Source organism: Acanthochromis polyacanthus, chromosome 21 (assembly GCF_021347895.1).
Source record: "Acanthochromis polyacanthus isolate Apoly-LR-REF ecotype Palm Island chromosome 21, KAUST_Apoly_ChrSc, whole genome shotgun sequence".
NCBI lineage: Eukaryota > Metazoa > Chordata > Actinopteri > Pomacentridae > Acanthochromis > Acanthochromis polyacanthus.
In genome coordinates this window covers 28,071,140-28,507,130 of record NC_067133.1, presented here as the reverse complement: position 1 = coordinate 28,507,130, position 435,991 = coordinate 28,071,140, and the positions used below count along the sequence as shown (strand labels likewise).

The window sequence follows — 435,991 nt, the reverse complement described above, 5'->3', positions numbered from 1 at the left end:
ACCGTGCTATATAATCTTTGAAGTGAAGTGATTCCCATTGGCTCTGTCATTTGCATCATCATAGGCACTCAGATGTTTTTTAAAAACATTATTGATTACATAAAATAATCAATGCCGGATATTGTTTCCATATTTTTCGATGCAGTTCAGCCGTACATGCATTATATGCAGCATGTAGAATAAAATAAGACATTATTTTGGTTGAAACTGTCAAACTAGAGAAGATAAATGACATTTGCTTTATGCACATTTTGCTTTCTGCTGCTACAAACTAATCTCCAGCTGTAAACACGACTATATGAGACAACAGGACTCGGCTGTGGCGTGCATTAGCCGTGTGTGTGCCGCCAAATGATATTTATTCCTCTGACTGTGGTCAGCAGGCCTCTAAATCATAAAGCTATAACACACTTATGATCCGCAGAGACCACCCCATGTGGAGCAACACAAATCCTCCCTGACAGAGCAAACACGGCCACACAGGGAGGTCCTGAATGTGTTCTGAGAGCAGCTCTGTCCTCGAGTCGATGATATTATCAGCAGCCGGAGAGTGGAGCTGGAGGCTTGAGGCGAGCCGGGGAGGATGGGATAAAACAAGTCTCCCCCTCGTCACATCAGCTCTGTATGGATTTTCCATTTTGCCTCTGTGTGAAAACCCTCCTCCTCACATCCCCCTCACTAAGCATTATTTACCTATAGAGCAAAAATAAAACACTCTGTTTGGCTCAGACTATTACGTTACAGATACAGCAGCTCATTTCCCTCAGGGGGAAGTTAATCAGCTGCTGCAGCGTTTGGTGGGATTAAAAACACTCGTGGGTCATGATACCGTAGGACACCATAAAAAAACCACTAAAGATTCATTTAGCAATGCACAAAATGCTCCAAACAGCCCTGTGAGAGGAGGATAAGTCTCAGTGTGATACCCTGAGTTATGACTGTGTTACAGCAGGAAAACCTAAACTGTACAATGATGCAGAAAAACAGCAGGAAGTGAGAAAAACAATGAAAAAATGACCAGAAAGAGGTGCAAAAGTGATGGAAAGAGACGCAAAATGAACACAAGCAGATGCAAAAAGAAACAAACACCTTTTAGACACACAAAGATGCAAAATGGCTGCACACAAAACAATTTTTTAAAAAAAGCTGAAGAACAAACAGAAAATGTCCTGAAAAACATTAAAATTGATGCAAAATAAACACAAACAGATGCAAACACAAAAAAGCTAAACAATTACTCAAAACAAATACTGATAGCTACAAAACAGCCAAAACAGAGACATTAACATCTACAAAGGTGCACAAAAACAGCAGGATGTGACACAAAACAACCACAGAAAGACACAAAAGAATGAAAAAAATGACCAGAAAGAGATGCAAAAGTGATGGAAAGAGATGCAAAATGAACACAAACAGATGCAAAAAGAAACAAACACCTTTTAGACACACAAAGATGCAAAATGGCTGCACACAAAACAACAAAAAAAGAGTTGAAAAACAAACAGAAAATGTAAAAAAAACATTAAAACTGATGCAAAATAAACACAAACAGATGAAAACAGAAACTAGAAAAGCACTCGGAGAGTGCATACCTCCGCCATGCCATTTGTCTGTCCGTCTGTGTGTGTGTGTGTCTGTCTGTTTGTCTGTTAACAGCATAACTGTCCAATTGAGAGATGGCCTGGCGGCCATCTCTCAATTGTCCTTCAACCTTCAAAAAATTCCTGGATCCAGACAGTGATTTGGATCACCTCCAAAATCTAATCGATTGTTACTCGTGCTCTTCCGGACATCCTGTAAAAATTTGGTGAAAATCTGTCCATGACTTTTTGAGTTATGCTGTTAACAGACAAACACACACACACACACACACACACAGACGGACAGACAAACAAACTCCAGTGATTACATAACCTCCTGGCGGAGGTAACAAAACAACAGCAAAAATGCACAAAATTACTCAAAGCAAATACTGAGAGCTGCAACAGCCAAAAACAGAGACACTAACATCTACAAAGGTGCACAAACAGAAGGATGTGACACAATAAAAAATGCACACAAAATGACCAGAAAGAGGTCAAATCTGATACTGACTAAATAAACTGAATATCAGTAGCTGCCTGTTTAAAGTGAACATTAAAACTGATCAAGATAAGTGGGTGACTCCTCTGTCTACTGGACTATCATCAAACCAAAGTGTTTTTAATTTCTGAGTAGAATTTGTTCAGATTGTGTTACAGCGGGAAAACCCAAACTGTACATTCATCACACAAGCACTGACACATGTGCTCATTGTGAGGACGGTTAATCCTTGTATCATAAAACCCACTGCTTTAAAACGCTCCGTTTGTTTGTCTGTACACAGCGTTTAATCAGCAGGAAACCCAGGAGCTTGTACGACTGGATGGAAAGTACCAGAGAATTACAGGGGAAAGGAAAACATGTGTGACTAAAAAACAGTTTCCATCCACAGGCCATCAGGCTACTAAAACTCCCCTGCAGTATCTAAAAATAGCAATATTTTGCACATATCAACATCTGTTCACATGTGACAGTATCACACAAGATGCTAACATTTGCACAAAGAATTATTTTCAAACTAATTTTATTTCTCCACCAAGGAGGTGGAGCCCTTTCGGAGTTATGTGATGACCGTTGTTGATTTGTCTGTCTGTCTGTCTGTCTGTCTGTCTGTCGGTCTGTCGGTCTGTCGGTCTGTCTGTCTGTCTGTCTGTCGGTCTGTCGGTCTGTCGGTCTGTCGGTCTGTCTGTCTGTCGGTCTGTCTGTCTGTCTGTCTGTCGGTCTGTCGGTCTGTCGGTCTGTCTGTCTGTCTGTCTGTCTGTCAGCAACGTTACTCAAAAACAGACTAACATATTTGGATGAAATTTTCAGGGAAGGTCAGAAATGAAACAAGGACCAAGTGATTAGAATTTGGCACTGATGTGGCTTATAGTCTGGATCCATGGATTTGTTAAAGATTTCTGTATCATCGTCAGATAGCGGCACGGCATCACTGTAACCATGTACTTGACTATAATCATTTTGTACTATTTTAAATCATTTTGGCAATTTTTCCAATCATTTAGATCACATCTCTTGTCATTTTGGACAAGTTTAAAAATAATTTTAGGCCAATTCTGAATCATTTTTAAATCAATTTTGGACATTTTTGTGTCATTTTGGAAAATTAAATTTTTTTTTAACATTTATTTTAGGACATTTTTCAAGCTATTTACAAAATTATTTGAGTTATATTGAGCATTTATGGGTTATTTTTGGACACATTTTGAGTTATTCAGTCATGTTGGACAAGTTTCAAATAACTTGGGTCACATTTTAGCAATTTAGGACATGTTTTTAATTATTCTGGATATTCTTTAGTCATTTTAGACATATTTTTGAGTAATTTTGAGTATAAGTGAACACTACATCAGCTGCCTACTACAAATCCACCAATGAGGATTTATCCAGACTTGTCCATTGGAAAATCATACAAGAAACAACTGGTTAAACTGTGGGGGTGTTTCTGAGTCCCATCAATTCCCGCCACCCGCTAAATATTTGGGTCATGCGATTCAGTGTCCATACATAACATACACATGCAGAACACATGTCTGTGCTCAGATCATTTTTTTGTAGGTACATCTATAATAAATGGACACATTCTATGTTGCCGTGGTTTCTGCCATAACATTTTTCAAGATTTGATCCACAGGAAATGATGAAACGACTGAGCAGCCTTGGCGGCGTACAATACTCTGAGTGCTTTTCTTGTTTTATTTTATCTTATTTTTATTCTATTCTATTCTATTTTATGTATTATTTCAGTTGTGTAAAGGGAATTTCATTACTCAGGGTAACCACTGTGTTTCTACTGTGTATTTGACAATAAAGTTCTTGAATATTCAATCTTGTGTTGTTGAGGACACTAACAAGCCGTCCGTCTGTCTGTTTGAACAGGCAGTGATGCTACAGCTGTCTTTCTGTCGTGGCCTTTTCCGAGCGCTTCCGTCTCGTCGATTTAACGTCTTAACAGCTTGTTTTTGTTGCCGTCACGTCAACAAACCACACACAAACACAGAGAATATTTCGTTATAGCGCATCCTGCTGAGAGGATGACAAAAAAGTGAAATCCACACTGACAAATTAAGCCATTATAGCACAAAAGGCCACAACACGGCAAAACCTTGCATACATCAGGAGAGGAACAAGTGCTGTTAAGTTCATTCCATTATCCTCCACCCTCTGCGGCCTACAAAAGCTTTTTATTTCTTTCATCTCGAGGAGCCAGAGTGTTTTCCTGTTAATGCATCTGCTCACCAAGACCTCGACCCTTCCACTCCTGAATTTCCCTCTCTCACATTGAAAGTGTCTTTGATGTCTTGGCTGGGAGTCGCCGGGTTGCGCTGAAGTGTGTGTGTTTTCTATGTGTGTTTTAGAGCCACTGTTATCTTGGAAGTAGCTCTCCAGCTCCTAATTGCTGCACTACAAGGGGAGCGGCGGGGACAGACCCTCAAAAAAGGAAGAACAAACCCCTCTCACCCTGGTTTTCACTCTTTTCAAAAAAAGGTGGGAAAGAGGTGGGAGGGAGAGCGAGGCGGAGACGGAAAGATGAAAAACAGGGGAGTGAAGAAAGAGAACGAAGAGACAGACGCACTGTGAGAGTAAGCTGGGGAATCTGGGAGAAGATCAAGAAAAATGTGAAAGAAGCGAGAAGAAAAGACGGATTGATATTGAAGTCTGTGCAGAAAAACAAAATCTATCTTGATATCTGAGGCACTGTGCTTGAAAAGGCCCAAATATGATTAAAGTATGTGAGTATTTGCCTGATTAAACGGGCAGGGAGAGAACCCCCCTGTGCTCTGCTGTCAGTTTTTAGAAGCAGGCAGCCGGCTAGACGCCTCGGCCCAAGGGGAGCAGCTAACTCGCTCAGCTAAAGGCCCCTGCCGCCGGTTGCCATGGAAATAACGAGAAAAAAAAGCTGCCAAAAATGAAAATGTCAATTACTGTAGATATGTAGACATGAGCAGGGGAGTTTGGGGTGAAGACGTCTTCTGGACTCACTCAGATCCGCAGTGAATTAAAGCTCGTCCCTGTCCTTGTCCTGTCCCATTCCCTCTCACACTGCGCTGATTAGCTGCCGGGGGTGAATGTGCGAGGTGTCAGGGGGTTGTGGGGGGGGTTTCTGGGGCAACACTGAGGAGCTAACTCCCCTCTATAATCCACTTATTGATCCCTTTACTCGGCCTGAGCCACGATCGATACAGGCAATAAAACGAACCTAGCAGCCTCTCTGGGGAACCGTGACACACCCCCAGGCGAGACGTGTGTGTGCTCATACGTGTGTGTGTGTGGCAGGTGATGCTGTGTGTGTGTGTGTGTGTGTGTGTGTGTGTGTGTCAGCCAGACAGCCCTCGGTGGCTGTCATGCGAGCTTCCCTCTGGAGACCCTCCAAACGTTCGACATGACAAAACAGTCAGTGTGCTGCATAAGTGATCAGACAGCTGCTGGAGCCGCGACCACAGAGAGGTTGTAGCCGAGCATACACTCTCGTACGCACACACCTTGAGCATGAGCGCACGGTTCCACACCCGAAGCGTGTCACATACAGACCTGTACGCAGCAGATACACGGTGAGTTACACTGCCACCTGCAGGGGGGGACACACTGACAAGTAATCATCCATCCATCCTTCATATGTACACCCCTTAATCCTTATGAGGGTTGCAGGGGGCTGGAGCCTGTCCAGCTGACTGAGGATGAAGGTTCACTTGGACAGGTAATCACAGGGCTACACATAGAAACAATTACATTTGCATTCACACCCACGGACATATTAGAATCACCAGTTAACCTCAGCATGTTTTTGGACTGTGGGAGGAAGCCGGAGAATCCAGAGAAAACCCACACATGCACAAGGAGAACATGTAAACTCCAAACAGAATGATCCCAGGAAGGCTGGGACACAAACCAGGATCTTCCAGCTGCAAGGTGACAGTGCCAACCACCAACCACTGTGCTGCCCCATCCTCAGAAAGCTTCAGCTAAATGTTCTGTCTTATGCTGTGGAAACGTATTTGCAGTGAGTTCTGCAGTTTTTTTTTGAATAATAATACATACATCATATAAGAATAGTTTTAATTCAGTTACATTAGATGGTTGAACTGTCATTTTAAGGTCCTGTCACAGCATCTCAATTAGATTCAAGTCTGGACTTTGATTCTCCAGAACCTTAATTCAGTTCTTTTTGAATTACTCAGAGGTTTTCTTGTTTGTGTGCTTTGGGTCCATTAGTACTGAGCTTTAGGTCATGAACTGATGGTAGATGTTCTCCAGAAGGATTTTCTGATAGAGAGCTGAATTCATGACTCCATCAGTGATGACAAATCGTCCAGGTCCTTCAACCATCACTCTACCACCACGTTTCACTGCTGGTATCGTTCTTCTGTGGAATTAAATATTAGCTTTACACTAGATGTAATGGAGCCATCCAAAAGTTCCACCTTTGACTCATCAGTCCACAGGATGTTTCTCCAGAAGTCTTGGGGCTCATCTAGACATTTTTTTGTAAATGAACCTTTCTGATCTTTTTGGTTAGTGGTGGTTTGATCCTTTAACTCTCCCATGGATCTATTTTTGCTCAATTTCTTCCTTATTGTAGAATCATGTAGACGGACCTTAACTGAGGCCAGTGAGGTCTGCAGATCTTTAGATGTTGATCTGGGTTCTTCTGTGACCTCCTGGACTAGATGTCAATGCTCTTGGAAGAATGTTGGTGGTTGGTCCACACATGAAGGTTCACTACTGTTCCATGTTTCTCCATCTGTGGATAATGTCTCTCACTGTGGTTCTCTGGAGTCCCAGAGACTCAGCAATGTCTTTGGAACCCTCCAAACTGATGAATGTCAAAGACTTTGTTGCTCATCTGTTCTTGAATCTCTTAAGAACGTGGCATCATGTGCTGCTTTTCGAGACTCTTTGGCTCCTTCACAATGAAGACAGGTTCTATTTAAGGTTGTTTAGATTCAAGAAACCTGGCAAGAATCAAATGTTAGTGTGGCTTATGGGAATGAACCCAAATGACAAATGATTTTATTTCATTTGTCTTTTGGTAGATTGGTAACTAAGGGGGCAATTACTTTTTCTACACAAGGCTACATTTTACCTTCAAAAAAATATAATAATCATTTAAAAACTGCATTTTGTGTTTTCTTGGGTTGTCTGTCTCATATTAAAATGATCTTGATGATTTGAAACATTAAAGTATGACAGATATGTAAAAATAAATATTTGCCCCTCTTTCTGTAGAGGGGCAAATACTTTTTACTGTACAGTTGGTCGTTGGTTTATGACGTCCTCGACCTACGGCATTCCGTGATCAAGTCGCCATCTCCCATAAATTTATTAAGAACATCTTGTTCCATCATTCTGACTGTATTTGCGACATTAAAACATATTTTGCTCTAGAACTAGCTGGCGAATGGAGCAGACAATTACACCGTTACGCCGTGCTACACGAGGAAGACAGCTTTGTCTACATTTGACGGTTGTACGCCACATACTGTGTGTCACAGTATGTGAGTTCAGACTTACGGTGAAATTCGAGTTACGTTGCGCGGTACCAACGGAATTCCAATGTAAGTCGAGGATCCCCTGTGTATCGGAATATTTTGCTTAAAAAAATACCTTGATGACATCTGGAAACATTTTGAGAACTTTCCTTTTTTGTTATCATCACCCAACAATAAATGTTACATCATAGTTCACTTGTAACAACATAGCAACATTATTTGAAATTATAAATATCTTCCAAACATTCTTTGAACATTAGATTTAAAAGTTTTCTTCAAATTATTACTAGTACCTGTAGGTTATGCTAGACATGTCACTTCTACTTGCACCACATATAAACTGCACACACACACACACACACGCACACACACACACACACACACACACACACACACACACACACACACACACACACACACACACACACACACACACACACACAGGGATCACACAATAAACCGTTTAAATCATGCAAAGATACAGTCATTAAACATGAAGGTTATCCTCAGTCAGACGGTTCACATAGCTCCGCAGCCAATTCTCCTAACCCCCGGATAAAGATATGAATTAACTGTGAAATTACAGCAGGGAGGATGTTTATAATTTACTATACATCCCAGGGTCTGTTATTGTTGCTACCCCCATCGCCTCAGTAATCATCATTACTTTTATTGTGGCTGTTAGCGTAGCATCATTAGCATACTGTATTGCGGTGGGTGAGGGGAGACCTGAGGTGGATTGTGCCGCACGTAATATTGTCATCGTGGGCCAAAACTATTGTTATACGGGCAATGCAATTACACAATTTTGCATCTTTTAATATGTGTTTGAAATGACACTGTTCCAGCCTCAATCAAATTCATGAGGTGTGTGAGGTGAGTAGATTATATTTATGGAAATCAGCCCATGAAAATCACATTTCTGTGATTAGACATCTCCCACAGCATAGTTAATACTATTAGCAGCAAATATTATGCATCATTTGAATGTGAAATCCGGCACGCTGAGCTTTTTCCAGGGAGAGATTTTTGCAATAAACACATTCCGAGGGAGAAAAAAATGTAAAAACTTATGCACAAGACTGCAGTTGATGCTTGTAAACAGGGAATAAAATTGGACCTGATGCTGGGCAGAGAGACGGAGAGGAATTGGGGATCAGAAAGAAGAACAAGAGAAGGAGTCAAGAGAATTAAAAGATAGACAAGGAGAGAAAATATTAAAGCAAACAACTTAGAATCCACAGATGGGAAGACAGACTGAGATGCAGAAGTTGTAATACTAAAGAGCAGCAGAGTGTTGAGCCGGTAGTCGAACCAACCCGGTGATAACTTGACAAATCCCAACGCTTGTGCTCTGGAGAGGATTGTGCTTCATTAACAAATAAAGACTGGAGGAGGTGAAGGAGAAAGAAAAAGAGAAGGTCGAGGGGAGACAGGTCCGCTCTTTGTTCTTCAGTCTTTCATTTCACTCTTATCTGCTTCGGGGAGTTTTATTTGACGACGTGACCTTTAAGTCGTGGAGCCATGAATTGAGAATGAGCACCAGTTTTCCAACAGTACGCTGATTTGTGCTTCATCTTCCGTTACGACGCGCTTATCTCACCCCTTCCTGCAGTGGTGAGGAGAAGGAAAGGTGTGTGGGTGAGAGAGGAGAGCGCATTAAAACGAGGGTTCACGCTGCAGAAAACACACATCCAGGCTCCCTAAGAAGATTATTTTGGGAAATAAGCTGATTTGATTTCTGCAGGAGAGTTACTGTAGATGTGAAGGTTGATACCATAACGTCTTTACAGTTTGCTGTCTGAATGAAATGAACACAGATTGATCCAGCAGTGTGAATATGCCTTAAGGCTACAGCCAGCATGCAGCTGCACAACGAGCAAAACGGGACTTCAGCCGTAATTATCAGGAGCTGTGTAGCTGTTTTCTAGTCTGTGGGACTCATGGAGCTGCCGTGATGATGAAATTGACGTCACATGGAGGCTCGGATCCTCGTAGATGCAGAAAGTAAAACACTGGACGCACACACGGACATCTGTAGACAAGCAACTGTTATTTACTTCTTTTCTAGTCTGCAGGAATCCCCTTGGAAGACTTTGCTGCATGCATGTGCAGCAGGTTGCACAGCATTTTGCACACAGTACTGCTGAACCCATGCACTGTTTGCTTTGGAGAAAAGTCGTGCCACAAACAATTTTACAACTTTACTGACTTGGGGAAATGATGACGCTTTCATCATGAGTACTCTTGTGAAAGCATAACTCCAGTCTGGCTCACAGCTGCTCTGCAAAACTGCTGTTTAAACACATTTTCAGTTTGAATTCAACTAGCAACGACACAAAAATTGTATTAATGAGCTTTAAAGGATTTGGATTTTACTCGTCTTTGTTGCCAGACTAAATGTCAGCTGGCTGAGCAACAGATACAGATGTTCATCCAACTCCCATTAAGTAAAACTAATGCTCCAAAATCTCCATCTATTCCTTTAAGATCCATCCATGCATTCTCTATACGCAGCTCAATCCTCACTAGGGTCGAGGGGGGTGGAGTCTATCCCAGCTGGCGTGTTCACAGGATGCGTCAATTTCATGCATTCCATTCATTGTCTATGTGAAATGCACTGTGTTGCATGCTGGCTCTGTTGCAGCACATTTTGCGCTGCGATCCAGTGTGTCTCTGAGCTGAACGCAGCTCATTTGCAGAAAGTAGATTTGATTTCAACTTTATGCAAATTCGGTGCAGCGAGCGGAGATCCGACGCGACGCAAAAACTTTCCCAAAGCTAGCCATCGTCGAACTAAAACGAGGACAGATTCAGCTACTGCACAGCTTATTTCTCACCTCAGATGCTTTCAGGAAAACTAGCAGGTCTTTCAGGAAGACCAGCCAGAGGCCCGCAAGTGACCAGCCCACCAAGCAGCCGTTTCTTAGATGTGGCATGTTTACATGCAAGAAAAACGAATCCACTTTCACCTTTGACAGTGGACTCCCCTGGGGCTCCCTGCAGAGGTCAGAGGTCACGGCTCCAGACAGTCCAGCCCAGACATGACCCCTGACATTATAGCCTTCTCAACAGCTTTCCAATAATCAATATGGCCAATCCACGAGCACATTTCGAGAATTTATACCTATAGCATTGTTATCAAGACATTGTTTTCTGACTCTGGAGGCTGTTTTTTTGTCCTTCTCAAGGCCTGAGTCTGAGCTGTTAGCTGTCAGTTGCTAAATTTGGTTTGATTAGGCTGTTTTCTTTCTCCTGGCAGCAGCTTTTTAGCAAAGAAATAAACCATAAATGTACAGTTTATAGCCTCGGGTGTTGCTGAGCTCACAGAGAGCTGCTTTTCTTTTATAGCGAGAGTGAAATAGTAGGAGGTGAGGCTATTTATAAAGCACAGATCAATAACCATTACAATTTTAATTTCGTTGCTACAGCGGTTATCGTACGGGTGTGTGTCGGTGTGTTAAAGGGCAAGATGGAGGCAGACGGTAGGAGGGAGGAGAGGAGGAGAGAATATTTAGACCATTATTCCTTTCAGGTAGTAAGTCCACACACACACACAGATGCTTGTATTAATTTGAGTTTTGCGCAGCCCTTCATTCTGGTGATGAATGGACGGCTGAGATCTTGCTGTTAAATCAGCTCTCTCTCAAGCGGTTGAATAAGAGTCCCTGTGAGAGATTTAGATTGATATCACGCCTCTTCTGCTAGAGAAGCAAGAAGGAAACAAGCTCTCTTGTCAAACCTCCAGTTGGATACACTGGTGGTCATCTTAGCAGGATAACTGTGGTGCAACATTCAACAATAAACAAGTTGATTTGAAAACATGCTGCAGGTTGATTTCCATTTTAAGAAATTAGCTCTAAGGATGATAATGTCAGATGGATGTTACTGAATTTGACTCACAAATATTCTTAGTGTGAAAATCCTGGAAGGTTTGTTGTGAAATTTAATTGTCTTTAGTTCAGGTCAGTGTTATGGCAGTCAGAGAATAAAACCTCCTGAAAACAACCGTAACTCCCCTAGAATTTACATATTTATTGTCCTAAAAACATTATAAGAACATTCTGCCAAGTTCTAGTACCTTCTTTTTAGGAAAAAGCTAAAAATATTGCTAGAAGGTTTTGTGTTAACAGCATGTTCCCTAAGTAGAATAAAAAAATGTGTTGTGTGTTTAGTGATAACCCTTCTGGACCATTATCGCCTAATGTTTTCATTCTCTGAGTGCTGAAATGTGAATGTTGTTCTTTTGTTGTCATGTAGCGCTGTGTAATGCTGTGGGAATGTTTTATAATGTGTTACGGAAACAACATCACCAAAACATCCTCAGGATATTTCAGTAAAATGTTCTATCTTTGTGCATGCATCACATTACATTAATAAACTGCAAAAGCACTCAGAGTGCAGTACTGCTCCAAGGCTGCTCATTCCCCCCTGTGTCAGAAATGCAGCATTTGTTTATTAGTTGTTGATTATCAGAAATCATGAAGCCATAGAATGTGTCCATTTAATACAGATGTACCCACAAACACAATGACCTTGTGCTGAGCACAGCCGTGTGTTATGCATGTGTACGTTATGTACAGATACCAAATGACGTAACCGAAATATGTAGCAGGCGGCGGGAATTGATGGGACTCAGAAACACCTCCACATTTTAATCAGTTGTTCCGAGTATCATTTCTGATGGATAAGTCCTGATAAGCCCTCAGTGGTGGATTTGTAGTAGGATCACAATCATGTGATCATCAGCAGTCAGCTGATGTAGTGTTCACTTGCCGCTATCTCACAATGATGCAGAAATCTTTAACAAATCCATGCATCCACACTATAAGCTGCATCACTGCCAAAATCTAATCCCTTGGTCCTTGTGTCATTTCTGACCTTCCCTGAAAATTTCATCCAAATCTGTTTGTCCGTTTTTAAGTAATTTTGCTAACAAACAGACAGACAGACAGGCAAACCAACGCTGATTGTCACTTAACTCCTGTACATTCCTTGGTGGAGTAAAATGACCATGATAACATCTGGAAACATTTTGAGAATGTTTGAAAACGCTCTAACAAATGTTGCATCTAAAACATTGTGTCTTAGTTCACTTTTTAACTTCATGGGAACATTATTTGAAATGATAAATATCCTTTTAACGCTCTTTAAACATTTGATTCTTCAGAACAGTTTTAGAACTTGTAGCTATTGTTAGCCAGCGTTGTGGGAAAGTTTCCTGCTAGATGGGTAATTGTAATGATTTTGCATAATGTCTGCGTAGATTTTCAACCATCCAGGTGACAATAAAGTCAAAGACAAACTGATTGAGAAAACTACTTTTTGGCTCCTGAAGAGATACTTTACTAACTGGAACCTGCATCGCTGCCAAAGACTCATGTGCCTCGAGGTGTGAAAGGTTGTAAAACTGAAAGGTCACGGATAAATCAAAGAGTGCAAAGAGGGAAGGAAGTCATCTACACTACTGTTCAAAAGTTTGGGGTCACATAGAAACGTCCTTATTTTTGAAAGAAAAGCTTGTTGTTCAATGAAGATAAAATTAAATGAATAATAAATCCAATGTAGACGTTGTTAATGTGGTAAATGACTATTGTAGCTGTAAACGGCTGATTTTTAATGGAATATCTCCATAGGGGTACAGAGGAACATTTCCAGCAACGATCACTCCTGTGTTCTAATGCTACATTGTGTTAGCTAATGGTGCTGAAAGGCTCATTGATGATTAGAAAACCCTTGTGCAGTTATGTTAGCACATGGATAAAAGTGGGAGTTTTCATGGAAAACATGAAATTGCCCGGTTGACCGCAAACTATTGAACAATAGTGTATGTTAAACTGGAACTGCCATCACTTATCAGGTACTTACAATGCAGCCTTGAGCTTGCTCTGCAGAAAGTATCACCACTATTACCATCTAAAAGTTCATTTCATTACCAAATCCATGAAAAACTAAAGACATTCTTACCTGCCAGAGGTGTGCTTTGTGTTTATCTTTAATTGCAACACGCTAGGATGCTTACATACTGAACTAAAATGGTGAATATTTGCTCCTAAAGCACATTGACGCTAGTATTTATCTGAGTAGAACCTCTCAAAGGCTCTAGCCTGGCTGTGAAGTTGTTAAAATGCATAAATTAAAAGGGCAAAATGTTTATTTATTAACTGGCCTAATCTACTTTCAGAGCTCATTTCTTATTTCTGTTGAGCGTAACAAACTTGCCTGTCGGGAGCCTGTTTACCGACTTCTCCGCTCTGCCTTTCGTCCTCTGCGCTCTGAATAACCCCTAATGCACCGAGGCCTGGGTGGGCAGCGGGTTAATTGCCATTTCATTTGGCGCCACGACGTGGACTGCATGCTAAATAGAGCTGTTTCCATGGCAACCCTTGCACCACAATTTACTTTAGAGACTTTCATCGAACATTCGGCAGCTCCGTTCACGTGAAATGTCACGTGTTCAGAGCGAGAAATTCAACCTCGGTTCTGGAAAACACCGAGCAGCCCCGAAACCCGATCTCCACTGAGGAAGTGGCGGTTTGCTTCTGCCCTGCAGACAGACGGAAATCACGGTGAGTTACACCTCATCTCAAACATTAACTCCACGGGGAGCGACGGACTCACGCTGAGCCCACCTGTTCTCATCAGCTTTCCTCTGCAATCAAGAAAAACTACTCAACAGATAGGAGCACAAAAAAAGCCTCACAAAGCAAACACAAAAGATTCAGAAAGGATAGACTGGAGAAGGAATCTGAGCACAGAGACGAGGATTACGGCCTTCTCCCAGCTCTATTCACCATTCCTATCTTGTAGCTGCAGCCCCACAGGATCATCCATCTCCATTTCCCGCTCGCTGTCGTCGCATCTCCAGCAGCAGCTCAGCCTTAATCAATCTAATTACCAGCCGCAGAATAGACCAGAGAGTCATCTACCTGTCCACCAACATCTGCTTAACCTCCCTAACCCTCTCCTGCTCCAATTTTTTTTTAAAAGGTGCCTGATTATTGGACGGTTTTGAGGAAATAGACGGAGAATTAAAGCTTTGAAGGACTCCACAGTGGTAAACAACATTCATTGCTAGTGTGAAAGTGATAAAATATTTTTAAAAGCATGATACAGTTGACATTTACCTAAGATAACATTTTTAATCATTTTAGTCTCTTTCCTCTTAATAATTTGCCCTTTTGATGCTAAATTTGGTTTTAGCTTCATCTAAGTATCAACCCTGCATCTAAAATCGACATCCATCCTTATTTCTTATATATTTTTTCTTTGAAAGTGCTTTGTGATACTTTAAAATGATGCACTGAGTCATAAAGAAATATTATATATCATATAATTGTCGTAAACTACATTCATTGCTGTTGTGCAAATGCTAAAATTAATAAAAAGCACATGTTAGGTTGATATCTACCTAAAATAACATTTTTAATCATTTTAATCAGTTTCTGCTTAATAATTTGCCCTTTTGATGCTAAATTTGATTTTAGCTTCATGCAAATACGTCCAAAATTCGTATCTGTACCTAATGTTTTTGTTTTTTTCTTTAAAAGTGTTTTCTGATACTTTAAAATGATCCAGTGAGTCATAAATAAAAACTATTTATCATATAATAGGAGCAAACAGCATGCAATGCTGTCATGCAAATGACAAAATATTGAATATTGATTGATATTTATGTAAAATAATATGTAATTCTTAATTTTTTTTAGTCACTTTCTTCATAATAATTTCCCCTTTTGATGCTAAATTTGTTTTTTTCCTTCATGGGAATATCAATTCTGCATCCAAAATTGCCATCTATTATACATTTTTTCTTTAAAAGTGCTTTCTGATGTTTTAATGTGATCATTGAGTCATAAATAAATATTATATATCATATAATGATGATAAACAGCATTAGTTTTAGTGACTGTCATAATAATTTCCCCCTTTGAGGCTGAATTTCATTTTTTAGCTTCATTTAAGTTCATCCAAAATCATCATGCATACTTGCTTCTTGTATATTTTTTCTTTGAAAGTGCTTTCAGATACTTTAAAATGATCCAGTGAGATAAATAAATATTGAATATCATAAAATAATGGTAAACAACATTCATTGCTGTTGTGCAAGTGATAAAATATATAAGAAGCACTTGTTCAGTTGACATTTACCTGAAATAACACAGCATTTTAATAGTCTTAGTCACTTTATTTTGTCTTTTGATGCTAAATAAGGTTTTTAGCTTCATCCAAAATTCCTATCCATACTTGAATCTTATATTTTTTTTCTTTGAAAGTGCTTTCTGAGGCTTTAAAATGACCCAGTGAGTCATAAATAAATATTAAATACCTTATAATGTAGCATAATGCATGAAAAATGTCTGAATATATTTTCAGACAAGCCACAAATACAGTAAATTAGAGCAAATGAGCCCGTTTAGTGAATATCAACATTAATTTGAAGCATTAAATCCACAGTGAGGAGGAGAAAACATTTGCCCACAACCTACTGATGGTTACTAAGGAATGGAATCACATTCCTACCAGGTCTTCATGAAGCGCGTCCAAGCGAGGAGAGAAAATTAGTCTGATATTTCTCCCTCTGCCTCTCTGACAACGGCAAGCTAATTAAAATCCTGGCATTTCATATTCATGACTAATTAGCTAAACGAGATGGCAGCTCCAAAGTGGGCTGCTCTTAATTAAGCCAGAGATTTGAGTTACACCTTGGTGTGTGTGTTGCGTGTGTTGTGTGTGTTTCTGCGGCAACGTGGAGGCGGCGTTCGTGGCATTTTCCACGAGGCTGACCTCCGTCTGAGCAGAGGCAGAGGGCAGAGGTCATTTAATGTTCCCTGTAAAGAACACAGCGTCCATGTTGTTCCATAGTGTCTCTGTTCTAGATAATTATCAGACTACAGTCGCTTATTTTACACAAGAGTAGCAGAACAAAGTGTGGAAAACTTCTATCACTGTAACTAACCATAGTAGCAGTGGGAAAGTGTTTTGATAGGAAAAAATGAAATTAAAACATTCAAACCCTCTAGCAGAAGAAAAAATATCATGATGCACTGCCTGTCCAACAAAACAAGTCACCAACTGGGTTAAACTAAGCAAACAGGTAAGAGCCTTCCATTGGATAATTACTGCAGTGATGAATGCGTTTCAGCTGCAACAACTTCTTTAACCGTAGCTGATGCAGTGAGGAGCTTCTTGTTTCTTAGACATATCCTGTGGTCATGGAAAGGAAGTTAATCTGTCTCACAAGGGTCAAATTATTGGCCTGCATCAAGCAAAGAAAACAGCTAAATAGATTTCTGAAACTACTGAAATCAGGTTAAGAACCGTCCAACGCATCATTAAAACCTGAAGGATAGTGGAGAACCATCGTCTTCCAGGAACGAATGTGTTTGGACAAAACTCTTAGATGATGGTGGGAAATCAACAGTAGAACTCACAGCTATGTTTAATCGTGAAAGGAAGAACATTTCCACATGAAGGGAACTCAAAGGATTGGGACTAAACAGCTGTAGCTCTAAGAAAACCACAGATCAGTGAGGCTAATCAGGAAAAAAAAGGATTCAGATGGCTCTGGAGCATAAAGATTGGACTCTGGAGCAATGGAAGAAGGTCATGTGGTCTGATGAGTCCAGATTTACCCTGTTCCAGAGTGATGGGGCATCAGGGTAAGAAGAGAGGGAGATGAAGTGATGAACTCATCATGTCTAGTGTCTACCAGCCTGTGGGGGTTAGGGTTATGATCTGGGGTTGGTCAGGTTCAGCAACGTTATGTTCCCAAAGAATGAGGTCAGCTGATACCTGAAGATACTGAATGAGCAGGTCTTTACATCAGTGGAGGTTTTATTCCCTGATGTTCATGGACATGTTCCAAGATGACGATGCCAGGATTCATGGGGCTCACATTGAGAGTGAGTGGATCAGGGAGCATGAGATGGATTGTCCTCCACAGAGTCCAGACCTCAGCCCCACTGAGAATCTTTGGGATGTTCTAGAGAAGACCTTGCTTAGCTGTCCAACTCTCCCATCATCAATACAAGATCTTGGTAGAAAATGAATGCATCTCTGGACAGAAATAAATGCTGTGACATTGCAGAAGCTTATGGAAAAGATGCCACAGCGAATGTGTTCTCAGAGCTAAAAGGGGTCCAATGAAATATTTCATTGTGTGACTTTTTTTTGGATGGGCTGCATAGTTTGCACAAAGCTTTACTCTAGAAGCCCCATATTCCAGATAAATTTTATTTAAGTTAGACCCCATCAAGATATTTGTTTTGTGTATTGAGATTTTAATTTACCATCAGTTTCTGAACGTATCTCCCAAATTCTGTGTCCCAGGATGCTAACTTTCAGCAGTTTGCATTCCAATCATCAATCGTCTATAGTTGGTGTAAAAATATTTCTAAATAAGTAGTATCTCATGCTATAGAGAGAAATTTCCTCTGTCTTTCCATAAATACCTAAAATAATAGAATACAGCACTCAGAATGGGTCTTTCTGCACATTTTTACATCATATTTTGGTATTTAGGGAGTGTTAAGTGATGCAACAAAAGCAGAAACTCTATTTAATTTAAGATTTTAGGATGATAATCTGTATTTTTTATTTCTTCACAATGCATGGCAGCAGCTTACAGTTACTAATGTACTAACTTGAGACTGAGTCGACTGTCTGTGGCACTTCTATGGTTTTATTCACTAAACTGTCCAAATTAGAGAGAGATGATGTAAATATAGTATAATAAACACCTTATGGAAGAAAAAACCCACAAAATCTCTAAATTGATACAAACAAGTTAGCGGTGTCTCAACTTAGGGTAAAATTTATATTTTTCACAATATAATCTGTAAATTGATGCTCCAACCTCTCAGAAACTGCTGCAAAAATAAAGTACTAATTTACAATGGATAAAAAATTAACACACAGCTCTGCTAAAAACTAATTAGCTCGGCTTAGATGTGTATCTTAGATTGTCCAGATACAGAGTACGGTATCTGATATATCCAGCATTTTGTTTTTGAGGAATATTTACTCTGTAAAATCATTAAATCATGGTTTTACAGCTTTTAACAGTTGCTTTTTTGCAAGATAAAATCCATAAATAACCCAATATTACATTTAATATAACGAGCTACAAGTCTTATATTCTGTCTGCAGAACTTTTATTTTTGATGGTGTGTTTTTTTTTAACTATTGTTATCCTACATCTCTTACCAAAGCTCTCCTGTGTGATCTGTAGTCTGGGATTACAGAGGCAGAAAGAAGACGGAGGAAGTAGAAGAGAAAGGTAATGAAGGGAGGAAAGAGAACAGAAGGTTTGGACAACATTTGTCTCCCCTCTTTGAAATCCTCTTTCATTCTTTACAAGATTCCCAAATCCTGAGTAAATCCAAGGAAAGACATCGGAGCTGTGCAAACCCCCTCCCTGCCTTTACAGAGATTTGTATCGTTCAAAGCTCTCAGTCTGAACACTCCCATGTGTTCTGGTTGGACAGATGCTCAACTGAGCTGCTGGGGAAAAAACTACGAAGGAGGCTCACCTGCTTTGCTGGTATGAATTCACCAACCAGCATCTTAAAGTTAATTCAATTCTTGGTTAAAACTGTGTGAAGCCAGGAACGCCTGTCTCCTAAAAATTCTATTTATTTACAGCTAAACCACAAACCAAAAGAACAGATTAAAGATGGAATTTCCCTAATGTGTTTAGTAGGAGGACGGTTTTATCAATCCTTAATAACGATTAATATTTGAGCTTCTTCTCCTGGATGGAGGCTTTTAGTCCCAGGATGCAGAACAAAACATTTTAAAAACTGTCACTGTCACTGAGCTCTGTAAGAAGTAGCGACATTTGCACTTTATTACTCTGTCAAGGAGTGATAAAAACAATCACATGACGATCACATGACTGTGATCTTACTACAAATCCACCGGACTTATCGGGACTTACCCGTTGGAAATGACACAAGGAACAATTGATTAAATTGTGGGTGTGTTTCTGAGTCCTATCAGTTCCTACATATTTAGGTCACGTGATTCGGTATCCATATAAAACGTACACATGCAGAACAAACACTTGTGCTCAGCTCAATGTCACTGTGTTTGTGGGTACATCTGTATTAAATGGACACATTCTATGTTGCCATGATTTCTGATCATTTACATGTCTTTACAAATAACCAAGACAACAATCATTCCCTGTGTTAACCATTTATTATACATGAGCAAAGATACGAGTGTGGATGCAAACCGCAGTCTGTGTTTGAGAAGCCCACCATCAGCCCCAGCATCCTCCTGCTAACTCCAATATGTCATAAATGTGGCTTTTTTTCATTTACTCTGCAGATATGAGAGTAGCATCAGGTTTCTCATCTAGAGGAAAAAAGGGAAAATTTCTGAAATGCAATGCTTTAAAAGATGTAGCTGAATGGAACATCTAAGGCAAGAAACTCAAATTTCACACAAACTTTTCTATACCATTGACCAGGGACGGCTGGTATAAATGGGCTAACAGGGCTAAGCCCTCCCAGGCAAACACAAAAAAGATGAGAAAATTATTTTTCAAATAACTTACAACAGATTGTTTTAAGTTTAGGTGAAACCAAAGGCAGCAACAGCACCAATCAGTCAAAAGAAAAGCATAGAATATCTCTAAATGGGCTTATTTTTTACAGCCCCAGGAGATACCAACAAGTCCTCAAATTCATACGACCACATAGGTTGTATGCACCGTGCACCGGAATACGACCTATGCGGTCGTATGAACGTCAACGCCCCTACGGGGAAAACGAACGCATTACAGGATTTAATTCGCCAAACGGCTTTTCCGTCGCGAAACGGCTTTTTTCTCACTTTTGCAACACGGGTTTAGGGTTATGGTTAAGGTTAGGGTTAGGGATAGGGACAGGGATAGTGTTAGTTAAAAGTTTGTTCATGGTGACGTTTCAGCTGACACACCGGAGTGTCGTTATTTACTCAACCGCTAGAGGTCGGAAACGTCAAAATGTAACATGCGGTCGTAATATGGGCGTGTACAGACGACCTATGTGGTCATTTTTCTTTTGAGGACAGGCTGGCAGATACTGTCCGCTTTCATTCATTTCATTCTTGTAAGTGATTGACAGGTGTCATGTCCCGCCCCTGTGATTTACTGATCATTTGGGCTAACTTCAGTCAGCCCACAGGCCTTTGACGCAGCGAGAAAAGGTTAAGCTATGGCGGGCGTTAGGATGAACGAGGTGGATTATTTGCTTTCATGTCCATTTTCCTCAATGTCTTTGGAGGAAAAGCTGGAAGTTAAGGGACTGGGATCACATCGGCCGTCGATGTGAGCTTCTTTTCAAATAGGGTAGGCCCATGTCGACCTGTTAAAGGACTGTGACACCTTGTTTTTGCTGAGGTCATCTGTTGTACTGAAGGCGTGGTTTGCACTACATGTCGCCAAACAGTTGTAAGAAGACAGTTGCAGTAGGCTGTCTGTGGGCAGTCGTTGCAGTTGGAACACGTTTTGTAGTGGTGTGTGTGTGTGTGTGTGTGTGAGTGAGTGAGAGAGAGAGAGTGTTGATGTAGAGCACTAAAAAAGTATAGTGTACCTGTAATTGATGTAACTGTGTGTATCATAGGTGATGTTGCTTTTGCAGCTGTGTTAACTATTTAATTGGTATTATGCATTTGTTAGCCCACCCAACAAATTTCACCACCAGCCGCCACTGCCATTGACGTTTTCTCGTTCCTTTCTGGGTTTGATCATTGCACGGCTCACAGTCATTCAGTGAGATACAAAGCTTGCTGAGATGCAAAGGGAAAGCAGCCATTTCTTTTGTTTTTTAAAGAAGATTTTCCCTGTAATATGCACATGAACTCACACATGAAGCGTCTTTTATATTTCATTTTTTCAAAAAAGAACTGTACCGTTTCTGTCTCGTGACCTCTGAATATTAAAAACCCTCCAACACAGTAATTCTAATTGAAAGCAGCAGAAGTTCTGGAGCCAACGTGGAGCTTTTTGTATTAAAAAAATGTCCAACTGCATGCTAATGCTTTTAGCTGTGGGAAACAGGTTGAAGGTTTTATTTATTATGCATAACCAAAGATATGAGTGTGTATGCAAACCACAGTCTGTGCTTGATAAGCCCACCATCAACCCAGCATCCTCCTGCTAACTCCGATATGTCATAAATGTGGTGTTTTTCTTCATGCCACCTGGAACTAAGTTGCACCTCAACAATATACTGGTACATAAACATAATTTCCAGGACACACGGTTAAAAATCCACCTGTTTCCAGCTGTTATGCTAAGCTAAGCTAACTAGCTGCAGACTATGGTGTCCCATTTATTCAGCAGAGATGAGAGTAGATGGTTGTGAACTCACATACGGAGCTTCTTTTATGTTTCATGTTTGAAAAAAAGAGCTGTACTGTTTCTGTCTCGTGACCTCTGAATATTAAAAACCCTCCAACACAGTAATTCTAATTGAAAGCAGGAGAAGTTCTGGAGCCTATGTGGAGTTTTTGGTATATAAAAAAGCATCTAACGGAGCAGCAAGCTTTTAGCTGTGGGAAACAGGATGCAGGTTTCCATCGTCTACATGAAGGACACTGAGGCTTCTTGCTTTCATTGTCTGCATCACAGTATCTCTGCATCAATCTCAGTGATCTCTGAAGCATCATGTGGCCTCCTCCTCTGTGTCTTTGAACCCAGGTGAATGAAACCTTCCAGGGGTTCTCTGTAATGAATGAAACCTGTATGTAGTCAGAATTATAAAACCGCATACTTCCTATCGAAGGAGTCTCGTTTGAAGGTTTACGGGGACAGTAGCGATCCCCCTTCTTCCTGCCTTCCATGTCATTAGCATGGCTGTAAAAAGGGGAAAAAAGACAAACAAGGTCGTGTTTTTCTGGACAGGATGCTACTATTAGCCGACGCTGCTGACATGAGGCGTCTTAATGATAGAAAAAGACCAAAAAATTACCACATAAATGGGTTTCAGGGCTGCATGTACACACACACACCGCCTCCAGTCATAATAAATAAATCAAATTTCACGTGGGGGGTATACTCCGTAATGTTATTACGGCGCTAATCTACACTACTGGTGTGCATGTGTGTGTCTCTGCATGTGTTGAAGGGTAATATCTGTCAGTGCTATTGGCTGCTGAGGCTGGAGGCTTCTGCTCCACTTGTTTCAGCAGTGAGTAGATTAGCAGCAGGTTAATGGACAGACCGCACACACATTTAAAGCAGCACACTTCTTTTCAAACACCACTGAGACAACAGCTTTTAGTGATTTCATACAGAGGTACACCTTGAGCATCAAGAAGGAAGCAACAAGTCACAGAATGGAGATAAAAATACAATAAAGGACGGGAATGAAGTGCTTAAATCGTGTACAGATAGTCATGTGTTCATGTGGAAGGTGCAGAATAACAAAAGCTACGGATGCCGGAAAATCTGGCAACCCCTAAATCACACATCCTGAGACAATTTCCATTACACAACAGTATCACCACCGTCGTATACTGGAAAAGCAAGGGTTTTGAAATTTTGAAAACATGATTGTGTCTCAGTGGTTAACACTGTTGCCTTGCAGTTAGAAGATCCCTGGTTCGCATCCCGGCCCTCCCAGGATCTTTCTGCATGGAGTGTGCATGTGAAGTTGTCTCCAGGTTCCTCTCACAGTTTAAAAACATGCTGAGGTAAACTGGTGATTCTAATTTATACGTAGGTGTGAATGTGAGTGTGATTTGTCTCTGTGTGATAGACTGTTACCTGTCCAGGTGTCCCCTGCCTTCACTCTAATGGTGCTTTTCCACTAGCGCCTACATGGCTTTACTACTCAGTTTGTGAGGTCCTTCGTTATGACGTAGTACTTGGTACCAGCTACTATCTTAGTACCTACTCAGCCGGGGTTCCATGTGAACTGAGTGCAGCCGATAACGTGACGTCTACAGAGTGCAGGCCACTGATTGGACAGGGAGTGACGACACACAAGAGCAACTCCTCCATGAAAACCAAACTCTCCATTTAAAAAAAAAAGGTAACAGCAACGGTGCGCATTGCTGTTCACAGAACTCTTTTTCTTTGAATCTGACAAAAAGCCATAGACCGAGCAGCAGGTGTACCTTCACCTTGATCTCCTCCATTGTTGTGTTTGTGTCGCACACAAATGACGGGACTTACAGGCTGCTGTGTTATGACGACTCCACCCATGATGAGGTGGTACTTCATTGTAACAGAAAACAACCTGAACCAAGTCGAGTTGAGTCAAGTTGAGCTGAAGTCAGCTGGGATAGACTCCAGCCCCCCACGACTCTAATGAGGATTACGTGTTTATGGATGATGGATGGATGACTGTCTATGCAAAATGCTTTCCGAGGTTGCTCATGGTTACGCCCTCACCTGTCAAGTTTTTTATTCATTGCACTTCTGGAAATACTACCAGGACAAGAAGGACTACTTCTTCCTAACAACACAAACAAGCCTTTGTTGTCTGCATCATTATCAATGTTCAAAAATACTGGCTCTTAACAAGCCAGTAGCTAGTTTCTTCTGATGCTGGTCCAGCTGCTGTTACAGATCCATACTTGTGCTCTGTTATTACACCGTAATAAGGGTTACACATGGGCATGCTAACAAGGTCAAATCTTCTTTTTTCTACTTCTGTATGAAATAAAGGACTCTAAGAATTCTACATGGAAAATCTGCCACCGTTCAGATTGTAAACATAAAGCTTGAGTGTATAAGTGAGGGGGTTGAGAATCTACAAAACAACTCGTGCTTCTGTCACATTCACAAACTTGGACACGTTGCTCTTTCTTCTTATTGTCTACACAACAGTCTAAATATACCCCCTGATACGCCAGTCATCGATCAATAGCGAGCTCTCCGCCCACCACAGAGGAACGGAGCCAACACTGAAACTCAAAAACTCTAAATCTGTGTCATACGCCAGGCAGAACAACACCGAACATGTCAGAGCGGAGACGGGAACAAAGTGGAGGCCGAGGTGCTGAGGAGCGGATTTACAGGAGGGACTCTGTGCCAACATTTTTCCCCTAATAAACACCACGTTCTCCCACCGCCTCTCACTGAGAGGAGCTTTATTGGTTCATATCTGACTGAAGGACTGCTGCAGCCGAGCAATATTAAAGCCTCATAATATCAAACCTTTCAGAGGGAAAAGAGAAGCGAGTTGATGGAGAGGAAGGAAAAGCCCTGAGGACAGATGTGCACACAACAATAAAGCACTTTTTTGCTTAATATCAGGCATATTTGACATACAGTTATGTGAAAAGGAATAAAAATATTGGCTTTAAACATATTTCACAATCAAACTGTGACTCTCTTTGACATGCTGCCTATCAGTAAACTGTATAAACTTCAATGTATTTTGTGTAACTTGCAGTAATTGTCCACCAGCCACTGACACTGGCTTGTTTTAAACCCTTTTTCCATGCAAACTTCCTTCAACTGCAAGATGTTGAAGTGTTTTCTTGCTTGCATGTTTTGCATCCCCCCCACAACCTTTCAGTGAGATTCTAATGTGTCCTCCATAAGCTCCATTTCTTCTTCCCTTCATGGAACCGTTAGTTTGCTTTCCTGTACAAAACCCGCTGAACGGTCCACTTCTGGTTCAACTTTCAGACAGATGGGTTCATATTCTCTTCAAAAACTCTTTCTATGATGCAGAATTCATAGTTAAATCAATAACTGCAAGCTGCTTAGGCCAAAAGCGGCACAGCAACGTCAAACTGTGACATTTTTTACCACAGTTAGTGTGAGGTTCTTATCCTGAGAAGTCTGTAGCTACTGTGGCCAAAGAAACTGTCTGGAGCACATTACTGTAAAAGGCAAACTGCAGTTCTTCTATAATGTTCTTTTTTGGACCACAAAGACCTTTTAGAGACTTTTTACACGCATGCACTTTAACAGTTGCATGAGTTTCCTGCAGATGATCGGGTTAAATTCTTGGGTTCTTGGAAACGTCTTTCTACTATTTTGGGCTGAAGATGCTTGGTTGTGTAGCTGTGAACACACTGGTAGTTGAAATCCACACAGATAATTTGTGTTTGTTGTAAATCCCTCGCTAACTCATCGGTATCCACAGCTTTTTTGTTTTCCCCGATTCCTGACAGAACTTTTTTAAATCTCGGTGCAGCGACGCCACACACAAGAGGAGTCGCTCCCTGAGGAGGTTCTGACTTTCTAGATCTGAAGATGAGAATAATGTGTCATTTGTTTGATTATACTGTCTTTCTCCATAGGCATATTTTAAGCGGGGGTGTCAAACATGCGGCCTGCGGGCCAGAACCAGTCCTCCAGAAGGTCCAGTCCGGCCCACTGAACGACTTTGGAAAGTAGAAAAGTTACAGAGAAGACAGTAACTGCAGAATTAGTAAAACTATAAATTAATAAAAACTTCTACACCATGACAAGTTGTTTTGATCGTAAAGTAAAAAACCAGATTGTTCATTGTTCTTTTGTCATTTTGTCTTATTTTTGTTGTTTTCTATCTGAATTTTGTCGTTCGTCTCATGTTTTTGTCATTTTGTTTTCATTTGTACCATGTTGTTTTCTTTTTGTCTCACTTGTGTTGTTTGTCCATTTTTTGTCGCTTTGTTTCTTGCTTTTGTCATTTTTTGTCTTGTTTGTGTAATTTCTTGTCTTATTTTTCTCCTTTGTCCATTGCTTTGTCACTTTCTAACTTTTTTGTCAATTTTTTGTCGCTTTTTTTGCATTGTTTCCTGCCGTTTGTCTCATTTTTTGTCGTTTTGTTTCTTGCTTTGTCGTTTTGTGCCTCATTTTTGTCATTTTGCATCTCATCTTTGTAATATTTTGACTTTTTTTTGTCTTTTTTGTCTGAATTTTGTCGTTCTACCCATAAACTAAAATACTACATCATTCAGTTCCAGATAACTGTGACTAAATGTTGTGTTCCTTTGTAGACGCTCTGTAATCAGTAAGTTGTAATGTGTAAATGAGGATAATGTTGCTGATATTGAATTTATTTTTCTAAAGAAATTTCAGGTTGTTCATAATTTTTTGTAAAAAAAAAAAATTCCTTAAAAGTAAACATTTTCAGAATGTACTTGGAAAAAATGAAAAAATTTGGAGTTGTGGTTATTTATAAGTTATCATGCTGTGATTTGAATCCATGAAACTGGGCTCAATGACAACCCTTCTTTAAAGAGGAAAAAAATCACCAGTTTCTGTGTCTTTTTCAAATGAAGACAAATAAGGTCTAAGGTGTTAAACTGGTTTCGTGTAACATTTGAGTTTAACATCTGCTTTAGAAAGACCCAAGTGCAGAAACAGCAGACAGGTTGGAGAAAAGAACAAAATTTAATAATAAAGGAACTTACTGGGTTTTACAGGTGAAGATGCATGGAAGGCGACTGGTAATCCAGGCAAAAAACATCCAAAACAAGAGAAGGCAATCCGACGAAACTAAAAGAAAAAAATCCCCAAAAATCCACAGGAGGAAGTGACAAAGACTACCAAACCCTGAGAAGTGATCGGAGAGACAAAAACTAATGAGTGAAACCAAAAGGGAGGGAAGCAAGGGGAAAAAAACAGAAGCAAAAACACAAGGGACACTTGAAGACAGGCAATTTCAAAATAAAACAGGAAGTAACTGAACAGGGACATGAAACCTACACATGGACAAACACTGAGACACAGAAAAGGAAAACACACAGGGATGTATTACGAAAACTAAAATCAGAAACCTAAACCATGACTTCAGAGTGACTTCGGATTCTGAGAGATTGGTTTAATTAGGCAGGTATGATGCCCGCCAATTTGACGATTATAACTGCCAACCAATGGGGAAATAAAAGACAATCAGATCTGCATATAGATGTAGATATAAACACCTCTGAAGCTGCCTGATGGGAGTTCCATAACCCGAAAAGATGGACAGATAATGGAGCAAAATGAAGACAGTTACACTCTGCTTGTCTTTGCTTCTCGTCTTTCCGGATTATTGCCTCTGGACATTCCCCTTTCCAATCAAGCTTCCCATCACTCTTTTACCTCCTTTTCCCCCAGTAATTAAACCATTTGTGCCACTGGATGTGTGGTCTGTTCGAACATTTGCACCTCCCTCCATCTGTATCGCCGCTGAATCCAACGTGCAGCCATGAGGAAAATGAATTTCTAATTACGTGACCCGCTCTCTCCTATAACTGCTTCCTTCTTTTCGCTTCACGTACGTACAAACCTCGCTCTTTCTCCCCTCTGTGTTTATGAACAACCTTTCCATTTTCGCTCCGGCATCTGCATCCTCACCCCTCCGTTGCTATTCACCTGCTATCTCAGCTGGCTGCACACATCAAACTGCCTTTAAAACCCTCTTTTTTCCAGACTGCTGCCTGGTTTTATTCGCCTTATCGCTGATGGAATTCAGGGGACTTGAGCAGGAAAGTCAAACACCAGCACGTCTTCTCGACACGAGCACATTTAGGATTTTCCCCAGGCGCATACACTCTGATTGGATCTTTTGCTGTGCGTTCAGTCCTGCATACAGATGATGTACACAAACACACACATGCAGCTCTACAGATGAGCTCAGCAAAGGAAAACTTGGCCTTTGATTGCTGTATTAAGTTTCCAAATTCCGTATTGTCCAGTGTGTTCTCTTTGACAAGCAATTCTACGTTGAGATAAAGTATTTTTTGCAGGATAAAAGCCCTCAATGTTGGTACAGCTCTTAGATTATTACATATTTTGATACGAACAGGATTAAAGAGGACCAAAAAGTAGTTTTACTTTTCTCTGCGGGATCTGTGACTCTCTGCACCTTTAAGATTCATTTTTAAAAAGTCAAAGGTCAGATTTTGGAGGGAGAATCTCTGCATCTTGTCTGTAATCTGTTTTCCCCTTAACTAAAAACATCTTATCCAATGCAACCACAACTTCAGCTGACAATGTGATAAACACGTCAGGATTTGAGCAGCGTATTGATCGGAGAGTCCTCTTGAGGACAAGCCAGAGCCGGAACCTTCCATCGACACAATTACGGGAAATATCGAGTTTCTCACTTCGCTACAGGCTCTTCATCCTCTGCTGTTAACTTAAAGGAAATTCCCCAGAAAGCCACACATCAGCGCTCTGCCTCCTCCGTCCATCTATCGAGCTGAATCCCTTCCAGTCCGTCTTCATCCCTTCTGTTTATCCTAAACTTACTTCCATCCATCACGCCTGCTGGTTGCCATGGCGCCCCCCCCATCCGACCTCCAGTGTCATTGGTGCAATCAGGACAAGAAGAAAACTCAAATTATGTTTGGCTTGTGTTGCCATGTGAGGTCTTGAAACCCGCACATCTACTTCAAACCTGTCCTTCTGTTTACACCATAAACAAGAAAAGCCCTCAGAGAGCACAGTCCTCCTCCAAGGCTGCTCATTCCTCCATATGGCATTGTCAGAAATACAGCATTTGTTTAATAGTTACTGATGATCAGAAATCACAGCAACATAGAATGTGTCCATTTAATATAGATGTACCCACAAACTAAATGACCTTGCTCTGAGCACAGGTGTGTGTTTTGCATGTGTACGTTATGTACGGATACCGAATCACGTGACCTAAACATGTAGCGGACGGTGGGAATTGATGGGACTCAGAAACACCTCCACAGTTTACTCAGTTGTTCCTTGTATCATTTCTGATGGATAAGTCCTGATAAGTCCTCAGTGGTGGATCTGTAGTAGGATCACAATCATGTGATCGTCAGCAGGCAGCTGATGTAGTGTTCATTTGTCCTCAGAATTACTCAAAAACATGTCTAAAATGAGTAAAGAATATCCAAGATAACTTAAAACATGTCCTAAAATACTAAAATCCGTTCCAAGTTATTAATTGAAACTTGTCCAACAGGACTGACGATTGACCAAAATAAGTCAAAATATGTCCAAAATCATCCAGTGGTCAGTATGGATCAAACATTACTTGAAAAATGTCCTAAAAGACATAAATACTGTGAAATGACCTGAAAATTTTCCAAAATGACTCAAACATGTCCCGAATTGATTCAAAAAAATATTCAGAATTAGCCTAAAATTATTTGAAACTTTTCCAAAATGAGGTGTGTCCTAAATGATTAAAAAACTGCCAAAATGACTCAAAATAGTCCAAAATGATGAGAGTCAAGTACAGTTACAGTGACGCCGTGCTGCTAACTGGCAATGATACAGAAATCTTTAACAAATCCATGGATCCAGACTATAAGCTGCATCACTGCCAAAATTCAATCACTTGGTCCTTGTGTCATTTCTGACCTTCCCTAATTATTTCCTTCAAATCTGTTTTTGAGTAATGAGGCCAACAGACGGACAGACGGACAAACCAACGCCGATCGTCACATAACTCCGCTGCGTTCCTTGGCTCAGTAGTAATCTCCAGTTGTTTGAGCTTTTGATCAAAAAAACAATTAGATTAGTTGTAGGAGCTTCAGTAGAAATCAACTGGACTTCTCTTGTAGGTTCGTAAAGATGTTTCACTTTCACCCAAGAGGTTTCTTCTAGCCTAGCCGCGCTAGACCCATGTTTCTGAAGGCACAAGGGTCTAGGACCGCTCGACAGGGAGGGAGGCGGGCTAAAAGGTTGTCTTTCAAATCACCCTGCAGCAATTGGGTAGGTATACAACCAATCAGCGCAACGAATAGGCTGACGTAGTTCCTAGAGCGCCGGCGGATTGTGGCTAAGTCCCATTAGCTTCCCAACCAGCGGAGCCAACTGGTATATTAAGGATTTGCCATATCCCGTCGACATAAGTCCAAATACGTCTTTCTTCTCAATGAAACACTTCAGTGCCGTCCTTTGTTTATCTTTCAAGTTGAATTTTAGCTTCAAATCTTTAAGGGCCAAAGCCGAGTCCAAAGATAACTGTTTATTGTGCGCCGGTTGTTTCTGTCAGAGTCGTCGCGCCTCTGTCGTCACTTCGTTACGCCCGCCTTCTGACTCTACACTTCATGGTGATTGGTCCGGCCAGTTTTAGGAGAATCCAGCCTCGAGCCTTATGGAGGATAACTAGACCCACCCTGGCAGAGAATTAAATTCGTTGCTGTGGGTTGTCTAGCGTGGCTAGGCTAGGTTTCTTCAGTTCTAACTGACTAATGGGGAGTTCCAGAGTATAGTTGTGGATGACAGATTTTTACTGAACCTCCAACAACTACCACGTCCTGGATGACTGAGAATCTTCAGACAATTAGGTTTATTAAATCTGTTGACCACGACAGCAAAACCCCGACTTCAAACTAACTTCTTACAACACAAACCGCTTGTTTGTTCACAAAAATTTCGTTTCATAAAGCCTACAGATTCCACACTGATACGTATTAAATGCAAAAGCGTGCAGCTACAAGCGCTCATATTGATTCGTTCTCGTTCATCTCCATAACAGAAGCATAATCGTTGACATACATCTGCGACCAGTTTAATTACTTACAGTAATTAGCCAGATGCAGGAGCTCTCGTCTCTGTCTCACCTCCTCTGTCGGGATCTTTTCCTCCCTCTGTCTCAAATGGTTTCTAGCAGCATGTATGTCAACCAGCATCATGCTAATGTTGCATATACAGCAGCATGCTAATAGCCTTAAACTATAAGCAGCTACACAGACTGAGGAGTTTATTCTCACAAGAATGTGACCATTTTAAATCCCCTCTCCTCCCATTTTTATGTCTTTGTTTTGTTTTTTCCCCCTGAATCCTCTCCGACACACTGTTTCGGGGAAGTTTTCCTCCGGACCTGCATGACATTTAGCAAACTAGCCTCCTCCCTCCTGTTCAGTCGGCTAATTGAATTTGCAGCTGACTTTTAATTAACAGCGGGGCCGATTTGCATAAAGTCGGATCATTTGCATACGGCTGCCCCTCCCCCAGACGTGTCTGAGAGCCCGGCACGGAGCCAAGCGCAAAGGCTGGAAACCAACATGGGAGGGAGGAGTAAGGACGGACGGAGGAGGAGGAGAAGGTGAGGACTCTGCCAACAAAGGAGAAGAGGAAGCAGATGGGGGAAGGAGGAGACAAATGGGGGCAAACAACAACTCAGGCGAGGTAGACACGTAAATACACACTGACAAAAAACTAATATATGCACGTGTAGAGTCACAGTGGCCCAAAAAATCTGCACAGATTTTGCAGTCAAGTTAGTTAATTAATGAATCAGAGCAGGAAGAAAATAATGTGATGCTAAATAGCTGTACAAACAGGTGTTAATTGGTGGCATACCTGCTCCATGCAGATGAGATGTGATGCAACGCTGCAAAACAGAGCATGCTGCTTTAGTGGAGCTGTTGAAAAGGGACGAATAAAACACAGTTAAATATGTAACAGTGAGTTCTCCTGCATATTCATGTACATTAACCAGGATGAGCATTCGTCAAATGCTTCGTGTCCAGAGGGCTCGCTCTGCTCTGATAGCTGCCATCCATCACTCTGTGCCAGGTCTGACCAGCCAGCCGCCTGTATTTATTAATGCCCAAGTAATGTCGTGTGAATGTGGGTGACACGTCTGCACTGCAATCTGGCAGCAGAGAGGCAAAGCTGTTAAGTTGTTGGCGAGCATTAAAACATCTGCAGCAGACTCACTGTTTAAAACATGCAGTCAAGCAGATATGTCAGACAAAATCTATCTGGAAAACACAACTCTACATGTGCAAAACAAACAGTCTTTCTCTCTTTAAGTCGCCAACTTCATTAGTATCCATAAAGCATGAAGCTCATTAATGAATGTCATTAAGGCGGGGGTGCAGCGCTGGGTGGGTGCCAACAAGATGTCTGCTGGGTGGCAGGCAGGGAGGCGACGAGCTCACGGCCGGACCGAGGCAGCTGCTTCTCTGCCGTTTGTTCCCGAGGGGGACATGGAGGGAGAAGATGTTAGTGTGGAGGTCTCGGATTAGGAGACGAGGACTTCAGGTTTGCTGGAGGGTCACAACTGTGGGCGTTTCCATCTGAACGATGGGGAAGATGAGGCAGACGCCATTTTGAGGATCGACGCAGCAAGTCACCATTTCGAAGTGATTTGCATCCAGAAGTAGGGTATGTGGTTTTTAAAAACAGACATCTAAGCTCTAAGTTCATTTCAACAGTAGGAAAGCTGGCTGTGACTTGTCAGGCCACATGATTAACTTTGCTGTGAGAATTTGACCTCTGATGAGCATCTGCACGTTCTCGTGAACAACAAACAATGTCACATCAAAGTTTTTATAGTCCAAGTATGAGACTGTGAAGGAAAAATTACTCTTTTCCCTTTCTAATGTCATAATGGCCTTTAGGTATTCTCTATTCTGATGTGGTCTGTAAACTAAATCTGACCTTCTCCCAACTACAGTATAAACCCAAAGATCAGAGAGAATCATTGCTTTCATGAACTGCTGCTCTGTCGGTGACACTTCTCCCGATATCAGTAAAACTTAACCACAGTCTAAGTCATCTGGGTCTCTCTGTGTCTACCTCAACATCGCTGAACTTCCACAACAGATTACATTTCTTAAGTCGAGCAGAAGAAGTTTCCTATGAGAAAATACTTTAAACGTTTTTTTTATTTCAGATTTTTGACCTACAACATAACAGGGGGGTTGATAGAGGCTGAGTGACCACATATATGCCTGCACTTATAATAAAGACTGATAACAGGAAAAGGTCAGTTTAGTCCTCAGTATGCACGTCACCCATGTATTTTATTTTAAAAGGTTATTGAATGCATCTTAGATTTACTAAAGTTTGGCTTTCTCCATCCATCCATCCTCTATACACCGCTTTATCCTCACTAGGGTCATGGGGGGTGCTGGAGTCTATCTCAGCTGACTCAGGTGAAGGCAGGGGACACCCTGGACAGGTCACCAGTCTGTCACAGGGCTACATATACAGACACACAATCACACCTACGGACAATTTAGAGTAACCAGTTAACCTCAGCATATTTTTGGACTGTGGGAGGAAGCCGGAGTACCCGGAGAAAACCCACGCATGAACAGGGAGAACATGCAAAGTCCATGCAGAAAGATCCCAGGCCCAGGCCGGGATTTGAACCAGGGATCTTCTTGCTGCAAGGCAAAAGTGCTAACCAGTACCCCACTGTGCAGCCGCATGCTAAACCAATGTTACTTATTTCCATCCCATATGAAGAATGCAAAAAGAGGAGGTGCTCCAAGAAGTCCACGGTACCAGACCCCCCCGGCCTGTTCTATGTCCACGTCTGGACCATGGACCTGCAACACAAGAACATCTGCTCACTGTGGAAGATCACTGAGAGCAGCTTTTAGTGATTTCTATGCAGAACGCTATGATGTTTGCTGATATGTGAACTATTAAATGACTTAAGAATATGGAGTAGTGCTACTGTTTATTATTGTTCTCAAGTTTCCTATTAAATGTACAGAGTGCTACTTACTGTATTTTATTGTATTTTAAAATGTACATTCCTGCACAGAGCAGTCCAGATTATTTACCACAGATCAAGGGTACAGATTGTTGTTGTTCACTGTGTATTGGGTAGAACTCATTTTGATTTAGACTGATAGGCACACAGAACTCTATGATGTTTATGGTTTACAGCTGAGAACTAGTTGCTAAAAGTCCAGAATATTATTTCTTATTTTAGGTGTGATAATTGTCAGTAAACATTCTAAGAAGTGGAAATTAACAGGGTTGTATATAGAGCTGTTCTTGCACAATATTTGTCTCTTAACTGCCCTCAGCATTCTGTGGTTGAGCTTACTGGTTTTACATAACAGGCAGATGCTGCAGCTGATGATGCTGTAATTCACATAAACAAGGAAATAAGTCCATCAGAATTTGAATGTTAACAGTCTAAAATGAAAAGGTCAAATACAGCTTTCCTATTGGGTTAAAGAGCCAAAAAAAACCCATGAAAAATACTTTGTAAAAGCGAGAGGTCGGTAGCAGCTTTCATTTTTTCTTACAACTTTTCAGTGGGTCCCCCAAAATATCTGTTGTACCCCCCTGTGCCCCCTACTAGAAATAATCTGGATCCACCCCTGCTCAGAAGCATCTTCATTTCACTGAAAATGTCCTCTATGCTTTCCATAAATGCTCAACCTTTCCCAAAAAAATGTCCCCATTTTCCAAAAGTGGTCTCAATAAAGTGCTTCAGAAATGTTGAAATACAGTGGTGGAAAAAAGGATTCAGACATTCATTTGCGAACTATTGCATTAAAGTCTTCAAGTGCAATTTCTTTTAGTTCAGTTACAGTCAAAATACAAAACAAATCCCTGAAAAAACCCATTCAATGCTTAAAAGTGATTGCTTCCATAAAAATGTGAAAGAAATTTTGAGTATTGGGCCATTTTGGTTCCAGTGATCCACTAATGAAGGTCGTTCTTTTTATTAAAAGACACTAGTTTTGTTGCCGTGATTTGTGTCTCTGTAAAGCAGCACATTTGAAAGTTCCATCCATCCATCCATCCATCTTCTTCCGCTTCATCCGAGGTCGGGTCGCGGGGGCAGCTCTCTCAGCAGTGATGTCCAGACCTCCCGATCCACGCACACCTCCTCCAAACTGTCTGGGGGGATCCCGAGGCGTTCCCAGGCCAGCCGAGAGACATAGTCCCTCCAGCGTGTCCTAGGTCTTCCCCGGGGTCTCCTCCCAGTGGGACGTGCCTGGAACACCTCCCGAGGGAGGCGTCCAGGGGGCATCCGAAACAGATGCCCAAGCCACCTAAGCTGGCTCCTCTCAATGCGGAGTAGCAGCGGGTCTACTCCGAGCTCCTCCCGGGTGACCGAGCTCCTCACCCTATCTCTAAGGGAGCGCCCAGCCACCCTGCGGAGGAAACTCATTTCGGCCGCTTGTATCCGCGATCTTGTCCTTTCGGTCATGATCCAATTTTCATGACCATAGGTGAGGGTGGGAACGTAGATCGACCGGTAAATCGAGAGCTTTGCCTTCTGACTCAGCTCCTTCTTCCCCACAACAGTCCGATACAACGCCCGCATCACTGCAGACGCTGCACCGATCCGTCTGTCAATCTCTCGCTCCATCCGCCCCCCACTCGTGAACAAGACCCCGAGATACCTGAACTCCTCCACTTGGGGGAGGGACACCCCACCGACCTGAAGGGGGCAAAGTACCTTTTTCCGGTCGAGAACCATGGCCTCGGATTTGGAGGAGCTGATCCCCATCCCGGCCGCTTCACACTCGGCTGCGAACCGCCCCAGTGCGCACTGAAGGTCCTGATTCGATGAAGCCAACAGGACAACGTCATCTGCAAACAGCAGAGACGAGATCCTGTGGTTCCCGAACCGGACTCCTTCCGGCCCCTGACTGCGCCTAGAAATTCTGTCCATAAAGATAACGAACAGAACCGGAGACAAAGGGCAGCCCTGGCGGAGACCGACGCGCACCGGGAACAGGTCCGACTTACTGCCGGCTATACGGACCAAACTCCTACTGTGGTCATACAGGGATCGGACCGCCCTTAACAAAGGGCCCCGAACCCCATATTCCCCCAGAACCCTCCACAAGACACCCCGAGGGACACGGTCAAACGCCTTCTCCAAGTCCACAAAACACATGTGGACTGGTTGGGCGAACTCCCATGAACCCTCGAGGATCTGCTGGAGGGTATAGAGCTGGTCCAGTGTTCCGCGACCAGGACGAAAACCACACTGCTCCTCCTGGATCCGAGGTTCGACTATCGGCCGGATTCTCCTCTCCAGTACCCTGGAATAGACTTTACCAGGGAGGCTGAGAAGTGTGATTCCCCTATAGTTGGAACACACCCTCCGGTCCCCCTTCTTATACAGAGGGACCACCGCCCCGGTCTGCCAGTCCAGAGGTACCGTCCCCGACCGCCACGCGATGCTGCAGAGACGTGTCAACCAGGACAGTCCCACAACATCCAGAGACTTCAGATACTCAGGACGGATCTCATCCACCCCCGGAGCCTTGCCACCGGGTAGCTTGTGAACCACCTCAGTGACTTCAGCCTGGGTGATGGGCGAGTCTCCCCCGGCATCATCAGTCTCTGCTTCCTCTCCGGAAGACGTGACGGCGGGATTGAGGAGATCCTCGAAGTATTCCTTCCACCGTCCAACAACGTCCCCAGTCGAGGTCAACAGCTCCCCACCCGCACTGTAAACAGTACTGGTGAGGTACTGCTTCCCCCTCCTGAGGCGCCGGACGGTTTGCCAGAATTTCTTCGAGGCCGACCGATAGTCCTCCTCCATGGCCTCTCCGAACTCCTCCCAGACCCGAGTTTTTGCCTCTACGACCGCCCGGGCTGCAGCACGCTTAGCCTGCCGGTACCCTTCAGTTGCCTCAGGAGTCCTGCAGGCCAACATGGCCCGGTAGGATTCCTTCTTCAGCTTGACGGCATCCCTTACCTCCGATGTCCACCACCGGGTTCGGGGATTGCCGCCACGACAGATTTGAAAGTTCTTCACAGACAAAAATGGCTGAAACAGAGAACTTGATGCAGGAAACACATCTGAAGATAGAGAATCTCACCCAGGAAGTAGAGATGCAGTCACTCTGCAGAAATACAGACCAACTAACAGCTTGGAAGACAAACCAAGATCTGGGCATCGAAGGGTTTCTTCAGCAAGAACTGACCGCATCCGGATCCACACTGCTGCTCTGTCGGTGTGACTTCTCCTGATAACAGTAAACCTTTACTGAATCTAAGTCATCTGAGGCTCCAGTGTGCCTCTCTGCTTCCTCATCCTCTCTCGACCTTGCTGAACTTCTAGTCATATTGTTTTGCACTTCTTTTAATGAACACTCTTTAGAACAGAGGAAAAATCTTAACGCTGTAGTCTACAGCTATGACTTAGCACAACTACCCAATACGGCCTTAAAAAGTTGAACTCAAAATCGCAGAGATTTTTGAGAAGTAAGCATTTAGTCACAAAATCATGTCTTCATTCTTTTCTTATGGTTGTCTTCACGAGTGCTTATACTTCATTTGTTTTGTGATTTTTTCCAGTTCACTTCCTTAACGGAGCTCTCTGCAGGTATTTCTGGCTCTAGATGTCTTCTATGTTTTGTGTTTACTTTCTGTTTGTCTCAGTAATGGATTAATGACGGACTGGACACAGTGTAACGTCACATGAGGCTCCTTTTTGTTGATTTTGACGAGTGAATTTTTCATAAGACCAGCTGGAGTTGTTGAGGCCTGAAAGCCCTGTTTAGTCCAGAGCTCATGAATCCCTGGACAAATGAACAGACCCTCCTCACACCGTCCATGCTGAATATCTTCTTATTATCCACAGTTGTGAACAAAAGTTTACATGCACCTATCTAGACCACACATGTTTATCATTGCAGCCTCGAGTTTCCAATCATTCCAAAAGCTCTTGATTTTCTTTGAGGAACTAAAGAAACCTCAGCAGTTTAACAGACTTCCCAGCATGCATTTCTTCCAGAGTTAAAACACCATTTTATCATTGCTCATGGCGGAAACCTTATTTCTAACTAGAATAAGTTGCAGTTGTTTCTTCTCATGATGATTAAAACTGAACTATAATTGAAGCACTTTTTTTAAAATGTATTTTATTTTGAAAGTTTTGAATTGAAGCACATGTTTAAAAAAAAAAAAAGCTTGATTCTGGTGCAAACAGGCTCCAAGGTTTCTCCTCTGAAATTCTTTGTGCCGAGATGATGAAAAAAAAAAATCAAGCATAAAAAAAGCAATGTCTTAAAGAATTAACAATCATTTACTTGATGTGAAAAAGTCAATCACTACACTAACAAAGTCTAGACTGGATTTATCATTCATTTAATGTTATCTTCATTGAAAAAAAATGTTTTTCTTTCAAAAATAATTTTTAATAATAATTTTCTAAGTGACCCTAAACTTTTGAACAGTAGTGTACATGAATTAAAGTTGCTCCATAGTAGTTAAAGTTGCTTTAAAATAGTTGTCCTACACTACGGTTTGGGGTCATCCAGAAAATTCCACGTTTTCCATGAAAACTCACAGTTTTATTCATGTGCTAGCATAACTGCATAAAGGTTTTCTAATCATCAATGAGCCTTTCAACAGCATTAGCTAACACAATGTAGCATTAGAACACAGGAGTGATGATTGCTGGAAATGTTCCTCTGTACCCCTATGGAGATATTCCATTAAAAATCAGCTGTTTACAGCTAGAATAGTCATTTAACACATTAACAATGTCTGCACTGGATTTATCATTCATTTAAGGTCATTGTCATGAAAAAAATGATTTTCTTTCAAAAAATAAGGACATTTCTAAATGACCCTAAACTTTTGAACAGTAGTGTTCAGTACATGTGTTCAGAGTTTTAAAAGCATCCATAACCTCATCTCTGATTCGACTAACTTTTCATGCAGAGTTAATCATGTTCAGACTTGTAGTTTCACTCTGTGGTTAAAGGGGGTCAGGATAGTCGATCCTGGCCTTGAGTTTGCAAAGTGACTTGTGTGATGTTGAGTGATCAGAGATTTTACAGTTTCATTTAGCTTTAATCCAAAACGATGTACATCTGAGAGTAGATCCAACACCAGCAAGGATCTGGTCAGGAGAAAACAACCTGAGTACAGCCATAAAACAAGTTCTAGTGTGATACTAGAACTGCAGTAAGTACAGGCAGTGTGGGACGCGATTGGAAGTTTCTATTATTTGTGTGTCTGTCAAGTGTGAAGGTGTTCAGTTAAGGAGCTGCAGTAGTCAATCAACAGAGATGCACTCTGTGAGATCAGGCGGGTCTTCTTTCTGAACCAAACAGAGAAAACCATGTGAAACAAGCAGTAAATAAACAAATAGATCACATCATGTGATAGAAACGCACCTGCAGACGTCAGTGGGCAGCTTCCTCTTCATCCTCAGCATCTTTAGAGAGGCAGCGTCCCTCGTCTTCTGCAGCCTCCATCTTCATCCATCAGTGGACCTCAGATCAGTGATGACCCATCATCTCTGTCCTGAAGCTCTTCAACCACAGATGTGATTCTCTCCTGATCCAGCCTCTGAAGTGTCCCACTTTCAGGACACTAAACTTAGAGTCATCCTCAGCTGACACAAAAATCACACTTCATTAAAGCGCAATGCAATAAGTCCACCAGAGCGTCCACGTTTGTCCAACAATGGCCAGAGACACACAACAACCGATAAAAGTCCACTACAAAGTTGTAGCGTTCGCTATTGTCCCATCAACAGATTAAGTTTAATCATGATCTACCTCCCCTTTAACTGTTTCCTCGTAGGGGGTACTGTACATTCGTTACTGGAACTGTGTCAGATGGACAGATGGTGGGTGGGTTTATAACTCTATAGAATTACTATGTGTAAAAAACTTGGTGTTCATGTTGTTTTTTTTTGTTTTTTTCGGGTTTTACTGTTATTTATTTTGATCTGTGTGTACGCTTGTTGTAAACATTCTTTAAAATAATGAAAAATATGAAAAATCACAACCTGCAGCTGTTTTTTCTTGACATTAGCATGTTAGCTCAGATCTGCATCCTGCTGCTCTGATATCTCTCATCTGTAGCGATCCTGACGCACAGAACGAAGCAATTCTTCCGTCTTTCACCGAGAGGAAAAGATTCACTCAAGCATTCTAGTAATTAGCGCTAATCAGCGATGCACTGACCTGGTAGGCAGCCATATTGATTTCAGAGACTAATCAAGGAAAAGCTTAACGACGTGGCAATGAAAGTGCTCCAGTAAGTGATTTACACCTGTGATTAAATGCTGTGGGGGGGAAACGATCTAAAAACCTCAGATTTACTGCAGGATGGACACGTGGAATGTACGGATAAAGAACCGAGAGTTTTAAAGGAGAAACTGTAGAAAAAGTAAATATTTAAAACGTCAATCTTTATTTCTTTTAAAATAAGATAAAGGAAAATTTGTTATCAATAATACAAGTACAAAAATGTATCAGAACACAGACGAATATACAGGACAGTGACAGCTTAGGGAATTATATGTGAGAGACAAACATCCTCATTATGGAAGATAGAAGAAAGGTGAAGGATTTTAATGAAGACTAGATTTTAAAGGGACCAAAAAATACCTAAATGTGGTCGACCTGGCTCAAACCAAACTGCTCTCTTTCCAGTTTCAGCCAACTGCTAGCAAAACATTCTCCAATAAATAAGGCACTGACGGGCCTAAAAGCTGGAAACGTACGAGTGTGACTGCCTGAACGCATTTCTGAATAAATGGACCACAATTTATGACAAACGTTCACATTTTACATCGTGCATAAATACATTTTTTTCCATCTTAAACCACTCTTAAGATATTTCTATTAATAAACAAAGACATTTATAGATGGGAATCCATATTTAACATGAACATAGAACAGTTAAAGCAAAACACAGGTTGTGAGAAAAAAATAAAGTCAAACATATGATGTGCTGTTTGACAACCTTTTAATTTTAACTATGAAGAGAGATATGGACCTGCACTCCTCAAACAGGCTTTTCAAACGCAGACGATGTAGTGATCAAATGCAATAATGAATATTTTCGCTTTCCACACATGTTGGCAGACGTGTGCGCATAAAAACTGCATAGATTCCTAAAAAGCCCTGCTAAAAAACATGTAAAGAGAAAAAAGTGGACGAGTTTCATACGTTACTGAATAAAGCGACGCGTTGTTTGGTAGAAACTGGGATTTTTGGCACCACGGATGCTAACTGTAAGAATCAAGCTGCAGCACATTGTGAAGGGTTAAACTCGTCTTTGGGGGAGCGGGGTCATTAAAGAGGCACTAAACTGACGCCAACAATCCACTGAGCCGCCGGAAGTCGCTGAACGTGAAGTCCTTTAAGTTTCTATCCCACCGGTGAGACGGGAGCTGGAGTGGAGGGAAGACTGTCGATCAAAGTCTCATAGCGAATGAATTTCGCCGGCGTCTACATCTCATGGGCCGCCAGATGGTGTTCTGGGATACCGTTGGCGTGAGCCACCACTGTGTTGTTCTCATTGAGGCGCCTCACGCGGTACATTTCATAGTGGATGCTGCTGGTGATGTCCTTAATGTTCTGCATATGGGTCCTAAAAAGAAGAAAACACACAATTAAAGCTGCAAGCAGCGTTGGTCCGGTCCTCACATCCATGCTTGTCAGCGAATCCAATCATGTCCACCAGGAGGCACTACAACTGAGAAGGTATTTTGGCCTATGGCCTTTTTGATGTGACCTATCAAAACTGTCCACCAGCTGGTGTTATCACTTTGAATCCATATATTGGCCTGATAGTATGTGTTTTTCTGGCCTATGGACAACCCGGTCTCACGGGGATTCGTGAAACTGTCACGTAAATTTTTGTTTCGGTTTCGTGCGCACCAACACGATTTCGTCATGTTTTTCGTGCCGCTCACCATGAAATGTTTTTCGTGTTGCTCACAACGAAACCCGCTGTGGTAATCACATCTGAAAGTGGTTTATACCGGCGGATTCATGACGATCTAAGCTGTCCATCGGCGTATACTGCTTGTGTGATCGCGTTTGCGGCCATCGGACATTCTTTAAATTCCTATGCAAATTGGTAAGTGTACCACCGGGTTATGGTTAGGTTATGGTTAGGTTATGGTTAGGGTTATGGTTAGGGATGATGTCATGCAAAATATAGCGTTGGATTCGCCACGGTTTTACATTAAAAATATAATATACCCATTCGTTTGAAATACGTTCTGAGTGGCACGAAAAGTCCGCCGTTTAAAATACATTGTTGTGCATTTCGTGGTGAGCGGCACGAAAAACATGACGAAATCGTGTTGGTGCGCACGAAACCGAAACAAAAATTTACGTGACAGTTTCACGAATCCTCGTGAGATCGGGCTGCTATGGATGTGATGGGGGCTGGACTCTGATGACAAAGTTTGAAGCAGACTGGAGGATCTACAGCCCAGTTACACAGCATTTCCTGTGTCATGGCGAATTGTCAAAATTCCGCCAGCCCCATTTCCCCAACCTCAGACTTTTGAGGAGCATTTTGATAAATTTTGATTACCCATGCCTGGTGTACATCCTGGCCAAATTTGAGCTCTGTTGGGGTTATCCTGTTTAAGTCTACAGCTTTTGAAAATGTGCAAAAATGGGTCCAAGGTGACACACAATTCAAAATGGCTGACTTCCTGTAGTCTTTTAGGTACGGCTGTCAATTACATTTTTATGTGTCTTGACGAGTTACATGTGCCTACCAAATTTCATAGCTCTAGGGAACACGTCTTGGTTGTAGAGGCTGTTGGAAATTTTCCAGGTGGCGCTATGGAGCCATTTTGTCTCACAGCTTTACAAGTTCCATAAAATATCACGTTTTGCCAGTCCTGATTTGTGTGCAAATTTTTGTATGTTTTCAAGTATTTATAGGCCTTCACAATTGCGATTCAAAAAAACGGGAGGAAAAAATAAAAAGAAGAAACCCACGAGTTTCAGGAGGATCCTAAAGACAAACCAGCAGAAGAGATGGACCAAAGATCACGCTTGGCAACAACATTCACTGAAAGTAAACGCTGCTTTTTGCTTTTTAATGTGCACATGATGGCCATAAAAAATGTTTTTAAGGTGATCTGCTGAAAAGGAAACATTTCATAGTGACACTGCCTTTTGCATGCATCCTGTATTTTAATATAAGATCATTTAATCAAGTTTGGAAGCTGATCTTGGTCCAGTATGTAACCTACAGGAATGTGATATATGTGTGTGAAAGGACAGATATTCTCCTTTTATAATCAGTACAGCTGTCTGCAGCAGCTTGTATTCTACTTGGATTATATTCTGTGTATATTTGCTTTTCAATTCTGTTTCTTTTGCAATTATGTCTTGATATTCTGACACACTTGTGACCTAAAACTTGCAAAACTGAGCCTGAATTTCTTCTGTGTGCAGAAAGAAAGAGCTGCCCTGCTATTGTGCAGCTGTTTCTATGGCTACGTATGCAACGTGACATATATAATAATAGTAACAATATATTATTAATAGATGTATATTCCATACGTCACAGACTTGCACTGGAGTTATTTATGTTCAGTCCACCTTAAATTACACCTCATGTAAATACTGTATTTACCCATACTGTTATATTCATGTGCAGCTCTGAACAGTTTCAGCACCTTTTGTACATTATTTGTTGTCAAAACCATTTTCTACTTTATTCTCATCTCAGCGCATTCCATTTTAAATTTACTTTTATATATCCTATTTTACCTAACACATACTGTGCAGTTTCTAACTCCTCTATGTGATTTAAACATACGTTGTTTTTTTAATTGTAGAAAAAACATCACAGAGTCCCATGATTGTTCAAAGCAGATTATTTTCAGATGTAATAAGATAAACTAAGTGAACTCACCTGATGAGGAGATCCCGTAAATAGGCAAACTCACAGTGGGCGATGTTCTCAACTGCAGGAGAGACAAGTCTGGAGTTATTACACAGAATCAAAAAGGAGTTTTAATACAGCCAGAATCTGTAAAAAGCAAATGCACAAATAAATTAAAAACTGAAGAATTGTGAGATTTCCAACTTTCAAACACCCTTTGAATAAACAATCTGTAATGAACTCCTCTGTCAGTGATATTTCAGCCTTTATTCTGTACGTATCCTTAAAAAAAAATCTGCCAAAAATGAACAGTTTTATCGAAAAAAAAAAAACATTCTGCACTCGTCAGCTAACGGAGAAGTTATTTATGATTCAGCTGTGATCAGCATCACAAGACAAAAACTCAAACTTTTAGGCTGAACACAGAGCAGATATGAGAAAAGTATAGCAGCTGATTGAAAACTATATAGTGAAAAATCTGCAGCATGTAGAGCAGGGTGTCAAACATGCGGCCTGCGGGCCAAAACGGGCCCTCCAGAAGGCTGTAAAGTGTAAAAATTACAGACAGGACATTACCTGCAGATTGTAAATTTGGAAAATTATAAATTCAAAATAATTTTTGTTTTGATCAAAAAGTAAAACACTAAATTGCTCATCGTTCTTTTGTCATTTTGTGTCTCATTTTTGTAATATTTTGTCTTGTTTTGTCATTTTTTGTCTGACTTCTGTCGTTTGTCTCATGCTTTTGTCGTTTTGTGTATTTTTTGTTACTTTGTGTCTCATTTTTGTAATATTTTGTCCTGTTTTTGTTATTTTTTGTTTTTATCTGACTTTTGTCATTTTGATCGTAAAGTAAAACACTCTATCATTCAGTTCCAGATATCTGTGACTAAATGTTGTGTTCCTTTGTAGACACTCTGTGATCTGTAAGTTGTAATGTGGAAATGATAAACTGAGGATGAATGTTGCTGAAATTGAATTTATTTTTCTTAAGAAATTTCATGTTGTTCATGGCGTTTTGTAAAAAGATAATTTATTAAATGTAAACATTTCAGAATGTACTTTTTCCCCCAAAACAATCAAAACATTTGTAGGTTATTCTGCTGTGATTTTACTGGTCAAACTGGGCTGAATGTCGACCTGAACTAAGATGACTTTGACCCCTCTGAGCCACAGTTATCTACCAGTGCTGGTAAGACCTAGAAAAATGTACATATTGATAAGTTTTTATATTTGAGTTCTGCTATTTTTAGTCATGGTTATACTGTTTCTATAGAGGTGCATAATTTTATACTGCAGTGAAAAATGAGCCTACAGTGAAGAAAAATGAGTCAGGAGCAAAAACATCCAGAAACTGTTTGGGTTTCAGAAGGTTCAAACAGTTAACGGTGGGTAAAACGTGAGTGCTGTGAGCTTTGTTCTGACTGGTTAGTGTTGACTTTCCTGATCAGTCCAGCAGGTGGAGGCAGTGATCTAATCGTCCCTGCAGACACTCATGTTCATCATCAACACCAACTGCACATCTCTGTTTCTGACTTCATACTCTGAGTCTTTTAAAGAGATAAGAATAAAATATTCCCAGCAGACATGAGTGTGTGTCTGCACAGCGCACACTGCAGGAAATGAAACTTCCTTTATGAGACACTCGATAGACGGGTGGTGCCTCCTGTCTGAGTGGAGAACATAATTAAATATTGAACGCCCCATCCTACAGCAGAAATGAATGTTAACAAAAAAGAGTGAGATAAGATTTTCCAGTGGGTGAAGCTGAAAAACTCTTAAAACAAACACAAAATCAACCATTAACCTGCATGTAAAATCACTGGATTTTAAACTAAATTTCTCCCTTCCAGTGTGAGCCACTACAGTGTACTCGTTCTTTGTAACACAAAAGTAGAGGTTGGGACAGGAAGTAAACAAATGAGGCCTCTGCAGACTCACAGCAGTGTGGAAACTGAAAGCAGCCTAAGAACAGATGGTGACCTTTGATTTATTCCTTCTTTCCTAATAGAGTAACTTCCAGGTTAACTACATGATGCATATTCTGCACCATGTGCAACATCTATTTCCCTACATATACTTGAACATATGCTAGATCTGTATTTTCTACTTATGTACAATTTGTGCCATATTAAAACTTCTCACAGTATTTCTACTCATGGAAGAGTCTGTGCAACACCTGACGTGCAATACTACTATTTCTATAACTAGTACCTTTATACAGTGTTTAACAATTAGACCATAAAAATTAAACTGAAATAATGTGTTTCAAACTAAAACTTGTGTTATTTATAAGGCAAATTACAAACTGGAACAAATAATAGTTCTTATTCACATATATGAACCAAAATGTTCAGATTTTGTGTGACCTCCTTTGACCCTGAACAGCTGCGTTGTTTTCATGAACTTCTCAATCGTCTCTTCTGTTATTTATTTCCAGATAGTTTCTAGCTGTTTCCAGGGACGTGCTTTCAATGAAACTTTTGTGCGATCTATTTTGAAGTCAATAAATCCCAGATCTGTTCAGCAGGATTCAAATGTGGACTTTAACTTGGCCGGTCCATCAGTTCTAGAACTCCAGATTCCTTTTTCTTGGTCCAGTCGTCTCTGCACAGCTTTGAAGTCTGCTTGGAGTTGTTGTCTTCTTGGTGTATGAACCCACAAACAATCAATTCAATCCAGAAAGGACTCTGCGATGCACCAGGATGTTGTGGTAGACCTTCTTGTTCATGATACCGTGGATTTGAACTAATCTGCCCAAACCGTTTCCATAAATGAAACCCCGAACCATAATGGAATCTCCACCATGTTTCACTGTGATGCATCAAAATGTTCTCCGGATTTTCTGTGGACAGAAACCTGATGATGCTGATCAAAGAGTTCAAATTTGGACTCGTCCATCCAGAGTACCTACTTCGCACAGTGTTTGTGTTTCCTGGTGAATTTTAGGCGTTGTTGGACGTTTGCAAGCCTAAAATATTTTAGTAATCAGCAATGCTGTTAATTTAGGGCAGCGGTGGCACTTTACACTGGGTAGTCTTCTACAGATTTGTTAAGCACTGAATGTTTTTTTTTTTTATAGTACATTCATTAAATGTTTGCATTTTCTTTTGCTGCTGCAACACTGCAAACTTCCCCACTGTTGGCTTAATGAAGGCTTATCTTGGTTTATCTTACAATGAAAAACAAAACAACAAAGAGAAAACAGAGACTTTAAGAGCTGTACCTTCAATAGTTCCCCACTTGGTCTTCCTCCCCAGCAGCCTCCTGCCGTTGACCTGATACTCCTGATCACTGCCAACCACAGCGAACGGGATCATCTCCTGCTCAAAGTCAGCACACGGTGGAGTTAGAAATCATTCAGTGTGTTAGAAAACAGACCTGTTAGATTCGGCGCCTCACCCTGATCTTTTCGTTAATCATTCTGTCCTCTGCGTCTTCATCAAACTCCTTCTGTGGGTAAACATCGATCCCGTTGGCTCGCAGCTCTTCCCTGATCTGGTGAGAGCGAAACAACAAATCTTTAGCCCAAACCGAGGCTTTTAGTTTCAGGAGTAATTAGCTGAACACATCTGATGCAGCCTGAAGAGACATCAAACACATGTGCAGATTAAAACTAATCTGCTCCCAGAGTCTGGGATTAGTTGGTAGCCACTGCATGTGTACAAACAAAGCGGAAATCATCACAAGATGGATGCATAAACCTGATCAGCTGAGCTAATCAGGGAGATCCTTAAAGACGTTGCCGATAAAAACACACAACGAAGCGGCTTCATGAATTACAATACTGCTCAGAAGTTTTCAAAAGAAAAGCAGTTAACGGAGTCATTTTAGAGCACCTTTAACTCATAAAAACAGCTTTAACTAATAATATTAACTCTAACTAATATAAAGCAACTTTAATTCATTTAGAGCAACTTTAACTCATGTACACTACCATTCAAAAGTTAAACCAAGGTTTTGGAAAGTCAGGAGGAGAAATCTGAAGTGTTGAATGTGTTCTGACCTTCTTTTTGAAGAAGTCTCTCTCCTCCAGCGTGAGTGTATCCGCCTTGGCAATGACCGGGACGATGTTGACCACTTTACTGAGACGTCTCATGAATTCTACGTCGAGAGGCCGCAGACTGAGAAGGAAACAGACGACATTTGATGTATGAACATGAAACTGTAACAGAGCAGAACAGGTCCGCAGACCAGTTTCTGCCTGCGGGTCAGTCTGCAGGTCCAATCCAACCTGTGGGTCAACTTTGTAAAGTTTAAAAATCAAAGAGACATTAACTAAAAAAAGTAACTGATATTTTAAATTTGTCCACTGTACTGCCATGACTTTTATGTATTTTCTATGTATAAATTTTCTACATTTACGAGGCAGGAGATCAACTTACCTTAAGAATTGCATATTTTTCTGGACTAAAACACAGGGAAACATTTGGATTTGTGGTTATTTATAGTTTACTCCGCTGTGATTTTACTGGTCCGGATCACTTGAGATCAAATTGGGCTGAATGTGGACCTGAACTAAGACGAGTTTGACCCCCCTGCTGCAACACAAAGCTCTCACAGCAGAGGGCAGAGGTTCCCAACTCTTCTCCCAGACGGAGCAATAACTGTAACATATGTACTGTCCTATCCATGACCTATTATAAAGCATGTGTGAACAGCTGCTGGTTGAGGCTGCAAGGACGTCCGTTTAGGAGCTTTTCCTGCGGCTTCAGAAAGCATCTGTTAGAGCTGTGGATTGTGTCCTGGCTAACAACACTCTGACAGAGACTGCTCCATGTCAACAACAAGTCGTGTGCACTCAAGCGTGAGCGCAGTGAAAAAGACAAAAGAGCAGAATTGATTGCATGCACCCAGACACTCTCAGACTCCGTGTCTCTGGTGTCCTTCCTGCCGCTCTCCCATTAGGCTTTTTAAGGCGAACCCTGAGCAGCTGCTGGCCAGGCCATGTGACATCTGCAGCGTTGGATCCACATGAAACGCTGCAGACAGGGGGCCGATTCACACCGAGTAAAGACAGGCCGTGACACAGAAATGAACAGAGGTGCAGCTCTGTGATCAACCGTCTTTGTGCTGAGAAGAGTCTCACCATCCACAGCTGCTTTGACATTTTCATAAGACAGGTCGCTGCTCTGGACTGGAGTTACACAAACAAAAAAGAAAGCTCCAGTGAATCTATCACTTGATGGACACATGAGACAGTGTGAAGCCTCCCTCTAGCTGCTCGTATCCCCCGACCCACTGAGCTCTGATCGGCAGAAGGAGGGCCGATTGTGCCGTTCGATCAGAGCCAGATGTGTGCTTGTAAGAAATCCAGGAAGAAACTTGGGATATGGAGCTGCTCCAGGGCCTGGAGAGAGCAGCCCATCGTTCCTGTGTGCTTTGGAATGGAGTTCTGGGATGTGTTGCCTCGCTCGGAGCGGAAAAGTGTAGCGGTGGGTGTGTGTCCGATACGAGGGTTAACAAAGGAGAGATATGTAATCTGCCAAGGAAAGCGGTGGAGTTATGTGACGATTGCCGTTGGTTTGTCCGTTTGTCTGTCCGTCTGTCTGTTAGCTACATTACTCAAAAATGGAACAATGGATTTGGATGAAATTTTCAGTGAAGGTCAGAAATGACACAAGGACCAAGTGATTAGATTTTGTCAGTGATGCAGCTTATAGTGTGGATCCACAGATTTGTTAAGGATTTATGTATCATTGCGAGATAGCAGCACAGCGTCACTGTAACCATGACAACCAGTGAACACTACATCAGCTGCCTGCTGACGATCACATGATGGTGATCCTACTACTACTGTGTCATTTTAAGATGGAACAAATGATAAAATTAGATGAATAAGACGTGTAAATCAGATTTTAGAGCTAACAATAAGGTTGGAAGACCCAACATGTGAATTGAATTTATGTATACAGTAAATAATCCTGTGGAAAGCGGCAACCCAACAGAAGCCCATGGAGCCCAGATAAGTCGTTAAGACTGGAAGTGCATGCCCTCGCTCTGAAACCAAGTTCACCCAGAGCTAGGCAGAAATGATGCTAACCTAGCAGAAATAAAAAAGGAGAGGTGGTCAAACTTTGATACGATTACGTCGTATACATCCTGATTGAGTCATAAGACGATGGGTTGTGGCTTCCCAGAACAGAAGAGGAGTGTTTAGGAGAAGTTTGCATGGGTATATAAGATGATGTAACACTTTGTGTAGTTAGTTAAAATCTCAAGACTTTGCTCCTGTTTGTTCTTAAAGCCTCTGCATTGGATAAACATTCACATCAGATTCTGAAGACTGCTTGAAGACTCTTTCTTGAGAACTTTTTGAAGACTCCAACTTTTGATCCAAAATAGATTTTTGACTACATGTCTGACAAAACTGTCTGATCATTACTGGCCTTTAGCAGACAGACTGAGTCACAACACTACAAATCCACCACTGAGGACTTATCGTGACTTATCTGTTGGAAATGATACAAGGAACAATTGATTAAATTGTGGAGGTGTTTCTGAGTCCCATCAATTCCAGCCACCCACTACATATTTATGTCACGCCATTCGGTATCCGTACAGAACATAAAAATGCAGAACACATGCCTGTGCTCAGTGCAAGGTCTTTGTGTTTGTGGGTACATCTATATCAAATGGACACATTCTATGTTGCCATGATTTCTGATCATCAATAACTAATAAACAAATGCTGCATTTGTGACAATGCCTTCTGGGGAATGAACAGCCTTGGAGGAGTACTGCTCTCTGTTCTTTTCTAGTTGATTCTGCTGCACATTTAAAGACTCGAGAACAAACAAAGGCATTCAATATTTGCAGACATGCACAAGCCAAACACTGTCACTGTCTGTAACAATAGCAATATTGACGTTTCTGTTGATGTAATTGTTTGGTTTTGTCACACTGGATATGAGCATGACATCTGTTTACATGGAAACTCCACAGGAGCCTTCAGGCTGCAGGGAGCTTCGTATTTACTGTACAGAAACAAGAGCGGCTTTAATCTTAACAGCTCTCGGCAGGGAAGAGAAACTGCTTTGGAAACTCAACTGCAATAGTGTTTACTAATGCATCTATTTAACTATTTTTGTCTTTACCAGTGTCCGGTGGGAGGGATGAAATATATGCAGCAGTGGACTCTGGAGTCGGGGATCCTTTTCTTTCTGTTGATGTTGATTTCCTCCTGCAGGTACGCCTCGTACTGGTCGTTAATGAACTTCATGATGGGCTGCCAGCTGGGAGGGAAAGAACAATGAGGGGGAGAGGAAAGAAGGATGCGAGGTAGAAGGGGTAGAGGAGGGAGATGAGGATGCAGGGTAAAAGAGCAGGAACAGGAAAAGTGAGATAACAGGAAAGGAGGACAAAGGGAGGAGCGTCTGGTCAGATGCTGTCATTTCAAAGCCCACTGGTTAATGTGGTGACGGAGAAAGAGTGCAGCGTACCAGTTCTCGTTGTTGATCTGGTCTCCAAAGCCTGGCGTGTCGATGACTGTCAGCTTCATCCTCACTCCTTTCTCCTCAATGTCTGCAGGGAAAAAACACAGAGTCGGTGCCAGCACGGTGTATATTCTAACGTCAGAAACGCCTCATAAATTCAACAATAGAAACCAAATGTTTTTGAAGTAAAAACGATCCTGCAAATCCACTGACTGTTTATCGAACAGAATTTATTCAGAAACTGATCTGAGGAGACAGTTTGGAATAAAGAGCTACCAGGACCAGTCATAAAAACTAGCATTAGAGGGAGGAAGAAAGAAAAGTAATGAAAGAAGGATAATGAAAGACAAGCTGTGGAGCATAGATGGACACAGAACAGTTCAAAAGGTGGCAAACAGAAGGAGTGGAGCTGCTGAGGAGGCCCATACCGTGACTGATGGACTTGATTTCGATGGTCTTGGGGATCTTCTCCTGGGCTGTAGCCAGCACCGACTTACGGCTGACCTTAGACTTGAACAGCGTGTTCATCAGAGTAGACTTTCCCAGGCCACTCTGTCCTGTAGGCACAAAGGCAGACAATGAGAAAACTCTTCTGCTGCTGCTTGTAGGTACCCAACGGTTCACAGAGTGGCGCCAAAACAAATCCCAACGAGATGCAATGATAATTTTCCACAGCAAAATGACTTTAGGTAGAAGTGGAGACGAGATGAAAGGAAAAGCAGAACAATTCTTTTAACCCTCTGATCCCAAACCAACCGAGTTCTACATATTGTCTTTAAAAAAATGCCAGAAATAAACTAGATCATGTTAAAAAAAAAAACAATTAAATACTCAGTGCTCCTTGGCGAAACTGGAAAGCTATCAGTCGCGAGACAAAACTTCTGAGACTTTTCAGTTGAACTACATTGAACTGCAGGCTGTGCTTACACAGAGCAGACAGATTAAATTCAAGATTTAAGGGTTTTATTTGTCACAAGTTCATGCAGTCTGTGCAGTGAAAAGCAAAGTGATGTTCACAAGTTTGCACAGTAAAAATAAGACATTATAACATGAGCAAATCTTTAAAAAACAAGACAAAACTAGAAAAAAAGTCACAAATAATGAGGTAGAGATCTCAAATTAAAGTGCAAGAGTGCAGTTGTGTGTCTGTTATGTTTGCTATGCATCAGAGTGTGTGTGTGTGTGTGAGTAGATCTAGGTGATATTTACATGTTTACATTAGTCCAGTGTGCTGCAGCTTTGAGATGAGCTGCTGTGATTGGAGATAGAAGATAAATGCATTGAAGAAAATCAAAAATGTAAGTAGTAACCTGAAATGTAATCTTGGAACTACATAGAATGGATAGTCAAAATCTTTAGAATTTCACAGACACTAATAAAATATTCATAGTTTCTGATAAAAAAAAGTTTCATGTAAATCACAGACGGTTGAGCAGAATTTTTTGTGAATTTTGATGATTTTAGATCAAGCCTCCTAAAGTATTTTTTAATTCCTCTGGAGAATTTCTGGGCACAAATCGTGGATAAGTTTACATCCTTTATGACAGTAGAAATAGTTCAGAGAGGCGACCCATTAAAGGCCATTTATTGCAGCCATGTAGCTCACAGCGCCACCTTCTGACCAGAACACAGTTTACCCACTCCATAACGGGACTAATTTATGTTTTATTTGAAAAGTTCACTTCAGATTCACTTTCCAGTGATATGAAATAGCTGGAAAGTGTAGAGTCAAGTATTTCTGACATCTGTGTGGAAAATCTTGTACATGCTGATACCAGGATTTTTCAATTTTCATAACATAATCAATTTAAAAAAAAGTGTTTTCTTTTCTTTTTTGTATGATCCACAGCATTAGAACTTTGTTAAACTGCACAATACATTTTAGATTTCTCTCTTCTAGTCATGGCTGTGATATTTCCATAGAAGTGCAAGACTTTATATAGGAGTGAAAAATGAGAAACCAGAAACTGCTTCAGCTTCAGAGGATTATAATTTGCATCTTCTTTAGTTTCACAACTACATTTTCAGGGCACTGACTGAACAGATTATTACATGAAAAGCAGTAATACAGTGATGTAATGCTCTCCTGAAGTTTTACTTTTCAGCGGTCTGTCTGCATGGATGAGACCATCTGTGACCTCTGCACTTCATCCTAACTCTGCTGTGGGTTAATGAAGAGGGGTTTGCAGGGGCCCGCTGGGAAAAGACCATTCACAGTTCAACCTCAGGTTAAGTCAACACCGAGAACTTCGCTGTTTTATGGAGATGCACTCTCGAACACAGTCGCATGCTCCGGCAGTCTGAAGCACACAAACATGGACCTGGACGGCAAATATGGAAACATACAGCTTTAAGTTTAAGGATTCAGTATGTCGACATGATAAATGTGCATTTTATCTCCCGTAGCTCTCTGGAAGGACTCTCCACTCTCTGTAACAGCTGCATTTTCTAAGGTTTCTTCGTCCAACATTCTACCGCTAACAACCATCACAACAGGGAAGTAGTGCCAAAATCCCACACTCGCCTCCTCTATGTGGCCAAAGCAGAGCAGACTGAGTTTAAACTGTTTCACAATATATCTGGGGACGAACTTAACTCAAAAAGACGGTGAAACTAAATTGTCAGAAAATAATAACGATACAGAAAAAGGAAAAAGAGAACAAAATTAACTCAAAACCACAGATCAATTAAAATTTTGCAAACATTTCTGCTGCTGCTTCTTTTGAAAGCAGAGACCACCAGACTGAAAAACAGTTTCCATCCACAGGCCACCAGGCTACTAAATCACTGACTCAATATCTATACAGAGCAATATTTTGCCCATATCTCCTGTATTTGCACATAGCAACTCCTGTGTATATGACAGTATTCCACAAGATAGCAACATTTGCACTAAAATGTATTTATATACATTTTAACTATTTTTTATTATATTCTATTTTATGTAATTTTATTTATTATTTCAGTTGTGTGCAGAGAACTCGCAAAATAAGACTTTCATTACTTAGGGTAACCACTGTGTTTATGAAAATAAAGTTCTTGAATCTTGAATCTTTTTGTTTCTGAGTGCGTTGTTTTAATCGTGCAGCTGCAGCATTTAGTCATCAATATGAGAAGTCTCATAAAGCTGTTGAGGAAATTTCACTCTCGGTTCTGCAAAGTTTGCTGTAGTGGGGCGTTTATCGGTATTCCGGCATACGGTGGGCTTACCAACACAGAGCATGAGCCTGTGAAGGTAAGCCGACCCAGAACATTTGGAGATTTCCCATTTCATAGGGATGTCAGAGGGTGGATCAGAGGGTAGGGAGGGGCTGTATGCAAATACAGAGGGTCAGACAAAAGGAACATCTCAGAGAAAAGGGTGGGGATTGTAAGTAAATACCAAGGTAGACAGTGGTTAATTTGCGTATATTTGAATCAAGGGTAACAAAAGGGCAATTGGATAAGAGGAGGTAAGACGGGGGGGTATTAACCTGGCAATAGCCAGATTAATAATTGTGCAGTACTTGATAGTACTCCACAATATCAATCTGGGACCGCTCCATGTAAATCCGTTCGGAGGAAAGAGGCACGGATTGGACAATGCAACAGTATGTCCCGCCTCTGACAGGTTTGGTTTTAGCCAATCGCGGGATCTTCACAACGAGCGGAGCCAATTAGTAGATTAAACTCTTACCAAAACCCGTAGGTAAAAAAGCACAAACATCTTTACCGTCCAGAAATGCGCAAAGTGCCTCTCGTTGTTCTTCCTTCAAAGAAGCGACAGGAGATTCAGCTAAAACTGACTTAATAGCAGCATCTACACGATCGTTGTCCTCCGTTGCCGTGTTTGTTTTGATCTACTGGCGCTTGGTGTCGTCTTCACACCCGAATATCCCGCCCCACACACCAATACTGCTGCGTGATTGGCCCGTGCCAACTTGGCTCTGTACGAACAGTGAATGTGGGAGCGGAGCAAGATGGTTTCTTGAGAGATTTGTGAACTCACAAATATCGCGAGAAATCAACTTGCTGGCAAGGTTAGGGGGGTACGGCAGACGGTAACAAAGGATGAGTCTGGTAAATACTTGCAAATAGCAAAGGATGTAGGAATTGTGGATAACCATGGGACACTGAATGAATGGGTGACATGTGACAGTGGTACCAAAGGTGTGCTATTTTCTTCATCAAAGCTGTCGACCCAATCATCCACTCTTTAAACTCATCACTCCTTCCTGCGCCGCTCTCATTCTTGTGGCAGAACGCACCTGAGAGTAAAAACTACATGGAAACCGAGTTTGTTTAATTCTGTTTACCGCTGCAGCGTTACACAACCGAGTCTCATCCCTGAGGCTGCTTCTCAACGGAGACACACTGACATCATCCAGAGGAGGCGGTGGGTTTTATGGTGGCCTGTCTACTGAGAAGGTGTGTGTAATTAGCTGCTGCTTTAAAAAGTGTTGGATCACAGTGAAGAGGACTCAATGAGAAAGAGAGTTTTAAATCCTGCTATGTGTGGCTGCTTATTAAAACAACCTAGAGGCCTGTACTTCTGTCAAACTTTGATTAGAGAGAAAAGTGTCATATCTGAATAACAGGACTGACAACAGTTGGTTGAGCTTTGAGATAAGCTGATATAAAACTTAGAAAAATGACTGTAGAGTCTGCACATGATGACAAGGCTTGGAGGATAAGGAAGAGAGAAAAAATCATGGTAAAAAGTCCAACCTTTTGTTGTGGATACAGAGGAGTAATGTCAAAGTTTTATGCACAAATCTATCTTCTTTTTTAAGTTATATTTTATTAGTCCAAATAGAGAAATTCATTCTCTCCATTTCAGCAAGCCTTCATATAAGCATCAAGTTGCAGGAATGTTAGTTTTTGAATCTTTTTTTTTTTTTATTTCCAGATGCAACATGTACACTCACACACTCAATGTATGACAAACTTGCGGTTACATCTGAACTTTTAACCCCAATAACAACAAAAAAAAGAAAACTGAGGATTGTATCAACCCTGTTAATATCTTAAAGAGTAGTAACAATTTTTGTTAGTGAATAGTTTCCCTTCAGATAAAAGGTTGTTGTTGTTCCATAGTGGAGACGACCTACACCAACCACTTTTAACTTTTAGAAAATTTCCTACTGATCTAAACACTTTCAACATTAGGATGTAATTGGACCAAAGTATAGACCGTATTTCTTGGTAGACATGCCTGTAAGAAGAACGTCCTTTAACTGTATTGGTGCTATTAATTGTTGTTCTAAGTTTTTCCATGAAGACATTTTTTCCTCCTCAATCGAGTAACTGACACTCTTTGATAGGAAAGCCCAGTGATATAATTTAAAGTTTGGACACGGCATTCCTCCATCTGGTTTTTTGTATTGAAGATCAGACCATTTTATGCTGGGGCTTCTTCCATTCCAAACACAAGTCTGCAACAGGGAGTCTCCAGCTGGGGGTGCAAGTAGAATCATTGAGCTGATAAAGTTAACGCGGGGTAAAACATTCCTTTTGATGACTGAAATACATCCTGGGACTGACGCTGGCAGGTGTCTCCATCTAGTGATGTCTTCTTCTATCTTTTTTCAGAATTAGACAATAGTTTGTCTTTGCCACTGACGATAATTTATACCCAAATACAGAACCTCATTTACCACATTGGGGAGTATAGACACTGCATTTTTGTCTGTTAATCAGCATCAATGCAGATTTTGAGAAATTAACTTTGTATCCTGAAAGGTATCCAGATTTTCCAGTATTTTTGAGACATATGGGAGGGTAACTTGAACATTTGCCAAGTAAACCAGTGTATCGTCTGCGTACAGCATGACTGAATGGGAAGTTGAAGGGGACACGTGAAGGGAGTTTCTAATCATTTACGCAAGCGGTTCAATAGATAAAGTAAAAATGAAAGGAGACAATGGGTCATCTTGTCGCGTGCCGCATTTTATGTCGAACAGTTCTGAGAGGCTTCCTCTTACACACATACCAGCAGAAGGATTAGCATACAGAAGTTGCAGGAATATTTCTAATACCTACCATGCTTTCTGTGGTGTGTAGGAATTCAACTTCCTCTCTGCTGCTGACAGGCTAAACCAGGACATATTTCAGTGAGAGTGCACTTCCTCTACTTACCCACAACCATAATGTTGAGCTCAAAACCTTGCTTCATGGCCTTCCTCCTCATCTGCTCCAGGATGGCGTCGATGCCCACGTAGCTGAAGTCCACCGCCGTGGGGCCGCCGGCTTTCTCCCCGTACAGACCGCTCACTGCTGGGGACACCAGAGCGTCCGGCACCACCGCCTCAGACATGCTGCTGTAGCTGGGAAACACCTCAGGTCCTGATTAGACACACAGAGAGGCAAGGATGAGTTTGACTGGAAATGTTTTGTAATATAGAGGAACGAGTGGAAGGGAGGTGGAGAGAAGGGACAGAAAAAAGTCTGATTAGCAGCGCTGGGAATGGAAAAAAAACAGTAGGATGAGGAAGCAGTCGAGAGAGGTGAAAACATCCACAAGTAGCAAGAATTCAGAGGAAACACTGATAAGACAACAATTTACTGAAATAAGCTGTTCAATTAATCTTCCTGATGCATGAAAATCACATTATGGCTCAGCGGCTTCTTAAGAACTTTTGGAATGAAACTAAACATAAAAAATTGGTTTAGTCACCTACTTTTTAATCAAACAACAACCACAACTTTTGAGAAGCCATGCAAGCAGCTCTGTGAGGTTGAGCTTTTAGCAAAATGCTAGCATCAATATACTAACGAAGGCCGTAAAAGATTTTTACAGTGTTCCTCTTAGTTAACTTGCTAATTAGGATTAAACACAAAGTACAGCTGGGGCTGACGGGAATGAAATGAGTTTTGCAGGTGTTTGGTTTGGCCGAAAGCTCCAGTGACAATGTTTTGGTACAGAATCAAAATTTTCTCCACAGATTTAGTTAAACTCATGTGGCTGCCTGGATACACCGCATATTCTTTATGCTATCTCTGCATCCTGCATGCATTTTCTCTCTTTAATTTCAATTCACTTGTATTTCTACAGCACCAGTTTACAACTTGAGTCATCTCACGGCTCATCACATAGTAGGATGATCTCTGCAAACTCCCAAAATGTGCGAATTTCGACTGCATAATTTCTGGTAGTGGGGGACTGCTTTTCTTGAATTTCCTTTGGGATTAATAAAGTATCTATCCATCTATCTATCTATCTCTTTCCTTAAATTATGTGGGAATAAACCTCTGGCAGAACCACGCTCGGGAAGAGACAATCTCCCTCGACTGCTTAGGGTGACGATAAATTAGAGAGGGAAGTTCTGACTTGAAGTAGTGATTTATATTCTTGCTCTGCCATACTGTCTTCTATTCACAGAATAAGTTCTTCTTACAAGGTGTGAAATTGCATCATGACTAAACATGCATTTGCACAATTCATCTGAAAATTAGATAATCTAAGAATATTCACAATAAAAGATACGAGTAGAGGATATTTTGACCTTTCATCATTCCATTAATATCTGGACAAAATTTAATCCATGCAACAGTCAAGACATATTTCAGTATAATCCTAAAATGTCAACCTAAAGGTGCCACCGAGGTAAATGTCAGAGAATCACACAAGTCATTAGAATCCACCCTCTGGGAATCATAAAGGTCTGTGCAGAATTTACAGCTGCTCCATTTAATGCTTTATGTTTTAGTGTGGAACTAAATGCTAGCGTGGCTAAAAACACATCCTGACTCTGAAACAGAGGGAACAACTGGTCTCCTGCCAACACAGGCTCTTGACTCATCAGAAAACTATTAGAAAATATACTCTGTAGTATTAAAGCACTCTGGACTTGGCAGGAGGTCGCCTCTGCAGTTTGTTTTATACCAATGATTAGCTTAATGTCCTGCATACGTGTCTAATCACAAGACAAATATTCAACCTGCAGTGTGCTCACTGAGGTATGCAGAAAGTGACTCCACCAGGTGAAGAATTTACTCTGCAGTGTTTATGTCTGTATGTTGGCGGAGCTGCTGCCCCTCTGAAGGCCTCCCTGCTGCCTCGCTCTGCATCGTGTCGTGTTACTGTCCTGTTAATGCGAGAGGCAAAAAGAGGGAGACTGCCGAGGCAGAAACCTGATCCACTCTCACACACAAAACACAGAGTACACGCCTGAGTTTGTGCATTTAAACATGACCTCACTCACACAGCTGACCTGTAGCTGCACACATGGACATGCGAACATGAACATACACTCAGACCGCCTGCCGAGGACTTAACAGCAAACACTCGGCCTGCGACGAGGAGGAGAAGAAGTCCAGACGGCATGCCAGTCCGCTCGTATCGCTGAGTGGATTAACCCTTTAAGACCTACCATTGAGCCAGTCCACCAGGACATATTGTTACATTTTTATATACTGTAGTGCATTTTTTTGGAGTATTTTTATTTTCTTTACATCAATATAACCCTTATAGCCCAAGTTTTAATAATATGTATTGGCTTCTGACTTAACTACTACAATAAATTGCTTAAAAGTGCAATAAACCTAAAAAAAAATGTAAATCATTTATTTATTTTACATATCTTTCAAAATACAGAAATTGCATATCTGTAGCCCTCAAATATATAAGAAATTGCACAATATCCCATTTTCTGGTTTATAAAGATTTTTGATATGTGCATTTTTACAAACCCATCACTGCAATGAAAAAGTGCTCTGAGACTTGGTGAATGTGTGAAATATTAGTGAAAGTCCCCAGATTTTATATCCAAAAAGAATAATCGATCTATCTTATCTGGTTTCAAATCTAACACCAATCAAAGATGAAAATACAGTCGTAGTACCCGCTCTATGCTGGGTTAAATCAGTCCACACACTTCAGACTGGCACTACTTTGATTAATGGGCAAAAAAAAAAAAAAAAAAAGAAAAATGCAGCAGCTGAAACTGAAAGCTAGTTGCTGCTATAATGTGCTCCATTGTGTGCATCCATGTGCCATTGAGACCCACCTATGGAAGCAGCTCTCCTGGCCTCCTCCACCACTTCCCCATCCTGTTCCAGCAGTCAGTCAGCAACTTACCGCGACTCTCTGCTCTCCACCTCCCCAAAACCTCTGCTCTGCTGCTCTCTTTCACTCAACCTCACCCTTTCCTCCCTCCTCTGGCCGATGCTCTGTCATCAGTTTCCCCTCTGCATCTCATCCATTGTCTCCCCCTTTTACCTTCCTCCCTCCTGCTGCACATCTGGCTTTCAGTTTGAACGTTACATTTGTGCCACATTTCTTGGGGCTATCTCACACAACCTTTCATCCTCTGAGTGACACTGTCGATATCAACCCCTCTTTCTAGTGCCTTTGTGGCAGTTATGTGCTGTAAAAAGAGACCAGAGGGGAGCTTCACCCGAGGCTCAAAACCAACAAAGCATCAAAGGAAAGGGACGTAAAACGAGACAGTATCAGCCTCAGTGTTGTCACATATCTTTAAACAGCAGCAAAACAGTAAATATAACCGTCTTGATGATTAATAAACGGAGAATATACTCATTTGCAGCTTTCTATTGCTCCAGCTGCTTCCTCTTGAGGATTTACTGTATCTGTAGATATGGAAATCCTGTTTTCTTTTTTTTTTTTAGAGATAACAGCTCATCAGCACCCTTTCCTTAAGTTAAAGCACCAGAACAGCGAAGTAACCCCTGCAAAGCTAAATCAGCTCAATAAAAATATACCAGATATATGTGTTAAATGCACAGAGGCAGAGCAGAAAGATGACAACATTTTGGGAAGACATCAGAGCCAAATGTCTGAAGATTACTTCAAAATGAATTTCATTAGGTTTGGTCTGTTTCCAAAAGAACACAACTATAATGAACAAATACTGATGAACCTCAGCTTTCTAAACACTAAAGACACCAAATGTTACTCGGTACAAATAAAGTTAAACCTTTCACTCAAAAGAATAATATACGTACTGAAAAAATATTAGAAGATTTTGCCATAAATCATGCAGACTTTATTGAGAAAATATCTCAAAGACTTACTTCAAAAAAAAAAAAGAGTATAACATGCCATCTATTTGTTGAGCGTTTGTGTACACTATTCTGCTTAGCAATTACTTTTTCTCTCTATGTATATGCTTGAAAATAAAAACAAAAGTACCAAGACATAAATGCAAAAATGCTTCACAACAAATTAAAGTCCTGCTCAAGTTAAAGCACAGAAACAAAGGAAGCAGAAGGTAGTTTAAGAGTTAAAGTTCTGGTTTGGTCCCTGTGACTGATGTATTATTGTATAAATGACATCATTAGATCATTAACGTGTGTCAGTAGCAGGAGGAGCCGGTCTGAGCTGCACTTTTACAAACAGACAGCAGATAAATCAGAGGCGTCGTCAGATTAATGACAGCGGAAAGAAGAAAAAATAAGTTCTGATACACAAATCTGCTTTCAGTTTGTGGACTTTTTCCTCTAATCCAGATCATTTGAACATTTATTGGAATTAAACCGTGTGTTCAGAGGGGAAAAAAAAACAACTCAGTTTGTTGGAGCTCAGACTTCCACATCGGACGCCAAAAATACTGAAAACCACCGGATTGATCTTTAACAGGCTGTTCTGTTATCCATTGTGTAAAGTCTTCATGTTATAAGTAACTAAAGATGTAAAACAAATGCAGGAGGGCAGAAAGTTCAGTATTCCCCTGTGATATATAGTAAAGCAGAAACAAAGTATCATAATAGTGTATAAATAATGGAAACAATCATTTATTGTAGGTATACTTGCCGATACAATCCAACATAATCCATATTCTCAGTGTTCAAACTTACATATTGTCAGACAAATAATCAAAACCAATTTTTATCTGGATTTCTATGACATATAATGTGCTCCTGACAGTTTTCTCTGCTCTGAATTTCCATTTGTTGTGTGCTCCTGCAGTTACAGTACCTGCATTTTATACGAGGACTTCCTGAAATAAGTGTCTCATTTCAGAGAACAATGCTGACCACATTTATTGTATCAACAAGCTGTCTGTCCTGTTTAAAACGCAGTAAACACACACCGATCTCCCTGTGTAGCTGGAAAAACACTGAATCTGGGAGGGAACAGGGAGAGCAGTATAGCTGGTAACGCACCGCTTTCCCAGAGAGAAGCAGCGAGGCTCTTCAAAGCTTTGACTGTCCTTTGTGAATCCAAAACCACCAATTTTCTCAGGGCCGTAAACAACTTGGCAAACACACAAACAAACTGTGGGAAACCCAGCAAAGATAACAAATCTCTTTCATTACAGGTAGTAAAGCGCTTCGGTTCTGTCATCAGTAAAACTACAGATCCCAGAGTGCAGCGACACAAGAATGTTAAGCTTTGAATGAATCTGGTTGCTTTCACAGCGAGTCCAGGACTTCAGAGTGACCCAGCATCTGGACACGCAGACCATTTGTTCTTGCAACATGCTGCAGACCTGTAATGGATTCTAACCCGTAAACACAGGTGTCTGGAGGCAGCCGGTTGGAGTGAATTTTTAAAACATCGGACCTCCACCAGTAAAAAGTCGGATCCTGGTGGTTTACCAGCTGGTGGACATCATCCCAAACGTACCAAACGCAGTGATCAATGCAGAATGCCGGTTCATGTCAGGTTAAATAGGGATGGAACAGACGGCACAAACATTGCTTACATTTTTCATGGTCATCCAACCAAAGGGAATCAAAATAAACAGATAACATCTTACTGAAAAGCACCTCCCTCACATACAAGAACAGTAAAAGATCAAATTAATCTAATTCTCATCTTCACCTAAATTACACAACAAACAGTCTGTCCTTCTCTGGAGCAGCTTTAAACCTCCCAGTCTCTAAAGCTAACGGTTCCTGAGTGAAACTGAGCCCACAGGGATCTCTGAGATTTGCTTGAATTATAATTCACAGGGTTCCACACTGTATCTATCCTTTATAAGAAGATAAGCTCGGAATTTCTCCGCCACGCAACAGCGGAGTTATGTGACAATCTGCATTGGTTTGTCTGTCTGTTAGCAACATTACTCAAAAAGCAGACTAATGGATTTGGATGAAATTTTCAGGGAAGGTCAGAAATGACACAAGGACCAAGTGACTACATTTTAGCAGTGATGCGGCTTATAGTCTGGATCCACGGATTTGTTAAAGATTTCTGCATCATTGCGAGATAGCGGCATGGCGTCACTGTAACCATGACAACAAGTAAACACGACGTCAGCTGCCTGCTGATGATCACATGATTGTGATCCTACTACAAATCCACCGCTGTGGACGAATCAGGACTTATCTGTTGGAAATGATACAAGGAACAACTGATTAAATTGTGGGGGTGTTTCTGAGTCCCATCAATTTCTGCCGCCTGCTGCATATTTAAGTCACGTGATTCGGTATCCGTACATAACATACATGCTCAGCGCGAGGTCTTCTTGTTTATTTTAGTTAAAGTTGATCTACATTGCCATTCAAAAGTTTGGGGTCACCCAGATAATTCCATGTTTTCCATGATAACTCTCACTTTTATCCATGTGCTAACATAACTGCACAAGGGTTTTCTAATCATCAATGAGCCTTTCAGCACCATTAGCTAACACAATGTAGCATTAGAACACAGGAGTGATGGTTGCTGGAAATGTTCCTCTGTACCCCTATGGAGGTATTCCATTAAAAATCAGCCGTTTACAGCTACAATAGTCATTTACCACATTTGCTATGTCTACACTGGAGTTCTGAATAATTTAATGGTATCTTCATTGAAAAAAAACTGCTTTTCTTTCAGAAATAGGGACATTTCTAAACGACTCCAAACTTTTGAACAGTACTGTGTATTTGATGTTTGGAGGTTCCCATCCTATATCTCTACTAATTGCCAAAGTAATGCCGAAGTAAATTGATGGACTCCCAGAAATGATGCTCTGTAGTACAACTTGTGTGTCGCCAGGAGTCCCAACCACCAGAAGCAGTGAGACACCGGACAGACACATGAATTGCATAGTTATGTACAAATATGCAGATTACCACAATGCTTAATTCTGTTCAGTTTTGACTGAGCTAAAACATTAACAGCTTCCTTAAATGTCGTGTGGAAATGCTTTAAGCTGTCAGATTGGAGCTACAGTTTTAACACAACAATTCAATTCTGCATTTTGTGTTTCTTCCTCACTGGTTTGTATTTCTGTGCTTTAAACACACAAACACTTTTTGGATGTTAAATAATTAAGGGATCATACTTTAGAACTGTTATTTAGTCAGAAATCTTCCATGTTGTGGAGAAATTCTTAAGAAACAAACTCACTGACACTTAGTTTTCCCACAACTCTAGTTTTTAAAATGGTTTTCCCCTGTATCAGCTCCAGCTACAGCATGAATAGTGTGTTTCCTTTAAGTCTGTAAGAAAGCTAAATTAATTTTAGCAACTGGAAAGCGGAGAATGACTCACTGGACTTGCCGTGATGCTGTTTTCAATTACAGGCACTAAAGAATACTTATTTTTTTTCTTGCTTCCAGCGGTATCGGATTGCTTTGCTTTTTTGTAAATATGGCCTGCAGGCTGCTCAAACACCACAAAGCATTTCTGAGAGGAGAAACAAGAGCAGGGAGGAGGAAGAAGTGTGGTGAAAGAAGGGCAGCAGTGTGGGAAGCATGAGATAAAGAGAAGAAGCAAAAAGGAAGACGGCCGTTGAGCGAGGGGAGGTAAAACAGATAAGGTCAGGGGAAAGAGTTCAGAGGAAGGCATCTAGAATGGAGGAGGAGGAAAAAGGAAAGAGAAAAACACGAGCGTGGACAGTAGAGGTTGTGATTTATTCCACTTTTGGGCCCGGGGCATTCCTCACTAACTGCACACAGGCCTCCAAACCAGGATGTAAATACATGTGAAACCAGCTAAACATGTCCCCCCTTCATTGCAAAGTCTCTTCAGAAGACGCTGAAACTACGAAGGACTGAAGAAAACTGTGACTCTGTCGTCTGTGTTTAGTGGCGGGGTGGTGAAAACCGCCGAGCCGTGGCCCAGCTGTCCAGGGTGTTGATCTTGACAGCGTGGTGAGCAGGTCAGAGGTCACGTTCCCAGTTTAGGTTGGAAAAGAGCTGCTCTGAGGTTAGCCCCCTCATGACTAACCAGTGGTTTGACCCTCTGAACAAACTGACGTGAATCACAGGAGAGGAATCCAAAGAGAGAAAGGGTTTGGAAACTTGGACCGAGGGAAGAGTGTTTGTTATCTCAAACAGCGATTCACTCTCTGGATCCTTGAAACTGTGATCTGCAAAATCTGTTGCTTTATTTAGACACTTTTACAACTCTGTGGTGCAGTTTGTTTTCTGTACCGGGACGCTCCTCTGCATGAAGAACGATTGACTAACAGTCAGTAAACACATCCAGATCTAAGACTAGTCAAAATACAGATTAAAGGGATCAACTGCATTCATTATTTAATCACTGCAGTTCTTCATAAAACTTGATAATCATGATACACAATTGTATTGTTGGTTCGTCATTCAGGAACTGGAGGACATTTGGGATTCAAAAGGTTTGAAAAACAAACCTCTTTTACAGTTTTCTGCTCCATATTCATCAATAAAAGGTATTGATTGGCTCAGCTTCCACATCAATGGTAGCATTTTTATTCCATGTTTTCTGTGCTGTTTGCTAACCCTACTCTAATCACAGTAACAGGGTTGCTAATCCATGCTAATGTGATCTTTTTCTCAGCAGTAGAAGCTAGATATTTAGCTAGCTGTTACTGCTGACCAAGAGGACAAACTGACTGATGGAAAACAGTCCAAAGAATGAGTCTGATCCTGATAATATGAGGTAGAGAGAGACATTCAATCAAGGCTGACAATTTGATGAAAATCTGAAAAAATAGAAGAGAGGACATAGCTTTGCTCTACACATTTTTTTTTAGGAAAACAGTTTGATGGTGTAAACAACAAAAACAAGACGGAAAACGACGAATATAAGACATAAAAAGAAAAAACGAGTAAGAAAATGACAAAAATAACACTCAAAATGACAAAAACATAAGACAAAAATATAACAGCAAAAATGTCATCACCACAGTTGCGTGACACGGTCCATGTGTAAGAATCATTTAACATATTGTGTTGATTAAAAAAAATCCCACAATTACAAGAACCATTAATGAAAGAAATAATATAAAAAAAGGTAAATCTATTTAACCCTTTAAGCTTCAGTCAATTCCAGCCGTTTTCAGTACAAAAAAATCGCTAATATTCTATTTTTAAATTAAAAAAATTACGAAAAATACAGGGAATATTGGATGGGCATCGCGAGGTGCATTTCCTTGAAAACGACCGATTCGGGGATTTTATACGACTTCAGGACATGTTTTGGACAAAATAGTTTACTGGCTTGTGTCATCTGGATGTAAAAGGTTGGATTATGGCCGTTTTTTGTGGAATTTTTTTTTGTGTATAATAATAAACCCGGAAATGTGAGTCGCGCTGTGTGCGTTGAAGCCGTGTATAGAGAACGGATGGATGAATATTTGTTTTTGTCGGACAAATGTGTTTTTCTCACCCGCTGTGGTAATCGCATCTGAAAGTGGTTTATACCGGCGGATTCCTGAGAATCTAAGCTTTCCATCGGCGTATAGTGTTTGTATAATCGTGTTTGCAGCCGTCGGACATTCTTGAAATTCCTATGCAAATTAGTAGGTGTACCGCCGGCGGTACACTGAAGCTTCAAGGGTTAAATTTATTTTTAACCGTTTTATTAGAGATTCAATTTGGTCATCGGGGACAAGAGAAAAATGGCATTTAAGAGGGAACTCCAGACGCATTTGGTATTTTTACAAATACTTTCAAACATTTTTTCTCCTAGTTTTTTTAGATTTGGTCTCAGGACAAAAACATTTACACAACTACTGCATGTTTTAGGCTCTTGTATGTGCATTATTTGAAATTTGATAGATGGGACCTAAAATGTCCTCCAGTTCTGGAACGACCCAGGTGCAATTTTAAACCATCATAATTTTAACTTATTCTACATATTCTAACTTATTCTGGTTGCTAAAAGTTAACTGAACTATACCGATTGTAGAAATTTACATATTACAGCGATTTTTTTTTCAATTTATTTAGTTTTTTTGAAAGTTCCCCCACTAGGCACGCTCTCTCCCAGTCAGAAGATGATCTAAACTCGTGCATTTTATCTGTTTGTATGGAGCTCCTTGTCAAACACACATTAGTCAACTAATCCAGTTAATGGGATTTTAGATCTGTGCTCAAGACTAAATTCTTTTTATGGACCCCGCTTTAAAACATCTGCTCTTTTTTGTTGTGTATTTACATTCCCAGGCAGGACAGAGAAGGTTTGCAGTCGAGTCCCATCCTGACAGATCCACATTTGTTTTGATAGTGAGTTGGATGCTTCTTGAGAAGTGTGTGGGCTGCTGCAAACGTTATTTTAGCCAGATAAAATCCAAGAAGTTTCTGCCTTTCCAGTGCTTCTAGAGCTGGCGTTTTTATAGCCAATTTCCCGTAAGAGGAAGAGACGATTCGAAAGACAGCGGAGAAACTTGTGTAGAAGGAATAAAATGCATCCAGCTGCCCTCCAGCACAGAATCAATCTGACAACCTCGACCACAGGGGTTTACGACGGACAAACACGCACACACAAACAGATTTTCCCACCCTCTGACAGCGAATCCCTTAATAAAAGAGGGAAATTGGCGTGGTGGCAGCGCAAACACGCTCTGTTGTGTTACTGAAGTCGCAGTGTTTGTGCAGCGAGGCCGGGTTCCCAGAGTCCTCGTCATTCAGGTCTCAGGAGAAATGTGACCTCTGACCCCTGCAGGGTCCGATGAGCTCTTCATACCTGTCCCTGGATAGTGTCTAGCATCTGTCTGCATGTGGCTGTAATAGTGGTGGGACGCAATTTAAGAAATTATCTAATTAACTAGGAGCTTTGTAATTAATTAAATATCAATATTTCACTCAACAAGCAAAGTTTTTCAACTCAAATAAATTGTGGTTGATGACTGAATAGATGAGCAGACATATACATGAACTTAAACATTTCTATTTATCTGCATTTTTCATCTGCCTGCTACATTCACAGATTACTGCAAGCGCAACTACAGCGATTATATTCAACAATTTAAGACTTTTTGTAAACTCAAGCACTTTCATTGTCTTGAAAAGTGGTCTATTATGGGATGGCTACACCAGTCGCCGGTACCAGGATTGCCATATGTAACATTAGCTCTGTGTAAATATGTTTTACACCATCGGCTTAAAGTGCTGCGTTCAACAGAAAACTCTTTGCTGCAAAACCATTAAAAATGCAAAACAAGCATGAAAAAAAACATAACCACAGAAAGGCTCAAAATCATCCCAAAAAGATGAAAAAACCCCCACAAAATTCAAAGTCACCATAAAAAGACACAAAATCACTACAATAACATTCAAAATGAGTCAAAAATTTGCAAATTAACAACAAAGAGGTTTAAAATCACCTCGTAAAGACACTAATCACAAAAAAAAAAGCCTAAATCACCACAAAAAGAAGTGAAATGGGTCCAAACAGAGGGAAGATGACCACAAAAAGATTCAAAACTTGTAGGGCTACACCCAAATATCCCGAATATCTGAATATTCGTTCGCTACGGCGGTATCCGGATATTAATTTTGGTATCCAAATATTTCTAAAAAAAAAAAAAATGCTGCATTTCTGATCATGCCATATGGTGGAATGAGCAGCCTTGGTGGAGTACTGTGCTTTCTGAGTGATATTCCAGTTTTTTCTGCAATTAATTCATTGAAATTAACACATTCAACTCCCAGCCCTAGTATTTATTCTTCTATTCTGCACATGTGTGATGCATTTCATTTGGAAACTTTACAACGTTTTAATGCGTGATACGATCCCTCGTCTACAACCAATGACACATCTTTGGTACTTTCAGGATTCAAAGTCCAAACTGTATCCATGTCAGTGCAAGAACAGCGAGCAGCGGTGCTACGTTTTCGACAGCTGAGAAATGTAAATTGCTGTAATGACAGTAGAAGCCCACAGGTTTGTCTAGACTGCCAGAGGAATGTGTTCAGTCTCCACAATGCGGTGGTGCACAACAGAGCTGTTGTCTTTCTAGGCTCCTCTGACACCGAGCAAGAAAAAGAAAGAAGGCCCGTCAGCTGCAACAAAGTCCATTTTGCAACGTTTCATCCTTATATTATAAAACGCACGCATTCATCAATGTGTGCATGCAAGTGCACTTAACTTTATGGACTGACGAACCAACCCAAGACTCATTTATTTAATTTCTAACTAAACATCTGCAATTAGAGAAAGCAATTCCACCACAGCACAGCATTCCTCACATAAGTGAAGTTTTATGTCTTCGAGAAAAAATATTCGACCCTAAGGAAACGTCTAAACTTTAACCCCTGAGTGTGTTGACACAAATGCATCAGGAAGCTGCCCATTTTCTCTTTGCAAAGAGGCTGAATTAGAAAGCAATTAGCCGCTAGATGCTCAGAGTCGTTAAAGCCGTTAGCTGGGCTGCGGCGGTGAGTCGGTGAAGTTCTTTTATCTCAGAGAGCAGGTCAAAGTGTATCAGTGAGATGGTTGGCTGACAGCAGGCGTGGGTCTGCAGGGCTGGAGGGCTTCAGGAATCTGACCTCTGTCCTCACACATGCCTCACCTCAGACACAACAGTCAGGAAGATATAAAACACGTTTCTGAATGTGGTGATGTGTCAACGTGCAGCAGCACATAAAATAAACACCCAGCTTCTTTATAAAACATATAATTGTCATAATCAGAGCTGAGGACTCACAGCAGGAGTGCAACTTTAAATAAGAAAGCTTTTTAAATAATATTAAATATCAGACATACCCTATCAATACTGGATCTAAAAACATGCAGTTGTACTTTAATGCTTTGCTGACTTTAACTCTATAAACCCCTGAACTCAGCATTAGGTTGTCTTTAAAATATCTGGAAAATTACACCATTCATCGGCGCCAGAAACTGTAAAAACAGAAAAATTCAACGGATTTCCAACTTGCCGACAGTCCTTAAACTACTCATCTGTGACTTGCTGTTCCATCAGAAAAAAACAAAAAAACAAAACAAATCTAAGCTTTAAATTGTGATTTAAAAAAAAAAATCACTATTTGATGTGTCTTCTTTATAAATTTGCAATAAAAAAGGTTTGCTCTATCTATAATTCTTTGCTCCTCAGTGCAAGCATGAAAACATGAATAACTCAGCTGCGATCAACAGTTACGTGATTCAGGGACTTTTCGGCTGACCTGGGTTGAACTGCAGGCTGTGTGTTCACAGAGCAGATATGAAAACAAAGAAATATGTCAGCAGTAAAACATTTGTAGCATGTAGAGCTGTCATGTGCTCCTGCGCTAAGTGCTGCACAAAATGTTGCACATGATATCATTTTTTGTATAAATGAGTAATCAAATCAATTCTTTCTTCTCCCCTATTTTTACTACTTTATCTCACTGTACAGAAGACATTAAGTTCTGTCTGCTGTTAGCTGCGGTTGTTCTGTTCCCATAGAGGTGCAGGACTTTACATTGCAGTGAAACATGAGCTCAAAGTGAATAAAACTGTGACAGGAGCAGAAGAAACCATCCAGAAAGTGCTTGAGAGAGTTAACTAACTACAGCTGCATTCACACAGAGTTTAATGGCAGCTTTCTGTCAGTGTTGATGGAGGGAAGGTTCAGGGTTTCCAGCAGCACAAATAAATAAAATAGTTTCTCGGTAGGTGTGAATGTGCACAAACACACACTCAGTGCTCTATCAACAACACAAGCAGCAGGAGTGCTTTGGTCTGTGACACTCTGTGATATAAAGCCTGACACTTGGGTCCTCTCCAGGCCTCAGGAGGAGTATTTATGGACTGTGACTGACCCACATACAAAGCTCCAGATTACAATAGTGGACGGACCAAACTACTGAGAGATCATTTGCCGGGTTCCAGTATCAGTTTTCATGTGCTAAATATGATTCCTCATTCAATTTAGCTTGGATTTCTTGTCTCTAAACCACTGACACCAACTTCTTCACATCTTCAGTAACATGATAAAGTAGGACCAGCAGTAAATGTAAGAGAATCTGTATGGGTCGCATTAGAATGTTAAGGTGGAAAAAAAAAAAAAAAAAAAAAATCAGACAAACCATTTTCAAATTCCAAGACGTAATATATGACAGTTTGTACAACTCACTCCCTTTACGTCAGTGGTGTCAAACATGCGGCCCACGGGCCAAAACCGGGCCTCAAGTGTAAAAATTACAGAGAAGACATTAACTACAGATTGTAAATTAGTAAAACTACAAATTTAAAATCATTTCTAGACCATGACAAGTTGCTTTGATTATAAAGTAAAATAGTAGATTGTTCAATGTTCTTTTGTCATTTTGTGCCTCCTTTTTTGTAATATTTTGTCTTGTTTTTTCGTCTCACTTTTGTCATGTGTCATGTTTTTGTCATTGTTTCTCATTTTTGTCGTTTTGTTTCCTTTTTGTCTCGCTTGTGTTTTCTTGTCTTATTTCATGTTTTGCTTTATTCATTGCTTTGTGTATTATTTGTGTTTTTGTTTCGTTCGTGTGGCTCTACTATTTTTTGTTGCTTTGTAACTTTTTGTCAGATTTTTGGTCTTGTTCATGTTTTTTTTTTTTTTTTTCATTTGTCTCATTTTTTGTCATTGTGTGTCTTCTTTTAGTAACATTTTGTCTTTTTTGTCAGATTTTTGTCATTTTGACCACAAAGTAAAATACTATATTGTTCAGTTCCAGATAACGGTGATTAAATGTTTTGTGTCTTTGTAGATTAACTGTGAGCTCTGATTTTTAATGTGTAAATGATAAACTGAGGCATCATGTTGATCAAAGAGACATTAGTTTTCTGAAGAAATTTGAGGTTGCTCATAATGTTTTGTAAAAAGACAATTCCTTCAATGTGAACATTTTTACTTTTTTGCATTAAAATAAAGTAAACATGTGGAGTTGTGGTTATTTACAGGTTATTATTTTACTGGTCTCGATCACTGGAGATCAAATTGGGCTGAATGTTTCCCTTGAACTAAAATAAGTTTGACACTCCTGCTTTAAGTCCTTAATATAGTGTAAAACCTGTTGATGTTGATCAGCCTGCTTTGTTCCAAGATCATTTTTAATTCCTCACATTTCCATAAAGCACACTAGAAAAGTCAACCTACACACAATGCCAAGCTATGAGACGTTATCAATTTTACATCACGGAGCTCCGATTGCATTTGCGAAATGTTTTGCATTTCGAAGTTATGATGCTACATTCCACAACAGACACACGATCTTCCCCCACAGAAGCACAAAGACGTACAGGATACAGTAGGTAACGATGACCTTTTCAGTGTCCCGTTAAACACTGGTGAAAGGCCACCTTCTGTTCTCAAAAGGGGGCCACAACAGAGCTCCTTTCAACAGCCAGAGAGTGTGTGTGCACTCTCATGAGGAAAACCAGAGGCGGCTGTCGTTTTCCAAAGGTTTGATATTAACAGAGAGCCAAGCTTTGTGTTCTCCAGGTCGACTCCGGGCAACAAAAGCCGGATGATACATCGCTGAGGCCCGGTTCTGTTCTAACTGCTGCCACATCGCCAGAGTTCACACAACCACTTTTCCACTGCTTCAACATGGACAGAAAGAAGCAGAGATAACAGAAAAGAATACTGAACTGGAACAAAAATCCGTTAGGGGTTAACGAAACAGCTCAGACAGAGAATCCTCATTTATTTTGGTCAACATTTGACACCTAAGCACTTCCTACCGGAAACAAACCAGAGCTCCTTTCCACTGATTATAATTAGCTAAGAGGATTCCTTCACTTTCCCTTCCCGTCACTGTGAAGCCTCTTACAGCACGTAACCTCTCACTTTATACACACACACACACACACACACACACACACACACACACACACACACACACACACACACACACACACACACACACACACACACACACACACACACACACACACACACACACACACACACACACACTTCTGGTTGATCCGGTAATAAGTCACTGTCAGAAACAAGAGAAGGTCCAACGTGTGGAAAATGTCAGGAAATAAGAAAAACAAAAGTGAATTTAAACACAGAAACATGATGGAACATCTCTCTGTGTGGATATACACACACACACACAGGCCTGTGTGTGTGTGTGTGTGTGTGTGTGTGTGTGTGTGTGTGTGTGTGTGTGTGTGTGTGTGTGTGTGTGTGTGTGTGTGTGTTATGCACAGACAGACTGATTACAAATCTTGCCACACAGCAGACGTGCACAACATTTATGGGATGAAAGACAGAGGGAATGCAAAACTTAGAACAATGGTAGCTATACACAAAGCACACACACATTAACAGATGAAATGCAAACCCGAGAAGCTCGTCTGTGAAATTTTATACCTGCACTCACTCATGCATGAACAGCAACATGCACATCAGTCCCATAAAACTCTAATATTAAAACAGCTGGACTCCAAAACAGCAGACCTCTTCTTACAGGAAAGAGGAAAAACACACAAAAACAAGAACAAAGGGGGAAAATACTCACTTCCTCTACTTCCAACTGCTTTCTTACAAACACACACACACCCCCACACACTCCCTGCTGGTATGCAAAGCACTCACCGTGTGTGAAGTGTATGTTTGGGTCGTCCCTGTAGAAGTGCAGCGCTGCAGTGAGGCCAAACTCTGCCGAGGCTCTGAAGCTCCCTGCCCGCCCCTCCCACCCCTGACGGTCATGTGACTGCAGCAGGACATGCCCACTTCCTTCAAATAACCCCCTCCCTCTGACAAAAAGTAAAAAAATAAAGCCTGACCTGTCTGTACAAAGAGTAAACTTCACTAGAGATCACATTAGACGAAGAAACAATGCATTTTCAGCAGCAGTATTTCAGCTAAATAAAAGCTGCTCCCTCTGCACGTGTTGCTGTGATTACTTTCACTTTTCAAGATAAGATAAACATTTTAGTTTGGATGCCACATCCTCTATGATGCTGTATAGTGATGCAATATTTCAGTTTTAAAGTGGAAAACAATCAGACTGTTTTATCACTACTTGGCACCGATTACAATACATTATACTGTTTTTACATCTATGAATGTATTTTACTACATGACTGCATTATCCTTTGCACTGCAATGCCTCTTTGTGTCTTTGTCTTTTTTCTACGGTGCATGTTGAGCCAGAGTCTGAGAGAAATCCACACTACTGCGCAAAAGTTTAGGGTCACTTAGAATTTCCTTATTTCTGAAAGAAAAGAATTTTTTTACAATGAAGATAACATTAAATGAATGATAAATCCAATCTAGAAATTGATAATGTGGTAAATGATTATTCTAGCTGCAAATGTCCTGTACATACAGCAGAATCGACATTAAAGTTGACTAAATTGCACAGAAGGAAATGTTTTTGATAAAGCTGAAGCAACCCTGCGTTCCAGAACGATCAGAGGATATGGTGACATTTGCACTTTCGCAAAGAAAATGCCACAAAAGGGTGTGTGGGGAGGTAAGAAGAATTGAATAACTTTATAGCAACAGCAAGGGAAATGTGTGGCATAGACGGAGAAACAGTGAGATTAACCGTCACGATTCACGTTTGATTAAATGTCTGAACCTCAAAGGCAGATTATCATAAAAATAAAGACTTAAAATGACACTAAGAAACAGAAATAGTCATCATAATTCACCAAAAATAAAGCGCTTTTAGTAACAAGATTCTGTGAAAAACTAAAACTTTTCTTAGCGATGCAGGATTTAAATTACAATGAAAAGCAAGCACAAAAGAAATAGAAGCACAGAAACAGCCCAGGGTTCAGAGGTTAATTACACAGCTAACAAAGCAACATCATTTGTAAACTCGTAAAAGAAGCACGAACAAAAAGTGACCATTTACTTCTGTTGAGTATAAAATTATCTGGAATGACGATTCAACCTGAGAAATAAGCCAGAGGAGGAAAATAAACTTTCAAGTAGCTGCATCTCATTGAATAGTGAGAAAAGCACTTATTTTCCAAAGCCTGAGAAGTAAACCAATTTCTCTGCTGATTACTATTCTTACACGGTGTGTATATTTGTGTGATTAAAGAGTGAGAAAACAGCTGTCTTCAGCCTCACAGGAAGTGTAATTACACAGCAGCGTGGTGGCCGGAGAGCAACCCGACAGCCACAGGCAGAAACACACATTTACTCAGGGCAGCACCTGCATTCCTTGAAAAAGTTGCTGAAAAAATATGCAACACCGCAGGTTGGAAAGATGGATTTGTTTCGTCTCATTATGCAAGATAAGAGTTAGTGCTGCTCCACGTTCTTCTAGCATGTCTGCAGCATCAACGTGGACCTTCTGCGTTCCACAGACACATGCATGTAAGAGTGATAAAAAGCAGGTCTGACCAAATATGGCCTTAAAATAAACCCTCGCTCTGCTTAGTTTTTACTATGTGAAAAACCCTACACTTTCCTCAGACTCAGGGCCGGTTCTCTTACAACCTTTCGTTCTTTGCCTCCTTTTCTTTTCATCTCCGTCTCTCTGGAGCTCAACTTTATCTCCCCAATAAAAACCCTGATTTAAAGTGGAGATACTGAAACTGTGGAGAAAACTAGCAGGAGTTACAGGATGGGATTAGAAGCTGCTTTCTGCCTGCTGAGCTTTTCATCATTTCAGGTCAGTACTGAAGCTCATATCAAATTTAAAAAGCTGCTCTGTGCAAAACGCAGATAGAAGGATACGACCGAGAGATGTCAGAGATGAAGCACGTCATCAGAAAGTAGAGCTGAGAGAAATAAAGTAAATATGAAGAGTTTTTACAACATGAACACATGCAAACCAATGCAACATGCAGTTTTTTCCCCATTCAGTGCAAATGAAAAAAAAAAAAAAAAAAAAAACAGATTTGGGAAAATAAAAGCAGTGCAGCCCTGCAGAGCGTCCTGGAACAGTTGTTTGAGAAAATGTTTGTGCAGACTCTAAAACTTTCCACCTCTCTGGAGCCTCTCACTGTAGGTTTCATTAATAACTTGTCTTTTTTATTTACACTAAAGCTTTGAGTTAACTTCTCTCTACTGTGTCGTCACTGACGACCAGCGAAACCATTTCACTGACATAAAACTGTGATTATGACTTCACAGGTGTCATCAACCGGTTGAAACAGACATTCTACAAAATAAAAACTCTCGACTCCTGAGTGAACCCGGCCTTGGGTGCATGCGGAGCGAGCCAGCCGTCGTTTGTTTGATCCGACGTAGCTGTTTTATCAGAGAGCCGCTGTCCTGCTGGGGACGTGGCCTTTTCCGATAAAGAGATCTTCACTTCGAGGAGATGGGGGGATGTAGTGACAGAAAGCCAGTGTCAGGGGGCTGAAGTTTCTGGGCCTCGCCAAGCCAAGATGTTGTCATGCATTGGCAGGCAGAGTGTAGAGCTGTCTGGCTGACCCCCGCTCCTCGCAGCTGTCCAAGGACTTTCATAACACTGAAACACGATAGGTAGAAACAGCATAGACTCACTGGGCGCAATATATTAAATTCAGCAAAGGCATTTTTTCCTGCGTTGTACCCATGAGCTTTTCAGAGTGTACAGAAAAGGCTGGAACAACATCCTAAACCCATGAATGAAGAAGTTGAAGGATAAAACCTGACATTAAGAAGCCTAATATGAAGAACAAATGCTGAAAAATCAACAGCATCCTGAGCTGCTCGTGTGTCAAAGGATGTGAGAAGCAAATTAAAAAGAGCAGCAACTTTAGCAGCGTCACTTCTTGCATGATGCCCATGTGAAAGATGTGGGTGGCGACCGCTGAGAAACTAAATGTTTCCTTTGTTTCCTTTCTCTACCCAGAGGGAATACGGAGGCAGGATATCAAGAGAAACCTGAGCGTGTCACTGTGTGCACATCTGTGTGCATTTAATCTGAATCTGTTTGTCTGGTTACACTATGGGGACTGGACTTCCTTTTTAGGACAAAACCAAGTCTAATAATAAAAATAATAACAAAAATTTAAGATGAAAACATGGTTTGAGGTGAGGTTTAGGTTAGAGTAAGTCTCCAGGAAATGAATGATAGCCAGTATGTGTGTAAAGAGGAAGTGCTTTCTCAGTTTGGGGGATTAATAGTAAACAGTCATGTTTTTCATGTCTATATACATGAATTAGAGTCACTCCATAATAGCTAAAGTTTTTCTAAAGGAGTTACAGTTGATCTACACTACCATTCAAAAGTTTGGGATCACCCAGATAATTCCATGTTTTCCATGAAAACCCCCACTTTTATTCATGTGTTAACATAACTGTACAAGGGTTTTCTAATCATCAATGAGCCTTTCAACAGCATTAGCTAACACAATGTAGCATTAGAACACAGGAGTGATGGTTGCTGGAAATGTTCCTCTGTACCCCTATGGAGATATTCCATTAAAAATCAGCTGTTTCCAGCTACAATAGTCATTTATCACATTAACAATGTCAACATTGGATTTGTGATTCATTGAATGTTATCTTCATTGAAAAAAAGTTTTTCTTTCAAAAATAAGGACATTTTTAAGTGACCCTAAACTTTTGAACGGTAGCATACGTGAGTGCAACAACACAGAACCAGACAGCTGATCTACTGTTTGCTGTGTTTCTAACTGTAAACTACACTGGACTTCAATGCAGCACTGACTTGGAGCTTTTCCAGGCTCAGGGTTTGGTACCTTCCAGGTATGACGACACTACCTGTGTGACAGCATCTCCTGCTGGTTACTGAGGGAGTTGCAGCTACTTCTCATTCTACAAACGCAGAGGAGACGGGCAGACTTCAACATGCTACTTATCTGATTAATATCATTGGTTAAAGATTGTTTCTACAGCTTGTATTTTAATATCAAGCTTTTTGTAACGTATAACAACTGTCTTAAATCGAACAAACTGAGTTCTGGTGACATAAAACCACCACACGTTTTGTTGTAGGTCACACCAAAGAGTGAAACAGTTGTTTGGTTTTCTGCTCTGTCTAATAATTCTAAAACATCAAATTCAAACATACAAATCTAACATTTACACATCTGCAGATAGTTCACTTCACTTTCAGGTAATGAAATCTAAACTTTGGTGAAAAGCTGTGACTCATAAATACACCTTACTGTTGAAGAAAACAGACGTGGTGAGTATAGGATCACAGATCCAGAGTTATCCAGAGAATTAATCAGATCACTGATTTCCTGTTAGATGTCTGTAAACCTGCACAACTGAGCCCAGCACTTTGTCTTGGGAGGTCTTCTGTAGATTCTGATGGACTCGTCAGATGGAGTCACTGAAGTTTGATGTTCTATTTTATCTTCACAACATTTTGTTTACTACTAATTTGTGTGTTTTTTACTCCACCAAGGAACGCAGTGGAGTTATGTGATGATCAGTGTCTGTCTGTCACATTATTTTTAAAAAATGGAACAACGGTTTTGGATGAAATTTTCAGGGAAGATCAGAAATGAATCAACAACCAAGTGATTACATTTTGGCAGTGATGCGGCTTATAGTCTGGATGCACAGATTTGTTAAAAGATTTCCGCATAATTGCCAGATAGCGGCACAGCGTCATTGTAACCATGACAACAAGTGAACACTACATCAGCTGCCTGCTGACGATCACATGATGGTGATCCGACTACAAATCCACCACTGAGGACTTATCAGGACTTATCCATCAGAAATGATAAAAGGAACAGTTGATTAAATTGTGGGGGTGTTTCTGAGTCTCATCAATTCCCGCCACCTGCTACATATTTAGGTCACGTGACTCGGTATCTGTACATAACATACACATGTATAGCATACGTCTGTGATCAGCGTGAGGTCATTATGTTTGTGGGTACATCTATACTAAACGGACTCATTCTATGGTGCCGTGATTTCTGCTCATCATTAACCAAACAAATGATGCATTTCTGACATATGAGGGAATGAACAGCCTTGGGGGGGGACTTCGCTCTCTAAGTGCTTTTCTTGTTTACTATTTGTTGCATAGTGATTTACAAAGTGTCTCTTTTGGGATGTTTAAATGACCTTTTTTCCCCACTTTGTTTGGGTTTATATACTATATAAAATATACTATATTCCGGCCCTCATTTAGCAATGAACCCACAAATAGCTCCATCCTCATGGTTTTGTTCGCTTTGCTTTTTAAATCATTCCTTATTGTCTGAAATAACAGATCAGGTCCAAGAGATCATGTTGTGTCATGACAACCTCGTCCTAATAACTTAATGCGGACTCGCACAGGATTCACGTCTAATTGTGCACAGTGGAAAGTTTTTGGTGCTCAGGAAAATGAAAAAAAATTGGCACACAAACGCAAACAAAGTAAAACGTTAGTCAGAGCCCTGGTGGGGGTGTTTTCTTTTTTTCTGGAATAAAGGAGGAGATTTCTTCTAAACTGCTTCATTTGGCTACTTCAAGGTCTCTTCTTACACAACACTTGACTGTTGTCATAGTTTCATGTACTGGGAAAACAAAACCTAACCGGACTGCTCACTGGAAAACACAGATCAGACGTTTGAAAGCTGCAGACTTATGCAGGTAAGCCCTTTCTCTTCTAGAAGTAAAGTTCTTTTACTGCTTAGAAATTATGCTCAAGGTGAAAATATTACCTTTAAGAGTATTTTGCTGATGCTAGATTGCATTCGGTATGAACCTTTTGTGAAGCTCTTTGTAGTATTAATTAGAGTGTCCGGTTTCACATGCATGTCCAGTTTTGACACAAATAACATTCCAATTTCAAATCTTATTATCTTTTGATAAATCTAAACTTGGAATAACAGTGAAGTAATTTATTGCAATTTATTGCAAGAAAGACATCTGTCTTAAAGCTTGCTCCTGTTCGTACCGACCACACCTTTCCTAATGTGTTTTCAGTGTAAACAAATTACAGTCTATTTAGCTGGACTGTTGCTCTTAGTGTTACAGTTCGTTTGTCACTGTCTGGAGAAATGACAACAACAAAAAAGACTATTTCATACTAAAAGACGAACCTCAAAAATGTTGAAAAATATTTTAAAAATATATAATATAATCATTGTGTAATCATTACATGCATCACTTGTGATAAAGACATGTATGGACCGAGTACAGATGAATAAGAGTTTCTTCAAATTCTTCTTCTTCTTCCTTTTTTATTATGATATTCTGTCACTGTTTTACTGTCTCTCTCAGGTCACTGTGCAAAAAACAACAGGATAAACTCATACTAAAAAACAACAAAAAAAAAACTGACACTCATTTCCTTTAAGTAATTAAATATTCTGAAGCATTAAACTAAAACTTTAAGAAAATAAAGACATTTGTTTTAATGCACACTCAGATCCCGTCTGACCTTTATTAAGGTTTTATGATGATTTATGGCCAAAATGATTCTTGTTTAAAGACAGACTGGAAAAAAAATTCAAACCTTTATTCATCAAAATGTGAAAAAATGGTCTCCAATAGTTTTTTTAAAAAAAAACCAAATGAATAACTTTTAAAATATCTTTCAGGATGATGAAGGTCTCAGGAAGAATCCTGATTCGCTGTGCAGCTCTGACCCTCGTCCTGACGTCTGGATCTGCTATACAAATACTCGACTCCATCGATGACCTGAAGAGAATCAACTTTGGCCGGTCTGTGCCCACTCACAGTCTCGTGCTGCTCCACTGGTTTGCCAACACGGTGACCATCGACGGCTACAACGTGATAAGCCTGAATTTTGACTCAGACAGTGGCGATTATGGCTCACATTATTATGGCAACTATGAAGGGCTGCTGCCTCTAGGAAACAACAGATACTACACCATCGGGAACATCTATCAGGAGAGAGGCTTGCAACTTCCACATCATGTTGTCAACCCTCGGCCCGAGTATGCAGGAAGAAACAGGGCTCGAATCATCGTCAGAGTCAGGCACCAAAGAAGACAGGGTTTACAGATAATAGATGAAGTCTACATCACCCAGCATTATGAGATGTCTGACAATCAGGGGACAGATTATGATCCACATCAGACATTTCTGATCACCCCCAACCTCTTAAGACAGATTAGACAGTTTTCCATGAACAGAGACCAGCACTTACTGATGAGTCTCAGAAACCGCTTTGGGAGCAACGTTGATGATTCCCAGTTGAGGCTCATCAGAAACACATGGGGTTCCCTCGCTTGTCTCGGACTCTTGTTGCGCATCGTTGTCCAGTCAGGGACAAGTGACAGAAACAACAATTTGTGCAACAATTGTGTATTATTCATGCTTCTGTTACTCTTCATTGCTTTTTTTATTCTATTCGGTAACGCAAATAAACAACACGCATGAGAAAACATGCTCCAAGATCCACATCCTGACCTGACAGGTGGTGCTGTTTTAGGATTCATCAAGCCAGCAGTATTTTAAAGTGGGAAAGGAACACATTGATGCCACTAGATGACGGCCAGGGCTTGTTCTTTTGTTCGCTTTACCTCACTATGCTTCACATATTAAAGTTTTCTGTGTAGTTATTCAGCTCATTTTGTAAATATTGTTTCGCTAAGACTGAAGTGTAAGTTCTGTACAACAGGCTAAACCGTGTAAATGACAAACTGTGTGCCATTCAGGGTTTCAGTTACAACCAAAGCTGCAGAAACTAGTAAAACATATGATAACACACTCCTCTGGTTTCAGTTCTGCAATAACGTCTAGTCATCGTGTCTAATTTAGAAGTAGTGCTGATTCATGTTTTGTTTGAGAATGAAGAGAAACTGTTCTGATGGATAAACGATAAAAATCTGTGTTAGCATTTAGAGTTAGTGATTGTGTTTTAGTGACGATTTGTACTCTTGATAATTGTTTTTACAATAAACCACATTTTATTGGTCTTGTCGGTGGTGTTATTTTAAGCTCAGATAAACTGGATGAACCCGTGTTAGATCTGCTAACAACATGTACGCCTTATTCAAACAAAACCACATACTCAAACACAGATGAATAATGTCTCCAAAAGATCATTTCCATCTCCTCTGACATGCATTAATCCGTGTGTCTCACTCAGTCAAACATCGAACTGTTTTTTTTGTTTGTTGTTTTTTATAGGATGTATCATAAGTAAACAAACTGGGTGTTCTGGTGATTCACTGACCTAATCCTCCATATTAATAGTTTGAATCCGCCTGATTAGAGAAAGAAAGAATAAATTCAGACCATAAAACATGAACACATCGGCTTGTCTGGTGAACAAAGACAGATTTTACCTCCCAAACCTGCTTATAAATGACCAATGTTCAGTTATTGCACTTTGACAGGCATCTGGCTGGCTGCTAAGACTTGACCGTGTTCAAATGTTAAAGATCTAAAAAATAAATACAAAATTTCACCAAGTCAGCATTCAGAGGAAGCAGGATTTATTGATGACAAAAATTGAGGAGTGGCTCTTAGAAGTGATTAACACCACAAGAAAGACCGAAGATACTGAGCTGTGCTTCATCTTTTATGCTGTGACAGTTGGTTTTTCATATCTATATGATAGGAGGGACACTTTTGACACCATTATACTTTTCTAAATCTATTGGTCAGTTTAACAGATGTTAGGCTATCCTATTCCATCTCTCGATCTCACTTTACAGAGGACATTTGCATTAGGTCTCTCTTTTAAAAATCACATTGCTTTAAGTTTACACCACATACAGGTTTCTACAATGCGAGTATCTTTATACCAAAGCTACAGCTTATACTTTGTGACCTTCCAGCTGTATGTGTGTGTGTGTCCTTCACAGACACACACCAAACCATCAGACACGACTAGAATATTCATCATTATATATGATAAGACAAAATATGACAGTACACATGTTGCTGTATCTCAAGCCTGCAGACGACAGCTAACTGCTTAATAACTGCTGCTTTGACACAGGAAGCTCTTTCTCCTTCCTGCAAGGTGCTGCTCTTAACCAATGTAGTTCACTTCTCAGATAATGAACTGGATGATGCTCTGGAACACCTGCAGGTCATTAACGTTTATTCCTGCTGGAGGGAGCGACATCAGGTAAGAGGAGGGAAGCTAAGTTTTGATTCACACCATAAAACAATGTGAAAGGAGGAATTGTTAGGATTTATTATTTTTATTATTTCTATTAAACATACTGCTGGCTTAATACCGATTTACACACTGCATTGTACACTAAATAACAGAGTTGTATCGACCTGTGATTGAATAGGAGGGTCTCGAATATTATCTCACACTATGTGAATTGGGATAAAACAAAGTTGAATAGTACCAGATCAGACAGAGGGCAAAGCACACCGGTTTACACCCAACACACATCAGACACACAAACATGCACTGCAGCCACACACATGAACATGCACACTTCGTGCACACTCACACATACCAGCTACCTGTACTGAAGGCCGCACCTGTTTTAAGACATCATGTGAAAGAACACAAAGCTGATAAGGTGCATATGATTGGAGACATCAACGAGAGCACCGTCACACAAGTTTAACAGGAAGACCATAAGTAACTACACATGACTGTGCGCTCAATAATAAAGACACTAAGACACAAACAAACCTATCAGTCATTCATTGTAGGGAGGGATTTCTTTCTCATTCAGGTTATCACAGACTGATGACTGGAGAGAAGATGTGGACAAGCCTATCCACCAACCAGAGAGAACCATGTCTAAACCACGGCTCTTCTCCACCTGTTTTTGACCAATGAGATTGTAGTACATTTCATAAATATACACTATACTGAATGCCGCATCCATTACCGGGAAGACGCCTTCAGATGAACACCTTTGTTATTAACTATAGTCCTCTGAACAGTGATGGTCCTTGATATCAAGCTATTTGGCATCGTAGAAAAAAAACAACTTTAACGGAGAGAAGCTGTCCTTCTGCCATCTCAAAAAACAAACCCTCAACAGGACACGTCATCAGAGCACCACTTTCCTTTCTTGAGTAACGGAGGTTTCATGCTAACAGCGTTCTGTAACCACTAGTGCTGCTTGTTGCCTGGTTTCAGTTTCATTTCCATTATTGAGGAAACAACCTACAGGGAGTTGCCTGCTTCATCACAAACACATCAGACCCGACTCCTGCCTGCAGCACACAGATACAGGTAAGCTCTCTCTTATTTTACTACAGCAAGTTTTTTGGTTTACTTTGGCTTCTATTCAAGTGACTTGGGAAACTTTTCTACCGGGTATTCACCAAATACAATGCAGCTGGCGGTGGTTGTTTTTCTGTTGGATTAGATTTGGAGTACATTGTACTTTGCCTCCTGTGAAACTTCAGTCGGATCACTAGAATACTCTCTCACACACATTCACACGCTTGTTTCATTGCTTTTAAATATTTAATCACTTCTTTGTACTGTCTGTCTTCTAATTGTGTCGTCATTTATGAAAAAATAACCTGCATGAACAGAGCAATAACAGTTATTATTAGCAATAAAACTGTCACTTTCCATGTTTGTCTGAAAACAACAGTCGCTCACACTAAGCGATCACTTCCTGATGCGTTTTCAGTCCAACTGATCTTTGTTTTGGGTTAAAGTGTGTTCAGTTGTTTATCTCCATTCTGGGCTGGATGATGCAAAGAAAAAAAAACTTCCCCAGATCGATCAGCGTACTTTGAATCTACCTACTTTTTTTTAGTTTTTAATCAAGGTCCAGAGCAAATAATTTTACTGCTAAAACACAATAAATGAACACAAATAAGAATAAATTAGGATTAAGGGATGATCTCAGCTTCAGGGACATTAAATGAGTAAAATCAGCTTTAAGGCAAAGTGATCTAACATTAGTAAGATGCAAAAGGGAAATACTGTTTTAGAAAATAATTAATTCTTCTTCCTCTTTGCATTGTTCTTCTTTAAAGTCTTCTTTTTCTACTTTTAATTTTCCCTTTTTGAATTCTTCTTCTTCCTCCTCTTCTTTTTTCACAACAATATTCTCTCACTGTTTTACTGCGTCTTTCTCAGGTCACTTTGTAAAAAACATCTTAAATTCATACTAAAGAAACAAAACTTACACATTCATTTCATTTAAGTAATTAAATCTCCTGAAGAATTAAGCTAAAACAATAATTCAAGAAACTAAAGATTAAATTTGTGGAATGCTCAGTCAGATCCCTCCTGACCTTTTTAAAGTTTATATGACATTTTATGGCCAAAATGATACTTGTTTTAAGACAGACTGGGAAAAAATTGCAAACCTATCCATCAAAATGTGAAGAAATAGTCTCTAAATAATCATTTGATTTGTCCCTAGTTTCAAAAATACACACGGAACAAATGAATAACCTTTAAAATATCTTTACAGGATGATGAAGGTCTCAGGAAGAATCCTGATTCGCTGTGCAGCTCTGACCCTCGTCCTGACGTCTGGATCTGCTATACAAATACTCGACTCCATCGATGACCTGAAGAGAATCAACTTTGGCCGGTCTGTGCCCACTCACAGTCTTGTGCTGCTCCACTGGTTTGCCAACACGGTGACCATCGACGGCTACAACGGGATAAGCCTGAATTTTGACCCAGACAGTGGCGATTATGGCTCACATTATTATGGCAACTATGAAGGGCTGCTGCCTCTAGGAAATAACAGATACTACACCATCGGGAACATCTATCAGGAGAGAGGCTTGCAACTTCCACATCATGTTGTCAACCCTCGGCCCGAGTATGCAGGAAGAAACAGGGCTCGAATCATCGTCAGAGTCAGGCACCAGGGAAGACAGGGTTTACAGATAATAGATGAAGTCTACATCACCCAGCATTATGAGATGTCTGACAATCAGGGGACAGATTATGATCCACATCAGACATTTCTGATCACCCCCAACCTCTTAAGACAGATTAGACAGTTTTCCATGAACGGAGACCAGCACTTACTGATGAGTCTCAGAAACCGCTTTGGGAGCAACGTTGATGATTCCCAGTTGAGGCTCATCAGAAACACATGGGGTTCCCTCGCTTGTCTCGGACTCTTGTTGCGCATCGTTGTCCAGTCAGGGACAAGTGACAGAAACAACAATTTGTGCAACGATTGTGTATTATTCATGCTTCTGTTACTCTTCATTGCTTTTTTTATTCTATTCGGTAACGCAAATAAACAACACGCATGAGAAAACATGCTCCAAGATCCACATCCTGACCTGACAGGTGGTGCTGTTTTAGGATTCATCAAGCCAGCAGTATTTTAAAGTGGGAAAGGAACACATTGATGCCACTAGATGACGGCCAGGGCTTGTTCTTTTGTTCGCTTTACCTCACTATGCTTCACATATTAAAGTTTTCTGTGTAGTTATTCAGCTCATTTTGTAAATATTGTTTCGCTAAGACTGAAGTGTAAGTTCTGTACAACAGGCTAAACCGTGTAAATGACAAACTGTGTGCCATTCAGGGTTTCAGTTACAACCAAAGCTGCAGAAACTAGTAAAACATATGATAACACACTCCTCTGGTTTCAGTTCTGCAATAACGTCTAGTCATCGTGTCTAATTTAGAAGTAGTGCTGATTCATGTTTTGTTTGAGAATGAAGAGAAACTGTTCTGATGGATAAACGATAAAAATCTGTGTTAGCATTTAGAGTTAGTGATTGTGTTTTAGTGACGATTTGTACTCTTGATAATTGTTTTTACAATAAACCACATTTTATTGGTCTTGTCGGTGGTGTTATTTTAAGCTCAGATAAACTGGATGAACCCGTGTTAGATCTGCTAACAACATGTACGCCTTATTCAAACAAAACCACATACTCAAACACAGATGAATAATGTCTCCAAAAGATCATTTCCATCTCCTCTGACATGCATTAATCCGTGTGTCTCACTCAGTCAAACATCGAACTGTTTTTTTGTTTGTTGTTTTTATAGGATGTATCATAAGTAAACAAACTGGGTGTTCTGGTGATTCACTGACCTAATCCTCCATATTAATAGTTTGAATCCGCCTGATTAGAGAAAGAAAGAATAAATTCAGACCATAAAACATGAACACATCGGCTTGTCTGGTGAACAAAGACAGATTTTACCTCCCAAACCTGCTTATAAATGACCAATGTTCAGTTATTGCACTTTGACAGGCATCTGGCTGGCTGCTAAGACTTGACCGTGTTCAAATGTTAAAGATCTAAAAAATAAATACAAAATTTCACCAAGTCAGCATTCAGAGGAAGCAGGATTTATTGATGACAAAAATTGAGGAGTGGCTCTTAGAAGTGATTAACACCACAAGAAAGACCGAAGATACTGAGCTGTGCTTCATCTTTTATGCTGTGACAGTTGGTTTTTCATATCTATATGATAGGAGGGACACTTTTGACACCATTATACTTTTCTAAATCTATTGGTCAGTTTAACAGATGTTAGGCTATCCTATTCCATCTCTCGATCTCACTTTACAGAGGACATTTGCATTAGGTCTCTCTTTTAAAAATCACATTGCTTTAAGTTTACACCACATACAGGTTTCTACAATGTGAGTATCTTTATACCAAAGCTACAGCTTATACTTTGTGACCTTCCAGCTGTATGTGTGTGTGTGTCCTTCACAGACACACACCAAACCATCAGACACGACTAGAATATTCATCATTATATATGATAAGACAAAATATGACAGTACACATGTTGCTGTATCTCAAGCCTGCAGACGACAGCTAACTGCTTAATAACTGCTGCTTTGACACAGGAAGCTCTTTCTCCTTCCTGCAAGGTGCTGCTCTTAACCAATGTAGTTCACTTCTCAGATAATGAACTGGATGATGCTCTGGAACACCTGCAGGTCATTAACGTTTATTCCTGCTGGAGGGAGCGACATCAGGTAAGAGGAGGGAAGCTAAGTTTTGATTCACACCATAAAACAATGTGAAAGGAGGAATTGTTAGGATTTATTATTTTTATTATTTCTATTAAACATACTGCTGGCTTAATACCGATTTACACACTGCATTGTACACTAAATAACAGAGTTGTATCGACCTGTGATTGAATAGGAGGGTCTCGAATATTATCTCACACTATGTGAATTGGGATAAAACAAAGTTGAATAGTACCAGATCAGACAGAGGGCAAAGCACACCGGTTTACACCCAACACACATCAGACACACAAACATGCACTGCAGCCACACACATGAACATGCACACTTCGTGCACACTCACACATACCAGCTACCTGTACTGAAGGCCGCACCTGTTTTAAGACATCATGTGAAAGAACACAAAGCTGATAAGGTGCATATGATTGGAGACATCAACGAGAGCACCGTCACACAAGTTTAACAGGAAGACCATAAGTAACTACACATGACTGTGCGCTCAATAATAAAGACACTAAGACACAAACAAACCTATCAGTCATTCATTGTAGGGAGGGATTTCTTTCTCATTCAGGTTATCACAGACTGATGACTGGAGAGAAGATGTGGACAAGCCTATCCACCAACCAGAGAGAACCATGTCTAAACCACGGCTCTTCTCCACCTGTTTTTGACCAATGAGATTGTAGTACATTTCATAAATATACACTATACTGAATGCTGCATCCATTACCGGGAAGACGCCTTCAGATGAACACCTTTGTTATTAACTATAGTCCTCTGAACAGTGATGGTCCTTGATATCAAGCTATTTGGCATCGTAGAAAAAAAACAACTTTAACGGAGAGAAGCTGTCCTTCTGCCATCTCAAAAAACAAACCCTCAACAGGACACGTCATCAGAGCACCACTTTCCTTTCTTGAGTAACGGAGGTTTCATGCTAACAGCGTTCTGTAACCACTAGTGCTGCTTGTTGCCTGGTTTCAGTTTCATTTCCATTATTGAGGAAACAACCTACAGGGAGTTGCCTGCTTCATCACAAACACATCAGACCCGACTCCTGCCTGCAGCACACAGATACAGGTAAGCTCTCTCTTATTTTACTACAGCAAGTTTTTTGGTTTACTTTGGCTTCTATTCAAGTGACTTGGGAAACTTTTCTACCGGGTATTCACCAAATACAATGCAGCTGGCGGTGGTTGTTTTTCTGTTGGATTAGATTTGGAGTACATTGTACTTTGCCTCCTGTGAAACTTCAGTCGGATCACTAGAATACTCTCTCACACACATTCACACGCTTGTTTCATTGCTTTTAAATATTTAATCACTTCTTTGTATTGTCTGTCTTCTAATTGTGTCGTCATTTATGAAAAAATAACCTGCATGAACAGAGCAATAACAGTTATTATTAGCAATAAAACTGTCACTTTCCATGTTTGTCTGAAAACAACAGTCGCTCACACTAAGCGATCACTTCCTGATGCGTTTTCAGTCCAACTGATCTTTGTTTTGGGTTAAAGTGTGTTCAGTTGTTTATCTCCATTCTGGGCTGGATGATGCAAAGAAAAAAAAAACTTCCCCAGATCGATCAGCGTACTTTGAATCTACCTACTTTTTTTTAGTTTTTAATCAAGGTCCAGAGCGATTAATTTTACTGCTAAAACACAATAAATGAACACAAATAAGAATAAATTAGGATTAAGGGATGATCTCAGCTTCAGGGACATTAAATGAGTAAAATCAGCTTTAAGGCAAAGTGATCTAACATTAGTAAGATGCAAAAGGGAAATACTGTTTTAGAAAATGTGAATTTAACAGATGAATATCTGAAACCGGATTTAATTATTCGGAGTTTATGTTCTTCTTGTGATGTTGATTGAAAGTTTCTTGTATGCAGTTTGTCTGAACAGTCTAGTAAATCTAGAAACGTCCTCTGTGCTTTGATACCAGGAAATGAAAGCTTTTATATATGGTTTATTCTGACTTTCAGCAGTTTTCAAAGCCATCCTGCCTTTTAAAATGGGCAAAAACAACTACTAATAATTTGTAAAAGTGTGAAATAAAATGCATTAAATGGAGTTTCCACCAGGCCAGAGACGTATTTTCTCTGTTGTGTCAAATGTTGAAGGTGTGACCGGACATGAAATGACTGCTGAGCTCAGTCCTCATGTGATATGTGAGGCTTTTAATGAGTCTGAGAAGGAGCACGCTTGGTTTTGTTTATGTGCTTTTACTGCATCTAATCTATTCAAGTGACGCTATTAAACAGCCTATTGAACAATGACCCCAAACGTGGTATGGGGAAAGAGGATTTCACATGCTGTAACTTCTTTTAATTCTTCTTCCTCTTTGCATTGTTCTTCTTTAAAGTCTTCTTTTTCTACTTTTAATTTTCCCTTTTTGAATTCTTCTTCTTCCTCCTCTTTCTTCTTTTTTCACAACAATATTCTCTCACTGTTTTACTGCGTCTTTCTCAGGTCACTTTGTAAAAAACATCTTAAATTCATACTAAAGAAACAAAACTTACACATTCATTTCATTTAAGTAATTAAATCTCATGAAGAATTAAGCTAAAACAATAATTCAAGAAACTAAAGATTAAATTTGTGGAATGCTCTCTCAGATCCCTTCTGACCTTTTTAAAGTTTATATGACGTTTTATGGCCAAAATGATACTTGTTTTAACCCTTTGGGGACTGCAATTTTAAAGGTTCGCCAGTACATACATTTGTATTTTTGTTCATTCTGATGTCATTTCTTGGAATATCTTCAAATACCTAATATCCCTAGAATCCTTACAACTTAATCTAAAATGGTATACATATAAATAAACCAAAAACATTAGGTAAAGGTGTTCAAATTGTGTTATAAATAAGAAAATACATAAATCGGAAATGTTTTTTTTAATTATAATTACTAAATATGCACACAAAACCCATTGATCGAAATGATTTCCACATGTAGTAAAATAAATAAGAAATTTCTGAACACACCAGTAGTGATTTAAACAAAATACCTATTTTAGTTTTTGAGATATGAACATTTTTGTGTAAAAACTGCAGAGGCGTTTTTTTTTAGTTTGATCACTACTGCAGAACTAAGGCAACACTGAACATAGAAACTTGAACAAAATATTTTTTCAACAATATTGTTTCAACTATATTGGTTCATTCATTCAACATTCATCATTTATTCAACTATATTATATACTCACACACAATCTCTCACTAAATCACACGACTTTCTCTCACCTAATCAAACTACTCTCCCTAAATCACACACTCTACAGTACCCAACTCTCCCTATCACAATTCGAATCAATCAGTCTATCTATCTATCTAGGCTATCTATCTATCTATCTAGCTATCTATCTAGAGCTCTCTCACTATACCTCCTGCTCTTTCCAACCTACTCGCCACAAAGGCATTTTGGCGCCACACAGTGGTGGCGCGGAACAATTCCCGGAGTAATCACTCGAGTTTTTTTTTTTAACATGTTGTAATGACGTAAATCATGTCACTTGAAAGACGGAAGTCTGTGCTTTTAGCAGCAAAAAGAATGAGCATTCTAGCTAATGTGGCTTTTGAGTTATATCAGTTTAAGGAGACCTATGTAGACAGCGCGGGGGGGCGGGGCCGCCCGCGGGATGTCCGTCCCTTGAGGGTTAAGACAGACTGGAAAAAAATTGTAAACCTATCCATCAAAATGTGAAGAAATAGTCTCTAAATAATCATTTGATTTGTCCCTAGTTTCAAAAATACGCACGGAACAAATGAATAACCTTTAAAATATCTTTACAGGATGATGAAGGTCTCAGGAACAATCGTGATTTGCTGTGCAGCTCTGACCCTCGTCCTCACATCTGTGTCTGCTGTACCAAGACTCAACTCCATCGATGACCTGAAGAAAGTCGACTTTGGCCAGTCTGTGCCCACTCGAGGTCTTGTGCTCCTCCACTGGTTTGCCAACATAGTCGACATTGACAACAACAACATCATACGGCTGCCATTTGACCCAGACAGCGGCGATTACGGCTCACATCATTATGGCAACTATGAGAGGATTCTGGACCCACTGCCTCGAGGAAACGCCAGATACCGATACTTCACTGTCGGCAACATCTTCCAAGGGAGAGGCTTGGCAGTTCCGTATCACGTTGTCCACTACCAATCAGGGAATGAAGAAAGAAACAGGAACCGGATCATCATCAGGGTCAGGGAGCAGAATGTGGGAAGTACAATAGACCAGGTCTACATCACCCAGCATTATGAGACATCAGACCATATGGGGACACAGTACGATCCGGAGGAGACGTACCAGGTTACCGTGAACCTTTTAAGACGGATCAGAGAATTTCCTCTGGAGGGAAATCAAATGAGCACACTGGCAGATCTCACAAACCGCTTTGGAAGCAACGCTGATAATTCCCAACTAAGGAACCTCATCAAAACATGGAAATCCCTCGCTTGTCTCGGACTGTTTTTGATTATCGTGATCGAGGAAAAGCACTCCCCGGCCCAGCGCAACAACAGACCAAAGCCTGCGGCGAGAAGGAACACCGATGTGGTTGTCAACATCCCAGAAACCAGAGATTTCATAGGATGTCAACTAGTGGTAGGAAGCGCTGAAATAACACTGAAGGTGATGGCAGGTACAAACGGAAAAGCCAGAATTGTTTGGGACAACGTCCCTCGACATCTTCTAAATGAAGGTGTGATGGTAGCACTTTACAAGAATAACGAAGACGAGGATGCCATGATCTCCAAGCATATCAGGACTGGATCAGGCAGTCTTGACACGTCTGTCCCTCTGAACGAAGGCCTTCAGGTCCGACTGCATGAGAGGAAGACCTTATACTGTTTCTGGTCACGGAGGGGAGAAGAGAAATGCAGAGGTCCTGAGTTCAAGAATCCCATGCCAGTCAACATAGCAGACTACGACGCAAAACTGCAACTGTTTGTGAAAGACGGGAAGGCTTGTGCTCGATTATACGTGAAGAAGTCCTTCAGGGAGTGGAGGACGGAGTTTAAAAAGTCTTGGGTTGGGTTCTACAGCTCTGCACAAACAGCCACCAAAGACTATGAGTGGTGGCAGTGGCAGTGGGCAAAAAAATTCCAGCCAAACCCGAATTTTGAGGACTTGTCTTATGATATCTATGAGTACCGCTCAGGTATGGCAGCTGCTCCAGGTGTCCAAGCACGATTCATCCTCCAGGGAGAGGAGATGGAGACAGCTCGCACTCCGGTCTGGGGGGAGTGAAGACTGGTTGAGTTGTACTGCAGACAATCTTAACAAAATACAAAATAAAGCTTTAAAATATCAAATCCATCGCAAATTTAAAAGCATTGCTATGACGGCTCAAACCAGTCCTGCCATTATAATGTCCGTTTGTATATCTAAAGACAATCCTGAATTAAATACCACCCAGGAGACAATCTCACAGAGGCAGATTTAAAAGATTTAAAGTTTTCTTTGTGTTATGTGTTGTTTTACTCCATAAAACATCAACGCTGGCAGATAAGAAACTTCACTGCAGAAATGTTTATAATGAACAGATTCTTGACCATACAGCATTGACTGATTTAATTTTATGAGATTTTTTTATCATGTTAAAATTTTGTGTAACGTTTTCTTTAAATGACAATGAATATGCATATTTTTACATAATTTTTTAAAGACTATATGTGAAATGCCCTTTGAGTCTCTCCAACATGTTTTCCTGCTGTGTGTTTTGTTTGGTTTCCATACCGTTGATTTTATTGTGTACTATATTTGCTTTCGTTTGTAAATGTTCCTCAGTTAAGATGGAGATGTGGGACATATTTATGATCCCGGCAAACCGTCCAGAGTCTTCAGGATTTCAGTCCAGTTCAGTCGGACAGTTAACTTCAATCCAGACAGCAGACAATCGTAAGAACAGAGTGATCACCAAGATGGACCAAAAACCTGCAGACTGACTTCTGAGGCAGACATTTGTCAAAAATCTCACTTGTCTAGGAACAAAAAAAAGAGGAAAAACAGCATCTAAAGTTTTACTAGACGCAGATTTAAAGTTTAAAGGTTGTGTTTCAACAAATACACAGGGGTCATTCCAGAACCGGAGGACATTTTACGTCCCACCCATCAAAATTCAAATAATCCATGTACAAAATACTAAAACATGCAGTTGTTGTGTAAATGTTCTTGTCCTGAGCTGAGCCAATCAAGCCTTGGATAGTTTATTACCTATTATTGATGACTATGGAGCAGAAAATAGTAAAAGAGAAGGTTTATTTTTCAAAAACTTTGAAGTCCAAATGTCCTCCAGTTCTGGAAGGACCCTAGCCTAGCCGCGCTAGACAACCCACGGCAACGAATTTAATTCTCTGCCAGGGTGGGTCTCGTTACCCTCCATAAGGCTTGAGACTGGATTCTACTAAAACTGGCCGGACGAATCACCATAAAGTGTAGAGTCAGAAGGCGGGCATAACTGAGTGACAACAGAGACGCGACGATTCTGACAGAAACAACCAACGCACAATATCTTTCGACTCGGCTTTGGCCACAGCCCTTAAAGATTTGAAGCTAAAATTCAACTTGAAAGATAAACAAAGGACGGCACTGAAGTGTTTCATTGAAAAAAAAGACGTATTTGGACTTATGCCGACGGGATATGGCAAATCCTTAATATACCAGTTGGCTCCGCTGGTTGGGAAGCTAATGGGACTTAGCCACAATCTGATAATTAAACTGATAATGTGTCAGCTTTGGAAAATGATTTTTTAATTTTCTCTGTACTGTTGAAAATTGTGCATTTAATAAACCATATTTTAAAAGTCATGCTGGTCTTTTTATGATTTTTTTAATAAAACTTCTATTTGTCCAAGTTAGATCTGCAAAATCGTACAGAGGCGACTTTTTTTTAAAGTTTATTTTTAACAGCATGTATGCCTTGTGCAAAACAAAAACCACCCAGATACAGATAAATGATGAATTTGAGAGATAATTTCCATCCCTTGTGACATGCACAAGTCCTGGTTTCTGGCCAAGTCCCAAACAGGCCTATCAAAAGGCCTTTATCTGTGTGTGAAGAGATGAATTCTGTTCCTTAATGTGGTGAAACCAGGATAGTGCTCAGTCGACGAGCACAAGACGGCTCATGAGATAATGAGTCATGTAACTGATTAAAGTTTAAAAACTGTTGCAGACTCAGCTTTAAGGGAAAGAAAGACCTAAGAGTGTTGGAATTAGGGATGTGTGCGACTCGTCGTTTAATCATTTAACCGCCTACTCATTTATTAAACATTTAGTATTTTACTAGTCGGTTAAACGCTGCATTAAGCATCATGCACCTTGTTCTTCGCGCCTCTGCCTCGGCTTCTTTGTAAACAGGCTGAGCAGCCAGGGAGAGAATTGCTCCTCCTCCCCTCCCCTCACAGGCACACGTAGCAGGGGGCGGGGCCACACAGTTTGGGGAAGAAAGTTTGGAAAGGTAAAGTGGGAAGATGACGACGCTCCCGCGTAACCCAGAATTTCCACATAACGCGAAAGCGCCGCGCTCTTGAATCGTACTGCACAGCACTTAGAACCCATTCTCTTCAGACAATTTCCACTGCACACACTGCGGAGCGCCAGCGCCGCGTCCCTGAAGCGTCGGCGCGCGCCACGGCGCTGGAGATTCGCTTCAGGTCTATTTTCTGAAATTGGGGGTTATGTGGAAATTGGGGGTCCGCGAGTTTACACAGCCGACAGGCGACCTTGTTGTCATCTGCTGCGTCAAAATACTGCCAAACGGTGCTGATTTACGCTCTGCTGTCCTGCCCCTGTGGCTCTCAGCGGCGAGACCGAGACGCCCCGTCTGCCCCAGTTGCCCGACCACGGAGCCCGTCGCCGGGTTCGCCGGCCCCCGCCACTTCTGGCCGCTGAATTGCAGGTTTTCTGGCTTTGTAGACTAGTCGCAAATAATAAAATAAAAAAAAATTTGCGACTAGTCGGCGGTGAAATTAGTCAAAATTCCCATCCCTAGTTGGAATCCAGAGCCAAGTGATAAAGACAGACTGTCATTTGAGAGAAAAGCTGGCACATTTGATCATCTGTTTCTATCATTTAATGAAAAATTCAGTGCATAGAAGAATTGTATTAAGCAGAAGCTATTTCCCTCCGGCAAAAAAAATAAGCTGATTCAAATGTAGACATGGATTACATTTGTGTTTCAGCGCTGAAACGAAACCAATCAAATGTTGCAGAAATGCTCGTTTTTATTCAATCCAGTCTATGATCATCGGGGGGGACTCTTTAATTCAGGTAACATGGGTACAAGAAAATTACAAAAAAAACAAAACAGACTTTGAGCTGCAGCAAACTGGTATTTAAATCAGCTCAAGGAGGCATGTTTTCATCTCGACAGTCCTAAATTCAAATAAAAATGATACACAACACAGAAAAATCAGCAGCTCCTTTCACCTGAAAGCTGGTTTCTGTGTAATGAAACTAGGTTTAGAAGATATCAGACGTTAATATTCTGACTAGACTTCCTGTTTTCACATTCTTTCAGACCTGTCACTAACCACACGATTCCAGACTCACCACAAAGCATTATCTGGAACTGTTTTGCTGCAACTTGCAAATGCAAAACTTCATCACTTGTAAAGGAAAAATGACTCTTTCTCCTTTCTAAGGTCATAATGGCCTTTAGACAGTCAGGCGCTGCGTTAGATTAGATATCGTTTATTCTGACGTGACTAGACAGATGAGTGGCCTCCATGTTGGTCTGTAATCTAAATCTGACCTTCTCCAGACTATAATATAAACACAAAGACCAGAGAGAATCCTCAGAGCTGATTCTGGCATTGCTTGCATGGACTGCTGCTCTGTTGGTGTCACTTCTCCTGATATCAGGAAACCTCACAACATAAGTCATCCGAGTCTCCGGTATGTCTCACTGAATCGGCCTCCTCATCCTCGCTGAACTTCCACATCAAGTTTCTCAATCCACAAACTGCTCAAGCTCCTGAATTTAATTAGCAGCAGCATATATTTACTTGGACCCTCAGCCATTTTTAGGCCCATGAAAAAAAGAGGAAATTGCTTAAATTACTTCCCAATCCAACAGAGGTCAGCATTACTAATGAGAGGGAGTGGGTGGACGGCCTGGGAATGGATTATGTCGACATCCTGATCTTGTGTGGCCTCACTCCCACACAAACCTCCCCTGAAAAGACTCCGTTTCAAAAGGTGTATTCAGGGCAGCACCTTTCTAATGCTGTATTTCCAGTTTATGTGATTAAAAAGAGTGTAAATCATAGCCTGTGAAGCAACAAGTACCACTAGTCAACTCCAAACTGCTTTTAATGCAGCAACAATCCTGTAAGACCACTGTAGACAACATGGAGCATCAGCTGCCTGCTGACGATCAGGACTGCAATATCCTACTACAAATCCACAGTTGAGAACTTATCCGTCGGAAATTACACAACAAATGATTAAATTGTGGGGGTGTCTCTTAGTCCCATCAGTTCCCGCCACATATTAAGGTCACGCGACTCGATATCTGCACATAACGTACACATGCAGAACACACACCTGTCCTCAGCGCAAGGTCATTTTTTAATTTAAGATTTAATCTGTCGGAAATGATACAATATCTGAGCAGCCTTGAAGGTGTACTGTGCTCTCTGAGTGATTTTCTTCTTGTTGTTTTATTGCAGTTTTTTATGTGAAGCACTGCCCTGGGTTGTTTAGTTATTGCTAACATGAATACATTCATATTGTACATGCATTACACACGGAGTCTGTGTGTCAGACAAAGATACGACCTCCTAAACCAGGTCACATTTATGCATCTTAAAATAAAGTCCAGTTTACCAGACATTTAACCGACTCTGGCATACGCATGAGAGCAGCCACGACAAAATAAATCAAGGGACAGGAAACCCACATGAGCTGTGTACACAATGAAAGACTGTGTGCGCAAACATGAGAGTACATCCTCAGACCGGATACAGCTGCTCATCATTACAACCAACAAATCAACCGGAGCCGACCTCCATCATTACAGCACCTTGAGCTCTGCAACGCCCTCCACAAATATGGCTCATCAGCGCGTCCATCAGTCCCTCCCCTCTAGGCGACACATTCTTAAACTTTACCGTCTACGTGGGGTTGGATGTACATACTGAATACATGTATGCACACGAGTGAGGACACATGAAAAGCCCAGAGGCAGGTTAGATCCCAGTTATGTACCACATGAGGCCTTGTGCAATAATCTGACGTTTCACAGCCAACCGGATGCAACATGAATAAACAGCAAAAAACATTCCCTTCGAAAAAAAATAAATAAAAAATCTAAAATATTTACGTAAAAAATAATAAAAATCTGCCTGACAGTTTTCTGTGTGTGCTGGCTGAGGAAATTAAAATGTCGTTCTGGGCACGTCTCTGAACCAGTGTGGTCTGTCCGTTGAGTTTACTCCCAGATGACTGGAAGTTAAAGTGGGCTTTTCTCATTTTGTTTTCTCCCTGCAGACAAACTTTACAGGAAATCACACTCGCCGGCTCGCATGCTTTATGCACTCTCTGTTTTTTTCTCTCTCCCTCTCTCTCTCTCCGCCTCCTATCTGCCTCTTCCCGAGCTTATTTTTTGCAGGGCCTCCCTCCACATGCATGGCTGAGCAGGAAGGTGGTAATCTGAGCCAAGTGTGGAAGAAGCCGAGACTTAATCCTCTCCCTTCGACTTACACAAGGCCATTTCAGATATTTAGCATGCACATGTGCTCTCTGATTCACCAGCATTGTGATGGAAGCTACAGTTAAGAAATATCTTCAGTAAAAGGCAGAATTAACATTAAATCCTGAGCTGCCTGTGAATGTAGTGGAATGGACAGAGAGACGCAAACAGGCAACGCTCAGTGTAACAAAGTGGAAATTGGAGGCTTTCTATTTTTACGTAAAATGTTTTATGACCTCCAGATTTGGAATGTATCACCTCCCAGCCGCCTACGCCTAGATACTACTTAACCAGAGAGTGCAGCCCATGAGCACAGCTGTCTCCAGATAGCAGAGGCACACCAGTATAAAGATGAGCTGTCCTAATAGCATGAGACACAGCGAAGCAAACGCTGCAATTAATCAGTGAAAAAATGCAATGGAAACATACGATATTCCACTGAAACTGTAGCACAACACAAGGTCCCTGATGTCCAACCCTGCATTTACACCGAAGCAAAGTAAACGAGGAAATGAAAATACAGATAATTTAAAGGTGCAGTATGTGAGATTTTTCATTATTACAGCAGCAAACAACATAAATATTTAGTAAAGTAATGGTGTCCTTAGCAGCGACTGAAGTCAGACTCCCTCAGTGTTTGCTGTAACTGGAGCTTCTCTGTTCTGAGTCCTGGCAGCCGGTCCGGCCACACGTGCATTTTAATGCATGTTAGTGCATGTTGGTACATGTAGGACCCTCCCTTTGAAACCCTCCCAGTGTTTCTACTGTAAAGACACTGAGAGCGACCTCCCACATCGCATTGCAAATGCCTAAGTGCACTCTGGAGCATTCAGCCAGTGCACAAAAACCAAAAGAATTCATAAACGACAAAGAATTGTACTTAATTTATGTGCACTATTTGAATTTCAGCTCAGTGTCGCAGTCTCTATTGATGCTTTGCAGCTCACCGCCAAACATCTCCAGACTGAGGCCAAAGAGTTCGTATTAGTGTGAATGAATGATGATCATTTAGATGTTTTGTTGTCGCTCTAACCGGGGCAGGAAGCTACTGAGTTAACCTTGTCAGTCTGTCTCTGTCTGATGCTATTTAGCTGCTGTGCATTCTAAAGATAAAGCATCTTTGCAATGCTGCAAAGTTAAATAAATATTAATCACAGTTATGATTTTAGCCTCCCACTATGGCATAAACACGATCAACTGTATTTACACTCAAAAAGTAAAATCCCTCGACTTCATCTTGGACAATTCTGACATTAGGACACCTTATTTCACTCACAATGTTTTAAAAAAACCTTAACCTTAGCTTAGACATAGTTCCATGATATCTTCGGCTACAAACCAAACCTGACATCAGTATGACGCACTACATTTGGGGCAAAAAGTAAAGCAAATAAACATCAGATCAGGAAAGGCTTAAATGTGGGATGACTATCTAAAACAAGAGTCCATTTCCTCCACACTTGACCAGGTCAGCCCGAGTGGCTCGTTCAGCAAAACAATGACTCACCAGAACGCAGCATCTTACCACAGCTATGGGACATTTCTTGATGTTTCACCTCAGCTAAATGAATCCTTATGGAGCGAGTTACTACACAAACATCTGACGCTCGGCTTGAGCTTGGCATCTTTTTGGTACCACATGTTTAAGAGGCTAGTCAGCAACAGCTCAAAAGTCAAACCTCTGCGTCGTCTGGATGGAGATAAATTCATTAACATGTGTTTGTTAAAGTGTTCCAGCGATTGTATGACTTCTTATGTGAGAAAAGTCGGGCAAATAACCGATAACAGATGTCAGAAACATTCACAGAAACTGCATCTGTGAAAGCTGACAGTGATTATATCCTCCAGTTTTAGATGGTTAATTCAGGTTTCAGAGGTTTTTTTAAACAGCTGTCCTGGGAGCAGCCCTGGGATTCTCATCATCACCTCCCTGACCTACATTCACAGATAGTCTAGACTGACACACGGACTCATGCTTGTGCTTTTTTGGTTGGTGTCGTACTTTGCAGTTCAACCGCTGACATTAGGTCGAAAACAAAGAGCAGAAGCAGTAAAGAAACAAAATAAAAAGGTTAAAGCGTGCTGCAGAGCTGAGTTTAAAAATGTAAGTTTACTGTGTTTGAGCCTCATCTAGACATGAGTGTGTCGCAAGACGGAGATAAAATGAGAGAGAAACTGAGCAGAAACACACTCATGAGAGAGGGGCGGTTGCCAAACTTTTGCAAGTTATTAGATTTAGAAAGATCGACCATGTTGAAACTGGTAAATCATAAACAACACAGAAAGCCGCACTGCAGGCAGAAAACACAAACCGACTGGCTGCATGACTCCTCACAGGAGTTAATCTGGAGAACATGAGCTGAGTGGTACTCACTGTCTGCTGCTCGGGTGGAGGTGGGCTCTGTGACGGGTGACTGCACTCTCTCCACCGGGGGCTCCGTCAGGGAGGGCAGGGGGGCGACTGGAGCGGGAGGCACGTGGTGGTGGTTGTTCTCCACTGTGCCGCTTTGCACCGAACCGTCCGGCTGTCTGAGGACGGGCACCTCAGGCCTCCTGGGGCCTCCCTCCACCGGGCTGAGGCTGGGGGACGGCGGCTCTGCTCTCCTCTGGGGGGGCTCGGGGATCCTGGAGACGGGGGCCGAGGACAGCTGAGCGTCCATCCTCTTAGGGGGAGCGGGAGGCTCGTGGGGGCGAGTCACACCGAGCTCCGCCCGCCTGTTGGCGGCGCTGGGGATGGAGTTGGAGGAGCTGTCCAGGTGCATGCGGTTGCTCAGGCTGACCTCCGGCCGCTTGAGGCCGAAGCGGGTGATGCCGGCACTGGGCGAGCTGTCAATCTGCTTGGACGAGACCTCGATGGAGATTTCTGATCGGCGGGAGGAGGCTGTGTCCAGGTTACGGCCCCCCGATAAGTCGATGCGCCTCATGCCGGTCTTCGGGGAGCGTGGGTTGGAGGACTCGGAGGGGGAGGACCTGGAAGAGGAGGAGTGGTCGGAGTTGCGGGAGCTAAGGTCGTAGCTCCGCTGGCTGGACGTGGAGGAGGTGGACGAGCGGAGGGGGTTGGTGGTTCGGCGGGACAGAGGCGACGGGAGCGAGGACGTGTCTGCTTCCTCCACCTCAAAGGACCGTTTCAGTGCTGGAAAACACAAAAGAAGACTCTGTTAGCCCAAAATTCATCGTCATAGCACCATTATTCAGGCAAATAACTGCTGGAGCATGTAGGATCTGTACTCAAACAGCAAGACAGAAGAACATGTAAAACCTAAAAAGCTGCTAAAAAGCAAAAAGGTTTTTAGGCTCAATAAACTCAGAGCAGCTCAGTCAGTGCCTCAGTTTAAACAGCTTTCACCATACAGACATTTGCATCATATTTAATTATAAGTTATTTGTAACATTTTATTCTGTCCTCATTGTGTTGTTGTTTTTATGTAATTTAAAATATTTTACTGATGTTTTAAAGCTTGATTGTGGCTATTTTTTTAGTTTTGAAAGGAGCATTAGAAATAAAGATTCCAATAACCATTATAAATAATAAGAATTATTATTATTATTATTATTAGTAGTAGTAGTTGGTGTTGTCGTATCATTATCAAATTTATTTATTTTTTAAATTATTTAAAATATTTTTTTCAGAATCTGGTTGCAGCAAAGGATTTATTTTGGCAAATTTATAAATGAGGAATCTAGAATAAAGTGATTTTGATCAAATATTCCTATTTTAAAATGAATTAGGTTAATATTCACAGTAGAACAGCACCTCACACATAATAATAAAAGCCCAAAACATCAGATACGAACCTAATTCATCATCAATAGTGTAATGTGAGCACCTTTATTCTGACAAATAATTGCTCGAGCATGTCAGATCTGACTTAAAAAAATAACACAGAACAACTTGTAAACTCTGCTTCTGTAGTAAAATAAAATACTTCAATATTAATAACACTAGCAGCAACCAAAGCTCATTACATGCATGCAAACCAATGAGAAGAGCAAATTATTACATTCAAACTCCAAACCAGCCGTCTTGCAACCAAATAGCTGTTGTTTTTATCAGAAATGTTTGTAGTTTAGAGCAAAATCCATCAGGAAATAGCACTATTTCTGATGTACAGGTTATATATATATATATATATATATATATATATATATATATATATATATATGTATGTTCAGACTGCAAAGCATCATTGCACAGGTGGACTGTATACTTAAAATAAAGAAATGCAATTATCCTAAAGGTTAAAAACGTTAACATATAGCCCTCATGGATAAAATCAAGTCATTTTGAAGAATTAATAATATTTCAGTTTCAATGTAGTCACTTTTTTAGCAAACGGAAAACCACATTAAGTCAGTCGAAGCTCCAACGGTTTTGAAAAACATCTTGAGTATTTACAATCTAAGGGACACAACATGTAAAATAAACTAACAAATAAATAAAAACTACCGATATAAGGATAGTTTATTTCAGACAAGCACTTTGTGCCACCTGGACACCTGATACTTTTCAGATTTAGAGCGATTAGTTCATCAAAGAACGAAGCTAATATTATCCACCGTCTGCTAAAATGATTGATTTTTCCTCCGATATGCGGCCAACGGCAGCAACCTTACCTGCCTTCATACGCTTCACGTAGCTCATCATTTTTTCTGCTTAACTTTTAAAATATTCCGGAGTTTAATGATATTTTCTGACAGAAACTCACAGAGAAGCTAAATTTAACCCTCTGTGGCGAAAGAGTTCACCGACTTACAGCAACAGCTCCGTCGTAACGCTCCACCCGGACATCTGGCACACCTGTTGTCATGACGACTAATCAGTAGCCACGCCCCTTCAGAACTCTGATTCATCACTTGAGAAACCACTGTCTAAATATGGGCAGTATTCTTCTGTTTGTTAGTTTTTTAATTTGGTCAATATTAATAATAACGATTATTATTATTATTATTATTATTATTATTATATGTGAGGAGCTGTTCTACTGTAAATATTTACCAAATTTAATCTTAAAATAGGTATATTTTCTCAAAATCAATTTATTCTATATGTCTCACAAATTTGCAAAAAAAAAAAACTTTTGCTGGAATCAGACTTTGAAAAAAATTAAATAACTAAATAAATAAACGACTCCTACTATTGATAGTACTACCACAAATAAAAATAACTATTAGTATTATTATGTTCATCTGTGAGGGGCAGTTTTACTGTGAAAATGAACCAAAATAGTAATATTTTATCAAAATCACTTTATTCTAGATGTCTCATTATGAATTTGCTTTAAAAAATCCTTTGCTGGAACCAGACTCTAAAAAAAACATATTCTAAATATTTTTTAAAATTTAAATATGATAATACTGCTAATAATAATAACAATTAGTTATTTATAATGATTATTGTAATCTATATTTGTAAAGTGCCTTTCAAAACTAAAAAATAGCCACAATAAGACTTTAAAAATATCAATAAAATATTTTCAAAAGCAACAAAGCATTAAACAATGAGGCCACAATAAAACACTAATAATTTATAATAAAATATGATACAAATGTCCGTCTGTACAGTGAAAGGTAAAACTGCATGTAGAGTGGAGCGAAACTATTCAGAAGTAATCAGCAGAATCTTCAGTTGAATTTTATAATGAATGAGGAGCCAGGGTCGTTTTTCTTCTTGCAAACGCTGCATCATTGAGTTAGTATCAGTAGTTTATTCAGGAGAAAATAACATATATTTCTAATTTACAAACTGCACGATTGAACAAGAGGCTGAATGTTCTGATTAAAGTTGAAGAAAACTCCCAGATTTGTCATTATAGATCCTAGGTGATCTTTAAAAATGTGATCAGGACCAATAGGTAGGGCTTCAGTGTTATCTGTGTTTAGCTGCAGGACACCGCGTCATCTTTAATGCTCGTTTAGATCTGGACCAAACCTACACCAACACGTCTTTTTCCCACATATCCCTCTTCAGCATTCCAGCTGCAGGCTCTTGTTTAGGTTGTTTGATAAATGATTTTCCTGTAGGGATGATTAGCTCCACGTCAGATGCGAGGCTGACACCTGGCTCACCTCAGCTCGGCCCACAGTCCAGAGCTACAGAATCTGGAGCTAGACAGCCCTCTGCCCAGATAAACACCGAGTCTGCTCAGGCATCTGGCCTGCTTCATCCTGACGAGTCCAAACACCAGCATGAGAGAACAGCTTCTTCCTCCAACTCTGTGTTTTCACACCCTTGATGTGTTTCAGCAGGTTTTTCAGTGTGTGATATAACTGGGAAGAAGCTGACGGTTCACAGTTTCCAGTGTTAGACGCTGATTTAACCGGGCGTCAGTGGGATGAACTTTTCCATTTTTCCTTTGTGAAACTTGTGGAGTTTGGACTGGACATGTAATATTATTTCTGTGTCGTACTTCGTACTTGTTTTCAGCTGTCTGGAGTCCAAATACGCCAAATATCTGGTGCGTGCATCACATTAAAACCAACACAAAGACTGATTTTAATGTAATCGATGATCCCAAGTCAACTTTTGAATTGTGAAATATTGTATTTTCTTATTTGGGGCCATCTATTAGGTCTACACGAGACAACATTCAGGTAGAAATACAACATTCACGGTTACAGGTTGTCTGTTACGCAGACATAGTAGGATTCCTGACGGGGTCCAAACCATAGTTTCTATTAGTCAAACAATTTTACAGCTGATATATTTATACAACTTCATCCCACTGAATGCAAATGACGAAGCTGTTTGTATCACGTTGCCATAGCAACCTGCATGCTTTCAGTGAATGATGCAGAAATTGCACACAGAATTAGGCTGAACTTCTGCAGCTTATGAAGCACAAATTAAAAATGCTTGGTATTTAGATTTCAGAAAATTGAGGCAGAAAATTCCGCTTAACGTAAAATTAAGTCTGAATTAAAAGTCACGTTTCCACTCCTGTTCTGTAATTCATGCTGATAATCCAAACAGAACCTCACTAATGCATTAAAAAGAGCAAACTATTGGTCATTCACTTCATACTTCCTTCCTTATATAAATGCTACTTACATGTCGTATCCCTCACTGCTTGAATATTCAATATTTCGACACAATAGTTAACATTAAATCCTGTATACTGGATGCAACATCTCCATATTTAACAATTCATGGTACATTTTGTAATTTAGTGCATATTTTATTCAAGTACACTAACATTCAAAAGTTTGGGGTCACTTAGAAATGACCTCAATTTTGACAGAAAAGCTTTTTTTTTTCAATGAAGATAACATGAAATGAATGACAAATCCAGTGTAGACATTGCTAATGTGGTAAATGACTATTCTATCTGGAAACGGCTGATTTTTCATGGAATACCTCCATAGGGGTACAGAGGAACATTTCCAGCAACCATCACTCCTGTGTTCTAATGCTACATTGTGTTAGCTAATGCTGTTGAAAGGCTCACTGATGAAAAGAAAACCCTTGTGCAGTTATGCTAGCACATGGATAAAGGTGGGAGTTTCATGGAAAACATGGAATTGTCTGGATGACTCTAAACTTTAGAACTAGTGTATTAATTTTCTATCCCATTTCTATTCTATTTTATGATGAGTAGCATGACACATCTGAAAAGATTATTTGCTTTCATGAGAGTTAAATTAGAAAATTTACACCCCTTTCATGTCTGCAGGCTACATAATGGTGTAGAAACTATTCAGACCTTTTACTTCATTATACATTAATGTAAAACTACTCCATTACAAGCAAAACTCCTGCATGAAATGTGAAAGTATGCAAGATTCTGCAGAAAAGTGTAGTTAACGTATTGCAGTAAAGTAGCAGTTCTTATTAAGATGAATGATTAGATTATTAATAGTGAAACTTCAGTGTATTCCTGCTTTATCTGCTGCAGGTGGAGCTCATTTAGTTTTACACTCTGGTTCATTCTGAGCAGTCATGAGATGATTAATGGTCGAGGAAAGAAGAAAAAAAACTACGTTCTGATACACAAATCTGTTTTCAGTTTGTGGACTTTTTCTCTAATCTTTCTTTCTTTTTTTTTTTGGTGAGAAATTAGATCATTCGAACATTTAGTGAAATGAAACCATGTGAGAAGTTTGGAGGGGAAACTATCTGCCGGAGCTGTTTACAACCCGCAGACATCGACTCCACGCTTTCTGTACGACGTCAGAGGCCCAGAAGTTGGAAACCGCCAGTTTAAACTTACACAACTCATATTATCGCCATCTTAAAATCAACAAAAGCTGTCAGATCGATGTAAGCTCAACATTCATGAACTCAAGTGCAGTGGAAGTGCAGCGTAGCACAAAATGAACAACTGAAGGACCTCAAAGCTGTCCTGAAGCACTCGAGTGTCACATTATGGAGCAGCATTAAAACAACTTCATGTGTGTTTACAGGAGCAGACAATGACAAAGAACAGTGTGATCTGTGAGTGTGTGAGCTCGCTGCATACATCTGCCCCACCACGGATCATTTAACCCGTCTCTGACAGCGACCTCTTTGTGCTGCTCACATGGAATAAAAAGAAAAGTGGCTTTGAAATGTTCCTAGAGGACACGGCAGGCAGTGTGAGAAATAAGCACACAAATGAAGTTAGAATTCACTGGATGCAGCGTGGCGGATGTCAGCGAATGGAGCATTAATGAATTTACTGTAGCTTGGCTTTGCTGAGCATTTAGTGAGTCTGCTTAAAGCCATGTTTGACCGTTAATTTGGTATAATGAGCCGTTTTCCTGCAGCCGTGTGCTAGCTGTGCTCTGTGGTGACGGACGGCCAACACACTGACGTCCTCTCAGACTCGGTGGAGACGGAGGCCTCGTCAGCTGTGTTGCTATCACTCTCTGCATGTGTGTGAGTGTGTTTAAACACAGCTGTAGAGGAAAGCAAACACCGCCTGTTTTTCTTTTCGCCTGGTTGGAGCCAAACTCCGTTAACGGCGCTGCGTTATGGGGTATGTGAGCATGTAAATGAATGGGGCCTTTTTGCACGTTTGCATGAACGAGACGACAGCATTAGGTTTGAATGTTGAACCTTTCACGAGTTCAGGTGACACTAATTAATACCAAAGTGGACCTGAATGTTCCTTTCACTCCTTCTCTTTGCATCTGAACGTAAATCCTTGAACCCTCTTAATCTCGGACTCCATCTAAACAACATGCTATAGCAAACCAAATAAGGAAGACACGGAGCCGAGCGCAGTGTTTTTCAGCCAACACTCGCTCAGGCATGGGCTGAATGCGTGTAGCGCTCTAAGACACAGTCAAACAGCCAGAAAATCACATGACGCTGTAGCACCACATTCTCTACGCCTCTCTGAGCGTGACTCTGGACGAACTGGACGCAGTTTCAAATCAAAACTTAATTAGTTTCAAAGATTTCACCGGGAAATCTGCAAAGTATCGTGACAAAGACATCACTTGTAATGAACAGTACAGAGTGTTTTGCTAGAGGGTGAGTTGTAATCCTTGTGTTTGCTTAATACTTCATCATATAATGGTGTAATTGCTTTTCGTTATATGGGTCATTCCACAATTAGAGGACATTTCACTCATCAAATTTCAAATACTCCATGTACTGAATACTGAAACATGCAGTTGTCGTGTAAATGTTCTTGTCCTGAGATCAAATATAAAAAAACTAGGAGAAAAGAATGTTTGAAAATATTTTTTAAAATACCAAATAAGTCTGGAGTTTCCCCTAAAATGCCATTTTTCTCTTGTCCCACCCCTCTGATGACCAAACTGAACCTCAAATAAAACAGTTCAAATGACATTTAAATCCCCATTTTTTGGCATTATTTTTTTCAATGATGTCTCTTGTAATTGTGCGAATATTTTAATCAACATAATGCTGAAAATAATAATTACTTTGCATGGACCGTATGTCCCACAACATGTTAGCGTAACCCGTTGATGACATTTTTGTCTTTTGTGTCATGTTTTTGTCATTTAATGTCTTGTTTTTATCATTTTCTGTCTTGTTTTTGCTGTTTGTGTCTTGTTTTTGGTGTTTACATCATCAGTTTTCCTAAAGAATGTGTAGAGCAAAGCTATGTCCTCTCTTCTATTTTTCATATTTTCATCCCATTGTCAGCCTTGATTGAATGTCTCACTCTCATTGTAGAATGTCTCACACTACCTCATATTATCAGGATCAGACTCATTCTTTGGACTGTTTTCCATCAGTCAGTTTGTCCTCTTGGTCAGCAGTAACAGCTAGCTAAATATCTAGCTTCTACTGCTGAGAAAAAGATCACATTAGCATGGATTAGCAACCCTGTTACTGTGATTAGAGTAGGGTTAGCAAACAGCACAGAAAACATGGAATAAAAATGCTACCATTGATGTGTAAGCTGAGCCAATCAAGCCTTTGACAGTTTGTTGCCTATTATTGATGAATACAGAGCATAAAATTGCAGAGAAGGTTTATTTTTCAGACATTTTGAATGTCCTCTAATTCTGGAATGACCCATATAGTTGTTAGTGGTGGCCATTCCATTAAGGTTCACATTCCCACCAGACACATGAGGAATTCCCAGCAAAAAAGAGGCGTGCATGTGATACAGCTTTACTGCTTGTCATTTTTATTTCATCACAATCAGCCTCACTGATTCACTCGATGCTGTATTCAATTCCTGCTAATTAGAACCTGACTGACATATCAGTTGTTCGCTAGCAAAACTGATTTTTGTCACAAAACATAATGCAGAAAATGATCCATCCATCCTCTATTATCCAGCTTGTAGAAGAGGTGGGATACACTCTGAACACAAAGAAACAGATCACTGTGCACGCTCACGCTTGTACCTATGACCAGTTAATCCAACATGCATGTCTTTGATCTGTGAGGAATCCCAGAGAAAACTCAGAGGCAAAAAGAGAACACGCAAACTCCCCACAGAAAGGCTCGACCAGCAAAATCAAACCTGTTGGAAAATGGCGCAATCACGCAGTTCTTCCAGCAGACGGCGCTTCAATGTCAATAACTCTCAGTACGGTACAGTCTGCAGCACATGCAGCAGAGCGGTCAGTGGTGCGGAGTTGAGCAGTGTTCTTATAGTTAAGTTCCAACATATTGCACATATGGAAACAAATGTACAGAAAATTGGTCGAAATATCGAGATCAGAACTAATACTTCCTTAAAATTGACCACATATTCAGAATCAGTCAGGTTCCACTGCTGATGCAAACCCAGTATTTCTACACAGCTGCTGCTTCCCTTTAAAATAAATCATCTCAGCATTTCTGGTGATGTCACAGGAAGCACAGCTGAGGTAAACTGCAAATAAAACTGTATAATTTTCAGAATATTTGGCACAAGAAGCAGAAACCACAGAGACACCGGTATTCCCAGCTGTTAATATAGCTGCTCAGCAAATGTAGAGTATAAAATTAAACTGCAGTTGCTTATCAATGATAATAATAATAATTCTATATTTGTACGGCACCTATTGAAAGCAGAAAGTGGAGAAATAGAGCTGAACATGGTGAAAGGCTTTGAAAATAAATCAATAAAACAACAACCAGATTAAATAATAAAATGCCACATCTAAGAACAAGCAGAGTAAAAGAAAACAGAAGGTAAAGCAAAGCACAAGGCTAAATATGATAACTAGAAAAGCACTCAGAGTACAGTACTCCTCCAAGGCTGTTCATTCTCCCATATGGCATTATCAGAAAAGCAGCTTTATTTTTTTAGAAAACAAATAGTTTATTAGTTATTGATGATCAGAAATCATGGCACCATAGAATGTGTCCATTTGATATAGATGTACCCTCAAACAAAATTAACTTCCGCTGAGCACAGGCATGTGTTCTGCATGTGTACGTTATGTACGGATACCGAATCACATGACCTAAATATGGAGCGGGCGGGGGAATCGATGGGACTCAGAAACACCCCCACAATTTAATCAGTTGTTCGTTGGATCATTTCTGACAGATAAGTCCCGATAAGTCCACATCAATGGATTTGTAGTAGGATCACAATCATGTGATCGTCAGCAGTCAACTGATGTAGTGTTCATTTGTTGTCATGGTTACAGTGATGCCGTGCTGCTATCTCACAAAGATACAGAAATCTTTAACAAATCCGTGGATCCAGACTATAAGGCGCATCACTGCCAAAATCTAATCACTTGGTCCTTGTGTCATTTCTGACCTTTCTTGAAAATTGCATCCAAATCTGTTTGTCCATTTTTAAGTGATGTTGCTGACAGACAGACAGACGTGGATCATCACATAACTCCACTGTATTCCTTTGCATACTAATAATAGTAGCTAAATACGATATTAAAGGGGCAAAGCCAATGCTTTAAGCCACTGAGAGCCTCCAACCGGGAATCATAAAAAACGTAATTGACGTGCTTACTAACCGTACTGATGAAAGATAGTCCAACTCATTTTAATTTGCCTTGCAAACAGTGTCTTTATTGGTCTCTTCAAAACTCCAAAAGTGCACAAATTTCCATCTACAAGTTTCAGCATTCAGCATTCAGTGTATAGCGCTCCGCGTTAGCATTTGCGTTTGCGGTGAAACCCACAAACATCAATATAATTACAGAAATTTCAAATCTGCTCCTACATAAGATGTCTACAATCTTTAGTAGGATAGAATTGAAGTCAAATTGTGCTTTCGACCAGCTGACAGAAGAACAAATGATCCTTAAATCATCTCAGAGCCCGACTCTCTACTACATTTAAACATTTTTCTTTCCCTGCAGGAAAAAACAACAACATACAATGTGCAAAAGAAAATCTTTCATCGCCGGCTAGCTGTTTTTAGCCGTAGCACGGGGCCTGTTGATAACTTGACCTAGGATGGCATCGGTGCAGGATTTTTTACTCCGTGTGTCCTACAGGGGGAAAACAGCAGGGAGTGGTTTGAAAGCCTAACAAAGACCCGCTGTGTTCGCTGTGCAGAGCGACCCTTGGTGCTTCCCAGCAGCTCTGCCGCAGTTAGCGTCATCAACAGGAAACCTGTCCGAGCTGGCGAGTAAAGAGAAGCCTGATAATGCTGATAAGAGCAGAGACTCTGAGAATGGCCCATCAGCCTTTTGTCAGGAGACACTTCCTCTCGTAGGGAGCCGACTTTGTCACAAGACTGAGCCTCAAAGCTGGAAATCAATAACACATTAGCCCATCTGCTCTTTGACGAAAGGAAATCAGTTGCCCCTTAGCACAGACTCAGTGGATTAGGGGTTATAGAGCACAAACTAAACTAAACAGAGTTCCTGAAAAAATCCACAGCCGCAGCTAAGTGGCAGTTGGCTTATAATAACAGTTTTCATTCTGAAAGGAGTTCCTACTGGGACTCTCCTCAACAAATTTCCCCATTAATGAGTTGTATGTCTCAAAAGAAGAAATATCTCAGCACATATGATACATTTGAACCATTTGCCTACAACTGTGTATGACAACTTCGACAAATATCTCATGATTAAATGCTTTATTTTACCTTTTCATAACCTTTCAGTGTAAATTTACACATCGCTGTCTTACCTGCTGATTACATTTTGACCGTCATCCTATCACTGCTTTTCAAAACTCGATGTATTTGACGGGCTGGTGAGTGCCATGCAGACTGGGCCTCATGCACATCTGTAAAAAGAGGCCCGGCTGTGTTCAGATCCACTCCTCTCTTGCCTACCCCGACATTTTCACCCACCACAGAAATCTACTCCTGTGGAATTTCCTCTCACTGGACCAGCAAAATGCCCTTAACATGCAGTTTAGAGATACAGAAGGAAGCGAGACGCAGATATCCTGGTGGAACTGTTGTAAAAAGGCACCACTATTTAACTCCTGAATGCATCTATGCACTGTCTGGATATTTAATATGAGGCAGCAGCACCAGTGGGATCCTGCACAAGAATAGAGACAATAGATCTCTTTCAATGCGCTGCAAATAAAGACGTGTGAGCGTCCGTCTGCTCAGTAAAAGGTCGATGATCGGTTTGTGAGGTCACCGCTGAGGTCATCGGCCTCAAGGGCAAGAAAACGCCGACTTCCGTCTGTTTCAGCGTCATCAGCTAAGGCCATGAGACACGGCAACAACACTCACTGTCACATGAAACTGTTTTTTTTACACGTTTCCTGTACAGATTCCAGTGGCACAAACAATGTTGTATGAATGAAGTGATTCATATTTTGTTTTACCAAGCATATGAGGTGAATATATTTGCACATAATCACCACTTCCAAACAGCAGAATAAGCAAATATGGCATCTAAGGTCTGTCAGTAGACTGATCAATCTTTAACCCAGTAATTTTAAGTGTGCATTCTGTGAAAATACATGCTTTTAATCTTCTTTACTTGTATCTGTGGCCAAAACTTCCTCTTTGACTCAGGTATTCCCAAGATTGTAAAGCTCTGTCACTGTAAACTAACCTAAACCCTCAACATTTACACCCTTTTTCACAAAAAAAGAGTAAAATCTCACAAACATTTAGACATTTGGACACTGAAGATGAAAATATTGTGCAGCACATGATAATTCAACAAGCATGCGCCCCTGTACTTGACCAAAAAAGGGAAGAAACTAACTGTTTTGCTGTGTACACACTCTAATTACAGGACCTACTGCTGCTGCTGCTATTATTATTATAGTGATGCTGTGGCATTGGTATTTTCAAATGATTATATTGTTTGCATGGTAAAACTGCCATTTAAAAATGCAGCACCAGAATGTGTGCTAAAGGGTTGAATATTACCCAAAATAGCATTACCGTATCCTTTTCTAAACAACTCATAATTATCAGTGCTGCATATAAAAGATGAAGTGCCTTAAACCCGCATTCTTTTTAATGGCCAGCAGGGGGTGAGAGCTCCGCTTGTATAGACGTCTATGAGAAACTGACCCAACTTCTAACTGAATTTATTACGTCAGTAAACATTTTCTAAAGAGTTTTATGGTCTTAAATGCTCGTTTCAACTCTCTTTCAGCTCAGAATGGTGTTTTGTTGATTGTGGTCGTATTAGAGTAAAATAGACAATAAAGCAGACTTTACTTTGGGGCGTGGCTACTTTATTTTTGAGAAATTGCTGCCATAGTGGTTTGAGTAGTGTCCTAATCATATTCTGTTTCAAAAAGTGGCCAAATTTCAAATTCAGTCCCTAAACTGACTTGAAAATGTTATCCATCGCGAGTTAGAGGAGGCAGCAAAACCTCCTGAATGCATTTCATTTAAAAAAAAAGAGGTTTTGTATCACTGTTAAATAGCGATCTTTATTTGCTAAAGGAGGAACATGTTATTTATTTGCTTGAAAAAATGAGAAAAGCTAACTGGAGGACATCTCTGACTCACATGTACTAAGATATGATATGACACAAGTATAAAGTTCTTGATGTAATCCACTGGATTGTTTTCTGGATGCACTGATCAGTCATGTAGTCTCTGAAATCCAGAAAACATTAAGAAATGGACAATTTTTTTTTTTAACTCAAACATCCCCTTCAGTGCACGATTACTAAAAACAGTTGTCTAACGTAGTGAAAATGTGCGTAAAAGCTTGTTATTTTTATGTCATCACAGCCAGCCTCACTGATTCACTTGATGTTGTATTCGGTTCCTGCTAATTAGAACCCGACTGACATATCAATTGCCAGAGAATGATCCAGTCGTCCTCTATAATCCAGGTGGTATGAGAGGTGGGATACACACTGAACACTAACTAAAAATAGCGTCATCACGCAGTTTTTCCAGCAGAGGGCGCTTCAACATCATTAACTCTCAGCACAGTCTGCAGCACATGCAGCAGAGCGGACAGCGGTGCGGAGTCGAGCAGTGTTTTTATTGATAAGTTTGTGTTTTGAGCCTATCGTTCCAACATATTGCACTTATAGATGCGAATATACAGAAAATTGGCCAAAATATCAAGATCAGAACTTTTTACTTCCTTAAAATCGACCAAATATTCAGAATCAGTCACTCTCCACAGCTGCTGCAAACCAAAGAGTTTTGCACATCTGCTGTTTCCCTTTAAAAGAAAGTGTTGAGATTTGTGATTTTTTTTTACTTAAACATCTCCTTCAGTGCACGATTACTAAAACTAGCCGTCTAATGTAATGAAAATGTGCATAAGATCTTGCTGAAAAGCTCCTCGGCCACAGCAGGATGAGCTCTCCCGCTGGACTGCTGTTCCCGCCGGGTCATACATCACGGTGCTTGGTGGTGACACAAAGGTATTACCACACCACTGACAGTCAAAACAGTAGCCCATTATGCTGCCGTCACACATGAGCGAGGCGAGTCTGGAAGCATGACTCGGAGCCACACAGTTGAAGCACACCTCTCTTTTCCGAACACCATTTATCTTTCTGCTCGGCTGCACTGTGTAAGCCGGCGGTTTGAGGGCGGAGAGGCAGGCAGACTCACCGTACATACAACAAGCCGACCGGTGTTGACAGAGGAGCAGCTCTGGACAAGTGTGGATGCATCCCTAATGGCTATGTGTTTGGGTGAGACAGACAGGTAGAGGTGTCGGCCTGTCAACCCCCCACCCTCCCATCTAGCTACCGACCTGCCGACCCGCCCGCCTGCTGTCTCCATCCACCGCCAGCCAGGCCGAGGAGAGACGAGCTGCTGAGAGAGGAAGAGGGGAAGCACAGCCAGAGGACGAGGAGTGGGAGGAGAGGGATGACAGGGGGAATCTGTGGGCCAGGGGCAGGGAGATGAAAAGGAAGAGGGGGAGGTGGTCCAGGTGTTCACCTCTCAGCCGTGTGGTCAAACGCTCACAACACGCTATCATTCTGTCTCTCATTCTGTGGATGCACGCTGCTGCTAAATGCGCAGTTTCCCCGAGATATCCTGCAGCAAAGAAACCCTCGTGTCCTTCAAGTAAAAGTTACGCAGCAGTAAAAAGCAACACATTTTCCTTTCTGAGCACCACAGCAGCTCACCGCAGACAAAAAACCTTCACACTCTCCTTTTTTTTTTCAATCAAACATGTGGAAACTGTCTATAGTGTCATCATGGCAGGGTGACAAGAAGAAGAGAAGCATGAGAGAGAAAGAAACTGACCTTCAAAGTCTGAAATGATCCCTTCCAAGTGAGCGTTGACAGAGGAATCAGACATTTTGGGGAGCAAGTGTGTATATGTGAGAGAGAGAGAGGAAGCAGGATTCCCTTTTCCCCAGCAAGGAAAAGTCTTCCTGAGGCGTCCGGTCCCGCTTTTAAACAAATCCCAAATTAGGAGCCCGTGTAAGAGAGAGGAGGGAAGAGGAAGAAGAAGAAGGAAAAAAAAACGGCAGAGTCGAGCAGCTCACTGATCCAAACCCTCTCCCTATCTCTCTCCACTCTTTCTTAAAGCAGCAACTTATTTTCCTCTTCTCAACTTCCAGAGCCTGGAATGAGCGAGCAGTGACAACCCCCCACCCTCCCTCTCTCTCTCTCTCTCTCTCTCTCCCTCGCCAACCCTCCCCCCTTCGCCTTCCCTCCCAATATCTCCCTCCCCTTCTGCAGGCCTCCTCTCTCAGACTTTCTGCAAAACCTCTCATTTTAGTTCAAACACGCTTCCTGCAGGCTCGGTCACATGACTTCTGGGCAAACTTTTTTTGAAAAGTTTGCACGTCGCCGACAGCAGCAGCATCACAGATCCATCCATCCATCCATCTCAGCCGGGTGATGGAGGGAGAAGTTACAGTAGGCGAATAAACGTGGAGGCAGAATCAGACTCATGCACTAATATGGTCAGGGCAGGCTCGCACAGGCAGTTAGCAGATCGTCTGACATGCTCAGTCCACTCTGGAGGCAAACATCAATAAATAAGTAGCCTAATGACTTAATGAGCATGTGAACGAGGCTCTGTGTGAGGGGGTGGAAGGGGTGTATGCGCCTCTGCAAAAAAAGTGAGAAAGATGTTGGGGGAAGTCAATGCATGTGAAGAATGCAAAAGACTGTTTACAGTCGAACGCATTCACAAAGTTGAAGATGCACTTATCTTCTTTCCTGAAAACCACAAGTACCCAGCAACAATGTTATCACGCCCCGGAGCAGCTACTCAGCCTTTACCAGCCACAGGCCACCAACGGGAAAAAACACTGCTACTGGCTTCTGAACCATTCATTAGTGAAGACAGTAACAGAATAATGGTGGGAGCTGTGTGTGTGTGTGTGTGTGTGTGTGTGTGTGTGTGTGTGTGTGTGTGTGTGTGTGTGTGTGTGTGTGTGTGTGTGTGTGTTAGCAGATTCTCCTCTTACAAGACGCATAACTCTCATTTCAAACTGCAAAGATATACAGCTTCCAAAATAAAAGCAGCCCTGAGAGGCAGCAACACATAAAAATAAAAAATGTACTGTAGAGGGGAAATAAATCCCGGAGAGAGACACACTACCATTCAAAAGTTGTTTCATGTTTTCTATGAAATCTCCCACTTTTATCCATGTGCTAACATAACTGTACAAGGGTTTTCTCATCATCAATGAGCCTTTCAACACCATTAGCTAACACAATGTAGCATTAGAACACAGGAGTGATGGTTGCTGGAAATGTTCATTGAAAAAATGCTTTTCTTTCAAAATAAGGATATTTCTAAGTGACCCCAAACTTTTAAACGGTAGTGCACATGAGTTCAAGTTGCTTTATATTAGCTAAAGTTGCTTTACATAGTTAAAGTTGACCCATACCACTCTTCAAAAGTTTGGGGTCACCCAAACAACTACATGTTTTCCACGGAAACTCACACTCTTACACATGTGCTAACATAACTGCACAAGGGTTTTCTAACCATCAATGAGCCTTTCAGCCCCATTAGCTAACACAATGTAGCATTAGAACACAGGAGTGATGGTTGCTGGAAATGTTCCTCTGTACCCCTATGGAGATATTCCATTAAAAATCAGCCGTTTACAGCTAGAATAGTCATTTAGGACATTAACAATGTCTACATTGGATTTATCATTCATTTCATGCTATCTTTACCAAAAAAAAATGCTTATCTTTCAAAAATACGAACATTTCTAAGTGACCCCAAACTTGGCGTATGGAAAGGGACACGAAAATGTTTCCAGTCCCCTCAATAGCTGCTGTCCCATGTGTGATTCATCAGAAAGAGTTTGGGACGTCTGACGAGCCAAATCGTTGCTTACATTGCAATCAGAGTTTTCTGTTGATTTAGACATCATAAACACAGATGTGCGTGAGTGCATCGACACACACGCTGATTTTTTTCAGAATAAATATGAGGCTTTACTGTACCTTCGTCCTGCAACCTGATATCAATCTTACACCACATTTCCCTGCCATTGAACCATGCAAAGTATGTAACCCACAACATGTGGGCAACCTCTGAGCAAAAAATTACAAGAGCCAGGACAGGTAAAAAAAAACTTCTAGGAATGCCAGATACACAATTATCTCTTGGCACGACTGCTATTGTGTCTTCTCCTTTGTCTCCCTCCCATCAAGAGGGATCACAGTGTCAGGTGTCAGGACAGAATCTCAGAATAGTCTGCTCACATCTAAGTCCATCTGTAGTGTTTTTCTTGGAGTTTGAACCCCACAGTGTCTCCTAATGTGTCACTTTGTCCAGCAGAGGTCAGCGTTGCACTTTTAAATACGACCTGTCGCCACGGGCAACACTGTTAGCGGTTGCTGTGTCGCTGTCATACAGTAATACAATCTGGAAACGGATAAAGACAGAGACACGAGGAGAATCCTGCTCTGGACACACCCTCAGCCTGCACATGTGTGGCAGATTCCTCCACACACATGGCAGACACAGACACAGACACAGACACAGACACACACACACACACACACACACACACACACACACACACACACACACACACACACACACACACACACACACACACACACACACACACACACACACACACACACACACACACACACACACACACACACACACACACACAATAAATACGTGCACAGTAGAAGCGTGCAAAAGTATGAGCATGCACCCTGAGCCCAGCACCCAACCCTTCCTCCACAGCGCACACACACATGTATTTCTATCTCTGTGAGGACACTTCCGTTCATCATTTTACTCTAACTTTAACCATCACAGCCACATGCAACAATGATCTAACTCACACCTGAAGCCTAAATCCATTTCTGGACCCTGTCACTGCTCTATGAATGACTTCAAACCCACTTTTGTCCACACAAAGACAGAAAGACGTGCACTTGCAGGCTGCAATGCACACTTCCTTTCCCCTGCATATCCTTGCAAGCCCCAGCAGGCCCAGACGGTGCTAATCCAATCTGCTGTAACAACTGTCACACTGGGAGAAGACCAGAATGTTTTTCGCCCTGTGGAGAACTTCCTTCATATCATAGCAATCATGTGCTCGCACTCAGCATACGCAGCGCTCTGAGAAAACAATTTTTATCTGCTATTTGTGGAGCACATGCCTCCAATATGGCATGCAGAGGCCTAAATGTGTGAGCGGCTGAGAGGTTTCATGAGGTCATGTTGACTCCACATGTCAGTGCTGAAATCTTTTTGTGGAGTTGATTCCTCGACGTTACTGACGAATCAGGCAAATGTGAGATTTAAAAAAATGGATTTTCTCTGCAGGTTTGAAGATCCCCAGTTTGTGTCCTGTGAAAGTCTGCATGTTCTCCCTGTGCATACATGGGTTTTCTCCAGGTTCTCCAGCTTCCTCCCACAGTCTAAAAAGATGCTGAGGTTAATAAGGGATTCTAAATTGTTCGTAGGTGTGAATGTGAGTGTGATTGTTTGTCTCTATGTGTAGCCCTGTGATGGACTGTTATCTGTCCAGGTGAACCTTCACCCTCAGTCAGCTGGGATAAACTTCAGCCCCCTGTGACCCTAATGAGGATTAAGTGGTGTATAGATGATGGATGGATTTTCTCTGCAAGATTTTCACTTCATTCTCAACTTGGTTTGGACAATTTGTTGTAAGTAAAAGAGATTGAGTCTGTTAGTCTCCTTTATCTTATTGTAAACTCTCAGCTCAGCATGCAGATGAAGACAGACAGAGGCAGCAGCCTACTGCTTAAAGAAACCCAGACCACCACCACGCCGCTCTGAAGTGGGCCCTGCCCTTGTAGGAGCTGAAAAACGAGAGCAGCAGAGTGGGAGGCGAGGGTGGCTTCTATAAACGGATGCCAGGCTGGCGTGGCAGTTGCTAGGGCAATGCCAGGGTAACGACAGATTGCGAGTGTCAGCGGCCTGATCCTTAGACGCACAAAGACGGCAGCGGGTCGACATGCCTCGGCGCCAGTCTGCCTCCTCCCCTACAGCTGTGCCAGTGGATGGACGTCCTGCAAACCCTGGAATCTGAGAGGAATGGTAACCGAAGCCACGCTGAGCAGAGGAATGCACCTGAGCTGTTATTCATGAGTACAGCTATGTTAACTACGGTGTAATCTTTAATCAGACATCCTGTGGGTGTATTTCAGCTGCTAAAATGCTCATCAGTGCAACTTTTATGTGTAATAATGGACTTCATATGATACAAATGTCCTGACAGCTCTGGTGGAACTCAGGATTTATCCAGCAAGCAGAAGTTCAGTAGGAGTATTAATCCATCCATCTATACACCAACAAATCCTCATTAGAGCTGGAGTCTATCCCAGCTGACTGAGGGTGAAGGTTCACCTGGACAGGTAACAGTCCATCACAGGGATACACATAGAGATAAACAATCACACTCACATTCACACCTACGGACAATTTAGGATCACCAGTTAACCTCAGCATATTTTTGAACTGTGGAAGGAAGCTGGAGAACCTGGAGAGAACCCATGTATGCACAGGGAGAACATGGAGACTCCATGCAGAAAGATCCCAGGAAGGGAAGGAAGTGAACCAGGGCTCTTCTAGCTGCTAACCACCTCTCCACTGTGCAGCCCTGGAGTATTAACGAGTCTGCAAAATCCAGAACTGCGTTCAGTGACTCATGAACATTACTGATATTAATCTCACATGTTTCAGGTGCACCCGGCTCACAGTAATGGCTGAATTTTGACAGACGTGTCAATACGTTATGTAATCGATACCCGTAGGTGGTGGACCTGGACACAAGCCGGGACTTGATCCGTCCCTGATGGGTGATGGTGTGTGATGTTAAAAACCCTGAAACACGCAAAGACTTCAGGACGCGTCACTGATGATGATGTCATGTAGAAAAATAAGCAAAAGACACAAAAGTTGGACTGTAATGTTGCTGAGTTCTGGGGACATCTGCTGACAGAAAACACACATTCAGAGGCATTTGAACTCTTTGCAGCTTTTGTTCTGGAAAAAAAAGAAAAGTCAGAAATACTGAAAACCAACTGCTTCTAATACCTGCATCCATGGACTGTACGCATCTTGAAATGTGCAATAAAATATTCTCTCTCTGATGCTCTCTGCCCACTAGCTTTGAGAACCACTCTGTAAACTGTGATTACATGTATAATTAGGAGGGGAAATAAACAGAAAATAACATGATATATACATTTTTCTTGCCAGTGGATAAAATGTTTGTATTAAGATGACATCACATATAAAAATAAGCAAAAGGCACAAAAGTTTTTCAGTAATGCTGCAGAGTTCTGTGTGTTTGGGCACATTTGCTGACAGAAAACACACAATCTGAGGTGCTTGAATTCTTTGCAGGCTTTTGATCTGGCAAAATCTCTTTGCAGAATTGTAAAGAAAAGCCTGAAATACTGGAAACCAACTGCTTCTAACACCTGCATCCATGGTCTGTATGCATCATAGGGGCTGAAATAACATGAGACATCTCCACTGGCAAGAAAAACGTCATGAAAGATGAACATGTTTAGCATTTTTTCCGAGGGGCAGATTTGTATTTTCTCTGTATCTGAGGAAGCACGACCCCAGAAAATGCACAGCTACACTTTAACTCATATGTTTAGAGATGCAGCTGAACAAAAACAACAACATACTGGTTGAAATATTACATTTAGCCTTGCTGGACTCTCCCTGCAGAATAAAGGATCAGCTTTTATCATCCGATAAGTGCCTCTTAAAAACTCTCTATGACAACTTTCTTAAAACCTTCAGAAGTAATTTAAAAGACCACATTATTTCTAAAGCACTTATTATAAAAATATGTTATCTTGAGGAGATTAAACGATTTAATAACGTTCTATAAAAGTTGCTTGTTATGCTGGTTTTATAATGATCGGCGTTTTATGAACAGGTCGAGTCGGGTTTAGACAGTCATTGTTGTTTTAAACATTACCAGCACCAGCAACAGAGGAAACTCCAGCTTCCTGCTGAGTTCATCCTAAAACAGCAAAAGCTTTGTTGGCCTCGATGCAGACATCTCACCCATGAGTCAGGCTGTATCAAATAGGCCATCTGGAAGAGGTAAAATCTGTGTGTTGGTGAGGGCGTGCGTTGCGTGCATTGTTTGCTCATTTGTGTATGCATGTATGTTTTGGATGCAAGTTGCTAGTTACTCTGTTTACGTGGCAACCTCCATAATAAGCTGCTGTACCTGGCTCAGGGCTGCAGAGGGGGCAGATGGATGAACGAGGCGAGAAGGTGGGAAAAGGTGTGCCAGGTAGAGGAGGAAAGATAAGATGTTTAGAAAGAGAGGGATGTGAAGTGACGCTGAAGCCCCATGGCGTTCATGGAAACTGGGAAGTGGGATGCCTGCAGTGTGTGAAAAACGACACAGAATGAGGGCAGTGTTTGCATAACTAATGGAATCAGCAGCACAGGTCATGTAAGAAACACAAAAAACTGTCTGGCTTTCAGGAAAGTACAGTAGAGTTCTGTGTTTTCAGCTCAGGGGAAAGCACCGCCGTCAGAGAAAAAGTTTCACACACGATGCAAGAAGCTGCATCGACTGCTGAACTCTAAATGCAGGTCAGAGAGTTTCACAGCATCACCGATACTTGAAATCCCATCCTGTGGCCCCATGGCACACATGGCAAAGTGGCTTCATCTAAAGTCCATGCACAGCTGTAGTGACAGCAGCTGCCTTTCACCAAATGTTAAACATCAGCACCTGGCCAGGCTCGGTTAATTTTAATCAAACACAACACCTGTTCGAAACACACACACATGCACAATGGCAAACAACCCCCCAACTGCTTTTGCTTGGGGGTTTTCTGTGCAGTGCATGGACACACATGTTGCTGTCTGCACATGTGTGCGTCATGCATGTGGTAAATACTGGGAGCAGCTGTCCTCCATCAGAAATGACTCCCAATAAAGCCCCCCTCTCGCTCTGCGCCGCTCTGCTCCACTTCTCCATGGAGTCACAGCTCTGTTTAACACGTCAACAAGCCTGCATTGTCACTGTGCTGCTGGGTGGGTTACCATGGCAACCCACACAAAAACACCAATCCTGTTACACCAGGAAGAGACGTGAATCTTTGATGGAAAAATATACACAAGGTAATTCTGAAAGCAAGATGCAAACACAGAAAAAAGAAAACAACATTTGTGTTTCCAACTGAAGGAAAGTATGTGAACGTACTTAACTCGGCACTGTCACCTGCTGGCTGAAGTAAGTATTGCAGTTTAAACTAAAAGCTTTCAGCACACGATGACAGAAGTTTTTCTGTGGATTTATCAGCATAAAAGGTCAAATCTGCCAGCCTACAGCTACTGCAAAAGTCATCAGGCTGAGCATTCAGTGAGCGTTTGACCACTTCCTGTTTAATCAAACCACATCAGCTGACTTCACTGTGACTGGAATTAATGCGACAAGTCAGCCCCTTCATGCTTCACTCCCATCCTCTGTGGTTCACGGAGAGTTTCCGTTCCATCATTGTTGACTCATGTGGGAAGAAAGAAAACACAGAGGAAACAAAGGGAGCCTTGCAAATCAGCATCCAGCGCTTCAATTTAGCCAATGAGAGGCGACATGACGTGTCCAGATAAGATGGGACAGCATCATCGCTACACCCACTTATCGTTTAGAGAGTCAAGGGAGGAGGCAGGTACATGGAGAACATCCAAACTACACATAGAAAAGGCCTCAATCGATCAGCAATGCACCACGACGTCACCCTGCAGGAGAATACCGACTTTATTTTAAATGACTACATGTGAGCCACCAGAAGCCAACAGATCTGATGTGACCGAACTTCACCAACGGCTGTACCTCTCACTCAGACACAAACAAAGACAAACTTCAGCCCTTTTTAGATGTGGACATAGACAGATTTCAGTCATTTTTTACATCAGTGTTCCTCAGAGCTGTGAGTGACAGGGTGTCAGAACCTGCATGGCTGCCTCTAAACAAACAGCTGTAAACAATAAACTAAACGATAAATCCACATTACACTCTGACCTGACTCTGACTCCACCTTCATCCCTGCATCCTTTTGGACATCCCAGTTTGTTCTCAAGTGTAGGGCAATTTTTTTGTGCTTTTCTTCTCTCCATGATGCTTTATGGATCAATATTAGCACTCTAATGTGGAAAAAGCTGTCATCAATGCACTTAAAACTTAAAACATGATCTGGTGAATCTTTTAACGCAACTGCATGCGGCTCAAACTCGTGCCATGTTGAAAGGAACACAGAAATCTTGCTAATTGCACATTCAGACATACAGCACTGTTCAAAAGTTGCTCTACATTAGCTAAAGTTGCTATTATGAGTTAAAGTTGCTTTATATTAAAGTAGCTCCAAATTAGTTAAAGTGAATTAATTTAATAATTAACTGAATGTTATTTTCATTGAAAACTGTCTTTCTTTCAAAAATAAGGACATTTCTAAGTGGCCTCAAACTTTTGAATGGTAGTGTATGTGAATTAAAGTTGCTCTATATTATTTAAAGTTGCTTTATATTGAAATAGCTCTGTATTTGTTGAAGTTGCTCGAAACTGAGTTAAAGTTGACCTACTGTACAACCGACACATTCAGATGTTTTCAGATTAATAGAATGGCAGAAATCGTCAGTGCTCACAAACACGGACACATCACAACCTCGAAAAGCAGAAATAAACATAAAAACGTTCAAACAACAATCCAGAAAGTCCTGCTGAATCCGTTACCGCTCCCTGGAGGAAGCACCTGGAGACAGGAAGTGATACCTCCATCACACACACACCTGTCATGACCTCACCTCCATCCCTGTATGTCACACACACGACCACATACACACACTCTCACACACACACGACCACATACACACACTCTCACACACACTTGACCGTTTCCACTCCATTTTTTTTCCAACAGTCACACTAAGACTCATAAAAATACCATTAAAAAGCAGACAGCTCTGCCTCACTGATGACTTTAGCACAATGTACAGCGCACATGGACGCTTATTATTCCAATATGCATGTTGTTTACCGCTTTGTCAGAGGCACAGAGTTTGGAAAAATGAAGGTAGAGCTTTCTCTAAACTAAAGGAGGGACTGAGTGATGGCCAACGTGGGATCAGAGCCACCAGGGACAAGAGTAGTACTGTTCAAACAGAGCTTTTCCTGTTTTTACACCAAAGAAGAATGAGAGAATGCAGAGAAGGGGGAAAAAGGGAGAAATGTCTGAGGCACAACACAACACAAAACGATCTCTCTGGAAAGTTTTTCTCAGTGCAGAAAAGAAGTAAATGCAGAATGGAAAAGCTTCGGCGACAAAGACATTTAGAGAGAACAAACAGTAGAAGGAGAGATAAACCAAAACCAGGTCTGTACAAACCCTGCTCAGCTCCCAGCTCCAGCTCCAAACCCCAAAGAAAACATGCAGTCAGCAAACAGGACAGAATGAGAGAGTGGAAAATACCACGGAGGGGGAAAACAGAAGCAGACTCGTAGAGAAAGAAAGACAGAGAGAGAAAGAGCTGATTGAAGAAGGTAGCAGGAAGTCATCTTACCTGAGAATTTGTCCCCCTCCATAACCAGATCACTCCCTCCACAGCCACATGTAGTGTCAGCTCTTTCACTCCACTCTCTCTCTGCCTTTTTTTAGACTTCCCTTTTCTCTCTCTCCTTCCCTCCTTCCCTCCCTCCCTCTGTTCTCCCTCCCTCCGACCACTTTGATTCCTTCAGTGTGTCTTGCTAATGAATTCAGAATTACGACATCCCCATGTGCTGATCATATGTTGCTGCCTTCAGTCTCCCTCTTTCCTCACATACAGACTGAAGCTTTCATTGTATCTTGAATATAGAAACCATTAGCTCAGCCATGTGACGCAGACGGCCTCCTCGCAGACCAAAATAACCTGCCTGACTTGAAAATTCTTCTGTCGGCTCACTTATAACGTTCGTCGTGCGATTCATTTGATACTGGCTGTGACTTTTAACTGGACTTCCTCATGGTGAATAAAACCGATGCGTAAAGACAATAAGAGAGAGGAACTTAATCACACACACTTCCCATCCTCACTGCTGGCCTAATGAGCTCAAATCTATGTTTCATTTCAATAACTAATCATTTATTAGTAGATTATTCTGTGATATTCAGGAGATGAGGAGTAATGAGTTTCTTGGGTTTAGAGAAAAATGTTCTGTTGATGTTTGGGTGAAACCAAAAATACAAACTTATCGTCTTATAAGAGACAGATACAGTTTGGAACCTGATGTGATGTAGATTTTAAGCAAAGCCCTGTTTGCTCAGTTACACTCAGGAACCATCAGCTTTAAAGCAGAGGTGTCAAACATGAGGCCCGCGGGCCAAAACCGGGTCCAATCCGGCCCACAGGACGACTTTGTAAAAATTACAGAGAAGCCATTAACTATACATTTTAAAATAGTAAAACTATAACTTTAGAATAATTTCTAGACCATGACAAGTTGTTTTGATCATAAAGTAAAATACTAGATTGTTGATTTGTCGTTCTGTGTCTCATTTTTGTAATATGTTGTTTTGTTTTTGTTGTTTTTTGTTGTTTTTTGTCTTTTTTGTCATTTGTCTCACATTTTTGTCCTTCTGTGTTTCCTTTTTGTCTCGCTTGTGTTTTTTGTTCTATTTTTTGCCACTTTGTTTCTATCACTAAGATGACTTTGACACCCAGTAGCTTTAGAGACTCTGAGGTCAGACTCTGTTATGTAATTCAGGTGAAGCTGAGAATGAGTTTCATTTGATGCTTTACTATTCCGTATACGAAGATGTCAGGGAGCTACTTTTCAGTAAGATGTCCTCTGTTTATTATGATTTATTTTGGTTGGAAAACTTGAATTATTTTTTAGAAGGGGAAGCTTTCTCAGAATTTCTTTGTCAGCCTGGGAAAAAAGGCAACATATTTAGCTTGAGGACTAAGCAGCAGAATATTGCGTGTTCTGGATGCATTGCTGCGATGTTACAATCAATCCAGGAGGGAAAGTGTGGCTGGTGTGTGTGTGTGTTGTGAGGATCAGTGAAACACAAGCCGTCGCTCTGAAATGTGTGTTCAGGAAACTCAGATGACCTCTGACTGTCGGCGTGTCCCTCAGGTCAGAGGTCACAGAGCAAACGTTTGAGCTGATAGAGAGCTCAGACACACTCAGACATGTCAGCCTGCCGTCTTGTGCAACACGCTGCCTTTGTGTATTCAATATTTGTGCGTATTGTTAGGATTTAGTGTGTTTTTTAAAATGTATGCATCTGTTTGTACTCAGATCTTCATTAATCCTTCAGCTAAAAACAGCTTTCTGAGTTCGGTGCTCTGAAAAGATGACTAGCGGAGGAAAAATGGATGCATTAGCGGCCCCAGATGGCCGAAATATGGAACTATGACGACGTGCAAGTTCATACAAGTACAAACCTAAAGAGCAGGAGGGATTGGCATTCAGCAGCTATAGATAGATGCATAGTGTTAATGTGCATTTGAAGCTTTGGCTCTAGAGTTCACTCACTCCTTCTTTCCAGTTTGCCAAATGAAGTGAAGCTGTCAGGAGTCAGAGAAGGTGAATCAGATTTAAAAACCATGTGCAAAAACTGTTTTCTACATATACAAGAACATGTGCTATATCCTTATTGCTGTTCTACTTATGCACAAATCTGTGCAATATAGTCAACTTGACTCATTTAGAGCAACTTCACCTCATTTTTGAGCAACTTTAATGAATATAGAGCAACTTTGGCTAAAATAGAGCAACTTCAATTAATATAGAGCAACTTTAACTCATTTTGGAGCAACTTCAACGAATATAGAGCAGCTTTAATACAGAGTAACTTTAACTAATAATATCAACTTTAGCTAAGATAGAGCACATGGATAAAAATGTGAGCTTTCATGGAAAACATGAAATTGTCTGGGTGTTTGGGGAACTTTTGAACGGTAGTGTAGATGCTTAATCTGTGCCATATTACTACGTCTTTTAGTATTTTTATTCATGAGCAAATCTGTGCAATACCGTTCACAAGTGCAATTTGATAGCTAGAAGTAGTAGTACTTATGTATATTTTGGTATGTTTTTTATTTTTGTACTGGTATTCCTTAAACATTTTCAGAATTCCTTTATCTTATCTTATCTTGTCTTAACGTTCATACGTTACGACATAAAACATCAACAGTTAAAACAAATCTTCAACCCCAATAACCTGGGAGTAAATGTGGCTCTGTGCCGTCCTCTTAACTGTTCTAATGACACTAATATTATATAATCACTGTTCAAAGAGTAAAAGGGCTTCAAACAAAGGGAAGTAATTTCACTTTGTGTAGACACACACACACACACACACACACTTAATAATATGATAAGCACCGATTAAGTGCATGTGTGTGGATTCAATAGAGCAGGATGTGCTGACTCCCAGATGGGACTTAACCACACACAGATCAACAATAGGGATAGTGTTGGACAGGCGTGTGTGTGTGTGTGTGTGTGTGTGTGTGTGTGTGTGTGTGTGTGTGTGTGTGTGTGTGTGTGTGTGTGTGTGTGTTACAATAAAGCATCCTCCCAAACACACGCTCGCTGGCTCGTAAATCTGCCCCGTTGGCAGATGTTTTGTACGGGGCATCTCCCTGCAAATGCCAACCCACACACACACACACAATCAAACACACACACACAGACACACACACGTTTGTTTATCTATACTGGTGGGGACTTACCATTGACTCCCATTCATATCTAACCCTAACCATAACCAACACCAAAACAATGTGGAACCCTAAAGAAACGTTTTTGCACTTTTACATTTTTTATTAACAACAACATGGCCAAGAAAACGCTGTTGCCACCCGTGGGGACCTCATTTTAGGTCCCCACCGTGAGACGAATCCCCACCTATATAGCAATAGTCAGGTTGAAGTCCCCACCGGGTCCCCACCGGGTCCCCACCAGTATAGATAAACACGTACACACACACACACACACACACATGCCCTGTGGCAACTGCATCATCGTCAGGGAGGTCTGCTGACAGGCATCCGCAGTCTTAAGCAGTTTCCTGCGATCTGTGGAGGCGTATATTAGCATCTGTTAGACTGCGTGTGTGTTTGAATCTAATCCTTTTGTGCTTGTCTTTTACAGACGGTAAAAAAAACCCAGCACCTCAAGGAATCAACATGGTCTGATTAGGCTGAAAAAGATGCAGCTTTATAAATTAAACTGCTCAAAAACTTTTGTTCTGTTTGTGTTTCCTGTATTCAAGATTTTTATTTGCCATTTGTGCACAGATAGAGCAGCACAGTGACTCAGTGGTTAGCACCGTCGCCTCGCAGCTAGAAGATCCCTGGTTCAGGTTCCAGCCTTCCCGGGATCTTTCTGCATGGAGTTTGCATGTCCTCACACTCAGCATACACGGTGCTCTGAGACTACAATCTTTATTTGCTATTTGTGGAACACATGCCTCAGATATGGCATGTTGAGGCCTAAATGTGTGAGTGGCTGAGAGGTTTCATGAGGTCATGTTAATTTCACATGTCAGTGCTGAAATCTTTTTGTGGAGTTGATTCCATGACATCACTGATGATGAAAACATCTTTCTGCATGTAGTTAGCATGTTCTCCCTGTGCATGTGTGGGTTTTTCTGGGTTGTTCATCTTCCTCCCACAGTCCAAAAACATGCTGAGGTTAACTGGTGATTCTAAATTGTCTGTAGGTGTGAATGTGAGTGTGATTGTTTGTCTCTATGTAGCCCTGTGATAGACTGCTACCTGTCCAGGTGAACCTTCACCATAAGTCAGCTGGGATGGACTCCAGCCCACCGTGACCCTGATGAGGATTAAGTGGTATACAGGTAATGAACAGATCTATGCAACCATATAAAACACTACAGGCTTAATTTAAAGCCATGTAGCTGCACTTCAGCAGCTCCATTTAACGTTACTTCTGCAGGTGACCAGTTTCATTCTGATGTTTTTCTGTTTCAACATTTACACCTCGTGTTGCACAAGAGGTGGAGTGAGCTAGTGAAGGGTTATTGCACATACTGTTCACATTTTTGGTTTGCAGATACAGAACACTGCATGTCAGAATGAGGTTCTTCTTATCTTTTGCTTCTCGCAGTCTGTGGGATGAAAACACGTCCTGCAGTTTATCAGCTCACAGATTACTTCCACGTATGGGGCATAAGCACGGCCTTATTTCTGATTAGTTAAAGGTACCAAATGATCCTTTTGCAAGTCGTGGTTTGTTGCTCGCGATCCTAGTGAGGATAAAGCGGTGTATAGAGGATGGATGGTTTGTTGCTGCATTAGAGAGACTCTCCCCTATGGCCAATCACATGACAACTTTACGGCTTCACAAACAGACAACACAAGAAAACTGCATCGGCTGCAATGCTAGTTTCTGTAATAGTGTGCGTTTACAACACTGTGCACATCAGTACAGCAAATCTGCATTGACAGAGAACCCTGAATGTCAGTTTTTACGCTTTGCCTGGAGGTTGAAAGTGCAACAAGAGCAAATAATTATGGAGAACAGAGGAGTTAAAACAGCAGCTGAAAGTGCAAACTACAGTAAAGTTAGCTTAAAATATTTATTTGTTGCTGCATCAGAGAGACTCTCCCCTACAGCCGATCACATGACGACTTCATGGCTTCACAAACAGACTCAACAAAAACTGCCGTGTGTGTGCACAAATGATCCAAGTTTTATCGGTGCGTATTTCGCCAGGACTGAGGATTAACTACAGTATAATTTAGTCAGTTTTCCAAAGCTGTTTTTAGACCCAGCTGGAAGAGATGCTATTAAAATAAACTTTTTAAGTGCGCCCAACACGTCACTTTTTCTTGTTTTATTCCTGACAGTGTTTTTAAAAACAGTACTAGTGTGTTTCTGGCTTCTGGCTGGGTTTGAGGGCAAAGGCAAAACCTTTTCAGGGAAACAATATAAATACCAGATAAGGTCTTTTCCGTGTTTTCTGTAACGTTTGGCCACGTGTCCGTCTGCATCGCTACATCTGCTGCTTATCTGCTATCAGCTGATATCTGGAGAGGGAAGAGAACCTGCTCTGCCCTCACTGTTATCACACTGACTTACGTAATGCTTTACAGGAACACTGAGCAAATAATTCCAGCTGGACAAGGCAGGTTGTTTGATTTAGACAGTGCCCAAAGTTGGATGGTTGACAGAAAAAAGGGATACCTGATAATGAAAGCTTTATTCACTTTATTCGTTCACTCTTACCCCAAATCCTTTCTGTTGCATGACTTCAAGCATACAGACAGAGTGTTTTTTATGACTCAGCAGCAAGAGGAACTAGGAGAGTCCTGAAACAGGTGTTGTGGCCCCACAGAGGCCTGATCTCAACCTCAAGGAATCAGTCTGGAGATTACAGACACCGAGACGGACTTAATTCACAGAAGACGCTGCAGCAACTTTTCCAAGATGCCAAAAAATCTCCACTGAAGAAAACTGGTGCTCTTTAATAAGCAAAGATTGGATTAGTTGGTTTCTGCTTGCTTCATAAAAATTCTGGAATTCATTAGTTTAGGAGGCATTCTCACTTGATTTTTCATGTCTTCTGCACAGAATGTATTCTTTTTGTAGGAATGTACGCCATCGTTCAAAGGTTTGGGGTGACACAGATCATTTCATGTTTTCCATGGAAGTCCACACTTTTATCCATGTGATAACATACAGTGTCTATCATAAGTATTCACCCCCTTTGATGTTTTACCCTTTTATTGCTTTCATAAATCATTCATGGTCAAAAAAATTTAGCTTTTTTAACAAAAAAAATTATTGGAATAAACTCTTTAATGTCAAAGTGAAAACAGATTTCTATAAAGTAATGTTAATGAAAGAAAATTATATAAATGAAAATACTTGTTTGGATAATTATTCACCCCCTTCAAGTCAGTATTTATTAGATGTACCTTTGGCTGCAATCACAGCAGTGAGTCGGTGTGGATAGGTCTCAATCAGTCTTGCACATCTGCCCACTGCAATTTTGCTCCATTCTTCTTTGCAAAACTGCTCAAGCTCTGTCAGGTTGCGCGGGTATCGGGTATGAACAGCCCTTTTCAAGTCCAGCCACAAATTCTCTATAGGATTGAGGTCTGGGCTTTGACTCGGCCACTCCAGAACATTTATCTGGTTCTTTTTTTAACCATTCCTGTGTAGCTTTTGCAGTATGTTTTGGATCATTGTCTTGCTGGAAAATAAATCTTCTCCCAAGACGCAGTTCTCTTGCAGACTGAAAAAGATTGTCCCCCAGGATTTCAGTGTATTTTGCAGCATTCATTCCGCCCTCTATCTTTACAAGCCTTCCAGGTCCAGTTGCTGAGAAACATCCCCACAGCATGATGCTGCCACCACCATGCTTCACAGTGGGGATGGTGTGTTTTTGGTGATGTGCAGTGTTTGGTTTCCGCCAAACATGACGTCTTGTCTGATGGCCAAAAAGCTCAATTTTGGTCCCATCAGACCAAAGAATCTTCTTCCACTTGACCATGGAGTCTTCCACGTGCTTTTTGGCAAACTCTAGTCCAGATCTAATATGACTTTTCTTCAACAGTGGCTTTCTCATTGCCACTCTCCCATAAAGCTTTGACCGGTGAAGAACCCGGGCAGCAGTTGCTACATGCACAGTCTCTCCCATCTCAGCAGCTGAAGTTTGTAACTCCTTCAGAGTAGTTGTAGGGGTCTTGGTGGCTTCTCTCACTAGTCTCCTACTTACACTGTCACTCAGTTTACGAGGGCGGCCTGATCTAGGCAGATTTACACAAGTGCCATATTCCTTCCATTTCTTGATAATTGATTTCACTGAACTCCGGGGGATGTTCAGTGCCTTGGAAATGTTTTTGTAACCATCCCCTGAATTGTACTTCTCAATAACCCTTTCCCTGAGTTGCTTAGAGTGTTCTTCTGTCTTCACGGTGTAATGGTAGCCAGGAATACTGATCAACCACTCTCTGGACCCTTCAGACAGGTGTTTTACAACTCAATCACTTGAAACACACCCACACCACTCAGGTGATCTTCATTTCACTAATTGTGAGACTATTGGCAACAATTTGATGGACCTCTATTGAATTAGACCATTAAATTAAAAAGGGGGTGAATAATTATGCAAACAATTATTTTCATTTATATAATTTTCTTTCATTAACATTACTTTATAAGTGACCCCAAACTTTTGAATGGTAGTTGATGGATGGATGGATGGATGGATGGATGGATGGATGGATGGATGGATGGATGGATGGATGGATGGATGGATGGATGGATGGATGGATGGATGGATGGATGGATGGATGGATGGATGGATGGATGGATGGATGGATGGATGGATGGATGGAAATAACAGGTGCTGTCTACTTACTGGGACTGGTGAGGGCCGATACTTCTCTTTCTGTCCTCTTTGCTCGAGCGCTGGCTGATCGTGCTGTAAATAGTGACAAAGACAAAAAGAAAAATGAGTAAAATCTGTGATTTACTGAACTGCTTTTGCGTCACAACTTCCTTCAATAAAAGTCAGTATCAGGAAAGAACTGTTGCACTGCTCACAGCTCTGATTTCATTCGTTTTGCAGTACAAACATACAAAACATTACGGGCTCGGGTTAGTTTCCACACCCACCCTTTCTGAAATAAAAAGCGCCATCCTGGTTTAGATCTACAGCCAATGTGTCCTTCAAAAATCCACTTTTAAATGACACATTGAATTGCTCTGAAGGACCCCTATTTCCAGCTCAGTGGTTCACTGGATATAATCTAAATCAACAAAGCAACAAAACATACAAGAACCAAATGGAAAACTATTACTTCACATTCTCCCAGAGGCCAAATAATCCACATGCGGAAAAGCAAAGGAAACCAATGTTTGAAAATGGCTGCTATTGTCTAACCACGGAGAAGCTGACTATTGAAGGACAGAGAGGCTCTTTTTTGCAATTTAATTGGTGGTTTGTGTCTGTTTTTACAATTGTGTGGATGAAATAACGATGAAATGAGACCAAAGCCGCAGTTTGAAGAAAAATGCAGCAGAAGAAAACTGCATCCAGTTTCTATTGAAGTGTGTGTTTATAACATTTTGCACATCAATACAGCAAATCTGTGCTGACAGAGAACCCTGAACATTGTTTTTTCAGCTTTGGGAGGAGGTTAAAAGTGCATCGAGAGCAAATGATAAGTAAATGGAAAAAGTTGCAGAACAGATGAGTTAAAACAGCAGCAGTTGTGTTCAGGGTGCAGTTTGGAGATTTTTTGGAAACAAAAGGGTCTTTATCGCCAATAAATCTCATCTGTCAGATCGCAGTTGGGTTTTACATGATGCTGGCTGGTTTAGGAATCAGAGGAATGTCGTCTTGGTCAGTGGAAGGCTAAAGATAATCTCTCATTGATCGACTCCGGAGTGTATCTGTGTGTTGAGTTGTGATGAATCACTGGCAGTTGTGCAGCTAGAGAACCATTGTGCAGTTATGTTAGCACATGAATAAAAGCGTGAGTTTCCATGGAGAACATGAAATTGTCTGGGTGAACCCAAACCTTTGAACAGCAGTGTGCACCGTATGAAAACAGACTAAATGCAGATTCCAGTTTCAGCCATTTTAGCCTCTGACTTGACTCATGCTAAATATAAGACATTGCTTGGTGCTGAGAATAGCTTGATGCTACAGTGAGGAGTTGAGCTCAACTCTTCCTGGAACATGTCACCACAATGCTGCATCTCTCTCAGATCAACCACACACTTCTTCTTTTCTTTTCCTCCCCGTCTTCCGGTCCTCTCCTGCATCGACCCAGTCAGATGAGGTGAGATGATGAGTCACTGGTCCCATCCTGTTTTTTAACTTGTTAGAAACACTTCCTACCGCAACATCAGAGTGTGATGTGACCTGCATTTTCTGCCAATAACGCCAGCAAATGCGGTAGTTTTCCACCTCTGTTGTTGTTTCAAACACTCAGGCAGCTGGTCCACTAGCGGGGGGAGGGAATGTACCACTGAGAGGCTGGAGGATGTGAGTAAAGCTCCTGTTATGTGTGGAGATTCTGAGGTTGATCCACTTTTCTCTCTCCAAGTAAAGTAAATAAATTAAACTACTGTAAGCGATGATGAAGTGTGCAACCTCTGCTCCAGTAGAATCCCTTTTTACAACCACACATAAAACCATACTAACCCAACAAATCTATTAAACTGAAACATGAATCATCGGTTGTTGGAGCAACATTATCTACTATTTTTGACACACAACAACCTCTGTGTAGTTTGCAGGAGGAGAGATACCAAATAAAAACTGGCAGAGGAGTCTGGATGCTTCGACAAAAGGAGACACTCATTATTTTGAATCTATGCCATGTTATAGCAATACTGTACTGAAATGAGCAGGTCAAACTGTGTGCTCAGGTCAAAATAACCCCAAATAAATGACTAAAACCGTTCTTTAGACAGCTCTGATCGACTGATTGACTGTAAAGGCTAAAGCTGATGGAAATGTAGCAAAGCTGCTTCCTGACTCTTTAAATCGCTAACTGGGAGTTCAGACTGACCAAAGAACACTAACATGAAAGAGTCAGTCGTCTTATTTGCTTCATTAATCATTAATCAGCTGTTTGCCATGTGATAACAGCCCATTATGCCAGAGTGCACATATCTACAAAAACCCAACCAATGCTGTACGATTACAAACATAACTATAGGTGTGTATGTCATATATGAATCATTGTTCTGCTGAACATAATGAAGAAAAACTCTTTCGTGTTTGTCTCAATGAGCTTCATAAGGTAGCCACCTGACATCCCCAAGTGCAGTCACAAAAACCATCCAATGCTACGACCAAACTGGTTCACATGAGGACCGCCCCAGGAAAGGAAGACCAAGAGTCTCCTCTGCTGCTGAGGAGAAGTTCATCAGAGTCTCCAGTCTCAGAAATGGAAAGTTAACAGCACCTCAGATTAGAGCCCAGATAAATGCCCCACAGAGTTCTAGTAGCAGACACATCTCTACATCACCTGTTCAGAGCAGACTGACCAATCAGGCCTTTATGGTCAAAAAGTTGCTAAGAAACCACTACTGAGGAAAAGCAACAAGCAGAAGAGATTGGTTTGGACCCAGAAACACCAGGAATGGACATTAGACCAGTGGAAATCTGTGCTTTGGCCTGATGAGTCCAAATCTGAGATCTTTGGTTTCACCCGCCGTGAAAAGGTGATGGATGGTCTCTACATGCATGGTTTCCACCGTGAAGCATGGAGGAGGAGGTGTGATGGTGTGGAGGTGCTTTGCTGGTGACACTGTTGGAGATTTATTCCAAACTGAAGGAACACTGAAGCAGCATGGCTACCACAGCATCCTGCAGCAACATGACATCCCATCAGGTTTGGTTTAGTTGGACCATCATTTATTTTCCAACAGGACAATGACCCCAAACACACCTCCAGGCTGTGAAAGGACTATCTGACCAAGAAGGAGATGATGAGTGCTGCTTAAGCCTCCACAGTCACCTGAACCCAACCCAGATGGTCTGAGGTGAGATGGACCACAGAGTGAAGACAAAAGGGCCAACAAATGCTCAGAATCTCTGGAACTCCTTCAAGACTGTTGGAGAACCATTTCAGGTTCTACCTCATGAAGATCATCCAAAGAATGTCAAGAGTATGCAAGGCAGTAATCAAAGTAAAGGGTGGCTATTTGGAAGAATCTAAAATATAAAACATGTTTTGACTTTTTTAACATTTTTTTGTTTACTACATAATTCCATATGTGTTCATTCATAGTTTTGGTGTCTTCAGTGAGAATCTGCGATGTAAATAATCATGAAAACAAAGAAAAAACATGAAATGAGAAGATGCATAAGTACTGATATTTCTTAAATGTTTGCTCGGTCCTCTTTGCTGATATGATGATGCAAATTTTCCTACTGAGGGATTAATAAATGCTTATTGCATCGTATCATCTAAATATATGTAAAATGAATATTGTGGATTTATAGCTATCAGTGTCGGCCTCAAAAACTCCCCTCTGATATCTACATGTGTCTGTGGGTGTTTCAGAGCAAGTTTATGGAAAATGACAGAACAAATAAGAGTCTGTCAAGCCGATCAAGCCTCGCAGCTAGAAAACATGTCTGTGCCTATTTGCTCCTCTAGCTGAGAAGAGTGAGTCAAATGGACCAAGGAAAGTTTATCGTTGTAACAAAGCAGCGTGCTTCAACAACAGCACAGAGTTGAATAAGTTGATATTTGGAAGTGATACAACTTGTCGGTAGCCGTGTGGTTTAAAACGAGGGCAGAGCACTGACAGACACAAAGAAAATATGTACGAGCTAATCACAGCGAGCTTAAACCAAAGGAGTGACACCTGCAAAGTTAAACTGTATGTTGGTACAGAAGTGAGCTTGTCAGTGTTGCTCTGCTCACCTGCACAGTCTTGTCTGGAGCCATGAAGGCACAAGCACACACACACCTACACACACTTTTAGATGCATGTCTTTTTTCGCTTGGAGCAGATTTGTAATCTTCTCAGGTCATGTTTGTCTTATGACAGGCTGTGTGCCGCAGAGGTCATTATACGCTCATGATACAAAAGAAAGAGAGCAGTGTTCATACGGATGGAAAATAACCTGCTCCGAGCGATGCTGCCTCGACTGATTGATGCTGGCTGCAGTGTTTGGCGAGGCCGAGTGTGTGTTTGTGTCCGTGTGCGTGTAGCATGACCGCAAAAGTGCACAGCCATGCTTGGACAAACGTGTCAACTGATTAGTTATTGGGGACAAATGACTGGAGAGGGTGAACAGAGAGGAGAGGCGGCTGCACTTCAACGTACTCCAAACACAATCCAACGAGTGAATGATGGCCCGTGGAATGATTCACAAAACTTTAACTCACCTGAACTACCTGAGATCTGTGTGTTTGCTAAAGGAGGCTGTTTGTGTTGGAGGACAGCGGAGGTGAAGGATCTGTACCTTCCTGCTTTCTTTCCCTCCCTCCTTCCTTTACTGCCACCCTTCCCTTCAGCGCTGGGCGGCGTTTTCATTTAAGCATTAATCAACAGAGTGGCAGATGTTGTTGAAGTGTACACAGCGATGTGACGCAGGAGCTGTTCTTCTGAATCCCAGTTGGTAAATTTTGTCTCTAAACACTTTCCACTGGAAAACACTTGTTTGAATCAAAGTCATTTTTGATGTTAGTCACGTGCAAACTAAAAACTATGAGCTGCTGGAACACAAAGGCGGGAAAACATTGTGATAAGTTCTGCACAAGATGCAAAACTTTCTACTTTCTAGAGCACTGGAGCAGCCAAACACAGATTCCTGTCTGATGATGAAGCTCCACAACAATATATGTCACTACTGCAATTAAAAATACACGTGAATATCAAGATGTGTATCCAGGTTGCAGGTTCAATGTCTTCTCAACATCATGCTTCACTTTATTTTTGCAGGAAAATGGAATCAATCTCATGAAACATGCTAAAATATACAGTACTGTTCAAAAGCTTGAGGTTTGGGTGAAAACTCTCACTTTTATCCATGTGCTAACATAACTGCACAAGGGTTTTCTAATCTTCAACGAGCCTTCCAACACCATTAGCTAACACAATGCAGCATTAGAACACAGGAGTGATGGTTGCTGGAAATGTTCCTCTGTACCCCTATGGAGATCCATCCATCCATTCTCTATACACCGCTTTATCCTCATTAGGGTCATGGGGGGTGCTGGAGTCTATCCCAGCTGACTCGGGTGAAGGCAGGGGACACCCTGGACAGGTCACCAGTCTGTCACAGGGCTACATATATAGACAAACAATCACGCTTACGGGCAATTTAGAGTTATCAATTAACCTCAGCATATTTTTGGACTGTGGGAGGAAAACCCACACATGCACAGGGAGAACATGCAAACTTCATGCAGAAAGATCCCAGGCCAGGACATGAACCCGGGATCTTCTTGCTGCAAGGCGAAAGTGCTAACCACTACTCCACTGTGCAGCCCCCCTATGGAGATATTCCATTAAAAATATTCAGCTAGAATAGTCATTTATCACATTAACAATGTATTAACAGGCAGTGTATATAATGGGTTTTTTTGTTTTTTTTTGCTCCACCATCAGTACAACACATGAACTGGTCACATGATGTTCCACTGAATGACTGTTTGTTTCTCCATGCAGACATGAAAACCCCTGAAAACACGCAGATACTCAAACCTCTGAAACCTTTGTTTAGCCTCAGATGCCTGTCTTCGTCTCCCATTTCTGACAGAACCCGTCGCTCATTCAGCTGTTCACCTGTGACTTACAGTAAGCACACATTTCCTGGGGGAGGTTTCAGCTCATAAAGCTCGATGGACTTTTTAAACTGACTCCGTGGTGCTTTAACAGCCCCACAAGAAGGAAGGCAGATCCTTATCTACCACACCGGTATTGTTTTATAGACTGTTATACAGCATCCTGTCTAACCTGGCTCACAGCGCTTTAATGGGACCAAGAGGGTGTTTGGATTTCAGTGCTGAGTGAGGAATAGGTAGGAAAAAGGTGTTGCCTGGTTTGTTTCTGTGGCGCCAGAGCAGCGGCTATTCATCTGGGAGGAGTTCAGGGTCATGGTCATGTCTCTCCCAAATGTGCGTCCACAGGTCCGTCCGTGGGCGGGCAGCCATTACTCCAGGTGAAGCTCTTATCTGGGCTGTAAAAACAATCTTGAAAAATGGCTGTGTGTCCTGCTTTATTTAGCTCTTTCACTCGCTCCCCGGCTCCCCCCCCCATCCTCCGCCCTCCGGTTGTGAAACGCTGTGTTTGCAGCATACCCTTAACATGTGTAATGAGGGTCATAAAACCACAACGGAACAGATGGGTGAGCCGAGAGACACAGAGGGAGGGGATCAGGGCTCAGCGATGGTAACCTTTCTCACATCATAACCTAAGCTATGAAAAAAAATATCATCTAGAGCGTTGTATGATTGCACAAAAGTTAGCGTGTCTCTGCAAACACAGTACATTAAAAATGTTACAATACTTTTGTGAAACAGAGAAAAGAAGAGAATATAGGTCAACTTTACCTCCTTTAGAGCAACTTTAATATGGAGCAACTTTAATTCATGTACACTACACAAGTTGGGGGTTTGGAGTATCGCAGAACTACAAATAGAGACAATCACACTCACATTCACACCTACAGACGATTAAGAATCACCAATCAACCTCAGCATGTTTTTGGACTGTGGGAGAAAGCTGGAGAACCTGGAGAACACCCACACAAACACAGGGAGAACATGCAAACTCCATGCAGAAAGATCCTAGGAAGGCCGGGACACAAACCGAGGATCTTCTAGCCGCAAGGCGAAAGAGCGATATATGTAATGGAATCTTGTGTAACTTTGACAGAGGGATAAGTGTAGTATAACAATGTGCAATACTGATAGAGCGACATATGGAATAGCTTGGATGGTCTGTTTGTGTGCACTATGTGTTGTTGCTTGTTTGTATGTTTTTGTTCAGTTATGGTTTTATGTTTTTTGTAATTTTTTTTTTTTAACCTGCAAATGGGACTCGAGATGGAAATTAACCACAAGCCTATAATCGTTCGTATTTACATGTAAATGTTCATTAATACAAACATTTCAGCATTCAGAGTGCAGTACTCCGCCAAGGCTGCTCAGTCATTGCATGATTTCTGACAGATACAATCTTAAAAAAAATGTGTGATCTGCAGCAGTGGGCTTGTAGTCGGATCACAATCATGTGATCGTCAGCAGGAAGCTGATGTCGAGGTCACTTGTTGTCATGGTTACAGTGACGCTGTGCCGCTATCTCACAATGATACAGAAGCAGACTATAAGCCACGTCACTGCCAAAATCGAATCACTTGGTTCTTGTGTCATTTCTCTGAAAATTTCTTCCAAATTCATTAATCCGTTTTTGAGTAACATTGCTAACAGACAGACAGACAGACGTACGCTAATCATCACATAACTCTGCTGAAGCTCTGCCTCATTGGTGGATTAATAAATAAGTAAAACTGAAAACTGAAGTGCGAACCACTGAGCCACGAAACTGATTCCCACATGTAATAAAATATTCCTTCATGTCGCTACAGGACGAGGCTACTCCTGCCAGAAGCTGTGGAGCTCCTTCACGGCTCTTTTGAAAAATGAACGGCAGCATATTTCTTCTTACGGATCCAAAATCAGATAACAACACATGGCTACTTCATCCAAAACGCTTAAACAAACGAATGAGTGTCTGCACTTTATCATCCTAATGCCCACGTTTAGATGTTCCACCACACATCAGAACTTCTCTCAGCCTGCCATTATCTTTTTACAGGCTCCTCTTGGCCTCGGGCTTTCAGCACAGGCGGCCTGCTGTATCGGCCGACACCAGCATCACTGAGCTGCATTCTTGGCTGCAGATAAAACACAGAAAGCAGAGTGGACACTTCAGAGAACCGAACACAGACCAGACAGAGGCTGTAGGTCTAACAGGGAAACTCCACACAGCGACACTTGATGCATGTGTGGTTCTGTTTGAGTCGATGCTCTTCTGTATTTGTGTTTAGAGCATCTAATCTGTTCCCCTTTGACTAGTGTTTCCCTCTGGTACCATTCAACTACAGTTTGGCTTCTGTGGTTTTGGTTCAGCGCAGCAGCAGTAATTTGTTGAGGTTGCTCGCAGGTTAAGATGACATGAAAACATGAAAACAGAGACTGACAGGTAGCAGAGAAACATTACACCTTTATCTTTACACACACAAAAACTAAAGGCTTCACAATGTTAACAGCTTATGTTAAAGCTCACAAACACTCTGATTAATCTGCTCCAAAATCTTTATTTTGCTCTTTAAATTTGGAAAATCATCAAGAAGCAGAGCGTCGCTGTCTCAGCAGGAGGACAAATCAAAACCTGACAAACCTGCTGAGCTGAAGCAGAAGAAGCAACAGTTTAGTTTTTTTTAGATCAGAAATGAGGTCAACATGTTGATTTTGATCATTAGCATTCTTTCCTTCAGTCTGATGTTACACCTGCAGCTCTGGTGGACTTTTACTGTGCAAACAGTCATTTTTCTTTTTTCCAACTATTTCTGCTATCATTTTCCTAATAATAATTACAAATCTAAATACTAAAAATAGGAAAACAGATTCTATTTCTCTACGCTACCTTTGGTTTATTTACTTAGTCATAAATTATGTCAACATGTTGATTTTCATTGCTGTGATTCATTCATTCATCCTGATGGTAAACCTCCAGCTCAGGTGGTCTTTTACTGGGCAAACTTTAATATGACTTTCAGATGAGAAACATCCAATACAATGAGTCTAAAACACTTGATTTAGCTTTTGTTTATCGCTTTTCCTAACGTAATGCAGCTTCCTGCCTTCAGTGCTGTTCAGTTTTACAGCAGTTGGTATCAAAAATATTTTTAAAAATGATTAATTTTTTGATATTGTGATTCCACACTTTAGTGGTTTCAGTCAGGTCTGCATGTATGTCAGTATTTACAGTAAACTGAAGTATGAGTGATTAATCACCTTCATGACGCATACATCAACAAGAAAAGCACTCAGAGAACACAGAGCTCCTCCAAGGCTGCTCAGTCATATGACTTCTGACGGATGAAATCTTGAGAAAATTCATGGCAGAAATCACGACAACATGGAATGAGTCCGCCCTGTGACAGACTGTCCAGGGTGTCCCTTGCCTTCACCCGAGTCAGCTGGGATAGACTCCAGCACCCCCCGTGACCCTAGTGAGGATAAAGCGGTTTATTGAGAATGGATGGATGGATGGATGGATGTCTATCTATCTGTCTATCTTTCGTTTTGTCCCAACATCAAACCTATAACTCCAAGATGCTGCTACTTCAGGTCCCTCCACCCCCACTACTGTACATGCAGGTCCACATGTCCCAATACCTTATTAGTCTATTATTCACGGGCTTCTAGGAAGCCAAATTGATGGTTAGAAGATCCCCGGCATGCTCTGCTAGATGACAGGGCAAAATATGTCTCAACACAGTTTATAGCTCGACTTTCAAGTTACGATCCAACAATGGCTTTAGGCTCTGAATCAAAGCCTCTCCTGTATAAACAGGCTGGAAGTCGTCATGAGGAGCAGAGCGAAGTCACTCAGGTACCGGTGGAGGGAATTAGGTGTGCATGTGGGTGTTTTGAGTAGGACATAAAAGCACATACCAGGAGGAGTGTACTCAGAAAATAATGTGTGAGTGTGTGCTGTTATTCATGCAGGTTACTCATTGATCCAGACTGGAGGGAGTGGTGTACAAGGCAGGGACCGGCTCCACGAGCAGAGTTCAGCTGAGAGGGGCTGCATGAGTGAACACAGACACACAACCTAGTGTGTATAGACACACACCAACACACAACCTACACTTTATAGACACATTAACTCACTCTCCCATCACTACACACACATTTAGGTCCAATCTATAGGCACAATCCGCTTGTTTTTGAGTGTCTGCGGGGGCATTTGAATACAAAACACACACATGCTGACACACAGTTTGTACACCACCATTCAAAAGTTTGGGGTCACTTACAAATGTCCTTATGTTTGAAATAAAATCTTTTTTTTTTCAATGAAGATAACATTAAATGAATGATAAATCCAGTGTAGACATTATTAATGTGCTAAATGACTATTGTAGCTGGAAACATCTGGTTTTTAATGGAATATCTCCATAGGGGTACAGAGGAACATTTCCAACAACCATCACTCCTGTGTTCTAATGCTACATTGTGTTAGCTAATGGTGCTGAAAGGCTCATTGATGATTAGAAAACCCTTGTGCAGTTATGTTAGCACATGGACAAAAGTGGGAGTTTCCATGGAAAACATGGAATTGTCTGGTTGACCCCAAACCTTTGAACAGTGGTGTAGGTCAACCTTAACTCCTTTAGAGCAACTTTATCTCATATAGATCAACCCTAACCCTCTCCCATCACTACACACACATTTCTCTATAGAAGGTCTAATCTATATGCACAACCTGCTTGTTTGTGTGCGTCTTCCGGGTGTATTTGCGTACAAAACACACACATGCTGACACCCAAGTCGACCGTCCTGCTGCTGTGATGCTTGTCTAAACACCCCTACACATCTAGAGGCAGGCCTCTCACAACACACATCAGACTGCATACACACTTTGTTATTAGACCATTCCCAAAAGTGGAAGCTCCGGCAAAGAATGTGACGGAGAGAGAACGCACACACATACACAAACAGGAGGTAGGAGAGGCGGCATGACCCGACATGTGCCTGGCTCCGATGGAAAACCGTCGGACGCTCCGTCGCACAAAGACTTTGGGAAGAGGAGACGGAGGAAAGCCGGCATTCCGGGGGGATAGGGTTGTGTACACTGGACTGAGCCAGAGCTTAAAGACGGAGGAGGGAGGAGGCTCTGGAGGAGATGGGGGTGATAGAAAGCAGAAGGGGAGAGTGTGGGAGATAGGGAGGCAAATTAAGAGCTGGTGGAGATACTGAGGAAGGAGATGAAGGGACGTCACATGATTGCACACAGTAGAGATGCACTGGGATCATCCAAACAAAAATCCACTGTTCAAGTCTCAAAGCAGCAGAAACGCAACAGTATGAAGTACTACACACTGTAAAAACACTCATACACACACATATAGATGTTACTAAGTTCAGCAAAACTTTACCGAATATAGAACAACTTTAACTCATTTTAAAGCAACTTTAACCAACAATATCAACTTTAACTAATACAGAACAACTTCAGCTAATACGAAGCAACTTTAAGTGATATAGGGCAACCTTAACTAATAGCATGCAAGTAGAATCAAAAAATGTATTAAAATAATAATGCAAAAACAAAATGTCCCTGTGACTATTTTACTACTAAACATTATTTTGCATTAATGTTGGTCGTGCATTTATAATTAAGAAGGATATTACTGTCATAGCTAGCTGAGATGGAGCTAATTATTTTTTACTGTTACTGGATAAAAATATGTTTTCATCATGGATAAATCTGCTGATTATTTTCTGCATTAATCGACTGATTGTTTGGTTTGTAAAAATCCTGAAAACGCTTTGAAATCATGCCACAGGGCGGCCAAAAATATTTTAAAAGGTTTGAAATAATTCAAAGGAAATCTTTACGTGTAGTGCTGCAACCATGATATGTTTTTATATTAATAAAATACCAATTAATTCAGTAGTAGAAGTTAATTAATTGCAAAACATTTGATTTTTTAAGCTCCTTGTGTGTTTTGTGAATGTGGAAGTAGGAGTCAAAGATACAGTATTTCTCTCTGAAATGTAGTGAAATGGGAGTTTAAAATGTCATGAAATGCTCCATAAATGTGTACCAAAGTGCAGTACTTGAGTAAATTTACTTAGTTACATTCACATCCCAGAATAAACTGAACCTCTGAGCTTGTGTAGGTTCGATCATAAATCAGGTCCTTCTTCAGGCATTACTTGGGAGGAGTGAGCCATGAAAGTGTCAATCAGAGCAGATTAACAAGCCAACCGTCTCATAATTTCACAGTTTAATATCTGACTATAAATAAGTTGTGTTCACTGCCTGTTTCTGCTGTTTTGGTGTCACTCAGGTAAAAAAAAAAAAGAACAGCTGCAGCAGGAGGTCACACCTGACACCTTTAACTGTCTGCTTGTGCATAAAGGAAACTTTAAAATGAGAAGCTCTCTGTCATGATGTCATTCTCTGTGGGTAAAGGTACATTCAGGGAGTCCAAACCTGCCAGAAAAGTTTTGCAACCACACCCACAGAGCCATGCGTGGGCCCTGCATGAAGGGGAAATTCAGCAGAAATCTGGAAATCTACGGAGGAGCAGTGATAAAAAGAAAAACAAACAAACCTTAATGCATTTTATATTTTAACTAGACCCTGGTACCTACACGCTACTGTTTCACACGTGTTATGATGTTATCTGACAGGTTTAACTCCTGACTCATTATCTGAAGGCACCACTCTTACCTGGATATGAAGATTTCCTCATGATTGACGATGTTTCCTCTCCTCACTTTGAAAACCCTGAATGTTCCGCTCCGGTTCCTCAGTCGGTGCCAAGATGAATCCGTAACTTTTCCAGGTTATTCCGCCTTTCTTTGCGCGTTTTCTTCTCTTTCAAAACTCACCGGACGCAGGTAAACGTTCCTGTATGCACTTCCTAAATTCAATCTCAACTGTTTAATTCCCCACTTCAGACTCCTTGAGGAGACAGTCTGCTGGGAATGGATACAATCACACCTGCGCTCTTTACGCACGCCCCATCCAGGAGCGGGAGTGGTTTACTGTAACTGTGGGGGCTTTCACCTATCAAGGATCGGAGGTGGAATAAAGACGGCTTGCCTAAATCATATTTACTGTGCGTTTGGGGTGTGTGGAGACATATCTGATGTGAATTAATGAATTGAGAAGCTCTGTGGTTTTGACGCTCAGGTCTGATGTTTTACGCGCACACGAACAGCTGTTACCCACAATACCAGGCATGATTACAAGCAGGTAACTAGAAAATAACTTCCTTTTTCCTATTGTCTGCGCCTGTGCGTGGATCTGTGCCATCACACGTGTGCTGCCTGCGTGGGCAGACTTGCGCGTGTTTGTAGTCTGAACCTGACTTTGCGTCCAGGTGGAGCCACGTGTGGAGTTTTATCGCTTCTACTCAAATATTCAACAGTGTCAGCGGCCTTTAACCTTACCAAACTCCAAATGTCAAACTGTGCCAACCTGCTTCATGCCATGAAGACCTGAATTCACTTCCTGCCACCAAGAGCTGCAGATCTGAGCTGCAGAGACCTCTTGTGGCTGCTGATAATCTGCTCCGATGTGCTCAACAGAACAACACCAGCTTTGGCTCAGCTGATGTAATATATGACTCCTGAAACTGACATAAATATTATTTTCATTTCAGCAACTCTAAATTCCACCAGTCTTTTGTATCAAAAATTCAATATTTTCTCATTAAAAATGAGGTGAAAGAGGTGAAAAACATCCAAAATTAGTCAAAAATGTATAAAAACTGACACAAAATTTCATTTTTTTATTCAGAAAGTTAAAGTTCCACCAGTCTTTGGGAGCATAAATTGGCTTTTTTCTCCTTAAAATGTTTAACTGCACCAACTTTACGAGCATATTTTGTGCTTTCCATTTTCCAATTCTGCAGCGTCCTTGGAAATAAGTTACTGAACAGATGATGTGTATTTCAGAGGATGTTTATGAGTAGCTTCAGTCTCAAAGGAAACGCAACCTGCTGATGTGTCACGCTGTGAAGCTTTGAAGAAGCTCATCAGCACTGACATCTGTGGGTGGACGAGAAGCTGCATGACCCAGAAAAACCAAAGAGGCTGAATCAGATAAAACATCACTCAGAGGGGTGAGCATTGTGAGCAGAAGGGATCCATCCAGACAGAACTTTACCGTCAGTGATTCTGCGGTTGTACACTGGACTTATTTAGCATCTGCTCAACAGATACAACTTTACAGACAATTACAGAAACAGTCTGGATGTTAAAACACACCAGCATGAGAAGCAATGACCCATGAAGTCATTTGACTTATACATCCATGAGCTCATAATCACTAACCAACATCAAAACCCATGAATAAAATACAGATGTAAACTGTGCTGTGTAGAACTTCTCTCAAAAGTTACGTAGTCTCACTTTAAAAAGACCTTCTTCCAGAGAAGTGACAAAAACAAGTCGAGTGAGTCATCTCAGAAGCCACATAAGCGTATTTGTAGCTCACAGATCAGCTGTAGATGGATGTTTTTCCCTCTTATTAAAGGCTAATGCAACTTCTGTTGAAGATTAGACACTTAAAGTCTCTGAGAACAAAAAATAATGGTAAAAACACTTTAGGTATAAATGGCTGAAAAGTGACACAAAAGAAATGCCAAACAACTAAAATGTGTCAAATGTGAAACAAAAGAGGTGAAAAACAATGCAAATTAGGCAGAATTGTCTGAAAAATGACACAAATAGGTGAAAAACAACCAAAATGAAGCAAAAATTTAAAAAATGACATAAAGGAGGTGAAAAATCACCAAAATGAGGAAAAGAAAATGTCAAACTTGTCACAAAAGAGCTGCCAGACAACCAAAACGAGGCAAAAATGTTTAAAAAGTGGCATAACAGAGATGAAAAACAACCAAAAAGGGGCCTTTCTGAAAAGTGACAGAAAACAGATGAAAAACAATCAAAATAAAGCAAAAATGTCTTTAAAGTGACAAAAAAGAGGTGAAAAACAATCAAAATGAGGCCAAAATGTCTGAAAAGTGATGCAAAACAAGTGAAAAACAAGCAAAGCGAAGCAAAAATGTCTATAAAGTGACGAAAAAAGAGGTGAAAAACAATCAAAATGAAGCAAAATGTCTATAAAGTGACAAAAAAAGGTGAAAACAAGCAAAAACGAATTCCAAAGACACTTTAATGATCATGTTTTTGATGAAGATTCTGCTGCTGCAGGGTTGTCATTAAAAGACAAGCGTTTAAACAAAAGTACAAAATGTAGAGTGAAGACTTATCAGGTCGTCTTTATTTGAATCTGGGGTCACTGTGATGCTTTGGACCACAGCATCCGGAGGTTTGACCTTCTGCAGCCTCAAACCTCATCAGACCTTCTGCAGGAATAGAACAGCACCTTATAGCTGCTGATTCAGAGGTTCTGTGTTCCAGATGTTTTACACTGAAGCAGAGAGCTGCACAGTGAGCTGGGTTTCCATGTTTCACCCTCCGATCCAGCAGAGGTCCTCAGTCTTCCAGTGTCCACTAAGCTCACCTGACCTGCTCTCCAAATACTCCAATTCCTCCAGTTTCAGCATTTACCAGACTGTACTACACTTATTTGGCTCTTCGACTGTGCTCTCTGGTCAGTTTGATCATAATCTTTGCTTCGCCCTTTTGTTGCATTCCTACATGCATCGTCCTTTTAAGCTTCACTGTCATCACTAAACCATCACCAACTGTCCCTGCTGTCCAAAGTTGTCTATATTTGTGTCCTCTGTGACTGACCTTTACCTAGAATCATCAAACTGATTAAGTGTCTTGAAACCAACCAATATATGTCACAAAGCAGATGCAAAATGGCTGAAATGAGACTCAAAACCTCTGAAATGTGACACAACAGAGCTGTCAAACAACCAAAATGTCTAAAAAAGTGACACAAAAGAGCTGCCAACAAAACAAAATGAGGAAGAAATGTCTAAAAAGGAACACAAAAGAGGTGAAAAACATCCAAAACATGTTTAAAAGGTCTCAAATGTGACAGAAAAGAGGAGAAAAACCAAAATGAGGCATAAAATCTCTGAAAAATGACACAAAAGAGGTGGAAAAACAACAAAAATGAACTAAAATGAACTCCTGTAAATGCACCCATTTGTGATACTTCTCCTTCTTCAAGTGTCTTTGCACAAACCAAAAAAAAATGCATAAAGCTGAAGCTGCATTTCTTCATTTTTTTCATCACAGAATTTCCTGATCGCTGTCTAAAAGTTCCACTAAAGCTTTAATACCTTACATATTTTGAAGAGAGACACTTTAGCCCAGTTTTATTCAAAACCTGCATGAGGAAGAGCATCCGCTGTATCAGCACTTTAAAACCACAGTGTTAACCCGAGCATCACGCTACCGTGGCAAAAAAACCAACAGGCAAAAAAAAAAGTCATGGTACATTCAGTTATGCTGTCTGTGGAAATGCTGCATGCTTTAAACAATAATCTTAATGCACACATTTCTGCAGCGGCCTCTGACTTATGCTTTTACATACGAGGCCGTAACCACATCCTGTCTCTGCAGCAGAAAAAAAAGTCCATGAGTACAAGACAGACACAGAAACTCAAACAACAACTAAAAATGAGGCAAAAATATCTGAAAGAAGTGAAAAACAACCAAATTATGGTCAAATGACTCAAATGTGGCACAAAAGAGGTAAGAAACAATGAAATTGAGGCAGAAATATCTGAAGTGACCAAAAAGAGATAAAAAAACAACCAAAATGAGGCACAAAAGGTTCAAACATGACAAAAAAGACATGACAAACAACTAAAATTAAGTCAAATGTCTCAAATGTGACACAAAAAGGTGACAAAACAAACAAAATTAGGCTAAGATACCTCAAATGTGATACAAAAGAGGTAAAAAGCAATAAAAATGATACAAAAGTGTCTGAAAAGTAACACAAAAGCAGTGGAAAAAACAATCAAAATGAGGCAGAAATATCTGAAAAGTCACACAAAAGAAGTGACAAACAACAAAAATGAGGCAAACATGTCTCACATTTGACACAAAAGCAGTGAAAAACAATCAAAATGAGTCAGAAATATCTGAAATGTAACCAAAAGAGAGGTGAAAAACAAGTCCATGAGATCAAGACAGCTCAGAGCTTTTTTTGACTTTACAACATGATGACTGATTTGGACGGAAAACACTGATCAGATAGAGTCACTTTGAATCCAAGCTGTGCAGCCTAACACCTGCCCACACTGCCAAAAGCACCGAGTGAATGTCACCACTTTCCACTGTTATCTCTGTTACAAAAAACAGCTTCTGACAAATTCTGTAACAGTTTCAAGAAAAGCTTTAATCGCTTTTCCTTTGACGCACAGCACCAGCGCGTAGAAGTGAGCAGAGGTGAGGTGAGATTATGTTCAAACAGACTTTCTGCTCTCTTTTTAACACCATGTGCGCGGCATCCATAGCTGTGGAGCAGATCATTATCTCTCACTGTGCCATACTGTAGTTTGAAACTGACATACTTCTCATTTGGCGTTTCCTGTTTACAAGTCACAACATGTATGGAAACTGCTGCAGTTGCGCAATTGGTAGTTTTCCACAATTGTGAAAATCAGAGATTCCCTGGTGTTATTCCAGAGTTATCATATATATATATATATATATATATATATATATATATATATATATATATCCCAGAAAGATGCAAAAGAGATGTAAATGAAGAGACGTAAAATGAGCACAAACTAACTATATGTGTCACAAAACAGCCATAAAGAAATACACAGTGACCAGAAAGAGACATAAAATGAGCACAAAGAAACTACATGGCAAGGAAATGATCCAAACCAACAAATATATGACACAAAACAGCAATAAAAACATGTAATGGCCACAAAGAGATGCAAAATGACTGAAATGAGACCAAAAACCTTTCAAATGTGACACAACAGAGCTGCCAAACAACAAAAATGAGGCAAAAATGCCACAAATGTGACACAAAAGAAGTGAAAAACAACCAAAATGAGACAAAAATGTCCAAAAAATGACAGAAAGTAGGTGATAAATAACCAAAATGAAGCAAACATTTCACAAATATGGCACAAAAGAGGGGGAAAACGACCAAATTGTGTAAAAAATTTTCAAATGTGACAAAAAAGAGGTGAAAAACAACCAAAATTAGACAAACATGCCACAAATGTAGCACAAAAGACGTTAAAACAATCAAAACGAAGTCAAAATGTCAAAAAAAAAGTGACAGAAAGGAGGTGAATGAAACAAAACAGTGAGGCAAAAATGTCAAAAAAGTGTCACAAAAGAGCTTCCAACAAACAAAATGAGGCAAAAATGTTTAACAAGGAACACAAAAGAGGTGAAAAACAACCGAAAAAAGACAAAAAAAACTGCCAGAATGAGACCAAAATGTCTGAAATGTGACACACAAGCAGTGAAAAACAACCAAAATGAGACAAATATGCTAAAAAGTGACACAAAAGAGCCGCTTAACAACCAAAATGAGGCACAAATGTCTCATATGTAACACAAACGAGGCGAAAAACAATCAGTGGTGCAAATCTGTCTAAAAGGACAGAGATAAAACAGCTCATCTCTGAGGGCTTAAAATAAACAAGCTCTGTGACTTTGTGTGACTTTGTGTGACATTGTGTGATTTTGTGTGACATTGTGTGACTTTGTGTGACGTTGTGTGACTTTGTGGTGCGACTCGTTGGCTGTAAATGTGCTTCAGTTGTTTTTCTTGTAAGCTGAATCTGTTTCCGTTCTGGACCACCGCTCACCTCTAGACGCAGTTTCCATCTTCGCTGGACTCCTTGCAAGTGGTCTCTGCTGTGAAAAACACTATGTGTAGTCGTTTTGTGTGTCTGCACACACATAACAAACAAAGCACAGAGTTGCACCTTGACATTTACCTCCCACAGACCCACACACGCTCATTTCACAGCTCTGGCTGATCGTCGCTGGCTGCTGGAGGAAACTAAAAGTCACAGCTCGTGACCACACATGCTGCACAAGTAAACATTCACCGCTCTGCACACTGCTGCCAGATGAGCGTGTTTTTTCTCTTTTTATGTTGACTCATACAGCGTCTCTTGGCGGCTGCTTCAACACAACCTGTCCTGACTGATTTTGTTTGAATTAACGGTGTTTAAGGCTCCACTGTTTGCTCTGGTGAGCCACACGCACTGGCTTGGCTCGGTGATAAATTATTTTATTCTGCTTTTAAAGAGATCGCTTCTTGTGTGAGTCAACATTGAATGTGACAGGATGCAAATGAACCGCAAGACAGCCATAAAGCAACACACAGTGACCACAAAGGCATGCTAAATGCATGAAATGAGTCCCAGAACCTCTCAAATGTGAAAAAAATGCCTGAAATGTGACACAAAATAACAACCAGTGAGACAAAAATGTCAGACACAGGTGAAAAACAACCAAAATGAGATAAAAATGCTTCAAATGACACACAAAAGAGGTGGGAAACAACCAAAACGAGGAATAAAAGGTTCAAATGTGACACAAATCAGGTGAAAAAACACAAAAATGAAGCAGAAATATCTAAAAAGTACATAAAATAGGTGACAAACAATCAAAAAGATGTAAAAATGTCAAAAAAAAGTGACACAAAAAGAAGTGTAAAGCAACCAAAATGAGACAAAAATGCCACAAATGTCACAAAAATAGCTGAAAAACAACCAAAAGGAGGCAAAAATGTCGATAAAGACGTGGTGATAAATTTTTGCGATGCTTTTAAAGAAGTTGCTTCTTGTGTGAGTCAACACTGCCTGAAAGATACTTTAAAATCTCAGGTCATTACAGAGTAGGTCACAGAATGTTCAACAACAGAAGTGTGTCAAACATTGTAACATTTGAAAACAAACGTAAACCCGGCGGTGGATGACCTGATTTGATGTGGGACGCTGATGGCTGGGAGGTTAAACCACAGATCGGCTGCTAAATAATTCAAAAAACGTTCAGACTTTTAGCTTCATAGCAGGTGTGATGTTCCAGTAAAACAGGAGGACGTTGATGGTCGTCTTCTAATTTAAGTCTAGTTCTAGTTTAATCTGGTTTCTGATCTTTAACTTTTTGTGTTGAACCCTGGTTTATTAAAAGTACATTTTACCAATAAGAGCATTTCTCCACACTCAAAAAAACATGCAATATTTGGACGATGGCTACAAATTACACAATTTTAATGTTTAATTTCTATACAAAGATTACAGTTGATATGATCATTACAATACATAGTATGGTAACGTACAGTGCATTTAACATAAATCCTCCTATTATGCAATAAATGTCGCATACATGGAGAGATTACTGATCAGAGATTCCCTGGTGTTATAGAGTTATTATATATACATATATATATATATATATTCCAGAAAGATGCACGTGACACAAAGCCACCATAAAGAAACATCCGGTGGCCGCAAAGAGTTGCACAGTGACTGAAATGAGACCCAAAAATGCCTTAAAAGCGACAAAAAAGAGGTGAAAAAGAACCAAAGTGAGGCACAAATGCCATAAAAATGTGACACAAAAGATGTAATAACCAAAAAGAAGCAAACATTTCAGAAAAGTGACCCAAAAGAGGTGAAAAACAACGTAAATGAGGCAAAAATGTTAGAAAAATGACATGAAACAGGTGAAAAACAGCAAAAATGGGGCAGAAATATCTGAAAAATGTCAGAAAATACGTGAAAAACAACCAAAATCTGGAAAAAATATTTCAAAAGTGACACAAAAAAGGTGAAAAACCACCACAATTAGGTAAAACTGACTGAAATGCGACACGAGGTAAAAAAACAAAACAAAACACACACACAAAAATGAAGCAAAAATGTCTCAAAGGTGAGACAAAGGAAGCAACAAACAACTAAAATGAGGCAGAAATGTCTGAAAAATGACAGAAAAGATGTGAAAAACAACCAAGACAAGGCAACGATGTCTGAAAAATGACAGAAAAGATGTGAAAAACAAGCAAAGTAAGACAAAAATGTCTCAAAAGTAGACAAAAGAGGTGAAATACCAGCAAAATGAGGTGAAAATGTCTCAGAAGTTACAGAAAAGAGGTGAAAAACAAGCAAAGTAAGACAAAAATGTCAGAAATGGAACAGAAAAGAGGTTAAAACATACTAAAATGTTGCAAAGTTATAATAATAATAATAATAATAATAATATGAAGAACATTGTGTCTCCTCCTCCCTGTCTAAGGCCTATTCCATCGTTTTGTAGCCATGTTTCAAAACGTCCATGTTTGTTTGTGCAAAACTTTGTCCAAAATTCTAAAAAATGACAGAAGAATTTACAAGCATCAAAGCTAAATATACAGCAGATACATGTCAGTCTCAAACATCCTGTCATACTGTCTCGTCTCATCGCACCAAAGCGTTTGTTTACGATGTTGTTGTGTTGTTTGTTTGCGTCACTGACTCTTGCAGAGGAAACAGGCTGAGCTGCTGCGTGGCTTCAGATGAACTCGTTCCTCGTCTCTGAGCTTCCTTCAGCGTCTGAACGTTCCTCTCATGTCCTCGTAGACGTCGTTGGTGGGGAGACGTCTCGGTGCCACTGAGGCTCGCAGAGACTTGGTCTGTGGATGTCAACAATATGATTATTAATATTCTCTAGACTTTATGCAGTCTACATGCTCAGAAACATTAGAGGCATTAAAAGTCTCAGAATGAATCCACCATGAAGGTTGTAACTTGGGTTTCTGCTGACATTTTAGTGCTTTATTGTCTTTATCTCTTCATTTATTTTACTTGTTTACTTTTTTGGATCATTTTCAGAGTTGTGTTAATGGATTTATCCTCCATTTTTCTTTTATTCCACTTGTTCTTCCCCTTTTTATTTCTACTTGATGCTGCTGAACTCATTTATTTTGATTTTTTTTTACCATGTTTGGACTGACCGGCCCTCTGTTGGTGCGCTGTAGCCTTCGGTTCTGAAATAAAATAAAATAAATAAATAAATAAATAATACCAATAGCAAGATTAATTCTGCTACTACTATTTTTAAGTCATCATTAATAATAATAACTAATAAAATGTGCTATACATTATTATTTATGCATAATAATTTTTTTTGATTGTTATTATTTTATTGTTGTTTAATATGATATAATAATAATGATAATAATAATAATAAGAACAACAATAATAATAATAACAATGTTGCTATTACTCATTACTATTATTTGTAATAAAAATATTTGTCACAATAATAATACTGTTAGTACTACTCATAGGTACTATTATTATTATTATTATTATTATTATTGTTATTATACCAAAAATAATATTTGTTGTACAATACCATTTGATTTTCTTTATTATTACTGTTATTCTATTGTTGTTTAATATAATAATAATAATAATAATCATCATCATCATCATCCATCCATTCTCTGTACACCGCTTTATCCTCATTAGGGTCATGGGGGGTGCTGGAGTCTATCCCAGCTGACTCGGGTGAAGGCAGGGGACACCCTGGACAGGTCACCAGTCTGTCTCAGGGCTACATATACAGACACACAATCACACTCACATTCACACCTACGGACAATTTAGAGTAACCAATTAACCTCAGCATATTTTTGGACTGTGGGAGGAAGCCGGAGTACCCGGAGAAAACCCACGCATGCACAGGGAGAACATGCAAACTCCATGCAGAAAGATCCCAGGCCCAGGCCGGGATTTGAACCGGGGATCTTCTTGCTGCAAGTTGAAAGTGCTAACCACTACTCCACTGTGCAGCCCTGGTTTGGACCACTTGAGATAAAATTGAGTTTCTCTGAGTGTCCCTGGTCTCTGAGTTGGATGCTTCACATCTGGGGTTGATGTTCCACCAACCGGTCTAGTCTCCATCATGTCCACTGTGGGATGCTGCTGCTGACCTTCCTCCAGCCCTCTGCTTCCACCTGCCCATTTCCACCGGTCAACTCTGCGTCACCCTCACTATGTTTGATATGCTCATCTACATGTTGTTTGAATTTTACTACCAGCTATATATGTAGTATATTTAATGCCAGAGGGCTGCACAGTGGAATAGTGATTAGGACTTTCGCCTTGCAGCAAGAAGATCTCCGGTTCAAATCCCGGGATGGGCCTGGGATCTTTCTGCATGGAGTTTGCATGTTCTCCCTGAGCATGCGTGGGTTTTCTCCGGGTACTCCGGCTTCCTCCCACAGTCCAAAAATATGCTGAGGTTAATTGGTTACTCTAAATTGTCCGTAGGTGTGATTGTGTGTCTGTATATGTAGCCCTGTGACAGACTGGTGACCTGTCCAGGGTGTCCCCTGCCTTCACCCGAATCAGCTGGGATAGACTCCAGCACCCCCCACGACCCTAGTGAGGATAAAGCGGTGGATAGAGAATGGATGGAAGGATTTAATGCCAGAGCCGTACACCATAACAGTAAACTATGAATCAATTTCAATGTTAGCTTGTACTTTGTATGTATCATCTATTTTATCATGCACGTATCCAACTGTGTGTTATATGTTCCTTGTTCCCCACTCCCTCTTCTCCCATCCCTTCCCCTTTCTACCCCTCTACCTCTACCTCTCTACCTCTTCTGTCCCTCTCAACCCACCGGCCAGCAGGCGGACGGGTCCCCCCACATGAAGAGTCGGGATCTGGGTGTTTTTTTCACCTTAGGGCTTGCTCTGGGGTTTCAGACAGATGGGTTCTGTAAAGCGTCTTTAGATAATTTGACCTGCAATTGGCTCAATATAAATAAAATTGAATCGAACTGTGTAATTATCATACTTATGTCATCATAAAATGTAAAATCATGATGGAATCGACTTTGCATGTCTGACGGTTTCTACAAAGTTTTCATCTGCAGATGTGGTCCCAGAGGTGCAGAGAAAGAGGAGAAGTGGCTCTCTAGAAACGACATGTTTAGAAACAGCAGGAAACTGAAAACCTGCAGAGCTCAAGTTTATGCTTCGCTGAATTCACATGCAGCTTATTTTAGATGCTCTTTTTATCCCTGCATTGTGATTCAAATTTCAGAAGAAAATATTAGCGTAAATATTATTTATTAAGCATCATATCTGTGGAACTACTGATAAAAGCAAAGACATCTTCATGTATTTAATTCTAATGTGCTATTTAGAAATTACTGAAATTCCAATTGAATTCAACTAAAACTGTTTTGCAATCATAATGTGAAAGAAAAATATCTGTTTAAATAAGTATGAAATATATTTTCATTTTATCTTGTACTGGACAAAACCATTTATTTTTACAATTAAACAGCAGATTATTGATTATTCGTATGTTTTAAGATCCATCCGTCCGTCCTTTATTGTTTCTTCATCTGAAAAAGAAAACATAATACAAAACAATGACTTTATTCATCCCCGAAGGGAAATTCAGTTGTCTGGAGTCCCATCTGTTTACTTTTGAATTAAATAGTCTAACTGCTGATGATAAGAAAGATTTTCTGAATCTTTTTGTCCTGCAGCACGGGGACAGGTGCTTCCACCGCTGATGTTTCGTTGTTCATTGAGGCAAATATGAAGTGGATGATCTATGTTTGTCAGAATGGTCCCCATCTTTCTAAATGCTAACCACTACGCCACTGTGCAGCCCCGTTTATTATTATTATTATTATTATTATTATATAAATAACAACCAAAATAATTGCAATAATAAAAATATTATTTTAGCATTATTTAATTGTACTTTATTATTATTTTATTGTAAAAAACATTTTTTATTGTAATGATTAGTATTTACTGATACTATTATTGTGATTACTGTTATTATTATTAATAACCACATCAGTCTAAATGATCAAAAAGGCACAACAGACAGTTAGAAATATCTTTGCTTGTTTCCCAGATTATTGCTTTTGTTCACAACAGGAAAATGGAAACAACCCCCGAGATTCCAGAGAGCCTTGTGGGCCAACGAAGAAAGAAGCACGCAAACACACACACACACACACACACACACATGTTTGTTTTTCTATACCGGTGGGGACTCACCATTGACTCCCATTCATATCTAACTCCTAACCCTTACCCTAACCATCACCTTAACCATCACCAAATCAATGCCTAACCCTAAACAAACGTTTTTGCACTTTTACATTTTTTATTAACAACAATATGGCCAAGAAAACGGTGTTGCCACCCGTGGGGACCTCATTTTCGGTCCCCACCGTAAGACAAGTCCCCACCTTTATAGCAAATAGTCAGGTCAAAGTCCCCACCGGTATAGCAGAAACAAGTACACACACACACACACACACACACACACACACACACACACACACACACACACACACACACACACACACACACACACACACACACACACACACACACACACACACACACACACACACCTTGATGATGATCATGATGAGGAAGGCCATGAGGATGCAGAGCAGCACAGCAGCTGAGATCACGACTGAAACCATCACCAGGTCCTGATGAGTCGCATCGCAGGCCTTCACTGGACCTGTGGGTGCTCGTACTTCACCTACAAATCACAACCAGATGAGACAAAAACGTCTGAACAGTGACACAAAACACATGAAAAACATTCAAAATGTGATCAACTTATCTTAACCCTTGGATGCATAAGTGGGTCAAAGACGACCCGGTGGCCTCGTTTTCTAGCAACATCTTTGTAATGAAAAGTTTTTATCATTTCATATTCCAGGTATTCCTCAAAAAATATGTTTTTGGCTTCATACTTCTCATTGCTGTTCTGTGTAATATTCAGTCATTATAATGTTCAAAATCTGTTATAAAGTGAAATATAAACAGGTTTGAAACAGGAAATCCTGCTTGTGTGGACCAGAATATAATACAACCAATAACACAGTGAATATTTTTCATGAACATGTCAGAAACACACAGATTCTCACACAGCTCATTCGTGACCCACTTATTGAAGAGCGTTGGGTCCAATCACTGGATCATCTAAAGATTCTTATTGTCTGTTTCTTTACTGATTTTTTTTCATTCTAAGTGAAACTATTGGATTTTCTGCACAGATAAGTCGAGTTTAGTTTAAAAATGTAGTCAGAAAACCTGCATATGAATATAAACACATTAAAGCAGGTTTAAATGTGTAGTCTGGGTCATGTTCATCCTAATTTAACCAGAGTTAGACGTGAAAAAGCCTCTTCAGGAGCCTTTATCTCAAGTAAAAATCTTCTATAATCTTAATTGCTTAATTGCTTTGTCCAGTTATCTCTGGACAGTCTCATTTCTAGTGTTTCTTTTTTTGTCTGCATTTATTCTCATTGTTTAACTCCACAGAAGGGGTGTCAACATTTTATGAGATTAATGTATATTTTAGACTTGCAGCCAAATATTTTATTATTTAGTGCCTGTGTGTGACCATCACCAGCCCTATCTGAAAGCTAAGCTGACCTTTTTTATTACAATTCCCTGTTAAGAGCCAGAGAGGGCAGTGCTACACCTCAGCGGTGACGTGAAGAGAAACAAAGGGTGAACAGGGCAGACAGGGACAGGGACTAGCAAGCCGTCCTATTACATCTGAAGCATATCAGCTGCTGTGTTATTCCCGACTATTAATTACCCATCAATAAGAATTTCTAGTGTTTCTAACTCGATACACTACAAGCTAAGCCTTATTCATCTGCAACATAACACAGACTTATTAAGCATTTTATTTGAAATGGCACATCTCTACTCGAATTATCCAAAAGGAGAAGCATTTTAACACTCTTGTTTAAGATGTAGAACGTGTGTGAGGTGATCTTTAAAGTTTGCTTCAGAAAGTTGCTGTTAAATGCTGGATTATGTGGTTTTGTGGAATGATAAATAAAACAACGAGGCTCACGTGTGACGACCAGGAGCACCGACCCAGAGCCGTCGGTGGCTGTTTGTTTGCTGGTCTTCCTGTCGAACGCTTTGTACATGCACCAGTAGGGCCCCGTGTCATTCGCCGTCAGGTTCTTGATGAGAATATCCACGTTGGGGAACGCTCCGTTGGACTGAAGTCTGTGTTTGTATTGTGTGGAAATGGTGTTCTTTCCTGTGTCCTTCTCCGTGAAGAAAACATCGATGTCTTTGCTGAGGCCCATCTTCAAGTACAGGGAGTCCTGTTCTGCAGAAGTTCTGCACTGGATGGTGACGGATTCTCCAACATCTCTCCACACCCCTCCTCTGTCCTCTGCAGGGAACAAAAAACAACACAAATATTATTCACAAAAGAAGAGAAAAGCTACCAAAATGAGGTTAAAATGTCTGAAAAGAGGCACAAAAGAAGTGAAAAACAACAAAATTGAGACAAAATTTCTGAAAAGTGACCGAAAAGAGGTAAAAAAAAAATCAAAGAACAAAACGTCAATCTGTCACACGAGGTGAAAAACAGCCAAAATGAGGCCAAAATGTTTAAAAACGTGACACAAAGAAACGGACAAATCACCAAAATGAGGCTAAAATGTCGCAAATGTGACAAAAAATAGGTGAAAAACAACAAAATTGAGGCAAACATTTCTGAAATGTCACAGAAAAGAGGTGAAAATCAACCAAAATGGGGCAAACATGCCAAAAAAGTGACAAAAAGAAATGAAAAACAACCAAAATCTGGCAAATATTTCAGAAATTTGACAGAAAAGAGGTGAAAATCAACCAAAATAAGGCAAATATTTCAGAAATTTGACAGAAAAGAGGTGAAAATCAACCAAAATAAGGCAAATATTTCAGAAATTTGACAGAAACGAGATGAAAACAACCAAAATAGGGTAAAAATGTGTGAAAACAGCTTAATCTGTAATACATGCATGCCATGAAAAGTGGCACAAACAAGTCGAGTGAGTCATCTCAGGAGCCAGATCAGCATACCTGTAGCTCACAGATTGGCAATAGACTGATGTTCTTTCCCTCTTATTCAAAGCTGAAACAATTTCTGTTAAAGATTGGAGGTTTAAAGTCTCTCTGAGGACAAAAAATAATTAAAAACAACTCAAATTATTCAGAAATGTTAGAAAAGTGACACAGAAGAGGTGAAAAACAACCAGAATAAGGCACAAAATGGCTGAAAAGTGACATAAAAGAGGTTGAAAAAACCAAAATGAGGCATAAACGTCTGAAAACAGTTTAATCTAAAAACACATGCTCGTCGTTCTTCATATCTCTTCCTCACCTGCTTGGCTCAGAGCGGTGCAGCAGACAGAAACAACGACAACGATCCTCAGCCAGACTTCAGACATAACTGCAGATAGTGTCACTCAAGGTTCAGTACAGTGTGACTGCTGGGTAGGAAGTGTGCGTTCGTCTTCAACCACATTGCTTAACATGATTGCCAGAAGCAGCACGTGACCTGCGTGGTGGATGATGTACGCCAGAAGAATATCGAGGTCACAGATAACAGTTTCTCTCATTCTTTAAGGTTTTAGGTGAGATTTTTAGGTTTTAGGATTAGGTTTCAGATATTTAGGTGAGATGTCATGTCGCTGCAGGATGCTGTGGTAGCCATGCTGCTTCAGTGTTCCTTCAGTTTGGAATAAATCTCCAACAGTGTCACCAGCAAAGCACCCCCACACCATCATACCTCCTCCTCCATGCTTCATGGTGGAACCATGCATGTAGAGACCATCCATCACCTTTTCTGGTCTCACAAAGACACGGCAGGTGGAACCAAAGATCTCAGATTTGGACTCATCAGACCAAAGCACAGATTTCCACTGGTCTACTGTCCATTCCTGGTGTTTCTGGGTCCAAACCAATCTCTTCTGCTTGTTGTTTTTCCTTAGTAGTGGTTTCTTAGCAGCTTTTTGACCATAAAGGCCTGATTGGTTCAGTCTCCTCTGAACAGTTGATGTAGAGATGTGTCTGCTACTAGAACTCTGGGTGGCATTTATCTGGGCTCTAATCTGAGGTGCTGTTAAACTTGTCATTTCTGAGGCTGGAGACTCTGATGAACTTCTCCTCAGCAGCAGAGGAGACTCTTGGTCTTCCTTTCCTGGGGCGGTCCTCATGTGAACCAGTTTGGTCGTAGCACTGGATGGTTTTTGTGACTGCACTTGGGGATACATTCAAAGTTTTTGTAATTTTCAGTAACTGACCTTCAGTTCTTAAAGCAATGATGGACTGTGGTTTGTCTTTCCTTAGCTGATTGGTTCTTGTCACGTCATGGATTCTAACAGTTGTCAAATAGGACCAACGTGACTTCTGCACAACACAACTGATGGCATGGGCGTAACCACCATCTCAGAAGTGAGGGGCACAAATTTTTCAGAGCGATTTATCATTCTCTTACATTTAATTGCACCGTCCTTAGTGGCTAAAGAACCACATAATCCCTAACAGCCACAGTACAATACCAGGGGACCAACTAGGCTAGTTCTTTAAACTATAAAGTATAAAACTTTAAACTATAAAATCTAAAGTTTTAGTGGCCAAACTCTAGTTGAGTTGACAACAATGTCCCTTGAACATCTACTGGACGAGTAGCCAAAGGTGCCAAACACTGAACATGAAATGATCAGTACTGCCTGGTTTCTCCCTGCAATAGATATCTTATTTTCAGGAAGTTATAATCTCTCCTTACCTGTAAAGACCCTACATCCTTGTCCCTGCTGCTGGCCTCTGATCCATCTCCTCCCTGACTCTGCTCTTTCTGTTATGGCAATAAACATAAAAAATGTGGTAAGAAAAATTCTGAAATAGCATTAGGAAGAGTAAAAACTGCAGTAGAATTTAACCTCAAAATCACTTTAACCCATAGATACATATTTTTTTCTCAGCCACTTATATATATTTTTTCACCTCTGCAGACCCTGCATGGTCAACATTACTGCTGGCCGGCTGGAAATAATCATTAAAAAATCTGAAAATCCAAATTCTGAGATAGAATTTGAAAGAGAAGCAGTAAAAATAGTTGTAAATTTAACCACTTTTATACCATAGATAGCCTATTCTTTTTTCTCCTCCCTGACTCTCCTCTTCTGGGACCAAAAGACTTAAATACATGGTGAGCAATTGTGAGCACATCTTCTGCCCAGAAATGAAAGAGGACTGGGTTTATTCCAAGAATAAACTAATTAGCAGTAATGTAACAGAGGCAACCACATTTGAATTATTGTTAACGAGCTTAACGTTTTACCTTGTCATCATTTAGCTAACAAGTCTAACATTGTTTGCATCCAACAAGGTCACACAACTTACACGGTTTGTTTGGAAAGAACTGTGTAAAGTTTTTTGCTTCTTGCTGGCTCTGGCTGGTTTGCTAAACATTACTCCAGACACACGTTCAACACTGCTCAGCACAGCAGCACGTCTCCTCTGGAACACCTGCGTTAGCATGCGTTCATGGTGCATTCAAAGACGGCTCGGGAAAACACGTTACTGGATGCTAATAACGGGTTTAGCTGTTGTAACGGCTGAAAAAAGTGCGGGGGACAGAGGGGACAGATGTGGAAAGTGCGGGGGACGTGTCCCACGCGTACCCCGCGTCTGTTACGCCCATGACTGATGGTTCCAACCCTATTAAGAAGGCAAGAAATTTCACTAATGAACCTTGACAAGATAAACCCGTGAGGTGAAAACCATTCCAGGTTCTACCTCATGAAGCTCATTCAGAGAATTCCAAGAGTGTTTAAAGCAGGAATCAAAGCAAAGAATTCCATACATGTTCATTCATACTGTTGATGCCTTCAGTGAGGATCTACAGTGTAAATAGTCATGGAAAACACTGAATGAGAAGACGTGCCCAAACTTTTGACTGGTAGTGTATGTATGTATGAATATAAATTGTTTTACACGTATATATTGCGAATATTTTTCAACTCTGCTTCAAATAACCTTTGTTTTATTTCTACCAGTCCAATGGCGAGTTTTAGCATCAAAATTTCATTCAAATGTGCACCAGCTAGTGTGCAGTATGTTCTGTTTGACAATAAAGTGGCTTTTCTATTCTATTCTCTTCTCTTCTCTTCTATTCTATTCTATTCGGCAGTCAGAGGGGAGGCAGCTGGTTGAAGTAACAGCGCCCTCTAAGTGGCAGGAGGACAAACATGCCTGAAACCAGAGAGAACAATAATGCCATAGAAGTTGTGGACACAGAGAGTAGAAAATGATTAAACAGGTTTATCATAATTATTATTATTGTTATTATTATTGGGTGAAGGTTGTTTTTTTTTAAATCAGTGGCATAATTAAAAGTTTATCCCACAATGTTACAGATTAATCAAGCTAAAATTTCACAATTATCTTTATAAAAATCCATATTTTATGCGATAAAGCAACAACAACAAAAATCCAGGCAGATCAGAGGTGGCTGAGCAGAAAGTGTTTTAAAAATGCGCTAATTTCAAATGTGGTCTTATCCTGCAAATGGCAAATAAACTGAACAGAACCTGAACTGATTTCAGAAGGAATGACTCCAAAACAAAAAACGTTTCACTTCCACACCAAAACAGACATGTGAGGCCACAGAAAGTCCACAGCAACGTCATACCTGAGCTGTTGTCTGAAACATTAACACAAAGTATGAAGAACAGAATCTTAACTGCAAAGCAAAAAAAAGGGAAGAAAGTTTCTCTCACAGCACGTAAATGCAAAAAAAATAAGTGACGCAAAAGAAGTTAAAAAAAAAAACAAAAACAAAATGAGGCCAAAATGAAGAAGAGGATCAGACTTTGTCAAACTTCTTTGAAGCATTATCAGTAGGTGACGTGTGGAGACACTGAAAGTAGGTCAGTAGTTTATGGCAGCTCAGGTTGGAGGCCTCAGTGCTGCAGCTCTAATGTCGCCCTCTAGTGGAGAGTTAGAGTCCAACAACAGGAAATCAGCAGCACAGCTTCATCTAATTGACCCTTTATAGCATTTACATGTACATTAATGGTGTTTTTATTAATCCACCGATCCAGTCAGAAAGCAGACATTCATGTTTAAACACAGAATGAATGAAAATAGAATTAACTTAAAAAGAACCACGACTCCTGATGTTTCCTTTGTTTTAGTGCAAAAAAGTACATTCTGAAAATGTTCACATTTAAGGAATTATCTTTTTACAAAACATTATGAACAACATGAAATTTGTTTAGAAAAACAAGTTTAATTTCAACAACATTCAGCCTCAATTTATCATTTACACATTACAGCTTCCAGATCAGAGTTTATCTACAAAGACACAAAACATTCAGTCACAGGAATCTGGAACTAGACCATATAGCATTTTACTTTATGATCAAAACTACAAAAGCCAGACAAAAAAACACAACAAAAACAAGACAAAATATTATTAAAACGAGAAACACAAAACAAAACAAAAAAGACAAAAAATTAGACAAAAAAGTTACAAAGCGATAAAAAAGTTAAAACGACAGAAAAAATTCCGTAAAACGACTTAAAGCAAACACATAACAATGAATAAAGCAAAACACAAAATAACCAAAATAAGAGAAAAACACCAACGAGAAAAAATGGACAATATGGAGTTTATGATCAAAAATCTTAAAAAATAAAGTGAAAGATGTCTTCGGTTACAATGATCTGCTTGTCCATCTTTTTCTGGAAACATAGCTCTACATGTGATGTAGTCCTGCTTCACTGCAAATAAATCCAAAGTACAGGATATAAAATCAGTGTCTGTAACTGAAGGACAAAGGTTACGTTTTATGAACAAGCAACAAAATCCTGCAGATAAGATCTCTGCAAAGACCTCTGTATAAACCAAAGAACACATTCTGGCAAAGAATATGAGTAAAAGGACTGTTTATACTGTATAAATGAGTAATCATAGAGTCTGATGAGGCTTTCTGATCTCATGAGTCCTTTTTTATAGGACGATGACCAACAGACTCCACTAAGTCGTCACCGTCCTGAGGGAACGGAGAGCTCAGCCGATCGATCGGTTGATCAATAACTACAACACACCTCCAGGAGATTGATCTAAAAGCAAAAGACAGCTGCTTCCTGCTCTGTCAGGACAGAAAGGTTTCTGTCATCGCTCTCTGCTCCATCACATAATTAGGTGGAACACTGGTCCTGTTGTTGCTACGGAAACAGCCCCGTCTATTTACCGACCAGCGCTTCCTGTTTGGGGTTCCTGGTGGACGGGAGGTTTCAGAGATCATCAGAGTGAGTTGGTTCTGCTCCCAGGAGGGGCATGAAGGCAGAAAAACAGAGATTTAGATTTAACTGCTTCTTTCTCTTAAGGCAGGGGTGTCAAACATGAGGTCCGCGGGCCAAACCCGGCCCTCCACAGGGTCCCATCCGGCCCATAGGACGACTTTGTAAAGAGTAAAAATACAGAGAAAACATTAACTGCAGATTTGTAAAACTATAAATTTAACATAATTTGTAGACCATGACAAGTTGTTTTGATCATAAAGTAAAAAATTCTTTTGTCATTTTGTGTCTCATTTTTGTTGATTTTTCTCTTTTCTTGTCTGACTTTTGTTATTTGTCTCATGTTTTTGTTGTTTTGTTTCCATTTTATTTCACTTGTGTCTTTTCTCTTTTGGTATTTTGCTTTAATTTGTTAGTTTGCGTGTTGTTTTGTGTTTTTCTTTTCTTGCTTATGCTGTTTGTCTATTTTTTGTTGTTTTGTCTCTCGTTTGTGTTATTTTTTATCTTGTTTGGGTTCATTTTTTTGTCATTTTGTAACTTTTTAATCAATTTTTTTTGCTTTTTTTTGTTTGTTTTGTGTCGTTTGTCTCATTTTTGTCTCTTTGTTTCTCGCTGTTGTTATTTTATGTCTCATTCTTGGAATATTTTGTTTTGTTGTTTTTTTTTTGTCTGACTTTTGTTGTTTTGATCATAAAATAAACTACTACATCGTTCAGTTCCAGATACCTGTGACTTAATGTTGTGTTTCTTTGTAGACCCTCTGTGATCTGGAAGTTGTAATGTGGAAATGATAAACTGAGACATGATGTTGCTGAAATTAAATTTATTTTTAGTAAGAAATTTCAGGTTGTTCATAATGTTTTGCAAAAAGTTAATTCTTTACCTGTGAACATTTTCAGAATGTTTTTTTTTTTTTGCATTAAAGAAAAGGAAACATTAGGAGTTGTGGTTATTTATAGGTTATTATGCTGTGATTTTACTGGTCTGAATGTTTCCCCTGAACTCTGGGTGAAGCTCTGACCTCCAGCTCTCCTTCAGGCTGCTGGCTCAGAGCAGTGATCGGAGCTACTGATGGACTGATTATTGACTGATTGGTGCCTCGTCACTCCGACTCATGACTCACCTCGTTTGTTCTCAGATCCTCTTCCTGCCCAGAGATCTCCTGCAGGCCTCATCTGGACGACACAGGCTCTAATGAGCAAAAAGGGACACTGAAACATTCATTAAATAAATTGACATACGGCCGTGGGGGAGGAAAATGCTAATCTACCGTCTTTCCAGAAAGATTAGTAGGATAATCGAGGAAATCTGTTTCCAAAAGCAGTTTTACTGATTAGCTGCTGACCAGAACAAAAGAGCAGATCATTTCAAATAAAAATTTATGTTTCTCAGATTTATATAGAACATAAGCAGTGGAGGGAGAAATATTAACATATTTTACTTGAATACACATTCAAAATTTGATATAAGCATTATTAGATATTATAGATATTACAGCTTGTATTTTATGCTAAACTACTGCTTTATTCTTATTATCAGTGCTTTAACATGGATGTAGAATTTGCATATTTTAGCTAGATACATGGTAGACTTTCACTTACTTCTCATATTTACAAAATATATAAGAAGTGGAGGAAGAAATATTAACAACTTTTACTTGAATACACCAAAAAATACTCAGCAAGAAATAAAAGTACCACAATCAAAAGTTTACATAAGCATTTTAAGATATTATCAGCTACATCAGAGCTTTAATTACAGATTAAACTGCTGTTTTATTGATGTTATTAATGCATTACCATCCATGTAGAATTTTATGTTGTTGCAGGATACAGTTTCATTTATTTCTCATTTTCTTTACATTCATTGTCATCATCATTGCTGTTGCTGTTGTTTGTTAAACTATTGTTGTATTATTACTACAAATGCTTTATCTTGTATGCAGCATTCTAATGTGTCCAGCTGCAGTGAGACTCAGTTTTCTGTCCTGCTGGTTTTAATTTACCATAAATTCACATGTTTCTGCTGCAACATGGAGGAAAAGTGTGAATGCTGGAATATTTCAATAAACCTCAGGGCTGTAGCTGAGTACAGTGTTGCTCAAACGTGCATCGGAAGCAGGCTGAGAAAAGCTCCGAGTCCTCTGAGCGTAATAAAAGGCTCAGGACTTACAGAAAACAAGCCTTCATTGAGAGCACTCCAACATCCTGGCATCCCTCCAGGGCAGGAAGTTCTTTTCCTGGTCCTGAGTGACCCGTGCATGCCTTTAACGGCAGATGAGGCCTGAAACTCACCGCTGGGCTGCAGCAGGTTCTGTAAGCTGCTGCTCAGGAAATACATTCAGATGGTGACTTATTATTGACGTGACATCTGTGCAGACAAACAGGCACAATGAAAATACACAGTCTAGTTTATCTTGCAGGAAAACCCTCCCTCATAACCTCCGATACGACCGGTTAGTGTCGCCTGGTGTTTCTAAAAACTTCCAGTCAGAGCAGATCAGATTTATCGTGGCTGATCTTCACAGGAGGATCTGCCTCTGGACCCCTGCAGCGTCACAGTAAGAGGCTTACAGCGATACACTCCAAAGACAAGGAGGCTTAAACCCCAGCGATCGTGTATAATTAGAAGCAATCATCATAGATACACCGATGGGGGACAAATTAAAGGAAAAACAGGATCCCATGACCACCCTGTTGAGCGGTGTAAGACATTTTACTGGCAGAGTTTGTCTCATTAGAGGGAAAAGTCACTGCAAACTAACGCACAGGTGTTTTACTGATCACCTTTATCCTATTACGAAACATTTATATTCTGTATTAAGTATAAAGATGCACCCATGACACTCAAAAATGTGCAATTCTCTGCACAAAGCACACTTTTTAACTCTTTAAGTCCAACTTTATTATTTCAAAAAATGAGACGAGAAAGATGATCTCTGAGAATTTTTGTCGATTTCTTTGTTAAATGAGAAATATTTTTATTTAATATTAAATTATTTTTAATATTTTATTTATTTAGCATTAGAGCAGTATTCATGTTTATGTTTATAAGCCGTTTGTTCCACACATGTAAATATCCATAAAAATACACCAGAGTTAATGTAAAATGAAGGATGAAGACAGTATTTTAATTAGAAATTATGGTATTTTATGCAATTTTTAATTCCATTATTTTACAGCGTTTTTATAAAGCTGGTAGGCAATCACACAGGGGATTTCATTGTTTGTTTGTTTTGTTTTAAATATCTATCAATAAACAAAGTGGAAATAAACTACACAGACTTCATACAAGATCAAAGATAGAAAATGTATTTTATTTATTTAAAAAACAGTATTTTTGTGAGATGGTGCTTTTTGAATATTTGAATTTAGATTTGTTTAACAACTATCTTGTACAATTCGAGACATTTTCTAATAGCAGCATTTTTCTGCAGTATGAAGTGTGATTATTTGGATTATTTAATCTTGTTTATGAGTCTTTTCATTGTTTTGCCCGTGTAAATATCTTTCATTAAACATTTAAAAGCAAAAAAAAAAAAAAACTCAAAGTGCAGGATAGAAACTGGATTGATTATGCAAAACTACTTATTTTTAAGAGATGACTATTTTTAAAACATTCGTACAGTATTTTTCCTGTTTTGCATTGTGTTGTTTGTCTCTTTTGTAATATTTTGTCTTCTTTTGTTGGTTTGATCATAAAGTAAAATGCTTTATGATTAAACTAATACTTTAGTTCCAGATTCCTGTGACTGAATGTTTTGTGTCTTTGTAGATAAACTGATCTGGAAGCTGTAACGTGTAAATGATAAACTGAGGCTGAATGTTGGTGAAATTTAACTTGTTTTTCTAAACAAATTTCATGTTGTTGATAATGTTTTGTAAAAAGAAAATTTCTTCAATGTGAACATTCTCAGAATCTACTTTTTTGCACAAAAACAAAGGAAACATTAGGAGTTGTGGTTATTTATAGGTTATTATGCTGTGGTTTTACTGGTCTGGATCACTGGAGATGAAATTGGGCTGAATGTGGAGCTGGACTAAGATCAGATATTCTCTGTTCTGACGTGATGAAGCAGACTATTTGTCTCCATGTTGGTCTGTAATCTAAATCTGACCTTCTCCCAAATACAATATAAACCCAAAGATCAGAGAGAATCCTCAGAACTGCTGCTCTGTCTGTGTCACTTTTTTTTTTTTTTTTTTTAAACACCTTTGACCCCCTCAGTGGAGTTAGATTTCAGAAGCTACACATCTATACTTGATTTTGGCTTTTTTTTGCCCGTCTCTAGTGAATAACCATACTGCAGCAGAAACCTCTCCCTCACCTCACATTATGAACCTTTTTAATAATCTGTCACCTCGTTTGGCAGAAAATAAGCTCCAATTTGCTCCGATAGCCATTTTCCACAAAGGGTTGTCAGATATTTAACCACCTAAACAGCTATTATTCACCATTTTTGCAGGTTTTAATTGAGGGAACAACTAAACAGAGTTGACCTTTTAAGTTAAACTTGAAGGTGCTCGTAAAGAACCCCTGCATCCTCTCCGTGCTCGGGCTCAGACCAAATAAAGCCATCTCTGAGCAGCGCTGCTAAACATTACATTTTGCATGAATCACTTTTCACCTTTTGGTTTAAAAACATCAATTGCGACGCCTATCTTAAATCAGAAACACGGCGATGGGAGCCAAATACCCGCCGTATGATGTCATGAAATTTCTCTTTTGACACAACTGGCGGCAGATATCATGATTACTTTGTGTTGGGCAGATTTCCAGCCACGCTCTCTGCTCTCGGCCACATTTCACTCACATAAATAAGAGCCAGCTCTCTGCTTTCAGTCATCAAACTGAAAAGGAGAATGAACAGAAGCAGTGTGAGCGCCAGCATCCCCACACAAAACACAAATCAGTCGCGGAAAATTCATATGAATCTTTATTGTATTTAGAAATCCACGCATCAAATCTTTTTTATTATTTTTTTTCCTTTACCATTTACAACAGGGTGGATGGGTGGGTGGAGGACGAGGGACAAGCTAAACGTCATGCCTTTCCCAGCAGGCGCAATGCACTACAGGATGGGCTGAGATGGAACGGGGCGGGCGAGATACGTAAAGTGCTTTTGTCGACAGTTTTCTTCTTTTAATAGAAAAAAGGAATAAAACAAAAGGTCTGAGGGTGGAGGGAGAGGCTCCGTGGACGTGACGGCATGTGAGGGAGGTGATGGAGGGGAGGGGAGGCGATGAGGAGGAAGAGAGTGGTGGCGGTGGGTGGGTGGGGGTATTTATCTTCAAAAAATAAAAAAGCATTCGAATGAAAAAAAAAGAAAAACAGGAGTGGTCTCAACCCAGGATGAGGCTGGACTTGCCACCAGGAGGGTTTCTTCGGCCGCCGGCGGCAGCGTTGGCGCCTCCCGACGGGGCGGAGGGCTGTGGCTGCTCCTGGTCCTCCTGCTCCGCCTCGCCGTCCTCACGACACTCTGCAGGAACAACAACACGTCAGCCCTCTCCATGTCCGTTTGAAAGTTTAAAATGTGGGGGAAAAAAAATACAGTTTCACAGTGAAATTTCTGATGGCCACATTTTCAACATTTTTAGGATTTTTTTTTTTTTTTTACATTTTTTGGTGGAAAAAAAGAATTGCTAAAGAAAACATTTCTTAAGAACATTCAATAAAAAATCTATTCAAATCCACAATTTTTGCTGGATTTTGGTTGATTTTTATGTGAATGTTCTAAAAGAAAATATTACAAGTTTTACTGATTTTTATGTAATCACTTCAGATCTAAAAAAATTTTACGAGAATTTCTTGCCAAATTTGGTGCATTTTTCAAAATAAAACTCTAGAGGAAAACTTGTAAAGAATTATTGGCATTTTCTTCCTGAAGGTTTTGCAATTTTTTTTATAATTTGGGGATTTTTTTTGCTGAATTTTTTAGATTTTTTTCAGACAAGGACGCAATATTTTTTGGTGCCCATAAATGAAGACAACAGGAGGGTTAATCCAGAGTGAAGATGTAACGGAGCCAAAACAGCTTATGAAATATTAAACACGTCTTTATCTGGTTAAACTGGGTGTTTGGAAATAAAAGAATAAGCTGATTTCAGTGGCTGACAACAGAGAATTAAGTACAGAGAAGCCACAGAAGTTGAGAAAAAAGGATTTAAAATCTTCTAACAGATGGATATGATGCAATGCCTCCATTTATAGTCTTTTTAAGCTGATTTTTTTTTTTAGACACAAAACGAAGACATGGGACAAAAAAAACTCCCCTCTGCCTTGAGAGCATGAGGAAAATAACATGTAGCACAGATATACAGGAATATTTGACTTAAAAGCAGCTTAAATATCCAAAATCGATACTCTGTTACTTCACTAAACAAAGATACGCTGGAAAACATGACAGCTTTCTGAACATTTGGAAACTGTAATTCTTGAACAATTTGCTGTTATTTTGTTCATTTTTACCATTTTATTAAATTAAAAAAAACAGTTATCAGTTGTTACAAACCTGTATTTTTACAAATGTTATTTCTTACTGCATCTGACCAGAAAATATCCGTTTCTTCACCGTTTAATTTTTATTCATTTCTTCAAAAATCATTACGTTACAGATAACTACTAAAAAACTGTCAAAATCCGTCGGCTGCCATTTCCACCTTCAGACTTTTGTGGAGCATTTTGATAATTGTTGATTTCCTATGACTGGTGTGCATCCAAATTTCAGCTCTCTCGAGGTTACCCTGTTTGAGTTTACAGCTTTAAAAAATGTCCAAAAATGACCCAAAACTGTCCAACATATGTAATTCAAAATGGCCGACTCCTGTTGGGTTTTGGGTATTTGAGGCTTTTCGTACGTCCTGAAGAGTTACACATGAGTACCGAATTTCAGAGTTGTAGGTGAAACATTTGGGGGCTGAATTTTCAGAATATTGCAGGGGGCGCTATTGAGCCATTTCACCACATATGTGTGCACTGCATTTGTTTAATAATAATAATACTAAACACATGCATTCCAAGAGGTTCCTTGCACTGTTGCAACCGCTCATATGCCAATACATGAGGCCCTCGGTTTACGACGTCCTTGACATACGGCGTTACATAGGAACTAGTTACAGGTGGGTCCCCGGTGTATGACGTACCGCGATTCGTCAGAACTGGTTCCGTGGAACTAGTTGACGGGTGGAGTGGATGAATATGTCGTCATGTGGCTGTGTTTACATTCTCCAGTTGTACAACACCTTGGATTGTGCTATCATTCACTAACAAGCGTAAGTCAGACTCTTCTGATACTTGGCAGAAAAGGAAAGCAGTCTCCATGGAAGTGAAATTAGATCAAATAAAACAATCAAGTTGTAAAAACAGGGCAAAATATTCTGTTATCTTCTTGTAAAATGATTCATACATGCATTAAAGTTGCTGGTGTTCCTGACTTTTCTGAAGAACTGATGATCGTGATACACGGAACGGCTTTGTTTCAACTTATGGCGAAAATCGACTTAGGTTGATCCGTAGGAACGAAACTCTGACGTAACTCGAGGACCCCCTGTATTAAGAATGAGATAAGTTTTTTTTTGCCAAGGAGGATTTTAACATTCAAGGAATTAGTCCTGGTGTTTTAGTGCATAACAGTAAAAAGCATCAGACTTTAAAATATGCAACTTTCTGTGCAAATTCCATTCCCAGCTGAAGGAGTCCATTATTGCTGCCAACAGTAGTAATGAACTAAAAGCCAAGCAGTAACAGAGGCGATGGGTATACATCGTGTTGCCATGGGAACGTCCGTGCATTCAGCTGGTGATGCATAAAATGCATAAATATGGTTTTATGCTTTGTTCACTTCACTGTATAATAGGCTGAATAATTTCACTTTGACGTGAAACAAATGGTTCTTTTTCTGCAGAACTAAAGTTAAATTAAGAGTCTCTTTTACAGGAGTGTACAGAAAGCTGAAAGAAGAAAATCTGGTTAACAAAAAGTTGTGATTTCAGGTTTTTCTGAGCTGACTAACACAAATAAAGCCTGGGTGTGTCATGCTTGCTTCATAGTTCTTCCTCTCAGGTAGATTTTGTCTGTAGGATTAGTAGGATAAAACAGAGCAGCTAAAGTTGCCCAGTTGTGTAATAAAACCAAAGCGCTAAAGCATCAGACTCTTGCTGTTCATTAGTGCCTAAATTGCTGCTACATTTGCACACTGAAGGGGATTTTTCTGCTGAAACGTTACATATAATGGTATTTTTTAAAGGCTCTCAGCTCTAAAACACTGCCTGTTTGACACCAGAGGGGCTGCTGGGACGAATGCATTCAGGTTTATGAGACCGTGCCTCAGATATTAGGACTACACTGTCTGGTCAATGTGTATCCAGAGGCTCATACATCTAATGTTCTAACACACTCTCGTCTTGTCCAAACTATCCGCTCTCAGCTGGTTTACTCTCTGAGAGACGTTTGTTTCAAGGAGACATGAAAGTTCCATACACAGTGAGTTAATAAACTGGTTTAAGTGCTCCAGAAGTTTTGTATAACATCAAAACACTTCAAAGTGCACACACTCTTCAATCGCATTCAAAGCCGCACAGAAAGTGAGCTTTAATTTTAATATTTTCATTGAGCTGTGCGGTCGAACCCTCCATTATCCGAGGAGCCAGACACTCTGTTAGCAACGCGCACCTGGAGGTTAATAAAAAGCTTTTCAGCCTGCCATGAAAAGAACAGCTGCTTGACTACAGACCATCACGCCATCATGACAGGCAGAAACCACATCAAAACGCTCATGTGACGTTGACTTAGAAAGTGTGTCCTGTATGTAGAAAACAGTCACGGTATGCCAGCAGCACACAGAGCACGACCACAATCTGATGTTTGGGAGAAAAACTCCGCCTGTTCTGGAGCTTTCTGAGTCATGCGCTGCTGTTTAGATACAGTCAGAGTGTGACAGAAACGTAAAAGCCTTCTTATAAACAGCCGACGGCTTCAGGAGACTTACCATCATTCGGTTCTTGGCCATTTTCACCCTGCAACGAAAACATGAGACGAGAATATCACTGAACCGACTCCTCTCTTTATTCAAACCACAAACCAGAAAGAAAAAAACACAGAGAAAACACCCCAGAACACTACCCATTAATGCTCCTTCTGAACCCTCCACATATCGTATATTTCTGTAGGTAAGCGGTTTCTCTCTTTACTCAATGCTCCATAAAAAAAAACAAAAAAAAACGATATGCACCGGAGGATTAATTTAATTTAGTTGGTATCAGATCATAATATTTCTACTTTTTGTTTTTATTGTAACTGACCAAAAAACTAGAGTTTTTTTTAACTATTTATTTCACATTTTATTCATTTAAAAAAACAAACAAACATAATTTTACAGATAACTGTCGCTACTAAAAAAAGAAAATCTCTACTGGCATTTCTTTAAAGTATCTTCGAGATTCAGCCTGTTTGGCTAAATCGATATTATTGAGTAAAATCACAGAAAAAATGTCTTAATTTAATAGTTTTCAAATCAAAAGCGTGTATATTTCTAAAGTAGCAATTTGTTCTTTTACAGTATTTCACTATAAATTATAGTATTTTTTTGCTATTTATTGTAAATTTTTCAAATTTATTTTACATTTAAGTGATATCAGCAAAAAATATTATTTTACGGATAACTGTCACTATTTTTTAAAAAAGAAAAATCTCTATTTGCTCTGAGATTTGGCAGTTATTGAAATTTTGAAAGTATTTTACAGATTTTGTCTGTTTGGCTAAACCAATACTATTGAGTAAAATCACAGAAAAAAAATGCTTATTAGTTTATTTATTAATTTACTAGTTATCTAATTAATGTTTTGTTATTTATTGCACATTTTTCAAATTTATTTTACATTTACTTGATAAACAAAAAACTGAATTTAGAAGATATATGTAGATAACCCTTTATATAAAGCGACAGATAATCTGGTAAATCTAGTAAAATAATCCCAAAAAGTTACTTGATTTACTAGTTACTGAATCACAAACGTGTATTTTCATGAAGTGGTAATTTATTCTTTTACAGCATGTCACCATAAAACGACAGTATTTTTTCAAATATATTCTCCATTTATTTGATATCAGCAAAAAACATCATTATTACAACCAGAAAGAGAAAACCCCTCTGTGTTCCTGTGGCTCAGCTTCTAATTCCACTGATTAATGCTCCTTCTGAACCCTCCAGATATTTTATATTTCTGTAGGTCAGCAGTTTCTTTGTTTACTTTCTTTTTCAAACTGCCCAATTAAAAATAATTCTAGCAGCACCAGAGAGGAGCGGCTCTTTGGCAGCACAGAAACCAAACCTCCACAGAGATTACAAACGTCAGCAGAGGAAATCTATCAAACAACATCCTGGGTCGGTTTCAGACGGACGGATAAAGTCATCCATCCCCCCAGTGAATTTTCCACTGACCCGTTTAGAATTATACTTAATCTATGACTGTGTGCTTTTCACTTTCAGCTCCGTTTTGGAAACAGCGCCCGTCAGGCTAAATGACACGTACCTCTCGTCTCTCTTTCCAGACCATGGCGGCCCCGGAGTTGTGGATGGTGGTCAGTTCCGGCTGAGGGTTCTTGGGGAAGAGAAGAGGCTGCTGGCACCTCCTCAGCGGGGCCGAGGGTTCTCCACACAGGGTTCCTGCAGGCGCCCCAGCTGCTGGACACCAGACAAAGGGAGGAAAAGTGTTGTAAAACAGAGAGTAGCATGTAGGAAGAGGAGGAAAGGGTGCTGGAAATTTGTATCCAAAAGTATGTACTGTTAGGATACAGGAATATTACTCAGCCACTAGTTAAAACACTGGTGTTAAACAAATATCTACTCAGAAATGAAGAGTGTCAGTAACTTTAAAACCATCAATGCAATCTAAACTAGAAAAGCACTCAGAGCGCAGTCCTCCTCCAAGGCTGCTCATTCCCCCATGTGTCAGAAATGCAGCATTTGTTTATTAGTTACTGATGATCAGAAATCACAGCAACATAGAATGTGTCCATTTAATATAGATGAACCCACAAACAAAATGAGCTTTCACTGAGCACAGGCATGTGTTATACATGTGTAAGTTATGTACGAACCATGTGACCTAAATATGTAGCAGGAATTGATGGGACTCAGAAACACCTCCACAATTTAATCAATTGTTCCTTGAACCATTTCCGACGGATAAGTCCTCAGCAGTAGGACCACAATCTTGTGATCATCAGAAGGCAGCTGACATAGTGTTTACTTGTACTCAAAAATGTCTAAAATGACTAAAGAATACTCAAAATAACTTAAGACATGTCCTAAATTATGAAAACGTGTTCAAATGATTTGAAATTTGTCCAACATGACTGAAGATTGCCCAAAAAACTGGAAATGTGTCCAGATTCACCTAAAAATGGTCAATATGGCTCAAACTGTGTCCAAAATAACTTGAAAAATGTCTGAAAAGACATAAAAACTGTGAAATGACTTGAAAATTTCCCAAAATGACTCAAAAATGATGCAAAAATAATTCAGAATTGACCAAAAATTATTTGAAACTCATCCAGATTGACAAGAGATGTGTCATAAATGATTAAATAATTGCCAGAATGACTCAAAATAGTCCAAAATGACTATAGTCAAGTAACAGTGACGCTGTGCCACTATCTCGTAATGATACAGAAATCTTTAACAAATCCATGGATCCACAGTTTAAGCCACATCACTGCCAAAATCTAATCACTTGGTCCTTGTGTCATTTCTGACCTTCCCGGAACATTTCATCAAATCCATTTGTCCGTTATTCAGTAATGTTGGTAACAGACAGACAAACCAATGCCGATTGCCTCAATACTCCGTCTCAGAATAATAAGTTAAACCAAACAGAATTTATGAGGTTGAATGGGCTTTGCTCAGAGGTAGTTTGTTCCTCCTTCTCCAAAAATACGGTATGATTCCTAAAATAGTCCTGATGGAGTCATTTTCTTTTTATGAAAGTAAAGCAGTTACTGACCGACCAATTAGAATTTATTTGGACGAGAGAATATTGAACAATTCATTGACCGGTCAACCTGGAGCCGACAGCCCTCGTGATGAAGTCGGTATTTGAGTATTTTCTCCAAGTCTGTGATTGTAATCTTATTTAACTACAACCCTGCAGTGAGCACGGGTTTGGAGATAACCAAAATGCACCAGATACATTCTGTTAGCTTGAAAAATGAGCTTCTGGGAAAACTGAGTGAACTGTACAAGAAGTTAGCATGTCCAAGAATTAAGCCGCTGTCTGGCTGCATGGACCTCATCCGTTGGAAATCATACAACGACTGAGCAGCTTTGGAGGAGCGCTGTGCTCTCTGAGTGCTTTTCCAGTTTTATGTTTATTAAAGTGTATTGGGATTCAGCTCTGAAATATGACACTGGGTCAAAGAAGCCGTTGTTGTGGCTGCATTTAGTTAAAACACAAGGCCAAAAAGTGAGGGTAAACTTTTCAAACAGCCATTTCTACCAGCAAACACAGTATATCATGTAAACAGCTGGTTAACTTCTGTGTTCTATGTTCCTCAGTTGTTCTTGTGCTGGGATCACGAGGTAATAAAGCTCTATTTTCAGAGATCATATGAATAAGTACAGTCGCATGCTTGTTGGCTCAGAGTCCATTGTTGTCATTTCAGAATAAAACGCTGCTAATGCAAGTTTTATACGTATATTTATAATTCATTTAGGCTAATAAGTCGATCAGATAGAGATCACACCACTGACTTTACTTGAGTAGGTGTGAATAAATAAGTTTCTTTTTGAGTGATTATGACTTTATTGATCACACTAACAGCAGCAGTTGTAACCCACACCTTCTAATGTCCATCTCATTATGTTTTCTTTCTTTCTGTCCACCAGTTCATATAGAAGCTAGACAGGAAGCACACATGACAAAACATGAGTAAGCCCTCAAAGCAGCAGAGTCATACCAGATGGACACTAATCCAATTAGTCACAAAGCCACCCCAGACCTCAATGTTTCCAACTCGCTCTCCACAAGATTCATCTTCTCAGATTGGACGAAACATCAGCTTTCTGACTGGAATAACACGAGACGAAATCACCGAGAACCAACAGGAAACATCACCAAATCCGCTTGGGCGTCTGCAGCAGACCCAGAAATGCAGTGGAACGCTTCCAGGCAGGCGACCTGGATGCCAAAACTCACAAAACCCTGTGGCGCTCGCAGTCTCATTTAGCAGAAAGAGCATTAAAAGCCCGTGTTGGCCCACAGTGGGGAAAGCAGGCCGCGCTAACCAAAGCCACATAAGGTAACGGCTACTGGCCAGAGGGCCGGGAGGGGACAGGCCGTCTTTGTCATGAGGAGAACAACGGCTGCCGGAGAAGTGAAGGAGTGGCCGCTGCTGCTAATGGAGTGGAGTGAATCAGCAGAGTCCATCACTCAACAACAGCTCCTTCATTACAGGCTCCACAAGTCTGATCAATGCAGTAAACAGCAAATATGAAATGGAAGGAGATTAAATTAGATTGACGGCCTAGACGGATGCATTATGTTGTCATCATTACAGCACATAGCCATCTACTTAACCTTATAGACCTCCTGGGCCCATGGTATGAATGTAAGACAACACTGATCTCTCTGAAACAGGAACAACAATCATCTCGGCTTTCTCTCTTTATTACACGGTGCTCATCCTGCGGCCTGAAGCTCAGAGTGCTCCAACATACCAACAGCTCTGGTATCTAAAAAAACCCTAAAACCCCGACAAACGACCTGCCAAGGAGTCAGGCTGAATAACAACATGATCGTGTGTCGGCATAAACATAATATCAGCACATTCCTGCAGCCAGACACAAAAACTCTCGTTGTAAGACTTTAACCCTCAGATGCTCCAGCGGTTGGACCCTACACTCCTCATAAGTGGGTCAAAAACAACCCGTGTAAGAATCAGTGTGTTTTTATAACACTGTTTGTCATTTTGGTTAAGAATAATCATTAGTATTACTGTTTGTATTATATTTTTGTCCACACAGGAATGATTTCATGTCTGAAAGATGCTTATTTTTTACCGATTTTGAACATTTTGATAACTGAAAAAGACGAATATTACACAGAACAGCAACAGAAAAATGTCAACATCCATTTTGTTGACATTTTTCCACTCCTTTCCTCCGAGTTTGTGCACTGCATCACGTCTTGTATGACATTATTAGTGATAAAGAGCTGGGGGTACTAATACAAATGTTACAATTTCTTTGGAATTATAAAAGGGAATTTAAAAATGTAAATGTTATGGAACAAAAACACGCCTTTTGAGGAAGAGCTGGAAAATGAAATGATGAAATCTTTTGATTACAAAGGTAATGCAAGAAAACAATCTCACAGGGTCATTTTTGATCACGTTCATGCATCTAAGGGTTAAAGTTTTTTTGTTGTCGCTGTAACGGAGTGTAGAGACACTGGAGACATGGAGAGAGAGAAGATTGTCATGTGAGTCTTATTAAACCCACAGGAATTAAAGGACTGCCTTCTAACTAAGGGTGCACTTTTTCCACTCCAAATCATTAAAAAAGGCTTCTGCTCTTCCTCCTCACTGTTGGCATAAAGACAGTTTTATCTACATTATTTTCTGAGGTATGCGCCGCCACCTTCTCACACAGCCGAGTATTGTATTTAAGCAGTTAACTCCCCAACCCGAGCTTCCTGCAGCTCTAATTTTGGATGAAGTCAAAATACGAAACAGTTTCCAAGCTCTGATAATGCACGTCTTACTGCAGACTGTGTTATGACAACGGGGCTTAGAGGAATAACTCACATACTGCAAGACAAGCGTTTCCAACACAGTCAAACATTATTCCAAGTCAGGGCTGTCAAACATGCGGCCCGCGGGCCAAATCAGGTCCACTTCGTAAAGATTCCAGAGAAGACATTAAAAGTAGATTGTAAATCGAAAACAATTTCTAGACAAGTTGTTTTGATCATAAAGTTTTTGCTATTTCATGTTTCCTTTTTGTCTCGCTAGTGTTTTTTGTCTTGATTTTGTCATTTTGTGTTTTGCTTTATTCGTTGTTTTGTGCTTTTATTGTCTACTTTTGTCACTTTTTCCTTTTTGTCTCGCTTGCATTTTTTGTCTTGTCATTGTGTTTTACGTATCTTTTGTGTTGTTTTGTGCTTTTATTCTCACTTGTGTTTTTTGTAGTGATTTTGTGTTTTGCTTTATTCGTCATTGTGCTTTTATTGTCTCACTTTAGTTGTCTACTTTTGTCATTTTGTGTTTGCTTTTGTGACTATTTGTCTTGTTTGTGTCATTTGTCCATTTTTTTTGTTGCTTTGTAACTTTTTTTGTCCCTTTTTGTTCCGTTTCATGTTCGTCTCATCTTTCGTCGTTTTGTGTCTCATTTTTGTCGTATTTTTTGTCTGACTTTTGCCGTTTTGATCATGAAGTAAAATACTATATTGTTCAGTTCCAGATTAGGGCTGCAACTAACGACGCGTCGACTAATCATCTGAGCATGATACGTCATCAAAAGCGGAAGTGAGCGCGCAATGCAACAGAAATCACCATCCGACCGGAGCACAGAACACAGACGGACATCGGCGCTGCATCGTGCATGTATTATGTATGCACGATGCAGCGCGGATGTCCGCGTTTAGATACAGCTGTATAGTAAACGCTGACATCCGTGTTTACGATAGATCGTGGATGTCCGCGCTGCATCGTGCATACATAATACATGCACGATGCCGCGCCGATGTCCGTCCGTGTTCTGTGCTCCGGTCGGACGGTGATTTCTATTGCATTGCGCGCTCATTTCTGCTTTTGATGACGTATCGTGCTCAGACGATTAGTTGACGCGTCATTAGTTGCAGCCCTATTCCAGATATATGTGACTAAATGTTTATTTCCTCCGTTGACCCTCTGATCTGGAAATTGTGATGTGTAAATGATAAGCTGAGGCTGAATGTTGCTGGAACTGAATTTATTTTTCTTAAGAAGTTTCAGGTTGTTCATGAGGTTTTGTAAAAACGAAATATTTGGTTGTGGTTATTTCTAGGTTACTATGCTGACATTTTACTGGTTTTACCCACTTCAGATCAAACCGGGCTGAATGTGAACTAAAACGAGTTCGACACTCCTGGTCTCAGTGGTCCAGACACGTCTCAAGCGTATAAAAGGTTTAAGTGAAGCTACAGAGGGCCACATGTGGAAGCAAACACACCTGCTGGAGTTCATACACAGGCCACACAATGCGTATAAAGTCTGCTATTGTAATAAATTCCAGCAGAAACTGATATCCTTATCCGGCTGTATCGGTCAACGTGGGACAACTATGAGAAGCTCCACTGAACTTGAACTTGACCCGAGTCAAACAATGCAGGCAGGAAGAGGCTGAGCTGGAAGCAGCAGCTGGATCTGGAGGTCAGAGGCTGAAGTCATGATTTTAGACCACATTCCTCATACACAGATCATCTGACACACCACGTTCTCAGTGTGAAAACATTTCTGTCTTCACGGCCTCTGAGCTGAAATGGATTTACTGCTGTAGAGATTGAGTTTTCTTCTTTATGCACTTTATTAAATCTACCCAAACAGACTAGCCAGAAACAAACTACCGTTCTTAGCAACAGAGCTGCTGCAGTGTGAGTTATGTCTGGCTAAAACTTTACCTGGATTATTATGAAGCATACTGCCAGGCAATGATTTCACTGCATTAATATTTCATTTAAGCTTTTGCAGCTGAACGTTTGCAGTGACCTTGAAACCTCACAGGTCTCCCATCTGCTGCCTCTTCTTGTGTACTCAAAATAAAACTCCCCTTGTGCCCATACCAAGCCGTGCATTTCGCCAATTGATGCATTTTTAACTGACCTATTTCCTTCCACTGAGGACCGATCCTTAACCCCGTTCAACAAAGCCGAGCTTCAAATTACCCTTATCCCAGTCCTCCAGGGCTTTTTGGCTATTACACTTGTGGAACGTTCTTACTGACAACCAAAATGGAAAGTACACTCCCGGTTTGCATCTTTTCCGAGCTCAAGAATTAATTCCATGGCGCTTTCTGCCGACGTAAGGCTTCTGGAAGTTCTCTCTGCTCGTGCAAACTGGTGCAAAACTCAGACCACAGTTGATGTGACCGCGCAAATCTAAACCTAAGTCTTTGGGAAAAACAGGAAAATAAGAAGACATTAGATTGAATTACTGGGCGGATTGTTCCTCCGGTGAGCGTGAGGGTCGTCGGGTTCTGCAAAGATGCTGGAGGCCATCTTGTTCTTGCGCTGGGGGGTCGTGTTGTCATCTGTGCCGAAGGAGAAGCTGGTCTCCCCTCCTGGCGGTCGTAGTACCCTAAAAAGAGCAAAAAAGATCATACTGTCAGCTGATTGACACTCCCATCCCCCTCGCTTTAAACTAAAACACAAGGCCTTAACCTCACACACCACTGATCAGCTGCACAGGGGAAAAAAAAAAAAAAAAAATCAATAGTCAAATAAAACATGAGGGTTGCCTGGAGCTACTTGCAGTCTTCTCCCTGCTCCACCCAAACCCTTTCATGATGCACATACCACACACACTAAAACACCAGCAGGGTCTACACTCTCTAAGCCCCGGCTGTCAGCCTGTCAGACAGACAGTCACAATCTCTGCCCTGCAGCTGACTCCAGTCGCATATAATCACAGAGTTAACTGACTAGCTGCTGCCTCTCCTCAGCACAGATTCCATTGCAGTGACACACGAGGGGTCGGTGTCCATTTCTGCTAGAACTGAGCTCCCATTGCTGACCGAACAAACCAAATCTAAAGCACCTTTTCTGACAATAACGTACAGCTGAGGTGAAAGGTCCAGCAAATATAGGTCATCAAATACTCAGACTGTTCTATGGGAAGGTCGCATGCAGCCCACTTTCTGCCGACATTCCTCCCACCACAAGCTGAACAAAAGGAGCACAATAATTAGCAGGGAAACCCTTTTTCCTCGCTGTGCTGAAGGGCAGCAGGGTGGACGGCAGACACCGATGCGTTTGCAGAGCCCCTTCTGGGCCCCTCCCTCTTTTTTTTCCCGCAAACTCTCGTCTCCTCAGAGTCCCCCGAAGCCACCAGCTGACACACCGAGCAGCTGTCCGAGGGCCAGGCGGGCAGATGGGGGTCCAAAAAACAACTCTGCTCTTGAACTACAAAGAACCAGAGGAGGAAAATCAACACCGCGTGGACGGTGGTGGTGTGAATTTTTCTCTCGGTTCTCGTGCGCACACCACTGTCCGTCACACTTGGCTGTGACAGTAATGCCTAAACCAGACTTCACCTCCCGGCCAGAGAGGATGAGCTCATGCTTTCCACACGGATTGCGACGGAGAAAAGCTTTTAGCCGCCTGGCAGCGGACCCCACCCTAGAATCAAACTGCAAACAAAAATCAATAAAATGGCAATAGTGATAGAAAGCTGGGGGGCCACTCTGAGGTGAGTGAAGCCGGAGAGCAGATCCAGCTGAGCTCCACAGCAGAAGATGGCATGTCTGATAAGGCAGGGTGAGGAGGCCTCTGATGGCCTACTAAGATTTCAGCCTAATTCTGCTCAAAGTTGCCGCTCCTTATAGATGTGTTCGGCAGCAGAAATGACCAGCAGCTCGTAAACGGAGCTCTAAGGGGCAAAAGCAAAGAGCTAAGTGAAGATTTATAGGCTTAGCTCGCTCAAAGCCCCCACCCAAGCCCCAGCATCATCCAACACAGCATGAGACTTCAAAACGCTCGGTGACTGACCGACATTTGACATGCTCACTCAGCAAAGGCTAACAGCACCGGCTTCCCTTGAATAAAAATCAAGCCTGATTACTGAGGCAGCCTTGATTTGAAGCCTTTATCTTTGCACTTTTCACTGCAAAAGGGGGAGGAATGCATCCAGACGATACGCATCACTTACAGGAAAGGAATGACTGCGTTCTTGGAGGATGAGTCTTTAGGTGTTTTTCCGTTAAAGCGGTATTTTAACATGGACTGTGCACACACTGTGGAGTGGATAAAAGCACCCTAAATGACTTCCTCTGAACTTCCACTGGCTCAAACCCACAATGAAATCAGAGATGATGACATATGCAGACCCAGGTCTGGTCTGGGATCCTTCCTGTTATCAATCACGTTTGGATTATAAAAAATGTGAGTTTTAAGAGTAAAATTGTTAGTAACACATTTACAAATCACAGCAGGAGAGGAGCTGTGACTTGGAGTATAAAAAAGTTATTTAAAGAATCAATAAAGAGTTGACCTTTGGTAGCTTGAAAAAAAGAGAAACTTAAGGAAATAATCCAATCTGGCACTTGGTTTCCGTCTTTTCCTCCCAACTGGCAACCCAGACAAGCTAGCCACTCTAACTTAGTGAAGCTAACGGCTGCATCCCATTAAGATTAACTTAATTAGCAAGACTATGTGACAGTTTAGCTAAATCCACATAAAATCCCTCGTCAACCAGCAGCGGGCTAACGAGCAGGTTAGCCTGAAAAGAGGCGTTTGCTAGCTCGGAGGCTCGCCCGCATCCCACTTCTTTTGTTCCTCCGTGAAAAGGGCTTTTTTATCGGCTCCTTTTTTCTTTTACCTGGAACTGCTTTTAGCACCAGGGTCCATTCCTTTAAAGGTGGTAGTCGTCGTCATGTTTGCGGGAGTATTTCGTTATTTCTTGGCAGGTAACGAACAGTCAGTAAGAAGAAGAAGGGGAAAAAAACTAGTAGAAAAAAGAAATCCTCCTCCTTGACCGCAGGGATGCGACGGGATGTAGACTCCACCCGACACTGAAAAACAGAACGAAGACCAGATCCGCTGGTTCTGCGGTGCCAGCCCATTAGACTCAACCCACCAGCAATCAGCCCGCCCTGATTGGACGGAACGCAGCAGAACTCCGCTTTGATTGGACGGAGCGGCGCAGAACTCGGCTCTGATTGGACGGAACCTCAGCAGTCGAATGTCTTGTTGGTGGCAGGGCTCGGATTCATGTCAGTGGAGCCCATATCCCCAGGGCCTGTTTTCTGCTCTTTTTTTTTTTGTTTTTTTTTTGTTAATCTAATATAATCGATTGGGACGATCAGAAAAGCGTTTTAACCCATAGATGCACGAGTGATTGGACCCTACACTCTTTCATAAGTGGGTCAGAAATGACCTATATAAGAATCAATGTGTTTTTATGCCATTTTTGTCACAAAAATGATTTCATGTTTGACATATACTTATTTTTCACTTTAGAACAGATTTTGCTAAGTGGAAATGAAGACTGACACTTCTGAAATGGCATGTGTAGTTCACAGTAAATATATTCCATCACAACTTTCCATGAAATTCTATGGGAAATGCATGCAGGCCATTTTTGACCCACTTCTGGAAGCTCGGAGTAGTAATTCAAATGTTACAATTTCTTAAAAACTATAAAAGTTAAGTACAAAATTTGAATTTAATGATATAAAAAACACATTGTTTGAGGAATGCCTTGAATATGAAATGAAAACAACTTTTAATTCCAAAGATATTACCAGAAAACAACCTCACCGGATCATTTTTGACCCACTTCTGGAAGTTTGGGGTAGTAATACAAATATTGGAATTTCTTAAAAAGTACAAAAGGTATTAAACAAGTGTTAATGCAATGATATCTAAAATATGTTGTTTGAGGAATACCTCGAATATGAAAACACCTTTTAATTGCAAAGATAATGCAAGAAAATTACCTCACCGGGTCATTGGGTTAAACGACAGGGACAAAAACTCCAGGAAAATGGACTCGTTATCGCCGTAGTTCTACAAATTTATTGTGCACTGTGTGAAAATAGTGGAAAAGCAAACAAAATTTGTGAAAGTTTGAAAAAAGACAATAGCTTTATTTGAACAGGCATCTTAGAATACAGACGTTTTGTTTTTACTGGAACATCCTCTTCAGGCTCTCCAAATTTTTGAAGTGATTAATCAAAACATTTTCCTACACATCCACTACTATATAAAAAAAAATGTATAAAATCAAATATTTTTTTCTGAAGATGACAGAAAACCGAATGACAACCCAGCAAGTGACAGCCAGTGGAAAAACCTCAAGAACAGATTTTCTGGACGCTGACCAAGACGAGCTCAACAATATGTGATCAACAAAGTCAGTTAATTATTCCTCACTCTTTCACCATGTCTGCATCTTTAGAGCAAAGCCTTCACGCTGGGAAGGGAAGTGTTCAACATTTACCACAAGACAGCGTGAACAAACAGAAACATGAACTCAGGGTGATGTGGATGTGGTTTATGTACAAAGACAGAAAAGTAACAGGAGGGGGGCGAGGATGAAAATACTATACAGCAGTTATGTGCGGCAGAGAAACGAAAACTTCTTCTGCGTGGAATTCTGTCGAGACGGTCGGACGAGTTGTGAGGCCGGGAGAGTCGGTCGTGTTGAGGAGGGATTAAATCAGGCCTCCCGTCTGTTGTTGAAACACATCGATCGTATCTTCATCTTCCATTTCCAACTGTAAGGAGAACAGCATTTAGACACATGTTGCATGAATTTCCCAAACATTTTATGTTAGGTTTAATTTCATGAAGCTAAATGTGGAGGACATTTTATGCCCCACCCATTATACTGGGCTTTGCTAAAGTTCTGTTACACTCGGTTTTATGATCTTTAGAGACGTTTACATGTCAGAGAGAAAAATTCCATTAAATAAACTGAAAGTTCTACCTTATAGGCAGGTGTCCTTCATACAAATTTTTTTCTCCGGTGAAGTTGTATCAAGATGGAAGTCAAAAGAGTTGAGATATCTGCTCTCCTTTGTGCTGAACATCAGCCGGATGACCGTCCACAGAGTCGCGGAGAGGCTCAAGAATGGTGAAGATCTTTCAGGTCTTCACCATTCTTGAAAGATCATCTGAAAGATCTTCACCATTCTTGAGCCTCTCCGCGACTCTGTGGACGGTCATCCGGCTGATGTTCAGCTGCTTGGCTCTGTCAGACTTGTTGTGGCCAGCACGAAGGAGAGCAGATATCTCAACTCTTTTGACTTCCATCTTGATACAACTTCACCGGAGAACAAATTTGTATTAAGGACACCTGCCTATAAGGTAGAACTTTAAGTTTGTTTAATGGAATTTTTCACTCCGACATGTAAACGTCTCTAAAGATCATGAAACCGTGTAACAGAACTTTTGCAAAGCCCGGTATTTCAACTAATTCATGTACTAAATACTAAAACATGCAGTTGTGTAAATGTTCTTGTTCTGAGACCAAATCTAAAAAAAACTAGGAGAAAAGAATGTTTGAGAATGTTTTAAAAATACTAAATAAGTCTGGAGTTCCCCCTGAAATGCCATTTTTCTCTTGTCCCACCCCCCAGGTAACCAAACTGAATCTCTAATAAAACAGTTAAAATGAAATTTAAATCTCCTTTTGTTGGGTTTATTGTTTTCATTGATGTCTCTTGTAACTGTGGGAACATTTTATTAATCAACATAATATTTTAAATAATAATAATTATGCATGGAATGTGTCCCACAACATGTTAGCATAACCTGTTGACATTTTTGTCTCATTTCTGTCATTTTGCACCTTGTTTTTGTCATTTTGTGTCTTGTTTTGTCATTTTGTCTATTGTTTCTGTCATTTTGTGTCTTGTTTTTGGCATTTACATCGTCAAACAGTTTTCCTATAGAATGAGTAGAGCAAAGTTATGTCCTCTCTCCTATTTTTCATCTTTTCATCCCATTGTCAGCCTTGGTTGAATGTGTCACTCTACCTCATATTATCAGGATTAGACTCATTCTTTTGACTGTTTTCTGAATGACAGTAAGTCTAAAACGATGCTATATTTTTCTGTGAAAGCGTTGCAATAACATGCAACTTCTGGCTATTCCAATCAAAAACTGCAGTTAGTATAATGCGTCTCTCTGTCCGGACGTACTCAACACACCTATTGGAGCTTAGTTTAGTGCGTTCTGACAGCCTGAAGCATTTCCTGGTTTGTCAGCATGTCCTCACTGATTACCTTCACAGAGCCTTGATGTTTGACACATTTCAGCCTACAGACATTGTAATACACTGTATGAGAGTGTACTCAGTGTGATCAAGATGTTTCAAGACAGCGCTGTAAAAAGCAAAAACTATCCGGTTTAAATTCAAAGTGTGCAGCAGGACTCTGCTCCCAGCGCTCCTGAAACACTTCTAACACAGTTTCACTCTGGATCTGAAACTTACAGAGGCAGCAAACTGAACTGTTTCAGCTGAATTTAAAATTTCTGGAAGTACGAGGCTTTAGAAACAAACTTAAAAAAAATCCCATTTTGCAGTAATACAATATGAAACTCTTACTTCAAAACAAATTAACTTCCTGAAAAGGACAGGAAACTAATTCCCTTCTTGAGCTCCTCACACAGCTTTAAACTGTAGAGTCAGAGTATATTTAGTTAAATTTAATTCAATATATTGATGTAATGTACATTATTTTAGCACTCAGAACATCATTCTCTGCTTTTTACACTGTAGTAGAAATTTTCATTTGCACTACTGTGTTTATATTTTCTTTTCATACGTGCAATTATCTGTAAATTTATGTGTATTTATGTATTATTATTTTTTGTTCTCTTCTTCTTTCTATAGCTTTTTATTACTCTCTTTCCTTATTCCTAGGGTGACACCAACAGCCTTGTATGTTGTGTACGTCCTTGTCCATTAAAGCTGATTCTGTCTAATCAGAAGTTTTCAGGCCCAAAGCGACCTTCAAATTAATTTCCAGGTCGGATTATCAGCGTAAAACCAAAAGATGAACCTGAGAAATATGGCAAATCATCATATCTGATGAAGTAAAATGAGATTAAGTTTGGCTGTTCGCTTGATAAATTAATTAAACTACCCAGCTGATGAGAGTTTAGTCTGTGGTGACGACCCAGACACCATCAGGTCAGCAGCTAAAAGCCTGCTCGCTGTTAAGTTTCACAGTGACGGGGTTGTGCTCCATGAATTAGTTCCACGGGGTTTGAATGTTCTAGTGTTAGGTCCTAACGCGTCTGACGGCTCAGAAAACTTAAATTCAAGTTGAAGGATCTCAGTGGAAAGCGTGAATGTGGTGCAGGACTTCAGGACACAAATGTTTCAGGAGCGCTGGGAGTGTTGCTGCACAGAAAGGAATAGAATCCTAATTAATAGCATCCTAATTTAAACCAGCTTTTGTTTTTTTCCCCTCTTCATAGTGCATTCTCTAAGCTGCTTTATTGCACCTTGCATGTCCTGTAACTGCATTTATCAAGATACATGATTAAATTTTGATTTGTGTCGTCTTTAGAATTGCTTCCCTTTCAACAACTAACCTGATCCAGACGGAAAAAGGGAACAACAGAAATCAACACCAGGATCGTGTAAAGTCTCCAAGTACATCTATCTATTCAGTAAGTGCTTTAAAACAGCTAAACTCCGTGTCTCCAGATTCCACACTCACCTGTGCTGGTGTGTCTGTCTCGTTTATTGGCTGTCCGTCAAATCTGAACCTGATTTGCCTCATCGACAGTCCCTGGAAAGACAAACACATGCAAACTTCCTGTTAATCAAATGTGAACACAAAGACTCAGACTCTTCTCATGCAAGCACTCGGTAACAACACGAAGACTTTTTACCAACTCAGTGAACATTTCATAGTCTAACACGGGGTGTCAAACATGCGCACCGTGGGCCCAAACCGGTCCACTTTGTAAAGTATAAAAATTCCAGAGATGACATTAACTGTAGATTTAAAATATGTAAATATTCAAAATAAGTTCTGGACCATGACAAGTTGTTTTGATCAAAAAAGTAAAGTACTAGATTGCTCACTGTTCTTCTGTCATTTTGTGTCTCATTTTTGTAATAGTTTGTCTTGTTTTTGCTGTTTTCTGTCTGATTTTTGTCGTTTTTTTCATGTTTTTTATCGTTTTGTGTTTCCTTTTTGTCTCATTTGTGTTTTTTGTCTATTCTTTTGTTTTGTTTATCGTTTTTGTAATTTTTTTGCCTCGTTTGTCCATTGTTATGTCACTTTGTAACTTTTTGGTCTCTTTTTTGCTTTGTGTCATTTGTCTCATTTTGTTTCTTGCATTTGATTTTTGTCGTTTTGACCATAAAGTAAAATCCTACATCATCCAGTTCCACATTAATGTGACTAAATGTTTTGTGTCTTTGTAGATAAACTGATCTGTACGTTGTAATGTGTAAATGATAAACTGAGGATGAATGTTGTTGAAATTGAATTTATTTTTCTTAACAAATTTCATGTTGTTGTTGTTCTGTTTTGTCAAAAGATAATTCCTTAAATGTGAATTTTTTTGCACTACAATAAAGGAAACATGAGGAGTTGTGGTTATTTATAGGTTATTATGCTGTGGTTTTACGGGTCTGGATCACTGGAGATCAAACTGGTCTGAATGTGGACCTGAACTAAAATGAATTTGACACCCCTGCTTTAGGATTAGCTTTAAAAAGAAACTTTAGTTGGGATTTGTTGCAATCTCTTTGAGTCAGGCAGAACAATTTCTGAAAATAATTATCTAAAATCTAATAAAACATGAAAAAACACGTCTTGTTTTGTTTAAGATAGTGAAGTATGAGGGTCATAGAAAAATAATGTCCTCCAGTGAAACGTGCATGAAGGAATAATGAGGAACATCTGCTCTCGGCGTACTTTTAAAAACAAACGGCATGCCGAGCATATCCTCTGCTGGCAATCCAAGGAAGAGACAACACTGGGTTTGGTTACAGACGTCGTGTTTCGTCGGGTATTTTAACTTTTAGAATGTTATCGTCAAACCTTCACTCAGTAGAATAAGTCATAAGAAGAGGCCAACATTCCTGCAGTAGCCTGGTAAAAGGACGACTTCACCAATGATTTAGTTTGTAAGCGCAGGAGGAACAGATTAGTCGTCTCTGGTGATTAATGTGGAATCACAGATGTAGATAAGGAGGCTGGTTTAGGGGATGCAGGAGACATATAAAGCCTTCAGCTCTGCTGCTTAGATACCGGAGAAGATTTACATCGAGTCTGAAGAGAAGAGAAGAGCTGGATGACTGCCAGAAAGCTACAATTCTTTCAGTAAAAATATGACAAACGGCTCTTTATGAGCATCATCTGGCTTTTATTTCAAGCTGACCTTCCAACATTCTGCAACAACTTTAGATACCTTCAGAGATAGAACAACTTTAAATAAAACAGAGCATTTTTTACTCCTTTAGAATAAGTTCAGCTAATAAAGAGCAACTTTAACTAAAATAGAGCAACTTTAATTCATATACACTATCATTCAAAAGTTTAGGGGAACTTAGAAATGTCCTTATTTTTGAAAGAAAAGCATTTTTTTCAATGAAGATAACATTAAACGGATGATAAATCTAGTCTAGACATTGCTAATGTTGTAAATGACTATTCTATCTGGAAACGGCTGATTTTTAATGGAATATCTCCATAGGGGTACAGAGGAACATTTCCAGCAACCATCACTCCTGTGTTCTAATGCTACATTGTGTTAGCTAATGCTGTTGAAAGGCTCTTTGATGATTAGAAAACCCTTGTACAGTTATGTTAGCACATGGATAAAAGTGTCATAAAAGCGTCTGGGTGACCCCAAACTTTTGAGCGGTGGTGTAACTAACTGTGACTTAACAGTGAAAATCTACAATCATATAAAACCTTCACATCAGATGCAGATTTGCTTTTTGACCACGTAGTAAAAACAAACACTGTGAATACACGAGTATTTATTTGTTATTCGGATCACCGTAGAACAGATGCTGCAGATGTGATGGAACTGAAAATAATTAACTTTTGTCACTGCTGTCTTTCTTCAAACAACATGTGCACGGTTCAAAGCTGCTCCTCTGAAGCATCAATAATTATTCCCATACGAGGCAGCAGCAGTGAAACTTTAACTCCTTTAAGCCGTGCTGCATAATGAAGTTGATTAAGGCCTACTTTGTTTTTGCTCTGTCAAAAATATTACACTCTAATGCTCTTTTATTAGCTGGAAATCTGTATGTCCGACTGATTTGGACACTGCCACTTTAGGAAAAAACCTACAACATCACCCTGAATCCTGAAAAACAGTCACTGATGATATCTGTGTGGTAGCACCGAGCCGTCCCACCTGTCTCTCGCAGTAGGCCTTCATGAGTTTGATGAGCGGCGTGTGTCTTTTGATCTTGAACTGCACTACAGATCCGTCCTGACCTGCTACCTTCAGGTTTATGTGTTCGTTGTTTTCTGTCTTCACCGCTTCCTGGGCAAACGAGAGAAAAGCATAATCAACACAGACATGCAGGGAATCAGAGCTGGAATTGTGCATAATCAATTAGCTGACTAATGATGAACTTTATGCAGCAAAATATCCCATTTTCTGCAACGTTACATGTTAAAAAGGAGTATTAGTTATGTGTAATGACAGTGTTACAAAGATGTTCAACTAATGCAATAAAATAACGAATCCACTGGTGCAGCAGAAACATGTGACTGGAGTGTTCACCTGTGTGCAAATTTAATTTTTCACAAACTTTTAAAGCCTCTCTGGGCCACAGCATCCTTTTGTTTACATTCTGCTTCATGCCAAAGTCACATAACAGCACACAGATAATGCAGATTAAAGTAAAACGCTGCAGATTTTAGTTGCTTCTACCAGCTCTAAACCTGCTGGATGCACAAACTGTCCACCAGCTGCACAAACCAACACACGCACACACACTGTACATGACATTCACACACATTAGCACACCGAGGCATGCCTGAGATGACACCAGCTGGTCGGCTCCGTGTGATCAAGCAAAGAGCGATCTGCGCGCCTGTGGATGCGCGTTCACAAACCTTCCGGTCTATCAAAGTAGGAATAGCTGGTAGTTGAATTTCAGCTCGCAACTTTACAAACAGGTAAAGCACAACATGCAGAAATGCCTCGTTTTCCCGCGTGCCCCGATGCCACGGAGCCGGTGGGCCGTGCAGGTATTCTGGTCCACTGTGGAAACACTCACCTTTGGTTTTTCATCAGCCATGGTCACTCTTTTGGCGCTTCTCTACGCTGCCACACAAAGAATACGAGTGCGCGCACGTACTCGTTCCCGTTTAAATTATTTGCGAGAACGTGCGCGGCCACGCGTCCGTGCGCGTCCACCTCGTCGGGCGCTGAGTGGCCACAAGTAGGTCACGTGGGTGGATGCGCAGTCTGGCCATGGGCGGGAGAGTCCTGAGGCGCGCGGAAGAGGCATTCTGCTGCACATGCACGCGCACAGCGATCTTCGCCTTTTGTTTTCCGCATTTTTGAGGAACATTTATTCCATAATATGCGGCTCATCGGCCTGCAGACCTCACAGCGGCGTGGCACGGTTCATTCAGCATCGCAGAACAGAACACAACCCGCACCGGGACCGCAGAATGTGCACTTTTTGTTTTTTCCTTTTATTTTAACCCTTTAGAGCCCAGCAGCCATCTTGTTTTTCTGTCTGATGATAAAGATGAACTAAACTAAATGATTAGTTTCACAAACACAAAGAGTGTGAGAGTGGAAGTCACATCAGCACTGATTCTTTACAGATTAAAGGAGGAGTGTTCGTTTGATCGTTTTGTATGTAGACAACATAAATAAACTATTTATTTATTTTTGGTAACAACTTCCTTTTCTTGTTGAGGAACTACATTCCCGTCGGGCCCATTTGTTGTCTCTGTTATCTTTCTGTAGCTCGCACAAAACAAGCAAAAACACAACCTGAGCCACCAAGCACTGCCGATGGAAAAACAGGCAAGACGAAGGGCAGCCCTGATGTGACGCCATGGCACATGCGCCACGGGGTCCTTCGACTGAAAGGCTGAGGCGCGTAAGTGGCACCCTAGCGCACCTGCGGCTAATGTTGTGTTTACAGCCGAATAGTTTGTAATTTTAGGTTTTATTGTATCGATAATAACGTTTCCAGATGGAGGAGGTGGACGTTGAACCGGTAGTTACTGTAAGTGACCCCTGTAGCTTATTTTTGTTGTTCTTTACTGCCGCCGAATAGCAACATGCTAACAAGCTAACTGTATCGCAATAACGTTTTCTGATCCATAAGTTAAAAAAAATTAAACATTATTGAGTTGTTTCATCTGCAGAAGTGTTCTCAGAGTTGTGACACACTAGAGTCTTAGTCCGACCCAATAGTTTATAGATTTTAACCTTATAGTTGCACAATTTTTAAGCTAATTCAGAGTGAAGTTAATATAATGTGAGACGCTGCTGCAGGTAAAGTAAGATCATCCCGCTGTATATCTCTGTCTGTTCCACTTAAATGTCACAGTGACTGCAGGCTAACTCAGCCAGTGGTGCACAAACTTTGTCCCTTGGAACTAATCGGAAATGTATTGGAATTAGTTATTTTATAATTATTTACACAGCTGTAATCATAGATGAAGGTGTATCTTGGGTATTGTTTCGAATTAAATCTTATTTTGGGGGGGAAGCCAGCCCTTTAAACAGGTGCTGTTGAAGGGAAAAAGTTCACCTATATTGCCTCATGACCCAGTTTCCCACATACATATAATAATATACTAATAATCAGATTAAATCTCCTGCCCGTGTTGCTGACAAGAAAACCTACCTATGTGTAATGTAACGAATACTGATCTAATTACAGCAACTTGCAGTAAAATGTGTTTTCATTGCTGCCTGTTGCCACATTTTGTAGGTTACTCTCTTCATTACGGGGCTCGTGTTGTACAGCTTTGGAAATAACTATTAGACTAGCTGTTGTTTTCTTTACAAGGTCTACACAACAGGTTTATAACATTGATCATTTGTTAGAATTTAACGCTAGTTGAATAATTAGAGCAACTTGTACAAATAATGAAAAAGTTAGAAGTGTGATGTATACTGAAAAAAATCACCACTGTCTAAAACACACACACACTATAAATGTTTCATACGTCTTTAAACACATGAAGTGTCACAGTCCATGAACATAATAAATACAAGGCTAGAAGATGAGTTAGCAGATGGACTAGTTTTAATCTTTAGTTGGTTAAATCATCAGCCTGAAAAAGTGTGTTTGATTAAAAAAGTTTGGCAAGAACCTTAAATGTAAAAAAAAAAAAGTCTGAGTCAGCAAGTTATCCACTTCTTTATGTCTGATATTGAGTCATTATATAATTTAAATCCCTCTGTCACATGTTCATGGTGTTTCTCCTCTTCGAATACAGAAAATTCCTGCTGTCAGTGATGGGAAGCACATGGGATTTGCATGGGGTCCTGGTGACATCCTCGTCTATGAGACTCTACACAAAGCATCAGGTATGTCTCGATATTAAGTTAAACTCTTCTTTATGTTTTTGCACTCCATCCCCTCCTGCCTTGTGCTCTTTTCCTCTCACCTTCTGTCTTGTGTTTCAGGTGCTTCAGGGTCAGGTTGCTCCTTCATCCATGAGGTCAGGAAGGACGAGGACATATATTCGCCCATTTTACGCAAACTCTTCAATGAGTCACATCACATCTTTGTCGGCCTTCAGACGATTAGAGAGGACCTTCCCAGCAAGAGCAGAAAACCCCAGTAAGACCACTTGACCAAGTCTTCTCTTCCTGTGCAGCATGTCACTGTATAAGTTCATTTGGTTAAATACAATCTTACACTTATCTCTGTCTGCTTCGTTAGATTTGTCAGCATTAGTAAAAACTATAGGTCTGTGATTCGAGCCTGTATGGAGGAGCTTCAGCAGGTTGCAGGTAAGAATGATAAAATCTAATTTTTGCATTTTATAGTTCTAATTTTTGCATTTTATACTCAAATTGACCCTTTTGTCATTTCTGCAGTCTCTGCAAAAGACGGAGAAGCCGCCACGCAGTATGGAAATCAGGCATGTGCTACTAGTATTGTTGTGTGAAAAAATGAGTATTGTACAAACTCAATCCCTTGTGTATATTACGTTCTAAGTAACAGCAATAATTCAGTACTAGCATGTAGTGTAATGTAGCTGAATGGTGATGTTAAAGTGGAGTGTGACACAGTTCTGTGGTAAAATTTATGAAAACAAAATAATCATCTATATTTACTGCTACACTATGTATTAGAAGTGTTTGTTAAGTGACAGTCTGTTCTGTTTTGTCACAGGTCTCTATTCTCTTGGCCATAGAACTGATCTGGAATCTGTGTGAAGTGCTTTTCATCGATGCTGCTCCTGGTTAGAGTTTTTTTATTACTTTTTTTTAACCTTTATTTTACCCCTTGAGATGAAAAGTCTCTTTTCCAAGGGAGACCTGGCCGAAACTGCACACCATTTCAGAGAATGTAAAACGTTCACAGTATATAGAAACAATTAAGACAATTCAGATATGCTTATATAAATAAGAAATGAAGAGTTAATTTGCAAAAACAGGTAACTCTGTTTTCAGAAAACTCATTTTTTATTGTTTACTTGAGATAATAGTAATAATAACACTAATAATTTATTTTTTCTCTATTTTGTCATGTATTTTTCTACTGAGTCAACTTCAGTTTGATTGATATTTTCTCAAGTAAACAATAAAAAAAGTTTTCTGAAAATGTATCAAAACAGAGTTATCTGTTTTTGCAAATTAACTCTTCAAATATTGAAACAGGTTCAAACAAAAACAAAAGAAGGAAAAAGAAAAAAACAGATGAGGAAAAGTAATTACACACATGGATTACATTTTCCTTCATCAAGTTTTTTAATTGATTCAGGGAGACAAAATCATTGAGCTTTAAAGTGTTTTGGAGGTTGTTCCATGACCAAGGTGCATTATGGGAGAAACCATAGACTGTATCTATAATGGACGTAGCATCTGGCTCCAGAATTGAAGCCCACCTGGAAGTGTCAAAAACTTGCAATATCACGCCGTCCGCTAGGGTTGGCTCCAAAAAGCTTTTTCTCCATAGACCCCAATTCATTTTTGGAAAAAATAAAATTTGATAGACTGATGTTCTACAGCTCAGGATTTTTTTTCCCGTTAGTTTTCATGGTCAAAATGAGAGATCAGGTGGCCGATCTTAAAATAAATCAATACTGAATTTTAAATAAATCATTAAAGTTGGCGGAGCCAGGGGGCGTGGCTATACTTGATAGACAGCAACAGAAGCCTCTGCGGTAAAATGTGGGCGGGATAAGAGAGTCCTCAGCCAATCCTGCCCCTAGTTGCTCTCCGGTCCAGCCTGTTTGATGACGCTTTTTACGTCACTGGCTCCAAAAAATCCAAAACGGCGACCAGGAAGTAGCAAAATCCGGGCTTCATTTTCTCGGCGTTGAAACCAACGGGTGACGTCACGGTTAGTTTACGCCTGGGAGAAAGCTGCTATGCCAGGCTCACAGTGAATCCTGGGTACCTGTGAGCACAGCCATCTAGCAGAGCCAAAGTTTTGGTTCATCTCATCTCATCCTGTGTAATGTATTTTATAATTAGTCTTGGTCTAACAAATCTGCCTGTTTCATTTTCAGCCGGTTCCCTGCTGCTCCACCTGCTGGACTGGGTGAGGTTACACAAGGCTGATGTGGATGAAAAGGCCAGAGATGTTCTGCAAAGTGACAGCCCTGCTGAGCACAGAGACTACTGGGACGTGGTAGGTGCAGCACACATTTAGAGCTTCAGAACTACATGTTAAACACGCAATGTTCTGCCTGCTGATGATGCTTTTACTCCCAAGACCACCAGACCACATTTTCCTTGTTTTCTGTTATTTCTGACTTTTAGCGCAGTGTAAGATCTCAGTTATGACGTGTTTTGTGTCTTTGCTCTGCAGGTGATGAGCTATGTGCTGCAGGGCAGGTTGGATGAAGCCAGACAGATGCTGATGAAACAGGCCACCCTTCAGCCTGCTGCCAGGAACATGTACAAAGTGATGGACACACTGCTCAGCAAGATGCCCTTCTTCAATGTAAGATCCTTTTCAGTGGTTTAGTGTTCTACACTTGATAGCTGGAAGTATTTAATGGTTTTAATCTGTGTGAGAAAGTAGAAGTTCTGCTGTCAGTCCTCTATACAAACCAAGACATGTTTTTTCTTTCACATCGCCAAACATTCTTGTGCAGAAATCCGACAAATTCATGACCTCTCATTAATGAAGAGAAGCAGGGTTCTCACCAGGATTTTTTTTACAGCGTAACGACACTAAGCTAAACCGACACTATGCGCATGCACAATAGCCTTCATTAAATCTCGCGAGCAGCCGGCCCAGATGTCAGCCAATGAGCGTCACGCAGATGCTCCAAATGCTCGTGATTTAGGTGACTATTCACCATACATGGCATCACGGAAACAACCGAGACATGCTAACTGTAACCCCGAGATTGGAAGAGACTCTTAATTTTAGACGGGAACGGGTCAATCGACAGGAAAGTACGGCTGAGGTGGGGAGACATAAATTAACCTAGATAGGCACCCAGTCGATAAAAACAAACGCACATGGCGTTATCTGTCAAAATAACTCTCTTTCACAGCGCCAACTGCCCCAAAAAATAAGTTTTCTCACATAAATATGGAAATATTACGCAAACAAATGTGCTCAAAACACAATAGCACAACTTGAAAGGCAGCGTAGCGGCCCTAATCACAGCGTAATCTTTTAAACTGACAGCGTAACGGCCCGTTACGCTGAAATGCGCTGGCGAGAACCCTGAGAAGTATAGAGATTACTAGAAATAATGGAAGAGAGACATGGAATGACATTCATCTGAGCCAGGGAGGATAAGGCTACAAGGATGCCCCAAAATCACAACTTAAAGATACCTTATTAGTGAACATACAGGATGAAATATGTAAAGTGGCCAGTAGTTCCCATGAAGACACCAATAGTTTATGTAAGAGAGCAAATCTTGTGTTAGCTTCCTGAGTCCAGTTCCTGATTAACAGGCCTCCCATCAAACAAATATCATGCAAACAACACAGAAACAAACCATGCTGTTTATGTACATCCAGCACAGGGTTTGCTTTTCCACAACTTTAACAGAATATCGACTCATAAACTAACCCAGGCTGATGTTTCCTTATTGATTCTCTGATTCTCCTTCAGCCTAGTGGAACTCAAACGCTGACAGAGTTTGATGTGAAGTGGAGGCACTGGCACGAGGAGGTGGATCGCTGCCTGCAGGACAACTCCTTTGCCAGCAACAAACACCTGGAGATCATCTGCAAGGTCAGTGACTGTGTGCTGTCATTCTGTTGTCCATCTGCGCTCTTTAAACTAATATCTTTGTTATTTATAGCTGACAGTTTGTGCTTTGGGCTGTACTGTGTTGCTAAGTTTAATATTTGTAGGTTTTTGCTGAATCTTCTTGTCCAGTTATTGCACCGTATCACTGAGTTTTGTAACTGTGAGTCTAACAGCATTTGCTCTGTTTTTCATGTTTTTTACTTCCATTTCAGCTCCTACTAGGCGATGAAGACACTTTACTGGAGCACAAGGAGCTACTGGGAACCTGGTACCACTTTCTTGTCACCAGGCTGCTCTTCTGCCACCCGACAGTGAAACCTGCAGAGCTGCATTACTACGCACAGGTACGCCACTTTTCTGCACCACTCACTGCTGCTAGCTTTCTTTCTTTGCCGTTATTTTACTGCATGCGTGTTCCTGTGTTCCCTGCAGTCATGCATGACCATGTTTCTGGACTCGAGGAGCGTCCCAGAGCCGCTGGACAGCATCTTACTGGCTGCTTTTGAGTTTGACATCCACCAGGTCATCAAGGACTGCAGGTAAGAAAGAATCATAAAAGGTAATTCAGCTGAACTTCCCTAGCTACCGCCATCTGTAATAGTCAGTCTTTTCGCCCAGCCAAGATTGATTCAGGATTTGGCTGTTGGCATAAGCGGGGTTAGTCCTGTCTGGGTGACCTTTACGTTGATGGCATGTTTGTCTTTGTCTGTTTTAACTCTTTCAACACTATTTCCTGCTTGTGTCTCTTCAGCATTGCTCTCAACAACTGGTGGTTTGTGGCCCATTTGACTGATCTGCTGGATCACTGTAAACTCCTCCAGTCCCACAACCTGCAGTAAGGACGCTGTTTTATTATGTTTACACGCTTTTAGAATGAATGTCGTTCAGCATTAACATGACTTTCCTGTGTGTGTTCAGCTTCGGCTCCAACTTGAGGGAGTTTCTGCTGTTAGAATATGCGGCTGGCCTCTTCACTCATCACAGGTGTGTTCACGTCGAGGTTCAGTGAGATAATTATCCTGTTTTATGTTTACTCAGAGGGGAAACATGCCTGAAATGCTCATTAGTGAGTCATTTAAAGTGTGAGTTTTGATGGTATAAATGCCTCACTGGGTGTTTCTCTGTGTGTATTTTGTGTTTTTGCTATAAAACAGTCTCTGGCAGTTGGCTGTGGATTACTTTGACCACTGTCCAGAGTTTGGTCGAGTTTATCTGGAGCTGCAGATTGAACGAGTCCCTTTAGACACGGAGCGCAAAGCCCTCAAGGTGCTCAGGATTTGTGAGCAGAGGCAAATGTCCGAGCAAGGTAGTGTTTTATTTCTCAGTCAAGTGAAGTCGGCTGTTCTTCCAGTGCAGTAGAGACTTAATTTCTTGTCCTTTTCCAGTGCGGAGTATCTGTAAGATCATGGCTATGCGAGCTCTGAGGAACAACAGACTGGGCTCGGCTCTGTCCTGGAGCATCAGAGCCAAAGATGCTGCTTTTGCCACCCTCATTTCAGAGAGGTTAGTTCCTCAAACTACACCCTGATTACATTCTTCAACACCCCAGACACTGATGGAGGCTTCTCTGTCTGTTCCATGAGTTTATTTTAACTTTAGATCAGATCACACAGTCTTCCTCTCCTCAACACTGTTTCCACCACAAATATTTTTACAGACAAACCAACAACGATCGTCACATAACTCTGCCAAGGAACGCCGCTGTGTTCCTTGCCCGCCACCCGCTACATATTTAGGTCATGTGATTCAGTATCCGTACATAACGTACACATGCAGAACACACTCCTGTGCTCAGCGCAAGGTCATGTTGTTTGTGGGTACATCTAGCTTAAATGGACACATTCTATGTTGCTGTGATTTCTGATCATCAATAACTAATAAACAAATGCTGCATTTCTGACATATGGGGGAATGAGCAGCCCTGGAGGAGGACTGCTGTGTCTGAGTGCTTTTCTAGTTTACTCTGCCGTCAAACAGCTCAATGCTCTTGTATCTTCCTCAAACAGAAAAATGATTAATCTTCTCATTTCTGGCCAAATTTATTGTCTTTAACCCAAAAGGAAGTAAATCAGGATTGTTTTTATACAAAACACATCAAGCCATAAAGATAAATGACTGCTTCCTGATGAATGAACTTTGTTTCCAAATGATTTTAAAATGCCGTGTCTGTTTTCTGTCTCAGGTTCTTACAGGACTACTGCACCAGAGGAACCTTCTCTGATCTGGATCTGATCGACAACCTGGGTCCAGCCATGCTGCTCAGCGACCGTCTCACTTTCCTCGGTAAGAACCGGGAGCAGATTTAGTCGAACTGACCCAGCTGAAGCATCAGACATCCATGAGGAGACGTTCAGACACACAAACATGTGTGATCTAAATAAAGCCGTGTGCTGTGACGGCGTGTTTTACCGATTATCAGGGAAAAGAGATGAACTATTTAGAGAACATGCAAAGAAATGGCCTTTTCTGTACAATCAAAGTGAACAGGAAGCGTTTACTGACCACTAAGATCTCATCAAACGTCTTCTGGTTCCGTACGGTTTGATGTTTGGAGCATTACAGGACGTAGAAAAAAGCTCAAAGCATGTTAGAGGTAACGTTATATTTAATCTGTCAGCTTAACTTTAAAGTGATGGAAGGGTTTTTCCACAGGCAGCGATCAGATCACAGTCTAAAAAACATCCATCTCTTTTCATTCCCAGGAAAATACCGCGAGTTCCACAAACTGTATGAAGAGAAACGATTCACTGAAGCAGCAAAGCTCCTCCTCTCCCTCATGACGGCAAAGATCGCTCCCCGGAGCTTCTGGATGACTCTGCTGACCGACGCCCTGCCGCTGCTGGAGCAGAAAGAGGTCTGAGCGTTCAACGGTTTTATGAATGCAAGAACCAGGATGCATTCAAAGGCACAAAAGACGAGACTTTTTCCACAAAAAATTACTTCTTTTTCACATCATTCAGAAACTCCTTTCAACAAAACATAATGCTCAATGAAAGTATGATATTTTTCTATGATACATCAAAAAATTATGCTATTACTTTTATTTATTATCAATTAATCTGCTAATGACGACAAACAGAGGTATTAAAGATTAAGATGAAGAAAACCAGTGGAAGGTCACATGTAAGAAGCTGGGACCAGTTGTTATCTGACAGTTTGCTCCAGAAACAGCTTAAAATGACCTCAAAATAGTTGAGCAGTGTTTTTGTTGAGCTGATCTCTGCTAAGTTAATGCCCAACCATTAATTTACTGAAATACTTTGGACTGATGTTTACTGAAATATCGACACACTCCAGCCCTCTTAACTGTTAATATCAGACTGTTATGAAAGCATTTTTACAGTGTGATAATGTTTAATCATTTACTCCAAATAAAACCTCTCATCAGTTCAGTCTTAAAGTCTGGCCTCTGCAGCAGATGAGTTACTTCAGATTCAGACGTTTAATTAGCGATTGTCTTCTCAGAAAACTGTGTTGTTCAGTCAAAGCTTCCTGTATCTGTCTGTCAGTGAATATAAATGTGTTAATCATGCATGTTACTCTACTAGAGCAAATTTTTATGACATTAATGATTCAATCATTGAATTCACATAAAGTATTAACAGAAGTCGACCTGCAACGTTTGCTAAAGACGGACTCCTTTTCCTCCGTCTAAACTCACTAAAGACTACAATTTCCTCCTTCTAGGTGATCTTCTCAGCGGATCAAACCTATGAGCTCATGTACTGTTTAGGGGAACTCACCTCCTCTCTGAACTCTGAAGCTCCCGACACCGACAGGCCCATGCAGGTAAGAATTTCCACCTACAGCCTTCATCCTGCTCAGACAGCCGTTTGCAAAATAAAAGCATTCTGAGCTGCTACTAAAGTGCTTAATATTTGATGTCACTGGTTCTGCTATCAGCATTTACCTGCTGGACACATACTACATGTTGATAATGTTCATGTTTTCCACATTTACCCATAGTGCTTAACTTAGCTTGTGTTCATGTGCAGACATGTCTCACCCCACAGCTGCTGCTGCTGCAATATTTAAGCCCTAGAATCTGCTAAACCTCTTAAACGACTGTATTCGTCATTTCAGGAGGAGGACATCGAGGTGACCAAAGTGGAGCTGCTCAGACTCGCTCTGGCCAGAAATCTGGCCATGGCCATCGTCAAAGAGGGAACCGTGGGAACATGAAGGCTGAAAACAAAGCCCTTCTTTTCCATTTTTGTACTGTATATAAGAATCAAGTAATCCGAATGTGCTCTTTGATAATAAAATGCTTTTCACCTTGTCCATTGGAATCTGACTTTTACTGATCCTGAAGATTTAAACAGCAGACGTCTGTGAATCATTTTATTTTTCCATGCAGCAAAACAAATGGCACATGGTACACTATGTACAGAGCGAACAGTCTCCCAGAATCTACACGTCACATGTTCACGTAGCAGACAGCAGGTACGTTACGTCACACACTATTTACATTAAACACACACTTCTGTACATCCAGTATGACGATGAGTTGATTAAAAGTGGATTCAGACCCTTTTACTGTTTGCACACTTCAGTTTACCGTCTTCACTTTACTCTCAAACCAAAATTGCAAAGTTAAAACACGCTCTTTGTAAATTTTGCTGACTTATTGCAAAACAAACTGGAATTTCTCATTTTCAAATGTGAAGATGAAAGCTAAGTCATGAAGAAACTCCAACCTCTGAGATAAAACAAGGCATTGATAAGATAAAATGATGTATAAAACCACTGATAAAGCTGTGAGTGTTCCCAGGAGCTGTTCCTTAATAAGACTTCTACAACAAGAAAAGCACTGAGAACAGTACTCCTCCAAGGCTGCTCAGTCGTATAATTACCAACAGATGAAATCTTTAACTAATCCATGGATCAGGACTATAAGCTGCATTACTGTCAAAATCTAATCACTTGGTCCTTGTGTTGTTTCTGACCTTCCCTGAAAATTTAATCTAAATCCATTTTTGAATAATGTTGCTGACAGACGGACAAACCAACGCTGATCGTCACATAACTGCTTCCTTGGTGGAATTAAAATGCAAATGGGTGGCAAATTATAAGAAGAAACAGCATAAAGTGTCTTAGTGAGGAGTGGACAAACATGGTGTTTTTATAACAAAATAAAATCAACATCGTGTGCAGAAAGTGACAGAGTCTGAATCCAGTGTGAAGGAGGATTTAGTGAGCTGATTATTAAATTCACTCACAGGTCCACTCCATCCCTCTGCTGCATACTGGAAAAGAAATCTGCCCGGAGACAGACTCGTATTCAGGTTGTTCAGGTCACATTTTCAAGGTTGAGTGATGCACTGAATACTATGAAGAGGAAATCAATATGACAGAAATCCTCCCAACACTGACACCGGTAGGAGAATAAAACATCTTTAAATAGAAAACATGACTATGGATGCCCTCTGCCAGAAACATGACTGACAATCCGGGATAAAATCATCTTGATTTACCTCCAAAAAATACAACTAACATGAAATAAAACCAGTGTATGACTCAAGTTAAAAATCCAGATGGCTAAAATAATCAAACACACATCCTTCTATCTGTCTGCAGCAAAAGATACGCCACTAAATTCTCCAAACTCCCTCTGAAGAGATCTACTGGATTTTTAAGTCTCTGGATATATTCAAGTATATTTTTGTATTTGCAGGAGGAATAAATAAAAGCACATCTGCTGGCTCTTATTCTAAAAAATGTGCTGTTCTGTAGTGGAACACTTCAGTTTGAGGCTAACATCTGCAGTACATTCAAATCTGTTGGAAAAATACACTTAAATATTTCTCTCAAGGACCTGCAAGCATCACTGCCTTTGCTTTGTTAGCTAAAACTTCTAGTTTGCTGTTAACACTTCATTATTTCCATTAATAACAAAAAAAGACTGACTATAAGGAATGTAAAGCTGTGAGGTGGCTCTCCCCACTCTGCCCTCCGTTCTCTCTGGGATGGATGGGAACCAACGCACCCCGTCATGGAGGATGAAGCAGCCCGTCCCTGCTGAGGTTAGCAGGTCTGCACGCGGCTATAGCTGACCCCATGACTCTGGAGGAGGGAACTGGTCCACTTCTCCCACCTCGTTGCACAGACGGTCTCCCAGCGTGAAGGCCAGCTTGTAGCGCAGGCGAACCTTCTCCTGTAAAAACAGACAAGGCACTGTGGCTCTGAGGTTCTTGGTGGTTTTATTGAAGCGTAACGTCGCCTATCTTTTTTGTAATCAAAGTTTTTACTGAATTTTCAAATTCACATACAGCCGCAACAACGCATACAACAGCCAGTTACCGGCTAATGCTAACATTTTGCTACAACCAAAATACACCAGTAACAAAAACAAAGCAAATAACAACTAAATAAATAAGGTGGATTTGGGGGCATTTAGATGGAGTAGTGCAGGCTTTCTGCAGAAATCTGCCAGTCAAATGTAATGCTTTTTAATGCCATTTTAATGCTACACTGTAAAAATTTAATACCACGACCATGAACTCAACAAATTACACAGGTTTGTTTTTTTGTAAAAGATGATTTTTATTTGAAAACTGTCCTTACATTTCACTATTTCTGAATCCAGAAACCACCCCTGACCACCCACAGGCTGCACTCATTCTCTGAATTCCACGTTTTCAAGCCATTTTTGCTGAACTTTCATCCTCCTGGTCCAGTCTGTCGGCCACTTTAAAAACGTGCAGTTTTTGGCAGTTATACCCGACCAGCTGGAACTATTATCGCAGTGCTTCGACATGTTTACGCAGAGGCACACGTCTCTATAATTCTATTGTATTACATTACTATTATCGAATATTTTCTTGAAAACTGCAGAAAGAATTTTAATGGCACTGAGAATCAAATGTAATGACTTTTAATGCCATTTAAGGCCTTCATTTTTCCAACATCAACTTAATGACTATTAATGTTGAGCTTTTTTTGCCCTGCAGAAATCCTGTAATTACTGATGATAATAAAAACAATAATTATGGGGCACTAGTCAGCTCATATTGACTAAAATGTAGGAAATGAGACCAAACCTGGTGGAATTTTCCTCTATCATCATTTAATCTTGCAATAAGCTCTTCAAAAGATGCTGCATCTGTCATTAACTTAAGCCAGTCTGTAGAACTGGGCCTTACTTGGCTCTTCTAGTGTCTAAGAATAATTCTTCCTGCAGTGGTAAACCCAGCTGGTGCCAGTGGGAGACTCTGGCAGTGGTGTGGTTAACCACTCTCCAATAGTTTTAATGACTTACTGCCAAAAAGGGAGGACCAGAGCACAATCCCACAAAAGATGAAGATGAGAGCCCGTGTCTTTCCAACATATATCGTCCCTCATTAATCCCATCTTCTGTAGTGGTACCTGTGTACAACACGTCGCCTACCTTTGATGGATTGGCCAGCAGCATGATCTGAGTGATGGAGGCTGGAGGTAGGATGGGGTTGAACGGTGCCAGTTCTGTTCCTGATGGGGGCTGCAGCTTCACCTTCATGGACTGGAGGAAGAAGAAGAGTCACACACAGTTTTTCCAACCTGATCTCGATGCTTCCGTGTTTGACCTTGACTGGGCTCTTCACTTTCTTTCACTTCTACAGGCTAAAATCAAATCTAGACTGGGCTTCCTTTACATTCTCTGTCAAACACTCTCTTGTGAAGACGACAGTGATGTTCTGAAGTGGCCCCTAATGGCGTTTTCCCACCAGCACCTACTCAGCTTGACTCTACTCGGTTTATGAGGTTTTCCATTAGGACGTAGTACCTGGTACCAGGAACTATTATAGTACCTACTCAGCTGGGGTTCTAAGTGAGCTGAGAGGAGCCGATAATGTGACGTCTACTGAGTGCAGGCCACTGATTGGACGGGGAGGGACGACACACGACTCCTTCACGAAAACCAGTGAGTGTTTTGTGACTTCAAGAAAGGTTTACATTCTTTATCCCATTGGTGGCCAGCTCACTTTAAACAAACATTTTGAAAGTAACGTTCTTGTCTCCTGTATGCAGACAATAAGCTAGCTGGTTAGCTATCAACGCTAACTCTGTGGTCAGGCCGCCGTGCTATGACGACTCCATCCACAATGATGTAATACTCAGTTGTAATGGAAAACGACCTAAACTGAGTCGAGGTGAGTTCATGCAGGTGGAAAAGCGCCTTAAGTGTGCCCTTAACAGGCTTCATGTCCTCCATCACTCAGACATCCGTCTCACCACTGGTGCATCTTTCTCCACCCTCCATTGGGACCTTTACAAACTGGTGGGTTGGTCCTCCCTTCACACCAGGCGACTCCAGCTCTGGCTTTTATCCATCTACCAGACCCTATCAGAGAAGACACTTCATTACCTACACCCCTCCCATTACAGCTACCACTTGAGGTCCAGTGATCTCATAACACTCTCTATCCCCATGGTTCTCAGTGTCTTTGACCAGAATTCCTTTGGCTTTGCTGCAGCGATCAATTGGAATTCCCTCCAAAAATATATCAAACTCATCAGCTCTTCCATCACTTTACATGTTGAAGCAGAAGCTGCAGCAGACTCTAGCTGACTGTTTTCACTGAACTGCTACCATTAATCGAGGTTGTTTTCAAATCTCTGTTTAAACACTTGTATGTGCTTTTTTTATATATGTACTGTTTGTTTGTTATCTTTCCTGCTGCTGGGGTCATCACTGTAAATGAGAAACTGTTCTTAACTGATCCTACCTGGTAAAATAAAGAATTAAATAAATTGCAGAAGGCTGAGAGATAGTAGCAAAAAAAACCACAACTAAATTCTGCACAAAAAATTGTTGGTTTTCAACCTAAAATCCTGACCCTTCCAAACATGGCCAACACACCTGACACTGGTGAAGTCAAACACTTTGACAAGCTGAAGGAGATTCGAGAAAAACACGTTGCCAACCAAAGAAACCATCAAACATCCATCCATCCATTATCTGTATACCGCTTTAATCCTCATTAGAGGGGCTTGAGTCCATCCCAGCTGACTGAGGGTGAAGGTTCACCTGGACAGGTAACAGTCTGTCACAGGGCTACACATAGAGACAAACAATCACACTCACATTCACACCTACAGACAGTTTAGAATCACCGATTAACCTCAGCATGTTTTTGGACTGTGGGAGGAAGCTGGAGGACATGGAGAAATGCACAGGGAGAACATGCAAACTCCATGCAGAAAGATTACGGGAAGGCCGGGGACGTGAACTGGGGATCTTCTAGTGCTAACCACCAAGCCACTCTGCAGCCCAGCTTTAAGTTCCAGGGAAGTTATTTCATCTCCTGTAACATATGCAAAGCTTTAATGAACAGAGGAATGAATGTCCTTACCTTGGGCACAGCCGCTTGCAGGACCACACTGTGAACAGGTAGGGGCGCTGTGTTCAGCATGGATACCACCATTACCAACACGTCAGGCCGGCCAGGAGGACAGTCGGACGCAAAGTTGAGCAGAACACGGATGCCGTCTTTATCGTAGGCAGTCACAGGCAGGACTTTACCTGAGGACAGACACAGGAGTGAGTAACAGAGAACCACTGATGCAGCATTCCCCTCCATCTTTGCTGTTCTTACTCGGTCTGATGGCCTCCAGAGGGACGTGGACGCTGCTCAGGGAGACGTCTGAGGCTCTGGCCGGGCTGCCCTGGAGGGGAGGGTGGCAGGGGGACAGGGAGCGGAACAGGGGGCTGCCTGGAGCCGAGCCCAGGGCCTGAGCTCTGGCCTGGGATAAAGCAGGGGATCCGGGCATGGAGCTCTGGAGGAGAGAGGCTGAAGAGGGAGAGCCCTGCCCAGGTATGAGGGCAGGAGCTGCTGCAGGGATCCCGAAGCTGGTTCCTCTGGCTGTCATCTGGCTGGACAAACTGGAAATCACAATCAGAAGATCTCCATGACAACTTATAGTACTGTTTATTTAAGGAAAGATCAATCAGAAAAGGCAGACAAGAGCGCTAACGACAATTCCGGCAACAGGAGCCTGGATTATGAGAAAAACTCTTAAATCTGTACCTCTTGTGATCTGAAAAGCCCATCATGGCCAGGTCCTGCAGGTTCTGCAGACTGTGTGTGGCGGCTGCTTCCACCGTAGGAACAACCGGAACCACCGGAACAACTGGACCTGGACCAGCTACAGGACCAAACATGTCCAGACCGGCTGCTGGGCCCTGAAGAGGACACAAGACAAATTACTCTCAACTATTACATTGTTATCGACGTACGTTTGTCTGTTTGTCTGTCTGTTAGCAGCATTACTCAAAAATGGACGAACAGATTCAGATGAAATTTTCAGGGAAAGTCAGAAATGACAAAAGGTGACAAAAAGTGATTAGATTTTGTCAGTGATGCGGTTTGTAGTCTGGATCCACAGATTTGTTAAAGATTTCTGTATCATTGTGAGATAGCAGCACGGCATCCCTGTAACCATGACAACAAGTGAACACTACATTAGCTGATTGTGATCCGACTACACATCCACCACAGTGGACCACGAATTTTTAAAGATTTCATCCGTCGGAAATCACACAACAACTGAGCAGCCTTGGTGGAGTACTGTGCTCTCTGAGTGCTTTTCTTGATAATCAACTGTAATAATAATCATTCACATACATTTTAAAGCATCGCAGCAGTGAATAATAGTTTAGAAAAGAGTAGGTTGATGCATCTGTCTTTTCTTACTTCAATCTATTTGATCTTTGCTGCACAAACAACAGTAAAGAGTGAACAAACCAGGATTTTGGGTTTACATTGTGCGTGTTTGAAGGAAATATGTGATCAATTCTGAAATACAATGATGTAATTATGATTGATATAAGCATGTTGGTCAAGAGAATGATTATCAGTGATGTCAGTTGCATTAAAAATTTCTCTGTTCTTTACTTGATACAAACAAAAATCTTAAATCTAAGACGGGGTGTTTCTGAGTCCCATCAGTTCCCACCGCCTGCTACATATTTAGGTCACACGATCCGGTATCTGTACATAACGTACACATGCAGAACACACGCCTGTGCTCAGAGCAAGGTCATTCTGTTTGTGGATTCATCTGTATTAAATGGACACATTCTATGCTGCTTTGATTTCTGATCTTCAAAAACTAATAAAAAAAATGCTGCATTTCTGAGAAAATGCCATATGGGGGAATGAGCAGCCCTGGAGGAGTACTGCGCTCTCAAAGTGATTTTCTAGTTTTCAGTGTACCTGTAAGGAAGTCCACTGATTGGAGAGTTCATCCAACTTGGGTTTTGATTGGCTGCTCAGAGAGGTAGGGGGGTCATTCAGTCCTGAAAGAGGAGAAAAACTTTGGTTTTGTCTCTCGAAACTACATTATAAAATCTACACTACAGCAAAAGTCTGACATTTTCAGAAAGACATTTATTTGCTAACCAATAGATGATGAAGTTGACACGACTCTAATATCTGTACATTAAATACAAAGCCGTTAGCGTAGAATGTAAGTTTTTCCAAGCTGATTTCTGTGTTTTTGTGTTTGCTGCAGGTGGATGAAAGAGAGCGACAAAAAAAGGAAACTGGAAATGCATTTTTACACAGAATGACGGATGGATTTTATCAATTAAGCTGCATCTCCACCACTGGAACGTGTGAAAGAACTTCACATTGGCTTTTCATTTGCTGGGTTTAAATTAAAGCTGGGTAGGCAGTATTCTTCTGGCATTACTGGGCAAAAAATCCATAATAACCTTTCAGTATAATGTAGTTGAAGTGGTCTAAAAGGAAATGAGACTTCCGCACATCCTGTTAGCTCCATTTTCAGGCTTTAAAAAATAGTTTGTGACGGGAGATTTTAGCCAATCACAGGTCTGTTTATCTAGATAACAGAAAGTCTGTCCATATGGAGGAAAGTAGAACAAAAAGGAGAGAAAGAGAAGGGCTGGATTTTCTATTTTTTCTTTTTCTAGATTTCTACTTGCGCGTTCATTATTTTAACTCACAAAAACTACCCCAGCGAGAGGCTATTCCAGCTAATAAAAAAAAATGACAAAGCTGGTTCTGAGTGAGCTAAACAGATTTTCAAACATGAGATTGGGGTTTAAAAATTGACTTATTTTGCAGGTTTAAAGTGCATGAATCCATATTTGTAAGGTGGGAGGAGATGTTAGCTTTGCCTGAGCCAACCTGGTAAAACTACCAACTGTTTGCTAATTAACATGTTATATCTTGTGATGTTAACTGGTGATAAAAGCTGGTTGGCAGGAAAACTACTCCTTTAAGGCACAATGAGGATATTCTACCAAGAGACAGCAGCTCATCGTCGAGGAGAGACAGCGCCGTGGAGGTCTTGTCGAGGGGAGGATGACTCGGGCTGCTGCTCTGACTGCCATGCGAGCCAGCGAGTCTTTTGGGCGGAGGAGGCAGGACGGGGATGGGCGACGGCGTGAGGTTGGCGGAGACAGGAAGTGAGGGAAGAGGAGGAACGGCGGCAGGTTGAGGAGGACTCGGAGTGTCGAGGCCGGCCAGGTCGATCAGTGTGTCTGTGGTATCTGTGGAGGGATTACACAACATCAGAACATCTGGAGCATAAATGCACACTACAGTCCAAAAGTTTGTATGCGAGACAAATTTATACAAAAAAGATCGTAGTTTCAGTGGTGTACTTGGCAACAAAAAAACATTATTATACACTGCCCGTCTAAAAAAGTCGCATGTTCTAATATTTCATTGGACCACCTTTAGCTCTAAGAACGGCGCACATTCGCTGTGGCATCTTTTCGATAAGCTTCTGCAATGTCACAGCATTTATTTCTGTCCAGAGATGCATTCATTTTCTACCAAGGTCTTATACTGATGATGGGAGAGTCGGACAGCTAAGCAAGGTCTTCTCTAGAACATCCCAAAGATTCTCAGTGGGGCTGAGGTCTGGACTCTGTGGAGGTCAATCCATCTCATGCTCCCTGTTCCACTCACTCTCAATGTGAGCCCCATGAATCCTGACATCGTCATCTTGGAACATGAAGAAAACCTCCACTGATGTAAAGACCTGGTCATTCAGTATCTTCAGGTATCAGCTGACCTCATTCTTTGGGAACATAACGTTGCTGAACCTGACCAACCCCAGATCATAACTCTAACCCCCACAGGCTGGTAGACACTAGACATGATGAGTTCATCACTTCATCTGCCTCTCTTCTTACCCTAATGCCCCCATCACTCTGGAACAGGGTAAATCTGGACTCATCAGACCATGACCTTCTTCCATTGCTCCAGAGTCCAATCTTTATGCTCCAGAGCCATCTGAATCCTTTTTTTTTTCTGATTAGCCTCACTGATCTGTGGTTTTCTTAGAGCTACAGCTGTTTAGTCCCAATCCTTTGAGTTCCCTTCATGTGGAAATGTTCTTCCTTTCACTATTAAACATACACACGTGGACAAAATTGTTGGTACCCCTCAGTTAAAGAAGGAAAAACCCACAATTCTCACTGAAATCACTTGAAACTCACAAAAGTAACGATAAATAAAAATTTATTGAAAATTAAATAATCAAAATCAGCCATCACTTTTGAATTGTTGATTAACATAATTATTTAAAAAAAACAAACTAATGAAATAGGGCTGGACAAAAATGATGGTACCCATAACTTAATATTTTGTTGCACAACCGTTTGAGGCAATCACTGCAATTAAACGATTTCTGTATTTGTCAATGAGCGTTCTGCAGCTGTCAACAGGTATTTTGGCCCACTCCTCATGAGCAAACAGCTCCAGTTGTCTCAGGTTTGATGGGTGTCTTCTCCAAATGGCATGTTTCAGCTCCTTCCACATATGTTCAATGGGATTCAGATCTGGGCTCATAGAAGGCCACTTTAGAATAGTCCAACGCTTTTCTCTCAGCCATTCTTGGGTGTTTTTGGCTGTGTGTTTTGGATCGTTGTCCTGTTGGAAGACCCATGACCTGCGACTGAGACCAAGCTTTCTGACACTAGGCAGCACATTTCTCTCCAGAATGCCTTGATAGTCTTCAGATTTCATCGTACCTTGCACACTTTCAAGACACCCTGTGCCAGATGCAGCAAAGCAGCCCCAAAACATTACTGAGCCTCCTCCATGTTTCACCGTAGGGACAGTGTTCTTTTCTTCGTATGCTTGGTTTTTGAGTCTATGAACATAGAGTTGATGTGCCTTACCAAAAAGCTCCAGTTTGGTCTCATCTGTCCAAAGGACATTCTCCCAGAAGCTTTGTGGCTTGTCAACATGCATTTTTGCAAATTCCAGTCTGGCTTTTTTATGAGTTTTTTTCAGCAGTGGTGTCCTCCTTGGTCGTCTCCCATGAAGTCCACTTTGGCTCAAACAACGACGAATGGTGCGATCTGACACTGATGTACCTTGGCCTTGGAGTTCACCTTTAATTTCTTTGGAGGTTGCTCTGGGCTCTTTGGATACAATTCCAACGATCCGTCTCTTCAATTTGTCATCAATTTTCCTCTTGCGGCCACGTCCAGGGAGGTTGGCTACTGTTCCGTGGGTCTTGAACTTCTGAATAATATGAGCCACTGTTGTCACAGGAACTTCAAGCTGTTTAGAGATGGTCTTATAGCCTTTACCTTTAAGATGTTTGTCTATCATTTTTTTTCGGATGTCCTGGCACAATTCTCTCCTTCGCTTTCTGTTGTCCATGTTCAGTGTGGTACACACCTTTTCACCAAACAGCAGGGTGACTACTTGTCTCCCTTTAAATAGGCAGACTGACTGATTATGAGTTTGGAAACACCTGTGATGTCAATTAAATGACACACCTGAGTTAATCATGTCACTCTGGTCAAATAGTTTTCAATCTTTTATAGAGGTACCATCATTTTTGTCCAGGCCTGTTTCATTAGTTTGTTTTTTTTAATAATTATGTTAATCAACAATTCAAAAGTAATGGCTGTTTTTGATTATTTAATTTTCAATAAATTTTTATTTATTGTTACTTTTGTGAGTTTCAAGTGATTTCAGTGAGAATTGTGGGTTTTTCCTTCTTTAACTGAGGGGTACCAACAATTTTGTCCACGTGTGTAGCTGTGAGTTCGACTGTTGATTTCCTACCATCATCTAAGAGTTTGTTCCAACCACAGATGATGGTTCTCCGCTATCCTTCAGGTTTTAATGATGCATTAGATGGTTCTTAAACTGATTTTAGTAGTTTCAGAAATCTCTTTAGCTGTTTTCTTTGCTTGATGCAGGTCAATAATTTGACCCTTCTGAGACAGATTAACTTCCTTTCCATGACCACAGGATATGTCTAAGAAACAAGAAGCTCCTCACTGCATCAGCTAGGGTTAAAGAAGTTGTTGCAGCTGAAACGCATTCATCACTGCAGTAATTATCCAATGGAAGGCTCTTACCTGTTTGCTTAGTTAAATCCAGGTGGAGACTTGTTTTTTTTTGTCAGCCAGTGTATAAAGAGTCACTCATCAGAAAACATTTTTGCTATAATTATCAGGCATTTGAGTTTTTCTTGCTTAGACTTTGCTTTCTTCAGAGGAACCTCCTCTGGCTTTAACAACAGGATGGCATGTATGAGGCATTCGTTCCACAGGTTTTTTGAAGATAAGTGCCAGGAATAGTTCAAATTTGCTCTCATCGATCCAAAGAACTTGTTTCTCGTCATCATAGGTCCATTTTTTGTGCACTTTTGTCCACTCATATCTCTGTTTCTTGTTCTCTGGACAAAGTAGTGTTTGTTTTTGTAGACACACAACCCTTCAGACCAGCCTTTATCAGAGATCTGGGTTTGACCTCGTTGTGCTGATTTCCACCCTTATTTGTGGTGCTGTTAACTGCCAATCTCTCCTACTGGTGACAATAATATGTTTATCCTCTGCTTCTGTAGTGACCCTCTTTCTTCCAGACCTTTTTCTGTCATCATAACTTCCACTTGTTGAGCTTTTTTCAGCAATTATCTGGTAACTTCAGTGTATACCTAAAGGTAAACTGAGGAAAATGGTGCATATCAATGAAAGTAAAGTCTGATCCTGCAGTGAATACATCCCAGAGTCCATAGAATTCATGCTGGTTTTTATGTTTATATGAACAGAAACTTAAAGGTGCTTCCTTATGTTTGATCTATCCCGGCTTTGTTTCCAAACTTTTCGATTGTAATGTCTATGTTTTTAATGTAAACATGTAAAAATATAACCAGATCCTGTCTCTCACCGCTCTCACTGTGTCCACCTGTAGTTTGAGGGTCTTCGCTGTCGCCGTTGATCGGCTGCCCTTCCACAATCTTCTTATAGGAGTTGATGACCCTGGAGAGGTCGTCGCTGGCCTGCAGGATGTCGCCTGAGGAGGTCAACGGACACAGAGGGTTACAGATTCTACACAGTACCGTTAAAAATAACAGAAGAGGAGACAAACAAATGCAGCAAACCTAGACTGGTGTCATTGTCTTCGGTCTCAGTGGCCATTTTGAAAGCGGCACGCCTCAGCTTGTCACAGCGTTCATAGAGCTCCTGAAACACAGGAGGAGCTGTGCAGTTTAAGCAAAGATCTGACCAGTTAGATACACTTAAATATCACAATACAAAGATCAGATCCAGTAATTAAGCAGTATAAAACTATAAAGCAGAGGGAGCGTGTGTTTCATTTCATTTCTTTATTTATCTGGACCGGACAGTGCATATTAATGAACAAACGAACAATCTCATAAGTTTGCACCAGGCTGCAGTAAGTGAGCTGGATTTAGTACCAGGCAAGGCAAAAAACATATTGTTATTTATAGGCTATTGTGTTGTGATTTTACTGGTCCAGCTCATTTGAGATCAAATTGGGCTGAATGTGGTCCTGAACTAAGACGAGTTTGATACTCCTGCTCTAAGGAGACAAACCATAACAGCAAACTGCCCTCCAGAACATAAAAAAGACACCAGATATCCTCACTGGAGGATTCGATGATTCATTTTCCTTTATTGTGTCACCCATCTGACATATTTCTGTGCACGATTTGCCCCTGTGTGGCTACTGCACCTTTGTTAGAGCCTTTTATTTCATGGACTGGTCCTTTATGGTGGCTAGATGGAGGGCCGCTACTGAGTAAAAGACTTGTGACTTGGAGTTTGTCTGCATTTGATGGATTTGGAAAACACCAAAGATTCACTGCTCTGTTCTGTAGAATAAGCTGGCTGTGCAGGACTAGATTTGCAGTGAATTCTGGCTCTGTGAAACCTACCCTAAAGGGCTATATTAGTAAAGTGTTTTCTAATACAGAGCCTGTCATAAAGAGCTTATAGTTAAAGTGCCTGATTTTTGTTAGTCAGCCATGCCTTATACTGTCTCTTAAAACTGACAGAGCTGGAGCGTTCTCTGATAGCTGTACGTAAAGTATTCCAGTTTGTGCAACCTTTAATAGATAATCTGTGCAAAGGAGGACTTTCTAAATCTTACTTCACAGTCTCCCCTGGTGGCTGACCTTGCACTACTAATACCATTTCTATTTTTGATAAAATCCCCGGTGGGGGCGGTGGGGCCATCTCATTCATGGACTTATATATTAAGCAAGCACTTCAAAATGATTTCAAATTCTTAAGGCTGAGGAATTGATATTTCTTTAGGATTGTACAATGATGGAATGACTGTGGCTTTTTGTCAAACACCTTGATGACTTTTTCAGAATAACAGACTCTGTTTGTCTTAAGGTCAGTTAATGTGTTGCTCCTTTTCTTTGCTCTGAGAGTCAATTATTCCACTTCTGTCATTGCAGATTTAATAAGTTTATCATGTCATATGTGAGGGCTACACAGTGGATCAGTGGTTAGGACTGTCGCCTTGCAGCTAGAAGATCCCTGGTTTGGGTCCTGGTCTTGGCTTAGGATCTTTCTGCATTGAGTTTGCATGTTCTCTTTGGTATTCCATCTTCCTCCCACAGTCCAAAAACATGCTGAGGTTAATTGGTGATTCTAAATTGTCCGTAGCTGTGACTGTTTGTCTCTATGTGTAGCCCTGTGATGGACGGTTACCTGTCCAGGTGAACCTTTACCCTCAGTCAGCTGGGATAGACTCCAGCCCCCCTATTGAGGACTGCGCGGTGTGTAGATAACAGATGGATGGATGTCGTACCTTAATGATCTCCTTATCTGAGTCAGTTGAACTGTCTTTATTGTAGTGGGTCAGCATCTCAGTCAGCAGCTTGACGTTGATGTTCACCTCCTCCAGCGTGTGGATTCGCTTCGTGACCTTCTGCACCCGAGCATCATCCTGTCAAAAACAGCAAAACATATGAAAATTCATGAGAGAAATAAAGCCAGAGCAGCTTGAAGGTAACCTTAAAATTATTAGCATTTCTGTATCTAAAGAGCTGTTCACCTCTTTCACCATGTTTTTGATTAATCTGTTGGCTTCCTGTAGATCTTCAGGGTTTTTACTGCGGAGAAGTTCAGCGAGAAGCTGCACAGACACACGTGGAAAACATCAGTCTGCTTGTTGTATGATAGAAAAGCAGAAATATGAGTGATTTAAACAGCAGCTATGGGTCCTTTGCTTGAGTTACTTCACAAAACTACTGTTGTTTTCCTTCACACCTTCCCCATGTCCTCGTTGTCAAACACCGGGTGTTTGGGTCGAGTCGGAGGAGAAGGGATCAGCGTTCTGTCCAGCGGTAGCTCCGGGTCATTTGTCACGAGGCCTGGAGATGAGAGCGATTAAAGAGCTTCATATTTAAACATGCATTCTGCTAATCTGGTTGGTCCACACGCTCTCTGCACACCTTGTCTCCTCAGCGTCTGGTAGGCTTCACCGATCTTAGTCTCACTGGGAAAAGCAACCGTCCAGCTGTACAGCATTTCTACGATCTTCACCTTCACCTTCTCAGGCGCTGTTTCACCCAAGTACTGGAAATACAAAGTCATTATGAAGGAGCTGGGCAGTCGTTCACATTTTATCAGCATGAGGTCTACCTGAAGGCAGCTCACCTTTGGGGAAACAACTTTAATCAGCTCATTCAAAAATCGATATTTTCCGACTTCATTGTGGAACCTTCTCCCGCAGTTCTTCATACAAGCTTCTAGCACCTGAACAGAAAACGTTAATGAGGATGTTTGCTTCGCTCGTTCAGAGAAATGTGTGACAATTACAGCGTTGCTTCTCACTGTCAGAGCCTGAAGCGCCTCCCATTCTTGTGGCGAGTGGATTTTGTGCACGAGTAGAGTTACAGCGATCTGAGGACTGCAAGAAGAAAGAGTTCAAATGAAAACCTGAAAGTAAGGCTGAACAATGTTTTTGTTTATTAAGTGTGCTGCATTAGACGTACCCCTCCAGCTCCTTGTTGATCTGATCACAGAAGCCGATGATGTACTCCCAGTCCTCTTGTCTGTTTGTTGGATGGGTGGCTTTATCTAGTAGAGAGGGACACATCATATTAACACAAACATAAAAATCATGAAGGCATCAACACATTAATGCAACAAGAAAAGCACTCAGAGCGCAGAACTCCACCATGGCTGCTCAGTCGTATGAGTTCTGATGGATAAGTGTCGATAAGTCTGCAGTGGTGGATTTGGACTTTTTTGTTTCTTCTTTGTGTTGTTTCGTGTCATTTGTCTCATTTTTTGTCTTGTTTTTGCAATATTTTGTCTTGTTTTTGTTGCTTTTTTGTCTGATATTTGTCGTTTTGATCATAAAGTGAAATACTATATTGTTCATTGTTCTTTTTGTCATTTTGTGTTTTGCTTTGTTTGTTGTTTGTATTTTTTCTCTCGCTTGTGTTGTTTGTCTCCATTTTTGTAATTTGTTTTCTCACTTTTGTCATTTTTGGTCTCATTTGTGTAATTTATTGTTTCGTTTTGTGCCGTTTCTCATTTTTTGTCATTTTGCATCTCATTTTCGTAATGTTTTGTCTTGTTTTTTGTCTGACTTTTGTCATTTTGATCATTCAGTTCCAGATACCTGTGACTACACGTTGTGTGTTTTTGTAGGTAAACTGTGATCTGGAAGTTGTAATGTGTAAATGATGAACTGAGGCTGAATGTTGTTGAAACTGAATTTACTTTTCTAAAGAAATTTCAAGTTGTTCATGATGTTTTGTAAAAAGATAATCCCTTAAATGTGAACATTTTCAGAAAGTACTTTGTTGCACTAAAACAAAGGAAATATTAGGAGTTGTGTTTATTTATAGGTTATTATGCTGTTATTTCACTGGTCCGGATCACTTTAGATGAAATTGGGCTGAATGTGGTCCTGAACTAAGATGAGTTTGACCCCATAACAGTAAAAACGCCCCCCACTGCATAAAAAAAACACCAGATCTCCTTACTGTAGGAGTCAATGACTGATTTTCCTTTAATTTGTCACCCATCTGACGTGTCTGTGCATGATTTACATCTGTGTGGCTACTGCACCTTTGTTGGTGCTTTTTACTTCATCAGCTGGCCCTTTATGGTGGCTAGATGGAGGCCGCTACTGAGTTAAACACTTGTGACTTGGAGTTTGTCTGCATTTGAAGGATTTGGAAAACGCCAGGCAAAGATTCACAGGTCTGTTCTGCAGAACAAGCCGACTATGCAAGACTAGATATGCAGTGAACCTTCCATCCTAAACACTGACTGCAAAATGCCAACAGAACCCATCACTAGGGATGTATTATCGACCCGATATTGGCATAAAAATGTAACATCAGTCAAAATCGTTATTGTTTTTTTTTTTTTGCCTAACATTAAAACCGATAAAATAATGCCTGGACTTTGCCAGCATTTACCGGATTCAAAGAGAGAGGGAGAGTGTTAACTGCTGTTTGAGACAATTTAAAACAATGGAATAAATATGGCATTTTTTCATAACTTCAGTTGAAGTAGTTATCTTGTTTTGCACAGACAATATTTACATTTGGAAAGTCTTGTTGCATTTGAGAATTCATCCAGTGTGGCATCACAATAAAATGAGGCATGAAGTGTTAATTCTACGACAGGAGATATGTGATGCTACCTAAAATTAGTTTAATAGCCCACAGAGATTGGGGACATCCCTACCCATCGCCTTTAATTTGTTAGATTAAATGTATACAGAAGCATAAAATGTAGTGGATTATAACAGTACTCAAAGTAAATGCATTTATTTATTTTGTGAACATCCATCTCTTTGTAAGTCTATGACAATACAGTAACTGTTATCATCCTTCCTCTTTCTAATAACGGGTGCATTGTTCTCTGTTTACAGAGCTGCTCATTCCTCATGTACATGGATCTGTTTCTGCCCTGAAAGCTGCCCTGAGGGGAAACTATGTGACCAATCTGTGCACACTGAGCTGTCAGCAGAAGCTGTTTATTGCAGCTCTCCACCCATTCTGCTAATGATGCTGCTGCTGTCTGGATCGCTGTTAACCGTCAAACAGCTTTAAAGCGCGGTGACACCTTCTGCTCAGACCTTTTATCCGCCCCGTCACCCAGAGCCACGCGTCTAGCTTATTATGTTCACTATTTAAGTCATAAAAACGGGTTTAATCACTCACTGAGCCAGGATTCAAGCGACTCCCCTTCCTGGTACGCCATAGCACTACAAACATCGCGTGATGTCACTGCCTGTGTACGAGAGTACAAAAATATTAGTCGGAATATTTTTTTTCACAAATCACACACATTATCTAATATTTTAAAATCATTATATATTGAGTTATTGGTGGCTCTAAAATCCGTCTAATGATTTTGAATCCAGATTTATTTTATTTTTCTCTCAGGCAGGTGCAGGACATCCTAACCCAGGGTCCTTACTGACACTCACATTTTCAAGATGGCGGCCTCCCTGTCAGGCTTATTAAAACCTTGGATACCGAGGTAAATGTGGACTTTATAAACACACATACATTAGCAGACGGTGTTAACTATATAATATTACCGGAATTATGTAATATTTTATTTCTGTGCATCACGAAAACATTAATTTAACCTTCGTCGCTGTAAAGTTAACTAGCTAGCTTCGGTGTTGGAGGTGACGAAGCTGCAGCAGGTATCATCTCTAGGAATGTTTTCATTACATTTTTGTCTCCATTGTCTTTTTTTTTTTTTTTTAAGTCAAACGATTCATAATTTGCACCCTAAATTGTTAGAACTAATATAAGAATAATAACCAAGTGTCAAAAACATAAATTTACAGTTGCATAAAACTGAGAAACAGGCAGCAAGTCTTCACAGTTGTAACTAAAACCAAAAAACGTTCAAAAACGTGTTTGCTTTTTAAAAAAAACAACAGATGTTATAGCAATTAATAATCTGTTTTATACATTTAACATATTATTAATTGCTGAAACATCTGTTGAATTCAAAAATGTTGGAAATATTATGTTAAAGATTCAGTTAACCATCAGAAAGATAAATCATATCAGTTATTGCTTCAAGTAACCATTACTTTACAGTTTTGTTCTCAGTTAATGAATTATTAACAATACTACTGATCTTCATTTATGTAACAATTTTAAAAACCAAAGTGCTTCAACAGAGCCAAATAAGGCAACATAACAAGATAAAACCAGACAGAAATGCAAAATGTCAGTAGTAGTCAACTCAAACTATTGTTATTCATAAAGCAAGTTTAAAACAAAGTGCTTTCCAGTACAGAAAGAAGATGAGTAATAAACACTTAACAAGTTTGAATACTACAGCTCAGATTCTATTGTATTATTTATTATTAATACTGAATAAGTTCAACATTATGGTTAAGAATGTACAAGGTTGTATAATTTACTGGATTAAATTAAAGTTTGTGATTTGGTTCCTACAATATTATTCATAATGTAAATTTATGGTTCTGTCTGAAGACAGCTTACAACCCGAGAAACTGAATATTTCCATTAAAACAAACAAAACCTGCAACATTTACAAATAACTAAAGCTCTCTAACTGATGATCACTGCTGATTTATTTATATTTTTGCTCGTTAATCAGTTAATTGTTACAACTCTGAGTTTAAAAGTGATCTTCTCAAACAATCAATCAGTCAAACTTCATCTGGATATCACCTTTCATACAGCTTAGTGCGGTGCTTCACCAGATAGGGCAGAGTAAGTTTTAAGATTAAAAATAAGAAATAAAGGTTAAAAACACTAAACATTAAAATAGAACAACTACATGCTAGCTTTGTGACTCTCTGCTCTCCTTTGTTTGCAGAGTGTTCCTGGTGAGATGGAGCCGATACAACCCGTACTACCTGGAGCCAGAGGTCAGGAAGGAGGTCTACAGCCAGCCAGATTCAGAGCTGAGTGTTGAGGAGAAAGAGCAGCGAGACCTCAAAATGATCCGACCCATAAAGGCAGCGACCAGCGGAGTCACCAGCTCTGTCTTCAGCGACCCAGTCCTCAGGTAGAACCAACGCCCCAGCATGCATGTAGGAGCTGTTCAGTCAGAGCTGTTCATGTGAGGTGATCATTTTTTGTCTGTGCTTTTCAGTAAATTCATCAACATGATGATGGAACATGGAAACAAGGTTTTAGCCAGAGAGATCATGACAGAGGTAAAAACGAAAAACAAATCAGATCTAAAAAAGAAAAAAAAGACACTGTTCTGTGCTAATCTGCATCGGGTCTCTTTTCTTAGACCCTGGAGAACATAAAGAGGAAGCAGGTGGAGAAGTACCACAAAGCTCCAGAGGGGCAGAAAGAAGAGGTTGAGTGTAACCCCTACACCATCTTTCATCAGGCTCTGAAGAACTGTCAGCCTGTTGTCGGTCTGGCCAGCATCCGTAAAGGTGGAAGGAATTACCAGGTCAGTGAGGAGGCAAAGCAGCGCTGTTCTCACAGAGTACAGGAAAGACAGACAGTTCTACTTTATGTGAAACTGCTCTTTAACGGCTCTAATGATTACTCTGCCAAGGAACACAGCAGAGTTATGTGACGATCAGCGTACATCTGTCTGTCTGTCTGTCTGTCTGTTAGCAGCATTACTCAAAAACAGATCAACAGATTTGGATGAAATTTTCAGGGAAGGTCAGAAATGACACGAGGACCAAGTGATTAGATTTTGGCAGTGATGCAGCTTATAGTCTGGATCCATGGATTTATTTAAGATTTCTGTGTCATTGCGAGATAGCGGCACAGCGTCACTGTAACCATGTACTTGACTATAGTCACTTTGGACGAAGAGTCATTTTGCTGAGTTTTTAAAATCATTTACGACACATCTCTTGTCATTTTGGGCAAGTTTAAAATAATGTCAGCTCAATTCTGAACAATTTTTGGAATCAATTTTGGACATCTTTGAGTCATTTTGGAAAATTCTAAAGTAATTTCACAATTTTTACATCTTTTAGGACATTTTTCAAGTTATTTTGGACATTTTAGCCATATTGAGCATTTTTGAGTGATTTTGGACACATTGTGAGTTATTTTGAACAATCTTCAGTCACGCTGGACAAGTTTGAATTCATTTGGGACACCTTTTTAGAATTTAGGACATGTTTCAAGTTATTTTGGATATTCTTTAGTCATTTTAGACATGTTATTGAGTTCAGGTGAACACTACATCAGCTGCCGGATGATGATCACATGATTGTGATCCGACTACAAATCCACTGCTGTGGACTTATCAGGACTTATCCATCAGAAATGATCCAAGGAACAACTGATTAAATTGGGGGGTGTTTCTGAGTCCCATCAATTCCCGCCACCCGCTACATATTTAGGTCATGTGATTCTGTATCTGTACATAACGTACACATGCAGAACACACACCTGTGCTCAGCGCAAGGTCATTTTGTTTGTGGGCACATCTGTATTAAATGGACACATTCTATGTTGCTGTGATTTCTGAAATTAGTTTTCCAGATTTCAGCTGTTGGAAATGATACAGCGACTGAGCAGGACTGAGTACTGTGCTGTCTGAGTGCTTCTCTAGTTTTATAATGGGATGCATTTGTTGTCTTTGAGGTTTGGTTTTCAGAAACATTTGCTGATCTCGTGCCTACTCAGCACAAACATGACTGATTGTATTCTGTTTTGTCTCGTGCAGGTGCCCATCCCGCTTTCAGACAAGCGGCGCCGCTTCCTAGCTATGAAGTGGTTGATCACGGAGTGCAGGGACAACAAACACAGACGCACACACATGTACGAAAAACTCTCCCAGGAAGTGATGCTTGCTTTCGTCCAGGAGGGCAACATCATCAGGAAGAAGAACGAGCTGCACAAGATGGCTGAGTCCAACAGAGCGTACGCCCACTACCGCTGGTGGTAGGAGGAACCCTCTCAGGACTAGACAGACAGAGCTGCTCAAAGTGCGACTGTAAATAGTGAACAACATAAAAACCTTTGGGTGTAAGGACAATGTGTAAGAAGTGCTGTGGGAGAGCTCAAACATGCATGCAGGAGAACAGCTTATGGTGACTTTTTGTACTGAGAACATTGCGTCATGTATCATAAATGACCGTGCTTATAAATTGTATTTATAATGAATACACAATAAACTGAAGTAAGAAAACAACTCCAAAGATTTATTAGAACAAATAACTTTGCATTTAATATACAACCCAACCATAAAAAAAAATGGAACCGAGTGAAGGAAAAGTGCTGCACACAGATCCGTTATATTGCAGTCAGATCTGTCGGCTGTCATCAAGGAACTGGAAATTCTACAACATTCAAACCTGCTTCTTCCTAATTGCACTACATCCTTATTTAACATTTTACAATCTGTTTATTACACAAACCTGTTTTTCCTCAATGTGTTTAATTTGGCCTGAAAGTGGTGACAAACACCGAAGCTGCATCTATAAATCTTCCAACACCGAAGCAGAAAAAGGGGATTTGGGGAACTTTTAATTCAACTTAACTGCATGTTCAACATTAAGAATATCTTCACTTGTTGGACTACCTTTAATTATGCATTTAGCTTGACTCATTTACATTCTGCAGGTAAAAGTTGTTAAGGTTATGACATTAAAAAGAGCTTCTGTTCAGTGGCACAGCTTTGGTTGAAGACCTTGAAGCCGTCACTGAGTGGGTTCAGCTACATCGTGTTGCTCGCGCTGATGGAACCTGGATTTATGTGAAAAACACTTTTCTACCAGCTTCATACTCAGAACTGACCTGCAAATATATAAACGGGGGAAAATGTGTTCTCTAGCACCTCGAGTACAAATGAACAGTTCAGACTCTGAGTCGTCTGATTTGTTGGCACAACTTCTTAAAACATAAATTGTGAATCCAGAAATGTATGAAAGATCTGACTGATGCATCTGTAGAAAAACGGTTCAAATGTTAAGCGTAACCAGTCTTTTGGTCTTTTATTTCTAAGTTGTAACAAAATTTCTAAAAAAGGAAGAAAATAGAAAGGAAAATCCCTGATTTAAGACAGTACTTCTTAGGACTAAACAGGAACTGGAAAAAGTAGGCAGAACTGCAATGCAAACCTTCAGTCAAATTTGAATTCTGTGCTAAACTATCTAAATTATTAAAATACTTTCCCATTAATCTAAATGTAACAATAACAAAAAATAAAGCAAAGACCAAATCAGCCTGCATTTGGCTGGAATGTCTCCACCAACGCCTTTGGATCTGGTAAACTTAAGTTGAAATGTTCTCTGAAAACAGGAATGCTAGAAAGATTAGAAACAAAATAAACACCTTCAGCTGCTCCAGCTGGCTTCAAACGTGAAACAAAGTGTACCTGAATGTGGCTAAACCTCGTTGAGTGAACTCGTGACCTATTGCACATTCCACATCCAGGACACCATGTCTCAGTAATATTATCAAACGCAGGAACAATCCAGCAAAATCAAACCCTTTTTACACGTGATGACCTGTCATCTTCTCCACTGATTACCTGGAAGATGCCGCTGCCTGTCTGCTGGTTTTATAATCAGGTGTGACTCATGTTGTGTCCAAGGTGCTTGAAGGTTGTGATGATCAGCTCCTGGCCGCCGTCCTAGTCGCTGATTTCGCTGTAGTAGTACTTGTGGGCAGTGCTGCTGAGCATCCAGCCTCCGGCCCTGAACTCCAGGATCTCCAGCAGCAGCAGACGGGCCATGGAGGAGAGGCCCTCCTGGAGCAGGAAGCCGTCCCGCAGCAGGAAGAACAGTTCATCCATGCGCTGGCTGTTCACCTTCTCCAGCTGCTCTCCGATGCGATGCAGCTGCAGCACCAGGCAGTCGACCTGCAGAGGGAGGTGGAGGAGAGACGACGCTTCATTCAAAGCTTTCTATATCAAAATGAGACAATGATTGAAACTGAAACAAAAATATCCTTTTAGTATCACGTGCAGCTCTGAAACCAAGTAGATACATGACTGAGTTCATAGAGGGCCTTCATGTGAGCAGCTGAGTGGATTTCCTCACATCTCAGGATTCACACCACGACAAACCAAATCGTTTCGGCTTCTTTTGCTTTTAATGCAATAAATTGTAGTGTACGCTTTGCTGCCTTGTACTGAAAAACAGATATTCCATCTTTTTACCCTCTAACAGGTTCTGATGAAAGATAAAACAAGAAAAACACTCAGAGCGCAGTACTCCACCAATGATGCTCAGTCGTATCATTGCCGATGAATGAAATCTTGAAAAATCCGTGGCAGAAATTAATGTGTCCATTTAATACAGATGAACCCACAAACACAGTGACTGCTGAGCACAGATGTGTGTTCTGCATGTGTACGCTATGTACGGATACCGAATCACGTGACCTAAATATGTAGCGGGAATTGATGGGACTCAGAAACACGCCCACAGTTTAATCAGTTGTTCCTTGAATCATTTCCAACAGATAAGTCCTGATAAGTCCTCAGTGGTGGATTTGTAGTAGGATCACAATCAGCTGATGTAGTGTTCACTTGAACTCAAAAATACTCAAAAACATGTCTAAAATGACTAAAGAATGTCCAGAATAACTTGAAACGTGTCCCACATGATTTGAAACTTTTATCTACAGCTGGGAGTCACCGATTGAAATTACGCTGCGAAAACATGATGGTGATGAAGATTCTTGATTCTTGATATCCAGTGTCCTTGGTATTTATGAGGAGTCAGAATAGTACAAGGTGGGATCAGAAAGTTCTGCTGTCACACTTCAAACACTCTGAATATGTAAGAGAGACAGACCCGCAGTGATGAACACTGAATGAGAACATTCTGATCATACCTGCTACAGTACGGACCTCAGACATATAATACATAGATAAATAGAACTAATGTCCTCACATGAATAACAGACCGATGTCAGTGATACAACAAGAGCAACTCTGATAAAGAACACAGCACACGTGAAGAACAGAGCCACAGTCATTTTAGCCAGACACATGAACATGAGAATTAAAACAACCAGATGGTCTTCCTCACCTCCTCCTCGTTCTTCAGAGCGTCCGGTTGGGCCAGCCTCATCAGACAGTCGTACACAGGATGGACCAGAGCCACCATCGGCATGTTGTTCACCTGAGGACACAGAGCAGAGGATGCCTGTTATCAGAGGGAAAACCTGCGACGTTCTCATCACATCTCAAAGATCAGACAGGGGGCAGTCCATCCCTGCTGTCACACAGCTGTTGTAAAGGCAGAGCACAGTTTGTGGCAGGATGCTACAGATGTATATTTTACCAATACAGTCTGCAGCAGGGGTTACCTTCCAGACCCCCTTACAACAGACAAAAATACACCAAGTAGTGACTGTATTTATTTTATTATTTACACATATTTTAAGGATATATAAACCCTCCCCACACACCACACAACACTGCAGAGCAACACAGGGCACAGCGATCAGACGTCTGTGTTACATGGAGGCCAGAAGATGAATGCTGCTGCACAGGGGAGACAGAGGAGGCTGATGCTACGGTCGCTGAGCCAATCAGAGCCCAGCACTGTACACTAGGAGTTCTATTTTGATTAAATCAAGGTTTCTGCCAGTCAAATTCAATGCTTTTTAATGCTATACTGTAAACATATTAATGCCACGACCGTGAACTCAACAAATTACATGGGTTTGTTTTTTGTTAAAGACGATTTAAATACGAAAACTGTCCTTACATTCCACTGTTTCTGAATCCAGAAACCACCCCTGACCACCCACAGGCTGCACTCATTCTCTGAATTCCACGTTTTCAAGCCATTTCTGCTGAACTTTCATTTCCTCATTTCCCAGCTCTCCTCCTCCTGGTCCAGTCTGTCGGCCACTTTAAAAACGAGCACTTTTTGGCAGTTACACCCGACCAGCTGGAACTATTATGGCAGTGCTTCGACATGTTTACGCAGAGGCACATGTCTGACAAATCGCACTCTATAATTCTATATTATTATGATCAAATATTTTTCTTGAAAACTGCAGAAAGAATTTTAATGGCACTGAGAATCAAATGTAATGACTTTTAATGCCATTTAAGGCCTTCATTTTCGCAAAATCCACTGAATGACTATTAATTCTTTTTAATGCCCTGCAGAAACCCTGTAAATATTCTTTTAATATGGCTTAATCATTATTTTTTCATACTGTTTTAATTTTTGAGGCTAGAAAATGCTTATCTTACCGCAAAAATAATCAAAATAATGTAGCGATCACAAAGCTGGTCGCTCTGACTGAACCGTGGTGCTGCAGTGCATCATGGGAGTTCAGGGTGTTGGGGGTTTAAATGTCATTAATGTGCTTTATGCTAGTGTTCCAGTGTTATTAGTGTTGGTGTTTTAGTCAGCCTAGTTAGTTTGATTCAGTGTTCTGTTGTCAGGACCCTGTGAAGCGTCTTTCATCACTTCCTGTCACATTTTCTACGCCGTCCTTCTCTGTGAGTCAAAAAAAGCATCTGCCAGTTGCATAGTGTGTAAAAGGCAGATATTATTTCTCCAGCGTCATTCTTCAACGCAGCTCAACACAATAATAAATACAGAAAATTACAGACATAACGGAAATTTCTTCATTTTAGCAAAAAATCTGCGACACAGTGAGTGACCGCGAAAAATGAACCGTGATATGGTGAGGGACCACCGTAATTAAGTGACTGATACAAAACATAAGCGTGTGTTCTGTGTTGATTTTACAGTTTTAATAGTAGATAAATTATATGAGGTGCACATTTGTCACAGAGATACTCGAACACAGTGCTTCTCTGTCCCAGCTTCTCTCAAACGTAGCTGCGGTGTTAAACAATAAGCAGGAAGTACAGCTGATCTATAATACTGTGGGTGTGTATTATTCAGGAATATGGTGTCAGATTGAATTTTAAAAGGCTCAGATGGATCGAGGGCAAAAAACTTGATCAGGACATCACTGGTTAAAAACAGCTTTGATCAAGATAACTGTGTGACTCCGGTTTCCCTTTCAAACGCGTGAAGAACGGCTGTAACCAAAAACGAGCTGCGCTGTGAAATCCAAGTCGGGCTTTTGTTGGTGTGAAAGTGTACCGGGTCACCACCTCCCAGCTCATTGTCCAAAACCAGGCCGTCAGAGGGTCCAATCCGGCCCGTAGGACGACTTTGTACAAGTGTAAAAAATTACAGCAAACTGCAGATTGTAAATTTGGAAAACTGTAAATTTAAAATAATTTATAGACCATCACAAGTTGTTTTGATCTTAAAGTAAATTACTAGATTGCTCATTGTTGTTTTGTGTCTCATTTTTGTAATATTTTGTCTCGTTTTTGTTGTTTTTTTTTGTCTGACTTTTGCCATTTGTCTCATGATTTTGTCTCACTTGTGTTTTTTCCCCTTATTTTTGTCATTTTGTGTTTGCTTTATTCGATGTTTTCTGTATCATTTTTGTCGTTTTGTATGTTTTTTGTTTGTGTTGTTAGTCCATTTATTTGTCGCTTCATTTCTTTTTTGTCATTTTTTGTGTCGTTTGTTTCCATGTTTTTGTTGTTTCGTAACTTTTCTGTCTCATTTTTTCTCTCTTTTTGTTTTGTTTTTCTCATTTTTTGTCATTTTCTGTCTCCTTTTTGTAATAGTTGTCTTAATTTTGCTGTTTTTTGTCTTTTTTTGATTTTTGTCGCTTTGATTATAAAGTAAAATTCTATATCATTCAGCTCCAGATACCTGTGACTGAATGTTTTGTGTTGTTTTGTAGATAAACTGTGATCTGGAGGTCATAATGCATAAATGATAAACTGAGGCTGAATGTTGTTGAAACTGAACTTGTTTTTCTTACAAAATTTCATTTTCATTTTGTTGTTCATAATGTTTCATAAAAAGATAATTCCTTAAATGTTAACATTTTCAGAATGTACTTTTTTGCACTAAAGCAAAGGAAACATTAGGAGCTGTGGTTACTTTTAGGTTATTATTCTGTGATTTTACTGGTCCAGATCACTGGAGATGAAATGGGGCTGAAAGTGGCTCCTGAACTAGTTAGCTTAGACATTCAAAATAATGCATTTCAGCAGCAACAATAGAGAGATTTCTATAATGTTGGTGTTGGTGAGACATTTTGGGACATTTACCTTTAGCTACACAGAATGAAAATGGAATGGAGGCGACATAAAAGAAGATTAAAACAGCCTCATGAGAAGACACAGTGAATAAAAACTGTCTCGTACTTTGAGGTAGTCGAAGATGTTGCAGATGAACGTGACGTAGCACACCCACTCCTGCAGCGAGCGTCCCCTCGTCTCCTCGCGGTCCTTAAACTCCTGCTGGAGTCGGTTCAACAGATTCCTCCTGAACACGTTTCCGTTGCTCTGCTTGGCCTCAGCCTAAAAGAGGTGACCATAAAAAAGAAGAAAGGGTCAGGAAATACGGAGGTGTAGGTAAGCTGATTTACGAGTCTCCTGTTGCTAGAATGCAAACGAGCGGTTAGGCATTAATAAGGCGAGAGGATTAACAATTACAGACTCAATCAGATGTTTAAGTCGTCCTCCAGTGTCAGGTTTCTTAAATCCCTCATCCTTAATGACTCAGTGCATTAGTCAGCGCACTTCCCTAAACAGAAAGTCCGATACTGACCTGGACAATTGTGTAGCAAATACGTCCAGCTTCTTTGCTGAACACCTGATCCTTCAAGGACTGATCCACGATGATATCAGACACCTTCTCCAGGTTCACTGAACTGGGATCTGAAAGAGAAAAGAAAGCTTTACTATTCAAAAGTTTGGGGTCACTTATAAATGTTCTTATTTGTGAAAGAAAAGCATCTTTTTTCCAATGAAGACAACATTAAATGAACGATAATCCAGTGTAGGGCTGGGCGATATGACGATAGACATCGTCTGGACGATAGAAAATTGTTTTATGTGAAGATCCTATAGTTTATATCGCAGTGTCACAAAACGCGCTTTACGGCAGTATTTTACATCACCGACGTGCCTTACGGCAAGCCCAGGCACGTAGCTAATACATAAACAGCTATGGAGGAAGACGGTGGACTCGACTCAGAAGAACAATCTAAACAACAAGACGGTGAACAACCAGATCAAACCGACGAGCTTGTACCTAAAAGATATATCGTGATGCATATTGTATCGGGATATAAAATAAGCTATATCGGGGTATAAAATTTTGGTCATATCGCCCAGCCCTAATCCAGTGTAGACATTGTTAATGTGCTAAATGACTATTCTATCTGGAAACGGCTGATTTTTAATAGAATATCTCCATAGGGGTACAGAGGAACATTTCCAGCAACCATCACTCCTGTGTTCTAATGCTACATTGTGTTAGCTAATGGTGTTGAAAGGTTCACTGATGATTAGAAAACCCTTGTGCAGTTATGTTAGCACATGAATAAAAGTGTGAGTTTTCATGGACAACAGGAAAATGTGTGGGTGGCCCCAAACTTTTGAACAGTTGTGTAAATAGAAATCTTTACAAAAAACATGTGCAAAAAAAGAGAGCAGCATATAACAATAGAAAAGAACAGAGCATTGCAAAATTTGCTGCCATAATGCCAATTTCCCCACCTTGAGATGAATCAAAGCTTATGGTATTGTATTTCCTCATTTAAATAAACAAAAACAAATATGAATATTCACAGATTTGACAGCAACTTAACTTGATGCACCGGAATTCAATTAATATCCAGAAGAAAAACAATAAATTCCACTGTTTTGTGAAGTTAAAGTTCTTTTAAATAAATGTCTGTAAAATGAGATAATTGCCACGTTACAACATGGCAATAAGCCAACGATTCACTGCAGGAATCACATAAAGGCCCTTGTATTTACTTTATTCATTGAAAACTTTTGAACGGTGGTGTAAATGGTATTTTTCACATGCAATCCAATGCAGGGAGATATGAAATGGTCTGTAGTGGATTAAAACAGAGTAAAATGCTCACCTTTCAGAGCTGTTTTCAGTAACATCTGTGTGTCCTGGTCGAATGACTGAATCCTGTAGTCATCGGTGGAGTTTTCCATCATAAATGGTAGCATGCAAGTTACACCTGAGACGCTGTGAGGATCAGAAAGTCATGGTTTAAAGTTTGCTGCTGCTGCTTGGCTGAACGTAACAGGTGCTGTCATACAAAGTAAAAGCAGATTAAGGTTGTGCTTTCAGGCCTTGGCACCCAAATGCATCACAGAGAGCTCAGGACAGTTCGTGTGACAACAATAACCACAAAATCCTGTACAGTCATCAAATTGGCTGCTCCACAGAGCTCATTCACTGAGGGATAGTGGGGATTACATGGGCAAAATCAGGTCGACTGAAAGGTCATCCGTTACTCAAAAGATTCAACCACAACATGAGGACAAAGTCAGATTTACACTGATGGGATACTCAACAATGTTAGCTAAACATCCGTTACAAGTAACGTGCAGTCCAACAACGTGTACATTTATATCTAGCCTTCGGTAACCTCAGCTATAAGGGAACGGAAATGTGTTTATAGTTGGTTTAACAACAGAAAATGAATCTGTCACACATTTTTTGCCGCCTTAATGTCCAAACAAAAGCCATTATGCTGAGCTAACTAACATATACTTTGCTAGCTTGTATGTATGTATGTAACGTTACGCTAGCTAAGTTTAATAATCAACCTACATTTACGTTTCAAACGCCCGCCAAAAGAAACAAACGGGTAAACATTAACTATATGAAGACAGTAGAACATGAGCATTAAGCAAATTAGTCATCATTTGAGAAATAATGAGAGAAATGTACCTATTTAACGCCAATTCTTCGCATCTACGCTTCTCATACCACTTCAGCAGAGGTAAGCTCGACACTGCCTCACAAAGATGACGTATGAAGGACAATATAATCACCGCCTCGCTTCACTTCGTCACAAAACAACAACACGACGACCAAGATAACTGTGATTTAACTCTATTTCTTAAGTAAAATTCCTGTTATTCTGATCGCAATGATTATTTACACCTTAAATTGCATTATCTACGACAGACGTGTTAGCTTGAAGCCGGTGTTTACATTATTTGCGATGCTGAAACGAGGCAGGGAATCATCTTGTTGCGATATTTCAGCTTTGGAAAGGCGGGGCACTCACCCGGAAGTGGTATTAATAGCTTGTGGCGAAAAGTACAAATCTGTTCTTGTCCTGTTCCTGTTGGATTTTAACCGCTGGGTTTCAGTGTGGGAGCTGTGGTTATATTTATGAAGGATTTCTACTGTAAGGTAAAGTCTTTCTGAGCTTTATTACCGCCAAACCCCTTGAACACAGCGAACAGCTGTTCTGTTGTTAGCTTAGCTTAGCTTGCCCCAAGGTCCAACTGCATGCCCTCCACATGTTGTGTGTGTCCGGAGATTGATCTTTATGACACCTTGTGCTTGTAATATGTAATATGTAAGATGTTGTCCATCATGGAAGATCTGTTGCGAGCTTTTGCACAAGCAGAAAACATATGAATGTAGCTGTAAATATTAGTACAATACTAGACTTAAAAGAAATGAAAAATATTTATGAAAGATGCTGGCCAAAGTCAGTTCAACAGATTTAAATATTTCATATTGGCATCACATTTTCATACTCTATTGCCGACAGCAAAATTTGAAAATCTCCATCACAAAATGTGCTGTTTCAGAGTTGCAGAAACCGAATACATTCATTGACTTAAGTTAACCTGAGTACACTTGAAACACCTGTGCTTTGGTTCAGTACTTTATTTTTCTGCTGCTCCACTGACAGCTAGTTACTTTTTAAATATATTCAATAACATATGGTCATCTTCTAAAGTACAAAGCAGTTCTGCATGATGACTTTATTTAAGATAAGATAATCCTTTATTAATCCTTTATCTGTTTCAATACGTCTCCATAATTTAGATTTTAACAACATAAAACCTTAATAAATATGAAGCACATCTGAGTCCTAGTTTCTGTCTGTAGCGTTGACAGGGATCTGAGGCTTTGGAGACATGGTGGGCTATGACCCTGGTTCTCAGGGTGCCGCTCTCTCCTCGGAGGAGGCAGCCGTCGCTGGATCGGCTGCTGGGATGGTCACCAGGGCCCTCGTCAGTCCCTTTGACGTCCTGAAAATCAGATTTCAGGTAAAGCAATCTGCTTATTATGTAACATGCCATCTAGGAAGTTAGAGAAGGAAGCTTAGTGAGGAAACAGTCTGACTTACGGTGCTTTATCAGCTGTAACTAGACATTTATAATTATGTAATTTTGTAGTACTTGCATTTTCCAACCATAAATATGCTTTATATTCAAACATGTACACCAGCCATGTGGATTTATTTAAATTAATTACCACAGAATCAACACAGTAACACAGATGAGTGTTTCTTTAAAGCTGCAGATCGAGCGTCTGTCTTCACGAAGGCCGGAGGGGAAGTATTGGGGATTATTTCAGGCATCTCGCTGCATTCGTTCAGAGGAGGGACTGTCTGCTTTCTGGAAGGGCCACATCCCAGCACAGCTCCTCTCCATCTGCTACGGGGCTGTCCAGGTAGAGCCTGTAAACTGCATGTTGACACAAACAAATATATTTCAACACTATCACAATAAAAATTTTACTCACAAGACTTACCAGATTTTCTACGTGTAATTTACAGTTTGCCAGTTTTGAGTTTCTGACAGAGATGGTCCATAAGTCAACGCCGTACGACAGCCAGACGTCAGGAGTTCACTTTGTCTGCGGCGGTTTGGCTGCCTGCTCTGCTACGGTGTTCTGCCAGCCTCTGGACACGCTGCGGACACGTTTTGCAGCTCAAGGAGAACCGAAGGTGGGACACAGCATCACTAATGTACTGTAGCTGTCAGCTTTTGACAGATCTCCTCGTGTTCATTTCTAGTCAGTGACTTTGTGATTGATTTAATGAGGTGGAGCCACATTAAGAAGCTTTGGCTGCCTTTCCCAAAGATGAAAAAGGCATATAAAAGAGCCTTTGTGTGTAAAATGAAGGTGATTAGGGAAAAAGTTGTGTAGTTTGTGTTCCTTCTACTGGCCTTGGCCTAATTTGGATGTTTAACTATCTTAAGTAAAGATGCTAAAACAATCAAACAACAGGATTTCTTCTTTAGAAACCCGAGAGATCAAATGTGCTTCTTTTTTTGATGATCAATCAGATAAACCTTAACAATAGATTTGTTCTGATGTGTTTTATAGTGTTTCTGCGGGTCTGGAAAAACACTGTAGAGTTAAAAAAAGCATCTTTTCTTTTGCGAGCTGGAGGCAGTATTATATACTTACTTATACTTACTTGAGTTTTTTGTCACTGTGTATAATTTTTGTCATTTAGGACAAATTTTGACTCATTTTTAACATTTATTTGTCATTTTTTGACTATTTAAAAAACAACAGACAAGTTTTTGACCTTTTATTTTTTAAATTTTGCACAAGTTTTAAATCATTTTTGCTGTTTTTTTGTCACTGCAGACAACCTTTGAGTCAATATGGACCATTTTTTGTCATTTTGGACAAGGTTTGACGAGCTTTCTGAGTCGCTGTTACTTATGTTAATTGTTTCAGAGTCTATTTTATTTGTGCAAAGTGGATCAAGCTCGGAATAATGCGCTAATAAATGCGTTTTTGCAGGTTAGATAACATGCCAAGAGTCTGACTGAATCTTTTGGATACGCTTGTCTCTCTCCTAGGTACCTGCGTCATTAAATAAATGTGTGAAGAGTTTTTTTTTTTTTTTTTACAAGAACATAGTAAAAATGTTGTGTTTTTAAAAAAAAAAAATGGGATTGAGAGTTATTCGTTGACAACGTTCAGCTGTAAATCTGCTGTAAGATTGTTTGGAATAATGGATTGTGCTGCACTTGTTGAGGTTTAGTTGGTTATGTCAGACCTGTAGTCAGCTCATAGTGGGCAGGTGTAGCTTTTAGCAAAAATACAGCAAGTAAGGAAGCAGAGTTATTGATTATTTCTAATTAATTAATCCATCTATCAATCTCAGCTGCATATTCGGGTGCTGGTGACATGAATCTGATTATTCACAGTACTAGAAATTATTCCTGGTGCTCTGAAGTACTGATAAAAAGGACAGAATTTGCTTTCTGTGGCTGATATTTCCTTTTCTACTCTATCCTTCTCCCATCTTTTTAAAGGTGTACAGGAACTTGCGTCATGCTGTTTCCACCATGTGGCGCTCAGAGGGAACGCTGACGTTTTACCGCGGCCTCTCACCAATGCTGGTGGCCGTGTTTCCGTACGCCGGGCTGCAGTTCTTCTTCTACAACGTCTTTAAAAAGCTGCTGGCTCCTCCACCCAAAGCTGGAAACTCAGGAGGTCCGTGGAGATCAGATGCACACAACAGAAATGCAAAGTATTCAGTTTAAAGTCCTGACAGTTTTTGTTTTGTTCACGTCTTTCTTCAAGGGAACCTGAGAAGCCTGATCTGTGGCAGTGGAGCCGGAATGATCAGTAAAACTCTGACGTACCCCTTCGACCTGTTCAAGAAGAGGCTGCAGGTGGGAGGCTTTGAGGCGGCCAGAGCTCACTTCGGACAGGTAAGTTCTTCTACTGCATGTTTCATAGTACTGGAGAATAGAGCTGAAATGATTGCCCAAGTAATTTGATTAAAATTCTTCAAGGCAAAATTCTCTGAAAGGAGGCTTCATTTAATCCACTGCATACGAGAGCCCAGCTCACTAACTGGTCCCAGACTTCATCCTATGCGGACCTATAATCAATAAATTCTAAAGTAATTTTAAATTTGACGCTTCCGTTTTAACCGGCGCAGCTTTTGTAGTGTTTATGTCGTTTATCAGATCAGAGACTGAACTATGAAGACGGTTAAACAGTCAGACTTTCTTTATGTGAGTCGACAAAAACTAAAACCTCAGTCAGAGTTAACAGGTGTGAAGGTGGTTTTTAACTTTCTTTGTTCGCTCAGACTTTCTGCTTCAAACTCAGGAGGTTTAACGATCATTTGACTCGTTTTCTGCACAAAATGAACCGATCACTTTTGTGTCATTTTTGTCATTTAGCAAAGTTTTGTTTCTTTTGTGTCATTCTTCAGTGATTTAAGCATATTTTTTACCGTTTTTTTGTGTTATTTTAGTATTCTTTTGTGTCATTTTTTAGTTATTTAAACATGCTTCTGTTTCATTTTTGTTTCTTTTTGTGTTATTTGACCATCATTTTGTCATTTTTGTGTTACATTTTGCTACATTTTTGGGCATTATTGTGTCTTTTTTTTTTTTTTTTAGTTTTTTAAGCATCCGTTTGTGTCTTTTTGTCATTTTTGTACCATCCTCTTGTGTCTTTCTGTGTCAATTTTTAGTTATTTAAGCATCTTTTTGAGACATTGTTGTGTTATTTAAGCATAATTTTGTGTTACATTTGGCATAATTTTTTGTCATTTTTTGTCATTTTGTGCGAACAGGTTGTTTTAATGGAGAATAATAAGGAACTTAAAAATTTATGACAGTAAAAAATGCTACTGGAAATGATGTCAGACAGGAATGCTGGTTAAAACTGTTAAACGTGTGTTAATGTATTTATTTTACGGATTAAAGCAGCTGATTATTGATAACAGACGGCTGCACAACAAACTATCAAACTTTATATCTCCAAACATGATATTTTATTGAAGGACATGTAGGTCTGACACCGTGTCATAATGAAGGAAATCACGTTAATTTGAACCAAATCAAAGTGAAACCAAAGTGACTGACTGAATATTCTCTGTAATAAATACTAATAAACGGATCAGTTTTCTTATTTGTGTTCTATCAGCAGCAGAAGCAGCAGTTTAAACAGACTAAACATAAAAACAGATTTATAGGATTTCTACATCAACAGCTTGATACACGTGTGGTTCCCATGGCTTTAGTTTTAGTAGAACACCCCTGTACTGTCCTATATATGTACAATACACCTCAGATGCTCGCCTGTGTTCCACCAGGACGGTGATTTCTGTTGCACAGAGCGCTCACTTCCTCTCTTGCTGTTGTAACACCAAGCACAGAGTCTGATTACTTGAATAATTGATAGAGTACTTGATTACTAAAATAATCGATAGCTGCAGCCCTACTGGAGAACATAATGTGGATCTGATGCTATGTTTATCTCCTGCTTTTCAGGTGCGCAGTTACAGTGGTCTGATGGACTGCATGCTTCAGATAGCCAAAGAGGAGGGAGTCCGGGGCTTCTTCAAAGGCCTCTCGCCGAGCCTTCTGAAAGCAGCTCTGTCTACAGGCTTCACCTTTTTTTGGTATGAATTTTTTCTCAATGTCATGCGTGACGTCAAGGAGCGACAGAGAACAAACGGCCTCGCCAAAGACCTGGAGGAGAGATAATGAAGAGAAAGACGGGAACACTTGCTCCTTGTTATTCACTTGCACTGAACAAATTTCTCCTGTGGGTCGATGGTGGCAGTTTCTGTGTTTACATGTACGCACAAAAAACATATCCTCATTTACTTTGTGTCTGTTCTGTCGCTGCATCTTGTGTTTTCCAACGTAGAATAGATTTAAATGTATTTAATCTGTGTTTTTAAGGGTTTGTGGACATTTGCGTTTAAAGGAAATATCTGAATAACATTTTATGTTCAAAGTCAGCTTTGCACATTTTAAACACTGACTTTGGTCAGTGGAGGCTTTGACATTGTTAAGTTACATTTCCTTGACGTTTCAGGAATAAATTGGCAGAAAAGAACTCAGAAAATGTTAGCTTTGGAGTTTTGTGGTGGTGTTGTGCATTAATATTGTTCACAGATTAAAAAAAAGAGACAAAATAATTCATATTTATTTTAATGTACAGTGCCATGAAAAAGAATCTGCCCCCTTGTTGAATCCTTCCATCCATTTTCTATACACCGCTTTATCCTCACTAGGGTCATGGGGGGTGCTGGAGTCTATCCCAGCTGACTCAGGTGAAGGCAGGGGACACCCTGGACAGGTCACCAGTCTGTCACAGGGCTACATATACAGACACACAATCACACTCACATTCACACCTACGGACAATTTAGAGTTATCAATTAACCTCAGCATGTTTTTGGACTGTGGGAGGAAGCCGGAGTACCCGGAGAAAACCCACGCATGCACAGGGAGAACATGCAAACTCCATGCAGAAAGATCCCAGGCCCAGGCCGGGATTTGAACCGGGGATCTTCTTGCTGCAAGGCGAAAGTGCTAACCAGTACTTCACTGTGCAGCCCATGTTGAATCCTTATTTTTTTTAAAAGATTTCCCCCACTTAAATGTTTACATCAGCCCGTCAAACATATTTAATGTTAGACAAGAATAACCAAAGTAAAAACAAAATGCAGTTTTTAAACGATGATTTAATGATTTATGAGAATGAACCTATCCAAACCTACCCGGCCCTGTGTGAAAAAGTAATTGCCTTCCTTGTTAAATCGTGAATTAACTGTGGTTAATCCCATTTTTTGGTTCAATTCCACCAACCACATCCAAACCTGATTACCTCCAGACCTGTTCAATGAAGAATCACTTAAATAGAACCTGTCTAAATAAAATCAGCCGAAAGACCTCAAAATGCTGCAGGACAACGATCAAAAACACACCAGCAAGTCGACTTTTGAATGGCTTAAGAAAAACCAAATGAAGGTTCTGAAGTGACCGAGTGAAAGTCTGAACTTAAGTCCGATTGAAATGCTGGCAGGACCTGAAAACCCTCCAGTGTTGCTGAATTAAAATAATTCTGCAAAGAGATGTGAAAGACTCATCGCCAGTTCTGAAACACACTTGATTTCAGTTGTTGCTGCTGAGGGTGGCCCAACCAGTGATTAGGTTTAGGGGGCAGTGACTTTTTCACACAGGGACAGGTAGCTTTGAATAGTTTTTTTTTCTCTTGAGAAATATCGTAATTTAAAAACTGCATTTTATATTTACTTGGATTATCTTTGTCTGATATTTACATTTGTTTGATGGTCTTAAACATTAAAGTGGGACTAAATACAAAAAAAATAGGAATTTGAGAAGGGGCAAATACTTTTTCACTGAACCATTTATCATGCTGGACAGAGCAGCATTCTGAGGATAGATACGCTAAGCTAACCTCGTTGAAGTGATTGTGGTTGTGTCGACATGTGAGTCAAACGCTTTAACTTTCAGGTCATTATTTTTGAAATAAAGGTTTTTATAAACACTAAGTTCTGTGTGATGCATTGACCAGAGAAGAGAGTGTGGATGTGAACTTTACCGTCTACTTCAGGTGAGTCACAAGACTCTAGTCGTTGATTTTAGTTGCACACCTGCAGAAAAGTGACATATTTCAGTAAATTTGTGAAAAATTTGGTGCATTTTTACTAAGACTTTACACGCCTATATAGACCTAGAACTGTAGAGTCTGACTCCTCGGGGATTCAGCTGGATTGTAAAAGTAAAAACTGTAGAAAAAAACTTTCAATTTTGTGTTAGCTAATTAATATTTAAATGTTGTACATTTTTATTGACAATGTGAAGTCTTTTGCAAATCAAACTTTGCTCTCTAAAGTGTGCCTTTAACCACCAGAGTGCAACAGTGTGTAATTCTCAAATTAAAAGTTCACATTGTCTCTAAATGAAAGAAAATGAACAAACGGAGTTCAAAGAAATAGAAGCCGAAGATGTAACGCAATTTGATCTTTGCATTTATGTCTTCAGAACTGACATAAACAAGCTGTAAAATAGTGAGGATAAAGCGGTGTATAGAGAATGGATGGATAATTCTGGGCATTTTGCGTGAATTCAGTTTTACATACGTGTTTTTTTTCTTCCTGCCTCAAAGCTATGATTTCACTAAATGACATTAACAAAGACTCCACACACAGTTATGGATGCACCAGCATTTAATTCAACTTCATTTACTGAATACAAAACCCATCAATAGTATGACTGAAAACTGATATGAATACAGCAGTAAAACAACACCACATGACCAGTCTGTAAAAACTAAAACACAACATCAAGTACGAGGCTGAGAGGACAAAGAAAACAGCTCACAAATATTCCAAAGCCGCCTCAAAATCATGCGCTTACATGGAGACGCAGTGGCGACAGAACTCGAATAAACAAACACTTAGAGAAGATAAAGAGTCCTGTTCAACGCCGGATATGATATTCTTTTTAATTTTATGGGTTAAATAACGTTCATAAAGCCTGTATATACAAGAAAGCACAATCACCTGACACCTGACTGTGAAAACCATAATACTCGACTGCTGCGGTGCCCAGCAAGAACCTGTCAGAGTCCCGACCACGGAAATAAGTACATCAAAGCACAAGTTCCAGTTAACAAAGCCAGATGTGTAAAGCAGAGAGAAAGTAAATCTAATTCTGTACATGAATACATTTTAGTGAGTGAATCTCGCACCCTGAGCTTGGATGAAAACAAAGTGATGTTCTGTGGGATATTTTCAGGAATGTTTGCTACTCTCAGTCAGACTAATGGGACTCCACACTGATGGGTTGATCTGAAGGAGACCAGGAGGATGAGGATGGACTCTGGCTGGGACACACTAAACCTTCACACCTCACAGGACTGTTGTCTGTGGACGTCTGGCTGCCTGTTTAAGAGCTTTTTGCTGCAGCACTCTGCAGTCTGCGGAGGGGCTGGGACCACCAGGACAGTCTCCTTCACTTCGGCTGGCTGAGGGGGCATTGTGGGATGTGCTGGGCAGGCATCCTCCACTGATCCACGGGTCGAGGGAGTTTTCCACGGCAGCGCGGCGGCTCCCTCATTCAGGCTGTGGACTGGAGTTCCAGGAGAAGAAGCTGGGCAGCTTGAAGAGGGAATCCCTGCGGCCCGGATCCGGCAGCGTCAGAGTCTCCGGAGCAGACTTCTTCCTGGGTCGCTCCTTAGGGACTGAGAGGAACTCCGGGGCCTCGGTGGAGAGGGGCGTGGACGGGGCGCTGTTGGGCCCACTGCGGGTGCTGGAGGGCAGGGGCGTCTCTGAGATGGAGATGGTCGGAGGGAAGGTGCCGATCTTCAGGTTGGTGGCTTCCTGAGTGGCTCGTTCATATTCTCGGACCTCCTCCATGGTCATATCTGTTGAGACAGAAACAAGGTTCACATCATTTATGCAGCTCAGCCTGGTTGACCTGTGAGTCGGAAATCAATCTTGGTGCATCAAAACAAAGGACATACCAATTCCTAAAATGCATATGGAGGATGGAGGAGACAGCTTGAGGAGCCATGCCATTAAAGAGGCAACACACAGAAGGTACACCACCGTTCAAAGGTTTGGGGTCATCCAGACAATTTCATGTTTTCCATGAAAACTTTTATCCATGTGCTAACATAACTGCACAAGGGTTTTCTCATCATCAGTGAGCCTTTCAGCACCATTAGCTAACACAATGTAGCATTAGAACACAGGAGTGATGGTTGCTGGAAATGTTCCTCTGGACCCCTATGGAGATATTCCATTAAAAATCAGCTGTTTCCAGATAGAATAGTCATTTACCACATTAACTATGTCTACACTGGATTTATCATTTATTTAATGTTATCTTCATTGGAAAAAAACTGCTTTTATTACAAAATTAAGAAAATTTCTCGGTGACCCTAAGCTTTCTAACGGTAGTGTGTGTCAGACAGAAATGTTGGGAATCTTGGTTTCTAGAAGATCAAAGGCATCTGAACTTGTTTTAGAGACACCTTCTGAACATCCAGTAATATTTGATCTGAACACAGAAACACTCAAGGAAGTCTCCAGTGCCTTCTTTCGGTTTATAAGATAATAAGTTTGGAAATATTTGTCTGAAATTACTCGGAAACAACATTTCAGTGATGTTTACTTTCACTCCAGCTCTGTTTAGACATATATAGAAACCCTCACAGCGTTCTTCAAACAGAGAGCTGCAGAACATCAAACAGCTGTGAGATCAGAGGAAGGTGGTTAAAAACCTACACCTGACATGAGGGTGAATATGGGCTTCTGAGCCATTATTAAAAACATTTATGATGGGCTGCAGGCGGTACGGCGGCTGGAGAGCACATTAAACAGTAGCAGCTCAGGAGGAGTGAAATGAATCATCAAAAGAGGCCGACAGCTGAAAACAGTAAAGTTTTCTCCAAAAATGGAAACTTTTTCTCCGTGGCTCCAGTAGTTGATTAAGTTGGACAGGCTTGTTCATTTTAAAGATGCATCAGTGCAGCTGCTACACCAAAAACAACATTTAGTTATTTACAACATGATATACGTACAGAGAGAGACTGTCCTCTTTGTACATCTATATATACAACATCTTATTATAGATACATGTTTTTGTGATTAAAGGAGCCACATTAAACTGGTTTAAACATGTTCATCAGACAGATTCCAGTTTGTTCTTGTTAAATGCTTCTTTTAGACAATATTATTAGGAAACACTGCATAAATGTTCATTGCTATGCAGATGATACCCAGTTATATTTATCTATGAAGCTAAATTAAATCAGGCAAACTCCAAAATCGTCTGGATGACCTCTAATCTTCTTCATTTACATTCAGAGAACACTGAGGTTATTGCATTTGGCCCCTCACAAACACACTATCTAACCAGACAGTTACTCTAGATGACCACTTTGAATTTTCAGAGCTGAAAAAGATCCTTGAGAGCAGAAAAACATCAATGCTAAGCCCTTCAAAGACATCCTCATCTCCAAACATCAGTCACTACAAACTGGTTATAAATGACATCATGAGGAGGAGATAGCCACGCCTGTTTCTGCACATTTTGGCTTCACTTTTACACATGAGGCAGTTTTTAATGCTGTCTGTGATTTTATCCCAGCAAAAGCTCCACCTCCACTTCAGTTTCCTCACACTAGCCTTATTGTCCGACTGCAATCTTGACATTATCCATAGTTTCTAAGCATTGAAACCTCTGATAAACTCACCAATCCACTCATCTACCCAAGCAAAGGCCTGCCGGTGTCCAAGCAGCAGGACGTCTCGAATCACCTGAGCAGAAGAAGGAAGAGGATGTGCAGAGTTAGAAAGAACGAGTTCACTTTGAAGGCTGCAGAGAATTTAAAAAACACAGAGGAATGTGATTAATACGAGAAGTGCTGGAGTTAGCATGCAAGTAATGACCCATACAGTGTGTGTTTGTTTGGTGTGTTTGTGTGAGTATTTGGTGTGTGTTCGCCTCGGGCAAGGACAGCACAGGGACAGTCCACCTCCGGGACCGATGCTGCTGCAGAGGGATAGTCGAGATGGATTTGGGGAAATAAGAGAGATTAAGTTTGGGGTGAGACTGTGAGATATGAACAGAAGGTGATGATGGAAGGACTGATTTGGTTCAACGCTGCATGTTTCCTGAGCAGAAAATGTTTAGCCAGTGGTGCTGACTGTTATGTTTAGGGGTCAGAAAGTTTAGCTGTTTCTCTGAGGGCATCGACTGATTCCATCCTGACCTTGTGTACAAACTGTTCCACTCGTGTTTGCAGGCCCCAGACTTCAAACTTTACTGTGACCAGTTTGTAGGAGCACATGATGGGGTCCTGGGTGTCGATCCAGCCTTCCTGCAGAATCCCTCGGTTGGTCTTCTTCGATTTGAAATATCGGGGGTCCTAGAAGGCCAAGAGACACTGAATTTAGAAAACGTATCAGAAAAAAATGCATGCCATTTCATATCTCCTAGGACTTTTTACTGCTTTTCAACTGTTTCCTGTGTTTATCTCCCTCACACACATTAAATCCTCCCTCCAGGATCCTTTGCTTCCATTACGAGGCTCCTGCAGAGAGCAGCCCAGTGTTGGTCCCTCATCACAGCGTTTACGTGCATTAATCACAGCCACCTATGAACTAATTATGCTGCGGTGTTCATTTGTCCTCAGGGTCATGTATCTGACTGAGAGTCTGCAACACTAACATTTTCTGTTGGAAAACATTTCTAGTGGAGGTGGAAGAGTTAGAGGCTGCATTTGTGTTTGTCATCAAGTTTACTGGCACAAAAACACATTTTTACGAAACAAATATCATCTCAGAAAGATATTTTACTTTGCTGACAATGTTTTAGAGATTTGCTGTTGAAATTCCTCTGGAATAAAAATATTGGTGCCCTGAGAGCTTTGTTTAACCCTCTGAACCCCTAAATCCATTGTTTTGAAAGGGAGGCTGTATTTTAAATATACTGTATTTATAGAACAACTGATGCTGATTTTATTTTTTTAAAAATCACCAAAATTATTATCGGAGTCACAAAGAGTAAAAAATGAGAAAATTTTTTAAAAAATTTTGCAGATTTTTTACTTTTTGACAGTCATTGAGCTAAATCATGTGTGAAACGTTTCCTCATCATCATCACCACTGTACAGTGGGGCAAAAAAGTATTTAGTCAGCCACCAATTGTGCACGTTCTCCCACTTAAAATGATGACAGAGGTCTGTAATTTTCATCATAGGTACACTTCAACTGTGAGAGACAGAATTTGGAAGAAAATCCAGGAAATCACATTGTAGGATTTTTAAATAATTTATTTGTAAATTATGGTGAAAATAAGTATTTGGTTGCCTATAAACAAGCAAGATCTCTGGCTCCCACAGACCTGTAACTTCTTCTGTAAGAAGCTCTTCTGTCCTCCACTTGTTACCTGTATTAATATCACTTGTTTGAACTCGTTATCTGTATTAATATCACTTGTTTGAACTCGTTACCTGTATAACAGACACCTGTCCACAGCCTCAAACAGTCAAACTCCAAACTCCACCATGACCAAGACCAAAGAGCTGTGGAAGGACACCAGGAACAAAATTGTAGACCTGCACCAGGCTGGGAAGAGTGAATCTACAATAGGCAAGCAGCTTGATGTGAATAAATCAACTGTGGGAGCAAGTATTAGAAAACAGAAGACATACAAGACCACTGATAATCTCCCTGGATCTGGGGCTCCACACAGCATCTCATCCCGTGGGGTCAAAATGATCATGAGAACGGTGAGCAAAAATCCCAGAACTACACGGGGGGACCTGGTGAATGACCTGCAGAGAGCTGGGACCAAAGTAACAAAGGCTACTATCAGTAACACACTACGCTGACAGGGATCAGATCTTGCTTCAGCCAGTACATGTCCAGGCCCGTCTGAAGTTTGCCAGACAGCATATGGATGATCCAGAAGAGGACTGGGAGAATGTCATGTGGTCAGATGAAACCAAAATAGAACTTTTTGGTATAAACTCAACTCGTTGAGTCTGGAGGAAGAAGAATGCTGAGCTGCATCCCAAGAACACCACACCTACTGTGAAGCATGGGGGTGGAAACATCATGCTTTGGGCTGTTTTTCTGCAAAGGGGACGGGACGACCGATCCGTTTTAAGGAAAGAATGAATGGGGCCATGTATCAGGAGGTTCTGAGCCAAAACCTTCTTCCATCAGTGAGAGCATTGAAGATAAAACGTGGCTGGGTCTTCCAGCATGACAATGATCTCAAACACACCGCCCTGGCAACAAAGGAGTGGCTCCTTAAGAAGCATTTCAAAGTCCTGGAGTGGCCTAGCCAGTCTCCAGACCTCAACCCCATAGAAAATCTGTGGAGGGAGTTGAAAGTCCGTGTTGTCCAGCGACAGCCCCAGAACATCACCGCTCTAGAGGAGATCTTTATGGAGGAATGGGCCAAAACACCAGCTACAGTGTGTGCAAACCAGGTGAAGAACGTTTGACCTCTGTCATTGACAACAAAGGTTATATTACAAAGTATTGAGCTGGACTTTTGTTATTGATCAAATACTGATTTTCCACCATAATTTACAAATAAATTCTTTAAAAATCCTACAATGTGATTTCCTGGATTTTTTCCCATACTCTGTCTCTCACAGTTGAAGTGTACCTATGATGAAAATTACAGACCTCTGTCATCATTTTAACGGTAGTGCACATAAATTAATGTTGTTCTAAATTATTTTAAGTTGCTCAAAAACAAATTAAAGTTCTTCTATATTAGTTAAAGTTGTCCTATTTTAGTAAAAGTTGCTCTATATTACATAAAGTTGTTTCTTATCTTGTATTAAAAGACTCAGTGTAAACATTTAAGAAATTAAAATAAACCAAAATACTAGATTAGATTGAAATGTGGGATGATTTCTAGAACAAAAAGACAAAAACGCACGTGACGTTAGTGCATTCGCTTCCAAAAAAATCCACCAATATTGACACTGATCATGTGACGACAGCATCTCTGAGCTATTCTTAGCTCTGAGTGTGTAAAAGCAGAAGCCCGGTGGGAGGTGAGAATGTGTGCGGATGTGTGTGAGCCACTAATAAAACACCACTGCAGCGCTGTCATGACCCCTCCTGGTTATTAATAGCTCAGCTTTTTATGTCCATCACGCCCTGATGGATAGGCAAACACACACGCATACAAATTTCAGATCACCAGAGCTAATGTCCATCACCTCCCCCACACATAAACAGGCCCATCCCCCCTCCTTCCATCACTCAGAGGAGGCAGCTGCTGCTCTGTTTCCTCCCTCCTCACTCTGGTGTTCGTCTTCACACTCCGTCCTGTTCAATCTTTGGGTCATTCCAGAATTGGAGCTTTAAAATGTTTGAAAAATAAACCTTCTCTTTTACAGTTTTCTGCTCCATATTCATCAATAATAGGTAATAAACTATCAAAGGCTTGATTGGTTCAGCTTACACATCAATGGTAGCATTTTTATTCCATGTTTTCTGTGTTGTTTGCTAACCCTACTCTAATCACAGTAACAGGGTTGCTAATCCATGCTAATGTGATCTTTTTCTCAGCAGTAGAAGCTAGATATTTAGCTAGCTGTTACTGCTGACCAAGAGGACAAACTGACTGATGGAAAACAGTCCAAAGAATGAGTCTGATCCTGATAATATGAGGTAGAGAGAGACATTCAATCAAGGCTGACAATGTTCTGAAAATACGAAAAATATAAGAGAGAACATAGCTTTGCTCTACACATCCTTTAGGAAAACTGTTTGATGATGTAAACGACAAAAGCAACACACAAAATGACAAAAAAAAACCACAAAATGACAAAAAGAAAACCACGAAACGACAGAAGGAAGACATAAATTTACAAAAACAACACAAAATGACAATGACAAAACACAAAACGAGAAAAACAAGACAGAAAATGACAAAAACAGGACACATGTTCCATGCATAATAATTATTATTTAAAATATTATGTGGATTAAAAAAATGTTCCCATAATTAAAAAAGACATCAATGAAAAAAAAACAACAGAAAAGTAGATTTAAATTTCATTTGAACCATTTTATTATAGATTCAGTTTGGTCATCAGGGGGTGGGACAAGAGAGAAATGGCATTTTAGGGGGAACTCCAGACTTATTTGGTATTTTTAAAAAATATTTTCAAACATTCTTTTCTTCTAGTTTTTTTAGATTTGGTCTCAGGACAAGAACATTTACACGACAGCTGCATGTTTTAGTATTTTATATGTGGATTATTTGAAATTTGATGGTTGGGACGTAAAATGTCCTCCAGTTACAGAATGACTCTTCTATTCCACATCCTCCTCCTGCATTCTTTCACTCTGCGTCTTCAGATCAGCAGCTTCTCTCACCTCTGACTCCTTGTAGTGGCGTTCGGGGATCTCATCATAGGCGATGTCCACGAAGCACACCTCTGTCTCCTCGTCTCTGGGTTCGCTGCCAAAGATCTGAGGAGGACAGTTGAGGGTGAGAGGACAACCGAATCAATAAATGCACTTTAGTCGCTGACGAACGACGTGGGCGATTTTCCCCTGACGCCCGAAGCAGCAGCTTCACATAAACTGGAAATATGGACCCATTTCAGAAGAGGAGAAGTGAAAAGAATCACCACACAGGAAGTTTATCAATGAGATCAGATCCAGATGCTCTGGAGACTCAGATGACCTGGACTGAAAAAAAGTTTAGTGAATTCAGGAGAAGTGACACCGACAGAGCAGCAGTACATGCAAGCACTGAATATCATATTTAGATTACAACCTAACATGGAGACAACTTATCTGCTCAGACACGTCAGACTAGACAATATCTAATCTTGACCAGGTTAGAGATTCCTGGCATGTCTTCTTCCTGCAGCAGTTCTCTCTCTCAGGGTCATATTAGAAGCAGAGGAAGCCTGAACATGCTCACAGCTCTAGTTTGGGAGAATTAAATAGGAACAGGGTTTATCTGAGGTGATCAATAGGATCTACAGGATGGTTTAAGGTGACTGCAGCTGATGCTGATTGATATTCTGGAATGTCTTCAGCTCACACCTGAAAGGAAATATCTTAGTACGGGGAAAAAGAGTAATTTTCCTTCAAAGAGGTGACACAATGAGAACCTTCGTCCTTCTGGCTTCACTCTCAGTGCAGAAAACAAACTGTGAGGACGGATGTGAGTCACTCCTGCATCCTTCAACTTTCATACAGGTGTAGAGAAAAGGAGCAGAAAGAGTGAAAAGAACTGAGGGATGAGGAAAGAATGGTACAGGCAGCGAGGTGTTAACTTCTACTAAACTTAACAACACCCTCATGTGTTACAATCTGGCTGAGATGTGAAGTTCTGACCATCTGTGAGGCCAGCGTTAGATGTCTGTGATTCCTACGACCCACCAGTAAGTGGCGCTGCGTCCTTTTGTTTCTAACTACACTATGGATGGAGGCGATGTTGCGTAAGTCTCAGATTTGACCCTACTGCCAATCAAAGTGTTAAGTGTCTCTGAAGGAGAGCGAGCGAAGTGCTTTTAACTGGGATGAGAAAGACTTGGAACCAGGAGCACTTTGTCAGGATGCTGCAGGAGGCAGTGGAAGTCTGTGGTTCCTGATCATATTATCATTACTACACTTACTGTAATGTATTTTTATGATGTACCTTCATGCTTTGGCAGTAAAAGTGTAAAACCTTCATGCTTTTTGATGTTTTCATATTGGTGTTCAGAAATTTTCCCTATTATCCACATTTCTGATCTACCTTCATTGTTTGGCAATAAAAGTGTAAAATCTTCATGCTTTTTAATGATCTACACTGAATAAACGCTCCTCTGGAAGGCGCTTTTTGTATGTGTCAGATTTATTTTTTGCTTGAGCTGCAAATAATTCCCAAAGAGCCCATAAAATACACATTTCTAGGTTTATTTGAGTAGATTTACATGCTTTAATGTTGAAAAAATGCATTATTTTTTCTTATTCTGCACATTTCCGCAGCACCTCTTCTCACCCTGTCTTTTTCTTTGTCACAATGCTGCAGGAGACAGCAGCTGTCTTCAATCTATGTTTATTGTTGGTCTTATTCTAATTATTATCAGATTTACTTTGCCAGTTGTTAATTCATGCATTAGCAGTATGAGTGCAAAACCTTCACACTTTTTACTGTTTTCATGTTGGTGTTCTGCAGATTTTCCCACAATGTTTTAAAGAACCAACTGAACGCACATTTATAGGTTTATAGTATGGGTATATCAGAGCAGATTTACATGTGTTAAAGTTTAAAAAACACAGTTATTTTTCTTTTCTTTACATTTTTTTGCAGCACTTCTTCTCACTCGTCACTAGGTACATGATACACAAATGCATTACATGTTCATGAAAGGTGTCTCAGGTAGTTTTCAGACCTTATAGAAGCAGAAATAACACACTAAAGCAGAGAGAAAACCCCAAAAAGCAGAATTTGTGCTCTTGATTGGAAGGACATTACACTGCATTTTAAGATTTCTGCAGTGTGTGATTAAAATTAGGTATTCTTCCAGCAACTGTGCGTGAGAAATCAATGAATGCAGATTAATTTGTGCAAAAATAAAAAAGCCAATCCACTCAATCATGCTGTGAGTAAAGATTCAACTCTCCACAGGAGTGAAAACATCGCAGAATGAACCCTTAATCCTCCACATGTCCTTCCCTTTATGAAGCAATAACTTCCTGACGAAGACAATTCATTAGCTTTTTGGATTTTAGAGCTTCAGAGCAGGAAGATTTGTGAAAATATGAGCAGAAAAAAGGACAAAAGAGACAAAAACAATCCTAGAATCTTTCTTTTCAGATATACAAACACACAACAGTCTGAGCTCTACTCACATTATTGTTGCTGCCTTTGTTGTCCTCGTATTTGGTCTCTATGTGGATGGAAAACTTGGGCAGGAAGGAGCACTGGAGGAGAGAGAAAAGGCTAATCAGTGAGAAATCAATATGCACGACAGTGACTTTGCTAATTTGCATCAAACCACATCATCCCACAAGATGTTTCTGTGTGTGAGTTTAATGAAAGCAGATGAGCAGAAACGGTGATTCTCTGCAGCTGCATCGCTCACGTTTTATGGCCTGCAGCTGATCAGCTCCTAAACGCAGCAGTTTGATCAGATTAAAGCTTAACGTCTCCGATCATTACACAACCAGAATGTGGAAACTGCTTACATAAGCTGCCGTGTGTTTGTGTGTGGCACGGCAGGACCGACACAACAGGACGGATCGATTTGTGCAGCTGAAGGGCTCGATGCCGGGAGCTGACGGTGAATACTTTAGAGTGAGTAAGAGGGAGAGAGCAGCCTCTTCTTATTGTAATTTACTGTGCATAATTCAGTGAGGAGAAGCCAAGTTAGAAATATAGAAAAGAGTGTACAGCAGGGGTGTCATTTTAGTTCAGGTCCACATTCAGCCCAGTTTCATCTCAAGTGAACAGAACCAGTAAAATCACAGCATAATAACCTATAAATAATAATAATAATAATAAGGCACAAAACCACAAAAATGAGACAAACACCACAAAACAAAACAAAAAAAGAGACAAAGCGACAAAAACAAGACAAAAAATCATACAAATGACACAAATGATACACAAAACAACAAATAAAGCAAAACAAAATGACAAAAATGAGACAAAAACACAAGCAAGACAAAAAGGAAAAAGAAAACAAGAAAAACGAGAAATAAACAACAAAAACATGAGACAAACGATAAGCCAGACAAAAAAAAGACAAAAAACAATGAAAACAAGACAAAATATAATAAAAAATGAGACACAAAGTTACAAAAAAATGGACAAACAACACAAACAAGACCAAAAATGACATAAATGACACAAAGGAGACAAAAAATGACAAAAGCGAGAAACAAATTGGAAAAAACGATGCAGGAAACAACAAATAATGCAAAACACAAAATGACAAAAATAAGACAAACATCACAACTGAGACAAAAAGGAAATGCAAAATGACAAAAATGAGAAACAAAAACAACAAAAACATGAGACAAACAAAAACCAGACAAAAACGAGACAAAACATGACAACAAAAAGACACAAAACGACAAAAGAACAATGAGCAATCTGGTATTTTTCCTTACAATCAAACAACTTGTCATGGGCTAGAAATTATTTTAAATTTATAGTTCTACAAATTTACAATCTGCAGTTAATGTCTTCTCTCTAATTCTTACTCTTTACAAAGTCGTCCTGTGGGCCGGATTGGACCCTCTGAGGGCCGGTTTTGGCCCGCAGGTCACATGTTTGACATCTCTGCTGTAGAGTGTGTTTCAAAATGTTTTAAACTTCGTCTTGAAGTCAAGATATTTCACTAAAACCTCCATGAGAAAAACACCAGAGTGGGTTCTCTGTCATCAAAAAGTACTTTTATTAACTTAAATCCAGCTCAGATCATGTCCTCGTAGCGTGACTCACTAATTTTAATAACAGAGTCGTTGTTAGAGACACAAATGATCATTATGTTCTCTACAAAAACATTCCCTGAAGCTGCATCACGAGGACACAAACAGCACCAACAAACTATAATAAATAAGTTATAAATACCAATTACACTAAAAAGTAAACATTTGTTTCATTAAAATCATGCTTCTGCTTGGATTTGACTTTATTCAATAAGGTCACAATAAAAAGCAGAAAACATGCAAAACTCTTAGAAAATATGTTTCCCTGACAATTAAAACACGTGTAGGCATCTAGTTTGTGTGATTTATCACGACATTCATGCAAACTCAAGAGGTGAACAAACCTCTAAAATATGTTTAAAAACACCCACAGCTGTCAGAAACATCCTGTTCTTTATTCAGCAAGCTGTTCTCAAACGTTAGCATGAATTAAACTGCACATAAACACGTGTCATTTTTCTCAATGTTTTGTAGAGCTGCAGCTAATCATTACATTCATTATATATTACTGTGATTATTAGTTTTCCAGATGTATTGGGTAATTTGTTGGTGTTCAAAATGTCAAAAAGTGGTAAAAGGAAAAAACAAAAAAGCATCTAAATGCCCCAAATGATTCTTCAGATGTCATGTTTAGTCCTGGTCTATTTTTCTTTATATAAAAAAATGGTAAACAATGCATCAACTTCCTGACTTTTTTTGCAGATTAACTTCCTGTTGTTGAATTTCATGATTCCAGATTGGAGGAAACCTTGAGCTGCTCTGTAAACCAACAGCATGAAGGAAGAGATGCTTATTTGCAGCAACACTCCTGAGGTTCAGCGAGGTTCTTCCACATGAGCGGCTTCCATCCAGATGCTGAGAGTAGAAACCTCCAGGGAGCCGATCAGCCGGCTGCTGGTTTTATTTTTGCTTCATTGATGTTTCCTTTCGACACCAGGGGGAGGTGTGTGTCGCGGTTCATGTCCAGCTAATGTCCCCCAGATAATCATTAGTGCTTTTAGTCAACAACAGTCCGGAAGATTCAATAAGAAATTTCCTTCATTATCTGATATTGACGAGCAGATCGGTGCTGTGGGATGCAGGTGTTCTGAAGGTGAAACTCTAACGGGGTGTCAAACATGCGGCCCGCAGGCCAAAACTGGGACGACTTAGTAAAATGTAAAAATTACAGAGAAGACATTAACTGTAAATTAGTAAAACTATAATTTTAAAAATAATTTCTAGACCATGACAAGTTCTTTTGATAACAAAGTAAAATACTAGATTGTTCTTTGTTCTTTTGTCATTTTGTGTCTCATTTTTGTAATACTTTGTATTGTTTTTGTTGTTTTGTTTCTCATTTTTGTCATTTTGTATTTCCTTTTTGTCTTGCTTGCGTCATTTGTCTATTTTTTTGTCATTTTGTGTCTCATTTTTGTAATATATTGTCTTGTTTTTGTGTCTGACTAATCGTTTGTGTCATCTTATTGTCATTTTGTGTTTCCTTTTGGTCTTGCTTGTGTTTTTGTCTTATTTTGTTATTCTTGTTTCACTTTATGTGTTGTTTTATGTATCATTTTAGTTGTTTTGTGTAATTTTCTGTCTTGTTTGTCCATTTTTTTGTTGCTATGTAACTTTTTGTTTAATTTTTTGTCCTTTTTTTGTTTTGTTTTGTGCTGTGTCTCACGTCTTGCCATTTTGTGTGTCATTTTTGAAATATTTTGCCTTGTTTTTTTGTCTTTTTTGTCGTTTTGATCATCAAGTAAAATACTACATCGTTCAGTTTCAGATACCTGTGACTGAATGTTTTGTTCCTTTGTAGACACTCTGTGATCTGGAAGTTGTAATGTATAAATGATAAACCGAGGCATGATGTTGCTGAAATTGAATTTATTTTTCTTAAGAAATTTCAGGATGTTCATAATGTTTTGTAAAAAGATAATTCCTTAAATGTGAACATTTTCAGAATTGTACTTTTTTGCACCAAAAGAAAGGAAACATGAGGAGTTGTTGTTATTTATAGGTTATTATGGTGTGATTTTACTGGTCATTTGGGATCAAATTTGAATGAATGTGGCCCCTGAACCAGCACGTCTGTTTGCAGCTCAAATAAGAGAATTCAGACACTAAAGGAGGTTCATTTGCAGTTCATCCTTAGAGAAAAACAGCGAGGAGCTCAGCTGCATTAAACATTAATCAGTTCATCAAGATTCTGATGGAGATCCGTCTCTGTGTGGAGGTACTTCATCCCTGCCCTACTGGGAGGTGACCCCAGGACGGATCCACGGCCCACTGGAGGGCTCACAGATCACTGCTACCCTCAGGGAGGAGTTTTCAGAACTAGCTGGAGAAGGTGAGCAGGAACAAAGACGGCTGAGTTACCTGCACAGCCCGCCTTTGACTCAGTGGGTGATGATGATGATGATTACTAGTGTCTGCTAGGTAGCATTTTAAAGTCACAGTCGAGGTGACATTCACGGTTCTCCTCGATTTACATATAAATCCTACTGGAAATTTCTCCTCAAGAATTAGATTTTTGTTCTCATTTTTCAACAAAACAAAACACAAGGTATCCATCCATCCATTCTCGATACACCGCTCATTAGGGTCGCAGGGCGCTGGAGTTTATCCCAGCTGACTGAGGGTGAAGGTTCACCTGGACAGGTAACAGTCTATCACAGGGCTACACATAGAGACAAACAATCACACTCACATTCACACCTACAGATAATTTAGAATCACCAATTAATCTGAGAATGTTTATGGACTGTGGGAGGAAGTTGGAGAACCCAGAGAAAACCCAGGCATGCACAGGGAGAACATGTAAACTCCATGCAGAAAGACCCCAGGAAGGCTGGGGATCTTCTAGCTGCAATTATTTTATCTAGCTGCTTGTTTTAACCAAGAGAAACCTCACTGAGATTAACAACCTCTTTTTCAAATTAGTCCAGGCCAAGATAGGCAGCAGCAAATAGGGGCGGCTGTGGCTCAGGTGGGAGAGCGGGTCGTCCAATGATCGAAGGGTCGGTGGTTTGATTCCTGCTCTGCCCTAGTCATGTGCTGTTGTGTCCTTGGGCAAGACACTTAACACGCCTTGCCTCCAGTGCTGCTCTCACACTGGTGTGTGAATGTTGGTGGTGGTCAGAGGGACCGTAGGAGTGGATTGGCAGCCATGCTTCCATCAGTCTGCCCCAGGGCAGCTGTGGCTACAAATGTAACTTACCACCACCAGAGTGTGAGTGAATGAATAATGGATCCATTGTACGTGCTTTGAGTATGCCTACATAGAAAAGCGCTATATAAATCTAATCCATTATTATTATAACACAGTTACAAAATTACAGCTAAAAGAGAGTTAAACACAAGCAAGCAAAAAAAAAAAAAGTAAAATTCAAACAAGTACATGTTGTGGTATATATGTAGTTTATATCACAACATGAATAATACATGTAGTTTTGTGTTTTCTGCACCTAAATTCAGCCTACTTTATGTGAGCTCAGGCCTTTCAATCTGTATTTTACTTATTTATTCATGTGAAATCAGCTCTTTTCTTGCATTTGTTTATGAATGGGATCAGTCCTGCTGATTTTCTTTTCTGAATGTTTTTGCATGTAGAGCTGCAACTAACCATTATATTTACAATATATTGCTGTGATTATTAGTTTTCCAGATGTGTTGATTATCTTTTGGTGTGCAAAATGTCAAAAAGTAGTAAAAAAAAAGTTAGCAGACCCCTCAAATGATTCTTCAGATGTCATGTTTTGTCCTGATTGATTATCCAAATCCTGCACCAGCCATAAAATCCAAAAAAAGATCATATAATAAATGTAAAAAACATACATTTATGACGGAAAACAATAGGAACTAGAAAAGCACTCTGAGAGCGCATACCTCCGCCATCCCGTTTGTCTGTCTGTCCATCTGTGTGTCCATGTGTGTGTGTCTGTCTGTCTGTCTGTTAACAGCATAACTTAAAAAGTCATGGACGGATCTTCACCAAATTTTTACAGGATGTCCGGAAGAGCACGAGTAAGAATCGATTAGATTTTGGAGGTGATCCGAATCACCGTCTGGATCCAGGAATTTTTTGAAGGTCGAAGGACAATTGAAATTCCTGGATCCAGACGGTGATTCGGATCACCTCCAAAATCTAATCGATTCTTACTCGTGCTATTCCGGACATCCTGTAAAAATTTGGTGAAAATCCGTCCATGACTTTTTGAGTTATGCTGTTAACAGACAAACAGACAGACACACACACACACACACACACACACACACACACACACACACACACACACACACAGACGGACAGACAGACAAACAAACTTCGGTGATTACATAACCTCCTGGTGGAGGTAAAAATCAGGTAAAACAGCTTAAACTGATCAGAAACATTACAAAGTTGGACAAGCAACCCAAAAATGTCAACTTATAGAACCAGAACCAACAAAATGTGCTAAAGCAGAGTGAGTTGAATGAAGATATTTGAGGAAATACTGCTAGGAATGAAAAAGAAACAAGCACTAAAATGTAAGAAAATGGGCCTCATGGGCTCCACAATGATTTGTAGCTTTAATAAGAATCAAATATCGTGTTTACAGTAATAGATACAGTAATATATGTGGTTCTGTGTTTTCTGCATTTAAATTCAGCCTGCTTTATGTGAGCTCAGGCCTTTTAATCTGCATTTTATTTATTTATTCATGTGAAATCAGCTCTTTTCTTGCGTTTGGGATCAGTGCTGCTCACAAATGCGTCATGCCCTACTGACCCTATTTGCACTTCATGCATTTCGTTTAAATATTTTGCATTTTTTAATAACTGCATGTGAGTATGACGGCAGCTTTTCTCACCTTCAGAAGATGTGCATGTGAGCTGCAGGATAAAAGTGTGTTTTTTTGGGTGTGCATGAGTGCAGACGCAGTGAAGCTACTCACCGTGTACTCTGATCATATCATCAGCCGAGGCCATCAGCGTAATGGACAGAGAGGGGAGGCAGAGGAGAGGAGAAACAGAAACAGTGTGAGACAGATAAGACGAGAAAAAAAGAGGATAAAAAAGATCATTTAGTTCAAAATGGAAAAAAGGTCCATTAAGCCTCAGCAGCAGCACTTCGGCTGCAGTAAAAGTTCATGAGAGAAGTCCATTTTGCTGCGACAGAGTCCTATGTTTTAAAATCTGAGTGACACGGAACATAAAGGTGAATCTATACTATAAACATGAGGAAATCTGATATTTACAGGCTGCTTATTTATTCATCGTCATTTTACGTTACATTTAAAACCACTCTTTGAGTTGGTTAAATGACAGGTTCCATAGGAATCTGACAAATGCATCACCTTTGTGTTGACTTTGCATTATGGAATCCCTAGAAACATAAATATATGCCTTTAAATGCTGCTGATAACAACCCCTTTTGACAGAGATTGAAAAAATGTAAATAACAAACTGCTATTTATATGTGCGGGGTTCATTTTGTGTGTTAAAAATGCTGCAAATTATGAAAGTCTAAACAACTTTGGTGACATTCTCACATCAAATGCAATCAAAAAGCTCACAGTGAGGATGTTTTTTAGCCTCACACTTCATTCTTTATCTGAGCTCTATTTCTGTTGGACAGAATATTGCCTCTATATCCTTTTGCCCTCCCAATGATCCCATATATTGGCTGCCAGCAGGTGAACAGGACTGTGTTTGAATTGGGCTGCAGAAAATGGACGTTATTGACATCGGGGATGTTATTTCGGAGGGAGTAATCATTACTAGGAGAGGCAGTTTCTATTATTTTCAACCAGTTGTACGACATAATGCACTGCAGATAACAACGGCAGCAGGTAAACATGAAGGTGGGATCTAAAATCAGATTATTACCTGTGATGGTGTATGGATAGTAGTTCCAAGCCTTCTCCGTCACATAGAAGATTTTAGGGACCACAGCTCTGGCCCAGCTGGGCAGTTTGCTGGAACAGAGAGAAAGAAGAGCGGATCGGTTAGTAAACTAACAGGAAGCGAGAGGACAGGGTTGGGGAAGCATCCAGCTGCGTGGAGCCGTGATGGAAGCCGTACGAAGCAGCCATGACGGCCTCCTGGGGAAGCTGATTCCCCTGATTACACCCTCGCACCCTGCAGGAGAGTTTCACCGTGATAGATGAAAAGAGGGGCAGGGAGGAAAATACAGAGGCCCAGCTATTACTGACACAAATGGATTCTAACCTCGCTGGGCGTCCAATACAAATGCAAGCTGGGAAAAGGGGACATCAGAGCAAACACCTCGGTTAACCAGGAGGAAATGGAGGAGAACTGCCAAGCCAAACTTTTACCAATTTCCAACAAAAGTACAGTAAGTCCTGATTATAAGCTCAGAGAACAGTGGGTTCAGACAGTCATTACCCAGTCCCATCAGGAACGGTTCACTGCTGCTGCCAGAAAATCAGCCAATCAGGGGCAGAAAATAGCACCGTAATTGGACACAAGGCCGTCATTAAGTTGATTTCTGGATAATTCTGGTTTTAACCTCTGCGTCATCGCCCTTCTTCTCTTTTTCTGACGTGTCAAACTCATTTTAGTTCAGGGGCCACATACAGGACCAGTAAAATCACAGCATAACGTCCGATAAATAACCACAACTCCAAATGTTTCCTTTGTTTTAGTGCATTCTGAAAATGTTCACATTTAACGAACTATCTAGATTAGAAAGCTTTACTGTCATTATACATTATAGTGTTTCATGAAATTCCGGATAACTTTCTCCCTTTTAAAACATACAAGATAAATAAGTTTAGCAAATACAATAAGAAAAAAAATAACTAAATAGTGAGTAAAAGACGTAAATAGAAAACTTTACAAAAATATGTCAAAAACTGTGCAAGTGGCAGCAGAAAACAGGACAGATAGAGAGACAGAAACATCCTGGACAACCTGAAATATCAGAAGAAAAACAAGTTCACTTTCAACAACATTCAGCCTCAGTTTATCATTCACACATTACAACTTCCAGATCACAGTTTATCTACAAAGACACAAAACATTCAGCCACAGGTATCTGATCGATTGATTGATACATTTATTTCAAATACGTAAAGACAAATACCAAGTAAACAAGGAATTAACATTATACATAAATACACAGACATGCAAAACAGAATCCATCCATCCATCCTCTATATACCACTTATCCTCACTGGGGTCGCGGGGGGTGTTGGAGTCTATCCCAGCTGACTCGGGTGAAGGCAGGGGACACCCTGGACAGGTCACCAGTCTGTCACAGGGCTACATATACAGATGAACAATCACACTCACATTCACACCTACGGGCAATTTAGAGTCATCAATTAACCTCAGCATATTTTTGGACTGTGGGAGGAAGCCGGAGTACCCGGAGAAAACCCACACATGCACAGGGAGAACATGCAAACCCCATGCAGAAAGATCCCAGGCCCACCCTGGGATTTGAACCAGGGATCTCCTTGCTGCAAGGCAAAAGTGCTAACCACTATCCCACTGAGCAGCCCCCAAAACAGAATCATAAGGCAAAAATAATATTCTACATTTCTGGACGAGGTCTACATATTGGAAACAGAGTGAGAAGACGTAAACAAACGCCGATTTAATCCCAGCCCTTTTCCAAAAATTATTGATTTATAATTTCTAGTTTCCTAAATATTTATATAACGCACAATTTTTGTTTATAGATGTAAGATACAATACAAATATATACAATTATGACACCTATTTCTATCGATAGATAGATAGATAGATAGATAGATAGATAGATAGATAGATAGATAGATAGATAGATAGATAGATAGATAGATAGATAGATAGATAGATAGATAGACATTGCATACACATATCCTTGGAATGCTATTTGTTAGCCTGTTAATGGTAGCATGGAGATGCTACGGATCATCCAAAGAAGGACAGTTGTTAGCTTTAGCATTCCAGTTGCTAGTCCAGGACTGCTAGTTGCTAGTCGAGGAGTGACAGTTGTTAGTCCATTAATGCTACTTTATGACCAAGGACTGCTAGTAGTTATCCTATGAAGGCTAGTTGTTAGCCTTAAAATTCCATTTGCTAGCCTTGGAATTGTAGTTTACACATTCACTCAAACTAAAAAAAACGAAACAGAAAGTATCTGGAACTGAACAATCTAGTATTTTACTTTATCCAGACATTATTTTAAAGTTACAGTTTTACAAATTTACAGTTTGCAGTTAAAGCTGCTGTCCGGAGTTTGAATCGCAGCGTCTCCCAAAACGCTGTTGGTCCCACCGTCCCTCCCTCTGATTTCGCCCCTTTATTTGTGCACGCGCGCAGTACATGAGAGAAGTGCCCGGAGTGCTGCAGCATCTCGCCTGTTTTGCTGTTTTCCCCTCTTGTACATTTAGTACATTTAGTAAATAATAAAGGAATTACGTTAGAATGCTGTAATTGAGTCTAACTTGTCCTAATACCAAAATAACATGAATCTGCTAGGACGAACTAGTAAAGTTTCAATATGTGATTACACTCGTGTATCCCTCTCGATGACGTTGTTTATCAAACTTAGTGCATTTACACGTGTATATGTGTTATATTGTTTATTTATTTCTATCTAGAGTTCAGAATTGCATGACTCCTCTGACGAAGAGTATGTCCCAGACGCCCCAACATCTTCCTCCAGAGGTCGGGCATCTAAACGAAGCCGTCAGGCGGGCTATGGAGGCCGTGGTCGGGGAGCGACGCGAGCACCCCGAGCCAAAAAAGGTCCTGCAGTCTCTTGGCCTGACAAGCCGTGGGATCGGTAACTTTTCTGGAAGTTGCTGATCCCTGATGCTCTCTCCTCCACAAGCAAAACAAATGTGCGCGCGGTTGCGTAGTGCGTAGCTCGCCCACCTCTGCATGGGCTTGCTTGCTGTGCGCGTAACCGTTGATTGACAGCATGACAAAGCTGAAGCTCGAACTTGATTGGTCGGCAGCGACCGGCGCTTTTTGGAATAACATGGGGGTCTATGAGAGGAAGGCGGAGCTCAGGAATAAATTTTCATATCGCGTTATACTAACTTTATATTATAGTATCGAACTAGACTAACACATTTAAGCTTTGTTAAACAATGATACATAAATTGAAAACAAACGGAAACTCCGGACAGCAGCTTTAATGTCATCTCTGTATTTGTTTTACACTTTGCAAAGTGGGCCGGATTGAACCCTCTGGAAGGCCGGTTTTGGCCCGCAGGCCGCATGTTTGATACCCCTGTTCCAGACGATGAATGTGGTAATGAAACTGGTTTGGAGGCTCCCTCAGGTCCAGTCCAGACACAGCGGACTGGTCACAAGTCCTCACACTGCCTTATTTAAAGGCTACACACACACACACACACACACACACACACACACACACACACACACACACACACACACACACACACACACACACACATATACTATGTTTTTCAATCATTGTGGGGACATACCATTGACTCCCATTCATATCTAACCCCTAACCCTAACCCTAACCCTAACCTTAACCCAGACCAAAACAATGCCAAACCCTAAAGAAATGTTTTTGCACTTTTACTTTTTTCAGTAACAACAACATGGCCAAGAATACACTGTTTAAACTAACTAAACATAAACACACACACACACACACACTCACACACACAAACACACACACACTGCAGCTCTAACATGATAACAGGTGGTTTGTGGGCGGAGGGCGGCTCGGCGTCCGACAGCGACTGCTCAAATTATCCATCACTTGCACTGACCTCATCTTTCTCTGCCCACACACACTCTGACACCCAGCCAACCACACACACACACACACACACACACACACACACACACACACACACGTCTACACACACACACACACGGCACTATGAATTCCTCTTGACGGTCGCTGACACCTCAGATTTCCCAGAGGTCCACTTACTTGTCACTTCTGACCACAGAGCTCCACCTCATCGCTCTCTTGTTATTCTGCTTTGGTTTCGTCTCCCAGTTTAACATCCGAGTGTCCCAGTCGTCTGTTACAGAATCTGACGGACCTTTGTGAACACCCTGCCATCTTATCTCACCAAAAACAAGACCTCGTAATGAAACTCTGGAAGAAATACAGTCAGACTACCATCCAGGGAGAACAGAAACAGAAATAAAGCTGCTGTTTTTAACCAGGAAAAATTTACCGCAAAGCAAAACACAACAAAACAAACCTGTGATATTCCTGGAAAACACTTTCTCACCTTGATTTTACAAGAAATATGTAATTTCTGCATCTTAAATGTTTATTAAACCATATTTCCGTGTGCAAAAACAATGAATCACCTAAAAACATAATCAAATAATACTACATTATAAAGAAGATTTTAACTGGCTGCAGAAAAAGTTATTTTTTTAATAATAAAACAGTTACAAGTGCTTATTAATATTAGATACACTGATAAAAAATGCATTCAGCATCTGATATTGGAGAAGAAATCAAACATTTAACAAACATCTAATATTACAAACCACTGCTACTTTTTCTGTTTAAAGTCACCAATTGCATCTAATTGTACAGATTAATGTACAATAGTGAAAAGGAAATATTTGTGACAATACAGTAAATTAACATGACTGATTATATAAATTGATAAATGTATGAATGAATAAATAAATAAATAAATAAATTGAAGAATGAATGAATGAATGCATGAATAAATGAATGAATAGTGCCACTAGTGTGTAAATATGACCAGAAAACATTTATTTTACTACGCTGCAGTCCCTGCATTTAAACAGGAGACTGAAATAAAAAGCAAAAATGTTTGTCATCTACATTTTAGTGATTTGTTTAAGTCCTTTAATTAGCAGCAGTGAAAATTTGCTGTTGCACATTAGCCGATGAACCTGGAGACTGTGTGTGTGGGATCGCCATGGAAACGACTTCACTGACGTTAAACTCTGCAGGACTAAAGTGTCGTCGATGTTCGGCCTCGGTTCAGTTCTTCCAGTCAGCGAATGTTTGAGGAAGATGTTTAATTAAAGCAGCAGAAACGAGCTGCGGAGCTCCGACCTCTAAATCAATGAGTGGAATCAGTTTGACAGAAAGCGGCGCCATTGATGGACTCCTGCTCCCGCCAAGAGTTTGGGTTGAATCTACTGATGTTTTTGACCAATAAACCAGCAGCCTGTGACTAAACTGCAGCTGCAGAAGGAACCGCTGGCTAAAACACAACAGCAGCTGAAGTCTGTAGATAATGTTGCTATCCGGTATGATTAGGCCTCTCTGATCTGACTGTGAATATTTTCCATAAATGTTAGAATCATTTCCATTCACCCATGTAAATCCAGCTGGATGAAACTAACAGAAACACCATTTTAATCACTATTTACACAGCATTATACACCCTTTGCAACCCGTTCTTCTGTTTATTCTGTGTTTCTTAACTTCTAATATTCAACCAACTGCATTTGGCAAATAAGAAAGGAAATTTAAAAAACTTGGAGGAGACAATTTGACAGATGTAGAGCAAAAAAAGTGGCAGTGGACGCCAGTAATCTACCAGTAATGAGGAGCAAAATGGATTGAAAAAGAATTAAATAACATTTCAAAATCACAGCAGCCCTAAGTATTCGTCAGTATATAGCAGAAAATATAAATCCACTTATCTAAAAGCATTTAAATTCTCCTCCAGCACTAAATCTCATCTTTTATTATCGCTTGAAATTAAAGAGAAATTAGAGAGCTGCTGAGCCACATCAGCAAGAAGTCTGACTCATTTCTGCTGTTCCCTCTTTTTGCTGTGATGCTGCTGTTGTGCAGGAGGTGATATTAGGTCACATTCAGAAGAGAAATGAGAGCGAAGAGAGCAGCTAATTCAACTGTAATCCACAAAACAGAGAATTAAATACTCAATTTCACGCTTATCGAGTTCAACAAAGCTCTGAGCTGAAAAGAGATGAAAAGACAAAAAACATTCATTCCAGAAACACAACAGCAGACTTGTGATATTCTGTGATTATCTCTCATTAGACTATTTCTACCGTGCTGCTTATTTCAGCAAGAAAAGATACCAAATGTTGATCTTCAAACATCCCTCCGGTGGTTCATTGTGTGTTTACAGTGGCGGCTAAGCAGTGAAACGACATCGTTTTGTCTTTTCTCATGGTCAAATCTCTGCTGATTGATAAACAGCTAATTGAGCGAGGAGGATTCCACTGGTCTACAAGAAAAATGCTTCCGGAAGAAAGGAGTTAAACTTTACCTACTTTCAGTTCCTAAAAAGAAAAAAAAACAAGTCAAAAATGCTGGTTGAGTCAAGTTATCAAGATCCAGTAAAAAGTCAATTACTGAAATTCTACACAAAGTAATGACAGAGTGATTATTAACTAAAGGATATGTTTGTCTCTGAGCTACAAGTTCTGACTCCAAACAATGTGGAGCAAATTCATCTCTGCTAATATTTGGATAGAGCATGTCCTCTCTGACATATTATACACTTTATTACATTTCATTTCGACGAGCATTTATTTAAGTCATACGTAGCAGCTTTTGTCAGTGTGTGGTCATTTTTCATTTTTAAACAGTTATTTTTATGGCCATTTTTTGACAGGTGAAGTTGAGAGGCAGACAGGAAAGTAGGGAGAAGAATGGGGAGAAGACCTGCAGCAAAGGTTTTCTGAAAGTTTAACTGTCCAGATACTTTTTTTCTCAAGTATATTTTCACTTACTTGTTGAGGTAGATCCGTTTCTCGGTGAACTGTCCCGATCCGTGCTCCGGATCGTCGTACGGCTCGTTCTGAACCACCTCCACACCTTCCCCACGTTCACTCTGCTCATTACTGTGTTTACTGATCATGTACAGCTGCCCGATCCGGTACTGAAAGACAGAAAACACAGAGAAGATCCACATTAGATCAACCTTTATAAACAAAATAAATAAATCTAGACGACTTAGGTGGGCATCCAAATGGAAAAGATATCGATAAATTAAAGAATTTGTAAGTCATATACATTATAGTCAACCAAAAACTCATAGAATTTGTGGATTTATAAGTACTAAAATAATATCCTTAGTGCAAAATATCAAACCTGTACGATTTGGAAAACCATTAGTGAAACCAAAATCTTGCAAAAACTGTACGAAACAAATGTCAGGTGTCACACAAATACACAAATAAACATAAAACTTAAATGGAAACACACATAATACAAAAAAATAATTGTTTATGACTCTTTTCATAACAGAAGATGTAAAAGTTTTGCTAAGATTTTTTCAAAATCAGGTTTTTATAAGTGCATCATCTCTTAAAATTCAGAAAAATCTTAAAAAATATATTAAAGCCAAGTCTCCTTTAAAAATAATCCACACAGACAGTGATATATGTGCATATATAATAAGGATATATCTTTAAAAAATGAGACATGTTGAAGTTTTGCAGTCAGGGCAGGAGGAGCTGAGTAGTCACGGCTCAGATGCTACAGGTTTTTTTAAAAAAAAAGCAATATACGTATATATATATGTGCTCTGTGACAAAAGTAATAAAGTGACCCATAAAAATAAAATATTCATACATAAAATATAAACTCAGTATTGGAGCCAAAGTTTTCCTCTTTCTTTTCCATGTGGGTAATCATGCATCTGCTGTAAAATGCTGAAGAGGCGACTTAGGATCGAAATTATATCTTCTTGGTTCCAGTCCAGCCACTGACTCAACAGTATGATTTTATAGCTTCCATAAAAATAAAGGCAGGAGGGAAAATACCAGGATTAGTGTCGCTGCGGCATCCTGACACCTGAGGACAGCCGGCATCTTTATGGAAAGCTGCAGGATTAGGATCTGTCTGCTGCATAGCGACAACAGCTTCCCATCAGGCCAGGACAACAATAGTAACAGGAACCCACTCCCACGGCCCACGGTGATACATCAGTCAGCACCCACAATCCTTCACTCAGCGCTCACTGACCCACTTGGCCCGATCATGGTGTCACTTTTGGTCACCCTGACGGCTGAACTCTGGTGTCACACGGCAACTATTTTCCAAACATTTATAAAACGACAAGCACCGGAGCTGGAATGCTCCAGGACAGAGATTTCCGACTGCTCCGGGCCTATTTCCGGGACGGGGAACCCGATACAGCCCCAATGGCGGGTTATGGAGCTCTGTAGGAATGCCAAGGGGTCACGAAGGACTCAACACACACACAGAGCTCCTACCAAGTATAGCTACGCTAAGCTAATGGAAAAACTGGACCAGGACCGCCTGGGATGTTGACTTGTGACTCCACATCCAGCCACAAAAAGCAAGTAAGGAATGAACTGAAGGGAAACGTGATAGCGCTGTGGAAAAAAGAAAACAGACCAGCCAACAAGCTCTGACTTTCTACATCACAATGCCAAATTTTTCCATCTGCCGGCCACGAGGGGAAGGCAGCGAGCCGTGACAGAGAATTCCCAGCTGGAATGGGGACGGCGGCTCGGTTCTGACTGCACAGCTGCTGGAATCTGACACAGTTTATCCACTGCAATGACACAGTGAGAGTCAAAATAGAGGAGGAACCGGCGTCTAGCTGCACACAAACACAACAGTCTGCTCACGTTTACAGCTTCATCACAACTGATTCATCAAATTCAATCAATGAAGTGATGGATTGATCCAAACTGCCAGACCTCCTTTGGCTCCAGCTTCACAAATAGAGCAGAACTGAACAGAAATACTTTACTGATACTAAAATACAGTAGTAGAACAGTCAAAGAATATTAATATAATATAAATAGAACAGAAAAAATACTAAAATACAAAATGAACAACAAAGTGTGAGATATACTGTGAATAAAAAATGCACTACATTGAAAAATGCAATAAAAAGATACAGTGAAAGTCCTGAAAACAGAAATGCAACAAATGTTTTAGGTTAAGGTCTTGGAGAAACATGAAACTTGAGAGTAGAAGCCAGTCATTTGTTAAAAATGTGCCAAACCAACCTACCGATCAAAGTAAATAGGACGTGTTTTTGTTTTTTTGAATATTCTTTTTATTAATTTTCAATTTTTAGAACAAAACAAAAACAAAAACAACAACAACAACATCCGTCTTGCCCTCCCCCCACCCAGCCACACCAGTATATCATAAATGATAGGGCTCGGACAAAGTATCGTTTGGCAATATATCGCGATCCTTGTTGCTACACTACCAGTATCGGATCGTTTATCAAGTATCGCAATACTTTCAATACTTTTGCATTCCTTTATTTTTTAAGGAACACTTTCAGCACTTTGTTACATTCTGTTCTGTTAATGCATTTTTCAATCTCAAAAAATTAATGAATTTCAAACACTAGTTTTGTGAACTTTTAAGACTTTACTGTTTCATGTTTACACATTTTAAGGTAAATGTGTTACTTATTATAGCTACCTACAGAATTGCAATACGGGTCGGATCGTGACTGAAGTGTATCGTCCCAGCCCTAATAAATGACCAGTAACATTGTAAATTAAACAGAAAAGTGCCATTTTTTTTTCTATTTCAGCAATATTTATGATAGAGAAGCATTAAAAAAAACATACATATATATAATTATGGAATTAAAACATTAGAGTCCATCTCTTCAATAGTCGTGGGACATGATTTTGTAAGCGACGGTGGTGTGGTTCAGTCTAACAATGTTTTACGCCTAAACTACAATGATATTTGACAGGAGATGTGCAACAAATCCAAAAATAAATACAGCATTTATGCATTTTGAGCCAAATCTAATTTATTTTTCATCTTAGCCAGGTCATTCTGCAGAGTAAAGCAAAGAGTAACTGAAAACACACAAATATGAAATTAGTACAAAAAAGAATGGTCCCACATGAATTCAAACTCCATTTTTTGGGTTTAATGTCTTTCAGAAATATGAAACTCGAGAGTGGAAGCCAGCCAACAGTGAAAAATTTTCACAATTTTAATGCAAATTTCACTGAGCAACTAGTACAGACCAATGTAAATATGACATGTTTTGGTGTTACACTACATTATGGTTTAATCTAACAATGTAAACAATGTTTTACGCATAAACTACAATGATATGTAATAAGAGATGTGCAACAAATCTGAAAATAAATATAGCATTTATGTATTTATTGAGGGAATTTCACAATTTTACTGTGAAATTCATATGGATCAGTGTAAATATGCCATATTTTGCCATTAGACTGCATTGTGGTTTGCTTGAACACCGTAAACACCGTAATTAGTGTAAAATCGCAATGATATTTAACAGGAGATGTGCAACAAATACAAAGACACATATTTTAAGAACAACATCATTATAGAGGAGATCTATCAACGAAAGCCATTTACCCAAAACAACAACTCATTTTTGTCACCATGTTTGCAAAATTTTGTCATGACATTATTCATGCAGCTGGTGTAATTAACGGCTCTGACATCCTGACGGCTAAAGACAGACAAAGGCGGCTGCTGCACGGATCAAAGGATTCCTCTTTCAGCTGCAGCTTCCAAGCAAAAAAGAAAAGTGGCTGAAGAGGAAACATGAATCTGTGCGCTGGATGAAAAGCATCAAGGCAGAGTGGCCACTCGAAAGGACCTCTGATGGCTCTGATGGCCAGCAGCAGCAGCAGCAGCGGTAGCATATTAACATTAAGCACCATCTTTTCTTGCCCTCTCGGCTAATTCAAGGTTCAGGAATATTGCGTAAACAGGCCGGTCATTGTGTGTCTCTTCCTATCTGCCTGAAAGCTGCAGCTGATCAATGAGAGGCTGCCTTCATTGTTGTCTTTGGAAATCTAATGACCAGAGGAGCAGAAGTGGATCTCGCTCAGCGGAGAGTGTTCATGAATAATCTCTTATTAGGATAAATACAACGTCTCGTAAGCTCGGGTGCACTTTCTCCTCCACTGTTTGATTTATCTGCTGTCTTCTCTTTGTTCCTCTTTATCCTCGCTGCACCTTCACACCTTTTACTTCCTGAACTCCTTTTCTCACTTCCATCCAAATGCTGCTCCGAGCTCTCAGCTTATGTTTTATTTGTTAAAGCCTCAAAAAGTTCAGGAACCTTCTGCATGACTTGAAATTGACTAATAGTACAGTTAGATTACTTAGTGTCTGTAACAAGAGTTTTACAGTCAAAGAGCTACTTAGAAGAGTGAGACTGGCAAGAAAATGAAATAAAACATAACGCACATCTTAACTTTGAACCCTCTATTTCCTGATAATTTCACTTTTCTGTTATTGTTGGACATTTGGACTGTCAGTTGTTCCTTCTTGCGTCTAGTATTTGGTTGCAGTTGTGGGTTTGGACCAAAATGTCAAACTTTTTGCTTCAATGAACAGACGATAAATGAAAAGACATTATGACAGAGTCGCCCACACAGAGGAATAAATGAATCCTGATCTCTGGGAGTTAAGGCTGAATGCACAACAACAACAAAAACCTGACAATGCATTCAAGAAACACGCTCCAACACACACCACCGAGTCACCGTGGCTTCAGATGTGCAACCTGAAGCAGCGTCTTAAAGCATGAAGCCTGGTCCAACTCTTTCTGGCTCTCTGTTCTCACACAACAGCAGGTGGTGGGGAGCTGTGGTCATTGTGCTGCAGCCGGGGAGTGTGTTACTGCGAGTGTAAGATAAGAATCCTGACACACTCACACACACCAGACAATGCCGGGCTGGCTGCTGAGATGTAATTAAAAGTCAACCACAGACAGAGTAATTACTGCTTGCCGTTCGTGGATAAACGAGCGCGCTGCGGCCGCACGGATAAATGGCTTCTGCGTTTGGATGTCATTGTGCACTCGGTGTGTATTCGTGCACGTGTAAATGACAGACCAAATACTGCTCGTGCAAAGTAGATCAATATGTCTGCAATTGTTGTGTGATCTTTTACTGCAGTTACAGAATGCAAAGGAAAGTTATTCTTTGCAAAACATCATTATTTGTCACACATTGTGTTCTCTTATCTGCCCGTATGGTGGATTAATGATTAAACATCAGGGGTCACATACAGATAAAAACATGTGACAGCAGATGCACACAAATTTCCTGAATCTAAATGGAAAAACATTTACATCTACACCACCAATTTATCAAACCATGAGCCAGAAAATGGAAACAGAGCAACCATGACTGGAAGAGAAAGAAATTTAAACTGTTTAAAGAAACCTTAAAAAAGTGGGATCAAGTGACCTTAGGTGTTACCAATAATGGAACTAAGTAACTCTGCATGCCATAGATATTTTACAGAACCTGCAGTTCAACCCAGCCACAGCTGGATTGTTTGCTTTTTGCATAATCTGGTTTCTGCAAATAATTGTTTGGGCAGTCTTTTTTTTTAATGAGACACATAGAAGAAAGTAATTTCAATTAGGGCTGCAGGTATCAATTACTTTGATAATACAGTATTCTATCAATTATTTTGAAAATTAACTGGATTATGCATTTGACATGTGGCATCAAAAGTGGAAATGAGCGCACTGTGCAACAGAAATTCCGTCCTGGTAGAACCCGACGGACATCTGTGGTATATTATACATATATAGTATAGTACAAGGATTTTGTGTATATTTATATAGTACAGTACAGGGATATAGTACATATATTGTATAGTACAGGGGTGTAGTACATCTATAGTATAGTACAGAGATATTGTACATATATATTATAGTAATTTCAATTAAATTCCATGATTTTGAACTCAGATTTGGTCAACTTTTCTAATAAAGCGTGTCTTCAAGGACCATTGGAAAGTTGGAAATCCGACAAATCTTTGTTTTTACAGTTTGTAGCTGTAATAAATTGTGTTGTTTTGTTATAATTTGAAGACAGCATGCCTCAATATCCCCTAACATAACACCTTCTCCCTTCTAGCTGCCTATATACTGTTCTAATATACAATAAGTACAGAAATGACAGTGAATTGGAAAGATTTACACTGTAGTTTATAGGCTGAAACCTAACTGTAATCCCATAATCTAAACTCACACTGGATAAAGACATCAGTTGACATATTATACATTAATCTTCAGATGAACAGCTCACATATCTAGAAATTCTGGTGGCAAGAAGCCCCAAACTATCTCCAAATCTTGCAGCAGATGGACAGAAACACAAACTCCATTTTGCCTTCAGGCTGAACTTCCATTTCCTCCCTAACCTCACAGAAACCCCGCTGGTTTCTGGCATCGCTGCGAACAGGGAGCTGCTACATATCGTACATCAAATCACAGAAGTCCATTAAAAATATCATCAGGAGGCCAGTTGCAGGGCTGCACGTGCTCCTACACTGCTGCTGTAAACGACATTTTGCTGCTTCAGGCTTGTGGGAGTCCCACAGAGGACATCTGCTGTAAGACATGGAACCAGGACCAAAGCACAGAGTGAGGAGATCGTAGGGGACATCAGCGTGACAATCCTGCTCACGTCCAGCTCAGCGAATAGAGGGAAGTTAAAACAAAAGAGACAGCAGCGGAGCAAGTGGAAAAAGAGGGGGAGTAGAAACGTTTGTGCATTATCTTTTTAGAGAGTAAATCTGTGGAAATAATGCTGACTGCACATGTAGACAATGTCATAACAGAAAATATTATTCAGCTGCATAATTACACAGAAATCCTTCTCAAAAGTATGAGAGCAGAAAGGAAATTTTAAATATTTCATGCAGTTTCATTGCATAGATTGTGTGTTATGGCTCATCAAGAAGCTAAAAAATGACAAATTTAAAGAAAATATTCTTAAATGAACTTCCTGTCTGAGCTCAGTTTTCACCTCAATTCAAAGCAGGGACACTATGTAAGGAAAACCTGCAAACATGAGGAGTGCTGCAAATTCTTATGTGCCCTTTAGATCAACAACAATTCTGTACATATCTGGGGGCTCAGTGTGTCTCTAATATTCAATATGATCCATTAAATGCCCTTAGATGTTGCTTTACAAAGAGAAACAGAAGCTCAAAGCCAAAGTTTGCATTGACGTGAGTGAGTTTACTGGCAGCTTTCATGTTTTCTTCTGTAAGTATTTAAGAGAACTGAGTGATATTACAGCAAAAAGCCGGCTAAAGTAGATCTGTATGCAGAAGTTCTAAAACCTGCAGTCCCTCGAATGGCCACTAGAGGCTGCCTCCAAAAGTGAGCCAATCCTCATCGAACCCTATGTTAAAATGCACAACTTTATAGCAGAAATAAACATGTTTATAGCCTGAAACAACAAACAAATGTGGTCTTTACAGGTTATTTTTCAGCTCCTGATAATTGTATGGGAGGTGATCTTTTATTTAACCCACCTATTTATACTGCATGAAGGCTCAAAGTTTTGCATAATTAATGTGTGGCTGCTTTGAGCGACAAGTGAGTACCAACACAGGACAGTTCATGGAATTGAGATTCCCATAACTTAGTTACAATGCCTCTTTACAAGGTTAAAAAAATTTAATTTACTGATTTAGATAAATTATTTAGTTTGTAAACATTATTTCAAAGGTTTGAATTGACATAATAGTGCTGCATCACTTTAATATTTTGCGTAATTTAACTCAAATTTCTGGTAGTTGGATTAAAACTAAATTCAAGTTGAAAGAAATTACAGCAAAAAGCCGAGTAAAGTAGATCAGGAGGGACGTCTTACTGTTCTGTGGTTTGCAGAAGTACTAAAAACAGCAGTTCCTGAAATGGCCACTAGAGGCTGACTCCAAAAGTGAGTCAATTCCCATTGACCATCAAGTTAAAATGCACAAATTTACAACAAAAATAAATGTGTTTACAGCCTGAAACAACAAGTAGATGTGGTATCTACAAGTAATTTCTCAGCTCATGATAGCTGTTAAAGGGGTGATCTTTTATTTAACCCACTTATATATATTGTATGAAGGCCCAAAGTTCTGCATAATTAATGCGTATCTGCTTTGAACGACAAATGAGTACCGACACAGTTCATGGCCCTGAGATTCCCATAACTTAATTAAAATGCACCTAGTTAAAAAAAAAAGTTCGAAGTTCAAAAAAATCCAATTTACTGATTTAGATAAACTATTTCAGTTGTAAACATTATTTTGATGGGTTGGATTGAAGTAATAATGTTGCATCATTTTAGTATTGTTTGTAATTTAAAGTCAAATTTCTGTTGGATTAAAACTAAATTCAAGTTAACTTATTTTTTCTTCACTTTGAGTTCAGGATTTCAAATCTTTTCCTCTACTTTAACATCTCTGGACAATTTCAGGCAGTTAAGATCGCAAATTGCAAATATCTTTAGCTGTAGGCAAAAAGTTAATTCCCATTACTCACTGCAGTTTGTTTATCAAACAAAATAAAATTAGAAGTTAGCATAAAATAAAAACCGAGACTGAAGTTTCTTAACTTCAATCTCAAACCATCACGACGACATTTTCTCCCAAACTGTATTTTAAGACTTCTCTCAGACTCTAAAGCTGTAACTTTTTCCTTTTTCACGAGGATACAGGCGCACACACACTCTGCAGCTTCAGCAGAAACGTTGGCTTGCTGCTTACAGTAAGCTCATACGACTGACTGATTCAGCAGAATGTGAAGGTGAGTGTTAAGGGTTTGATAAAAACACTTGTAGGAGGATGCTGAGGGCGACAGCTAGCTCAGAGAGGCGAAGTGTTAAAAGCAGCTAATGAATTCTCTGTCGCACAAGTGGGAAATTTCCTCTCCTGATTTAATGGTCTCACTAGAGTATTCAGTCTGTCCAGCAGCCAAGAGAAACTCAGAGTGACAGCGAGACAACTCAGCGTCTGAGGCTTTTCTTCAGGAGGTTTGAGCCGACCCAGGAGGCTCAGAGTTGACTGCACTTTCTTCTTTGCTACCTTAAGACAACCTGACATTAGAGATATTTTTAGACTCTTTGGTGGGTGTCATTTTGCAGGAGCTACCCTTAAAAGATGCCCATCTAACCTGTATAAAACCTTTCCCAGTGTTTGGTAATTAGCTTCAGTTGCGAGCCAATTTGTTTTGCATATTTCACTCAGTCTGCCAGAGTTTGTCAGGTTTGTTTCATTCTTGGCTGTGTTTTCTTTTAATTAATTTAGGAATAAAATTGACTCCTTAAACTTGTTTGTTCTGGGATTGTAGCTGAGGGGCAGAGTTTCAGTTTAATGAGAGCTGACAGAGTTACAGCAGCACAAAAAATCCATACTACACAGAGATATTTTCTGTAATTTTATTAGAGACTATGGGGAAGTCAAGGTTCTTTTTCAGCAGCTCAGACCCCTCACCAACAACCACATTAAAAGACCACCTTGACAAGTGTTTGCCTGTTTTCTCTAGCTAGTCTTTCAGAGAACTGAGATATTACAGGAAAAAGACACATGAAGTGAATCAGGAAGGACACTGTATTGCAGAAGTGCTACAAACTGCAGTTCCTTGAATGGCCACTTGAGGCTGCATCCAAAAGCGGGTCAGTCACCATAGACCCCCATGTTAAAATGCAAAACTTTACAGGAGAAATAAACTTATTTACAGCCTGGTGCAGAGACATTTTTGGTCTTTTGTTTGGACACATTATAAGGACAGACACCCTGGAATATATTGTCACAACTGGAGAAAATAATGGGAAGAGAGGACGAGGCAGACAGAGATGATAGACAGGCTGACATCATGGCTACACATGGAATAATCAACAGCCACAATTCAGAAAACAAGAGATTGGACCAGATGGAGAGAAATGATCACCTACGCTGAATGGCACAACCAATGACGTATATATAGAGCTAGACCGCTCACTGGCCGCTGAGAGACGGCAAATAGGAGCCGACTTCCAGTAGTGGCAAGACGTGGTTTCAGAATGGAACGTCAGCACGGTATGTGACTTTGTGTTTCGTGATTTACCAAGGTTCAGTAAACTTTTGTGTTGGAATCAAGTCACAATGCTTGAAATACGTTGAGAACACCAGGCCAGGAGGCCCTAGACCAGCACTGGCTGGGTTTTTCAGTGACTGCAGCTGAGCAGACTCTCCTCAGGAGAGCGCCCAGTTCGCTGCCATGCATTCCCATTCCCCCTGTGCCTGTGGTCTCACTCTGACCTGTGACAGGTGACAAGGCTATTTTTGTCATCAGAAAATATGTGTTAATGAACTAGAAATCTGTTTGAGAAGGTGAACAGCACGGCATGATCATATCTGACACTGACAAGTGCATACGTCACTGCATAGCACTTAGCAGTTAGCACTTCTGCTAGCTCCTTCAATGCACCAGTTTTGTGATTCCTTCTCTGGAATGTAAGTGAAAGGAAACATGCTGACACTCACCTTGCAATCATCACATCATGAACCTGTTAATTTAAGTGTCTCTGTTATGGTTTCAGGTGGATGTGGCTAATATCTGACCATGGTGAAGTCGTGTGCTGCCATCTCCTGCACCAGTCGATTTGTAATATTTCCTTTCATAAGTAAGTGGCTCTTTTATTTGGGACATTCTGCCTCAAATTTGCTCTGCTTCTTTGTTTGCAAACAGAAACTCCTTCTGACCTTGGCTTGAGTGCTGCACTCAGCCAGTTTAGCTGAATCACTAACTGTACAGTGTAAGCTGGTGTGACTATCAGTATTCAGTGACAGTCACAGTGCATCATTGTCTATGGATGTATTATAATATGCCACACATTTCAGGTTTCCCAAGCAGTCCAAGGACAGCACACTGAGAGAGGAATGGATACAGGCCATCAGTAGAGAAGTGGTGAGGACCAAGAGGAGATGATCATAATTATGTATGCAGCAACCATTTCAGGGAGGAGGACTTAACCTCTCAAAACATGCTCAACACAAGCTTCTCAGGCCAGGGGCTGTACCATCCCTCAGTTTGGGGAAACCAGAGAAAAAGGTTATGTTCTTTAATTGTTAATGGTTGCTCATTATTTCAATTTAGTACTTTTCTTTTCGTGTCAATTTGTGTGGCTATGAAAATGATTCAGGATCGGTTTTTGGCTTTCATAGTGACTTGCAGCCATTCATTGTGTGTCATTCACTGTTTCAGGTATGGTGAAAGAGAAACAAATCTTTTGGGAATTTGCCATGTTAATTCTTTTATCAAATGTTTGAGATCGCAATGAGGACAACCCAAACCAGCCGGGCAGCAGTGGTATTATACCAGCACATCGACATAGAGTCCTTTACTAAAACAGTTCTATTTAGAAATCAGTGACTTCCCAATATCATTATTTCCAGCATTTTGTTTTTGCCCTAAAGTTGGCGTTTTATAGCAAATTGTTCATGGAATTTTATTGTGAAATACATATTTCCGACAATACTCCTATATTTTCTCAGAGAAGACGTTTATATTCTCATATTTCTATCTGTCAAGTGCACTTGATACCCTGTAAATATTTTATTGGAACATGGATATTTGCAAATGAACCTACAAGTGGTGTAGCTATTGTAATGCAATTTAGCAACACAAACTTTTGTCTAGGTGGTGTATTTTATATTTTTTGTTAACAAGTTGGAGCAGTATTCCATTGTAAAAATAAATACTTTCAATGGTTTCCTTCGTTATATAGTGCCTGTTTGTAACACTTTTTTGCTGTATCTCTGGAAGTATTTGGTCTAGAAAGTCATGGCTGGGCTCAAACTACTCAAAAATCTCCAGACTGACTGCAACTTCACCTCTATTTGCAGTACTCAAGGCTATCAGGCCTGTGAATTTTCCATCCCCCTTTACACTAAAACATAATTTGGAATTTTTGACTACTGCATGTGCTGCTTTTCAAAGTCCAACTGAATAATTTGAATTGGAGAAAAATTGTTTAAAACACTAATTGTCTTATTTGGCATTGGTTTGAATATTTTCTAGAAACACTAATGCTGCAGAAAGTATGAAATATTTTTTATTGACACAATCACTGCATCAGCATTCAGCAATCATTATCATTGTGTGGTGGTCTCTGTTGTAGCCTCATGTAGGCAGAACGTGTGAAGAGGCTAAATATGAAGGATATTGGAATGGAGGCTCTGTGTTTTGCTATTATATGAGTGTGATTGCCGTAGAAACATGCCTTGTGCTTTGTTTTTTCGTGCCTGTGAGGGCTAAACAACGCTGTGATTGCCGTGAAAACGTGCCTAGGACAGAGATTTTATTGTCTGCTAACAGTAAAAGCCATAACATAACACATATTGTCCCATTAGTGATGACAAGTTGAAGTTGGTGTATTTACACAGGATCAAATAGCCACAGCTTCTTGCCACTACCAGAAGTCAGCGCCGATTTGTCATGGCACCGCTGTTGTCCGCCGAGCAGTGAGCGGACTAGCTCTATATATACGTCATTGGGCACAACACTTGATTAATTGATTGAACGCTTTGAGTGGACAGTTCATGGAATGGAGAGGATCAGACATTATCAATTCATGGGATTTATGAATCTGGGTCCTCAAATCCTTGCTGGTCAGCGAATCCAAGTATGTCCACCAGGTGGCACTGTGACTGAGAGCATATTTTGGCCTATGTCCTTCTTGATGGCGAGCGATTGAAACTGTCCACCAGGTGGCGCTATCACTGTGACTGTATATCAGCCGAGGTATCTTATCAGGGCCAGACTGCGATCACACATGTAAAGTTTGAGGCAGATTGGAATGTGTACAGGCTAGTTACACAGCACTTCCTGTATCATGGCAAATTGTCAAAATTCCACCAGTCGCCATTTCCACACTCTCAGACTTTTGCAGAGCATTTTGATAACTTTTGATCACCCATGCCTGGTGTGGTCAAATTAAGGTGGACAAATCTGAACTCTGTCAGGGTTACCCTGTTTAAGAATTGGTCCAAAATCATCCAAAATATGCCACATAATTCAATATGTATGACATCCTGTTGTGTTTTAGGAATGGTTGTCTCTTACATTTATAAGCATTGTGGCGAGTTGCTTATGCCTACCAAATTTCATAGCTTTAGGTGACACATGCTGGACATAGAGTGTGTTTGAATTTTTTCAGGTGGTGCTATGGAGCCATTTTGGCTCCCACCTATGTCACTTGCATAAAATATAAATTTTTTCACCGGTCCTGATGTGTGTGCAGTGTTTCACGAGTTTTCAAGTATTTTTAGGCCTTCAAAACTGCGAAAAAGAAAGAGGGTGTTGAGATCCTAATAATTCTTGTTGTATAGCAACAATATTAGAAAAATATGCTTGGATGGTTGTTTTGTGTGACACTGCAGGTGTCCAGGATTGAATTTGTGGTGCTCAGAACAAGCACAATGGGTGTCAACATCCATTATGAGCAGACCGGTGTGGATCTAGCACCACACCTGAAGAGAGTCCGTCTTAAAGCCTCTCGTCAGGAGCAGAAGTACGTTACATAAACCATGTCAGAGCTGTGTGGTGGGATGTAACTTATTAATACCTATCGCTGCAGGTGGGAAAGAGCTCAGCCTCCCGTTTCCTCGCTCTCTTTCCTCTCCACCCAACTCTTCATCCTGCATCTCTGCAGTGTCTGAGGTCACTGAACCACAGATTGCATAACACCAGGATCACTCACTATGGATCACTCCGCTATGCATCATCTTTGCTCCCCGCCTGGCAGCGCATTGGGAGGCCGGCTACAGTCGTGTGTTTGTTTGTATACAGGAAGGAACACGGAGAAGGGAAAACGCTGGCATCAAAGTCTGATTATGAGCAGGAATAAGAGCAAAAGTGCTGCAGAAGAAAGACGCTCATGAGACATTATGTAAAAGAACTAGACTGAGAACAGCTGCCTTCTGCTTCCCTTCATGCGTATCACTTTCAACCTTCTCTCTCCGTTTACTCCACTGACTCTTTCCTCTCCTCTCCAGGTTTGACAGGATCATTGTGTCAGCTCTGCTACAGTGAAGGAAAGTCACACAGAAAGCTGCACTGCACAGCTCCTTATTTCAAGCCCTATAATAATACTTTCGACAATACGCCAGAGCTGATAACATTTCACTTTGACTGGGCTGCAGAAATGATAGTCATGAGACCTTTAAAGACTCATGACAGCAAATCAAATGTCTGTGTAGTGGGACAATGAAAGATTATTGGGTTGAAGTGTATGTTTTTATGTTTCTATGCAGTTTATGTCATGTTTAGAGATTTACCTTCACACCATGTGTCAACATTTACAGATTCATATGTGGGAAATCATCTAGAAATTTGCTCTCAAGCATAAAGAAACTTCTGTAAATGTATATTTCATAATATAATGCTGAATTTATGAGCAGATGTTCCACTGACTTTGGTTATATTTCGCCTAAGCACCACTTTTTGTCCAGTACTTTGCATGGCTTATAGCCAAAAATCTGCAAAATGATAGTGACAGCTTTTGGTTCACATGTAACTCAAGTGAAGTCCAACCTTTCTTGCAGGGCAACAACACCTGAGCCGAGGTATTTCCTCATTGTTTTGCTGCCCCCACAAAGAAATCAGCTGTGGTTTTAAAAGCCAACTTCTCTGACTGTGTCAGAGGATGTTTTTTTGACGAAATATAAAACCATTTCATCATTTTCAGCATGTTAATATACTGATGATACCATTTTGGTAAAATTTGAAAGGCCTAAAAGTAGCACTGCAACTTTTGAGATTTTTAGGTACTTTGAACCAAAATTACAGGCGTGGACCGACCAAAAACCGTAATGTCAGTCGGACTAAAAGAGTCGATCTCGTTGTGGATCAAATTGAACCATGGTGCTATGGCTGGAACTTTAATTTTTGTCAATTATTTACATAAAAAATAACAAACATTTTTGTTGTTTAAGTTCACATGTTTATTCCTAAAGTCAGTATAATAACTATAAGTATAATAATAAGTATAATATAACTTATTTGAATTGAAAAACTGCTTATTGTGTCAAATATTGCTATTTGACAAAAATGTGATTAATTGCAATTAATGACAAAGCCTCTAATTTATTAGATTCATTTTTAAATCACATCCCATCACTACATGGTACACTTCATTTCTCGTTGAAATACATGTATTTTTGGATGGAATGGCCCTTAAAGCCAAATGCAGGAAGTTATGACAAGTTATCATAAAACGAGAGAAAGAAAATTGAGCTGAGGTAGCAAACAGGGAAATAGAAAAACTACCTGACATTGTATAAAATAAACTGAAAACAATTCTATATGCTGACACCTTTCAGGTGTTCTCAGAAAGGATATTAGAGGACACTAGGGCAATACGTCCTGGAGATAAAGAAAACGTGGCAGCAGTATACAAAGGTCAGCAAAGTCATTAGAAAACGCTACGCATCGATCAAGGACAAGGACAAATGTCTATTTTGTGGCAACCTGGAGAGCATTCTGTTGATTTCAGGGAGATGCAGCATACAGAGGAACGCCATGTAAAGTCTCTGGATAATTGCAAAACTAAGCAGATCAAATGCAGAGCCTTTTCTGGCGTCTGTTTAACCACTGCTACTCTGTGATGTTGTCTCATTTATTTACTGAGATCCTAAAGTGCAGAGAGTGTTCAACTAGAGCCTGCAACTGGGGATTGATTTTTGTGAGATGTGAGAAAATGAGTCCCAAATCCCAGAAGCCTCCAAGGCTACTCGCTCTGAACTAGTAAGAGAGAAAGAAAAAAGGCAGCGACCGAGAAAACGGAGCCACGAGTCGAATGAATGAACGCTGCCAAACTATTCTTGGTTTGTAGTGAAATGTTGATGCTGGAGTCGATCCACTGAGTCTTCACAAACACACACCTTGTAGCTGTGATGTTCAGGTGACTGAAACGAGTTGTGAGTCAACTCAATCAAAAGCAAAACAAATAAAAACAAGAAAATCATTCAGAAAGCGCAAGCCAAGGCTGCTCAGTCTTTGCATCATTTCCAAAAGATGAAATCTTTCATAAAAAATGACCTTGAGCTGAGCACAGGTGTGTGTTCTGCATGTGTACGTTATGTACGGATACTGAATCATGTGACCTAAACATGTAGCGGACGGAGGGCATTGATGGGACTCAGAAACACCCAACAATTTAAATAACTGTTCCTTGCATCATTTCCGATGGATAAGTTCTGATAAGTCCTTGGCGGTGGATTTGTAGTAGGATCACAATCGTGATCGTCAGCTGCCTGCTGACAGAGTGTTCACTTGGAGTCAAAAATACTCAAAAACATGTCTAAAATGAATAAAGAATATCCAAAACAACTTAAAACATGTCCTCAACTACTAAAGTGTTTCCCAAATGATTTGAAACTTGTCCAGCATGACTGAAGATTGACCAAAATAACTGGAAATGTGTCCAAAATCACCCAGTAATGGTCAAAATGGCTCAAATAATGTCTGAAATAACTTGAAAAATGTCCTAAAAGATGTAAAAATTGCAAAATGACTTGAAAGGTTGGTTTTGTTGTGTCCTAAATGAAACAAAATTGCCCAAATGACTCAAAATAGTCCAAAAAGATTATAGTCAAACACATGGCTATAGTGGTGCCGTGCCGCTATCTCACAATGATACAGAAATCTTTAACAAATTGGCAGATCCAGACTATGAGCCCCATCACTGCCAAAATCTAATCACTTGGTCCCTGCGTCATTTCTGACCTTCCCTGAATATTTTATCCGAATCTGTTAGTGTTTTTTTAGTAATGTTTCTAACAGACAGACAGATGCACGCCGATCGTCACATAACTCCACCGTGTTCATTGGTGGAGAAAAAGATGAATCTGTTCTTCAAGCATGTAGGCAGACCCTGGTGAAGATGAAAAATCGATTTATGTTGGTCTGCTTGTTTGCATATAAGCCCCATAAATAAATTCATATTATTATTTCACTTGAAGACACAATGTCTTGTTTGCTTTTCCCAGTAATTAGCCACGTCCCAGTATTAGGCTGCTCAATGCATCAAAGAACAACAAAAGGTGTCCCATTTCCAAGTTGCCTTCAAATGCATCCTTTTCCTGGTTAAAGGATCCATTGTGTTCAACCTTTTACAGTCCAATGTTCATCCTTTTACAGTCCAATGTTTCCCAAAAATCATTTTGCACCACCGATGTCTGGACTTTTGAGACGGCTAATTCTGCAAGCAGAACTTCTGAGGCAGAAAACTAAACTTTTAAATGTAAGTTTTGGATTCAACTCTCTGTAAAAGCCAACGGTTTCAACAGAACTTAAAAACTTTCAACTTGGGTAAAATAAGCGGTTATGCTGTGTGTGACGGAGAGACAGACAGTCAAACGTACGTCGATCGTACAAACAAACTGCCATTCAGACTTGGTGCTTAACACGACTCCTTAAAAAGCTCAAAAAGCAGGAGCAGGCTGAGATCAACCCTCCATCCTGTGGAGAATAAAGAAGCCCAGAGGTGCATGTTTATGACTGAATTCTTTCCTCCACCAGTGAAACACAACATTTACAGTGAAACTCTGTCCGAGCCCTGAGCAGGAAGCAGGTGATTTTCATACGGAATTCATTCGGTGTTTGATAAACAAGCCTCGCTCTCCGTTACATAAGCCTTTTGTCCCCTCTGCTCCAGTATGGAGTGTTTTGGTACAACTTGAATTTCAGATTGCTTGGGGAAAACCACCTCATTAATTATGCATAGAGAAAGCACAGTGTACTTCTCACAATCCTGCTGAGACACAGCAAGACAGGGAAGCACGAAAAGCAGAACAACGGAGACGAAAAGCAGAGGAAAGGAATGACCAGGAGTGTTATCTTGGTTTTTGGTGTCGCATGCAGTATCATCGTCTTAATCTCCTTCATCACATTCTCTCTGCAGCGCCGCTGGTGTGACAGGAAGGGAACCAAAGAAGAAGGGTGTGGAGCTCATGTATTTACATATCTGAGATTGTTCTGTTCTCTGGGAAAACAGGGCGAGACATGAGCTGAGAAAGTGAAGCAGGAGCTGGAAGATGTGGAAGAACCTGAATGATCAGAGAAGATGCTGCCGTTTTAGTCGAGCCTCTAGATTTCTGGAATAAATGATCATAAATGTCTTAAAAGACTCAAAATTCTCACGATATTGTTGCATTGAAATCTTTTTACACAAAAACACAGAAAAGTTATCTGTTTTGTTGTGGAATGTAACTTAGAATATTATGAATATTATTAAAGTCTGGTACTTGAACTTTACTCAAGTTTTTCCATATTTTTTTACTTGCTTAGAAAAATAATGACTCAATCTCTCTATCTACCAAGAAATATGAGACTGTTAAATAAATTCTTCCTCATTCTCACATGTCATGTCCTTCTCTGGATTGTTTTCACTTCATAATGTCACCTTTCATAACAGCAATGTTAATACACTCAACAAAAATATAAGCGCAACACTTTTGTTTTTGCTCCCATTTTTATGAGATGAACTCAAACATCTAAAACTTTTTCACATACACAACATCACCATTTCTCTCAAATATTGTTCCAAATCTGTCTAAATCTGTGATAGTGAGCACTTCTCCTTCGCTGAGATAATCCATCCCACCTCACAGGTGTGCCATATCAGGATGCTGATTAGACACTATGATTAGTGCACAGGTGTGCCTTAGACTGCCCACAATAAAAGGACACTCTGAAAGGTGCAGTTTTATCACAGCACAATGCCACAGATGTGGCAAGATTTGAGGGAGCGTGTAATTGGAATGCTGACAGCAGGAATGTCAACCAGAGCTGTTGCTGGTGTGTTGAATGTTCATTTCTCTAACTTAAGCTGTCTCCAAAGGCGTTTCAGAGAATTTGGCAGTACATCCAACCAGCCTCACAACCACAGACCACGTGTAACCACACCAGCCCAGGACCTCCACATCCAGCATGTTCAGCTCCAAGATGGTCTGAGACCAGCCACTCAGACAGCTGCTGAAACAATGGGTTTGCAAAACCAAATAATTTCTGCACAAACTGTCAGAAACCGTGTCAGGGAAGCTCATCTGCATGCTCGTTGTCCTCATTGGGGTCTCCACCTGACTCCAGTTCGTCATCGTAACTGACTTGAGCGGGCAAATGCTCACATTGGATGGCGTCTGGCACTTTGGAGAGGTGTTCTCTTCACAGATGAATCCCAGTTTACACTGTTCAGGGCAGATGGCAGACAGCGTGTGTGGCGTCGTGTGGGTGAGCGGTTTTCTGATGTCAATGTTGCGGATGGAGTGGCCCATGGTGGCGGTGGGGTTATGGTATGGGCAGGCGTCTGTTATGGACCAAGAACACAGATGTATTTTATTGATGGCATTTTGAATGCACAGAGATACCGTGATGAGATCCTGAGTCCCATTGTTGTGCCATACATCCAAGAACATCACCTCATGCTGCAGCAGGATAATGCACGGCCCCATGGTGCAAGGATCTGTACACAATTCTTGGAAGCTGAAAACGTCCCAGTTCTTGCATGGCCAGCATACTCAGCGGACATGTCACCCATTGAGCGTATACCACAGCGTGTACCAGTTCCCGCCAATATCCAGCAACTTCGCACAGCCATTGAAGAGGAGTGTTATCGGAATCTGTGTCTTTGATTGGTTAAATATTGTATTTCAATATCATGTAGTCGACTCAGAGAGGATCAGCTGACCAGTGGAGCGGTGCATTCCTTCACGTTGTTGACATGTGATCACACCTGTGTTTTCCTCTGTACCTGTGAGCACATCAATGTGAACACAACAGTTTTTCTTGTAGTTAATAATAATATAATAAACTTTAGTTATATAGCACCTTTCTAGAGCATAAAAGTCACAAGGTGCTTTACAAAGGCATAAAACAACAAGGCATAAAAACACAAAGTAAAAACAGAAATCGAGATAAAATTTTAAAAAAAGAGATAAACATACAACAAATCACACAAAGGCAAGTCTAAAAAGATGGGTCTTTAGCTGCTTTTTAAAAGTGTCGACAGTGTCCGCTGATCTTAGATTTGGTGGGAGAGAGTTCCACAGAGTGGGAGCCACAACCTGAAACGCGCAGTCTCTTTTATTTTTCAGCCTTGAACGAGGAACTATCAGCAGGCCCTGATCAGAAGACTTCAACGACCTGCTGGTGACATAAGGCTGTAGCAGATCTCTGATGTAGGCCGGTGCCTGACCATGCAGAGCTCTGTAAGTGACCACAAGGACTTTAAACTGAATCCGAAATTTAATGGGGAGCCAGTAAAGAGCAATTAAAATTGGAGTGACATGGGACCTTTCGGGGGTCCTGGTCAGCAGTCTGGCAGCGGCGTTTTGGACCACTTGCAGGCGATCCAGAGACGCTTTGCTGAGGCAGGTAAAAAGTTATTCTGCTAATGACTAAACATGCACCTTCACCATTTTCTTTTTTGTGCGGCTTTCTGTCTTTGCAGTCCAGGTGACTTTCATCAGTCTTCTACTGAAATATTTAAGTGAAATGTGGAGTTTTAGGAACAATTACAGAAACTTCTTTAACATTAAAATGTTTGTCTTTTTTTGTCACAATTTTCTCAGATGATGATTTTTACCAATCCAGAGCGTGTTGCACATTCACAGGTCCAAATTATGAAGATATAGAATATATAATGAACGCCTTTTTTAACAAGAACTTTATCATGGAGTTCAACAGCACGAGAGGCCACTGGACGGGATCCACAAACTTTTCAACTGAAGTTGCAAAATTTTTGAACAGTAATCCCCATGATGCTTTTGTGAGAGCGTTAGAAAAGAAATTGATGTGTGAAGACTCCCTGGGCTTCATCCAAAACTTAGGTACGGAAACTTTTTTCTTCTATTTTGTAAATATCTAAATGTTTTATCATAATAATAATAGCAACAATAATAATACATTTTATTTGTATAGCACTTTTCTAAAACACTCAAATAGACTTTACAAAGTTACATATAAAATCAGCAAACTTTAAAATAGAGGAGCATCATACAGCACGTCATAAAATACATCATAAAATATGTTCGTATTATGTAAAAGCAGTTCTGAACAGGTGGGTCTTGAGGAGTGATTTAAAAGTGGTCAGGTCTGTGCAGTCATTGATGTGTTGTGGCAGAGTTCCAGAGTGTGGGGGCAGATATGGAGAAGGCTATGTCTCCCCAGGTTCAGTGCTTGGTACTGAGCAGGTGGGTGAGAAGGTTTGCAGTTGATGAATGAAGGCTGCGGGAGGGAGGTCTCTGCGGTATGGGGGGGCAGGGTTATGGAGGGCTTTGTGGGTCAGCAGGAGGGCTTTGAACTGGAAATCTGACATTGACATTGGATGTGTTGTGGAATGGGGAGCCAGTGAAGGTTTTGGAGGACAGGGGTGATGGTGATGGTGAGGAGGCGGGCAGCAGAGTTCTGGATATACTGAAGTTCACTGAGGACTTTTGAAGATGAACCATGAAGAATGGTGTTGCAGTAAACAATTCGGAATGTGATGAATGCATGGATGAGGGTTTCAGCAGCAGGTGGTCCGGGCGATCTGGATGTTGTGTTTTTTCAAGGTGAGATTGCTGTCAAGAATGAATCCCAGGTTACAGATGTGAGGTGATGGGGACAGAGTGGAGTTGTTGATGGTCAGGGTGAAGCTGTCAGTGTTTTTTTGTGAGGGATTTGGAGGATTTGATTATTATGTCTGATTTGTCACAGTTTAATTGTAAAAAGTTATTTTGCGTCCATGCTTTTATTTCACTGAGGCAGTTGGTCAGGGTGGAGCAGGTCGTTGGGGTGATGGATTTGGTTGAAATGTAGATCTGTATGTCGTTGGCGTAGCAGTGAAAGTGGAGGCCATACTTACGCATGATATTACCAAGAAGGAGGATGTAGAGGATGAACAGGAGGGGGCCAAGCAGCAGCAGAAAAGCGAGGCAGGAGGTGCAGTTATTAATGTTGATAAACTGCAATCTTTCGAGAGATATGAGCTGAGCCAGGAGAGAGCGGTACTGATGATATTGAGGAGTGATTCCAGGTGGGAGAGGAGGATGGAGTGGTTGATGGTGTCAAAGGTTGCAGTGAGGTCGACCATATTGAGGATGTTGAGGAGGTCAGAGTCCACAGAGAGGAGAATGCTGTTGGAGGATTTAAGGAGGGCTGTTTCATTGCCGCACTGTGAGTGGAATCCAGATTGAAATGGTTCAAACAGGGCATTGGAGGAGAGGTGGGTTGGATTTGGACACGTTCCAGGATTTTATCCAGGAAAGGGAGGTTGGAAATGGGATGGAAGTTATTTATTTTGTCGGTGTTCAGTCCAAGTTTTTTAAGGATGGGAGTAAGAGTAGCAAGTTTGAGGGGTTGTGGTACTGATCCGCAGCTGAGGGATGAATTAATGATTGTAGTAATGAGAGGAGAGATGGAAGGGAAACAGGCCTTAGTGAGAGCGGATGGGATGGGATCAAGGGTGCAGGTGGAGCTGCTCATTACTGTTGTATATTTGCATAGTTGTGTGGGAAATCTGTTAGGGGCTGACTGGTCAAAGGGGGGAGGTGTGGGCGTTCAGGGGGCAGCGGAGGTGGACATGTTACTGTGCTCAGTGCAAGGTCAGTTTTTATTTAAGATTTCATCTGTCGGAAATTCAACTGAGCATCTTTGGTGGAGTACTGCGATCTCTGGGTGTTTTTCTTGTTTGTATTGTTTTCTACATTGTAGATTAATACTGAAGATCAACAGTTTTCTGTTTACAACATAATTCCATATGCATTCTTTTACAGCGCCCTCTGTAATTATTGGCACCCCTGGTTAAGATGTGCTGAAAGCCTTAAAATAAATTAAAATTTTATTGCAGAAGCAAACTCTCACACTGAAAATTGCAGTAGGAGAAGATTAGGTGCTGTTTTGTTGGGAAAAGGGGTTTTTACAAAGTATTAACATCAGGGGTGCTAATAATTTAATGGTTGTATTTATATGGCGCTTTTATCCAAAGCGCTTTACATGATACATCATGTTCACACACACTGATGGCAGAAACTGCCATGCAAGGCGCTAACCACAACCCACAAGGGGTTTGATGTCTTGCTCAGGGACACCTCAACATGAGCACAACGGGCTGAGGATCGAACCAGCAACCTTCCAGTTACAAGACGGCCACTCTACCCACTGAGCCACTCCTGATGTAAAAGATTTTCTTCGTAATGTGTAATTTTTTCCCTGCTAAATACATGCACTTGAATTAAAGGTTACATTTTCCTGTTTTTTCATTGAGGTCCTATATTAGTCAGGAAAAAAAAAACAATTTATTAGAAGTTAAAGAACACATCTTAACCAGGGGTGCTAATAGTTATGGAGGGTGCTGTATATATGTGATGTTTTCGGTGTTAATCTACAATCTATAAAGAAAAACTGTTAAATGGGATGGTGTGTACTAACCTTTGACTGCTAGTGTATGCATTATGCATAAGCAACAGCAAATTGACAGTAAATAGTAAACATAAAATCTTTGGATAACTTAAAACCCTTATCAAAAGAAACTTAAATTTTAAAGCTGTAATTAAAATAAAAGACATTTGATCCGGTGTATTTTGACTTCTTTGTCAGTCGAGGTAGATCCAATTAATTCGACAAGACGATCCACAGCTCAATGTGTGTGACAGGCTGTGGAAGTGGCTAACTTTAGCCTAGTTGTTGGTCTTGTCTCAGATTGTTTTGTAGTAGTAGAACCAATGTCTGCAAGCCTCAGACGAGAAAGGTGCAGAGGTTTTTTGTGCTTTTCGGTGGCAGCATGCTGTAATAAATGCTGAAACTGCGTGGTTAGCATGTGCACACGTGAACAAAATTGTTGGTACCCTTCGGTTAATGAAAGAAAAACCCACAAGTGTCACAGAAATAATTTGAATCTGACAAAAGTAATAACAAATAATAATTCTATGAAAATGAAACAGTGAAAATCAGACATTGCTTTTGAACCGTGGTTTAACAGAATTATTTTAAAGAATAAATTCATGAAACAGGCCTGGACAAAAATTATGGTACTCCTAGAAAAGACTAAAAATAATGTGACCATAGGGACATGTTCAATCAAGATGTGTCCTCTAATCAGCATCACAGGTGTCTACAAACTTGGAATCAGTCAGACGAGACAAAACTGGAACTTTTTGGCAAGGCGCATCAGCTCTATGTTCACAGACGCAAAAAAAAAAATATATATATATATATATATCAAGAAAAGAACACTGTCCCGATTATGAAACATGGAGGATCTGTTATGTTATGGGGCTGCTTTGCTGCATCTGGAACAGGGTGTCTTCAGTCTGTGCAGGTACAATGAAATCTGATGACTATCAAGGTATTCTAGAGAGAAATGTGCGGCCCAGTATCAGAAAGCTTGGTCTCAGTTGCAGATCATGGATCTTGCAAGAGGATAATGACTCAAAACACACAGCTATAAACATCCAAGAATGGCTAAGAGGAAAACATTGAACTATTCTGAAGTGGCCTTCTATGAGCCCTGATCTAAACCCTGTTGAACATATGTGGAAGGAGCTGAAACAAGTCGTCTGGAGAAAGAACCCTTCAAACCTGAAACAACTGGAGCAGTCTGCTCATGAGGAGTGGACCAAAATATCTGCAGAGAGCTGCAGAAGTCTCACTGACAGTTAGAGAAATGGTTTGATTGCAGTGATTTCCTCAAAAGGTTGTGCAACAAAATATTAAGTTAAGGCTACCATCATTTTTGTCCAGGTCTGTTTCATGAGTTTATTATTTCAAATAATTCTGTTAAACCACGGTTCGAAAGCAATGTCTGATTTTCACTGGTTAATTTTCATAGCATTTTTATTTGTTATTACTTTTGTCAGATTCAAATTATTTCCGAGACCATTATGGGTTTTTCTTTCATTAACTGAGGGGAACCAACAATTTTGTAGACGTGTGTACAAGATACAACAATATCAAGATCTTCTCGTCTCTCTCTATTACTAGGACTGGAATATTTAAAATACGATCCAAAATAGAACAATACTTATTGTGTTACAGGTAATTTAAAATGTGCAACAATTCATGATATACTTCTCCAACATACAAATATGTGATCAACAACTGATGTTTGTTTTTCAGATAAAAAATGTAAAAGTTTAACTTTTTACAGATGCTCTTACATCTGCACCGACCATCAGACTGAAAGCAGTGAAGCAGCCATCCATGCTTGTGTGCAGCGCTTATAATTTTTACCCAAAACAAATTAAGATAACGTGGTTGCAGAACGGACAGGAAGTGACCTCAGGTATCAGTTCCTCTCTGGCGAGGCCTGATGGGGAGTTTTACTACCAGATTCATTCTTACCTGGAGTTCACCCCGACTCATGGAGAAAACATCACCTGCATGGTGGAACACTACAGCCTCTCTGAACCAGCACTCGTGGTCTGGGGTAAGTTCTCCTTTGTGATGCACAATAAACACAGGATGAGCAAATACAAGATGCATCAATATCAGGATCTTCTGGCCTCTCTGTTTCAGACCCCTCCCTTCCTGTGGCACAACAAATTCAAATTGCTGTCGGACTGTGTGGACTCATGCTGGACAAAAACTGTTTCTTTGATTCCATCGTAACTAATTTTGTCATATTTCCAGGAGATCTATAATAAATATATGAAAGAACCAAAACACATGATAGTTTTCTTGTGACAAAGATTCAGGAGTTTCAATGATTCCATCACAGAAAATTCAGAGTTGTAGGAGTTGGAATAGACCCTGTGCACGTCAAAATGCTAACTTCCGGGTTCTGACAGGGAGGGCTTACAGGTCCTTCCGGAGGCCATTTTGCAGCGTGGATAACATGGAATCAAAAAAGAAAAACACTGTTTTCTCGGCAAAACAAAAAATCAGATTTCAGCGTGTTCAAGGTCGATATGGGAGGTACTGTAGTGTACCATTATGTTCGGCTTCCGGTGTTTATAACGGTTCTATAAGCCTTCACCGTTTTCCAAAAGACCGGCATTTGCGGGCTCAGCGGATTACCAAAATTAGACGAAAAAATGTTTCACACTGAGCTGAGGATCGGGAGTATTAGTGCATAGTCACTGATCAAACAGCAAATATCTGATAAACTATAACAACAATCCGTGCACTCTTCAATCATTTGTTATTCCGTTTTGACACCTAGTCAAATATATAGGAAATCCAAGCATTTATTTGTCATTTTGTTCAAACAAAACTACAAATATAAAATGTCTTGCTGAACTCGACTAAGTACCAAAGACTAAAGTGTAAAGTGGATTCTAGTAGCTAACTAAGCAAAAAATAGTAATGTATAAATACTAGAAAATAAAATGATAAGGTACATGTTTGGCAAGCCCTACAGTTAAGCTAGCGCTAGTTATGTAGGATGAGATGCCACTTACCTTCAAAGTTATATATGTACTGGGATATATAAAATTTGAATCCCTTTTCCCGTTTGCTTTGAGGAGCTGATGAAAAATCATCAACGAGACGATAAACATCGTCAACAGAAATGTTAGGAAAGTTGCCTAGGCATCTGGAAAAATAAAGTGTACTGCTGGCTTCTTCCATTTTGACAGCGCTGTAAGCGGAACCGGAAGTAACAGTAGCACCCGGAGTTTTTCAACCGGAACTAGCACATGCTATCATGCACAGGGTGTATTGGAAACTCAAGACTCTCATGATATATGTGGTTTTCACAGGTCTATGTAAACTTTTGTTTATGACTGTATCAGCCCAGCAGCTTTTTACATCAGGAAGCAACAGCTGATGTTATATTACATCATCACCTACACATGTCAGTCTGATCTGATAGCTAGCTTTTGGATCCTGTCCAGTTGCCTCTGGTGCTGTTGTACACAGTCAAAGTGTTCTTGTTCAAAGAGACTTTAACTGTATACTCTATATCTTCATCTCTAAATATGCAACATGCTCTGCACTGGTAAAAATCTTCATCTGAGGAAACTGTGACAAAAAAGAGACAAATGTATTAAGGACAATGTCAAATTGCCTAAAACTTTATATTTTAGTGACATATTTAAATAGTAGAGTGATTAAACTCCTCTGTTGTGTTCACATTTATGTGTTCACAGAAACACGGAAATAAACGCAGGAATTCTCATGTCAGCAAAATCAAAGAATGCTTCTGCGCCATTGTTCCACTGAAACTCCCTCTGGCTGTTGAAGTGTAAACTAAGTCACAGATCAAGGCCAGTATATGACTTGGCCGTGTTCAAATGTCTCTAGATTCATGCATATTATACCTTTAGGTATTGTTATGTTTCTAATATATTTTAAAAGTTACAATACCTTAAGTTTACACAGTTCTGTTCTGAGTACACCACATATGATTTTCTAAAAAGCATCTTCACATCAAAGTTAGAGGTCATATTTGTGATTTTCCAGCTGTGTGTATAGGTGTGTGTCTGTGTCTGTGTGTGTGTGTGTGTGTGTGTGTGTGTGTGTGTGTGTGTGTGTGTGTGTGTGTGTGTGTGTGTGTAGTCAGGTGCTGGCTATACTTGTAGGGACTAAATGTCCCCACAACTGTAGGAAAACCGAAAACAATGTCATTTGCAGGGATGGGATCAGCAAGTTCTGATTCCAGCGGAAAGTTGTTGACGGGGGTGGGGGGGTGGGGGTTGATGTATGCGGCGGCGGCGGCGGCGCAGCGACTTCCAATCGCTGGGCCATTTACAATCGTCGTTAACAAGCTATCGTTAACGTCGTTACCATCTCGCGGGAGTATCAGCGACAATAAAGTGTTCAAACTTGAAATGAAATCCGCGGATCCGCGGAAAATTCCCATCCCTGAAAAAAAGCGGAATTCCGCGAATTTGCGGAAAAATCACATCCCTGCACTTGTGGGGACCTAATTTCGGTCCCCACAAGTTTAAACAGTGTTTTCTTGGCCATGTTGTTGTTACTGAAAAAAGTAAAAGTGCAAAAAATTTTCTTTAGGGTTAGGCATTGTTGTGGTCTGGGTTAAGGTTAGGGTTAGGGTAAGGTTAGGGTTAGGGTAAGGGTTAGGGGTTAGATATGAATGGGAGTCAATGGTATGTTCCCACAATGATAGAAAAACATAGTGTGTGTGTGTGTGTGTGTGTGTGTGTGTGTGTGTGTGTGTGTGTGTGTGTGTGTGTAGGTGTGTGTGTGTGTGTAGGTGTGTGTGTGTCACATGAGTAATGGGGCGGGAGTGTTCTTTCATTTTGCTGACGTGAGAATACCTGTGTTTATTTCCGTGTTTCTGAGAACACAACAGAGGAAATTTGGCAACAAATAGCCAGAAGGAGTTTCAGCTGAGCAATGGGGTGGAACGTTATCTAATTTTTGCTGTCATGTGAGAATACCTGCGTTCATTTCCATGTTTCTGTGAACACAACAGAGGAGCTTTTTTCCTGTAGTTTTCTGCTCATGAGTAAAGATGCACATTAATAGTTTTCTTTTTTGTGCAGTTTTCTCTCTTTTCAGTCCAGGTGAGTTTCATTACTCTTCTATTCAAATATTTCAGTGAAATGTGAAGTTTGAGGCAAAGTCATATAAATTTCTTTAGCATTAATGTGTTTGTCTTTCTTTGTTACAGTTTTCTCAGCAGAAGATTTTTACCAATCCAGAGGATGTTGCACATTCAGAGGTCCAAACTTTGAAGATACAGAGTTTATAATTAAATTTTATTTTAATGAGAACCTGATGATGGAGTACAACAGCACGAGAGGCAACTGGACGGGATCCACAAACTATTCATTTGAAATTGTAAAAACTTGGAACAGTGATCCGTACGCTGCTCTTACTAGAGCATTAGAAAAGAAAACGTTGTGTGAAGGAAGTTTAGACTACATCCGAGATCTGGGTAAGCCAACTTTATTTTTCTTCTATTCTGTAAAAATCTAAATGTTTTCTGCAGTGCTGTGACACATCCAGAGTGTTTCTACAGCAGAGGTTTGACTGGTCAATGCAGGACACAAACAAACTGAATTACCATGAATGAGGACTCCTTCCATTTAGATACAGGGCTCTAGGATTGTACATGCCGACTCTTACATGGCTTACAGGGACACTAAACGGAACAGAGCCAGTGTTTATGTTGGTGAGACAAATAGTCTGACATGAAAAGGAATTTATTATTAGAACTGGAATATTCACAATACGATCCAAAACAGAACAATACTTATTGTGTTACAGGTAATTTATGATATACTTCTCCAACATACAAATATGTGATCACCAACCAATGTTTGTTTTTCAGATAAAAAATGTAAAAGTTTAACTTTTTACAGATGCTCTTACATCCGCACCGACCATCAGACTGAAAGCAGTGAAGCAGCCGTCCATGCTTGTGTGCAGCGCTTACAATTTTTACCCAAAACAAATTAAGATAACGTGGTTGCAGAACGGACAGGAAGTGACCTCAGGTATCAGTTCCTCTCTGGCGAGGCCTGATGGGGAGTTTTACTACCAGATTCATTCTTACCTGGAGTTCACCCCGACTCATGGAGAAAACATCACCTGCATGGTGGAACACTACAGCCTCTCTGAACCAGCACTCGTGGTCTGGGGTAAGTTCTCCTTTGTGATGCACAATAAACACAGGATGAGCAAATACAAGATGCATCAATATCAGGATCTTCTGGCCTCTCTGTTTCAGACCCCTCCCTTCCTGTGGCACAACGAATTCAAATTGCTGTCGGACTGTGTGGACTCATGCTTGGTTTTGCTGTTTTGGTCTGTGGATTGATTTACTACAAGAAAAAGTCTGCTGCATACATGACTGTCTGCCAAGGTGAGGACATTAACGGAAATGTAATCAACTAATGATAAACATTTGGCCTCTGTTGTGAATATTTGTGGTTCTTGTGATTTTAACAGGACGAGTGATGATTCCTGTGGAACTCATCCCTCCAGATGGAGCCTCGTAGACTGAACGGCTGTGATCATATTTAATGTCAGTTCCAACATCTGACGACAGAAACAAAACAGAAATATAGACATAAAAACTATTTCTAGTGAATTTTGGTACATTTAAACACAGTATGGACAGTTCAGTTGTTAGTATCTACATGTATTTACAGAGGTGGTGGATTTATTCCTGCATGGTGGTTCCAGTCAGTCAGTGAAGAGCAGCAGCCTTAATAAGATGTATGAATGTAGTGAGTGTGACGTATTTTAAACTGTATTAACACAATCACAAAATAAAGCATGTGATTTTATTAAAATTAAATCTGTTTCTGAATTGGTTGATCTTTGATTGGTTCGATCTTTGACTCTCCTCTTGACAGAATTGGTGCAGTTGAACTAAATTTGTTTTGCTTGTTTCTTCATCAGTCCACAGGTTCTTGATGGGCTTAACTCAGGACTTTATGGAGAGCAGTCTAAACCTTCATCCTAACCTGACTGAACCACTTCTTTACCACGTCTGATGTGTGTTTGGGCTCAGTGTCTTGTTGAAACATCCAACTGTGTCCAAGATCAACCTTCTGCTGATGGTTTTAGGTTTTCCTGAAGGAATGTGGAGGTAATCCTCCATCCTCATGATTATATTTTTTTACTTTGTGTAAAGCTCCAGTTTCACAGAGCATGATAATGCCACCACCATGCTTGATGGTAGGTTTGGTGTTCTTGCAGTTAAAGCCCTCATTCTCTCCTCCAAATAGATTTCTGCTCAGTTTTTGTTCATGATATGTCTGTGTGTGTGTGTGTGTGTGTGTGTGTGTGTGTGTGTGTGTGTGTGTGTGTGTGTGTGTGTGTGTGTGTGTGTGTGTGTGTGTGTGTGTGTGTGTGTGCCCAGGTTCTGGCTATACTTGTGGGGACCAAATGTCCCCACAACCATAGGAAACCCAAAAAACATGTCATTTGTGGGGACCTCATTTGGGTCCCCACAAATGGAAACAGTGTTTTCTTGACCATGTTGTTGTTACTGAAAAAAGTAAAAATGCAAAAACTTTTCTTTAGGGTTAGGCATTGTTTTGGTCTGGGTTAAGGTTGGGGTAAGAGTTAGGGGTTAGATATGAATGGGAGTCAATGGTAGATCCCTACAATGGTAGGAAAACACAGTGTGTGTGTGTGTGTGTGTGTGTGTGTGTGTGTGTGTGTGTGTGTGTGTGTGTGTGTGTGTGTGTGTGTGTGTGTGTGTGTGTGTACTTCTCAATAATAATCTGTATTAACCACCATCATCGTCTTCTAATGTCATGCAGCAGCCATCCATGCTTGTGTGCAGTGCTTATAATTTTTTCCCAAATCAAACAGTGTAGAGCAATATTTTTTTGGTGGGATGTGCTAAAAGCAAAAGTTGATTTAATTATGTGAAATACTGTTAAACTGAGGAATAGAGTCAAGACGTGTATGAACTATATAACAATGACTGTTCTAGTAATCACTGATCTTTGATGGGATGGTGTGTCTGTGGAAGGCACACACACACACAGACCTCCACACACACACACACACACCTCCACACACACACACACACACACACACACACACACACACACACACACACACACACACACACACACACACAGTCATGAACAAAAAATGAGCAGAAATCTGTTTGGAGGAGAGAAAGTGAGGCCTTTAACCCCTAAAACATCAAACTTACTATCAAGCATGGTGGTGGCAGTATCATGCTCTGTGGAACTGGAGCTTTACAGAAAGTAAATGGAATAATGAAGAAAGAGGATTACCTCCACATTCTTCAGGAAAACCTAAAACCATCAGCAAAAAGTTGATCTTGGACACAGTTGGATGTTTCAACAAGACAATGAGCCCAAACACACATGTTTCAATCAGGCTAGAATGAAGGTTTATACTGGTCTCCATAAAGTCCTGACCATAACCACTCAAGAACCTGTGGACCGATAAGGAAACAAGTAAAACAAATTTAGTTGAACTGCATCAATTCTGTCAAGAGGTAAATCAAAGATAAACCAGAAGCTTGTGGATGGAAACCAAAAGGGCATAAACAAGGTTTAAAATGGTCAAAGGGCATTTAACCAAATATTAACATTGTTGTCAGTATATTTTTGACCCCACAAATTTCATCATATTTTCAGAAGATGTATAATAAATCTACGAAACAACCAAAATACACAATCGTTTTCTTGTGACAGATTCATGTGTTGTTATGATTCCATCATAGACATTTCAAAGTTCTTGGAGTTCCAGGAGTCATTGGAAACTCAAGCCTCTCATGATATATGTGGTCTTTACAGGTCTGTGTAAACTTTTGTTTATGACTGTATCAGCCCAGCAGGTTTTTTCAGCAGAAAATAACAGCTGATGTAGTATCACATCATTACCTACACATGTAAGTCTCATCTGATGAAAGCTGCAAGAAATACTGCAGCATACTGAGGTTCATTAGACGGGATGATGAACTTTCTTTGAGCAGCAGTAAAAGTCACTCTGTCGACCATGAATAACTTTGTATTTTTAGTTACCTAGTATGAAAGAGCCCTGCGACAGACTGGCGACCTGTCCAGGGTGTCCCCTGCCTTCGCTCGAGTCAGCTGGGATAGACTCAAGCACCCCCTGCAACCCTAGTGAGGATAAAGCGGTGCATGGAGAATGGATGGATAGTATGAAAGAACACATGAGCTACAGCCCAAGTACGACATAACTGGCTATCACTAAATCAAAGGTGCGTGACATGTTCAAATGCTTTGGTGAAAAAACTTCCCACAAATATTTGGACCAGCAGTCTACCCAGTATCTCCCATCAGTTTCACTGCAGAGTGATTGAGTAGGGAATTTTTCTTCCAGGAAGTTGGACAACAACCAACTCACACACCAGCCAACCTCCAGCAGGTCAACTCACTGCAGCAGAAAGTAAGTGTAGTGGTAGAAATGCTTAAGTTTTGTATTATTAACAGTGATGTTGGTGCATGTTCAATGAAGGAATGAGGTGAAGTTAAAGTTGTCAACCTTTATTTGTTATTCATGCACAACATAGGATACACACACTCCTCCAAATAAAGAATAATGATGCAAATATGAAGTGTAAATTATGCATTTTTTCTGAGTTGTAAATTGTAAACAAAATAGTGATGAATGTACAAAGCAAAAGAGATAAACAAGTGACAATACAAATTATAAAGACAAGCATTACTTTCTGACAGATTTACAGTCATTCAGCTTCATCTACGTTTCATGTTTATTAAAGACATTTTGCAGTTTTTGTTTTCACCCTGTACAGACAGACAAACCAAAGCTGAAACAATCAGAGTGCTGTTAGGTCTTAACCAGCAGGGTCCAGGACGCCCTGATGCTGGTTTCCTTTCACAAAAAAGAACATTCCTCCAACAACTCCCAAAACTCCAAGAGTCAGACCAAGTCCACAGAAGATAGCTGGACCACTGCTGGCTTCCTCTATTTCAACTTCTGCAGAGGACAGGAGAAAAAAGTTTCAATCTAAAGTTAAAAACCTTTAAATCTTAAAGTGATTTTCAGGAAACTACAAAACATGAAGTTTCTTTGTTCTCACCCCAAAACCTGGTCTGCGGGTTCTCCAGGGCTTCATGTTCCACCGTGCAGCTGTAGATGTCTCCCTCTTTCGGGATGAAGTCCAGACGGGAGAAAAAATGAAACGTCCCGTCAGGATTGGGTAAGAATTTTACAAAAGGAGTTTCCTCTGCGACCTCCACGTCATTCTTGGTCCATGTAACGTTCATTATGGGAGGGAAGAAGTGGTTGATGAAGCAGATGAGGGTGTTATCCTCCTCTTTTATCACATCATCTCTGGGGTAGATGATGACTTCTGGTGGCACTGAGGGTTAAAGGATTTAATTTACTTTTTCATTTTTCCATATCCGTGTCATTCCAGAATTGGAGGACATTTGAGCTTCAAAATGTTTGAAAAATAAACCTTCTCGTTTACAATTTTCTGCTTCACATTCATCAATAATAGGTAATAAACTATCAAAGGCTTGATTGGCTCAGCTTCCACATCAATGGTAGCATTTTTATTCCATGTTTTCTGTGTTGTTTCTAACCCTAATCTAATCACAGTAACAGGGTTGCTAATCCATGCTAATGTGATCTTTTTCTCAGCAGTAGAAGCTAGATATTTAGCTAGCTGCTACTGCTGACCAAGAGGACAAACTGACTGATGGAAAACAGTCCAAAGAATGAGTCTGATCCTGATAATATGAGGTAGCGTGATACGTTCAATCAAGGCTGACAATGTGATGAAAATATGGAAAATAGAAGAGAGGACATAGCTTTGATCTACACATTCTTTAGGAAAACAGTTTGATGATGTTGACGACAAAACAAGACACAAAATGACAAAAACAAGACATAAAAAGACAAACGAAGACAAGAAAATGACAAAAACAAGACAAAAATGACAAAACAAGACACAAAACAACAAAAGCAAGACATAAAAGGTAAGAAACGTCATCACCAGAGTTGGGTGCGTACTGTGGGACAAACGCTCCATACATAATAATTATTGCTAAAATATTATGTTGATTAAAAAAATGTTCCCACAACAACAAGAGACATCAATGACTCATCAATGCATCAACTGTTTTATCATCAGATGTTTGGTCATCAGGGGGAACAACAAGAAAAACGAGTAAAAAGGCATTTTAGGGGGAACTCCAGACTTATTTGATATTTTTAAAAATATTCTCAAACATTCTTTTCTTCTAGTTGTTCTAGATTTGGGCTCAGGGTAAGTGCATTTACACGTCAACAGCATGCTTTAGTATTTTGTACATGGATTATTTGAAATTTGATGGCTGGGACATAAAATGTCCTCCAGTTCTGGGATGATTTATACAATAAAAATGTGCTAAATATTAACAGTATCAAAAGGCAAACAGCGATCGGTAACAGGTTATCTCATACCTTTCTTCTTTGTAGTTGACTCGTCTCGTTTCCACGTTTGCATGTCATTTCTGCATATAGTTCGGTATTTTAGTGCATACTCGTAGGCCCAGGAAACCTGAAAACTTGTAGGTATTTTGCCATCCCAAATAAGAACCCCCTTTTTAAAGTCTGCATAGTAGACTTCATCATCATCCAGTGTCAGACAGAGTTGAGTGTCACTTGAATCAAAGCATCCAAAGACGTGACAAAGTTCATGACTTCCTGGGAAAACAAAACCGAGTTAAAAAAAAACTATATATACGGTTAAATATATCTCTCGCAAATTCAGAAACTTGCATATGTGTCAGTTTAGAAGAAGAAAAAGCCAAACTTACTTTCTGCACAGATGCAAACAGCTCCAGAAAAAAGAAATATAATTTTGAAGAACATATTCAGTCCGGTGTCACGGTTTCACCAGAGTCGACAGTCAAGAAATACGAGCTCGTCAGGGCTCACAGTGTTAGATTAAGTCTTCCTCATTTCTACAAAATCATGTCGATGTGTTGGGGATAAAACAAATCAACAACAAGGAAGACAGATAACAGGCAACACTCCCAAAGGGGAAGTTTTAAGGATGGACACGATCGAGTTTGACTTGCTGAACCACTTTCAATGAGAAAATAAGCCAAGTAAAACACAAAACACATGAAGCGTAGAGTTCCCTTTCTGTTTCTTCCTTATTCGCTGTGATTTCTCCACATCCTCATAGTTTCACAGTTTGTTTGTGTGGTTGGTTATTCAATCAGAGCAGTTTTCTTTGGAAAATCATCAAGAGCAGCACCGAAGATGATAAATGATTTTTTTTAGTGCAGTTACTGTGGTGTCAGACCGCATCAATACTTCAGGGTTTTGTTTACCGGCTGGCAAAGATCAAAACAAGAGAAGTTCTTAGTACTCTTCCAAGGCTGTTCATTCCCCCGTATGGTATTGTCAGAAATAAAGCATTTTTAATGCAGCATTTATTTATTAGTTATCGATGATCAGAAATCAAACAACATAGAATGTGTCCACTTAATATAGATGTACCCACAAACAAAATGACCTTGCACTGAGCAAAGGTGTGTGTTTTGCATGTGTATGTTATGTACGGATTCCGAATCGCATGATCTAAATATGTAGCGGGAATTGATGGGAATCCACACAACACCTCCACAACTTAATCAATTGTTCCTTGTATCATTTCAAACAGATAAGTCCGGATAATTCCACAGCGGTGGATTTGAAATAGGACCACAATCATGTGATCATCAGCAGGCAGCTGACATAGCATTTACTTGTTGTTATGGTTACAGTGATGCCGTACTGCTATCGCAAAATGATACAGAAATTTTTGACAGGTCCGTGGATCCAGACTATAAGCTGCATCACTGACAAAATCTCATCACCTGGTCCTTGTGTCATTTCTGACATTCCCTGAAACTTCCATCCAAATCTGTTATCCCATTTTTGAATAATGTTGTGAACAGACAGACAGACTGACAAACCAACGCCGATCGACACATAACTAACAAGGTAACAAGGCAGCTGATGCACTTATGGAGCTTTTCCACCAGTACCTACTCGGCTCAACCCTTCTCGGTTTGTGAGGTTTTCCATTAGGATTAGCACCTGGTACCAAGTAGTATTTGTAGTACCTACTCAGCCGGGGTTCCAGCAGAGTGCAGCCGATAATGAGGCGTCTACAGAGTGCAGGCCATTGTTTGGGGCGGGGAGTGACGACACACGAGAGTGACTCCTTCACAAAAACCGGTGAGTGTTTTGTGACTTCAAGAAACTTTTACATTACGTATCTCATTGGTGGCAAGCTCATCTTAAACAAACCAGTGTATTTTCAAAGAAACGTTTTCTCCTGTATGTAGACAACTTTGAACTTTGTCACGTCTAGCTCGTTAGCTAGACGTGACAAAGTTCATGACTTCCTGGGAAAACAAAACCGAGTAAAAAAAAATATTTACATATATGGTTAAATATATCTCTCACAAATTCAGGAAAACGTGTAAATAAACTTGCATATGTGTCAGTTTGGAAGAAGAAAAATCCAAACTTACTTTGGCTTTTTCGGCAGCCTGGTCACAATGCTAACATTGTGACCAGGCTGCCATGCTTCAACTGTAATGGAAAATGACCTAAACCGAGTCAAGTTGAATAGGTGGTAATGGAAAAATGCCATTAGAGGGTTCAGGACACTGTTGCCATTAAAGAAAAGTGGATTTTGGTTTAGAAGTATGTCTTGTGTCCGAAGCAGGTTTCTACTTCTGGCAGCCTGATGTGACACAGTGGCTTCTATCCAAGAATAATGATCCAACATGGCCAAATGTGCATGCTGGAATTGAGCCGGCGACCCTGCAAACAAAATTACACAGCTAAAACAGAATTAAAAAACGAGCAAAAAACTAATTTATTTACAAGCAAGTTATGAAAACAAAGTGCATGTTGTGGCTTCAAGAAGTCGCAGTTTGGATTTGAAAGCGCTCAATGAGATGAACTCGGTAAATTTCCAGTTTTTCTGCAAGATATTCTATGCAAAAGGTGCAGAGTAAACAACAGCCTTTTTACCAAATTCAGTAAGGGCGTATGAAACAGAAAGTAGCAAATGATCTTGTGAATAGAGAGATTAAATTAAGCACTTTTCTGTGGCCATGTGCCGGCAAAACAGCACGAAAAACTTAAAATGCATTAAGATATAAAAGTTGTGTTTGTAAGTGAAATGCAAAGATTTAATATTCACGTCTTTTTCGTGTCCGTGTACACGAATCAAAGGATTAAATTAAACACAGTCAGCTGCAACAACACAGAGGACAGCTGCAGAAAGCTTTTACAGCCTTCTCTCACTCACATGATCCTCAAAGGCACTCAGCTGGTTATGTTTTATGAGAGCAGAGTCCGTGACTTCTGTGTGTGAATGAACGCCTGTTGGAGCTTCACCTTCCAGGCACAGAAACATTCAGACACAAGGTCACACTGTTTTTCTTTTTGTTCTTGTTCATTACGATGAGACACGAATGCTGTGATGAAAAAGCAGAATCAGGGACGATGATGCTGAAGGCAGCTCCTGGAAAAGTTGCATTACTGCACATTTGGAAGTGAGAAAAGAGATAATATTAAAGCTGCAAGCAGCGTTGGTTGGTCCTCGCATCCTTGCTGGTCAGCAAATCCATGCATATCCACCAGGTGGTGCTGCGACTGAGAGTGTATTTCAGCTTATGTATCTAAAGAAGGCCGGATTCTGATCACACATGTAAAGTTATAGGTAGACTGGAGCATGTACAGGCTAGTAATACATCACTTCCTGTTTTATGGCGAAATGTTGAAATTCCGCCAACCGCCATTTCCACATCTTCAGACGTTTGTGGAGCATTTTGATAAATGACAATCATCCGTGCCTGGTGTACATCGTGTGCAAATTTGTGCTCTCTCTGGGTTAACTTGTTTGAGTTTATAGCTTTTGAAAATGTCCAAAAATGACTCAAAATTGTCCAAAATATGACACATAATTAAAAATGGCCCACTTCCTGTTGAGTTTTGAGGATGGGTGTCAATTACATTTTTGGGTATCTTGACGAGTTACATATGTGTACCAAATTTTAGAAGTCTACGTCACATGCACTGATCGTTATAAATGTTTGAAATTTTCCAAGGGGTGCTATTGAGCCATTTTGGCTCACGTGTGCCTATTTCCCTAAAAAGTTTCACACTTTTTCAAGTATTTTTAGGGACTCAAAAATGTGTTTCTTTCGTCCAACTTTTGAACCCCTTGGTGCTCAGACCCTAATAAATAAACAACTTTCGACGATTGCTGACAGAAGCAACAGATGCAGGACTGAGAGGGAAAAGGATTCAGACAAACCAGGCAGAAAAAATATCCACATTTAAACCATATTTTGACAGAAAGTATTTATAGAAATCCAAAATGAGGGTCACACAAGTTGGAAGGATGCCAGAATTAATTCATGTGGTTTATAAAAATGGATTTGTTCCAATTAATTCTCAGTTGTGTTTTTGCGTGTGCATATAATCTCCCCCAGTCACAGCTGTTCCCCTGGGAAGGTTTACTTGATTTTTTATTCACAAGCATCCAGATTTCTGCATCTTTGTGGCAGGAAGCACCTTTGAATAGGCAACTTTTACTAGTTTACTGATAAACAGAAGCTTTTTTTGTTGTTCGGTGGAAGTCTTTTCTTGTTCGCTGCTGCTTCAGTGCATAAACTCAGCAGATATCCAAGAATAGCACCTGATGCAGGTTTGCTCAAGTCGCTGGACTTGATGTAACGGGATGCTTTATCTCACTCTAGTATCTGGAACAGTTGTAAATGAAGCTATTGGTGTCTGAGTCGAGAGAAGAACAAGTGGTCTGTGTTCATCTTAAGGAAGAAAAAAATGCAGCATTTATTTGAACACATCAGCACAGTGGGGGACGCTAAAGCAGAGCGCTTCTGAAACACAACGACATCTGGCAAGACACACATTCCTGGGAGATTACTTTGTGACACAGAAAGACAATAACTGACTCGGGAGAGTTTGACCAAAATCAAAAATCTAAATCAAAAATTGTTGAAAGTGAGCCAGAATTTGTACAAAATGACATAGAATTGTCCATAATCACTGAACATGTGTAAAAAAAAAAGTCTCACAACCTGCCCAGAATTAATATGTCTCCAAAATGAGTCAAAACTTGTTAATGACTCACACTTTGTCCAGAAATTCATCCAGGATGAGGTGGAACTTGTTCAACATTAATATAAAATTGTCCAAAACAGTGAAGAAATTAGCAAAAAGTTCATTTCCTGAGGGTTGTTTTCCTTTTGGCCTGTTAGCCTCAGTTAGCAGCTGTTTGTGTTAAGCTAAGCTAACATGCTGCTGCATTTCTGCTGTTCCTGCACGATGAAATACAGAATATTTGCCACCACTATAATTCGCAAAACCTCCTCTCTGAATGCAGAGTTCTATTGATCAAACTGGACTCTCTAAGTGATATTTGAGGCTGTAAGTAGAACTTGAAGAACCAGGACGGCTACTTGTTGGGCTAATTTTGTCCATTTTTACTCCGCGGTGGTGTTGACAATTGCTGTTGGTTTGTCCGTCTGTCTGTCTGTCAGCAACATTACTCAAAATCAAACCAACGCATTTGGATGAAATTTTCAGTGAAGGTCAGAAATGACACAAGGACCAAATGATTAGATTAATCATTAGACGCTGTGCTGCTATATTGCAATGATACTGAAATCTTTAACAAATCCATGGATCCAGACTATAATCTGCATCACTGCCAAAATCTAACCAGTTGGTCCTTGTGTCATTTCTGACCTTCCCTGAAAATTTCATCCAAATTCGTTGGTCTGTTTTAGAGTAATGTTGCTGACAGACAGACAGATGTACATGGATCGTCACATAAGTCAGCCGTGTTACTTGGAGGAGTAACAAGTGAACACTACGTCAGCTGCCTGCTGATGATCACATGATTGTGATCCTACTACAAATCCACCGCTGTGGACTTATCAGGACTTATCTGTCAGAAATTATACAAGCAACAAGTGATTAAGTTGTGGGGGTGTTTCTGAGTCCCATTAATTCCTGGTGCCTGCTACATATTTAGGTCACATGATTTGTACATAACGTACACATGCAAAACACACGCCTGTGCTCAGTGCAAGGTCATTTTATCTGTGGGTACATCTATATTAAATGGACACATTCTATGCTGCATTTCTGACAATGCCATATAGAGGAATGAGCAGCCTTGGTGGAGTACTGCGCTCTCTGAGTGCTTCTCTTGTTTTGCATGTTACCCTCTGATGTGGATGCTGCTGTGGTAATACAGGAAAGCCAGCATCGCCGAAACACACATCTGAACTAACAGTCACAGCAGACACATGAACACACACTCGGACCATCTGCTGTGCTGGACGAGGCTCCGCTGCTGCTGCTGAACTTTCCAGCTACGCAGTCGCTGCCCTATTTTCAACAGCTGTTCGCCAGATCCTTCAAAAACAAACGATGAACGTGCATAAATATCTTAATTAAGACACTTCACTGTGAGACGGCAGTTCATGGTACTGACGGCGAACTTGTTCTTTTTCGGTCCGTGGAGGTCAACTGGCAGATGTGTGTGTTCACTGCACAGAAAACCACTTCACCATCAAAGAGGTTTCTAATCATCTGTGAGGTGCTGATGTTCCTATAGCAACCAGGGACAGTTGTACCTGTTACTCTGGTCTGTACATCATGTCAACATATACGCACCCACATAATGTAGATGAATTCAGACATACGTTTGCGTGTGCGTGTGGTCCAGGTTTTAATCATTTTGCTCAGTTTACAAAGCTACATTGTGTTTACAAAAGGCAACTTACTGCAGCACAAATCACTGAATTTAAAGGTAAAGGTGTGTTCTTGGACAGGAAATAAGTCATTACACACAGAGGCTTTACCAAGTCCAGGGTCACTTTGCTGTGAATCAGTTGCAGGTCTGGTATGATTCAGTTTCTATACAGGCTCCTGTGAGAAGGATAATGACACGTGCAGCTATAAGTCACACCTTTTAATTGCGCTGTGAGGAGCCAACTGGGTTCACTCCTAGTTACCCTCCGAAAGACCTTTAAAGGATCAGATGATGATTATGCAGCTCATTGACTGAATCAGTCAAATCACTTGCTTTGATTTGCGAGAGGAAACACTCTGATTAGCACCACACACACTTTGTTCCCCCGCCCCCGACATAATAAGGGTGCTGCAGTGATTAGCGTCTGTGTGAATTCACAGGACGGGGTGTGAGTAATGTTCAAATGCAGATCAGAGTCCAAAGTGTTCCTACAAAGGCGCCGTCATTTCTGCAAAAGCTTTCTTTATAGCAGAGACACAATCAGGAAATGTCGACGCAGAGAAAAGATAAATGGAAGGAGCAGCAGCAAGAATGAAGTGTAACCCAGGGAAAATGGGACTCTGCAATAGTTATGTTGGTCATCAAGCAGAGAGCTGCTCTGTTCTGTTACTCCAAGTGCCGATGGTAGCACACCTTGGCACCGCCCTACACCTGTGCAGCTGAATTAATGCATGCAGTCAGTCAGCAAACAATTGTATTTTCAATCCAGAAAAGACTGGAACCTGACAGACCCCATTCAAGACGTGCTGCTCAAATCAACCTCTGTTTAAAAGCTGCTGAATGGATGGTGAGGCCATAGAACAGTAGAAGTGGGAATGATTTCCAAATTAAAATCCTGTACCAATTATTCTTTTCCTGTTTACCTGAATGGGTCAGTTTTTGTTGGATAGGAGATGGCGAGCTAGAAAATCCTGCAAACCTTTGGTCGGGGCAGGCCTCGATCTCGGTTGCATTCCTTCTGTGGCGGTAAGAACATGCTGTGCCAACAGTTTATTTTGTCCCTCTTTATGAATCTTTTCCTTGAGATGAAGAAAATCATTAACAGACTTGCATTTTGAGCTTTTGTGAACTTACGGGATTGAAACATATTGAATCATATAAATTAAATACTTCCAATTTTATTTTTATGTTGTCATCTTTTCCTTTAATTGATTGTATTTGCTGTTTTCCTTGATTTACATCAAGTCTTTTTTTCTAAATGTGTTGTTGAATTAATTTTCCTCCAGCTCCAGAATCCGTACTTAACTAAACAAGCCCTGTTCTTCAATTACTGATTTTGTTGTATCATAGCTGTGTATTAGCATCTAAGTATTAAATATTGCATCATATGTGTTGGCTAAAAGATGACTTGTGGCAGCATTGCGGTTTCCAAATTGGGAAAAAAGTCCTTGCCAAGAGCTTCTCTGATCAGACCTTCTCATTTGTTTTCTGTTTTCCGAGTGAATTTTCTTTTTGCATTTTTAACTCTGTAATTTTATCAACTTTCATATGTGAGTTGATTCAGTTAAGAAATCCTGCCAATGACTGATCTGCATCCCTCCACATTATCATACAAAGAGCCTGATCACAAATCTGTCCTGTCGGGTGCACGGTGCGTCCTGATCACATTATAGTTTGCCGAGCCCAGCTGCTCTCCTCCGGCACCGACACCTGTCCCATAACTCCTCCGACACCGTCGCAGTGTGTCAGCACAGTTGCTATTCTCAGCAACCGTTGTTTGTCCTTGTTTAGACAGGATGTTGACAGTAAGTGAGGTTTAAGGGAACAGGAAGGGAGCAGAAACGGAGGCAAAGGCGATTAAGAGTTTCCTGTTCTAATTAGCAGTAAACCGGTGGAAGTGATGCCGGCTGCTCACGAGTTCATCTTTAACATAAAATCTGACACATTAGTAGCTTCAACATTCACATCTGTGCCTCTTTGATTCCTTCAGTCTCAAAAGATCTGGTTTGAACCTGGACATGGTGGATGTGGGGGTCTCAGACCATATTTTGGGAATATTTAGATTTTTATACCCTCATCCCGACTGGTCGAGGCAGATATCCACCCTCCCTGAGCCTGGTTCTGCTGGAAATCTCTTGCGATTAAAAAAACATCCTCATTCCTCTCCACAGTTGCAAGTTCCAATAAGAAAATCTGCATGTAATTAACCTTAGAAATGCAAAATTATACAAATAAATATAAACATATAAGCATATGCTTTCAGAGAATCCAGGGAATCCTCGGATTTGAGGTGTTTTCTTGTATATTTTTGCAGAGTTGAGTTCCAAATGAGTCATGTTCATCTCCATAACTACTAATACTGTGAGGTCTTAGGTTATGATAGTCTGGTAAAGTTCTATTTTCTGGAATTTTATAGACTTCTAATTCATACACACACCATTATTTACTTACTTTATAACTTTTATAACTTCATAACTGATAAGTACTTCGCTTTTTTACTGAAAGGCACTTTGGCACACCAGCTGTTGACCTGATTTAATTATTTTATCCTGGTTATAGAGAAATTTGAAGCATTTGTTGAAGAAAAGACAAAATAAAGCAGCACATAAAAACATCTGTCTGTTATTCTAAGTATTTATATATATACAAACAACGTAATTCGGGCAATAACTGTCCATCCATCCATTCTCTATACACCGCTTTATCCTCACTAGGGTCGCGAGGGGTGCTGGAGTCTATCGCAGCTGACTTGGGTGAAGGCAGGGGACACCCTGGACAGGTCACCAGTTTGTCACAGGGCTACATATACAGACACACAATCACACTCACATTCACACCTACGGGCAATTTAGAGTCATCAATTAGCCTCAGCATGTTTTTGGACTGTGGGAGGAAGCCGGAGTACCCAGAGAAAACTCACGCATGCACAGGGAGAACATGCAAACTCCATGCAGAAAGATCCCAGGCCGTGATTTGAACCGGGGACCTTCTTGCTGCAAGGCGAAAGTGCTAACCACTACGCCGCAGTGCAGCCCCGGCAATAACTGTAATTATTGTAAATATTTTTACCAACACTTCCACAAAATTTCTTATATGGTATTTTATTTATTAACCACGCCTGACGGGTACGTCAGCGGGGTTATTGCATTCGGTGCGGTATCTGGCTGGGCATGTATGTATGTATGTATGTATGTATGTATGTATGTATGTATGTTTGTATGTGGCTATGTCCGGTCCGATATCTCTGCAACCGCTGAAGTCAGGATAATCAAACTTGGCACTGAAGATCAGTCTAAGGTCCTCTGCTCAGTTGTGGAGTTACAGGTCAGCAGATCAAGTAGGGAGGGAGATACGTACGATGATCAAAATTGATACATATTGCATCAGTTGTATAGGGAGGACAGGGTTTTCGCCAGCAGAGGGCGTGGTTCTGCCCTCTACTGAGGGCTCATCTAGTTATATATATGTTGACATAAACTGTTTTTGTAATTCACTATTTGCCATGCAAGGACAAAAAGGGTTTTGATTTGATTTGACTGATTTATTTAAACTTGCTTGGGTAACTCATGATGCCACTCTTATGTTTTTCTACTGGAAAGCTTTTTTCCTTTTTCTTAAAAGTCTTTGGCACAACAGTGCAGTCTAAAGCTATCTATTGCTGCTAGCTCAGTTAATGTGAACAAACTACATTTTTCATTAAAAATTCCAGCCACAATGAAACTATGCAACAAAGACAGTCATTAGATTTGCATTAAATGTGCTTGAATGAGTATTTTGACAGGAGTAGTTTGAGTGTACTGACCACGTTTTATGTGTTAGATGTCTTTTGCCAAATGGTTCAGGATAAATAAATTAATGTTAAATATTCACGTTTTATTCCAAAACATTCATGAAAGGAAAGTCCTGAGCTCATCTAGCCAACTGAGCAGAGACGATGTGGATTAAAACCGCCTCACCTCCCCTCTGTTCAGCAGCATTCTGCAGGTGCTCCTGTCTAGATACTGCAGAATAAATAATATATCAGTGTGGCTGCTTTTTCTTGGAATTAAATCCATGCTTCTTGGTTCTGAGAGGAAGTTCTGTCACAGCGTGTCTGTTGTCTGTGCAAAGGGCCACTTAAAAATGTTTTATCACCTCTTCCAACCCCACAGGAGCTCTGTCAGAAGCTCAGGATCGCGTGGCATTTTTAAAAATAAAGCTCCAAGCAGCAGCAAGAAAAAAGAAGGAACAAGTGTTACAGATGTTGAGCTTCGGAATGACGTCTGTTCACAGATACTGGATGAGAAAGCCTGTTTTTTGCAGCAATAACTTCCTCCTGCTTTGTTTTTGTGCAGTTTTCTCATGATTTTCTGAGACTTTGTTTGCAAATGTTGATTCAGGAAACAAATCATTTCTTCTGTCTTCACAGTCTGCCATGTTTCCACCAACAATCACACAACAACAGCATCACATTTGGTCATTATTTCCATCTTTTTTCACCTCATCTATCCCAAACCAATCCTTGTGTCCTTATTTAAACTGTATTTAGTTTTCTGACTTGCCAAGCAGCCCTACCATCCTCCAGGAGATTTATTTTCACCTGTGAACGCCCGGCGCTGTGGTTGCTTAGCGATGAGACTGAACATAAGTGACAGCTCAGATGGGAGAAATCGAACGTGTTGTGTTACCGACGGAGCTTCTGGAAGTCTAATTCTCAGTACAGTCTAGCAGAAAACAAAGACGTAGATATAAAAAACTTTTAAAATAAATACACTGTAATGACATTTCTTAGCACAAACAGTCCTCCTTTAGCTCTGGATAAACATAAAGTGACTTTCTCTCTGCAGTTTTGTGAAGCATCTTTGTTTGGGTTTGTTCTTCTCTTGTGCTCGAGTTTCTTCAGTCTCACCTTCCATGTCTAATTTGTCCCATTTATCAACACGAAAAGCACTCAGAGAGCACAGTACTCCTCCAAGGCTGCTCGGTCATTCTATCATTTCCGACGGATAAAATCTTTAATCAAAAAATTAGCTTGCACTGAGCACAGGCGTGTGTTATGCATGTGAACGTTATGTACGGATACCGAATCGCAGGCAGCAGGAACTGACGGGAAACACTCCCACAAGTTAATCAGCTGTTTCTTGTATGATTTCTGACAAAAAGTCCTGATAAGTCCTCTGCAGTCATTTTGTAGTTGGGTCATATTCATATGATTGTCAGCAGGATTACAATCCGACTGCAAATCCACTGCTGTGGACCACAAATGTTCATAAAACTGTAACTGTGAATAATTTCTACTTTTTAAAGAAAATTTTAATACTTTGAAGACATTTTTAATGTAATTTTTAAAATATTTTTTTAACTCTTCTCAGCTACCCCAGATGATGAACTTGAGTTGGACAGATTTTGAACAGTACAAGAGGATTTTTTTGAGCATGTTCTGGACATATTTGAGTATTTTTTAGTCATTTTGCACATATTTTGGGTAATTTTTGCCAAATATTGACAGCATTGAGAGAACACATTTATTTTGTGAGGTCAAATTTGAGTAATTTTGAACATACTTTTATTGTTTTTAGTTATTTTTGGAACCCTTCTAAGCCATCCTAGATGTTTAACTCATTTTGGACAGATTGTCAACAGTAAAAGAGGATTTTTTGAGCAAGTTGTGGACAAATTTCTAATAATTTTGGACAAATGTGGAGAGTTGTTAAGGTTTCCTGTATCATTGTGAGATAGCGGCATGGTGTCACTGTAACCATGACAAAAAGTGAACACTACATCAGCTGCCCACTGACGATTACATGATTGTGATCCTACTACAGATCCACCGCTGTGGACTTATCGAGACTTAAACCATCTGAAATGATACAAGGAACAATTAATAAAATTGTAGGGGTGTTTTCGATCCCATCAGTTCCCGGCACCCACTACATATTAAGGTCACATGATTTAGTATCGTAACGTACACATGCATAACCCACACCTGTGCTCAGCATAAGGTCATATGTTATTTAAGATTTCGTCCATTGGAAATGATATGACCGAGCAGCCTTAGCGCAGTATTGTGCTCTCTGAGTATTTTTCTTGTTGTCATGGTTACAGTGACACTGTGATGCTATCTCACAATGATACAGAAATCTTTAACAAATCCGTGGATCCAGACTATAAGCTGCATCACTGCCAAAATCTAATCACTTGATCCTTGTGTCATTTCTGACCTTCCCTGAAAATTTCATCCAAATTCATTAGTCCGTTTTCGACTAATGTTGCAAACAGACAGACAGACAGACAAACCAGTGCCGATCATCACATAACTCCACTGTGTTCCTTGATGGAGTAATAAACTGAATGTCAGCATTAAAGGTTATTTCAGGCCAAACTGCACTAAATCACGTGTTTAAATTCCTTCCTTGTGTTGCGGTGACACACGAACACATGAACCCCCTCAGGACTCGTTTTTACTTCCTCACCTGTCCGTTAGCCTCCAGTCACCTGACCAACTGTTCCTGCTCTTAATTTAGTCCCCGGCTCTCGGCTATAATTAGAAAACTGTTGACCCTGAGTGCTCACCACATCAGTAATGTTGCTGCGTAGCTGCTGGGCAAAGCTCCCCGCTCGTCTTTTACTGTTTGTAACCTTGTCACACCGCGGAAACTTTGTTGCCTTATGCACACGAGAAACTGAGGCTTGAATGGTTCTACCTGCCCTTCTTTCTCTGGTTGTGTCAGACATGTTTGCTATCTGGATGACTGCAAGAATTACCTAAATTCAGGAAAGCTGCACTAAGGGTTAGGGAATCTTTATACTTCATACCATGCAGAATGCAAATAGTGAATTTCTATCTCCATCCTCCCCAGGCCAACAACAAAGTGGCTTAATGATTTTTATCAACATCAAAAACAAATAAAAAAATCCAGCAGCATGGCTGCCCAGCTGGCAGTGATTGGAAATAGAGCTGAACAAATTAGTAGATTACTTGTATGGCTGACCTGAATGCCTCAAAGCTACAAAGCTTCTGTTGTTGCTATGGTAACCAGCATGCCTTCCCTCCCCCTCTCCCCCTTATGATAACCACAAATATCCCAAAAAGCCCACGAAATAAGAAATAACAGCCCAATATTATTCACTATCCATCAACATGCATTAGTTTTTTAGTTTTCACCATAATTTTAGTACCTCTGAGCACTGATACAGATTTACAACTCAAGGTACAAACATGGTGCTGAGAGAGCTTTACTGATGCATGTCTACTGGTTGTTGCTGCCATTTGGGGACAAAAAAATTGTGGAGAAACTAAATGTTGAAGCGACTTTTGTTCAAGTTTGTGCAGTTTGTTGGTCCTTTTACTTTTGCTCCTGCTGTGAAAAGACAGTGGATCATTGTAGATTATAGTGGAGTGATAAAAATACTGGACGGACATCAGAGAACAGAAACCACAAGTAGCGCTTCGAAGAGGGTTGATGAAATGACAAAACAGCGCATAAAAAATAAAAAATTGTACCAGATTTAGATTTGGCTAATTAAAGTAGTTCCTTTGCACTCTGCTCCCAGTGCTTCTGAAACATTTGTAATGTTCACTGGAAGTCTTAACATGTCAACAATGAGCACTGAATTTAAACTGCGTCAAAACAACGATCTGTCAATCTGAGTTTTATTTCGTAGAAGAAGAAGATTTCACAGGAACCAAATTTGGCAAGGAAATGTCACTATAACCATAGTTTTGTGCATTGTAGCTCTGGCAGCACTGCAAACATACTAGCAAAAGACAAAAGAAAAACCATATTGCAAACCTAGAGTTTGGCAAATTACACAAAAACCCAAACTAACAACTTAAGGCACAAACATGGCGCTGAGAGAGCTTTACATATGCATGTCTACTGGTTGTTGTCACCATTTGGGGGCAAAAAAATTGTGGAACAGAAATCTTTGGCTGGTTTTGTTCAGGTTTGTGCAGTTTGTTGGTCCTTTTGCTTTTGCTCCAGGCGTGAAAAAGATAGCAGTTATAGTGGAGTGAAACTGAGTGATAAAAACACTGGACTGACATCAGAGAGCCGAAGCCACAATCAGTGCGTACAAAAATAAAAACTTGTACCACATTTAGATTTGGCTAATTAAAGTGCAGCGCTCCTGCAACATTTGTAATGTTCCCTGGAAGTCTTATATGACAGACGTCAACAATGAGCACTGAATCTCTGAAACTGTGTCGAAACAGTGACCTGTCAATCTGAATTTCATTTTGTAGAAGGAGATTTCACAAGAAGCCAAATCTGCGAATAGGTAACGAGGAAAGCAACAAAACAGCTGCACATAACTGGAGCACCGATTTGCTGAATGTTTTTTGTTCATGTAGCGGTTGCGTACTTTCTCTCTTGCATTGTGTGAAGAATTAAGCTCGGTTTATTTGCAGGAGCAGGGCTCTGGTGAAACACACCGACATTATTTCTCTCAGGTAAAAGGTAAAAACTCCAGCTATTACACAGAGACAGGATACAGCAGACTGCGAGCATAATGTTGTTTATTAACATGAAAGAATATTGGAAGTGTACCTGGAAAAGTTGCATTCAAGCTGATAAAATTACAGAAAAATGTGTACTTTATTCTGTAAACAAGTTGATGCTCTTGTAAAAGCGTTTGGCATATATTTTACAACTAAAAGCCAAAGGTTTAGCCACCGAAACAAACTTAATTAGCATTTTTCAGCAGCGCTTATACTGATCGACTTACCATGGAGACAGGACACAGCAGACTGAGAATGTAATGTTGGGGAGCACATCTTAAGTCTGCAGGGGCCCAGAAGAGGACGTTACATCTGGTCACCGTGGGAAACAAATATGTAACATGTAATGACAAGTGATGGGAAGTGGAACCATTAACTCTGCTACACTCAGACACTTCAGGATGATGAAACTGAACTCTGTCTTGGTAGTTTGACCCTCTCAGACTAATACCCGGTGCACAAACACTCGAATACTGGAGAATACAATGAGCTTTTTCCAGTTTTTTTTTTTTTTAAATATTATTTTTTGGCCTTTTCTAGACTTTATTGGACAGGAGAGATAGAGAGAAACAGGAAATGGGGAGAAGAGTTGGGGGAAAGACATGCAGCAAAGGGTCACGAGTGGGAAACGAACCCGGGCCACTGCAGCTTTTTCCAGTTTTAGTAGCTGAGGAGACACCTCCGTTAGAAGCATTTTTGTGTCATTTTGGACATTTTGACAATTTCGCCGTCATTTAGAACATGTTTCAAGTTATTTGGGAACCATTTTGCATCATTTTGTAGACGTTTTGAATCATTTTGGATGCATTTTTAGTGATATTAAACAATTTTTGGACTATTTTTAAGTCATTTCGAACATGTTTCAAATCATTTTGGGCAATTTTTGAGTAATTTAGGACATTTTTCAAGTTATTTTGGACAATGTTTGACATCATTTTAGACAGGTTTTGAGAAATTTTGGAGAAAGTTTGAAAAACTTTGGACATTTTGAGTCAATTTGAATATTTAGTGAGCCATTTATGACATGTTTGAGATCAATTTTGAGTCATTTTCAGACAATTTTCATGTCATTGAGACAAAACATGTGAAACAAAACAATTCCTCAAAAAAAATAAGTTGCAAGCTGAATGCTTTTTTATCAGCATGTGCAGATATCAAGTGTGTTCCAGCAGCTCTATGTTCACTTGTGGTTCACTAATCCAGCTCAGAGCATCAGAAAACATGCAAAAACCCATTGAAACATAATAATATTCAGGAGTCTGCAGCAATAACATCCTTGCAGTTACCCATTGTTCCCTGAAAGATCAGCCCTGCCAACCATGATTGAATGCACTGTGATGGCAGTGTTGCAGCGTTGCCAAAATAAGGTATTAAAAAGAAAAGAGAGACCAGTCGCAGTCTGGAAGAAATGTTCTCAGCCGGAGAAGCACAGAAAATTAGCTTTAATAGAGTAGCCATCATCTCAGACAAAGTGTACGAGCACAACCTCAAAAATACCACCAGGGTTTCAATTATCCTCACAGCGGGGGCTCCTCCAGCGAATCAGCGGCTGGCAGCTGGATAACCGGAGAAGTCGAGCAAAGGGGAGCATTTCATGTGGTACTGCTCAGAAAAACAACCAGACAGGCTGCAGGTGGAGAACCGACCGAGCACAGCAATGAGCGGTGATGGTAAAAGCCGAGAGAGAGACGATGGATGGAAGCGGCACACGAACCTCAGTCACAGTTCAGAACAATACTTCAATTTGTGACTTGAAAGGTCAGAGAAGATTCAGCAAACAAGCAGCAGGGCAAAAGTTTTCATGCATTCTTTCACTTGCTGCACTCATTAAAAAAAACATCATGTCTGGAGTCAAAGTGGTGAACAACAGCACTTCTACATCTCAGAGATTCAGCACAAGAAGCAACATTTTTTCTGAAGACATATTTGACAAGTAAACTCCAAAACTGACTAAAGGTGGAGTTTCCTTCCTGTCTTCATAAACAATGACAGCAAACAGACCTTTCTTATTGTTCAACACAGCACAGATGATGTTTTTTGGATGATTCACACTAAAAACATCATGAGCAGACGAGTGTAGAAAACTTTCATTTTGTTTAACCAGTTAGTAGTTCATTGATTGCAGAAGAGGCAGCTTGATGCCATAATGAATCCAGTACATACATATATTTATATAGTACTACTGAAAATCCGTCAGGGGAATTTAGGCCACAGTGCACAAACTTTTAGACGTATTGGAACAAGATGCATTGAAAAATTAAACGATAAAAAATACAAGTTAACATCCGTGCACCAGGGCTGCACAGTGGAGTAGTGGTTAGGACTTTCGCCTCCCTGTGCATGGGTGGGTTTTCTCCGGGTACTCCGGCTTCCTCCCACAGTCCAAAAACATGCTGAATTGCCCGTAGGTGTGAATGTGAGTGTGATTGTGTGTCTGTATATGTAGCCCTGTGACAGACTGGTGACCTGTCCAGGGTGTCCCCTGCCTTCACCCGAGTCAGCTGGGATAGACTCCAGCACCCCCCATGACCCTAGTGAGGATAAAGCGGTGTATAGAGAATGGATGGATGGATGGATCTGTGCACCGACAGATGACAAAAAGGTGATAAATGACTATTTTTACTGTACATCTGCTCTGTTACATATCAAAGTGTTGTTGCTGTTCTTATAGCTGCTGCTTTAAATGAGTTTACATCATTTGAATCATGATCTTTTGTGCTTTCAGGCGCTCTAAAATTTGATTCAGAATGAGCAAATTAGATGACATTAGACCTCTGAAGCTCACCAACTAACATGTTGAACATAAAAGTTGAATCCTCGATGAGTTTGATCGACTCTGACCGATCTCTCCTGCTTTCTGTGTCTCTGCAGCATCTTTTGGCAGCTACTCGGACTGTTTATCTCCATCTGCTCCGTTCGAGTCAGGTCACTATCTGGCTGAGCGATGAGCTCCTCGGTGGGCAGCCACGGCGACGTAACGAGCTTCTGGTTTGAAAACAAGATCCTGGGTCTGGGCCAGAATGTGGGGAAGCTCGCTGACAAACATATGGAGACTCCAGAGTGGCTGATGTCACCTTATTTAACTCAGCTCTGAGTCCTTCATGGTGTAAAGACAAGCAGGGACGTTCAGGATTATCGGCACAAATACAAAAACTGCAAGGGAAGATACCATTTTTTCTCTTTTTAAACTGCTAGGTGGTCTGTTTTATACTTAAAAACAAACCTGAAGCAGAGTCTGTGACATGTTCTCCAAGATGACGATGACAAATCATGGCAGCATTTGGTGGAAACAGTTTGTGTTTATCCAACGTTTACACTGAGACGGATTCATCTTCTGGTTTCTCTGCATCCACTTAAAGAGACTAAAATATTTTCTGATCAACGGTAGATTTCATTTTTCACCTCAGATAGACGATGTAGGAACACGCATGATTATGAGTCATTTGGTAACTCATTTGAATGCTCTGCAAACACACAGTTATCTGGAAAAACCTCAACAGCATTTAAAGTTGAAATGACAGAAGCGACGTTCAAAATCAAATTTCAGAATCAGTTTCTCCTGCCAAACTGTAAGTGGGTTTTATTTGCCTGTTTTACGTGCATTTTCAAATCAAGCCAAAAAAAAAAAAAAAATTCAACAAAAGTGCCAAAGATTTAACAAAAAAGGGGAAAGTTGGTTGTTGGTGGTGCAGTAATAAAATCAACAAATTGCAATAGAATCTATTAAATAAATTAGAAAATACACGAATCTCTGAGTTGTTGGGTTTTCATGTGTATATTTGTAATTCCAAACTTAAGCTCTAAATTAGCCCCGTTAATCTCCATATTTAATAATGCTGTAGGCCATAATAACTTTCAAATTAGTCGGGTTAAGTTCCAAAATGTAGAATTATATTAATACCATAATAATACCGTACGGTCCCAGCAGCATTATTATAGAAGTCAGGTTATTCTCCATAATTAAAAACACTTCAGGGTCTCAGCCTTAATATGTATTACAATCAGGTTTAGCAGACTTTTACAGCATTTTTGTGGGCTTTTAATCCCTAATAGGTAAATTAACCACACCATAAATAACACAAAAGGCCCATACTTTCTTACTTTCAGAATTCAGAATTTGGTGTAAACAACATGAAAGCATAGATCCATAAAATTAGAAAACTTTGACAAAAATTACAACAAAAAGAGATTGAAAATCACAAAAACGGAGACAAAAAAAACTACAAAAAGGTCAAATATTAGACAAAAACACCAGAGATTGAAATGACAAAAAAATTGATAAGAAAAAAGCAACAATGACACAGAAAATGACAAAAAAAGAGACAAAAAGCAACAAAATGATTGAAAATGACCAAAAATGACGCAAAAAATATGACCTTAAACGTGCTGTTTTTGTCATAAGCGTGGGATTAGACAGTAAATCCATCATGCACTAATAAACAAATGTTGAATATGAACTAGGAGCAAGCTTATCAAACTGTAACCGCCTCATTAATTTATGATTTCCTGAAGATCCCGTTCTTGTGACGAAAATGTAACAGTAAAATAGAAACATCCTGACAGCAGTGATGGTACCTCTATGTGAGAAATGATTTCCTGATGAACTCATCTTTCTGATGTAAATAAAAGAACAGTTTGATCTGCACTTTTATTTTAAAAGCATCAATTGACAGCCGCTTACTGCAGGGCGCTTCACAAAGGAAGGTCAGCCTCATAATATTACATTATAGAGAGCTTGCTCAATGGGAATCTTGGGATTTGTCAAGTTTCTCTGTAATATATTATTGTGAGGTCTTCACCTTATTACGTGAAGTGTCTGTTGTGAATCGATACGATATAAAGAAAACTGAGCTGAACAAAGAGAAAGAGTTTCCTGAAAAAAATAAACTCCTTTCAACAGGAAGAAACCTCCAGCAGAACCAAACTCATGGATCTCTTAAAACTCAAGAGTTTCTTCTTATTATTTTTTCTCCTGTTTTTGAATTGCAATTGTGATGGCCTAAAAATACTTGAAAATGTGTGAAAAATCTGCATATTTACACAAAAACCAACGAAAAGTCTGATATTTTACGGAACTTGCAGAGGTGTGAGCCAAAACAAGGCTCTAAGACCAGGACGTGTCAGCTCCAGCTATGAAAGTTGGTAAGCTAATAAGTAAGTCAGTAAAACGTACAACAATGTAATTGACAACCAAACCTAAAAGACAACAGGAAGTCGGCCATTTTGAATTATGTGACACATTTTGGATAATTTTGGTCCAATTTTTGCACATTTTCAAAAGCAAAAATTCAAACAGCGTAACCACAACAGAGGGGAAATTTGTCTAAGATGTACACCAGGCATGATTGATCAAAAGTTGTCAAAATGCTCCACAAAAGTCTGAGGACATGGAAATGGAGGACCCTGGAATTTTGACAATTCACCATGAAACAGGAAGAGCTGTCTAACTGACCTGTATATGCATCAATCTGCCTCAGACTTTACATGTGTGGTCAGAGTCCAGCCCTGATAATATACCTAGGCCGAAGTACACTCTCAGTCACAGCGCCACCTGGTGGACTTGCTTGGATTTGCTGACCAGCAAAGATGCGAGGACCCGACCAACGCTGCTTACAGCTATAATTTATTATTGTGTTGAACTAATTCTACTGGAAATGCGCTCAAATTTCTCACTTTGGAGACACTCACATGGATTGTGATGCTGCCGGTTTGTAATAAACTCAGAGGAAAAACTCCTGCAAACAGCAACAAATTTTTATAATCTTTTTAATCAAAACCCAGGTTTCATTTATTAATGATGAGTCTCTGTATTCTGTTAATCTGTCTCCACTGCAGTAACATTTTATTGCTATGGACGTTTCAGTTGGTATTACATGAGAACAAGGAGAGTGTTTTGATGATTGTGACACTAGATGTGCTCTGTGTGATGCTTTTGTACCAACATTAGTACTGAATTGTGGAAAAAAAATGTCTCCAATCTACTTCAGACAATTTGAAGTACATCAGTGGACTGAGTGTCCGTCTGTTAATGCAGCAGCATGGAGTTACTGCTGTACTAGAAGGGACATAAATTTATAGGAAAGCTACCAGGGTGCTCATTCAGACATGAAGCCTACGAGTTCAGATGTTGTCAGATCAATGGAAAAAAATCACACAAACACGTACAATAAGAGGAGAAACAGCACAAAAGAAGCCGAGTATCATGACTTGTTTTTTCAGCGGTGCTTCAACTCAACCGTCATTTAAACATGAGAAACTACAGAAAACCTCTGTTAGTGGGAAAATTCTTTCATGTATTTTGTGTGCTCGTGTTTTTGTCGTATTTGTTGAAGTAGAGTGCTGTTGGTTTCACGCTGTAAGGATTTCTGAGGAGACAGATTCTGATCTGTGAGTCTCCTGATGTGTCAGAACTGCACACAAACTCACCCTAAATGAACCGTTTACTCACCCTGGGTCCAGAGCAGAAACTGAAAACTGACTCCGGGAGATGAAGATGTGTTTTCTCACGCATCTAATTTTCACATGAGCAGCAGATTATGTAATTTACATCACTCCAGATGACTCCAATGGGAGATATTCTGACTTCCCGCTGGCTGAAATGTAGAAATGCATTTCCTTTTACTATGTTTCTGCTTTAAAGAAAAAAATCATTTTAGATAGCATTATTGTCTTGTCATTTCTTGATGTTTGTGTATGCAAACTGCAAAAACTAACAATACAAGTGTCTTTACAACAGCACATGTAATAACTTTTAGTTGGCCACAGAGAGTCTTTTATCAAGCAGAACATCCAATCAGCCGCAGGACAAAATGTGAAAAAGCAGCATTCTGGTACTTAATACTCCAGGAATCAATAGACGCCAGGGGAGACTGCCAACACCAGCTCCCTGATTAAAATCACAGAAGACTTTAATTTCATCGTCGCTCAACCTGAGAACACAACAATGCGCTGAGCTACAGTTAAAGGTGCCAACTCTGCAGATTAAACCACCGTAGTGACACAGTTATCCAGAGAATCCACATGCAAACCTTCACAACACTCAGCTGGAGCATCTGGAACACTGGACTAACTCACCTGAAGAGCAGCAGCAAACATAACACACCTCTTATTGAAGCGTAGAGATACGCAATGTGGGTGTATGATCACAACTGTGCTTCAAATCAAAACTAAAACACAGCAGAAAACATGCAGCAGTTGCATAAACAACACAGACTGTGTCTTTTCAATATGTGGTCATGAAAGTGTGAAGTGTTGGAAATCAAACAGACTGAAAAAAGCACTTTATATCCGCACACTTCACTCTCAGCGCCACTCACAAAGCCTTCAATCACACGCCATAGGCTCGGTGTGAAACAGATGCGTGACTCGTTTTTCACTGCCTGCAACAATCACTGACTCCCTCTGCTGTTCTCGATCTGCGGAGCACCGACCAGCAGCTCCACCCGGCGGCTGCAGCGGCTTTGGTGCAGAAAAAAAAAACAACACGAGCGCATCGGTGCCAAGTTTGCAACAACCAGCTCTGAACTGCACAGATTCGCAGACAACTTACTGATCTGCAGCTCTATAAACCGCAGGTCTGTGATGGAAAAACCAGCCAGAAGCAGAGAAAAATGAAGCAAACTTCACTCACCTCCTCCACGGTCAGAGGCATGCAGATGCGGTACTCCTTCATCAACATATCTCCGTGCGTAACGGCGATGGCAACACGGAGGAGGATGGACGGTGTCGAAGGTCGGTCCTGGGGACGACCCTGGTGATTAAATTCGCTCACTGAGATCCACAAAATCCTGGAATCCTCGCTCACTCCTGCATCACCTCCTGCGACTGCTCCGCTGCGCCTACGTGAGTCTCCGCACACAGCAGCTCCAAGAAGGAGAGGTTCTTTAACGGCGTGAAACCAGCAGCAGTCACCAGGTTACCAAAACTCCTCCAGCAGGATCAATTTTAGCCTCAAAGCCGAGTTAAAAGTGTAAAAAAAAAATCACAACAAACTCTCAAACAAGTCGCTTCCAACAGAAACGGCAGCTTTCTGGAGCTGCTCCGGTCTGCCGTCGGTTCTGCGTCTTGACGCACCGACGCTGCTCCTCAAACCGCTTCCAGCTCCTCAAGTTAGTCAGCGTGTCTCCGGATCCTCACAGCTCCGTCCAGGGATGCGAGACGGTGTGCAGCAGTTGCGTAAAGTCACCGATAGCGAGTCAATACAGAGGATCCGGATCAGCCCTTCACTGTAAAAGCATCGATTTAAAAAGAAAAGCAACCTGTAGTCCACTGTGCCGTGATATAGATAAGGATAAATCTGTATAATAACCGAAATAATCATTCCGACTGTTTTAAGGCAGCTTCATTGAGCCACTGATTTCTGGCATTTCTGGCATTTCTGGCATTTGCCTCAAATGATCTTATTTTAATGCAAAACCGGAAAACCTGCGCGTATTTCTGTTTTAACACAGATTTTAGGCAGCGAGCTTCATCTCAAAATCATAAAATCAGAACGATAACCTTTAGTTTAAATCAGAAATCCTTCATTTGGGACACTGTAACGCTGGTTTACCTTTGCAGAAGTAAAATAATAAAATGACGTTTCATAATTACGCTTCTGCAGGATTCTGATATTCGGTTCCTCAGTTTAAATAAATGCAGTTTAAATGACACACAGGAGCTCTGTGAAAACACACACTGTTCTGTAGTTCTGTCTGTGTTTCCTCCACTTCCGGCTCCTCTCAGGACCCTGGTTCCGGACCCGGACGGTCTCCAGTCAGGTTCTGACCCCACATGTGGAGCTGACCTCGGTCCTGAACTGGAGCTGGCCGTGGTGCTGAAATTTAGGCTGAATTTACGTTTTTCACAGAGTTGCTTGGCGAGAAACTGAAGATACCTGTCTTTCTAGTTTCAAGTTTAGCTTTATACATATTACAATACTTTTTAGAGTATTTATTGAGCTTTAGTGATGTTTAATCAATCACATATTAATGATTCATTGACCAGCTATAAGAAATTAAAAGGAAAAACTTCTGCATTTCAATTTTCTGACTGTCAAATAATACATACTTATTGAGAAACTTAACTTTCTATCATAAACCATCATGTCTATGAGTTTTTTTTTTAAATGACTAGAAAGTGAAAACTATGTCTGAAAGTTCTTAATTAAAGGTGATAAATATCCATTCTATAGTTATATATGTAAATACAGACCAATTTAAACAAAAATCTTGGGGGTGGGGGGTGGGGGGGGGCATTATTTGGGTCCATTTGCCCTGTTAGAAGGATTACCATCTCCACAGATTAATAGAAACTGGTTCTTAGTGACAGAAATAATAAGATCATTTTCAAGCACCTTTCCTAAAATAAAGACACAAAGTGCTTCAATATAAAAACAGATGCTGCAAGTAAAGAGTCCAATCCAAAAATCTAATCCAAAACATATAAGATCCCAAGCTGCATGATAAACGTGTATCTGAAGCAAAGTTTTAAAAGAGAAAACTCCGTTATTCAGAATTTCCACAGCTGAAGGAGCTGAAGAACAAAAGTAGAATCACCTTTGTAGACAGTTTGAGAATTTGGAACTGTTAGTAGGACTCTGCTGCAGGATCCAAGATAGCGATAAGATGTACAGACAGATGATCAAAGTTATAAACTGAACCACTCAAGAGTTAAAAAAAACAAGCAGGAAAATCTGAAATATAATTCTTAAACTCAGTGGTTACCAGTGAGGAGCAGCTGGGATTGGAGTAATATGGTTGATTTTCTTGTTGTGTGTTTGATAGCAAACTAAAATGAATCACAACATACACTTCGGTCATTTTTTTAACATTTCTTGATGAGACACTTGATGAGAAATTCTTAATGTTGTGGCAACGAGAGGTAATCATGATTAAGTGGTTCTATCTTGATTGGAGTGGTCGGCTGCAAGATGACGATCCACAACGACCAACTGGTCGACAATTATGACTTTAGCAGCAGAACATCTATAAGAGACTATAAAGCAGGGGCGTCAAACATGTGGCCCGCCGGCCAAAGCTGGCCCTCTAGAGGGTCCAATTCAGCCCTCAGGACGACTTTGCAAAGAGTAAAAATTAGAGAGAAAACATTAACTGCAGATTGTAAATTTGTAAAACTATCCATCCATCCATTATACACCTCTTTATCCTCACTAGGGTCATGGGGGGTGCTGGAGTCTATCTCAGCTGACTCGGGCGAAGGCAGGGGACACCCTGGACAGGTCACCAGTCTGTCACAGGGCTACATATACAGACACACAATCACACCTACGGACAATTTAGAGTAACCAATTAACCTCAGCATATTTTTGGACTGTGGGAGGAAGCCGGAGTACCCGGAGAAAACCCACGCATGCACAGGGAGAACATGCAAACTCCATGCAGAAAGATCCCAGGCTGGGATTTGAACCAGGGATCTTCTTGCTGCAAGGCAAAAGTGCTAACCATTTATTCCACTGTGCAGCCCTTGTAAAACTATAAATTTAAAATAATTTCTAGACCATGACAAGTTGTTTTGATTCTAAAATAAAATAGTACATTGTTCATTGTTCTTTTGTCATTTTGTCTCATTTTTGTAATATTTTTGTGCTCGTTTTTGTTGCATTTTGTCTTTTTTTGTCGTTCGTCTCATATTTTTGACCTTTTGTTTCTCGTTTTTGTTGTTTGTCTACTTTTTTGTTGTTTTGTTTCTCGCTTTTGTAATTGTTTGCCTTGTTTGTGTCATTTGTGTAATTTTTTTTGTCTTGTTATCGTTTGTCCATTTTTCGTGCCTTTGTAACTTTTAGCCTCATTTTTTGGTTTCTATTTTGTTTTGTGTTGTTTATCTCATTTTTTGTCATTTTGTGTCTAATTTATGTAATGTCTTGTTTTTGTCATTTTTTTGTCATTTTTTTTGTCTGACCCTTGTTGTTTTGATCAAAGGAAAATACTACATCATTCAGTTCCAGATACCTGTAACTAAATGTTGTGTTCGTTTGAAGATACTCTGTGATCTGAAAGTTGTAATGTATAAATGATAAACTGGTGCATCATGGTGTTGAAACTGAATTTATTTTTCTTCAGAAAGTTCAGGTTGTTCGTGATGTTTTGTAAAACAAACAAAAAATAATCCCTTAAATGTGAACAGTTTCACATTGTACTTTTTGTGCTAAAACAAATGAAATATGTGGAGTTGTGGTTATTTATAGGTTATTATTTTGTGAGTTTACTGGTCTAGATCATTTTAGATCAAACTGGACTGAATGTGGACCTGAACTAAGATGAGTTTGACTCCCATTAGCTTTAGCCTCTCCACCACCATCATCAAAATGACTGGAGATCTTTTAGAAAAATGGGTTTCATCTGTTCAGTAAAGGTCCAGACATTTTTGAGAATCAATGCTATGGCACAATGTAGTTGTAAACACTTTTCTGAATGTTTTCTTTTACTTAGAATAATTTTACAACCTTCTGTGTGCTTTTAGTCGCACTTTCTAATGTTAAAAAGTCATGAATGCACGCTGCATATAATGACTGAACTCTGCAGTTTTACATTTTAATGAGTTGTTTTAAATTAACTCTGGTCTTTGAACTGCAGGTCTTTGACATTTTTTAATTGAGTAAACATGCAGATGGCTGTTATTTGCACTCCTCTGCTTCCTTGCAAGCAAAAATCACATTATTTCTCCCTACAGGGATTAGAATCTTGCATTTGCTGCCACTGACTATCTGTTTTATTGTGTTTATTTCCTGCATATTTCACACAGATTTGATACAAGAAGGGAATTTAGTTTTCTGTCTTTTTCGGTCGAATCTACAAGTTTGTTTGATTTGAAGGGTTTTATGCTGTTACTGCAAAATGTAATTATTTCTGTCGTTTTTTTGTGTTTACATTCGTTTTTAAAGTCTCACAATAACAGAAATTTTCATTCCACTCGAAAAGTGGGAAAGAAGAAGAAGTTTCATTTAACTGACCACCAGTTGTTGTCCTGAAAACTCTGCAATTTAAGTCTAGAGTTTGTAAAATTTGCTCTGGTTCATGTGTCTTAGTTTCAGGGGAAAATCTGAAAGAATCCAAATTATGTATTTAGTCATGTTTAGACACAGAAACAGGCAGTACCACCCTCTCACTGCAGATGTCACCAGAGATCTTCATTTAGGTGAAGTTAAATTGCAGCGATGATGTGAGTTATGAGTTTAATTTTGATACTATCGTGCACAAATATGTTCTTCTTTAACTTTCTCACAATTCAAGCTTTGTTTGAGAACTGGGTAAATTCCAGAACTGGAGGATATTTTACTTCTCACCCTTTAAATTTTAAATAATCCATGTACAAAATACTAAAACATGCAGTTGTATAAATGTTCTTGTCCCGAGATAGGTCACCAGTCTGTCACAGGGCTACATATACAGACACACAATCACACTCACATTCACACCTACGGGCAATTTAGAGTCATCAATTAACCTCAGCATGTTTTTGGACTGTGGGAGGAAGCCGGAGTACCCGGAGAAAACCCACGCATGCACAGGGAGAACATGCAAACTCCATGCAGAAAGATCCCAGGCCCAGGCCGGGGTTTGAACCGGGGATCTTCTTTCTGAAAGGCAAAAGTGCTAACCACTAGCCCACTGTGCAGCCCTCTCTAGGAAAATAGTTCAAATGAAATTAAAATCTCCTGTCTTTGGCATTACTGTGAGCTGGATAAACGTACAAGATTAAATTTTAATAAATACTAGTATAAGATGAAGCTAAGTGAGACTGTATTTACTGCTATTAAAAGAATATTAAATCTATGAGGTGAATCTGAAGATGATGCACACATAAATAAAGGACAATCTTCATTAAATAGTGTGAAATTCTATTCTGTAAGAAACATTTTCTCCATTTTCATTTCATGAATTCTCTCGCTCTGCTTTCTTTGGGAATGAAATGATTTATTTTTAATTTATTTTTTGCTTCTTTTAATCAGGAAAATGTTGACATGAGCAGGTGTAGTAAACTGGACACTGACTTTATACAAAGATGATCTGAAAAATTTAAAGTCTAGAGAATTATTTCCATGTCTCTTTTAAGGACATTTTTTGCTTGTGCAAGGTGGTCAAAAAAATGAACGCCTTTCTCTTCACTTGAAAGTTTTTCCTTTCTATGGCTTTTCAACTTTTAATTTAGTTATTTACAACAACAAAAAATACAAAAAAGACTCATTAATGGCAAAATGAAAACAGATTTCAACAAAAAATGTTAGTTAATTTAATATATAAAATGTAAAATAAGTCACTGCATAAATATTCACCTCCTGCAAGTCTATAGTATTTATAGATGAACCTTTCTGTTTGACTGTTAACAGTTGGATTTTTGTAAATGCTTGTCCAAAAAAATTAATTGATCATAATTAAGTGGGAAAGCTTTTTCTCAGCTCTATATTTATAGACATTTATGTAGAATTTGGTGAAATAAACCTTTAGCTGTGTGTTGGAAAGAAACGAAGCAGAAGTTCTCACGTCTGGACTCAAGAGGGTGCAGTGAACTCGCATGTGTATCTGAAATATATTCTGACAGATTTACAGTCCTATTAAACATACAAGGATTTATACTAGGACTCACACTATTAGGAAAAATGCAAATGGAGGAAAAAGTCAACAGGAACACCTTTTTCTTGGTGAAAAGTCAGAGAAGCAATTATAGAGCAACTTTAATATAGAGAAACTTTAAAAATCTAGAACAACTTTAACTCAACGTTAGCTAATGTAGAGCAAATTTAATTCATGTGCACTACCATTCAAAAGTTTGGGGTCCTGTAGAAGAAAAAGAAAACCATTTTTTTCAATGAAGATAACATGAAATGATTGATAAATCCAGTGTAGACATTGTTAATGTGGTAAATGACTTTTCTAGCTGGAAACGGCTGATTTTTAATGGAATATCTCCATAGGGGTACAGAGGAACATTTCCAGCAACCATCACTCCTGTGTTCTAATGCTACATTGTGTTAGCTAATGCTGTTGAAAGGCTCATTGATGATTAGAAAACCCTTGTGCAGTTATGTTAGCACATGGAGTGTGAGTTTTCCTGGAAAACATGGAATTGTCTGAATGACCCCAAACTTTTGGTGTATTTAAATATGTGATTCCAATTATTAGCTTGGTTTAATGTGACAAATAATGAGAATAAAAAAGAGGAAAAAATACTAGGAGGATGAAAGATGTGATAATCTTAAATAAAAATACAACAACAGCTTTTTGGTCTTACGCTGATTCATTTGTCCCCTAAAACACGTTCACCTTCCCAGCCTTTTCACCTGAATGTAAAGCCATCATTAAGCCGTCTGTCCTCCACCAGCAGCGTTTTTTCTTCCAAGACCAACAGCTCCAGTTAGCCTCCTTATTAATTTTGGTTTCTGAACCAGCTGAGAAAGTGGCTGCTCTCTCCACCTTAACGGCTGACTACTGGGCCTGCTGCTCACACAGTGACAGTAAAGGCCGGCTAATGATGTTGAGCGGCAAGAGGCGAGGAAGCCAGGTCTCTTAGCAACAGTTTCTCCTCTCTGCTCTGATATGGGCTGAAATAAACATGCTTTGGTGTGTGTGTGTGTGTGTGTGTGTGTGTGTGTGTGTGTGTGTGTGTGTGTGTGTGTGTGTGTGTGTGTGTGTGTGTGTGTGTGTGTGTGGTCAGGTGCTGGCTATACTTGTGGGGACCAAATGTTCCCACAACTGTAGGAAAACCGAAAACAATGTCACTTGTGGGGACCTCATTTCGGTCCCCACAAGTTTAAACAGTGTTTTCTTGGCCATGTTGTTGTTACTGAAAAAGTAAAAGTGCAAAAACATTTCTTTAGGGTTAGGCATTGTTTTGGTCTGGGTTAAGGTTAGGGTTAGGGTTAGGGGTTAGGGGTTAGATATGAATGGGAGTCAATGGTAGATCCCACAATGATAGAAAAACATAGTATATGTGTGTGTGTGTGTGTGTGTGTGTGTGTGTGTGTGTGTGTGTGTGTGTGTGTGTGTGTGTGTGTGTGTGTGTGTGTGTGTGTGTGTGTGTGTGTCGGCCTAATTGTAGCAGGTGTCATCAGTTTGATGCTACAAACAGCTTCACATAACATCACATTATTTTCCCTTTAAATCCAATTAGAGATGATGGATAGTTCTGCAGTTGTCCTGTGGCATCTCAGCCCAAAACATTGATTGTTTGTGTGACTTTATTTTTATTATTTGTGCGTCTGTGTGTGCATATTTCCCTCGTGTGTGTGTGTGTGTGTGTGTGTGTGGGTATATAATGAATTCAGCGCATTGGAAAGAAGAAGAGATTTCATATTATAGCCTCAGCAGAGCGCATCATCTGACAACTGTTAGCTGTCTGACACTTTAACAGAGCTGTGAGGTGTGTGTGCATGTGTGTGTGTACAGGTATTATGTCAGTAAGGTGAGAGCACGTTGTGTGACTATAAAAGGCAAAATTCACACTTTAGCTTCGGCTCCGTAGTTTTAACTACAAACCATCTTTGCTCACACACTAATGGAATAATACACACACACACACACACACACATAGAAAATCTGAAAACATGTTTGCGTTCAGCGGTTCTGATTCTTCTGTGACTCACCTGAGACGGTCAGAAGGCCTTTAATAGACATTAGTGAGGCCCGTTAACTGACATTATCTTTATTTACTTGTTTTGAACTCTGCTCTACTGCAGCTTTTCCAGGTGTGATTCAGATGCGTGATTGGATTGTAGTTTTTAGAGGTTTGAGACTCAGTAACTTAAAGAATCACAATGTTGACACGTAATCCTGTCCTTTAAGATTCCATTCTGTGCCAGACCCTTGGAAATGTTCATGATGGGATTGTTATTACACAGAATTTCTAATTTACTGCAGAAAATAATCCAGATATTGTAGGTCAACCTTAGCTCATTTTAGAGCAATTTTAACTAATACATAACAACTTTAATATTGAACAACTTTATCTAATGTAGAGCAATTTTAACTCATGTCCACTACCGCTCAAAAGTTTGGGATCACTTAGAAATGTCCTTATTTTTGAAAGAAAAGTGTTTTTTTCAATGAAGATCACATTAAATGAATGATAAATCCAATGTAGACATTGTTAATGTGATAAATGACTATTCTAGCTGGAAACGGCTGATTTTTAATGGAATATCTCCATAGGGGTACAGAGGAACATTTCCAGCAACCATCACTCCTGTGTTCTAATGCTACATTGTGTTAGCTAATGCTGTTGAAAGGCTCATTGATGATTAGAAAACCCTTGTGCAGTTATGTTAGCACATGGATAAGAGTGGGAGTTTTCATGGAAGATATGAAATTATCTGGATGACTCCAAACTTTAGAATGATAGTGTAGATTATACTTGCTGACCTGCTCTGGTTGACATGGATCAATGGAGACCATCTGGAATCTTTGACAAAAAGTCAGACAGGCTTTAGATTATTTTTTCAGATATGGTGGCCTGTAGACATCTGTGGCAACATTTAATAAGACTTCAAAATGTTCGTGATGGTGTGACCGCTGAAAAATCTGGAAAATGGAAAATATCCTTCCATACTTAGTCAATAGTTCTGATTGTGGTCAACTTAAAAGGCGACTGCAATTTTGGAGAAAGATTGACATTTAGCGAGTTAGCATGTTTAGATATTTAGCATGTGCTGAACTTACTGTTGTAGCCCTTTGACAGAGTGGCGACCTGTCCAGGGTGTCCCCTGCCTTCACCCGAGTCAGCGGAGATGGGCTCGAGCCTCAGCAGCGATGACGTGTTGCCAGAGGCTTTGCTTATGCAGCTCAACAATCCCACAAAGACAGAAAGTTTTTTGCCTTCAGGAGGTCACAACAGTGTTAATATCTGACAGGAAATGACATGGAATCCACATTTCTGGCTTTGAAAGGTTGTGATCTTAAACTTTGATCAGCTGACAAAAGCATGTTTGGGTCTAAACACAGTTTTCAATAAATTACCTGCTCAAAGGTTTTGTTCTCTTGCTCCCATTTCTTCTTTTTACATTTTGAAGCTCAAACGAGAACATTCTTAAGATCCACCAATGCAAAATGCAAATTCTTGCAATTTTTCAATTGGACTTTTTATCGGGACTGTACCTGTCATTTTCAGCTGAAAAAAACATGTTTGCAGCCTGGAATGAAACACAGTTTTGGTCTCCAGAGCTAATTTCCCAGCTCGTGTCAACTCTATTAGGAGTGAATTAAGATTTCACTCACTCCTTTAGCTTGTATGAAAGCTTAAAGCTGTGCATATTCTGTAAAAAAAAAAAAGGGGGGGGGGGGCAGGGTTCACTCATCTTCATATACCAAGAGTCAGTGCCCACAGATTAGCACTGTGAAAGACTGATTAGAATTACCTGCTGCACCTCTGACTGCAGTGATACAAACATTATCATTTACTGTGAGTGTGTTCTGAAATCTATAAGAGAATAAAATATGATTGTTTTAGCCTGAAACTCCAGATTGAATAAATATGTGTGAACCAAACATTAAACCACAGCAAACACCTGGTCTGAGCCTCTGCAGCGAATAGTGGCCGTTCATTAGTGAGAAGTAGTGATGAAGGATGGGAGGTACTTAAGTCAGAAAATTTGGAAATCGCGGCGGGTGCCATTCTCAGCTGTGTGGTGTTTTCACCACAAGGATTCACACGTAGAGATGACTGGCACTCATCAGCATATGATGTGAACAGACACACATATACAGAGCAACATTTCCCACGCTGTGTGTAGACAAATATACAGACTAACACAAAGTTCTGCACACTTTTCAGGTGTGTCATTGAATGCACTGATAGACGACATTAGGGGCGACAGTGGCAGAAATGTAACTAAAGAGGGACTCTGAGGAGCTGTCAAAACTTCGCTTTCTGCAGCAGCACCTGTTCATCACTTCCTGGAGTATACAGGGGTTGATTGGTTTTTGCAAATGCATACAATACTGGTCAAAGGTTTTAGAAGACCCCGATTTTTCCAGTTTTTTATCAAAATTCAAGCAGTTCAAGTCCATTGAATGGCTTGAAATGACACAAAGATAAGCGGTGAACTGGCAGATGTTAAAAAAGGTAAGTCTACCCAAAACTGAAAAATAATGACATTTCAGAATTATACAAAAATGCTTTTTTCAGGGAACAAGAAATGGGTTAACAACTTAAACAACTTCTGCAGTAGTGGAGGTTGATCAAGCCTTGAAAGTTGGAGCTACCAAAGTGTCCCAACTTTTCTAGATTCATTCCAACCCAATCTGTCTGCATAAAAGTAGCGTTGGAACACACCATGGAATTATACCCTCCAGAGCATTATTAGAACAGGATTGTACTGCAGAAAGTAGAGTGTTGCTATAAAAATGGAGAGGAAAAGGCAATTAACAATAGAGGAGAGACAGACCATCGTAACATTTAAAATGTAGGTCTTTTCTACAGAGAAACTGTGTAGAAACTCAAAGTGTCAGTGAGGACAGTTTTCTTCACTCAGAAACTGGAGGAAACTCTGACAGGAAGAGGTCTGGAAGACTAAAAGCCACAACAGAACCAGAAGACCAGTTTGTGAGAGTAAACAGCTTGGTGATAGGAGCTCACAGGACAACAGCTTCAACCAGCTTCATAGTGATTGTAGTGAGAAGTCTCAGTTTCAGCTTGAAAACCAAAACAACTTGAATTGTGGCCAGAATAGCACAAAGTCTGTATAAAACAACTTAAAGTGTGGCTAAAATGACTAAACTTGTCCAACGTAATTTAGAATCTGTTGTGCAAATCTGTCTAAAACAGTTTAAAACCTTTTCAAAATGACTTGGACTCAAAACTTGACAAAAATGTTTTCGAATCCACCAAAAACAAAATGAACTGTGGTTAGAATAACACAAAACGTGGAAACAACAACCTAAAACATGGTTCAACTGCAAAAAAATTGTCCAAAATGATTGAAAAGCTGCTGAAAACAAATAAAACGTGGCCTGAATACTCAAAAACCTGTCCAAAATTACTAAAAATTGCCGAAAGCAACTTAAAATGTTGCCAGAATGACACAAAAACCTGTCCAAAAAAGATTGAAAATCTGTATAAAACAAGCTAAAATTTGGCTAAAATGACAAAACCATCTTTTAGTGTCATTTTTTTTAATCTTTTGGGATATTTTTTTGATCTTTTAGTGTAGTTTTTGCATCTTGTACTGTCGCTTGTTCATCTTTTATAGTGTGACATCAACTGTCAAACATGGGGGAGGAAACATGATGATCTGGGCTGTTTTGCTGGATCTAGGAGAGGAACCCTGAACTAAAAAATCTACCACAACATTCTGCAGCTCCATGCAGGACCCTCTGATGTGTTCTAGTTGGTCAGGGGTTCATCCTACAGCAAGATAATGACCTCAAACATCAGCCCAAGCTCTGCCAGAACTACCTCATGAAAAAAGAAAGAAATGATGAGCTTGAAAACACAAAATAGCAGCACATTCTCCAGACTTTAACCCCACGGAGCTGGTCTGGATGAACTGGACAGAAGAGTGAAAGCAAAGCAACCTACAAGTGCCACATTTATGTGAACTTCTGCTGCAGAGCTGGAAGAACTTTCTGTAGAATATTTGATTTCCATTGTGGAAACAGTGAAGGTCAAGTCAAAAGTTTAGAATACATTTTGGTTTCTAAATAGATTTTTTTTTTAACTTAATTTGTTTATTTGTTCTATGCTTTCATTTCAGAGTACAATGAGATATTAACATGCATCTTTTCCAATAAAAAGCTGGAAAAATTGTTCTAAAATTTTTGTGTATTTTACAATTTAAGGTCAAGCAGCTTTTAAGGTGAAAGCAGCAGAATGAGTTCCGTTCTCGCAAAGTAAAGCTGATGTTCAAAAGTTGAAATTTTTCTTTCGAGGGGACTGTGTTGATTTGCAAAAATACACGATAACTGTGAGAGGAGGCAGCAGAGCCTCTTCCTCACCATCAGAGATGAGCAACCCTGAACAACAGAAGAAACATCGAGGCCCAGGAGAAAGCGGCGTTGAGTGGCTTCAGATGAGGATTATTTACACGAAAATTTACCAACACTTTGCTAACGAATGCAACCTTTCAGAGTGGCGGTTGATGCTTCAATGTCAAGGCTGTTTCCATGGATACACTGAGATGCAAGCCTTCCCCGGCGCTAGTCAAAAACCCAAACATAGGAGTGCTGGTGATTCAGTGCGAACATTACCATAAATAAATGCACCAGTCCCATAATGTGGCTTTTCATCCAGGTAATTTCAAGCTTCCCGTTTCCCCACGGAGCAGGTCAGACAGCCATCTAGGTGTCATGAACATTTCATTTAGAGTAAAAGATTGGCTCTTGCATAATGTATAATGAAATCTGAACTTATTGCCGTTGGGGAGATATTGCTGCAAGAGATGTGGCATCTTTTTTCATCTCGGGGCTCAGCTTGCATTTTCTCCTCGAAGATTAAACGACAACCGCTCAATATCACAGCTATTAGGGTGTGATGTCTGCAGGGGAGACAGTGTGTACATATGTGCATAAACTGTACACCAGACCAAACGTTCTCCCTTCGTCACAGCGGCCACGGTGCATTTTGGGGCCGCTGATTGTCCCCCTCCTCTTGTTCACAGCCAAACTGCTGCTTCCCATGTCACTATGGAGACACTGGTTGCTATACATCAGCCAATCAGTGCGGAGAGAGGAGGGGGGGGATGTTAAAAAGTTGCCAGTATAAAGATTCTCTGTGTTGCTTGGGAAGTTAATCCATCTCTGTCTGTGTCCGTTTGCAGCTCTGCCAGTTCTGACTCTTCGCTGATGGAGATTTCACTCTCTGGTGAGATTTGAAAAAGAAACAGAATGGAAATGGCAAAATTCAGCCACAGCCACTTGAAGAAAAGAAAGAACACTGATGACAGAATCTTGCACATTAATGCTACAAGATACTGTACATCTAGAAATTGTGATGGATGTGATGTAATTAGAGGTAAAATTCACCTGTTTTCTGCATTTTTTCCACATCTCCCCTCCACCTCATAATCATGAAAATGCACAACACACTCAAATATTGTCTGGTAAATTAGCCTGAGTCACTTTCTTTGTTTCCCAGATTTTTTATTTTTTTCTTACAGTGCACACCAAACGGTAATGTCCAGGGATGAAAAATGAAGCAAGAAGTTCCAAAAACTGCAGTTCCCTAAATGACCACTTGAGGCTCCAAATGCTCTTCATACTTCCAAGTTAAAATGCCCAAATTTACAGCAGAGATAAACATGTTTACAGTCTGCAAAGAAATGCAGTTTTGGTCTCTATACACACGTGGACAAAATTGTTGGTACCCCTCAGTTAAAGAAGGAAAAACCCACAATTCTCACTGAAATCACTTGAAACTCACAAAAGTAACAATAAATAAAAATTTATTGAAAATTAAATAATCAAAAACAGCCATCACTTTTGAATTGTTGATTAACATAATTATTTAAAAAACAAACTAATGAAACAGGCCTGGACAAAAATGATGGTACCTCTATAAAAGATTGAAAACTATTTGACCAGAGTGACATGATTAACTCAGGTGTGTCATTTAATTGACATCACAGGTGTTTCCAAACTCATAATCAGTCAGTCTGCCTATTTAAAGGGAGACAAGTAGTCACCCTGCTGTTTGGTGAAAAGGTGTGTACCACACTGAACATGGACAACAGAAAGCGAAGGAGAGAATTGTCCCAGGACATCCGAAAAAAAATTATAGACAAACATCTTAAAGGTAAAGGCTATAAGACCATCTCTAAACAGCTTGAAGTTCCTGTGACAACAGTGGCTCATATTATTCAGAAGTTCAAGACCCACGGGACAGTAGCCAACCTCCCTGGACGTGGCCGCAAGAGGAAAATTGATGACAAATTGAAGAGACGGATCGTTGGAATTGTATCCAAAGAGCCCAGAGCAACCTCCAAAGAAATTAAAGATGAACTCCAAGGCCAAGGTACATCAGTGTCAGATCGCACCATTCGTCGTTGTTTGAACCAAAGTGGACTTCATGGGAGACGACCAAGGAGGACACCACTGCTGAAAAAAACTCATAAAAAAGCCAGACTGGAATTTGCAAAAATGCATGTTGACAAGCCACAAAGCTTCTGGGAGAATGTCCTTTGGACAGATGAGACCAAACTGGAGCTTTTTGGTAAGGCACATCAACTCTATGTTCATAGACTCAAAAACCAAGCATACGAAGAAAAGAACACTGTCCCTACGGTGAAACATGGAGGAGGCTCAGTAATGTTTTGGGGCTGCTTTGCTGCATCTGGCACAGGGTGTCTTGAAAGTGTGCAAGGTACGATGAAATCTGAAGACTATCAAGGCATTCTGGAGAGAAATGTGCTGCCTAGTGTCAGAAAGCTTGGTCTCAGTCGCAGGTCACGGGTCTTCCAACAGGACAACGATCCAAAACACACAGCCAAAAACACCCAAGAATGGCTGAGAGAAAAGCGTTGGACTATTCTAAAGTGGCCTTCTATGAGCCCAGATCTGAATCCCATTGAACATATGTGGAAGGAGCTGAAACATGCCATTTGGAGAAGACACCCATCAAACCTGAGACAACTGGAGCTGTTTGCTCATGAGGAGTGGGCCAAAATACCTGTTGACAGCTGCAGAACGCTCATTGACAAATACAGAAATCGTTTAATTGCAGTGATTGCCTCAAAAGGTTGTGCAACAAAATATTAAGTTATGGGTACCATCATTTTTGTCCAGCCCTATTTCATTAGTTTGTTTTTTTAAATAATTATGTCAATCAACAATTCAAAAGTGATGGCTGATTTTGATTATTTAATTTTCAATAAATTTTTATTTATTGTTACTTTTGTGAGTTTCAAGTGATTTCAGTGAGAATTGTGGGTTTTTCCTTCTTTAACTGAGGGGTACCAACAATTTTGTCCACGTGTGTAGCTGATTTCCCAGCTCATGTCAACTCTATTGAGAGTAAAATAAGATATAACTCACCCGTTTAGTTTGTATGAAGGCTTAAAGTCATGCATAATCATTAAAAAGGTCACAGGATTCACCCAGCTTTATATAGTCAGTGACACACATATAATCACTGTGACAGAAGGGTTAGTAGCATACTGCAGTGATACAAGCATTATCATTTACTTTGATTGTGTTTTGAAATCTATGAGGAACATAAGGGAAAAGAAAAAGGTTCAACATTAAGTTTACTTTATTGTCTCATTTGGGAGAAATTTGTCTTAGACAAGGCAACACAATAAGACAGAACACATACTATTAAGAATACATAATAAATACATGACATACAATAAATAAGTTAAGATAAGTTAAAACAATATTAAAACAAAAATGAAAATACACACATTCCTCCTTACATAAGAGTCGCACATCCCCAGTTACCTCCCTCTGGTAGCTGCACCTAGCTGCTCATTAATGAGCTTGACTGAGACGGGGATAAAAGAGTTTTCAAAACGGTTGAGCCTGCACAGCGGGACTCTGCACGTCCTGCCTGAAAACAACAGCTCGTACTCTGTGAACAAGACATGGGATGGATCAACAAGAATACTGTTTGCCTGTCTGATGGTGGCCTGTATAAATAAGTCTTGTGGCATTAGTGGAACCATGATTTTACTCGCCATCTTCACCAGGTTATGAATCTGTGTTTTCAGCTTGACTGTGAGAGCCCCAAACCAGCAGGTGATCCCGTACCTAAGTATGGATTCAGTGGTTGCACAGTAGAAGATCAACATGATTTCTGTGCAGACACCAAAAAGCCTGAGTCGTCGGAGGAAATGGAGGCGCTGATGGATTCTGGGACAAACACCTGCCACCTGTGTTTTCCAGCTGAGGTTGCAATCAATGTGCGCACCAAGGTACTTAAAAGAGGTGACCTGTTTAATGTTGTTACCGTATACGGACACCGGACTATGGCCACCTACTGATTTGGGGTGGAAAACACTGATGATGACAGAATATTGCACATTAATGCTACACGATGCATCTATAAATATTGACAGATTTGGTGTAATTAGAGGTTAGGTTCACCTGTTTTCTGTCTCAGTCCTGTTTCTTATCACACAACGCCAAATTGAGACAAGAGATCAAAGTGTTTTGCACTGAACTGAATTGTTATGTACCGTACAGCTCATAAGTTTCTCAGACTCCTGCACAGAAAAAGGCTGGAGGCATTTTGAGTTTTTCCATCCTTCCCATTCTCGTGAACACGATAACTCTCTGACGCCTGCAAGGAGTCTCTCCAGATTTGGCACAAACGTTTCCTATGACTCATAGACAAACTCATTAGAATTTGGTGGTCAAAGGTTAAGGTCGCTGTGGGATCGAGTCCACCCAAAACCGGTAACACGAGGAAGGCGAATCTCTTAAAATTTTGCACAAACACTCTCTGAACTCACTGGTATTTGGTGGTCAAAGATCGGTGGTGATGTGCAAATTTTAGAAACTTTCTTTCTTTCTCCAGATGCAGCCGAGATGTTCATGCATGAAATAATTCTTTCTCAAGTTCTTGCAGGTTTGATTAATAATGTAGGACGCAAGTCAGACAAATAAGAAAACCAGATGAAACCAAACTAAGTAACCAGACAGTAAATAAATCCAGCAAACAGCAGACACTAAAGCAGTGAAGCTCAACCAAACAAACCACAGCTCAGTTCAGCATTTAGAAAGCATATTTACAAAAACAAACTAGCAAACAATGGGAATGTTTCCCTCTAAATTCAGTTCAATCCAGTCTGCTCCAATCATAACTCAAAAATCTCTGCTCCGAATCTTTTAAAGCACCAAAACCAAAACAGGAAATCGAACGTTGCAGCATCTCTGAGAGCAGCCAAACAACATGGAAGTCTTTAAATTTTTTGCACTGGTACCATGGATCAGTTGGTTCTGCAACTTCTGGAAACTCTGACAAGGAAGCATTCAGTCCACGTCTCCTTAGCGATCCAGAGCAGAGACTATGACACAGAACTTTCACACACGAGTGGATACCAGGTAAGATGGTTTCTTCTTCTTCTCTGATCCAAACACCTGAGTCTCTGTCTGAGACACTGGAGGCTTTTCCTGGAGGTTGGTTTCAAACTGTGCAGACTGTGAGGACGGTTAGGATTAGATTACTGGATTATTGTGGGTAGAAACTGAGAAGAACATGGTGCCAAATGGTGAAACAACAATTTATTTATTCATGGAAGCAACCTGCAAAAACTTCAGACAGGAAGCCTGGGCAGTTCCTTCTCTGCAGGCTACTGGAGAAATAGAGTTTACTGAGCTTTGTGAGTTTTAGATTATTTTTACTTTTGTGCCTTCTTGTTATCACTCTGAATATTCTATCGCATCCTCCAGATTCTCCTCCCCATGAGAATGAACCAAATCATTTAGCAGCTTCTTTATGTCAGGGAACATCAGTCTGACAGTGTGAGGAGCTGCAGGTTTGTCAGAAGTTTTAACTTTAAAAGTCCTGAATTCTGCTCAAACTGACTCTGATATTCTATCCTGTGGTTTTCAAGAGTTTATTTATCTGACAAACATGCATTTATATGCATGCAGGGGCTGTTGGTGTGTAGCTGTTTAGTTTAGTCTTGTGTCTTATTTCTTGTATTTTGTTATTTCTCTGTCATTTGTTAGTTGTTTATTAGGCTTGAATATGTCTGAACAGTGGGCTTTACATTAAAATAAATAAATAAATGAATAACATCATTTAGGATGAAATGATGAAGCGGTGACACTTTACGGCCAAAAAGTCAAAGTCAGGTGTGGATAGACGTGGATGTAAATTATAACGAGACTGGTTGACAGAGACATGAAACTGGAAGGCTGTTATTCTAGTTATTCCTGAAATTACATTAAAGAACAATGCTGTTTTTGCTCCCAGTTCTGCAAGATATTTCAAGATTTCAAGAGTCTTTATTTGTCACATGCACATACAGTATGTGCATTATAAGGCATTAAAGGAACATTCTTAATAATCGTGACTGTGATGCTGAAGTTCAGTCTATATTGTGTGTGTTGATGTTATGCATGGGTGGATGTGTTACATATTTACATGATATTTGGCTGGTAATTTGTTCTGAACATCTTGAATGTAGTTCTGCAGTTTTATTGTGGATTTAGGCTTTTTGACTGACATCCATGATGCTGAATCCAGGATCAGTTGGGTCCATAGCATCTGTTCCAGGACTCTTTGTTCTTCTTGTGGGTAAATATAGTTCTTTGTGATATTTTTAGGGTCATTTTTATGCTGCAGAATGAATTCGACACAGTACTGTACCTTAGTAGTAACTATGTTTATCGTAACGTATTTACTTAGGTTTAAATTTACTGTGTGAGCTTGCAACAAAACCCTTATCTGCAGGTGTGCACAAGCATATTTAATTTTCAAAGTTATAACAGAGATTTTGTATCCTTGCAGGGCTGCACAGTGAATTGGTGGTTGGCACTTTCAGCTAGAAGGTCCCCGGTTCGTGTCCCAGCCTTCCTGGTGTCAGAGGCCAGATTAACAGGTCAGTTGTTGACACATAAAGATTAAACATGTTAAACTCTTAATTGTTTACTTCTTTATGGGGGGGGGGGGGGGTGTTACAACGAGGTATGCTCAGCAAGTAAATCATTATGAAAGAACATAACTAGAATGTCCTTGAGCTTATTACAATTAACAAAGTTCAAATGAAAGGAAAATCTGAATTGAAAACCAAGAAAAATTTAAGCAAAACATGATGAAAGAACATCCACACTGGCTGGTGTTGCTTTCAGTTGTTTCTGTACAACAAGTTTTAGTATAGTGTCTCTTTGTATTATCTTTGATTTGTGCTTAAACTAAGATTGACTTGATCTGTGTGTAATAACAGACCAAGGAATGAAATTGAAATTAAACATTTTAGGGCTGCACACTGTGCAGGTGGTTAGCACTGTCACCTCGCAGCTAGAAGATTCCAGGTTTGCGTCCCAGCCTTCCCGGGATCTTTCTGCATGGAGTTTGCATGTTCTCTCTGTGCATGTGTGGCTTTTCTCCAGGTTCTCCAGCTTCCTCCCACAGTCCAAAAACATGTTGAGGTTAACTGGTGATTCTAAACTGTCTGTGGGTGTGAATGTGAGTGTGATTGTTTGTCTCTATGTGTAGCCCTGTGATAGACTGTTATCTGGCCAGGTGAACCTTCACCCTAAGTCAGCTGGGATAAACTTTAGCCCCCCGTGACTCTAATGAGGATTAAGCAGTGTATAGATGATGGATGGATGGATTTATTCTCGCATATGTTCCAGGTTCGGTCTTGTGTCAGTGTCTGCTGATTCTCCCCAGATCTCAGCAGGTAACTTTGTAAACTATTATTGCAACGATATGGAAACATGGCTAATACTAATGATAGTGACAGAAACAAACAGCAGCAGTGAGCATCGGAAAGGAAAATGAGAGAAAAGGAGAGGAAGAAGGGAGTTGTGGGAGGTGACGGTGTGAGGGAGAAAGAGATGGGAAAGTTGAGTTAATGATCTTTCAGGTGGAGGCTAATGAGTTCATCCGATGGCTCTGAGGTGCTGTCTAGACCGTGATGAAAGAAAGAATCGCACACACATCTCCTCTTCTTTCTCACTTGTGGAGTGGGAACAAAGACACACAGTGGATTGACGAGTTTCTTCTCTGATGTTAACATTTTGCCTCTAGCTGCTGCCTCCTGTTAACAGAATTATGTGATGCTTAAAGTTTTAAACGCAGGTTTTATGAGAACCTTTTTATCCTTGTTGATATTAATTCACTTTAAATTTATCCTTCCCCTCTTCTATCTTTCCTTGTGACTATAAATACCTCAGATCATTTGCATTTTACCTGAATCTCAGTCGTCTTATCTTGAGTTAATTTTCACTGTGTAATTGATTCAGACTGAAACCCCCGAGAGAATAACATGTTCTGAAGTCTTGCAAATAACAGATGAGGAATAGGGATACACGCCGCTGATCTTCCCTCTGCTCTCTGGTTTGCCTCTGAAATTACATTTGCCTGCATGGTGCAGAGGTGGCGGGGGGCACCAAAGTCACCTCCTCATTGTAAATGCTTTGCTGTCTTTGATCGCCAGGCTCAGTCACCTGCATCAGCCTGAAATGCAACGGATTAATAATGTAGGCGCCCCGGTCCCTCGAGGAACACCAGTGATTGAATGGAAATCCACCTGTCACCAGTAGACACACACAGAGCAGCCTCAACATTAAAACCACTGACAGGGGAAATAAATAGCACTTATTATCTGGTTAAAATGGTCCCAGGTGAGAGGTGGGATACATCAGGGAGTAAGTGAACGGGCAGGTTTGAAAGCAGAAAAATGAGTCCAAGAATCTCCATCTGAATCAACATCTGAAACTCCACATCAGTCAGTTAGAACTACAGAAGCCTCCAGGTGAAACATCTTCAAAAAGCTAAAGAAGAAGTCCAGTTGCTTTCTCCTGAAGCTCCCAGGAGCACCAAGATCTGGACGGCTGAGAATATATAGAGACAGGGACCTGAGAATTTTTGACCGGAACCAAATTGTGATGCAGAACATCTCCAAAAGGTCTTGTTGGGCATTTCAGGGACACAGTAGTTAGTTCTTACCAGCAAGGTTCATTATGTATGTGGAGTGAAGTCTGGTCCACAGAAGACCAGTGGTGGTATAAACTGCTTTAAAAAAAAACCCTAATGCTGTGACAGAAAGGCTTCAAAACACAGAGAATTAAAGCTGGTGTAGCTGCAGAAAAGTCAGAGAGCTGAACCCTTTCTTTTGTAAGTGAATGTCAGAACTAAAACATGGAACAATGGAAGACTATCAGATGTGTATGGGTACTTTACCTGGACAAGAAATGGTGGTAAGATGCTCTGTGGGTAGAAGGCAACCCAGACTAGCCATGTGATACTCTGAGCAGTATTTTGCTGGAAAACCTCTAGATTTCAGCTTTGCGTTTTGAGAAATTGCACCATTTCCAAAAACTGGACGTTTGATGGTAATACCACTCAGCAGTGTCACTATAGATGATTAGCAGGTTTACCTTGTAGGGGTACTACGTTATGATTTATAGCTCTCGTTATCAATAATTGGGGCACCACCCTAGATTTCTAGGGAAATAATTAATTTTAATAAAAAAATTAATATTCATAAAAATTTTGATCAATCTCATATCAAAAAGTCTTGAATCCTCGGTTAAATTGACCACATTCTACACAAAGAAACACTTAAGACTGTAGTTTGATCTAAAATGAGGTATTTATTAACTATTCTATGAAAATAATGACAAGTGAACTATGTACAATGTAGATATGGTGTGTGTGTGTGCGTGCAGGACTACATGTGTGTGTGTGCGTGCATGTGTGGAATGTGGGAGTGTGTGTGTGGTGTGTGCGTGTGTGAGAGATGTGGAAATATGGTGAGGATTAGCCAGAGCTAACCCGACGAGGTAACCAGTAATTTGGATTAAGAATTCTAATGATTTGTAAAAGAATAAATTGATTAAAGGAATTAATTGACCAAGCGGTTAGTACATCACCCATAGAATGGAATCAGAGCAAACTCAGCTGGAGTTATTGAAGTGAACCGTCATGGGACTGGGACTTGCGGGCCTTCAGAGAAGCAGCACAACGGTCTGGACCTGCGGGTTCGGAGCGGTGTGTCGTCGTTGTGGCCACGCCTGGATGTCCTGCCGTGGGTTGATCGGTTCTATGCAAATGGACCTGGTCCAGCAGGTCTCCGGAGTTCTCAGCTGAGTGTTGCTTGGCTTAAAAATGATGGTTGTCAGGCTTTAGCCAAAAAATGGGTGTTGATGAAAAACAGTCAATATTAAGAAAAATAAATGCTGGTTCTGAATCTGTTCTTCAGATTAAAACGAATAACGTTGGTTTAAAATTGAGCAAAATGTCTCCTTAAGTTACAAAAATATTAAGAGGTAAATAGTTAACAAACTTAGATGGTGAGGGAATTTCAAAGATAGGAAAAACGCGCTTTAGGTAAGAAAATAGTGAGAATCTCTGTCATGGATTCCCCAAGGGAAGCGAGTAAGAGAAGGTAAGAGAGCAAGAGACTTTGGTTGGCCTCTTGGGGCCAGATGAGGAAGACAAGAGTAAGGGGTCAGAGAGATGATGTGGGCTACGGCTGACTTTATCTGTGGGTCCAGCTAAGGGGAGGACCTGGGCGGAGAGAGAACTTTTCGGCGCGACTCTGGTGGAATTTGGAATCTCTTTGTTCTCACAGAGTAGAGAAGAAAGAGGAACCCAGAATGGATTGAAATATGATATTAAACGCGCAAAACACGATCTGTCTATCCCACCATATTCAGTTGTGTGGAAGTGAAATGTGTAGATTAATACATATGTTCATATGATGTGAATCATTTCATTCATAACTATATGTTTATGTTTATGACATTAAAAATATGTATCACAGTGAGAATATAACAACAAGTCAGAGATTTGGTAACAGGTAAATACAATGGTCATCATTCAACCTAAATGGAGTAATAAAGAAGGAATCAGATTAAACATCACAAATTAATAAATCAGCTTCTGTGAAAGATAGAATCGTGATTTTCGGATATGTTAATGATGAATGATTTCCATTGACGTTGGTAATTCTGTAAACACAAAATACATTCCAGAAATATTAATTTGGCAAGGATTTTTAAGTTCAGTTCCAGTCTCTTTGTTTCAGTCAAAGAGAGAGAGAGGGTGACTCCAGCCTTCTGCCATAAAGTTTTACGACTTGTTATCTGATCTGTGGAATGCAGAGACGTCTCCTAAAGCTGAAAAGGGATTTTAGCATGAAAGTTCATTAAACAAGACATCCATAGCCTATAATTGAAAGTCATTGTCTTTTAAAAACAAAAAGTTATTCCAGGGGTTTAAATGTTCACAGGAGCTCCATCCTTCTGTGAATGAAAACCTACAGAAATACAAATGTCTCAATCCTCCTATAGAGATGGGTGTTGGTCAGTGCTGGAGAGGGACAGCTTATCTGAGTTTTGATCAGCTCAGGAATTCCAGGACCTTTGCAGTATTGCTACAACCTTCCTCTTTCTCCTGCCGACTCTTGGATTTAAAACCAAACCAACATGCCAGTTTTTTTAGGAAGTTTCTCTTTTGTTACTGAAGGAGTTTCACCAAAATGTAATCCTGAAAACACCTGAGAAATAAGCCATGCAGTTGCTAAATTTGTCTTCGTTTCAGATAGATAATGATTGGTTTAAAAGTTTCTCTGAAGTTTCCAGAGGTGGTAGATCACCCTTGTTCAAGACCCAGAAAACAAACATTAAAGTGCAAAAATTACCTGTGGAAATCAGCCTCTATGTACAAGAAACAAACTCTTGGTTGCTCTTTGGTACAAAACTTCGCTAAAATGTATCATTCATTTTGGAAGTGGATGCTTTGCTCAGACGAGATCGAGATAAAGTCGTTTAGCTCAGATTGAGTCCACGGTGTTAGGTGGAAGCCAGCTGGGACGATCAGCGTGAATACATAGACCTGACGGTGAAGCACACAGGTGGAAGTGTGATGATGTTGGGCTGCATGTGTGCAAAAGGTGGTGAGGAGATGAAAGGTATAAATGAGTGTCATTTGCACAATGTTAAAGTTTTAGTCTAGGTCAGGGGTGTTAAACTCGTCTTAGTTCAGGTTCCACATTAAGCATAATTTAACACAAAGTGATCCAAATCAGTAAAATCACAACATAACCTATAAAATACCACAATTCCAAATATTTCCTTTGTTCTGGTGCAAAAAAATACATTCTGAAAATGTTCTCATTTAAAGAATTATCTTTTTATTAAACATCATGAACAATCTCAAATTTAATTTCATCAACATTATGCCTCAGTTTATCATTTATGCATTACAACTTCCAGATCAGAGTGTCTACAAAGAACACAACATTTAGTCACAGAATTGAATGATGTAGTATTTTACTTTATGATCAAAATGACTAGAGTCAAACAAAAACACAAAAACTACAAAAACAGGACAAAGTATTACAAAAATGAGAAGCAAAATAACAAAAAATGAGACAAACGACATGAAGCAAAACAAAAAAGAGACAAAAATTTGATAAAAAAGTTACAAAGCGACAAAAATAGACAAACGACACAAACGAGAAAAAAATTACAAAAGCAAGAAACAAAATGACAAAATTGTGAGATAAACAACAAAAGTCAGACAAAAAAGACAAAAACAACAAAAACAAGACAAAATATAAAAATGAGAGACAAAACAACAATAGATCAATCTAGCATTTACTTTATGATCAAAACTGCTTGTCACGGTCTAGAAATTATTTTAAATTTATAGTTTTGCCAACTTGCTTACCCGTTTTGGCTCACAGGCCACATGTTTGACACCCCTGCTCTAGGTTTAGATAACGCTCACCAGAACTCCAGCGACAGTGACTTACACTGACGGTAATTGGAAGCGTTGAAGCGACAGATCCTGTGGAAAGGTTTCAGCACAACAGAACATCTCGGTGCCTGATTCCCCATCATGTCCTCAGAGGTGTTGTAGAGCTCATGGTTCGACCAGTCACAGCTGTTTTAGTAGCTTAAGGTGGGCATACACAATATGAGGTGGGAGGGTGGAATGTTGCAGCTCGTTGATATGCAACACTGTCAAACTTAGAAACACGTGTGGAGACAGGAAGTCAGCACAATGTACACACAAACATCTACACACCGTTGCCTAGACACAGTCACATGTCACTGTCACTGTGTGTGACATGTGTCTGTTTCCTCATGGACCTGCTCATCATTTGTCTAATTCCATCCAGCAGAAAATAATGAGATGAGTTACTGCACAGAACACTTCCTTTTTTATATGTCTGCAAGCATCAGCCTCCAAATTCCCTCCAAAACGTAGCAGAACTGAACATTTGTTGAAGGATGTTGACCCGAGACTTCATTAGATTTTGTTAAAAGGTCCATGAAGACGTCTTTATTAGTCTGTCTGTGTCTTTAGTCTGAAATTGTGTTTCTACTTTCCATTTAAATGCTGTAAACAGCGTCTGAAGTTACGTATACTCGAGATACAGCCATGGCCATAAGTTTGGACACAAGTACCATGACGCTTGTGAATCTTAGAAAATACCACAAAATTGTCACTTACAATACAGTACACAACTCCTGAGAACTGTATTAAGTTTCATATTTAAAAAAAACATCAAAAGACTTTGGTGTCATTTTGTTATTCTTACCAAATTCGGTTGTCAAAGTACTGCATTTTTTTGTTATTTTCTTCTAATATTATGTTTTGGGAACAAAGTTGTTCCAGTTGTTGGAATTTATTGATAATATTATATCCCTTGTTGATTTGTTGACTAATTAAACTGGTGCTGTCAAAAAATATTAGTTATGTTCTGTAATAGACATCAAAACAGACATAGTAAGTCATGCTGTGTCCAAACTTATGGCCATGGCTGTACAGACAAATGAAGCATCTGAGACAAAATACTGTGATTTGAAGGTTGCTGTGTGTGGATGTTAAAACATTCTTAGAACATACAGCTAACTGTATACATAAATATATATTGCACAATTTTAAAGAACATTAAAGACAGCCCAGATATGACAAAACTGCAATAAAAGTACCAATGTAAAAACACTAAATTGTGAGTTAAAGTCTTGCTTCCAGGTGTAGGAAATTATTATCGGCCAAATGCATTTAAAATATCAAAAGAAAAAGAATTTGACCCCTTTGACACCATTATACATCAACGTATAGGTGTAGGTGCAGCTACTTTTAACTATGTTTAGCTTAGTTTGGTTGTTAAAAGTTGTGGTTTCCTATGTTGTACAGCATTACACAATAAATCTAATGAGTTGTTTGATGATTAGTAGGATGTGTACACGTGTAATTTCCCACCCGTTTACTCACATAGACATGGTTATAAAATGTGGCTACCTGTGAATATCAGAACTTTCTGAATTTAGACCTAAATGTTCGTTTCATGTTTGCATCATGGCTTCATGTGAAAATGTACTGCCAAAGGAATTTTTAAAAATCTATGCGTTAGGCTTCACAAAGAGGGGAAATGATATCAAAATATCAACTAAAAATCAGTGAGAACAGTTTCAGTTATAATCATAGACTGTATATCTAGTGGACGTAGCATCTGGCTCCAGAATTGAAGCCCACCTGGAAGTGTCAAAAACTTGCAATATCACGCCGTCCGCTAGGGTTGGCTCCAAAAAGCTTTTTCTCCATAGACCTCAATTCATTTTTGGAAAAAATAAAATTTGATAGACTGATGTTCTACAGCTCAGGATTTTTTTCACGTTAGTTGTCATGGTCAAAATGAGAGATCAGGTGGCCGATCTTAAAATAAATCAATACTGAATTTTAAATAAATCGTTAAAGTTGGCGGAGCCAGGGGGCGTGGCTACACTTGATAGACAGCAACAGAAGCCTCTATGGTAAAATGTGGGCGGGATAAGAGAGTCCTCAGCCAATCCTGCCCCTAGTTGCTCTCCGGTCCAGTCTGTTTGATGACGCTTTTTAAGTCACTGGCTCCAAAAAAATCCAAAACGGCGACCAGGAAGTAGCAAAATCCGGGCTTCATTTTCTCGGTGTTGAAACCAACGGGTGACGTCATGGTTAGTTCACGCCTGGTTATAATCAGGAGGCAGACATTAAACCATTAATCAGGACCTCCTCAAATGACACCACAGACAGGGCTCAATCTAGCTTTAATAAACAGACAACTAAATGTTTCATTGTTCAGCTTAGTTCTTGTTCTGTAAATTAGGGCTGGAATGATTCCTGCTTGCACTTTGGTACAAAACATCACAAAACTTTGCTAAAATGCATGAAAACAGGCCTGATGCATGTTGGTAGCGGGCCAAGATAAAGTGGTTCTGCTCAGATTGAGTCCAGAATGTTTGACTGAAGTCTTGCTAGGACTGCCACAGTGAATGCAGAGTCCTCACAGTGAAGCACAGAGGTTTAGTGTGATGATATGGGGCTGCATGGAGGCAAAAGTTGGCTAGATGACTCCCAGTGTGCAGGAGCTTTGTAGATGAGCCATATTCCAGCATGATGATGATCCAAAACACAAAATCACACAAGAGTTTATAATGAAGAAAAGTAATGAAATGAAAACTGTGACCTGGTCAAGTACGATGCCTGATGTGAATCCAAAAGATCACCTTCAGTGTATTTTAAAAAGGAAAGTAGAGCTTCATAGTCGCTCCAGCAAAGAGCAGCTGAAAGAAAATGTCTCATTGTTCAGCTGGTTGTGTAAATGTCTTCAATAAATTAAACACTTTTGTTATTTTTTTCTTTGATATCCAGCATGTGAAATCCCAGTAGTTCTGTGAGAGTTGAAACAGAGGGAATGAATCAACAGAAAGCTGAATGAAAACTTAGAAAAAACCCAACACCTTGAGCAGACAAGCAGACAGATGGAAGTGAAGACTTGTCAAACAAGGAGCTGCTTTCATTCACTGTGACGCACGAACCTGATGCAAATTGCGATTAAGTAAAAATAAACTGGTGTCAAAACAGGATTGATAACGGGTGGGCGGACAACCTACGAGGATGGAGCAACATGATAGTGAGACGGAATTAATGCCATTCACATTTTCTTTATTAGGCAGCTAACAACTTTTATCAGTGTTGAATCGGCATGCTATGGAGGAAATGTCCTTTCTCCACGGCTGCCGGGGGAGGCGGTCGGACGGTAATCAAGGTAAAGGGAGGATGCCACGGCTTATCAGTGTCAGATCCACACGCCTCTGATCAGCTGGAAGCAAAGACACGCTGCTGATGTGTGGTCTTTGGCTTTGTGGGAGGTGAACATCTGCAGCGTCTCCTCCTCTTCCCATCTGTACTGCACAAAGGTCAACCTGCATTTTCTCCATCCTTACAGTCCACCGTGGCCTTTCCTTCGACCCCACACAGCAGCAGCAGAGTGACATCCTCCTTCTCCTCTTTCTGACTTCCCGTCTTTCATTCTTCCTCTCTCGTGGTCGCCATGGCGACTATAAGCTCATGCCCGAGCAGCGAGCGTATACCGTATAATGAGAGGAAAAATTAAGATTGAGCAAAACTTTGGCTCTACTTATGCGCTCTCCTCCCACGTCGCCCATGAATGAGTCACCGGTCTGAGAGCTTTATTACCGAGCGAGTGAGAAAAGCGGTCATTCGACGTCACGCAAAAAGGTACACTTAGCTGCATGACACCTGAATACGTGGTGAGAATGTAGTACACCAGTTCTCTTTTTTGGAAAATGTTTGCTTTGGTCCATTTTTTACTACTCTCATAACATTTAGGAGCACAAATGACACGGTTACCTAAAAGCTGCCACAAAATTAGGGTACACTGCCAGTCAAAAGTTTGGACACACCTTCTCATTTAATGTTTTTTTTTTAATTTTCATGACTCTTTACATCGTAGATTCTCACTGAAGACACCAAAACTATGAATAAACACACATAGAATTGTGACGACCCTCCACCTGGACACCAGGTGTGTCTGTTCCAGTTGTCACCTGATTGAGCCACACCTACAATCTAGTGGCTCAGCTGCACTTAATTTCACCCACTTCCATTCAAACGAGCTCTCTGACAAGAGCTGCTGCCGTGTGGAGCTTCAGCAGCATGATTCTGGGTTTTGGCTTGGGTTTTTAATGCCCATTTGGTTGTTTTTGCATAGCAATAATCCATTTTTAATCACCACACCATTGCTGTCTCTTGGTTTAATTGCGACTTTTGGGAGCCAAGTTGAAACCGAATTATGTAGTAAACAAAAAAATGTGACATAATTCAAAACATGTTTTATATTTTAGATTCTTCCAAATAGCCACCCTTTGCTTTGGTAACTGTCTTGCACACTCTTGGCATTCTCTGGATGATCTTCATGAGGTAGAACCTGAAATGGTTCTCCAACAGTCTTGAAGAAGTTCCCAGAGATGCTGACCATTTGTTGGTTCTTTTTCCTTGACTCTGTGGTCCATCTCACCCCAAACCATCTGGATTGGGCTCAGGTCAGGTAACTGTGGAGGCTTAAGCAGCACTCCATCATCTCCTTCTTGGTCAGATAGTCCTTTCACAGCCTGGAGGTGTGTTTGGGGTCATTGTCCTGTTGGAAAATAAATGATGGTCCAACTAAACCAAACCTGATGGGATGGCATGTTGCTGCAGGATGCTGTGGTAGCCATGCTGCTTCAGTGTTCCTTCAGTTTGGAATAAATCTCCAACAGTGTCACCAGCAAAGCACCCCCACACCATCACACCTCCTCCTCCATGCTTCATGGTGGAAACCATGCATGTAGAGACCATCCATCACCTTTTCTGGTCTCACAAAGACACGGCAGGTGGAACCAAAGATCTCAGATTTGGACTCATCAGACCAAAGCACAGATCTCCACTGGTCTAATATCCATTCCTGGTGTTTCTTGGTCCAAACATCTTTTCTGCTTGTTGTTTTTCCTTAGTAGTGGTTTCTTAGCAGCTTTTTGACCATAAAGGCCTGATTGGTTCAGTCTCCTCTGAACAGGTGATGTAGAGATGTGTCTGCTACTAGAACTCTGTGTGCCATTTATCTGGGCTCTAATCTGAGGTGTCGTTAAGTTACCCTTAGCAACAGAGGTGACTCTTGGTATTCCTTTCCTGGGGAGGTCCTCATGTGAACCAGTTTGGACGTAGCACTTGATGGTTTTTGCAACTGCACTTGGGGATTCATTCAAAGTTTTTTCAATTTTCTGAACTGACTGACCTTCAGTTATCAAAGTAATGATGGACTGTGGTTTCTCTTTACTTAGCTGATTGGTTCTTGCCCTAATATAAATTCTTACAGTTGTCAAATAAGGCTGTCAACTGTGCACCAACCTGACTTGCGCATAACAAGACAAATTCCACAAATGAACCTTGAGAAGGCACACCTGTGTAGTGAAAACCATTTCAGGTTACCTCATGTAGTTCGTCCAGAGAATACCAAGAGTGTGCAAAGCAGTAATCAAAGCAAAGGGTGGCTGCTTTGAAGAATCTAAAACATGTTTTGACTTAGACCTGTCCAGGGTGTCCCCTGCCTTCACCCGAGTCAGCTGAGATAGACTCCAGCCCCCCTGCAACCCTAGTGAGGATAAAGCGGTGTATAGAGAATGCATGGATGGATGTTTTGACTTATTTCACACTTTTTTGTTTTCTACATAATTCCATAAGTGTTCATTCATAGTTTTGATGCCTTCAATGAGAATCTACGATATAAATAGTAATAAAAATAAAGAAAAACCATTAAATGAGAAGCTGTGTCCAAACTTTGGACTGGGTGTAGATTAAGCAGTTTACAGAGAAGTTTTCTTAATGTGTAAAAAAACAAAACCTCAAAATACAGATTCACTGCCTTCAAACTCCTACCTTTGCTTTGTTTCTGAAGGTGGTAATTCACACAAACTTTTGCTAATTCTCTGGAGTTTTGGAGACAAGTTAGATAACAGAAGTGACGCAAGCAGTCAATCCGAAATACTAAAGAAAGACAGAATGAGACAGGATGGTGTTGTTTCTGATGATGTAACACTCTAATATTGTAGAAGTTTGCTTGGTAGAAATACATATTATCAAAAGGATAAGATGGCACTATTGTCTGAAATGTTTGCGATCTTATGAACAAAAGAAGAAAGTATATGAGGAAAAAATCCAGTAAATGACAACAGGTTCAAGAAAATTAAAGACAAACCCGAACAAGAGGAGTTATCGTCACTATTACTGTGTACTTTTCCAAAACAAGTTGTCTACTGCATGATTACCAGGGTGCTGGATTTATCACTCTGTTCATTTCTTCTCTTCACTGTCACTGCTCTTCTCTTACATAACAGAAAGAAGAAGAAAAAAACATAATAGCGGTGCTCAAATCTATTTTTCCACAAGGGCCGGACTGAATAACGCCTCCGTGCTCATCATTCTTAACAACTGTTTCCTGTGCGAGTGCGTGAGTCTCTGTGTTTTGGGCAATTATTGCCTGACCTTTTCTTCCACCTCTCCTCCCTATTGATTGTGAAAACAGACTTGGATTAATAATTCACAAAGAAAAAAGAAAAAAACTGTGGGAGTTTTGACTACCCCTGGTTGCCCATGGCAGCGAGACCGGAGCTCGTGTTTGCATGTTTGTGTGTATTCCTGTGAACGTTGTCGTGTATCTGCAGGCGATTTACGTATTTGAAATGAATGTTTAACTCCAGCTCCAACCCTCTCGTATCTCAGGCTGCTGATATCATGACTTCCATTATCTCGGTTGCTGTTTGTCTTTTTTCTGTGCAGAGAAATGAATAATGTAGGTCAGTGTGAGCCATGGTGGTGGAAGCATCATGATGTAAAGCACGGTGGTGGCAGCACTGTAATGTAAAGGTCAGGGTGAGCAGGGTTTGAACTCTCAGCAAATACACCCCCATCTGTATATAATCTGGTCTCATCCTAGCCAGTAGAGCTGTTTTCTTCAAACACAGTTTGAGGAATAAATATCAGTGGGCTTCCTTTGCCAAGATTTAAACCCAAACAGAACTCCTACATGAGATTTTGGACCAATATGTTAGACAGCGCTCTCCGCTATCATCTAAACAGCAAATCAGTGAACGTTTTCTGGACAAATAATGTTTCATCCCTCTGCTAGATATTCAGAAACTTGGAGAATCAATGTTGAGGTGCAGCGAACCTAACTAGGACACTTTTTTTTCCCATCTCAAATCATCAGGTTCCTTCTGCTCGGCACTTCTGATTCTCCGATTTTTTTTCATAAACTATGGAGATTTAAAGTGCTTTCTGTTAAATATTAACTTGATATATCAAATACTTTACTCTCTGACCCACTTTCACCACATTTTTCCATTGATTTAGAATCTAAAATATTCAAATATATGAAAAAAGTTAAAGTGGTCATGAAAAGTACATTTTTTACTTTTATTTTTTTACCGTTCTTGTCCATTTTTATTCCACTTTCAGGCCAGCTATGAATATTTTTACTTTCAGGTGAATCGACATCAGTTTTTGAACTGTTATCTTTACTTTCCTAAAGACGCAGACAGTCTGAGCATGATTCCAGGACGTCATCATCAAACACAAGGCTCCCATTTTTAGATTTATTCACTCTGGAGAGTAGAGCTGAACTGATGAGTCAATAAGCTGACCAAAAGATTAGTCATCATCAAAACTGATCAGTTTTGCGAATCATTTTTCAGCAAAAATGTCAAACTACTCCTTAGTTTCTGCTATTCAAATTAAATATAAGTTTTTTTTTTTCTGTGATCCTTTTTGAATATGTACGAAACAAGTAACTTAAATATGCTAAAATATACAACTTTAGCTGCAGGGAGTAAAGATTACTTTCTGACTTTATATAAACTGATTAACTGCTAGAGAAAAAAGTACTGCAACTCTACAGGAGACTGGTATTTAGGAGTTCATATTTAACATGTATTTAGGCCCAAAACAGACTAACAAAAACAGACAGAAAAGGTCTATAATTATCTCGGTTAAAAATACTGATGTTGATTTCAGAACGCACAAATCAAAAGCTGTCAGACGCAGGAACTCGGATGATGAATTCACAAAGTGAGCGTCCCACAGTGTGACAGTTATGTAAACCTCGTCATCAAATTATAATGACTGTCTTGATGTTAGATTGCAAACACGCCCCAAAACTGCTAATTTTGCCACTTAGGCGAGAGCAGCTGATAGATGATACGTGTTGCTGCCGGATTTAGACTAAAGATGCAACAAGATGCACATATTTTACTCTCAGTATCTCTCTAGATGCCAAACACTGCACACCATCAAAACATTTACACCGTCAAGCACGGTGGTGGCAGCATCATGATGTGAAGCATGGTGGTGGAAGCATCAAAATTTATTTTAGCTTGTTAGAGAAAACACAGTCATGGTTGTGTATGATTACTGTACGTCTTATTAATGTATCTTCAAGCTCACCTGAACTTTTCTTGATATCCACTCGCTGATTTAGTACAAAAATGAGACTAGAGATAACTTTTTAAAGGCTGGTTTTTGAGGAACATTTCAGTTTTTCAATGCAAATCAGAGCAATAACTTGTATTTTTAATTGTCAGCTGATTGTAACTGTTAACCTGCATGCTCAGTCCTCTTTCTCATTTGTTCCAACATATTATCTGAGCTAGAATGTTGCAAATCTAAATAAACTTAAAAGCGAGTCATTTCAGAGCTTTTTCTACTGTGGAGGAGATTGAACATAATATTAAGTCTCAAAAAATAAACTGATTGTTAACTTTAAATGACAACCATCTGTGCTGGTTTTACAGTAACTGTTAACAGTAATATTCAATCCCACTTAACACAGACTTCATGTTTACTGATTGCTCAGACAAAGCTCATTCTTTGCTGCCATCATCGCCTAAGAGTTTCCAAATTTCTGCATCCAATTTGTAATCACAAATTCAAAAGACAAAAGAAAAAACCTCTTTCCAATCAGGATACGTTCCTGAAAAACCGAGCAAACAAAGACATGCTGTATCGCCTGCCAACTGGTGCTGTGAATACTCCTTTTTTTCTTCGTATGATATGAACACGGTTTTATTCCAGACGTGACACGCATGTGATTTCTAAATATCTGGAGGAACTATTTGCCAAGAAAGCTTGACTCCTCTTCACTTCGACACTCCGGTTAGCCTTTGAACTTTCTGAACTGTGTTTCATTTCTTTCTTACAATTTGTGTCTTTCTCCACTGCCTACACTCCCGATCTTTTTGAATTTTTCCTCCTCTTTTGTGATGTTTTCCTTTATTTTCTTCATCTTTATCCCTTTATTTCCTGGCAGCAGATTGAGGTTTCTTTCATTTATCACCCCATGTCTTTGTTTTACCTCCTCTCCTTTTTCCCCGTTTCACTCCTCCTCTGGTGACAGTGAGGCATTGGTTCATCTCCTCCTGTTTTTTTTTTTTTATCTACTTTTTCTCTGCCCCCTGCCTTCCCCACCTCCCCTCTATCTTTCTGCTCCAGTGCTCTCTCAAGCAGCCACTCTGCTGTCTAATGACTCGGATCGGTAGTGACTGTTGAGAGGAGATAGACCTGTAATAAGGCAATCCAACCCGGCGCCAGACTGAAAAGCTCCGGCAGAGAGAAGAGGAGCTGACGGAGCATGTATGTAAGAGACGAGGCCTCGACTGAATCACATGTTTGCTGTTTCATCGTGAAATCACAAATGGTTTGAAGGGTGCTTTTCAACAAATAGAGGTTAAAGATGAGATATTAGACATAAAATATGTGCACATTCGGTCGAAATCCTGAAGCATGAGCTCTCAAATATCAGCCTCCTGTAGAGTCGCAGCTACTTTTTGTCTAGCGTTTAATCAGTTTATAAAATGTCAGAAAATAATCGTTACTTCCTGCTGCTAAAGTTGGATATTTTAGCCTTTTTTAATTGCTCGTTTCATGCATATTAAGAATGATGCTTCCCCCACCATGCTTCACATCATCATGCTGCCACCACTGTGCTTCATATCATCATGCTTCCACTACTGTGCTTCACACCATGATGCTTCCCCCACCATGCTTCACATCATCATGCTGCCACCACTGTGCTTCACATCATCATGCTGCCACTACTGTGCTTCACACCATGATGCTTCCACCACCGTGCTTTACATTATAATGCTTCCACCAACATGCTTCCACCACTGTGCTTTAAATCCTGATAGTTCCACCACCGTGCTTCACATCATGTTGCTTCCACCATGGTGTGATCAAATTTCATTTATTTTGCTGCATCATTATTGAAGACAATAGCATCGTATTGTGAATTAGTCTGTGATTCTTGCATTTTTTTCTGTATATTTAAAACGTGAAAATATTAATAAAATTACAAAAAAAGACAGTGAAATTAGTTGCCAAATTTAAGAAAAACATACCCCCCCACCTTTTAAAAGAAAACTTATATTATATATAACATATTTTACACAATAGCCTGTTAAAATGCATTTTGTCTACACTGACTCAAAAGACGTCCATAACAACTCCAAACTTAAGTGACACAGAATAATTCTTGTGTTCAAGACGTTTTCAAGATGTTTTCTCCCACCACTAGCATTTACAGCTAACTGAATCCCTCAGTTGACCAGTCACAGCAGCTGACACCTCATAACTCTGGTTTTTTGGTGAGACATAAATCCAAGCTTCTCTGTTTAGGGTTGCGTTTTGTCCATCTGTGCTTTTTCAGGATCTCTGATTTGTTGTCTTCAACTCTGCTCCATCATTTCAGTTTTTTTTCCTTCCCCGTCCAGTCTGTTCGGAAGAAATCTGACCCTGTGATTTTAAACCTTTTTGCCAGCTCATAAGCTCTCAGAGGGATGAGGCAGAATGGAAAACGCTGCTACTGTATCGTGGCGTCTGGAGAATAGTAACAGCTTTGACAGCACTCAGTCAGAGGTCAGCAAATTGACTGACAGCTTTATATCCATAACGATGACTCAAAGGACTCCTGCAAACGCCAGCTTCCCCGCTCAGCAAAGTGACACAAAGGTGAATAAACCAGTCCGAGCTGTGGTCTGGTCGCACGTCCATTTTTAATAGGATTTTACTCTTTTTTTTTTCTTTTTCAAGTAGAATTTATCACTTACTCCAATGCACATCTTTAAAAGTGGAGATCTAGACACACTGACATACATAGAGGGCCATTAAAGCATATTCTTCCACTTTGAAATATTCCCTTTTTATTACTTTTCAACACTGAATCATGGTCAATTTAATTAAACTTTTTGACAATAACGTACCCGAAAGATTCATGTCAAAGTGAAAATGTAGAGAAAATGTGGTAATATGGTAGCAGTGGTCGTTTTAAGTTCATACTGGAATCATTTGCAGTAAAAGACTCCTTTAACTGGAGGGTCCAGTCACTGCTGAATCAGTGCAACTCACGATAAACACACGATGAAGACAAAAAAACGCTGCAAGGAACTTCGTGAAGTTTATTAAGATCAAAAGGTTTTTTGATCTGATGAGACAGAAATGAAACATTTTGGTCATCAGGGTAGATGGCAAATTAGTAAGCATGGTATGAAGCATGGTGGTGGCAGCATCATGGTGTGAAGCATGGTGGTGGCAGCATCATGGTGTGAAGCATGGTGGTGGCAGCATCGTGGTGGCAGCATCATGGTGTGAAGCATGGTGGTGGCAGCATCATGGTGTGAAGCATGGTGTTGGCAGTATCATGACGTAAAGCATGGTAGTGGCAGTATCATGATGTGAAGCGTGGTGGTGGAGGCATCATGATGTGAAGCATGGTGGCAGCGGCATCATGGTGTGAAGCATGGTGGCAGCGGCATCATGGTGTGAAGCATGGAGGTGACAGCATCATGGTGTGAAGCTTACAATTAACATTGGTTTCTTGAAAACAAGGTCATGTAATCTGAAATATCGTGACAATATGATACGATATATAATATCTACAGATGCTAGTTGTTATTGAAAATATTTTGAAGTGTTTTGCATGATTTAAAACAAAATTAGAACATTCAGTTCACAAGGACTTATTGTAAGATGAAGATATTTTGTTGTAATGAGATATTATAACCCACTGAGTTCCACCTCGAGCTTCTGTGAGAAATAAATCAGACGAGCGTTGGTTGTGTTCTCTCCACAAACCAATTATTTGTGAAAGCAAGAAGCATTTCCTCAACCTTTTCCAAAACAATTGCTAATCTAATAGCGTGAAGTGTGATGCAGAGGTCAAGTGAAGTTTATGTCAAAGGGGTTGTTTTTGCTGCTTTGTTTTTAAGCGAGTTTTAATTATTTGCAGAGTGTTTATATCAAATCATCGGCAACCTTTCAGCATTAATTAACTGCAATCTCTACAATTTCTTCTTGTGTTTTGCATGTGTGGATGCAGTTATAGAGGTTCGACTAAAGCAGAAACACATGAGGGAATTCCAGGGATTAAAACTGATGTAGGCAGTAGAACGTGCACGTGTGTCTTATATGTTCTCCATCTGGTTGCTGTGAGGACTCATGAATGATTTATGGAGGTCCATGCATCCATTACATCCACTCCTGAAGAGCCTTGACTCACAGTCTATAAGGCCTCTGGAGCATTTCAAAAGGTTTGTCTCTCAGTTCAGCCACATTTTCTGCTGGAGAGATTCCCTGAGAATCTCAGAGAAACAGTTGGTAAAGAACAAGCGCCTTAAATGCTGTTTTTTTATGTCTGAATAAATGAGCATCAGCCGTCTAGGGAAAGATATCAAAACATAATCTGGAGGAAAGACCATGATTTATTAGTGTCAGTATGATTAAACAGTAATGGAAGCAGAGAGGAACCAACATAATCAAATATTAGCATAAATTGGTGAGCTGATGGGGAATTAAAAGTAAACAAAATAACACCAAATTCAATATTCATTTTCAAGGTGCACACAAAAACCAACAAATAGTTTTTTTTGGTGGTGGCAGCATCATTATGTGAAGCATGGTGGTGGCATCATCATGACGTGAAGCACGGTGGTGGCATCATCATGACGTGAAGCACGGTGGTGGCAGCATCATGACGTGAAGCACGATGGTGGCAGCATCATGACGTGAAGCACGGTGGTGGCAGCATCATGACGTGAAGCACGGTGGTGGCAGCATCATGACGTGAAGCACGGTGGTGACATCATCATGATGTGAAGTATGGTGGTGGCATCATCATGACGTGAAGCACGGTGGTGGCAGCATCATGACGTGAAGCACGGTGGTGGCAGCATCATGACGTGAAGCACGGTGGTGACAGCATCATGATGTGAAGCACGGTGGTGGCATCATCATGATGTGAAGCACGGTGGTGGCAGCATTTCATATAAAATATGTTGAAATAAAGATAAGCTCTGTTCTTATGTTGTCGCAAGGTGCTAGGCACGTTCTATAAGAATACAAATGCTAAACCTGGACCGTAAACGTCTCCATACTCAAACAGGAAACAGCCGTTAAAGTTAGTTTACACCGTGATGCATAACAGCATCTAAACAAACCAACATACAGTATGGAAACAACTCCTCAGTGGATGCTTTAGAGGTGAGAATTAACCTGTAAGTTCTTAGAATCACGAAACGCTGCTGGTTTACAGTTATTTTCTGAGCTTTTTCTTTGTATTTCTAATGATTTAACAGCTTTTTTCCCCATGTGTCAACCTGAAAGCAACATAGGAAATACAACCCAGAGGTTCGGCAGACATTATGGGCACAATTATGGGTCAAACCTACAGGACTTAAGTCATCAGGGGTCTCCAGCTGTGACTCTAAATCAATGCTGTGATGTCACGGAGGCAGTATTGGGCAGGTGGGCTCTCTGCAGATGATCGATGTCGAGGATTGATTGGAGAAAAGGAACGGCTTCAGCTAATTGCGGTGATTCACTGCTTCAATTTAAACCCAGCGTTACAGTGTGACGGCTGCAGAACACCTTTAGTCTGATGTGTTTGTTTCATTTTATATCTTCTCTGGTCTTTTGTTCCTCTCATTCATCAACCCTGAAGTTTTTTTTTTTAAACAAAAATCACCAATAAATAAATATTATTGGGTGTTTTTTTTTTGTTTGTTTTTTTTTGTTTGGGGGGGGGGCTTTTTAATGCAGGATATTTACATGCGTTAATACAAGGTAATTACCTATAGTGTATAATGGATGGATGGATGGATGATGGATGGATGATGGATGGATGATGGATGGATGATGGATAGATCTCTTCACTGCTACAATTTTAGTGTTAAACTTAAACTTAGTTGCATTTATTGAATAAAAAGGTTACATTAGTGAAATTAATTTGGAATTTTAAGGTTATTTTACATTAGATATGTACACTATACAGGTTTTTATACTTTTAGTATTCTTGTGTGTTTCAAAGATTTTGTCGTTTTTCTTCTTTACTAATCAATTTTAGACATCTATTTTCACTATTAAAATTACACTCAACAAAAATATAAAAGCAACACTTTTGTTTTTGCTCCCATTTTTTATGAGATGAACTCAAAGATCTAAAACTTTTTCCACATACACAATATCACCATTTCTCTCAAATATTGTTCACAAATGTGTCTAAATCTGTGATAGTGAGCACTTCTCCTTTGCTGAGATAATCCATCCCACCTCACAGGTGTGCCATATCAGGATGCTGATTAGACACCATGATTAGTGCACAGGTGTACCTTAGACTGAATAAAATGGTTTTATTAGAGAAATAAATTGTAAGTTTAATGGTAATTAAAACAATTTTCAGGTAATTTTACATTAGATGTGGACATTTATCTCTATTTGTACTTTCCTAATTTTTTGATGCATTTCAAAAGGACAGAAGGAAAAAATCTGGAAAATAAAGAGGAAAAATTCCACTGAATTGCATATTTTTTCTTAGTCATACTGTAGTTTAGTACAAAATACAATGACAGATATTGTAGGATTAACTGCTGCCCGGCAGTTGAGATGTTGAATCTAAACTGCCATAATAAATGCATATATTATGTTTTCAGTGCAGTAACTGACCTTTTCACTGTGCCAAAGCCCTTAGATGGGACATTTATTCTTAAATAAATCCAGATTGTAATTCCACCTGACTGAGATCTGAACTTCAGATGTGTTGAAGCCGACCTTATAGCATTCTACTTGGATTTACACCTTTCATTAACGTCCGTTTCCTCTCATCTAGATAAGTTATCTGGTGTTCCATTTTTGATGGATAAAAATCTGAATTTGTACCATTCTGCAGGGATCAGACAGAGGCAGACATGAAGGTTAACAGTCGTTTATTTCAGGGTCTTCGGGGGGGAAAAAACACATCAACATCGACATGGACGCATCACATTTCCTCCTGACTTTCCACATGATGCTAAAATTAATATAACTCTGTCCCTAGACTCACATTTTTCTTTTATAGGTACCTACTATGGAGAGAAAGAATAAAAAACAATGCTTACAGACATGGTGGGTGAAGGAAAAAAGACATTTTTTAGCTGTAAAATACCTTCCTGGGCTTTTCTGCTTATTTAACCAAAAAGGAGAATAAAATACAGAAACAGTTATTTGCAAAAGTACAAGTAGTCTTATAATAATTTATTTGAAATTTTAATTACTTTTAATTACTTCTGGCCTAAACATGAAACAATAATGTGTTTCTAAGCTACAGTAGGTTCATAAACTGTCTCAAACAATAATTACATGAAAAAAACAACAGTGTGAGGTTGGAAAATGTGGTATAAAGGCCATTTTTGACAGGTTGCTTAATTATTTCTTAGCTCTTAAACTCCCCAAAAACACAGTCCCTTCCTCTAAGTGCTTTATCAAGCGTTTTACTAACAAGAACAGAAACTAATGGACACGGAAGGTGAGAAATCAGACTAAAAATGCTTTACAACTTGGAAAATAGACTTCTTATTTTAGTTTCAATTGTTAAAAGTGTACTTTTCTTATTCCTGTACAAGTAATGCATGATATACAGTGCCATGGAAAAGTATTTGCTCCCTTCTTGAATTGTTTTTTTTTAATATTTCCCCCATTTAAATTTTTAAGACTGTCAAACAAATTTAAATATTAGACAAAGACAACCATTTTAAATGGTGATTGAATGTTTTAAGGGTAAAAAGCTATCCGAACCTACCTGGCCCTGTGTGAAAAAGTAATTGCTGCTCTTGTTAAATCATTAACTGTGGCTAATCCCATTTTTTGGAAAGCAAGTTCAATTCCACTGACCACACCCACACCTGATTACCTCCAGACCTGTTCAATCAAGAAATGACTTAAATAGAATCTGTCTGACAAAATGAATTCAGCCAAAAGGTCTCAAAAAACTGCAACATAACATTGCTATCCACAGAAATTCAAGAAAAATTGACATCCTTCAGTCTGTAAAGGGTTCCAAAGCTATTTCTAAAGCTTTAGGACTCCAGAGAACCATGGTGAGAGACTTTATCCATAAATGGAGAAAACATTGAACAGCGGTGAACCTTTACTACCAAAATTACCCCAAGAGCACAGAGATGACTCATCCAGGAGGTCACAAAGGAACCCAGGACAAGATCTAAAGACCTGCAGACCTCCCGTGCCTCAGTTAAGATCAGAGTTTATGACTCAACAGTAAGGAAGAGAGTTCGCAAAAATGAATCCATGCCAGAGTTCCAAGACAAAAACCACGGCTGATCAAAAAGAACACAAAGGCTCATCTTACATTACTTTTGGAAACAAATATCTGAAGGATCCCCAAGACTTTTGAGAGAGTATTCTATGGACTGACGAGATGAAAGTTGAACTTTTTGGAAGCTGTGTGTCTCGTTACATCTGGAAAAAGAACATCATAGCAGCAGTCCAACACGGTGGTAGTGGTGTGATGGTCCGGGTGCTGAATGCTTTGTTGCTTCAGGATCTGGACGACTTGCTGTGACTGATGGAACCAGGAATTCTGCTCTCTACCAGAAAATCCTGAAGGAGAACGTTCAACCGTCAGTTCATGACCTCAAGTTGAAGCTCACTGGGTTCTGCAGCAGGACAACAACCCAAAACACACCAGCAAGTCGACTTCTGAATGGCTTGAAAAAAACAAAATGAAGGTTATGGAGTGGCGTAGTCAAAGTCTGGACTTGAATCCGATTGAAATGCTGGCAGGAACTTAAAAAGGCCATTCATGCTGGAAAACCCTTCAGTGTTGCTGAAATAAAACAATTCTGCAAAGAAGAGTGGACCAAGATATCTCCACAGAGATGTGAGAGAGTCATAGAAAACAGTTGTCTGAGGGTGGTTCAACCAGTTTTTAGATTTAAGGGGAAGTTACTTTTTCACACAGGGACAGGTAGCTTTGAATATTTTCCCCCTTTAACAAAAAAAATCATTATTTAAAAACTGCATTTGTGTTTACTTTGGTTCTCTTTGTCTGACATTTACATTTATTTGATGTTCTTGAATGTTAAATTGGGGAAAATATGCCAAAAAAAATAAAGAATTTGAGAAGGAGGGCAAATACTTTTTCATGGCACTGTAGATAGTTAAAGGACTAAAATATGCAAAACCAGCTGTGTTTTTTTTTGTTTTTGTTTTTTACCAGATTAGTTTCATTACACTGCCTGCAGCTAATCTAAGGTGTCGGGCTCGGCGTCCATGCAGGTCTCCCAGGGGTTGCGGGGCATGTGTGGCATCGAGATGAGCAGCAGGGCGGCGCCACTGAGGATGAGGAGGGTGAAGGAGGCGCAGGCGCAGGTGAAGGACCAGGAGTAGTAGTATTCAATCCAGATGGTCTCGTCGCTTTCAATCATACGCTTGACGGACTGACGCATCACTTCGACAGAAATGATGATGCAGAGGCCTTAACAACAAAACAAAAACAACAAAAAAAACGGCTGTAATATGCCTTAAAAAAAGCACATTTCTTATTTGCATTTGGACCAAAACTGTTTAATCAAATTCTATGCTACAGCAAATGCAAATTAAACACTTTCAGTAGTATCAATACATTTGTTTACTGTAAATGAAGAAAACGTTTTACCATAATTTTACGGTAGCATTCACAGCTGCCGGAATTTTACCAGATAAATAATTTTTTTACAGTGTAAGATTAAAAATAAATTAATTAATTGGAATATTTATCAAAGAAAATACCTAGCATAACTAGCAATAAATACGTTAAAGCAGGGCTAGTTGACAGAATATACTCGAGAAAATGCTGCTCGTGATTAAAAACGAGCACTATAAAGTCAAGAACACCTTCATTCAACCTTCTGTAGTTTTTCATTTTAACTAAATCCAAATGCTGACAATTTCACACAAGTGACAACATGTTTTGGGGCGTGGCAGCAAATATAAATACATTTGCTGCTTGAAATTGTCTTAAGGGTCATTCCACAGTTGGAGGACAATTCACCCATCAAATTTCAAACAATCCATGTAGAAAATACTGAAACATGCAGTTGTTGTGTAGATGTTCTCGTCTTGACACCAAATCTAAAAAAATAAATAAATAATAGGAGAAAAGAATATTTGAAAACGTCAATGCCAATCTCCTTTTTTGGTTTTATTTTTTTCATTGATGTCTCTTGTAATTGTGGGAATATTTTTTTTTAATTAACTGTCTTTATTGGAAACAATTTCATTGACATCCACATGACATACAATACAGTATGACAGAGGGCTTCCAAATGATCTTTTTTTCCAATATCTTTCTCTTAAATCAACATAATATTTAAAATAATAATTACTATGCATGGAACATGTTTCCCACAACATGTTGGCATAACCTGTTGATGATGTTTTTTGTTTTTTGTCTTTCGTTTCTTGTTTCTGTCATCAACATCATCAGCTTTCCTAAAGAATGTGTAGAGCAAAGCTATGTCCTCTCTTCTATTTTTCATATTTTCATCTCATTGTCAGCCTTGATTGAATGTCTCTCTCTACCTCATATTATCAGGATCAGACTCATTCTCTGGACTGTTTTCCATCAGTCAGTTTGTCCTCTTGGTCAGCAGTAACAGCTAGCTAAATATCTAGCTTCTACTGCTGAGAAAAAGATCACATTAGCATGGATTAGCAACCCTGTTACTGTGATTAGAGTAGGGTTAGCAAACAGCTCAGAAAACATGGAATAAAAATGCTACCATTGATGTGTGAGCTGTTTGCTAACCCTACTCTAATCACAGTAAATCAAGCATTTGATAATTTATTGCCTATTATTGATGAATATGGAGCAGAAAATTGTAAACGAGAAGGTTTATGTTCTCCAGTGCTGGAATGACTCTTATATCAGCTCATTCCCACACACATTGATTGAATGTTTCACCTAATATAATATAAAAGAAGATTTCAAACTCCCCATTTTCTGCCATGTCTGACCTGCGAAGGCGAAGAACATCCCAGCAGGCCGGAGCAGGTAGTCCCTGCCCTTCCCAAAGGAGAAGATGACACACAGGGAGCCGAGGATCATGAAAAACAAGCTGAAGATGGCGATGGCTGCCGCTGAGATGTTGTACTCTGAGAAGAAGGGAAAACAATTCAGGAAAGAATGAGGAAAAACAACAGAGAAACAAAGAAGAGAGATGAAAGACGGGAAGAGTGGCTGAGATGAGGCTGCAGCATCGTCAACATGATTATCATTTCAATATTGCACTCAGGCAAGTTATGACACAGATAATTAGCCCCACTTTAAAAACAACAGTCATTTATCCAAACCGGCAATAACGCCATTTGCATGACAGATAAGATGCTGCGGGCTCATAACGGGATGATTAGAACATGTCTGACTCTTCCCGCCTCCTGCCTCTTCCTCAGATAATCTACACTTTCATTCTCTCCGACGCTCCAGCTGCGACAGAAACGATCCTCTGAGCATCTCATTCCATTTCTGTGTCAAACAACAACTTATTTCTTGCATTTAATTCAGTTTTCTACATTTCTATCAGTACATCTCTTGCTAAAGTTGCACTTTTTTTGCTTTAACTTTTTATTTCTTTTCCACAAAGACGGTTTGTTGTTCCTGTTTTTACACTAAGATGTTTCCATGTACAGATTTACAGCATAAAAAGTGAAACTTATGCAAACACTGTAAACAAGTAGACACAAGAAAGGCTCAGTATCTTATAGTTAAAGTGTAAACACCAAATGCACCAGTTATTAAGATATTCAAACTATGTGAAGTTGAAGCTGCAGGCCTTCTTCTTCTTCTTTGTCTTCTTCTTCGTCTTTGCCTTCTTCTTCTTCCTCTTCTTCTCCTTTTTCTATTACCTCTTCTTCTTATGCTATCTCTTCTTCTTCTATTCCCTCTTTTTCTTCTTATGCTGTGTCTTCTTCCAATTCCTCCTCTTCTTCCCCTTCTTCTTCTACATCTATTCCTTCTTCTTCTTCTTCCTTCTCTTCTTCCTCTTCTTGTATTCCCTGTTCTTCTTCTTCTTCTATTCCTTCTTCTTCTATTCCTTCTTCTTCTTTTCAGTCTTCTTCTTAAGGGGTTAAATCCCGCACATCTGCAGGGTGCACAGTTGTTTTGTCTAGTTTTAAAGACCCCATCCAATGAGAATGAAATTTTTTACCTTGTCGAAATCTCCATAGAGTGTTTTTGACGTGAACCGATGAGTCTCAGCAAAATTTTCCAGGTTTTTATACGTAACAAACCTAAAGAACCAAACCAGCACTACTTCTAAACCATGTTAAGGCACTGAGGGAGTATGTCAGTGGACAAACTTGTAACTTCAAGGTTTTTCTAATCCAATTTCACCAGTTAACAGAACACTCTTTGTTATTCCTCTTGCATTTTTCCGTGTACGGTGACTGTCATTTGCCAGGCATGAAAACGATCATTTTCACAGATTTCACCCACATGTACCTGTTGGACATCTCCAGCGATTTATCTGAAACAATGATCTGTAATTTCATGTCTTTGTCAGTATCTGGCTGTGTGTTTCTCTGTGTCTATCAGAGCTGAAGGCGTAGGAACAGAGGAGCTGCTTCCTGGAATTACGTTTGCTTTGAAAACAGCAGCGTTGCCAAAGCAGGGAAGATGAGAAGATAACAATCAGACGATGCCTCTCTCTCATCCGACACGACGAATCATAATGATGTGCACTTAAACGGTATTTATTTCCAGACTTTACCTCGTTATGTTGAAGAAAACAGGAAGCAGAACATTTTATACAAAACATATTTGCTATTGCAAGTTACTGGTGCAAGAAAGAATTCAAACGTTTAGGCTCACTTAAAAATGTCCTTGTTTTTGAAAGAAAAGCATTTTTTTTCAATGAAGATAACATTAAATGAATCTGGTCTAGACAGTCTCGAGATTGTTAATGTGCTAAATGACTATTCTATCTGGAAACAGCTGATTTTTAATGGAATATCTCCATAGGGGTGCAGAGGAACATTTCCAGCAACCATCACTCCTGTGTTCTAATGCTACATTGTGTTAGCTAATGGTGTTGAACGGCTCATTGATGATTAGAAAACCCTTGTTCAGTTATGTTAGCACACGAATAAAAGTGTGAGTTTTCATAGAAAACATGGAATTGTCTGGGTGAATATTGTAAATGATATGCATTTCTTTACATGTTCCAACCATAACAGCATCTAGCATGTTTCCCCTGCTTTACTGTACACCTTCCATCCTCTGTTACTGCTTTTATACCTCATCACAGACAGTCGGTGCTGTAACAGTGTGTGTGGTTGTGAGGAGGCACACACACCTTTCTGGGTCTTGACTTCAAAAACTTCAGCTTCCTCCCCCGATGTAAAGTGTTTGAAGTAGGAGCAGTTTTTTGCTGCACGGTGAGACAAGAGAGAGAAAGATGGAAAGAATGAGATGAAACAGGAGAAAACAATTAAATCAGGTAGAGTCTCTGTGTGTTTGTGCTTCTAGTGTTAAATCCCCCACTGGATCTTGCTGAAGAGCTGAATATCACACACATTACTGAAAGTAACGCTTTAGAAATGGTTTCTGCAGCTTTATTATTGGGCCTTTCCTGACTTCTGGTTGGATTTGTTGCTACTAGTCTTAATAAATAGTTGACTCGCATGAATGTAGTGTCTTTAGTTGACTGATTTTCACAATAATGCAATCAAAACTTTGTTCAGATCTTTATAAACCTCATGTCTGATGTGTCTAGAAGCTGCACACGTCTGACAAGAAGTGTGGGTCATTCCAGAACTGGAGGACATTTTACGTCCCACACATCAAATTTCAAATAATCCATGTACAAAACACTAAAACATGCAGCTGTTGTGTAAATGTTCTTGTTCTGAGACCAAATCTAAAAAAAAAAAAAAAAAAAACCTAAGAAAAAACTAAGAGAAAAATACCAAATAAGTCTGGAGTTTCCCCTAAAATCCCATTTTTCTCTTGTCCCACCCCCCTGAAAGACCAAACTGAATCTCAAATAAAATGGTTAAAATGAAATTTAAATCTCCTTTTTTTTGGTACTTTTTTCATTGCTGTCTGTTGTCTCCATTCTGGAATGACTCATATTTTCATGAAATGAAAGCAATCAATCAGTTAGGCTTTATTTGTGTGGCCATTTGTTGATTGTTTTTTACAAACGAAAAAACTAGCAATGCAATAAAACATTCAAAAAGACAACAACAACAACATGGGATAAATGATGGAGGACTCAAATACAAAAGGATGAAGGAACTGAGGAAACAATATCCAAACACTGGGGTAGATAAATTGAGAAAAAATAAAATATAGATAAATACATCTATTATTAAAATTTCTCTAAAACCCAAATATAGGAAAAAGCAAAAACAATACATCTATAAAAATAATAAATAATACATATTAATATATACATATTTATAGATATAAAATCTGTAAAATCCAAATATAGAAAAAATGAGTAAAATAATACATATATATAAATAATAAAAATAATAATAATTGAAAAAATAAAACTGATGTATTTTTACAACAGTGGGTTTTACAGGGTTAAAATATAGACAATATAGGACAAAACAGAGGTCTAATTTAATAAACAACAGAATAAAGAAACAATAAAAATGAAGTAATAAACGGTACATTATCAGCCCAAAAAAATGTAAATATGTGAATAAATAGAGAAATGAACAAATAAAATTAGTTCTAAGGAAAATAATAAATGAATAAACTCAATAAAAACAATCACAGTCTGACTGAAAAGGTAGATCTGACTATAATAGAAAACAGAATCAGACCAAAGTCAAGAGCAGTTTCCTTTTTTTTTGCACTGATATCACAGAAAACTGCATTTAAATATATTTCCTTCTCAATCTTCCTGTCAGGTGTTTGGAAAAGCTGAATGTTTGTATAAAACCAAACTGCAGTTTTCTTAATTAACTGATTGTGACTGTACAATCAGATTTAATATCTTGTTCAGAAACACTTCCCTAGTGTGGATAGAAGCAAACTCAGGAGCTTGGAACATTTTATTTACTCGCTTTGCACAAAAATACATGTGTTATCTAGACTTTAAACCACAAACTGTAGGATTTGTGCTCAAACGTTGCAGTTTCTCGCTGGCTGTCTGATCACAGTGAGCTCTCCACCTCCTGCCATCGTCTTAAAATAAAATATATTAAACCCTTCGCCGTCCTTCACATTGGCTGTTTACTCCTCAGCCTGCACTCATTTCAACACCACAATGATGTATTTCTGCACTCTGCTCGCACAAACTCTTGTCCTTTGACCACAATCTTCAACATCGCCTCATAGCAGCAGAAAGAAAGCAACAGATTTGTGTTCTGCAGCTATTTTCCCACTCATGCGTCTGTTTGCTGCTTCGAGAGGCGAGGAGTCGACCTGAAGGCCTCTTCCCTCTGCTCGCTGAGATTAAACCCGTAAAGCAGACAGGTGCTCTCTCCGTCCACATGTGTCTGAGCGTGCACATACGATGCGTGTGCACGTGAGGCAACAGAGGAGCTGTTTGTTACTCAGGATGAGAAGGAATCACTAAAGAGGTAACCTAGCAACAGGCTGCTGCAGGTCCTCTCTATTTACACATGTAAAAGCAAAGAGGTGCACGCTTGTCTGTGTATGTGTGTGTGTGCGTGTGTGTGTGTGTGTGTGTGTGTGTGTGTGTGTGTGCGTGTGTGTGTGTGTGTGTGTGTGTGTGTGTGTGTGTGTGTGTGTGTGTGTGTGTGTGTGTGTGTGTGTGTGGTCAGGTGCTGGCTATACTTGTGGGGACCAAATGTCCCCACAAAACCGAAAACAATGTCACTTGTGGGGACCTCATTTTGGTCCCCACAAGTTTAAGTTGGCCATGTTGTTGTTACTGAAAAAAGTAAAAGTGCAAAAACATTTCTTTAGGGTTAGCCATTGTTTTGGTCTGGGTTAAGGTTAGGGTTAGGGTAACGGTTAGGGTTTAGATATGAATGGGAGTCAATGGTATGTCCCCAGAATGATAGAAAAACACAGTATGTGTGTGTGTGTGTGTGTGTGTGTGTGCTTGTGTGTGGACAGAATTGGAGGCGGGGTCACAGTGCAGCTTAGATCTGCAAGTATATTATTTCATTAGTCTTCTCTCATTAGGCGTCTCCACCTCTGGGGCTCGGCTAATCTGAGCTAATATGTGTTTGGGTGCAGCTCACATTTTCTCCTGTGAAGACGATTATCTGCCAGGCGAGACAAAAAATAAACCTCACAACCGCACAGAGGAAGCTTCCAAACACCAAACCACCGTTTATTTACTTCTACTTACCTGATTCTGAAGAATTAAGAGGGATAATGTCGAACTTACTGCTGTTTTCTTTTCTTCAGTTTACTCAGACGACAAAGCAGATTTAAAAGGGAACTTCAGTTTTTTTCAACCTGGGGTCTGTTTTCATATGTCATTTCATACATGTGAGTGATGGAGAAATGAATTTTCGACATAGCTCCAGTATTTAGCCAGGCAGGCAGCTTAGCAGCTCAGCTAGCAGCTCAGCTAGCGAAAAGTATGGGGCAACTTGCCCCCTGCGTCAAAGTCCGCCCTAACGTGCTTTTTTCCCCACACTGACCAGCTCGGATAGTCTCAACGAGTGTCCCACAACATACTAGAGATGAGAAGTGAACGAAAACCTCCACAAAAAACCGAAGTTCCCCTTTAACTCCTGATTTATGATGTATGCAGCTTAATTAACTACAGTAGCTTGCTAATGCTAACACAAGCTGGTAGAAAATGTCATGTTTACACCTGATTAAGTTTAAAATCATTCGTCAGGCTGATGAAAGTCACCTGCTGGAAACAATGGAGCTTCATTACTCACCTTGGAGTGTAGCTTTAAAGCAGTAACATACATTTTACTAATTATAGCATTATTTGGTACAGTGACCTCTGCAAAGGGTTCCTTTATTTGGCGTTGTTTTTTTTCATTGATGTCTCTTGTAATTGTGGGAACATTTTTTAATCAATATAATATTTAAAATAATAATTACTATGTATGGAACGTGTCCCACAATATGTTATCATAACCTGTTGATGATGTTATTGTCTTTGTTATTGTTTGTCTTGTTTTTGTCAGTTTCTGTTTTGTTTCTGTCATTTTGTGTCTAATTTCTCTCGTTTTGTGTATTGTTTTTGTCATTTTGTGTCTCGTTTTGGTTGTTTTGTGTCTCGTTTCTGTCATGTTGTGTCTTGTTTTTGTCGTCACCAATCAGTTTTCCAAAAGAATGTGGAGAGCAAAGCTATGTCCTCTCTTCTATTTTTTATATTTTCATCACATTGTCAGTCTTGATTGAATGTCTCACTCTACCTCATTTTATCAGGATAAGAGTTATTCTTTACACTTTTTTCTTTTTTTTTCTTTCTTAGTGTAGTTTTAATGCAATAATATAATATTTTGCTAATTTTAGCATTATTTTGTACAGCGATCCCTGCAAAGTTTGAAATCTTACAGCAAAACATACTATGACATTAGGTTGCATTTTCAAAACATTTACTGACAAATTACTACTAAAACTGGAAAACAGAGAAGTTTCAGGAGAGAAGGACAAAGATCCTTTACCAAAATAAAAGCACTATTATGTAAAAATGTCCTGCTCCAAGTAAATCTCACGCAATACACAAAAGTATTAATATGAATATTTTTCTGCAGTAAATGTAGTCTTTATGCAAATCAGATTGCATGAAGTATTGATTCATTGATGTTTTAGTGTAGTTTTAATGTAATAATGTAATATTTGACTAATTTTAGCATTATTTTGTACTTGCAAAGTGTAACACAGACACTTTATTTTTGGAGAAGTTTCTAATGAAACATGTACATTAAAGTGATTTAATGAACTATAATGAATTTAAGCTCATTTTTGGTTGACTTCCTTGATGGAACTGCATGTAAAAGCACCAGAAAGTTAAAATTCAGACAATTATGTTAGTTTTGCAAAAATTTTTCTGGCTCTGATAAATGGTGTAATTTGATGATTTTTCCCCCAAGAAAACATGACGTTGAACCAGGTGTTTGGGTTCAGAGGGTTAAAGCTGCTCAGCTACAACAGTCATTTGAGCTTATTATGCAGTAATTTGCAAAATTTTGTCCAACCACTTAACAACAGGTACAGGATTTGCCCAGTTGAAGAAAATAACAAGTGTAACCATTTTCCTGCAGTACAAATTTTACATTCTAAGTCTTTATGACACATTCTGGTGGAGTCGGAGTTTTGTGCTAGTACAATGTGAATAAAAAGTAAAACAAAGTCCAGAGGAGGTGTGAAGGAAAATTACTCGTTCCCTTTTCTGAGGTATTTCCTTGCAGCTGTTTGCTGACAGCATTCCAAACTGTCTTCCGACAGGCTGACGCTGTAAGAGGAAGATATGCTAGGATTCCCTGCTGTGGTCAAGGTTAGATATTCTCTGTTCTGACGTGACTAAGCGGACTAGTTGTCTTCATATTGGTCTGTATTCTAAATGTGACCTTCCAGCTACAATATAAACCCAAATATCAGAGAGAATCCTCAGAACTGATGCTGGCATTGCTTGCATGTACTGCTGCTCTGTCGGTGTCACTTCTCTTGATATATCAGTAAATGTTACTCGCAATCTCCATCATCTGAGTCTCCGGTGTGTCTCTCTGCCTCCTCATCCTCTCTCGACCTCGTTGAACTTCCACAACATGATGCTAACGCTAAACGGTGAACATCCACCGAGGACGAGAACATCTGGGAGCGTGTCATTGACCTTGCAGCCTGGTTAATTTGTTTAGTTCCAGAAGAGGGTGATTAGAGGAAGGTATCGCCTGTCATTTTAGTTTCACCTCCTTCCATTAAACTCCACCGCCGCCGCCGTCTTCACTCTCTTTGATGTGCAGCATCTAATTGATCCTTTGCTTACTCTCCATCCTCCTGTTTCCAGCTGTTATTACACCCGCTTCTCTCATCCCACACTGTTTTTCCCTCATTCTTCTATCAGTTTAGCGTTCTTGCTGTTTCCTTTAACACCTCTGCTCACGTCCATCCTTCCACCCACTCGCCGTTTCATTAAAAGTTTGGAGAATGAAAAACTAAGCAACTTTTAACTGAATTATTTCCATGTTTCCAAGCATAATAACCCATTTTCTGGTAAATATAGCCTCTGAGTGTTTCTGATAAGAGCTTTGCTAGGTGATGAGTGCCTTTTTTTTTTGCAGCCACACAGAGTGACCGACTAATTCTGGGTCAATGTGAATCGGATGCATGGTGATTTGAATGGCTATTCCACCAGGAGCTCCGCTAACTGGGACACAACAGCACAGGAGAGTCCTCACGATCCCGGCCTGCCCTTTATCACGAAAACACTGAAGTTTGACAGAATCACAAGCAGCACTTGTTCGCAGCGCGTGCCTTTTCTTTTCTCGTGTTTCAGATTTACATAATGTGCCGTGATTCATTCAGATTTAGAGTTGCTTTCTGAATGCCAGGTTCCACAGCCACACCTCCACAGCTTTGGCTCTGCTCTGAGCCGGAGGCTGCCAGACTGGAGAGGAAAATGTGAAAATGTGAAAAACGCTGGCTCAAGGTGACATCATGGCTTTTGAGTATCTGAATCGGGGCCACAGAGAGATAGAAGCTGAGGAGGAGGATGTTATATCAGAAGGTGTGCTCTGGGGTTGATTTCTTCCTGCTGTAGAGCTGGGAAAGCACAGTGTTCGACCACTTAGAAGCTCTAAAACGTCTCTGATAATAAACTCCACTTCTCCCTCGCTTCTCCATGAACATATGTGTAGGAAAACACACAGAAGCACCATTTGTGCTCTTTTATTTCCCAGCCGAGCTGCGCGATGCCATCCATAAAGGCTTCGTTTGATTTTTTTACAGCACTCAAGCTGTCATGCGTCATTTGTGGGAAGCTAATTTCAAAAGTCATCTCGATTCACCGCTCTGCCGCTGTTGTTGTGCAAACCCCTCCACAAAAGCAGAGTAATTGTGTCTGTATGGGAGAGTGTTTGTGTGCGCTTCTCCTGACGACTGGCTCCCCCTCTGTTTGGGAAAATGCAAATCTGAGTTATTAAGTCCAATCACCGCTGCTTGCTAGGGTATATGGTTCATCAAGGATGTAATCTGTTATCGTGCACTCACTCCTCCACCGTGCTCTGCTTACACTCGACACATTAAATTGAGGGGCAGATAAAGCAGCAGTGGTAAGGTGGAGTTCGCCAGTCAGAGTAGTTCCACAAACTGCATTAGAGCTCTGTTGACCTCACAGGATCAGACATCGTACGATATCAGAATAAACACGGGAGAGAAGCTGTCGTATGTGATGCCTGTGCTCTGTTGTTTGGTCAAAGGAATCTAAAGAGTAAAAGCTAAGAAGCGCTCATCTGCAGAACCTGGATTGTAGAATGAATTCTAGTGTATAGTGTAAGTGACAATTTTGTGGTATTTTCTAAGATTCACAAGCGTCATGGTACTTGTGTCCAAACTTATGGCCATGGCTGTAAGTGACTTTTCATGGGCTGCTCTGTTTTCCTCACAAGATTATACATGTTATAGTATTAAAATAATCCTGTGAGAGCAGCTGTCGTATGTGTTGCTGGCACTTTTTGTTTGGTGAAATGAATCTAAAATCATCAAAGTAAATGCTAAGAACCGGTCAGCTGCAGAAACTGAATCATAGAATAAATCTTGTTCTATAAAAATTATGGAAACTGCAAAAAGTCTTTGTGACTTCACATCGATGAATAGCATGCATAATGGTTGTGATAAAGATTAAGGTTAGTCTGTTGCAACTATGTGATGTTCAATGAAAAAGATGCATTCTAGGGATGTTTCCTGCTGCTGGGCTTCTCTGTTGTTCTGACTTGTTAAACCTCCAAAAGCTACAAACAACCTTGTATGTAAAACAAAGTATTAGAAACATGAAATGACTCATAGATTGTGGAGTCTAAACCATTGCTTCTTCACCTCCTTCACCTTAACTGAAGCACAGAGGGCTTTTTGTTGCTCACTCTGTTGTCAAACTACATCTGGCAGGTTGACCTACTGGGTGCCGGTAGAGAAAGAATCTGTGATTAAGAGAAGAAGCCTTTAGACACCTTTTCTTGACCAGTGAAGCACGAAGATCAGCTGTAATGTCAGCTACTGAGGTTACAGAGCTGGCCAGTCATCATCTTCAGAAACCCCACCGCTCTCACAGCATCAGAATAGCAAATGCAGAACAGCCATGCAACAAAATCCTTAAAACAAGACGTTGACTCTTGAATCTGTGGTTGTGGGAGCGCAGCCAAAGGGGATTTCTGACTAAATATCTAGTATTTCTTGAAACAGACTCTGAGGCAGCAGTAGACTTCCAAAAGTTTACGTAGTCTGTCAGGTGTCTTCTTTGGATTCTGCAGATATTCTGACAGCATTTTACAGCTGTTGTCAGGTTGTAAGAGGATCATTTGTCATGCTGAAGCTGAGAATGTGTCACTTCTGCCCTACAGGTGACTCGAAATCCAACACTTGGTACATGCACTGAGAAGATATTTCCTCTAGTTGTCACATTTTCGTAACAGGCAACTATCACACGTCTTGTTTGTCTGCCTCTGTGTGTGTTTCCTTAACATCCATCCATTGTTTATTCACTACTTAATACTCACGAGGGTCATGGAGGGCTGGAGTCTATCCCAGCTGACTTAGGGTGAAGACAGGAAACACCTGGACAGGTAACAGTCTATCACAGGGCTACATATACAGGCAAACAATCACACGGACAATGTAGAATCACCAATTAACCTCAGCATGTTTTTGGACTGTGGGAGGAAGCCAGAGTACCGAGAGAAACCCCACGCATGCACCGGGAGAACATGCAAACTCCATGCAGAAAGCATGAGCATGAGAGGCTGCAGCAGACTTAAGAAGCTAAGTAGAAACTTTAGCTTGTCAGGTGTCTTCTTTGGAGTCGGCAGATATTCTAACGGTGTTTTACAGCCGTTGTCAGGTTTTAAAGGGATCATTTGTCATGTCAGAGCTGTGAGTGTGTCACTTCTGCCCTACAGGTGACTTGAAATCCAACACTTGTACATGCACCGAATTGTCACATTTTCATAACAAGCAGCTGTCACTTGTCTTGTTTGTCTGCCTCTGTGTGTTTCCTCAACATGCGCTGCATAAAACCGCGTTCTCCAGCTTCCATCTCCACCGAGGCATTCCTCCCAACACACACCGAAGCGAATGCCGGTCTCCCTCCTTCCTCCCCCCACCGAGTCTCCCAGGTGTACTCTAACTCATGAGCTGCAGCGGCAAGCCACACTTCATTAAGGCCTGTACTGATCCTGAGGTGCTGCAGCCGGAGGCCAAGTCAATGACAGAGTCAAAATGAGATCTCTCTGTTAGGCTGCAAGGCACGAACACACAGCCAGAGGCCAGCGAGGCACTGTTTACCCCAAGGCTGGCTCTGTTCAAAGAGAGCTGCTAATTAAAGCTACAAGGCTATTTTGGAGAAACAGACTTTTAAATGCAAGACAAAGTGCTTCTGACTTTTTTTTTTCCTAAATCACTTACAATATGCAACATTATGCAAGAGCTTCCATAATGAACGTGTAGAATTATCGTTGTGCTTTCTGACAGATTCAACATCACTCGCACTTTCTGTCTTGTGGGTTTTTTTGTAGAGCTCATAATTAGTTGGCGCATTTAAGGTGTCATCAGAAATTGGGTTCCTGTTGCTTTCTAGACAGTCTTGCGTCTGGTTTGATCAAAGCGAAACACAAATTCGTTTGACACAACAATCCAGAGAGCTGAGCAAGATCTGACAAATGATGTAACTCTTCCTGGTGTATTAGAGAAACAGGGAAGTTTGTTCCTTGGCTCCGTGTTTTTGTCGTGTTAGCTGTGAAGTGTGGCGGTGTTACTCTTCCATTACGCACTCGACTTCGGATGTTGCAGCGTGCTTAATTGGCGGTCTGTTCAGCAACTTCCTCTGTGGAAGATAATGACGGTTTGCCGAGAAACTGGCCGCAGAAGTGTTGAACATTCAGTCCAAACACATGCCCGTGTGTGTGTGTGTGTGTGTGTGTGTGTGTGTGTGTGTGTGTGTGTGTGTGTGTGTGTGTGTGTGTGTGTGTGTGTCTGCACATGCCAACATATGTGCTGACATGTGCCATTGTGTGTGCAAAAAGGGAAGATACAGACACAGATGGAAAAAGGCTGAGGAACGTTGCTGCAAACAGGCACTGCAGCCCTTTACTGTCCTTAAAAAGATGTTGACGCGCAGATGTTTGAGGATTCGGATTAGTAGAAAACCATGTAGAGAAGCCCTAAACAGAACTTCCAATCCAAATTTCACAAACAAAACTATCTTTCTAAATGTTAGAAAAGAAAAACCCACTATACATTCAAGATGACACATTCTCTCAAGCTGTCAGTAGCTTCCACACAATATCCATCCATCCATTATCTATACACCATTTAATCCTCACTAGGGTCGCGGGAGGCTGGAGTCTATCCCAGCTGACTTAGGGCAAAGGTATGCGACAGGTCACCAGTCTAAATGGCATGAGCAATAATGAAGAAGAGAATTATGAGGAGGAAGAAGTACAGGTGGAAGAGCATACAGCTGATCAAGACAAAAAAAACCCAGAATATATCCCCTTAGTGCTCCACAAGTCGTTCCCTTTTCCACAGTGTAAGCTGATCTGTTCCAACCCCACAGTGTTTGGAATAGCATCCCCATCTTCTAAGCATGATATCCTGATTTTCTTAACTGAAATTCTGAATGGATGGCTGATTTTATTCCTTTGGGAATCAAGAGAAAGAAAGACCTAATTAGTTCTACAGGCAGCCAAAAAAGGTACTGCAACTGGTCAATGTTCACACCCATCCTACATTCCAGTCCTCCGATTGGTTCCCTTGTCTCGACCTAAAGTCTGGTCACATAGGAAATCCTATTAACTATAATTTTTTTGCCTCCACTGATTACGTATGACTTTGTCGAAAGATTAAATTCATCTGCTGTCTTTTGATATATCCATCCTTCACGTCCACTGAGAAGTGCCACTTTCTTCTTTCGAAAAAGCCATATTTAATCTGTGGTTTCCTGTGTGTCTAGACTTAGAGACACCCTATACAGACAAAACATCCCACTTGCATTCACACCTACGGACAATTTAGAATCACCCATTCACCTCAGCGTGTTTTTGGAAGCCGGAGAAACCCACGTATGTACAGGTAGAACATGCCAACTCCATACAGAAAGATGCCAGAAAGGCAGGGACAAGAACCAGGGATCTTCTAGCTGCAAGTCGAAAGTTCTAACCATCAACTTAATTGACTAAATAAACACAAATATCAGCCATATTTGCCCCCTTAACCACCAAGCGACTGGTTTGAGCTATAACATGTAGAGGCTCCGTACCTCCTGGTAGGCTGATGGGGCCACAGCCTTTGCCCTGAGGGTCCTCCTCCACGATGAAGATGCTCTTCTTGCAGAGCCTCCAGAGGCCGAAGTGGGCCGCCTCGCAGGTGGCGTTGAGCTTCTCCACTCGGGGGCTGAGCACAGCCCAGTGGTCGGTCACCACCGCCGCCAGCATCGACGACATGCCCACCACGATCACCACCGACGTGATCTTGACCTTGGTCGCCTGCTCGTCAAACATGTTGCCGCCCGACGTGTGCGCGTGTTTGCACGTGTGTGTGTGTGTGTGTGTGCGCGCAGATGAGAGTGTGTGTGATTGGAAAGGCTGCGCAGGACAGTCAAGGTTAACTCTGTTGTTTGTCTTCAGGTCCTCGGCGGCAGTTGTTGACTCCAGAGGTTCCCAGTCTCGTCTCCAGCTCCACTTCGCTGTTGGCGTCCTCGCTCTGCTCTCCTGTCCGAGGCGCCTTCTTTCTCTTTCTCTGCTTTGTGCCTGGTGGTTGGTAAAAAGGGGCCAGATAACAGTGCCCTAGTTTCTACCTCGCTCCTCTCCTCCTCTCCCTCCCTGGTTGCCTTTGGTGAGCTGAGGCCATTCAGCTGCGAGACGAAGACGAACCGGGAAGCGCTCGCACCGATTACACCAATTACCTGAGCGTTGTGGTGTTGACAAGAGCTGGGTGGAGATTGGACACTTTCATTTAAAAGTTTAGTCACGGTCTATTGATTGCGAGTGTTCCACTTGTGCAGCATCAGAGACGAATCTAATCAAATCCTCCAGCGAGGTTTGACATCGCCGTTCAATATTTCATTGCGATGCCAATCAGTCAATCATCTATCTGGAACATTCTGCGTCTCATCTGTCGCACATTCTTATTCAGTCCAACTCGTTTCCAGCGCAATTGTCTGAGGCGCTGCGTGTCAGGGGACTCCTGGGGGGAAGATTTCCTTTATTAGTTGTCATTTGAATGAGCTGATCTACTTATTCAGCCAATCAGCAGTCAGGGTTTGAGACAAGGGTCCCACCTGATGCCGGCAGCTGATCCAGATTAGGAAAGACAGAAAAAGGGCTTCGACACAGAACTTGCAAAATGTGAGGTTTACACAGTTTAAATGTGTTTCTTGGCAGCACTGTATCCCAAATTTTCTGCATGTTTGCATATATATTAACTTCTAGAGGAACTTCTACAGGTGGCCATGCATGCTTATGATGGCTTTACTTTAAAGAAATCCCAAATCAGACAGTTTGAGGAGGGGAAAAAACGTTTGAATCTGATGCATCTCAAAGGCACAATCAACCTTTTCCCTATGAAATGCTTCAGTAAATGGACATGCTTTTTATAAACTACTGTGCCCCACTTTAGACAGGACTTTGGCCCATTTTCAGCCCTGATAACGCTCGAGTTCTTAACACACTAAGTGGGAAGGCGTTTAAAAGCAAAAGGTCTTTCAGGAAAATGTAAAGCCGCGGAGTGTGCTCATGTCTGCATGTCGTTTACGCCAATTATACAAAATAGATCTTCATGTCTGTGTAAGTTAAAAAAAAACAGAGCTGTGAAATAAGAGAAGCTGGTGCCTGAGACTTGTTAGAAAATGAGTGTAAATGTGTGAGAAGCGCTTAAACCGTCAGCTGAACCGAGGAATTGATCATCAAAGATAAATCTTCTCACACAGCGGGGGGTTGAGAGGAGATGAGAAACAGTCGTGTTCATTATCACGTTCCACCTGAATACATTTTCAGCCGAACAGCTTCTTCTCCCGGAGGCTGCGAGGGCCGCCACTCGTCTCTAAGTGTGTAATAGTAGTGTCTTTTGGCACTGCTCGTCTTCCTGCGTGACCCTCTGACCTGCTTCATTTGCTCGCCGGGAAGCCAAACAGCTGCACGGTCTCCAGGCAACAGCCAGCCGGTGTCATGGCGGAGGGATCACCTCGCGTCCGGCGCTAAAAACAGACGACAGCTCTGACTCACCTGAGAGCTTCAAACAACAACGCACAGAATCAGTTCTGCTCAAATCAGGATCGACGCACCTCAGCTCAGCAATGATTAACTTCAATTACGGCCTCCTTGTTAGGGTTTTTATTTCAGGCTGAAAAACAACCTTAATTGGTGGCTAATTTTACCCGTAGCAGACTAGATTGTGCGGCCTTCAGAGGGACCCGGCTGTATTCATCTGCTAATGGCGGGCAACATTACCCAAGCTAAATTAGATTATCCGAGCCCCAGGCCATTTGTATGAGGGTCATGTTAATATTCTTCTCTGAAACAACGGCGCCGGTTACACAAACCGGAGACGTCCTCACCAGTTCCACCTGCCATGGGGTTGTGTGATGTGGGACGGAGAATGCGAATAATGAGAACAGAGTGAAGAAAAATGAAATTAGGTGGAAATCCGAAGGGCTGCGACATCAGACGTTTCCATCCACAGGTAATTTCCCCTGTTAGATAAACAGCGTCTCCTTTATGAAAATGAAATCACACCAGCATAGCTTCAGTTATCAGGCAGGTATTTGATACACTGAAGAGAATTCTTCTTGCTGCTTATTTAATTTCCCACCATCCTCTATTTTCTTTGGTGTTTTTGTGTTTCTCACACACTGACGGAATAAAAGGCTAATTTGCTCACTGACTGGGTGATTATAAAAATGAAATAAAGGCTTCATTTGTCCAGGTGACACTGCTCTGAGCGACAGTGACGGCTTCTCAACATTTTTGATCTAAGAGCTCCATTGTTATTGTGATGCCTGTGATTTCTTCCCTTTGTGAAACAATGCAGAGACTCCAAGGATGAAGTGGCTCACGGCTCATTCACGGATGATTCAGTCTTCTGCAGAGGAACTGAAGAGGCATTGTGTGCTCAGAGAAGGTCAGCCACAAAAATCTGAATGAAACTCTGCAATCGAAGGTCTTCGGTGAAAAAATAAGCTCCGCCGACATGATTGCCTGTAGCTTTGATTATACGACATGAATATATACGTCTCGTATACATCCACAGCTGCATTTTTATACACAGACTGCAGGCTGGCTGGTGCAAAATGTGTATTATTAGCTGCACTAGCAACACAACTGTTGAAATGTCAGTAAGTTAACTGTTTGGTTGATTTATCACCTTTATATAGCTTAGGATGGATAAACATTCACTCATGGTCCCCAGAGGATGAATTTCACTGACTTTAGCAACTTCCTATCATTCCCTCTTGCTCCACAATAAGGTTTACAAATGTGATTTTGAGTAAAATTGCAGTTTTTTTTATGGTTTGCCTTGAAAAGGCTTCACATATTCAAGCCTCCCTCAGGATGAGATATGATGACTTCATGATTTACAACACAAACCCTACATAACTAATGACATTTCCATTTTCCAAAGCTCTAATATGGTAAAATTCTGATTGAATATTATCGCTTGGCAGCATGCTGTGTTGAAATTCTGAGTATAATAAGCATTATGCTTACATTAGCATGTTAGCATTGCCTTTAAATGGCTGCTATTATGCCAAAAAAATCACTCCAAAGCACAGACAATGTAAGTTCTTTTTAGTTTACTTGTCTATGCGTAACATAGCTGGGGTAGCCTCTAATTTATTCTAGTTAATAAGAAAAACAAGTTCAGATTAAATAAAATGCAGGAATTACAGTGGATTAGCAAGGATTTTGTTTTTCAGCAAGTTTGGTCCCAAACATACTGTTGCAGTCCTCCGCCAAGGCTGCTCAGTTGTTCCATCCTTTCTGATGGATGAAATTTTGAAAAAAATTGTGGCAGAAATCATGACAATATTATGCACGGATGACCTAAATATGTAGTATTTGAGGGCAGCGGGAATTGATGGGATTCAGAAACACCCCCACAATTTAATCAATGGTTCCTTGTATCATTTCTGACGGATAAGACCTGATAAGTCCACAGCAGTGGATTTGTAGTAGGATCACAATCATGTGATCGTCAGCAGGCAGCTGACGTAGTGTTCACTTGTTGTCATGGTTACAGTGGCGCCGTGCCGCTATCTGGCAAATATATGTAAATCTTTAACAAGTCCATGATCCAGACTATAAGCCGCATCACTGCCAAAATCTCATCACTTGGTCCTTTTGTCATTTCTGCCCTTTCCTGATTATTTCATCCAAACCTGTTTGTCTGGTTTTGAATAATGTTGCAAACAGACAGACAGACAGACGGACAAATGCACACTGATCGTCACATAACTCCACTACATTCCTTGGCAGCATAATAACGCATTTCAAAAAAATGGATTTAGTCTCATCTTTCTCCGTTCTCTAATTTAGCACGCTGGTAACACTGATGCACAGTGCAGCCCAGTAGGTGGCGCTAATGAACCTAAAGTTTGTTTTCCAGCCGTGAAGAAGACACACAAGATGCACTGTCACATGAAAGTTTGGTGGACAGTGAAGGAAGACAGACCAGTTTGAGGTTGTTAGGCAGAAAATTTTCTTTTAAAAATCTTCCTGATGGCAGCTTGGATAAAAGCCTGGTTGTGTGCAAATTGTGCAACAAAGAGTTTTTTGATCACCACAGCACTTCAAGCCGATGGTATCACCTCAGTGTAAAACATATTGCTGCTAGCATCACTAGCTACAACTGTCCTGGTACCAGCATGTAGCCATCCCATAATAGACCACTTTTCAAGACATTGAACGTGCTTCAATTTTAAAAAGTCTCATAATGTTGAATAGAATCACTATAATTGGACTTTGACTTTGCAGTAATTTGTGAATGTAGTACACATGAAAAATGCAGATAAATAAAAATGAAAACAAAGGCCATTCTGAATCTCATCAATTCCTGCCGTCTGCTACATATTTAGAACATGCGATTTGGTATCTGTACATGTACATTAATCAAAATTAGCTCCAGCCCTAGTTGGAATATGAAAACTGAATTAAAATGCACGAGACATTCAGCAAAGTAATCCGTTCATGTCTTTGCACATTCATTGTTTTTTATTGTGCTTTTATATACAACTTTACAGCTTTACATTACAAACATACAGATTTTTTTTCTCACACTAGATATAAAAGTGATGGATCTACACTCAGAATGGACCGCACCGATGGCTTTTCTTTTACATGTGCTCAGCTGGATATATGGAAGGAATATCAGACGCACTAAGTACAATCAAATACTACTCTGCGGTTGCTTCGGCCGAGCAAACACTCACAGCTTTTACTAAATACGTTAATGGCATTTTTTTTCTTTTATTAAATCATTTTCACAAGGTTTGCTTTTATCACTGGTCCAAAGCGAAGAACTGGACCTCAAAAAGTGTTCAACCTGCCACAACAACACGGAATTTCCTGAGAGAACTAAAACAAAGAGCAGATGTGCAGGATGGCTTTACGCACACATGTCCTCACATTAGAGCCAAATCCTTCAGATCTGTGGCGCCACACAGCTCCCTCTGATTCTGCCTTCGTCTGACATGAAGAGGGGGGGTACGAGGCCGCCAGATGGACTCACAGGCTGTGTGACAGACACACTTTTATTCTCTGCCTGGATCTGATCTTTATCCTGTAAAACACTCGATGACGAGGCTCCATTCAGAGTGAAAAGGAAGTCCTGACCTGAGCACAGTTCTGGGCACCCCGGCTGCTTTTCTTCTGTGACGGGAAAATACTCAATCCATCGGGGGCCGTGACTGAAGGACGGCAGACTGATATGGAAGTGAATAAAGAGCTGAACGGAGGTGCTCCACGGACAGAAAAGAACATTTTGTTCTGGCGACAAATGTCAGAGAAGAATAGGATTAAGGAAGAGACGGCGAGGGGGACAAAACCTTTCATATCACTTCCAGGATTGGATGTACAATCTGCTAAAAATACTAAACATTCAACACGTTACAACTCAGCGAGGCAGCCATTTTGTAAAAACACCGGCTCCCGGCCGTACAAAGATGTGTTAGAAAGATTTGTTCAAAAGGTGTCACATCATTCTAAGATCCCATTGCCTCTTTCAAAGCTACGATTAAAAATCAAACACGAGGACACGGTCCACACTTTCACGTCAAACACAAATGGAACACTTTCAAGTTGAAGGGTACGTTTCATTTAGCACCTTGTTGTGTCATTTACAGGTAGAATACTGCTCGATTGGCACACCTCAACCTTAAGTTTACCCACAAAGTGTAGTGGCGATTACACCGAAGCGTCTGCTGAAAGATAACACTGATTTCTGGTCGGCTACAGCACAGACAACAGTAACTCTGCTTTGATGTACTCAAAAAGCAGATAATTAAGTCTGTTAATTGGCTTCTTCTCTGCTCAGCTGTCCCTTCAAAATAAGAGTCTCAGTCCATCCTTTCCTTTTCATCCGTCTCTGTGATTGAATCTGTGAATGAATGTTGACGCTCTCACACCGGCGTGGTCCTGCGATTCACCCCGTCCTTTAAATCGTTGGGAAAACAGTTATGCACCTGGAGAAACTCTGCGCTCTCATGCTCGGGGCTGTACGTGTTCTCTGTCACGCTGTCCCTCGCCAGGGCATACATGGACAGTTCGTCGAGGGGTCCGCTGGAAGATGGCGCCCCCTTCAGACCAACCACAGGCGAGTTCTCCCGGGAGGCCTCCGTGGAGTGGGAGCTGGCGTGGGACGTCCGCCGGCGGTAGCGGAAGCTCGGTATCCTCGAGTACGGCGAGGAAGAAGATAGTGATCGGATGAACTCACGCCGCGCCCTCCAGCGGACCTCCTTGTTTTTCTCGATGTAGATGTTGATGGCGAGGACGGCCACCGTTTCAGCCACGATGAAGGAGAGGGCGCCGAAGTAGAAGGACCAGCCGTAGGAGTAGGTGTACTTCTTGTCGTCGTCACGTTTGTCGCTGGGGTCTCCGGCATTGCTGGAGATGTAGACGATGATGCCAATTATGTTGCTCAGACCTGAAACGGACAAAAAAGTTCAAAATGAGACAGAAAAGGCAAATAAACAAATGAGTAGACAAGAAAAGGAGGAGTCAACAAAGATCTCAGGTCTCTCATCACTACTTAATGACATACACTGATAGATCCTGACTTTCTTCACAGGAGAATAAAATTAATCTTTATGATCACATGACTGATGCAGTGTGGCTGATTGAGCTCACCTGCAGCTATGAACAGAATTCCTGCGCTTTGCTTTTCATAGATCTTTTCCCATTTTAATGAATCATGTTCAACAACAATTTAGCTTTACGTGACTGTAAACTCAACCACTTTTCCATTCTTTTACACCATCTCTTGCTAATCTGCACAAAAAGGAATGAAATACACTGCTTGTCCAAAAAAAGTTGCTACCTGGAATTAACTAAACAAATAGGTAAGAGTCTTCCATTGAATAATTACTGCGGTGATAAATATGTTTCAGCTGCAACAACTTCTTTAACCCTATAGCTGATGCAGTGAGAAGCTTCTCATTTCTTAAACATCCATATTGGAAGACATATCCTGTGGTCATGGAAAGGATGTTAATCTGTCTCAAAGGGTCAAATTATTGGCCTGCATCAAGCAAAGAAAACAACAAAGGAGATTTCTGAAACTACTAAAATCAGGTTAAGAACCATCCAACACATTATTAAAACCTGAAGGATAGTGGAGAACCATCGTTTTCCACGAACAAATGAGGTCAGAGAAAACTCTTAGATGATGGCAGGAAATCAACAGTAGAACTCACGGCTGTTTAATAATGAAAGTAAGAACATTTCCACACACACAATTCGAAGGGAACTCAAAGGATTGGGATGAAACAGCTGGAACTCTAAGAAAACCACTGATCAGAAATCAAGGCTTTGGTTTGCTAAGTAGCATAAAGATTGGACTCTGGAGCAATGGAAGAAGGTCATGTGGTCTGATGAGTCCAGATTTACCCTGTTCCAGAGTGATGGGGACATCAGGGTAAGAAGAGAGGCAGATGAAGTGATGAACTCATCATGTCTAGTGTCTACCAGCCTGTGGGGGTTAGAGTTATGGACTGGGGTTGGTCAGGTTCACCAACGTTATGTTCCCAAAGAATGAGGTCAGCTGATACCTGAATATACTGAATGAGCAGGTCTTTACATCAGTGGAGTTTTTCTTCCCTGATGTTCATGGACATGTTCCAAGATGACGATGCCAGGATTCATGGGGCTCACATTGAGAATGAGTGGATCAGGGAGCATGAGATGGATTGTCCTCCACAGAGTCCAGACCTCAGCTAAACTGAAAATCTTTGGGATGTTCAGGAGAAGACTTTGTCCGACTCTCCCATCATCAATACAAGATCTTGGTAGAAAATTAATGCAGCTCTGGACAGAAATAAATGCTGTGACATTGCAGAAGCTTATCGAAACGATGCCTTAATGAAGGTGTTCTTAGAGCTAAGGGCGGTCCAACTAAATATTAGAGTGTAGGACTTTTTTTGGTACAGCCAGTATATTTTCCCAATTGGACACAAAACATTGACAATTAGCTTCATCTAGCAAAATAATAAAAGATTAGATTTTAAAAACAGCCTAAGATAGCACTTCCTGCACCAAAATGAAGGAACTGACTCTTGAAATTGCTTTCTTCAGTGGAGAATAAAGTTAATCTTACATTTGGACAACTGATGACGTGCTTCTGATGATGTTTTTCAAGCAGCTCACCTGCAGCTACGAACAGAATTCCAGCGCTGAGAAGGACATTGTTGGTCTTGTTGTAAACTCGTCCGACACCGACACACAACCCGCCAAGCATCAGCAGGACGGTGCTGAGGATGGGGAACATGCTGGAGGCTCGAACTATACCTGCAAAGATACGAGTGGATGAAGAGTATTTGATCAGAGGAAACAAATTCCAAGAACTCTGGGAAACGTACCTCGTAAGAGCAAATCTCCTGAGCAGGAAGTGTTTGGTTTGGATATTTTACTGCACCACTTTCACCACATTTTCAGTCTTTTTGCAGTGGCATAAAAATGTAAAAATGCCAAAAAAAAATTAAATTACAAAAAACAAGTTCATACAAGTTCATCCATCAACCAACACTCTAGTTTAATAAAATGCCTCATAATGCATTTTCATTTTAATTTTTTAAAAACATGTTTTTCCTGTATGTGTTTTTTATCCTTTATTTTTTATTGAAAAATCCATTAATATTTACACTTTAAGTCCTTGTTGTGATAAAGCTTCACCATCCAAAAAATGAATCACTGCCATTTTAAATTTTTTTGAAACTTTTCAAGGATGGTGAGTTATTCAGTCTTTTAATAAAGTTCTTTTCATTTAGTCCAACTAATGGACTGAGTTTTTGTTTTACTTTATCCAAAGGTTGATCATTTTACTTTGTTCTTCTCTACATATTTTACAGAAACTGAATCAGCTGTGCTTAAAATTGAAGGTTTTTTGCTGACTAATATGATACATGGTGCTCATGAATGAATTTTTCATTGCATGCCAGACTAGTCATAGTTTTTGTGTAAGCTCAGTCATTTTTAAACCAGTTTCCACCACTGACTGTCAAGAAAGATGACAAATATTTATGACTCGTGAGTGACTTTGAAGCTACTGGTTCCTGCTCTCAACTCAAAGCTAATCCAGAAGTGGGTGGGGAGTGAGTCACATCCCTAATTATGCATAATTTTAAACCTTAATACAATTTAAACAGGTCAGTTCTGAAAAGATCTACCACCTACATAGTTGTCACGAGCAGGAAAACTAGCTACAGAGACCAAAACTGTCTTTTGTACCAAAATATAAATACATTTATTTCTAATGTAAAGTTACATTTTAACACAAAGCTTTATGGGCACTGATTCGGCCTCTAGTGGCCATTTGGGGAACTGCACTCATGTACTGGCAGAAAAAATATCTTGAACTTTAAAAGGAAAAATCTGATTTAGCCAGGTTGAAAAAAGCATCTTAATGTTGTTTGATTCTTCACTGCAGATAAAAATGAGTGTTTTGTATTTTCTATTATATGAAAAGATAAATAAAAATAGCAGGAAGGTGCAAAAAAGCTGACGATGCTGCAGTAAGTAAAGAATGAATAAACATGTGCACTGCAAACATGAGTATATCAAGTTACTTTTTAAGAGTTTGTAGCTAACTCATTAGTGAAAAGAACTAATCACAATTCCCGCAAACTAACTTTTTTTCAGACATAAAATTACTTCACTCCTGTAGCCACATTTGGCAAAGATACTTTTAATTTCCTCCATCCTTAATTATGCATAATTTAAACGTTAATACAATTTATACCGGTGAATTCTATAAGAATCTACCACCGATACAGTTTTCAAAATCAGGAAAAGTAGCTCCAGAGACCAATACTGTCTTTTGCTCCAGGCTTCAAAAACTATTATATCTGCAGTAAATCTAAGCATTTTAACATGAAGGTCTATGGACATTAGGCCATTCCCAAGTGGCTATTTGAGGAACTGCAATTTTGGGGATTTCTGCATTAACAGAAAAAAATATCTTCAACATTTTCTAATAAAGCAAAAGAGAAATTAAAAAAATGCTGCTGAATCTGCAACAGAAATACTCAGCGGAAGTAAAGAAATTAATTAACATGAACTACAAATGAGCTACCTTTCATTTCCCCCTAACTTTAAGTATTCAAAATTTTAAATCGTAATACAATTTAAACAAGTGAGGTCTACAAAAAAAATCTACCACTAGCATGGTTGTCAAAAACAGGAAAATTAGCTACAGAGACCAAAACTGTCTTTTGTACCACACTGTAAATGCATTTATTTCTAATGTAAAGTTGGGCATTTTAACATGAAGGTCTATATTCAAATCACTCCTCAAACCCACCTGTTCAGAACTGCTTTTAACACATAATACAAACTTATTTTTAAGATGTATTTTATGATGTTCCTCTATTTTAATGTTTGTTGATTTTATATGTAGTGTCTTTGAGCGTTTTGAAAAGCGCTATACAAATAAAAGTTATTATTATTATTGTTGTTGTTGTTGTTGTTGTTGTTATTATTATAATCATTATTATTATTATTATATAGGCATTGATCCAGTCTCTAGTGGCCATTTGGGGAGCTGCACTCATGCATTGACAAAAGAAAAGAAAAAGCTGGTTTAGACACATTGAAACAAGCATTTTATGCCTCCTAATGTTGTTTCATTCTTCACTGCAGATAGAACCAAGTATTTTATATGTTCTAGTATATAAAAAGATAAATAAAATGGTGGAAAGGTGCAATAAAGGCTGCTGATGCTGCACTAGAAATACTCAGATGACTAGAAATACGCAAATGTTAGAATATCAAATTATGTTTGTTTTTAACAATGTCAGATATAAAAGCATGTATAAATGATAATATCATAGTGTGTGTTTATAATTTATTGACGCGTGTACGGCAAAGCTAAACCTATTAGGATATTCATATGCTAACCTGCTGCTTTTATTCTGTATTTTATCATTTTCTGTATTAAAAGAACAAGTGTTTTCTGTCTGACTGATTCAATATAAGACGTTAAAGGTCAGTGGACTTCCGTTTTGCCCTGTACAGACTGAAAGGCTGATGCTTTGGTAACACTTACGTAGCAAGTATTCAGAGCTGTCGGTGTCATAGTCGTTGTCGTCGGGGAAATGGTTGATTCTGAAGCAGCTGCCCTGATTGATGCCTGCGGGAACAAAAACAAGCGCTTTAATGATGAATTATGATCCTCTGCTGCTCAGGGTTTTTACTCTGGGTGTGAATTTGTCTCTATTTGGTTTGTCTGATGGATGTGTGGGTGCCGGATCAGCCTCGGGACTGTTTTTTTTTTTTTTTTGTTAAACCGTGTCCACTGGAGGAAGCAGGATGGAGTGGGAAGCCGCCACTCAGATGACTTCAGGTTATTTTTCATGTCTGAACAGGATGTAGAAGGAAAACACGGCGTTTCTTTGGTCAACTGTCAGGCCAGCTTTATTTATTCTGTTTAGCACTGAGAAAAGACCTTGTACAGCAGGGGTATGAAACATGCGGCCTGCGGGCCAAAACCGGCCCTCCAGAGAGTCCAATCCGGCCCACAAGACGAAAATATGACAAAAATAACAGAGAAGGCATGAACTTAGTGAAACTAGAAATTTAAAATAATTTCTAGACCTTGACAAGTTGTTTTGATCACAAAGTAAAATGCTAGATTGTTCGCTGTTCTTTTGTCATTTTTTGTCTGACTTTTGTCGTTTGTCTTGTTTTTGTGGGTTTTTTGTCCTTTTTGTCACATTTGTGTTTTTGCCTCTTTTTTGTCATTTTGTTTCTCACTTTTGTCTTTTTTTTTTTTGCCTTATTTGTCCATTTTTTGTCCCTTTGTAACTTTTTTAAATCAAATTTCTTGTCTCTTTTTTGTTTTGTTTGGTGTCCTTTGTCTCATTTTTTTGTCATTTTGGGGTTTTTTTTTGTTACTTTCCTGTCTTTTTTTGTCTGACTTGTCATTTGTCTCATGTTTTTGTTGTTTTGTTTCCTTTTTGTCCTGCTTGTGTTTTTGTCTATTTTTCTGTCGTTTTGTTTCTTTTTTGTCACTTTTTGTCTCGTTTGTGTTCATGTTTTTGTCACTTTGTAACTTTTTTGTCTAATTTTTTTATCCCTTTTTGTTTTGTTTCATGTCGTTTGTCTCATTTTTGTCATTTTGTGTCTCATTTTTGTAACATTTTGTCCTCCTTTTGTTGTTTTTTGTCTTTTTTGAACATTTTCAGAATGTACTTTTTTGCACTAAAACAAAGGAAACATCTAGACTTGTGGTTATTTATAGGTTATTATGCTGTGATTTTACTGATCACGTGAGATGAAATTTACCTGAATGTGGGCCCTGAGCTAAATGAGTTTGACACCCCTGTTGTAGATTGTTGTTGCAGCCTCTTTTCTAATCAGCATTCTTTTCCCTTCTCGTGCAGTAAACCTCAACTGCAAAAGCTGCATATTTTCCTGGATTAACTGGTTCCAATCTCTCTTTGATAATCGAGACTTCCACCTCTGACCTAAACCATTGTTGCTGCGAATCCAGAAAAAACCACTGGAGATCACGGCTCAGTGCACAGGTATTTGAAGAGGAGAACTGGTGGGACTGAACGGCGGTGTGATTAAGATGGGTTTCCGAATCCAGCTCAGGTGAATGATTGAGCGCCGGAAGGAACAAAAAGTCTATTTGAGCAACAAAAGGAAGGTTTTAATGGCGAAGTGAGAGGAGGAGGACGAGGGTGAAGCTCGGAGAGGCCTGTCGCTGTAATTGATCAGGAGGATAAACAACAGAGAGAAAGGGGTGAGAGGTGGGGTTAATGGATGGTGGAGCTGACGCTGGGAGCTCTCTGGGTGTTCATTTCAGCTGCGAGCATCCTGCAAACACTCATTCAGCACAAAGTAATAAAGGTGGGCTGCACTAGGGAATAATTTGCATATTTTAACATGATGATAACATAATCTACAGATTGTGCAGTGTGGGTTCACATGTGCCATGTTGAGTGGATTGTAGAAAGTCTCTGTGATGCAGATTTTACAGTGAAAACAGCAGAACATTTACCACATCTTTACATTTAGCCAACTTAGTAAATTACACAGTCATTTCACAGAAAGATTTTTGATTTCCAACACCGGTATAAAGCCATTTAGCTGACTTCATACCAGTTCTAGTGGCATCATTTTAAAATTCGAAGCTTAAATATGCACTTTATCTCTATAAATTACATTATTCTAAAAGACTGTGCCAAAAACAACAAGACCAAGGTATGAAAATAGAAAAAAAGACAGCATTTGTGTTGTGTTATGTTGGCCATGTTGAGGGGATCATAGAAACTCTCTGTGATGCAGCTTTTACATGAAAACAGCAGAACATTTACCACATCTTTACATTTAACCAACTTAGTAAATTATACAGCCATTTCACAGGAGGATCTTTGGATTTCTGTCCAGACTGTAGCAGCCAAATATAGCTATTTAATCAACTTTGGCTCCATGAGTTGCTTTAAGATGACATATTTAGCTGATTTTTACCAGTTCCAGTGGCCTCATGTTAAAATTAGAAACTTATATATGCACTTTATATGACATTTTGCTGAAAAATTGTGCCTAAAGCAAAATGTACAAGGAATGAAAATAGAAAAAAAAAAAAATTCTTGTATTGCGATGTGGAATTCATTAGAAAATGTAAGTTTAGACACTTATTATTCATTCATTCATACTTCTAATCATGAACATGGCTCTTATTAAAAAAAACTGCAATCTCTCCACGTGGCAAATGTTCCGCTGTCTTCACTGTAAAAGCTGCATCACAGAGAGTTTCTACAACCCACTCAACATGGCATACAAGATATAACATATTAATGAATTCATATGAGAGATTACAGATTTTTGTGTTCATGATAGGAAATCCAAGTATGATATGAATGAATAACAAGTGTCTGAATGAAATAAGTGTCTAAACTGATGTTTTCCCTAAACATTCTGCACTACAATACAAGCAAAGTGTTGCTTTTGTCCATTTCCGTGCCTTGGACATGTTGCTCCATGCACAGCTTTCTGTCGTTTATAGCAATAAAGTACATATTTGATGGTAAAAGCTGTGTTTTTGTGTAAAAATCAGTCAGACGCTTCATAGAAACACATAAACACACGCGTATAAAATCTGCTCCGAGCTTTGTTGCTGCAGCATCATTTGGTGTTTACAGCAATTAACAGAACAGCAAAAGTGTCTGTATATTAATCACGTGTGTCACATGTGTTTTTTTCTTCTTCTTTTTTTGCACGAGGCACAAAGTCTCACATCGCTGCTTAAAATAGTCCAAAGCTCCTTTTTTTCCATCAGTGACTAGACACAGAAACTTGTGCTCCATTTCCACCCACTGATTTGACACTAATTAATTTGATGTCCCTTATTAAGCAGCAGACCCAGTTAATGGAAGCCAGCGCCCTTAAAAGCTGCAGCCACAGACGACGGTGGCATGGCGGCTCACCTCTGGACACCTGGGAAATGGAGTCTGTATTCTGCTGAAGGGGGGTGTTTAGAATCGCAGCGGAGCAACTGTTTGATTTTCTAGAATTCAGTGAGTGAGAGAGATAAATGATTTTTAAGAGGTTTAGAAGGAAGACTTTTTAATCTTTCCAATCCCCAAATTAAATTAAACTGTGGTTTTTATCTGCTCTGACATCAGCTGCATTTGTGAGCACATTTTAGGTATAAAAGTAGGAGTGTAACATTAACGAAACCGAGCTGAGAGGTTACAGACTTTTTAAATAAAAGCCACTTTCATGATAGAAAATCCAAATGTTAAAAAAGACACATTATGGAATGAATGATCTGATGTGTTTCCTACTAATTCTGCACCAGAGTACAAGAAAAGTGCTGCGTTTTCTATTTTCATGCATTGGACATCTTGTTTTATGCAGATTTTGTTTTGAAATAAGTACAAGAGTGGAAATAAGTTCAACATGTCCATGAGTGGAAGTGTTAATGAATGAATAATAAGTGTCTAAACTTACATTTTTCCAATTAATTCTGCACGGCAATAAAAGAAAAGTACTGTTTTTTTCTATTTTCATGCCTTGGACATGTTGTTTTAGGCACAACTTTCAGGTAATATGTCATATATAGCAATTAAATGCATATGTAAGCTTTTCATTTTAACACAAAACCACCAGGACCAGTAAAAATCAGCTAAATCACTAGTTATAAATGAAAAATCTTTCTGTGAAATCGCTGTATAATGTACTAAGTTGGTTAAATCTAAAGATGTTGTAAATGTTCTGCTGTTTTCAGGTGTCTAAACTTACATTTTTCCCACTAGCTCTACAGGCGTTGAATATGTTGTTTTAGGTACAAGCTTCAGGTAAAATGTCATACATAGTAATTAAATGCATATGTAAGCTTGTCATTTTTAACACGAAACAACCAGGAGCAGTAAAAAAAAACAACTAAATAGACTCTAAACTAAACTAAACTCTTGGTAGAAATAAAAAATCTTTCTGTGAAATCACTGTATAACTTACTAAGTTGGTTAAATCTAAAGATGTAGTAAATGTTCTGCTGTGTTCAACAATTCAGCTGTTTTCTGAATGAATAATAAATGTCTAAACTTACATTTTTCCAACTAATTCTGCACTACAACAGAAGAAAAGTGCTGTTTTCCTCTATTTTCATGCCTTGGACGTGTTGTTTTGGGCACAGCATTTTAGCAAAATGTCAAATACAGCATTAAAGTGCATATTTAAGGTTCCCATTTCAACATGAGTCCACTGGAAGTGGTAAAGAATCAGCTAAATAGCTAAACATGGCTGCCGAAATCATGCAGGAAATGCTCCGCCGAGACCTGTGCTCTGATTGGCTGAGCTGTGTTAATTGAAAAATAAGGACAACGTGCATGACGCTGTTGCCGGGAGTTCCACACGGATCCGCTGAGGGGGCGTGGGCGTGTCGGGGAATTGCCGTCTCATATTTTACGGCTATCAAAACACAATGAAAATGTCAAAAGCGTCCTCCAGAGATTGTTTATGTAAATGAGCTTATTAAAGACTAACACGGGTTGCCATGGCGAGGAGGCGGAGACGCTCAGCATGGGGCTTTTGCGGCTTCAGTCGGGCCAGAGAACCCATCATTTCCCATGTAATGTGAGCAGCACTGTAGGATCAGCCCTCAGCCTGTCACAACACGTCACGTCTCCCTCATTTCTTGATGAGCTCGTTCACTAAACCTGGCCTCGTTTCACCACTTCCTGATTCTTCTCCTCTTTAAACTCCCATCTTTTCTCCATCCCCTTCGTTCCTCCGCTCTCTGGGCTTTTGTTGTTTCATTTCCTTGTACCTGATTCCCTTCTTTAATCTCCGCTCACTCCCTCCTCCCAGTCAGTATCCAGACACACACAAACACACACAAAAACAAACACACATGCACGTGCACACCCCAAACATAGACATCGAACTGATAACTGTCACTCATAAATCACCAGCCTCAAGGCATCAACTTATAATCAGATTTCCAATCAGCTGCAATATTATCTTCTATTTCTTACACACACTCACATGTGCACGCACACACACATACACACACACACATACACACACACACACACATACAGGGACAGCAGAAAGGCGTCAGACAGGCTGAAGAGTCTGAGACTGGACCAGAAAACAGGAATATTGTGTCAAAACTGATGGTAAAAGGTGTGTTTTTGTGTGATTTTTTTTAATAGCCATGTTCATGATTGTAAGTATAAATGAATAATAAGTGTCTGAACCTAAAATTTTCCTACTAGTTTTGCACTACAATATGAGAAATGTGGGTACAATCTTTTAGCACATTATATGACATTGTGCTAAAATGTTGTGCCCAAAACAACATATCCAAGGCATGACAACAGAAAAAAACAGCACTATTCTTGTAGTGTGGTGTAGAATTAATAAGGAAAATATAAGTTGACACATGTTATTCATTCATTCACACGTCTCTAGTTATTTAACTGACTTTTTACTAGTTCCAGTGGATTCATATTGAAATGAGAAGCCTAAATATGCACTTTCTTGCTATAAATGACATTTTACATGAAGCTTGTGCTCAAAACAACATGTCCAAGGCATGAAAATAGAAAAAAGCAGCACTTTTCTTGTATGGTAATAAACAATTATTAGTGAAAATGTAAGTTTATACACTTATTTCATTCAGACACTTACTATTCATTCATTTCATTCATGGATTTCTTCCCGTGAACGTGGCTTTTATTACTCTACCAAGGAACGGCAGAGTTATGTGACGATCATCGTATGTTTTTCTGTCTGTCTATCTGTGTGCAACATCACTCAAAAACAAACTAATGGATTTGGATGAAATTTTCAGGGAAGGTCAGAAATGATACAACGACCACCTGGTTAGATTTTGGCAGTGATGCAGCTCATAGTCTGGATCCATGGATTTGTTAAAGATTTCTGCATCACTGTGCGATAGCAGCACGGTGTCACTGCAACTGTCATCATTTTTGGACTATTTTGAGTCATTTTGGCAATTATTTAATCATTTAGGACACATTTCTTGTCATTTTGGACAAGTTTGTAATAATTTTAGGCCAATTCTGAATCATTTTTTTGCATCAATTTTGGACATCTTTGTGTCCTTGGTCATTTTACAATTTTTATGTCTTTTAGGACATTTTTCAAGTTATTTTGCACATTATTTGAGCCATTTTGACCATTTTGGGGTGATTTTGGACAGATTTCGGGTTATTTTGGACAATCTTCAGTCATGTCGTAATCTGAGTAGTCAAGTCTGAAATCACTTTGGATGCATTTTAATAATTCTGGATAGTGTTACGATATTTTGGATATTCTTTAGTCATTTTAGACATGCTTTTGAGTAATGTTTAGTTCAAGTGAACACTACTTCAGCTGCCTGCTGATGATCACATGATTGTGATCCTACTACAAATCCACTGCTGAGGACTTATCAGGAAATGATCCAAGGAAAAACTGATTAAATTGTTGGGTGTTCTGAGTCCCATCAATTCCCGCCACCCGCTACATATTTAGGTCACGTGATTCGTATCCGTCCATAACCTAATTTTACACTTCTTCTTTTATACTTATAATGTGCTACCAAATGCAGTTGATGTCAGAGCAGATAAAACCGCAGTTCATCCCGACTGGAGCCGCAAAAAGCCCCATGCTGAGCGTCGGCCTCCTCGCCATGGCAACCCATGTTAGTCTTTAATAAGCTCATTTACATAAACAATCTCTGGAGGACATTTCTGAGATATTCATTGTGTCTTGATGGCCATAAAATATGAGACGGCAAACACGTGGCAGTTGTGGAGCTTCTGGCAACAGCGTGATGCACGTCGTCGTTATTTTTGAATAAGCGCAGCTCAACCAATCAGAGCGCAGGCCTCGGCGGGAAGGCACCAATAGCATTCAACTGATCGAGCCACCACTTGGAGTAGAGTATTTAATGGTGTTAAGCTTCCTCACTTCTCCGTTTTCACACTTCAGCAGCCCTGCAAATAGATTGATGACTAAACCAATCAGAAGTGACGTGAATACGGTGTTTCACTCCGGCTGCACCGTTTGTTTTCACAAAACGGCACAACAGGAAAACAGGAGTCGCAGCACCCTGTTCCACTTTGCTTTTACTTTCATCTGGTTTCTTTTCCATCTGAGCGACGAGGGAGAACACCGTGATTAGTTTTATAAAGCTGTGAGCAGAGGGAGCACCGGTTCTAGACTTCATATCAAATCCACACACACACACACACTTGCATACATTTATTACTTTGGAAGCCGGGAATGCCAGGATGGAGTATAAAAGCATCTGTGTAATCAAAGAGCCCCTCCGATTTTATTTTTTATTTTTTTCCAATCCAAGTGAGGATGAAAGAAAAGCAATTTGGCGCAGACATCAGTGATTCAGCGTTGATATGACTGACAGTTGGTTAATTAAATTGTCACCAGGCTGCAGTTTCTTCAAACGCAGCTCCAATGTGCACGAGTTGTTGGGAGAAAAACAACATGTAGTCTGTTGAGAAGCCTGTTAAAAATGTACATGTTTAATAGATTCCCAACATGGTGCTAAAGATCTAAAGCTTTTCAGCCCGTTAGTGCTCTTTTACATATTTTACCTGAGTGAAACCTGATACTGTCTCAAAGCAGGAGGGTCAAACTCATTCTAGTTCAGGGCCACATTCAGCCCAGTTTGATCTCAAGTGTAAAATCACAGCATAATGACCTATAAATAACCACAACTCCAAACATTTCCCTTTGTTTTAGTGCAAAAAGCACATGCTGAAAATGTTAACATTTAAGGAAATATCCTTTTACAAAACATCATGAACAAACTGAAATTTCTGAAGAAAAATAAATTCAGTTTCAGCAACATCATGCCTCAGTTTATCATTTACACATTACAACTTATAGATCAGAGTGTCTACAAAGTAACACAACATTTAGTCACAGCTATCTGGAACTGAAGGACATCGTATTTTACTATAGGATAAAAATGACAGACGTCAGACAAAAAAAGACAAAAAACAACAAAAACAAGACAAAATATTACAAAAATGAGACACAAATGACAAAAGCAAGAAACAAGAAGACAAAAAATGAGACAAACGACACGAAATAAAACAAGAAAGAGACAAAAAATTAGACAAAGAAGTTACAAAGCGACAAAAGAAGACAAATGACAAAAACAAAACAAAAAAATGACAACGGCGACACACAAAACAATTAATAAAGCAAAACACAAAATAACAAAAATATGACAAAATACACAAGCGAGACAAAAAGGAAACGCAAAATGACAAAACAAAGCTAAAAAAGCGTAAGATAAAGTTAAAAGTCAGACAAAAAAGACAAAAAACAACAAAAACAAGACAAAATGTTACAAAAATGAGACACAAAATGACAAAAGAACAATGAACAATCTAGTATTTTACTTCATGATCAAAACAACTTGTCATGGTCTAGAATTTATTTTCAATTTATAGTTTTACTAATTTACAATCTGCAGTTAATGTCTTCTGTAATTTTTACACTTTACAAACTGGGCCGGATTGGACCCTCTGGAGGGCCGATTTCGGCCCGCTGACCACATGTTTGACACCACTGTTTAAAACATCAGGAACATCTGGTGTTAGCATTTGTGCACTTTTAGGGGTTAAATTTCCATGACTGATTAGGATTTCTATTCTTTATGGTTTTCCTTTTTTGGTCATCAAAACAACAGAAAGAAATAAGGAAGGTAAGTTTTCCTTCAAAACCCCCTTAAACTCGTTTCTTCTGCATATTTTGAACCTTTTCATGAAAATTCATGCCTTAAAATGGTTCAAATGTCAATGTAGAATGTGCACATCTGTGAAGTCCTCACATCTTTCTCTCGAGAACACCAGCTCATCCTGTTAAAAAATAAATGTGAAAATAAAGCAAGCGTGCTGAAAAAACTCATCCAAAATGGTGTTATACTATAATGTTTAAAAACTGCAAAAACAAGAAAAGCAAAGGAAGAAAAAACAGCAAATATCTGCAATTATAATACAATAATATATAATAATACTAATAATATACAATATTATAAATATAACTCATTATTATTATGATAGAAAAAACCTGCAATTATCAGTTGAATCACTATATTACTAAAAAATAATTAGAGCTAAAATATAATAATAAATAATATTATTCATAATTAGTGTGACAGAAAAAAAATCATAGAAACGGGTGTTAGACTGTAATGCTGAAAAACTGTTAAAAAGAGCAAAATCCTGAAAATGTCTGTAGAATGAACATGTTCTAATAATAAAACATACATTTAAATACAATGTGATTTTGCAGTCTCACATTGCAAAATATGCTAATTATTATTTTTGGCCAGTTTTTTTAGGGTTGTCATGTAAATTAGTACCTTTGTTCTCTCATTATTTAGTGATTATTATCTTTAAATTAACAAAAATGGAGGCAATTTGCAAATTAAAAGTTAATTGTTTAAGAAAATACAATTAATAACTGTGAAAAACTTGCTTTTAAAAATGTTTAAACAATATAAAACTACTCTAATTGGAAAATTTTATTGATGGATACCTTAGTTTTGTCATGTATGAACCTGGAAGTCTGAATCTGTGTTTTAGTATTATCTTATTTCCTGTTATTCTCTGAAATATTTAGCTGTAAATATTGATGCCACTTTCCTGTCTGTAGTTTAAATGTGTTTTCTTTGCAACAGCTGCCCAAATAACGGCTCCTCTAATTAACACATCATCTCTTTGGAGAGAACACATTTGTTTGACATTAATAAACAACATTTCATCATTTCTGTCTCCAGTCTTGGCAGTAAAGCTTCACACGGTTCATTTCCAGCGTGTTTTCTCTCATTTCAACCTCTTTGTGTCAGAGCCGGGGTTTGGACGGCGGCATGAACGGTGGATTAACATCCAGACAACAGAACCCAAACCCTCAGGGGCCCAATCCTCAGAGACCTGAACCGTCTGAATCGACGGCGAGCTCGTTTGTTTTCAGGTTGTGTTTCGTCAAATGGCTGAAATTGTCATATAATTGAGACAGAAAAGCCTCGAGGAAGGTCACATCAAACCACGATTACTCCCAGTGTCAACACATCTGACTGCTGCACTCTTTAATAATAGATTCAGTGCATAAAATGTCAGATCATAGTGAAATATGGCCGCCGTTACTCATTGAAGCTAAATTAGCACATTAAGTTTGATTTTAGAATCAAACTGAGAAACTGTTTCTGGAAGAAATGGTTTAAAGAATTGATGTTTTAGTCATTTCAACATGAAAAATTATGGATCGATAGTGGAAAAACTGCATTTTTGCTTTGAGCTTAATCCCATCCTGGTATCAGAGGATTAAATTAACAGACCTACTAATTTTATCTGAGCATCAGTTAAAAACTCACAAACTTTAATGGAAATATTCACATCTGAGAAGCTACTTCAAGACAGTTTATGGAAAAAAAGACTGAAAGAATTGATGTTTTGGTAATTTCAACATGTAAAATTATGAATCTTTAGTGGAAAAATGTCTTTTTAAAGCCTGGAGCTTAATCCAGCCCTGCTAACAGAGGGTTAAATTAACACATTTACTAATTTTATCTCACCATCAGTACGAAAACTCCCAAACTATAATCGTATAATTTGATTTTCCTATAAAACTGACCAACTGAGTAACTGTTCTTGGAACAACATGAGTTAAATAATTGATGTTTTGGTCATTTCATGCAAAGTTGTGGCTCTTTAGTGGAAAAGCTGCATTTTTTTTTGCCTGCAGCTTAACCAGTCCTGATAACAGAGGGTTAAAATACAAATTTATCAATTTTGTCTGACCATCAGTCAAAAACTCTCAAACTTTAATCGGAAAATTTAGATTTTAGAATCAAACTGGACAACTGAGAAACTGTTTCTGGAAAAAAAAACTTAAATAATTGATGTTTTGGTCATTTCAACATGTGAAGTTCAGGATAACTAGTGGGAAAACTGTTGTTTTTGTTTTCCTGGAGTTGAATTAACCCTAGTTAACAGAGGGGTAAATTAACACATTTATTGATTTTATCTGACCATCAGTCAGAAACTCCCAGACTTTAATGAAAATATTCACATTTGAGAAGCTGGTTGGAGACAGTTTATGGGAAAAAATGACTTAAAGAACTGATGTTTTGTTCATTTCTGCATGTAAAGTTGTGAATCTTTGGTGGAAAAACTCCATTTTCTTCATCCATGCCTGGTGACAGAGGGTTAATTTAAAAAGTAGAGTAACAGCAGAGGAAGCCGTGACGCAGGAGAAGAAGGATGAGACCGAGGAGTTAAACCAATAAAGAGAGAAGAAAAAAAGCGAGAGTGCTCATGAAGTGGAGGAGGAGGACACAGTGATGGAGGAGGAAATTGGGGCCTGCTGGCTAATTAGTGCCCCCGCATGGCTTCTCGGTTGTTCTGTTTTAATTACAGACTTGTGGAGCATGGTGAGAATGACAAAGTGACCATAAACTGACGCCTCCTCTCCGCTGACCCCCAGGAAAAACAGCTGACTCCCCACATGCACCAATCTGCCACCAGCTGGGACGCTTACTGTAAACATGCACTGCTGCTAATTGGCTCTTTGTTGAGTTATTTCTCATTCTGGGAGCCGGTTTTTATTTGCTGGAGTCACACCTCTCCGTGCGTTGCTGATGTAAATGAGGTGCACTTGTGGATGCCACCCTGGCCTCTCGGTAATCATGTGGGAGAACAAACAGGGAAGAATTAAAACGGCTTCATTAAATGAGTGGCCTCGCTTTAAAACAAATCCCGGCTTGCTCCTTCATTGTCATTCAGCCGGAGATGAGGCGATGAGCGAGGTTATTACTGGATGTGTGTGACGCTGGAGACGTGGTGATATTTTCGCCTGTAGCCGTGATGTCGTCCCCATCAACAACCCAGTGTGTGTTTCTGTCGCTATGACCGGAGGGGTGTGTGTTGTTTTGGAGGGAGGCGGCGAGTCTTCTCCATCTACACTTATGAGTCTCCATGACAACAGAGCCACCATGCAGCAACTTGTGGGTCATTCAGGACTGGAGGACATTTGGGCTTCAAAATGTTTGAAAAATAAACCTTCTCTTTTACAATTTTCTGCTCCATATTCATCAATAATAGGTAATAAACTATCAAAGTCTTGATTGGCTCAGCTTACACATCAATGGTAGCATTTTTATTCCATGTTTTCTGTGTTGTTTGCTAACCCTACTCTAATCACAGTAACAGGGTTGCTAATCCATGCTAATGTGATCTTTTTCTCAGCAGTAGAAGCTAGATATTTAGCTAGCTGTTACTGCTGACCAAGAGGACAAACTGACTGATGGAAAACATCCATCCATTCTCTATACACCGCTTTATCCTCACTAGGGTCATGGGGGGTGCTGGAGCCTATCCCAGCTGACTCGGGTGAAGGCAGGGGACACCCTGGACAGGTCACCAGTCTGTCACAGGGCTACATATACAGACAAACAATCACACTCACATTCACACCTACGGGCAATTTAGAGTGATCAATTAACCTCAGCATGTTTTTTGGACTGTGGGAGGAAGCCGGAGTACCCGGAGAAAACCCACGCATGAACAGGGAGAACATGCAAACTCCATGCAGAAAGATCCCAGGCCCAGGCCAGGATTTTCTTGCTGCAAGGCGAAAGTGCTAACCACTACGCCACTCTGCAGCCTGATGGAAAACAGTCCAAAGAATGAGTCTGATCCTGATAATAAGAGGTAGAGTGAGACATTCAATCAAGGCTGACAATGGGATGAAAATATGAAAAATAGAAGAGAGGACATAGCTTTGCTCTACCCATTCTTTAGGAAAACTTTTTGATGATGCTGACAACAGAAACAAGACATAAAATGACAAAAACAACACATAAAATGACAGAAACAAGATGCAAAATGACAAAAACAAGACACAAAATGACCAAAACCAAACACAATATGCCAGAAACAAGACAGAAAATGACAAAAACAAGACACAAAATGACAAAAGCAAGATATAAAATAGCAAAAACCAACCAGAAAATGACAAAAACAAGACACAGAACAACAGAAACGAAACAGAAAATCTTAAAAAACAGGACATAAAAGACAAAAACGTCATCAACAGGTTATGCTAACATGTTGTGGGACACACCTTCCATGCATACTAATAATAATTTAAAATATTATGTTGACTAAAAAATGTTCCCACAATTACGAGAGACCTCAACGAAAGAAATAATATCAAAAAAAGGAGTATTAAATTTCTTTTTAATTGTTTTATTGAGATTCAATTTGGTCATCAGGAGGGTGGGATAAAAGAAAAATGGTATTTTAGGGAAAACTCCAGACTTATTTGGAATTTTTGTTCACAATATTTTCAAATATTCTTTTTTTCTTAGATTTTGTCTCAGGACAAGAACATTTACACAACAACTGTGTTTTAGTGTTTTGTACATGGATTTTTTAAAATTTGATGGTTGGGATGTAAAATGTCCTCCAATTCTGGAATGAACCATGTAGTGTTGAGGGACAGAAGTAAAAACATCTTCCAGCTTCACCCCAGCATCCAGAGCAAAGAAATAGTCTCAGTTTCAACTTACAAACGGCTCAGATGCCAGTAAACGTGGATCAGAACAAGCAGAATGAACAGCAAACATCCATCCATCCATCCATCCTCTATACACCGCTTTATCCTCACTAGGGTCATGGGGGGTGCTGGAGTCTATCTCAGCTGACTCAGGCGAAGGCAGGGGACACCCTGGACAGGTCACCAGTCTGTCACAGGGCTACATATACAGACACACAATCACACCTACGGACAATTTAGAGTCATCAATTAACCTCAGCATATTTTTGGACTGTGGGAGGAAGCCGGAGTACCCGAAGAAAGCCCACGCATGGACAGGGAGAACATGCAAACTCCATGCAGAAAGATCCCAGGCCCAGGCCAGGATTTGAACCGGGGATCTTCTTGCTGCAAGGTGAAAGTGTTAACCACTGTGCAGCCCAACAGCAAACAGAGAACCACCTGATGCAGCACATCCTGCAAAGGCATTAAAACTGTGGTGTTTAGTTTTAAAGCAAAATGGACTTTATTCTGCTGCTTTTTGGTGTGAGAAACAGATTCAAACGGCTTTTCAGTGACAGAAAATCCTACTATAGTCACAAAAAAGACAAGATACTCAATGGAAAATGCATTCGAACACACTATAGAGTATGATTTTCTTTCCATCTTACAGCTAAACTCTGTTTCTTGTTTTGTTTTTGCATTCAGCAGAAATGACAGTAAGACTGTCACGTTTGATGGCAGCTCCTGCTGGAACATGATGTGCTGTGTTTAGGGTGGACCTCCTGCAGCCTCCTCTCGACATTTCTCTGGAGAGCTTTTGGTAAAACTGGCCTTAATTCTGCATTTGGCCGCAAATAAAATGATGTTTTGAGGAAGAATTAAACTAGAGACCCTTAGAAATCTTCATACTGAGTGACATGCACGTTAAAATAAGTGGGATTGTGCTGCTGAAGATACATTTAGTCCAGTCATTTTGTATTTTTTACGGATTCAGTATAAGTGTGTGAATTTTATTCATTTCTCTGCTCTTCTCTCCTGTTTCTATCCGTCCGTGCGTCATGACAGAACCCACCCAGTCACGGCGACTCTCTCACTGATAGCTGAGGCGAGAAGTCAAGGGCTGTTTGGAAGGAAGGTTGGTCAATGAATGAGTGTCTGTCTGCCTCTGAAAAAAGACGTCACCGTCAGCGCGCCTTCTTTCTCCAACAGCAAACCCGTAAAATCACTCAAAAGCACTTTCCAAAAAGACGAAAAGAAACCCTTATCTCGTGTTCTGTCACAACAAATACATATTTTTCAATTTTGCTTGGACATGACGTGAACTCAGAGTCATCTATTTATAAATCACCGGGCATGTTTCCATAGCAATTTCAGGGATGTTGCCAAGCAACAGCATAGGATACAATGAAGACATGAATGAAAGTAGACGAATAGCGCGCACATTTCCTGGCAGCCACCGGTTTAAAAGTGAATGGGCTGAGACGCGCCGCTTTGGCATCTCATTCTCCAGCAGACTAAACAGCTGAATTTACTGCGTGACGCTTTTTCCTGAACAAAGCGACGTAACAGTTGGCAGGCGGCTCGAGATGAGCGCTTAGCGGGACACCGGCCGCCTCTTTGCCGTTAATCTGCCACTAAAGTCCGCAGACTACCGGTGTCCCTCCTCCTCCATCTCACCTACGTCCACTGAAAGTTGTTCCACAGTTCTGATTGTTTTCTTGCTGCCCCATCCGTCTCCAGACTGAAGCGTTTGGCGTGCGTAAAAGGAGTGCGCTCGAACGACTGTGCGCACTGAGACACAAAAGACTCCCCGTAAAAACAAACTATTTCCTTTTTAAAATGACACAGAGTTGTGCCACATTGGGTTCAATGTTTCACATAAAATGTTCTAAGAGTAAGGTTAGATTATAGACCGGCTTACCTTCAATACAGCAGGTCCTCCACAGCCCGGAGTGCGTGAGATCGCCCTTCTTACTTTTGGGTTGCGACTGGGTCTCGTCCGTGGAGGCATTGGTGCTGTTGCAGATGTATGACCGCGAATAGAGCCAGTAGTCCGTCCCGATGGCGATGGTCATCAGGCTGAAGGCAGCGAAAGCCCCCACTGTGGCCAGCAGCGTTTGAACCCCGCGGTCACACCACGCCATGGCGCTTCATACTAGTCCGCACTCACCGGTCCAACGTGCGGCGCCAGAGCGCGTCAGGGCGCGGATCCTTCGGTCATACTTGTTGAGGCACGTCCACTCCCTCAGCTCCTGTGGCCCAAGTGCAGCCCCGGAGAAGAGCAAACAGAAGAGGGGATTGTGTCTGAGCCGTCACCTGATGCTCAGAAGCCGCTGCTTGTTCCTGTGGACCTGAGAGGACACCAGTTGTTTCCACTCCTGACGCTCCACGGAGATCTGAAGGAGAACATTTCAAGACCTCCTCACCACCTCATCCTTCAGTTTTCCATCCTTTATCTTGGTCTCCAGAACACTTTTCTCTGTTCCTCCACACACTGCCTCTCTGTTAAAACCCATTGCCAAGCAGGGCTACGTCAACGGCTCTTAAGTGAGACCCCACCCTCGTCCAATCCAACCAATGGAGGAGATGCGCTTTTGAATAAATAAATGAAAAACCTCTCACTGGCATTAGAATTCAAAATTGGAGCAGTGAGCATTTAAAGCTTGGGGGATTTAGTGGGGGGAAAGTTAAACATCCAAACAATCTGAAACATCTTTCTGGTGAATTCAGAATTTATGAATTTTACAAAACTCTGAGTGAGCTGTGGGATGACGTTGGAGAAATTAAAAGGACAGGACTGAACCCCAATTTAGCAAATTCCCTGCAGATTAAACCATTAAAAAAGCAATTAGATGTGTGGCCAGTGATTCCAGCAGGAATCACTGGCACAGCAGATAGATTATTTATCGTCTTGTGCAAATTCAGTAACTCACACATGTTGCATTTAAGAAAAATACGAAAATCATCGCACAAAAACGTGGTATTTCAAAAAGTCTAAATACAGTATAGCAATAATAGTAATAACGAGTATCTAGAAGGAGAGTTGAGTCACTGGAGTGTTGCTCATCATTTATCTCATCATTTTTCAAGCAATCATTTAATAATCTGGTCTGTACTATAAACAATAAACAACAAAAAACAGTATTCAGATTGATAAAATTAGCAGATCTTCAAACTATAGAAGCTGATTTCCTTCATTAAATGGCTGAAACTAATAATTAATGTAGTGTTGGTTAAAGTAATTTATCAAACACGAAATGGCAAATACTTGGAGATCCACCAACTCCAAATAGTGAATAGTGAATAATGAATTTGTTGTCCGTCTTTGTTTGTTGTAATAGTCAGCTGAATATTTTTAAGATTTGGAATGTTAGTAGGACAAAACCAAGTAATTTGAGGATAGATAGATAGATAGATAGATAGATAGATAGATAGATAGATAGATAGATAGATAGATAGATAGATAGATAGATAGATAGATAGATAGATAGATAGATAGATGCAAATTTGACTCGTTGCTTTGGCACCAATGCAAATGACAGTTGAATATATAAATAAAACATTTGATTAACTTGCCAAATCTCATTAAACATGCAGCGGATCCGTCTCTTTATGGAGTTTAGTTCACTTTCAGAGCCATTAAGTTCCCACATGCTGCCAGAAAAATGAAAGAAACACCACTTGGGAATTAATTTTAATGTCTTAGATGTTTCAGATTCTAAAAATCTTCAGATGGCAACACTGAAACAGTTTAAAACATTTAAACCTCCTCATCGCTTCACTCCTCACATGCAGCTAAAACCAAAGCAGTTGAATGCAGCAGGTTGCAAAAAAGTCCTGCTATAATGTTCCATTTTTGTTCTGTTTTTTGGCCTACGCTCACTGTTAGAAATCGTTCAACTCAACAGAAACACCAGATAGTATCTCAGACAACAAAAACTGAAGGATTAATTTGCAAGACCGATCTTAGTTAAAGCTATGTTTTTGAGACACAAAAAGAGTCTGCTAGGTAATAATTTGTGTCTAATGTGCTCAATTTTGCAGAATTCCTGCAAAGATTAGAAGTCTTATGAATATAAAAACACTGCTGATGCCTAAAGTTTGACTACAAAAGATGTTTCCTACTTTAACGTAAGTCCATCATCAATATCTGTGAACAAAAGGATTGAAGTTTCCACGTGACAGTTGCATAAGTTGCATTCTGGATGAGGATTGGCTCCTAAATGAAAGCTGATGTGGATCTGACGTCAACATTAAGACCAGCACAGAGACGTTCTTTCAGGAGAGCATGAAATTAAACTTTTCAGTGTAATATCCTGCACATAATAATCAGCAAAACGCACGTTTGAATGTCAGAGGAGCTTTGAAACCACTAAAATATTTGGAAATTAGACTGATTATAGTCTTCATTTGAGGAGAAAATCAGGCTGTAAAACCTGCAATTACTTTTTTTTAGTCTTTGAACCCACTGAACACTAAACCCCACCAGTGTGCTGAAAAGCATTTTGCCTTTTCTAAAAATCACCAAAATTACACCATTTATCAGAGACGGAAACTGCTGTAAAAGCATAAAAAGTCTTTAGATTTCAAACTTTTCAGCAGCCCTTGAAGGAATCATGTGATGTGCAACTCCATCATGAAAAATAACCAGAATTAAACTCAAAGCTGCTGATATATAAATCAGTTAATTCTACATGTCTCATTTAAACAATTTAGCCATAATAAACTGTTTGCATCGGATTTTGTAAAAAAAAAGAAAAAAAAAGAAAAGACAAGTGATTTGCTCCTCTGTGCAACTGGGAAGACGTGACTGACTGACTGATTAAAAAAATGGAGAATTTTCAGTTGAACTGCAGCAGAGGAGAGAGGAGACAACTAGAGAGACTGAAAGAAAATGAAAAGCTACTGGAGCAATACAATAAACAGAGGAGTTAAAGTTGTTGGAGATATACAGTTAGCATGGTGAAACATCTTTCTACAGCTGATAAACAGAATGGAGAGAAACAGGAATAGTTTGAGCAGTTCAAAAAGTCTGTTCTCTTTCCATCCCAACTCTATACACAGAACAGGGCTTATCATAGAAGAACCAGAAAAGCACACTGCAAGTGAAAAAATGCTTAGTGCTTTATAAATAACAATTAATTTAGCTAAAAACTATTGTTCTGTGGTGCTTGTTATGCATCGGAGCTGAAAAGAATGCTATAAAAGTTATGTGCTACAAAAGGTATGATGAAAGAACTTGCATTAAAAATAGTGAATGATCAAAATTTTGAGCTATTAAGAAAATAGAAAGGTGATTAATATAGTTAGGAAAGGTTGTTCAGTGTTAATATAAAGAAAAGCAGTTTTTTTCTCAATGAAGATAACATTAAATAAATCAGATATCCAGTCTAGACAATTCTTAATGTGGTAAATGAATATGCTAGCTGGAAACGGATGATTTTAGATAGATAGATAGATAGATAGATAGATAGATAGATAGATAGATAGATAGATAGATAGATAGATAGATAGATAGATAGATAGATAGATAGATAGAGAGATAGATAGATTAAACCTTTATTAAGTCTTTATTTATGTATTTTTCCTTTTATTTGTTTTTCTTTAATTACAGTATAAAATGATGTTTCCTCTCGGTGAAACGTGGAGATGTTTTTCCCTCCTGCTGCCTGGTGGTGGCGCCATCTCTCTGCAGCTCTGGAGGAAAAGGGAATTCTGCTAAAAGCGCTGAAGTCGAAGCGAGTAAAAAGCGCAAGGAGAGGACCGTGACGTCACCACGAGGGCGTCCGTGTACTCGATACGCATGCGCATTCTTATTCGAACGTTCGACGCGGGCTCCCAGTGCGCATGTGAGGAAGTAAACAGTGACGACGGCGTCCACTCCTTGTCGGTTTTCTAGGCAACATCCGAACAAAGGCCTGCCCCTTTTTCATGAGGATTTCTCTACCGCCATCGTTACTTTACGTGTAATCACGATTACTAAATCGGATTACGATACTTTTATTGTATTTCCAGACGTCGGTACGAGCAGCGGCAGCGTCCGGGATGGAGGTGGATCACCACGAAACAAGCGGCGAGACCAAATCGGCCATTAATACTTGGCGTTATCGCCACCATTTCACGTACAAGGCAGATCAGGGGAAAAATATCATCGTCCAGTGTAATCTATGTTTGCCGAGGGTCAACCTGCTGTCCACGTCCAAAACCTCCACGTCCAACCTGAAGAAGCACCTAGACGTAAGTCCAGAGAGGCTGTGGGGATCAGCTGCACACATGTGTTCATGTTTGAAAGAGTGAATGGATGAAGCGACCCTCGTGATTAATAACGTTACATCCCAGCCTGATTACTGAGTCGTGGCGCCGGAGGCTCTTTTCTTGTTCAACTCCACTGCAGAAAACGCACCAATTCCACCTTGCATGAGGTAGATTCCGAGTGTTTTCACTGCGCATAAAGTTTCTAAAGTGTTGCAAACTCCAAACATGTCTGTGGAGATTCAGGCAGGTCGTGGTAGTAGCTGGAGCTTCAGGAAAAATCAGCTGGACTTCTCTTGTAGGTTCTTGAAGACGTTTCACCTTCAACCAAGAGGTTCTAACTGACTGAAGAGTTGCAGAATTTATAATCCCTCCAGGTCACTTGGCAAAAGGTCCATTAATGACAAGGACTCACCTGTCTCCAGGTGTGAGTGTTGTGAAACCAGGTGGTCCAGCAACAACGAGCTTCCAGTTTACACAACTAAGGATTAAAATCTGCCAAGTCAGAAATTACCCAAGATGTTAAAGATGGCGAGACTTTCAGGATAGAGACCTAATCACTGTGTTATATGTGTTTGGCCAACAAAAAGCTCCTGTTCCAGCCACCATAAGAGAGCCCAAGGTCCATAGCTAGACTCTTCTCCACAGAAAAAGTCCTGTCACGTCTGCACTGCTTGTAGACACCACGGTCCTATTAAACACTTTAACCTGTTTATGGCTCTTATCCAGGTTATTTTCTCCTGACTAGATCCTTGCTGATGTCGTATCTACTCTCAGATGTACGTCGCTGTGGATAAAAGCATCTCCCAAATGAAATTGTAGAATTGATAAGTGGTGTTGCAAACCCCTTCCTCTGTTTAAAGATGGCTTCCTTCATTCCTCCCTCAAATCATCTGTCCATTGCTGTCCTAAAAGAAACATCCTTTATCCTTCAGATGCAGGTGAACTGCTGAGTCTAGTTTCTCCTGTGCTGAGCCTGTGAAGCTGTGGTTTAGTCTCTCCGAAATACAAGTCTGTGACTCTTGGACTCACTCATTGGACTGCATATACAACATTGTTCCTCTTGTGCATTGGTGTTTTATCCTTGGGGTGAACCGGTCTTTGTCTTAGAGTCTTGCTGGGTCTGAAGTGCACCGCGATGTTATGTTTGGAGAAAATACTCCAGCTACATCTGGAATAACAATGTTGTTCCTCCTGTTTTATTTGCTGTTTGTTGTGGTGTTGTCTTCTCTAGATAGTTAGGTGAACTTCTGGCATGCAAATTTCAAAGCTCCAGAAGCTGACATGAAACCTTTGTGTTGCAGAGAACTCACCTGGGCTGTGAAGCGAGGCCTGACGCCAAGAGGGGACGGAAGAAAGAGGAGTACAATGGTGAGGAGAGCAGACACTGCCAGCTCAAGAAGCTCAAAGCGGAAATCATCTCCAAATGCCTGACCCAAGCAAAGATCGATGACCTGATCTTCAACTTCATCGTGGAGGACTGCCAGTCGTTCTACGTCCTGGAGCAGCCGGGCTTCAGGAAGCTGATCTCGGGTTTAACTGAGGGGCTCAAGTCCATGGACAGGGTGACCTTGTTCACTAAGGTGGACCAGGGCTTCTCCAGGATGCGGGAGGAGCTGATGTCGAAGCTCAGCAGCATCCAGTATGTGTGCACCACAGCGGACATCTGGACGGCCAACAACAGGAGCTTCTTCGGGATGACGTGCCACTGGATTGATGCGGACTCTCTGGAGAGGAAATCCGCCGCTCTGGGCTTCGCTCGGCTGCAGGGACAGATCAGGTACGACACCATCGCCGGGAGGATACACGACATCCACGTGGCCTACAACATAGAGAGTAAAGTTCAGACCACCGTCACCGACAACGGCAGCCCCTTCATCAGCGTGTTCAGGGAGTTCGCAGTGGACAGTCAGGAGAGTGATGACGACATTGGCTTCTACGAGAACGTGAGCTCGGTTCTGGAGGGCGAACCGGAGCAGGACATCCTGCTGTTTCTGCCCACTGTCCAGCGCTGTGCGTCCCACACTCTAGAGCAGATCGTCACCGAGGACTTCTGGCAGGCCGTGTCTCAGGGGCCCATGTGCCAACTACACTACAGCGCCATGGCCAAGGTGTTTGCCGTGTGGAGCAAATGTCACCACCTTCAGGTCGGGATGGATGCCGCGGAGGAGATCGGAAAGATGGCGCTCGTTGTTCCTTCCGTCATACGCTGGAACGTGGAGTACTGTGCTGTGCAGAAGATCGTCTCTCTGAGCGAGCGGGAGCTGACGGAGCTCTGCGCCCGACTGGAGGTTCCTCGCCTTCAACCGGAGGAGATGGCCTTCCTCAAAGAGTACGTGAATGTCTTCCACCCGCTCGCGTTTGCACTTGAACTTTTCCAGGCGGAGCAGAAGTGTTACCTCGGCCTTGTCATCCCCACTGTGCTCAGTCTGAAGAACAAGCTGAACGGGCAGAAGGACGCAGCAAACTACTTTGGGGAAGTCATAAACTCCATCGTCATGGCCATCGATGTGCGGTTCCAGGAGCTGTTCGCCAGCACGGAAGCAAAGATTGCGACAGCCACGACTCCTCAGTTCCGGCTGTGGTGGATGGCGGCCTCAGAGCGGGAGGAGATGTGCTCGCTGCTGGCCACAGAAGCCTCCCAGATGGATCCATGTAGCGTCACTGAGGCCAACACCAGCAGCAACATTTCCACCATAGAGTCTGAAGACGACTTCTTCAGCTACGGGTCTGTGAAGCCGTCGGCTCAGATCCAGCAGCGGGGAGTGATGGAGGAGATCCGCAAGTACGTGGAAGGAACCGGCAAGAGCCTGGAGTGTCTGCAGGACTTCCCCAGAGTGAAACAGCTCTTCCTAAAGTACAACACCACGCTGCCATCAACGGCCCCCGTCCAGCGTCTCTTCAGCCAGAAGGGAAACCTGGTCACCTCTCAGAGGAACTTTCTCACCGACGACTACTTCGAGCGCGTTCAGCTGTTGAGATACAACAGCAACGTTTGCTCTTTAATCGCCGAGTGAATACATTAATTCGTGACTCTCTCAGCCTTTTTAATTGATGCAGAATCAAACCATATTGTGCTCTAATCATCACAGCAGAACCCTGTGTAATATCTCATTTCAGGCACTTTAGCCCAGATGTGTTTTCTAATATCCCTCCTCTACCTGTCTTGATTGGCACACTATCTGTCCAATGGCCTAATGGAAGAATTAAAACATCTAAGTGACAATCATGGACAAAGACATTCGGACTGAACGGACTGACAAAAAGCATCTTTCTATCCGTGCTATTGTTGTGATTCCAAGTAGCCACAGGGTTAAACTGAAGTGATTTTGTCTTTCAGTTATGCTAGTTTGTTTTTTCTACAGCTGTTCAGTGAGAATGCATCTCCTGTCTGTATGTTTTATATCATATATAAAGAAGACAAGGAAAGAGCTCGCTTTGATTGTGTCTCACCTTTTTTTTTTCCCATCAAAAACCAATTAGGTTAGATGGAATCTGCCGCCTTATTTGCATGCAGCTCCGACTGCATCCTCTGATACAGATTGCCGTTTCAAAAGGCGCCCGTGTTTGTGTGAAAAGAAGATCCAGAGCATGCAAACGCCAAAATTCCAGCGCTGCTCAGTCCCCGGTGGATTCGCTGCCATGTGCCCAGATGTCAGCCGAGAGCTTTCGTCTTGTCAGACAGCTGCCTGGAGACCAACGGGAGGCTGTCGGAGAATACAAACACGCTCTGGCTCTGTCTGGACCTGAGCTGTCCAAAACATGACACTTGTGAAAATGCAAAACAGGCCCAGAGAGAAAAAGCTTTTCTTCTTCTCAGCATTATTCCATGTATGACTCTGAAGGTAGATACACTCAGGGGCTACTTTAACAGATGCACCTGTGAAGTGTAATGCAATCCAATCTAAAAGCTCTGCTGTAAAGTAGATTTTTACATTTCTTTTTCTAATATTTTGTCCATCTTCTCTGCATAAATTAGTTAATTTCACAGTTCCACCTGCTAAAGTTTGCTGCTGAGTGTATATTCCTGTTTTCTTTTTTGTTTGCCTTCCACAGTCTTTCAGGATTACACAGACGTATAAAACTCCCTGACAGCGGACCCACTGTTGTGTACCTCTGGAATCTATTCTTCTCTGAGGGATGGGCCAATCGGGATTCCATTCAGCAACACGTCAGCTGATAAGGAGACGACACGGCGACAACAACCGATTGCAGAGAAGGAACATAATGAAGGTGTGCAGGTAAAGGACTGCTGCAGGAAACAGAGTTGTCAAGGTATAAGAGAACACAGTTGTCAGGATTCTATGTGTAAATAACAAACTATATAGGCTTAATGAGTAAAAAATGAAAAGATTAATTGGGAACCGCACTTTGCTGTAGGACAGTAAAGCTACAATTCAAATAAAAAATCTCACAAAATAGTGAAGGACTGAATCACATTTCAAGTATGTTCATGATATTTTATTAGTTTTCCATATTAAATTCATCTAACTGTAGTGGTCTGTGTATTTGAACACATAAAATGCAGTTTTTTGTACCCTTTTAAGTATTTTTAAGTCTGAAAAAAGCATTTCTTTAAAGCTCTCGTTTGGGGTAAATCGAGTTTTTTACTTGAACATGGTCTCAAAAGAATGAATTCCAACTTCTGGCATTTTATACGCAACAAAAATAAGGAACCAAAACTTGTGGATTGTGGCTTTTAGTGGAGCTGAAACAGGATTTTTGAGGCCATATTGATATTAATATTAGAAATTAGAAGTCCAGTAGTTTTCTACTGTATTTGTTGAATTTTTTCTCTGCAAACCTCATTATGCTTTTTAAAATTTATTATGTTTTTGTATTGAAAAACACTCATGTCGAGCCCTTAATGGTGGACAAATCATAGAACAGTGACACTATCGAGGGTTTCTGGGCTGTTTTATCAGTCAACATGTGCGTCAATTCTGATACCTCTATCTAATGTTTTCATGGACAATACGATGAGGTCAAGGAACAAAGTTAAGAGGAATTAATGAGGAAAAGAAAAATGTAGTGCCTAAAGAATCCAACGTAATCATGCAAAGGTTGATGGCGCATCAGTGTCTGCAGCTAGGAGTTATTTAACGGCATTATCTCCTTTTATTTTGTGGAGGATGCTCTACTGTATCCTCTGCTAATGGAGGTACTGAATCACCTTTTCCTGGTGTTTAGGGAATTTGACTCTTATCATGGCCTCAGTAAGGAACCTTACAATGCAAAAATTACCATTTGACCACCACTTTTGTTTACTTCTTTCATAAAATGACCACATTTTGCTCTACTCTGTGTGATTCTGGAAAGTAGAATTTACTCGTAAAAGAAAATTGTAGTGCTTAAAGAATCCAACGTAATCATGCAAAGGTTGATGGTGCATCAGTGTCTGCAGCTAGGAGTTATTTAACGGCATTATCTCATTATATTTTGTAGAAGATGCTCCATTCTATCCTCTGCTAATGAAAGTACTGAAGGATCTTTACTTGGCATTTAGAGAATTTGATCAACTCTTACCATGGCTGCAGCTCAGGTAAGCAAACAACCATTTGGCCATCACTTTTGTGTACTTTTTTTCCATAAAACAACCACATTTTGCTCTACTCTGTATGACTCTGAAAGGCCCAGCAGCTGAATAAAGCTAATAAATCAACATGTTTGGACGTCTATCCTGCCACCTGTTGGAGACAGACGTGCACTTCAGGAAACTCCAACTGTTTGCTTTCTTCCAGTGAAACAATCCAGAGTTCAGAGTTTGATCCAAAGTAGAAGTTTTAATGATTTTCAGAAAAACAAATGGTACAAAGTATTACCGCTGAAAACATCTAGTAATACCCTTCACCACAGGTCAACACACACGTTTAGAACAGGATCATGTTAGGCACAAAGTGGGTGGAAGGTGTACAGTGTGTGTGGATTAATCCCTCGTCTATTCAGTCCTCTCATGCTTCCTTCCTCGCAAAATGTAGCTTCAGAATCTCTGTGGTACAAAAGCAGCATGGTGGTCATAAATATTTTAACGGTCAGTCATGATGCTTCTACTGAGTCAGTTACAGTCAGGAGGGAAGCATCAGAAGGTCTTCCAGACACGGCTGGGGATATTTTGTTATTCTAATGCCCTTCTCTCACTTTGCTTCAGGTCCCGGGTTGGCCTCGGTCACTGCAGCAGTCGCTTGGCGGGGCCGAAGTGACCCAGGTTGTCGCAGGACTTGATCCAGCGCTGGACGTTAGCTGGAGTCGAGGCGGCCGAGCCGGTCTGCAGCACGCAGCAGTAGCAGGCCACGTCGGCCAGCGAGAACTCCGGCCCGGACAGCCAGGGGTTGCGACCGAGCGCCGAGTTGAGGGCCCGCAGAACGGCGGCTCGCTCCTTGGCGCTGCCCTCGGCCAGCTGGAAGAAAGCCGTGTCCAGCCAGCTGTCCACCAGCGTGGCGGCAGCCGGGTCGCTGGGGTACGGAGCCAGGAGCTTGAAGAGGAAACGAGCGACGTTGGCTTCACCCTCGATGGGACACATGTTCTGGACGCTGAACTTCATCTGCACTTTGGGAACTGAAAGAAACAAGGTCAGAAGTTATAAAGCGTTTGAAAAAAAATCCAGATCATAGTATCTCATAACGTTATGAAACATCTGAGGCACAAAAAATGGACATGATAGTGTCTTGGCTGTAAAGTGTACATGATGTATTCCACAGTTTATTCCCTCAAAAGATGATTTTGTCGCACTGAAAGGTCCCCTTGTCCTTCATAATTAATTTACTACAATCGTTTAAAAAGGCTTCACCTCTTAATCACACAGTAAAGTAGCCGAACTCCTACTCCAATGGATTTAAGTGTGATTAAGGTTATTACTGCTTGTTGTAATTTCTTTGACACGGTGAACGGCACGGTAATTACTTCTGTAATATTAGAAAAACCAAAACGCCTACACACCTTGAAAGGAAATTACAGCTTTATTAAATAGTGCACTTGTTTATCAGTTTGTATTTTCTGTCTGTTCAGATGTGTGCCACAGAAAAGAAAAATCAAATAACTTATTAGTATCATTATTATTTGGGATAATCATGCTCTAATTTCTATGAATACAGGTCCAATAATTTGAGTGCTGTAAACTCAACTATCAGCTACAAACAGAGCGGTGTGCTGTGTTATATCAGCATCGACTCGTGTTGTAGGAAAACTACCTCAAACACACTTTTTCACTGCTTGATTCAATCAGAAGACGTGCTCGGTGCTAATTTTCCAAGAAAAGTTTGTGTGTTGCAACATAATTTCCTAAGATTTAAGGGAGAAGCCCTGGAAAGGAGGATTTTACTGCAAAAACAGAAGCAGCTTCAGTCGTATGTAAATATTTGGTTACAGAAAGGTACTCAGCTGGCAGACTTCTACACGAGGGAACACGACCACCTCGTCAGACGATTTAAATCAGCTCTACAAAGCTCTGTGTTATGAGCCAAATCTGAAAGGTTTTCCAAAGTAAAATAAGTGTTTCACCACGAGAAACTGAGGAGATCGTTTTTCACCCAGCAAAAGACGTGATAATAATGAGCACCGATACCAAAGAGGGCTTTACAAACATGATCTGGCTGTTTGACGAGCATATGAGACGCCATGGCAGAAGAGAAAAGCTGAAACAGAGCTGTCACAAGTGGAATATTCTGCACTTTCATACAAAAGTCTCGTCGTTTACTTCACCAGTGAAGACTTCCAACTGTAAACTTATTGTTTTTCAATGCCATTTTTCTGGGATGATGATGATACAAATCAGAACATCACAAGGATGAGAGACACATCGACGAGTCTTCATCTTCCGGTTGGTAAGTTACACCTTTACGTCATCTTTTTCCAGTATCATTTAACTAGGGCTGCAGCTGTCAATTAGTTTAGTGATATTCTATCAATTATTCTGGTGATTAGTCGAGTAATTGGATTCCGCACTTAGCATGCGTGTTACAGCATCAAAAGCTGAAGTGAGCGCGCTGTGTATTTATTTTAGTTTATTAGTATTTACTACAGAGAATATTCAGTCAGTAACAATAACTTTAGTTTCACTTTGATTTGGTTCAAATTAAAGTGATTTCCTTCACCATCACTTTGGCCTTTTCAAAGCCCAGCTCAAAACGCATTTTTTCAGACTGGCTTTTAATACACAGTAATGTGGTGACATTTTATTCTATTTTATTTTTGTTACATTTTATTATATTTTATTGTATCTTGCTTTATCTGATTTTATTTCCCTGACGTGTATTCTATTGTTTTGTTTTAATCTGCTTTTATTTCCCATTTTATTATTTGTTTTTAACTGGAAAGCACTTTGGTCACTTTGAGTGTTGTAAAGTGCTCTATAAATAAATTCTGATTGACTGATTATGCACGTCAGTTTTTGTTTCGGTTTGGTGCGCACCAACACGATGTCGTCATGTTTTTCGTGCCGCTCACCACGAGCGAAACCCGCTGTGGTAATCACATCTGAAAGTGGTTTATACCGGCGGATTTATGACGATCTAAGCTGTCTAAGCTGTCCATCGGCGTTTGCGGCCGCCGCTTCGGCCGCCGCACATTCTTTAAATTCCTATGCAAATTCGGCGGATTCATGACGATCTAAGCTGTCCATCGGCGTTTGCGGCCGCCGCTGCAACCGGATGTCTGGCGGCTGCAATTGCTGCTGCGGCGGCAGCCGCAAACGCCGATGGACAGCTTAAATCGTCATGAATCCGCCGAATTTGCATAGGAATTTAAAGAATGTCCGGCGGCCGAAGCGGCGGCCGCAAACGCTGATGCACAGCTTAGATCGTCATGAATCCGCCGGTATAAACCACTTTCAGATGTGATTACCACAGCGGGTTTCGCTCGTGGTGAGCGGCACGAAAAACATGACGACATCGTGTTGGTGCGCACCAAACCGAAACAAAAACTGACGTGACAGTTTCACGAATCCCCGTGAGACCGGGCTGGATTATGAGTTAGTGTCAGACCTACATGCACTTCATTACAATATCATGTTTGGACAGATGAAGTTTGCTGTCTGTTATCAATAATCAGCTGCATTGATCGGTTAAATAAATACATTAACACACGTTTAACAGTTTTCTACCAGCATTCCTGTCTTACATCATTTCCTGTCGCAGCTTTTTACCGTCATAAATTTTTATGTTCCTCATTGTTCTCCACTGAAACGACCTGTCGGTGATCGGTTCATTTTGTGCAGAAAACGAGTCAAATGATCATTAAATGCTTCTGTTTGTGAGACGAGTCTGAAGCAGAATGTCTGAGTTAACAGAAAGTAGAAAACCGCCTTCATACCTGTTAATTCTGACTGAGGTTTTCGTTTTAGTCGACTCACACAAAGAAAGTCTGACGATATTGAACTGCAAACACTAGAAAAGCTGCTCTGGTTAAAATAGAAGCGTCCTGTCAATTTTAAAATCCCTTAAAATTTAGTGATTATAGGTCCATATAGGATGAAGTCTGGGTCTGGACTGGGATCTAGTATGTAGTGGATTAAACGAAACCTCCATTCAGGGGATTTTCCTTTAAGGATTTTAGTAATCGAATTACTCAAATAACTCAAGGAATCATTTCAGCCCTACTTTCAAACCTAACTACAAGCCACATTTTTAGTCTGTGCTTGTTCACATTTTGGTAAACTGGAACAGTTAAAAGAATGTCAAATGGAGACTGTGGAAAAGCGGTGAAGGAGCAAGCAGGTTGGAACAGGTGGAGAAAAGTGCCAGGTGTGATAACAGAGTATCAGCAAGAATGAAAGGAAAGGTGGTGAGAGCAGCGATGGTGTCTGGTTTAGAGACAGGAGGCAGAGATGGAGGAAGCAGAGGTTAAGATGATGAGGGTCTCTGTGGGAGTGACCAGGATGGACAGGATCAGGAGTGAGGACATCAGGGGAAGTCAGGAGGGACAATGAATATATCGGTACAAGGATGATGAGTTTTGAACTGCTAGGTTGGAGGCCTCGAGGAAGACCAATACATATTATTATTCTTCATATGTTTATTCTGTAAAAATTGCTGCTGCTGTAACTATGTAAATTCCCCCTGCCGTGGGGAGTAATAAAGGATTATCGTATCTTATGAGGAGGTTTATGGATGCAGTGAAAGAGGACATGAAGTTAGCTGGTGTGAGAGAGGAGGATGAGGAATATTGGGGTTAGATGGAAGCAGATGATTTGCTGTAGCAAACCATGAAGGGGAAAAAAAGAAGAAAACTACGCCCAATTACCAACTAGCAGATTATGCATCATTTATACCAAAGAAAATGCACAAAATGTTATTTTAGAGCAGCACTCTGCAAAGGAGGACAACATTTCACTCTATTTTGAAGAAATCTGCCACCAAACCACAGATCTCATTTGTTTTGCATGTGTGTCACCGCAGCCTCACCGTCTTTCCATATGAGGGTGAACCCCAGCTGGAACATGTGACGGGCGTAGCTGTCTGCATGTCGCGGACCGAGGCAGGACAGGAGCTGTGGCGGCACGTCGGTGACCGAGGAGTGGACGTGGACAGTGGACAGCACCCGGTAGCGCTGGCAGAGCAGGCTGTGGAGCACCAGCAGGGTGAGGGGAGGCTGGGCCGGGTTGGCGTTTATGACGATGTCACGGAGAGCACCGAGGTCCTGTTGAGATCAGAGCGGTAAGTAGTGGATTGAACTAACCATCAAAGCATGCACAAACAGGTAACAATCAGTCCACACCCTTCATCTGCTGCAAGACAAATTCCAATTTGAGCAGGTTGAGCGTGCGAGAGCAGCAACATAGAATGAGAGGCAGTTATGTCGGGTGTGATCAGGAAATCCTAAGCAGAGGCTGCTACCGGAACAAAAGAAAAGCAGTAAAAGTACAGTGTGTCTGCTGCAGCTATTGTCTGTTCACGGTCTCATAAACACTCTTTTCAGTTATAGCAGGGTTTCTCAACATGTGGGGCACGTCCTACTGGGGGGGTACAGAGGCATGACAGGGAGGAAAAGGTCCGTCTAAACCAGGAGTCTTCAACTAAGATTCAAAGAGGTCCAGTCAGAGAAAATGTATTAAAGCAAAGATCCAGAACATCATAATACCAGACCTGCCATCCTTGGCGAAATATTTTGAGTACCACTTATGTCGCGCGGCTTTTTTTGCAGACTACTTTGCTTTGCACGCAGTTACTTCCCCATTCACTATCGATAAAAAAACAACACTAAAATGACATTTATGACTAAAATCATTTTATTTTATTAAACTAAATATGGACATTTTAACCTTTTTTTTCATATAACATGTCCTTCTAAGCCATGTACATTCTGTACTGTATCAGCAACAGCTTTTCAATGGAACAAAAACACTTTCAAAACACACAGCTGTTAACAAACCAAGGTATATTATTTCAATTTTGTTGATGCTTTTTTTAATGCTCTTTTAACTACAGCTTCACTTACAGTCATCACTCCAGAACTTGAACAGAACTTGCTCTCAGCAGTTTTTCCTCATAGGTTGCGGACTAGCTAGCTTAGCTACTTTATTCTATCTCACACATGCACGCGCAAACACGCACGCACGCATATACAGCTCGCGCTCATGTCGATAGGAAAAAAAACTCTCGGTGCTTATTTCCCCGATATGACATCGTATTTTCAACGTGAAAGTAACGTTATTAACAGTACATATTTGCCAAAAGACAGACAGACAGACAGACAGACACACACACCATTTTACCGTTTTAACCGCCAGCTGGCGGTCTCCCTCAATTACAAAGTTATTGTGGGCCGCGAAAGTTTTTTGTTCTCTGACAGAAAGAGTTTGAGAGCCACTGTTTTACAATAACACATGGATAGGGAGGACACCAGTATTCCCATTAGCTGCTCACCTTGCCCAGTAGTGCATCCAGGTCTGTAGTGCCTTTAAAGGTTGTTGAGGATGAGAGGCTGCTGCTGACTGTCAGGTCCAGATCGGCGTCCGGTGTGGTCACCGTCTTAGCCAGGCCCTCCACCGCCGCTTTCAGCTCGTACAGTTTCCTCATGATCTCATCCTGCCGGGCCTCCAGAGCTTTGACTGCCGGGTCCACCTCGCCATTCTGAAGAGATGAAAAGAAACAACGACAAATGGGAAGCTGGCGGCGTGAGAACACACAGGTGGAACAATTTGAGCACAATTCTGCAGCAGTTCTATAACTTTTGGAGGGGGGCTAATGTCTCCGTGTGAAACAGACACTCCCAGTCAAGAAGTTTACTGCTGCTGTGTAGACTCAAGTACAACAGGGACCAAAGAAAAGCATCTCATGAAGAGATTTTAAAGACCAGATGTAAATACATCGTGGTATAAGCCCTTTGCCATCAGACCATTAACAGGTTATACAGTTGATTGAAGTAAAATGAAAAAAAATAGTAGAAATTAGCCTTTCTTCAAATAAATAATTTTTAAAAACTTAAAATTAATCAGTTCTGGCACATTTCCATTTGCCGAGTTTGTCTGAGAAGTGGAGAACAGCCAAAGGAGAAGCCCTTTAAATCTCAGGGCAGATCAAGATTGCTTTCTTTATTAGTGTTGGGTTTTACTGACAAAGTGTTGTACTGCTCCACTGTGAAGCGATGATACACAGTCAAGATTTACAAGTTAGTATCATGAGAAAGAAACCTTAACCTCAACAGAAAGTGAACATTTTAAGGACACAAAAACAACATCTGATGAAGCCAGAGTTATTGTAGAAGCAGGTGGTATAAATTTAACACCAATTTATGTCAAGAAATATGTGGGTTGATCGTGTGCAAGACAGCTAAAAATATTGTAAAACACAAAAATAAAAGAAACAGAAATTAGGAATAGCTTCACTATGCAAATACTAAGAGGTACTAGTGCTAATGTGTCCAACCTCTGGCCACAATTACTGTCAAATTTTAAGAATAAATTGAAAAAATGCTCATTTTCTTGTATGTTCCTAAAGATATTATGTTGTCTACTTTTTTTTGCTTCAAAAATCAACTAAATATGTATTTGGCACAGGGGTTAACCAGGCTGTGCCACATACTCTCTGCTGCAGTGTCCAAAACACTAAAAAATACCAACATCACTGTTTATAAATACTTCACTACAAGTGAAAGTCGTTTACGTCACACATTACTCAAGTAAAAATGGTCAGACAGCAAAATGCACTCAAAATATCACAAGTTAATGCAAACAATGGAGACAGACTGTCATTTATTACCCATTATTGCTGATGTATTAGTGTGCAAGGAGCATTTTAGTAAGAGCTGAACTATATTTATGGATCATTCGTTAAGTTTATGAAGTTGTGTGTGCAAAATCTCAGCTTGTAAAATAACTATTGTTGGGAATACATGAAAAACTGATGTAATGTTGAGGAGCAAAAGAATCATGTTAGCATAAAGGGGCTGATAATGCCATCATAATTAATAATATAAAGGGTGTAAACAAGCTAATGTTAATGATTTCTTGACTTTCTATTGCTTAATACATTTGAAATCTTAATAAAAATGCAGAGACGTGCAGTGATTGTTGCATCAGCCCGATCCTGACAGGTTGAGCTAGTTAGCTTAGCCGGCTAACTAGCTGGCTAAAGGCTAAAGAGCAGCTCGGGCTGAAACCGCGCGGATATAAAATAGATGAAAAGCAAAACAAACGAGAGTTAAGCTACCGGCTAACCGAGTGGAAGTTTAAATAATAAAATAAAATAAATCAAAATAACGGAAATGTGAAATGAGTTACCTGAAGCGCGTGTTCGGGGCTGCCGCTGCTCCCGTGCGACGCGTGGAAACTCGGTAACTTGTACATGCACGTGGGCAAATCAACCTCCATGTCACCGCTGACGGGCTTTACCTGGTACATGGGCATGATTCAGGACAGGTGGAGGCGAACGCGGGGGAACAAAAATAAAAATCCCAGCCGACTGAGGAGTCTCCTGGAGCGGTGCGGCGATGACAGGCAGCAGCAGCAGCGGCGGCTACCGGAGCTAACGATAGCCACGTAACGAAGAACCATGACGTCACTACCGGTGACGGCAAAACGCGAGTTAAATTTTTCTGCGACTGTAAACTTCTGATTTTCTATTTTTGAGAGGAAGAAAAACAGTTAAATTACGCTTTAATATTAGCAGTGAAGATTATAATATTAGTATTAATAACAACAACGACAATAATAATGATAAAAAATAGTAATAATATAATAATATTAATAATTAATTAAAGCTAGAGGCTCCACTTTCTAGCTGTTTTCATTTAGAGGTAAATAAATCACAACAATCTCATTTCTGGCTGAGAAAAACAATAGAGAGTATTAAATGTAAATCAAGTTTTATTTGTTTAACAGTTCTGATGTCTTCAGTTGAACAGCACATTTTACTTTAAAGTGAAAAATTATATTTCATCCAAACAAACTATATGTCATGCCATATTTAGGCAGCGAGAACATAAATACACAATTTGTCCACATGCAACTCTTCAAGTTAAATTACAGAAAGTAGTATTTTGGGCTGAATAAGCATTTTAAGCTATTACTTGTTAGTTACAGTATTATTCGTGTGGAACTTTATTTTGCAGGTTTAAAAGTGTAACTACTTCGACACAGAGTAATATTCTGGGCAAAATAAACATTTACAATCAGTACTTGTTATTTCAAGAGCACTATTTGGGTTGACCAAACCTTCTAAATTGAAAGTACTTATAATTATTAGTATTTTGAGTGGAATAATTCTTAATTAAACCATTGAAATTACAAGTAGTATCTCTGGTGCTGCAGCCTATAATAATAATAATCCATCCATCCATTCTCTATACACCGCTTTATCCTCACTAGGGTCATGGGGGGTGCTGGAGTCTATCCCAGCTGACTCGGGTGAAGGCAGGGGACACCCTGGACAGGTCACCAGTCTGTCACAGGGCTACATATACAGACACACAATCACACTCACATTCACACCTACGGGCAATTTAGAGTAATCAATTAACCTCAGCATATTTTTGGACTGTGGGAGGAAGCCGGAGTACCCGGAGAAAACCCACGCATGCACAGGGAGAACATGCAAACTCCATGCAGAAAGATCCCAGGCCCAGGCCGGGATTTGAACCGGGGATCTTCTTGCTGCAAGGCGAAAGTGCTAACCACTAGCCCACTGTGCAGCACTACAATAATAATAATAATAATTATTATTATTATTGTTTGGGGTTCTTGCCACCACATTTCTTTTCTATGCATGGCCAGTAGAACCCACTAGGGGGCGGTACAGTGTAATTTCTCTTTCTATCACTGGAACTCTAAAGCAGGAGGTCAGAAGTAGAAACTTTCTGGTCAGAAGTCGACAGAAGAGTTAAACTTTTACCCCCCTAATCTGAGGCAGGAACAATGTCAATTTTCTTTCAAAATGTAATTATTCTGAATATGAATATAGTATATACACAAGGAGTCTGCTAAAGTGAACACATTTAGAGAAGAGCTCAATCATAATAGAGTACAAATACAGAAAACGTTCCCACAACATTGACTCCAAGTTCTGATAATGGTAAAAGTAGAATATTTTAATCCAATGTTTAAAAATGCTTTGAGGATATTTCTCATTTCAAATAATGTCCCTTTGAGGGTAAAAGTGGAAAAACGGCTTAATTGCGACATTCAGTAGGTGTTGTCAGATTTTGTTACTTGATTTAAAAAAGTCCTCAAACTATCATTTTAAAAAGGTTTTTAAGATGTTATGCTAAGACAATATCTTACCAAAAATCAAAAATTAGAGAAAAACACCACAAACCCTTTTCTGTGTTTTTGTATTAATCTGATTTAGCTGTTGTCTCTGTGTATAAAACTGTATTTAAAGTCGTTCAAACTAAGTTTACCTGCAGCAGCTAAAGCATGAACATGTTGCAGACACACTGATGCTTCAGTATTAATCATCTAATGACACCATATGTAATAATATACGAAAATAACAGACCAAAACAATAATTTAATACTTCATTTTGATGCTAATACTTATTGGATCAGATTCAACTTTATTGTCACTGCACAAAGTATGAATATTAAGACAGCAAAAGGCAGTTTAGTGTCCAACCAGAAGTGCAGAATCATAAGTAAAGTGCATTATTTACAGTATAGTATACTCTGTGTTACAGTATAGACAGAATTAACATACTTTAGCTTTATCAGATGTGATAGTTGTCCTTAAAATTGAGTATTTTCACATTTTTGTGTTGGCATTTTAACTTAAATTAGGTTTCTGAACTCTTCTGTCACCCTTGTCAGTACTATTAACCATACCTAATCTTATTTTATCATTTCTTTTTTCAATATTAGAGAAAACATCTTGTTTTTTGGGTTTTTATTTCTCCTCTCAGGGCAGCACACAAGTAGCTACATAAATAAAAAACTTAGAGCAGAGCTGCTGCAGTTTTTTTCTCCCGACACGGTAAAGATAAATATATTTAGATAAAAGGATTTACTTCATTTAACATGCTTGCAGTGAGTTGAGTATTAGTGGTACTCCAGTATTTGCTAGAATATAGAATTAATTATTGTATTTTGTTGAATTTTTCAGTATTAATGGCTCTTGTACTAACTGTCAACATGATTATTTAACTAATATGTTAATCTGCAGAATAGCTTGTTATCATGTATATTTGATACCTAAGGAATGATAATTAAAATGACCTTAAATATATTTCTACCATCTACAATGGCTGTTTTGGGAGTTTTTTTTGTTTGTTTGTTTATTGCTCTGTGTCTTATCTGACATTAACATCTCTGTGATCCTTTGTGGGTTAAAAGCTGAACAGGACAAGAGAAATTCAACTCTGACAGCTTAATTTCTCCACCGATCAACCTGTTAAACTCAGTGATGTCCGCTGGCCGGTGTTGTTCAATCACAGGTGAACTCTGTCACCTCTCCAGCCACATCCTTCCCTCTCCTGTCACCGCGGCCGGAGAGGGTCAGTGAAAAATTGCACAAGTGAGTTTTAACAGCTTGTTCAGCCTGAATAATTCACCGTTTGCTGAAGTCTGGCAGCAGAGAGAGAGGGAGGGAGGGAAGCAGGTTGGAGGGTGTTGAGACCAAGCTGGCAGTCGGATCTGATGGCCGGTTAGAGCTGAAACTGAGACGACAGGGGGAGCTGAAACCTGACAGTTGGCTGTAGTACTTTAAGTCATGTAGAACAAGGAAGTGTGCCAGGCTGAGTGGGAAGAGAGGAGGGATGACATGCAGCTGCTTTGTTCCTCAGACTTACTGGGTTTCTGATGAAGAGAAACAACAGAGAGAAGGCAGGAACCCGATTTATAAATTATATGTAGCGCAAAGTGCAGGTGTAGTTTAGAGGCAAAAGTTCAGATGCAGTTTGGACGCAAGAATTTAGACAGGGGAAGGAATTAAACATGTTAGTGGATATGTAAAGATGGTTTTACTGAGAGAAGAGGATGCTACTACTCAGGGCTAATTGGTTTAGTTTTGCAGCTTAAAGACATGATAAGATAAACTTTATTAGTCTGAACATAAATGTGTGCAAAATGTTGCTCAAAATGACACAACATCAGACAAGCAGTGTCTAAAAGAGTATTAAGCAATAAAATATAAGTATGATGCATTACTGAAATAAAATAGGTAAGATAAAATTAGGAAATTAAGAGTCACAGACTTTTGAAAAAGTAGGAAGGATAAGATCAGTTTTATTAGTCTCAAAATAAATTTGTGTGCAAGATATTGCTCAAACTGACACAACAAAAGAAAAGCAGTGCGTAGAAAAGTATCGAACAATAACATATAAGTACGAAACATTACTGACATAAAATAAGTAGCCAAGAAAAGGAGATTAAGAGTCACAGACTTTAAAAAAAGTGAAGGAACACAACACAAAGTAAAACAAATATGATATGATAAACTTTATTAATCCTGAAGGAAACTCTTGTGTCAGACATTGCTAAAAAAAAAGTAAATAAAAATTGATGGAACATAACAGAAACAATGCCTAAAGAATTCAGAATCAATAAGATATAAGTGAATTGAAATAAAAAATAATTTGCTAAAATAAGGCGATTAGGAATCATCGACTTTAAAGTGAAGGAACACAACACAAAATAATACAAATATGATAAGATATGATAAGTGTTTGGGGAAATTTGCAGCTGCAAAGACAAAAGCAGCAAACATTTAAGAAATATCGATAGAAAAATAAAATTAGAGTGAAGCAACACAGCATGAAATATAACAGTTATGATACGATAAGCTTTTTAATCTGCACTTGGAAAATTTGCAGTGGTGCGTCTACAAAGGGGATAATGCAAACATTTTAAGTAGAAACATAAAAGTAAAATGAAGCAACACAACATAAAATATAACAAATACAACATAATAAATACAATAAGACTTTATTAACCCTACAGTGGGGATATTTGCGTTCTTACAGTTGCAAAGCGGACAGTGCAAACATTAAGAAATATCAGTAGAAAAAGAAAATTGAGCCAAAAGCAAACCTATAAGTACGAGTTCATTTGGTCACATTACTGTCAGAGGTAGTCACTGTAGCTGTGGTTGTGATGTTTGTTGATGAAAAGTGTTGCAGCAGATGCGGTAATCCAAGCATGCGTAAGTGTTTTTATTTTTATATGAATGCTGTAAGATGTTTACCAGACACAAACACGCTGCAGTCAGACATGCTGCCTCCGTTATCCAGCTGGCCAGAGTCAGACCGTCCTGGACGACTCTTTGCCATCTTATCTGATTGTGCCTTCTCATTTGGAAAAGTCTGCAAACTACCCGTCTACGCGCTCATGACAGCCATTACTCAGTCTGAGGCTGCGTCAGGGCTTTAAGCAGGGCGCGGCCTCCAGTTCAAATTGCAAACCTGCATTAGTCCAGTTAATAGACGGCTCCGATTATATTTACAAACCCACCAATTAGCAGCTGTATAAACAATGGGATGAAAATAGATTTGTGGAAATCGCCTGCTATGCGTGGCCACTGATACGCTCTGGAACCATCACTCATTAATGAGGAGAAGCTGCACACAGACATCATAAGCAGAGGCTCAGGACTGATGCTTGTTGGGGAACAGAGGCGGCGCTGTCATCCTCTGCATTATGGATAGAGTTCCTGCACAGAGGCCCACAAAGCCCATTCAGTCGTCCTTACACGCCAGTTAAATCTTTCACGATGTTCCTCCCGGTTCAGACTATCAGGTGGCAACATCTCCCAGCAGCCTCCAGAAACACCGGGAAAGAGTCAAAATATGAGCTTTAACTTGAGGTTTAACTTCACTTCAGTTTGTTATCAGCTGAAGATGGGGTGCACATTAAAGTTTCACACAGACTTAATCGGTAAGCTGAGCCGGACACTCCTGTCTTGATATGAGTTTTTGGTGACAATGAAGCGAGGCCATCAATTATTGAAGCGCCATACAGACAGGCAGGCAGGCCGATGTGTGCATCCCAGAGGGTAATCCTGACTGTTAGCAGCCACAGAACGGATAAAGAGACCAAAAAAGATCCTTTATTTTAACTTCTGACAAGCTTGTTTGGTGCCGACATACACCATCGTTCAAACATTTATGGTCATCCAGGCAATTCCATGTTTTCCATGAAAACCCACACTTTTATTCATGTGCTAACATAACTGCACAAGGGTTTTCTAATCATCAATGAGCCTTTAACAGCATTAGCTAACACAATGTAGCATTAGAACACAGGAGTGATGGTTGCTGGAAATGTTCCTCTGTACCCCTATGGAGATATTCCATTAAAAATCAGCCGTTTACAGCTAGAATAGTCATTTACCACATTAACAAGGTCTACACTGGATTTATCATTCATTTAATGTTATCTTCATTGGAAAAAATGCTTTTCTTTCAGAAATAAGGACATTTCTAAGTGACTCCAAACTTTTAAACGATAGTGCATATGAACTGAAGTTCCTATATATTAGTTACAGTTACTCTAACTGAGTTAAAGTTGCTCTAATATGAGTTGAAGTTGCTTTAAAATGAGTTAAAGTTGCTCTGTATTAGTTAAATTATTCTGTTCTATTCTATTCTCTAGATTCCTCCGTATGTGGTAATTCAGATATTGCACAGATTCTTTATTGATATAAGAAATACGACTAAATTAAACCCTGTTACCTCACTGAATACGTTATTATTAATATATATAAATATATTTTAACCCTGAAAACATAATCAGATGATGGATGAAAAAATCTCTAAAATGTATGAATTTCTCTTAAAACAGCCTCTTTTTATGATCTCTGGACTCACATGTTGAATGCTTTCTTTTTTTACTGTGATGCTTAAAATTCCTCTACATTTTTAAAAAATAATTTAATCAGAATTAAGACGACAAATAAACTCATCTGATGCGTCTGTTAGGTCTAAGCAGCTGTTCAAGGTCCTGGCAGGTGGTGGAGCTGCTTTCAGGCCGCCATAGTAGGAGAATATCTTCCATGTTCACCTCCAATAACTGCTGCTGTTTGCCTTTTTTCCTCAGAAACTCATCTCCATCCTCCTCTTCTCCTGCCGCCGCCCTTGAGTCCAGGTAATCTTCTTGTCACTTTAGCTTGTACTTCTGTCCCACACCAGCACATCCAGCAGCCAGTGTCGACCCGCTGCTCACGTTCCCTTCCTGTTTACCACTTCAGCTCCTGAAACTCAGGGGTCACGGCTCCATTGTGTGTCTCCTGGCTTTTGTTACCGACTGGCTTCCCCTCGTAGCCGTAGCCGCCTCCACGCTCAGGTCTTCAGAGATGAAGCTCAGAGCTGATAGCATCAGATATGGATGCAGAAGGTCTAATTAGCTCTGGGCCTCTGTACAAGTCCAGGGTTTGTACAGGTTTATCTGTGAATTAGGGGATGGACAGTTAATCAATTTCAAACTGCAGTTTGAAGCGATGCACTTAGCAAATCACAAAGTCTGCAGCTTAGAATATACATTATGCAGAGCATCTGAACCAGAGTTTAAACTGTTATGTCAGAGCTTTTACAAATTCATGCTGTTCTCCTTCTGCAGAGGAGTCAAGCTCACGTTCGTTCAGGTCCACATTCAGCCCAGTTTGATCTGAAATGAGTCAGACCAGTAAAATCACAGCATGATAACCTATAAATAACCACAACTCCTAATGTTTGCTTTGTTTTAGTGCAACAACAAAAAAAACATTCTGAAAATGTTCACATTTAGGGAATTATCTTTTTACAAAACATCAAAACAACATGAAAGTTCATATGTTTTGTGTCTTTGTAGATAAACTGTGATCTTTAAGTTGTAATGTGTAAATGATAAACTGAGGCTGAATGTTGTTGAAACTGAATTTAAGAAATGTCAGATTTTTTAATGATGTTCTGTAAAAACATAATTCCTTAAATATGAACATTTTCAGAATGTACTTTTTCCACTAAAACAAAGGAAACATTAGGAGTTCTGGTTATTTAGAGGTTATTCTGCTGTGATTTTACTGGTCTGAATCACTTTAAATCAAACTGGGCTGAATGTGAACCTGAACTAAGATGAGTTTGACACCCCTGATTTACCGAGTCTCATTCAGCCGAATTCTCAGACAGATTTTCAACCGTCTCCCATGGAAACTTTAAACAGGACACAGATTTTTCATTCTCTGCACTTACAGGATTCATGGGATTTAAATTAACAACTACCTCACCGTTCACACACCCACTAGCAGCGCCAAAATACAGAGTAGTAGCAGGTTTTTTCCAGAGCTTCCACTCCGGTGCCCGTTCAATTATCCGTATATTACAGGGACAACCCAACCATTACTGCAGACACCTGCTGCTCTGACTGCGGGACAGAACCAGGCATTAGCATGAAGTCATGCTCCCAAACGGAGGAGACGTGGTCATTCCTCACATGAATGTAGACGCTTTTGAGTTTTAGTTCTTCCACTGAGCATGTGGAGGTCCTTGAGAAAATCAGTGCCAAATAAGGAAGTAACGTCAGAAATTTGACATAGAATGAAAGAACTTTAGTCCAACTACTGAGATTTAGTCATTTATGTAGAGGGATCCGTGTGAGGCTCGGACTCTCATTTCCTTACAGAATGTGTTTGCATGGCCGACTGTCTGATCTCACATTTGATTTTTTGCAAATGCGTCGGGTTTTGTGTGTGTTTTGTTTGCTTCGCCTGAACAGCGCCGGGTTTTATTTACAAAGCTGAGGTCAGGTGTCACTCGATCCAACCACGGTGACACTCAGGTGGTCATCAAGGTGACCTCCTCTCTCTGAAACACACACACACACACACACACTGGTACTGTCTACACACTCTGTCACAAACCCTGTTCTCTTACACCTGACACTGTCTGACATCCAATCTGGTTCACCGGTGTGCTGGATAAGTGTAAGTGAAGATTTAAGGACACCTCTGAACTGCAAAGGTGTGTGTGTGTGTGTGTGTGTGTGTGTGTGTGTGTGTGTGTGTGTGTGTGTGTGTGTCTGTGTGTGTGTGTGTGTCTGTGTGTGTGTGTGTGTGTGTGTGTGTGTGTGTGTGTGTGTGTGTGTGTGTGTGTG

At 40.2% G+C, this 435,991-nt stretch overlaps 17 protein-coding genes and 3 long non-coding RNA genes across 29 annotated transcripts; 9 read left to right on the top strand and 11 right to left on the bottom strand.

The window, feature by feature from the left end:
* Positions 1-40,342: 40,342 nt before the first annotated feature.
* On the bottom strand, positions 40,343-146,240 carry LOC110956028 (septin-9-like). Of its 5 annotated transcripts, XM_022201252.2 has the most exons (12): positions 145,980-146,240; positions 133,387-133,449; positions 101,145-101,903; positions 57,372-57,578; positions 51,683-51,811; positions 51,261-51,342; positions 50,916-51,053; positions 47,825-47,942; positions 47,221-47,316; positions 47,045-47,141; positions 43,849-43,900; positions 40,343-41,550 (listed from the first exon to the last, which is right to left on the bottom strand). In XM_022201252.2, the coding sequence occupies exons 1-12, from the start codon at positions 145,999-146,001 to the stop codon at positions 41,409-41,411; spliced, it is 1,905 nt and encodes a 634-aa protein (XP_022056944.1). In that variant the 5' UTR covers positions 146,002-146,240; the 3' UTR covers positions 40,343-41,408. The 5 variants fall into 5 exon arrangements, with proteins under 5 accessions (XP_022056944.1, XP_051797014.1, XP_022056946.1 ...); XM_051941054.1 differs by lacking the exons at positions 133,387-133,449; positions 145,980-146,240 and adding an exon at positions 125,564-125,694; XM_022201254.2 differs by lacking the exons at positions 133,387-133,449; positions 145,980-146,240 and adding an exon at positions 115,798-116,132.
* On the top strand, positions 79,552-86,903 carry LOC110956029 (uncharacterized). Of its 2 annotated transcripts, none has more exons than XR_007938653.1 (2): positions 79,552-79,816; positions 80,770-82,112. XR_007938653.1 is itself a non-coding variant. In XM_051941063.1 (2 exons), exon 2 carries the CDS (start codon positions 85,562-85,564, stop codon positions 86,363-86,365), a length of 804 nt encoding a protein of 267 aa, XP_051797023.1. In that variant the 5' UTR covers positions 79,666-79,816; position 85,561; the 3' UTR covers positions 86,366-86,903. The 2 variants fall into 2 exon arrangements, 1 of the variants encoding a protein (XP_051797023.1); XM_051941063.1 differs by lacking the exon at positions 80,770-82,112 and adding an exon at positions 85,561-86,903 and having other exon boundaries at positions 79,666-79,816.
* On the top strand, positions 84,019-94,776 carry LOC127530240 (uncharacterized). 2 transcript variants are annotated; one of them, XM_051941060.1, is made up of 2 exons: positions 84,019-84,356; positions 91,863-94,776. In XM_051941060.1, exon 2 carries the CDS (start codon positions 91,864-91,866, stop codon positions 93,319-93,321), a length of 1,458 nt encoding a protein of 485 aa, XP_051797020.1. In that variant the 5' UTR covers positions 84,019-84,356; position 91,863; the 3' UTR covers positions 93,322-94,776. The 2 variants fall into 2 exon arrangements, with proteins under 2 accessions (XP_051797020.1, XP_051797019.1); XM_051941059.1 differs by lacking the exon at positions 84,019-84,356 and adding an exon at positions 88,809-89,145.
* On the top strand, positions 138,662-241,793 carry LOC127531526 (uncharacterized). The gene is made up of 2 exons (XR_007938662.1): positions 138,662-138,768; positions 240,575-241,793. It is a non-coding gene; the product is annotated as an uncharacterized LOC127531526 (long non-coding RNA).
* Positions 153,431-163,736, bottom strand: si:ch211-188c18.1 (uncharacterized). Of its 2 annotated transcripts, XM_051941065.1 has the most exons (6): positions 163,422-163,736; positions 161,398-162,873; positions 160,090-160,422; positions 158,618-158,754; positions 155,154-155,201; positions 153,431-154,847 (listed from the first exon to the last, which is right to left on the bottom strand). In XM_051941065.1, exons 2-6 carry the CDS (start codon positions 161,462-161,464, stop codon positions 154,761-154,763), a joined length of 672 nt encoding a protein of 223 aa, XP_051797025.1. In that variant the 5' UTR covers positions 161,465-162,873; positions 163,422-163,736; the 3' UTR covers positions 153,431-154,760. The 2 variants fall into 2 exon arrangements, with proteins under 2 accessions (XP_051797025.1, XP_022056930.1); XM_022201238.2 differs by lacking the exons at positions 155,154-155,201; positions 163,422-163,736 and having other exon boundaries at positions 161,398-163,120.
* Positions 171,247-186,137, bottom strand: LOC110956027 (jupiter microtubule associated homolog 1). Of its 2 annotated transcripts, none has more exons than XM_022201250.2 (5): positions 185,898-186,137; positions 183,517-183,659; positions 176,858-177,009; positions 175,315-175,342; positions 171,247-171,807 (listed from the first exon to the last, which is right to left on the bottom strand). In XM_022201250.2, exons 1-5 carry the CDS (start codon positions 185,951-185,953, stop codon positions 171,671-171,673), a joined length of 516 nt encoding a protein of 171 aa, XP_022056942.1. In that variant the 5' UTR covers positions 185,954-186,137; the 3' UTR covers positions 171,247-171,670. The 2 variants fall into 2 exon arrangements, with proteins under 2 accessions (XP_022056942.1, XP_022056943.1); XM_022201251.2 differs by having other exon boundaries at positions 176,858-177,006.
* On the bottom strand, positions 187,074-194,422 carry LOC110956025 (small ubiquitin like modifier 2). The gene is made up of 4 exons (XM_022201249.2): positions 194,298-194,422; positions 193,424-193,555; positions 190,756-190,827; positions 187,074-187,797 (listed from the first exon to the last, which is right to left on the bottom strand). Exons 1-4 carry the CDS (start codon positions 194,316-194,318, stop codon positions 187,735-187,737), a joined length of 288 nt encoding a protein of 95 aa, XP_022056941.1. The 5' UTR covers positions 194,319-194,422; the 3' UTR covers positions 187,074-187,734.
* On the top strand, positions 195,095-204,729 carry nup85 (nucleoporin 85). Its single transcript, XM_022201248.2, has 19 exons — positions 195,095-195,266; positions 196,492-196,582; positions 196,682-196,838; positions 196,941-197,011; positions 197,099-197,142; positions 197,397-197,466; positions 198,739-198,860; positions 199,041-199,175; positions 200,310-200,432; positions 200,663-200,794; positions 200,883-200,989; positions 201,202-201,285; positions 201,369-201,434; positions 201,605-201,756; positions 201,836-201,953; positions 202,633-202,733; positions 203,153-203,304; positions 204,138-204,239; positions 204,534-204,729. The coding sequence occupies exons 1-19, from the start codon at positions 195,234-195,236 to the stop codon at positions 204,630-204,632; spliced, it is 1,959 nt and encodes a 652-aa protein (XP_022056940.1). The 5' UTR covers positions 195,095-195,233; the 3' UTR covers positions 204,633-204,729.
* Positions 204,779-221,964, bottom strand: LOC110956023 (ADP-ribosylation factor-binding protein GGA3). 2 transcript variants are annotated; one of them, XM_022201246.2, is made up of 17 exons: positions 221,880-221,964; positions 219,687-219,771; positions 219,526-219,601; positions 219,349-219,447; positions 219,144-219,267; positions 218,959-219,062; positions 218,744-218,824; positions 218,498-218,635; positions 216,813-216,894; positions 216,599-216,724; positions 212,698-212,946; positions 211,646-211,728; positions 210,458-210,612; positions 210,026-210,312; positions 209,783-209,952; positions 207,838-207,948; positions 204,779-206,604 (listed from the first exon to the last, which is right to left on the bottom strand). In XM_022201246.2, the coding sequence occupies exons 1-17, from the start codon at positions 221,917-221,919 to the stop codon at positions 206,494-206,496; spliced, it is 2,121 nt and encodes a 706-aa protein (XP_022056938.2). In that variant the 5' UTR covers positions 221,920-221,964; the 3' UTR covers positions 204,779-206,493. The 2 variants fall into 2 exon arrangements, with proteins under 2 accessions (XP_022056938.2, XP_022056937.2); XM_022201245.2 differs by having other exon boundaries at positions 219,349-219,601.
* Positions 222,092-225,834, top strand: mrps7 (mitochondrial ribosomal protein S7). Its single transcript, XM_022201243.2, has 5 exons — positions 222,092-222,201; positions 223,531-223,722; positions 223,810-223,873; positions 223,957-224,124; positions 225,367-225,834. The coding sequence occupies exons 1-5, from the start codon at positions 222,158-222,160 to the stop codon at positions 225,586-225,588; spliced, it is 690 nt and encodes a 229-aa protein (XP_022056935.1). The 5' UTR covers positions 222,092-222,157; the 3' UTR covers positions 225,589-225,834.
* Positions 225,824-234,543, bottom strand: LOC110956022 (MIF4G domain-containing protein B). Its single transcript, XM_022201244.2, has 6 exons — positions 234,422-234,543; positions 233,598-233,710; positions 232,268-232,377; positions 231,862-232,017; positions 228,683-228,775; positions 225,824-227,505 (listed from the first exon to the last, which is right to left on the bottom strand). The coding sequence occupies exons 2-6, from the start codon at positions 233,689-233,691 to the stop codon at positions 227,278-227,280; spliced, it is 681 nt and encodes a 226-aa protein (XP_022056936.1). The 5' UTR covers positions 233,692-233,710; positions 234,422-234,543; the 3' UTR covers positions 225,824-227,277.
* slc25a19 (solute carrier family 25 member 19) lies at positions 234,733-241,793 on the top strand. Its single transcript, XM_051941062.1, has 7 exons — positions 234,733-234,892; positions 235,604-235,764; positions 236,015-236,170; positions 236,277-236,447; positions 237,778-237,958; positions 238,049-238,179; positions 239,758-241,793. The coding sequence occupies exons 2-7, from the start codon at positions 235,633-235,635 to the stop codon at positions 239,971-239,973; spliced, it is 987 nt and encodes a 328-aa protein (XP_051797022.1). The 5' UTR covers positions 234,733-234,892; positions 235,604-235,632; the 3' UTR covers positions 239,974-241,793.
* Positions 241,794-242,453: 660 nt separating this feature from the next.
* pitpnc1a (phosphatidylinositol transfer protein cytoplasmic 1a) lies at positions 242,454-324,786 on the bottom strand. Its single transcript, XM_022201241.2, has 9 exons — positions 324,236-324,786; positions 266,910-267,058; positions 260,082-260,170; positions 259,148-259,155; positions 252,645-252,716; positions 250,167-250,262; positions 246,026-246,181; positions 245,507-245,570; positions 242,454-243,670 (listed from the first exon to the last, which is right to left on the bottom strand). The coding sequence occupies exons 1-9, from the start codon at positions 324,281-324,283 to the stop codon at positions 243,360-243,362; spliced, it is 993 nt and encodes a 330-aa protein (XP_022056933.1). The 5' UTR covers positions 324,284-324,786; the 3' UTR covers positions 242,454-243,359.
* Positions 295,186-297,155, top strand: LOC110945469 (rano class II histocompatibility antigen, A beta chain-like). The gene is made up of 5 exons (XM_051941064.1): positions 295,186-295,413; positions 295,521-295,787; positions 296,215-296,493; positions 296,583-296,717; positions 296,804-297,155. Exons 1-5 carry the CDS (start codon positions 295,362-295,364, stop codon positions 296,851-296,853), a joined length of 783 nt encoding a protein of 260 aa, XP_051797024.1. The 5' UTR covers positions 295,186-295,361; the 3' UTR covers positions 296,854-297,155.
* Positions 298,697-299,924, top strand: LOC127531528 (uncharacterized). Its single transcript, XR_007938667.1, has 2 exons — positions 298,697-299,573; positions 299,696-299,924. It is a non-coding gene; the product is annotated as an uncharacterized LOC127531528 (long non-coding RNA).
* Positions 324,787-364,275: 39,489 nt separating the features above from the next.
* cacng1b (calcium channel, voltage-dependent, gamma subunit 1b) lies at positions 364,276-382,679 on the bottom strand. Its single transcript, XM_022211875.2, has 4 exons — positions 381,768-382,679; positions 370,695-370,769; positions 368,359-368,496; positions 364,276-366,838 (listed from the first exon to the last, which is right to left on the bottom strand). The coding sequence occupies exons 1-4, from the start codon at positions 382,006-382,008 to the stop codon at positions 366,606-366,608; spliced, it is 687 nt and encodes a 228-aa protein (XP_022067567.1). The 5' UTR covers positions 382,009-382,679; the 3' UTR covers positions 364,276-366,605.
* A 4,013-nt stretch (positions 382,680-386,692) lies between these two features.
* LOC110963486 (voltage-dependent calcium channel gamma-4 subunit-like) lies at positions 386,693-409,816 on the bottom strand. Its single transcript, XM_022211874.2, has 4 exons — positions 409,172-409,816; positions 393,260-393,343; positions 390,364-390,504; positions 386,693-388,645 (listed from the first exon to the last, which is right to left on the bottom strand). Exons 1-4 carry the CDS (start codon positions 409,392-409,394, stop codon positions 388,122-388,124), a joined length of 972 nt encoding a protein of 323 aa, XP_022067566.1. The 5' UTR covers positions 409,395-409,816; the 3' UTR covers positions 386,693-388,121.
* LOC127531530 (uncharacterized) lies at positions 393,967-407,570 on the bottom strand. Its single transcript, XR_007938669.1, has 2 exons — positions 407,523-407,570; positions 393,967-406,213 (listed from the first exon to the last, which is right to left on the bottom strand). It is a non-coding gene; the product is annotated as an uncharacterized LOC127531530 (long non-coding RNA).
* A 3,313-nt stretch (positions 409,817-413,129) lies between the features above and the next one.
* Positions 413,130-416,934, top strand: zgc:161969 (uncharacterized protein LOC569044 homolog). Its single transcript, XM_022211865.2, has 2 exons — positions 413,130-413,487; positions 414,807-416,934. The coding sequence occupies exons 1-2, from the start codon at positions 413,296-413,298 to the stop codon at positions 416,517-416,519; spliced, it is 1,905 nt and encodes a 634-aa protein (XP_022067557.1). The 5' UTR covers positions 413,130-413,295; the 3' UTR covers positions 416,520-416,934.
* Positions 416,935-419,265: 2,331 nt separating this feature from the next.
* Positions 419,266-427,484, bottom strand: aimp2 (aminoacyl tRNA synthetase complex interacting multifunctional protein 2). The gene is made up of 4 exons (XM_022211866.2): positions 427,217-427,484; positions 425,361-425,567; positions 423,900-424,134; positions 419,266-420,057 (listed from the first exon to the last, which is right to left on the bottom strand). Exons 1-4 carry the CDS (start codon positions 427,340-427,342, stop codon positions 419,669-419,671), a joined length of 957 nt encoding a protein of 318 aa, XP_022067558.1. The 5' UTR covers positions 427,343-427,484; the 3' UTR covers positions 419,266-419,668.
* Between the last annotated feature and the right edge of the window lie 8,507 nt (positions 427,485-435,991).

Coding starts and splice junctions, on each gene's coding strand:
- LOC110956027 (XM_022201250.2), bottom strand. CDS start 185,953: ATGACGACGACTACCACCTTTAAAGGAATGGACCCTGGTGCTAAAAGC. Junction 183,660..185,897: donor GGTGCTAAAAGCAGTTCCAG/GTAAAAGAAAAA, acceptor TGCTCTTTTTAG/GGTACTACGACCGCCAGGAG. Junction 175,343..176,857: donor TCTGGAAAGAGAGACGAGAG/GTACGTGTCATT, acceptor TTTTCGTTGCAG/GGTGAAAATGGCCAAGAACC.
- aimp2 (XM_022211866.2), bottom strand. CDS start 427,342: ATGCCCATGTACCAGGTAAAGCCCGTCAGCGGTGACATGGAGGTTGAT. Junction 425,568..427,216: donor GCCCCGAACACGCGCTTCAG/GTAACTCATTTC, acceptor TCATCTCTTCAG/AATGGCGAGGTGGACCCGGC. Junction 424,135..425,360: donor TGGATGCACTACTGGGCAAG/GTGAGCAGCTAA, acceptor TGATCTCAACAG/GACCTCGGTGCTCTCCGTGA.
- LOC127530240 (XM_051941060.1), top strand. CDS start 91,864: ATGATGAAGGTCTCAGGAACAATCGTGATTTGCTGTGCAGCTCTGACC.
- mrps7 (XM_022201243.2), top strand. CDS start 222,158: ATGGCGGCCTCCCTGTCAGGCTTATTAAAACCTTGGATACCGAG. Junction 223,874..223,956: donor CCAGAGAGATCATGACAGAG/GTAAAAACGAAA, acceptor CTCTTTTCTTAG/ACCCTGGAGAACATAAAGAG. Junction 224,125..225,366: donor AAGGTGGAAGGAATTACCAG/GTCAGTGAGGAG, acceptor TGTCTCGTGCAG/GTGCCCATCCCGCTTTCAGA.
- LOC110956029 (XM_051941063.1), top strand. CDS start 85,562: ATGATGAAGGTCTCAGGAAGAATCCTGATTCGCTGTGCAGCTCTGACC.
- LOC110956023 (XM_022201245.2), bottom strand. CDS start 221,919: ATGGCGTACCAGGAAGGGGAGTCGCTTGAATCCTGGCTCA. Junction 212,947..216,598: donor AGGTGGACACAGTGAGAGCG/GTGAGAGACAGG, acceptor ATCCCTCCACAG/ATACCACAGACACACTGATC. Junction 210,313..210,457: donor GGCTTTTCAGATCACAAGAG/GTACAGATTTAA, acceptor TGTGATTTCCAG/TTTGTCCAGCCAGATGACAG.
- pitpnc1a (XM_022201241.2), bottom strand. CDS start 324,283: ATGTTGATGAAGGAGTACCGCATCTGCATGCCTCTGACCGTGGAGGAG. Junction 267,059..324,235: donor TGCCTCTGACCGTGGAGGAG/GTGAGTGAAGTT, acceptor TCTGTCTTTCAG/TACCGGATCGGGCAGCTGTA. Junction 246,182..250,166: donor GCCACTACAAGGAGTCAGAG/GTGAGAGAAGCT, acceptor TTGGCCTTCTAG/GACCCCCGATATTTCAAATC.
- cacng1b (XM_022211875.2), bottom strand. CDS start 382,008: ATGTTTGACGAGCAGGCGACCAAGGTCAAGATCACGTCGGTGGTGATC. Junction 368,497..370,694: donor TGAAGTCAAGACCCAGAAAG/GTGTGTGTGCCT, acceptor CCTTCTTCTCAG/AGTACAACATCTCAGCGGCA. Junction 366,839..368,358: donor GATGTTCTTCGCCTTCGCAG/GTCAGACATGGC, acceptor TTTGTTGTTAAG/GCCTCTGCATCATCATTTCT.
- LOC110945469 (XM_051941064.1), top strand. CDS start 295,362: ATGCACATTAATAGTTTTCTTTTTTGTGCAGTTTTCTCTCTTTTCAGT. Junction 295,414..295,520: donor TTTCTCTCTTTTCAGTCCAG/GTGAGTTTCATT, acceptor TCTTTGTTACAG/TTTTCTCAGCAGAAGATTTT. Junction 296,718..296,803: donor ATACATGACTGTCTGCCAAG/GTGAGGACATTA, acceptor TGATTTTAACAG/GACGAGTGATGATTCCTGTG.
- nup85 (XM_022201248.2), top strand. CDS start 195,234: ATGGAGGAGGTGGACGTTGAACCGGTAGTTACT. Junction 195,267..196,491: donor ACGTTGAACCGGTAGTTACT/GTAAGTGACCCC, acceptor CTTCGAATACAG/AAAATTCCTGCTGTCAGTGA. Junction 196,839..196,940: donor AGCAAGAGCAGAAAACCCCA/GTAAGACCACTT, acceptor CTGCTTCGTTAG/ATTTGTCAGCATTAGTAAAA.
- slc25a19 (XM_051941062.1), top strand. CDS start 235,633: ATGGTGGGCTATGACCCTGGTTCTCAGGGTGCCGCTCTCTCCTCGGAG. Junction 236,448..237,777: donor CAGCTCAAGGAGAACCGAAG/GTGGGACACAGC, acceptor ATCTTTTTAAAG/GTGTACAGGAACTTGCGTCA. Junction 237,959..238,048: donor CAAAGCTGGAAACTCAGGAG/GTCCGTGGAGAT, acceptor TCTTTCTTCAAG/GGAACCTGAGAAGCCTGATC.
- LOC110956025 (XM_022201249.2), bottom strand. CDS start 194,318: ATGGCTGATGAAAAACCAAAG. Junction 193,556..194,297: donor TGGCTGATGAAAAACCAAAG/GTGAGTGTTTCC, acceptor TCGTTTGCCCAG/GAAGCGGTGAAGACAGAAAA. Junction 187,798..190,755: donor AGACAGACACACCAGCACAG/GTGAGTGTGGAA, acceptor TTCTCCTTACAG/TTGGAAATGGAAGATGAAGA.
- zgc:161969 (XM_022211865.2), top strand. CDS start 413,296: ATGGAGGTGGATCACCACGAAACAAGCGGCGAGACCAAATCGGCCATT. Junction 413,488..414,806: donor ACCTGAAGAAGCACCTAGAC/GTAAGTCCAGAG, acceptor TTTGTGTTGCAG/AGAACTCACCTGGGCTGTGA.
- LOC110963486 (XM_022211874.2), bottom strand. CDS start 409,394: ATGGCGTGGTGTGACCGCGGGGTTCAAACGCTGCTGGCCACAGTGGGG. Junction 393,344..409,171: donor GAGGACCTGCTGTATTGAAG/GTAAGCCGGTCT, acceptor TTGTTCCCGCAG/GCATCAATCAGGGCAGCTGC. Junction 390,505..393,259: donor CAGCTCTGAATACTTGCTAC/GTAAGTGTTACC, acceptor GTATCTTTGCAG/GTATAGTTCGAGCCTCCAGC.
- LOC110956022 (XM_022201244.2), bottom strand. CDS start 233,691: ATGCTACCATTTATGATGGAAAACTCCACCGATGACTACAGGATTCAG. Junction 232,378..233,597: donor ACTGAAAACAGCTCTGAAAG/GTGAGCATTTTA, acceptor TTTCTCTTTCAG/ATCCCAGTTCAGTGAACCTG. Junction 232,018..232,267: donor TTTGCTACACAATTGTCCAG/GTCAGTATCGGA, acceptor CACCTCTTTTAG/GCTGAGGCCAAGCAGAGCAA.
- LOC110956028 (XM_022201252.2), bottom strand. CDS start 146,001: ATGAGGAAATCTTCATATCCAG. Junction 57,579..101,144: donor CTCCACCCGAGCAGCAGACA/GTGAGTACCACT, acceptor GTGTCTAATCAG/GACCTGAGGTGTTTCCCAGC. Junction 51,812..57,371: donor GCTCAACATTATGGTTGTGG/GTAAGTAGAGGA, acceptor TTGTGCCTACAG/GACAGAGTGGCCTGGGAAAG.
- si:ch211-188c18.1 (XM_051941065.1), bottom strand. CDS start 161,464: ATGTCTGAAGTCTGGCTGAGGATCGTTGTCGTTGTTTCTGTCTGCTGC. Junction 158,755..160,089: donor GGTGCTCCTGGTCGTCACAC/GTGAGCCTCGTT, acceptor TGTGATTTGTAG/GTGAAGTACGAGCACCCACA. Junction 154,848..155,153: donor GGCCGGTCAGTCCAAACATG/GTAAAAAAAAAT, acceptor TGACATCCACAG/ACCAAGTCTCTGCGAGCCTC.